The following is a 576716-nucleotide window of genomic DNA, read 5'->3' as shown; positions in this document are numbered from 1 at the left end:
TTCTTACACTCCCAAGTGGTGGTTAAAAACTCACCCTCAGGGGCCTTTAGGGAGGCACAGAATGTTCTCCCTGTTGGCGCCAAGGGCCTTGGAAGCACCTTCAGAGAGGCCCGTGTTGATGGGTACTGTTATTGCTCAGAAAGCTTGTTTTCATGGGTGAACTACTCTTATCCACCGTGCAAAAGCCCGATTACTTTCTCCCTAGAGCCTGAGCATTTTCCAGGCTTTATTTATCCCTAGCCTGATAGTTGAGCAAGATATGCTTGGGCAGATAAGACAAATGTGACCTTGTTCCAGGACTCCAATATAGAACTTGTGATTTTCATCACCCTTTGGGTTACCATCTTTCAGGGTGAAGATTTTCCGAAGGGCTAAGTTCTAATTTTTGACTAATGATGACTCCCCAGAGAGTGATCAGTGATTCCAAATGGAGGCATTTATTTTGCCTTGAGAGCTGTTTGCAAAGCTGCTTTAATTAGGCGCTGAGCTCTTTATCAGCTATCGCCAAACCAAATTTAGACATTCATCCCCCTGAGAGCTCCTCAGTACTGAGTTCTCAGCCTCTTCCCTCTTCCCCACCCCCAAGTCAGTAGGAGACTGTCCTGTCTAGGGATCAATAGGGCTGCTATCAAACTTGCTTTTTAATTGGCTTCTTTTTTTTTAATTGATGAGAGAGAGAGAGAGAGAGAGAGAGAGAGATCTGTTCCCCCCACCCCCATTTATGCACTCACTGGTTGATTCTCCTGTGTGCCCTGATGGGGGATGGAACCCAAAACCCTGGTGCATCAGGATGATGCTCTAACCAACCAAGCCACCAGGCCAGGGCAAACTTGCTTTTGAGTTCTCAATGGTTCTAAGTCATGTTGCCATCTGCAAGCTGAACTACAGTTAAAGACCTGATTTTTATAATATTTATCAGGCTTTAAGGGAGTTTAGCTCTTCAAAGTTGAATCTGGAAGCACTTCAACTCAGCTAGTTTTCAGAGATGTTTATTTTCTGTATTCCTGGCAGTGTTTTGCTAAGAAATGTTGCTGACATGCTCTCTCAGTAGTGGCATTCCAGATGCCTGCAGGAACCCCTTAGATGAGAAAAATAAAGGCTGCATCAGACAGAGGTCAGACTTAAACAGAACGCTGGGAATTTAAATCAATGTAAGCACATCAGAGTATAATAAAATGAGTCTCCCATCTTTGTAGTGCCAGAAAATGCTTTGTAATTCTAAGAATAAATTATCAATGTTTCTTTATGAAATATAGCCATGATTTTCTTAAAGGGAAGATAATTCTTATATAGCACTTGTACAAGTTGGGCCACAGGCCTCTTGATTAAGAAAAGCTTTGAAGACTGATACCTAAAAAATTATCAGAAGGAAATATAATGATTTAAAGATGATAATTTTTAACCCTGAAGTGAAAATTAAAAATAAAAAAAGTAGCCCTGGCCAGTGTAGTTCAGTTGGTTGAAGGAACTATCAATGTTTCACCCTCATATCGATGTTTCTCTCTCTCTCTCTCCATTCCTCTCTCTCTCATATCAATTTTTAAACTTTTTTTTTAAAAAGCAGGTGTTAAAATCAGCTTTCAATATTAGGAATTAAATGATTCCTAGCTCGGAAATTATTTTCGTAGTTTCTGCCTATTCCTTTGCAAGGAAATGGATGAGTAAGTGTTTTCTGTGCATGTGTCTGCATGAATACTGTATATCTTGAGGGAAGGCTTTTTATTTTCTGTCTTATTAGGCTGAAATGAATCGCCATATGTCCTTTCAAATTTCAGCAGTCACCTTGTTCCTAGCTGTTTGAACTTAACAGGTTACTAAAATAAATCCATATACTATCTTTAATGAACTAAGTCAAATATTTCTACTGATTGCATTTGGAACTGTTTTCTCTCCAAATGTTCCCATTCAAGTGTGTTACTAGGATCTCCTTATGTGTACAAGAAGAGGGTTAGAGACCAAGACTGTTAAATAGTCTTCATTTCATCATTGGTTATTTACTGGGTTCATATAACATATCATACATTTTTGGGAAAGAACAATTGTATATAATAATGTTTGATAGTTTAAAGTATTTCAAATTATTTTGTATAATTTTCACAATTTTACATGTACAAAACCTAAACACAGAATTTGCTGACTCTCCTAAGGGCCCTCAAAAATTTCATAGCATCCCTGGCTGGTTTGGCTCAGTGGCTAGAGCGTCAGCCTGTGGACTGAGGGTCCCAAGTTCAATTCCGGTCAAGGGTACATGCCCAGGTTGCAGGCTTGATCCCCAGTTGGGGACATGCAGGAGGCAGCCGATCAATGATTCTCTCTCATCACTGATGTTTCTATCTCTCTCTCCCTCTCCTTTCCTCTCTGAAATCAATAAAAATATTTTTAAAAATTCATAGCAAAATTAAGGCTTGAGCCAAACATCTTTTTAAAAAAAATATTTTATTGATTTTTTTTACAGAGAGGAAGGGAGAGGGATAGAGAGTTAGAAACATCGATGAGAGAGAAACATCGATCAGCTGCCTCCTGCACACTCCCTACTGGGGATGTGCCTGCAACCAAGGTACATGCCCTTGATCAGAATCGAACCTGGGACCCTTGAGTCCGCAGGCCGATGCTCTATCCAATGAGCCAAACCAGTTAGGGCTTGAGCCAAACATCTTGCTCCTCAGTCTTTATTGTGCTTCTGAACGCCCCATTTGATAGATGGCCCTTCTCCCTGTAACCCAAGCAAGAACCTGGCAGGAACAGTGGGGCTGCCTTTCCCATTATCTTTCCCATGCAAGAAGTCACACTGTCTTTGCCTGGACCCTTCCCTCAGCTCTACCATCTCCTGACTCAATTTCTCTACTTCAAGGCACTAGTCTCCTGCAGCTTTTCTGCTTAGAGGCACTCTCCACCATACAACAGCCAGAATAACCTTTTGAATTAAAAATATGATCAAGTTATTTTTCAGCTTGATTTTCTTTAATAATTATCTATTACCTAAATCCTGAACATCATTACATAATAGAATGTGAAAGGGAAAACCATAGGCCCCAAATGGCATCACTTGTGCAAAAGCCCAAGATACCAAACCTAAACCTAATACCTGATTTAACTGCAGTTCCAAACATTCTTAGAAATATAATCTTAATCAACCAGTTTGGAATTTTCTGCTCAACACCAGGGAGGTTATCTGTCATGTGGGCCTTCGCCCTTCCCCAGAAAGAAGAGGCAGTCTGCATGAAGAGGCAGTCCCTTCCCCTCAAAATACTAGTAGATGTCCTGACCTAAAATAATTTCTTTTATTTTGCTAATAGCTCCTTTGCCCCACCCTTCTTTCTATAAACACCTTCCATTTTGTACAACCCCTCAGAGTGTCCTTCTAGTTGCTAGATGGGATGCTGCCCAATTCATGCATCACTTAATAAAGCCAATTACCTCCTCAAATTTACTCAGAGGAATATTTAGATACTAGCTGATATTTTTTTCATTTTCTTTTATATTATTTTTTTACTATTAAAATAAAAATTTATTAACCAGAGTAAGAATCCTTACATATTTAATGTTGATTCTAATTTATTATAGGAGTTACTTCCCCAGAATATTGATCCCAGCTGGACTGAATGAGAATTTGGGAAATGTGGCAATGTTGTTTATATAAGTACTAGAGGCCTGGTGCATGAATTCGTGTACCAGTGGGGTCCCTCAGTCTGGCCTGTAGGATTAGGCTAAAACTGGCTCTCTGACATCCCCCCAGGGTGTCCCTGATTGCAAGAGGGCGCAGGCCAGGCCTAGGGACCCCACCGGTGCACAATCGGGGGCGGGGAGGGACTTGGGAGGTTGGCCAGCTGGGGAGGGACCATGGAAGGGCTCCAGGGTGTGTCCGGCCCATTTCGCTCAGTCCCAGTTGGCCAGATCCCAGCAACAAGCTAAACTACCAGTTGGAGCATCTGCCCCTAGTGGTCAGTGAACGTCATAGTGAGCAGTTGAGCAGCCTTAGCATATCATTAGCATATTATGCTTTGATTGGTTCAATGGATGACCAGACACTTAGCATATTAGGTTTTTATTATATAGGATATTACATTATAAGACTAATAGGGGCCCGGTGCACAAAATTCGTGCACTGGGTGGGGGGGGGGGGAGTGTACCTCAGCCCAGCCTGCCCCCTCTCACATACTGGGAGCCCTCAGGCGTTGACCCCCATCACCCTCCGATCGCAGGATCGGCCCCTTGCCCAGGCCTGACGCCTCCGCCAGAGGTGTCAGGCTTGGACAGGGGACCCCCATCTCCCCCCGATCACTGGCTCTGGCCCCCGCCCAGGCCTGAGGCCTCTGGCCCAGGAATCATGCCTGGGCAGGGGACCCCCATCTCCCTCTGATCGCTTGCTCCAACCCCCGCCCAAGCCTGACGCCTCTGACCCAGGCTTCAGGCCTGGGCAAGGGGACCATCATATCCCCCCAATCCCCGGCTCTGCCCCCCACCCAGGCCTGATGCCTCAGCCAGAGGAGTTGACCCTCATCACCCTCCGATCACCAATCACCGGATCGGCCCCTTGACCAGGCCTGAGGCCTCTGGCAGAGGTGTCAGTCCTGGGCAGGGGACCCCCAGCTCCCCGCGGTTGCAGGCTCCGCCCCTGCCCAGGCCTAACGCCTCTGGCCTAGGCGTCCGGCCTAGGCAGCGGGGACCTGCAGTGGCAGCGGGGGGCGCCACGATTGTGGGCTTCGCTTTAGGCCTAGGCAAGGGACCCCTAGCTCCTGGGACTGCCAGCTTTGACCGTGCCCAGCTCCCATCGCTGGCTCCACCCCTACTTCCTGCTATCACTGGCCAGGGCGGCAAAGGCGCCTGATTCTCTGATCATGGCTGGGGGGCAGGGCAAAGGCGGCCCCAGGGCTGCCTTTGCCCTGCCGCCCAGCTCTTAGCTCCCCCCTGGGTTTCCGATCACTGTCAGTGGCAGGGGGCTTCTTCCTGCTTTCCCTTTCGCCTCCCTGCATTGTGCCTACATATGCAAATTAGCCGCCATCTTGTTGGCAGTTAACTGCCAATCTTAGTTGGCAGTTAATTTGCATATAGCCCTGATTAGCCAATGAAAACAGTATCGCCGTACGCCAATTACCATTTTTCTCTTTTATTAGTGTAGATTGGAGATCCAAAGGGATTTGCCTTTGTGGAATTTGAAACAAAAGAACAAGTGCCCACTGGCATGGCTCAGTGGTTAAGCGTCGACCTATGAAGCAGGAGGTCATGATTCAATTCCTGTTTAGGGTATATGCCTTTGTTGTGGGCTTGATCCCCAGTTGGGGGAAGGCAGCAGGCAGCTGATCAATGATTCCTTCTCATCATTGATATTTCTATCTCCCTCTCTTCCTCTCTGAAATCAGTAAAAGTATATATATTTTTAAAAAGGAAATAAAAGAAAAAGCAGCAAAAGTTATTGAGGTAGGTCCAGAACCTTTCAGAAGAAAATTTTCCTTAACCTTCCTAGATTATAGTTTCCAAAGAGTCCTATTCTCCTCTTGAAGGTTTCTTTTATTTTAATATACGGAAAACTTTACAATATCAAAGTGTTCCAAAAGTCAAAACCCTCTTGGGCTACCACCCAGCTTTAGCAATTACCCATGTATGGCGAATCTTGTTTTATCTATGCTTCCCCTCTCTGCCCATGCCAGTCTGATCACTTCCTGGAATGATTTAAAGCAAATCTCAGATAACTTATTGTGTTTTTCCTTCTCTTTCTTGATTTCAGGCATACAAAGAGGTAGCTTTGACTCACTACCTAGGAGATAGCATTCAGAGACCTAGAGAGGAGATTATTAAGTTTCAAAGTTCAAAGTAGGCTTTAGAAACTCTCACCAGAGGTAAGATTTTTCATTTCAAAAGACACGGGTTTATATAAAGAAATAGATTTGAGAACAGATTATAATATAAAAGTAAATTTTCCCATCCCAGGTTTCAAAAGAGAGGGGTAGTTAGAGAGGAGACAAACGAGTATAGATACTCATTAAATCCCAAGAAAGGTGGCTGCACCCTGGCCCTGAGTGAGTCCTGGAGTGGCGAGATGTTGGAAAACTCCACATTTGGGGGTGTGGGGCTGAAGAAGAAAGGATACCTATGACATTATGCCCATCTAAATCCCAGGAGGGTCTCTGAGACATCATAGTGTGTAAATAACAGAATGAGAAAATGGTGTGTCAGGTAAAAATGTAGTTTATTAGGGGTTGTTGAGAAAGTTGGACAATCTGGGTGACTACATGGTTGAGAGGAGGACAGGGAAAGAGCTGACTAGACAGAGCATCCCTGTCTAGTCAGTGGAAGTGTGGACTTCTCAGAGGCCACCAGCCACAGGGAGATTAGGCAGTGGGTGGACCCTCATGCTCCATGCTATGCTACTTGGAGTCAACCTCAAGAGGACAGGCCCTGAGTTAACAGATAGATACTGAGTTCTCAGATTCACTGTTTTGCCAGCAGGTGAAATGAGAGATTAAGAGAAATTAGATTTACTTATGGGAAGTAGAGTATACTTCTGCCCTCGAGTTTGTACCCTCTCTCTTTCTTTACACTCAAGCTCCTCCTCTGGCTCGTTTGGTTGGTTGGTTTTGTTGTCAGGCAGGCTCTGGGCAGGCCTAGCGGGAAACCTCAGGCACACATGCCACAGATTGGCAACACAAGGGAAAAGAAAGCCTCTTTGGCAACAGCTGTCAAAGCACAGGACTGCCATGTTTTACACCGTGTCTCTGAGCCAATCACTGTGGCCATTGAGCTGGGAAATGCTTATTTGGCTGGCCTGAGTTACATGACTACATTGAAGCTGGGGGTGGGGTCAGCTGATCTCCATTTCCTAAGGGAAAATGAGGGTGAGGTTCCCTGGGAGGCAAAAGGATACTGAACAGGCTAAAGCAGCAGAGAGAGCTACCACGTAAGTATTTAAGAAATATTTGTTTAAATGAGTGAAAGAAATAAGGCCTTCAAAACCTAAGACCAGGACTCTTGCAACTACATTATACTGCCTTTCTTAATTCCATAGTTTATACACTGATATTCTTTACTGAACAAGAAGTTGGAACTTGGCCATCCTAAAATGGTGTTAGCTCTGTACAATGGTAAGTAAACTGTCTGATTATATTTTGTGCAAGATTTATGAATTTTTAATGTACATCTATAGTACCTAGCTTTTAAGATTTAAAATCTTATAAAAATTTAATAGTGAGCTCATAAGTAGTAAGAGTGAGGTAAGAGATTGCATTTCAAAGTAAGCAATCTGACCAGTTCTAAGGGACATGTGAATTTGAGAAGGATTCATACATCCTGAAAAACTTCTTAAGTTTTATTTACTCGTAAAATTTATGAGTTCTCCTCAGATTTACCACTTATAGTGAAGTGCCCACTGGATCTCTGAGGCAGAGTTGCCTCTGGTTATTCCCCAAGGTAGACTTTAAGCTCATGAACTCAGGGCCTTCTGTAACCCTGTACCCCCTATCTATCACAGGCCAGTCACATGGCAGACCCTCAATAAGTACTGAATGAATGGACGAATGAATGAAGTATAAGCAGTTTAGATGAAGGTAGTACTGACACATTTAATTTTTACTCTAGAATATCATATAGAATGTTATTTATTTATTTACTTTTGTTAATTCTCACTCGAGGATATTTTTTCCATTGATGTTTAGAAAGAGTGAAAGGGAGGGAAGAAAGGAGGGGTGAGAAAGAGAAAGAGAAACACCTATGTGAGATAGATATGTACATTGATTGGTTGCTTTCTGCACACACCCTGACTGGGGTGGAAGATTGACAGGTACATGACCTTGACCAGGAATTGAACCAAAGACCCTTAGGGCTAGAATGTTGTTTTTTAAGTTGTATTTTTTTATACTTTATGTGGACTGATATTAAAATTATATTGCATCCTATATTTCTCTTCTAATAGCAGTTATAATACATGTTAATAATAGCCCACACATTGAATATGATCATGTAGCAGACACTCTTGTAAGTACAGTTCACTTAATCCGTATAACAACTCTAGGAAACATGGTTAATACTCATACTTAATTACAAAGCTCTTTGCCTTTAGAGTGCCAGGATTTGATCCTGGGAGTGAAATTTCTAAGTATGTTTTCTAGCTATCAGACTTATGGGGCTTTTTATAAGTACTTGTGTGGTGTCTATTCTCAGAAGGTAAGCTCTATGAAATCATCTCATCCACCACAACTACTACAGGGCGTGGCTCATGTTAATGAGTGTCAAATGAAATAAGAAATTAATCAAGTTTTCCTTAGCACAAACTGACTACTAAAAAAGGAGAGTTAAAAAGTTCATTAGCTATCAGAAAGTTTACAGATTTGTTATAGGATGCAGAGAGCATATAATAAATTACAACAAATAAGAATAGCTGAATTTTTAATGGAGATAGGTAGATAGATGGGTGGATGGATGGATGGATGATTGGATGGGTAGATAGATAGATGATAGATAGATAGGATTTACAGTCTGCCTTTAGTTAGACCCACTTCTTCTCAGCCCTAGATTTGAATAATAAAATCATATTTTTAATCTAGGTTGATAAACATGTCACAAAATAATCAAAATTTTGACACTTTCTGTCCTAGTTGGTTTGGCTCAGTGGATAGAGCGTCAGCCTGTGGACAGAAGAGTCCCGGGTTCAATTCTGGTCAAGGGCACATGCCCTGGTTGCAGGCTCCAACACCAGGAGGCAGTTGATCAATGCTTCTCTCTTATCATTGATGTTTCTATTTCCCTCTCCCTCTTTCTTCCCCTCTGAACTCAGTAAAATATACTTAAAATTTTTTTGACACTTTCCTACAAAAAAAACTTATTTTTATTTTAGTGGCTTTTCTAAATTATTTCTTGTAAGTGCACCTATAGATGCAACAGAGTGGAAGAAATATTTCAGATATGAAATGCTATTATAATTGACATTTTATTCTAAGTCACCCGCATTTTACACATTAAAAGATGATGTCATAAGTTATAAGGAATACTGGTAACAAACTCTTTTAAAGATTCATGCTTATAAGCCACTAAGTGCAACGGTCTTCAGCATTTCCTTAGTTATGCCAATTATAAGTGAGAAATAAAGCTTAGCAATGATTAATCATATATTTCATAATTGCTTTATAGTTTCAGTTGTTTTCCAGAGTTTTAGTCTGTCAAACAGATGTTTTTAGTTCTCATGTGTCCCACTAGCTTACCCATCTGTTTTATTTAATATTTGTTGTGGGTTCTAACAGTGAATTATCTTTGGAGGTCCAAAACATACTTTACATTTAATTTGGATACATCATCTAAACTGATGTTAGCTATTCATAAAATCAGATAGTCTGTGAACTAAATAAACAAAAAAGGAATATGCAATTTCAAGGCATCTTCTCTGAGATTGCAGATGCTAGAATTTAGGTATAATTATGTGATTTAATTTTTCAGTAATTGCTAACATTTTCTCCAACAAGGTAGCAATCTCCTTTAACTTCATCCTAATTGAATTCCATGGTTTCTCAGTTTTTTCTCAGGTTCAAGCGGTAGATCCAGGACTTAAGGAGTGTGTATGTGAGTCTGTCTGTTATCTTAGCCTCCTTTGCTTTCTCTGGTGATGCACTGGAGAGGAGTTAGAAGACAAATTATAATTCCTTAGGTGAGTGCTCAGGAAAAGTGAAGGCCCTTTTTATTTGTTGGTTAAAAAATCAAATTAAGAGCTGCCCCTAAGTTTGCACAACCATGACGAAATCAATTTTTGTGGGGTCCCTGTCTAACGATGAGCAATGTGATCTAAAGTTTGCTATAAAATTAATGGACCTATATAAGGTATAGTAATTTATCAATGAAGATTAGAATAGTGGATAGAGAAGAGGTATTTACATATTTATTTAATGTACAATCAGTGCAAGTAAAGATTCTTCATAGTGTTCACTTCCCATCTCGCTCTGCTGAAGTCTAGCAACCAGCTTTCTGTGTTCCTTATTGTCAGGTGGGGCTGTTGTCTGCTCTCCTTTCACCACTTAGGATAGACAATGCACTTGTTTGTATTGAAACAATATCGTTTGCTTGCCTTTGCAGTCCCCTAATACCATTTAATTAATGCTGGATATGTCACTACTCATGAGGCTGCATTATCCTGCATTATCCACCTTATCTAGTTCTCCAATTGCTCTGAGGTTGTATATATCCTCTCTCTGTGTTCACTAATACTGCCTTAAAGTAGCCTCTACCCTCTCTTGGAAGAACTACTGCTCCATAGAGAGCATCTTAGTCCCTCTCTTGTGCCTCCCCAGGCTGACCTCCAGAGAACAATCTGAAGGGTCTCTCGAAAGAGTAAATCAAATCATATAATACCAGTGACTTTCAACTAAGTCTACAGTGACATTCAGACTCCTTACTTTGGCCTAGAAAGCCCTACCTGATATAGCCGACTGCTTCCTCTCCAATGTCACTTGCCTCTACCCCCCCTCTTGCTCACATGCTCTAGACCAGCGGTTCTCAACCTGTGGGTCGCGACCATCAGAAAACACATATAGCACATATTTACATTATGATTCATAATAGTAGCAAAATTACAGTTATGAGGTAGCAGCAAAGATAATTTTATGGTTGGGGGACACCACAACATGAGGAACTGTATTAAAGGGTCGCATTATTAGGAAAGTTGAGAACCACTGCTCTAGACACACTAGCCTCCTTTGTCCCTTAAACACACAAGTTCTGTTCCAAGCTTAGACACTTTGTCCTTTGTCTTTCTTTTCTCTCCTGCAGGCAGCTGTATGTGACTCTTCCTATTAGTCAGGTCTCAATTCAAATGTCACGTCCTCAGAAAAGCCTTCACTGCCCATCCTAACTAAAGCAGCCAGGAGGCCCTCTCATTACCTCAGTCTATCTTATTATCTATATGCACTATTGCTAGCAAAAATTAACTCTTTCTTTGGTTTGTCTGACTCCTCTCTCTTGAACGTAGGATCCACAAGTGCTTGGGCTCAGTCACATTTTCTGTTCTGCCCCTAGTACATGGGTCTTGGCATAAAGAAGATGCTCAAAAAGTATTTGTTGATGACTAAATTATGATTTCTAAATGTCTCATTCACATCTCTAAGTATGACTCCTTTCTTGTTCCTAATGTTCTTTTGTGTGTTTCTTCTCTCCCTCCCTTTTTTTTCTTGACTATATTTGTCAATCCATTATCTATTATTTTTTTTCCAGGAAATTAGTTTTTGCTTTTATTGTTTAGTAGTCATATATCTATGTTTTCAATTTTTAAAATTTCAATCCTCTGTTTCTTGGTTTTACTTGGATTTTATCAGCAATGACCTCAGTCCCTGACTTTTAGCCAGCACGGCACATAATTCTGGGGCTGTTGTCTGCTCTCCTTTCATCACTTAGGATAGACAAAACACACCTGAATGTAGAGATGAAATGTCAGTAGAAGGCAGCTGGCCAAATGCTGGTTGGGGTATATCTTCTGCTCTGCCCTCTCAATGAGATATCACCTCACACCTGTCAGAATGGCTATCAACAATAAATCAACAAGCAAATATTGGCAAGGATGTGGAGAAAAGGGAATCCTGATGCACTGTTCATGGGATTGTAAATTAGTGCAGCCACGTTGGCAGTTTCTAAAAAATTTAAACAAAACAACAACTGCCATATGATCCAGAAATTCCGACTTCTGGTACTTATCTGAAGAAAACAAAAACACTAATTTGAAGTGCTATATGTACCCTTATGTTCACTGCAGCATTCAACAGCCAAGATATGGAACAACCTAAATGTCCATGAATAGATAAATGGATAAAGAAGATGTAGTATCCTATATAATAAAAGCCTAATATGCTAAGTGTCCAGTTGTCCAGTGACCGGTTGACTGTTCAACCAATCAAAGCATAATATGCTAATGATATGCTAAGGCTGCTCAACCACTCGCTATGACGTGCACTTACCACCAGGGGGCAGACAGTCGACCAGTTGCTATGATGTGCACTGACCACCAGGGGCAGATGCTCTGACTGGTAGGTTAGCTTCCTCCTGGGGTCTGGCCAATTGGGACTGAGCACGATGGGCCCAACACGCCCTGTAGCCCTCCCATGGTCCCTCCCTAGCCCCAGTGGTGCACCAGAGGAGTCCCTTGGCCTGGTCTGTGCCCTCTCAAAATCCAGAACCCCTTGGGGGATGTCAGAGTTGGTTTCGGCCTGATCTCACAGACCACTCCCCTCAGGAGGGCACCAGACTCAGGGCTCACCATTGGCAAGTGCTGCTGCAGTGGTGTGAGCCTCTCCTGAACAGGACTGAAGAGTGAGATCATCTGATATTTATCTCTCTCTGACTGGCTTACTTTGCTTAGCATAATGCTCTCTAATTCCATCCATTCTGTTGCAAATGGTAAGAGTTCTTTCTTTTTTACAGCTGCATAGTATTCCATTGTATAGATGTATCACAGCTTTTTAATCCATTCATCTGCTGATGGGCACCTAGGCTGTTTACAAAATCTTAGCTATTGTAAATTGTGCTACTATGAACATAGGGGTGCATATAATCTTTCTGATGGGTGTTTCTGAATTCTTGGGATATATTCCTAGAAGTGGAATCACTGGGTCAAATGTTTAATTTTTTAAAGAAACTCCAAACTATTTTCCACAAAGGATGCACCAGTCTGCATACCCACTAGCAGTGTATGAGGGCTCCCTTTTCTCCACATCCTTGCCAGTATTTGTCATTTGTTGATTTGTTGATGATAGCCATTCCAACAGATGTGAGGTGGTATCTCATTGTTGTTTTGATTTGCATCTCTCGGATGATTAGTGACTTTGAGCATTTTTTCATATGTCTCTTAGCCTTTGTATGTCTATTTTGGAGAAGTGTCTGTTTAGGTCCTTTGCCAATTTTTCAATTGTGTTGTTTGTCTTCCTTTTATTAAGTGGTATGAGTTTCCTGTAAATTTTTAAAGTTAACCCCTTATCAGATGTATCATTGGCAAATATGTTCTCCTATGTAGTGGGCTCTCTTGTTATTTTGTTGATGGTTTCTTTTGCTGTGCAGAAGCTTTTTATTTTGATGTAGTCCCATTTGTTTATTTTCTCCTTAGTTTCCATTGTCCTAGGAGGTGTATCTGTAAAGATATTGCTATGAGAGATGTCTGCGATTTTGCTGCCAATGGCTTCTTCTAGGTTTCACATCTTACATATGTAAGCCTTTTATCCATTTTGAGTTTATTTTTGTGTTTTGGTGTAAGTTGGTGCTCTATTTTTTTTTTTTTGCATGTATCTGTCCAATTTTCCCAACACCATTTATTAGAGAGACTGTCTTGACTCCATTGTATGTTCTTGCCTCCTTTGTCAAATATTAGTTGAGCATATCATCTGGGGTCAATTTCTGGGTTCTCTGTTCTGTTTCATTAGTTTATATACTTGTTCTTGTGCCAGTACCAGGCTGTTTTGAGTACAGTGGCTTTGTAATAGAGCTTGATATCTGGCATTTTGATCCCTCCAACTTTGTTCTTCTTTCTCAAGATTGCTGTGGCTATTCAGGGTCTTTTTTGATTCCAGATAAATTTTTGGAATATTTGTTCTAGGTCTGTGAAATAGGTTTTGATAGGAATAATATTGAATCAATAGATTGCTTTGGGTAGTATGGCTATTTTAATGATGTTGATTCTATTAATCCATGAACACAGTATATTCTTCCACTTATGTATGCTTTCCTCTATCTCTTTTTTCAATGTCCTGCAGTTTTCTGAGTACAGGTCTTTTACCTCCTTAGGTTTGTTCCTAAGTATCTAAATTTTTTTATTGCAATGGTAAATGGGATTGTTTGGTTTCCCTTAAAACTGAATGTCTTGATAACTCAATGTGTTGTGCGTTCAATCTCAAGATTTATTTATATTCAGTGAAAACAAAGTTATATGATATTATTTTAGAACAGCCATGGGCAAACTATGGCCCGCGGGCCGGATCTGGCCCATTTGAAATGAATAAAACTAAAAAAAAAAAAAAGACCGTACCCTTTTATGTAATGATGTTTACTTTGAATTTATATTAGTTCACACAAACACTCCATCCATGCTTTTGTTCCAGCCCTCCCGTCCAGTTTAAGAACCCATTGTGGCCCTCAAGTCAAAAAGTTTGCCCACCCCTGTTTTAGACCCTCAAATTTATAGTGAAAATTATATCTTTTGTATAATCATGGATTTTTATTCTGCAGAAAGACTTTGTCCTACAATGTATAGGACTGCACTTTGTCCTATAATTCCCTTTCTTGATGAAAAGTAGAGATATTTTTCACCCCTCCTTCATGTGACAGGATCTTACTTCCTTGAGGGGCCACTGAAGGAACAGATATCCCTACTAGCCATCAAGTGCTGTTGGGACATCAGTCCTTCTACATTAGCTCTTGTGACAAGTAAACAGAAGAGCCAAATTGGTGTGGCTGATGAGACATTATTTATATCTAAATAGTCCCATCCATAATCTCAGTTCACAGGCTCAGATACCAGGATTACAGTTCTTCACTTAAGGCCTTTAAAAATTAAATCCATATTAATCATCTAAGCTTAACTCTCACACTACCCCTTGAATTTAAGAAGACTTGTCATCTTACTAATATTCCTTGAAACCTTAAGAAAGCAACTTTATCAGTTTCCAATAAAAATTTCCCTAAATCTCTATTAGGTTGCTATCAATAAGTGTAGCTACACTGAGATGTGAAATAATAAAATAACATGCAAAGCATTGGTTAAAAAAAACCTAAAATTTACAGCCCTGGTAACAGCCCCTGCATTCATCAAATTACATCTTTCACTAAATTATAAGAGAAATCTCTCTCACTGAAGATGCTATACACTGAATTCCTTATTTGTGGTCATCCTTCAATGCAATGCTTTTATTATCATTATGGAAAACCCCTTAGACAAAATGACTAACACAAATGGTAAATCATGATATGTACCAGCAAGGATTAAAGATAAATGAAAGACATCACTTTTGATTGTATAGATATATAGAAAATAAGGATCACACAAGCATTCCATAAAATCTGAGAACCTATAAAAATCTCATGGCAAATGTATTTGGTAAAATTAAAATCTTAAGACCAAGTACTGTACTCTGATTAGCACTCTGAAATTTAGCCAGTAGGGGGCAGTCAAAGAGTGCCTAATAGAATTAAACTTATCCAGGCTCTTCACATAGTTCTCAAAAAATTCCTTCAAGCTTCTGTAACTCTATAAAATCCTGTGCACTTACTAAATCATTTTTGGCTTCTGGATTCATGTTACAATATTAACAAATTTTTCCTCACGAAGTTCTGATTTCCTTTAAATTATTCAGGATCTGAAATTTGTGAAGTATTATTAACTTGATCATCTTTGATTTAATGTGGCCTAAACTGTTTTTTTTTAAAAGACTCACTGCAAAAGAGAATGAAAATTTTCTCTGTATCTGTGAAAAGTCTGAATATAATTTAGAAATGTTAATGAAAGGATTTATTTAGAGTTCAAGGGAGCAAAATAGAAGGAGTTGTCAGATAAGGAAAGATAAGTAAACCTTCTAAAGTTTGGAGTCATATCAGAGAAGTCAAACTCTTGATTTTAATTTCCCAGTTACTCAAACTATCAAATTCCCCTGAGAAACAGTGGGATAAAAATGCCCTTTTGGGGAGAATTTCTGATACTTTCAGAAGAAAATTGTACAGAAATAGGCATGTTTGCAGCATTGTAGCCTCAAGTCCCTCCTAGTTCATATCCAGTCTGCCCTTGAGAAGTGATGAATCATTAAGTATCAGAATCAAGAACTTCAAAAGAAGATGATGTGAAGTTTACTTTTAAAAATGGGTGAAAGTTGATGACTTAAAATTTTTTAAAAATTATTTTGCAGGTTAGTTGAAACAGAAATAAAGCAATATTAATATTTAATTCAATCCAGCAAACAACTTATTGGCATGTGTGCCAACCTTGTTCCCGCCACTCATGGAAGAACAGAATAGAATATGACCAGGATAAGCAATCACCAGTGTGATGCTGTTGACTACTTTCCTGCCAGTGGTTCTCAAAGTGTGGTCTCTCCACTCCACCCCAAAAATCAGCACCATCAGCCTCACCTGACACTTGTCAGAAATGCAAATCAATAATGCTGTGCAGGGAACCCAGCAATCTGTGTTTTAGCAAGCCCTCCAGATGATTTTGTTGAGTGTTTGCTTGACATCTAAGCCACTGCTCCTAGGTAGGGAGATTAATTTCCCTGATACACTGAAAGGAAAAACTGGGGGGAAAACTTCACTCAAAAACACAAAAAACTGGTATCTCACTTGGACGGAAGTTTTGGTGATATGTTTTAAAACCTGCTAAAGAAATGGAAGCACCACCAGGTGGTCGCCGGGGTCTGTCTCTTGCTTCAACAGTGATTGGAGGGCACAGACTGGGGCGTCTCTTCTTCCCACACCTCTCCCATTCCTTCCCTGTTGCAACCTCTGGAATCATCTTTGCTATCCCCTGCCTCAAAATATACTGTATTTTGAGCTTAGCTCTTTAAGCTGACCAACCATGAGCTCCTGGATTCATCAGTATTCTACCAGGTGCAGGCCGCCGCCCATCTGTGGGCCTCTTACACCTGCCTTTCTCTGAGTTTCTATTTCCACAGCAACCAGGTGACTCTGGAGGATGTGGCCCATTTATTCTCTGAGTTGGCAAGGAGAAGTACAAGGGCACCCGCCTAGCGTCTCTTGATTCTGTAAACCAGTGCGGCAGCTGCCTCTTCCGGGAGGTGCACAAGTGGCCCCAATGTGAGTGGAGTAAAGCCCTGCACGCAGCAGAAGCCACAGTGGTCCTGGAGAAGAACCTGAACCAGGCCCTTTCGGATCTGCATGCTCTGGGTTCTGTTCACACAGACCTCTGTCTCTGTGCCTTCCTGGAGAGCCACTAGCTGGATGAGAGCTGTGAACGCCTCCCCCTCCCCCCGCCCCCCCCCCCCGCCCCCTGCCCCAAGCAGATGGGCAACCACCTGACTAAAGGCAGGTGGGTGTGCCATCAGGCAGTGCTGGGAGAGGATCTGTTCAAAAGGCTCACCCTCAAAGAAGACTGGGAGCCTCCAGAGTCCCTGGCCTGCTGAGGGGACCCTCTGAATCCCCCTGGTATCAGGGCTTCAGCCAGAGGCTCTCTCTACATCCACTAGACAGCCTTTTAACCACCCTGGAACCCTCTTCCAAGTCATGGATCAAAAGCTTTTTGCAGGAAATAAAAAATGGAGAAAATGCATCATTCATTGTTAGTAACCACAATGGTCTACTCTGTTATTGACAATGGTTAAACATTTATTGTTAATTATCCTTGTTTGACAGGTGAGGAAACTGAGGCATGGAGACATTAAGCCCAAGGTCACTGCCTGTGAATGACAAAGCTATTTGTGAACAGTCTATATCCAGAGCCTGAGTGCTTAACAATCCCTTAGCTGCCTCCAGTGAGTAAATCTTTATATGAATGAGCCTGTCCCATTGCCAAGTCACGTTCCCTGTGCAGATGGGAAAAATAACACAGCATGGATGTGTCTGCTAACATGGAAAAGTAAAGAACACGAAAAGATTAGGATGAAATACTAGATTAGAGTCGGTTCAGATTCTAGCTACTTAATATGAGCATTGTTCCTAATTTGCAAACCTAGAGGCATACTGTCCACTACAGAATCTAATGAGGATTAACAATGATAATTTGCATGAGAGTGTGTATTACCCTGTGGAGACCCAATTTGATTTATAAATGAATGAATACAAAGTGCACATTTTGCCAATCATACAGGTCCTTTTATTTACATATAATACTTTATGGCAGAAATTCAAAGTGCTTTATATATGTTTTCTTATTACTCATAACACAGCTGTTATGAAGTGGTGCCAAATATCTGCAAAATTTGTACAGTTTGTGGAAACAGTATTGAGAAGGGACAAATAATACTACAAACAAGAAATCATTCTTATTTTAGTGTCTTCATGTGGGTAGATGGTATTGCTGGTGTTAGTACTATAATTTTCGTTAATTAAGTCAGCAATATTGACTATTGCTCTCCTCAGTGTCTGGTATTATGTAGGCACTAGAGATAGGGCCGCCTTAGAGTTTACCTTTTAGGAGAAGAGGAGAGAGAAAGACAATAAACAAGTAAAATAAACAAATGAAGAGAGAAAGCCTGTTAGTGGTAAGTACTAATGGGTTAGCTGAAAGGATTTGGCTTAAAATGGGACTAAACCAGCCCTCAGGGTTGTTTGTGCTGATCCTAAAAGACACTCTGGACACTTGTAAACTTTTGATCTTGCTACAATTATGTCAGTTATATCATAGTAGAGAATCCTGATTGAAATAAATTGGGGTCTTTTGTTGTTGTTTATTTTGCGAGGTTTTAACTGGAGTTTGAAAAAGAGAACTGTAATAACGATATAACATGCTTCAGTCTACAGTGAGGTTAAATTCATAAGAACTCATTGTAGCAAACACACATTAATTTAAGTTGCAGAAGAGAATTTAATATTCAGTAAAATATTCAGCATCATGTGTCACATCAATTTAATGTTAACTTAAGAGTTTATAGGAACTGGGTCTTTGTATTCATTGTAGCTTTTATCCAGGTTTATTGAGAGATGATTGACATACCTCATTGTATAAGTTTAAGGCATACAGCATGATGGCTTGATTTACATATATTGTGGCAACGATTACCACAATAGGTTCCACCAGCATCCATCTTCTCTTATTGATCCAATGAAAAGAAAGACAAAAAGGGGAAAAAAAGTTCTCCTTGTGATTAGAGTCAATATCATATTCCAGTGTTAGCTATACTCATCATGTTGTACATTACACCCCTAATACTTATGTAACCTTTTGGAAACTTCATTTATTTGATATGACCTTTTCTCCTTTCTTTTTGATTCAAATTGGCCTCATCCAGCACCTGACTCACCTGCCTCCTCCTCTCTTGCAGGACCACTCCTTTAACCATTAAGCCCTCAGGACAATGAGGCTCCGATCAGTATCAAATAATCTTAGGAAGAAAATCTCAGTTCTGTTGAGCCCAGAGATAGAGTTTTGGTCAAACTAGAGATAACATCTAGGCCTCCGTTGTGTTTCTGCTCCAGGCCCAGAAAAGCTGTGAAACCAGATGAAGTTATGCCATGGTTGACATTAGGACCAGGTGCAATGACTAATGACTCCCTACCCTAGCTCTGACTAATTAGTAGAAACCACGGCCCTGGCCATGGTCCTAATTCCACAGTCACCATGATTAATGATTTTTCCTCCTATATAAGCCACTCCCATAACCCATTCCCTAAAAGCCTTCAGGGAGCCAGGTCTTTGAGCACTAGCTTACCTGCTCCAAGCATGGGCCACTTCTTTTCTTATTGTTGTGGGATCATACAGAATTTTCTTTCTCTGTCTGATTTATTTCACTTAGTATAATGTTTTCAAGGTCCATCTATGTTGTTGAAAATGGTAGGATTTCCTCATCTTTTTATGGCCGAGTGATATTTCATGTGTGCACATAGCACCACTTCTTTATCCATTCACGCATCGATGGACACTAACGTTGTTTTCATGTATTAGCTGTCATAAATGATGCTGCTATGAACATGGGGCTGCAGATATTCTTTTCAGTTAGTGTTTTTATTTCCTTTGGATATACTCCCAGAAGTAGAATTGCTGGATGATATGGTACTTCTGTTTTTACACTGTTTTCTGGAGTGGTTGCACCAATTTACAATCCCACCAGCAACGCACAAGCATTTCTCCACATCCACTTCAGCATTTGTTATCTGTTGTCTTTTTGATGATGGCCATTTTAACAGCTGTTAGGTGACATCTCATTGTGCTTTATTTTTACTTTTTAATCCTCACTCCAGGATATGATTTTTTTATCTTTACAGAGTGAGAAGGGGAGTGGGAAATAGAAAAAACATTGATGTAAGAGAGAAACATTGAGAGGTTGCCTCTGCTTTGAGCCCTGACTAGAGATGGAACCCACAAACTAATATGTGCTTTGACCAGGATTCAGCTGGTAACTTTTTGTTTTGTATAGGATGATGCTCCAATGAGGCACCCGGCCAGGGCTCATTGTGGTTTTAATTTCATTTGCCTAATGACTAGTAATGGTGAGCATTTTTTTTCATGTATCTGCTGGCTTTTTCTATATCTTCTCTGGATAAATGTCTATTCAGCTCTTTTACCCACTTTTAAATTGGGTTATTTGTTGTTTTTTCTATCAAGTTCTTCATATATTTTGGATATATTTTTACCATTTCTTTTTTTTTTAAATATATTTTATTGATTTTTTACAGAGAGGAAGGGAGAGAGATAGTTAGAAACATCGATGAGAGAGAAACATCGATCAGCTGCCTCCTGCACATCTCCTACTGGGGATGTGCCCGCAACCCAGGTACATGCCCTTGACCGGAATCGAACCTGGGACCTTTCAGTCCGCAGGCCGATGCTCTATCCACTGAGCCAAACCGGTTTCGGCCATTTCTTAAGTTCTCTTTTTACTTTGTGCTTTAGGTGTTATATCCAAAAATTAATTACCAAGACCCATGTCAAGGAGTTTTATTCCTATGTTTTCTTCTAGGAGTTTCATGATTTTGGGTCTTACATTTAAGTCTTTAATCCATTTCAAGTTAATTTTTTGAGTGGTGTATGATATAGGTTCAGTTTGATTCTTTTACATATGAATATATAATTATCCCAGCACCATTTATTGAAGAAATTGTTCTTTCTCCATTGGGTATTCTTGGCTCTCTTGTCAAAAATATTAGTTAATCATATGTACTTGGGTTTATTTCTGGGCTCTTGATTCTGTTCCAGTGGTCTATATGTCTGGTTTTTTGTTTGTTTGTTTGTTTTTATAGCAGTACCATACTGTTTTGATGACTACAGCTTTACAGTATAGCTTGAAATCAGAACATGTGATACATTCTGCTTTGTTCTTTCTCAGAATTTCTTTGGCTAGTTAGGGTGTTTGTGGTTTCATCTAAGTTTTAGAAGTGTTTCTCCTACTTCTGTAAAATATGCCATTGGTATCTTGATAGGAAGTGCATTGAATCTAAAGATGGTAGTATTGAGATTTTAACAATATTAATTCTTTCAATCCATGAACACATGATACTTTTTCATTATTAGTGCCTTATTCAATTTCTTTAATGTCTTGTAGTTTTTAGAATAGAGATCTTTCACTTTCTTACATTTATTCCTAAGTATTTTGTTGTTTTTGTAAATGGGATCAGTTTCTTTATTTCTCCCTCAGAAAATCTGTTGTTAGTGTGCAGAAATGCTGCTGCTTTTTTTATGTTAATTTTTATTCCCACAACATTGCTGAATTCACATTTTAGATCTAATAGTGTTTTGTTGAATTTTAGGATTTTCTACTTATAAAATTATGTTATCTACAAATAGAGACAATTGCACTTGTATCTGAAAGAAGACTACCTCTGAGCAGAGAACCCTGGTGATTTATCTCTGTCTCTCCCATTACAGGCCTTTGAACATAATGGGGACTCAAAGCTCATTGAATTGAACTAAATATGAGATATAATTTGTAGAGTACACAAAAGACAAGGCGGCACTCAATAAAAAAGACTGTTAGGCTGAAAGGCAATATATTGAAAGAGTAAAGTGACTATAGGAAAAAAATGAGTATTGTTTAAAATGTAAAACTTGTCTTCTCTAGAAAATTGGATAAAGACTACTAAATCTGAATTTTATCAGATTACTGTATTCCTAAAGTGTAGAGTGGTATTTTAGGTTGCCTGAAGATTTCTGGAATAACTAATAACTGTTAAAACCTCACCAAGAGCATGCAGAGAGCAAAGCTGTGAACAAAGTTAGTATTTAGTTAATCTTAGTGTTGTCACAGTGTGCCAAACAAGCATTTCTAAGTTTGGTTACAATTGCTTTTTAGTTCTGCCCATTGTTGGCATAACATATGTGAACTTAATCTTTCTTGGCAATTCTCTTTGCAGTTAAGTAGTCCTGGCTTTCACTCATTTTCTCTTTTCTCTAACATAGTTTAACTATGTACTGAAATGTTCTAAAGTGATATGTAAGCCCTGTCTTTAATTAATTATGTTTACAGCTAGCATCTGGAAAGCATAATAGAACATCTGCTTTGCATAGAGCCACCTAAGGATTATTCAAACCTGGTATCTTAAGTCTTTTTATGTTGTAAGTGTCATGTGTTTAGCCACTCAAATACAAATGACTTGAAAAGAATTAAAGCAAAATGGCTATAGCTCAGTACTTTAAAAGAAGCAATAAGAACATAATATTAAGTTTTTTGGTGTGTTTTTTTTTCCCCAATTAAGAACATTTAGTCTTTTCTTGGTTTGCCTTGGAGGGCGTGGGAAGCATATAAAGATTGGGGAATTGGAAAGTGTTGAATGGATATGGATAATATTCAGAGTAAATACTATATAGTATACATTTTTATAGGCTCAAAATGAAAGTGAAGAGAGAATTATCATCTAGTTGAAAACAATTTCTAACCCTTGAATAACATTTGAGATCTTCTTTGACCCCAGAGAAGAGTGCAAAATTATTAAATGTGTTGCTTGACAAAGTCTGTTTCACAAATGTGTATTTTTGCCTTACAGCATCTTCTCACTTTTATTTGGCACATGTCTTTAAAAAGTGCAGTTCCAGTAAATTTTACCATTATGTAATTTCTTCATTTTATTTTGGGCTCATAATTGTTAGTGATAAAAAAGGTAATTACTCTTGTTTCTCCTCCCAAGTCATAGTATTTACTAGAAACTTTTATTTTACTACATGGTATACTAGTATGTGTTTGTGTGTGTGTGTGTGTGTGTGTGTGTGTGTATCCTATCTAATAAAAGAGAAAGATGTAATTTGACCATACCCCCAAACGCTTCCCATTGGCTAATCAGGGCGATATGCAAATTAACTGCCAACCAAGATGGCTGCCGGCAGCCAAGCAGCTAAAGCGAACAGGAGGCTTGCTTGCTCTAGTGAAGGAGGAAGCCAAGGTTCCTGTCTGCTGCTGCTGGGCTCTGAGCTTGCAGTCTAAGAAACAATGTTGCAATTATAGAAGCTAAACAAACCCCATGCTTTCAGCCAGCTGGCTGAGCTGGAGTTGCAACAGTGTTTCAATTACAGAAGCCAAACAAACCAGATACCTGCTTTTCAGCAGCCAAGGTCTCAGAGCTGGAGCCAAGCCTCAGAGCTAAAGCTGGCTCTCAGTTCCAGTGACAGCCATAGAAGGTAAATAAATCCCAGAATAAAAAGAAAAAAGAAAAAAAGGAGAGGTTGGGAGCTTCAGTCACCCGCCAGCCTGAAAACAGCCCTCAGCCCCTCACCCAGACTGGCCAGGCACCCCAGTGGGGACCCCCACCCTGAAGGGGTGTGACCAGCTTCAAACAGCCATCATCCCCTCATCCAGGCTGGCCAGGCACCCCAGTGGGGACCCCCACCCTAAAGAGTGTGTGACCAGCTGCAAACAGCCATCATCCCCTCATCCAGGCTGGCCAGGCACCCCAGTGGGGACCCCCACCCTGAAGAGTGTATGACCAGCTGCAAACAGCCATCATCCCCTCATCCAGGCTGGCCAGGCACCCCAGTGGGGACCCCCCACCCTGATCCAGGACACCCTCCAAGGCAAACCAGCCGGCCCCCATCTGTGCACCAGGCCTCTATCCTATATAGTAAAAGGGTAATATGCCTCCCAGCACCGGGATCAGTGGAGCCGCAAGGCCTCCCAGCACCGGAATCAGCGTGACAGGGGGCAGCGCCCAAACCCCCTGATCGCCCTGTGGCTGTGTGTGTGACAGGGGGCAGGGCCACAACCTCCCTATCCGCCCAGCTCTGTTCGTGACAGGGGAAGGAGCCCCAATCTCCTGATCAGCCCTGTTCTGTGCCTGATAGGGGGGAGCTCCCCAACCCTCTGATCGCCCTGCAGCTCTGTGTGTGACAGGGTGCGGCACCCCAACCCCCCCATGGGCCCTGCTCTGTGTGTGACAGGGTGCGGCGCCCCAATCCGTCTGATGGGCCCTGCTCTGTGAGTGATGGGGGCAGCACCCCAACCCCCTGATCGGCCCTGCTCTGTGCGTGACAGGGGGTGGCGCCGCAACGTCGCCATCCACCCTGCCTTGAGTGTGACAGGGGGCGGTGCCCCAACCCCCCAATTGGCCCTACCCTGAGCGTGACTGAAGGTGGCATCGCAACCTCCCAATCTGCCCTGCTCTGTGCATGACAGAGGGTGGCGCCCCAACTCCCCAATCAGCCCTGCTCTGAGCCCGACCAGGGGCTGCACCTAGGGATTGGGCCTGCCCTCTGCCACCCGGGAGCAGGCCTAAGCCAGCAGGTCGTTATCTCCCGAGGGGTCCCAGACTGCGAAAGGGCACAGGCCGGGCTGAGGGAACCCCCTTCCCCCCCAAGTGCACAAATTTTTGTGCACCGGGCCTCTAGTACATATATATACATATTTACCATATCTTTATTGTGAAAAACCCAGAAGGAATTAACATATTCCCTGCATGGTCCTTTAGAATCATGCAAAGTTAATAAAGTAGTAATTATATTTTATTAATATAAAAGCCCCACATGAATTTGGTGTGAATTTCAAATAGCTAAAATTAAAGAGCTGATTAAGCAGTGTACTTTGCACCATTAGTTCATTTTAGTTTATGGCTATAAGCTCATTATCAACTCTGTTTAGCCACTTTACAAAATATAGATTGTGCAGCATAAATTCATTTGTAATAAATAATTAGAGCGGATGGTATACCGCTATCAGTCAAAGAATATCATCATCCTAAAGGAAGGTCAATTTTTAGAGCATAGAAACTGTGTCTATGGCAAATAACAGTCATAATAATAATTTGAATAACAGCTGATATTTATTGAGCTCCTATAATGTGCCAGGAATTCTGCTAAGTGCTTTATCAATGTTTCATGTCACAATCCTGAGTCAAGTTCAATCACTGTCCCCACTTTATAGGTGGAAAAACCACGGCTAAGAGAGGTTAAGGCAGGGGTGGGCAAACTTTTTGACTCGAAGGAGGGCCAGAACAAAAGCCTGGATGGAGTGTTTGTGTGAACTAATATAAATTCAAAGTAAACATCATTACATAAAAGGGTACGGTCTTTTTTTTTTTTTAGTTTTATTCATTTCAAATGGGCCGTATCCGGCCCGCGGGCTGTAGTTTGCCCACGGCTGGGTTAAGGGAATTACTTAAAGACACAGAGCTTGTAAGTTGCAGAGAATAGGCTGCTCCAGTCTATATATATAAAAGGTTAATATGGAAAGTGTCCCCTCAGGAGTTCGACTGGGAGACCGGGAGTTCGTTCGCTCGCTATGACATGCACTGACCACCAGGGGGTGGCGTGGAACAAAGGAAGGTCCAGGCCAGCAGCCAGCAGCTGGAGAAGGAAAGCTCTGGCCAGCATCCAGAAGGGCCCTGATTGGCCCTGATCATTGGCCAGGCCTAGGGACCCTACCCATGCACGAATTTCATGCACTGAGCATCTAGTACAGTGATGTCGAACCTATGACACACATATCAGAGGTGACATGCAAACTCATTTTTTTGGTTGATTTTTCTTTGTTAAATGGTGCTTAAATATATAAATTAAATATCAAAAATATAAATCTTTGTTTTACTATGGTTGCAAATATCAAAAAATTTCTATATGTGACAAGGCACCAGAGTTAAGTTAGGGTTTTTCAAAATGCTGACACACCGAGCTCAAAAGGTTTGCCATCACTGCTCTAGTATCATAATAAAGAGACATGATTAAGAGTTATTTTATTAAATTTTTAAAAATTCAGGTCCTTCAAAATAACAGGCAAAATGTTGAAAATATCCACAAGCAATTTAGTTTTGTTTCTACTAAAATGTTTAATATATATAAGGCCTAGAACAGAAGCTAGAGTAGAATTCACAGAATATATAAAGACAACCCTACATGATCTGGGACATTAGATGTGAATTCTAACCCCTCGGCATTTGCAAACTGTCTTGTTTAACACTTTTTTCCTGCCTTAAAATTTGTTCTGACATTAGCCAACTTAGTTCACACAGTCATGAGTCATATTTAAACTTAAAATAAGAAAGAAAGAGTGAAATAAAGAAAGAATGAGCCCGGTTGGAATGGCTCAGTGGTTGAGCATGGACCTATGAACCAGGAGCTCACGTTTCAATTCCCGGTCAGGGCACATACCCAAGTTGCGGGCTTGACCCCCAGTAGGGGGGATGCAGGAGGCAGCCAATCAATGAATCTCTCTCATCATTGATCTATCTATCCTCTCTCCCTCTCTCCCTCTCTCCCTCCCTTCTTTTTATTAATCCTCACCTGAGGATATTTTCCCATTGATTTTTAAAGAGAGTAGAAGAGAGAAAGACAGAGAGATATACTGATGTGAGAGAAACACATTGAATGGTTGCCTTATACATGTACCCCAATCAGGGTCGGGGCCGGGGAGGAGCCTGCAACTGAGGCACATGCCCTTGACCAGAATTGAATCCAGGACCCTTTCATCTGAAGACCACCGCCCCCCCACCTCTCTCTCTCTCTCTTCCTCTGAAATCAATAAAAATATATTTTAAAATAAAGAAAAGCATCCAGATATACATATATCTTTTGACCTCATTCTTTTCAAAATAAAAAGAATCAGATGAGATGTATATTTTGCTTTTGTCACACTGAGAAGAAAAAAAGCCATTTGGCTAAAATTACATTATAATTTTTGAAGATAAATGTTTCAATGCACTTAGAATTACCTCCAACAGTCATCTTGGCCAGTTAAAGATATAAACTGATTTCTGATTTGCAACGACTACTCCCTGATTTCCATCTTATTAGGAGGAAGTAAAGATCGAGATTGGAAAGAGAATGATCTAGTCCACAAGAACACTGCTGACATGGGTTCCATCAGAGTTAACAAGCATTTGCATTCAGTGACATGTCACAGGGACCCCAAATAATAACATCTTATGCAAAATAGAAGCTTATGTTTCTCTTACCTAATAGTGTGAAGATAAGTAGTGGTGGACTAGTGTGGCTGCTCATATCCAGAACTGGATCCAGGCTCCTGCTGTCTTATTGCTCTATAGTCCATAGCATAGATGCTGTTGCACTCATCTGCATGGTCCAAGATGGAGCCCCATCAATTACATCTGCATTCCAGGAGGCTGAATGGAGAAAGCAGGAGAAAGGTCATACCTCTCCCATTTAAGGACATAGCCTAGAAGTTGCACACATCACTTCCTCTCACATTCTCTTGACTTGAACTTAATCATGTGGTTAAGAAATGGCTTTAAATGGTGACTCTTGCCTCATTATCACTAAACACATAAGCAGTGCCATGAATACTTGTAAATTTCAAATTACAAATTAAAAATAAAATGTTTTACCCTTGAACTTATTGCTTGACATCTTGTAATGATGGGTGTCTCCAAATAGAATGTGTAAATAATACTACAGTTTGGGAGATGATTGGTAATGGAACTTTATCAAATGAAATGATTTAATATTTATTGAGCATCTATTATATTTCAGGCATGTGCTGAGTGCTTTTATATATATTAGCTCATCAAGTTCTTTGATGTCACCATAAAGGGTCTATGTTGATTACCTTGCAAAAAAATTACAATAAATAAAATATACTTGATATTAAGGCTACAATCGCTTGATTTATTTTCCTCTCCTAATACTTCATTTTGCCATTAGTAACATTATGAATTTACTGTTTTATCAGTTAATAGAAAATCTTATTTTAAATACTATGTTTTTATTGATTTTAGAGAGAGAGAAAAGGAGAGAGCAAGAGAGAAACATTGATCAGTTGCCTCCCATATGTACCCCTTCTAGGGATCAAAACCAGCAACCTGGGCACGTGCTCTGACTAGGAATCAAACCAGTGACCTTTCGGTGCATGGGACAACACTTAACCAACTGAGCCACACTGGCCAGGGCTTCGCAGAGAATTTTAAATGCTAGCATATTGGACAGTCTTGTTTTATTTTTTTTGGTTTTCATGTCTCTCTCAGCTTCTAGTTCTCTTACGAGATCTTCCTAAAGTGCAAATTTCTACTTGAGACTTTTTGATAGTTTTCCATTACCAAAAGGATAAAACTGTTAGTATGACTTATAATTTCTTCTGCAATCTGGTTCCTACTTCCCTGTCCAACCTTATCTTTTTTCTTGAGAGTTTCTCCTCCCCACACCTCACCATAACATCTCAGCCAAATCTTTGCAAGTTCTTTGTAGTTCTGAGAACAAGCCATGCTGTTTTACCCCTTTATCTTTTACCTGCACGATCCCTCTGCCTGACCACTTTACCCAACTGCCAAGATGGAATTGAAAACGTATAATTTGGTGAGATAATATTTAGTGCAAGGTGACTTTTTGGTGGAAATGCATTTGAAAATGACCTTTTTTGCCACTAGTTTTTCATGTATTAGAAATTGTAGTACCTTGCAAAGCAATTTTGCAACCTAATGTGTTTTTAAGCATTTGGGGGCTGTTCTTTTTATATATTTTTTAGCTTTTTCCCTCTCGGTTTAAAAAAATTGAATTCACATTTTTGAATGAAATGTAAAATATAAAAATACATCTTGGCTCTTGTAAAACAAAGATTGGAGTGAAAAACTCAAGCAAGTAACCTGTATTTTTTTTTTAATACCAGGACCTTGGGATATGATATTTATTCTGTTGAAACACTACCCATACCTCCCCCTCACTGTCTGTTCCTACCTTCAGTTGTCCTTCCAACCTCAGCTTCAAAATCAATGCTCTTGAGAGGCATCCCTTGACTGTCTCAAGCTAAATCTGGCTGTGTACAAATTCTTTATAGATGGTATTTTTCTTTATATCATTCATCACAATTTACAATGTTATATTTGAAAGTGTATGCTTTATAGTAGTAGTAAAGAAAACAAGCCCTGCAGCCAGAGTGCATGGGTTCAAATCCCAGCTCTGCCACTTTTAGACCATATGACCTTAGGCTATTACTTCACTTCTTTGTGTCTCAGATTTTTATGAGTAAGATGGAGCTAAATGTAGTAATGACCTCATGGGTATTATGAGAATTCAATAGAGAATATATTTAAGCATTTTGATGTTGTTCTTGCACATCCAATTTTTACCTTCATTTGTGTTTAATTGTGAAATCTTTATTTTTCCCATTATTCTGCAAACTGTATGTGGATAATCAAAATGCCTATTTGAGAACCACTGTCCCCAGAAGTTAATAGGCATGCCGAAATTATTTGTTAAATGAATGAATGAACTAATAGTATGGTAATTTGAAAGAGTGGAATATATTTGACCACATAAACATTGTTATTATTTTAATTAGGCCTCAAAATTAGTGATTTTATTGTCCGATAATCATGCTTAAAGAAATGTTAGGGAATTATGAAAATAAATTTACTTGGAAATTGTGTGTTAAAACGGGTAAAAATGTGAATAGTTAGCTTTCTGATGCAATAAGAAAAATAGTTATTTGTGTTGAATTTAAGTCTGTATTTTCTCTATATTTTTTACTTTAAAGGTTTAGGACCAAAAATTTGTTACACATTCAGTTGTCCCTTTATAATGTTTATATTAAATTAATCCTATATAACACCTGGAATTTTGTTTTCTGGTTTTACAAAAGAGTACTTTGACAAGAATCTTAATTCACTGAAATGGTGGCTATGGCCTGGATTTGATGTTTCACACTCCAATATTGAATTTGTCACAAAAAGGCATATATATTTTAACAATGTTAATTGAGCTTATTTTGACACATTCACTATTGTGGCAATATGTCAAGGTGTTTCTTTTCCCATTAAAAAAAATGCAATGGAAATTTTAAACTTACTTAAAAGAGTAAAATGTGTCTATTCCTAAAATTAAAATAAAAAGTCCTTTAATTCTCCTTTTGCCTTTAAAGAAAGGCAAAGGTAGTATTTTACTGAGCCTTCTCTTTTTTTTCTGTTCCATCCAAATGGAAACAATAGAGTCTGGATTATTATGCAGAACCATATGCCAGTTGTTAATGAATGCTCTCTCAACTTACACTCTCATTCTATTGTTCTGCTAAGTAGTTATTTTCACATTAAGTTAAACTTTATTTTTCTGTATGATACATATCACTTTTAAAATAAACCACATGAAATTTGAAGCAGTATCACTTTGACAATTTACATTACATCACAAACTGAATTTATTCCAAATCTGATCTATACAAGCTGCAACTATGTTCAGCCAGTATTTGGTCTAGTTTGAATTTAATACCCTACTGGCCTAAATCTGACAGCCTTAATTTTATTAATTCAGGAAAGTTTGCTATATTCTGCATATGCACCAGAAATGATTGTGGTTCATTGAGAAGACTGAAGGGAATCTTTATTAAGTATTGAAATGAAGGGCCACAGTGAAAGGAACTATGATATTAATGTTATAGATTTTGTACTGTTTCATCTAGTCAAACATTTTTACATGCTTTATAAGTTATTATTGTTTAAACAGCAGGACATAATTATAAGAAAGTGTGCTGTGCTCATTTGTACTAAACAATGTATGTGTGGGGATTCTATAGTCTAGAAATGGTATTAGTGGCTCAAAGAATATTTTATTTCAAAGAAGATTTTATAGTTTTGATGTTTTGTTGATTTTATGTGCAAAGAAAAAAGTTACTGTGAGGCAGGGTTATCAGAAGTCTGAATATGGAGATTTAGACAATGAGAAAAGAAATCTTCTAGAAAGAAAAAAATGCCTGAAAAAAATAAATACAAGCAAGAGCTTTATATGAATAGAAGATAAAAAGAAATAAAAAATAGCTTTTACAAACATAATCACCATTACATCCTAGCACTGTAAGTTATAAGAACACTTGTACCTTCCAATAGCTGCTTTTTCTCTATTGTGTGTTTGAATGAAAATAAGTTAATTAAGGCTAAATATCTCCTTACAATCTTTTAATGATTCTCTTTACTTTACCTCTAGCTAGTCTGCAAGGCTTCAAGGGACAGATCAATGTTTGTCTGTATTTCACAGTGCTAGACACAGAACAGGTAATTAATTAATATTTATTTATTGAATGTGGTTTTTATTGGCATGAGACATTTCTATATTTATTTTAAAGAAAATGTTCAATGTATTTCATCCATCTGTTTTTTTTCTTTAAAAAATGAATTTTAAAATCTTTGGAAATCTATTACTTTCTTTATGTTGGAAATACTACTCTTTGTCATAAGCAAACCATGAAGCCAATAATTAAAACACTATGAAAATGGGACATAATAGGTATTTGAAACATATTTGTCCAAAAAGATCACATATTATTTACCTTTTAAATACTAATATCATAATCTGTAAATCACACAAATAAGAATACTTTTAGATGAAGAGAAGTTTCAAATCACCAAAGGAAATTAACTGAATTCTTATATCAGTAGTTGAATTTAGATCTCAGATTATTGTTCATTTCTGTTCTTTGGGTTCATGTTACAGATCATAAATCAAATTTTCTTTAATCCTTTAAGTGTCAAACAATTCTATGAAAATAAGCCAAATATTTCTCTATTTTACATAATGGGATATGACATCTGATAAACATTGAAGAAAAGAGATAGAAAAGAATGTTTCATTAAAGGAAATACAAAAGGGATTGAACGTGTAATATTTTCATAAATTCACTTATGTTCAGAAGGCGGAACACAGCCAATGAGCAGACATAAAACTCTCCGCGAGTAATAATAAACACATAGCTAAAGAAAGCAACAACCACCAAGGCATGCCCTTTTACTACTATAATAAAAATGCAGCATTAAAAATTTACAAAATAATCACTCATAAACAAAATGTGATTTTTTAAAAAATAAAAAGGGAATCTCTTTATGCATGTAGTTCTTAGTTAATTGTATATGAAAAAAGAGCTGTCATTGACATGTGGATGATAAAATAACTTCATTTCTGAATTAATTTTATTTTAAAATTTAAAATTATATAGCTCAAATGACTTACCCATGCTTGTGATTTTGGATTAAAAGTTGGAGTTTAATATTATTTTAAATTAAATACGTAAGCATGTCTTTAGATAATCTGCAGGTGGATTTGCAAATGCAAAAGTCTGCACACATGTGCTTCATTGTGCGCTGAGATTTGGCATTTTTGTATAGTTGGATTAACACATTTTGGAAGGAAGCTAGTAACTTGAGATCATTATCAAAATTCTATTACATGCTTCCCTGTAAGAAATTGAGATGTTAAAAATACTTATGCTTTTGACTTTATTTCATTAAAATAATGCACCATTAAGAAAGATACAAATAAACCAAGAAAAACCTTGGGACTCTTTTTTCTTCCAATCTAAGAATAGAAAGGAGACAGGGCAGTCACAGAATATACTATTCAGTGAAATATAAGCCTTGCTAATATTTTCCAACCAACCAAGGTTCTTTGAGGGGGTAAGTACGCATTTGGACTAGAGAAGGCAGTGTACCAAATTTATTTAGACTTTCACAAGACTTTTGACAAGGTCCACACCAAGGAATGATAAAACAAAACAAAATCACACTGCCATCGTATTTAAACTGGCTAAATGAGTTTAATGATAAAAGTTTGAGATGGTGCGGAATGCCTGGATGTAAATGTATGTCTTAAATGTCTCTTATGAGGTATAATAACTGATATGTACAATTTTAGAAAATAACTTAGTAAATAAGAGTAGAATATGGAATTCAAGAAAGAGGTAAACCAAAGGGAACTTACTAAAAAACAACCACAAAACACATAAAATACAACCAAAAACGTCAGAAGTACCTGTGAAAGGGAACATTAGAAAAGTAACTATACTTTAAGTTTGACCCATATTATAAATATTTATAGCTTACAAATTGACATAATGGAAGTGCCTTCTTGCCAATCTCTCACTCTGTCAGCAGCTACATAGTTATTTTCTTCTTTTTTTTTTTTTGTCCCCATGACAACTCAGAAACACTCAGGATATTTTACTCAAATTCTCTGTCTTCATTTCTGTTTCCCACAAGAGGGTGAGCTCTTGGAGGAAAGGGCTAGTGTGTGACTGGTTTTACCTCTCCAGCACCTTAAAAAATATGCATAGTATAATATGAACACATATACAAGAAAAGTCTACTAAATAGAACAAAAGAAAACTAAATCTATTCTATAGCTTGCTTCACATTGTACAATACAGAAAAAATGTTTGTTATGATGAAAAGTGCTTTTACCACTGGCTCAATTTATAAAACAAACTGGCTATTTCTATTTTTAAAACTTTTATATTTCAGGAGTAATTTCCGTTAATTTCAAAAGTTTTTGGAGGTCTAGGCTTTATGATAAAGTCTTATGTGATGAGCTTTGCAGGGGTCAGGGAAAGAGCCCTCTCTTGTTTATTGTGCTCTGGTAGCTGGCCAAAAGGGGAGGGAAGGGAGAATCTGCATGGTCGTCTGCAAAAGGGAAGAGGAAGAAAGGAAACTGGAAAAGTGTCATGAAATCTATGAGAACTCAATGTGATTTTTCAACTAGTCACAAACTTAACATAAATAATAGCCTACAATTAAACTTGAAACTGAGAAGGCAAATACTATTTAAGAAACATAATATGAAATGATTACCTTTGTCTATTTAAAACCTTTGCTGACTGTAAACTCTGAGGGCAAAAATTCTGTTTATCTTACTTGGCTTTTTATCTCTGAGTTCTAGCATTGAGCTCAGCACATTAGATGGTAGTTACTATATACTTACTGAATGAATGAATAGGTAAATACAACTCCTTAGAACTGAGCAAAAAATGCATATTGTATAAGCAATCCTAACATGAACAATTAAACTGCTTGAAATTTTTTGAGGAATGATTAGAGGATAGTAAATAAATAAATAAATAAATAAATAAAATTTGGATTTTCCTTCCCAAGTATTTATTTGCAAGATGGTTGTTTGGAACTTAGAATTTCCCATAGTTACATGCTGTTATACACAGATATTGGCAAGCAGCTCAAAGGCTATTTTACCAATAATGTAACAGTCAGAATTCATTGATCATCTCTAATAACATTTCTTGAAGACAATGAAAAATAATTGTGAACTTGAAAGGCACTGGCCATGATTTAAATTACTTACAAAGGGGCATTTTTAGGAATTTGTCTATATAAATAAAATAATGCATGAAAAGATATTCAAAATCTTAGCCATTAGAGAATTGCAAATGGTATCTACAAATGTAAATCAAAACACTTATCAGAATGGCTAAAAATGTTTAAAGGTGATAACACCAAATACAGATAAGGATGTGGAGAATTTAGGTTATCATGCATTGCTATGAGAATATAAAATGGTATACCCATTCTGGAAAAGAGTATAGCAGTTTCTTTCCTAGGTACAATCAGCTGCTGTTAGCCACTGATTATTAGAAGAGAAAAATATACAACTCACTTGAATCATATGGAACCATAAAAAAAACTATATCCCTAAAAGTTACTATATTATTGTCATGTAAAATATGTACTGCTAATTTGTATTCTAACTCAAGAGTTCTTCAACAATTTATCCTAACAATAAAACTTTTAAAAAGAATAAAGAATAGATACCCTTAATAATAAAGAAACCCAAACCAGCAGTAGATGGCGACTGTATAAAAGTACTCAACCAGCTGAGAGAATTAAGTAACTGAGAGTTATATGTGGAGTTTTCTCCATGAGGCATCTGTGGCAGTTTTAAGAGTGGGAAGAATTCATTAAATTGAGTTAGGTCCTAACCAGCTTGAACTGCTACCTCATGCAACTTATGACATAGAAGGAACACTTCATGAGTATTTTCTAGTCCTTTGCTCACTGTAACATTTGTAAGGTGCTGACAAGATAAAATAGGCTGGACTTAGACCAACTATTGAAAACAAACCATTGCATATTTAATTTATGATGAGAGAGAGTAATCTGGTTGAAAAAGAAAGAATAATACTTAGGTGCAACAGAGTAGAATATTCAGAGAAGTGAGCTTGTTAGTTTAGCATGTGGATTTTCCAATATATTGTTGAGCTTGACTTATTTAGATTCTGAGAATTCTAAAGTACAGTTACTAAACTGATTTCCATGTGGGAAAGTTCTGCTGCTATTTGGCCAGACATAACTCTTACGTAGTGGTCCGGATCGAGATACTGAACAGGTCCTTGGAGTTTAGAAAGGAACAACAGAGACTGCTCCAATAATTTGGTCAAGATAAAAAACAATTTCTGCATGGAATCTGCATAAAATATTCATACCTTGGTAAGGTCACTTAACATTTCTGTGTCTCAGTTTCTTCATGGGTAAATGGGGGATCATTGTATCCACTGCTATGATTGTTACAGGCTGAAATGAGGTAAGTCTGTAGTGAAATTCAAGTAGTGCATGTTAAATGTCCTATAAAAGTTTATTATTACTATAATTATAATAATTATTATGAAGACACACTTATAGCATATAGCAGCATAGTGCCTTGTTATTTAATGAATGTGCGGTCCATAGGCCAGCAAGTTTGACATCATCTGAAAACTTGTTAGAGATGCAAGATCTCTGCCCCACCCCAGACCTACTGAATCATAATCTGCATTTTAACAGATCCCTGGGTATCTGTATACACAGTAAAGTTGAGAAGTACTGGCTGGGGTAGTGGACTCACACTGAGGTATTTCCTCAGCTTCTATAGAGTGTTGCTTGCTGAGTGGCCTAAATGTGAACATCTGCCCTGGCTGTCACCTCCGAAGTTCTCTCTTTCAAGGATCCCACCTGAGATCCACACAGAGACTGGAATGTGGATACTGAATCAAGTTAAGGCAGAGCCTGAGGGAGAAGATCTACAAACTCCACAGTTGAAGTAACAAGTTGCTCAGGTCCTGCTCGTACTCTCTGTTGTCCTACAAAGCTGGCTGGTTCGATGTCAGCATGGGCTATGGAAGATGTGTCCCTGGTTCTTGTTCCAAAATCATCATAGTGCTCCTGGGTCCTTAGAAAAATTTTCCCACCTATCCCCAGGATCTTGGGGAAATATACCCAAAGGGTTCTGAAAAATCAAACTAGAGCTCTCACCTTACATATAGGAGGGGCCCACCCAAGGTTCTGGGAGAGTCAGGTCCAGCTCCACTGCATAGAGAAGTGGCTAGCAGCCTCTGTCCTCTCTTACCAGCCAATCCCAACTTGCTGAAAATAAGTTACTCAGACTTTATAGGATTCCAATGTATAGGCTCCTCATTTTCATCGGAAGAAAGTAAATAAAGACAATCAATGAACCAAATGGTGGAGATCAAGCAAAGAAATAACTGGTGCCAATTACTTGCTCTAAGTCTTCAGGCATACATGTTGAAAAATCTACTATTTTGTGTTATATAGGGGGTAATAGTTTCACTCAGGAGTTCCTGTTTTGCTCTAGGTAAACAGGTGTAAACCATCAGATGAAAAACAAAAGAGAACCATTTTCAGGTCAAGATAGCTCACTAAATGAAGTTTCTCTGAAACCTCCTAATGATAGCATCACTTGCATTTCTACTGGGTCTTTTGGGGACACACCGTGCTTAATCAGCTCATGGGCTGCTTGGGCTGGGGAATTTCTGAGCCCAGGGAAAGATGGTGCTAGAAAACACCGGGGGCAGACAAGAGTTTCCATAGGCTAAGTTCTGCCTGCTATCTTCAGAGAAGAATCTGTTTATCTCGCTCCTTATTGAGTGTAATATTTAATCAGTGTTTTTATAAGGACTAGCATTTCTGTAAGTCAGAAACAATCTCCAGTAAGAACAAGTTCCAAATCCTGTATCTATTCTTACACGTGCTCTCAATCACAAGGCATAAACCTTAGTACAAAAATCAAGCTTCAGTCTCAAGTATTTCAGCACCATAAATGGTTTGCATAGCCCTGTGGGTCATCAACTCTTTTAATTTACTGAAAGCCTGAGTGCATTTAATAATTGCCGGACATTCAAAGCCAAAGCTAGTCATCATTGGTTATTTACTTCTCTTTTCCTCTATAGCAAGGGAGAAAGCCAAATTCCCATAGTTGTCCCAACTTCCCCCTCTCCCAAGTGGAGAGAAAGAGAGAGAGAAAAACAATTTCTGCCAAAGCAGATTGTGTGTAGCTCTCCCAACCTCGGGGCTGCCAGTTTTCCTAAGTACAGAATCGGAACTAATACATCATCCCTGAACTTTACATTTCTGATGTGTCCTGACATTTGGAATAGCCTAGGATCCAGAGGGATAAGGAAGCAGTAGATTCTCCTTCTTTAATGATGTATACTTTGTTTTCAATCTCCTTTTAAAGTTCAGAGCAGCTTGCTGGCATCAGTCTATCTGAGACAAAAAGGAGAAGCTTAGATAGTCTTCCAGTGGTATGGAGGAAAAGCAGGCATACACACATTGAGGCCACCCTGCAATGAAAGACTTTCCATAATTGTCAAGAAAAGGAGAATAGTGATTGATTTCCATTTTTTAAAGTGGAGATACAGAGAATTGGGTGAAAATTTGTGTGATTAAAAGAATAGAAATGCCTAAGGTATGAGAACACATACAAGAGAGAGAACACCTATATTTTCGCATGTCCAGCAAGTTATCTTCTTCTCAGTGAGCTGCTTAACTCTTGAGTTGAACTATCATTTTCAGCTTGTGTAACAAGGGCCACAGATTCTAATCAGAGCATTAGACATCACTGAAAATTAACAGAATTGCAGCTGTGTCTATAATGTTGCCAAATATCACTGGGGATCCTAAGGAGAAAGGGGGAAAAGCATGCAGAGAGCAATAGAAACTTTGCTTTTGGAAACTCTCTCAAGTAGCGTTAAGCTGGAAAGATACCCCAGAAGCAAATGCCTTAGTAAAACTAATCAGTTGCCTAAATTCTAAGGATGAGCTTCAAGATATTCTCCTTGTGTTTAAAAATACATCTAATGATCCAGGAACAACGATTATCTTTGTTTTATTAGAGAAGCTGCTATCATTTTGTTAACACCACTCTGGATTGCTTAGGCCACCCAGAAGTAGGACCTTCCAGTCACTTCTTGTCTGTGGAGCACTCCCCTGAGATAAGGACAGGCCTATTTTATCAGCTATCTTTCTGGAAACTGACAACAAAAAAACTGTTACTTTACCACTTTAAGGTGCTATTGCGGCAGTGAATACAATAGTGAATACATCTTAAAACCTAAGTTATTAAAATAATTTGAATAGTAATAAATAACAGAACCTAAATATTTTCCAATGTTAGAAAATATTTTTGACATAAATGTAGCCTCATTGGAGTTGGCTTCTGAATTCAATTCTTATGGAATAATGAAGAGAAGGTGCTCAAAGGTATGCCCATATCCCTTCAGTTTCCTCTTCTATCCCTCTGATTCATCTCAACCAAAGAAAGTCCAAACTTTTGCATGTGTGTATAACCATAATGTTGGTCTTGTGATGTTATAGCTGGAGATATCTTTTGGACAAGCTTTGGAGCCAGACTACCTGATTTGAATCCTGCTTCAGACACTTAAGATGGATATATAACTTGGGCCAATTATCTAACTTCTGTTGCCTGCATTTCCTCATCTGCAAAATGGGGATAATAATAGAATCCATCTCACAAGGCTGGCTTAGAGGAATAAATGCATTAATACATAGAGAATTCTTAGAATATACATGGCACATAGTAGGCATGAAACTATTAGCTCTTATTTTTCACTAAATGTGTTATTATACTGTCATGAAAAACAAAAAGTAAATCGGATGCTGCTAACAATCTTGGAATTTATTTTATTTTAAGCCTGTACTTTGTCAATGATTTGTGGTTTATAAGTGTTCCTCTCCTTATCCTAGTGTTTCCTTGATGCCTATACTCAGAATCCTGAAAACAGCATTTATTTTTATAGTTTATCTCAAATTTGTGACAGAAACTTAGCTATTACATGTGGATTCATCCTTTTGGGGCAACTAATTAAACATTATGTATCCATTTCATAATTATACACAAAGAACATTGCTTAAGATAGTATGACTTCCCTTATTTTAATTTGTAATGTTTTTTACCCTCTTCTACCAATCTCACCATTTTTTTTAGAAAAGTTTAATCTGGTTAAAATGATTTGGAAAGATTCTATGATACTTTGCAAATCCTTCAGTTAATATCATTTAATTTATGATATCAATAATGTTATCAAAGTTAAGTATAGTGTTGATTTTGATTCTTATTTTGGATTTTTCTCTGAATTATTATCAGTTTTCCTCCTGTTATGCAGGTAAACAACCTAGAAATGTGGTGCTTTTTTCTCTCACTTCTCTATCCCATATGTCTCTAAACCGTTGACTAAAGTATGCTAGTGCTGGTTACTTAAGGAAATAAAAGTGCTTGTTACATATAATTTAGTCACTGGAGTGAGCAGTAAGCCCTCTTAATCTCAGTACAATAATTTACAACAGAGAGTGCAGTTCCAAGAACTGTACATAAGCTCCTGAGAACCCTGGCCACGCTGTCAGACACCTATCTTTAATTGCCTCCTGCCAAATGATGACTGTGGCCCTGTCACCCTGGCCAGCCCCATAAGTCTCATTCACACTCTTTCTAATTGGCAGTCTCCCACTCTGGGCACGTCCATGGCTCTTGTAACATTTTTTTCAGCAGATAACTTGACACTGTAAATTTGGCTGGGAGCCTGCTACTATGGGATGTCTTTACATCCGCCCCCATCATCACCTCAGTTCATACCCTTGAAATTCCAGCCTAAACATTTTGCAAATTATATTCCAGAACAGAAAGATGCGGTTGCTTCAGAGAGGTGACCAGCTCCGTCACCTGTTCAAAGAAGGAAGCTTTGATTGCTAGGGGGGAAAAGAGTGAAGAGGTGTTTTCCACGGACAGGAAAGAGGAAGAAGACTATTGGCACATCAGCTTTTTAGAACTTGAGGAAGCCCAGAGTGTGGTGTTTGGTTTCCGACACAACGTGGCAGCAGGCTCGGGAGACCTGATAACAGCATTTTTGACCTTGGGGTCTGGAACAGGTTTCACTGATTGAAGTCATATAAGTTCAGCTAAATTTGAATGTGTTGTAAATATTTATCTGGCAGGGTGACATACAGTTGTTCTTGAAATTATGGGGTAGAGTCTTATCTTCCCTAGCATATAATTTTTGAAATGCTCTGCTGGATGGTGTTTAACATTATAAATATAACTGAGTTATTGTTTTATTCTAAGGTTTTCTCAGGCTTCAAGTCTCTTTAAAAGAATAGAGTATTTTCTGGCGACGTTGTTTTTCTTAAATACATTGGAGACTGCAATGAAAATCTGCTTAGAGATGAAGCCTTGGTGAGACATAAACAGTCTGCTTCAGCCAGAGCAATATATTTTCCGTTATGTTTCCAGGGATGCTGGTGTACAAGACCTCAGATCCAACGGGTATTTTATGTGAGAATACTGTGAGTGTGCAGCATTCCTTTCCAGTGAGTTATTGAGTTGGGTAGTAGCAAAACAGGCAGAACACAAAATAGGCAAGGAGACTGACTATTCAATGCAATAGTCCTTTGTTGCTTGAAAAGCTACTCTGAGCCAACCTCACCCTGAGACACTGAAGAATATGAAACAGCAGGAGCACAAACAAGCCAGAGCAAGTCCCTTGACCGGCCCTCTGTCACATGAGCTACTCATCTCCTATTGACTAACACAGCATTTCAACCAGCAGGCCCATGACCTTTAGTGAGTCAGCAGTAAGCCAGGAGGAAAGGAGTGATAAGAATGGAAATGTCCATGGTTAAGGCTGAAACCAAGCTGATGATGGACAGCCACTGTTGATGGCCCAGGCCTTATCCCCATGGTTGTGATTTCATTAAATTAAATTATCTAATTTTATTTGCACATCTCCAGGGTTTTTTACCAGCTGGGACCACTCCTGGGTTTAAATAGTCAAACACTTCATTAGTTGACATTATGGGAAGGCCAGAGTCAAGTTTAGATACTATGAAGACAGTTGGAGGCTGCTCAAATGGAGACCTGCACCACTACCTCTACCAGGATGGGTAGCAAACCCACAATCCCCCTGCTGATGCTGGGTTCTGGACACCAGCATCTCCATCACTGTTGCCTTCCCAAAATAAGTGCTTCTACTACAACCTTGCCAGAAAGTGAGTTCTAAGCAGAACTGTTACGTGGATAAATAATGGGTGGAGCCAAGGCCATCTGATATTCTCAGAGTTCAAGGGAGTAAGGGATAATGAATTCAGTATCTTTTTATAAGACAGATCCTAAAAAAAAAACCACATTTGTTCAATAACATCCCAATTGTTAATCACAATACCCTCCGCTGAGAATATTACTCTCCTAGTATTGTATCCATAGTGTACATCAGAGCTCAATTTTGATGTGTACATTCTATGGGTTTCAACAAATGTATAATGACATATATCCATTATTATAGTTTCATACAGAGTATTTTCACTGCCCTAAAAATATGTGTTCCACTTATGTATTTCTTCCCCCATTCCCATCCCCTGGCAACCACTGATTGTTTTGTCTTTTCCAGAATGTCCTTATTTTTGTTATTTATTTTTTTATTTTTTTAACTCCTCACCTGTGGAAATTTTTCCATTGATTTTTAGAAAGAGTGGAAGGGAAGGAGGAGGGGGAGAGAGAGAGAAACAATGATGTAAGAAAAACACATTGATTGGTCACCACTGGCTAAAACTGGAATGTCATTATTTTTGGAATCACATAGTATGTAGCCTCCTCATATTGGCTTCTTTCATTAGTAATATGAATTTAAGGTTCCTCCATGTCTTTTCATGGCTTGATAACTCATTTATTTTTAGCACTGAATAAAATTCCACTGTCTGGATAGTTCATTTACCCATTCACCTACTGAAGGACATCTTAATTTCTTTTATGTTTTTGTCTATTATAAATAAAGCTGTCGTAAACATTTGTGTGCAGGTTTTTGTGTGATCCATTAGACTTTTAATGCCTCAAATAAAAACAAAATCTTCCTTTTTTTTCTCATCCACTACACTAACTAGAATTTTATTTGGAATTATCTAGTTCATATACAGAGTAGACACTCAAGAATGCTCAGTGAGTGGATATTTGAAAATAAATCACTAAGGGTAAATTGACCAATCTGCAAGTGCCACTGTTTTCATTCTACCAATAGTAACTGACCTTTATGGAGTACTTGTTTTATTTCAGGTACTACCCTTAGTGCGTTATCTATTTTATTTCCTTAATTCATACAAGCCTATGAAGAATGGAATTGAGACTTAGAGAGGTTAAGCAGCTTGGCCAAGATTATATACTTGGACACTGGCTAAGTCAAAATTTAAAGCTAAGCAGAGTGAACTCCAGAATTTAATTACTACTCCATACCACTTCCATATCTATTTTAATGATAACTTGGAGAGACTGTCAAAGAGAAAGTCCTCAAGATCTAGAAAGAAAAACTGATGGGAAGAATTTGCTTTAGAAAAGGAAAGCTGATTTCTGGGTTAATAGAAGTTTATCCATTATACTAACTAAATTATACTAATATTGTACATATCTTCTAAGCAACATCAAAGGACTGCCTATGACACATTGAAGAGGGGTAGAGTGCAGACATCTAACAAATAATATTTCACATTTCAAGATCAAATTTCCTAGAAAAAGAAGAATGTGGGCAAATTAAAAACTTAATTTTACTATTATTATTAAAACAGTTTTGAAAGATTGATTTTATTCATATTTATTAAAATAATATTAAGCAAACTATTAAAACTGTGAAACAACTTATTATGTAATGCTGGGATGGGGAAAACATAAACATGGATTTTTGTCTTAACCAGAGATGAAACAAAGTTAGATGAAAAAAACAAAACAAAAAACACCTGTTAGTTTAAAAAACCTATTTGAAAAAGCATATACCAGAGATTTAAAGTTAAGTATGTATAGACATAATCCACAACAATGGTTCTTGTATAAACTCTCAATGAATTTATTAATCACAGTAGGTAAATAAATAGCCTAAACAATACCTTATTATATCAACCTCTCTATGAAGAGGATGATAGTAGCCAATACTTAATATCAATGTGGTGGGAGTTATTTAACAATTTTTTCTAAGACTACAACTTCAGTTGCATCATTTAAATGTGTCAGACTTTGATTTAAAATCATTCTGAATGACCTCTTGCAGTGATAGGGTAATAGAAAATTTATGAGAGTTCATGGGAACTTTAAAGATTTTCATTGAGTTAGTAACAATGGAAAAGTCATCACCTTACATTTATCACTAAGATACACATAAAAAAATGAACATATATAAATTACAATTTTAGAGTTATCTATTAAGCGAATTCCACATTCAGCAGAATCTTATTGGTTTCTAATATACTTCACTGGTTTTGAAGTTATTTGGTGAGAAATTCTGGTTATTTTTGAGGTGGACTTCACACCCTCACCTTTGGAAATTAAATCAAACATCTAACAACTATTAAGTTAATAAATAGTGATTGATAAATTATAGTGGGCTAGAATATCTTCTAGGGGAATGGGAAGACGAGTTAAAGCATTCCTTGATTGTCAGGCCCTCTGAGTTCAAACACTACCATGAACACTGTTGAACTGTGAATGCCTGGGCACATCACTTAACCTTTCTGTGTCTCCATTTTCTTATCTACAGAATGAGGCTAATAATACTGATTGACCTCATAACATTTAATTAGGCCATTGGGAAGCTCTTTGAAAATGCTAAGTATCATTTGTTGGCACTTAACTTCATGAAAGGTTTGTGTTTTTAACACACTGTGGTTTGAGGATGTGTTGGGTACAACTCCTGCCAACTTCTGGTTCCTTCACCATATCTTTCCTGAGCTCCCTTTGAAGTCGATGGGAATTAAGGTGATTGAAGGCACTTGGGGGAGGCTGTGGGAATGAGAGCCTGTTCTCTGGCATGTTTATAGTAGGACTGTACCCTTATGAAGAAAATATTATGCTTCTCCATAGAAAGGGAGCTTGAAAACTTTTCAGTGGTTTATGGGAGAATAAATTCATGATTGCTCATGGAGCTTAAGCCCTAGAGGAGAAGACTTTTTGGCCAAGACAATAAAAATCTTAAATTGTTTGAAAAAAATTAATATGTCACTCTTGGGGAGCAGAAAGAATAGCAGGCTCCTCTAGGGGAAGATTATTTTTTTGTGCAGAGCACAGCCACTGTCCAACACACACTTGCTAAATAAACGTATGACAAATGGGCAAAAATTAGTAAAACAGTAGCACATTATATTACATAACATTAATGTAGTATATAGAATATACTTTTGTTACTATTTAACTCCTTTTTCTACTCAAAGTGGAAAAAAGGGAGAGTTTCATCATACTTTAAAAGTTGCATGTAATATACAAATGATGTATTATAGAACCGTATATCTGAAACCTATACAATTTTATTAACCAATGTCACCCCAATGAATTAAATAAAAAAATTTAAAAAGTTGCACATATTTGGAAACATTACTATACTCTTATAATATCGATTCTAGACTATTTCAACAGCCTTCTCATTGGTCTCCTTGTTTCTAATCTTTCTCATATCCATTTTATAATCCACTGCCAAACCAATCTTTCTTAAACATCACTTTCATTATGCCACTTATTTCAAAAACGTTCAATGGCTTCCTATTTTCCATTATGTCAATGCTTATCACCAATACTATGATTTTAAAAGTATCTGTTATGGGTTGAATTGTGTCTCCCCCCAAATTTCATATTGATGTCCTAACCCCCAATACTTCAGAATGTGCCTGTATTTGGAAATAGGGTCATTAAAGAGGTAATTAAGTTAAAATGAGGTCATTAGGGTGGGTCCTAATCCATTATGATTTGTGTCCTCATTAGAAAAAAAACTTTGCTCAGAGAAAGGCTATGTAAAGACAAAGGTAGAAACTGTCATCTATAAGCCAAGGAGGGGCACCTTAGAAAAAACCAATCCTGCCAATGCCTTGATCTCAGACTTGTAGTCTCCAGAACTGTGAGAAAATAAATGTCTGTTGTTTAAGCCACCAAGTCCATGGCATTTTGTTATGGCAGCCCTAGTAAACTAATAGGATGACATCCATAACACAGAAGCCCCACATGGTTTTACAACGTATTTCTCTAACTAGAAATTTTAGGTCCAGCCTGTGTGACTCAGTGGTTGAGTGTCAACCCATGCACCAAGAGGTTTGCCAGTTCAATTTCTGGTCAGGGTACATGCCTGGGTTTCGGGCTGCATCCTCAGTAGGGTGTATGCATGAGGCAGCTGATCAGTATTTCTCTCACATCGATGTATCCATTTCTCCTTTCCTCTCTCTAAAATCAATAAAATATTTCTTTAAAAAAAAAGAATATTTTAGTCATTTGACCAAATCAAAACCTTTATTTTCATTGTGATCACAATTTCTCTTTCCTCTGTGTCATCCCATTATAAAAAGCCCCATGATTCTCCACATTTCATAGACAAGAACATTGAGCTGGACATAGGATAGTTCTTTTACTGATCTCAGGACCTGGTATGTCATATCTTCCCTCTAAAATAAGGAAAATTATCCTGGTCAGTGTTGCTCAGTGTTTGAGCTTCGACCTATGAACCAGGAGGTCAAGGTTTGATTCCTGGTCAGGGCACATGCCTGGGTTGTATGCTCCACCCCCAACAGAGGGCTTGCAGGAGGCATTCGATCAATGATTTTCTCATTATTGATATTTACATGTCTCTCTCCCTCTCTCTTGCTCTCTGAAATCAATAAAAACATATTTAAAATAAATAAATAAATAAAATGAGGAAAATGATACCTAGTTTTCCTATTTCAAAGGCCTGTAGACTTTGGGAGCATCAAATAAGATGATACATATGGAAACACTAGAGGCTCGATGCATGAAATTCGTGCAAGAGTAGGCCTTCCTTCCCCAGGCTGACGGCACTGGCTTCCCTCTAACACCCAAGACATGGGCTTCCCTCTGGCCACCAGCAGGCACCCAGGACCTGGGCTTCCCTTGCATCTCTGGCTTCATCCAGAAGGTCGTCTGGAAGGATCTCTGGTCTAATTAGCATATTATGCTTTTATTATTATAGATTTGCAAAACTGGGAAAGTCTACTTCTGATATTTAAAACTCTGTCCAGCTGCAGGTAACAAAGACCTTCAATCTAAACATGTTCAGCTCCACCCTCTTCAATCTGGAGCTTCAGTTTTAGAAATCCTGTCTATATCGGCAGGTACAATCTAGAGTTAGCTTTGCTGACTGCAGCTCTCTACCTAATGGGTTTTGGGCACCTGCATCTTCTCTTTAGAGTTCCCTGCAATTATGGCTTAATCCTTATTGTTGGCTTCAGCCTTATTTCTTGTTTTGTATTCAAAACAAATACACTATCCCCAAGATTATGACAGCCCCATGACATGATTCTGCCTTTTGGACAGAATGTTTGCGTCCCCCCAAAATTTATGTTGAAACCCAATGTGATGGTATTTAGAGGTGGGGCCTTGGGAGATAATGACGTCAGGAAGGTGGGGCCCCCATGATGGGATTAGTGTTCTTATAAGAAGATGGAAAGAGTTAGCTCTTTTTCTTCACCATGTGAGAATATCACAAAAGAAGATGGCCATCTACAAACCAGGAAGACAGCCTTCCTAAGAACCTGACCATGCTGGCATTCTGATGGAAGACTTCAAGTCTCCCAAACTGGGAGAAATAAATGCTTGTTGTTTAAGCCACCCAGTCTATGGTATTTTGTTATAGAAGCCCAAATTAACTAAGACATTTACCATCCATAACAGATTTACTGAGTACCAGCCTTTGCCAATTCATTTAGACATTATGACTTAGACCTTGAGCCCACCCCTACAGGGCTAGTGAAATTTTCATGTAAATTGATTTTGTTTTGACAACTAGATTATGAAGTCTTATGATATGCTTTTTGGTGTATAGTCTGAGTAACAAAATATAAAACCTCAAATCATCTAGAAATTAAACATACCCATTTTTTTCTTGCATAGAGTTTTATATGCTTTTCATAGATATGAAATTCAACTTGGCTACACAGTACATTGTGTCATGGTCTTTTTAGGATTTTTTTTATTGTCATGAGTTTAATTAAAGTTTAATGTAATTAATTTTGCAGTGGTTTTCACTTCATATTTATTAATATAAAAAAGTCTTCATTTCCATAAACTCAGTTGAATATTTAAATACACTTCCTTCCAGTTCTTATTGTTCATTAATTCACATAGGCATTATTACGTTAGCAAATGCATGCATACACTGAATATGCATAGAAAAAAATGACAGGAAGCATAAAAATACTAACATGATTTATATTATGTATCCGGTGAGTGATTATTTTGCTTTTTTCTACATTTCTATATATATATAATTTTATTTATTTAATACGCAGTTCCTCTTTCATAATTTAAAAGAAATTAATGAAGAAATCTAAAAATCTGGAATGTAACTTTTTCTGTGCTTTCTTGTAGTGTTATATTTAAAAGTATTTTTCCTGAGCCTTTAGTTTATTGAACTCTCTATATCTCTCTATATTTTTTCTTATATCTTTACTAAGTTTTCTTATAGTGGACCAAGGTAAGTGTCACAATTAAGTAAATGTGTATAGAGACAGAAAAAATAGAAACCCTAAATTCAAAGACCTAAACATTCTGTTTTAGTCAGGATAGATTATGCTATGGTAAAGAAAAAGAAGTCTACCTCTAGAACTCTAGCTTAAAACAATAAAGGATATTTCTGTCTAACATTACATGCCCATTTTTAGTCACCAGGGTCTCAATACATCATAGCCACTCAGGGGCCTGGATTCACAAAGAGGCCAACATCTCAAACTTTATGGATCACCTTGCCAAAACAGGTACCTCAGGATGGTATCTCACCAGGATATAAATACTCAGCCTGGAAGGGACACAGGTTACTTCCACTCACAGCTCATTAGCCAAAGTTAGTCATAGGCCCCAAAACAAGTGAAAAGAAAGTACAACCTACTATAAGCCAGAGACAGAGATACAGATATAATCAGTGAACAGTACTAGTAACTGTTTGAAAGCATTTTAAGATTTAGCTAAGAATATTCTAGCATACATTTTCAAATACTACAAGTTAAATCACAGCATAGGTGATAAGAAAATAATAGGTAAATTTTCATTTAAAAATTTGCGTTTTCCTTTGTTACAAAAAATAAGGATCTATTGAATGTTTTCAAATATTAAAATGAAACAAAAGATCTAATTAGTTGTGGAAATAATAGTTTATAAGCCCAGATAGTTATATATCCTGTTTACTTAATATGAAAAGGTGAACAGGGATTATCATTTTGGCAATAATTTTTAATTTTGTTAACTAAATTAAATAATGCAACTAGAGAAAAATGAATTTAAAAGAAAAAAATGGTTGTCTTTCATGCAAGCCATTTGATAGACAAAACAAGGATATCATGAAACATTTAAGTTTTTGGACAGAAACTGTGATAGAACAGCCTTACATTTCTCATAGGAGTCCCAGTAATTTAAAGAATTGTATGAAGAGATAACGTTAGAAGAAAATTAAATTGCTGAATATAATAAGTAACATATTTAAAAAATCAACAACAAACCCGTGCCAAAACTAAGAATAGAGCTAGTTTGCAGTTCACCTTAATTATATCTGTGGCTTTGAAAGTCAACTTTCGATGCCTAGCAAATAAAAGATACTTCAATATGAATTTTGATATTTTCCCACAATGTTTATCTGTATTTTAGATAAACATATTTAAAGAACCCAACAACTTCTTCCCTATCATTTTCTGTTGAAGTACATTTAGTGAACTTTTCAGAATAAAATAAATTTTGCTCCTATTGGTTTAATAAAAAATAATAAATGACTACCATTTTATTATTTTCCTGCTAAGTAGATGTCTTCATGCAATCTTTAATATTTTTCCAGGGAGGTGAATCATATGAAGGCATTTATAAGGTTTACAATGTCAAAAGCTCTGTCATTAAACCATTAATGCATGTCTATAGTGGAAACATTATCTTGAGACCTGCTGCTGTTCATAAACTGCTTGATCTCCGATCCCATATTTTATATTTTTATCAGAACACCTCTTATATATTACAATTCCTGCTTGCTGGGAAGTGTTCCATTACTCTTCACGTTAAGTGTAGTCAATGCCAAATTTATGAACTCATTCCTCTCTAATTTTAGCAAAGATACATAGATAGCAGTTTATACTGCTATGTTACCAGAAATTATTCAAAAAGAGGCCCAAACTGGACCTATCCTCTCCAAAATCACAAAAACAATTCATTGAGAAATGCTTGCATTCATATCTAAGTTCTTGCTAGTTGACAAATTAAATCACTAACTAATAGAAGTCTTGCATTACACATTATTTTTTTAAAGATATATTTTTATTGATTTCAGAGAGAGGAAGGGAGAGGGAGAGGGATATAGAAACATCAATGATGAGAGAGTACCACTGACTGGCTGCCTCCTGCATGCCCCCTACTGGGGATCCAGTCAGAAACCCTGGCATGTGCCCTGACTGGGAATCAAACCATTACCTCCTGGTTCATCGGTCAATGCTCAACCACTGAACCACACCAGTTGGGCATATTACATATTATTTTTATCAATAAGGGAACATTTCAAATATGAAGGGAGAGAAAGATTTTTAAAAGATTGATGAAATGTTTGGGAATTGTAGAAGATAGTTCCAGATGTCAGGATATGCAGTGAAGATGACTGTGACAAGAGAGTGGCAAGATTATGTGATGGCATTTGAAGTTCAGGCATTAGCTGCTCTGAAAAAAAGTGAAAAATATTATGACTGATGTAGAAAATAAATGAGATTGTAGTGTAGAGAATACTGAAAGAAGGGAAGTTATTTAAAATAGATCTTAGAATTACTGGGAAATCAGTTCCTCATACATTTGAGGAAACAATTAACATTTTCAGGTACTCAGAAGCAATGAGTTCCTGAATTTTCAGAGCTTCTGAAGAGGACCATTGGAGTAATATAGGAAAGTATTTCAAAAAGTTCAGCACACGTTGGGATGATAAACATGAGTCATGTAAAACTGACATGGTAGATGGTTTTGTCTATAGAATGCAGAAGGAAAATGTCAAGTGATGCTTCAAGACAAGTGTGTCATTTTATAATAAAACCATAAGGTACAAGGTATATGCTTTAATGGGTAAGGAAAAAAAATGAAGATAATATTGGTATCTAGTAGGATAAAGAGACAAGACCAAAAAATAGAGAAAATAGGACTAAGCTAGAAATTAATATCAAAATTTTAATACACCACAGAAAGGTAAAGATAGAAAATCAAGGACTAGACTAATGGTGGATGTGACATATTTACTGCATTGACTTGTTCAAAAATGTTTGTTTATATTTGTAATACTGTATCAGTTTTGAGGAAAAAGAATCATTGTGAAAAAAGAACCATTTCACATTTCAACTGAGGGAGGCTGTAGCTGTACAGTAAAATGAGTGGTGAATTTGGATAAAGAAGAAAGGGATTCATATCCTGGCTCTGATATGAACCAGATGTTTCATCAGGGACAAGTTACTCTCTGAGTGTTCATTTCCTCATCTGTAAAAATGAGAATTATAATTGCGACCCAGACTGCTATCATTCAATATCCACTCCTTCTTTCTTCTATGGATATAAAAGTAACAAATTTGGCCATATGATTAAATTCTGAATGTAATTAGATGTGTCCTGTGGCAGCTTAAAGGAACCTTCCTTAGAAGATGACTGATGTGAAACCATGGTCTCCTTTATTCTTCAAATCTTTTCCCCAGCCTGCTGTCTGGGATGAAGATATGAGCGATGAAATTCCAGCTGTTCTCTCGGGCAAAGAGGACAGGGACACATCTTAAGGATGGCAGAACAGTGAACTAAATGGAGACTGGTTCCTTGAGGACTTTATGGAACAGTCAATATATCAGTTTTCATACCTTCATGTAATACAGAAATAGATTTCTATCTTACTGTACTCTGTTGAGCCTAATCTTGATAATACACCTGCTTTATAGCTTATTAGGAATGTTAAATAAAATATTGGGTACAAAAACTATTACTGAAATTCTGGTACATTACAGGAACATAATACATTGTAGCTGATTGAATGAATCCATTTTAAGCAAAAATACTTTAACATGAACTTAGTTTAGCATTAATATGGAACTCACTGGCGGTTCACATCTAAATTTTAAAAACATAATTTATCTTAAGACTGCTTGAAATGATTAAGGAAGTAGAACAAAATAAGTAAAGAAAAATAATAATAAAGGCAAGAGATAATCTGAGTTAAGTTACAAAGCGATCAACTGTCCCTTCCATGAAGCCTTCATTGTTTCCTCAGAACTATCATTTTTCTCCCTTGTGTTATGACTGTGATCATATAATTCATTCTGGAGAGCAATACTGAACATCTACTTTGTGCCAGTGTATGTATCTCATCAGTGCCACTGGATACTATGCTCCTTAAAGGCAGGACTCATTCTGTAGCTATCTCTGTCCTCTACTTAGGGCCTGACAGCATTCTGAAAACTACTGTAACTCCTCCTTACAAATAAATTCCTTTAGTTTTGAATCCAATTCAACTGTAATGTATGGTCAAAGACTGGTGTTTGGCATCTACTAAGTGCTTAGTAAATACTTAATAATTTTTTTTCTTCCAACAAGAAAGTGCAAGAGTGCAGAATGTTGTTTTCTAAATCTTCTTTACTTTTCTGTGATTGCAATCTTGGTGTTCTCCTGTCTTTTACCTTTCCCTCTCCAACTGCCTGGCCATCCAATCAGTTGCTCACAGCTTACCCGGTTCTCTATTCCTATTGACACTGTCTAGGCTGTTCTCATGATTCTCATCGCAACCTTCTAAATCTGTTTCTCCTAATTCTCGTTTGCCCTACACACATTGCAGAATAACTTTTCAGGCATGTGAGTATAGTAATGCTCCATCTTTCCTGACATGTACTGACTTATTTCCTTCAGAAAACACTGGCATATTCTACAATCACTTTTTCCATTCTTAAAGAGTGATTCTTTTGTTGAAGTGTAAGTCAGCACTGTATTTAGGGGAAGTGGGTTCCACTCCTTGACCATAAGGGATAAACCATAAACAGTTTAAGTCATTAGTTGGTACAAAATTAAATTTGGCTGCAAATAACAGAGGACAAAAATAATAGTAATTTAAATGTGATAGTATGTTATTTCTTTTTCTTTTTCATGATAATGTCCAAAAGTTGGCAGTTTGGAATTGACCTGGTAGGTAGGTGTGTGTGTGTGTGTGTGTGTGTGTGTGTGTGTGTGTGTGTGTGTGTATTTTACATAGTTCACAGGATTTAAGTTCTATCTTATAGCCCTATCATGGGAGAATTCCATCCCTAAAGTCATTTCATGGCCCCAAGTATCTGCTCAAGCTGCAGTTATCACTCCTGCCATCTAGCCAGCAGGAAAGAGAAAGAACTAAAAAAGAGGCAAAGAAAGCATCACCAGTGTCTTTTAAGAAGGTAATTTACTGGTTTACAACCAAGTGGCTAGATCTTAGTCACAGGGTCGTAATTTCTTTCAAAGCAAGGCTGGGAAACAGTCTTCATTCTAGGTCATCATATACACAGCCAAAAGTTGAAGGTCTCTTACTGGGAAGATGAGCAGAGAGGCAGAAAATATATATTAAGGTAAAACTAACATTCTCTGCTACTCATGTACTGTGAATGAACACAAAGTACTCAGGGATGAGTAACTCAAAGGGGTGGTTAGAACTTGGGAATTATATAGCATCTGAACAAAAACAACAAATTTGTAAAGAGGCAGTAAGACAAATGAAAGGAGGTTTAGGATTTCAGGGTTAGCAAACTGTGGGAAGATAGGTATACTGAGGAAACTAATGGAAGATAAGGGTTACTTAGTAAGGTTTATTTGTGTAGGTCCATCTAGGTGCCCATCTCACTATTGTCTAAAGATAAGGTTGTTAGCCCTTTCCTGGTATGGGAAGGGGGACACACCTTCACAGAGCAATTTATGTTCTGCTTTTGGACAGTTTGGAGGAGGCCAGAGAGCTCATCTTGTGCCTGATTTTTCTTATTTGCCTTCAGCACAAAATAATCCTCATGCCAAAGTGGCATATTTTGGGGTGGCAGCTACTGAACTCCTTCGGTAATATCATCCCCCTTTGCCAAAGATAAGTTTAGGAATATATAACTTAGTTCTGCCAGTAAGACCTGTAGAGAAGTCTGATGGGTGTTACAAAGAAAGATCTTCCTCTTTGATAAAAAATAAAAATGAGAAAGAAGAGAGATGCTTAATTAGCAGCCCCCTTTTCTTATCTTTAGGATGTGGTGCCTGAAGCATGACTGCCATAATGCTCCCAGTAATGGGAAAGTTGAGAGAATCACACAGAAACTAACCATAGAAGATTCTGAGCACAGGACATTATTGAGCCTCTGAATCTACCTTGTAACTTCATATATACATATTAAATGAGTACAAATAAATGACTATATGGTTTAAGTCATCTTTATTAGGAATCCCAATATTTAAGGCTGAAAGCAATGAAATTAACACACTCCTTCTTATTGACAGAATAGAACCTGAACTCCATGGACACAGTAGATAATATGCTTTATGATCTGGCTGTTATCTATCTCCCAACCTCATTTCTTTCCCTACTCTCTTCTTTCCCTGTTCCATACATACTAGATTTAGGCCCAGATATCAGGCCCAGATTTTCCTTGTACAGAGTGCTGGGCCATGTCTTTACACAGAATCAGTCATTTTCATCCCAGTCATATTACCAGGGGTTTGGTCACTTGCATGTATCAGGAACAGACTATAGTAAATTAAGCAAACAGGGCTTGTTTTTCTCACTAATAAGCTGAGATACATGTACGTAGTTGAGGTTCAGGAAATTACCAAAGATTAAAGCTCTTTCTAGCTTCCTATTCTATTACATCTTGTGAAAGGGCTTTACTTCCCATGGTCTCAGGATGACTACTGTACTTCCAGATGTTGAATCTTCATTCCATGCAGGAAGAAATAAAAAAATAAAAGGGAAGTCTCTGTACTAGCTGAGTCTGTCAGTTTTTATCAGAAATATAACCACTTTTCCAGGAGCTCCACCTGGGAGACTTCTTTGGACAGCTCCACCTGTCCGAATTAGCAGCCAGGGAAGCTGGAAGACTGAGTATCTTTAACTGAACATGGCACTAATCCAACAAGGTTAGGGTTCTGTAGGCAAGAAAGTAAAGTAAAATAGATTATGAACAGACAACTAGGACTATCCACCAATGTATCCATTGTACTTTTAAGTTATCTTGATTATAATACTCAATATAAGAGATTGTTTACATCTATATCTGGCTCTCTATGAGACTTGAAAGCATATAAAAGGTAGGGTCTTAGCAGGAAAAGGATGGCTTACAAAATGGGTTTAAAGAGGGAACTATTTAGAAAGGTGGGGACAAAATTATGGGAACTAACAACAGTTGGCGAAACACAGAGATTACCAACAGAGGGCAGCAGTTATTACCCAATGCCTCAAGGGGCAAGAAAATCAGCTGCTACCAGAATGGGTGACATATAAATCAGGGAGAATAAATACCTTGACCTCTGTCCCCACTTCTGGCAGTGCCTTCCAATGGGCAAACCTAATAGGAAGCCAAAGGGCAGGCAAAGCTCTGTTGATTAGAGGTCAATCCCTCAGGGCTCAAGGCAGGCTGCAGAAGGGCAGAGATGGATTTTGATTTATATTTTAAAGAATAATCAAGGCAGGTGGGAATCATTTCTGTGGCACAGCAGTTAGTACACTGCCTGGAACACTGTAGGTACTCCATAAGAATTTACAAAATAAGTATTCTCAAATGAATTAAGCAGAGGGAAATACTCTGTTGATATGTGAACTACGAATTTATATAGCCTTAAACATGAGTTAGAAAGTGCAGTTTGAACCTTGGAAATGCATGACTTGGTGGGCTTTCCAAGTCACCAAATATCTATGAGGCTGTATTTTCTCTGGATAATTCTATACTTAAAACATGTAGTAAAAAGAAGCTGAGATGCTCATACATGTCCCAAAAGTAAGGAGACCTTCCTCTGATATGCCTATTTGGAGGAAAATCATATTAAGTACTTCCTGGTGCAGGGATTGTCAAACTCATATGATTTCATAGTTGAGTGACACTAGATGTCCTCTTACCCTTAATCTAACTTTGCTAAATATATTGGGGAGATTATGTATTTCATGTTGGTTGCTTCAGTATGAAAGCTAAGTAAATAAATGCCCTTTTCATTTTTGAGGAGTTTTGTACTACCAACTACCAATAGGGTGCTTATAAGATTTTCGTTGAGTAGCTCTTTGAATTCTAGGTGAACAGAACTCAATAACCCTCATAAATAAAACCCATGTCCCAGCCAGTGTGACTCAGTGGTTGAGCGTCGACCTATGAACCAGGAGGTTCAATTCATAGGCAGGACATATGCCCGGGTTGCGAGCTTGATCCCTAGTGGGGGCATGCAGGAGGTAGTCAGTCTCATCACTGATGTCTCTATCTTTCTCTCCCTGTCTCTTACTCTCTGAAATCAATTATATGTAATTTATTTATTTATTTTTTAAAAACAATAACAATAACACTCATGATTTACTGTAGATTTTTCAAAGGACCATTGTTAAGTGCAATGTTTATATAATAAAAATTTAAGCATATACATATTTTCAACTTTTTTGCATTTGTTAAGATTTCCTTTGCAGGAAAAGACAATTTGGTGGAAATAAAGTTTTAATTTAATTTCCTGCATTGTGGTAGCTTCGAGTCAAGATGGTAGCATAGGTAAATACTGTACTCACCTCCTCCCACAACCACATCAAAGTTACAACTAAATTACAGAACAACCATCATCAGAACTGTCTGAAATCTAGCTGAACAGAAGTTCTATAACTAAGGATATAAAGAAAAAACTGGTAGGAAGGATGGAGATATGTAACTGGCTGATCCCATACCCATGTGTGCCAGTTCAAAAAGGGTATCTTGGCTATGGAGGTCCCCTCTGATGAATAAGGAGTCTCAATGCTCCACCAGGCTTCCCAGCCCAGGGTTCAAGTGGTAGGAAGAGAAGCTGCCATAACTTCTGGCTGTGAAAACCAGTGGATTTGCCTGAATGAGAGCAAGGGCTGCTAGAGTCCCTGGCATTCCTCTTAAAAGGCCTGAACACAGACTTACTTGCTGATGGACTTCCCTCCCTCCTTTCCACTCTAATCAATGGAAAAATAAACTTGGGTGAGTATTAACAAAAAACAAAACATACAAACAAAAACAATGGTTACAAGGATGCTCAATGATCTCAGAGAATTTCAACAAATAAATAGGAAACATAATAATAGAGACAGAAAACATAATAAAAGAACCAGTCAGAAATTCATTTAATAACTGAAATAAAGAATACATTAGAGGGAATCAACAGTAGATTTGATGAAGAGGACTGCATCAGTAATTGGGAAGATAAGGTAGGAGAAAACACCCATCAGAACAGCAAAAAGAATCCAAAAAAATGAGGACAATGTAAGGAGCTTCTAGGACAATTTCAAGTATACCAACATTTGCATCATGGGGTAACAGAAGGTGAAGAGAGTGAGCAAGGAGTAAAAACCAATTTGAAGAAATAATGAAGAAAATGTTTTCTAACCTGGTGAAGGAAGATGTAAATGTCCAAGAAGTGCAGAGATTCCAAAACAAAATGGACCCAAAGAGGCCCATACCAAGACACATCATAATTAAAATGCCAAGGTTAAAGACAAAGAGAGATCTTAAAAGAAGCAAGAGAAAGACAATCAGTTACCTACAAGAGAGCTCCCACAGCCCTAGCAGCAGATTTCTCAACAGAAATTTTGCAGGCCACAAGGGGCTGGCACAAACTATTAAAAGTGATGAAAAGCAAGGACCTATCACCAAGATTATTCTACCCAGCTAAGCTATCATTTGGAATCAAAAGACAGATAAAGAGCTTCCCAGACAAGAAAAAGCTAAAGGAATTCATTACCGACAATCCAGTATTACAAGAAATATTAAAGGACTATTTTAGGAAGAAGAAGAAAATCCCCAAATTATTAATAATAAAATGGCAATAACTACATATTAATCAACAATTTAAATGTAAATGGATTAAATGCTCCAATCAAAAGACATAGGGTGGCTGAATGAATAACAAAGCAAGATTCTTATATATGCTGTCTATAAGAAACTCACTTCAAATTGAAAGATACACACAGACTGAAAGTAAAGGGGTGGCAAAGGTATTTCATGAAAATGGAAATGGGGTGGGGGGAGGAGCTGGAGTAGCAATACTTATACCAGACTAAACAGACTAAAACAAAGGCCATAAAAAGAGATAAAGAAGGACCTAGTAAGTTCACTTCTGGGTATTTATCCAAAGAAATAAAAAACACTGCTTTGAAAAGACATATGCATCCCTATGTTTATTGCAGCATTATTTACAATAACCAAGATATGAAAGCAATCTAAATGTTTATCAATAGATGAGTGCACAAATAAATGGTGCATATATTTAATGAAATATGATTCAGCCAAAAGAAAAAAAATCTTGCCATCTGAAACAACATGGATGGACTTAGAGAAGGGGTGGGCAAACTTTTTGACTCGAGGGCCACAATGGGTTCTTAAACTGGACCGGAGGGCCGGAACAAAAGCATGGATGGAGTGTTTGTGTGAACTAATATAAATTCAAAGTAAACATCATTACATAAAAGGGTACGGTCTTTTCAATAGTTTTATTCATTTCAAACGGGCCAGATCCGGCCGTAGTTTGCCCACGGCTGACTTAGAGGGTACTGTTTTAAGTGAAATAAGTCAAACAGAGACAGACAAATGTCACATGATTTCACTTATGTATGAAATCTAAAAAAACAAACAAAAAACACAACAAAATAAATAAACAAACAAAACAGAAACAAATTCATACACCTAGAGAACACTTTGATGGTTGCCAGATGGGAAGGGGTGTTAGGGGGGAATGAGTGAAGGGGGAAGGGGTTATGAAGTAAAAATTGATTGTTACAAAATAGTCATGGGATATAAAATATAGCATAGGTAATATAGTCAGTAATATTGTAATAACTATGTATGGTGTCAGATGGATACTAGATTTATCTGGATGATCACTTCATAAATTATAGAAATGCCTAATCATTTTGTTGAACAATAAAGCTATTATAACACTGTATGTCAACTGTAATTAAAAAATTAAAAAAAATATTTTAAAAAATTTCTGCACTGTGGTGACAAAACCCAGGTTTTATATAGTAAAAGAAGGGAAAAGAAAACTGCCTTCTTTCTGAGATAGCAACTGGTAGAGCAGCCAGAGGGACTATGAAGAATATACAGATTGATCATCTTCCTTTCCCTGCTGATAGCTCTTGCAGACATGGTGAACGTTCCTAAAACTCGCCAAACTTTTTGTAAGAAGTGTGGCAAGCATCAACCCCACAAAGTAACACAGTACAAGAAGGGCAAGGATTCTCTGTATGCACAAGGAAAGCGGCGTTATGACAGGAAGCAAAGTGGCTATGGTGGGCAGACTAAGCCGATTTTCTGAAAACAGACTAAAACTACAAAGAAGATTGTGCTGAGGCTTGAATGCGTTGAGCCTAACTGCAGATCTAAGAGAATGCTGGCTATTAAGAAATGCAAGCATTTTGAATTGGGAGGAGATAAGAAGAGAAAGAGTCAAGTGATCCAGTTCTAAGCTTCATATTTTGTTTATATGACAATAAAATCATGGTATGTTCACTTAAAAAAAAAAGAATATACAGATTGGATGGGTATTTATGAAATGATATGCTGCGGGTATGTGGCAGAGGTTGATGTGAAATCATTTTTTTATCTTCTATAAAATCTTTATTAAAATCTGCCTCTCTCCCAAATGTATTTGGTGTGAATATGTTTTCTCAGGGGAATACAAAAAGGTATTTAGTACTTAAAACCACTAGATTTGAGCCAATATAGACATGGGGCATACAAACATTTTCTTGGCCAGGATATGAAAGGCTCTGCTGTATATTTATTTTTAAACGATGAGGTGAGGAGATACACACTTGAATAATTTTCTGGAAGTGTAGACCAAGTACTCTGACCTGAATTCTGACTTATACTAATAAATCTGAGCGGGCTCTAGGTGTTTTTGAATGATGTTATGGATAATTACCAAGTATTTTGATGACTTATCCTTCAGTACTGTGTTTATAGTTTAATTTGGGTGTAGGGAACATGACAGTTACTCCCTTCATGGCTAGAAGGGAGCAGGATTAGCCAATTACATATTTGAAAGTTTCTATTTCTCAAAATATTTTTGATACTTTTCTAGCATTAAAACATGCTACTTATGACATAAAAACTGAAATTCCAAAAACACAGTTGTAGGCACTCAACACAGACTTGTACATATATGAATTATAATCTCTATTACAAATATATACATATTTTTTCTATCTCCAAGTTACTGCTATAAAGATGGTATAGAATACGTTTATTTTTAAACTGATGTGGTATCTTGATAACTTAATGACTGTGTATAACTGTTTATGAAACAGAATAGTTCTAAACCTTTACAACAATGGTTTTAAATTCCTTGAATTAAAAGCAAAACACAAAATGAGGGCTTATTTTTAAAATGTAGTACATCACAAGTAACAAAACATGTGTCCATTAGATTTTACCAATGACCATTAACGGTTCCTCGGCAGCTGTTTATAAAACATGAGAGCCCATTGTATGGTCTCAGGTTTTCAAAAAAATATATATTCTACTTACTATTAAGTGTTGGGGTATATGATGAGTTAAACTAGTTTCTATTTTTTAAAATATATTTTTATTGATTTCAGAGAGAAGAAGGGAGAGGGAGAGAGATAAATATCAATGATGAGAGGGAATCATTCATCAGCCGCCTCCTGCATGCCCCCTACTGGGGATCAAGCCTGCAACCTGGGCATATGCCTTGACCAGGAATCAAACCCATGACCTCCTGGTTCATGGGTCAAAGATCAACCACTGAGCCATACAGGCCGGGCTAAATTAGTTTCTAGGAAGATTACTCAGAGTTCTTAACAAAAATAAACTGTGTTTGACCAAGGTCTAGAATAGCCGTGGGCAAACTATGGCCCGCAGCCCGGATCCGGCCCGTTTGAAATGAATAAAACTAAAAAAAAAAAAAAGACCGTAACCTTTTATGAAATGATGTTTACTTTGAATTTATATTAGTTCACACAAACACTCCATCCATGCTTTTGTTCCGGCCTCCGGTCCAGTTTAAGAACCCATTGTGGCCCTCGAGTCAAAAAGTTTGCCCACCCCTGGTAGAATGAAAGAAATCTTTTAACTTGTATATCACAGTGTTTGGTTGTATCTTTCTTTAAAATTTATACTAGAGGCCCAGTGCACAGATTTGTGCACTGATGGGGTCCCTCAGCCTGGCCTGCAGACATCCCCAGAGGGGTCCCAGATTGCAAGAGGGCCCAGGCCAGGCCTAGGGACTCAACTGGTGCACAATCAGGGCCCGGGAGGGACTGTAGGAGGGCTCCAGGGTGTGTCCAGCCTGTCTTGCCCAGTCTTGATTGGCTGGACTCCAGCAGGAAGCTAACTTACTAGTCGGAGCGTCTGCCTCATGGTGGTCAGTGTGCGTCATAGCTACCGGTCGAATGGTTGAACAGTCGCTTAGGCTTTTATTTATATAAATGCCCAAAACTGATACACTTTGGTACATAGGTAAATTAGGTAAGAGCAAGATTGGAGAGTCTACATAAGGAAGCGCTATGCTTTTAGCACAAAGACGTGTGTGTGTGTGATTTAGTTTTGTTTAATTTAGATTTAATGTGACTAATGGTAATAGATATGATTAAAATTGTACAAGTTAAAAGACTATCGACTATCTTAGCCACTTAAACTTTAATTTACAACAAAAGACATTTATTATAATTCCTTTAGGGTAGGTATGTTTGGATAAAATTTTTCACCATGATTAACCTATTATTTAGAAAACTGTTTTTTTCAACTGGAGTTGTTTAATTTCTTAAAGTTTAACTGTCTCAATGTAGTAAATATGTGATACACTATGACCCATTTTTTTTTTCTTTTAAGAATCTGGCTCTCTTTGGAATGCTTCCCAGGACCTTCTGGAAACCAGATTTTTTACATCTAGGAACTTATAGTCATTAAATAGTTGTAAATATAGAACATGTACCACAAAAGAGCTCATTGTCTTCATGTCACAAGTTATTTAATAGAGAGTTCCACTGATAATGTAGTTACTGCTATATTTCAAAATGAATTCTGAATATTAGTAGAAATTAGACCCAATTGAATGACCCTTTTAATATTTTCAACTCAAATCTGTTTCTGACATTTTATCGTACAGGCACCAGAGCCAAAGACACAAACCTGGTGACTTGTAACAGGTCTACTTTTAGCTATGATTCTCTTTCTTCTCCCACCATCCCGCCCCCCCCCCCCCCCCCGCCGGACCCCCCACCCCTTCACCCACTACCACAACTTATGCAGTTGAGTTTCCCACATTTGGGGAATTTGCAGGGGTCAGCACATCCAGAGTGCAATGCCTCACCCTGGAAAAACCACCTTTGTGATCATGGTATCTCCCCTGCCAGGTGAATATTTCCCTTTCAATTGAGCATGTTGACTGAGGTCAATAACTTCTTGCTTTCCATCTGGAAATCAACAAACAGTACCCTTATCTTCTTTCTGGATTGGCATTCTGCCTTCAAACTTTTCTTTTTCCTAATTAGCAAAGTTTTCACGTAAGTATATGAAACCATGTCACTACTCCTGACAAAAGAGAACTGAATGAGGACTAGTTCATCAAACCCCAAAGTCAGATTGGTTTAGATTAAGATGGAATATTTAGGCCTGGTCTAGGGTTTTCAAAAATTGGACTTCAGAATCAGACTGTGGTTAGTCAGGAGATCAGTAAAATGTCTTATTTGAAGCATTCCCTATAGTTAAATCTGGGCCTACACTAATCTTGGTCTTGAAGGGGTTAGGTTGCTTGGTAATTATAGTGGGGCCTTGACTTACGAGTAACGAGTTTTTTTGAGATACCCGCTGTCTCTCGGCCGATTTTTTGCATTGAGTTGATAGAGTAATTTGAGTTAACGAGCTCCTTAATGAGCTCGGTCTCAGAATGAATTAAACTCGTAAGTCAAGGCCCCAATGTGTACTGCTTTTGTCAAAAGTAGGCCCAGGAATGTACAGGAATAATAGCATATTCTTGGAGTGGCTCTTGAATATATACCTATGTTTTGCTTTCTTCCACCTATTTTGGGTAAATTGCCCCTCTCCTTCTGTGGTTCTAGTGAGATTTAAAATCAAAGGCCTTTCCTCTTCAGGTATAACACAGAATTCTACTTGTGCACATTTAAATAATCCTTGATACTTCTTTTGAATTGGAATTTAAGGAAATCTTTGTCCAATAATTAGTTGACCACTAAGCAAACCAAGTAGAGACTTGACAAAGAAAGCAGACCATAAAAAATTACACCAGGAAATTCACTAAAAATAAAAAACAGCAACAAAAACAACAAATAGAAGCAAACCTCTGGGAAAAGGCAATCTAATTTCCAGAGTTGCCACAGTATTTTATTGAAAATATCTACTTTTCAATGAAAAAGTGAAAAGTCATGCTAATAATCAGAGACTATAGCTTATACAAGGGGGAGGGGAAGCAGTCAGTAGAAATTGACCTTGAGGAAGCTCAGATGTTGGGCTTATTAGACAAATCCTTTAAATCACATATTATAAACTAGGGGCCCAGTGCATGAATTCATGTACCTTGAAAGGAACTGTGGGCTGCAAGGCTGTGGTGGGCACAGTGGTGGACCTTGGCACATCCTCTGGGCCCCTGCCTGGCCACTCTCACCGCAGGCCTGGTCCCCTGTCTGCTGGCAGCCCTGCTCCTGCTGCTGCCACTCCTGCGCTAACAGCACCGACCCTGCATCTGCTGATGGCACACAGCAGTGGGTACAAGCGCTGGGCGGGACTGCGGTGCATGGGAGCAAGAATTTTCAGTAACCACCAGAGGCTCACCCAATGACAGAGACCAGTGCCCCACCTTGGTCTGGTGCCCCCACTCATCTGCTCCACCATCCTGCGGTGGGCGACGCCTGCCATGTTCCGTGTGCGCTCCCTGGTGGTCAGCGCACATAATAGCGACCGGTTGTTCTGCCATTCAGTCTATTTGCATATTAGCCTTTCATTATACAGTATAGATTAAAGCAACTAACAGAACAATTTCTAAGTAGTTATTTAACTATGCTGAAGATACAGAAGTCACTATAGATTTTATAAATTCTAGAATTTTATGAATGCAATCACAGAGTATGTTTTTTTTATTCAGCATAATTTTAAGATGCATCAATGTTATCACATGCATCAATAAAGTATTTCTTTTTATTGCTGAATAATAGCTTATTATTTATAGATCAGACCTTTGGTAAATCCAGCTGGCTAAAAGCAGGTTGTTTTTGGCCAAATCTAGGACCATAGAATCTCTTAGGTATCGATTATGGTTGCTTTCATGATACAATAGCAGAGTTGAAAGCTGAAAGTATGTATTACTTGTCTCTTTACAGAAAAAGTTTGTAGACCCATGGTATAGATATACCATGATTTTTTAAAATCCATTCACTTGTTGGAAATTTAAAAATTTGTTTCAGTTTTGGGGTTTAAAAAATAAAGTAGCTATGAACACTCACATACAACTCTTTGTATGCACATATACCTCTTTGCATATACATGCTCTTCTGTTTGTCTTGAAAAGATACCCTGGTAGTATGGTAAATGTACATTCAACATATTAAAGCACAGCCAAGCCAAACTGGTTTGGCTCAGTGGATAGAGTGTCGGCCTGCGGACTGAAAGGTCCCGGGTTCTATTCCGGTCAAGGGCATGTACCTTGGTTGTGGGCACATCCCCAGTAGAAGGTGTGCAGGAGGCAGCTGGTCGATGTTTCTCTCTCATTGATGTTTCTAACTCTCTATCCCTCTCCCTTCCTCTCTGTAAAAAATCAATATATTAAAAAACAAAACAAAACACAGCCAAACTGTTTTCCAAGGTGGTTTTGTTATTTTACATTCCAACAAGCAATGTATAAAAGTTTCAGTTGCTGCACCACATCTCTGCCAACATTTGCTCATAGTACCTAGTACAGTAAGTTAGTATATAGATTTGTAGCCTAGGAACCATAGGCTATATCATCTAGGTTTGTGCAAATACATTCTATGATGTTCCCACAATAACAAAATTACCTAAGGTCACATTTCTCAGAATGTATCCCCGTCATTTAGTGACACAACTTTTTTTTTTTTTGGCTTTAGTCAAGTATATTTTCATGTAATTTAAAAATATAAGACAATTATTTGATAATTATCATTTCTGGTGCTCTTCCATTGTTTGTAAAGATCTAAATTTGCATTTGATATTGTTTTCACCATGAATGACTTCCTTCAAAATTTCTTGTAGTATGTGTCTGCTGGTAATGGGTTTAATTAACTTTAGAATGCTTGTGAAATATTTGTTATATTAAAAAATATATATTTGAGTTTAGAATTCTAGGTTGACAGTGTTTTCCTTTTAGTACTTTAAAGATACTGTTCTACTGTCTTTAGGCTTGTATTGTATTGTAAAGAAAAACCTGTTAATATATTTATCTTTGTTCTGTTATATGTGGGTTTATACTGCTCATCAAATGTGAAAAGTTTGGGCCATTATTTCTTCAAATATTTTTCTATCCTATCTCCTCTCTCCCTTCTTTGAGGCTATAATTAAATTTGTATAAGGCTGCTTAACGTTATCCCAGAACTCACTGACGCACTTTTAAATTTTTCAGACATTTTTCTTTCTGTGTTTCAATTTGGATAGTTTCTATTATGATGACTTGAATTAACCTTTTATTATACAATGTCTAATCTGTTGTTAATCTGATCAAGTATAATTTTATCTCAGACATTATAATCTCCATCTCTAAAAAGAAGGAAAAGGAATGTTTATGTAAAAGAGATCTCAAACATAATATTATTACACTAAATTTACGCCAATAGAATGGTTATAAAATACCATTATTGCTCTTTATTTTCCTGACCAATAATAAATTTGAAAAACTCTTCATGCATCATATATCATATGTTTAGTTTGACTTTATGAAGTTGAAAGCAATTAAGTCAAACAACATGTTTTAGGAATACATATGCATGTATATAAAGTATGTGTAACATACATATGTCAAAGAAAACATTTATGTGATAGAATTCTAATTTTGAAAGGCAGAAGTATGATAAAAGGATAGTAATTAGTTTGGATGAAGGTGAGAGACAGAATGAGGGAGGTATAAACAGTTGTGTACTTAATATTCCAGTTTCTAATACTGAATGGTGGTTTTATGGGTGTTTATTCTATTAATGTTATTAAAAGAAATCAAAAACAAAATATGTTCATTAATGGATTAGTGATGAAAGTATATTAACCAGTTAATCTAATTTTATTCCCCTTATCAAACAACAATAAAGAGATATAACAAGCAATATGGAGAAGGAAGGAGAGAAAGGGAGAAGAAGAGAAGGAGGTGGAAGGACAGGAAAAGCAAATAAAGATTTAGATCTCTCACAAGAGAAAAATTGCAAAGTGAATTAAAAACACATGATGAAGAAATTGCTTCCATGAAACAAGATCACTGGGCAGAAACGCCCAAGAGCTTTCTTTGGGAGGAGATGGTGAGATAATAGAAAGAATGAAATGTGAGATGGCAAAGCTCAGGAACTATGAGAAAAAAAAAATAGAAGAAATAGATAAAAGAAGAGATTCAAGGGAGAGTAGACAAGAGAGACTATTAACAACAAACATGCTATTGTATGATATTTTATTGTATCCACTTTCCATTTGCATTTCTTGCTCTTCCCCATCTTTGTATCTCTTTTTATATCTTGTAGTTGATTGTAAAAGAACTCTGTTGAAAACAGAGAAAAGTGTAAAACATGAAATGGTGATGAAAAAACAAAAGAAGGATCAGAGAGAAAAGGATAAATATGGAGAACAGGCAAAGAGAAATTTTGCAATTCCCAATGGAGAAAAACAAATTAATGGATCAGGGCAAATATTTATAATTCACTTTCTGGAAATAAAAGGCCTTTGAATTTACATAAGTACATATCATATCCCAGGGGAAAGTGAGCCAGGAAAGACAACATAATGCTATAATTAAATAAGCATGAAGATCTACAAAGATGGAGAAAGAAAACTTTAAGGAATGAAGCTAAATATAATTACCCCTAAAGGAGGAAAACATCAGGTTGTCCTCTGACTTCTTTACAATGAAAGTTAATGCTTCTCCACAGAGAAAGTGAAGAAACTTAGGTAAAAAAGTCAAAGAAAGAAAGCATGATCATGGATTTTATACTTCTTCAAACTGACGTTCAGTATAAGGCAACACCACTTGATACATTAAACATCAGATTCTTAGGAAATGCTGTTCCCATGAGACTTCTTGAGGATTCTCATAAAGAACTTCAACTAGACAAATGGAAGTGAAAATGAATATAAAAGCACAGCTGATGAGCACTGACTCTTTAAAGAGATCTACCTAAAACACTAAAATAAGAGTGGAAATTAAGATGACAGAACAAAGAGTGCTATATACCCTGATGGTATAGAAAAATTTACAACACAAATTAGGAGTGGAAGGAGAAAAGAAGTTTGAGTAAATTATTTCTCCTAATTAAAAAAAAACTGTAGTAGAGAGTGTCAAAGTAACAAATTAATTAATAAGTATCAAATCTATTTAAGACCACAAATTTAAATACTAAGATCAGATGGTGGAGGAGAGAGAACGAAAGAAAAAGAAAGGAATTGAATACAGTAGAGAAATCAATAGGAACTATATAAGTAAATGAATAAATAATGATAGACTACAATTAAGCATATTGTCATATTGACAAGAACTAAACTTACTTATTTTAAAAAAGGTTTTCAGATCACATATAAAAACCTAATTTTATGTTGTATACAAGCACCACACCTAAAACAAATGAGTCATAAAGTCTAAAAAGGAAAAAACTGGCCCTGACCAGTTTGGCTCAGTGAATAGAGCATCAGCCTGTGGACTGAAGGGTCCCAGGTTCAATTCAGGTCAAGGGCATGTACCTTGGTTGAGGGCACATCCCCAGTAGGGGGTGTGCAGGAGGCAGCTGATCGAGGTTTCTCTCTCATCAATGTTTCTAACTCTCTATTCCTCTCTCTTCCTCTCTGTAAAAAATCAATAAAATACATTTTTTTAAAAAGAAAAAAACTGATAAATATATACCAGGCCAGTGAAAACGAAAGCAGGGGTTGTAATGTTACTATCCAGCAGATTAAACTCAGACCTCAAAGTATTAAAGAAGGGTACTTTTAGTGCTAAAATGTATATTCATAATATATATATGTGTGTGTGTATATATATATATATATGTGTGTGTATATATATATGTATATATATATACATATATATATATATATATATATATATTAGTTATAGATGTCTGTGCATTAAATAATATAGCATCAATATGAACCCTGGCCGGTGTGGCTCAGTTGTTAGAGTTTTGGCTCTGTTACTGAAGAGTCAGAGATTTGATTCCAGGCCAAGGGCACATACCTGGGTTGCAGGTTTGATCCCCAGAGTGTGTGTATCTTTCACATTGATGTTTCTTTCTCTCTCTCTTCTTCCTCCCTTCCTCCCTCCTTTCCAATCTCTGAAGATCAATGGAGAAAATATCCTCAGATATTTTCAAAAGAGAACAAAAACAAAAAGGAAATGATTTACATCTAAGTAACTACATATTCACATACTTATACCTGGACACACACACAATTACTACAGAACATACTCTATTTCCACATGCTTCTGTAATAGTAAAAGAAAATTAACCATATGCCAGGCCATAAGAAAAACCTAAATATAAATTCTAAAAATTGGAAATAACACATAACAGCATTCTGTGATCCCACTGCAATACAGCAAAAAATTATAAAAACTGAGAAAAAATTTTTAAAGAAGAGGAGAAAGCAATCAAGAAAGAAAATATAAAACTTTATCGTAAAACTCTTGGGTCAACAGAATATCCAAACATAAATTTATAAATACATAAAAAATGATAATAAAAATACTAAATGTTAGGACTATTGAGTACAGTGAAAAGCTCATGCTTTATTAGTTTTATGCTCAGGGTGGCTAAGGGACACTAATGCATTTTATACTTTGTGAACTTTAAATCAAGTGAATGGATTATGTATTCAGCAATTAAATTTCAAACGTGTGTTCTTTAAAAACATGAATATTTTTATACATCTAGAATAAAGTTTTCCATAAATATTTTTGCTGATCAACATTCATGAGGGATTATACCTATTTGTGCAGATCTTGATAGATTCAGTTGACTTTAGACATGCTCCTTTCTCTAGAGCCTAATTTGTAGCCCTCAATTTGCACATGAGAAAATGAAGCAGTGAGAAAATAACCAAGCTGATAATAGTGATGCCCACCGGCACCCAGGGAGAATAAGGAAGGTCTCAATCCAATTAAGTCCTTGTCATGGAACAAGAAGGAATTTAAGAGCATGGCAGAAAGATTTAGCAAAGCACAGTAAATTTATTAAAGCAATAGTATGCACTGGAGAAACAGGAACAGGTGTCCTTGGAGAAAGAGATGCACCGATGTGGTAATGGGGTTTGAGGGAAAGGTTATTATTAAACACTAGAGGTCTGGTGCACGACATTCGTGCACTGGAGGGGGGGGGGGTCCCTCAGCCTGGCCTGTGCCCTCTTGGGAGGCAGTCAGACATCCCCTGAGGGGTCCTTAGCACTGCTGTGAGCCAGCTTCTGGCTGAGCAACACGTCTGCGGTGAGGGTTTGCCCCCTGGTGGTCAGTGCGCATCATAGTGACCGGTCGTTCGGCTGTTTGGTTGATTTGCATATTAGGATTTTATTATATAGGATGGGCAGGGGTGGGTAGGATGGTCCTTTGCTTCTGTGGCTGCCTATTTGGCTCATCCTTGTCTTTCCTCTCCAGAAATTTTTTTTTAGTCCTCCCAATTACAGGAAATCGGGGAGGGGAAAGTGAAGGTAGAATCTGTGATGTTCCAGTCAAGACAGAGAAGAGGAGGGATAGAGTTTGAGGCGTTTGTTCCCTATTTTAACTTTCCTGCCTCAGCAGAATGTAAGTCTTCTATTACAGTCCCTTTGTCACTTACCATGTTGACTCTACCCTGGGTAAGTTTCCTAGCTGTCATATTCAGTTCAGGCTGCTACAAAAAAACAATCATAGACCAGGTGGCTTATAAACAACAGAAATTTATACCTCAGAGTTCTAGAGGTTGGAAGTCTGAGACCATGGTGCCAGAAAGAATGAATTCTAGTGAAGGCTCTCTTCCGTGTTGGGTTGCAGACTTCTTCATGTATCTTCACATGGCTGAGAGCAGTAAGAGGAAGTAAGTTTTCCTGTAATTTTTATAAGGGCACTAATCCCATTCATGAGGGCTCCACCCTCAGAACTCTTGTAAATCTCATTACTTCCTAAAGGTTCACCTCCTAATACTATCACTTGGGGAATAGGATTTTAATATATGAATTTTGTGGTTCACAAACATTCAGTTCATAATACTAGTGTTTTCCTTAAAAAATACATTGTTGTTGCTATTTTTAAGTTAGGATAATGAAATTTTTTCTTAAGGCTTTTTAAAAGATTAAAGTATATGATAGGTATCAATAGTTGATAGTATATAATCATTAAATAGTGGATCTTACCTGTTAATGCATATAAAGAGGAGTCAGCTTTTGTACTGGGACACTAGGTTTTGGAAAGATCCATTTGAGAAATACTTATTAGACACCTACTATGTAGTAAGCCCTATTCTAGGGCCCGAGGATACAACTATGAGTAAAATAGACAAAAACTCATGGAATCTAATTCCTTGATAAAAGTGGCATCAATCAGCTTGCCATTCTTGAAATTTTACAGTGCTAGACAATAGGGCATGAAGAAGAGCCCCTCCCCCGAAATGTCCCCAGCCATCTCTGTCATTCTCAGAGAGAAAGAAAGGGCACTGGTTCAGACTCCAGTGACTACTTCTGACCTTCAGACACTGGAGTGTCATTAGTCATAGTACTTTCTGGACAAGCTGACATTGAATCTCCTTATCCTAAAAGCCAGTTCAAGATATGTAACATTAATTTCCCAAGGATGCATATCCAGAACAAATGTCTTCACCATAAAGTAAATTTCGCTTCAACAGTAACAAGTAGACATATAATTAAAGCATGTAATTTCTGGCCATTCAGTGGCTATCAAAAGAAACCTAGTTACTTGAAACAAACTAGAGATCCATTAGATTAGTCAATTGCAGGGTGCAAAGTACATTCTGTCATACAGGAAAACATGATTGTATAGCTTTCCCAGCATGTTTTAGCATGTGCAATTTAAAGTACCCTTAAGCTGAACCAAAGACAACAAATTGTGCCTTAGTCAATACTTCTTTCTTGAGACTCCTTGACATTCGTTTGTTTTATTTAATTGACAAGGATAAATTAAGTTGGGAAAGAAGTTGTATTTCTCTATTCAGGGAGCATCCGGATGAGGTCAGAAAGAAAGACAGCACCCAACTGTGTAGCAAGTGTGCATTCTCAACCTGTGTAGTAAAGGAAGAATTTCTGAAACACAATTCTGACATTGTCTCCGGTTATTATGCGTAAAAATTATTCAATTTATGTTCCACTTAATATATAACTTCAGGGATTATCAGATAAGGAGTTACTTAAGTGTCCCAGGGCACATCTGTAGAAGTCACTCAGGAGGAGAAGAAAGGCAAATTTGACGAGAAACCTTATTCCTAAACCCTAAACGCAACAATGTAAACTCAACACTTTTCGAAGAGGATTTTTTTTTTTTAAGAAGTGAGAAATAAAAATCTGGCATAGAAATAAATGATTAGTCATAGCCATTTCCAACGGTTGTACTGCCAGCCCTTTTTCCTTAAGTAAATTACTCTGAGTTCTCTGTAAACAATTACAAAGATGCTTATCTTTGGTCAGAGTTTCCCTTTACTGATTCAAATTTTGTCATTGAAATGACCTCGTCCACACAGAAACCAGTGGTCTACTATTGTGAAGATGAGCTGTCTTTACATTGCTCTAAGCTTTCCTTAGGACTCTGGATACATACTAAGGTGATATTTTCATTAAGTAAAGCTTTCCTCCTCCCTGGTCATTTCAGGTTTACACAATGTCTTTGGGTAACAAATTAGGTTGGTTTAACCAAATTAAATCTATTACTGGCCCACTAAATGAACTAGAAAATTTTTCTTAGTACTAAGCAGAAATTTACTCTTAAAATTGAAGGGCATCAGAAGACTAAATGATTTTTCATGTTTGAAGGTTAAGCAAGAACATTAAGCAAGAAAACTTTGAGTCTAAAGCAAAAAAGGGGTGAGGAGTTGGGCAACATTTTGGATAAAACAAGAGGTAATTAGTTCAGTAATTTTAAATTCATTTGATCAACACATCCTACAGCATGCTACTTTACTGAATAAGTTAACAAGATCTTTCAGGCTTTTGCTTATAATAAAAACTAGATGACAGAGACAAAATATATTTTATAACCAGTTTCAAAAGTAGTTATTAACAGGACCCGGTTTGACTCAGTGGATAGAGCCTGCAGACTGAAGGGTCCTGGGTTCAATTGTGGTCATGGGGATGTACCTGCGTTGCAGGCTCCTCCCTGGCCCAGGCCCTAGTCTGGGCTCATGCAAGAGGTAACCAATGGGTGTGTTACTCTCTGTCTTTCCTCTCTCTTCCACACTCTCTAAAAATCAATGGGAAAATATCCTTGAACAGGAAGATAATGCTACATATATTTATTTCTCTAAATATTGGTTTTTACTTTTTAAAGCTCTCTTATACCAGCACAAATAAATGGGTTTAAGAATTATTTCATATATGAAATAACAAAATTCTATTTTAATAAAAAGTTAAGAAAATAAGCTAAAAGCTCTGCACATTTAGCAGTTTATAAAACCTTATTTGTAAGGTCAGATAGTAATTGAATCTAAGTAGTATTTTAATAATCATGAAGATTTGAACATAAATAGGTTAAAATAGGATATAAAAATTTCTAGACTAATCTCTTTTCCATTTTCCTCACAACACAAAAGTGTCTTGCAGAGAAAAAAAACACACAAAACCTTTATTATGCACACAGCACAAATTTTTGATGTGTTGCCTGGTACTTGCTACTAACAATTTTTTCCAGGAAATTAAATTTGTACCTCTTATATTAATAGTTTTTTAAAATCTTTGAGTTGAAGGATAGGTAAATATTTTTATTTTAATCTGAGGGATTTTGAATGATGACAATCGAAAACATCTCACTTAAGTAGTGTTATTTAATACATTGTTTGTTTAGCATATGTTTATCAGTGCTCATTCTAAAAATGACCACACCAAGACCTTATCTTTTTGCTAAAAGGTTTTGTAAATCTGAGCTTGGAGCAGCTTTAGATTGCATCAAATTTACAGTAACTTGGAACCTGGGTGCAGACAATCTTAGGGCATTAAGACAGTCGGATCCATGAAGTTAATGACCTTCTATAATGCACATGGCCAACCTATGCTTTTAAGACATATATTCCATTACTTTGATGCTTTGATACTATACTATCAATGCTTTTTCAGTCAGTATAAAAGTCATTTCAATACCGAACATTTCCATGATATGTACTAGACTCACCTTAATGAGATATGTACCAAGACCTATTCTTCAGGGAGAACCTTTAGAATTGTAACCAACATATTCACCATATTCTGCTGAAAACCACTTAAAGAAATTAATATTTAAGAAAAACTGTCAGTTTTAAAAATACTGACATGACCATTTTTCTTCTATTAGACAATGAAAACATTCTGAGTACTCTTGGGGACTTTTAATATTTTATTTTTTAAATAAAAATATACGCTTGGAAAATGGGATGATTTAAAACAAGCACACTTGAGTTAAATTGTGCATTGTGAGTGGTTAAGAAATGTGGAGAATGCAAACAGTTTTGGAAAGGAGAACTGTTAAAGTGTTATACCTCATAACAAGAAATATTATAAAAAGTATGTAACAAAATGGGAAATATTTGTGATATATGATTCAGTGACAAGATATATATTATACAATCTCAAGTTCTAAAAACTGGGGGAAAATAAACCAGAATATTAACAATCATTATCTCTCAGTAATGGAATGAAGAGTTATTTTTATTTTCTCATTTATACTACAACTCATTTCCATTACTGTGAATGGTTAAAAATATGGGCTTAGAGTTATGTCTTAGTTCTGTCACTTACTTGGCTGAGTTAAATAACCTCTTTAATCCTCTTTTTTTTGCATATAAAATAGAGAAAGTAATATCTACTTTACAGAGTTGTGATGTCTCAATAAGATATACATAGAAGTGCTTAGTACTGTGCTTTGCACATAGTACTAGTGTGTAATAAATGCTAACTAGTATTATTATGTATTTTACTAAAACATATTATTACATCTGCAAAATATTTTACCATTTTTAAAGCATTCCAATTACAAAGAATATTTTTAATCTAGGTGATATCCAAAGAATAAAAACAACCATTTTAATTTAGGAAAATTAGATGTATTTTTGAATTATTCCAAACCAATTTGTAAACCTATTATATTGATATTTATACTATCTTAGAAGCATGTATATTTGAAAATATTATACAAAGTTAAAATTACTATATAAAATTTCTAATTTGTCATATATTACAATGCCAACTGCATAGATTTAAAAGTAGTTGGTATAAAAATCTTTTAAAATTTCTAAAGCTTTAGAAAATCTCTATATAGATGTGAAAATAATAATTTATATGCTATATAAATTATAATTCATGAAACTAATCATGAATTATTTATGGCCTTCCTGAATACTTCTCAGATTAATAAAATGAAGTATATGTCTGGTAATCTAGCTGAATGGTCAGAGTTTTAGTTTCTGTGTGAGTTGATAATTTGAAAAGAGAAGATTAAGGGACTGAACTATAACTTTCAAACTCTGTAACCAGAATATTTAGAAAGCTTATTATTTTTATAGTAGACTTAGCTATTTGGCCACCGAGAGATTGGCCCATATGTAGCTGAGCAATAAGACATAAATTATAAGTTCTCTGCTTTTTGTTGATATTTGAATGGGGCCTCACAGAATTTGAACCAAAAATGACCTTATAGTCAGCATCCAACTAGCCATCTATCACTCCTACTTCCATCATTAATCCATCTATTCATTCTTTCTTTAAATGTTAGTTGAACCCTTTTAATGTGACATGCATTTTGCTAATGTGACTTGCCTCTTTAAAATACAAGGGTGAACAAAAAACACAAGGCCCCTGACCTCGGGGTACTTGCCATCTCTGGAAGGAACCATACAATAAACAAATGGAGAAAATGAAAAATAAAAGAAATTAACAACATGATGTGAAAAAAGAACAACCATTTGTTGAGTGGGGAAAAGGATGGAAGATACTTCAGATAGGGTAGTCTGGGAATCTTCTCAGAGTAGTGACCTGAGGGAGGAGAAAGAGTCAACCAGAAAGAGCTGGGGGAAAAGCCTTCCAGAGAGGGAAAACCACAAGGACTTGGAGAACAATCATGATATAATATTAAGTGAAACAGGAATGCTAAACTGAGTGAATCAAACAATGGGACATAGTCAAAAGTGATGTATTGAAATGATATGCATCAACATGGATAAACTTCAAAAACACAGAGAAAGAGAAAGCAAGATATACAACAATCCTTCTCATTATACAATTTATGGAACTTTAAAAAGCACAAAAGATTGTATTATTTTTTATGTATATACTAGAGTCCTGGTGCACAAAATTCATGCACTCGGGGTTGGGGTCCCTCAGCCCGCCCTCTCATAGTCCGGGAGCCCTCGGGGGATAGACCGATGGCTTAGGCCTGCTCCCTGCAGTTGGATATCCTTAGTGCTGCCACAGAGGCAGGAGAGGTTCCCGATACTGCCGCTGTGCTCACCAGCCTTCAGCCTGGCTTCTGGCTGAGCAGCGCTCCCTATGAGAGAGTGCACTGACCACCAGGGGGCAGCTTCTGCTTTGAGTGTCTGCCCCGTGGTGGTCAGTGCATGTCATAGCGACCGGTCATTCCACTGTTCAGTCAATTTGCATATTAGTCTTTTATTATATAGGGCATATACACTGAGTGGCCAGATTATTATGACCACCTGATGTTTACAGGCAAATTAGCTATAATTTCACGCTGAAGTTGCTAGAGGGCCAGACCATTATAAACAGGGAAGCAGGTTGTTTACCACGACGGTAGAAGTGATTTTTTTCTGAAAATAGGGGTAAACAATGCGATTTAACAGCCTTTGAATGTGGGATACATATTATTATGAGTGGCCAGATTATTATGACCACCCCATCAGTACTTCGTTGGGCCACCTTTTGCCTTCAATACTGTGGCAATTCTTCTTGGCATTGACTCCACGAGATATTGAAAGGTGATGCGAGGAATCTGACACCATGCCTGATGAATAGCACTGTCCAGTTCTGTGAGATTTGATGGTTGTGGAACCAGCTGCCTGATGGCTCTTTTAACTTCATCCCACAAATGCTCAATTGGATTGAGATCTGGTGATTGTGGGGGCCACCTAAGCAAGGTAAAGTCCCCCTCATGTTCTTGAAACCATTCCTGCACAATACGAGCACCGTGGCATGGCGCATTGTCTTGTTGGAAGAAGCCATCTCCATTGGGATACGCCATCAACATGATAGGATGAACCTGACCAGCAACGATACTTAGGTATGTTGTGCTATTCAGACGTTGTTCCACACGAATTAAAAGGGCCCAAATCATGCCAGGAAAACATGCCCCAAACCATAACACTGCCTCCACCAGCTTGAAGGGTTGTACTCATGCAGGTGGGGTGCATGCTTTCATGCTGTTTCTGCCAAATTCTCACTCTGTCATCTGCATGATTCAACTGGAAACGTGATTCATCGGACCACATGACTTTTTTTCCAATGCTCGACTGTCCAATTCTTGTGTTCCTGTGTGAATTGGAGACATTTTATCTTGGTAACTGCAAACAGCAAAGGTGTTCGAATAGGCCTTCGGCTTCCATATCTCATACAATGCAGTGTACGGCTAATTTGCCTACAAAGGTCAGATGGTCATAATAATCTGGCCACTCAGTATATATATATATATATAATAAAGCATAAATACATATATAATAATGACATATACCAATTTCAGGATTTTGCTTACTTTTGGGGAGATAAAGGGAAGAAATGAAGAGTAGGACTAATTCATGTTATTGCATTTACTAATAGTTCATTTCTTTTTATTGCTGAATAGTATTCCAATCTCTGGTTATATCACAATTTGCTTATTCATTTAGCTGTTGATGGAAATGTGGACTGACTTTTGGCAATTACAATAAAGCTGTTAGAAACATTTATGTGCTAGTCTTTTGTGTGGACATATTTTTTTGGGGGGGAGGGGGGAATACAATCTATTTTTAAATGTCCAAAGTAGAAGATCTTCTATTTCCCTTGAGATTATTCTGTGGTAATTGAGTTCCCAGAATGAAAATGCTTTCCATTAAATTAAAGTTAAATTTCCATTTCCTCAAATTGTTTCATTTAATTAAAATCATTCTTTCACCATTCATTTTTGTACTTGACAAATCTGTTGGCTATCATGATGTCTTTAGTCACCACTTCGTTAAAAAAAATAAATATTCAGGATTTTTTATTTTTTTGTTGGATGAGTTAGTCCTTTCAGTTTTTTAATCTCATGGTTTTTGATTCTCTGGTATTTACTTTATTCTAGTCCTAGGTGACATGTACATTGCAATTTTCACAAAAATGTAAAAACTGAGTAAAGAGAGCAGTTTTAATGCTTGTTTTTAACTCTACTCTTAATTCTATTTTATTCAAGTCTATTCAAAACAAGCATTACCAATTGGTTTCAAGGTGACTGACATTGGCAGTACCAAGATAGAATGATGGAATGGTAAAAGCAAGAGCTTTGACTTGGACAGATCTGGTATTGAACCCTGAATCAATCATTTCTAGTCTTTGAGGTCTTAGGCAAGGCTAATGTGTCTAGCCTTATTTTTTTTTTTTTCCATCATCTGAAAATGGAGAAAAGAATAGTATCTCTTTTACCCAGTTTTTGTGAGTGTTAATGTAATAATGTAGGTGGGATGTTCAATATTTCTTATATCCTGCAAACCCATTCCCACCCAAAAATAAATAGTCCATCATCATGTTTATGAAGTAGTTCAAACTAATCAGGGCCTTCAATGGACTTTCCCTGGAATTTCTGTCCAGTTTACCATGCTCCAAACGCCCTTTGGCTGGATGTATAGGAAGGCTCTTACACTCATGGATCCCTAAATACTGAGGTAGCTTTAGATACAGTCATGTTACTGATCCTTTTCAGTTTTCATTGACATTATATTCCCTTCCATTTACATTAATTTTTTGTTTGTTTTCAGTTTCTTAAAAGAACTTTGACAGTAATAAAAGAATATTTTTTTTAAAAGCCAGACATTCATTGATGAGCATTAACTTATTTATACAGCTGGAAGCTATTAGGATTTTAGGGAGTCAGTAAATAAATCCCCTCTTTCCCAACCAAGTGTGGAGCACATTTAGAATTAAGTGCAGGAGTCAGAAGCATGTACTCAAAATATCACTTATTTTGTTACATTGACAAAGCTGATTATAGAGTATGCCTAAATCTGCAGGGGAGTGGGCTTGTTAATTCTTTATTCTATAATTAAATTTAGCCCCTACCCCCAGTACTGCCAAGCTAGACAATCACAGGTTCCCCCAGAGGAGTAGACTTCCAAGCATACAGATGGAGCAGTACAGAAAACATTCTTTCAGCTGCCGCACAAATCTCATGAGGAACGGTTCCTGTAGAGCATGCTGAGATCCGAGGTTCATTTCTGAAACTCCCACTTACATATTTTTATTTCTCCTACCCCTGGGGAAGGACTAACAGGTGGGGAAAAGACAGTGTTAGTCTAGGTGGGTCCTTCCACATGGAAAGGCAAGCATGAGATAAATGTCCCTCCCTCCCCTCAACGAGAGTTGCCCAGTGCATGGAGTTTCAGAATCACAGAATGATGATGTTTGTCATGTTAGGTGGTTGTATGAATCTGTGTCCCTCCTTTTCTTTTTCCCTCAGCTCTCAGCAGAGCACTCAACACCACCAAGCATGAGTGACAAGAATTGATTTTACTCTTGATTAAGAGGACAAAGAACAGAGATAAATGAATCTGTCCTTGACTGTCCCACCAGAAGGGAAAGGGCTAATCTTAAGAAAATATTCTCCTGCTTTCAAGGCTTTCCCTTGGCTTTGGAGGGGACCTCTCACTTTTAGATTCATTGAGAACTTCCAAGATAGAGCATGTTTCTTTTTCCTCTGCATGTGAAGATAGCATTTCTGTTTCAGTTTCACACAACTCTTTTAAAAAAGGACACAAGAAGATATAAAGGTTTGAAACCTGACAATTTCAATGTTAGAGGCCTTCATGCAGTTTTCTCTGCTAAAGTAGCTGATATCAATGGATGGCAAATCAGAACAACATATTTTTCTGTTAAGTAATTGCCTTTCCGTGTTGAGCCATCTGGCTTTAGTTTTATCTTAATCATGTTATAAGGAAGCTTTTAATCGGAAAAAGTGCTTTAATAGGAAACAGGAAAAGAATCAGTGTTTTGATTTAGGATTGGTTGGCATTTTCCTTTGTGAAGCTATGATCTTTAAGTTTGGAGATTTTGGTAATATGTACCATAAAGGATGAGTATGTGGATTATTTCTACCTTCTGAGGATCAAATGAAAAAAAAATAACATTACTGTGATACTTTAATTTGTAATAAATTAAAGAATAGGAGTGTAAAGCAGAAGCTAAATTCCAATACTAGCATTACAATTATGATCCATATTGCATGTTATCTAGGAAGAAAAAGCATGATCATTTTTACTTGAAAAGCATTTTTCCTTCCAATTTTCTTGCTCAATGATTGAAATAACACAGAGATAAATCGTGTTATCTCTGCTAATTTACTAAATCCTATTCAAGGTGATTTTCATGTTTATGGTAACCACCTTAAGGATCAAAATAGTGCCACTTTTTTTTCCAAATGAATGTCACTATCATTATCCTGCTTGTTCTCTCTCTCTCTCTCTCTCTCTCTCTCTCTCTCTCTCTCTCTCTCTCACACACACACACACACACACACACTACAAACACATATATAACAAAAACAATATAGGTAAACTGTTGCTGTGAGTTCATAATGGTTATTGTTTTATTTATATCTACCAAAGTATTCCCCATTTTGTTTCCATGGTCAGTAGTCTCAATCCTGGCTCATGACATTTGCATAAATACAAAGAAGCTCTGTACTATGTCTCCTATCGTCACATTATGCTTTTGCTAAAGAAGAACAATCACAACTTGATATATAGTGTTCGTTCACTCACTAACTAAATAAACTTCAACTAAAATACTTTAGTAAGTTCTAATTGCTAATTTATAAACAGTCTTTGGCAAAAGCAACATTTCAGATGACAGACAGTAATGACTTACTAGGAAAAGAAACAAAAGTATTCTGATCTTTTTCATAATTTAAAAGCAAACAAATCTCAGGTTTTCCCCAGGAAGCAAAATATGATGTTTTAATGTTTTCTTGTACTCACTAATTGTTTTAACTACAGGAAAACATTGATTTGGAGAATTCAGAGTCACTTATGTCAGGGGTACTTTGCTAAGCCAATTAAACCTGGGAATTTAGTTGGGATACAAAATAACCCAAAGTCTTTTTTTCTGTGGTGGTGCCCCATCTTCTCTAGTCTTAATTGCTTCTAGCTGCCAGATGATCCTAATTAATCTCGGTTCCCAGCCCATGCCCAGAGAGAGGGCATGCTACAATCCCAACAGCGATACTAAACTGTGTGGCTGTTAAAGAGATTTCCCTCCATAGCTGAGAGGCTTCTTCCTTTCCATTTCTACCATTGGCATTCTTGCTCTTGCCTGACAAAGAGGACTCTTTACTTTTGGCCAATGGAAAGGTACATAATGAACATCTGAGCAAGGATATAGTAGACCTTTGAGAGTTTTATTGGGGGTTATATATTAATTTTAAGATCTGACAACTATATCAAATAGAGAGAGATGAGTCATTTGTTAATAGCATGTACCAGCCCATGCAAAGGCATCATAATAGAGGAAGAGACTGGATGAAAACAATATTTTTGTGAGGCTCTGGAATTGCTACATCTCTGACAGAGTGAAGATATTTTATTTAGTCATTAATCCTAGAGCCATGCCACTATTTATCAGAAACAGTTATGCGGACAAACAGGAAACATTATTCTACTTTACTTTCCAGCTGCTACAACTAGTACCTAAAAATACTAATCTGACAAATGGTGAATATTATTTTATAAGGGGAGAAGCTTTTCCTGATGTTATTTGTAAATGCCCTTCATGAGGGCATAATGAGAAAGTGTTGATCTTCAATGACTCCCCATTAATGTAAACTCCAGTTAACTCAATTTTTTTCTCAACTATGAACTCTTTATAACATTGTTTCCACTATAAATTTTAGACCTAATGCATAAGAGATCCTTGTTATGGAAAATTATTTTCTATGGTGAATAATACTCTGCTATGATTAAAGAGTATTGGTGTCCTCGGCTATACTTCAGACACAGCTTTGAAAAAAAATCAATACACAGGGGTGGGGCAAAGTAGCCTTACAGGTGTATGAAAAAAGACATGCAGGCTATGATTATTACAATAGCTTTGTTAATTCTGTTTCATGTACACACAACTGTAAATCTACTTTTTCCCACCCCTGTATTTCTTTTTTTTTTCTGCTTCCTAATCCATATTTTTAAAATGAGATATAATTGACATATATTATATTAGTCTCAGGTGTATAAGATAATGATTCCATATAAGGTGTAAGTTCAGAAATGATCACCATCATAAAGAATACTGCCTCTTTGCCTCTGGGGCAATAACAGGCCCAAAGATGGAGCCAAGACATCCTCTTAATATTTCATTTCACCTTGGCAAGTGCAGGTTCCTTCTCTTCAATGCAGCATATAGAGGAAGTCCCTGGAGAAGTTACCTTGCTAGGCTCAGATGAGACTGAGAAGCATCCTCAAGCAGTTAGTCCAATTTCCTTAACAGTGGTGGCATCCAGGAGTCCCCTCAACACTGCTAATTTTCTTCTCCCCTCTATCTGAACATATCCCTAGCATTCAGGCTGTAGTTTTTATATGAGCCTATTTCTCCTTGAGGCAGGAAAATTATTTACTCCAGCTAGGAGAAAAGAAATTCTCTAACAGACATGTCACTGATTCTAAAAGAAGAGTCATGTGTCCCTCATGTTCTTAAGTAACACGGAGACTACATTTACCATAGCATGCTAGCAGTGGGGACTGTTTGACGATTGGAAATGCTGTCCCATACTTTCAGCAGGAATTCCAGTAGCAGCTCAAATATCACCACGCTATTCACAGCTCACAGAACTCACAGTAGAGAAACAGACAAATGGTAGTGGACCTGTGCTTATATATTAGTTGTTCTTACGCACATTCACTGAATTGCAGGAAAACAGTCTTTGGAGATAGATTATTCAAACTCCTAGAGTTGAATGTTAAATAATTAAATTCAGACACTATCCCCTGTCATATTTAAGTTACAACTTAAATATTCAGATGATTTCTTTATTCATAGTTGTTACAATTTCTAGTTTTATTAAACTGATTTATTTTAACATCATTGACTTACCTCAATTTTCTTCACTATATAGTTTAACACCATTTTAGCATTAACTTTGTTAGTGTTACTAAAAATAAAGCAAACATTTATTGCATTCTCACTGTGCACTCAGTGAAACACTTTCAGTGCATAATCACTTCATTCTCTCAATAACTTTATCAGGTAGTTACCATTATAATTTTTGTTTTACAGGTATGGACTCTGCAGCTCAGAGAAGTTAAACTATGGTCACACATCTATGAAGAAATCAAACAAAAATTCAGACCCAAATGTATCTGACCAACTCCATATTCTGAGCTCTTAACAAGTAGGTGGTATCTGCATTTTATTTATTTTTTAAAATATATATTTATTGATTTCAGATAAGAAGGTAGAGGGAGAGAGAGATAGAAACATCAATGATGAAAATCAATGACAGGCTGCCTCCTGCACGCCCTCTACTGGGGATCGAGCCCGCAACCCGGGCATGTGCCCTTGACTGGAATTGAACTCGGGACCCTTCAGTCTGCAGGCCGACGCTCTAGCTACTGAGCCAAACCAGCTAGGGCAGTATCTGCATTTTATAGTACATACATAAATAACATTTCTTATCACCTTGACTTCAGAATCTGCTTAATTGGTTTGTGAATAGTTGCTATATTTGCCATTCAGAAATTTTAAATAGCACTTGTCTTTTTTTTCTTTATAGGTAAATTTAAACACTAACTGTATGCAAAATTTAAGATTTTGTAGTATAAAAAGTTATTTTTAGTCATGTTTTTCTGCTACTAAAAAATAGATAAAACATTAAGCACACAATTGAAGAAAATCACACATTTAAGTAGTTCTTTGAAGGTTTGCATTGTATCTTCTCTTTTTCCTCTCCTTTCACATTCCTTTGGTTACCTTACCTAAATATTCTTAACTAGAGGCCCAATGTATGAAATTTGTGCACGGGGGCGGGGGGGGGGTGACCCTCAGCCCAGGCTGCACCCTCTCCAATCTGGGACCCCACAGGGATGGGGCCTAAACTGGCAGTTGGACATCGCTCTCACAACCCAGGACTGCTGGCTCCCAACCACTTGCTGGCCTGATTGCCCCCAACTGCCCTCCCCTGCCAGCCCAATCGATGCCTAACTGCATCCCTGCCAACCCGATTGCCCTCAACTGCCCTCCCCTGCAGGCCTGGTCACCCCCAACTGCCCTCCTCTGCTGGCCCGGTCACCCCCAACTGCCCTCCCCTAAAGGCCCAGTCACTCCCAACTGCCCTCCCTCCCCTGCAGGCCCAGTCGCTCCCAACTGCCCTTCCCTGCAGGCCTGGTCGCCCCTAAATGCCCTCCCTTGCCAGCCCGGTCGCCCCTAACTGCCCTCCCCTGCCAGCCTGGTCCCCCCCAACTGCCTCCTCTGCTGGCCTGTTGCCCGCAACTGCCCTCCCCTGCTGGCCATCTTGTGGCCACGTGGGGTGGCCATCCTGTGCAAGGGCGTGATAATAAATTTTCAGATTACCACTTTATTATATAGGATTGCACATATTTAAAAAGAATTAGCATATGTCAACAGTGCCTTTAAGCATGTCTCCAGCTCTTAGCACTCTGCCTAGCACTCAGAGATCCACAAATATCTGTTGCTTTTTACTGATGCATAATCTAAGCATGATATTAAAGTTTTCTAGAAAATTTGTAAATAGACAAAAGTCAATCTCTTTTTTGAAAACCACACCTAAATATTTATTTAAATATGCTTACTTATTTACAGCACATTCTTGGAAGTAGTTTAAGTAAAATATCCCTAAACAAATTTTAGAGACATTAACCAATTTTAGTTATTCTGCCACTATGCTTCAATCAATGTGTATGCAGTACAATTGCAGGATAGTCAATGTTTAATAATTTTGGCTCACTCATAGGCATACAACTGCTTAAGTGAAACTTATGTGAATATGCCTAAAGTTATTTTATTTGAATTTATTTGAAATGCACAGTGAATTCTATTTAGTTTAGAGATCAAACATTTGGATGCTCTGATTTTTCTGTTGTGTACATATGCCATTTTTGATCTGTACATACCATTTTTTCCTTAGCTGAAACCAGAAATGGAAAAGGCAAAAATACCGTGAGAACAGTGGTTTTCTTGTGGTATTTCCAGCTCATTGGAAGTGAAGTATACTGGAAATCACTGGAGACAGGCCTTCCCCAAGGGACTCTAAGTTCGGCAACACTAATCCAAGACATTTGGTTTATTTAAAGCAGTCTTTTTAGGCTCATCTATCACTAGCCTCAAGACCCTGAATAAAACCTTTAGCAGTCCAAGCAATTATACACGCATTCTGGCAGTCTTCTGCCTCTATGTGGAGTTATTGTCCAAATACAAACATTTTCCTTTCAACAAATATGTAATGGGTTTTCATAACTCTGAAAGATGGGGTCTCCAAGAATAGATTCTCTTTTCATGTCTTCTATGGAGGTTTGGACCACTTTCTGATAGCAGAATGGAAAATGAACTCCCTCTCAAACCATCAATGTTTTAATTTCTTCCTCTTTCAATTTAGTTGTTCTGACATGACACCACCGCCGCCAACTCTAGGGCAGGGCATGCAAAATAATCTGAAACACCAGGGATATGAGGAATACATTTGGGGTTTCTCAGTCACCAAGATTGTTTATAAATGTATTTTTTATTTGGCCAAAGAGAAAGAATTGAAGGCCAAAAATATGTAGATAGTAAGAATAAAATTCAATTTGTTTCAATAAACACTTCCCAAGCACCTACTCTGTGGCAGGTTCTGAGGATTCTAAAATAAATACGACAAAAGTAGGTAACATTTGTGAATACTGATTGTTTGCCAGGAGGTCCCCTAAGCTCTGTACATATATCATCCTATAGAAGCCTAAAAACAACCCTGTAAGGTAAGCTCTTGTACTATTTTACAGAGAACACTGGGGTGTAGAAAAGTAAGTTAATTTGCTTGAAGTCACAACGGTAGAAAATGGTAGTGCTGGGATTCAATCCCAGGTAGACTATCTTTAGAAACTATGCTCTTAGTCATATACTCTCTCAAAATATTGACATTTTAAGGTGGCACACATGTGTAAACTACTAACTAGCACAGTAAATATGATATAAGCAATAATGAAAGTATAATTGAGATATAAAGTAACATTGAAAGGGTAGAGGATAGAGGAGAGTTGGGAAGACTTCAAAGGAAAAAAATGACATTTGGGTGGAGATAGAAAAATAAAATGCATAGAACAGCTTAGGTAGGGGGAAAACTCCTTCAATGAGAGAAAAGTACATGAAATACATAGATACACGGAACAGTAGGGTGATGTTATGCAAATTACAAATGATGTGGCATTTCTACAACATAAGGTGTCAATGTGAAGGGAGGTGGCAGGATGTAAGTCTAGAGATAGAGACAAGTGTCAAGTCATAGGGGACCTCATAGGATGTGATGACTATATTTTATTCTATAAATCAGTATTTCTCAAAGTTCTCCTTCAATAGTTCGAAGTTCTCATGTTAGAAAATTTTTGAAGCCTATGCTTTTGTTTAAAATCTATGCAAGTTTGCTTTTAATTGTGTAATGTAATCGTACTTATTTTAATATGTAAATTATTATTTTAAATTATTTCTCAAGAAAATCAATGTTTTAGAATGATTTGCAAGCTTTATTTGTGACAAAGTACCCTGTATTTGAGAAGTTGAAGATGTTGGTGAGGCAGGAGGCAAAGCAATGATATAACTATAGTTGCCTCTCTGAAAAATAATTTTGAAGGGGTAGAAAGAGAAGAGGAAAATACTGCAAACCAGACTAGAATTGATGAGGGCCACACAAGGGCAATGACAGTGGTAATGAAAAGAAGTTATTTTAGGACTATTAACTAGTCTTCAAATGAATGTAAGGAATAATGGAGAGGACCAAGGTGCGATTGTATACCAATTAATGATAAGGCAATCTCATCAAATGAGATGAAGAATATAGAAAAAAGGCTTTCCAAAAATTTTAAAGAACTTCATTTTAAGAAAATCTCAAAACAGACAGCCTACATATATGACAATTAAGGACATGAAATTCTCAACATTTTCACTTTCAACAAAATCTCACTATTATTTTTTATTTTCTTTCATAGTTTTTAAAGTCCTCTCCACCTGGGATTTGAAAATAATACATTTGCATTTTAAAAAATTATAAACTTCAAGGATAGTATTAAAATAAACAAAAATTATTAACTATTGGTGGAGATGTGGAAAAATGGCAACTGTTGTACATTGTTGGTGGGAATGTAAAATGGTGCAGCCTGTATGAAAAACAGTATGAAGGTTCTTCATAATATTAAAAATAGAATTACAATATGATCCAGAAATTCTATTTCTGGGTATATACTCAAAAGAATTAAAAGCAGGAGCTTAAACAGATTTTTGGAAAGCAACGTTCACAGCAGCATTATTCACAATAGCAAAAATGTGTAAACAACACAAGTGTCTATCAACAGATGAATGGATAAAATGCCATATATACATACGATGGAATGCTATTAAGCCTTACACAGGCTTACGACTTACAAAGCTTTAAAAGGTCTTATTTAAAAAATTTTAAAAGTAACTGGCTTATTTCACTTTTCAAAAGTGTTCAGGTGTAAGAGGCTATGGTAAAACAAAAAAAGTTAATTTCCTGAAATTAGTTTTAAATGATCAATTACCCATTAGCTGATGATGCTTCTTTATCTTGAATAAATTTCATATTTATACAAGGTAGTGTTACGGGACCATGTCTTCTGTCATCTGAACCTGTATGGATGGAGAAGCTACGTAGAGCTAAGAATATTGCTCTGAATGAAGTGCCTTGTGTTGAGTCCAAGATTCACACTTTTTGGCTGTGTGGACTTGGGAAAGTTTTTCATCTTTGTTAGCCATGGTTTCTTTTCTTTTTTTCTTTTTTTAAAATATATTTTTATTGATTTCAGAGAGGAAGGGAGAGGAAGAGAAAGATAGAAACATCAGTGATGAAAGAGAATCATTGATTGGCTGCCTCTTGCATGGGGGGATTACGCCTGCAACCCAGGCATGTGCCCTTGACCGGAATCGACCCCAGGACCCTTCAGTCCCAGTCCAATGCTCTATCCACTGAGCCAAATCAGCCAGGGCAGCCTTGGTTTCTTTATGCATAAAATAATAACAACATATTATCCACCTCATGGGATTGTTGTCAGATCTGGAAATGGAAGCCTTGCAAAGTATCTTGAATATAATTAGTGCTTAATGTTAGCTATTATATACACAGGGTGTCCCAAAATAATGTATACACACTTTGAATAATTATTAATTCCAATGGATTAAATATAAAAAGAAATAAACATCACAACAAAACAACAAGAAAGCCCACTGTATGGGAGAACATATTTGCCAATGATATTTCAGATAAGGGTTTAATCTCTAAATTTTACAAAGAACTCATACAACTTAACAAAAGGAAGATAACCAATCCAATCAAAAAATGGGCAAAGGACCTAAACTGACACTTTTTGAAAGAGGACATACAGAGGGCCAAGAGACATATGAAAACATGCTCAAAGTCACTAATCATCCAAGAGATGCAAATCAAAACAACGAGATACCATTTCACACCTCTCAGAATGGCTGTCAACAAATTGACAAAGGACAAGTGCTGGTGAGGATGCGGAGAAAAAGGAACCCTCGTGCACTGCTGGTGGGAATGCTGACTGATGCAGCCATTGTGGAAAATAGTACAGAGTTTTCTCAAAAAGTTAGAAATGGAACTCCCATTTGACCCAGTAATCCCACTTCTAGGACTATATCCCAAGAAACCAGAAACACCAATCAGAAAGGATATATGCACCCCATGTTCATAGCAGCACAATTTACAATAGCTAAGATTTGGAAACAGCCTAAGTGCCCATCAGCAGATGAGTGGATTAAAAGCCATGGTACATCTACACAATGGAATACTACGCTGCTATAAAAAAGAAAAAAAAACTTTTACCATTTGCAACAGCATGGATGGAACAGGAAAGCATTATGCTAAGTGAAATAAATAAGCCAGTCAGAGAAAGATAAATATCACATGATCTCACTCTTATGTGGGATATAATGATCAACTTAATTTGATGAACAAGAATAGATCCAGAGACAAATGGCAGGGGAGGGGGGATAGAGAGCAACCAAAGGACTTGTATGCATGCCTATTAGCATAACCAATGGACACAGGCACTGGGGTGGTGGGGGCTTGCCCAGGATGGGAATGGCTGGGGGGGTGGGGGTCAAGCAGGGAAAAAGGAGACATATGTAAAACTTTAGACAAAAAAGAAAAGAAAAGAAACATCAATTGAGCTATCAGCTGTAAAGTGTGTATACAATTTTTGGGATACTATATATATGTGTGTGTGTATGTATATGTATGTATGTGTATATGTATATGTATGTATATATGCACATATATATATATGCCAAATAGCAGTGCAAATTTGTCTTGACTCCATTATAATATATTTGCTTCCTACGGTTTTTTAAAAATATATTTTTATTGATTTTAGAGAGGAAAGAAGAGGGAGAGAAAGATAGAAACATCAATGATGAGAGAGAGTCATTGATCGGTTGCCTCCTGCATGCCCCCACTGAGGATCAAGTCTGCAACCAAGGCATGTGCACTGACCAGGAATCAAACCATGACCTGATTCATAGGTCGAAGTTCAACCACTGAGCCACACTGACCAGATGGTTCTTACGAATTTTAAGCCCTTTATTATAGAGAAGTATCAAGGCTGAGACTGTATGACTGTGTAGTTTATAGAACTCTTTTGCATATGTTATTGATTTCCTTTTTATCTATACAATAACTCTGTGATACAGGAAACTCTTAAAAGTCACAAAAGTTTTAATGCTAAGCCTTGGGACTTCAGCTAAAAGCATTTGACTTCCAAACTGAGTGGTTTTTCTGATTTATCATGCTGCCTTTGGGAACAGAACCTCTTGTGTCATATAGCTATGTAAACTCTGCACACGTTTCTTAAAATTTTTATTTCAGAAAGTGTTTATTTTAAGCATGCAAAGAATCTATCTGATGTTTCTAAGGCAATATACATGTCCATAACTGAAATATGTCTATCTCCTAAAGCAGGGATCCTCAAACTTTTTAAACAGGGGGCCAGTTCACTGTCCCTCAGACCGTTGGAGGGCCGGACTATAGTTTAAAAAAAAACTATGAACATATTCCTATGCACACTGCACATATCTTATTTTGAAGTAAAAAAACAAAACAAAACAGGAACAAATACAATATTTGTATTTGCATGTGGCCCACGGGCCGTAGTTTGAGGACCCCTGTCCTAAAGTATGAACAGGAGAGATTGAAGAGACCACTGGAATAATGTATATAATGAAGCAGGTGCTAAACTTATCACTCCATAAAATTTCAGGAGGATTAATGAGTTTTACTATGAAAGTGGTGTCAAAAATAATTATAACACTTGACTCAAGATATACATTCTTCAGACTTCTATCTGGTGGGAGCTTTCTTGGCAGCCTGCTCTCATCACAAAAAGGTGTTGTAAGAAGGAAATTTTCTCCAACCTGCCAAGTTGTACTGAAATTCCCAGAGCGGGAAAAGTGTATTTAAAGCTTTTCACAGTTGTTAAGAAGTAACTAGAATCTTTTTGCTGAGCATAAATTGGCTCTTTCCACGTTTTTTGCCAGGTTTCATCATGTTAACCTTTTCACTATAAATTTAATATTTCAATTAATCACATATAATAAACGAATTATTTTATATGTTTAAATAATCATTAATCATTTAGAATTGCAATTACATAGAGTGCTATTTTTTTCCTTTATTATCCAGAATTAGCCACTTATTCCAAAATGTTTTCCATGTTTCCAACTTATTGAGGAAATTCAATCAACTTGAAATATCATATTCAAACTAAAATTTAAGTCAAAGTCTATATAATCCTCTTTGGAAACCACAGCATGCAGCTTGGAAATAAGTTTTCATTTATTTTGCAAAATCCTAAAAACCTGAATCAATTTTAGTTTAGCTCCCAAAGAAACCTAATTTACAGAGAAAGATTAGATAAATCATTCTATAAATGAGATTTAAAGTGTCTGTAGCTGCATTAAACTGCAAAGCTGTAATTTTTTAACCTACCACAGAATATATTGCTTTACACATCCATGTAACTTATTTAATGTAGTGGACAGTTGTTTTTGGTTTTGTTTCCCAGATTGCATTCATTCTTCTTTTGGTACCAGTAACTCTATAACTTTCTGAAGTACCACCCCTTATACCCCATGAAGTTCTCAATTTCTAGTGCCTGGAATTAACATGCTACTCAAGCCTAGTCAGAGTATCTTATTCTCCTTGGCCCAAGTGATTACTTCAAGAATGGGCATGTGGCCCAATCAGAGTTAATGGCATTCAATGAGAATTTTTCTGGGATGCAGCATCAGGGAGAGAAAGGCACTCTTTATGCTTGCCACCAGGAGCGATCTGAGAGTAAAACCAACATGCAAGAGAGTATCGCTGAGAACTAGGAAGCAGCTCGGTCTTGGTGATCTCATTTGAAGCCCTGGATCAAGCTGGTATGCAAGCCAGCCCAACTCTTGGAAGTTAACCTTTTGACTTAATTGCTAACCACTTATTAAGAATCATTTCAAAGATCTTACAGTATAAAAGATAGTAAAAATTAGTAAAGGGTAGTATAGTGTGATAATTATTAAGTCAAAGCAAGGTGTTAGCTGGGAAATTAGGAATGCCTTGGAAGGATAAAACAAGAAATTCAGAAGGAGGTGATCCATTCTAGTTGAGTCCTGGATGAAGAGCAAAAAGTAGCAATAGTTGGGAGGAAGACGGAGAAGACAAACAGAAGAAGAAATGGCCAAGAATGGTCCCGACTAAGGAAACAGCCTGTGCAAAATGCTAGAGACCAGAATAAAAATCTTTAAGTAATACTGAGTAATTCACTATGGCAGGACCATGAATTTAAGAAGTGGGGCAAATTTTGGAGTTATGAGAAATCAAGTTGGTGAAGTAAACAGGAGCAAGATTAAGGAGATCCTCATATACCAAGTTTTTAAACACAGGTCTTGTGTTTTTAAACTGACTCATAACATGGAGAAATTGTTTGAGAGGCTGCAAAATTGAAGGTGATTAAACTTGCTAGAGGAGAGATTATGACTGTATGTCTGAAGTAGTGGTTCTGGGAATGGAGAAAATTATATAGATTTCAAAGACGTTTTCAGTAAGTGAAAAACCAGGTCTTCTGATTGACTATATGTATAAAAAACCCAGGATTTGTTAGAAGAAACTTAGACAATGAGATAGAGGTTTGGGAGTTGAATTCTCCTTCAGTATTGAAGTTCTGTTCTTTGTGAAAGGACTGCTTCTTCTTTTTGTGACTGTTCACAGCAAAAGATATTCACACCCAACTATTCAAGTCTCATGCCATTAAATTATTTATCTTTATTGCCTTGTAGGTGCATTTATTACTGTTTCCTGATAGTCACTGTTGGGGAAATAAAACAATCCTGATAATGAAAGTCTCCTCTGTGTGTGTGTGTGTGTGTGTGTGTACACACACACACACACACATATATAAGAGAGAACAAATTTATTATTGAGAAACTATTAACAGATTTAGTCGCATTAAGACAGTAAGAAAGTGACTACAAAGTCTATACAGAATTTCATAGAAATTTACACAGCAAGTTGAAGAACATGTACTTCTCTTATCAACTCAAGAGACAAATTATTTTTTACAGTTCTCTTAGGTGACTGTAACTATTTTACTTCAGCTTTTATTTTCTAAATTTAAAGACAGTCTCTTTCATAGAAATCAGCTGGAAAGAACTTCCTGAAGGACCTATCAAGTCTTCAACAGAAAACATCAAGTAAGAGTTTACACTACCAGATATGACAATACTCTCGCCTCAAGATCTTTATTTTGCTATGTCCACCAATTCTAACCTATTATGTCATGATCCTTACCCAATCCTAACTAAGCCCTTGCATTGAAAGACCCACCTTAAACCAAACTTCAAAATTCCAATTAATATCCAACTGTGGCCTTTGAGGGTGACAAAGGCTCTGTGAGAAAAGTTACATGGTTGGTAAACAATCAACTCAGCTTTTTCTTATCAACAGGCTTCTTTGATAACACTTTGGGGAGTCAGTATTCCAACCTTGCAAGATTAAGACAAAAAGGAGATGTGTTAAAGCTACCAAATCACCTTAAGATTACTAAATATATGAACTGCTAGGGCAATGCCTGGGGATTTGAATTTTTAAACACTCAGGACTATTTCAATATGAATGCTCCAAGCACTGTATCTGAGAAATACTGGGTCTGAGCAGAAAAAAAAAATCCCAGCTTTCCTAAATAAGATGTATTTAAAAAATAATTATAAACTTAAAAGCCTCTTACTAAAGTCTAGAATATTAATTTTTGCACGTTTATGGAATGTCTCACTTCTCTTTGGGAATCTACAAACTCCACCGATAGCCACGTAGAAAGTTCAACACATTGTTAAAATTTAAAAGCACATAGTGTTAAAAAATTGTCTTAAGCATTTCAGAATCTATATATATAAAAGCCAAGCAACCAGAACTCCTGAACGATCGGAATGACCGGAACAACTGGTCACTATGATGTGCACTGCGGCCGGCCAACCAGCCCAATCAGGGAGCAGCCCCTCCCCCCAGTCACCCCCAGCTGAATCAGGGGCGGGCCAGCCACCAAGCCTCCCATGGCCCCTCCCTCCAGCCAGACCCTCTGGCTCCCGATCGGCCCCCAACACCCTGGGTGGGGGGGGGGGCAGGGCTGGCCAGCCAACCTCCTGTGTCCCCTCCCCCCTGTTGGCCTGGCCCAATCAGCCCCCATCGGAGAAGACTGTCTGGACCCCACCTGTGCATGATTTCGTGCACTGGGCCTCTAGTCCTATCTAATAAAAGAGAAACATGGTAATTAGCGTTCGACCGCTACCCTTCCTATTGGCTAATCAGGGCGATATGCAAATTAACTGCCAGCCAAGATGGCGGCCGGCAGCCAGGCAGCTTGAAACTAACATGAGACTTGCTTGCTTCAGTGACGGAGGAAACCAACGTTCCCCGCCTGCCTTGCCGGCCTCTGAGCCTGCAGTTTGAAACATTGTAACAAATATAGAAGCTAAACAAAACCCCAGAAACCTGCTTTCAGCGAGCTGGGATCTCAGAGCTGGAGTTATACATTGTTTCGATTATAGAACCCAAACAAACCAGATACCTGTTTTCAGCAGCAGAGGCCTCAGAGCTGGAGCCAGAGCTAAAGCTGGCCCAGAATAAAAAAAAAGAAAAAGAAAAAAAGAAGCAGTTGGGAGCTTCAGTCACCGGCCAGCCTGAAAACAGCCCTCAGCCCCTCACCCAGACTGGCCAGGCACCTCAGTGGGGACCCCCACCCTGAAGGGTGTGTGACCAGCTGAAAACAGCCATCATCCCCTCATCCAGGCTGGCAAGGCACCCCAGTGGGGATCCCCACCCTGAAGGGTGTGTGACCAGCTGCAAACAGCCATCATCCCCTCATCCAGGCTGGCCAGGCACCCCAGTGGGGACCCCCACCCTGATCCAGGACACCCTTCAGGGCAAACCAGCCAGCCCCACCCATGTACCAGGCCTCTATCCTATATAGTAAAAGAGTAATATGCCTCCCAGCACCGGGATCAGCGGAACCGAGAGGCCTCCCGGCACCGGGATCAGCGGAACCGAGAGGCCTCTCGGCACCGGGATCAGCGTGACAGGGGGCAGCTCAAACCCCCTGATCGCCCTGTGGCTCTGTGTGTGACAGGGGGCGGGGCCACAACCTCCCTATCTGACCTGCTCGTGACAGGGGAAGGCGCCCCAACCTCCTGATCAGCCCTGCTCTGTGCCTGATATGGGGGGAGCTCCCCTACCCCCTGATCGCCCTGTGGCTCTGTGTGTGACAGGGTGCGGCGCCCCAAACCGCACCCCCACGGGCCCTGCTCTGTTTTGACAGGGTAGAGCCATAACCTCCCCATCGGCCCTGCCCTGAGTGTGAGAGTGGCGGCACCCCAACCCCCTGATAGGCCCTGCTCTGTGGGTGATAGAGGGCGGCACCCCAACCCCCTCATCTACCCTGCTCTGTGTGTGACAGGGGGCGGTGCCCCAACTCCCTTATCGACCCTGCTCTGTGCGTGACAGGGTAAGGAGCCCCAATCCCCCTGATGGGCCCTGCTCTGTGCATGACAGGGGTTGGCGCAGCAACTTCCCATCGACCCTGCCTTGAGTGTGACAGGGGGCGGTGCCCCAACCCCCCAATCGGCCCTACCCTGAGCGTGACTGAGGGTGGCATCGCAACCTCCCAATCCGCCCTGCTCTGTGCATGACAGGGGGCGGCACCCCAACTCCCCAGTCGGCCCTGCTCTGAGCCCGACCAGGGGCTGCACCTAGGGATTGGGCCTGCCCTCTGCCACCCAGGAGCAGGACTAAGCCAGGAGGGCGTTATCTCCCGAGGGGTCCCAGACTGCGAGTGGGCACAGGCCAGGCTGAGAGACCCCCCCTTCCCCCCCGACTGCACAAATTTTTGTGCACCGGGCCTCTAGTATATATATAAAGGGTTTTCCCCCAAAAAATGTATACACATTTTAACAGCTGATAGCTCATTTTTAAAAATGAAATGTATTTAAATAAACACTGCCTTTATAATTCAAAATGTGTGTACATTATTCGATGGTTCAGTTAATGTTTCTTTCTTTTCAGATTTAACCCACTGGAATTATTCAAAGTGTATACACATTTTTTGAGGGAATGCCCTGTATAAAATCATTTGGACTTCAGCCTTGATGAGAAAATACTTATGAAAATAAACTGGTTTTTTTTTGAGTACCAAAACTTGTTAATATGGTAGTGTCCTTAAAAAATACATTGAAACTTTCTTTTATCAAGTTTTTTGCTCTTCATTATGTGTTAATCAGGCAGTGGATGGTACCCATCAATTACAGACTGCCCTAGGTTTGACTCTCAACTTGACTTTATCTTCCAGGCTCAGTTTCCTTATCTTTAAAGTAGGAGAAATAATCTCCCTAGGACTGTTTACAGGGCTGAATTTGTGACATACAAATACACAGTGGACATTCACAAAAATATAGCCGAAACTCAGCATTGTTAATTTCATTTCTTTTTCTTTTCTTAACCTTGATTTATTCCCCTTGTTTGAAAAGGAAAAGTAGGCATTTGGTTTTCTTTTCCGAAAAACTGATATGAATATGATATTAAGGTAAACTTATAAGTTGTTGAAACATACTAACTAACATAAGATGTTCAGTTTTAGTTGTTCCTGTTGGAGGGGACGCTATTTTTCTTCACAGTCATACTCTCTCCATGAAATCTGTTTGGGTTTGTTCAACTTTCCTTTAACAGTCCTGCCCCAAATAACACTATTTGTTCATCTTGTTAATCCAAATATACTTTGTAACTGTTTACTTAAAGTGGATTTTGTTTATGAACTCTCAAAATGTCAAAGAAATACGGTAATTTTGGCAATATTCTGAATTAATTAAGTTCGATTCTCTTTGAAAGTAAATGTATCTGCTTGTATCTTTTATTTTGGACTACACCTGTAAACTGAAAGCCTGTGATGATTGACTATCATTTCCATTTGAATTGTGGATTGTTTTGGTAATTAAAAGCAGATGGCAGAAGCTGGAGAAAAATGTGTAGCAGCTGATTAGTGGAAATAAATGAATTTGGAGATATTTAACTTCCAGATAATAGATGGGTCAAACACAGTTTATACTTCACTGTGTGTACTTTTAGTGTAATTGCAAACACAAAGTTTGATAATATATCGAGAAGTAGGTGTTTGTTTTTCATCTTCGTTTGCTCTCTGTCCTGTGACAGAATGCTCACTTTCCTATAACTTATGTGCCAACACGTTAATTTCAGCTCAACTTGGTTATTTGGGTTACCAGTGGTTTCTTGATAAGCATTTGCTTTGCCAGGGGGAAATCTCGAGGCTAAGAATTATGTGTTGTTCAGGTTTTTCTTTATGGAGCTTGTTACTGGACAACATTTAACATTAAAAGCCATCAACAAAGTTCAGTCCCCATAAAATTCATCAGTTACCCTAACAATTTTCATTCTAATTTTCATTCCATTTCAACAAAATGCTGAAAAACAAAAGTTGTTCGCAAGTTGACATTAAAAAAAGTCTTTTTGATTTTAGAGAGAGAGGAAGGAGGAGGGAAAGAGAGAAAGAAACACTGATGAGAGAGAAACATCTAATGGGTGCCTCCTGCACATCCCCTACTGGGGATTGTGCCTGAAACCTCGTCATGAACCTTGACAGAGATTTGAATCGTGGACCTCTTGGTGTGTGGGACAATGATCAACCAATTTAGCCACACCAACCAGGGCAAGTTGACATATTTTAAACATGTTTATGGTTTAATGTCCATTCCCTCTCAGATTAATGTTAATTACGATTCTAATTTCCACTCCTCTGGAACTGTGAAACCAATTTCAAAGGTGTAGTTAACTCTCTAATATCAACAAACCTGTGTTGGGAGTTGCATGGGCATGATGGCTAAAGGATTTAGCCCTAAATGTTAATCCATCGAAGCACTGAAAATTCATGTCCCATGAATGAAAGTCACCAAAAATAACTAAGTCATTTCACAGAGTTTTCAGTTATTCTCTGGAAAATGTCTGCCAGAGTGGAAAAAGTCAAACAATTAAAAAAACACACCATGTATAATAGATTCTCCTTTACAGGGCAACCATCCTTTGGTCAAGAATTTAATTAACTTTTTAGGAATAGATCTGTTTTTTTTTTTTCGTAGTATATTTTTGCTTTGACAAAGAAGTTAGTTCATGTTACCAATTCTATTACTATTAAAGATTTCATGAGAACCAATCTATATGGGTTGAAATGTACTCCTCCACCCTCAATACTGATATTTGGAAATCAGAGGCCCGGTGCAGGAAATTCCTGAACGGGCAGGGTCCCTAGGCCTGGCCGGCGATCAGGGCCCATCAGGTTTCCCCTCTCCCTGCAGGTTTCCTGCTTCCCTGCCTCCTCCTTCCCTCACTCCCTCAGCACCCGGCTACCACCACTGGTGGCCCGCCATGTTCTATGCCACCCCCTGGTGGTTAGTGCACAATTGAACTCCCGAGGGGACATTTTGCATATTAGCCTTTTATATAGAAAGATAGAGAGGGTCTTTGAAGATTTTACCAAGTCAAGATGAGGTGATTAGGGTGGGTTCTAATCCAACTCAACTGGTGTTCTTATAAAATCAATATTAGGGCCAAGACAAACAAAGAGGGAAGATAATGAAAGCCAAAGAATGCTAAGGATTGCTACCCACCACCAGAAAGTAGGAGGAGGCAAGGAAGGATTCTACCTAAAGCCCTGCTAACACCTGGATTTGGGACTTGTAGCCCCTAGAATTGTGAGACAATACATTTTTGCTGTTGTAAGCCACCCAGTTGTGGTACTTTGTTACAGTAACCCTAGCAAAATAATACACAATCCATTGTTCATCATGCAAATCTTTCCTTAAGAAACACATTTGTAAGAATAATAATAGAGGATATAATGATTTGTTTCTCATTAATACTCTTTCAAACTATTTAAAAATGTTTCTTACATGAGAGATTTATATTATAATACAAAAGCTATACATGTTCATTATGGAAAATGTTAATAAAAGAGGGTCTGAGTCAGTCCTCACCCTATACAGTCTAATTTCCATAGAGTGGCTAGAGTGAAGTTAAAATACCTGGTGGGGCAAAAGTAAGTTTACAGCAGCGGTTCTCAACCTGTGGGTCGTGACCCCTTTGGGGGTCGAATGACCCTTTCACAGGGGTCGCCTAAGACCATCGGAAAACACATATATAATTACATATTGTTTTGGTGATTAATCACTATGCTTTAATTATGTTCAATTTGTAACAATGAAATTGGGGGTGACCACAACATGGGGAACTGTATTAAAGGGTCGCAGCATTAGGAAGGTTGAGAACCACTGACATAGACAGTAGGGAGGATGTGTCTATTGTTGCATAGCAAACCAACCCAAAATTTAGTTTAAGGTAAAAAGCAACAATGATTTATTTTGCTCACATTTGCAAGTTGGCTAGGTCTCATTGGGACTGGCCTTTCTAGGTATCAGTGGGATGGACCAAAAGGGTTGAAAAGGTCTTCTAAGATGGGTTACTCACATGTCTGCCAAGTTGGTGTTGGCAGTCATTCTGAAGCTTAGCAAGGGCTGAGGCTGAGCACTCTTATTTCCTGAGTTTTGAAGGTCTGAGGAGGACCAGGTCGGGTAGACATTTGGGAAGAAGGCCCAAACTTGTCTCTGAAGTTCTTCTGGAGGAGGCCAGCTCCCAGAGGCCTGCTCCTTCGGAGCTCCAGCCAGAAAGGTGCTGGCCTCCCAACCTCGGGCCACAAGACTCGGCACCTCTGGGCAGAGACTGCATTATGGGGACACCCCGCTCTGCCTTCTCCCTGTGAGTTCTTGGATCACAGGATATATTTAAAGCAAAGGAATGAAGGAAAGCAGGATTGAGGTTATCTGTTTAAGGGCTTCATTGCAAACGGAGACAGCGCAGGCCCCTACAGACCGGGGTGGAGACAGGCCCCGGGCGTTCTTGGGGCTCACTGAAAATTCACCATGTATATTGTTAACATTTAAAAGCACATAGTGTTAAAAAATTGTCTTAAGCATTTCAGAATCTAATCCAGCTGTGCTGGGCCTCGCCAGTCTCTGGCGCCACAGGGTCCTGGTGACTCACGGGCTTCTTGGTGGAGCTCTGGGCCGGGCAAGGATGCTTTCTCTTGACCTTTTGCTGCGTTGTGCGCAGACGAGGCCTCGCGAGAGGAGAAGGCCTGAGAGGGCGGGCACCTCCTTGGGTAGGGCGCTAGGCGGCTTCTCCATGACGCTGCCGGGGATCCCCCTCAGGCCCACGGCCGGCCCCAGCTCCCCTGGTGTCGCAGCCGGGGTGGTCTTACCGCGCCAACTGCGGTGGCGCTCCCAGCCCGCGCAGCTCCTCAGCCTCCTCCAGTGCCGCCTCCTTTCCGCCAGCGTCTTCCGTATTCCTGGTGGCGCTCCTCCCAGAGCGGCTGCTACTCCTCCTTGAGGAGCTGCTGGAGGTCCTCAGCGGCTGCCTTCTTCCGCTTCGCCTGCGGCTAGTGAAAGCCCCTCAGGTATTCCCGCCACTTCTCTCGTGGAAGCCGAGAGGGAACCTTGGCCTCCGCTCGCCGCCATCTTGTTGCTTCTCCCAAGGCTGAGGACCCGGGTCCGGTGCTTCCGGTAGAGCCTGGGGCCACGCGCCTACTTGCCTCCGGCCTTCCTTCCTGTGGAGCCTGCCGGCCTGGCTCCCCCCTCCCGTGAGCCTCTGCGCGGGCGGCCTGGGCTTCCTCACGCGACAGGGGCGGAGGCCCAGGACCAGCGTCCTGGAGAACGAAGGCAATGGCGCTTTCCTGACCCAGCCCTGTAAGTCCCGCAGCATCCCTTCTGCTTTGGTTGAGGCGCTGCTCACAAAGGTCCCGGATTCAAGGGAAGGAGCTCGGATTCCATGACTTGATAGAGGGAAGGGCGACATTTTAGAAGAACGGGATAGGACATACAGTGGGGTTTTGTCTTAGGAATCGACAAGAGGCCACAATCTTGAGGACTCATTGGGAGGGGACAATACACACAAGTAAAGAAGGGAGGGAAAAAGTCACTTAAGCAAAAGCAACTTTGGAAATATGCTTATTGGCCTTGATAACAAAATTCAATATCATTAGTTCAGGCTGTGGGGAAATATTGTAATATGCATTCCCAAACCCTAGAGAGTTTCATTTGCTTTTTTTTAGTACCTAGATTGGACATGGATAACGTTTTTGGGAGGGCGATGAAAGTTTCCTAAAAGCTTTTGTAGACCTTTAATAATAGACTGTGTTTTACAAGTTCGTCCTGTTGTTTGATTGAATATACCCATTAACTCAAACAACTGGTAAAGTCAGTCAAAAAATAAAAGCAAAATGAAATTTAAAACCAGTTACCAAATCTTGGATGTCTTTGATTGTAACAGGAAAAGCTCATGGTTTTTGTTTTTAAGAAAATAGGAAGCCAATCTTTCCAACTCACAATTATTATTTTAAGGGATTATGTGGAGAATTTCCTGACTTAACTCGTCCATCTTCAGTTGTTTGCTTCTAAGTTTGATAATAATTTACATAAGGGGCCCAGTGGAATCACCCCTGTGCCTTATGTAAATTTGTCAATTGTTTGGAAAAAGATATGGCAGAGTCATTTTGAAAGATGAACTTCCTGTGGCAGTCTAGGGGTCAGGTGCAATAAATACTATGTGATGATAGTGACTATGATGAGTTCTAGTTAAGAGAACATAGCAGCGTTCTGGGTTCCTTGTGAGTGTTTACAGCCATTGGCAATCACTCCAAAACGGGTTCACAGCTCTGCCTTCTCCCTGTGAGTTCTTGGTTCACGTGATATCTTTAAAGCAAAAGAATGAAGGAAAGCAGGGTTGAGATACCTTTTTAATGGCTTCATTGCAAGGCTAAGTTTACCACACACATTTTCCCCCCTATAACTAATTACTCAAACTACTGCCAGGGTGTGTGTGTGGTTTTATTTTGTTTTTGTATTTTGTGTGTGTGTGTGTGTGTTTTCCTATAGTTCAAACTGTATGAATCATGTGAAAAGGATATGATTACATTTATTATATGTTTTATTTTTTAATTTTGTTTTTTTAATCTTCATCCAAGGGCATGGTTTTTATTGATTTTAGAGAGAAAGGAAAGGAGAGAGAGGTTGTGGAGGGAGGGAGGGAGGGAGGGAGGGAGAGAGAGAGAGAGAGAGAGAGAGAGAGAGAGAGAGAGAGAAATGTGAGAAACATCAATCAGTTGCCCTAACTGGGGGATAGAACCTGAAACCTGAGTATATGCCCTGACTGGGAATTGAACCCATGACCTTTTGGTGTATGGGGCAATGCTCCAACCAACTGAGCCACACCAGCCAGGGCTAAATTTATTATATATTTTAATATTAAGAAAACAGTTGAGCAGCAAGGCATATTCATGCATTTATCAGATATTTATTAACTTCCTACCATGTGCAAAACTCAGTGCTAAGTGAATTAGAATCTTGTTCTGAATTGGACCAAATTTGGATGCAAAAGTTGATCTTTTAATCATCCCTTTTTATTAGTCCAGTATTTTATTTCCACTTAGATGAATTTACAAAGCAGCACATTGCTTACAATTTGGCTCAATGAGTAGCAGGTTTTTATTGCTGCTTTCTCTTTTCTCAGCCTTTTCATTGACTGTCTGAATACACATCATAAAATCTGCACCATTAACTTTGAAGACATTTATTAAAACAATGTATTTGTGAGAGGAAATTTCATGAGACCTGTGGCTTATAAACTCCTTGATGCATTTACGCCAGGCGATTGGATCCTAATCTTGCAGGGTAGGACAGGCCCTCATGGTTACAGGGTGGGGTTAGAGCAGTTTTAAACTTATCAATCACAACTGGGGTACACTGCTCCCTTTCTGATCCTCACATTAATTACTTTTGTTCCTTGATCTAGATATACTCAGCAAAAAGTTAAAAGTTAGTCACCTAAAACAACTATAACTCTAAAGGTATATTTTCTAAGTAGCTAAATTTGAGTGAAAGCATGTGTGTGTGTGTGTGTCTATATTTGGATAAAATATACCAATCAATATTTACTAAAGAAAAAGTTGAAGAATCTCAAAGATGATAGAAGTACAAGAACAGTTTTTCCTAGGTAGTATTTTGGAAGAAGACTCAAAACAGCAACATGGATTTTAGCCAAGGAATAAACCTTCCAGTACTGGAGTTACTGGAGAATCAAAGATGACCAAGATTTGGCTCACACACTTGGGGAAGCTACAGTAAAGGTGAAGGACTTGATTCAGATGTAAAGAACAATAATGCACTAGCATGTACACTACAGTATTTGCCTGCAGGAAGGAGTTGGTGAAGGGCACCCTAGAGAGGCTGATACTTGAACTGACCCTTGAAGCATGACTAAGGGTTTTGCAAGCAGGAAGGGCAAGACATTGTGTTCCAGGCAAAGAACCACAGGGAAAAGGCACCAAGAACAGAAAAGACACGTGTGCAACCAAAGTGCCAAACCCCAGGAACCTGTGAGAGAAAGCAGCACAGGACAGATATGGATGACCCAGAGAACTTGGATAGTGCAAGACTCAGGGTAGAGACTGGCCAGTCTTGAGGATTAAGAGCTCTTGAAAAATAAATAGAGGGAAAAGAATCAGTGGCTATTTAGCAACAGTCACAGAATTTCCAAGTCATCCTAATTAGGGGGAGCCTGAACTAAGATCAGAATTCTTTCCTGCTGGCCTAAAAGTCCTTGCCTTGTGGGGCCTTTGCCTGCCTTTATAAACTCATCTCCTGCCCCTCTTCTTCTTACTTAAAATAAGCTTATTTTGCTTTTCAAACATACCAAGTCTGATCCCACCTGAACAGCTTTGCTTTATGTCACTGGTTCTCAATCAGGGTCTATTTTGCAGACCTAGAAGACATTTAGCAATGTTTGGAGATGTTTTGGCCACTAGGATTTGGAGGTGCTACTTGCATCCAGTGGGGTCGAGGCCAGCGATTCTGCTAAACATCCTACAATGCATAGGCTAATACCCCATAACAAAGAATTACCAGTTCTAACGTGTTAAAAATGCCAAAGTTGAGAAACTTCTAGATGTTCCCTTAGCATAGGTGCTCTTCTCACAGATCTAGTCACCCTGTCACCTCCCTGTTGTATTATCTTTAAGCCATTTATCACTACCTAGTTTTATTTATTTGTTTGAATTATTGTGCATATACTTTATCAGAATATAAACTCCATGAAGGCAGAGGCCTAAACTGCATCCCTACTTCCAGAACAGTGCCTGGCACACAGCAGGTATTCAATAAGTATTTAGTAATCAAATAAATAAATTAGTGCATTGTAATCCTGGTTCCAGCCCTTACTAGCTCTGTGACTTTGGCAAGTTACTTAAATTTTCCAAAATCTCTTTCATATACAAAATGAATGTTTTAAATAATAACCATTTAAAAGTGTGAGTGGTACTGAGATAATATATACTCAAGTACCTGGCATAGAGCAGGGGCTTAGTAAATATTAATTCTCTACAGTATTTGGTGGAGGACCAATTATGCAACATTATAACAATACTAGAGGCCTGGTGCACAGATTCATGCACTGGTGGGGGTTTCTCGGCCTGGTCTGCACCCTCTCACAATCTGGGACCCCTCTGGGGATGTTGGACTGCTGGTTTCATCCCGATTCCCACAGGCCAGGCCGAGGAACCCCACCAGTGCATGGATCTGTGTACCACGCTCTAATATGCATATAAGATCTTTGGTTAATCTCTTCCTGCCCTCCCCCTTCCCCCCTTCCCTCTGAGATTCATCAGTCTGTTCCATGTTTCCATGCCTGTGCATTGAGCGTCTGCCCCCTGTTGGTCAGTGCATGTCATAGCAAACAGTTGAATGGTCGCTTAGGCTTTTATATGTATAGATAACAAGTTACGTTTAATTATGTAGAAAAGTATTTGAATTGTTTATTTAAAATCAAGTTTAATTTCCTATAAAGAAAGAAAAGTTGAAGTGGTTAAAAGTGTTGACTCTGACATCAGATTCTCTGGGGTCAAATCCTAGTTCTACCACTTACTGGCTATGGGGTCTTGGGCATTTGATTTAACCTCTCTGTGCTTAACTTTCTCCATCTGAAACCTAAGCTATTAATGGTGTAGCTACTTAACAGGGTTCTTACTTTGGGTTCCTCCAAATCCTGAGTCCAAGAAGTAGGATTATGTGTAGGTAGTTTACTTCTGGAGGTAATTCTAGGGATTTATTAGATCACTAGAAGGTGGGAGTGGAAGGAATAAAACAGAAGGAAACCAAACTGGTACAGGGGTCATATTTGACACTCATTCTACTGGGTCCTTCCTGCGAAGCTGTAAAAGCTAGTTCAGAATCATATACCTGAGAAGAGAGCGATATTTATCTGTTAGCCCCCTGGCCCCTGGTCAGGTGTTGCCCCCTGGCATATAACACCTTCTTACCACAGGCACCACTGTGGCACCCCACTCAGTAGAGGCACAGAGGTCTGGTCAAAATCTAGAGGCAGGTAGTGCGGTTGAGGAAAGGTCCAGCAGGCCCCACCAGCATACACTGGCCAGAGCAGGAAAGTGGGAAGATGAAAACGAGGAGCATAAAATAATATTCAGGACATCAGGTTGTTGTAAGCATTAAAAGATAAGTATTGCACTTACAACAATATCTAGGACATTAGTAGTGCATTGTAAGTATTATATGCTAGTATACTTTTAAAAAATTTAAATCATTTTTATTTTTCAATTACAGTTGTCATACAGTATTATGTTAATTTAAGGGGTAAACCCCAGTGATTAGACATTATATAATTTACTAAATGATCATCCTGATAAGTCTCATACCCATCTGACACCATACATAGTTATGGAATATTATTGACTATATTCCCTATGCTATCCTTTACATCCTTATGACTGTTCTGTAACAACCAAGTCATACTTTTTCTTAATTCTTTTACTTTTTTCATGATTTTTTATGATTATTGTTTTATATTAAATGTTCTATTGACCTTTGGTAGAATGAACACTAGGTTGAGAATTAGGAAACTTGGCTTCTGTCAGATCCACATGATAAACCTGTATTTGCATTTTTACTTTTTTAATATGCTTTGGGTTCCTGAAAAGTACAGGATGTTGAACTAATGCATTAGACTACAAAAAAGTAATTTAAAGCCTTTGAGGACTTGAAATCTGTTGGTGGAGATAAGACAAGTTTGTATATAGATCAAATACAAGTCAGAAAGTAATAGCACATTTCACCTATTCTAAAATGCTTATCCCCCCTCACCTTGAATTTAATATCTCTGAAATGAGGATTGTTTTAATAGATGACATTTTAAATTTGATGTAATAAGGTAAATTTCAACAGAGAGGTACCAACAAAATTCCATGGGAATCAAAAGGAGGGGATGATTATTTCTAGCTGGGGTTTAGGAGATTGAGGAAAGATGTGGAAAATGACAAAAAGAGTAGGCATATTAGTCAACATTAGAAACTGTTCTGGTTTTCCTCTCTCTAAAATAGGTGGTTTAGATTAGACTAGGAATTCCTCTATTAGAAGTTTCAAGTCTTAGGTGATAGATCTGGAAGCTTGTTGCAGCTGCTACAGTCCCTGCCCCCATTCTCCTCTTGCAGAAGTTTACCTGTCCTACCAGTGAGAAGGAGAGTCATTTGGCTATGGGACTCCTTGTGGTGCTTCTGGGTGCTTTTAGGGTCTTAAAGATTCTCACTATAATTGTTATTAGGCTATGGTATACCTGCCAGTATTTGTTATCTCCACAAGACATGTAAACTCCATTGTACAGGGATTCGGTCTCTTGGGTATAGTTTTCCCCCACTCACTGAAAACAGTGCTTGACACTTAAGCAGATCCTCATTGGCACTAATTGAATGAATGTTGAAAAGTAATAAATCCCTAATCAGAACCTACTAATACCTTGCTTGGATGTTCAGGTAAACTTAAACATTTAGGAAAATGGAAAGCCAGGTAGATATTTTTAGCAAAAATAGCATGGGTTCTATAGAATAAGATGATAAAAATGTATTTAATGCAATTTTTTCCTGCTTTAAGAAACTGATTTTTTTTTTTGCTTGTGTGTGAGTTTTGTTTTATTTTTATATTCTAATTGAAAATTCCAACCTGACCTTTGTTCTATAGAAGGCAAGACCCTGGTTAAGCTTTTTAGAGTAGCTAAACTGGATGTTTAGACCAATTTGGCCAATTTGAAGGTTTAGCGAGGATAGAATTAGTACTAAACTCAGTGCACTGCACAGGGCCAGCTATGTTGGTGAAAAAGTAAGAAGTAACTTATGGAACTTATGTGAAGAGAATTAGTTTTACAGCTTCCATTTTTGGAAAAAGCCTTAGGGATATCACTGGTTCAGAAAAAAATATGATGAGACAGCGTTAAAAGAGAAAGAAAATGTCACATTTGACTTGTGAAAACTATTCATAGATAAACCAGAAATCTTCCCCGTTGGTAAAACAAACAAGCAAGAGCTGGTGAACTGGACCCAAGGAGCCCTGCCAAAGTCAAAATAGCCTGCGGACACTTTGCAGACTCTTGTTCATTTCCATTTCATTTGGTTTTCCCCTCTCTTTTCAATACCCCCACCATCTTGACTCAAGCATAAAGTTAAACTGGGAAGCAATATTTTCTAGTTTTATATTTTATTTTTTATCATCATCAGAATCTAAAATTATAACTAAGCAAGTATTTATGTCTGGAAGACAGTGTTCTGAACTCTTCTGACCATGAGGACGATTGTACATTTATAGGAAAAATGTTTTAAACGAGCCAATATTACTACTAATCTTTTGATAAAATATTATCATTCAAATGAAACAAATAGTTTGGGAATGTTTGGAGCACTTTTGACAAGCTTGGTGGTAACTGTTATACAGAGCTTACAAATGCATATTAGTTGCCCCAGTACAAATTTGTCATAAAAGGGTTTTGTATTTCTAGCAAGTGTTTTTTAAAAGACTTAAAATTCAGTAGATTTTTTCATAAAAATTAAAATGTTTATTCCTGAAATAATTCAAGAAGTCTACTAATATAGGACACTATTACCCTGCATTTGTTCATGTAGTCAACAGATATTTTCTGAGTGCCTACTATGTACCAGGCACTAAAGGCAATCACCTGGAACCCTGAAGCAGCCATTCCCTTTAACAGGTAGAGCAGTGGCTATATATGTTCTCCAGTATGCCACAGTGCAAACCATTTCACTGAGGTCTACTTTCAGTAGTTATTCACCATCACTCTTGCACAGTTGATATTTTCATAACAGAAGAAACATTTTGTATCAACATATGGCAGAAAGAGATAGCTATCCAATAATTATTTATATTCTCTTTCATAAAATAGAGTTGCCATTTCATATAATAGAGTGGCTTCTTAACCAGGTTCTACATTGTACAGTTACTTTTTTATCCAGGTTATGTGAAAAATTATCATCAATAGAATGTGAGCAGAAGTAATGGGTTTCATTCTTGAGACTTTTAGGAAAAAAAAAAAAGAAGTGGAGTCTTTACTTTCTTTTCCCTTTTTGAAGGCTGGATTGGAATATCCTCTATCTTCTGAACCACAGGATGGAAGGTGCCTTAATGATGGAGTTACCCATGGAAGAAAGGCACCCTCTGAGCACAAACGCATACAGTGGGCTATTGGGATTTATTTGATATCAACTAGCATCGACTTAGGTAAGATATCATGTCTTTTACAAAAATTGGGTCAAAAAGAGATTATTCACGACAATGAGGTTTGAAAAGTGGAAGAGAGAATTATCTGCTCATGTCAATAATTTATAATACCTACCTGATTTCTACAGGCCTTAGATTTGAGACCCTTCTTTAATGAAACTGTTCAGATCATTGGTTTACTTATAATTTCTTCCTTGGTCAACTTCTCTATTACAGGAGTCAATTGTTTATTGTTAGAGTTTAAATCATTTTTTATTTTTCAATTATTTTACATACAATATTATTATTAGGTTTGAGAATACATCCCAGTGTTGAGACATTATATAGTTACTAAGTGATCATCCCAATAAATCTCCTACCCATCTGAACCATACATAGTTATTAGAATATTATTGACTATATTCCCTATGCTGTGTTTTACATCACCATGACTATTCTATTACTACCAATTTGTACTTCCTAATCCCTTCACCTCCCCCTCCCATTTGGCAACTGTCAAAATGTTCTTTCTATTTGTGAGTCTGTTTCTGTTCTCCTTGTTTGTTTATTTTGTTTTTTTTTAGATCCAATTATTGATAGATATATATTTCTTTCCATTTTATTGTTCATATTTTTTACATATTTTCCCTTTTCTTTTTGTTAATGAAGACACTAACATTTGATGTAATACTGTTTTTGTGGTGATGAACTCCTTTAGCTTTATCTTGTCTTGGGAGCTCTTTATATGTATGTTCTTTAATTCTAAATGATAGCTTTTTTGGATAGAGTAATCTTGTTGTAGGTCCTTGCTTTTCATCACTTTGAATGTTTTGTGCCAGTCCTTTCTGGCCTATAAAATGTCTGTTGTGAAATCAGCTGATAGTGTTGTGGAACCTCCCTCGTAGATAACTGTCTTCCTCTTGCTGCTTTTAAGATTCTCTTTTGTCATTGACCTTTGGCATTTTAATTATGATGTGTCTTGGTGTGTGCCTCTTTGGGTTCATCATGTTTGGGACTCTCTGTGCTAACTGGAACTTGTAAGTATTTCTTCACCAGGTTAGGGAAGTTTTCTGTCAATATTTTTTCAAATAGGTTTTCAGTTTCTTGCTTTCTCTCTTCTTCCTGTACCACCATGATGCAAACATTGGCATGCTTGAAGCTGTCCCCGAGGCTCCTTATACTATTTTCTTTTTTGCTGTTCTGATTGGGTGTTTCTCACTTCCTTATTTTCCAAAACCCTTATTTGATTTTTTACTTCATCTACTCTATTGTTGATTCTCTGTAAATTATTCTTCATTTCAATTAGTGTATCCTTCATTTCTGTCTGATTAATTTTTATGGTTTCCATGTCCTTTGTTTATGTTGTTGAAGTTTTCACTAAGTTCACTGAGCATTCTTATAACCAGTGTTTTGAACACTGCGTCTAGTAGATTGCTTATTTGCACTTTCTTTACTTCTTTTTATGGAGTTTTATTCTGTTCTTTCATTTGGGACATGTTTCCTTGCCTCCTCATTTTGACAGCCTCCCTGTGTTTGTTTCTATGTATTAGGTAACGCAGCTATGTTTCCCAGGCTTGGTAGAATGGCCTTATTTAGTAAGTGTTCTATGGGGCCAGTAGCACAGCTCCCCTTATCCCGGAAGCTGGGCAGTCCAGGTATTCACTCCCCATCCCCCATGTAGGCTGTGTACACCCTCCTGTTGTAGTTGAGCTTTGATTGCTGTTGGCACATCCATGGGAATGATTTATCCTCAGGTTTATTGGCTGTAAGGAGTGGCTATAACCACTGACTATGGTGAAGGATCAGCTATGCTAGGGCCCACCCCACAGAGCAGGGCTTACTTCAGCAGGGCTGTGGTGCCTGCTGAGCCGGACCCTTAGTGTGTCGCTTGTGGAGGTGGTTGGGTGGTGCTTTGAAGTGGTCTGAAACTATCCACTGCTCCGCCGGCTCTGGGGCCACCTGGTAGAAGCAGGCCATGGTCAGCCGCCACCTGTGTTCTGGCATGAACTACAAAGCAGCCTGCAGATAGCTGCTACTTGTGCTGGGCTTGGAGATGCCCGGGAGAGGCCAAACTGCAAACCAATGCTGGCTGCTGCTAGTGCCAGCCCTAGAGCCATTTAATGAGAGGTATGGGGCATGCTGATGCCAGCTACTGCCTGTTTGAGAGATTTTAGGAAAGTCTGAATCTTGAGCCAAGACAGTCCATCCGTATAGAAATAGCTTGGGTGACCCCACAAGTTGGATGAGGCAATGTCTCAGGGAATCACCATGGTGGGGCAAATAGTGTAAGCCAGGTTAATGGAGATTCAGATATGGCGCCTACCGGCCAGCTTTGTCAGGGGTAGGGGGGTATCTCAGAAAGAAACAATGGCCTCTGCCAGCACTTTGTCAGATAGCTGTGTCCCCAGCTCTCACCCTGATGCCAGACAATTCAGTTCCTCCCCATATGTCCCTGGTGCCTTTTGAACTGCTGCCCCAGGGCTGGAGCTCAGAGGGAGTGAATCAGAGTAGGTCCGTTCATGGGTCTTTAAGAACTGCATGTGACTCCAGTAACCTTCCGTCTCACTCAGCCTCAATCCCCACTGGGTTTTACAGCCAGAGTTTATGGGGATTTCTCTTCCTGACACTGGAACCCTGGCCTCAGGGCCCTGGTGTGTGGCTAGGACCCCTTGTTCCTCATGGGATATCCCTCCTGATTTTTATGTGGGTGTGGGACCCACCTGTTCCTTGTCTCTGTCTCTCCTACCAATCTCTCTCTGGCTTCTTCATTATATACTTAGTTGTAGGACTTTCATTCAGCTAAATTTCAGGCAGTTCTGAATGATGGTTGTTCTGTAGTCTAGTTACAATTTTGATGTGATTGTGGGAGGGTGAGAGTATCCCACTTACCTATACCATTCCTTGTTCCTGTTCTAATTTTCTAAGATGCTGGAAACTTGTACAGTGTTGGTGGAAAGAGGAATGAGGGGTTTGTTTATATTATCGGCCACTTGTCAGTACTGGAAGGTAACTCAAAGAGTCCAGGGGAGCTTTTCATGCTGGCTCCAGCTGCTAGTGATCTCAATAGGTTTGGTGACCAGTCGTTAATGCCCTCACAGCACAGTGACCACATGCTGGCACTATAATGTGTCACACTGGATATTTGGGGTGCGCAGCTGGGCCTTCATGAAATTTCATGATATGGATGGTCCTTTGACCTTTCAGTCCAGAGACTCTTCCACATAATTGAGGCCAAGGTCTTTTGGAGGCTGGCAGATTGAGTAATGTGCCTATCTAACATTTTAGCCTCTTATAAACACACGGAAATTTTAGAATTCTCTTCTATACCAAATTTAACTACAGAGAAAACTGTGGTTGGTCCTTTCCCTTTGTATTCTAGACATGTTTTTTTCCCTATCATTTATGAGCTGTCCCAGAAGAATCTGCAAGTTCTGACAGCTCCACTCAAGAAGTGCTTGCTAATCTTCTAGATTCTGAGTCCTTTCCTCAATTTCCTGGAAGGCAGTTTTTTTGTGTGTGTGCTACTACCTCTTTCCCCAAATGATCACCCAGGGAACAGGTAAGGCAATACCAATTGCTCTGTCAGTTCTTTGTTCATCTACTTTTACAGCTGGAGAAAGACACCAACTTTTTAGGTTTGTATATTTTTTCCAAATCATATGTTTTGTACGCTGCTTTCAAGTCATTTAGTTTAAGCCATTCTCATTTATTCTTGGGCCAAGAGATGAAGAAAGTTCAAAGATACGCTCAATATATGACTCTAATTGAAGCCACATCTATCATTCAGTTACATGCAGTTATCAAAGACACCTTTAATTTTGAGGTTTTATTAGCTCCTTTTAAAGCATATTGACATTCTGAATAATAGATTAATAAAGTGAAGATTTGTGTTTGATGAAATGCTGATCTGACAAAAATGTGGAATTGAGAAATGAACTCACGCAATTGTGCATAATTTGAAAGACAGTTCTGGACACTGTGTTCCTCTTTTGCAAAACTACTCAAATTTGACAGTTTCATAACTCAGATAAGTGGAAAATTAAGCCCATCTCTCAGTCCATCTGTCTATATTTAGTAAACCAACACTATGTGGTGGTATAAAAATAAGACCTGGCGCTTGCCTTGAGCCAAGAACAGTTCTCACATTTTTTAAGTTTTCTTTTTTTTTTTTTTTTTAAAAAAAAGACAAAGAATAAATGACAGAGACTCTTTGTGGTCTACAAAATCTAAAATATTTGCTATCAAGCCCTTTTCAGAAGGTAGCCCTCTGCCTTAACAGAGATCACTAATCACTTAGGACAATATCATCCAAATATGACATTTTCATATGTATTGTTTATTTTATATTTCATTCATTACTTTGACATTTTTTTATTGATATGATTTAGTTTTTAACATTTTGAGACATGTAATCTAATTATTAGTAATTTTTCTATGATTCCTATAATGCGTTCATTAGCTTTTAACCTTTCCTTCTTGCTATACAAATCTAGGCAGCTCTTCAATTTATAAAGTAATTTTTGACAAGGTGAAAAAGTGTGTAAAGACTACATTGAAATCACCAAATTGATTTCCTACATTTGAATCAGGCATTTTTTTAGACTTTGACAGTTTTAATGAATAAACAATTTTACTTTTAAAAAAAAAAGATCTGGTTATTTAAATGCATTCTCATGCAATTTGACTTAAATTGATTTCTCAATTCATTAAAAGTTGTCAATGTTTATATATATGCATATAAATAGCTTTATTCATCCAGGAAAATGTAGTATTTTATAATGTTGGATTGTCCTCAAGTTGAGGACATATGGTGTTGTCATATTTCAATAACCATTACCTTAAATTCAGTGCATTTCAGTATACATTTTTGAGAAAGTTGAGTCATAGCCATCAAATCCATTTATTTTCTCAGGATGTTAAAGAAAAATGGTATTTTAAAAAAATCAAGTGAGTTTTAAATACTTGTATTAAAACCTCACTTACATCTGAATTTCCTGAATTTTAAGGTCGTGATGGATTATGCCCTTTTTAATATGAAAGAAATTAGAATCTAGAGGTGTTTTGGTGTGTCAACTTTGTATATATAGTAATTCAAACATTCCTAAAACTGGTGTAGCACAACCTATATGCTCTTCTTCACTACTTGTTAGTAACTTTAATTATTCTAATCAGTCATTTGTCTATTGATTATATTATTCTTTTATGGCATTCATTATGCCAAATAGAAACAGGAGTAGCATGATAATTAAAATATGCTAACACATTCTAAATGATTTAGTGATGAACATTCCTGCTTAACCCAAAGGGGACTTTATAATCGTATTAGAATCCTCTGTTTCAAAAACAGGTCAAACTCTCTTTCCACAGGGGCTTTTGCTGCTCCTCTCTTGGGTTGATCTTTCACCAACCATTTGCTCTGCTAATTCTCTTATTTTGTACCAGAAGTGTAGGGGCAATTCAAGGTGTCCATGATTATTAGGATTAAGATCACCCCAATCCATATCTAGAGGTTTTGGAGTGCTAGAGTAGGAATCATTGGCATATCCTTCATTTACTATGTGGCACAAACATCTAGCTTGATTTTATGTAGAGATTTTTTTTTTCAGCCTATCTGTTGTTTGTTTGCTTCTTAACTACATTTTCTAAAATTGGTGGCATATTAAATTCTGTTTCAGTAGGTAAAGCTAATGTGTTCAGTGGGAACAGACTGAAAAAGGAGAGTTGTTCTTTCACATGCTCACTGCCAGGAAAAGCTTCTCAAAACCACCATTCATAAATTTATATCATATATACCAGTGCATGGAGTAGTATCCTTTTGTGATCCTACTAAGACTAGGTAAACAGGGAGTGATTACTTTATAAATATTGACATAAGAATATCACATTGAATATTGAAATTTTACCTATAACAAGACACTTGGTATTTATATATGTACAATCTGAATGTAAATTGCAAATATAGTTGTAGTAAGAGTGTTTGTAAATTTTATTCCATAGCTTTATAGCTAGTAAAATAAATATGGATTTAGTTTTGGAATCAGTATTTTGGGGCAGTTTACAATAATAAAAGATAAAATCTTAACTTGGAATACATGTTAATATATGAAATTGAGTGTATGTTAATTTCTTTTTCTTTCTGTGTTTGTAAATGTATATTTAATATCCTTTAAGTAATAATTTTTGAATTAGTATTTTGTCTGTGTTTTTGTCAGCCTCTCACTATTTAAAATTCCAATACACTTATCTAGAATTGTACGGCAATGTCAGTAGTAAGATAAACAAAGCCATTGCAAATACCTAATGATCTGCACATTACTTTTTAATAATGAATTTTGACTATCTAATATGTCTTTAGTTATTCTACCAAAATCCTAGTAATTAGAGATTAACAAGCCAATAGTCATTTGGTCACTCCCTCACTTTTCCTCCCACTTAGAGTGGTTCCCTATGGTATATTTTTGACTTACCCATCTTATTCCAGTTACATTATTTAAAAGAGAGTGTTCTGTTTAAGCCCTTTGCCCATTTCTTGATTGGATTATTTATCTTCCTCTTGTTAAGATGTATGAGTTCCCTATAAATTTTGGAGATTAGGCCCTTATCGGATATAACATTGTCAAATACGTTCTCCCTTGTTGTTTTGTTGATGGTTTCTTTTGCTGTGCAGAAATTTTTTTATTTTGATGTAGTCCCATTTATTTATTTTCTCCGTAGTTTCTATTGCCCCAGGAGCTGTATTGGTAAAGATATTGCTGTGATATATGTCTGCTATTTTGCTGCCTATGGATTCTTTTAAGATTTTTATGGTTTCCTGTCTTATATTTATAAGTCCTTTATCTACTTTGAGTTTATTTTTGTGTATGGTGTAAGTTGGTGGTCTAGGTTCATTTTTTTGCATATATCTGTCCAATTTTCCCAACATTATTTATTGAAGAGACTGTCTTAACTCCATTGTATGCTCTTGCCTCCTTTGTCAAATATTAATTGAGCGTAATGGCTTGGGCCAATTTCTGGATTCTCTTTTCTTTTCCATTGGTCTACATGTCTATTCTTGTGCTAGTACCAGGCAGTTTTGGGAACTGTGGCTTTGTAATATAGCTTGATATCTGGTATTGTGATCCCTCCAACTTTGTTCTTCTTTCTTAGGATTGCTGCAGCTGTTCAGGGTCTTTTTTTGTTCCATATGAATTTTTGGAGAGGTTTTTCTAGGTCTGTGAAATATGCTGTTGGTATTTTAATGGGGATTGCATTAAATCTATAGATTGCTTTGGGCAATATGGACAAAAATAGACACTTTTTGAAAGAGGACATAAGGAAGGCCAAGAGACATATGAAAACGTGCTCAAAGTCACTAATCATCCGAGAGATGCAAATCAAAATAACAATAACATACCATCTCACACCTGTCAGAATGGCAGTCATCAACAAATCGACAAGCGACAAAAGCTGACGAGGATGTGGAGAAAAAGGAACCCTTGTGCACTGCTGGTGGGAATGCATACTGGTTCGGCCACTGTGGAAAAAAGTATGGCATTTCCTCAAAAAATTAAAAATGAAACTCCCATTTGACCCAGTAATCCCAGTTCTAGGAATATATCACAAGAAATCAGAAACACCAATCAGAAAGGACATATGTACCCCTATGTTCATAGCAGCACTATTTACCATAGCTAAGATTTGGAAACAGCCTAAGTGCCTATCAGCAGATGAGTGGATTAAAAAACTGTGGTACATCTACACAATGGAATACTACACTACTATAAAAAAGAAATAACTCTTACCATTCACAACAGCATGGATGGATATGAAGAGCATTGTGCTAAGTGAAATAAGCCAGTTGAAGAAAGATAAATATCACATGATCTCACTCATTTGTGGAGTATAATAAACAACATAAACTGATGAACATAAATAGATCCAGAGACAGAGAAGCATAGAACAGACTGTCAAACTTCAGAGGGAAGGCTTGAGGGGTTGGGGGAAGAGATCAACCAAAGGACTTGTATGGATGCATATAAGCATAACCAATGGACATAGACATTGCGGGGGTGAGGGCATGTGTTGGGGGGTGGGGGTGGCTGGGGAGAGTTCAATGGGATAAAAAGGAGACATATGTAATACTATATGTAATGCTTTAAACAACAAAGAATTAAAAAAAATACAAGAGGGTGTTTCTGTAATTTTCTAATTTCTGATGCAAGGTATTAAGGAGAAAGAGCATAGAATTTAAGTTGGAGCTTCTGGGTTCCAGTTGCTTAATTATCTGAAAATGAGGATGATATTAGTAGTTCATAAGTTTGTAGAAGGGGTCAAATGAAATGTATAAGAAAATATTTGGTAAAGTGCTAACCATCAGTTCATATTACCAATTATTTAATGTATTTCTTTTCTATATCCTGTTAAGTGAAATTTTATAGCATGCTTTCTTAACAATTTAATATTTTTAGTAAGTTTACAGAGTTCTGCAACCATAGCCATCATCCAGTTTTAAAACATTTCCATCATTCTCCATAAATTCTCAAAAGCCTATGTTGAGTCAATCCTGGATCAGGACTTCATCCTCTTTTACTGATGAGTAGTATTTCATTTTATGGATATACCTCCTTTTGTTTTTTCATTAACCAGTTGATAGACATTTCAATTCTTTCCAGTTTTTGGCTATGATCAGTAAGACTTCTATGAACATTCAGTAGAAATCTTTGGATGGATATGACTTTATTTCTCTTGGGTAGATTTCTAGGAATAGATTTGCTGTTTATGTAAGTTTATGGTTAACTGTTTTAAGAAAGTGCCAAACTGTTTTTCAAGGAGGTAGTGTTATTTTACATTCCCACCAGCACGTATGAGGGTCCCAGTATCCTGACATCTTTGTTAACACTCAGTAATGTGTGTCTTTTAATTATATTCATTTTAGTATGTGTATTATCATATGTCATTGTGGTTTTAACTTGTATTTCCCTAACAACTTAGAATGTTGAACATCTTCCATATGTTTATTAGCAATAATATATTTTCTATGGTTAACTATCTTCTTAAGTTTTTGGCTAATTTCAAAATTGGGTTGCTTGTTTTTTTAAATATTGAGTTACATGATTTTTTTTTTTTTACATAATCTGGGTACAAGTCTTTTATCAGATTTTTAGTTTTCAAATACTTTCTCACAGTCTTTGGCTAGTCTTTGCAATTTCTTAGTGTCTTTGGAAGAATAAACATTTTTAATTTTAATGAGGTTTAATTCGTTAGTGTTTCTTTGATGGTTTCTGCATCTATTGTCATGTCTAAGAACACTTTGCCTACCCCAAGGTCATGAAGATTTCCTCATATATCTTTTTTCTAAATTTTTTATAGTTTTAGTTCTTATATTTCAGTCTGTGACCCATTTTGATTTAATTTTTATGTACGGTATGAATAGGGTTTAAATTTTGTTTGAATTTATTTTATTATTTGCAAATGTATTTCCAGTTGTCCCAGTACTGATTTTTTTAAGATTATCCTTTTCCCATTGAATTGACTTTGTGACGCCCTTGTGAAAAATCAATTGACCATAAATGTAAGGATTTATTTCTGGACTATTAATTTTGTTCCATTGATCTATTTTGTATGCCTATCATTTTAGCAGTAACACACTATCTTAATTATTACAGTTTTATAGTAAGGTTTGTAATCAGATAAATCCTTGAAATTTATTCTTCTTTTTCAAATTTTTTTTTTTTTTTACTATTTTAGGTTCTTTGCATTTTTAAATCAGTTTTAATATCAGCTCTTCAATTTCTGCAGAAAAAAATTCTGGGATTTTGATTAATCTATAGATCAGTTAAGAAATATTTAAAATCTTAACAATATTGAGTCTTTCCATCCATGAATATTGAATTTGTAATTATTTCAACTTTCTTAATATTTTCAACAATTCTTTATAGTTCTCAATTTACAAATCTTGAGTTTCTTTTGTTTATTTCTATTTAATTTTTGCTAATATTGTATATGTACTCTTTTTCTTTTCTTTTCATATTGTTTATTGGTGATGTTAATTTTTAATATTGAAGCCTCTTATGACTGTTTTGCATCCTAAAAGTCCCTACTAAGTCTCTGGTTATTCACCAGTTCATTGTTTGCCTCAAATAGGACTGTAACCTCAGACTAGCAGAGGTGCTGTCCATCACTCTTTGCTTGCCACCAAGGTCACCACTTTAACTGTCAACACTTCATATCAAAGGAGCTCACTCTGGCAAAATCAGCAAAGCTAAATGATTATATTTGACAGTTTTGCCCAACTATGTAGTTGGTTTTCTGTCAGACTAAAAGTTAGAAACAACTTATTTTTATATTATTTTTTCCTCTAAATTAATTTTAATATTTAAAAGATTGGTTATTTTATACTTTACAACTCTTTCTTACACTCTTTTTGTTTGTTTAGAAGTTTATATCAAAACTAGGTGGGTATACATTTTATTATTTTTGCTAAGTAAAACCACTACAAAATAGATTGTACATATTCATAGTATTTTTTTTATATATATTTGAAGGACAAAAGTAACTGGTGAATAACCAAAAGTAACTACATACGAAAGGCACTCACTATTAATTAGATGAGGCCATTATTAATATAGCTAGGGTAGTGTGATGTTTTTCAATGGTTTCTCTTTCCAGAGTTTCAAATTTGCTCTTCCACTTAAATGTTTACAGAGCTGTCATACCTTTAATATCTATTCTAAAAATGAGCAATACTTTAAACTTACAAAAAAATACAAAAATAAATACGAAGGACACCTGGATATACATTCTCAGATTTGCATAATGCCATTATTTTACAAAATTCTTATCATTTGTTCTCTAAGTCAGTTCATCCATCTATCCATCTATCTCTATCCATTTATTTAGCTACATAATTTGTTTTTCTGAGTCATTAAAGCATGCATACATTATGGGCCTTTAACCCTCAATAGTTGAGTGTGTATTTCCCCAAAAGAAGAGTATTCTCTTCTGCAAACATAGTACAATTATCAACTTGTAGTAAAATTCACATTGATAAAACAATTTTATCTAGACTAGCATTTCTATTCTTATTTTGTCAATTGACTTAATACTATCCAATGTAGCAATTGCCTTTCATTTTCCAGTATAGGACCCAACCTCTAGACTCAAATAGTGCATTTAGTTGTAATAGCTCTTTATCTTTTGTGACATTGACATTTTTGAATAATATAATCCCATCCCTCCCTTTTTTATAGTACTTTTTTTTTTTTACATTGAGTTTGTCTAATATTTCCTCATGATTAGATTCAGATTACACATTCTTAGAATATTTCATAAGTTATGTGTCCTTTGCAGGCTATTGCATGTAAAGGTACCCTCTGTGCACCTACCCCTCTGTGAAGATACTCATTTTAATCACTTGTGGAGATGATTTCTCCACTTTATAATTATCGGTTCCTCCCTTTATAAGCTAATAAGCAGTCTACAGGACGACATCTTAAGACCATGAAGATATCCTCCTCCGCAAAATATTTTTCTGGATTTAGCATAATTTGCATTTCTCTCCTGGTTCAATCTTTACTCCTCCTTCAACCTTTATTGGTTGCAACATAATGATTTTTCTATCTCTATTGCTCCCTCCTCAAACAAAGCCCTTCTTTCTTCTTCAATTGTTAATTTATCTGATTGTTACTGGTTTGGGTTCATAAATTCCTCCCCACCTCCCCATGCTTTATAATTTATTACTGAACTTAATTATTTTGTTGCTTAAGTTGACTAGCATTTGGCCAGTGGGAACCTCTTTGATCTGGTTCCTGTATTTTTATGACACAGTTTTCTTTTCTGTTTTAAAAACCACTTCTTCCCAGTATTACATGATGTCTCGGGCTCATATTGTTACTACCCTGTATTGTGAAAGCAGGCATTTTTCCAGAAACCCTGCTCAATAGTTTTTATATAGTGAGAAACAACCAATTTTAAGAAACATTGGCCATTTGATTCTAAGATCAGTCTTTAAAATAAAAATTACATGTAATCAAAATAACCCCTTGAAAACATCTTAAGAAGGCTAACATAGCTTCTAACTGCTAATACAATATAGGAAAATAGAGCAAAATGACAGATTTCATTTTACCGAGTGAAAATTTGTTAAAAATTAAATATTTTTATAATAGCATGGGATGGTACTAGACTCAACAGGCATAGGATAATAGGAAAGGCTAGAGCAGACTAAAAAGTGATTTTTAATAAAAATATTGAGAATCACCTATTAACTTATAGTTACTCATTGCATAGTGCAGTATTGGGCTTTATTCCTTCTTTGAGCAGAATTCACTTAAATGGATTAAAGAGTTAATGCCAAAAATTAAATGTTAAACAAAAAATAAGTTATCTGTGAATATTTCATTGAACTTAGGATCACCAAGGACCTTTTAAGCAGCAAAAGAGAAATACTCAAATAATATTTATTGAATAGTTGTTCATTTCTACAAATGGAATGGAAGATCTAATAAAAAGGAGAAAAGAATTCATATATGTTACAAATGTCCTTGTACTTTCTGGACCTTCTTAGCTTCATGTCCACTGTCTCTTTTGCTTATTTTACCCTTAGTGTCTAGAACAGTGCCTGGCACATGGTAGGGCCTGTGTAAATATTTTCTGTGAATGAATCAGCAATATGAGAGAGTTGGGATGAATGATTTGTACATGCCCTTCCAGCTGCAGGACTAAAATGAAGGAAGGCTTTCTGACTTCAGACCCAATATGTTTCCCATTATGCAAACTTTCTCATTTGAAGGCTAATTCATTTATATCTGTGCCTTGATACTGGCTGGGATGAGCATCCACAAACACATATCATCAATTTGAGCCTTCCTTTGCTTGTCTAGCATTAGTTTATATACACATCTTTAAATGGATTGAATGCTGAAGTGGCCTGAGGACCTTTTCAGTATTTCAAAGAAAATGTGATTTTTAAGCTTTTTTCAGATCTCTGAATATCTTGTGCATTCAACACCCTTAGAGTGACTATATTTAAAGAAAGAAAAAAGATTGGAAATTTCTTTGGCTCCCTGGGAGCCCGAATGTTACTGGTTTCCGGTCTTCAGCAGCTGTGAGTAATGATAATAATAATAAAAAAAGAATAAGGCTGCCAGCTTGGGCTGGAGGAAATACACTGACTGGGGAGCTCCAGGCCAACAGTGGCTCCTGCAAAGATGTTGATTTGGAGGCAGTTTTAAAAAAGTATACACAATGAACATATTTCACAATTCATTTTTGTGTTTGAATAGATGAATAGTTATAACAGTTATATTGACTACTGGTGTTTTTTTTTAACTGTTTTGTCAGATTAGACTACATGTGAGAGAGTCTATCTAGTATTTGAAATATCTGGCTTATATGATTCATGTCTAATTTCTGTATTTGAGAAGTAAAGTGCTATAGAACATATGTATGGAGATGTGGTGCCCTCCCCATTATAAAAGTCTAATGTCACTGCCAATATTATATTATTTAATTCTTGCAACAAAACTGCTGGGCAGACATTGTTGTTTCCCTTTAATAGATGAGCAACAGGAATCATAATACACATCTGCAAAGTAGCAAAGTTAGGGCTTACATCCAGATGCCCTTGACTTCTCATGGCCATAAAGTGTTGATTGCTATGTTGTTATAAATTCAGGCTAAGAACCTGTATGTGTTTAGTTAAACGTAAGTATTTTTTTTATAGATATAGAAGCTCTCATTTCCACATATTTTTAGTATGCTTGTTATTGACCCTTTAAATTATACATACATACATTCCCACATACCCCTGACTGGGGAAGAGAGAAAGAAAGGAGAAATACTGGATATAAGATAATAAGATACCTAAGAGATACTTTTTAAAATGTTCACCTGATATTGTAAAAAATACAGAAACCCATGAATTATAAACTGTCCTTGATTCTCAGTTAACTTTATGTTAACTCAGATCTTTCAGCTCTGAGATTGGCCTAAAACCTGAAATAGCTTCTGTTGTAGGCAGAAGAATGGCTCTCCAATGATGTCCACATTCTATTCCCAAAATCTTGTGAAAATTTACTTTATATTGCAAAAGAAACTTTGTAGATGTGATTAAATTGAGAATCTTAAGATGGGGGAAATTGTCCTGGTGAGTCCAATGTAATCACTTTTTAAAATTGAAAGAGGGAGGTAGAAGAGTGTTGAAGCAAGAAACATCCAAACCTGTAGAGAATTTTTTATGAGTTTATTTGAAGCAAACAGATGACAATTGCTGGGAAGCAAAATCTCAACGGATTGAGAAAATGCTCTGGAAAATGGCAGTTTTGCAGCTTATTTTATACAGTAGAATAAAAAGAGGAAATGTAAGGAGGGTTACATGACATCCATTGGTGGTACATTAATGGGGCAGGAGAAATCAAAGTGGGAAAATCTCTGGGATGGAAAAAAAGCAAAATAGAGTAATACACACTTTTTTTCTTTTACGTTGGTGGGTATAAGATAGCTAATTAACATTTTATAGTGTATAGAGGTGGTATGTGGGCAACAAGATAACTATGAAGGGTTCTGTGGTCTCTGGCTCTGGTGTTGGTTGTGCCTTGAAGGATCTGGAAGAGATGATTACTCTGGTATTTCAAAGGTATGTTATCTTAGATTTAAAAGACAATAGACAGGCTTACTTAAAGGAAAGACTGACTTTTGTCTAGGAAACTACAAGTCTAGGATATTACTACCCACCATGACCCACTTTAGTTAGGAATTTTTCTAGTCATGCCATCCTGCCATGGTTACTTTTGGTCTCTGAGTTTGTGGGGCCTGCCATATTGGCCTCCCCTGAGCTCAGGTTTAGAATATTTCCCCCCCCCCCTTTTTTTTTTGTCTGCAAGAATCAGAATGATGGATATAGGACACTGAAGTGGTGGAATTTCTGGAAGGGGTTCATGTGCACTGGAAAAGAAGGGGAAACATTTTTTCCTAGAGCCTCCAGAAGGAACAGAGCACTGATAACTCATTTTGGACTTTGAACTCAAGAACTATAAAGTAATAAATTTGTGTTGTTTTAAGCCAATAAGTCTATGGTAATTTGTTACAGCAGCAACCGGAGACGGAGACAGATTCAGCTTCCTCTCCCAATTGGAATAAAATCCAAAATCCTCAGCATTGCCAATTCAAGATTGGAATTTGCTCAACTCTCCTGCCTCATATCTGAACTCCTTGCTTTATACTCTGCTCTCCACTGTTCAGATTTGGCTTGTATAAATCCTTGCTTTCTCTGTATTCTGGCCTTTCATTTCTCTGCCTCAGGCTGTTCATTCTTCCCTATTCTCTCTCATGTCATCTCTTACCTCAACCCCAAATCCATCCATAACCACAGGCAGGCTAAATCAATACTCTTACTCAGCTGAGGTTTCATTCCTATCGGAAGCATTCCAAGTACTTTTCTGTTCCTAAATAAGCACTCTCTTCTATGCTTCCTGTGATGCTGTGATTTATAAGAATACATATTTGGTCATTGAGATGATCAAAATATATTTTTCATATATACTTGGTCCTTGTCCAGAGTTCTGGGCTTAAAACTCCTAAAACCCTTGAATTTCCCTGATAAGGACAATAAAGATGCCTTTTATTATGTTAATAAGGTGAATTTGGAAAGGTAACCTAAGGCAGCTGGTTGCCAGGAGAACCAATCATGATTGGTGATTATAGAGTTGGAACTTTTAGTCCATGCATGCCCTCCTTCCTGCCAAGCCTCCTGTGGAAGTTTGGCAAGCTCTGAGAGAGCATGGAAGCTTCTCATCCTTTCCCAATACTTTGCCCTATGCATTTCTTCCATCTGGACTGTTCCTTTTATAGTAAACTAGTGATCTAGTATGGAAATGGTATTCTGAGGTCTATGAGCTGCTCTAGCAAATTAAACGCAAAGCGGGGAGGGTGGTATTTTAGGAACTTTTGATTTATGGTCATTTGGACAGAAGTACAGGTACAATCTGGGCCTGTGGCTAGTGTTTTGAAGTTGGGGTGGGCAGTCTTGTAGGACTGAACCCCTGACCTGTGGAATCTGATACTGTCTCCGAGTAGATAGTGTCAGAATTGAGTTGAATTATAGGACACAACATGGGTGTTCAGAGAATTGCTTTGTGGAGGGGAAGAGGGAACCCCTTCATGCCATGAACTGAGATTGGGATCTTAATTTTACCTCCACCCCAAATGATCTTTATTATAGCATCTGTCATATTGTATGAAACTATTTATTTATACTTTCATAATAGTTTTGTGTCAAGGCACACATGGTGCTTTTGGTACATAAATAATGCTCATGAAATATTTTCTGAATTGATATATTAAGTTTGCAAACTAAAGGTAATGGGATTATTTATGAAGGAGGAAACTCCCTCCTGAAACTGGTCATGAAATAAGCAGCCATAACTAAATGAATAATTTGATTGATAGCCTGTACAGCTATCTCTAATTTAACATAACATTTATGCTCTTGATAGACATACTCCTAAGCCCTTATAAAGGCAAAGGTAAAACATCCCAATTCATAAAATGGGCCACATTCTATAGTGCTTTATCTCAAATATGAATGTGTCACAACTTACGTATCTAATATTTTCAATAATGTATAAGCAACCATAGGACATTTCTCACATATTAGTTCTAAATTCCTTCTTTAAAATTTGTATTCATTTTAGTAGCAGAGACAGAGCATGGATAGTTCCAGGGAGAGAAGTAGGAGCCCTTGTCTCATCACAATACTAGAGATGACTTTTTAAATAGGTTAAGGGACTCTTCAGAAAGCTAGAATCAGTGAAGAAAAGTTAGGATTTGCAAGTAAATACTTGCCATCCCCATGCTTGCTACTCCAGAAAAATCAGAGGTAAAAGAAACCACATACAATTCTCAAAAATAGTTTTCTATTTGAACAATTTAAATTAAATTATAACAAGGCTGTAGTTTCAGCTGGTAAGAATAATTAAACAGATACACCCCGGAATCAGGGACAATTTGTTTATCAGCTTGCTTATCTGAGTCTAAGTTAGGTCCTCCAATGTTTGAAAAGCTTTGATGCCTCAACATGATGTTTGCCAAAGTGGCGTCTATAATGAGAAGCCAAATTCTCTGTATTTCAGGCACTTTCTTTTAAACTGCTTTTGAGCATGACTGTCAAGTGTCGCATGCTGTATGTCAGTTAACACTCAGGGAGTGAACTTCACAAAGGGCGCTTATTGTACCTTCACAACAAGGATATCTTTGCCAACACTTCAGAGCTATTTTAAGTTTGGGAGTTGTGTGTATCTCACTCTTTTTAGAGATGATAGTAGCTGCCCCAGGACGCCTGGGTTTTAAGTGAGTTTGCACTTTCAAGACCTGCTGGCACATGTTGGGATTTCAACTGCATTATGTCCAAGGAATTATGCCTTTTAATTATGTGGCTTCCTTCATCCAAGAGGTTTAATAATAATGACAATGATAACAAAATAGCTAATGATTTATTGATTGATTTATTGATTACTTGTGAATTATAATTGTGAGCATTTATCTGTATAATCTCATTGAACACACACTAGAATCTAGAGCAGTGATGACGAACCTTTTGAGCTCGGTGTTTCAACATTTTGAAAAACCCTAACTTAACTCTGGTGCCGTGTCACATATAGAAATTTTTTGATATTTGCAACCATAATAAAACAAGGACTTATATTTTTGATATTTATTTTATATATTTAAATGCCATTTAACAAAGAAAAATCAACCAAAAAAAACGAGTTCGCATGTCACCTCTGACACTGTGTCATAGGTTCGCCATCACTGATCTAGAGGTAGATTTTATTATTAATCCCATTTGCCGATGAGAAAATTGAGTTCAGAATAAGTGAAATGCCTAAGGAAATAGAACATAAGTGGTGAAATTTTCTCCCAGGATTGCTTGAGTAGAGATCCTGTTCTTTATATGTCTTTATTCTTAGAAGAGAAAGCTGTCAAAGGAGAGAAAGAGGTGCATGTGGGTGGGAGGCTAGGTGTGGACCATATGGAAAATACTTAGGCACCAATCGAGTCCTTTGTTTCTTAATATTACTCAGAGTATATAGTGTGTATGTGTGTTTATGTGTGAGCATGTATGTGTTTGTGTGTTTATGTGTGTTTTCTTATTTTCTAGTGTACTAAAAAAGGATGTTGTGTTTTAGTCTGGTAATTTGAGGTACTTAGAGGATGGGGCAAAAGTAGGTTTATAGTTGTTCATATGGAAAATACTACAATAAATAATAATACAAAAATAAACTATGTTTCACATTCAACTGTAAACCTCCTTTTGCCCCATACGGTATATTTCTCTATTACTCTTGTAATCTATCCTGTTTGGCAATATTTGAAAAAGTCTCAGATTCTAGGAATTTCATAGACACATCCTTCCCCCTCTTGTTGCAAGTTGACTATACTAGTAGACTCATTTAGCGCATTGATGCTTTGAGGATAAATGGAAAACTAAAGAAAAACCAAGAATAAAGGCAGGGGTCTAAAGACTGGGAAAATGAGCATCAAGCTCATTGTAGAGACAGTTGTGGATTGACCTAACTTTACAGTGCCTATGCAATTTCCCTTCGGCGTCCCCTTCATCATCATTCTTAATTTCTCTCTTTATTTGCTAAGTAGATGAGTAGCAAGAAAGACAGAATTAAAATATAACAAAGAGGTCCCTTTCTACCAATTCCTGTGTTCCTTTCACAATATGGACCTTTGATGGTGGGAGTTCCTGCCTGTTAACTGGAGAGGAATGCCTACATTTTTACTTTAGTAGCCATTGCTTTCAGCAGAAGACAAAACTCTTGTAAAGGTGTAAAAATTGAGTTAATTGACCACTTCAAAGATAATTAATCTTCCAGAGGAAAAGGTAGACAATGCAAATTTAATCCTTCCTCTACAGAACTACACCATACAGCTCTGGCCAGGCACTGCCTGGCCTTATTTGGAAAACACAAACTTTTTGTGTCCTTATAGCTTAACTTCACATCTAGAAACTCCTCCTCCTCTGTCCTATATCAGCACCTGACCTCTCTCTTCCTTGACCTGCTTGTCTGTGTTATTTCTTTGCAGAACTGCTGTGGTGTCTACCCACTTCTCTCTTCTAGGTTTTATTTTGCCAATTAGCTACCTAATTAATTGCCCTGAAGTACAGATCTGATTAGGATATTTTGCTGCTCAAAAAACTTTAATGGCTTACCTTCAACTAAACAGCAAAAGTCTGACTTTCTGGGTTGACCTTCAGAACTCTCTCTGACCAGACTCTATTGTATGCCCCAAACATTTTCAGCCTCCCTTCCCCAACTTTATTTACTTATTTCCTTTGCTTCTACCAAACTTTGCTTCTTTCCATTAGACAGTAAGGTCTTCAAGGACAGGTTTTTTGTTTTGTTTTGTTTATTGCTATATTTCCAACACCAACAACAGTGACTGTTTCCTGTTAGCCACTGGCTAAATATATGCTGAATTGATTGAATGAATAAGTGGCCCTTTTTCACATTTCCCCGACTCTTCTCCCCAATACAGGTTTAGCCTTTTTTCAGAAACTGCTAATAAACCGATTTTCTCATTGAGTAATATCAGATTAGCCAGAAGAAATCTCTCCTCCTTGTGAGTTTCAGTAATCTTTATATTCTAAGAACGTTTGATCACATCCTTTTGTCATTTTCATTTTTAATTGTAATTATTTATATGTATATCTTATTTATTTTACTAAATTTAAAGCTTAGCGGAATAAAAAGCTTATTGAGCAGAATATTTTTATCTCCCTGTCTCCTTCCCTATAGTAATCATCCTAAGATATTACCTTGCAGGTAGACACTCAAAAAACACTTGATTAAGAATTTTATATTATAGTGTCACTTATTATTCCATTAAAATATAAAATTTTTACAGTCAAAGATATATCTTTTAGTATTCTTTTGTTATACCCCAGTCTACTACAGTTTCAATGAAATACTATGTTTCATTAGTAGGCACTGAGTTATTAAATATATTGGATTAATATATAAACTATATTGGTAATATAGTCAGTATTTTTGGAAATAAAAAAATCATTTACATAAAAATCTATAGAACGTACAACATCAAAAGAAAACCCTAATGTAAACTATGTACTTTGAGTGATGTGTCAATGTAGATTCATCAGTTGTAACAACTATACCATTCTGGTGGGTGATGTTAATAATGGGCGAGGCTGTGCGTGTATGGGGCAGAGAGTATATGCTAACTCTCTGTACCTTCCCCTTGATTTTGCTTTGAACCTAAAACTGCTCTAAAAATAGTGTATTTAAAAAACAAACAAACAAAAGATGGCATTTTTATACCTCTTCCTTTACACTCTACTGCTGAATTTTAAAACACACACACACATAGCCATAAGAAATCAATATTATAGAGACAGAGAGAGAGGGAGGGAGGGGGAGAGAGATATGTGTTGATCCACTTATCTATGCATTCATTAGTTGCTTCTTGTATGTGCCCTGACTGGAGATTGAACCTGAAACCTTGGCATGTCTGGACGATGCTCTAACCAACTGAGCTATCCAGCTAGGGCTCATAGCTAACATTTTTGATGCTTAGCCACATGGTAGTCATATTAAACACTTATGTGATAAGTAGGTTCTCATTTTAAGATAAAACTTAGAAAAGCTAGATAGCTTGCTCATATCAGCAGCTATTAATGGGTGGGTCTGGAACCCAAATTTTTGGTAGTCTGGCATAGGAGCTGAGCATCTTAAGCACCAGTCTGCTTTCAGCAAGCGATGTAAAAAGTTGTCTGGAACTCTGTGCCTCTGCTTTGGCCTCTTAACAACAAAACCTTTCTTTCAGCACAAAGCCAAGTGGAGTGGAGGATAACAAGGAAGAAAATACATCTTTTCCTTTGGTTTAAATCTTCTGTATATTTCCAGCAATAGAGCAAAGCAACATTAGCACTTATTTGTCTGAGTTTTAATCTCATATCTAGTATTTCCAGAGCATTTACAAATAGATGTGACAGCACTACACCAATCTACACGATATTTTTTCTCTGTTGCTGCTTCTCCAGTCTACATATCTAAATATTTTTACTGTTTATAGGTATGACCTTTTATTTTCTTTATTTTTTCTTTATTAAGGTATTACATATGTATCCTTATTCTCCTGTTGTCCCCCCAACCCCCACTCATGCCCTCACCCCCCTGTTGTCTGTGTCCATTGGTTAGTCTTATATGCATGCATACAAGTCCTTTGGTTGATCTCTCCCCCTTACCCTCACCCTCCCCTACCTTCCCTCTGAGGTTTGATGGTCTGATAGACGCTTCTCTGTCTCTGAATCTGTTTTTGTTCATCAGTTTATGTTGTTCATTATATTCCATAAATGAGTGAGATCATGTGATATTTATCTTTCTCTGACTGGCATATTTTGCTTAGCATAATGCTCTCCAGTTCCATCCATGCTGTTGCAAATGGTAAGAATTTTTTTTTTTTTTACCCCAGCATAGTCTTCCATTGTGTAGATGTACCACAGTTTTTTAATCCACTCATCTGCTGATGGTCACTAAGCTGTTTCCAAATCTTAGCTATGATGAATTGTGCCACTATGAACATAGGGGTGCATATATCCTTTCTGATTGGTATTTTCTTTAAAAAACAACAATATCAAGAATAATGAAGTGGAGATGGCTTTCCAGCAGGCATTTTTTTCTAATAATGTAGATGCCTTCTAACTTATAAGCTCTGATTCTTTAGTTGGTTATTGTCCTCAGGGCATGCTTCTTCATGAAAGAACATGTTTTTTCTCTGCAGACTCCTCTCCATTTTTTCCTATCACACAAGGTAATAATCTATACAGAGGAATCTTGGCTTTGGCAAGACTCTTCAAGATTATCAATTATAATCAATTGAAGGTTTATGAAAATAAGATCCCCATGCAAACTTTAATGAGTTGAAGTCTAGTTTCATGATCTTGAAAGTAAATTATAGTGAGAGTTTCAGCACAAGATTGCTAAAAAGAAACTACAGAGTTGCTAGTGCCTACATGGTTGCCCTTTTTCTTTGTTTTCCTTAACTGAACCTCGTGGGTATATAATTATGTTTATTATGCCATTGATATTTTATTACTCCTGAACTTGAAGATGGGTGTTCTTTCACAAAATCTCCCTCTTGCAGTGGGGACTATATGTGCATTGTAAATAAGAGGGAAAGGGTTCAGTAGTGAACTCAGAGACTATTATGTACAGGTACCGGTTTTTCCTGTGATGTTACCAGTATCACTGGGGAATAGGGACATGCTGCTTCCTAACACATTACAAAATAGATTTTGTTTAGATTTTCTTCTAGGAAAAGACGTTGGAGATTAGATATACTGAAGTTGTTCCAGCCTTGGCAAGTATGTGTGCATGTGTATGTGTGTGTCCTTAAAATATGGCAATGCCTTAATAGAGTCATTGTATCTTCCAAGTGCTGTCTAGTTTTCAAATCTAAATGTAAACAGATAGGGGTGACAAATAGATTAAAACATCTTAATATGAGTACAGAGATTGGCAAACAAATGGAGGAAAGAGTCGACCTATTGTTTAATCCTAAAACTAATCTAAATTCTCCATCTTTTAAATATTTGGTATTTTTAGTAGTTTCCATAGATTCCAGAAATTAAAAACAAAAACCCAAAACCAAAACAGGCTCTAGTTCTATTTATGGTTGTTCTCACTCATCCAGAGCCAGAAAAGATTGAAAGTATTACTAAGTTCTATTTCTTTAATACGGTTTCTAGAAAATGATAAATATTTAGCTGAAAACAGAAATGCTCATTTAGATGTTTCAAGTATGCTGATGTTTTATTGACATAGAAACAAAATCTAGTTTTGGATAGTCATAGTTTTACATACCATTAAGCATCCAGTTTTGTCATTTATATACTAATTTATTTATTCAATAAATATACATTCGATGTCTTCTGTGTGACAGGCATTGAACTTGTTCCAGAATAATGAATAGTGAACTAAATAGATGTGATTCCTGCCCTCTTGTAGCTTATAGCCTATTAAAGAAAACATTTAGTTACAGAAGGCTAGAAAATAAATGAAAGTACCTGCCATCATATATGTGTAGATTTAGAACAGCCGTGGGCAAACTACGGCCCGCGGGCCGGATCCGGCCCATTTGAAATGAATAAAACTAAAAAAAAAAAAAAGACCGTACCCTTTTATGTAATGATGTTTACTTTGAATTTATATTAGTTCACACAAACACTCCATCCATGCTTTTGTTCTGGCCCTCCGGTCCAATTTAAGAACCCATTGTGGCCCTCGAGTCAAAAAGTTTGCCCACCCCTGATTTAGAAGCATTTTTTCTATTTTTTCTATAAAAACATAAATGCTCATTACCTAGGGTGAACATTTTATGATATGGCCCGGTGGTATTATAATTATAATCCACCATTTTCCCATCACCTTCATTCTCTCCATAAGCCTTTATGAATGTTTTGGATGTTGATCTTTCCTACCATCCATATGATCAAGGAAATTCTCACTCAACAACAGATGTGAACAGTCAAATCAAAATGTGCTTTTGACCAGTCAAGGCTGATGTATCTTTGACTGGCTGCCCAATTTCCATGTTGAGTGCTTCATGTATCTCTGCAAATTATCCTCTTCTATTCACCTCTTTGTGGTCCACTTTGTCACCTGCCATCATCTGCTTACTTCCCAGAGATTTTGTTCCCACAACCTTTTCCTGCTGGTCAGTTTTTTTTTTCCCTGTTTCTAAACATATATCCCAATGTCTGGCATGATCTTCACACTTTTCCCAGTCACCTTCCTCAGTTAAACCTGTCTACTTGGCAGACAAGCACTTTGGAACATATCTACTCTTTCTCCTGACACTGACATTTTCTTTTTTTGGCATACAAATGTCAACAGGTAAGATCAAATGGAAAGAGGCATGAAAGGTTAATTCCCCAATATCAGCACCAACTATAGGAAATGTACTTGCAGGGGTAAAGCTAAGTGGAGCTCATCAAATGAGCTATGGTCTGTGACAACCATTAAATGAGAATATTTCTGTCACAATGCAGACAAAGTTAGATTGTTTCAGTGTCATGTGTCACTGGTGAAGAGCAGAGAAAGCCAGCTCTTCGTCTTTACACAAGAGCCCTTCAAACATGGAAGGCCAATGTCAGAGAATATAAAGGCTTAACCAAAGAAAAAACAAACAAAAAAAAGAAAAAAAAACAAAGAAACAGCAGCTGTTATCAAAAGTCAAAGGACAATTTTAAAAAAATATAGTTATCAATCTTTATCAAATCCCTGTTCAGATGTGGCCAATATCAGTACGTCATCACATATAAGGAAAAGTGAAAATTATAAATGTATAAATTATGAATGAAGAAAAGAATACAGTTGTTCATTACATTATTTGAGAACTTTAATCACTGACTCTGTTTCTAGAATGGAGGCTGTATAATGAATTTTATATCAGTAGATCTTTAAGAAGAGTTAAAAAGTCAAAATGTCATTTGTCTAAGTTCAAAACAAGAAAAAAACTTTGAATTCTTTTATTTATTTATTTTTCGGTCAAAATGGCTCTCTTCCAAATTGCAGGTCAAATTTTCAATGAGATAAATTTACAGTGGGGAGAACTTCAATTAACTTGAAGATCTTTCTTAATAAAATATGTATAAGAATTTTTTTAATAAGTGATATATTTATACTCATCTTCAAAAATATTTTGAATTGGGTTATATCTCGGTCAAGAAGATGTAAGATAGGTAAATGAGAAAGAGAGTAAAAAGAAAAGTAAAGCTGAATCAGAGATAAAGTTATGTTCATAGTAATGGACTGTGTTGGAGTTTCTTAGTAGTGAAGACTGCATGAAAAAGAATAATCAGGGACATAACTACAAATTTTAGTAACTCAAGAGAACACAGTTATTTGTATACTGATATCTAAAAGTATTTTTTTTCAGTAACTCTAAGAAGCAGACCTAGTGGGATAAACATAACATTAATTCAGTAAAAAAAAAAAAAATTACATACTATTTTCTTTTAGCTATATCAGTTTCTTATTATGTTGTAACAAATTACCGCAAACTTAGTGTCTTAAATCAATACAAATGTATTACCTAACAATTCTGGTAGTCAAAAGTCTGAAATGGGCCTGACAGTGCAGAGATCAAGGTGTAGGCAGAGCTGCAATTCTTTCTGGAGGCTCTAGGGAGAAATCTGTACTTTGCATTTTCCAGCTTCTAGAGTCTGCCCACATTCATTGGTACTTGGCCATATCACTCCTACCTCTGACTCTGTCATTAAATCTTTTTGTCTGACTCTGACCCTCCTCTGCCTGTTTTATAAGAACCATTATGATTATATTGGACTCATGGGAAAATCCTGGATAATTTCCCCATCTCAAGACTTAAAAATCCCTTTTGCCATACAAGATAACATATGTGGGAAGTAGGATATGGTCATCTTTGGGGCCTGATTACACAGCCTACCACATTTGTGCTAACCTAAGAGGATAATTCATGATGAAATGTCTGTATGTTCAGCTCTCTGGTACTCTTGTCTAACCTGAAAAAAAAAATGTCCAGAAAAAAATATGAATTGGATGGCTCCAGTCAACTCTCTATTAATATGATTTGTTTCAATGAATCTTGTTATTTGTATTGGGGCGGGGGGGAGCAAAAAAGATTTAGGATTTTCTCTCTGATCATATCTGGAATACAGATACTCTGTGCTACTGATTAAGGGTGGAACCAAAATTTTGTTTTGCACAAGACACAGGTGATATCCTCTGATGAAAATTGAGAATTTTAACCAGACTTTCAACAGAAAGCCACCTTCCTCAGAACAGAGATCCTTTAGTCAGGGCTATTAATTATTTTCCATACAGTTATGGCCCTGCTAAACACAGGAAAAACAAGCAATGGAGATATCAAGTTCTACATAAGAGCATGCAGCAGAAATAATTTTATCTTGCATTTTTAAAACAAATGTTTCAAAATACTTATTACAGCCATTAGACCTTAGAAAATCAACTTAATTGAGGCAACAATTTAATTGAGGACCTTTCATAATAAACTTTTCACAAAATACGCGTCCCGCAGTAAGGAAAAGAACTTATGTAAAGGCTTCTTTTTTTTTTTTTTCCCCTCTAATCAATATTTGGGAATGCTCTCCAAAATGATAGCTTGAATTATTTTGCCTGTGTATTTAACATTTATTTGGACAGTACTCAGATTAACTATATTGAGAGAACAACTATCTCTTAAGTCAACTCTAATTTTAAGACAATAAAAACCTTTATCATCAGCAAATAGGAAATTACTTTTCCCTCCTTTAAAGTGAAAAGCAGATGAACTCAAATTATGTTAGGTTTTCAGTATACAAAAAAAACTGAAGAGAGTTGAGAGCACCTTCATATTTTACCATCATGAAAGGAAAATCTGTTCTGATAGCTCTGGTTTCATTTTCAGGTTAAGCAGTGGGTACAACTCTGAGCTAATATAGTTTATCTTAAGACCTGTTTCTGTATTCAGAGTCAAAGGCCAAGGAAACATTAATAAAAATTGCAAATGAATTTCTATAGCTTAATTGATATGGTGATAGAGAGTGTAAAATGGTCAAAAATAGTAGCTGTGCCTAACTGCTGGCTCACATGGAGAATATTGACCTAAGCAGCTCAGACTTGAAATTTATCAAAGTGGAAACTGGTTTTACATTTTATAAAGAACTAAATAGAGAGTTTCAGAGAAAATATCTAATAATCTAAAATATTTGCTATTTTTGGCAAGTTAACTTGTTTCTGTTGGCCAAGCAAATATCCAGAGATCTAAACTCGAGTGTCCCCTTCTTACAGCAATTCTTTGGTATCATACATCTTTGATGTCCAGAAAGGGTGGCATACACATGAGGTGTATGATGGATATACCCACTCTTGCTGAAAACTACATGCCAATGAAAGCTGATATCCTCTTTCCTAGTCTCATCCTTAAGTTAACTTGGGGAACTGGGGAAGGGTTAAGATTTGGCTAATATTTCTGAACTCAGGAAGCCCTGAAGGGAGGTGGCTGGTTTTAATCATTGGAAGATCTATAGGAAGAAAATATGGCGTACTTGCACATTTAGTCTCATTTGAGACTTAGACAAATTTTGGTGCAATGGGAAAAATCCCAGCAGACATCTGTTACCATTGCTAAAACATTAATCTTTATCCAGTAAATTACCAACTAAGTTGACCATAGGTAATCACAGAAAATCAAATATTTGATAGCTGAAGCAGCTCCTTATTTTTACATGAGTATGTTTAGCACTTCTATACCTCTCCTCAGAAAATAATACATCAAATTTCCATCTCCCACCATTGGCTTGTCTTGATCCAAATAATAAGTTAATTGTGATCCCAGGATTTTCCAAGCTGAAACTGGGGAGGAGAGAACACATTTTTATTCCGTAATCCATACCCACAAAGGTATGAAGTTCCCATTTGGGGAAAGTACTCCATGAAATGAAACCAAAATGAGAAAATCATGGAAAAAGAGAAAGGGATCAAGGTCCTACAGTTTTAATACCTGGATCTATCATCTCTGAGGTGTGTTCCACACCTCTTTTTGTGAAATTTTATTATGTTTTCCAATAAACTCTTCTTTTGAGCATACGCTAGCTTAACTTGCATATCTGTCACTTGTAGCCAAAGTGTTCTGATACTTACACTATTTATGTGATTGAATGCCTCCTTCCATTTTACCTGAATATGTGTATGGCAGTCATATCCAAATGAATTGCCCAAAAGAAAGGAATGAATATTTTCAATATGCTCAAGACATATTACTGTTCCTGCTTCCCATTTTGCCTTATCTAGACCATTGGGGCACACCTAATGTATTTCCAAGGCTGAGTGCAAGGTTTCTTTTCGTCGTGGTGCATTTAATGACAGCAGGAGTTCCATGGAAGTAAAAAACTAGCTTTATCTGGTACATAGCAATCCAGCATGCAAAACTCAGTTGATGAGACACATTCATAGACTTGCTGCACCTCCAAAAGGCCTTGCCCACTTAAACTATGAAGCAGACAAAAATTATAAATGCAATTATAGAGACAGTTAAGATCCCAGGTTGCTATTAAATAATTTTTGCAACCATCGAGTTCTTAAATAGAGGAAAATGTAATTTGCTTTCTTTAAGGAGCATAACAATGATAATAACCTATGAGCTTTAGAGTTCCACATCTTTTTGTAAAATATTATTAGTGTTTTAAGTTTTTTTCTTTATCTCTGTCTCCTACTATTCCTTAGATGTTCATGAATTCTGCAGCATTTGGAAAGTAAGTTTTAATATATGTATACATGTAGGCCAAGGTTACATATACCAAAAAATGTGATATGATTATTTACATCTGAAATTACTACCATCATTTTTGCAGTTAGTCCATTACTGTAGATCAAGGATCAGCAAATTTTCTGTAAATAATTTCCATTTGCAGTCCAGATTATCTTTACAGGAACTGCTGACCTTTGCTGTTGTAGCACACAAGCAGCCATAGACAATGTGCAAACTAATAGGCATGGCTGTGCTCCAGTAAAACCTCATTTACAAAAACAGGCAGTGATGGGCCAACACTTGGGCTTAATTTGCTGACCTCTGCTATATAGAGATTGTCACTTTTATTGTGATATTTTAAATCTCTGATTCTATGTCCCTTTTGACTAGAGGACATATGCAACTGACTATTCCATCATTAACTCAGTTATAGTTGGAAGAATGAATAGTTAGGGGGCTGTTTCAATGATTAGGACAAAAGAAGATGGTTCATGAATTAGGATAACTGAGTATGGAGACAAGTAGGGACAGATGTGTTCATAGTATAAACTCAACAGAACTTTGTGATTGAATAAATGTAGGGATGTGAGGAAGAAAGGAGTCAGGGAACAATCCCCCTCAACAAACAAAGTGGACATATTCCCTTTGGGAAGCCTTACTGCAGAAGGTTTGACTCCCATTCCACTACAAATTCAAATCCTACTCATTCTTTGAGAACAAACTCACAACTTAAGCATCCAACATGCCTTTCTCAAATGCTCAAATTCACAATGATGCCCTTTCTTTGAACTCCCAAAGGATCTATGGTCTGTTTTCCCATTTTGGTATTTATACTAATAATATCTTACACTATTATTTATTTCAAGGGTATGCCAGATCGTAGGATATTGTAGAATATGTGGACTATGTTTTTATTTCTTTTGCTTCTTATAAAGTTTCTGGCATAGTTCCCATGTACCTATTAGGTACACATTAAATGCTTATACATAAATGGATCAATGACCAATGAGCGAATCACATTCATATTTTATAATGAGCACAGCAGAAACTTCAGAAGCAGATTATGTCTTTCCACAATCTAATGTTATCTTTCTTCTCAACTTTTATCAATTAATAATAATGCCAAGTCTTACTAGTACACAGGTCTCTCATTCCTTCATTAGCACTTAATCCTTATTACACTGTCTACATTTTACTTATACAAATAATTCCATTTATTATCATTCCTTGACTATGTCTCTCATGCTTCATTGTAATATTTAATTTCATATTCATTTTCAGACTTAACATATGTAGCTATCTCTTTGACCTTCTATTCACCCAGACTTTTCTTTAAACTCTGCCAAAGATCTATTCTGGATTGATGTCTTTTCCCAGTGAGATTTGAGCTCTGGAATATATGTCTGCAAACAAGATTCAATTCTGTAATAGTTTCACAAGATCTGGGGAGTCCATGCCTGTTCCCATTGCCTCACTTAAAAATGTCAGAGGTGGGAGTTGAAAGTTGGGAGCAGATGGTAATGAGGTAATGCTTTGGGGTGTAAGAATCACTATAAACTAGAGCATATGTCAGGAGGACAGATGAGTTCTCCTTCTAGGGGCTGTTTCTCATGTTTGCATCACAGAATTTCAATGTTTTAAGCCTATTTTCCAACATAGTTGGAGGATTCTAATCACACTTCTTATACTATGAATGCATGTTTTTTTCCAGATTGAGTTATAAACATTGGTTCTAAAAGGGTCATTTAAGAAAGTCACAAATGATTTTTTTTTTGCTGCTTCTCAATTATAAAATTATAATCACTGTGATCATTGGACTAATAAATTAAATTTAGTCCTAGAAATGAAGTCTGATGTGCAACTATGTAAATATGTGTGATTATATATTTTTACATTATTTACAGTATATTTAAAATCTTTATTACATTATACATGTGATTATATATATTTACATTAATCATAAGTATATTTAAAATCTTATGAAACCAATATAGATGAAAAGAAATGCATTTAGCAATTGAATCATTACTACCTTCATCACTTTCTAAAACTATGGAAACTAAATTATAAAATTATTTCTTGATTTACAAGGTACAAAGGTAAAAAGTTATAAAAATCACACTGAATTATAAAACACTGTTTCTACAATCTAGGTTTGTTTGTAGCTCATTTTTTAAATCTAAGAATCAATAAAAACAAGTGAAGGGAAGAGTGGGTTTTAGTCAGACACACATAAAAATATACTCTCTAAATATCATAGCGCTGCCATTATGTAAGAACTTCTCTATTGTTAACTTGTGCTATTATTGTTTCTTGGTAGGTTGGTTGGCTTTGATGCAAATCAATGTCTTCGTATATATCATTTTTATTTTTGTTTAACACTGGACAACTTATTCAGCCTTTGGATAATGTAGTGTATTATAATGTAGTGTATTATCCACTTTAGATATTTAGTGTATCATCAAGCACATTTTCTTTCTCTGTCAGATTTTTGTTGATCATAAATATAGTAAGTACACATCTTTGGTCTGGTTAAAATGATTGATAAATATGTAGAACAAAATAGATCTATCACCAATGCTCATTGGGCACAGACAATTCATTAGCCATGACCCTTTAAATTTTTTTTAAGTTAAATGTATTGGGATGATATTGGTTAATAAAATCATATAGCTTTCTAGTGTATAATTCTGTATGCATCATCTGCATGTTGCATTATGTGTTCACCACCAAATTCAAATCTCCTTCTGTCACCATCTATTTAACCCCCATTAGCATGCAGTACTTATATAGAATGACCCTTTTTAAATGTTTTTATTATCCTGCCATTCTGGATAAGGCATGTTTCATAATACATACCTATATGTAAGGAAAACCTCAAAGGAAATGTGTACATTATGATCTGGACCAACCCATTGTCATGGATATCTGTAGTTTTATTTTTAAATTCTGTGCCCCTTTTCTCTTTCTATTGATATCCATACCTTGTCTTTTTTGAAATACACCTCTTTCCTGAGTCCTATAGTTCTGTTGAGATCTCCTGACTAATACTTAGCTTCTTTCCTCTTCCTAATGTCAGTTTTAATTATAGAGGCTGATTAGAGGCCCCCACCAGGTTTTTGGTTTTTTTAAAACAGGACCTGAAGGATAGGGGCCTTTTCTTTTCTGGAGTTAAATCTAGGCAAAGAGAGCCTGGAAGTATCTTTTTTTCCAGCCTTTTCTCAAAAGGTTAGTGTGAGGAGACAGAAACTGAAACAGAAAGAGAGCAATTTAGAGATGAGTGCAAGTTCAGATGGTATCTCAATTTCTGTTTCCAATTTTCCTACTTTTCTTATTATTTGTTTACACAATTCAATGGCTTCCCTTGGCCTAAGCTAGTGTAAGTTAGGTTTCTGTCACTTGCAACCAAAAGAATACTGACTAGAATTTTTAATAACACTTCAATAGGCATTTGCATCTGAAGAAATACTTGTTGCATATACATTTTCAGAGCGTAACTTGAAAATAAACAGTGCATTTACCTGTTTAAATGGTAGGATACTTTGAGGGTCTTTTTGATTTCCAAATATGCTACTCATCTCCCTCTCATGAGCCATATGTTCTAAGTATCTGTTCTAGTGAAGGTTAAATTAGAGAAACAGAAAAACTAGGAGGTGTGTGTATGTGTGTGTGTTAACCATTTTATTTCAGGGATTTGACCTAGTGGAACCGAGGGAGCTGATTAAGCAGATTGTGTAAAACTGTTATTTTCATAACTGATGATGGAACTTAAAGTCATAAGGAACAATATTTGGGAAGGAAAGGTGGACATAAAGTTCAGGAAAATAAGAATAACCTGGAAACCCAGAACACACTGTGGAGAGGATGAGAACAAGCCCATGGGTTGTGACTGAAATCCTTATCAGTTCCTATTGCCTCTGACCTGAAAGTGTGGGTCTACCATGAAAACCAAAGCTCTTTATTATAGTGCTAACCACAAACACCTGTCCCAGGAGTTGGGCTTGCTGAAGGATAATACAGAGGATGATGGGGGAGTTATAGGCCTGGCTACCGCCTGTGTCTATGAGATGAGCCAGAAGATAAGCAGTAATGTGGGGGAGCTCTGTTTCTGTTTTTATGCTAGCACCATGCTGTTTTGATTACTATAGCCTTGTACTATAGTTTGATATTCAGGTAGCATGATACCTTCAACTTTGTTTTCTCTCAAGATTGTTATGACTATTTGGAGTCTTTGGTGGTTCTGTATAAATTTTTGGATTTGTTCTAGTTTTGTGAACAGTGCCATTGATATTTTGATAGGAATTTTATTGAATCTACTGGAGGCCAGGTGCACAAATTTGTGCATGGGTGGGATCTGGCCAGCCCACCCTGATCAGGGCGATCAGGCTGGGCTAGCCGAGGGGAGGGGACACGGGAGGTTGGCTGGCTGGCCCCACCTCTGATGGGAGGGAGGGGCTGGAAGGGGGTGGGGCATGTTGAAAGGGGGGTTCACAGGCAGTTGGTTGACCAGCCCTGCCCCTGATTTGGGTGGGGGGCGGTCGGGGGTGGAGCTGGCTGGGGGGAGGGGCTGCAGGCGGTTGGCCAGCCCTGCTCCCAATTTGGGTGGGAGGGGTGATCAGGGGTGGGGCCAGCTAGGGGGAGGGGCCGCAGGTGGTTGGCCAGCTGACCCTGCCCCCGATCGGGGTGGGGCCGATCGAGGGCAGGGATGGCTGGGGGGAGAGGCTGTGGGTAGTTGGTCAGATGGCCATGTCCCTGATAGGAGGGAGGGAGATTGGGGCAGGGCTGGCCGGCAGGGAGGGACCTGGATGGTTGGTCAGCCACCCTCCCCCTGTCAAACTCCTGGTCGAACTTCTGGTTGAGGGGACAATTTGCATATTAGGCTTTTATTATATAGGATAGATTGCTTTAGGTAGTATGGGCATTTTAACAATGTCAGTTCTTTTTATCCATGAGTACAGTAAATGCTTCCATTTATATGTATCTTTTTAGTGGTTTTTTTCTTCAGTGTCTTACAATGTCAATTTTCAGGCAAAGTCTTGGATTTATTGTTTCCATTGCAACCTTAGTTGTCACAATGAGCTAGCATGGGAGATACTGCAATCTGATTTCTGAGGTTCAGAGTATAGGAATTATCCAAGAAGTAGGAGATAAGGAATAAAATACATTTTAGCTCTTTATTGTTAGCTGAGATACCTGATCATTATCTCTTAACACGTTAAGCTGGAACTCAGGGTCATATCCCTGAGAACCAAGGCCACTTACATGCCCATCTATATATTCAGAATAACAAATGCCAAGTTTTGGTGTATATGGGATATGTGCATAATAATCACTCTGAGTGGCTTATACATTTTTACAGAAATCACCACAGTAGAGTGAGAATGTGGACTGTGGTCTGAGCATGAGGTTGCAGATCTTACTTCATACAGTTGGCTCTGGCAATGTCCTGACCGACTCCCTGTGCTTCCTGTTCTATCTTGACTATGTGCAGAAAGGAGATTTAGCTTTGAAATCTACTTATCTTTCTGGTCATCACAACAATTACCTGTTCCCTGGTCAGAAATGGAATTTTTAAGGTTTCCCAAGTTATTTATATATACTAATAAAATATGCATCTTTTGTTTAAAAATAAAATGTATTTTGTGTGGTAAATGCGTTAGCACATTTTTGAAGATTTGAGCAATTGGAGCATGTTCTCTGGAGCATTAGCACTGTGCTTTGTGTGTTGAGGTAGAGCATTGATTCCTGATGGAGTACTCATGCTGGGTAAATTGTTCATGACTTCAGAATGGTCAGGAAGCCAGTCTCCCTCTGAAAAAATCAGGGTAGCCCTGAGCATGTTAGATAAACTTTCTGAGTATTAGTTTTTCTGTTTGGTGGGAGGATTAAATAGAAATTATACACAAAGCACTTAGCACACAAAATTCATAGAACCTAGTATATGTATTGTTATTCTATCACTGTATTTAGTTGCTAATAAAAATTGGTTAATAAGAGTTGGATAAAATTTTAAGAAAAAATAGTTAAAATATTCTCTATACCCTCCACATCCCATCCCTAGTTAGTTTCTATCATCTTCATAGTATTTAGAAAAATCAGACAGTGTTTTTAAAGAAGTAAATAATATATATTTTTGTACTCTAAAATATGAAAATACTGTTTTGTGAAACACAACTTATATTGCTGAATTTCATTAGTAAGAATTCAGTTTTCATTTATATTTAGTGTATATCCAGAGTACAGCATCCCATTATCTAAACAGTCAGGAGTCCAAATATTGACCTTTCCTTGTTTCTCTTTCAAACCAACAATAAACAATTTCATTTGCTTTATCTAATACCAAGTCTTTGAATCTTTTTAAACTGTACATGAAATAGAATTGAGAAACATTAGTTCCACCTTTGAAACAGAGTAAATATTGTAGAGAGAATTATTCTTTCTTTTTTTCATCAGTAATGTTTGCAAATGTTGCGTTTTCACCTTAGCATATTACAGAACTCAGTAAAGTAAAATGGCAAAAACCAAACAAAAACAAAAAGAGCAAAAAACTCTTTAAATACTAACACTGAAGATTCATTCATTGATTCAACAAATATTGGGAGATATGGTAGTGAAGAAACCAAAGTTCCTGCCTCCCTGCCTTCAGGGGGGAATTTGAATCGATACCTAAATTACTAAGTATATTTTATAAATCTAGGTAGCCATGTGATTACAATAGTAAGTAAGATGGTAAGAAGAAGGCAGGGTAAGAAGAGAATGACAAAGTGGGAGGAAATGGCTACTTTGTTAGTGATTAGGAAAGGCCTCTGTTAAGGGCTAACTTTGGAATAGAAACTTAATTGGAATGAGCCATGTGACAGAGCCTCCAGGAGGCATAGGATCCTGAGAAAGAAATGAGTGAATTGTCAAGGCCAGCATAGTTAAAGCAGAATGAGTGAGAAGGAGAAAGAGACAAGGTAAAAGTGGCATGAAAAGTACTTTAAAAAGACAAGAAAAACTAAATTCCAGGAAACATAAGTTCCTTTCTCTAGTTTTGTATCTATTTAAAGTTTTTATCATTTTTAGCACCCAAACTTAATTTTCTATTTACCATACTTGACTCCTTTTTTTCATGAGATTGACAATTGATTTACTTTAAAATGACCAGCAATAGTGAAAACCACTAAGCTGATGAAAGGATTTTTCTATATTAAGAATGACTTCTATTATACATTAACCACTAAATAAGCCTTTATTTAAAAAAAAACAACATTTTTTAACTTCTCATTTCTTGTTTCAATCCTCGTATGCAAAAACTTTATCCCTAAACATAAAGACTGAAGTATCCTTAAACCAGAGTGTATTTTAATTTTATTATGGCTTGTTATACACAAGATACAAAGCATATAATTAAGACAAGTATCTAAATAAATTAAGGGCAAATAATGATTTTGTCTTAAATATACAAACAATTATCCAGTTAGGGAATAACACAATTAGATATCCACGTGGGATTCTTAAATGATGTTTTGATGACTTAAGTGTAAATGAATCTTAACCATTAGGATTAAATTTCCCCTGAAAGAATTTTGTGTTTAAAATCTATGGAGAAATATCCTTGGCAGAGTGTACTTTGAGTTATATTAAAACCCAAGAAACATGAAAATGGTTTGAAATAGTTTGCTGAAACAAAAGCCAGGTCTCCACTTATAACATGCATGTAACTGAAGCAATTAGCTGGCTGTTTGAAATTACAAATATATTTGTCAGAAATTCCCTGATCATTACCCAGTCATTTATTCATATGCTTAGTGAATATTATTTGAACCCCTATTGTGCGGTGTCCCAAGTTTATAAAGGAGAATAAGAGTCTTGCCTTTCACCTCCTGAGGAAATTGATGGGCAATAATAAATTTCACTCCTCAACTCTGTAGAGGAGAGGGGACTGCAAGTCCCCTCGAAGGATGTAAAGTATAAAAAGGTGATCTGGTATTATGGTTTCTATCTTTTCTCTAAAATTTGAGGTACTGCCTCTGTTGAGAAAATAGATTAGGAGTTGAGGTGTGAGGAAGGAATGGCTTCAAGAAGGAATGGTTAATATTGCCATATGACTCAATTGCTTTTTTTCTTATTATCAGTTAGGGAAGGAAAGAGAGAACTCATCTATTGGTTCATTGCCCAGTTGTGTGGTTTACTAAACAGCGTTTTCAACCTAGTTGATTTCATTCAGAATTGATATGTTTTCAAGGATAGTGTCAAGGAAGAAGTTTTAAAGCAATGGGTCCTAGATGTAGAAGAAAGAAGGTAGCAAGACCTATGAATTGGAGCCTAATGAAATTGAAAAGATTTGTGGGAAAGAGAAAACTGTGGTCTCAGAGTAGAGAGAAGGCTTTTCTGTCTCAGAAGTAGAGCATATCTGGTGGGTCCATGAGAAGGATAACAAGTGGAGTATAGAAGAATTCAAGTTCAAAAATTATGTTCACATTTGGTTTAGTTGTCCAGGACATAATGACATTACTCTGAATGGCAAGAAATAAATGGTTTGAACAGGTCCCCAAGATTATATTGAATCAAGGGAAGTAACCAAAAGCATTATAGAACATAATATCAGAAAATAAAAGAATGTATAGTCTATTGCCAAGAGTCTCAAGGGAGCATATATGTACGTGTTTGTTTATATGAAGATGGGGGAGTCATAAGATGAAAGTTGTTTGAAAACCCTGAAATATGTGGTATTTGAGAGAAAGAGAGAACAGGGAGAACTTATGGAAAGAGCCAGTGTCCAGTTAAGCCAATCTGAAAGAAACGATCAATGAGAGGCTAGTGGTATAGGGGAATTTGTTTAACTATTGGGCAAAGAAGACCATACAATGGATATTTGTGGTTTGGGCCTTTAGACTAAATTGCAAACTTACTTTTACTTTAATATTAGGAGAATAAAAGCAACAGGGCTCCTTAGCCTATAATACCCAACAAATTGTCTCACAATTTACTTCATTTTGAGGGATAGATCCTGCATGAACATCCTGTCCTTAGTATATCATTTGATTTTCAAATGTCTTGGACTTAATAAAATCCTAAATGCATTTTGCCAAGAGAATATCATCTGATATTTTAGGAGAACTATAATCCTTATGTTTATGATTCACTTATACTTAAATCAATATATTGCTAAGATAAATTCACAATTCATCCAAGGTAGTTCTTGTCACTCATGTATCATTTTAAAATAAGTTTTCTTTCTCTAATTGTATAACTATGAAGATTAAATCATCCCTAATTTGGAAAGCTGACAGATGGTTTCTCAATTTAGGGAGTGGTACAGCCACATTGAATGGGACTTAAACAACTAGAACAGTCTTTCAAAATCAAATAATCCCCTCAGTATAAAAGAAAGTGAAGGACAGAGTGGTTACCCCACATACCTGTAATCACACTCAACTTAGGAAGGAACCAAATCAAATAAGTTAGGATGTTGTTTTATTAATGTTACACTTTTGAGCACATGAACATTTACTTAGTACAAAATCTTCAACATATTAGGTGCCAAACAAACGTTTGTTTAATGAATTAGATAAATGTCTTTGGGACTCTACCTATCAGATAAATGTGCTCTAGTTTTCCATTTGGCATATTTATTAGGTGCCTAATGATGGGTTTTGTATCAATTGCCTTATCAGACACAATTATTGGCTTCTAGGAGCTGTGACCTCAAAAATAACGAAGTGGCTGAAGTGTTCAAATATTAAAAAGACTTATTAGATTAATACATAAAAACATAACTGTAATTTTGTGTGGATATTAATATGAGAATATCTATGAATCAAAATGTCACATTATAGTAAATAAGTAAAATATAGTGCCTCTTAATTTCAAGTGCATGAAAAATGTTTATGGAGAGAAGAATTTGAGGAGATCTTTAATTAGACAGTACTAATAGCAGAAACATTCTGTGGAATCACTGAGCAGAATGAGAGAAGATCTAAGAGGAGGAGGGAGAATTTAAGTAAGTGGATTTGATAAGGAGTTTTGCTGCCATGTAGCAAAGTGTGGTGACCCATACGAGTGACAGTGTGAAATGAACTGAGGGAAAGAAGAAATGTTTCAGGACTCCAGGAAAAGGACTAAACTTGAACAGAAAGATTTTGATGTTATAGTACAGAGGTTTAGTTGTGTGACTTTGGAAAAAGCACTTAATATTTTTAAATGTTGGTTTGATATAATCTTAAAGATGCAGAAAAATCAAAGTACCTATCTCATATGTCAAGGATTAAATTAAATAATATTTGTTCACTCTGCCTATAGATCCAGTTGAACCTAAAAATGAGATGTGTGGAAAGATACTGAATTCTTCTGGGTTAATCCTTTGTTAAGAGGTGTTGTTGCAATTCCTGTTTATCGTAGATCTCAATCAGAGAATTTTTATACATGAGTACTTTATACATTTCTGTTTTCTGGTAGCACTTTTCTTACACTGGTATGAACCTCTTTTAAGCAGCCCAACCCGGAATGCTCTCAAAGACAGAGTAAGCAAGAATTCTGTATGATGACCAAATTAGAGAGAGACAGTCCTGATCATTTCCTTGTGTTAAGTGCTAGGTTAGCACAATGCAGGTCAGGATGAGGCTCTCCAGGTGACCTGTTTGTGCATGTCTGATGTAGTGGACAAAGCACTGGATGTAGATTGGGAAGGGAAAGCCTGTTTCTGCCACTTGCTAGCTTGTATGACTTTGAATAAAAAACCCATTATTTCTGAATCCCCATTTATCAATCTATAAAATAGAGATAATCATACAAATCACACAAAGGTGTGGTAGAAATTAGATAACATCGTGTATTACAAAGAACCTAGCATGGTGCCTGACATTCAACCAAATCTTACTATATATCTCTAGGAAACAGGAAAAGAAAACTCATCAAAACAATTCACAAAGGACAATCCGTTATTACATGTTAAAAAATTACTAACATCATACATTTTGTAAACTTTGGATATCTAAAGCTGTCAGAAGATGGGTGTATCACTTTGGAACAATTCTGAAAATCACATAATAATTGGGAATGCTAACAGAGTCAAGTTAAATGGTGGGAAATCAGCTTCTCTTCCAGCCCTGTAATTTTGTGAAATGATCAGGAGATGCAGAGAAATTAAATTTATATATGACATTGGCATGGTAACACAATACAAGTAATCAATTTTCATAATATCATAGAACATTAGAAAGACATTACTGGAATCATTTAAATTTCAGAAGTGCCTCTTAACACAGAACTGAAAGTGTCTGACTGCTGTCTTTCTTCAAATGTTGTCTTTCTTCAAATTCGGGGCTCTTTGGAGAGCTAACCTTAGGAGTGCAATCCTTTCAGATGGCTTTGCCATCAATACTTACTCACTATCTCATTTACACTGAATAGGGATTTACCTCTGCAGATAAACCTTCAACAAAGCACAGTGCTGCCCCTATCGGTTAAGTGATGGGCAGCAAATAAAATTTGTTTTTTAATGAATTAAACACAACATGTTTCTTAGACATATTTATGACAGGATCAAAAACTTTATTTCCAACATTTGGCAAAATGTAATTTATGTGGTGTCTGGATAAATATGGAAGAATGGTTTTTGAAAAATTAGTGGTTTTATGGACAATTTAATTCTGTAATAAAGTGTTATATCTTTAAGACAGTGTGCAGTTTGAGGTGGTTGTCTTTTCCTTTGCTGTTAATAATGTTAGATCTCTAAGACTGTGTGCAGTTTGAGGTAGTTGTCTTTTCCTTTGCACCCTGAAAATCCCACTGATTTATTCTGGTACTCAGACAGGATTATATAAAAAATCTAAAATCCAAACAGGATATCTGCTCTTATGTGTAAATAAAAATGCTTCTAAACTGAAATGAGCAAATTCTTAGAGAACAAGAAGGTGTCCAGCGTTGTGTGTTTATCACATATTACAGAAAAGCACCTGAATTCTCCAGTAACTAGACTCTGCATTCCTCATAGGCACTGGTCAATGAACTCCCACAGGAAAGAGTTTCTGGCCCACTTTTCCTTGCCTCCATTATGTAGAGTCCAAAAATTTTTATTCTAACAGAGTTTGTACTATTTGAATTGAACATTTGTAGTCTAGACTTTTTTCAGTCTCATACAAGGTTCATCTTTGTTCTCTGGACATATTCCTCATTGGAGGGTCAAGCTTTATTTGATAAAGTGCTAGCCTCCATTCTTTTATTCAAGTCACTTTTTTTTTTTTAAAAGGCGTGCTCTAACTTAGCTATTCTTCTAGAGCAGCGGTTCTCAACCTGTGTGTTGCAACCCTGTTGGGGGTCGAACAGCCCTTTCACAGGGGTCACCTAAGACCATTGGAAAACACATATATAATTACATATTGTTTTTGTGATTAATCGCTATGCTTTAATTATGTTCAATTTGTAACAATGAAATTGAGGGTCACCACAACATGAGGAACTGTATTAAAGGGTCATGGCATTAGGAAGGTTGAGAACCACTGTTCTAGAGATTGACAGTGTATTGGTGAGCAATCTACATAAGGCTGCGGCCTTATAATGCCTATAAGTCAAAGGGCTGCTAGAAAATACAGCAGACTTGGAATTTTCTAAAGAAAGCAGAATTAAAATAGGTGATAATTGTCTAAAGAAAGCTTCCTGTGCTAGATACACTGTTTTAAGTACTTAACAGTTTATGATTTAAATCCTAACAATAAACTTAAGTCAGTGTAATTATCTTCATTTTGCCTATGAGGAAACTGAAGCACAGAAAAGTAAAGTTCTCAGCTAATAATTGGTGGCTCTGAGATTTGAATCCAGGCAGCTTGATTCCAGGATATGTCATTTTAACCCTCATAATACAGACTCAGAAATAGCAAATGATTTCAGGCAGCTTGTTTTTCTTGTAGCTAAGGTGAAAAAGAAAAATAGTTAAATATATAGTTTTGTGTTTTTGACAAGGGAAATAATAGGCTGGGGCATTTATTTTTTTCCTGAAACAAATCTTGAGTCTGAGTTAATAGCATGTGATTTGTATAAAATATATTATGTGATACACTGGACAGTAGCATTGACTCTAATATCACAGGCGATACAGAAATGCTGTTTAACCAAATAGTTATTTTTAAAAAATTGTATTTATTGATGAGAGAGAGAGAGAGAGAGAGAGAGAGAGAGAGAGAGAGAGATTTGTTGTTTCCCATATTTATACATTCATTGGTTGATTCTTGTATGTTCTCTGACAGGGGATTGAACCCACAACCTTGGCATACTGGGATGATGCTCTAACCAGGTCCCTAGCCAAATAGTTGTTATAGTTGACACTTCAGACAACCAGAGGCATCCCATCCAGGCACTTTGCTCCTTTGGCTTACATAATAGGAGGATAGTATTGGGACAGCCTAGACCAGTGATGGCGAACCTTTTGAACTCAGCGTGTCAGCATTTTGAAAAACCCTAACTTAACTCTGGTGCCGTGTCACTTGTAGAAATTTTTTGATATTTGCAACCATAGTAAAACAAAGACATATTTTTGATATTTATTTTATATACTTGAATTCCATTTAACAAAGAAAAATCAACCAAAAATATGAGTTCACGTGTCACCTCTGACACGTGTGTCATAGGTTCGCCATCACTGGCCTAGATAATGAGATAGCAAATAACATCCATTAGACTGTCTCTCAAATATCAGATGTCTTAAGATTTCACAGGTGCTAGATTTAATTGGGTTTTCAAGAAAATCTTCTCATAAATACCTCAATAACAAGTATTCTATATTTCTGACTATCATAAGTAAGAGAAAGCAAAAGAGACCCTCTAAGGAGGGAGTTGAATAGCCAGACTGTTACTTCCTGCAAAGAAAAAAGGCCAACTCCCTTGAGTAGGAAAGTCAGCAGTAACCTTTCATAATGGCTGTTGATCATTCATTCACTCCTTTTTTTAAATATATTTTTATTGATTTCAGAGAAGAAGGGAAAGGGAGAGAGAGATAGAAACAATGATGAGAGAGAATCATTCATTGGCTGCCTCCTGTACACCACCCAATGGGGATTGAGCCTGCCCTGACTGAGAATCAAACAGTGACCTCCTGGTTCACAGGTGGATGTTCAACCACTGAGCCACACCTGTAGGGCCATTCACTCCTTCTTTCAACAAGCCTTTATAGGTGGGGCCTATGCTAATGTTGGATGCCCAGAAAATAAATATGACATAATTGAAAAAAGCTTCCAATATTATAGAAACCCAAAAATTATCCCCCACCCCTCAAATTTTACATTGTTTTAACCTCTTATACTAGTTACTGGTTAAAAACTGAGAATTTTGCATCACTGAGTGTGGCTTTAACCCAGGATTTCTCAGTCTCGGCACTAACAATATTTTAGATAGGACAGTTCTTTGTTGTGGGGCACTGTTCTATGCATTGTATGATGTTTATCAGCATTCCTGACCTCTACTAATTAGATGTCAGCACTACCACTACCCTAGTAGTGACACCCAAAAGTATCTTCAGGCATCACCCTTAGATGAGAACCACTTATTTAACCTGAAAATGTTTTAGAACAAATGTTATTATGTTTATTCCAAACAAAACAAACAAACAAAAACAACAATAACAAAAATCTTCACAACAGTTTGAGCCGAGCATATATTTTATGAGTTGCAAGATATTGGGCTCCATGAAATGATAATAATATGCATGTCTAGGGAACTAAAGCATATAATTTACTATTTATGGTTATTTTAGATTGACCATTTAGCATATTAGCAAATGTCAAATCCTTCTTCAAAGTGAAATTTTCTTCTGAGAATACCATTCCTTTCTCACCAACTATAGTAATCCTTCAGGCCTAAAAATTTCTGAATTCTAATTATTAGTACTGAATTATTCTTACAACCCCCTCGATTCAAATGGATTCAAGGAGATATAGAACAAGCCTCACACACCTAATATCTGATTAGATTCAGCTGAGATCACCCATTAAATACATGTTCCTGCTTTTCATAACTGGAAAACGTGTGTCCAGAGGCATAACCCTTAACATCCCGCTTATAAGCTCTTTGTAACACATAGTGAATACTCACTGAACAATTTGTTGGATATTTATTTTTTATTTAGTCACTTATTGTTTAACTTTTTTCTAAAAAAGATTGAAGATAGGTTTCAAAAAACTAAAGTACAATCAGATAACGAAAAGAAATGAGCCGAAACCGGTTTGGCTCAGTGGATAGAGCGTCGGCCTGCGGACTGAAGGGTCCCGGGTTCGATTCTGGTCAAGGGCATGTACCTGGGTTGCGAGCACATCCCCAGTGGGAGATGTGCAGGAGGCAGCTGATCGATGTTTCTCTCTCATCGATGTTTCTGGCTCTCTATCTCTCTCCCTTCCTCTCTGTAAAAAAATCAATAAAATATATTTAAAAAAAAGAAAAAGAAAAAAAAGAAAAGAAATGAATTATTCAAGAAAAAGGGAAAGCAATGTTATGAATAAGTAGAGGCCTGGTGCACAGGTTTTGTACACTGGTGGGGGCGTGGCCTGTGGGAATCTGCCTGCTTTGGGAGTGCCACTCATCCTGGTCAGCCGAGCGAGCAGTTGCTCATTCTGGTCAGCCGAGCAGCACTCCCATTGTGGGAGTGCACTGACCACCAGGGGGCAGCTCCTGCATTGAGCATCTGCCCTCTGGTGGTCAGTGTGCATCATAGTGACTGGTCGACCAGTCGTTCTGGTCATTCTGCCATTCAGTCACTGGGCTTTTATTATATAGGATGAGTTGAACTGTGGCATAAGATCATTCAAGTTCATGTTCCTTCAGTTGCCAAGATTAGACAATGAATTTGACTTTTAGCAGACATGGCAAAGAGGAAACCATAACCAGTTACATGATTCAAGGTCTCAAAATAAAGACAAATTAGTTGCTCCAGAGTTCATCTATTTATGGTACTGAGCCAGGAGAAATTTTACCTGCAGTGTTTCCTGAAGGAAATTCTATTGAAGGAGAGTGCTGTCATAAGGCACAGCTTTAATTATAGTCACATAATAATAGATACAATAATGGGCTTTAAAAGGCAGTGTCTTATAAAGGCTATTAATGCGAGGTGGTGGTGTAATGTCAAAGTTCAGTTTAGTAAAATATTATAAATAGGGCATTAAAACAATGTTAAACTCTGCTGGTTTGGATGAATCCTAGTGCAGATAAGGAATGGAAGGCTGCAAGTACTGCATCATGTCAGGAATTCACTATTTATTTTTAAATTTTAAAATATATTTTATTGATTTTTTTACAGAGAGGAAGGGAGAGGGATAGAGAGCTAGAAACATCGATCAGCTGCCTCCTGCACACCCCCTACTGGGGATGTGCCCGCAACCAAGATACATGCCCTTGACTGGAATTGAACCTGGGACCCTTGAGTCTGCAGGCCCACGCTCTATCCAATGAGCCAAACCAGTTAGGGCAGGAATTCACTATTACTAACAGTTGTTTCAGCTGATCTTTGCTAAGGTGTGAATGACTATAAGGTAAAAGTTATATTCTCTAAAAAGTACTTGTGGTTACCAGAGGGAAGGGGATGGGGATAGTAAAGGGTAAAAAGGACCAGATATATGGTGATGGAAGATGATTTGACTTTGGTTAATGGGCACACAATGCAATATACCAGTGATGGCAAACCTTTTGAGCTCATCGTGTCAGCATTTTGAAAAACCCTAACTTAACTCTGGTGCCGTATCACATATAGAAATTTTTTGATATTTGCAACCATAGTAAAACAAAGACATATTTTTGATATTTATTTTATATATTTGAATTCCATTTAACAAAGAAAAATCAACCAAAAATATGAGTTCGCGTGTCAGAGGTGACATGGCGTGTCATAGGTTCGCCATCACTGCAATATACAGATCATGTATCAGAGAAGTGTACACTTGAAGCCTATATGAACTTATTAGTTAACTAGAGGCCCGGTGCATGAAATTCATGCATGGGTAGGGTCCCTAGGCCTGGCCCGTGATTAGGTCTGATCTGTGAGGCGACAGGCGGGACGATGGGGGGGGCGGGGAGAGGGTGCTGCTGGCACTCACCTTGGCTGGCCTGGCACCGCCTACTGGCCGGCCCTGACCCCTGCTGCAGCCACCAGTCACCCCCCTCTGTGGGAGGTGATTGGGGGGTCCCCACATGGGCACCCGCCTTGGCTGGCCTGGGGCCTGCAGGCTGGGAGCGGCTCCTGCATTGAGTGCCTTCCCCCTGGTGGTCAGTGTACATCATAACAACCGGTCATTCTGCCATTCAGTCAATTTGCATATTAGGCTTTCATTATATAGCATATCACTCAACTGAATTTAATTAAAAAATAAGCCCTAATCGGTTTTGCTCAGTGGATAGAGTGTTGGCCTGTGGACTGAAGGGTCCCAGGTTCGATTCTGGTCAAGGGCATGTATCTTGGTTGTGGGCACAACCCCAGGAGAGAGTGTGCAAGAGGCAGCTGATTGATGTTTCTCTCTCATCGATGTTTCAAACTCTCTATCCCTCTCCCTTCCTCTCTGTAAAGAAAAAAAAAAATCAATAAAATATATTAAAAAAATAAATAAAAAATAAAAAAAAATTAAAGTAAGTACCTGGAATGTGGATACTTTATGCTACTAATTGGTTTCATGATCATATTCTTTTTTTTAAGCACTTACTTATAAGACTTTAAACATTTAATTACAGAGTTACAATTTTATTCTTAACAATCAAAAATTAATAGTCTCCTTCAGAATTTCTTCTCACAGCTGCCTGATATTTGGCTGATGCAGGCCCCTTTGAATGGGAAAAGAATCCTCTTTTAAAAAATAACCAAAAACCAGAATAAAACAACCAAAAAAGTAAATAAACAAAAGAGCTTTTAGCACAAAGTTACATGTTATAAAAATTAGTTATAATAATTTAAACCTGGACAGTTTTAAAGAGGGCATAACTAGAAACTGTTTTTAAAAAATCATATTGGTGAAGCATCAACACAATGTTTATCTTTGAGCTATGGATCTTTCTTATAGATTTTTTTCTATGTATCTTCCAATGTGAACCTATGTGGGGAATATTTAAAATGGCCACAAAATCCTTGCTACTTCTCCCACTGCAACATGATGTCAAAGTCCCCTCTTGTGTCTGGCCTGGCCTTCATGTCTGACTTGACTGATAGAAGACTTCAGAAGTGACATTCTCGGACACTAAGGTTAGGTCATAAGTGTTGCACCTTCCACCTGTGCAGGAACCCTTGGAACACTCCTTGGAACACTCCTTTGGAATCCTTGAGCTGCCATATGTGCAGACCATGCTGGAGAGGCCATGCATAGGTGATCCAGCCCCAGCTGACCTTAGTCTTCCAGCCATCTCATCTGCAGCATCAGACTTGAAAGTAGAGATGTCTAGGACTCTTCAGAGTAGCCAGGAACAACTTGTAAACACATACACACATACTGAATTTGACTGGTTATGAATCTATAAGCCACGAATCTAAAAGGTGGCATATCTGGTAAAATTAACAATTTTGGTTTTGAAACATTGGTGCACTTTTTTTAATCTACACTAATAAAAAAGAAACATGGCAATTGGCATACGACCGCTACCCTTTTCATTGGCTAATCAGCGAGATATGCAAATTAACTGTCAGCCAAGATGGCGGCCAGCAGCCATGCAGCTTGAAACTAACATGAGGCTTGCTTGCCTCAGTGACGGAGGAAACCAGCGTTCCCCGCCTGCGGCAGCAGGCCTCTGAGCAGGCAGTTTAAGAAACATTGTAACAAATACTGCTGGACTTCAGCCAGCAGATTCGCAACATTGTAAGCAAAGGCCAGAAACCTACTTTCAGCACGGGAGGGAGGCCTAAGAGCTGGAGCCAAGACTCAAGGTAAAGCTGGCCCAGAATAAAAAAAAAGAAAAAAGAAAAAAGGAGCGGTTGGGAACTTCAGTCACTCCCAGCCTGAAAACAGCTCTCAGCCCCTCACCCAGACTCGCCAGGCACCCCAGTGGGGACCCCCACCCTGATCCAGGACACCCTCAGGACAAACCAGCCGGCCCCACCCATGCACCAGGCCTCTACCCTATATAGTAAAAGGGTAATATGCCTCCCGGCACCGGGATCAGCATGACAGGGGGCAGTGCCCAAACCCCCTGATCACCCTGCGGCTCTTTGTGTGACAGGGGCCGGGGCCCCAACCCCCTGAGCAGCCCTGCTCTGTGCCTGATAGGGGGGAGCTCCCCAACCTCCCCACCCCACGGGCCCTGCTCTGTGTGTGATGGGGTAGAGCCATAACCTCCCCATCGGCCCTGCCCTGAGTGTGAGAGTGGCAGCACCCCAATCCCCTGATCGGCCCTGCTCTGTGGGTGATAGAGGGTGGTGCCCCAACCCCCTGATGGGCTCTGCTCTGTGTGTGACAGGGGCAGCGCCCCAACCCCCTGATTGGCCCTGCTCTGTGCGTGACAGGGGGTGGCGCCGCAACCTCCCCATCGACCCTGCCTTGAGTGTGACGGGACGGTGCCCCAACCCCCCAATTGGCCCTACCCTGAGCATGACTGAGAGTGGCATCGCAACCTCCCAATCTTCCCTGCTCTGTGCATGATGGGGCGGCGCCCCAACTCCCCAATCGGCCCTGCTCTGAGCCCAACCAGGGGCTGCACCTAGGGATTGGGCCTGCCCTCTGCCACCCGGGAGCAGGCCTAAGCCAGCAAGTTGTTATCTCCCGAGGGGTCCCAGACTGCGAGAAGGCACAGGCCGGGCTGAGGGACCCCCCTCCCCCCCGAGTGCACAAATTTTTGTGCACCGGGCCTCTAGTCTATACTAATAAAAGGCTATGTGGTAGTCATGCCCTCATGCTTTGATGCCCTCATGCTGTGATACCCTCATGCAGTAACAATCCATCACCAGGAGGCTGTGTACACAGCAAGCACACGGGTGGGCAGGAACTTGACACTCCGTGCACGGAGGTGGGACCTCGGCTCTGGCAATCCATCGAGGAGTCCCGGATGGGTGGGAAGGGCCTACCTCTTTGGGGAGATCAATCGCGGGGCTCCCGCACTGTGAGAGGGCACAGGCCAGGCCGGGGAGCCCCCCCCCCCCCGAGTGCATGAATTTCATGCACTGGGCCTCTAGTATATATATATGAGTGGACCCATGTTCCCCTTTGATGGTCCCTTTTGGTTTATATTTGGGACTTTGATAAAAGTCCTTCCCTTTTTCCCTTGTTTCTTAATGAACTCTTAAGAAATTAAGAATTAATTATTTTTTTCCTTACTTTTGCTTTTTCTGTTAAGTCATGCTTGGAAAAATAAATTACTACAAATCTGACTTTTACTATTTGTGGCTTTATAATGAACACCATATATATATATATGACGGTCACTTTCACATAAGCAAGCCTGAAGGTAGTCTTATCATAAGCATTTTAAGAAATCCAAAAATATTCATTATTTTTCATACGTTTTTAAAATTTGTGATGGCAGTATTTCATTCCATACAAGCAGTGGACTGCACTTAGTTTCATGATAAATTCTGTTTCAAAGTATGAGAATTAGACATAGCAATTATCTGGTTGATATTTTTCTGCATATTAGTTTTCATGTGTAATTATGTTTCATTTGTCTGATGCTCCACCTTGTTTTGATAAAAGACATCTTCAAAAATAATAAAATTTTAAACCATCTTTATGTGAACATCTCAAGTGAAAAACTTAAATGTGATTCTCCTGATTTATGTCTTAGATTGCTTATATTTTAAATTAAATTTAGTTTTGATGGCTCTTGAGTCACACCAAAAGATTGCCTTTCTGTTTTTAATGTTTTTTAATCTACTTAATTATAATACTTGAAGATGGAACATCATTTTTTTGCTACCCTTTGGATTGTACATCTCTCTCAACTTTCTTGCAACATTTTATATTTGAGAAGTTAGACTGGAAAATCTATTCTGTTCTTTTATTAGTCAGGTCATATTTTTAGTCCTTAAACACACATACTATTTAAATTGTCTAAATACAAACTTGCCATTTGAAATTTAATGTAATTTAAACATAGTTTTTATGTGTTCCACTATAATATTATAACTGGCATTATAAGACTGTTATAAAGACTTGAGAAATATAACTCATTCTTTATCATAGCTCATCGAATTGAATTAGATCTTTACTGTGAAATAAGATTACATGAATTAAGTTATAAATGATATTTTTGGTATATGGGCAAGTACAATTAAAATATCTTTGTAAAAGCATAATGTCTTCCTTTTTTCTTCCCTATTAATAACTCCTTTGAAAAGGAAAATTCAGGACTGCTTAAAGCTTGAAAAAATTTAAAACAATTCAGTTGGTTTTTGATGCAGTTCAGTGATTCCCTAGTTATTTATAAGTCAGAAACTGAACACATATAGGCACAGACATTGTCCTAATGGAATTGCACTGTGAGTTTGCCCTACATTTTCCTTGGAAAAATTCAGATGCCTTTAAAGAGAGTTGTGAAGAGTGACTGTAAATGGTTAACTAGAACTAAATATAATCTATTTAAAGATACATAATCAAGAGATGGCGTCCTACTTCAGCGAACACGACTGCGAGCCGTTGGACCCCGAGCGGGAGGCCTGAACCAACATCCTGCTGGAGATCGCGAGGTCACTTTTCATCAGTGTGGACTTTGAAGACTTGGGGTTGGTAGTAGATTGGGATCACCACTTGCCTCCACCTGCTGCCAAGACTGCGCTTGAGAACCTCCCCAGGACAGTCATCAGGGGCTCTCGGTCTGAGCTCAAGTGCCCCATGTACCTTGAGGAGGAGGAGACTGCCATTGAGATGCCTTGCCATCACTTCTTCCATTCCAACTGCATTCTGCCCTGGCTAAGCAAGACAAATTCCTGCCCCCTCTGCCGCCATGAACTGCCGGCTGATGGTGATGCTTATGAAGAGCACAAACGGCATAAGGCTCTCAAGCACCGGGAGAAGCACCGACTAGAGAACCTGCATGGAGCCATGTACACATGAGGCAGCTGGGGCCAAGCACTGGCCCTCCACAACGTCTTCCTCTTGCACCTCAAATTCTCATTAAAGGTTTCTTTACCCACAAAAAAAAATAAATTAAAAAATAAAAATACATAATCAGAGTTTTAAAAGAAGTCACTTGTATGACTATAATGTTTTTCCTAATGAAGAGCAGCTTTTCAAAATCATTTGTTTTGACACATTTAAATTTTGCTTTCATGAAGATGTATTTTCCTTTTGAAATGTTTGAAGTTGTAGAAAATTATATTTAGTTCTGGCAGAATTAGAATCACTGGCTCCTATGTGTATTGTATTGATAGCATACCTAATAATAAAGTGTTAAGGGGAACAGCAGAGAAAAAAATCCCAAAGCTCTCATATTACAAATAACATGGTCATGGTTAAGACTAAGCTTGGATTATACAGTTTATGGTCCTTGAATCAACAGTATCAATGCCTATTTATTCAAAATCCAATCTGCAGTATTTACTAAGTGCCTAAGATGCAGAGTAACAGCATGCGGCATCCAAGACACAGCTAAGTGAATATAAATTCATTAATTAATTGATAATTTCAACACATTTTATGAATATTTACTACGGTGTGCAAGGAAACATCTCAAGCATTATAGAGGCATTAAAACTCCAGTAATGCACAGATTTAAGAAAGGAAGATTGAATTGAAGCCCTTGCCAGTGTTCATATTTACCAAGAGTCACGGAATTTCACAGTGTACTAAAAGGACCGGTAGAGGGTTTCATTTTTATATGACTGCCTAATTGATAGTTTGTAAATGTTGCTTGTAAAGGCCACATTTACCCAAATGTTAACATTATAACCGTCAGATTAATCATAGTCCTGTAGGGATTTTTGGAATTCAAACTATTTAATTGTTATCCTGAGTCGAGTATATTATCTGTCGCAGTGATTAAGGAACCTATATTTTAACTCAACAAAATTATGTTTGGACTATAATAATTTCCTAACTCCATCTAAATATTAGTTTTAGGAGAAAATAGTATGCCTTATATTGATCTCTTTAGCTGAATTACAAGTAATTTTTTTTTAAGGCATGGTACTTTTGTGATGAGTATTAGAAATAATATCAGGGAATTTTTGTTCATTAGCTATAGAAACCATTGTGGTTAACTGGCACATTTTATTGAGTAGAGGTATTTTGTCAAGATAGCTTACCAGCGTTCTCAACCTATGGATTGCGACACCTTTGGAGGTCGAACGACCCTTTCACAGGGGTCGCCTAAGACCATCCTGCATATCAGATATTCACATTATGATTCATAATAGTAGCAAAATTACAGTTATGAAGTAGCAACGAAAATAATTTTATGGTTGGGTCACAACATGAGGAACTGTATTTAAAGGGCCAGAAGGTTGAGAACCACTGGCCCTTAGTCCATCAGAGTATAGGAACTTAGAAACTGAGAATGTTTTAAAGGTTTAGAGACTGTTGGAACCCTGGAATCTAAATTTGGTTCACTGACACAAACAGGTGATACCGATTGGCAGTTATATTTTTTGAAAAATGTCAAATCAAAACATGTATACATTTATATATTTTTCTGATAGAGTTATAGTGTAATTTAAAAAAAAGTCACTTCCCAATAAAAATTACTTCATTAAAATTGAGAGCTAATCTTACAAATCAAATGACTTGAGTTGTACTCTCTTTCATAACAGTCACAATACATTTCTTGTCTTGCTTAGTTTGAGGAACTTGGGGGATTAGTTTTTGTAGTTATAAAATCCAGCATGTCTAACTAAGAATACAGTCCATGTGTTTATTGCTAATAGCTGAGTAAGACAGTAACCTTCCAGGAGTTTACATGGCTGCCAGTAAATCTTCTCCTGTAACCAGACACCATGATTTGGACTCAGAAGGATATTTACTAGTAACATGTGGGAATTCATGTTCAAATCTATCACCACTTCTCTTATTGGTGTTACATTTGTGTTCTGTGTCCTCTGGTGAACTGAAATAGCTACAGTATTCTGTGTGAAGTGAGCAATGAGACATCCACTCTAAATCATGTCTCTTTGTCAGAAAACAGATAAAGGGGCACAAAAGGATGAACAAACCTCTTTATCCAACCATATAATCCCAGTTTCCTTCTACCTCTACAAGCCTGCTTTTCTCTTTCTTTCATTTCCCCCTTCTGGCTGCCAAGATGGTCTCTGCTTTTCTAACTCTTAACGTGTTTCCCACAGATGTCTATCACTTATTCCACTCTCTCATCTCACAGCTTGCCCATTATCTCTAATATACATAATACATTTCTATTATAGACCTCACAATTAGCTCAAACAAACCATCTATAAAACTATCTTGTAAATTTTTAGGAAACTGACTTTGTTTCTTGCTGCCTTGTCCCCACTCAGTAATCACATCAGTATTATCACAATGCACAGATTCTGAAATATTCAAGTATCTCTCTTTTATCTCCCCCTAAACCCCCCACCCCAGCAAAGGGCGTTACAAAATTCTGCCATGTTCTCATACAAAGTGTGTTTCTTTTCTATCCCTAATACCTCATCCCCAGTCTTAGACCTTTAATATTTTTGTAACCCTAACAAGAAAGAATTCTAACTTTCACCTCAGTGATCTATTAGAACAGTGTTCTAATCTGTTTCTCTATAAATAAATTCTACCCAAAAATATAACTTTGAGCTTCTTTCTGAAAAAGGTATCTCAGTAGTCCTCTGTCCTTAGGCCTTCTACAATTTCTAACAGCCAAAGCAATTTCCTTGATGGCAAATTATTTCCAGGACATATTCCAATGTATTAAAATCTCTTCCAGAATTAACCTCAGGTCCAGTGCCCTCTGTTGGTAGTTGGTGCCATTTTAATCGGGAAAGTATAAGAAATAATTTAGTTAAGGGAGAGATATGATAAGTAGATGGAGAAGAAAAGGGAGATGAACCCCTCTTTCTTCTCCTGCATTCTTGGTCCCCATTTATGGAACCATCACTAATGATTATCCAAATTGGAAATCAAGGAGTTGTCTTTGACTTCTTCCTTCCTATCATGCCTGACTCTCAACCAGTTCCAAGGTGCTGCTGATTTTTACTTGCTAATTTTTTTCTCAAATCAGCCACCATCTTTCCATCCCTTACATGGTTCTAGTCCTTATCCTATATTACCTTGACTTACCCTTGGGAACAATTTGTCAACTGGAGGGCAACTTTGTCCGTCTTATCCTAAATTATCTACCCATATAGTTTCCAGAGTAGTCTATCTAAACCATAAAATGCTTCATTATCCCTGCCCTTCTTAAATGGTTTATTGGTATCCCACTGCCTATAGCAGTGATGGTGAACCTATGACACGCGTGTCAGAGGTGACATGCGAACTCATTTTTTGGGTTGATTTTTCTTTGTTAAATGGCATTTAAATATATAAAATAAATATCAAAAATATGTCTTTGTTTTACTAAGGTTGCAAATATCAAAACATTTCTATATGTGCCACGGCACCAGAGTTAAGTTAGGGTTTTTCAAATTGCTGACACGCCGAGCTTAAAAGGTTCGCCATCACTGGCCTATAGGATAAAATCCAAATTATTAATATGACATACAAACCTAAATGATCCTTCACAGTGCAGCCCCTGTTCAAATACCTTTACTTTCTTATCTTTCACCATTCATTACTCTTCACTTGTTGTCTCAGTAACATAGACATGCTTGTAGTGCAGTAATCAAACATGCTTCCTGCCTGTGTACTTTCACTTTTCCCATTCCACTTGCCTAGAATGCCTTTCACTACCTTCTGCCACTTGTCTTATCTTTAATACTTAATCCAGATATCTTGTCGTATCTATTATCTATTGCTATGAAACAATATCGCCACAAACTTAGTGGCTTTAAACCTTGCATTTATATTTTTATTATTGTTATTTTTATTATTATCATTATTATTACTTATGGTTTCTGAGGGTCAAGAATCCAGGTATTACAAAGCTAAATTCTGCTTCAGTGTCTCAGAGGCTTCAACCAAGGCATCAACCAGGGCTGCGATCCCATCTTAAAACCTGCCTTGGGAAGTATCCACTTCCAAACTTACATGGTGTTGGCACGATTCAGTCCCCTGAGGCCTGTGAGAGAGTGGGCCCATTTGTTTTTCAGTTGTTGACTGGAGGCCACCTTTAGTTTCTAGATTGCTGTTGTTAAGAGGCAGCCCTCAGTTCCTTGATATATGGGTCTCTCTAACATGGCTTTCTACTATGTCCGAGTGTACAAGCCAAGAATGAATAGAGAGAGCCTACTAGAAAGGTAGAAGCCATAATCTTGTGTAATACAATCACAAAAGTGACATCCCATTAATTTTCCATATTTTATTACTGAGAAGCAACTCACAGATCCCACTCACACTCAAAGGGAGAGGATTACACAATGATGAATACCAAAAAGCAAGAATAATCAGGGGTCATTTTTAAATCCGTTTACCACACCTGCCCTTTTCACTTGCCTTTTTCTCATATCTGAATTAGAAACTGCCTCTCTGTACTTCTAAAATAACTTTAACTCAGACAGTTATTGAATACTAGAGGCCCGGTGCATGAATTCATGCACAGGTGGGGTCCCTCAGGGTGGCCTGCGGGGATTGGGCCCCAGCTCGCACCCGCAGTCCCGCCTGGCACCCTGCTGTAGCTGGGTGCCGCACCCTCACCTGCTCCACCATCTCGCCTATGGGGCAGTCTATCAGGGCTGGGCCCCCTGCCTGGCTCCCTCAGCACCTGGGAGCTGGGCGGTGACCTGCCCCCTGCCACTGCTGCTGGCTAGTCACCCCCTGCAGGGTGATCAGCGGGGTAATTGGACTCTCGCTCCCACTTGCCTTGGCCTGGTGTCACCAGCTCACCTGCTCCACCATCCCACTGTGATCCTGCTCTCGTTGGAGAGTATCGGGTCCGGCAGTGCCTCCACTGCCACCCGCTGCCAGTGCTGTGTCACCGATGTCTGCCATGTTTCACGCTGCCCCCTGGTGGTCAGTGCACATCATAGTGAGCAGTGGAATTCCTGGTCAAACTCCTAGTCGAACAATTTGCATATTAGGCTTTTATTATATAGGATATCAATTATATTATTATATACGTTTTCCTTGTTAACTCCATGAGGGCAGAAATAGTTTATCTTTGTCACTTCTGTATATTACTTAACATGTAGAAAACTTTTATTGACTGACATTTCATTCTTGAGATTGTGAATCACTTATCTCTATCTCATATGCTTAGGACATTGGCTAGTACATGGTAGGAATTCAGTCATAGTTTGTCAAATGGCTGATTAGACAAAAGTGTCATTATTATTGAGATAATTCAGGATGATTATATTAAGTGAAAAGGCGATTTCACTGTTAATTTAACATTCAGAGGCATTCCTTAAATATAAGTAACTAGAGTTACAAATATTCATAGTTAAAGAAACTAGCACAGAAAGCATTAGAATGTGTGGGCAAAAAGAAATATCCCAGAGCAAGAGCCATTCTGTGAGTACCGTGTCTTCTACTTCTCTGACAGAGATGAAAGATGTTCTGGATGATGATTAAGGGAAGTCATATTCCTCAGACCTCTGACTTACCTTGTATGCCAGGACCCAAAAGTCATGCCTTGTGAAAAAAACAAACAAACAAGCCCCCAAACACACACACACACACACACACACACACACACATACACACACACACACCAAAACTATTTCTGGCATTCTTCTATTTCTTTCTTCTGATTTACCAAGCAGATAGCACAGTTGTAGCTGGAGAACTCTCATTTCTGATGTGGTTGTATTTCCTTCTCCCTGTAAATTGAGGAATGTACTTTCCCATAGAAATAGTAGTATAAAATTTAATTGGCTTTCTGTGCCAGCCCAGAATGTAGGTCTGACTCATTAAATGGCTGAAATATTACCTTTTTGCAGTATTTGGAAAATATATTTATACTACTGTATTCTAGCTACCTTATAGATGATATAGATTTCTATGGTCTCATCCAGGAGCCTGAGAAATAATTGTAAACCTCCATCTGAAACATGGTTGTCTGTGATACTCATTAATTTGTATAATAAAATTTTCTGAAGTCCTTCCTATATGCCAACCAGGAGATGCACGTTGTGGTCACAGTCCTCAGGAGATGACAGTGCCAAAATGAGAAGCATCTATATAAACTGATAATTATTATTCAATGTGGAATTTGTGTCAAAAGAGTGGTTAGCATACAGTACTCTGGGGTACCAAGGAGGGGATCTGCCTGATAGAGAACTTGAAGAATTTGGAGGCATTCATCACAAGTCAAAGGCTGTCGAGGGAACAGCACATGCCACGGCACAAAGTTCTGGAAGCTGTCATTTAGGAATGGCCAGAAGAAGTCCATTGGAGACAGATGATGAGAAGTTATGGGAAATGGAGGAAATGGTTGCCAAAGCCTTGACTGGAAAGGTATTATGATAAGGAGTTTGAAGTGTTTCTAGAGAGATTTAGTGATGTTTATGCAGGAGATAATTGGATTTGATTTTTTTTGGGCTGGAACTCTGGGTGCAGAAATATTCATTTGGGAAGGTGTGTGAAAATGCCCAAGTGAGAGACAATGATGGTCTTATTTATGCAGTGGTGGCAGAGTTGCAAGGTAGGATGCTCATGTAGGAGACAGTGTTGAAGTAGAAATAACAGGATTTGATGGCCAGTTGGGAAGGCAATGGAAGAGGGTAGGAAGAGTAATGGTGCTGGATGAAATGGGGGGAAAAAGAGCAGAGGAAATTGCAAAGACTATATTTGAGGAGCTTGGGAAATTACTGCCATGGAACATGAGAGAATGAACTGACTTAGAGTGATGGATAATGAATAAGTGATGTTTGAAGTGGAATTACAGTTTTAAAACTCAGGAGCCTACATCATTTCCTGAAAATCTTTTCCAAGCACCAGTCTCTCTTTTTACTTGTTCAGTATCTTGGGGCCCAGAGGAGAGATTGGTTTCCTTCTTGTTCTCTAATGTGCTTTCTAGACAATAGACCACGATCTCAATTCAGCATTCCTTTGAAATCCAAACCAGGCAGAATGACCATCCCTGCCTTGAACCCCTCTCTACTTCATGCAGACAGTTTTATTTCACTTGCTTGTTTTAATTAAAACTCAAGATCTGTATCTTATATGATGTATGATTTTGGCACTTAGAATAAATGGATAAATGAATAAATAAATGAAATCTATTCTTCCTGAACACTAGGGTTTGCCATCTTTTTCCTAGGCTTTTAGCTCTGTATCAGTCAGGATTCGACTAGAGAAGGATTAATTACAGGGAATTGATGTGCAGGGGCTGGACAAACAGTCCTGTCTGTGTCTGGTGCTGGCCTGAAGTGCACAGGGCAGGCAGGCAGGAAGAGAACTCCACAGCAGTCTGGAGCTCCACAAGGATGAGGTGGAACCATATGAGGATGGACTGAAATATGTGTTTGTTCTTGCTGCCTCTGACTTGGTGACGCAGGTGACCTGCAGAGGCTAAGGCACTTCCTCACAGAGCCAAACACACACACACCTGGTCCAGCTACCACTTCATACCAATGAGGTCAGTCTGTAAAGTATGTATGCTACAAAATGGCTGCTGACTTCATTCCATCTTCCAAATCTCCCCTACTGGCTTGGAAGGCCTTTTTATCCAATATGGCCATTGTATTCTACAATTTTATTATTCACAAACAACTGAGGAGACCCTTTGACCTTCAATCACACTTATTTGGTCAAATTCTAATCTTGGGTAAGCCTCAGAAAGCTTAGTTCTGCCGGAGAAAGCAACATCATTTTTCTCATTTAATGTAGGGGGTAGTAATTCTTACTTTTTGGGTTTATTATAGGAAGATGTTATTATTCCTCACACAGTGTATGACCCATAATAATTGCACAATGAATGATAACTAGGCCATTAACATGACATTCATGTTGTTCCATGATATAATTCTAATATACATTTCCAGTCTTATGTTCTACTCTTGACATCTAGCCACACACTGTAGTCTCATGCATCTAACCTTCATTCTTCAAAAACTAATTCTACTGTGAGATAGGCACCCTGAACTAAAACTTTCCTTAAGGAGTTCATTTATTTGTTCATTCAAGAAAAAATGATTAAGCATAGAATTTGTGCTAGCTGCTTTTTAGATGCTTAAAATAAATTACTGAATAAAACAGACAAAACATTTGCTCTTGAGGATTTACCTTTTGTTTGGGAAGATAGAAAATAAAGAGTAAATATAATCAATCAGAAAATTATATGACAGGGTGGAAGTCTCAGTGCTGTGAGGAAAAACAGAACAGAGTAAGTGAGATCAGGAGTGGGGAGGAGTCTATTACCCACTCTAAGTCCCTGGATACAATAGTTTCTCTTGTTCATCTTCATATAGAGCATAACTAGTACTTTGAATATAATAAGCTCTAAATAAAGAGCAACTGAATTCAATGGGAATGTGTGGAGAAATTATATCTAATTTCACTCTAAATGATTTAGACAAGAACTTTTTGAACACTTTTCATTTTAAATTGGAACCCCGTTGATATTCTCTAACAGAGTTTTTGAAGCTAGCATTCTAATAGGTTCCTCTGTCTCCCACAGTTTTAGTTGTTCAGATGAGGCGCAGTAAATTCAGTCTAGGAATGAGGTATGGATCCTGTGCTAATTAGAATTGAACACTCATGTAACTATGAATAGTTATAGCTACATGTTATATTAAGTATTACACCAAAGGGGGGGCTGGTAGTCCACAGTTTTGGGGGTAAGCAAAGTCAAGCAGCCTTAAATACATGAATGTATCTTAGACTCTCCAAGAAGACCCAGTGCACTTAATATGCAGCATTTCTCAACCTTAAACATAAAACTCCTGATATATGCAAAGATAAGAGTTCAGGTAAATGCACATTTGGAAATGATGTTCTAGAAAACAAATACTAATGCAGTCCTAAGAGCTTAGGCCAAGCATATCAAACTCGCAGCCCATAGGCCAGATGTGGCCCACAATGAATATTTTTGCGGCCCGGCCAATATAATGATATATAAGAAACATTTTAATAAAAATTTCGTAACAATTTTTACAACATCCTGTTATACATAATTATTAATAATGAACTACAACATTACATAATCACTGATTACTATAATCATGTTGTATTCATTTCCCTTACGTACCTTACACACAGGCGCACCATTTCTCTCCACTAATACCAGCAGCGAATATTTTAGCAACTGATTGCCACGTCATTTGTCTTGTACTGACTTGTTTGGTGTGCACAACAGGAAATATTTCGCTTTCGGAGAACAAGAAAAATAGGTTTATTTGCATGACGCTTATTAATTTGTGCAGTTATTCAGTGTCTGGTACGTTTATGTTCAATAAAAATATTAATTTTTATTAAAAGGTTCTATTTTATGTTAATGATGACCCATTTATCTCAGCCCTTTGTATTCAGCATGTCTCTATCAAAATAAACCCACATTTCTATGAAAATGGAAGCTTTTGTTTTTTTGTGGCCCACATAAACTTAAACCTTGTTTATTTGGTCCGTGTTAGCCTTTGAGTTTGACATGCTTGGCTTAGGCTGTAAATAGGAAGGTCATATACTTTATCATTGCAAGAAGGTCTATTTGAGAATGAAATGGCACTGCTAATTATTATGCCAGGAAAACAGGCGTCAAACAAGATTGTTCCCAGTAAATTGGAACATATGGTCACTTTGTCTATAAGACACGGTAGCTGTAGTCCATGCATATTCATTATCTTTCACCACATACATTATCTTAGTTTTTCCGGCTCCCTTGAGAGATGGGTCCAAGGAGAAATCCCGCATAAAAGGAAATAATAGCTATGTTCTCCTTTCGGGTGAAGATCTTTTGAAATCTTCAGTAACATAATGTACCATAAAAGAGAAAATTAAAAGTGAAAACTTGGAGGAAATACGTGCTTTAACCTTTTCAAGCAAAATAAAGAACTATCATCTCTGAAGCAACTAAATTAGACTTTTTAACTTAAGGAATTGTTTGATTATCTTTCCAGAGATATTATGAGAGAAGTGATTTTAGATATATTGATGAATTTGTGATTATGTTTCCTACGGGAATCACTATCAATTCCTATGAAGTAAGGTTTTTAAGAACACTTTTTATGAATTGGGAAATTCTATGATAAAAAGTAAATAATAAGAGTGCAAAGTTTGTGAAACTCAACAAAATACATTGTGCTTTTACATGAATACATGAGCACTCACTTGCAGGTTTAAATTTTGTGCATTTTATTATAAAAATATACACCAGACTGAAGGATAAATCTCCAGTGTTGTGCAGAAAGTTTTAATTTTGTTCTTCATATAAACAAACAAAACTACCAATAACTTGCCATTCTCAAAGTGGAACTCAGTATTCCTCATACTAATTGTAGCCTTCCTTCAGCAAACAATTTTTAAACATAGCATCTATATTCAGGGTAATTGGGCATTAACAAAAAATAAAAAAGGAAAACCTTACTCAGAAATGCTCCGTAAATTAAAGGAGTAATATTTTTATAGAGTTTTGAATGAATGTTTTACGAATTTTGGAAGAGAAAAGTTCTAATTTTATTAAAGAACATTTTGTCCCCACTTCTACATTTGAGTTTAATAAACAGAAAAAGCCCTCAATGTAAAGGCATTAAGTGCCTACATATTTACCAGAACATAATTATTTCAAGGAGACAATAACATTAGTAATATTAAAAGAAGTTCATTATTAAAGTGAAAACTTCTCTGAGTTCGCTGGCAGGGTATTATTCACCTTGTAGTTTTTTGAAGCAGCATGAGCATCATAATTTGCATTTTTTGTTTCCTTTGACCTGATAGTCCGATTGTCTCCAAATGAAGCAATTGGCCTTGGCATATATAGACAGAGGACATGGTTACCCTGGCAACAGGCACCATGGACCACATGTGACCCCTCTCCAGAGAAAGTCTTTGCCTCCTTTTTAAAACATAAAACAGACCCCAAAATTTGCTGTCTTCTACTTAAAACAAAATAAAATCCCGGCTTTATAACACTAAAGAAAAAATTATTCCCAACCAATTTAGCTTCTTTATTTGGAAAACTATTTTACTGTGGACTTTGAGATGGATTATTGCAGCAGACATTTTTTTGGCATTAACTTTATCACTATGACTAATCCAGTTGATTAGGTAACTATATGGTACTAAACCTCTTTCTGGCATTCACAGTCTGAAGATCCAGCAGAGGGAGCCCAGACATTATTGTTGTTTTTTAAAATGTCAGTCTAAAATGGTGATATAATTTTATTTTAAATGTTCTACTAAAAGAACTCTTGATATTTTTGGATTCTAGAGCTATCCACCCAGAAAAGTATAAATATTTTAATGTCATTTGGCTATTGTTGATGTTTGAATCTAATAAAGTGCCAGTATTTTTTAACTTATATTTATGTAAGTAAACAGTGTTTTTAGATCTATTTGTGCAACCAATTCAAGAATTCCCAAAGGGGTTGATCTGACTTTTATTTCAGATTTCCCAGAGTTTTTAGCCATATTCACTTCCTCACATACCACTCCCTCGAACTTGTTTGGCTACAGACAACCAGGTCACACCCATGAAAAAAATGTCATGAAACAGTTTTTTAACTGAGGACAAAGAACATGAGGAATCCCTAGCTGGTTTCATAAAAAGAACACAAGTGTTTACAGAACATTCCTTTCATGTCAAGAAAGACATCTTTGAAAATGACATGCCTTCCCTAGACGCTGTGGGATTCCAGGGCCTGCCTTTACTCCCAGAAGACACACAGAGATTCTGGGTGTTGTTTATCAACCGAGTAACAATCATTTATTTAATCATGCCTTCAGAAATATTCATTGATTATTATCGCCATTTCAAGTTTGGAGAACATAAGCAAAGTAAAAATAGCTACCATTTATTGAGTTCTTGGGATGTGATATAGATACTGTGCTACATTATCTCTTCTAAATCTTAATAACTCAATTTACAGATGAAAAACTGAATCTCAGAGGATTTAGATAAATTGTCTATAATTTGAAAGGTAATAAGTGACAGAGCTTGGTTTTGAATGCAAGTCTTTAAGATCCTAAGGTACACACTGGTAACCACTATGAAATACTTCCTTCTTAGACTCAAGAGAGTCACAGTCTGTTGATTTCACTCTTGCTTCTATAAACAAGAATTTCCAACCTTTAGTGCAAAGACTTCTAGAAAGGGAAAAAAAGTGAATAAAAATTGAGTTTTTACCATGAACTAGTAACCATGCTAGGTGCCTTGAATGTCTTGTTTAATCTTTGCATCAGTCTTAGAAGGTACGTATTATTCCTGCATCACAGATGGAGAAATTGAGGCCAGGAGATTGTATAGTTTACCCAAGATAATACCATGAAACACAGATGGTTTACAGAACATTTTTTTCATGTCAAGAAAGATGTCTTTGAAAATGACATGCCTTCCCTAGGAAGCTGTGGAATTCCAGGGCCTGTCTTGCTCCCAGAAAACACAGAGAGATTTTGGGTGTTGAATCTAGGATTTGAACCTATATATTTTGGTTTCAAAATCTTCATTGTCATCCTGCCTCTGATTACACAATTATTTCTTCCAAGCAGGTCCTCGGAAATAAAAGTGTCTCAGGTTGTCATTTGCATTTGCTCACAGTGTTTTTTTAAGAAATCTTTCTAACCCTCAGTTCAAATACAGTGGAGCCTTGACTTACGAGTTTAATTCGTTCTGTGACGGAGCTCTTAACTTAAATTACTCGTATGTCAAATCAAAAAGTGAACGAGTGAGACACGTGATGCTGGGCTGATATTGTGGCGTTCACTGTGACGTTCGCTGTGCCAACTGGCGGTGGGATACCTGAAGCTGGCTCGTAACCCAAATTTTAGCTCGCAACTCAAAGCAAAAAATCGGCTGAGAGACGGCTTGTATCTCGAAAAACTCGTTAGTGGGGACACTCGTAAGTCAAGGCCCCACTGTATTCATTCACAGTTAAGTTTCTTGACATGCATATATGCATATATTAAATTTTAAGTAAGATTATTGTTTGTTTTCCATTTTTCAGAAAATCTAAACGTTAATTAAAATGAAGAATCATAGAGAATAAAAACTGGAATGGGTCTTAGTTCTCATTTTAGCTGACTCTCTTATTAATGAGAAAACTGAGACCCAGAGAAATCATGACATGGTCTGTTTTCTAATATTAGTCAGTGACAGCACAAAACTAACCCAAGAAAGCAGCATTTCCCCATCCTGTTTTAAAAAGAAGTTAAGATGAATTGTATTAGAAACAGATTTAATTCTCAAGTCGTAACCTTGGTTAAAACCTGATGTTGAGTTTATCAAGTTAAAGTCATTTTCGTAAGATTAATACTGAATTGCATGCATGACATTAAAATGAAGGTAAGTTTTATCCAAAGTTAAAAAAATAAAATTGATTTATACCTCAAAATTTAATAAAATTAGTTTCAAAATTATTTTGAGATCAAACTCATGAGCCAAAAACAATAGAAGTTTCAGGGATTTCTTTTGGGTAAAAGCAAGTTGAATCATATAATGAGTATTAAAATATCAAATTCAAAAGACAATGTGAATGTCACTGGTTTTCTATACTAAACCATTGATTTTAGCTATATATGTGTATCGTACAGTTCAAGTAGTTCAGTGATTTTCTAAATACAACTTTTTAAAAAATACATTTTGATTGATTTCAGAGAGGAAGGGAGGAGACAGGGATAGAAACATGGTGAGAGACAATCATTATTAGCTGTCTCCTGCATGCCCCCTACTGGAGATCAAGCCCAAAACCTGGGGAATGTGCCCTTGACCGGAATTGAACCCAGGACTCTTCAATCCGCAGGTTGATGCTCTATCCATTGAGCCAAACCAGCTAGGGCTGAAATACAATTTTTGTGTGGCTTCTGTCATTTGCAGATGGACTGTTTCTGCAGGTACATATCCAAACAAATACACGCATGCACACACAGTTTTAAAGTAATTCATGATACTTTTGCCAGGTACTTAGAATCACAGTGGTAAAGTTAGTGAGGACAGGCTAGTGGCTAAATCCTGATGTGATACTGACCTCTGATTTCTTGAGTGGTTCTGACAAAGTCAAGTCTCTGTTGGAGTGAAGGCATTTCAGTGGGAAGACAGGTTCGTTTTTATAGGTTCTACTTTCATAGTTTCTCTAATCCTCTCAATCTCTTCAGATGCCCATGATAGGATCTCAGCAGTGCTAGGACTCATGTAAGAAAATGAGGCTGAGCCTTAACTATTGCTTGAGTCTATACCTCATAAACTTTCAGAATTAGCCTGTGGCAGAGAAAAATTAGCCAACCACAAAGTAACCATTGTATACTAGAAGCCATTCAAAAGAAACTGCAGATATGACATGCAGTTTTGCAGGAGCTTACAAGCCATTGGAAAAAACATGAGCAATGGAAAAATACAACAAGAACACAAAAATTTAAAAACACACACACAAAAACTTAAAGACACTTTTTAAACCATGTTTTCATCCTGTCTTTAGTTCTTCTCTGTTTCCCATAGCTTGTTTCTTATTGTTGGTTGAAGGGGTATAACATAGAAGCCAATGTTTACTGAGTGCTTTCTCTGGGTCAAACAGTATAATAAGAACTTCTAACTCCCTTATCACAGTTAAACAAAAGAATGATTCTATGAGGTGCAGTTATAGAAACGGAGACTTCTGTTATATACCCGAGGTCACCCAGTGAGTGAGGGAGGCAGGATTTGAAACGAGATCTGTGTTTCTCAGGGATGGTGCTTTTAATCACTAGAATATGCTGCCTTAAAGCAGATTAAAGTTGGAGTGTTTCCATCAAGAGCTAAATTGTTGGTATAGTCTCTTGTTCTATTCACACAACTTTGTTTTTTTAAATGGCAATGATTATAGCATGCTCATATTGTTGCTACAAGTTTTACTGGCTTATGTAAGGTTTTTTATTTGGTTTACTATAAATGCCTCCTTAAGAATCCTGGACTTAAATGTAATTTCATGTCACTGGTTGACCCAGCTCCAAAATTCCTGTGAAAATGTTGCTTCTCATGAGGAGGAAAAGCTACTTTTAGGACATCGGAATTGGTGTGCAACGTTTCAGGGTTTTCTTGTGTTTTTTTTTTAAATATATTTTATTGATTTTTTACAGAGAGGAAGGGAGAGAGATAGTTAGAAACATCGATGAGAGAGAAACATCGACCAGCTGTCTCCTGCACATCTCCCACTGGGAATGTGCCCACAACCAAGGTACATGCCCTTGACGGAATCGAACTTGGGACCTTTCAGTCTGCAGGCCGACGCTCTATCCACTGAGCCACACCAGCTTCGGCGCAACGTTTCAGTTTTTGCCAGGAAGCCCAGAGCTCTGTGCATAAATGGACTTTGTATCATCGTGTTATAGGAGCCCTTCACCTTGGCACCATCACCTTACTGACATTCAAATTCCAGGACAGCTAGAAATGGGACTTTTTTTTTCATTGAAAAGTACTTTAAACAAAACTTAAACCCAAAGTGGGATTTGAAGTTCACCTCTGAGATCATGGAAATGCGAGTAAGGCCTAAGACCAGGTCAAACTGGTCAAATAGCTTGAAACTCAGTCTGATATTTTTTTCCTTGTTAATTAAAAAAGGGATTATTTTCTCTTGCCAGTGAGAGGCCTTTGGGTTGGGAATATTGGATAACTCAAGAAATCATTTTAATAAATTAGTCAGGAAACACACTTTTCAAGCAATCTTGTTTTTTGGCCTATGGGGAGACTATAGGCTAAATGAGCTGGGGGTGGGGTAAGGCAGGAATTTACATGATGGATATTGGGGAATTTCATTCTTTGTACATTCAGGATCCACCATAATTTATTGCACTGATCACATTCCTGTAAACCAAACTTCTGGTATATTGGATCTAGAGTAGGCATTTACCACTAGTTTAGAATAGCTTAGTTACCTGGAAGGTCATTTGTTACACATTTGGATGAATTAGTGTTTCTTGCTTCCATGATGCCATATAGCACCTTATTTGTATTTTGTATTTTCAGTTTCTTTCTCTCACAGGATATAGTTGAGACAAAATAGGTGTCCAACTCGCCACTCCTCTGTAGGTAACCTCTTTAATTTGATATAAATATGAGTAAGTGTCTTGCTTAGTCCAGGCCATTCCCTTGAAAGTAGTCTGAATTAAATGTGATTTTTCAACAGACAGTCTGGAGATGGAATCTAGAAACAACTAGATTGAGCCACTACTTTAATCACAGAATCTCCTGCTTGAAAGGTACCTCAAAGGTCACGCAGTATAACCACATTAACCACAGTTTAACATTAACTATAATCAGTTAATATTCATCGAACACTTGCCAACACCATATGTTCCAATGTTGTTAGATTAAAAAATGAACATTTTAATTTGCTTCCCTAAGCCTTTGTCACTTTAAAATCCCCTGAAGTGGTTCCTGCTCAATGCTTTTTAAGATACAATGTGACAGTGGTCGGGCAAGGATCGGGTCTGTGGAAAGTTTGATGGTGGAGTGGTATTGTGTGACCACTGATGGGCTGTTTTGCCTGGTAACTAAGCACAGGGGCTTCTCAGGAGACAGGCTGTCTGGATGCAAATGTGGCTCTGCTGTTTGCTAGCTCTGTGATCTCAGGTGCCAACCAAGGACTAAGTCTCAGTGCCCTAATATAGCCAAAGGAATAGCAATGCACCGACCTCACAAGCTTGTTAGAAAGATCAAATGAGACAACACATGACCTAGCATGGCACTTTACATTGTATGTACTCGATACATGCAGCTTTTATTCATAACATTATTATGATCCCACTATGGCTTTTGTGACAGTATGGTACTCAATAGGTGCTTTTTAAATGAGTGAATGAATAAATGGAAGGGGATATCTTCTTTAATATGAGGTAGGTCAGTTAGGGTCAATGAATATTCAGTTTAAACATTTATTATATGTCACACCTATGGGCCCATCCTGTGTTCATAAATAAGTTGATAACTGTGTTAAACTTGGTTAATGAGATCTGCTCACTCTTGAAAACCTAGATGTGGAATACAAGGGAGTTGAAGGTTAGGCGGAAATGTGGCATGAGGTAATTTTACCCAGAAGAAGAGCTGTCATCTTTTATCTACGCTAAACATAGGAGGCTTGGCTCAGACCTGCTTCATGGCCCAAACAGGTTTGGTTGGTTTGAGGCAAATAAAATAAAGAACAGCTGTTGTTTAAATAAAGTTGAGGAAAGACATGGATTCAGTGTCCTTACATTGATTTTAGGTAGTGTTTATATTTCAAGATCCAAGTGGTGTTGCCAATTTCTACAGTAGAACGTTGCGTAGTGAATATTTTCAGCAGTTTCTTTTTCTTCCTCATTCTTGGTAAAGGCAAAAACATTTGAATATCTGATATAAAGTGATTAAAACATGCAGATGCCAGGGAGAAGGGAAATTTCATTATAAGTCACTAACAACATTAATAAACAAATTACATTAAGATGCCTACTATAAACTGCTTTGCTAAAAAGAAAAGTTTTTAAAATATATTTTTGAAATATTGAGGGATCATGGTATTTTATACATTCTTTAAAACTTTACTATATTATCATCTATTATCTTTATCGTAGGCTGGTCTATTTCAATTTAACAGCTATTTCTTCAGCACTTACTATCCGATATAATAAAAGGGTAATATGCGAATTGACCGAATGGTGGAACAACCAGTCGCTATGATGTGCACTGACCACCAGGGAGCAGACACTCAATGCATAAGCTCTGCCCCCTGGTGGTCAGTGTGCTCCCCCAGGGGGAGCATTGCTCAGTCACAAGCAGGGCTGATGGCTGGCCAGCACAGGGGAGGTGGTGGGAGCCTCTCCTGCCTCCACAGCAGTGCTAAGGATGTCCGACTGCAGTGTACTAATAACTTGGTCACTGAGGAGAGAGCACAAATTGGGGGAAATAAGCCTAGTTTTAATTAAAACATGTTAAGTGCTCTGATGAGTAGAAAGATATGAGAAAAACCAAAGGTAGGTCAGAAAGGTCAGAAAAGTTTTCTAGAGGAGATGAAACTTGTGAGTGTTTTGAAAGATGAATAGGAGTTAATCAGAAGGTGAGAGAGGGTGGTGGGTTTAGAATAGGGCATTTTAGGTAAAGGAACTGACACATGGGAAAGAACATGCTGCTTGTGAAGAACTGCAAGTTCTACAGGGTTCTCAAAATGTTAATTGTGAGGTGGAGAGGGAAAGAATTAAGACGGGCAGTGGACTGGGTCAGACCAGTCAGACCATTTACTTCACTTCCTTAGCATTATCAAATAACAATATGCTAGCATTTTCAGTGTGTTCCACTGCTCATTAATGACTGTTAGTGGAAAAGAAGAGATTATGAGTCAAATGCATGTGGAAAATGCTAGGTTAGACAATGTTATGTATTTCTTCAAGTTTTGCCAGGGCCTTTAGTATGTTAATGGCTTTTGTGATTTTGCAAGAGGAAGGTACAATAGGCAATATTTTCTATACTTATTTAAAAACAAATCATCTTGTATTTGTGTTTCATCTTCCAGGATTTGCAGCATTTTCTAAATGCATTTGAACACAGATCATCTTGCAAGATTTGTGTTTCATAGAACACACTTGTGGGAACTGCTGCTATAGACAACGGGGAGTTTGTAAATAATTTTAAATACGGGAGTGTAGTTTATTCTAGTAGCAAACTAGAGGAGGAATGTGAAAGTACAAAAACTAGATGGAGGCAGATTATGATCTCATTTTAATAGGCCTGGCATGGCTTAGAGGGAGATGGATAGACCTGACTTTCATCAGTAGACAACCCTGATGAAGAGGAAGTGAGAATGAGAAGCACTTAGGAATTTATGGGAAACACAGATCTGATAATTTCATTCTTCTATTTAATAAGGAGGTTAAAATCAGCAGGAGTAGACAATTGATAGCATATGGAGGGTGAGGAGAGGATGAATGAATCCATCCATAATGACTCAGGTTCCTGGTGCTTTGTGTTGAGATCTGAAACACGGAAGGAACAATTTGGAACTAAGAGAACTGAGAGGGGGACTTTTGAGATACAAATTTTAACAGGTTAAGGGAACATCCAAATTGAATTTTTTAGTGATACAGATGTGGGAGGCAGAAGTATATAGCTCAGTCCGTGTGAGTAGATAATGCCACTTATCTAAGGAGGAACATGGACCATTTTACCAAAAAGCAATTTGCAAAAAGCCATTCCTTCTAGGGAGTTGCTTTCAGTGAATTAGTCATTTAGGAAATTACCTTTTGGCTAATTGCGCGTTGGCAAATTGTCTGTAGGTCAATTGACCTAGAGCAGTGATAGCGAACCTTTTGAGCTCGGCGTGTCAGCGTTTTGAAAAACCCTAACTTAACTCTGGTGCCGTGGCACATATAGAAATTTTTTGATATTTGCAACCATAGTAAAACAAAGACATATTTTTGATATTTATTTTATATATTTAAATGCCACTTAACAAAGAAAAATCAACCAAAAAAATGAGCTCGTGTGTCACCTCTGACACGCGTGTCATAGGTTCGCCATCACTGATCTAGAGCCACCAAGAACACAGAGGAATTCAGGACAAAAATGAACTTGAATTAAGAGACAGTAGAAAAAAAGAGAAGCTTGTAAAAGAGAAATGAAAGGCTGAGAATGCAAACATATTTTTACCAGTATGACAAATTTATATTGCCAAACAAACATTTATTTATATAGCAATGACTACCTCAACAGAAGAATTAATACCAAACTAAGTTGCAAGATAGCTGGGAAGATGTGTTCTATAATATGCTTAAATAGTCTAAGGTCAGGATTAACTGAACTTCTTTATTTCTATCAACAGTCCACTCTTACCCATATCACCCATTGCTATTGTGTATTTTTAACATAGCTCAAACTAAACCTGGACCTTACTTCCTTTTATAGTCATGGCCGCACATAGCTGGACACATTACACACATAGATCTAGTAACAGCCAACATGTTTAAAGGTGGAGATAATATGACTATTTTATTTTTGAGGTGTCTTGCCTAAATAAGAAATGATTATGATTCTTGGATTCTAATTTGGACTCTAATAAACTCATGGGTTTCTTCAGCAATGGTCAGTTATCTTCAGAATTAACTCTCTCATATAGCTTCTGCTGTGCAAAGACCTGTTCCTAGGATCTCAGATCATCACTAAAGAATGAGTATGTGGCCTCATATATGTGTGGTACCGTGTGGCTAGTTGAACAAGCTTCAGGGTTTGTGTATTTAATTATTTTTATTTTTCCATGTTATTTTATTGTGGTAAGAACATTTACCATGAGACTTACCTTTGTAACAAATTTTAAGTGTGCAATAAAATATTGTTAATTATCAGGTTAGTGTTGTACAACAAATCTCTAAAACGTATTCATCTTGCATAATTGAGACTTGATGGCTTGTTGCTTAGAAACTCACCATTTTCCCCTCGCCCCCAGCCTCTGGCAGCCACCATTCTGGTCTCTGATTTTATGAGTCAGTCTATTTTAGATACCGATTAAAGTGGAATCATGCCATAAATTGTCCTTCCATAGCCAACTTATTTTACTTGGCAATAATGTCCTCAAGGTCCAGCCATGTTGTCACGTACAAACAAACCTTATGTTGGTTTCAGTGAAAAGAGGGGAAGGAGTGTATAATGCGTACCATTGCAAGTGGCTATAAGTGAACAAAAGAGATCTGAGAGCAAACGGGAAATCATGGGAGGACAAACTAGGCATCAACAGTAACTGCTCTTCTTTTGAACTCCCTAAAGTTTGAGTTTCAATTATCCTGATAAACAATGAGAATTCCTTCCTGGAATGAAGATCCTTGGTTGCAAGCTCCTACAAAGATAAGACAAATAGTTGGACACCATGTTTGGATGCTCTTAACATCTGTGAATTAAGTAAATATAGTAATTTTAATATTTTATCTATCTCAATCTAGCAGCCAGTCATAGGTGTCCTACTCATTCTTTGAGACAGAGTGGTAATATTTCCCCCACTTTTGTATGCTCTGCTGTCCCAGCCCTGGCATCTTAGGTCATGCTGTCCATATGTGGAATGTTCTCTTGCTCTTAGCCATGTGTGCTACTGTATTGCAAGCTCCTTGAAGAGAAGATCCTGTTGTTTTACTTCTCTTGTCTTCTCAGCAGTGCCTGAGCACTGGGCTGGACTTGGCTAATCGGCTTAATAGATACTTGTTTATTGACACAGTTTTTCACTTTTCATCCAGATATTTTGGCATCACAGAGGCACAGATTTAGTTTCCAGTGAAATGTCAATTTGGTCTAAACAGGCTGGTTTAGAAATTTATTTGGTTTTGTATTTATATGCAGAGCAATATGCTCTACATAAATCCAAAGGGATTCAATAGTAATTTTTGGCAGCAGTTTCTCCTTCGTGATTCTATTTTTTCTTTCTCGGTTTTCCCCGTTGTCCTTGCATTACTGGGAGATTTCCTAGTGCAATTAGTGTGGCTCTGCCCAGTGACCTTTCACCCTTGCCCTGAATAGATGAACAAACTGAACCAGAAAGGAAAGCAGGGTCACGACAGAGGTTACTGAAGGTTGCTCTTTGGGACTGGGAAGTGGGAGTGTGTATAGGTTATGGTCTCTCCTCCATTTATGCCTCACCCCTTCAGTTCTTACTAAACCTGTTGTAGGAGGGCACATAGTAGTAAATTGAAAAACTGGATTTTTGCTCAGGGAGTTATCAGGGACAGTGCCAGGAAGAAGAAAAACAGAGAGAGAAAAGGGAAGAAGGATAGAGATAAAAATAAACCTTAGGTGGGTCAAAAGTAAACCCAGCCCAGAAAATGTTGCGCCAGGCTTTTGTATCAAACATGTCATCTCCAAATAGAGTTTCTCAAACCCAGTGAACTTTCAGATGGCATTAGGAAGAATTCCATGGGAGTTTGGAGGAATTCATAGTATTCTTGGAAAGGGTTTTTAAATATTGCTAATCTGCAAAGAAACAAAGCCAATGATTCTATTTGCTCCTTACTGTTTGCATTTTCCCTGCTATTTATTAATGCAGTCTTACTTTAGAAAAGCAAATGAAGACTTTACTAATTGGGTCTCTGTGTAAATACCAAGTATTCTCCTTGTGCTATCTCATTTTAACCTCACCATGATCCCTAGGAGGGAAACATGGTTACTTCCCTGTCACCGAGGAAGAAACCTAAGTATGAAGCAATTAATTGCCTTCCACAAAGCACATAGCAGCTAAGTGTCAGAATAGCGACTTGAACTCACTTCTCTGGGACCACAGACAGAATCCGTAAATTCTTTATATCCTTTAACAGGCAGCAAATCATTCAGGTGAAAAATTACTAGTATAGTACTGATGGTTGAAAATAGAGTCACCATGCTTCCCATCAGAGAATGCTTCCCTCACTTTTACATATACACCTACACACCCCGAATGTAGAGGACCACAAATAGAATAGCAGGTCATGTTATCTTTCTCCTTTGCCTAGCACCATACTGATCTTCTACTTGATTTATTCTTACTGTTGTGATTCTTCTTAGGCCTTGGTCAAGTGAGCTGGTTTTTATGGCCATGATTATTGATAGTCGTGTTGTATTTGATTTGCCACATAATTTATCCTGAAGATGTCTAACTCCCTTGCATGTGTCAAATAACCCTACCATGGGATTGGAAGGGTTTTTTTTTATGGAAATCAGGTAAGAATGTAAAGAAAGGGAAGAGAGAAAAGATTAAAAGTGATACTTTTTGAAAGAGAACATAAGGAAGGCCAACAGACATATGAAAACATGTTCAAAGTCACTAATCATCCGAGATATGCAAATCAAAACGACAATGAGATACCATCTCACACCTATCAGAATGGCTATCATCAACAAATCAACAAGTGACAAGTGCTGGCAAGGATGCGAGAAAAAGGAACCCTCGTGCACTGCTGGTGGAATGCAGACTGGTGCAGCCACTGTGGAGAACAGTATAGAGTTTCCTCAAAAAAACTAAAAATGGAACTCTTATTTGACCCAGTAATCACACTTCTAGGAATATATCCCAAGAAACTAGAAACACCAATCAGAAAGGATATATGCACCCCTATGTTCATAGCAGCACAATTTACAATAGCTAAGATTTGGAAACAACCTAAGTGCCCATCAGCAGATAAGTTGATTTAAAAACTGTGGTAAATCTACACAATGGAATACTATGCTGCAGTAAAAAAGAAGAAATTTGCAACAGCATGGATGGAACTGGAGAGCATTATGCTAAGCAAAATAAGCCAGTCAGAGAAAGATAAATATCACATGATCTCACTCATTTATGGAATATAATGAACAACATAAACTGGTGAACAAAAATAGATTCAGAGACAGAGAAGCATCGATCAGACCATCAAACCTCAGAGGGAAGGTAGGGGAGGGTGGGGGAAAGGGGGAAGAGATCAACCAAAGGACTTGTATGCATGCATATAAGCCTAACTAATGGACACAGACACCAGGGGCGTGAGGGCATGAGTAGGGGATGGAGGGCAATGGGGGGATAAGGACACATATGTAATACCTTAATCAATAAAGAGAGAAAAAAAATGAAAAAAAAGTGAAAAATATTTTTTTTTTTGGTGTTTGTATACTGAATTCCTAATTTGGAGCTTGTCTTTCAGGATACAAATTATGAAAGTGTGGTGGAAATATTATGGGAATGTGTCAACCAACTTCTAGTTGAAAGCCATTATAACCTGGAACAAATCTTTGAGTTACAGTTTTCTTATCTGAAAAATTTAAAAAAATGTTTTTTTAAAAAAATTACTTAGTGCCAGAATTTTATGATCTTTTAAAATTTCCCTGGTTTAAAATTAATCATGTGTTTTTGAGCCTCCAAAAATGACTCCAATAAATAATATTGGAATATTCAAATTTTTTTATTTTTTAATTACCTGAATCCTCGACTAATTGTACAAAAGGCCATAACCTATATTCTGTGTTCCCAATTCACCTACAATCACATGAATGTAATTATCCTTACTGCGCCAGGGATTTTTATGAAGAATGGGCTCACTTAAGGGTCATAAGTATGAAGTTTGGAGATTTAGGGCAGTAATATTTGCTCTGTGGCTGAGGAGATGTCAGTAAAATGATGCAGCCCATCTATGTAAAACAAGCTGTCTTAGGACCTTTTACCTAGTAAAACTGACAGAGCGACCTGTCAGGAGGCCAACAGCCAGGAGCAGCAAGCATACAGTAAAAGCGAGGAGCCAAATACTATGCTTCTTTTGGTGAGTGAATGCAACAGCCCCAGCCAAAGCCATCAGCACAGCTGTCATGCTGAGGTCACAGCACAAGGTTACAGGACATAGCATCCAGGACGTGCAAGAACAGATAGATAACACCTCAGCAATGGTGGAAGACAGAGACATAAAGAAGTGTTTATAAGAATTTCCAGTGTAATCTAGAAATGTTCTGTGGAAGTCATTGAAATTTTGTAGTGAAACCACAGTAATTCTGTGGTGTGAGTCCTTAGTGGGGACTTTGGGTATGCAAGAGAAACAGACTACATTTCTACCAAACTGAGCTCTAGATGAGCAAAAATGTACTTCAGCAGATGGCCTTGCTTTTCTGGGTTCTGCAGTATTACTGAACATGGCACGCTCATACAGCATGTTCCAGCGGTGTTAGAGATGCATGCTTTACATTTCCAGATCCTGTGCAGTCATGTAAGGTGTATATCTGTGCTTTTTCACTTTTTAAATACAGAATTCACCAAAATAATATACATATTTCTTTAAATTTTGTTTAGAAATGTGTTTATCTTACGGTTTTTATGACCTTTCCCTTTAAAGATTGACTCAAATAATTTTAATGTTAAAAATTTTATTTCTTGGTTTGAGATTTCAAAATTTTTATGGACATTCTTAATTCCTTCTGACTGACCTCATAAACTGGGCTGGTTACATAATACTATATATGCTGGGATTTGAGGCACATTGCCACTTTGCTTATAGTTGGTCTCAGAGTGTCATATGGCAGTCACAGGTAAAATGAATTAACTTTAAAAATATTTTTAGAGGGAATTTTGATAAATTTGGAATAGTTGTCTTTTGGGAAATCTGACACTCATCAACCAGGGCTGGGTATTACTGTTCTAACTCTATGATTTTTCTGAGCACCGAACTTAGGAAAGATCTTTAGTGTATGTTTAAATGCTCCAGAATCATTCTTTTTAAATGAAGAACTGGCCAGAATTGAGAGGTGTGACTAGAGAAAACCCCACATTAATTCTCATTAATGAAGAATGAGAAGAATGAATAAAGAGCTTATACTGAATAGTAGAGGTTTCTCTGTTCATATATTTACTTGATTAGATTCTGCCTACTTTGTTTGCCAGCAAGTCATTTTAAGAAAACTAAAAAAAAAAAAAAAAAAAAAAAGATATCCTTCTTCCATGCCATTTTATAGTTCAAGAGCACTTTCATGTATTTTATATCATTTATTATAAAGAAAAAAATATGAAATAAGCAAGATTTGTTTTTCTAAATTCATAGACTAACAAACCAAACCCAGGGTGGTTAAATTACTATTAAGGCTTACGTAATCTATAAGTAAATCAGGATTTGACTACAGTTCTTCTTTGTTTTTATTTTATTAAACTTCTTTTTTGGTTTGGATTGTTTATACAGTCATATGATTCAAAAATTTAACTGGAACAGTTTTAAGATGTGCCTCTCCAACCCCTGTCCCTGTGTACTTTAGTTGCACCCTTTTATAAACAGAAGATATGCTGTTTATCCTATTTTATGACTTTTCTTTAAATAAACTCAATAATATATCCTGGAGCTCTTCCCGTGTCCAGCTTGCTCCTTTCTTTTTATAGCTGTATAATATTCTCTTGGGTGGATGTTCCACAATGTATATTACAAGCTTGAATTTGATGACACTTGGTTTTATTGCTATTAGAAGCAGGATTTTAATAAATAGCTGAACATATGTCCTTTCATGCATATGCTTCTGTATGCTAATTCCCTAAAGCAAAATTCTGGGTCAAAGGATAAATGCATTTATAATTAAATAAAAATTGCCAAATTTCTCTTCATAAGATTGTACTATTTTTTCATCTGTAATGTGTAAGACTGTCAGTTTCTCCATAAACTCCCTTCCTCCATCCTTCCCTTCCTCCCTTGGGTGAAGATTAACCAAAAATAAGTAAATAAATAAAAAATTACCTGATTACATCTCATCTCCACAGCCACTGCCTTCATTGAAACCATCATCATCTGGGTCATTGAAAGAACCTCCTCACTGGGCTTTAGGCTTTTGTCCTTGAACTTCTACAGAGAAACTGTCTCTTTAAGATATAAGACAAATCACACACCTCTTTTCAAAAATTCATAATGGCTTTTCATTTCAGAATAAAAACTAACTTGTTATACTGGCTGCCATGATCTTTTACTTCCACCCTCTTCATGCATTGAAGATGAGGATTCTGCTGGCTAGAATCCTTCAAATAAATACCTTGAAAATTATTTTATTCACCTAAATTCTCTTTAGTGTATTAATTATGATGATCGGGCCCTAAAGTGAGATGGCTTGGTTAAAATGCCATTTCTTTTATATACTCTTGATCAAGTTCCTTATTTTCTAAGGTTCCAGTTTCTTCTGGGAAATGAGTATGATATTGTTTTAAGGATTTAATTTAATGTATATAAAGTGATTGACATACAGTAAATATACTATAATTGTTAACTTTTCTTGATAGCTTTCATTTGCAACTCGTACAATATTCCTTTGGTTTAATTGGCTACCAAGTTTTATGTTTATTATTGATTTAACATATAAGGAAATATATGCTGAAATCAGGAAGATAATTAGTGAATCTAAATGGGCAGGTGCTTTTAAAGGATTGGCTGAGGCTTTGTAAACATGTAATAGTTAAAAGCTTCAACTTTGGGATCAGAACACTGAGTTTATGTCCTGCCTGAAACTTAAGTTTGTTTGTTTTCTCTGTAAAAATCATGGCAATAAAAGTTCTTACATATTGGGTTATTGTAATTATAACAGAACAGATAATGCAGGTATATAGTGACTAGCACAGTCCTGAACATATCATAGGTACTCAATAAATGTTAGCTATTATTAAACTGAGGGTAATTGATTCCTAACTTTTCCTTTAAATATTAACTCCCCCCCCCTTTTTTTTGAATTGATGTGTTTTTATGGCTCTTTGAGGGATGTAAAGAAGGAATGCAAATTCTCCAAAGGGAATGCAACTCATGAGAAGAAATTTGTTTACTGTTTCCCTAACACTCTTCCAAATGCAAGACTAAAAGTAGTAAAGATTTACTCTTCAGACACTAAATACTTCGCTATTCTTCCAATTCCTAGGATCAAGAAAAGAGCTGTTGAAATTCCTGGCCAATCATTGTTTCAGTTTCAGACCTTCAGTTGGGCATTCTCATCAGTGGACAGCATTAAAATAGGGCTGCTGCCAATCCCCCACCATGATTTCCCCAGTTGGGATGTAGAGAAATCCTTCAAGTGCTCTCTGGCAGTGTAAGTGTAGAAGCCCCTGTTAAAAACATTTTATTTCTTGTATTTCTGATTTGACTACAGAGTAGAAACAATCCCCAAACACTTTGGACATGATGTAGACTTATATTGAAGAACTGCAGCTACAACAGTCTTTTCCACAAATGTTGGCAGGAGGTGTTGTTTTATTGATTTTGCAAAAGACGTTGACTCTACTGTTGATAACACTAAGTCACGTTTCCCAAAGTGTGGTACACATTGCACTGGGACATGCAATATTTGGTGGGTGGCATGTGGACAGATATTCATCTTAATTGTCTGTATTTATTTTAATGTGCATTATGAAAAAGCACAAGTCCTCGGCATCCTAGATACTCTTGTATAAGGTAAATCTGAGATAATGTAGAAAGCTTAACATTTGAGGTTAAGGAAACTGTTAGGTAAATGAGAGTACAAGGAGAATGTTTTGATAAATACACTGAAGGTAAACGTAAATTTGGGAAATGTTTGCAAATTATGCAGGCTTTTTGGTGTCTCTAAAGCTGAAAATGATCCATCTGTATATATCACAAGTAAAAGGAATATTTAACTATAGAGAATGAAAAGGTTATAACAATCTTTTCCAATTTTTCAGTCATTTATGGTTATCTTTTATCCTAGCCTTGCTTTACTTGTCTCAATCCTCCCTTTTTTTTTTTTTAATATATTTTATTGATTTTTTACAGAGAGGAAGGGAGAAGGATAGGGAGTTAGAAACATCGATGAGAGAGAAACATCGATCAGCTGCCTCCTACACACCCCCCACTGGGGATGTGCCCGCAACCAAGGTATATGCCCTTGACTGGAATTGAACCTGCGACCTTTCAGTCCGCAGGCCGACGCTCTATCCACTGAACCAAACCGGTCAGGGCTCAATCCTCCCTTTTAACGATTATTATAAGACGAGTGGAAAGAACCCAGACACATATTTAGTGAAAAGAAAAAGTATAAACTTTTCAGACTTAATGGGTACTTCATTTAAGTTTACCATTGAAAAGACTGGTCTTTGCCTGTGAATTTATGAACTAAGAGCCTGGTTAAAGACATTATATTTTCACATGTTTACTATAACAGTAGAATTTATTTTCTATTTAATTGTGAAATTCCTAGTCTGATTAGAGCCTGAGGGGAAACAAAAATTAGATTTGGAGAAAAAGTTAAAAAAGGGAAATAAAATAAGTTTTCCTTTGCTTATATGCAAGTCATGTCAAGCTGTATATTTCTTATAAGATTAATAGTAAAGCCCTTAAATTCATTTTTATTTTATCAGTGGCAAACACTTGCTATTCTATCTCCCCATCCCAGGAAACAGAATGGGGCGATATATGCCACATGTTTAATCATAAAAGCAGCTCTTGAAAATAAGGTCATTTAGTTGAATTGCCCGGAAATGACTTAGATAACAAGTCATGGTGACAAGCCATAAATGGCATCCACATTGTTGCCTTAGTTTCCAGGGAATAAAAGTCTCATTACACTAACAAATATATGTTTGTCTGCCCTACTAAATGTCCCTGTAAAGTAGTGTATTCCTACTAAATTGTTTCCAATTTGTTTCATTCATTCAACATATTATTTATTGAGCACCTATTATGTGTCAGCCACTCACTGTCCCAGGTGCTGGGGATGCTGCATTTAGGAGAACAATGAAGTCCATGCCCTCAAGGAAACTGTTTATGTGAATTATCATTGTAAACATGGTCTCCCTCCCATATTAAATGTGCTTTTAAAATATTGTGATTCTTAAGAGGTTCAGAAGTGATTTTAAACAAGAGGAAAAATGATAATGAATCAAATTAGGTAAACATAGTCATAAAAGTAGGACCATTTTTTAATACAAGGAGAACTCACATTTAGATACAAGAACAAATGTTTAGAGGCTTTGTTTGATATGCTCTAGACCAGTGGTCAGCAAACTGCGGCCCCTTGAATGTGGCTCTTCCACAAAATACCACATGTGGGCGCGCACGTATAGTGAGATTGAAACTTCGTGGCCACACTCAAAGGGCCAAAGAGCCACATGTGGCTCGCGAGCCACAGTTTGCCAACCACTGCTCTAGACCAGTGGTTCTCAACCTTCTGGCCCTTTAAATACAGTTCCTCATGTTGTGACCCAACCATAAAATTATTTTCGTTGCTACTTCATAACTGTAATGTTGCTACTGTTACGAATCGTAATGTAAATATCTGATATGCAGGGTTGTTCGACTGCCAAAGGAGTCACGACCCACAGGTTGAGAACTGCTACTCTAGACACTGTGCTGGGTATTTTATATCCATTATCTTATTTAATCTTCACATTGCCCTTATAAAATGGCACTGTATCATCATTCTTACTTTATGGGTGAGGAAACTGAGCTTAGAATAATTAAATGTTTTGTCCAATGTAATCCAATCTTATTTAATAGTATAAACAAGAAATAAACAAAAAACAAAAATGAAGCAATCTGTCTCCCCCCTTAACCACTACAAAACAGTTCATCCAACTGGCAAGAAGGAGAGAAAGTACGATTACATTAACAGATGAAAATAAGATTGAAAAACAATGACAGATTTTAGAAAAATTCAGGGATCTTATTTCCATATTGTCATCTAAATTTGCAATGCTGGCGAGTGATCCTTTTTTATACCTCAAGAGCAGATGTTGTCAGAATGCTCTAATAACAAAAAGTCCTGGATCTTTGAGTCACTGCTGAGTCAGGGGCAGGTATCAGCTTTGGGTACAATGATTAGCCACCATCCAAGTGCTATTGAGGGCACAATTCATCAAATATTGATTCCAGCCATTCCTTTCAAATGCATGTTCTTTCTGAAGTTGAAAAGTTGAGACAAAGAGTCCTTTGCATTGTTTTTCTAATCTATGAATCAAAATGTCTGTAGGGAAAAAGAAGAAAGAAGGAGACAGTGAATGCAAAATGGTTTATATGCTTTTCTCCTTGACCAAATCTCATCTCATTGGGTCTCCAGTGGAAATCGTTCTTTATTCTGATATAGGAGGAATGTTGGCATCTGTATTTCTGCTTGGTAGTCTCCAGCTGTTTGTTTTCTTTTTTGATTTGGGTACTTGTAGAGTTATCTGTGTTGTAGAATTAACAAGTAACCTCACACTAGAAGGTATTTCTGTGATGTGTCTTAAATGGTTCTTCAACCATGACAATGTCTATGGGTAGCTGGGAGTGTTAGATACCATACCACTGCCACTTCTAGAATTTGCTTGGAATCTCTGATCTCTAAATCTCTTATGTGACTCTCCAGAATGTGAAGTCTTGGGGTCTAAACTGTATCAGCACATGAAAAGCTTGATAGGGGTGTGATGCTTCTATGTCTTCAGATAAAAAATTAAAGTGAATGAGTCAGTCAGACCAGCAGCTGGGTCGAAAATATATTTATCAGTTGCCTCCTGTGTGCCAGGAAAAGGAAGAGAGTGACAGGCAGACAGTCCTAAGTCCTAGAGAAGCTCTAATCTAATATGAAAGACCAATGTGGAATAAATAACTTGAATTATATTCACATTAACAGTCTGTGTAACCCAGATATTAGCTGTCCCCATGTTTGGAGCAAAGACCAACAATTCTTCTCATTTACTCTAAAGAAGTTATTTGCCCCAAAGCATATATTTTACTGAAAACAAAACAAAACCAGCAAGAGGGATTTTATCTCACAGGAAACACCATTTCACTCCAAACCTCCATGCTTGATATATCTTCACAGGTTTCTCCTAGCCACACAGCCACAACTTTCCTGTCTCTTTTGACTCTCCTCAAGCTCCAATCCTCCTTTTCCAAATCTTTGAGGCCCTTCACTTTTTTCCTTTGGTAGAACAATGAGTTCTGTCTCAGCTTTTTTTAAAACTTGCATAGCTATAATTAAAAACTGATAGCAAGCAGGATACCTGCTAATTACCAGGAGTTTCTCTCATTAGAAGGCAGGGGAATCTATAATAATAAAAGCATAATATGCTAATTAGACCAGAGGTCCTTCCAGACAATCTTCCAGATGAAGCCAGGGCTGCAAGGGAAGTCCAGGTCCTGGGTGGCAGAGGGAAGCCGGTGCTGGCAGCCGGGGGAAGGAAGGCCTACTCTTGAACACATTTCGTGCATCGGGCCTCTAGTATTTATATAATAATTTTTATTTTTGTCACCTACTTATATGTCTCCACACATTGCCGTGTCACCAGCTCTTTACAAAGTCTTTCAAGGGCAGGTATCAGTTTTGGGAGTTCCCAGTGAATATTTCCCATGTCCTCACAAAGTGCTATCAGTCACCAGGTGATAGGCTCCATCTTCTTGCTTTTCCCTTAGCACTCTATGGTATTTCCATCTGGTGTGGAATACCTTTGTTGCCTACATAGTTAGATGAAGGGGTCTTGGTTTGGCCTCCAATTGCCCTCCTTTTATACATAGCTACAATGACCATAGACATGCTGATATCTTTGATTCCTACAAGTACTAGAGCATAACCATAGGATATGGTGCCCCTAGGAGACAGGGAATATTCTAAGAATATATTTATAGAATATGTGGGAAACAGCATTGTGTGCAGTGTGCAAGGCAAGAGGACACTTTCTTACCACTTTTGCCATCACAGAGTGTCATATGAATACCAGGAGAGTGCCTTATGGCGTTTTTGAGAAATAAATACTATTTTATTTTATACTGTCTAATTTTATTTTAGATCATGGGTGATAAGATCTATAACAGGTGATATGGCACAGAACTAAACACTTAGAATGGATCCAAAGTATAACTGGACAATCAGATTGGATGTTGGTTAGCAGTTGAGACAACCATACTGCTTAATTTTAGCTGTTTTGAAGATTATGATGTGGTAGTCAGTTAGACAGACATGAGCAGAGCAAGGACGATGGGCCAGATACAGATGGTCACCAGGGTAGAAAGCCCCAGGTGCCTAGCAATGGACAAATGAAGGGTTGGACCTTGCCCCCAGGGCCACCTTTCCTCCCTAGCATATCATTTGGGCCCGTGACCTTTTCTTCCTAGAGATAACATCTAGGCCTCAGCTGTATTTCAGCTCCAGACCCAGAAAAGCAGCAAAACCAGACAAGGGACCCCCCAGGCTGACCTCAGGACAAGCTGCATTGTATAATGACCCCTGCCCTGGAGCCAACCAATCAATCAGTGGAGGCCTAGACCCTGAAAGGACACACCTGGAAAGATCTATGGAGATCTTCCTCTGAGACCTCCCCTAAATCTCCACCGTTAACACCCTTAGGACGGGAGACCCAGCCCTCTCTCCCTCCTGGAAGCACACCAGTGCCTTTACCATTACCCTATTCACTCCCAAGCTCCTCGGATCCTTCTTTTGTCTCTGTAACTTATTTTCTTCTAGAAATTACTTCTTCTACCTCTGTGATTTTCTAAATAAATGTTATCTTATAGTTTGAGTCTTGGCTGTGAATTCTTTCCTAGCCAGAACTCAAGTACCGAGGTTGTTGAACCCATGTCTGTCTGATCCCACTGTTCTAACACCTGGTGTTGTTCCCACTGTCCCAACATTATGGTGCTGTGACTCGGATTGTGTGGCGGGGTTCCACCAAGGACCACCTTGCAGACCCGGACCAGTGCTAGGTACCAGCAGGGACCCATTGTGCCCCACCAGCTCTTCACTTTGCATCCAGTGGACTTGGGTGAGTTTCTTGGAATTCCAGACCTCTTTGTTTTAAGATAAAAGGCTGATTTTCTTTGAGCTGTTTTTTTTTTTTGTGTGTGTGTGTGTGTGTGTTTTAAAGCTCCACAGTGGAGCTAAAGGTTAAGGGTTGAGAGACCTTAGGCTAAAGATAAGAGTTGAGAAAAATAAGTACAGGAGGGGAAAAAAGGATGGCTGCTTTTTTTTTTCCCCTCTCAATATTTTTTTTCAATATATTTTTATTGATGTCAGAGAGGAAGGGAGAGGGAGAGAGAGAGAGAAACATTAATGTTGAGAGAGAATCATTGATTGATTGGCTGCCTCCTGTACGTCCCCTACTGGGGATCAAGGCTCCAACCCGGGCATGTGCCCTTGACCAATCCACAGTCCAATACTCTATCCACTGATTATTGTTCAATCAATGTCCTTTGTGCATTCATTGATTGATTCTTGAATATGCCCTGATGAGGGGTCAAACCCACAACCTTGGTGTATTGGAATGATGCTCTAATCACCTGAACTAATTGGCCAGAGCCAGGATCAGAATCTCAAAGCATACACCTCATTATTCCAGAGCTGTGCTAATGCAAGTAAAATACAAAGCTTTCAAAATCAAGCTCCCTCAGTATACAACTGAATAGAATTACTTAGTTCTCTAGAACATTTTTTAAACCTTTTTTGGTGGTATGGTAGAGGAATTTAAAAAATAAATAAGTATGGCTTGTTCTTCATACTACTTCCAAAATTCTAAAGTCTCCTAAACTGTAACCTTTTTAAACTGTACCATTTAATAATCACCAACAACAGTAACAGTATTGCTATTGGTTAGGTTCAGGTCACTGAAAGCAAATAGTCTTTAGCATATCATTAGGATTTTCAGATGCACCCAGTGTCTCTTCAGATGGAGTCCCAAAGCACATGAGTGCATTCCGCATGTCCCTGTGTTTTGAGACTTTTTTTCCCCTAGATTGACACTTTCAATGTCATGTTTTTTTTTTGTTTTTCTGGAAAAGAAATCAGTCAGTCTCTATCTCTTTCTCTCACTGTCTCTATGTCCCCACTCCCTTTTGTATTTGTATTTCTGACTTCTCTATCTTAGTTTGTCTACTCTTCACTCAGGAATTGTGCATTCCTTTTTATTTTACAGATTGGAAAAGTTTATATGAACAAAGCACACATAGATACACAAACACAGGAACAGGTGTTTAACAATCTTGCTGTTAAAAAAACAGGAGCACTACAATATGGGTGTCTTCTGCCGATTGTCAGCTATATTTAGTTCTTAACAAAGCACTTATGGCTGTTGGTTTAGACTTTCTTTTTTTCAGGGACAATTTTCAAAGCAAGCAGTGCTAGGAAGTATTCTTAGTCAAATCTGTGCTTTGCCAGTCTGCTTCATCCTTGTGGGTCCTTAAAAACTTGATGATATGGGTTACCTGTCACTTTGTTTATTTCTGTGTTTTTGGGTACAGAGAAAGGATTAAATCACTTTAGCATCAGAAACTGGTTTTTAATCAGTTCTTTTTTTCCTGAGTTCTGTCAGGTAACCTGCTTTAGAACTGTGAATCGATGCGGCCTGGAGCCCTTTGGAAACTTTTTGGCTGGCTAGGAGGTTAGAAGACTAGGCTTGGAACCCTGGCATCATTACTTACTAGTTATGTGAGTTGTAACCAGTTAGTCTTTCTATGACTCAGTTTTCCCAGCAGTAGAATGGGGTTTAGCTTATTATTCATGTCTTAGGTTTGTTGGGATAATTAAATGAGATTTTGTGTAAGGAGTGCTTAGCACAAGCCTGGAAAATAGTAACCTCTTAATAAATGTCATTATTATTATTACAAGTGAGTGGCATATCAGCAACAGGAGACATACAATGTCAGGATGAAACTGCAAAAGCTGTTCAAAGACTTTATTTCTATGTTTGGTATTACGTGCTTCCATATCTGTCAGATCAGAAACTTGTTTTTTTTGGTGTGGAAAGGACTGATACATCTCAGCACATTTTATTTCTTCCAAGTACTAGTAAATCACATTCTTTCTGGAATGTGTTTTGCTCTCTCCTCTAACTTCTCCCAGCATGCCAATCTCTAACCTCTAACCCCCCCCACCTTTCTAGGACATGAGTCAACATCTGTGGCTTCTGTTTTCACATCATGACTACAGTTGAGAAACTCCATTCCATAAAATCCCTCCCAGTTCTTGATGAAAGCCACTGCTCATAATTCATGTTTTCTGCACACAGTAAAGATCTCAGTGCTGTAACCTTAATTCTATAATTATCACCTTTTTTTTTTATGTTTTACTGATCCCTTTGTTCGAATGTGTACACCCTAGATTTGGGAAATCACTCTCTGATAATGTTTGTTCTTTACTTAATAGAAGCACAGAGATTTCTCCCATTATAGCCCATCGGCACACCTGATACATGCTTTTTTCTCAGGTAGTGTGTCTATGCAGCCACAGGAGAATTTATGTGGAACTTCTGTACCAGTAGTAAAGACAGCCATAGCAACTCCAAAGAGATCCTTGTGAAATATATGATTGGGATATACCACAGGAATTAATAATTCTCAGGCCACTGTCTTAAATTGTAACCATACTGTGTTTGTAAAGAAGTTGCTCAAATTATATACACAGAGCACCCAGGGCTGCATTCTAATCAGGAACTAGTTTCATTTAAAATCCGTATCTCAGAAAGTACTCATATTATTCTAAATATGCACATGCTATATTCCTCTGAGTGATAAGTTGTAAAATATTTTTGCTAATTTGATAATTTTCTCCAAGTCCTAAAAGTCTAAGTGAATACAGTAAAAGAATATCATCTTCAAAAATGGTTTTTAATCTTTTTTTTCCAGGATCAAGAATAAAATTTTTAAAAATTAATAATTCAGATTTATCATTCGTAAATAATAAATAATTTCACTGGACACTATGCCAATTTTCTTCTTAGGGTTTTCCAATTCAATAGACACTTAGAAACATTCTGCTAGTTTGCTAGTTAGTAGGTCAGCATGCACACTAAAAGTGTATTAAGGTGGACTGCTCTATTTATTGATTTGCCATGAGTCTGCTAAAGGCTCCAGACAATTGTCTGCGGAAGGGGTGGGAGGGCCATACATGATCGAGGTCATGCGCATCTAGCCAATTTGTAAGACGATCCTGCTACTCCAAGCCATCAGCAATCCTTGCAAAGGGGCACCCTCATGCATTCCTGTCAAGTCATCTTGTGAAAGGCTGCCTGCTTCCAGCTTGGCTTGGATGTTCAACCTTAATAAAACTCACTGAGGTCTGGGAGAAAATAGCAGATCTGCAGCAGATAGGGTAGAGGAAAGGGTCTAGAATATGTACACGCAGCTGACTCAGGCAGGCTCCACGCTGAACGGTTACACAGAGAGGAAACAATAAATCTCAGCTACTATGCAATAAATATCTCAAGTTTTAACTAAGGAAACTATCATTACAGTGAAATAAAAAAAAATAACATTTTAGAACAAAGCTAAGAAATGGCTAGTTTTCTGTGATTCTTCTTCAAAAGCTTTCTTTGAACGGGAAAAAGTCAGAGACAAGCAGCTTTACCTGAAATAAAGAAGTAGTTTAAAGGTCAGAAGAAAGGAGCAAGTTTTGCGAGAGGCACGGAGAGAGAGTGCTGGCAGTACAATGACAGTTTTCCTTTCCTTAGCTTTCCTCGCTGCCATTCTGACTCACGTAGGGTGCAGCAACCAGCGCCGAAGTCCAGAAAACGGTGGGAGAAGATATAGCCGGATTCAATATGGGCAATGTGCCTACACTTTCATTCTTCCAGAACATGACGGGAACTGTCGTGAGAGTAGGACAGACCAGTACAACACAAACGCTCTGCAGAGAGATGCTCCGCACGTGGAACCGGATTTCTCTTCCCAGAAACTTCAACATCTGGAGCATGTGCTGGAAAACTATACTCAGTGGCTGCAAAAAGTAAGTGGTTGCTTTCGGTTTCTAATTGCACGGAGCCTTTTCCGTTCTTGTGCTGTAGCAAACTTAGAGATCCGTAGGGGAGCATTTGTGTGTTTACCTTTTGCTCCAGGGGGGCAGTGTTTGCATATGCAAGAGGGCTTTCTCCCTGGGACTCCACCGGTGAGCCAAGGTTTTTAGGTTTGTGCTAGCTTGGGAAGGTCTGATGGCACCCCATTTGTGTGCCTAGCCATGGCATGTTTTGTGACATCTGTTTTTTTCTCTTACTTAAAATTTAGCTTGAGTTTTCTGACTGTCAAAACCCATTTTTTTTTTTAAAAAAAAGAAAGTACATTTTGAGCAAGTTGGCAAAAAAGAAAATAATCAGGATATTACTAATTTAGGATCAAATAGATTTTACACAAGGAAATGTTATGCAGCCAGGATGGGAAATTATCACTAAATACTTATTTTTCAACCACTAGTAAAGTTAACATGAAATGAGGTTAAATATAAAGTGTGATATTTGTTTGGAGAAATTGTATAAGTTTGTAAAGGAAACTAAATTTCAGCAAGTAGTAGAATAGTAGAGGACTGATTTTTCTTTATTTCTGTCATATTTTCTTCAGTCTTTGAGGGAGAAAGATCAGGAGGATACCTTTTAATGTGACTGCATCAGGAAGAGGCTGTTTGCCTACTAAGAAAGGAGAAATAGAGCCAGTGGTGGCTATTCCCAAAGACGTGCACCTGCAGATTTGGGCTGGACACAACATGTAGGCTAGGCTATATCTTGGCTATATCCCTGAGGTGCCTTTTTTTTCCCTTCAGGGTATGGTAGTTCATACTGTATTATGTGGGATTGTAGGTATGCAGATGAATTAGTATTGAATATGCATATAATCCCAATTTATAGAAATTAAATGGAATATTTTATTCAGTATTTCACTATATACAATTTAAATTTTTTAATTGAAAATATGCCTGTTAAAATATGAAACAGTTTCTGCAGTTCATCCTCTCTTTGCTCTGTTTAATTGTGTAACAGGTAAGCAGCAGATAAGTGCATTCAACTGTGTTACTATAAGGGGGCAAATATCCCTATTTGTGAAAAGCCTCCCCTCCACCCCCCAGGGATCTTTGCAAAAAATCTACTTAGTGCATATATATAGGAATGCAACCCATCCGGTCTTCTTTAAGTTAGTCAATTAACAGAGCAAACCTTTTAAGAAGATAAAAGATAGGGAAAGGATAAATTTTCTTTTTTGTTCCTGTGTGGTCACACTCGCTCAGATCACCTCTTGCTGAATCATGCCAAGTAATAGTTATTCTACTTTTGTCCACTAGGGACTGAACTAAGATCACTTAGTTTATTTTATTTGACAAGTTAACTGAAACTCCGTAGTTTTAGAGTTTCCAAACCCAGAATTGTAGTTAATCTTTCTATTGTGGACTACAGGTAAAAAAAATAAAATAAAAATGGATAAATAGGCAGAAGAATAGGAAACAAACAGAAATCTGTACTCTTTTGGTAATTGTAACTTAAATTTCAACAGCCATTCGTAATAGGATATCTGTTTTTTCTTTGGAAAAACTTATTTTCATAATAAAAAAATAAATTTGATTGAATTGCTTATTACTATTCTCAGTATACTTTCCATATAGTTTTTAATGATAATTCAATCATTTTAAATTAGCTTGGATTCTTTGAGGGGTTAGGGAAGGAAGGTTAGTCCCAGATTGTCTTGAGTGAGCTATTCTACCAAAAATATAATATTTTGTTTGCTTAAAATATACAATTAAATGGTAAATTAAACCTATTTATGCATATTTTTGTTGCTATGCAATTATTCATCAGTGACAGGGTAAACACATGATTCTACTGGGCTTGAATCATTCACATGTTTCAGATGTTAACTTATTGTGTGAAATAAATTTGATTTTTGTTTGTATTGTTCTTGGTCAGTGATTATTGTATAGTTTTCAGATTGTAGCCAAGCATAACTATCACAGTAAATGTTGCTAGTGTGCATCAAGCTGAATATATGCTAAAAACATCCCTGTTGGCATGAGTCAGAGCAGCTTGACTATTGTCTGTTTAAATTTGCATATCTTTTGTCATTGTTAATGTAATTGGTCTGAGGATCAAGAAACCAAATAATCACGTCCAGCCAAGAACTTGCTAAAGGCTCTCATAAGTTTCCCTTAATTAGAGGTTTTCGACACGTCAAGTTCCAAATTTCATGTAATGTATTTATTTTGATAATTCAAATGGAAATCTTTTTACTGTAACCATTTGGTATGCTTAGTACTAGAATTTGTACTACTATTTTGATTCCAAGTTAGGATAAGAAGCAATACACTGCAGAAACTGGGACTATCTGTATTTAAGTGCAATTAATTCGTCCATTTATTCAACAAAACAATTAAGCAAAGCACGGTGATTATTATGCAGCTCATGGAATCACGCTCAGGAAAGTGTTTGATGTAGAATCTGTTATCAGTGCTAGATGCAGCTAGATGATAATTTATGTTAATCTAGGTGTACCTTCCTTGTAGTTTGATAGAATGGATTCTTTTAAATGTTCTTCTCAAGACACTGGCTGTCACTAAAAGTCATCCCCGATACACTCTCAAATCTCATTCCTCAGTGTTTTTGGCCTTGCAACTAAACAAGATGAGGAGCAAGGTATGCAAGGGGAAAGGATGTGTGGTCACTGTAAGTGTTGTAACTGGTAACTGTCATGGCACTGGTTCTTGATGTGATGAATTGAATCACAGAGATCAACTTTCTGTGGTAATTTGTTGATTAACACTAATATGAGGTAGGTAAATGGCATTGTTCTTATTTGTCAGATGGGGAAGAACAATAAATAATATGCTCAAAAATCACCATGTTAGCCCTGGTCCGGTAGCTCAGTTGGTTAAAGCATAATCCTGACACATCAAAGTTGTGTTTGATCTCCATACAAGAAACAGACAATGAATGCTTAAATAAATGGAACAGCAAATTGATATTTCTCTCTCTTGGTTCCTCTCTCTCTAAAATCAATAAATTAAAAAAAAATTAAATCACCATTTTATTGGGTGAAACACTTGGGTAATATGTCTAGGGTTGACTCTCCTCTTTCATATAGCTCTTTTCAGAATTATTAGCAAACCACACTCAATACCTGAGAGTGATCAGATATCGGGATAGCAACAATAAGTACAAGTTGCCTTTGTGTCTTTGCCACTTTTTTTGTGATTCCTTTCAACCTTTCTATAGCAGAGAAATGTCTACTGTTTAATGTTTTTTCCACATCTTGTACTTTTTTAACTTTTAGTATCTTTCTCCGATATCCAAAAGTTCACAACATGTATATTTATAATATTAAGATTAAAAATACAGGTATGTTCTAGAATTTGGAGGAATGCTTAGAAAGTATGCTTTGCTTTTGCCAAAGGATATCTTTCTTTTTGGTTGAAAGTATAAATACATTAAGTGAGATTCATGACTTAGAAGATAAGGTTCTATTTACTATAAATACTTCACACTGCCTAAAAACTGAAGAATTGATTATTAATTCTGAAAAATGTAGTTATGAATCGCCATTCAGACTATTTTAATAAAAGCTCTTACTGGAATGCTTGCCTAATTTTTTTTTGACAGCATTTTTTGACTTAATAATAACCTCTACTTGTGTATTGTATTTTTTGCTTCAGAAAATTATGATTTAGCATGTTATTACCTGAAACATATTAATGATAAAGATCTTTTCAAAACCATTTATTAACCCATACTAGTATCCACTAAAATGTGACCTCTATGAGGCCAGTGACCTTGTGTTTGTCCATTGCCATATCTCCAATTCTAGAGCAGTATGTGGTCCATAGTTGATAGACAATAAATATTTGTTGAATGAACAAATGAATGCATTGCATATGCATTGCAGTGTACACTTTACTATGTACTATTAACATTTTGTTTTGGATATACACTTACCTCCCTAAATAGATTGTGAGGTATCAATTAGTCAAGGACTACATCCTACAATTATTTTTGTCCTAATAGTAATTTAAGCAATAATTGGGTTTAGAGTAGGTAGTTACTAATGATTCAAATTGTGTTTATCAGATCATCTAGGCTCTCAAAAACTTCTACAGTCACTCTATTTTGTCCTCTTAATTATTCTTTAAGAATCAGCTTTGTTGCCAGTTTCTTCTGGAAAGCTACCCACACTTCACTCCCCCCTCCCCCCGCCCCCGCCAAGGTTGAGATTTCCAATGTTATTATAGTACATTGCAGGTATCAGTTAGCACTGCACTTCCATGTGTGCGGTTGTTGTCATTTTTAGTATTTTAAGTCCTTTTTTCCTATTTGGACAGTAGTATAGTGAATGTCTATTTATCCATTTTTATATCTCCTGAAATGTTTGTTTATTAAGTGGCTAAATAATATCTCTGTTATCATAATCTAAAAATAAAAATATATATATCAAGTGCTCAAGTGTGTGGTGCTGGGTATAAAATAATGCAAGTTAAGGGACCTTGTAACTGCTTTCAGATGCTAAAGTTGCTTTAATCTTTGGTGCTAAGTTACTTGAGTTTCAGCTAGATCTTCATTTGGAAGGAAAATGATTTTTTACTTCCAGACCAGTAGGCAACCATTTACTGCATACAACAGTGGCATATATTTACACACAATATGTGCACATGTGAATCTAAGTAACTCAAACTTCTCATCTGTGCATTGTTTTGGTGGCTACTGACTGTTCAATACTGAGCCAGAAGGATGCTCTAAATTTTATTTGCACATGTGGGGAGACTTCCTGCATGTGTAAAATGAGCAGATAGTTGATAAGTATGTTTTTAAAAATTTATCACTAAACTGGAAGAAAATATACATCTATGATTTATGGATAGAGGTAGAAAAAATGGCAGTTGTAAGAAAGGTTAATAGGAGTAATTGTCTTTTAAGTCCAGTTGTAGAAATGTTCCCAACTAGCTTTATTTAAAAACTAAACCCTGCTTCTCAAGCCAAATAGGAGACCTTTAGTTAATCCCCCTCTAGTCATTTGTCAACAAATAGTTAGGTGTTATTATTTGCTTGTAATATATTAGAATCAAAAGATCCAAGAAGATATAAAAACCTTTCTGGGCCCTAGAAGTTGGGTAGTTGGAGCTATAACGGCCTTTTGAATTTCTCTGTAGGAAGGAGCAAGCCTCTCCCCATCTGTCTCCATTGGTAGAGCTCCAGTTTTAGGACCACAGCAAATGGACCCTTTACTATGGGTGATTGCAGCCCTTCCTTAGCCCTGACTGTGCCATTTGACACTGAACCTTGTTTTACTAGCATTTATCTCATATGTAATTATGGGTTCAGTGTAATTTAAAATGATTAGGAATGTGTCATTCTTTCCTTAAAATCTCCCTACAGATTTTCATTACGTAAAAGTAAAATCCAAGTTTCTTACCATGAGGCCCTATAGGATCTGTTCCCACACTTCTCTCTGGATTCATCATCTACCACCTTTTTCTCATTCCAGACACTCCAGAGATAATTGCCTTCTTGTTATTTCTCCAACAGACTAGCTCATTCCTGTCTCAGGAACTGTACATGCTATTCACTTAGCTCAGAAAATTGTTCCTCCAATCTTGCCATAGATGGCTCTTTCTCTTCATTTCAGGTCTTTGCTCAGAAGTCTTTTCTAAGCACCATTGCCTACCACCTTCTCCCATTCTGCTAAGTGGCCTTCTGTCATATTATACTGTATTATTTCTTTGTAGCATTTACCACTGATTGACTTTTTATGGCTTAGTGTTTGTCACATTATTTATTACTAGGGGCCCAGTGCACAAATTTGTGCACCTTGAAAGGAACTGTGGGCCGCGAGGCTGCGGTGGGCACAGTGGCAGGTCTCGGCCCATCCTCTGCCCAGCCCCTCCTGCTGCAGCCTCCCCCCCACCCCACCCCTGGTCCCCTGTCTTCCGCCTCTACTCCCAGGCGCTGATGATGACGCCAGCCCAGTTTGCATCTACTGATGATGCGGAGCTATTTGGGCCAGCCCCAGCAGCAGGTGCAAGTGGCCCTCAGGAGCAGGGGGAGGTGGAGAGGCCCTCAAGGGCGATCCGGGCTGCTAGCCACTGCTCGCCCCCGCTGATGGCGCCGAGTGATCAGGACTGGTGCCAGCCACTGGCAGTGGGTGTGAGTGGCAGCTCTGGTGCCAACTGCAGGTGCAAGCAGCAGCTCCAGTGCCAGCAGGGGGTGTGACCAGGGCCATCGCAGGCAGCAGGTATGAGTGGCAGCTGCCAGCCCCAATTGCCCCTCAGGAGCAGGGGGAGATGGAGAAGCCCTGAGGGGCAATAGGGGCCAGCAGCTACCGCTCACACCCACTGACATCACTGAATGATTGGGGCTGGTGCTGGGCGCCTGCAACAAATGCTAGCAGTGGCTCTGGCATCAGCAGTGGGTGCGAGCAGGGTCAGTGCCGGCAGCAGGTGTGAGCACCGGGTGGGACTGAATGTGCGGGAGCAAAGAATTTTCGGTAAACACCAAAGGCTTGCCCCAATGACAGATTGCCCCACCTTGGTCTGGCACCCCTGCTCACCTGCTCCACCATCCCACTGTGGCTGCCACCCGCCATGTTCCACACTCTGCCACCTGCTGCTGCCACCTGCCATTTTCCACATGCGCCCCCTGGTGGTCAGTGCATGTTACAGTGACCGGTTGTTTGGTTGTTCCACCTTTCAGTCTATTTGCATATTAGCCTTTTATTATATAGGATGTTTCCCTCTACTAAGAATTTAAATGCTACAAGAGTTCCTTATCTGTCTTGTTCCCTATAGTATACCTCACTCCTAGAGGAGTACATGACACAAAATAGGACCTCATTAAATACTCGCAGGTTATATTCTCCCATACCCTACAATCTCTGAGGTAGTCTGTGCCTCTCTTATTCGCCAGTTTGTATGTATTATTTTATTTATTATTTTTTATATCAGATCTACTTTTCTAATACAATGGCTGGAACATAGTTGGAAAAAATACATTTTTTAATGAATTAATTCCATGGACAAATTTTGACTATAATTAAATATATGTATGAAAATGAGACCCAACTATATTTTATACATTTCCCTGCAACACTGTGTAATAGGAGAAATTTTAATTTATCTTCTGAGTTTCCATCCTCTCCATCAAGGGTCAGCAAACTATGGCCCTTCAGCTAAATCCTGACAGCCACCTGTGTTTTAAATAAAATTTTATTGAAACAGCCACACCCATTTCCTTATATATTGTCTATGGCTACTTTCTTCCTACAAAGACCTAAAATTTACTATCTAGCCTTTTAAAGAAAATGTTTGCTCACTCCTGTTCTATATCACAAAAGGTACATGGTATTAATATTAGGACCATTGCAAGGTAAATTGTGAGGTTTGTTGTGTGGGAAAAGAGATTGCCCTCCAGGAGGCCAAGTAATCTTCAGGTCCATGCCAGTTGGCAGAGAGCCTGACTAAGCTATTTCTTGGCTTGGTACTGACATGCTGTGAGGTGACATTTTAGAGTGGTACAGGCAGGGAAATTTCATGTCTTTTCTTTCCCCTGTCCATCATCATGTGAATACAGAAATATTCTGAATGCAGACACATGTTAAAAAGGAGAAGCACCTGAGTACCAGGTTAGAGCAGCAGCCTCTGGATAAATAAGGATGGGTGCCAGGATCTCTGCTTTATGTGCCCGTTTCATCCTGTTGGTTGTGGCATCAGCAGGAATGTTGACAAAATATTGGAGGCCTTCTATTTTCATAGGTATTGGACTCTGGCTCAGCCTTTGACATTCAGTCCATTTAGAAAATTTTTCTTCCTCTCTCTTTTGTTTAGATATAAACATTGCAAGTGTTCCCACTTGTGTAGATGAGGAGAGGGGGGAGGAGCAACAAGTGGGTTGCTCAGCTACAAAACACAGAGGTTTATCAGCCCTGCGCTATATAATTTGCTAATTAAGGAGGGTTTGTTTTTACTCTGCCACGGTCTTGTCTCTGTGTGGAACAGTTAGCAGTCTTTTCCTGCGCCTTGTGTTCTTCCTTTCTCTTTTAAATACCACAAGTTATATTGTGTCATTTGCTTAGATGTACAACCCTAATTACATCTGAGTCATCCTTGCCTTTTGTTCCAGGACAAGATTATTGTTTGCTGTGACGTTAGGAAGTTCCAAACCCACTTTGGTCTTGTCCCCAGGGTCTGAGGGAGAGAGAGTCTCTTAGTGTTTAAATCTCTTTACAAATGTACAAAAGATGTGCCCCCTCCCGTATCAAAGAGGTTTCTAAAGAACAAAACATTCTGTGGATTATCTTTTCTTTATATTTGGAGGCTCTCTACCTAAGCAATCTTCTTTAATTCATACATGGAAATATTAGAAGTGAGAGGTTTTGAGACTTTTTTGGTCTTAGCTGCCTTTCCAAATGAGCTGCTTTCTTCCTTCAAGCAACCAAAAGGGCAATATTTAACAGAGAAAGTGATATAAATTATTTAAAGCCAGATACAACCCTACTGGTAGCTAATAACTTCATCAGTAATATATTTGGGCATCTGTAGATCTTTTCTTTTAGTAGTACATATTGAAGAATGTAGAGTAAAATAAATGTAGTAAATATTGTTTATATATACTACATAACTATACAGGTCAATTATTATAGGTCTACATTGGCAAGTGTTTTCTAAGTTTGCGTGGAACTACTGAAAGAGCATGCTAACTAGCTCACGCATCAAAGCTGTGTCTAAAGTAAATCAGTAGCTGAAACATGAATGAAATGCAAGTGTAATGTGAATATCCAAAATCATTAATAATATATACCTCCAAACACACTGGTACCAAATAGGTAAACGTACCGCATATTTCTATGGAATGGCTAATGATAACTTTGGATGATAGTGTACTTTAAAGATTAGTGACATCTGTAGTTTAGCTCATTGGGTAGACTATCATTAGTTTCTATTTTGTTAATGAAAATGGGATGAGTTGAATTATAATACTAAACCCTAAAGGTTATTGGAGGGTTTCTATTTCCAGAAAAACAAATATTTTGAAATCTTAAATTATATTTTACTTCTAAACCTTTAAAGATAGTTTCAAGATGTTATAAAAAATAAAATCTTCACTATTCATGTACAGATGACTAAGGTCCAATGGGTATTTATTGTAACTAAACATTTGCTGCAACCACAGAACTTGCTTCCACTTTGTCTCAGTTGCACAGATATAAGAGGTGAGAATTGTATCCTTATTATTTATATCATCAGTCTTTTCTGTGTTTTCCAAATTTACTCAGTTTTAAATAACAAGAACAGAACTACCATAAGCAGTAGTGTTAATATTTATGCAATAAACAAATAATGTACCGAATACATTGAATATTTAATAACTTTAAAAATGTTAATAAAACTGAAGTTTTAATATACAGGGCATGGCAAAAGTAGGGTTACAGTTGTTTCTTTGGAAAATGATACCATAATTAATAAATAATATAATAATAAACTCTGTTTTGTGTATCCATGCAAAATAAACTTACTTTTGCTCCACCTTATATTTGAAAAAAATGAACTAATATTTTTAAATTATTTCTTACCAGTGGGACCCTATTTTTAAGCAAATTATTAGGCAGAAGCTTAATATGTAATATAGATGCAAATAGAGGGGGTGGAGGAGAAGTGGAGTGAGCCCTGCAGGACCTTCTTCCTCCTCTCCTCTCCCAGAGGCATCCTCAAGGGACTCTGTGTGTTCAAAGGAATACCCTTTCTAAATGGCTGCAATAAAACTTTCAGATAATCATGTTTTAGGTAGGTAGGTAAAGCTGCCAAAACCAATCTGGCAGGCAAAAAGAAACATAACACTTGAAGGTTGGGATATTTCTTGGCAAACTAATGTAAGAATGTCCAAGTCTGCCATATACCAAGAAGTTTAAGAATATTAATGTATAAATTACAAAAATACTGGTTGTTTAGAGTCTTAAATGTGGTGAGGCCCACATGTTTAATATGACCCAAACATGTTAAGATAATAGACAACTCTTGGATAATTAGTGGCAAATTGTATGACTTATTTATTTACACAATTATCTAATTATGTGATAATTCACATTTTTTTATTTTAAATTTAGGAATGTGACATATATATTGATTACGTAAAATCTCAAGCTATAATATTCACTGAGAACAGAATTCAATGTTAAGGATAGTGAAAGGAAATCTGAATTTTAAGTAGGCATTTTGATATTTTCAAAATTTTGTGTTTGAAATTTTTGTTTTCAGAATTGTAAAGATTCTTGATAGATATACTTAGCTAATCTTTGTTTTTACTGCTAGTATGTGATACCAGGAATAGGAATCTCAGAATCCCATTTTCTTGTTCATACGTGCTGCTTATTCATTTTTTTTTAAGATACTGGTCTGGACTGTGAAGGTTAATTTAGTTAAGCCTAGATAAAATCATCTTTGGATCTATTTTCCCAAACACATTTAAGCTTCGACATATGACAGTGTGCTAAAAGAGAACAATTCTATTATTCTCTTTATTTAGGAGATGAATAATGCATGATTGTTTGATAACACTGATGGAGTGAAAGCTCCAAAACTAGGGCTTATCTGAATTTCTTATTATTTTAGAAATGAAAGTTGTAATTGTTTTTCTAGCTTTCCAAGGGCCTGCTCTTTTCAAATGCCACCTTGTCCATCCTGCACTTTGGACACTTTGGAGACTCAAAAACTAGAAATGAGAGGTGGCAAGGTGTCCTCAGAACTGGAAAGACTAAAGGACTCAAGGGACTCTATTTCCAGGCTGGCCTCTCCTTTTCATTCCTCTCCTCTCGTTTCATTTTCAGTGAAGTCCTGTATGATCCTCCTTATACTGTCCAGGCAGTGGAAGGGCCAGAAAGAGGATGGACAAGAGGGAAGGCAAATAACAGCCTCCCTTTATTGGAGGCTGGGGGTGGGCACAGTGAGGGGCCATGAGATTATAGCAGCAGTGAGTCCCATCAGGGGAACTTAGGTACAGGCACAAGTCAAGGAGCTAAGCACCTGCCATTAACAAAGGACAGGCAGCCAGTTAGCCAGTTATCTAATTAAATATGCACTGCATACAAGGTGGTCTACTAGGTCCTGGGAGGTGACGATGAATATACTTACAGCCTCTGTTGTTGAGAAATCTAAACCCACTGAAATAGATAGACATGAAAGCAAATGCACTGTTTGTGTCCACTACTTCCTGTGTCAGGCCTAAAGGCAATACCAAGTAATGACAAAGTGTGTTGCTAGAGCCAGACAGTCTGGATTTGAATCTTGACAGCACCACTTCCTCGCTATGTGACCTTGGGCAAGTTCCTTAACCTCTCAGTACTTCACCTTCATTACTGGTAAAATTGAGGTAGTAATAGTACTTACATCATTAGGTGTTTGTTAAGAGTAAGCATGATTCCTGTAAATTAGTTTGAATGAGTTCCATCACATAGAAAATGTTAACTAAGTATTACTTATTCCTTGGGGCAGTTCTGGGTTACAGTAGTAGTTAAGTGAGCACTTCTACCAACTCTCAGGCTCTTTGGAAGACTTTATGTATATTAATTTATTAAATACTTTCAAAAGTCAATATGAGGTAGATAGTAGTATAATTTTTCCACATGGCAAATGAGCAAACCGAGGAAGAGAGAGGGAAAGTAACTTGCCCAGTATTACCCTGTAACTAAGTGGCAGGGCCAGCAACCAGTCCCCATCAGTCTGGCTCCATGACCTATGCTCTTAACCAAGCATGGGATTAGCTACTGCAACTTTTACTATGTCCCCTCTTGTCAATCTTCAAACCTTAAGTGTACTTATTTTTTTTTTTTGTAGTAGTAGTCTTTGCATCTAAACGCTTAATTCTTTCATACTAAATGAATTGCCCCCTTTTCAAGTTCTGTTTCAGACAGCCATTTGTCCCCATCCCAACTCTATAGCTCCATGGTTAAATTGACTGTGACACTTAGGTTATGCTGCTGATTGAAGCACAATAGCCCAATTCTCTCTGCCCTCCCACAGGTCTGGTAACAAATAGAGGAATCCCAAGTCTGCAGTCCCTCCTCTGCAGTCCCTCCCGCCTATCTTCTTAGAAGTACCTTCTCTTGAAGTTACAGAGCTTAATTGAATCTGACTATTTATCTAAAACTTCTGAAAACACAAAGAAAAGCTTACAATTGCTTTACATGGGGTGAAGCAGCCTATTCTAAATGTCTTCCGTTCAATGTAATGACCTCCCTCTTGGATTTATCTGTGGGCAATCCTTGGAAAAGCAAAAGCAGATCCTGGAACTTAAAATATTTTTTGCATGCACTTTCTTTTGTGGGTCGTTCACAGAGTTGTAAAAATGAGAAGAAGCGCCTTGTTTTCTCAGGCAATGACCTCTTATCTCACTTCCTATTTTATATATCATTGTCCCTATTAATTAAAATATTTCTGGTATTTTGGCCCAAAGGCAAAGACTGCTACTTGCAAGTAATTGTGACAGCTCTTCTCTTTCTTCCTGATCTCAGAGGCCTGAACACTCAGATGCCTAGGTTTTGAGGGTTGCTACCTTCATAGCTAAGTATCAGTTGTATGAGGTAGAAAGACTTCAGGCTACCCTAACTTCCCTTTGTCCATTCTTCTTCATGGAGTCCTCAAGAGAAGAGCGGACAGAACAGATGGGGACAAAACAGAATTCAGACATACTAGTACTTGTCATCCACCTTTGCCTAGTGGGACAGATTAAAACACAGGAAAAACAAACAAACAAAAAATCCAGCTCAATGTGTATCTGCTTGCTCGACCTGTGTTCTTTATGGAATGTTGAGGGTCAGTGATATATATCATGCCAATGTTGTAGGTGCCTCACATGCAGTGATAGGATATATACATGAATAAAAGCATGCTATGGTGCTCAAACTATTTGGGGCAACATTTTGGTCAGTGAAGTGGTCTGAAGGATTCTAGTGCTAATGCTAAATAACAAGGATATTTTCCCAATTTGTAAGAAACTATTCTTTTTTAAAAAATACATATTTTATTGATTTTTTTTTTTTTTTTTTTTTTTTTTTTTTTTACAGAGAGGAAGGGAGAGGGATAGAGAGTTAGAAACATCAATGAGAGAGAAGGTTTGGTCAGCTGCCTCCTACACACTCCCCACTGGGGATGTGCCCGCAACCAAGGTACATGCCCTTGACCAGAATCGAACCCAGGACCCTTGAGTCCGCAGGCCGACGCTCCATCCACTGAGCCAAACCGGCTAGGGCAAGAAACTATTCTTAATATACCTTTCTCATTTGAAGGGTTTCTTTCTTCATCCCTTCCATATTGTTCATCTTTCATCTATTGTATCTGATACTTTTCATCTCCTCTCAAGAGCTAGCTGACCATTGAGGTCTATCCCGATGGGTCTTTTTCTGTAGACTTACATCGTTGGAAACGCCTCATAGAATAAATATGTTGTTTCCTTTATTCACAGAACTGTGTGTTAGATCTGTGGGAAGGAATTACAAGACAGCTGCTAAAACAAAAAAAAATAAAGAAGAAGAAAAAAAAAAGAGCTAGCTGACCAAATAGTAAATACATATTTACAGAAGTGAACTCCTATATTTAGTTGTATAGTTTGTACTTTATGTGGATACACGATTGTGTGATTTATCTTTTCTATATAATATAATCAAATTTCCTAACAATAAAAGTGCTCTTGATTTGTGTATGTAATAAATCAATTTATCTGTGAAGATGAAAATGGATATAGGATGTTCTGTTACTAAAGCAAGTATGAAAATGACATTGTATTTTAAGAAAGGTGTTTAGTAACAAATAGGGTATTAATAAATCTACCTTAGTTAAGTAGTATCATCATCCAAACAAATCAGCACATATATTTTTATAAATAATAGGTATTATCATATCTATTTTATAGATAAAAACTGAGGACCAGTGAAATAAAATGATTTAAAAGGTTACATATTTACTCTGAGACAGGTTTAGAATTTGAACCCAGGCATCTGAGTGTTAAATTTAAGTTCTTCATGTTCATGCCTCTTTCACTTTTCCTTCACAAATTAAAGCACATTTTAATTGATGAAGAGTGAGGAAGAGGTTCAAATGAATGATGCTTTCCTCTAAGTTTTTGGAGAATATATATCCAGAATAAATAACCTTTGGAAATTAGAATAATTTTCCATACATTAGTAAAAATTGCTGTAAGAAAGCCACTTTTCTTCAGACAATTACTTCCTAGCCTCATTCCTGACTGGATGTAAACTTTCATTTAAACTTAAAAAATGTCAGAGGCCAATGACTAATTGCTGGGTTGTTTTTTTTTTAAAAACAACAAGTGAGTTGCTTACACAAACTTAGTCGAGGTTACTCTGATATTGAGTATATGAGTGAAGATAATATTTTAAACTAGTTTATGTGCATTTTTGCTTATGCATTATAGTGCTAGGTTGTTAAAGACCAAATAGTGATAAAATATAATCAGTTTATTAATGATTCAACATTGACCCAGGTCCTGTTTGTAGTATTTATGGGAAAATAACCATATGCCATATGTATTTTTTACTTTGCTTTACTTTAGTTCCTCAGTATATGAAAATAATCATTGATAATTGATCCCAGATTAATGCTTAGAAAAAAAGAACAGAAAATTAATAAACCCTGTAAAAGTGAAACGGTCATTGTCTCCTACTAACACTAACGGTCAAGATAAACTAATGACTAAAGAGACTAGTTCAAATAGATGATTAAAGTTAACAATAGAAGTGGGAATCCCACATTCAACTCTCAGCAAAGCTCTTAACTGAGCATTGATTCCGTAGAATAGCTAAGAAGCCTCTATATCACAGTGAAAGGGGAATTCTTTATTTTGTGACCATTATGTTTCACATGGGACTGACGCTTACATACTTTGAGTTCACAAATCAAACTAGTGCAGTTTTCAGGGGAAAAGGTCACTATGGAAATGAATTATCCTGAGCATGAACTATCCCTATATATTATTCTACTGTATGAAGCATCTTCTGGTGGATCTAACTTGGAAAGTCATGGCCAAAAACATAGGTAGCTAAAAAATTCATATACATTGTATAAGCATATTTAAAATTGCTTATGTATCAAATAATTTACTGAATATTTTGAGAATTTCTTTTTTGTTCAAATACAAAATATCTCCTATGGAAATGAGATAAATTTTGCTTGGTCCCTCTGTGATTGCTGGGCAATTGAGAAATTAATGGCCTGGGTGATTTCTACCAGGAAGACACACCAGTTTTACCTGTCTATTCAGTGAGGGTGTTTCAGAATTTTTTAAGAAGGTATAATTTTTAAAAAATATGTATAGTTTTTGAAGTTAGAACCAAAACATTCCTCATGATGTTTGGGTATTAAACCTATGCAAAGAAAATGCAATTTTTAAATTTAACAAGGTGGAAAGAGTATAAGTTAAATACATGGAAAATAGGACTAGAGGGCAATTGTTGGTTGTGTTTTCTAAAGGTGGTTATTATAGTATTACTAGAGGCCCAGTGCACAAAAATTTGTGCACTCGGGGGGGGGGGGGGCGTCCCTCAGCCCGGCCTGTGCCCTCTCACAGTCTGGGACCCCTCAGGGGATGACCACCTGCTGGCTTAGGCCCACTCCCCAGGGGATTGGGCCTAAGATGGCAATCAGACATCCCTCTAGCAGCCTGGCAGCCCTCGGGGGATGTCCACTTGCCAGCGGGGAGCAGGCCTAAACTGCAGTCAGACATCCTTAGTGCTGATGAGGAGGCAGGAGAGGCTCCCACCACCACCGCTGTACTGGCAACCATCAGCCTGGCTTGTGGCTGAGCAGAGCTCCTCCCATGTGGGAGCGCCCTGACCACCAGAGGGCAGCTCCTGCATTGAGCGTCTGCCCCCGGTAGTCAGTGTGTGTCATAGTGACCAGTCATTCCCAGTCTTTCTGCTGTTAGGGTCAGTTTGCATATTACCCTTTTACTATATAGGATAGAGGCCTGGTGCATGGGTGGGGGCCGGCTGGTTTGCCCTGAAGGGTGTCCCGGATCAGGGTGGGGGTCCTGCTTGGGTGCCTGGCCAGCCTGGATGAGGGGATAATGGCTGTTTGCAGCTGGTCACACCCCCTTCAGGGTGGGGGTCCCCACTGGGGTGCCTGGCCAGTCTGGGTGAGGGGCTGAGGGCCATTTTCAGGCTGGCGGATGACTGAAGCTCCCAACATCTCCTTTTTTTCTTTTTTTCTTTTTATTCTGGGATTTATTTACCTTCCATGGTTGTCACTGGAACTGAGAGCTGGCTTTAGCTCTGAGGCTCGGCTCCAGCTCTGAGACCTCGGCTGCTGAAAGCAGGTATCTGGGTTTGTTTAGCTTCTATAATTGCAACATAGTTGCTTAGAGTGCAGCTCAGAGGCCGGCAGCGGCAGGCGAAGAACCTTGGCTTCCTCCATCACTGAAGCAAGAAAGCCTCCTGTTCGCTTCAGCTGCCTGGCTGCTGGCCGCCATCTTGGTTGGCAGTTAATTTGCATATAGCCCCGATTAGCCAATGGGAAGTGTGTTGGAGGTACAGTTAATTACCATGTTTGTCTATTAGTCGATAGGATGTGTATATTTATTTATCTATCTATAAGCTATTTATATCATAAATAATGTTATGTCTTATATACCTTCATCCCATAAAAAATTCCCTTCCCTTTGAAACTGTCTGGGTCCTAAAAGGTAATTCAGTTTCCTACTCGGTTCATCACAATACTTGGGCTTGGAATCCTGATCTGCTATGTCAGAAGTCCACCTACCTTGAGGCTACCGTCTTGTGAGGAAATCAAGCCACATAGCGAGGCCACATATAGGTTAGGTAAGGGCTTTGGGTAGGGAGTACACATTTTTTTAGTCATTCAAGCCCACTTATCTAGAGATAAGTGAGTGAATGAGCCTTCAGATGATTCCAGCTTCCACTCACTTCATTACCTCCAGATGTAAAGTCCCAAGCACCATGGAGTAGAAACAACTGACTCTCACTGTACCTTGTCTGAAATCCTGATACATAAAGTCTGTGCACCTCATAAGCACAACTGAATGGTTGTTACAAGCCACTAAATCTGGAGATAGTATATTAATGCACCAATACTGAACAGAACAGTCACCATTCACTTAAGCATTGGTGCAGACTTACTATGGTCTGATCACTGTAGTAATCACCAAAGAGCAATACATTAGATGTGAGCTCTGCCTTCTAGGAGCTAGCATTCTGGAAGGCTTATGGTCATGGGGAGAATGTCATGAGTGCAGGTTTTAAACCAGTATTTTTACTACCTTTCTCTACTCTTCTAACTTAACTATTTGTTTCACATAAATGACAATTCAGTAAATGCAAATTGAAAACTGCATATATATTTGTACTCCTTTGAGTAAAATAGTTACTAGTAAGGATTTTTATACCTTCAAAATAGTATTTGTAAAAATCTGCTGAGACTTCCTAAACTCCAGCTCCACCAGAAGTCCATAATACCAAAATGATATACTATGTAGTTTATGTGAGTCTTCATGCTTACATTGTTTTCAGTCTTTTCAGTCATTTAAAAATTGTAAAAATCTCAATGAATTCAGATTTGTGAGAATCAAGACATGAAGCTGTTTTGTAACTATATGTATACTACTTAACCTGTCATGTTTAGGCTGTAAGTTTAAATCCAGATGTTTCTGAAAGCTGTTATTGAGCACGGCTGACTGGTGGTCTCCCAAATGTAAAATGAGTTAGCAGCATCTGTTCAGTTCCCAACAGTTTGGAATTCCTGCAATAAAATCCATCCCAGATTCTCCCCTTCTTAACTGATGAGCATAGGATTTGGACTTGAATGAAGCAGGTATAGGAACATTATTTAAATATATGAGGTGCTTTGTGTATTACATTATGTATTGGTTGAAATTTATTGGAAAACAACATAACAGTAAATACAACGAACATAACTAATTTTTTATACTCCTGGACTCAGCAATGTTACTTCTGGGAATCATTCCCAAGAAAATAATTCAAAAGAAGGAAAAAGCAGTATACATAATCATTGTAACTATCATAGCAGGAACATTGGAAACAATAGATATTATTTGGTATTTACTATGCTACCTTGCACACATGATCTCTAATTCTAAAAAAACTCTGAGAAACAATATTATCCACAGCTTTGAACAAGGGAACCACACACAAGCTCCCACAAGTGGTAAATGGCAGAATCAGCAGACACTTCAGCCCCAGGGTTGTTTGATAAAAGACCGTGTCTTCAGTGACACCACAGCTGCAGCTGTTAAAATCATATGTTCACACGAGAAATGTGCACAAGATGTTGAGTGAATACATTTATATACCTAAATTATTATGGCAATAAAATTAATAGCTAATATTTTTGAGCATTTAATATGTACTAAGTCTGGGACAAACACTATTTTTATTTTTTTAATATATCTTTATTGATTTTTAGAGAGAGAGGAAGGGAGAGGGAGAGAAACATCCATGACAGAGCAACATCGATTGGCTGCCTCCTGCACACCGTCTACTGGAGATCAAGCCCATAACCTGGACATTATGTGCCCTGACCAGGAATTGAACTGGCAACCTTTCAATGCATTGGACAACATCCAACCAATTGAGCCACACCAGCCAGGGCTGGGACAGACACTTTAAAGGTGTTACCTTATTTGAACCTTGCAACTCTGAACATAGATACTGTCCTTGTCCTCATTTTAGAAAAGCTCTAGATATATTACAGCCCTGACTTTCTGTGAGGATAGTGGGTATTGGAGGGGTGGGTGTATATTTCTGTATACATGCATAAAACCATGTACAGGAAACACACCCACACCATTCACAGGGTTCATTTTTAATGCTGGAATTGAAAAAATATATTTTGCATTTTATTTTTTATGCCTATAGTATTTATTATACAATATGAGCATGTGCCTCTTTTATAATCAAAGTAATGTAAGCTTTATTTTATTAAAGAAAAATAGGTATATCTATGCTGAGGCCAAATAAAAATAAGCAGGAATGAAATAGAGATGATGGCAACTTGACCATGTTACAATTCCCATCACTTTTCCAAATAACTGTCCTCAGGGCAAGGTAAATATAGAGGAGGTCTTCAGAACTAGTTACAGAATTTTAGGTAAGGGAAATCTAGAAAAAACATTTTGGGCCAGGGTTTTTACTTTGGTAAGTCACATTTTATCACCCAAATAGCTACCTTCCTTTATGACTACCTCTAAATCCACTTTTATCATGTGGTGGTCATGTATTCATTTCATACCAATTTATATTTCTCTACTTTTGTGGATGAGGTGATATTGAAAGCTCTGAAAATGGTGAATTACAGAGAGAAATTGGGTTGGGGTAGTCCACAATCTTCAGCTGATTTTTTTTTATTCAAAGGAATAAATACATTTAAAGTTTTTTATTTAAGACTTACAGAAAGGTAAGTTATAAAACAGAAGGTGAATGAATTTAATGAACAGAATTAAATGCTCCAGGATTTGATGTAGCAAAGAGAACAGGAAGGCAGATGAGAAAGAGATTAAGGAAGTTATAATTATCTGGCACAATATATATATGAAATTACTTTGCAAAACCTTAATATCTATCCTAGTGCAAACTACATTGGGTAACCAGAGCTTTTCCAAAAGTCAAAACCTAATCATGTCATTTCCCTAGTTAAAATGTATCAATGACCCCAAGATATTCTCAGAATGAAATTCAAATTCCATATCCTAAGCTGGCCCTTCTAGTCTCTAGTCTCATCTCTCACAATTTTCTCCATGGTTCATTTTTAGACATATCTAAATCCTGGCAGTTCTATTCAAATATCATGATTTATTCGTCTCCCTTAACTTTGTGAATTCTGTGCTACATCAGATTCCTTACATCTCTCCTGCCCCATCCTCCATATAGTATTAAATAAATGAGTGGATGGAGAGATGGATGATTGGAGGGATTCATTAATAAGTAGGTAGATTCTAGGTTCTGCAATTCATTCTGAAGCAATGGGATTTGATAGAAAAGATGCCTAACAAAGGTGATGGACATTTACTGTCACTTTTTTGTTTTGTTAATCTTTACCTGAGGATATTTTTTCCACTGCTTTTTAGAGAGAGTGGAAGAGAGGAAGGGAGAGAGGGGAGAGAAAGAGAGAGAATCATTTATATGAGAGAGACACATTGACTGGTTGTGTCCCTCACACGCCCTGCCAGGAGACTAGAAGTGAACCTGCAACCCAGGTACATGCTCTTGACTGGGAATTGAACCCACAACCCTTTGGTGCGTGGGCCAGTACTCTAACCATTGAGCATGTTGGCCAGGGCTACTGTCACGTTTTTAAAGGATGTGAACATAAACAGTAATTATGGTAAGAAATGGTTTTGGATTCTGCAGTTCATTATTAAATGGTGAATGACAAGTACCTGGGATGGTAGGAAGAGAGCTTGCACTCATCTAAAGAAATATGAATTAAGGTAAATAGATGAAAGGATGGGGAAAGCAGCTAGAGAATTATGTAATTGATGAAATTCTGAGAGGAAAATCATAATAGCATTTAGATAAGTAAAAATAAAACAAAAGTTCTTATTAAAGATAACACTGATATTTTAGAACTGGGGACATTACAAGAGTGCTTTACTCAGGTAATAAGTACTGTAAAATGTAAAATTATGACTGGAAATGTTTCTGTATTTGTATCATATGGAATTGTTAACTTTATGACTTTAGGAGAATTCTCAGTATTACATAAGATAACATTGACTCCATTGCCATCTTTTGAAATAGAAGTAAAGAGCTCCATTCTATCTTCCATTCCTTTGTGTACCACACATATTTACAGAATCCAATACAGAATGTGATAGAAAATTGAGTCAGGTTACTTTTTAAGTCTAAGATTAATAATCCTTACATCAAGGCTTCCAACCACTTAAGAATACACATCAGGCATGATATGTACTTCTTGATTCTATTTGTATTATTTACACACTTATATAAAGGAATGATTTGATTTTTTGCAGTCTCTGTGATTATTGCAGTCTGTGTGATTATTTCAAAAATAAAGGCATTAACCATTTCAGTGAAGAATTGGTTAAGTACCAGGAAACTTCTCTATTCAGAGAGACATTAAGGTATCATAAGTGATATTTGCTAACCTATATATTTTTATGTGGGCTTTTGTTTGTTTGTTTTAAACAACCCGAGTTCAACCGTGTAAAATGTTTGAGTAGAAATCTGGTTCGGTAAAAACATAGAAATTCCATGTGTGCTGAGTAAGAATAATGGTCTTGTAACATGGAACATGTGGATATTTAAGCAAACACATATTTATGCCTAGAAATAAAATATGCTCACTGGGAAATTCATGTCCTCTTAAAAATACATGCTCATATTACATTCTCATGACTTTATATCATGGAGTCTTATTCACTATAATCACCACAACCCATGGAGAATTGGACACGTCAAACCGGTGATGACTAGCTCTAGTGGCAGTAGGGAAGGGGAAGCTGTTCATATTCTTTACGATGGAAAATGAATGAGGCAAAATTAGAAATCTCCATTTAGTCATCCTCTCTTCTTTGAAAAGGACAAACCAGATCTTTGATGTGCTGCCTGCCTTTGTTATATATGGGGGAGTGTTATCCCATGGCATTTGATGGTTGTGTGTGTGTGCATGTATACGCATGTAGTTTAGCTTTCAACATGTGATGGATGGTAGGTGTGAATTGGGCAGGCTACTTTACCTCTATGAGCTTCAGATTTTTACATCTTTGAAATGAGAATGAGAATGCCTTCCTCATAAGGTTGTTATAGTGATTATATGAGATGAGATTCACTAAGTGCATTATAACAAAGTCTGGCACAAAAGCATATACTTAGCAAATTACAACTGTTTTTTAAATTTTTAAACATTTTCTTTACAACAAAGCTAAGTGACTTTTTTTAGGGCTACATGGCTTGTTAGTAATCAGATAAGGATTGCTTTAAGATTCCTTGTTCAAATCCCAGTGAACAAACCTCTTTTGCAGAAGAATTTAAAAGGATGTATATAGATGTCACACCCTCAAGGACACAACTTCCCATTCCTTAAGTGTGGGCTGCACCTGGTATCTTCTGTCTAAAGGGCACAATATTTAAAAGGGGAAAGAAAGTAGCTTTACAGTAGAAACCCAACAGACACTGCCTCAGCCAAGTGATTAAAGTCAGTATCAACAGTGATCAGAAATGTGGATAGTATATCTGCTTATTGGTGTTATGAGAATAGCGCAAACTGGCACCTTTTTCTGTGGTGTCCTCAAATCCCAATCTAATCATGACAAAAACGTCAGAAAAATCTCAACCTAGGGATATTCTAGAAAATATCTGACAAACACCCCTCAAAAATGTCAAGGTCATAGCCCTGGCCACGGTGACTCAGTTGGTTGGGCACTGTCCTGTGCACTGAAAAGTTGCCAGTTTGATTCCTGGTCAGGGCACGTGCCTGGGCTGCAGGCTTGGTGTCTGCTGGGGGATGTGCAGGAGGCAGCCGATGGATGTCTCGTTCTTACATTGGTCTTGCTTTCTCTCTCTTCCTCTCTCTAAAAATCAACTAAAAACGTCAAGGTCAGCCCAGCTGGTTTGATTCAGTGGATAGAGAATCAGCCCGAGGACTGAAGGGTCCCAGGTTCCATTCCAGTCCAGGGCACATGCTTCAGTTGCAGGCTCAGTTCCCTGCTCTGCTCTTCTCTGGTCTTGTGCGAGACGCAACCAGTCGATGTGTGTCTCTCACATCAACGTTTCTCTGTCTCTTTGTCTCTCCTCCTCCCTTCTACTCTCTTTTAAAATCAAGGGAAAAATATCCTTGGATGAGGAGAGAGAGAGAGAGAGAGAGAGAGAGAGAGAGAGAGAGAGAGAGAGAGAGAGAAGTATCAAAGTCATTTAAAAAGCAAGCAGAGCCTAAAGAGACGTGATGAGTAAATGTCATGGTGTATCTTGAAAGGATCCTGGACACCCCCCCCCCCCCAAAAAAAAAAAGGTAAAACTAAGGAAATCTGAACCAAGTATATAGTTTAGTTAATAAAGAAACAAACACACAACAAATCCTACTGAAAATGTTCACTGTCTTGGATTTGATAGACATGCATGCTTATATTATGAATGGGTTGCTCTAGATTTAAAGAAGACATATTAGCTAATTCTGGTGTAAAATGAACAGTTTCTCAATGAGAATATGAGAAACAGCTCTATTGGGTAGTGCTTGCTCCTTAGAGTTATTTGAAAAGGAATAGATTTTAAATTCTTGGATCTGAAGAACCTGTTAAAAATTTCCTGAAATAAGAGAGTGAAGAAGGCTTTTCCTAGCTGGCATAAAAACCTGGAACACATCCTAATGTTTATGGGTGATATGATAGTTATTTGAAGAAGAGATTGTACTTTTAAAAAACAAAGTCCTACATGAGCATATAAAAAATTTGCCAGGTTACTGAGGATGCATTGAGTACAACCTCATGTATTTTACTACCCTCCTACAATGGTGCAAATGAAAAAATTAGTATGTGTGCTAATAGCAAGTACTTAACATAATGTGACAGCCTCTATAAATGTTTTTCTTCCAGGCCCTGGAGGCTACAGGTTTATGCCTTGAGTAAGAAAGCTTAAGATATAAATTTTCTTCCAAAAAGTATATTAATTTTCTTTGTCTATCACTGAAAGACCTACAAGTTGTAACAGAACAAGAAATCAGAACTATGTCATTTTATTGAAATATTTACTGTAAAACAAAATATCCTTAAATTTTTATTATATTACAAGAGATCTGTGAAGTATTCTAGTTTGTGAATGTGAATATGGTTTTGACCTTTCTATAATGTAACAGCTGTAATAAGCATTACACAACTTGTATACAGATTAATTGTGAAATATTCTCCGCTCATTTAGCTTATAGAAAGTGGTTAAAGTTGCCACTCAAGCAAGGTGGCACAATCTGCACTAGGTTATTCTTTTGAATGCCTCATGAAAAGGTATGTTTACAATGTGGTGCGCTGTTATCCACATTGCCTGATGGCAAATCTTATTGCGTGGTAGCTCATGACAAACCTGTTGTGTGTTAGCCAGGAGCCTATGAAATACAATTTGAAAAGCCAGAAATCTGGCAGGGTCTCAAAAAAAAATTGATAGATTACAGTGATAAAATTGCATAAATTAGGGATGGAAAAACATTCTAGACTTTGACCAATTTAGGGTTGATCTGTGGGCTGTTGTGGCCCTTTTTAGTTTTCAGAGATGACACAATTAATGGTAGTGTCTCCAACAGTGTGAGAATGGTTTTGCCTCATACTTTTTATAAAGACATTCTTTGTATATGATAAAGTCTGTCTGTGCACATGGTTTATAAAACCTGTGATTAATCAAAATTTGTTCTTCAAGGATGTGTTCCTTAACTTTGTCATTCATTGAATATTTACTGACTGGTGTCATGTGTGACAAGCATTATGCTAAAACACTGGGTATAAAGGTGAACAAAAACCAACATTATCCCTACCCTCATATGATGTACAATTTAGTAATGAAATGGCCACATTAATTTAATACAATAAAGAAGAGATAGATACATGGGACAGTGAGAGTTTAAAATAAAAGATTGGACTTGGTCAGGATTTGAATTGTTTAACTACTAACACGTTACGGATACTACAAAAGTTTATTAAAATAAAAACAGAAAGAAAACTAAATGAATGAACCCAATTTGTCTGTGTTCTGTTCTGTCTCTGTGTCTATATACGGGAAACCCTAGAGTTCTGTGATTCTATTCCCCCAAGTATTTGCAGTGGGTTCTCCTAGTTTTCCTATTATTGCTTCATGCACACAATCCATAGTTACTATTCTTTTTTCTTTCTTTCTTTTTTCTTCACTTAAGTTTGACTTTTAAACAACTGACAAGAACTAGAGGGAGGCAGAGGAAACTGGTTGTGTACACATAGCCCATGTGTGCTGGTTCTCTCATGAATACCTTGTAATTTGATCTCAGTTGGAGGGTTTCCCTGCACTTACAACAGGCCTTATCTCATATTTAAGTTTTACATTTCAGGGAGAATGCAGGCTCAAGAAATGGTAAAGGACTCTTATTTTTCATTGCCAAACGTGGTCTGAAATTGTCTTTTAGTTATGACATTAATACATATTCAGAAGTAGCTTGTTAGAGGCTCACCCCATTCAGCAGCATATGTCCAGTGTGGCCACTGAGAAATTTTTAATTAACTGTATTCTATAACCTTGTGGGTAAACACGTTGTTATCACTCTTGCTGCAATATGCTGTATAGGTGACACTCATAAAATTGCTTTTAAAAAATAGCAAATCCATATGAAATGTGACCAATCACAGAAATAGATTAAAGGATGTTTATACGGATTAAATGGAACAGGTATTTTGATTGAGGAGACCTGTCAGATCAGCATAACAACTGGTTTGAATGACTTTTTTTGTTTGATTTTTTAAAATTTGACCTAAATAGTGTATAATACCAAGGCAACAAATGTACCCATTTCTCAGAATCAGAACACAGACTTTATTTAATGTTGGAAGAAAACCTGAAGGTTACCTAACCTCACCTCTCAACCAGCACAGGAATTTTTTTTTCCCCTGTAAGTTTTATTCCTGGCCTTTCACCTCAGCTTGATCACGTGTAACACAGAACGCACTACTAAGCGGGCAGACAATTCCACTCTCGGGCAGTTATGAATACTAGGAATTTTTCTTTTGTATCAAGTTGTGGCTTTCATTCATTTCCTTCTGAAAGAACAAGTCTTTCTCTCTTCTACCCAAATGCCTTCAAATATTTAGCATGAAAGTAGTCTTAGACAAATTACTTTTCCTGGGCATCAGATTCCTCATCTGAAAAGGGGGAGGTAATACTGTTACCTTTTAGGATGCATGCAGGAGTCAAAGCAGACTACTTGTTTAAAGTGTCTCCAGCCCATAGCACTGCCTTATCAGAGTTGCAGTTATAATGTTGTTAATATAGTTATTTGACCTCCCTACCATTTTTTACACAATTATTCATGCTTTACCTCTTGATCTGTTCTTAATAGACTTTGGTCAATTTTACCTTAAATTATGGAGCTGAGCACAGTGTCCATATGTGGTCCTAACAAAGGACTGTTTTGTTCATTGGTTTGGGCATCTGCTTCTTTTATTTCAACCTAGACATAGCTTTATCACACTATTGGATCACACTATCCCAATGAATCCCCAGGTTTCTTTATGTGATCAACTTTTATGATACCTGTCCTTCCTCATCTATTCTTGTTGTTCCATTTTAAGCTAAAGGTAACACTTTCGAGTTATCTCTATTCAATGGTATGTTTCTTTGAGTCAGCTTATTGTTTCAGCCCATTAAGAACTTTAAGCCACTTTCATTATAATTATGTTTTAATTATAATTTTTGGTCATCTGTATATATCTATATATTTGACAAGTCTGTGTTCTAACTCTTCAGTTAAGTCATGATGTTGACTAAGACATGATAGGGATCAGCATTTCAACATTGTACTTAAAATCCAGCAAGAGGAAGTGAAATACTAAATTAGCATAATGGCAGAGCTGCAGGGTAAGAAACTGAATTTGGATGTTTCCTCAGTTGTAATTTTTAACAATTAGTGCTCAAGTAAATGCTGAAATCAGTTTCCCTTGGTTTTGAAAACCATTTCCTCTTCTTAATTATTGTCTCACTCTCACTTACACAGAATGTATGGGACACATCAGGTCTAACAGGTGGAGGTTAGAGCTGAGAAATAGATGATACTAACCTTTCCTGAGTAAAACCTTATTTTAGTAGGAAAACTAGAGAAACTATTCTTTCCAGCCAGAGAATCCAGCTTGTTGATCTCCGTGGGGCCAGATGGCAGACTCCTAGAGGCATGCCACTTTAAAAAGGAATTAATATTCTCTAGTAGCAATGGGCACTTTTGAGATTCAAAGGATACTCTATTAATAATTTCACCAAGACAGTGGGTATAAACAAGACTGTAAAGGAAATTCTCATATTCCTGACTCAAATTTTATACTCACTAAAATGGATATTTAAGTAATTGACTTAAACTTTAAGATTCAATGGAAATTTAGAAGTCATTTTTTCCACCTTCTCCCTCCATAAAAAAAAATTTTCACTTCGTCCAACCTCTTGAATGCTTTCTAAGGTCAGCAATGGGTCTGGAGGGGCAGTGGAAAAGCTCCCAGAGGGTTTAGCACTTCTACATATTAGACAGTTCTCCTAGATAGCAGTCTTTCCTGAAACTTATTCCTAGTAATGCACCTCCTAGCAATACATGTTACATTATAGTCTGCTTGGCAGCTTCCCAACTATATGAAAGAGTTAGGTGAGTGATGTGATGGTGAGAGTACCACAGTGGACCCTTGCCCAAAATTGCATTTGAAATGCACCAGTTCGATAGGCAAATATGTTTAGGATCAGGTCTCCCTTGGATAATAATATAATTATCTGGATTTCCCCCCATGCATATGACTGGTATTGGCAACCTCAACGGGTGCTATATTGCATTTACTTGGAAATGGAGATGTGTAGTAAATGGGCAAAGAAAGTGAATTTAGACTCACTAGTTAGCATGTATTGAAGAGGAGTAAATTTGTAATTACTTATCTTTTGGTGAAATTCTGTTGTACTTTTAAAATATTTCACATTGAAATATTCAATCATGGAGTACCTTCTTCAACCACTTCTCTTAATTTGTGCATGGGTACGTTCCTTAGGCCTGACCAGCAATCAGGACTGATCAGGTTCCCCGCCTCCTGCCACCTCCTCCCCTCGCTCCCTCAGTGCCCTGCCACCGCCACTGGTCGTCCACCATGTTCTGCACCGCCCCCTGGTGGTCAGCATATGTCATAGTGAGCAATCAAACTCCCAGTCTCCTGGTTGAACTCTCAAGGGGACAATTTGCATATTAGCCTTTTATTATATAGGATGTCACAACAATAAGTTCAATAAAAATTTTTTTTTTTAAAAAAAAATATTGTCTAACTCACAGAAGTGTAGTGAAAGCTAAAGATATGGGTTGACATACACACACACACACACACACAACCTCTAAAAGACTTAAAAAATCTCTTATTCAAGTTCTTATTTTTTACTAGAAAAAACCGTGATGCCTAGAGGTAAGTCATAGGCATACAATTACTTTTGTAGTTCAATTAACTTTTTCTTCTCCCCTCCCCCTCCCTGCTCCCATTCCTCTCCTCCTCCTCCCCCTCTCCTTCCCGCCTCCTCTTCCTCCTCTCCTTCTCCTCCTCCTCCTCCTCTTCCCCCTCCTCCTCCTCCTCCTCCTCCTCCTCCTCCTCCTCCTCCTTCTTCTTCTTCTTCTTCTTCTTCTTCTTTCTCCTCCTCCTCCTCCTCCTCCTCCTCCTCCTCCTCCTCCTTCTTCTTCTACTTCTACTTCTACTTCTTCACTTTCTACCATAAGCATAGGCTATTTGAAATGATTTACATTCCATCTGAGTCATATCTGAGTGGATATTCTTATCACCATTTCAGAGATGAGGAAACTGAGGCATAAAGAGATTGTTCACTGTCTCATAGTTGTTAGGTGACAGAGGAAGGAACAAAACCAAGGCTGACTGGCTTTGGAATTCATGTTCTTACCCACCACTCTAAATGGGCTCTCACATACCCAATTATGCTAGGTTTGGCTCCAAGTGAATGCTAATTCCCAGAGTCTTTCCAAATCTTGTCCATAGATTTCAAAATATACACTTCTTTTAGCTTTGTCTCAATCTTTACATTGCCAAAAAATTATAATGCATTTAATATGTTTTATTTTATTTGAACTTTTAAAGTCTTTAATCTTTAGAATATTTTCTATGTTTACAGATGTTACTGGATAAAATCCTTACGTAGCTTTTACAGCAATCCTTTAATTTATCCCAGAGAACTTTTATTTTTAAAAAGGTTATTTTTGAGTCTCCTAATATTGTCAGCAGTCATATATAGGAGTTGAAGTGTGTGTGAGTGTGTGTGTGTGTGTGTGTGTGTGTGTGTAATATTATCTTTAAACTACAGGCCTGGTGCACAAATTTGTGCACAGGTGGAGTATGGCTGACCCGCCCCGATCTGGGGTGATTGGACTGGGCCAGCTCGGGGGAGGGGACCTGATTGGGGTGGGGAGGCAATCAGGGGTGGGGCCAGCCATGGGGGAGGGGCTGTGGGTGGCTGATGGGCCAGCCCTGCCCCCTGGTTGGACTCCCTGTTGAGCTCCTGGCCGAGGGGACAATTTGCTTATTAGCCTTTTATTATATAGCATATTAGCTTATTCAAAATAAACTTAGGAAATTTGCTCTGTAGACATTGGTTTTCATGAAAAATAATGGCACAGTGATAAAGTTGCCACCTTCTATTTAGTTGTAGAAAGTTGTGTTATTTTTTTAAATATATTTCTTTATTGATTTCAGAGAGGAAGGGAGGAGAGAGAGATAGAAATATCAATGATGAGAGAGAATCATTGATTGACTGCCTCCTGCACGCCCCCCACTGGGGATCAATCCTGCAACCCAGGCATGTGCCCTTGGCCAGAATCGAACCTGGGATATTTCAATCCGCAGGCTGACGCTCTATCCACTGAGCCAAGCTGGGCAGGGCGAAAGTTATGTTATTAAAAATATGGTTTTAAATAAAATTATTGTTGGTCCTAGATTAACTGGAATATATTCTCTCAGGAGGACATTTGGGGACTATATTACTTTTTTTTTTTGCTGTATGATAAATCATTCAGAATGTAGTAGCTTATAACACCACACACTTCTTATTTGATAGTTTTTGTGGTTCAGAAATCTGGGCACATCTTTGGTGAGTCCTCTATTTCATGATTCCTCCTGAGCAGTAGTCAAGATGTTGGCCAAGCTGCAGTCTCATCTGAATGTTTGATTGGGGAAAGACTCTCCTCCAAGTTCACTTGGATTCAGTTCCTTGTGGGTGGTTGAATTGAGGGCCACAGTCCCTTGCCACAAAGGCCTCTCCACCTTGCAGCTTTCTTCATCAGCCTTCGCACTGATGTTGGCTTTTTATGCATACTGTCTCAAAATGTGGCAATGTAGTTTACTGCTGTTACATTAACATTATTACCCATGCTACACCATGCTTAAGCCAAAATTTCATTTATTTGTAATTAGAAATAAACATTTCACAGTATATAAGTACATATTGTTTTTGTGATTAATCACTATGCTTTAATTATGTTCAATTGGTAACAATGAAAATACATCCTGCATATCAGATATTTACATTACTATTTATAACAGTAGCAAAATTACAGTTATGAAGTAGCAACAAAAATAATTTTATGGTTGGGGGTCACCATAACATGAGGAACTGTATTAAAGGGTCGTGGCATTAGGAAGGTTGAGAACCACTGCTTTAGAGTATAAGGGACTGAGAAGGACTTGTTATTTTAGGTTTCCTATTAGTTTACAGATTGTAAAAAGAGAAAAGCTCCTTTAATAGTTTTAACCTTTTATTTGGGGTTATGTTGAATATATGGTTAAACAGCATCAAGAAATAATTTTTGTGTATCTGGTTTTGTGATCAGTAAGCCTTTTACTACTAAAGTAGAAGCCTGAGGCATGAAATTCATGCAAGGGGCTTGGCCCTCACAGCCGCAGCAGCTTGCCTCAGCCCTTGCAGCCCTGGCTTCATCCGGAAGGTCGTCTGGAAGGAGATCCGGTCTAATTAGCATATTCTGCTTTTATTATTTTAGATAACCCTCCACACCAAAGAATGCCATTTTATTCTTTTATCTGCTCAACCCCAACTGTGAAAGCCTGATGAGCACCTGTGAGATGGGCACGTGTGCCAACAATCTTGGCTGTAAAGATCTGACACATTTAATCCTTCATTTTCTAAATTCCCATTTACTGGCTTAGCTAAAGACTTCATAGTGTTTTTCATACTATGACCCTATATTTTATGTGTGCCAGAACCAATTTATCTAGTTCAGGTTGGCTCTTCCATGGGAGGCCTATGTTCCATGCTACCAGAGCCAATCTGTGTGGCTTTAGAGACGGTATTGAGAAGTCCTATTAAAATCCATTTCAGCTTTGGCCTTTTGCTTTTGCTCCTTTTCGCTTCTGTTTCTTCTCTCTTCACATCGTCATTGACATTGTCACCACCATCTAAAAGCATGCACTTATTTTTCAATTAAGCAATAAAGTAGTGAGAGTTTACTTAACCTCCAAGAAAATACAACTAGACATAGTTTGTATCCTCTGTCCTCCTGAAGGTTTGTAGTCCAAAGAAAGGTGAGTTGTCATATGGTTATTATATACTAAATGAATAAAACTTGGACACATAAGTGTTCTTAACTAGTGGTTTCTTTTTTAAACTATCACTTCCTGCACTTTGTTGTGTTTCAATTAAAAATGTATATAAATAATACATCACTTGTTCTGAATATAGAATGGTATTGAAAACATTTTGTATGTTTATTTGTGTAGAGAAAGCCCATATATCACCAATATACATGTATTTATATGTTTATTTATACATTTATTTATGAAAATAGAGACACTAAAAAAACAAAATAGAATTAGCATCCAAAATTTATTGACTATTTATAGTATATTTTGGCCACAGCATGCATCCCATTTGGATATAGGTTAAAACTAACTGGATTTTGAAGGACAGGCTTAGAAATATAGTGGGGTTGAGCAGTGATTTTTAGAAATACATTGTGTTGATTTAAGACACTAGTAATTGTAAGCAGCATCCTTATTTTAGGTAAAAGATAAAAATGCTGCAGATTCAACTCTGACACTATAATTTATCACTGATTAAGATGGAGAAGTTAAAATGCTATGGACAATCCCAAGCTGATCAATAGCAATAATTCAGAGATGAAGAAACACTGAGTTGCTTTGTTTAAGTGTCTATTATGAATACTGACATGTAGGCTGTTGCTTAAAGTTTTTAATAGTACATTGTCTTCCACTAAAATTTAATTTAGCTTTCTCCTAGTGTAATTAATCACCCAAGTTTCTCAAACTCTTCCACTGAAATGCTCCTTAATAGAGAGGGAGAATGAAACCCAAGAGTTGGTAGGTATAGTCTGAAATGGTGTAGCCCAACACAAAACGTATTGATATAAAAGTGAGAAATACATTTAACTATCAATTTATTTTAATAGAAAAATAATGCTTTTATTTACACATTTTTGAAATAAAATTAACTTTCTAAAAGATGTTCCACATTTTCCTGTGTCCTAGGGGTACTGAAATTTGCCTCTGAAGTGAAGTACCCTTGGAGATTCAGGCAACTAGAGGCAATATAGAGACTTAGCAAAGGATCTTCATGTTTTCTTCATGATTACTAAAAAAAAAAAAAAAAAAAATCTGACAGAAGGCCAAAAATAAATTTCTTCATCTCATTAAGGAGTATTAGCATTGAACTCCATCCAGGCAATGCCTTCTCGTGAAGAGTCATGTCTATTAGGATTTAACTGAAAATTATGTCTAAATGAGAGAAAACTGGAATTGGCTTGCTTCAACATAAAATTCTCCTGTAATTGAATTGAATGTTCGTTTTCCTCCGTACCCCCATGTGCATTAATCAGGCAGCAAACTGACTAGCACATAGTGTTCTCTGTGTATCTTTTGCATGTGTGTTGCAGAAATATTTCTTTTTTTTAGAAAGCCTTTCATTTTCGAGTAAGGATTTAAACTGACCCTAGATAAAAACAGTGGCAGAGTTACATTAAGATCTGCAGTTGCTCATTTGTCCAACAGCAGAAAAGTGCTCACTCATTCATGCAGAAATGTTTGTGTTATAATTCATTAGTTTAATCTATTTTATGAGCTATTAATCCTATTTCATCTTTAGTTTTATTCACATCACCTAAATAGGCAGCCAGTAGCCCTTTTTTTTATACCTCCAAAGACATGGTCTATACATACATCTCCTGCTGAAACTTTTCCACCTCTTATCCCACCTCAACCCTGATCCCCACTCCTCAACCTCATCCTCACCAAAAAAAAAAAAAAAAAGGAATCTTTGCATGCTGTAGAATATATAGAATATGTTTATAGATACATAATTAAAAGTAAGCACTTTAGATTTCACCTTATTTTGGAATTGAACAATTCTACTTAGAGGATTCCTGTAATGTCTCACTAGATTTATACTGTGGAAGACTATATAGATGTATCCTTGTCCCTTGAATGGAGACATGATTGTGCAAAACAAAGAGGTGAAATGACGGTGATGCTTTCTGCATGTTTCCACAGGGCAAGTCAGACCTGCTGAAAATACGTGGAGCTCATGAAACTCTGTGACAGAAGTTTTTGGCACTTAGTCACTAAACAGTCCTTTGTTCTCTTTTCATTTATTTCTAAAGCAAAGGGCAGAAAATTGAAGATTAGTTTTAGAGTTAATTTGCATTTTCATTCAGTTCCCTGTATTCTTTATTTGATGTGTCTTTGGAGCCCACCATTTTTTCCCTACTACAGTGACATTCTGGAAAAGCAACCAAGCATGTTTTAAAAGGTATAAGACTGTATACAAGAAATTACTTATTTTATGCAAACTGGTTTGACCATGTAACCAAGTAGCCTAAGAATTGTATTGGTTGATGTAAAAGTGGTCATTTTTGAACTATGAAATCTGAAACTATTGTAGTGGGGCAGAGTGGATTTTCTTATTCATGCCCAGTTCTACTATGGGTTGAATTCTAATCAACTTCTCATTTTGTTTTATTGATTGAAGAGTTGTATTTAATTAAAGTGTTTTATACTGTATCCCATGTTGTCTGGGTACATGGACAAGTTTGCTCCTTGAATATCAAATGAAGCACAGATTATTCCATGGGAGATTTTCATAAGAGAGAAGAAAAATCTGGGATGCAGAGGTATACATATCTAGAGCTCTTAGAATAAACTCAGTATTCCATAACTTAGGAACTTGCTGAATGGGGCTCAGATTGTCTTAGAGCTATAAGCATTAGCTTTGAAGTTTGACTATCCTGGGTTTGAACTTGCTAAGTATGTGATTTTCTCCTGGTTACGTAACCCTTTTGAGCCTTAATTTTGTTATATGTCATATGTAAAGGGAGGGTAATAGAATTTATTGAGAGGGTTATCAGGAGGATTAAATGAAATAATACATACATGGCAACTAACATGATATTAGACCTCCTAGACCCATGTTCAATACCTTCAATATTTATTTAGTGAGAGAAATTGATACATTGCTGCACCAAACATAATATGATGTTTTGATGCATTTGGATTTTTCTTTTAATAATTTCTCATTCCTTAGATACAATTAGTCATTTTCATTCACCAGAATAGAAATTACCTACTAGTTGCAAAGTCTTATTCAAAATGTTTTAAAGTTATTTTTCTTTGTTTCAGTTTATAAAATATTTTATACTCTAAGATAATTTTACTTTTTATTAAAAGCATTTCCAACCTATAATTAGGTCAAAGAACTCAGACTTTCTTTTGACAGGGATAGTCCTAAGAACTTTGATGAGCCTAAGTTTATTAATGTTACAAGTCAAGTTCACAAGTCGTGTTTTCCATTAGCAGTTTTTCTGCTAGAAAAACAGCAGTCATTGGAATCTCAAAGATAAGTAAACTCATTGTTTATTCTTGTATATCTCCTTCATGTTACAGTATGATCACAAAATACTCAATTTAGTCTAAAAGGCTAGTGAGAAGACTATTATAATTAATATCAGAAGCACCAGTCAAATCCTGTTTATCAATACATACTGGGGTTTCAGCTGCACATGGACAAGAACTGTTCTAATCCCAACTTGGCCCTCAGTTACAGAAACTTGAAAGTAATTATTGGACAAAACAGAAATCAGATGTTCTTTTATTTTTGGTTTCACATTAAGTATGAATGTAATTTTCTGTAAAGAATACCTTTTTTTCAGTAAAGAAGGAACTAAAATAAATTTACTTACTAATTGACTTTCACCCAGAGTCAGTGTTCTAAAAAAATTCCCTTTGGTTCCACCACCTTTGGTGTGTGTGTGTGTGTGTGTTAGTGTGTTGTGTATGTTGTTTGTGTGTGTGTGTGATTTCCTAAATAATAAACATCTTGGGAAGCATAGTGAGCAGTTTAAACTTCAGACAATGAAACAGATTACTTGCTTCTGGTAAAGAACTTTACCTACATATTACAAGTTTTAGTTGACTAAGACTATGAGATACAAACAATTTAGCTGGCTGGTTTCAGATTTAGTGGTAGAGCCAGAAGTTATATTTTCTGTTTACCTCTCAGAAAACAAAGGCTGAAATCATTAAAGATGTATTTATTTTAAATTATGCTTTCTGACACTAATTTGGAGTGATTAGATCAATTTTTATCTCAACAACCACAAAAGAAGTCTCATGTGGAAATCTGAGTTAACCTGAGAATTATATTATCATTTATTCAAGTGATGTTTAATTCTCCTAAAAATAAGGCACCTTGGTTAGTAGGTTGATTACCTCACCCCTCATCTTGTCATAACTTCTTTGGCTATGATGATTATAGCATAATCACTATGATGATGATGATGATGATTATTTCCAAAAAGAGTAGGACACATAAGTATGTAGCACTTTCTTTTGCCATCTCTATGTTAGATTATTAGGAGCATCTTACTCAGGGACTTCAGACTTATGTATGCAACTTTATGCAGTGATATGTAATATTTGTATTAGTGTATAAAATCTAATGAATGTAAAATCTATAATAAAGAATATGTGTGATAAGTATTGCATAGAATTTTGTATTATTCATCATACCAGTAAAGTTATACCAATCACATAGTTGGATTCATAAAATTAAAAGGGCATATGATACAACTCTACTGTATTGAGGAAACATTACAGTTTAGGGTATATCATTGGCACAGGCAGAAAGCAAAGTAATTTCATCACAAAAATATGTCTTTATATGCTGTTTGGATCAAACTTCTGGGAAAGTAAGATGTTCAAAATAAGAATAATTCTGATATTTGCATTTTAGTTTTTATGTTTCGGTCTCTAGGTTTTATATTTATTTTTTTGAAAATAAGTGTTATATCATACACATTTTGAGACTTGTATTTTGGAAACATGCCACAAAAGTGGTAGGATACATTAACATTCTTATTTCAAAGCCTTGAGAAAAGTTATGCAAGGATGTTTATTGTGCATTTCACCTTCTCCTCTGCTCAGTTTTGTATAGAGTGATTTATCTTGTTTGTGGAAACCTCCAACACTTGGGAAGGTTTGGGGGAAGAAATTGGGTTAGATAGCTAAAAGTTCAAGTTCAGAGATTTCAGTAAATTTGTACTTTGAATCAATGTGATTTTTTAGTCATCCATAAATGATTTAAAAGAGAAGTAAAAAAACTTATGACCTTCTCTACATCTCAATTTTTAGAACAGGACTTTTGACTTGAGATGCTTTTTATTCAGGCCTTGACCCAGAATACCACTGAGCATGGAGTTTCTTTTTAAAGAGAAATATGCATGTGGAATGTTGTTGCTACAGAAAAGATTATGCAAACATCTCAGCTTTTCTCAAGACATCTAAGTTCACAGAAAACTATTTGTGACTTCAACTGCTACCCAGCTTTCTGTTTTAATGTTGACCAAATAATGTTTGGTTGACCTATTATAACAGCACAAAACATATTTGAACCTGTAATCTTTTGTAAAACTGTTTATTGGAAAAAAAGGCATGGTAAACCCCATTTTTTTAATACAACGCTGCTGTGCTGATGCACATACAGGTCTCAGGGGTACATTCTGCATGGTAGGCAGGAAACCAATGAAGATCAACTTTCTAACTTCTTGTTCTTATGAAAACATGCTTTTTACAGCTTCATTACAATCCCAAAGTCATGCGCTTTGGGTCTTACTAACCCTGTTTCCATCCTTGAAAATGTTGACAAAAGAGACTAATGAGGAGGGAGGTTCTCCAACCAGATTCTTTCTTGAAGACGAATGTCTTGCTTGTAAATGTAGTCCGGCCCCACTGCCTTTCTTATTGGAGATGTTTTATTGCAAGTTTGCTCATAGGTAAGGGATATTTTATAACAACCACAGCAAAATTACAAACTTTACCCACAATGACTCATGAGGAAAGGGCAAGAATTACCACAAATATCTATTTTTTTATTAACAAACTCTCCTTTGAAACATTTTTGCCCCATTCAAAACATGTTGGTTCACCAAGGTGTCTGATGGAAGGTCAGAATGGAAGGTCAGCGTTAAACCACTTACCCACCACATTTCCAGGGAATTCAACGATAGTTATTAATCATGGGATGTGGGAAAACAGGAGATATTTGCTGGAAATGTAAGTGGAGAATTCAATTAAGACATTTAGCAAATGGCTTGATGGTTAGAGTTTAAGTAACTCATTAGTTTAATGTATGAGATAGCTCTACCTAAAATTAGACAGTGCCATGTAAATTTAAACTATAAGCCAAATAAGTGTGCTAAAACTTCCAAACCTTATTTATAAATAAAGTTACAGAAAACAGTTTTATACATTTCTGAAGTATTCATAAAAAGATAAAGAAAGGACATGCTAGTCAATGAACTTATTTTGAACCTAAAATGGTCCTATTGTTAAACTCCTGCTGTCTTTCCTAATCATACAATCTCAGTCAAGGAGAGGGAGACTACACAGAGAGGTAGCAAGACATCTGGGAGCTATTTTTAGGTTGAGTAAAAAGCTTCTGAGTATTTTGAGAAGGTGGGTAGAGAGGAAGACATATGGGAGCTTAAGGTCAGTGGGAGAGGGTGGAACCTGTTTCCAGACCACTTCATTTTATAAGTACAGGCTTCATTTTACATTTTGGGAAAGGACATCCTAGCCATTTACACCTCTTAGATGGTCCTATTGTGTGTGTTTTTTGCCATCTCAACAAGAACATACAAAATGCATTTTACAGACCACTTTAACCCTAGTGTAGATGTATTCATTTATTTTTTTAAAGACAAGAAAATGACTATTAGATTGAATTAAAGAGCCAGAAACAACATTAGGCAGGTGACATTTGTCAGAGAAACCTAACATCCCATCTCAATTCCAAGCCTTCCGGAGGTAGTAAGTTAGATACTCAAGATTGTGTATTTTACCTCTATCTAATGGCATGTTGTTTAGGTTGGCCAACAAACTATGTAATAGTTCTTTTGAGTAGAAAATGTACTACTTCCTACTTAGAGTGTACTTCTATAGTTTGTTTTCATACATGCAGGATGTCTAGATATCCGTTTACTCTAATAACTAAAAATAATAACACTGGACGGTTTATATTAAGGTGCCTATAGAATACAGACACTCAAAAAAAGTCAGCAAATTGTGCAAAACTTCCACTAAATGACTTGTCTGCAAGTTGATTTCTGTTGTCAAATAGCAGCATGCCTCTAGTAATAGAAAAGAGATAGAATCTAAATGGTGCTGATAACATCTCAGGAGCCTAGTCACCCTTCCAACAAAACTCCTTCTCAACTATTGTGTATTTAGGCTGTTAAAGGTCAGTCAATTACATCTATTAAAAAAATAGAATGAGAATGGGGACCACATTGTAAAAGCAGCATGCTCTGCTCAATTCTTTTTCTAAGCCTTTTGCCTCATAGACTATAGCACCAGTGAAACAAAAAGCAGAAGGGACTTTCAGCAGTTGCCTTTGTCTTTCAGTTAATGACTCTTATTCCATAAGCAGAAGGGCTTCACTACTGAAAACTTAGAAAAAACAGATAGACTAAAAGAAATACAAGTCACCTGCCATTTGAGCAACAACCATAGCCATACCTCACTTTTTAAAAAATATACTCTCTCAAGATTTTTTTCCTTTAGAAAAGTACAAATTAATTCAAAAAATAAGATCATTCTATATATGGTGTTTCAAATTTTAGTTTTTTAAAAATCACAATAATTTGCTATGTACATTTTTTTTCATGTCAAGAAATATACTTTGCCATTTTATTATAATTGGCCAGTTAAAATTCAATTATTTAAAGGGATTCCACTTTACCCAAACATCTACTCTTAAATGTATAGATTTCTAACCAATTTTTATATGATAATAGTATTGCATGAACATCTTTGCAAGTACATTTCTGTATCCTTAATTATTCTTCACCGAAATTGCTAGAAGTCAAATTTCTGAATCAAAGGTAATCTACAGAAGCCCAAAGACCTCTTCAGCCGGCCTGTGGTTTACTAACATATACCCACACAGCATTATGTGCGAGTGACCACTCCTCAACAAGCAGAAGAGCGCACCACATACGTTTTTACAAGCACTGGGCACCATCACTTAACAAATTTATTAAGCTTTTGTTTCTTTTGGATGTAAAGTTATCATTAATTTCTACTTCAGCCAATTCCAGTAAGGGAAAATAGATCCCTATAAATTATTCATCATAATTCATTTACTAAACATTTACAGAATGTCTAGTGTGTGTTTGGTGAAGATCTAGTGAGTGGAGATTTCTGTGTGGAAGACGAGAACAGAGCCAGCATTGACTGAGCCTGTACTGTGTGTCAAATTTATTTAACCTTATCTATCCTTATGAACATCCAGCAAATAAAAAATATTCTCTCCATTTTTGAGATGAGGAAGTTAAAGCTTGTGGAGGTTGGGCAGTTCATGCAAGTTCACACAAGTTGAGATGGACTGGGAATGCATATCTGTTTGGCCTGATGGCTCATGGTCTATTCATAGATCTTAATTGAGAAGGATAAGAGCAAGTTTCATTGCTTACGTTGTCTTAAATTTCATTTTTTACTTAGAGGTAAGAAAATTAGGTACACATTCTATACATGGAAAATAGTAGAATATATGTTACGTAAAGTCTAATGTATTGTGATAAGCATTGTGTCAGAGTGCTTGTTGATTTTATTTTTCTAATTGTTACTGCCCTGACTTACTCTATTCATTCTATAGAGAACTTGGTGTAGCGAAGGTACATACATACACACTCACATGTATATGTATGCACAAAGATACACATATAAAGTATAAAATAAACATTTGGGAATTAGGTAAAAAGAAAATATAGGAAAATAGAATAGCATGGTGAAATACGCACTATATAGTCCTTTAAAATAGCTAGTGGTAAATAAAAAATTAGACTAAATTTTCTGTCAGTCAAAAGAAAATGTAAACATATCAAGTATAAGAATTTAGGAATTCAGGAGAAGCACATTTTCCCTGATACTCTCAGGATAGTGATCTAAAAAGAAAGATCTTCCTTGTTGTTTAACAAAAGATCACTATACCGTAGACATAAGATGAGTTTCACAGTAGCATGCCTGATAATGAGATTTTCACATCTATTTCCCAGTAGAATGATCTAGTTAGAACCTCTCACAAATCACTGTTCAAAAGATGTATGAAATAAGTTCATTGTTTAAAGGAGTCATCCATTTCAGTCATTTTTGAGAAAATGAGAAATGAATAAATGTTGCTATATAAGTACACAGCTGTTTCTATGGTCCTAAGGTATTTTCAAAGTTAACAATGAGCCAGAATCTTCCATTGATAGAAACTCTTTCCTCAAAGTAAATAAACTAAATATCCATTAAAGCTCAACTCCTTTAGAACCAGGGTATTCTTTGGAAGATAGCACACCTACTATCAAAGGTTTAAAAAATTATGTGTGTGTGTGGGTGTGTATTTGTGTATACATCTAAGTTTTGGGAGAGCACTTTCTCTCACTTTTAATGTCTTTCCTATACTTGGACTTCGTATACAGTCAATGCTCAATTGATGTCTACTGTTGGTCATTATTATTTAGGAAACATGATAGGAAAGAGTTCATGTAAATATTAGAAGTGTATTTTTTAAATTTAAGAAATGTGCATATGAAGATACTTACTTGCTCTGGCCCTAATTAGAGGTGTATCCATAAAAAGTGAGGAAGGAGAGAGAGTATACTAGTCTGTTGTCAAATAATTTTTACCTAAATGACACAAAATTATTATGGTACATTTACAGAATATTCTAGTACATATGCAGAGGGCAGCCATAAATTTTCTCATCTGTAACGTGATACTAACTGCTTGGTGTAATTGTGGGGATTAAACAAAGTAAATCAAGGGAAAGCAATTAGCAGAGTGTCAAGCAGAGTTAGTGCTCAATAAATATGATTTATACTACTGTTACTGGCATTACTATAGCTTTAATATCTTTCTATAATTTCTTGATTTAAAATAGGAGTGCATGTATACCTATTCCCATTTCCATATTCTTGGCAACACCCTTGGAAATGTTTTATTTGGGTCAATTTTTCAGCATTTTTTCTTAAAATAATATTAGATTGTATTTTGTTTGTTTTGGGGTAGTTTTGCTTTCTTTTTGGATGCTCTTGGCAATTTCATGTGTGCTTATTATTCTGATCCAAACCTGGGAGGAAAATATCTCACAACACTGCGTGATTTACAAGACCACACAGTGATTTACAAGGACTCTCTCCCCCCATAGAGCTTTTAATGGGAAAACCCATCTATATTGCTATGTCAAGAAATCACCACCTTTATCACATACCACAGACATAAATGAACCATATAAAAGCAAATAATCCTTAACTCCTCTACAGGAGCAGAATTTGAGCTTTAGCAGATGCTTAGAAAATATAACTAGCTGTAGAAACCATGGAACTTGGGTACTAACAAGAAACAATACAGATAGTATATCTAGTGCAGTAGCTTTAAGGTCACTTTTAAAAAATTAAAATATTTTAAACAATATCTAATATCCTATATGGTTCTTCTAAGAACTCAAGTTATTTATAATTCTATATCAACTTTACCAGGATTCCAATAGGACACTTTTGCCACACTCTGTTGTTTAATTTTGTGCTTTTAATTAAAAAACTAATTAATCTAATGCATTATCATATTTTAAGGATTTTAACAGTTATTGGTTATTGGATTCACTCTTAAAGCCTGAATTTTAAAATCAGATATTTAGTTCCTTTTAAACTTTGTAAGTGTATTCACATTATAATAAATTGAAACAAGGAAAGCCCAATCCAAAGAAAAATGTATATCTAATCATCTAGGATAAATATGCAAAAATCTACACCTACTGTCACTAGACTTATGTGAACTAATGTATATAAAGAACTAAGAAAAGTGCTTTGTACAAACTAAAAATTGAGTAAGTATTACAACATGGCCTAAATTCAAAACATTTTCCCCTAAAGCAAGAAGTCATGCATAAGTTGAAAACATGTTGATTGATTCCAAGCTAAGGTACATCTGGTTATACGATTTGATGCAGAGATAGAGAAATAGGACTCATTTATACTGTGTCACAGGTAAAGTACATATCCATTTGAGTAGATTTTGTTTGGATACCAGTATCCAAACACTACTGCTTACCTGTTCTGTCATCTTTATGCCCCAGAATATCAAGTGAAACTCTTGATTTGAGGTCCTGCTCTTCCGATACATTAAAAACATAAAAAAAATTTTATTTTGCTTTATTAGTAAGAGACTTATAAAGGCAGCAAAAAACTCTACCCACACTCTGGATTGAAATATATAGTTACTTTGTGTCATATATGCAAATAATAGACCAAAAGCATCGCCAAGGAGATGACATAATAAGTAGAATAGTAATTATCATTGACAGTTTTATTGTCACACTGAGCAGCACTACCATTAAATAAAAGCATTTCATAAAATCTTAGCAGTACAAAAGGTTATATATTCATGTACCATTTAGACATATCCACTCCTCCCACTCTTCTGTATTTACAACTCACATCAGGGAAGAAATAGTATTTTGTTTTTATTCCCCACTCACATAGGCCTCTGGAGGTCCTCAGATCATCCTCATTTCAAGAACAGACTAGGAGCATTCCAATTCACTTTATGCTGCACCTGGATATTTTGGTTCCAGTGCAGACCCTCCTCAGACAGTAAATTTGTGCGCACATGAAGGGAAGATGTACATAGAATACTGGATCAAACTATGGGAGGGATAAAGTGTCTGTTAATGATAAAGACCAACAGTGGATGATTCCTGAAATGGGAACAGACCATGACTAACAACTGTTCCCTCACTTAGTCAGCATCACCATCTAGTCTAGTAGGTCAACCTAAAAAAACCCAACAACAAAAAAACAGGCAGCAACAAAATTCAGTCACTCAAAGAAATATAAAACTAGAAGTGATTGATTATGATTTTCCAGGCACTTTATCTTCTGTATCTCACTTCAGCCTCACATTTTTATGTAGTAGATGCCATTTGCATCTTTTAAATCAAGAAACTTGGTGACTGATTAATTAAGTTACTGTCTCAAAGTGTTAAAGCTAATATGTGTCAGACACAAGACTCACCCCCAAGTGTGAGTTTGTCTTCGCATTGCTTCACACTGCCTCGTCCTTTGCTTCAAAAGGCAGAATCATGGATTGTAGAATTCTCAGTCATGGAATGAGAATCTGAATTTCTCATTCTGTCCCCAGCACTTACTGGCTGGGTGACATTGAGAACGCTGCTTATTCTCTCTGTGCTTCAGGATTCTAAAGTTAAGGTAATAAGACCTATCTCAAATTTTGGTAAATTAAATAAGTAGCATGTCTGAAGCACTTAGAATTACATTGAGTACATAGTAAATGCTTAAAAAGCATGTGTTATGCTGTTAGCTGTCATTGACTCAGTAACCTCTTCTCTATTACCATCACCACTTGCCTAGTTCACCCTTAGATCATTTCTCTCTCTTTTTCATGCAAGAAAGATTTAATGAGCACTGACATTGTGCTAAGCACTTTCTAGGAGCTTAGAATATATCAGTGAAACAAAACAATCCACACACGCATATATCCTTGCCCCCATGGATTTTCATATTAGTTGTTCTAGGTAAGACAATAAATAATAAACACATAGTATGTTAAAGGGTAGTAAGTGCTAGGAAAAAAAGGAAAAGTAGAATAGCATAAACTGAGCAGGTTATGAGCAATGGGAGATGTTTTAAAAATAGATATTTTGGAGTTCCAGAATATTATACTTTGCTTCATTTTTTCTTTCCTTCCTCCCTTCCTCCCTTCCTTCCTTCCTTCCTTCCTTCCTTCCTTCCTTCCTTCCTTCCTTCCTTCCTTCCTTCCTTCCTTTCTCTCCCTCCTTCCTTCCCTCCCTCCCTCCCTCCTTAAAAAGATATGCAGATTTTTTCCTGAACTCAGTATCTTCAACAATAGCATCTATTTTTCACTCAGGGGTCAGTAAGTCAGTTGTGACTCTGCTAAGGTTGGCTTGGATTGGCTGGGTGAGGGTCCAGGTTGCAAGTTATAATCAAGTCTGTCTCATTAGTCTTCTCATTCTGGTCCAGTAGCTATCTGGGTTATACTCTTCTCCTAGCAGAAGGCATCACACAAGAGGGGTGAGTGAAGACACAGGATGTCTCTCGAAGCCTTGATTCAAAACTGAAACACCGCGCTGACCGGTTTGGCTCAGTAGATCAGCCTGTAGACTGAAGGGTCCCAGGTTTGATTTCGGACAAGGGCATGTACCTTGGTTGGAGGCACATCCCCAGTGGGGAGTGTGCAGGAGGCAGCTGATCGATGTTTCTCTCTTATTGATGTTTCTAGCTCTCTGTCCCTCTCCCTTCCTCTCTGTAAGAAATCAATAAAATATTTAAAAAAAGAAAAAGAAAAAACTGAAATACCATCTCTTCTACCTATTTCATTGGCCAAAGACAGTCATTTGCCAAGACCAAAGTCAGTGTGACAGGGATGTATATTGTGGTTACTTTTGTGAGACATAATAAAAATTCATGTGGCAAAGAGCATAAATGATGAATGCATACTTTTATTACAGAGAGGAAATGATAAGTCAAGAACAATCTAATCTGCCACATAGGTACTTTGCCTCTGGGTAAAGTTGGGAACCTTCAGAGAGTTTCGGGAGGTAATGGGATTTAAATTTCAAAAGTACCAGTCTTGCTTCTGTGCTGAAAATATACTCCAGGGGGCAAGGGTAAGAGCAAGGATGGTAGTGGCTCAGACCAGGGTGGTCACAGAATAAGAGGGAAGCACTCAAATTTTGAAGGTAGTGTCAACAGGAATTCCTGAGGGATTGGATATGGGAGATGAAGAGAAAAAGGAAGGAAAGATAACTAACTTTAAGTTTTTCAGTGTAAGCAGCTAGAAGGAAACTGAGATGGGGCCACTCTGTGTAGAGCAAGTCCCAGTAGAAGATTAGGAGCTGAGCTTTTGTTATTGTATGTCCCAGTTGCCACTGTGTATCTGAGGGAAGAGGTCAAGTATGCAGTTGTCAGGTCTGGAGTTTAGGAGAGAGATCTGGGTTGAAGTGTTGAATTTGGGAGCCTACTCCTGTAGGTGATATTTAAATCCACATCCCATACTCAGCAACGACCACATGTTTGGTTTTACTTGTCTCATTTTCCAATGCATTTTTATTCTTCCAACACTTGTGTTTTGAAAGCAAAACTCTGGTCCTGTTACTCCCTGCCTTAAAAAATCTAGTCAGAGCTTAAGAGACAAAATTCAAACTTAATGGAGAGTTTTACAATCTGGCTACAATCTAGTCTCACTTCACCTAATAAAATCCTATTTATCTTTACAGACCAAACTCAAGTGTCAGCTCTTTTGTTCAGTTTTTCTAATGGTTGAGAGAGAATTCATCTTTTCCCCTCCAACTTCAATCATGACTTGTCTGCCCCTTTCTATGTTGCCCAGTACGGAGCCACTTGCCATATGGAGCTATTGTACATTAGAAATGTGACTAGTCCAAATTAAGATGTGCTGCAAATGGAAAATCCACATCTCATTCAAAGACTTAGTACAAAAATATATAAAATTTACCATCAATAATTCCATATCCTTGTGAAATGATAATATTTTGGATATGTTAGGTTAAATGAAAAATAATAAAATTAATTTCATCTGTTTAATTTTTACTTTTTAAATGTGGCCTGGTAGAAACTTTAAAATTATGTATGTGGCTTCTCATCTTGGCTTGCCATTTATTTCCATTGGACAGTGCTGCCTTAGAGCATGCACACCACTGTGTCATTATCTATCTGTTAGTCACATCAGAGCTATTTTTCTGAAATATTCTGAGTTTTTGAAAACAGAAATTATTTTTGACTTCCTCTTTCCAAGACCCATTAGGATTTTGACTAGATTCTCAATAAAAGTTCATTGAAAGTTTATTGGTTTCTGATTGATGCTTGACCCTGTGGTCAGATTGCCAATAATATAAACATAATTTGAAAAAGAATCAACTATAGCAGGTCCATAATACATATTTAAGAAATCCAAGTGCTTTGACAGTCAGCCAAAATTTTAGCTGATCACTTATTTGTATTATTATTTCAACCTCTCTTCTAGTACATTCAAGATCAGATTACAAATTTAAAAAGTATATTGTTTGTAGTAAAAATTAATAATGTCACATAATTTTATAGCTAAATTCTTCAAATTAATTTTTACAAAGACATTTGAATTCTAGTTTCTTTCTGACTTAAAATTTACAAGTGACTTCTTATTACATTGATTTTAATGACAGTTACACAGTAAGAGACTCATTCTCAATTATTTTTAATCAGTTATGAAAGAAGTAAAATATCCATAACTTTATGTAAACTAAACATTATACATTTTGAAGGAATTCTAGGGATGCAGGAACATTTTCAAGAGATAAAAACAAGGCAAGAATGAGTGTACGTTTATTATTCTCTTCACTTTCATTCTTTCTCACTTGCTATTGTGTGCAAATACCCCTTATGATTTTTGGAAATAAAATTTAAAAATATTCTCTGAGCAATGAGGTTTAGTAAAACCAACATCCATCACATGGATAGTCTATTGGAGAAGGCAGTAAAATGCTTTCTGAAGCTGTCTGTCTCTGAGAAACAAGATTTTGATATAATAGGGGATGTGATGTAACTCACTACAGGGAGCACTGTAGGGAAAACACTTGTAGAAAAAACAGTTAGAGAGTGCAAATTAGTCATGTATTGTCAGTCCTGTTCAGGGTGAAGTGCATTGATTTTAATGACTATCCCTAGGTGTCTAGACAGAAATACCCCTGCAGGGAAGAAGAATAACATCTCTAGATATGTTAATTTGATGTAAATCTCCTTTTGGCATGCTGAATTTCTTTTTTATGGTTCACTCCACAGGGTTTGGTTTGTTATTTGGTCTCAGGAGTGCTCTGCCCTTCAGGAAAGGAGGCACAATTTATCTTCTATGATAAATTAATATCCACCATCTGATCTACAAATCACTGTCCTGTGTGCTTGGTTGGGCTAAATGATTTTTCAGTCTCATAATTGTTGTAAAGTAATAAAACTGGTGCCTGAATCTGAGACTAAAGCAACTCCCTGCTAAAACTCATAACTATTTAAGTAACCCTTCATAAGCATAGTCTGTTGGTACGTATGTCTCTTTCTATTTCCTATCAGCTTGGCTTAACCAAATTTGAGTAGACATTACTGATGGCAGCCACATAAAGATTTACCTCTATATGCAAAATCTTCTTAAAAGTTTGCACTGCTATTTCATTTCATCGAGGGTATGGGTAAGACCTAATGCTGGAATGTTGGCCTCATTTGGGTGTTCAGTAATACTGTTCAACAAACACTTGGACCAACTGACAGAAACAGAAGGTGGGTCTGTTATCTGGACATATAACCATATCCCTGAAAAGTGAGTGATTTGCTTTTTCCTCCTCATTAACAGTCTGGCTTCCATGTGAAAGATAATGATGCCAAATGTTCAGTTTAAACCTAAAAACCTGTCCTTCCCCCTAAGTATCCTAAGCCAAAAATAAGATGTACTTTCAGAACTCCCAGTGTTGCTAAATATCTTGCTCAACACTTAATAGTTTGAGGTTTAGGGGTTTTATGTTGGCATTAGGCACTGGTGCCAGTGATTCAGACTTGGTACACCCACACATAACCCACTGACATGTTGAGCCAGATTCTCTCCTCACAGAGATATTCTGAGAGCAATTTAGATAATTCTGGAAGGATATAGACTCTCATATCATAGCCATGAAGTATAGTAAATCATACCCAAATAGTGTGAATCTCTACTTAAAATTTGAGAGAAGACTTTAACCAGAGCTCATTTTGTGTTTATCTGCATGGTAACCTCATGTTCAATCATATTAATGACCCAGTTTTGTTTTATCTCTTTGGTTAGAATGGTGTACTAATATACTTTCACAAATATTTCATTACTTCCACCACATTATGATGTATATTATAGATTCTTGAGTACTGAACATCAGAATTTTCAACCTAAGGAAGATTACTAAAATAACTTAGCTCAACCTCCTTCTTTTAGGTGCTCCTATAAGGTAACTTTCCCAAAGACATTGATTAATAACAGAGTTAGAACCAGGCCTGAAACCCAGGCTTCCTAAATTCCAGTTCCAGTCATTTCACTACAGAATTTTGCCTTAATAATTGAACCTAAAAGATTCACTGGAGAGGGGAAAATATGTTGAGCTAGGTAATGTTCCAGACCATTCGAATGAGTAGGACATTTTCCCCTCCCTCAGAAAGCATGTGGTCTACAGAGGAAGACAGATAAATAAACCAGTTAGAGCTTTTAGGTTCTGTAGCAGCTCTAATCAAAGTACATAAAGTAGAAAATGGGAGCACAAATAAGAAATTACCCAATATCCTGGTAGGTGATTGGAACATACTTAATGGAGAACGATTATTGAGGATATTGAAAGAAAAACTGGGCTGGGCATTCCACACTAGGAGAATATTTGGTTCTGGCCTCTGACATGAAGACATTGTGCAGATGTTACCAGAAATATGAGCAGAGCTGAAGGAATGCTTTCTTATTTGCCCTATGCAGAAAAATGTGGCACCTTCTTCCTGGCAGATGCTTAACAGGCTGGGTTACTAAGACTCGTGAGACATAGTGAAATTTGGGCATAGTTTCAGCAGTACTTCTCTACTGCACAGGTGTGTGTGTGTAAATGCAATCATTGCCATCTTTCAAAGCCACAGGCTGAAACGACCGTATCTGGGAACAGAAGAACTAAGGAAGCTGGAAGAAATGGAGTGAGGGTAATCATAAAAGTAATATGAAGTTCACTCAAGAACAAATACTGTCTTACAGAAGGAAATCCTTTCAGAAGAGAAGCAACTCACACTGTTTGACAATATTATAAGAGGTTTGGTTTGCTTATTCCTACACTTTTTTCTTAACAAATATGTTAACCTGGTAATGAGATGCACAGTGACAGATATGGCATTTGTAAAACCTTAAAAATAAATTTGAATAGGAAGAAAAGTACCAAAATAGTACTGCTGAAATTGGTTAGATGGTAACATAAAAAATTTAAGAGTGCAACATGACTGACGTCAGTTTGTTTTCATTGGTCTATAGTACCTTTTGCCAAAATGTATTTTTTTCCTTTTGGTTTTTTGGCCCATTTATATTGCCAAGGATATGCGATGTGAATACATTTTGTGAAGTTGCACTCAAGAGCTCTTTATGGAGGATGTGTGTGTGTGCACACATGGGAAACATGCAAATATTTAAGTAAACTTTTCGAATTCTCCTTGGTTTCTAGATAATACATGGTATCTGCGTCTAAGAGGTGATAAGTCTCCTCTTTGTACATGCACAGACAGATCTGACTCCTTTAAGAGGTGTGGGTTAGATGAGAGCTAGAACAGGCACTGGACCATCCGTGGGCAAACTATGGCCCGCGGGCCGGATTCGGCCCGTTTGAAATGAATAAAACTACTGAAAAAAAAGACCGTACCCTTTTATGTAATGATGTTTCCTTTGAATTTATATTAGTTCACACAAACACTCCATCCATGCTTTTGCTCCGGCCCTCCGGTCCAGTTTAAGAACCCATTGTGGCCCTCGAGTCAAAAAGTTTGCCCACCCCTGTACTGGACCATACACAATCTCATTGTATCATTAGCAGGACTCTAAGGTCATTCTTCTTATTTAAAATTTGACAGGTAAGAAAACTGGGGCTCAAGGAGCTTAAATAAGTTATGTAAGATCAAACAGAGTGTTAGAGACTCAAAAAGAGATCTGTCCGACTCCTGAGTTGATTCTGACTATTCTTCTATGCTGTACACATTGCAGAAAGTCTGAAATGAAGAGGAGTGAATTCTGTGGAGAAAAACTAATAGAGAAAGGACAATTCATAGGAGGAGTGACCAGGGTACAAAATCCCCAAAGGGAACCTGCTAGCTTTCTTCAAATATTGAAGGGATTACTAGGCCAAAGGAGCTATGATGATTGCTTTTCAGAATCCCTTGGGATAGAATATGAAATAATATGTATAAGTTGCAGGGAAACATCTATAATAATAAAAGCATAATATGCTAATTAGACTGGACATCCTTCCAGATGTCCTTCTGGATGACCTTCTGGATGAAGCCGGGGCTGCGAAGGAAGCCTGGGTCCTGGGTGCCAGAGGGAAGCTGGTGCCAGCAGCTGGGGGGAAGGAAGGCCTAATCTTGCAGGAATTTCGTGCATCAGGCCTCTAGTATATAAGAGTTTTTTCCAAAGAGATAAAGATAAATTGCACTTGTTTCATAGCTAATCAGTTTTGTCATTGGACATATCCAGTCATAAGTTTTGTAACCATTTGAGATTCTATTACCAAATGTAAAACTTGTAGTTTAATGAATTTTCCTTTCTAAAAAATTCTGACTACTGTCAGTTAAGTAAATTGTGCAGTTAGGATAAGTACCAAGACAGTGATGGAGTGATTTTCCAAGTAAACAATTGAAAGCCAACCACCTAGATTATAATCATGCTGGGTTTCTGCTCACTTTATTTATATTTTTCCTTTTTTTTTTTTACCCAAGTGTATAAAGGTGACTTGAAAAAGACACCTCTTTTTCTCTAGTGTCAAGTGTCCACATTATACATTTCAAGTTAAATATATAACATGGCTGCAACTAACAAAAAAAAAAATCTCATATGTCCTCAAATTGAAGTTTGGAAAACATCCTATATTCCCTATAGGTTATTCTGACTCAATTCATCTAAAAAGATGAAGTGTGTCCAGCTGGTGTGTCTCAGTGGTTGAGTGTCAACCTATGAACCAGGAGGTCACAGTTCGATTCCTGGTCAGGGTATATGCTGGGATTGTGGGTTTGATCCCCAGTGTGGGGCATGCAGGAAGTAGCTGATCAGTGATCCTCTCTCTCCTCATTGATGTTTCTATTCTCTGTCCCTCTCTCGTCCTCTCTGAAATCAATAACAAGAATTTTAAAAAATAAAGTGTTTCTAAATGTGAATATGTTTTGATACCACCTGCCTATTGGTTTTTAAAATACATATTAATGTTTGTAGAAAACTTTTGGTTTCCCAATTATGGTATTTTACTAGTATATGACCTTGGATCAATCACTTAAAGTATGTATATACTTTAACTCAGTACAAGTATCCTATATAATAAAAGGGCAATATGCAAATTGACCCTAACAGCAGAATGACCAGAACGAGCACTGGACCAGTCACTATGAGGCACACTGACCACCTCTTGGTCCCTTTCCCCCAGCTAGCAGGCTCCAATCACAAGATGGCGAATGGGGAAGCGGGGTGGGTGGTGGTGGGAGGGTGGGGCTGGTTGCGGGCAGCTGGGGAAGATGGCCCTGATCACAGGCCAGGCCTAGGTACCATTCTGATGCATGAATTTCATGTGCTGGGCCTCTAGTGACTAAATAAAGTCACAAAAGGACTGAGCATTTGTAAATTGAAATGCATGTCAATATAGAATTTTAAATCATCCCATATTTGTACTCATCTGTATCTGCATATTTCTACTTATTGAATGAGTGAGAAAATGGAAATGTATTTGCTCAATAACCATTCACATGTCACTTCACACCTCTGGTCATCTGTCTGTTTATAAAAGGAAGGAATTGGACCAGAAATCCCTCAAGTTGTCCTCTAACTGTAAATGGATAAGAATGTAAAATGTGGTGATATGTTAACCTCCAGAGAGAATCCAGAAATACTTAACAAATAAATGTAATCAAAATAAGAAGTGGTTTTCTTTAATAATCTGTGGTTTGCAATTCAAACCACAGGATGCTTGAGCCCCAATATTACTTATCACCCACCTCTATGCAGACAGTTTCCAGATCTTCCTCTTCCGCCCTGACCTTTTATATTCTTCCCAACCACAGATTTCTTTCTGTTTATGGAACATCTTTACTTAGATGTTCTGCTGTCACCTAAATATAAACATGGGGGGAAAAGGTGGCGGGGGGGACTGATAGTCTCCCTTTAGCCTATCTGTTCTGCTTCCCCTGTATCCCCATGCTAGGCAGAGGCTCTGGGCTTCCTCTGCCCATTCCCATTCACTCACTGCTCCTGACTGGTCCCAAGTTCTGCTGATACCCCCTCAATGTTTTTAAATTCCTAAAATTCTGCATTTCCACAGTCTCAGCCAGGTCCATACCCAGATTATTTTAAGGGTCTCCAGGTGAGCCTTTCTGCCTATATTCTTTCTTTTTTTATGGACACTATGAAGGGGTATAGAATTCTTATATTAAAATGTCTTTTGAACAACAAGACTCCTTTCCTGACTTTAATAATTTAGCAGCTGGTATGTGCCTTTAGGGTAGTATTTATTGTATATGAAAATTTCAAACATAAATGCTTACTTAATGTAGGTTTTGTCTCTCATACTAGGTCAGGAGGAAGTTTAGGATTGGAGCAAGGTCATTCCCTCTCTTCTTCCTTTTTTTCCTATAGATTTTATTGAACATGTACAGACAGTCCTCAGGTTACGTCGGACTCGATATACTTCGTTTCGTGGTTATGTCACCATCACCCATTTACAGTATTTATAAAAAAAATGTTTCGTCATTTTGACGTATGTACATATGTGCTTTATGTTTTTTATTTATTTACCACAAGTAAAGGTCAGGAATTGTTATCTTTCTTTTAATTTTTTTTTTTTACTTTTTCACTTCATTACTGCTGTGTATGTGCTCCATGTGAGTGATGTAGGTGCTTATGTAGGTGGGTTCCGACTTACTGCAAAAATCGCGTACGTAACACTGTAGGAACGGATCTCAGATGTAACATGAGGACCTACTGTATTAGTGTAAGATGCTCTTCCAAACACTCTGACAGCTACAAATACAAATATATACTTAGAAAGAGTACTCCCACTTTCTAAAATAAAGGAAACTCAAATTAGTTGACTACATTTAGGCACTGGGCTTATGTCATGACATAAGTTATCTAAGTCTTCTTGAAAATGTTTTTTCTCAGCATTATTGAGATATAATTGACTTATAAAATTGTGTAAGTTTGAGATGTGCAACGCAGTGTTTTGACATATGTCTATATTGCAAAACAATTAGCACATATAAGGTTAGTTAACACATCCATCACCACATAGTTTAATTTTTTTTGTGTGTGGTGAGAACTTTTAAGATCTCTCTTAGCAACTTTCAAATATACAATACAGTATTGTTAGTGATAATCTTTTTGAAAACTTTGTACTACTGAAATTGTTATTTCCATTTTATAGATGACGACAGTAGGGTTAGAAGAGGTTGTCTGATTTGAAGCCCTATGTCTTAGTTCCACTGCTGTGTACTGGAATTTAATGGTTCCTAAATTATTAGCATTACTCTTGGTATTATAACAACTTACCAGTTTTCTAAATGAATTTCTGTAAGTTTAAGTGATTAATATGCATTTAGACATTTTTTTCTCATAAGTAAATGGTGCTGTGGTTATTGACATGAAAAGATTATTATTTAGATGATAAATACTATTATAAACAGTATTTCAAGCAGAAGCCCTATGTGTGTGAACAGCTTTATACAATGATAATATACTAGTATTTGGATCTCAAAAAATGAATTTCACTTTTTGTATTAATTTAAAAATATATGTTTTTGTTAATTAAATATCACATGGTACTTTTTGAAAAGGGTATAGCATACAACCATTCTCTCATGTTAATTTATTTTATTTTTTGAATTCCATTCTTCTATAAACTTTGTTAGGACTATTTTAGGATTCCTGTTTTGATCTAAATAAAATGAATATATTTTTCTTCCAAGACCACACACCACATAAAATGGGTTTGTGACTGGAATGGTTTTTGTCAATAAACTTTAGGAAACCTGTCAGATAATTTCTTTGATAGCCATGGCCTAAAATCTCTTTTAGGTTGAGATTTATGTAAATTGTAAAGATAAACAGATGTGGGGGTTTTTTCCTCCTGCCACTACACTGACTTTCAAGATTACTATGAAAAATAATTACAGTGTATGGCAATTCTTCAGTTTCCTTGTTTAGAATAAAATCATTGCCTCTCTACTGTGAACTTATTTATAAAATGTGAGAACCTAATACTTTACAATTTTATATAGAAATGATCAAATTATTTTTAATATGTAGTTCGAATATGTTTGTATGTGAGCAAGCAATCTTTATCAGGAAATACCATTGGAGTTATATAAAATGGAAGTAAGAAGCCACTCTGCCCAGCAGCAAAGAGGAAAAAAAGGGGGAATAAGAGTAGAAGTTGGTTAAAAACTGGGTTTCCACATGGGACATCATTGACTGATGTTTCTGTGATTTCTCAGTTCCTTGTTCTGCATTGTGAAACACACCCGAGTTTCCTTCTTTCCTAGGCTTAGGTAGCTTTTTGAACGGGTACAGTCTTATGTACCGATCAAGCTCTTAACGTAACTGCATTAAGCATAGATTTAGAGGCTGAATTCCATGCAGTAGTCACTAGCATGGGATTTTCCTGACACCAGAGAAGGCTAATCATCCAGTCCTAGCAGGTCAAGGCACGCAGGAGAGGAGCCCCTCCAGCAGTTCCTACACAGCCTGGCGTCTGGAAAGCAGAAGACTTCAGGCTCCAGTACTATCAGCCCTTTGCCTTTCAGAAACACTTAATTCAACTGAATTTTATTTTTCTAGTCCAAGATAAAGAGATACCTGCCTGTCCGCTCTGTGTCTGCTTTAGCCCATCTGCCATCTCTACCATGCCTGGTGATTTATTGTTTCTGTGGCTTGTCAATGGAAAGTGTTCACAGAGACAAAATCTGCAATAATGTTTTTAGCATGTTTAATAGAGTCTGGTTAAGTAAACATTCTCAACCAAAGCAGCAGAAGAGAGCTTAAAATAAACAGAGCTACTGTGCCAAGTTCATAATTACTTACACATTGAGCACCCTGCCCATCTTCTAAGCATGCCATTAGAACCAGATTTGTGTACTTAATATAATCGTCTTGAAACCATACTATAGGCAGTTTACATACTTGAATTTTTATTGAATTCTCTATTCTCCTTCCGCTTTGTTAAAACTGGAATTTGTTTCATAAAACTTATTTCAAGGTAACTGGTAACAGCTCTCTCTACAATAAGCCAGATCAAATTATTGGTTCTTAGAGAGTCAATTTTTCCTTGGGGGGACATACTCTTGTTCAAATTCTCCAAATCAATCTTCTTTGGGAGAGTACTGACAAGTTTCATACTCCAAATTAGAAGGGTAGCATGGTTAGTTTCTTAACAAGTCAGTTAAAGTAACAACAAGATATATAAGTATTAATTAAAACAAATTAACAATATATGATACTATCTCTCTATTTCTGGCCTGCAAAATAATGGAAGCGATGGACAGTGTAATTATATTGAAAGGTAGTTTTTAAAATTAGATATAATTGATTGACATGTTCATTTTGAATAAATGTTAGTTACTCTTAATTGTTCAAATATACTAGGATATAATTTCCCATTTTATATTTTCACCATTGTTCATATTCATGCAATTGTTGATCTTTAAAAATTTCTCCTATTTATATTCTTTTATAAACTGTAGCTGTTTGTCTTTGTTCCAGTATGAACACTTTAAGCTAAGACATTGTTGAAGGGATGGATTATTGACATAAAATGAGCCAGAATCTAAGGAGCTGTCCTCATGGATCAGTGTTGGATTCTGTGTTGTTTAACTACATCATTGGTGAACTGAAAAAAGGAAGTAAGTGGCATGAGAAGTACATCTGCAGGCAATAAGTGAAGATGAACTTCAAATTCTCAGGAGAGGGGAATATAAATAGATCCTTAGAAGGTTGCTGAAATTGGTAGCAAATAAGAGAAAGAAATGTGGACCTAAATAACAATCTTCCATATAAGCACAAGAGTATTTTAATAATGTGGAACCCAGAAAGAGGAAAGAGCCAAGCTAAATGATAGTACAAACAGACAATACAACTTGCTGGGGGCACCAAAACCCAAAAGAACATAGTATTCTGTGATGATAAATGCAATCTAACTTTCTCATTTCTTAAATGTAACAGTGAAATTGAAAGTATAGTCTAGCATAGTATTGAGATCATGTCTTTGGTTTGAGACCCAGCACTGATAGGAGCTTATGTGGCCTTCTGCTTCTGTATAACAAAAAGAATTAAATCACATACCTCATAGGATTGTTTTAAAGGTAAAGTGAGTCTAGCAATAGATTTTAAATTCCATGATATCATAGATCGTGTTTTGTTCATAATTGGGTCTCCATTGCCTATGAGGATGCCTGGTATAAGTGAATAAAAAAAAAATTTTTTTTAAATGTTGAATTATGGGGTTGTTTTGAATGTTATATAATATATAGGAGAAACTACCGTGAGCTTTTATTTATTTACTTGATTATTACCCACCTCTCTTTAGGAAGTCAGCGCTATGGGAGCAGGAATATTACCTTCTTGTTCCCTGCTACATTCCCTATGCCTAGAACCTTGACAGTCAAATGTGGGTTGTCAGCCTGCTCATGGCATCTCCTGGAAGTTTGTTTAAATCGTAGAATTATGGACCCAGACCAAGACTTACTGAATTAGAATCAACATTTACTACCCACTGATAATTCTTAAACATATTAAATTCTTAGAAACGTTGGCATAGAATTTACCTGTTCCTAGTATATTTCTGTATAAACTGTTATTTGATAAATGACTGCTAGTTATTTACCACATTTAGCAGATTTAGAATCCTTAACCCATGTACATCAGTAGTGTTTTTGACAGCTTTAATGAAGTATACTTTATGTACCATAAAATTCATCCATTTTAAATTGATTTCAGAGAGGAAGGGAGAGAGAGAGAGACAGAAACATCAATGATGAAAGAGAATCATTGATCGGCTGCCTCCTGCATGCTCCCTCCTGGGGATCGAGCCCCAAACCCGGGCATGTGCTCTGACCAGGAATCAAACCATGACCTCCTGCTTCATAGCTCAGTGCTCAATCACTGAGCCACACTGGCCATACTAAGTGTACGATCCAATGACTTTTAGTAAGTTACTGAGTTGTACAACCAGCACCACAATCTAGTTTCAGAACTTTTTCATCACTCCAGAGAGTTCCCTTGTGCCTATCTGCAGTCTTCCCCATTTCCACCCCCAACAACTATAGTAATGTTGTTTTAATATCCACCCACCATTCCCCATTTCAGATAGAGAATAACAATAACGAAAGAACAAATATATCTCTTACATTCACACTGCAGTAAATAAGTGATTCTTGAATGAGTTTCACTGTGGTTTCACTTGGCATTAGCCACATCTAAATGGATTTGCTAAACAGCTAAGTATTCCAGTGTGATTCAAGTGGAATGTTTACCACTTAGAGGGAACAAAACATTTTCAAATAGTTTATTTTCTAAACTTACTGGGCACACATTTACAAGCAAACATTATCAGTCTAACAAAAACAGAAGCCATAAGAGTTTAGTCTTCTCCTTTAATACGCAAATTAGAAATCATTGCTATCTAATCAGGGCCAGTTGTAGGCCAGCCTACAGCCTTTAACTTGGTTGCTATTTGAAGTTTTGTATTTCTTTAGAAGTTTGTGTTAGCTGAGACTGACTTTCTTCAGGGAAAGTCTCTTTATTTGTTGGACTTTTCTACTCAATTCAGGTTCTTAAGATCTTTCCCCTGGACTTTACAAGTAGTCCAATAAATGATCTCATTGGCTCCAATCACTCTGGACTTATCCCCTGCACGCTATTCTCCCAAGCCCAGCAGGAGGCATTTCAAATCCTCTGCTCTAAAACCTTCCATGATTTAAAATTGCCCACACAATGAAGTCTAAACTTCCTATCACACGTTTAGTCCAGCCTATTTTTCTGTCTCATTGCTTGCCACTCTCACATTCCCACCCTGCTTACTCGACATGCTATACTTTTTTCACTATTCTCAAAACTGGCCAAGTATATCATACACTCTTTCTATCTTTGCTAAGGTTTTTCCTTCCCTGTGGAATGCTATGCTTTTCTCCCTTCTTACATATTGAAATCTTATTATTTACACAATAGCGAATGCTTTTATAACCCCTTTCCTAGTATTTACCCTTGTCCTCAATCACAATTGCTTCTTTTCATTTGTACTTAGTTAATACTGAATTTTAACTCATTTTTTTTTTTGCATCGAAAGATGAGGACCATGCCAGTTAATTATGTGTTTTTACCACCTTTAGTAGGAGCTTAATAAAGAATGGATTTAAATTTATGAATGGATGAGGGACTCTTTGAAATTCTGCCTTTGAAGATTGTTGGACCTGGAATAGCTCTGACATCTGGATGAGACACACACTTCCAATTCTCCAGTTGAGAGTACTCTGTACTTTTCCTGTATGTCTCTTTTGTACAAAGGTATCTACTGAAACTTTTAAACTTCCTGTTTGAGATAAGGGGAAGCATTAACGAGATTTTTGTAGAATTGGTCCTAGAAGCCTGGCTTGTGATGGAAGTTAATATCCTGTTTCATCCATTTAAAATCATAAAGTCTAATAGCTGAAAGGAATTGAAAGATAATTCTTTCAATCCACAAATTTTCCAGATGAGGAAAATATTGCCTGGTACCTTTATTTGTACCATTTTCTTCTTCATCTTTCATGGCAGGGGTTTGAGTTTTATTTCTAATCCTTTCCTCAATATCCCCTTTTTAGTAACCTAATTAAATGCTGTGCCTGGAATGCCCTTTCTCTGCACAGGATTTTGAAAGCTGCAGAACTATTTCATAAGGCAGGTCTGCTTTCCTGGGGAAGAGCTTACCACTCCAACCCACTTGCAATAGAGTATTCCTTCCCTAACATTTATTTGCCGCTTGGTCACCATTGGGCTTTGTTTTTAATGAAAAAAAGTATTATGTGGTACCAAATGAAAGGTCTGAAGTTAACTTCTGGCTATTTTTCTCCACTAAGTATCAACTCTGTATTTTGGGAATCATAAAAAAGAACACCTCAATTTTACTTGTACCCCCATCAACTGGGCAATAACCTCAACCACTATTTAAGAAAGTTTAATGCTTTGAAAGTATTTTAAGAAAAAAGCAGAGAGGGGAAAAAATAACTATTCCACATGAATGTGAAATATGAATGTTTATAAAATTGAGGTTTTTTGAACAAATCAAGACATTATTGTTTTCATAAGACCTTTCTTTGTAAGGCCAAGAATTATAAATTGAAAATGGGAAGGAATTCCTACAGAAATAAATGCCTGAGGAAAAAATACAATTAAAGCAGGAGATTCTATAAAACACATAGACAGCGAGACATAGTAATTCTCTTATGTTGTCCTGATGATCTTAATTATTTGTTCAAATGAACCAAGATACAAAATATATATATATCCCTTTAAGTAAATAACTGTTATTAACAGCATTATGAGATATCTAATACATATTAAACACTTTATTTTAAGTCTGACAGGTTGGTTAAGCATTCATCTTTCAGAAAATTTAGGAGGAAAAATAATTCTGGTTGTCTCACCTGACTTCAATTATAGCATCATTATAGAATGGGCATAATCCCAAAACAACTTTATTTAGAATAGGTTTAATTTGAATCTTACTATAATGTCCCTGGAGAAAAGTGAAATTTATTTCTATTTTGAAATAATTTCATAGTTCAGTTATTTTAATTGCATAGCCTCGTTGTAAATATTGTTTTAAAAACAAAAACCTTCAACATCTTTACCTCTATTAAACAGTAAAGCAGTTTTCAATTTTATGCTGTTCCTGTAATTCACTGTGTGATTTGAGAGGTACCAAGAATTTTTCTCATTCCAACATCTATGTTCAGTTGATTTCCAGAGTTGGCAGAAACGTGTACCAGTACAATTACTCTTCTAGATTAAAATGTTGGGAAAGAAATCTTATTCTAAGATGAACATTTATTATGAGATAATTGTGGAGGGGTATATATGTTTAAAGTAACTTTACTACTACATCACCCTCAAAGACTAATTTATTAGATAACCTAGTCTTTAAATATCGTTTTATTTTTGTTTTTGTTAATCCTCACCCAAGGATATTCTTTGCATTAAGTTTTTTGAAAGAGAGTGGAAGATAGAGGGAGAGATAGAGAGAAAGAAACATTGAGGTGAGAGGGACACATCCATTGGTTGCCTTTCGTATGTGCCCCAACGGGGGACAGGAATGGAGTCTGCAACCGAGGTACATGCCCTTGTCTGTAATTGAACCTTGGGCCGACACTCTGTCTACTGAGCCAAACCAACTAGGGCTAGTCTTTGAATTGATTGAATTATATTTTCAGTGCCTAGCATGATACTTGGAGATAAAAAATAAAGACAAAGCAATTTCCCTGAATAACTGATAGGGAGGTAGATGCAAACTTTAAGGGGATTCCTGTGAAAATCTGTTGAGATAATTGAAAAATTCATAACTGGAAGCTTGAGAAGGCAAGAAAGACTCCATAGAGAGTGTAGATTCTTGTTAAGGGAGAAAGATGTTGGTGGTTATAATAGGAGGGCATTCCTGGCAGAGAGCATGTGGCATGGGACATTCTGAAGGCTCTGAAGGCCCAAGAGAACATGCTATGTAAGAAAGCTGTAGGTACTCTAACAGAGCCAGAATAAAGCTGGATTTGACTTGGCCTAAGTCATGGTGTTTCCTGGATCTGTCCTCAGTTGCCAAGTGTGTCAGAAATTGAACACTACAAAAATTTTTTCTCATGTATGCCTTGTGACAACCTCGGTGTGAGATATATGTAACAAACACAGCAACTAGAATATAAGCTTTCCTAAGGTGATTTTAGTTAGATACAGTCAATGTTTTTACACTTATATTTTCTGTTAACAAACAAAATCACTGACCAAATAGTAATGTGCTAAATACACGCACACTCACCCTACATTATTTCACTTATGATGCAAGAATTACTATTATCCCCATTTTCCCAATGTGGAAACTAAGATTTCAAGAGGTTAAATGACATCAAGGTCAGAAAGCTCATTAGGAAAGAGCTGAGATTTAAACCCAGGATGTTTGACTTAAGAGCCTGAGACTTTTCATTTCATATACTGCCTCTCCTGAAAACACCTAAGCCCACAGGTTCATCAGAAGAGAACTCAAGGAAAATAGATGATTTTAGTTCACCAAATCATAACAGACTATAATAATTTCATGTTGCTGCTGTAACAAATCATGTCAAACTTAGTCAAGATTTTGGCTGGCTGGCTTCTTCTGGAGGCCCTGAGGGAAGAATCCATTTTCTTGCCTTTTGCAGATTCTAGAGCCCACCTGCAACTTGACTTGCTGACCACTTCCTCTCATCACTCCAGCCTTTGGTTTCTGTGGTCACATCTTTTCTTACTGACACAGACATTCCTGATGCCCTTTTCTAAGTCCCCTGTAATGACATTGGACCCACCCTGATCACCCAGGATAACCTCTCCATCCCAAGATCCTTAATTTAACCACATGTTCAAAGTCCACTTTATCATCTAAGGTAACATAGTCACGGCTCCTGAGGTTTAGAATGTGAACATCTTTGGGGAAGCCATTACTTAGCTACCATGTAAAGACATGCAATCTAGGAAAAATAATTATGTTTGTATTCTAGGTAAGGAATGATGACTAGACATGAACTCTGCTTCCAAAGAGCTCGCAGTCCAGTGCGACTCAGGCATGTTAACCCAAATGACAGTAAAATGGGTCAAGATGTTACAGAGTGTACAATGAGTACTTAACCTGACGATGCTACAGAGAGAGCCATATATTATTCTCATGCATTTGAAATATTATCAGGACCCTCCCATAGAGGTCATTGTCTCAAATTAAATTTCCATTGAGAAAATAGTAAACTTAATTTTAACATTATTATATTCATGATTTTTATGGAATACTCAGAACATTGAGTATTATCTTAGGAGTCAAAATGCTTTTGAGGATTGTTTTTCTGTATACTGAAGTTAAAAATTTTAATCCAAAAAACCTCCCCAAACAAACAAATAACAAAAACAGAACACACAAATTCCTTAAGTACACTCCAAAAGTAAGATTCTAACTAAGGAGTTGATTTGTATGTATGTGACTACTTAGCCTGTTACTTAAATAAAAACGAACCCACTTGACAATGGATTTTTTTCCCCTCAGAAATGAAATGTAGCCCACTTACTGATCCAGGTGTTTTTTTTACGTTGCCTCTTTATTGCTTTTCTTTTTATGTAACTTAAAACAAACCATCATATTGTTTGAGTGTCCTAAAACAAAAGATTTATGAAGGTCTGCCCTAAAACAAAAGATTTGTGAAGGCCTGCATTTCTAAAGTGATATTAGTCTATAGAAAACACCTTTAAACTATATATATATAAAAAAAAACCCTCCAGGAATTTCTTCCTCATCAAGAAAAAAGCAATCAAAAGACCAACTAGTTGCTGGGAATCCAGCAGAGTTGATTCTTTTGCCCTCCTAGAATTCAGCAGTAGGCTTTCATACTTCCTTCAAGCTCTCATTGGCTTTGGGGAGAAAAAACCAAATAATTAACCCTGAAGTGAAAAGCATTTCAGTGCAGACTCTTCCTGCTGGGTTAACAAACATCTCTAAGAAAGAGAGCTCCTTGAGAATGTCTCACTCAGTGTCATTATTGATCAGTGACACCCATTCTCTTAGAAAAGCCTTTGGAAACTCAAACTTCAAGAGGGTTTGATCATTAGAGATGAAGTTTTCAGTTGCCTTTTTGTCCAAATTTGTTAACTGAACTGTTAAGTGATGAGATGCTGATTAGAGAGCTTCCCTGCGAAGCCCTGGTTTCCCTCACAGCAGCAACCAGTCATGACTCATGTGTGGCGCACTCTGCTCCTTCACGCTTTCAGTGGTTCTTCCCTGATTTCTCTCTTGCCCAGGCCAGGGGTTCCGTATTGTCTCACAGCTTGAAGTCGCAACATGCAAACACCTATTAATTAGAGTGAGATATAGCCAGTTACTCTCAGCTAACCTGGTCATCCATTCTCTTAGCTTTAATGCTGCCATTTTTTTGCCTTTTATTTGATTTTGTTTTTTAATAACTCTCAGACCATGTTATATGACATGATGCTTATGATTTAAAAATGCCAAAATGCTGTTATGTCAGAATTTTCTTCTAGTATATTTGGAAATCAAATTTTCAAAGTGCATGAAAGGCAATACTGATTGAATAGCTTTTTCTTCACTTAAACTGAGCTGGGGTGGGGAACATCCAGCCCTGCCAAGGCATTCGGGGTGAGTTAATTCAGTGTTTGACCAAATATAGTAGGCTAATTTTTAAGTTGACAATTTTGTATGGCCCACAAATGATGTTATAAATAATGGACATTGGCAGAAAAAATGTTTCCCATCCCTGGTTTAGGGGGAAGGCGCTTCATATGAGGAGTGCTTTTTAAATGCCTGTGTGGGTTGGGAATTTTGCCAACTTGGTTAAAGAATGAAGTAAGAGGTCAAAATAACAGGTGTGATTCTTATAAAGTTACTACTGGTAACTTTAGCCGTGGCTATCCCCAGTTACTGTCAAAATGTGTGTCTTTGCTTAAGAAACCACCTGGCAAGTACCTGTGATTGTTCTTGTTCAATATCAGCAGTAGGAAAAGCAAGATGAAACAACTGCCAGTGGCCACCACAACAAAAAGACCGAGAGAGAGACTTGACCTAGAAACTATGACATTATTAAAAACAGTGTGTAAGATGATCAAAGAAGGGGGGCTGAAGATGGAACCTTGGGAAAACATTTTCTCTGACACATAATAATAGCACCATTTTGTTTGTTTTTGTTTAGATTGGCCTTTTATTATAGGATATTATACTTTGCAAAGCCTGTGTTCTATTAAAATGTCTCATGGATATTAAACCTGTTTCTAACATTTCAGTCTCTCGACCTTCTATATCCTTTGTAATCTCTCAGGATTCCCTAGCATGGGCTAGAGACACATAAGACATGTTCCACATATACTAACTGAATGCATTTATACTGAGATATAGTTAATAGATGACCACACAGAAGATGAATTCATCTGAGAAGGAAACCTATGTACCATATTTCATTGTTTGTAGCTTGCAAGAAAACATGCCTGCTCTTGAAACATCAAGTCCAGTGCTTCCTGGTGGGTAATAAGAGAAGAAAAGCCACATGGAAGGACAAATGAAAAGTATAGTCCTGACCAGTCTCTAAAAATTCACCTACTTAACACATTGGCTTTCAAAATATGGCTTCTTTATCCTGCAACATTGCTTCAATCTACTTGCTGGGTAGACTTCAGATAGCCTTGCCTTCTCCAAGTTCTGTAATGTTTTGCTTTGTCTCTGTCTTCCCAATTTCAGTGTTCTATCTTGATAACTGCATCTTCTCCGGAAATGACATTGGAAATAATAACTCATTTTCTCCTCTCCCTCTTAATGGGAGTAGATGCTGATCCTTACTCATAGAAATTTGCCCTTATCATACGAGAAGACAGTCTAAAATAATTCATACAGTTTCAAACATACAATAGCAGAGAGATCTTTCTTTAGTGATTTATTATTATTTTGGAGAATCTTACTTGGCCAAAGCGAGACTCAAACAGAGAAATGCTATAGATAAAGGATCAGGAAAGATATAGAACACTGGACATTGACCTAAAGGGCAGGCTCAGGTGTGACCATATATCTTGAGTAGACAGGAGCATCTTCTACAAGTGGAAGGAGGAAGAGGTGCCTCCACAGATAGCTGGTGCAGGACAGGACAGGTGAGGAGACTCTGCAGACATCAGCATCTGCTTCACAAATGCCTCAGAGCTGGCTTTCTGGTGCATCAGCTGGGATCACAGTTCGGGCAGGATATCTAGTAGGGAACTTACCGTCTAACAATGGGATGATGTAGGAATCCTTACGGGATCCTCAGTCCTCCTGCTATAAAAAGGTCAAAGTAAGATCAGCCCACCTTACACAGAACACACAGAGAATTGACCTTCGAAAAGCTAGGAACCAGGGATCAACATTTTCTCTTTAGTTTTAACTGTATTATTGACTAAAGCAGGCTGGCCCTGCCTATAGTTAGCAGGATTCTCTAAACTCACCATATTCAGGTGTGTTTTTTGTTTTTGTTTTTTTAAATCTGAACCAGAAAAAGGAAGCATATAGATAACAGAATTTGGACCCACATTCTTTTTTCATATTAGAATTCTTGTGTAAATTTTGTGAAAAGTTGAATTTATTTGATTTTAATTTTTTAGAATATGGAGTGTCATTTTTGTCTACTTGAAAAATTTCCTCTGCTTTTCCATCCTCTCCATTCAGCACCATCTTGGTGAACTTTTGGTGACATGGTTTCTATATGGAAAAGGGTAGCACTTGTTGTTCTTGTTAAGCTTCTTAATGTCTTAGGGTCTTGCTGTAAAAGAGAAGAGCCTTGTCATTTGTTATTGTTCTGCTCCTTTTTTTCTCTCCCTTTTTGTGTGCTGTGTTTATTTTAAGGACAAGGACAAAATATTGGGCTTTGGTGAAATATCCCGAAAATAAAAAGCATGTGCTATACATAAAAATCCTGGAAGCAAGGCTTTGAACTATTGTCTCTCAAAGGCCAAGAAAATGAAAAGGAGGAGGAGCAGCGAGGGGAGGAAAACCACATACTTCACAGGCATGTTCTAGGATTATAGGGAGAGGGTTCTCTAACTTGCCACCCTGAAATCACCTTTTCTTCCCATTTAAAATAAGCTTTTTCTAGTGCAAAGAATTCACACAATCTTGAGCCCCACCCACTTCCTTTACTTCAGAAGCCGATTAATCATCCCCTGAGTGCTCAATCCTCTGAGTAATCTTTCTGGTACCCAGAATACCCCTTTCCCTCTATTTTGTCCCTCTGTACTTCAGATATATGTGCCACTGGAAGCAGGTTTACCTTGAAGCTGGCGAAGCCTGAGCTTCAGGGCCCCTCACTTGCACCTGCCTCTTTGTGCCATAGGAGTTGCTGGTTGTTGCACAGAGTTCTATGTGGGAAGGGAGGCCAGTTTGCAGGTAGGGAGCGAGTCTATGTAAGCAAAGTCTTGTAAATTACCAAAGACTAACACTCAAAGAGTCCAGCAACTTGTTGTATTTTTCTTTCTCTTTCAAAATAATTGCATTTGTATCTGGTTGTGCCTTCATAATTTCATATTCTTTTTTTTAGAGGACTAGCAAATAGTACAAGCACTGGTACCTAGTGAGCACTTTCTGTTGAGTTGGAGAAATTTGACTCAAACTTGTTCTGAAAGGATACCCAGACTGCTTCCAGGATCAATGATAGAAACCACTCTTGGTTTATTATGGAAGAGAGCTTGGATCCTATTTCATCTTTCTTTGCCTTAACTTTATTATTCGAGTATTAGAAAAATAACTGCCTGTAGCCTCTCATTCACATCCTTCGACATCCAAAAGGCAGGACACCTTGGTTGGGACCCTCTCAAAGTAGTCCTCTGATAGACTCAGCTTGAGCCTGATGTGTCCAGGGATTTCTTTTCTGTGACTGGTAGCCCCCATCCGAGCCACCAGGAAGATAATGGAGATAAGGGTGTAGAGGGGTAGTGTGTTGTTTTCTACAAAAGCAAGTAAAGTTTGTTGAAATGATAGCTATTAAATTCCCTCTACTTGGAATTGAATTTATTTCTTTTCATGTGTGTCTCTAACATAAAACTATGGGTTCTGTAAAAGGGATAATATTTCTCATTTCTCTCATTATCCTCAGCGCCAATTATAATGTCTAATGGAGTTGTCTGAGGAAACTAATAAGTAAGCAAATGAATCAGAAAATATCAAGATAGTATCATCCTATAATAGCATATAGCCATTATATTGTTAACTAAGCCTAAATTCCATATTAGAAATCAGATTCCAAACAGTATTCCCTTAATGAGATTTTCCAATGCATGGAAAGTTTTAAAGTGGTCTTTGTAATGTGTCAGAGATTATTTATTTTTAATATATGACCAATCTGTGACTTATTATGACTTAATTTTGTTAAGTTCTTCACAGGGCTTTAAGAAATATTATGATTCTAAATAAAATAATTAATCCCTTAGTAGTAGTCATGATATTCATGCATAACCAAGAATGTACACATCATATTATTTTACAGGATGGCTGTGAATGGCTGCCTAATGTGTTTCAGCTGTGGTTTGTGTCCAACCCTCCCTAGGGATGCGATATGCTTAGGTCTTATGCAGTCTCAGGAGGGGAATAAAGTGCCCATAATATTCAATTTCTTTTAAATTGACCAAAAAATATTTTTATCAGCTAATGAGATTACTGAGGAAACATCCTCTTAGTCAGTCTTCTCAAAACTGTGATGTTATCAAATTGACATTCATATTATAATTAAAGATGCCTGAGTGGGCTGTCTTAGTAAGAAATTATATATGCTTAAGGTTCAGCAATCAAAATTTGACAAACTCTTAAAATTCTTTCATTACCTTAGTAAAATTTTACCCTTTTTTTGACTCTTGAAGGGATTTTTACTATATAAAATCCCTAGGAACCCATTCAATTTGTTGGTGTTTACTTGGACCAAATGTATACTTCATTCAGGCCCAGCATTTTGAAGAGTTAACTAAGATGATAGACAACTATTATGTTGTTCTTTTTGTGCATAGCAGAATCTTATTTTTAACTTACAAAGAGGGAAAGGTATTTAAAACCATTTCCTTCTATTTCTAAAACTAGATTAGAAACTAAGGTACAGTGAAAGAATGGTTACAAATATCTTCACAAGTAAGATTCTTTGAGCACACATTTTGCACCAGGTAATGTGGTAATGTTACATATATGTCTTAGGTCAGTTTCCCTGGGAAACAGACACTGAAATTTTTGTGCATTTTGAGGAACCTTCCATCAGGAGTAAACCCGTAAAGGAGCGAGAGAATCTGGACTGAGCAAAGGGAGCAGTTAAATTGTAGTGCAATTGAAACAGAAACCTTAGCTTATCCCATAAGAAACTCTCGCGATAGAATTGCTTTTGGGGGCCTAGGTCTTTATACCCCCATAGCAATTTGGCTATCAAAGTGGAAGGGGCATAATATTGGGCAGCACAGCTCCCTTTAGCTAAGGGCAATTCACAGAGGGACACAGCTGATAGCCATCAACAGCCAACACTCCCTGCACCTGGAGGATTCAGGTCATACTTCATATCCAACTAGATGGTATTATATCACTTCATCAGTGTGCTGATAAATGTTTACCCACTGGCTTGGGATAGAGGCAGGCAGAGGCAAGCTTGATTTGTCACGTTTGTCAGTTTCCATGGTGTAAATACTCCCATCATGGCCAATTTCAGGTTATCAATGTGCCAGTGAACACGAAGTTGGGGAGAAGTGTGCACAATCCACTCACAGAAGTATGAGCGGGCTCCAGAACATCCACTTTAATCATCTTTAAACCTTGGTAAAAATAATATTTCCATTTGTGAAATGGGAGAACATATAGTAAATAACATTGCTCAATGCTCTATATATACAGCTGCAAACTTCCCTGCAAAAGTATTTACAAGGCTATTTCACAGTGACATTTATACCTGCCTGCACATATTCAGTTTCTTATATTTGCTTTAAAATTTTTCTAAGCAACATCTACACACTGATTTGGGGATTTAATATAGTGGTTTACTTAGTATAAATAAAAATTTAAATTGGACTGAATGCTAATTAAGTTCTAGATATAAAATGTGTCGTAAACTCCAGGCCTTTGTGTTCCAAGTTGATATTTAGAGGTTTCTGAATGTTTGAGACGAAAAGAAAATTCACAAATGCAGGTGATCATGTTACGAACGTTTATAAGAAGCTACCAGAAGACACTTCAGGAGGGATGAACTAAGATTTTCAAGGCTTAACATAACAAACAAGACCAGTATCAACTGCTCTGAATTTAGCCACAGTATGTTTAATGGGTCTTAGAATATGTTTAGGCTTTTGTATGAGGTTCTTTTAAAAAGCCCAAGTGGGTTTTTAGGGCAATGAAAGTACTCTATGGTACTGTAATGATAGATGCATTTGTCTAAGTCCATAGAATGTGCAACACTAAGAATGTACCCTAATATAAACTATGGACTCTGGGTGATGATGATGTGTCACTGCAGGTTCATCAAGCTAAACACATACACCACTGTGGCTGAGGATACCAATAATGGGGGAGGCCATGTAAGTACTAGTATAGGGGTGAGGGTATATGGGAAATCTCTGTACCTTCTTTTTAATTTTGCTGTGAATCTAAAACTGCTCTTAAAAGGGATTTCAAGATAAAGCAAGCTAATGCTATTTTATGAATGTAGTGGAGCAGCTACTGTGTAGTATCTATAATAATAAAAGGGCAATATGCTAATTAGACCAAATACCATTCCGGATGAAGCCGGGGCCAGAGGGAAGCCGGAGCAGGCAGCCGGGGGAAGGAAGTCCTACTCTTGCACGAATTCTGTGCATCAGGCCTCTGGTATATAATAAGAGAGTCTGAGTTTTACAGAATAAGCATAACTTGGGCAAATGCTCAAATCTGTGATCCCCAGTTTTCTCATCTGTATAAGGGAAAGTGATACCTTTCTTGCGCATTGTAGACAAGTTGAAATGGGGTCCCCTTAATGCCTGCATACAAGTGTATAATAAATTATTACAGATGTATTTAATATCAGAAGCTGAGCATTTTAGCCGAATATGGAGTTTTCAGTAGAACAAAGTGATTGTCTTATGTTTTTTGGAATTGCCCTTCAAAGTTGGAATACATTATTTTCATTTTCAGTAGAACATAGTAAACTCAAGGGTATGTATGGGCTTGCTCCCTATAGAATGACTCAGGAAGAATGAAATCTATTGGGTGTTTAACATCGAACTCATTAAAATTCCATAGCAGTGGTCCACAAGTGGTCCCCACACAATGAATGGAAGCCAGCACCAATAAGAATGTCACAGAGAAAAATCAGATGGCTGGGATGAAGTATATGAATTAGCACGCTTATGGACAATGTCTAGAAAAACTATTTTAATAGTTTTCAGTGCACACACTCTAAATGACCAGCTTACTATTTTTCACTTGCTTTACTGAAACTAACCTCCTTCCTACATAAAACAACCCACAGGCAATATTGATTCCTTGTGAAGCCCCAAGCTGCAGATACACTCCATTCACTGGGAGATCTCATTAAGCAAACAATTCAGAGAGCAGCTTTGCTTTTGTACCAGGCCTGATATTGACAGATGCTAACCTTACCAGCAAGACTCCTCTTTTATACACTTCTGATGGGGAGGGAGGTTTTCTTTCCTTTGCGAGCTCAGAAGAGGATTGAAGGAGACATTGAAGTCACATTTCTCTTATTCTTCAACATGTTTTTTTAAGGATATTTGTAAATGGTACAGAAAAAGTGAGACTTTGCTATCTTTTTCTTTTCATTCCCCCAATTTTACTTTGTGTTGACTGGTATCTTGAATCATACTTTACATCCTCACAAAAGGCTATGGACATTTTTATTAGGCTTCGAGAGAAATGTTACTTAACTTTCTTTTATTGGCAGATTTCCATGAAAACTGTGACTAATACTGCTTTCATTGTTATTTGACAAGAGAAGAAAAGACAATTTTTCATTCACAATGAGAAATGCCAGCAGCTACTAGATAAAGGATATGCTCTTTACCTTTCCATGCATTTCCAAAATTCTTGCTGTGTAATAGAAAAATTTTTTAAATTATATCCAGTAATATGTAATATTGTATTGTCCTTGTCAAAATAAAATAAAGTGTTATCTTGCTATTTCTACAAGAACTGATAAAATCAGTGTCAGAATTTATGACTATCTTTAGGAAAATTCCAGATGGAAGAAATATTCTGGTGAAATGTAAAATTAAACATTCTCAAAGATTCTTTTTTTTAAACACATTGTAATTTATGTATTAATAAATAAATATAAATGTTAACAGGAATATTAAAGACTAAATACAATTTCCATATGAGTTCTTTTAATAATTGGTACTATGCAAATTTGATACAGATCTGTTTTTACATTCATGGCATATTTTTAGAGCTAAAAAGCATTAGGACAGTAAAAACTTTTATTTTTAATTTTTGAACTGCTTGTGTGTTCTTATATAATGAAAGTACATTCCTAAACCAGATATCTAGTGATCCATTCTCCATGGACCATATATGAATGATGATCTAAGTGACAGATTGATAACAAAAGTTTTAGGCCAATTCCTAATTCCTCCAGGGCTGACAAAAAGACTGTTATGTCTGAGAGGGTGTGAAACCTCAGCTGTTCTCTATCTAATTGGACATGTATATAGCTTTAAGAACGTACTCCAAGTTTATGAATGGAAAAGTCAAATAAGTGGAAGAGATAACAGTGAACCTGTGATGTTTGCTTGTATAAAGGCAATCCTAGTATTAAATATTGCTGATTCCTACTTGAAACAAAACAGTGGCAGGTTTTCTATTTTTTTTGTTTGTTTGTTTGTTTTTTAAAAATTTGTGGGCTCTGTCTTCTATAGTTTGTGATTAATATGGCCAGGATTTATTGTTTGTTTGTTTGTTTATTTATTTATTTTTACATTTGGACTGGGACTGAGCAAAGCCCTGGTGTTTTTCTTTGACTGCTGATCAGAGGCCATTATGCCCAATGTGAGCTGTCACAACAGCAATTCCTTCTTTATTCACCGATAAATGATTATAGACACATAATTTCATATGACAAGTGAGATGGATAATTAATTGCTTATCAAATAAACTATAGGAGCCTAGAGCCACAATTAATGTGCAAAAACAATTAAGGTATGCATTCTGCAAAAGCTTCATGGTTAATGGCCTTCGGAATCTGAGAAAAACAAACATGAGTTAAAAGTTTGGCTTCCGCCTTTATCCTCTGTAAGCCTGAGATTCCTCTCTCTGTAAAATGGGTACATATTAACTCATTAGGGTCTTGTAGCGATTAAATGAAGTCATGAGTGTAATGTACTTAGCACAGCGGTTGACATAGAATAGGAATGTGATATGTGACATATTTATAATGACAACTAAGAAGCATTACCCTCTGAAGCCTTATGAAATTAGTTAAACCTAGATATCTGATCTTTTCCACTTACAAGAAAATCTTTGAAACAGTGTCGAGAGCTTGGGCTGGATTGAAGTTTGTCTGAGGTCATTTGCATGGTTTTTCTCTCTTTCACTGTGTGCATGACAGGATTCAGGGGTTAGGGTAGGGTTTGGTGGGAACGTGTTGATTGATTTTAGACCTAGACAATATATTATTGACAAATTTATGAATTAATTCTTGGCTTAGGATGTTTAGTTTACTTTCAGAAGAGAAGCAAAAAATACATATTTGCCTTTGTCCAAAGCATTGAATACATCAAGTAATTCCAGAGGCGGGATTATTTTCTCTTCATTATGAGAAAACTGCTATCTTCAGGCAGTTTTACAACTTTGTCTGAATAGAAACAAACCTCCCATTAATTCAGGAACAGTGAAGGAAGCACTTGAGCACTTTACGGCTGGTGACAGAGTTCGATATTTTACTTCTGCCTGGCCTCGGCTGACTCTCATGTGAACAAAACACAAACTTCTAGATTGGATCCCAAGCTCCTCTTTTGCATGAGCCAGGTGTCCTTTCACCTTTACTCCTGTCATTCATAGACGAATTGCTACTTTACTTACATCTTCAAAAGTCATCAGCCTTTTTAATATCACTATCTTTCTTGATGAATTTTTCAAGTAGTTTGGCATCTTTCAGCAAATATTGCACTATATTCTTATGTGTATTTTTTTCAAATAACAAAATAGAGAATCATGGAAATTGCCAACCCATATTAGCTCATTGTCTTATCAAATCTGTTGGTTCAACATAGGCCAATACCAAATTCAGATCAATGCCATGTAATTACTATGTAATTTGGTATCATCACAAAAAAGAAAACACAAATAGTCACATGCCCCCTATTTTTCTCAAGTTCTTTCATCAGATTTTGCTGGTGTTGTCTAAGGAAAAGCAACTATAATGCTTTTAGAGTGAAAAGCTTACTTTATGCTCAACTAAACACGGTTGTCATGGAAATTGATAAAAAGTGGAAGGGAGGTTGTCTAGAGAAGATAAAGTAAGCCCCTATTATCTATCAGATTTTATTCAAATCTTTGTTGCATATTTTGCCTTTTTTTCCCTGACGTGTTTTTTTTTTAAATCTAAACCTTTCTTCTTATATAAAAAACAATTATCTGCTTTCCAATAAAGGAAAAGTCTCTTGAAGATGCTGCGAAGTTATAATTTCTAATAAATGATCTGAGGCCTTAACATGTAACAGAAGACAAACATGTACATTGCAATTTGTAGAGACGGAACAATTCTGTTTGCCTTACTTGAGGCATTTATCATTTTTATAAGACTCTAGGGCAGTGGTTCTCAACCTTCTGGCCCTTTAAATACAGTTCCTCATGTTGTGACCCAATCATAAAATTATTTTCGTTGCTACTTCATAACTGTAATGTTGCTACTGTTATGAATCATAATGTAAATATCTGATATGCAGGATGGTCTTAGGCGACCCCTGTGAAAGGGTCGTTCGACCGCCAAAGGGGTCGCAACCCACAGGTTGAGAACCTCTGCTCTAGGGAAAACCCTCTTCCCTGAGGTCTTCCTTTCCACTGGAGAATTTATTTTAAAAGGCTGCTGTTGTTTAAATAGCATGTGTTTAAGTAGTTTGGGATTGAAACAAACTGACCAAATTCACAGTCACAGAATATGTCTGTTCCATCTCCCAACTTCCTCCTTTCATTGGAGAGGTTATCATGCCCTTCAAATATTTCTTGGCCAGATTTGACTCTCCCAGATGAATTTGCAGCTTCATTTAAGGAGATGGGATGCTCTCTTGCTGCCAGCAGCTCCCTTCACCTTAATTGCCTTTAACATGTTCACAATCTATGTGAGGGAAACATAGCACTTAAACATGCACAGATGCAACATTCTCTTCCCAGGTGAGAAAATAATGGGGGATGAAAAGGACTGATTTGGAGAGGTTTCTTGATGGAATAAGAGTTGAATTAGAATACCAAGCTTGGAGGCCATTCTTCTGAAGAGAAGAGATTTGGAAAATGCTAATACTGCACTTTCCTCATTTATCTCAGAGTTTTACATAAATCACCAGGATGTTCCTAGTGTCTAGTGCCGTGATAGCAGCAGCAATGGCCTCTAACTGGCCTTTCCATCCACTCCGCCTGACACCCCGATGTCAGATCATTCTCCCCAAAGTGCAGCTCTGACATGACTTCCTCTGGGCAAAATGTATAATGAAACGTTCTTCACTCCCTACAGTAACCACAGCATGCTAACCATCCATGTGTCCATCCTTTCTTCACTTTGCTTCTACTCTTACTGTATGTGTCAAGCAATTGACAGCTATCTCTTAGACGTAGCCCTCACTTCCCCAGCTCATAGCCCTTCCCCACTGCCGCCTTTGTGTCTGCCTACTGTTCAAGATGTTTTTCAAATGCCACCTTCACCTTACAGATTTTCTTACTCCTTCAGACCAATATGATCTTTCCCCTGTTTATCTTTTTATTTCTCTCCTGACATTGGTCATAGGGATCTTGAGTCAGAATTCCTGTATTTTCTAGTCAAATTCCTTCTCCTCCTGACTTGTTAGTGGTTTAAAAATAGGGATTATATTTTATTAATTTATTTGTCTCCCTTGGTGGTTAGTACATTGTTGCACACAGCTGTTCAATAGCTCTATTATGATTACATGTAAGGGGCCACCTAGTTCTGTGTATACAGAAAAGTTGGCACCAAAGCATGGAAGGGATTTGATGTGTTAAACTAGACCGGATTATTGATGCCACATAACATGGGAGAGGATGAGTTTCTTTTCATTGTTTGTCCAGAAAGGGCAAAATCATGACCCTTTACTGGATCACCTTCACCTTATCAGTGATATACTCTATTGCTTCCATTGAAAAAGATTTTAACTTTCTGGTTAAAGCAAAGCATGGACATTTTCAGACTTAAATTACATCATGTAACAAGACACAAGAGATACTTGATAGCCATTTGAGTGAGGTTTTAATGGGTAAAATAAACCTTTCCTGGTAATGGGGAATGCCTTAATAAACTCACTCTGTCTAACATACAAAGCTCTATGATGGGAAACTTGAGCATGGTCTTTGAAAGGTTTCAGGTTCATTTTATAAAATTATCAGTGGTTTTCACTTAGGCTAGAATGCCACTAAAAGAAATCTTAGTTGACTCTAAACACAAGCTTAGATAATGTTAGAAGTTATTGGGCCTTTTATTCCAGATCACTCAAAATCAATAGTCTCACTCTAAACTTTTATTCTGTGAAAAAGAAAAAAACCCTTTTACTCAGACATACCCTCTTCTGTAGGAAATGTCCACATACACTTTACCATATAATCGTGGTGAAGAGAATCACGGGCAAACAACTAATTTTAGCACTGCTGCCTTTGTACAAGAGGTCTTTAAATCATGATGGTTTAGAATGATGCAATCCACATTCCTTCTCAGGGCAGTGAACAACTGGATTTGGCAACTACCTCATTCAGCAGCCCCTCAGAATTAAACTTACAGCAACAATGTGTTTTAGAGCTGCATGCTATGATTATCTGTTTTGTGTGTTCAAAGCAGTTTATAATAATAACAGTGTAAACAGTTTGACAACATTTAAAGAGTGACAGCTCTGTGGAAGGTGACTATTATAACTTTCCCTTTCTTCAAACTTCCTCTCATATCCAGTGGCTGTTAATAGATTTCCTTTAACAAAAAATGGGACATAAGAACATCAAAGATTTAAGTTCATATGTGTAGCTTTCTCATGCTACATTTGGGATTCAGTGCTCAGACAGGATTTGGAGATGGGAAGCATTGCTCTAGATCACAGAGGTTGATGTGAAGGTGATCTGATGGCTGCCTGGTTTTGGATGAGGCTTCTAGTTTTCTACCCTGATACCTACTTTCTCGGAATTACAAACCTCATTTATTTGCATTTTTATTTTTTGCTGGGCCTGTGACTGCCTCATAAGAAAATACAAAACAAACCAAAAAATTACATTTTCAGTCTCTTTTTCAAACAATTGAAGCCAAGTGGCTAAATTCTGATAAATGGGACTCTAGCAAAAACATGATGCAGCAGCTCCCATGAATTGCCTTCAAAGACTGAAGACTCATGTTTTCTGTTTCTTCTTCCTTCTTCCTCCATCTTATTCCTTGGAATGTGTATGTGAGAGCTAGAGTTCTAGTAGGACATGGAAAAAGAGGATGATTTCCAGGGATGATCAGGACATTGGAAACAATCTGAGTTCTTAGGACTTTGTTGAGCAGAGCTTCCTTTACAAATCTAAGCAGTTGAGTTTTGACATTTATGTGTAGGACAAATAATATTTCATGTCATCTGTGCCCTCGGTATTTTTGGTCTCTGTTATCTTTAGTCATACTGATGTCCCATAGAGCAGTATAGCACTTAGTGAACGAATGATTATTCATGGAACAGAGCAACTTAAAGATGGAAGGATCTTAGATCTTGTCTGTCTGATTTATCATTGTATTCCTTGCATCTAGGACAATTCCTGGGGCAATCAGTAAAAGATATTGAATGAATGAATTTCTGAACAGTCTGAAAATAATTCTGCCTCACCCTGTTCAAGAGTTCTACTTCTTATTTCTATTTCACACCTATATCACTGGCCAGAATATCTGAGACTGTGAATTTTGGTTTTCATTTTCCTGTTTACAAAATGGTGTTTCTAGTACATTCTTCTTTTGAGGAGAGTATTGCTGCTTGAGCTGACTGTTTCCTTAAATTCTAATATTTATATACAATTTTTACATTTTTCAAGAACAAAAATTTACTAAAATCTTGTAATAACCAGTGCTTCATCTTAGTTATTTCCATTTATGAGTTGAAACTGTCCCTAAAGTCTCCTATCCCCCTGTATATATTTTGCATACTTCTGGAAGCAAATTGCTTTTGAATCAATGTGTTCTGACTGACTCACATACTGTTTATTATTCACAGCCTGAAAATCTTTAAATAGAAAAACAACCTGAAAAACATTTGACACAGAGATTAACCAAGAAAATTGTTCTAAGAAGCCAATGGTTGGTTCTCTTGGAAAATTGCCTTAATGCAGCTATAAGAAATCCAAGCAAAACAGTGACTTTCCAAAGAAACAGTTCATCAGTGAATTTGTCTCTGTGGTTCACTAATTAATGTATATCAATGGTTCATCACAAAATGTTAATATGACCAATTAAAATATTTAAAGAGGTTTTATTTTGAGAGTTTATATCCTTAGAGGTACAGAGAACTAAGTTGTTAGTTTCCCAAGTATTATGAGAATTTAAAGAAGCCGGGGCCCAGATTATTTTTTAATAAAGTTATTAATTATGTACATATTTTAGCACTGTGTATATCACATTATACATCAAATGAAATTATGCTCATCATATAGATTAGCATATGTAATGTATAAAAATTGCAAAGTAGAAAATCAGATTGCAAATAATTTCTGAAAGTGATTCATGATGTCTTTAAATGTTGATTTTTATCACATTTTAAAATTTGTATCTCTCTCCCCATACATGATTGATGTGTGAATTTTTGTTATTAATTTATTAGGAGTGGCATCGAAAAGTGAAAGCTCCTGCTACCCAATAATTAGCAGATAGCATGGTTTAAGAACAGTTTCTCTAAAACAAGATTCTTTACACTGCTTTTATAAATTTAATTTATTATCATCTGTCTTGTCCATATTTTAGGTAAATTCACTTTATGACAGCACATTGCAAATAACTTTTTTGAAAGGTATGCTTCCAGCAGCATTTGTTATAATCAGGTATTTTGTTGTTAGAGGATTGAGATTTTTTTTGTAGTCATGAGAGTGAAATTTTGTTTAAAAAATTTACAACAGAATGCGTCATGGCCATGGCCATCTCACTATTATTTGTGACAATATGGATGGATCTTGAGAATATCATGCTAAGTGAAATAAGGCAGTCAGAAAAAGCTAAGAACCATATGATTTCACTCATGTGGAATATAAAACTGAAAGCAACAACTGAACAAACAAGAGAAACAAACTAAAACTTATAGACACAGACCACAGTATGGTGGCTACCAGAGAGAAAGGACTTGCAGGGGGCAGTAAAGGATAAAGGGGTTCAAATATATGGTGAAGGAAGAAGATTTTACTTTTGGTGGTGGGCACACAGGGCTGTATACAGATGATATATCATAGAATTATATACTTGAAACCTCTATAATCTTATTAACCAATATCACCCCCATAAATTTAATTAAAAATTTTAAAAAAAGATAAGATGGGAAAAAAGATTGTATTTGCAACTTAAAGTCACTATAGGCTGAATTGCCTAAGAATAAATGGAAGAGTCATATGCCTGCTACCATTTCATCCAGGACTGAATAAACTTTCCTTCTTCAACTAAATTCTAAAGGGCAAGGGTGATACAGAAAAACACATGTTCTTAGTTATGTCACAAGGTAGACTTATTTTATATATTGACCAAATCTATTTATTTGTTGTCTATTTCTTCTCAGTAATTTGTTCACTGCTTTAGCCTTATTACCTAGAACAGTGCCTGACACAGAATAGAAGCTTAATATTTCAGAGTTCATTTATTCATTTAGTCAATAAATATTTATAAGAACCTACTATGAGCCATCCACTTTTCCATCTGCTGGGAATAGAGAGTGAACAAGACAGCCAAAACCTAGAGAGGCCTTCATTGATTCTAGGTGGGACGGGTTATAATCTTATGGCACTTGGTAACATGAACATTCACCACACTTTTTGTAATCTCTTCAAGTGTATCTTCTATAAGTTCCATGTATCCATCACATTCACCAGCTTGTCTCTAACACCTAGTGCCCGCCCTGGCGTATGGAATATACCCAATGAAGATTTTAATTAATGAATCAAACCACATTTCTCAGATTTTCCTCTATGAAGACCTACCTCAGTAATTTTTTAAAAATATAAATGTCAGAGTTACTCTTCTTTGTTCTGAGAAGTTGTTAAGTGAATCTTGTTGGTTATTTACTCTGAATCCATTACCCCTTTGTTTATTTCAAGTAGAACTCTGATTTTGTTTATGAACTCACCCTCTCCTATGTAAGCCCCAAGATTCAAGGGGTGCTGATTCCAGGAATTTTCTGTTGCCAGGAATTTGACCCAATTAATCCTAAGGAAAGTACTGTATTTAATCTGGTTGGCCATGATTAGTTTAGGTATAGCTAACCAATTTAGATCAATTTAATCTGAGATGTTTTATAAGGGCTTCTTAGAAAACTTCCCTTTATTTGCCTGAGAGTCTTTCTTCAGTTGTTCTTAACTGTGGGTGATTTTGCCTCCCAGGGGACATTTAGAAATATCTGGATATATTTTTGATTGTCCAACTTGGGATACTACTGGCATCTAGTGGGTAGTGGCCAAAGATGATGGCCTAAGTATCCTACAGTGTACAGGACAGCACAATAAAGAATTATTTGTCCCAAAATGTCATTAGTATCAATAGTAAGGAGGTGGAGAAATCCTGATCTAACATAAACAAGGGAGTATGTAGCTCCCTCTGAGACATGACAGCATGGTTCCTATCATGAGACACCTACAAGAAAACTAGCTTTAAGAAGAACCTCAATATTGCAAATGTAGAAAGAAGAATGAGAAATATCATGGGTGTTTGATTACAAGTAGTTGTAGAAAGTAATCTTAAATCTGGCCTTGGCTTTGGACTTTAGTTATCTGATCCAATGTGTTTCCTAATTGCTTATGCCAATTTGAGCTGCATTATTTTTAAATAGCCATTAAAATCCTTCTAACCTATATAATTGGATGTATTTATGTTAAACAGTAGGAATCCAATTGCTGATTACATTACTTCTCTTTGGTTTTCAACCGAAAAATTCTTCCAGTCTTAATAACTGTACAGTTTTTCACCAGCATGTGTGCATTAAAATTTTCTACATAGCCTTTTATTTTAGTTTGATTTGTGTATTTTGCACTGAATATGCGTGATACATATATTTGAAAGTATTTGTTATTAGTTTTATTGAATAATATAGACTTTATTGAGTGATAGATCACAATAAGGACTAAAGAGATATTTATGGGATTAAGAATAAATGTACCAAACAATACTTTTTTTCAATGTTAATATTTCTTATATTTAGTTCATTTTTGATAATTGTACAACAGCACTTGAAGTAACTTGGAGACAGCATAGGAATCTAAACGTCATCTGTAAGCCATTGTTTTAAGAGATTGAAACCCATAGATTAGCACCTGTTCTTTTTCACCACTGGTATGTCTAGCCCTTCTTTCCTTGGGCAAAAACAAATAAGTAGAATTATATGAGCTTTCTTCTATTTTTTAGAACTATTATTTATTTATTTATTTTTTAAATATATTTTTTATTGATTTTTTACAGAGAGGAAGGGAGAGAGATAGAGAGTTAGAAACATCGATGAGAGAGAAACATCGATCAGCTGCCTCCTGCACATCTCCTACTGGGGATGTGCCTGCAACCCAGGTACATGCCCTTGACCGGAATCGAACCTGGGACCTTTCAGTCCGCAGGCCGACGCTCTATCCACTGAGCCAAACCGGTTTCGGCTAGAACTATTATTTAAATAGATCTTTAAGTATTTGCTGAATAGTGTAAGAATTCAGGATTTTGACTTTTTGTTTAACAATTTTATATTCTGTAGTTTTGTTCAAATCCATTGAAAGTTTTGTTTCTCTCATTATATCTCTAAAGTGAGAATGATTGATAGAGGCTTACAAAAAATTAAAATAGTATTAATTGGCGTATGCAACTTATAACATTTTATAAAGCTGAAAGCTTAATAATGCTTTATAAGAGATAAATGATAACTGGGCATGTTTTTGAGAAATATAATGAAAATTTCATTTAAAAAACAATTTAGGTATCACTTTGATTAATATGTGATGGTTAAACTTAGTTTATGCTGACTATAAGTTTTTACCAGCAGGAGAAACTACCACATTTTCTATTTGTTCACCGTGTCAAGGCACTTGATATGGTTGTACGTTGTACTGGGAGTACTCTCAAAGTTACGTGTGTGTAACAAACATAGCATGAGAAGAGGTTCAAATAAGCACCTTGCTTTTTTAGACAGGACCTCTTCAGCTGTCCAAATAATTCAGGCCCAGTTGCAGAATGCAGGACAGAGAGATTCAGAAATGAAGTCCCTTGCTGACCAGGAGGATTAGAGGCTCTTTTGGCACATTGCCCTACATAGAGGAGAGCATAGCTTGAGAGGGAGGGAATTCCAGAGCCTTAGGACCCTGACCTAGGGACTTTCTCCCCAGTCCCTAGACCATCAATCCTGAAATCTGCCAATTGTTGTGAGTCAGTGGTGGGGGAGGAAGTTATGGGGTTAGAGTGTCAAAAGACTTCTTAACAGGGTGAGTACTAGAGCCTTGAAGTTGAAGGTAACAGTTTAAAGGCTTTCAAAGTTGTTACAAGTGTCAGAAGCCAATGATTTGTGAGGTCTGTCCTTGCTTGTGCTTCACCCTCTAACCTTTGTCCAGGGCTGGCCTGCACAAGCAGTGTAAGCAGCTGCCAGTGGAGTGTGATCAGAAGGGCATCAAGAGGCCCACTTGGCCCTAATTATTTTCCCCTGGGTCTGTCACAACGTACTGATTACCTAGCACAACATCTGGTTCAATAAATCTTGGATGGATGGATGGATGGATGGATGGATGGATGGATGGATGAATTTTCTCAGCACATATATACTTACTAATTATTGCATGCCAGGTACTTTGCAAAATGCAGAGGATTTAAAAGTAAACACAATCAATATGTTTCCCCTTCTCATGAGGCCCCAAATCCAGACAGAAAAGAAGGTAAATTGAATACAACAATTATAAGTGGGGGTTCTGAAAGTTTATAAAGAAATGAACAGGGTGCTAAGGGAAATGGACATTAAAAAGTTCTCCCAAAGAAGGCATATCTGATATGAAAAATGACCCCAGTTGAAATGCAAAGATATTGGCAGGAAGAAATATTACAATCGTATTGGCCCTGTACATGTGCTTAGAGAATTCACAATGAAAGAGTAAAAGTAGAGTACAAAGAGAATCAGGAACTTTTGATGGAAGGAAACCATTTCAAGGAAAGGAAAGCTGAGTTCCCGATTGCTGTCCATACAGCCCTGGACTGAGTTGAGACTGTGACAGGAAGGGTCTGAGCAGACAAGGACAGAGCCTCTGAGCTAGGGCCCTGGTTAGGGCACTGAGGAGCCTGCAGGAGGGTGTTCCATTGGCGAACCAGCCAGCGTCCCATTGGTGAACCTGAAGGATGATGCATTGCAGGAATCCAAGCTGAATAGATGGGCTATAGAAGCAAAATCTGACTGAAAAATGGTGAAACTTTGTGAGAGAATGCTTTTTTTTTTTTTTTTTTTTCGAAAGTAGAGACCATTATATCAATCAGAGATGAAAGAATTGGCATTGGGGCTACTGGTTTAGGAACGGTTAAGAGGAAAACCTAGAGCTATCTATTTTAAAGGAAAGATTCATTTGCTACTGGTTAGAATCCTTTGCCACTTCTGAAGCCATTTGATTTTTTGTTTATCAACTGCCTTTGGATTAATCAGAGAGAAGAGTTGCATGAATCATAATAAACATAAGCTTTATCTATAATCATATTTACTTTATCTTTCTAAATTTGAGGAGCAACTATCAATAGTAGAATAATAACTGAATGAGTGAACAAATGAATGAGTGGTGAGTGGATGAAGTAAATGAATGACAGAGTAAGATTTATTATTCTGTTGTTCATGACACTTTTATGTGCTATTCTCACATCTTTTTTTTTTTCATCCATCTGACACTGTGCTCTTAGGAAAATAAAAAAATAATCTTACCTCAAATTCCTGGATTTTATATAAAGTGTTCTGAGTTTTGTTTTTTATGTGTGATTAGCCAGGCTTCTGAAGTTCCATTATGTATTCCTGAAGCACCCAAGCACAGACTGACATATAAAAGATGAAAGTTCAGCTTTGGTGGTAAGCCTTAAACTAAATTTGCACTGCTTCCTGGTGTCTACTTCAAAATTCCAAAGATAAGAGTCCCTTTATTTGCAATCCATTATCACTATTTAAACATCTTTCATTGCTGAAGCTGTACTTTCAAGGAGTTAGATGGGTTGATTTTGAACAGTAGCAGTTCATAAAGACAGCAGAGCCCTCACCTTCCAACCCTATCTCCTGCTCTGTTTTTCTGTTTTCAGCATCAAGACTGTCTTTAGCATCAGAGAAATAAATTGTTCTCTCTAAAAGACATAGGGGGAAATGAAGTGAAGTAAAACCTCAAAAGCAATCTCTTCAAACTTGTAAAATTTCCTCTACAAATCATGATTTCTGCTTTCTAACAATAACCTAGAAGCCTTCCTGAACTTCAAATAGCTCTTGTGAAATGGCATTTAAAAAATATTCAATGTACACAAACTGGAAACATATGGATGAAAGAGCACACGTTTAGGAGTTAGTGAATTAAATGGAAAAACACCTCTGAAAGCACATTTCATATTGTTATTGCAAAACCACAATGTTACTAATATTGGATAAATCCTGAAAACAGCTGGACTTTGGCTTTCTCTAATTGTGTCTGACCCAAATCGCTTTTTTTTCTTTTTTAAGAGAATGGTATTTCTGTACTTGTCTCTTACTTTCGGAGCTGTGAGTTCTGGACTACATGGGAATGCTTACTGGATTCACTGTCTCCATGTGCATAAATACATAAGATGAGCCTGCAGCCCACTGCTGAGTTCTCATAATAATGAAGGAACAATGGTCTTTGAAAGTCACAGATAATCCCTAATCCTCATTGTCTTCTTCTGTTTCAACCCAACTTTTCTCTAGAATGACTAGCAAGATGCAAAATTGACTGATGATCTTCTCTTTTCCCCTGTCTGACCCTATACACCCACCCCCTCTCCTAGAGGTGCCAAGAAGCAGTGAAGTAACCAAAAGGCAGGCAGTAGAAGGGAGAGGAAAAAAACAACAAACCAAGTGATCAACCCCAAGCGGCTGTTTGTTAGCTGTTTTCTATTATTCACTCATTTGAGCTTTGTCAGATGTGCTGGGGTTTTTTCTTTAGAAGACTTTCATGTTGTGTTTTCTTTCCTCTCTTAGAGCTAACCACCTTTTTTCATGCAAGGGAACTGAGCCCTTGAATGAGGGCCAGGTAGGCTGCCAGATCCTCAGGATGTTCAAGCACAGTGTTTCCATCCTCTTTCTTCTGAGAACCAGCTTTTAAATTGTGCATGAAGCCTTGTCAGTGAGCAACAGAAATGAAAGTCACAAAGCAGTGGTGGAAAGTCAAAAGCAGTTCATCAATCTTTACTATTTACATATAGCTCTACATTTGAGGACACTTCTTGAATTATGCAGTTTGGTATTTTATATATCCACTTACTTTATAAGGGGCAGCCTGCAGTTTATAAAAATATGATCCCCCATTGAGTTATGTTTTGATCTACCCGCTCTATCAGTGTGCTTTTACATTCTTGTGTCATGAATTAAACATGGCACAATCTCATTCATTTAAATAAAGTCCGCCTACTGGGAGCCATATGCATGGCCTGGGTCAAATCTGTGGAAGCACCATTGTGAGAATAACACCCTCCGGCCATGTCTTTTCTGTTTCAATTGTCCAAGGGCTAAGAATGAGCACCCCAGAGGAAGGAACACATCAATCTGAGTCACCAACACTTCAAAGATGCTCACTCTTTCTCTAAAGACCATACACTGCAGGCTTTCATCAGACATGAACCGAATTAAAGGAGCTTCCCAAAGGAGACAGACTTTAAGTAAAACTGCTTTTTGTTTGCTGCAGAATTTAATAGTAGAGGGAATTTTTTTGTAAGAAATAAAAATAATTCTAAAATAGTCATTATTATAATCTAAGGAGTAACAATTTTGTTCCAATTTAGCAGAATGCTAAGTGCTTTACATAAATCATATAATTTATTTTTAAAACCCCATAAGCTAGCTAATATTATTATTCATATTATTATAAATGACAAGGGAGCACAGAGAAGATAAGTATCTTTTTGAAGTTCACAGAGCATCAGGATTTGAATTGCCTTTGTCTTACTCCCAAACTGAAACATTAGATTTGAAAGAATGTATACCTGTATATTTCATTTACATACTGAAAACTTTCTTAAAGAGCCCACTAATATTCATGTAGTTTGATTCTGGGCCGCTTAAAAAAACAAATTTCACTTAATTTTGGCTATTGAAAGTCATTTCTAATAGCTTTAAAATGTCACACAGTGGAATGCTTATTTGAAATACACATTGCAATGTGTATTGCAAGGTTTCCAAATCTAGGCCCAATTATTTTTAATATTTGTTTTCTATTTATATTGTCATATACTTTTGCTTAAGTTAAATCTGTACATTATATGTATAGTATATTTATTAAAGAAGGAAATGTTAAAAAATAAAAGAAAGCAGAGACATATGTTAATGTCTTTATAAAGATCTTTTATGAATAAATACAAAAATGTAGATAATTAAATTGAAAAATGGACAGAGAATATATCTAGGAAATTAAATGAAGAATAAACACAAATGGTTAAACTCAAACACATGATAAAATGTTCAATATTGACTCTAATTATAGGAATAAAAACAATATGATACTACTTTAATCTAGCCTAATATGTTAAGTGTCTGGTTGTCCAGTCGTCCATTCAACCAATCAAAGCATAATATGCTAATGATATGCTAAGGCCGGTCAACCACTCTCTATGATGTGCACTGACCACCAGGGGGAAGACGTTCCGACCTGTAGGTGAGCTTGCTTCTGGGGTCCGACCAATTGGGATTGAGCAAGACAGGGTGGACATGCCCTGGAGCCCTCCCGTGGTCCTTCCCCAGCTGGCCAACCTCCCGCATCCCTCCCTGGGGTCCCCTTGGCCTTGCCTGTGCCCTCTCACAATTCGGGACTCCTCGGGGGATGTCAGAGAGCCGGTTTCGGCCCGATCCCACAGGCCAGGCCGAGGGACCTCACTGGTGCACAGATTCATGCACCAGGCCTCTAGTTGGTCTATAAAGTTTAAAAACCATGTTTCATATCTATTGTTTTAAGGGTATAGAAATATGAGCACTCTGAAATATCACTGTGGGAATATAAATTATTAAAACATCTGTACACATACACATAGTTAAAAATAGGTAGAAATCCCAAGACTTAAAGTATTTATACACCTTGAGCCAATAATTTTACAGTAATTTATATGAAGCAAATATGAAGAATATAAAATTTTATCTATAAAGATATTTAGCAAATCTTATTTTAACCTTAAAAGTATTAAATAATTTGAAAGTTCAACACAAAAGCTTATCTAAAAAATTTATGATGCAGCCATATGAAAGCCATCCTTTGAAGACCAGTTAATTTAAAAACAATATAGTATATACAATATACTGTTATGAGACAAAGGATATGAAATCAATATATATATAGTATGATCTCAATTTTTAAAATAAGTGTCTTCTATATAGGTATATGTATAAAAAGCTATATTTATATTACATACATCCATATATAATTAAATATGAAATATTAATATCAATTATCTAAAAAGAATTATAGGTGATGTTTTATTTACTACAATTAATATTTTTTATAAAATAAAGATGAATAGCTGAAACCGGTTTGGGTCAGTGGATAGAGCGTCGGCCTGCGGACTGAAAGGTCCCAGGTTCGATTCCAGTCAGGGGCATGTACCTGGGTTGTGGGCACATCTCCAGTGGGGGATGCGCAGGAGGTGGCTGATTGATGTTTCTCTCTCATCGATGTTTCTGACTCTCTATCTCTCTCCCTTCCTCTCTGTAAAAAATCAATAAAATATATTTTAAAAAAATAAATTAAAAAAAATAAAGATGAATATGGCTAAGATATTAAGGATAAAATAATAATGGTGTCCTCAGGAAATAATAGCCCAATATAAATCCAAAATACTGCTGTTAGTGTAAATGTTTATTTGAGTAAATACATGAAAGAAGTTCAACCTCTCTATGACTCACAGAAATGTGAATTAGAACAAGTACAGTGATTTCCCTACATCTGTTGCTGTTCAGTGCTGCTGGACATGGAAAGAACGGTAATTTGCAGTCTGCTGGCTGGAGTTTGGTTAGTACAGACTTTTTGGAGGGCATTTCTATCAAAATGTAGAATGTGCATACATTTAAAGTTAGCAATTTCACTTCTAGGATTTGATACTACTAAACTATCCACCCAAGTGAACAAAATTGGATGTACATAATGTTCATTGAAGCATTTTTTTTTCATAAAAACAATGATTAGGGACGATCTGAATGTTCATCAAAAGAAAAGTGTTTAGGTTTTGTAGCTGCTAAAATTTTTTGAGAAATCTGTATGTAATGACATGGATATACAGATAAAGAAGACATATTATTATGTTTTTAAAAATCACATGGCACAACAATGTGTATAGCATGATTTAACTGAGGTTTTTAAAAATGTGAATACATGGGAAAAAAGTGAAAAGAGAAATCCTAAATTTGACAGTGGTTATCTCTTTGGAGGGAAATGAGCCAAGCATTGTTGGAAGCAATGAAACAGGAATTTTATTTTTTACTTTTATCTTAGACTAGAGGCCTGGTGCATGAAAATTCATGCACTGGAGGGAGGGCCCCTCAGCCCAGCCTAACCCCTCTCACAGTCTGGGAGCCCTCAGGGGCGGGAGGTGACCTGGCGATCAGGGGAAGATGACGCCCCCATCACACCTCTGCTGCTGGCACTAATGGCAGTGCAAGCCTCAGGTGGCCCTGGGCAGCTGGGGGGGCTGAGGGGACTGGGGGACTCCAGAGGCAAGCACATGGCAAGGCCAGGCCCGCCTGCCAGGAACTGGGAGTCACCATCTTGTGGCTGTGGGTGCTCCCATCTTTGAGGGCATGGAAGTCAATTACCATATTCCCTCCTTATTGGCTGTGGGTGCCACCATCTTGAGGGTGTGACAGTCAATTAGCATATTCCCTCCTTATTGGCTGTGGGTGCCACCATCTTTGCGACAGTGTGAGGGTCAATTAGCATACTCCCTCTTTATTAGACGGGATGGTGTTTGCAATGAGAGGTATTCATGTATAACATATAATTAAAATGATTTAAAATGTTAAATGAACCAAGAAAAGTGTTACCCATTTATTTTAAACAAACACTAATATATTGGCAGATATCATCATGCTGTTAAAACTGTGAATTACTTTCCCCAAAATAAAAGTATTTTCTTTCTTCCCTTAAACTATTTTAATTTTTGTGGCCAACATAAAGCTGATCTTGGCAAGAGTGAAAGGCATTCTCACAAGAGGAGAAATCCATAGAGCCGTGCCTCCAATATATTAAGTTGCAGCAGCCCTTTAAGGCTTTTGGTTGTATCATCATCTCTTAACAAAACATTTTTATTTTTCCAGTTTTAAAATCCTCCAGTGACCATTTTGCTTGATTTCTCTTTTGTCTTTCTTTTATTTCTTCATGACAGTAATGCAAAACAAATTTTGATAAAAATGTCTTGTTCATTTTTTGACTGCTCAACTCTCTGCTTCTAAGCTCAGCCAAAGAACTTTAATATTTTGATAGGAAATAATTTTTCTCTTTGAATTATATTGTTTTTTTAAAGCTGAGAACAGTCTTTTTTATTTAAAAGTAATTTATGTTAATTTTGAAATGTTAGATAATATATAAGAATATAAATAAAGTAAAAAATACCCCTCTAATCCTATCACAAAGAGATAACCATTGTTAGCATTTTGGATATATCTTTTGTATGCTTCAGATTTCTTGTACCTTGTTTATTTTCCTCATGTAACCTACCTCTTAGCATATTTTCTTTTATAGCAGCAGCATGCCTGGGGTTATACTACATGGGTATTCTACTGTTAGACATTGAGGTTTCTGGCAGGCCCAACTGGTTGTCAATGCAGCAGCCTCTTCATCTTCCTGTTGGCAAATCCTACCTCCCATAACAGAATCTAGAGATGCCAGTTAATTACTTTCTCAGCCTCCCTTTCAGCTAAGGCTTAGGGCATGAGGCCCAACCCTGGTCAAAGATACTCAGGAAAGTTCCTGGAATAGATTTTCCTCCTAGATAAAAAGTAGGACTGCCTGGAGAAACTGCCTTCTTCCCAACTGGATTATTATGTGAGGTGTGGTGCCTGGAGCTATGGGAGCCTTCTTGAGACTCTGAGGAATGAAGCCTAAGAGCAAAACTATGCCAAGAATAATAAACAGGGTATGAAGAACTAATGCTAGAACCTTCTTTTCAGGAATCCTTTGAGCTAATAAACTACTATTTTTTAATTCACCTTCTTCAAATATTCTGTTACTTGCAGCCCAATGTATGCCAAATGATACAGGCTTATTTCTAGTTTTTCACTATCTCAAAGCTGAAATGTTCACTGTTAAATGTACCATTTTGTAATTCTGTCCAAATGTATTCCTGAGATATTCTTAGCAGTGGAATTCCTGGTTCAAAGGTTAGGCTCACTTTAAATAAAATTTAAAATATTTGAAGGGCATTTTAGCTATAGCTTAGTATTCTATTTCTTATTTTTATATTTTCTAACTGTGGCAATGATTTAATTTAGAGAGAGAGTAATGTCATGAACTAAGGTGATACATAGATTCCTGCCCACATTACTTACCACGTGGTTGATATTTATTCATTCATTCATTCATTCATTCATTCATTTTTTCTAAGTGGTTGATTTTAAGTATGTTACTGAACTTGTCTTTTCCTTAGTTTGCTCAGCTGTAATATGGGGATAAGAAAGTTAATACTTTGTTTTTATGTTGTTGTTGAGGATTAGGTAAATTAGTACCTGTTAAACTATTAGAACTGTCTACTTAAGTGTATGTGTTCTTTGTTCCTCTGTGTAGCCCCATATCCTACCCCAGTAATTGATATTTTTTAAGTTGCTTAATAAATATTTATCAAATAAGTGAAGGAAAAAACAGTAAATCTGAGATTACTACTTGGACTATTGTTTTCTCATATCTGTTTCTAGAATCCATTCTGTTTCCTTTTGTCTCTGTAATTTGTCTTTTTTTATATACCATAAATTGAGCTGGATTATAATACTATAGTTAAGAGTCAGTGCAGATTTTTAATACAGAAGATGCTTAAATATGAGACATCTTTAGGATGGGCACACTTTGTTACAAGAAAATGAGTTTGCTCCTCCCAGATACCCATTTGCTCTTTGGAAGTCAAAGTAGTGAGGAAGCATTGCGTGTTCAGAAGAGAAGGGTTTTATAGTTTACGTAGTCCTGCCTTTCAGCCAATGCAGCAGTTTGCTTCATAGTATTCCAGATAGATAATCACCCAATGTCTGATTGAATCTCTTCATTATTATTTTAAAATCCCACAGGTGGATGAAGAAGACCATTAAGAGAATCTTATTTTATCCAACATAAGCATTAAAACAAAACAAAGGCATCACAAATTTTAGATATTATAGTTGTAGGTACTTTTTATTGCTTTTTAAAACTCTTTCCACACTATGTTTTCAGAGAAATAGAATCCATAAAGTTAACAATGAGAGCATAAAATAATGACATATTATATATGCATAAAATGTGTGTATATGGAACAGTGTACTAGTATGTGAACATACAAATCTGTTTTTATTTTTACAATAAATTTTACCATATTATTAAGTGCAAATAGAATAATCCTGCATCAAAGGACTGTTGAACTTAATGGAAGTTTTATGTGACATCCAACTATCTTACCCTTTGGCTAACAACTATCAATCAAACTCATTCATTGCCCTTAGTTATGTATTATCCTTTTGAGGATTTAAAAGAAGGTCGCTTCAGATCTTCCATGCATTATCTCATCTCTCTAATCTGCTCAGCAGTATACTATAAGGCTACCAAAATGAAATGACTGTTCCAACCTGTGGAAACAGCCAAGATTGCTACAGTGGTTCTTTGATAACTCTTGCATTTTATTGGTTTGTGAGCATAGTTTAATTTGGAAAAAGAAAAAAACTAAAGGGAAAATTTTATCTGAGTATTAAGCTTTTAAAATATAATTAATGACAAGGAAGGGGAAAGAAGTGCACATTCCACATTTACTCTAGAGAGTGATGATCAGTTAATATTAATAGATTACCCAGAATGAACTGCTGGCCAGTAGAAAAGTTACAAACGAAACACAGGGGCTTAAAATAAAGACCATTTTTGATATATTATATAACTTGTGGTCCCCAAAAAGCACAGTTTATTGACTAAAAGACTGCCATTCAGCAAGCTACAGAACAGTTTGCAGTAGCACCAGAAACAGATTTCAAAAAGTAGCATATACAACAGGATTAAAGGTTAGAGACTGGCATTTTATGTTAAATCAATCATTAGTGTGTTGGTGGTGGTGGTAGTTGGTATGCATTCATGTATTTTCTTTTTTTTTTTTTAAGATTGGCCGTTTTCTAGCAGAATCTAGTGTAAATCTGTATACTTTAAAGTTATTAATTATTTTTAAGTGACAAAAACCCTGCTTACAAAGTTCTGATTGGTCTTTCTATAATTTCTTGTTGACAATTACTATTTTTCAGACAGCTGTATTGCTTGATGTCTACTGCCATAGAAAAAGTTCAATTTGTTTATTCATCAATTGTTTCCTGAGGGCCTACTATGCACTAGGCACTGTTCTCAGCATTTGGAATATAGCAGGGAGTAAATCAGACAAAAAAATCTTGCTGTCATGGAGCATTACCAAAAAATGTACAATTGAATTAATCAGATTGGCTGAGGGATCAGGATGTATTTAATAATACTCATGCAGCATGCTTTTGTGTATGGGAATTAAATTATGAAGTATATTCTTAAATGTATTTGCATAAATTATTTGAAAGGAACTAATTCCCCTCTTTCTCGATCTGGCATCTTACAAATGGAAGATCCCATGTCAGAAAAGGGCTTGGACCAAAGTGTAGATAAACTATAAAAATAGTAGATGAACTGTAGTTGGTATGTGTTTAGTAACTGTTTACATGTTTTAGAAATAGCTCCTCTTTCTAATGATGCATAGGTGGCTCTACTCTGTTTCTGGCAAAGTTGGAGTCTGGAGAGAGAGAAACCTCCTGCTCTAATTCCCACTTCTTTTTTTATAATATATTTTATTGACTTTTTTACAGAGAGGAAGAGAGAGGAATAGAGAGTTAAAAACATCGATCAGCTGCCTCCTGCACACTCTCTACTAGGGATGTGCCCACAACCAAGGTACATGCCCTTGACTGGAATCGAACCTGGGACCCTTCAGTCCACAGGCTGATGCTCTATCCATTGAGCCAAACCGGTCAAGGCTAATTTCCACTTATGCTGGACTCTTCCCTTGAGGACCAGTCTTGGGGTGGCAGCATCTCAGCTATCCCAACATTTTCTAAACCCCTTCTACCCCACAAGAGTGGCACCTGACTTTTTAAGGTGATCAGTGAGATCATACTTCATAGCAATAGTGGTGTTTTTTGTGTGTCTGACCGCCATTTCAACTCTTTTAAGTCATGTCGCTTTGCCATGTGGTTTATCAGAATCTATTCTTGTGATGGGAGAGTGGAAAGGGTTTGGAACTGGAAGCTCTGAGCATCCCGGGAGGGAGACGCTGTGTGACAAGCTCTCAGGCCAGCCACACCCTCTGTGCCTGCAAAGGACCTTGAAAGGCCTTTATTGTTTCATCCCTACGAATCAATGAAACACTTTTATTTAAAATGGTGCACTTTTTAATGGTACAAAATTAAAAGCCTGATAAATACAAACAATTTTGGAAGAGAAGTACATATTAATGCTGATTATTATTAAAGCAGCCATTTTGATAGTACAATAAAAATTGCTGCCGAAACCGGTTTGGCTCAGTGGATAGAGCATCGGCCTGTGGACTGAAAGGTCCCAGGTTCGATTCCGGTCAAGGGCATGTACCTGGGTTGCAGGCACATCTCCAGTAGGAGATGTGCAGGAGGCAGCTGATCGATGTTTCTCTCTCATCGATGTTTCTAACTATCTTTCTCCCTTCCTCTCTGTAAAAAAAAAAAAAAAAAAAAAAAAAAAATCAATAAAATATATTAAAAAAAAATTGCAACCACTTGTTTAGATAACTTCTTTTCTTAACATGATATAACACTCAGAATCCAGTTATTTCAGGGGAAAAAAAGAAAAAAATCAGCTTTCTCCCTCTTATTAATTCTTTTTCCTAAGTCTACAATAGTCCTTGACTTACCCTCACTGACCTTAGAGAAGGCCAATATTGGTGATGGAGAAGGGATAGTCAGAGAACACAAAGAGAAGCTTCCAGAATAGAAAATAGAATGAGAGTATCACCCATGAAGTTAACCCCATTTTATCTCCAGTAATTACTTTTATAAAAAACTTTATTTTTATTTTTGACAGCATTACAAATGTCCCCATTCCCCCCATCCCCTTTGCTCACCTCCACCCAGCTTTTATCCCTTCCCTCTGCCATCATCATACTATTGTCTGTGTTTTATACAAATGTTGGTTTCTAGTTATAGCACTGTATGTAACATTATTATACTCATTTATGTGTCAAAATATTAAATTAATTTAATTCAAACTAAAATTGACATGGATATTTTGGAACACCAGTGGAGGCTTTTAAAAGTGCACAGTTTTTAACTTGTGTGTTTTAGTTACATACTCTAATTTCCTTTACATTTTATTCTGATCTTGTTACTTCCTAATTTGGTTAAGTACCTCAGCTACTAAAATAACTGAAAGAATCTTTCTCACGATTTTTCCAGAATAGCTAGAATTATGGAGTACTGAAAATGTCCCAGTGTCTTCCCAGGCTATTTCCTAGTGAAATAATGATGACTCTTTCTCCTAGCGGTAATCTCCTCTCCTCCACTGTTTTCTCTTCCCACCCCTGTAGAAGCAGACTTGAAAAACAGAATAGGAATTATTGGTTTTTATGATAATACATGAATTATATTTAACTTTCTCTGGAGATTTAAAAAATATAGAATACTAGGTACCATTCTCTTCAGAACAGTTTTGACTCAAGTCCACTTTTAGACTAGTAAATGGATTATATGAATCTTCAAAAGACCTTTCATACTTGTGAGTACTGCAAAAAAAAACACACAAAAAAACCCCACCAAAATCTTTGACTCTTTAACTACAAAGAATTTTTATATTTAGTAGGAATTTTAAAACTTGTAAAGAATTTTAAAATTTAGAGATGATAATTTGCCTTTGCAGTCCAGCACATCTTTGCATAAAATCCTGATGCTTCCATTGAAATAATTGGGTCTAAGAGCAATTTTTAAAAATTTAAATTCAAATTATGTTTTTAAAGTTTACCTGATGGAAATGTTAAACATACAAAAGTAGAAAACACAGCATCATGAATGTTCATGTACCAAATGCCCCGTTTCAACAACTAATACAATGAGCCCAGTGACACTTCGCAGCATTACCAATAGGCAATCTATAATTATTTACTTGGACAAAGTAAGAATTTTCCATTACTCTCTCAGATTCAGGCAGTTCATGAGAAAATGGCATGGATTGCTAAAGTTGTCACAATTTATTAGTATGTTAGGTGGTATTTTTATGTTGAACATGTCCTGTGATCACTTATCATGTGTGAAACTTACCATCTTTGATGGAATCAATGCTTTGACTAAAATAAGAACTAAATTTGTGAAAACTATTCCTACTTCTTTGGGCATATAAATAGGCTGTGGGTACTCAGGTAGCTGCATGCTTATAATACATACAGATCCTTCAGGGATATTTATCCCTTCTACCCCTCCCGTAACACCTTCAAGGATATTGTCAGCAATTGGGAGCAAGCCAGTCAGAATTCATCTGCCTCCTGATGAAGGACAAAGAGTCAGCCAAAACCTGATAATCTGATAATAGTTCAATTTAGTTGTATTCCAACTTTGGTATTTGAATCGTAGGAAGCCAAAGCCCTTCCCTGCACCGGCAAGTTGGTCTTTTAGAGAAAGTTGGTCTTTTAGGGCATTTGGTGGTTTGGTGAACAGAATGAAATGTTTGAGTGTGAACATATAACTCTTCTAACTGGGTTTCCATGTGGCCATTGAGAGCTGATCATCTGACCTCAACAGAACCCAAAGCAAGATTATGGGACTGAAATGGGGCAGGGAAAAAATGAAAAAATGCTTCCAGTGTGTATGGTTGGTTCTGAGGCCTGACTAGTTCTTTTGATCACCTTCCTCAGTATTTCCAGACATGACTTTCGGTTGGAAGAAAGTAGTGCTGTATGACTCTGGAGCGTAGCTTCCATGATCTGGAAACTATAAAGGAAGTGGTCCTTGGGAACTTTAACAACAAAGTTATGCTCATGAAACACCTGGTATTTGGGGGAGTTATCACAGACTTGTGACTCGTATAAAGAGGGAAAGGGAAATAAAGAGACTTTTTTTTAATAGGAGGAGAGTCCTCATGTCACCATAAAGAAAGGAAAATGTTTGTGTGGGTCAGAAGCATCTGGCTTTATTTTGTTTGAGCCTAAAATTTCCCAGCTGGCATCATTTTCGTATTGCTTGCCATAGGCTTTTCAGATGTCCCTGGCCTGTTGTCCTTATGGGCATTTCCGGGAGGAGACAGAGGTGAGAATCACTTAAATAAATACATTGCATTTCCTCTAGGAAAGATGCTTTTGTAGTACTCTCCTGCTAAATTTCTGTGTGTGTGTGTGTGTGTTCTTTCTATAAGTAACTAACATCATTTTTGAAAAAAGTTGAAAGCAAGTGATGAAAATTACCTAGTGGAGCTTTTCCAGCCCTCTTTCCGGCCCACAGCAACACTAGTGGTTCCCAAGGACAAGTACTTAGTCCTACTCACCATTCCTTCCTTCTCTCTACCAGCATTTGCCCACCTCCCTTTCTCACAGTGCTCACTACAGAGTAAAAAGGAGGGGGTGGTGACCTGCCAATCAACCACTTCTGCCTCCTTTTAGTTTATCTCATAAAATATTCAGAAGGAAATAAAACTGGGAGCACTGATTTTTTTAGTCAGTGTTTGAAAACATATAACTAAAAAGAGCTGTTTTTAGGTATGTTTAACTTAATTTTCTTACATGTCTCATTATCTTCCTTTACTAAGTGAATGGTGACTTGCATATCATACTAACTTTTTATTATTATTTTGAAAATCTGGACTTCAACATCTATCGGTGACTAAGGCAACACCAACATGGGGTAAAATGCAGAGATGGATAAAATATAATTCAGCTAATTGGATAGGATAAATAAGCATACTGCAGATAGAGTGTGCCTGTCCTGAATGTACAAGCATGATATTTGCCCAATCTCTAATCATATAATTGAGGTAAATTACTTCATCCCTAGTTTCTAGCTTTGGGCACATAATGATTAAGTAGTACATCCTGGTTTTTTCTTGGCAACTCTAATAGTTTTGTTGCTACTTTGAAGTGTCAGTTCTACATGCCTTTTAACTGTATGCACTGACACCATTAAATCTATGATATGCTTCAAATAAAAATATACATAAGTAATTATATATTTTAAACATTTCTTAATGTATTGATGAGACATATTTTTGTTTTAGATGTTATACAATATCCTGAGTTATAGTATAGAACAAAATGAAATATTGTGAGAGGTATTTCCATTTGCCACTTTTGTTATGATTTCCATAAATCAGTGCAAACTTTAAAGGTGTTTACTGTCACCATTAATTGGCAAAGATATGGAGGGAAGTTATTCAGCAGTAGAAGATAAAATTTATGAAATCAGTGAATTATGCATGGCCTGATGCCTTCCTCTTAATAAAAATGTGGAAATATGAAATCAAAGAGCATAGAAATGGAAGAAACCTTACAAATTGTTGTATCCAGTCCCATTCCCCACACACCTAGCAAGAGTCTTCTGGTGCTCAATGAAGATATGATGAATGAACAAAAGACAGAAAGCATCTAGGTTTAGCTAAGACATTTCTAGGAATTCCTTTCTGAAGGTATCCCACTCTATTTTTAACAGTTCTAACATGTAGAGTGCTCTTATGGCATTTATTACTTTATTATTATTATGAATACCATATTGGTAACTTCTAATCTATAAAAAGAGATACCCCAATTGAAAGAAATACCAGGATTACTGTGCCAAACTTTATCACCCTTGGGCTTTTTAATGGGAACGAAAGAAAGCTCTAGAAAGAGCCATCTTATTTGTAAGGGCTTATTAATATTCTATGTTATTTTAATATGCTGAGTTTTCCTGCCAAAATGAATGCAAAAATTAATGTAATACAATGTAAATATGAATGAAGAAGGAAAAGCTTAGCAAAATCATCTGAAGACAGAATGGTATTGGGAATAAAAACCACATAAGTTTATTCTGCAGTTCAGTGTAAGTGGCTAAAAGACATTAGTGATAATCTGTTCATTCAAGATGGCTCCTATCAGTGTACCTCCAGATAGCCTACATTTTCACAAGTGAGGAAAAGCAGGCACATTGTCATGATATCTTTTAAACCTAGCCCCTTCCCCTCCCCTCCTCCTTGTTCTGACTCTGAAAACTAACTTCTCTAGGATAAGCCCTGATAACAATAGATCTGGAGTTACCATCAGGGCTGTTTCTGTAGATTACCATGCTGAACCGCCTGGCCTTTTGTCTGGGACTGAGACTGGGCTGGCTTTCTACAGAAATGCTCATCAATCTTCCCTTGCCTTTGGCCTCTGGTTTCTGAGAGAGATGGTCTCATTTCTTGCTTGTATATTCTAGTAGGAGTCAGGGAAAAGAAGAGTTTTCCTTAAAATGCTCCGACGAAAGTAGAGAAATTGGGAGTGAGAACTGCCAATCTTAACCTCATAGAGCCTCAGTTTCCTTAAGAGGTAAATTATTGCTTAGATGCTACTGAGGACCAGACCACCAGGCATAACCCCTAGTTTTAGGAAAATGTCAGTATCTTTCACAGTTCATAGAATGCTAGGGAACAGTAATAAAATGTATGGACCTGTGTAAGCACGTGTGAATTGTTGTGTAGTTAGAACAGATCAGATGTAGATTTCTTCAAAAGACAAAAGGGCCAAATGCATCGATAGCGGGTGTCCCCACAGAATTTCACTTAAAATTCTGCTCTTGTTTTGTTACAGGGAGTTACAACAAAGTCAGGATTAGATTGCAGCTCTGTCTATTGTAGAAGGTAGATCAGGTTTTATCCCTGAAATGTAGAAAAAATGATGTATTTCACATACATACATTTTACTTCAGATTTATTGAGATATAATTTAATTCATATTTTATGAAAGTACTAGAGGCTCAGTGCACGAAATTTGTGCACTTGGGAGGGGAGTCCCTCAGCCTGGCCTGAGCCCTCTCGCAGTCTGGGACCCCTCGAAGGATGTCTGACTGATGGCTTAGGCCTGGGGAGCAGGCCTAAGCTGGCAGTCAAACATCCTTAGTGCTGTTGCGGAGGTGGGCTAGACTCCCACCACTGCCGTTGTGCTTGCCAGCCATGAGCCTGGCTTCTGGCTGAGTGGTGTTCCCCCTGTGAGAGCACACTGACCACCAGGCAGCAACTCCTGTATTGAGCACCTGCCCCCTGGTGGTCAGTGAATGTCATAGTAACCAGTCATTCAGCCATTTGGTCAATTTGCATATTAGCCTTTTATTATATAGGATACTGTTTGATGAGCTCCAACAATTGTATATGATTGTTTAACCATCACCACTATCAAGATCTACACATATTCATGGTCCTAAAAGATACCTCTGTGACCCTTTTACCCTAAACCCTGGGCATCCATTAATCTATATTTAGTCTTTATAGTTTTGCCTTTTACATAAGATTCATACTCAGAAGATTAAAAAAAATAAAACTAATAATAAATAATTATAGCTAGAAGGTTAGGACATCAGCAAGAGTTGATGGAATAATAAAAATTAATGTGATTGGTATGAAAACTTCAGTTTTTAGTTTCTGATTTGAACACTAGCATTCTTTTCTTCTACACTTACACATCTTGTTCAAACATTCATTGTTATCCAGTGCTAGGCCCTATTCATTGAACAATAAGAACGAAACTGCCACCATAATCAAAACAATACAGTTCAGATTAGGACTAGACCAGGAGTGCAATGGAATGGAATAAAGAGAGCAGAAATAGATCCATGCATTTATGGGGACTTAATATATGGCATTTCAACTCAAGCAAAAAAGATAATCTTAATTTGTGGACAGTTTGGCAAAGCAGCTCTCCTTCTTGAGGGGAATAAAGTTATCTCACACCATATGTGAAATTAACTCCAAATAGACTGAAAATTTTTAATGTAAATAATACAACTAAAATATTAGAAAATAATTTAGGAGAAGAACAGGAATAGAGAAGACATTCCTAGGAGAAAGAGAAAACCCAAAAACCATACACATCAAACATAGATATATTTGCATGGTAAAAAAATGATATAAACTAGGTAAAAAAATAAATACTAATTTATGTCAAAGAGTAAACATCTTTCATATACAAAAATTCCCTGAAAACTGATGAAAATAATAAAAAGATAAGAACAGCATTATCTCAGTAAATTTATAACATCGATTGCTAATAAATAAAAAGGTGTTATCTTCATTATTAGCAAAAAAAATAACATGACAAATTATTTTTATTTCATACAATGGGCAAAATTTTAAGGTGAGGTAATACCCAATGCTTTATGAGGATTTGGGGAAGCATATATCCTAATATTTTGGGATGGATGCAAATTACTTCCATCATTCTAATTCAGTCATTTTATTTTACCACTATGGGAAGCTATCCTATTGCAATAAAAGTACCAGGACTCATGCCATTATATACATGACTATTTTTAAAGATATTTATTGCATTATTTCCTAAGGGGCAAGAGACAAGCAGAAATTCTTTCAAGAGTAAAATAATTGAGCCTTGCTGGTGTTGCTCAGTGGTTGAGGGTCAACCTATGAACCAGGAGGTCATGGTTGGATTCCCAGTTAAGGCACATGCTTGGGTTGTGGGCTTGATCCCCAGTCTGGAGTGAGCAGGAGGCAATCAATCAATGATTCTCTCTCATCATTGATGTTTCTAACTCTCACTCTCCCGTCCTCTCTGAAATTAATAAAAATATTTTTTTAAAGAGTAAAATAATTGAATACATTATGACACACACATTTTGAAAGATAGTATAGCTATTAAAACAAATGAATCAGGGACACTCTCACTCTAGGGAGCATGCCAGAACCTTTCTCTTCCCTCTCTGCTTTCCCTTTGCTTTTCTCTGTTCTAAGTTCCAAGGCCCTTCTTTTGCTTCTGGAACTTGTTTACTGAGCTTACTCAACCCAGGTGGCTCATTTCTACTACCTCTATAACTTTTTAAATAAATGTTCTATAATAATTGGGAAAATAAAACACAAATCAATTATATTTAATATTGACTCGGATATTTGTTGTCTTTTTGAGAAACCACATTGAACAATTAGTGTCTAGTGTGATCTCACTTTTGTAAAAACAGTATGCATTTTTAAAACAAATACATATGCATATATTTATGTGTGTGAACACAGAAAAGGTTGTGAAGTTATGCATATCAGAATGACCAGAATATCAGGCTGCTATCCCAAGAGTGTCAGAGGAGATATTATTTTTAGAAACTATATCTTTAGATTATTGCTCCTATGAACACATAAAGGATTCGAAATTAATAAAAAATAAATGGGAAATAAAATGACTGAATCAGGCTTCCAAGTGAACTAAGGCCAGAGACAATAAATAGACAGTCACATATGCTGAGAAACTAGCTCCGCTGTGCTCAGGAGACCAAGCCCACATTACAGTGAGAGCCAGAGGTGTGAAGACACACATCCTCTGAGGCCATAGTCACAGGCAGAAATCTGGGCTGGAGCTCAGCCAACTATATCTGTGAATTAAAATAATTATTGATTAGTAATTAATTTTTTAAAATATTTATTGTTGAAAGTATTACAGTTGTCCCCTTTTCCCCCCATTGAACCCTTCTAGCCATGTGGCACTAACCCCAGGCCTTCATCACACTGTTATCTGTCTCCATGGGTTATGCATATGTGCATACAAGTTCTTTGGCTAATCTCTTCCCACCTACCCACCTGCCCACCCCTGCCTTTTTACTGCAGTGGTACCTGGTAACTGATTGCCAATTTGAATATGTGACCTTTAAAAAAATTAATGATAGCAAATATTAAACATTGGGATTCTGAGTCTAAAGAACTTTTTGTTATGCCCATGCGTTTAAATGGCAGAGGCATCAGAACATGCTTTCTGAACCCAGACTTCTTGGATTCAGGACCTATCTTGGTCTTTTCTAGATCTGTGTTCTTAGGCAAATTACTGAACCTATCTGTGCCTCAGTTCCTCCATCTGCAAGATGGCCATAATAATTGCGGATTATTGTGAGCCTACCTCAGAGGGTTGTTCTAAGAATTATATGAGTTATCATCTGTAAAACATTTGAACTAATGCCGAACAGGAAGTGTTGTGCATGCATTTATTAAACAAATGGACCTTTTTAAAAGTTTATTTTTGACCATTCCGTACCATTTTCTAAGTAATTCTTTGGAGATTTACTCTGGATCCTCCCAGGATCTTCAAACTATATAGTTCTTGATGACTTAATCCCACATCATGATGTTGCTTACCCCCTTTGGACAATGATAGTATCAACGGTTTTATGAGTTTCCTTGGGTTAAAAAACTGGTATCACTGATCTAAGTATCTCTGTACTAAGCACAGGACAAGCTTCAGAGCATGTGGCTCAGTGTTATGAACCAAACTTTCCAATAGCCATATACATACTTAGTGGGTGGGTTGATAATGGAAATAGGTCTTTTGGGCATAAGATTTTAAATAAGGAACTCTTGAAATCATTGAAGATTAAGAGATGTGATACTGTACTACTGAAACAAATATAAAATAAAAAAAGGAAATGCATTCAAGCTACATCTTATATACATTAGCCCTCCCAGCAATACTTAGCACAGTTCTTGGCTCAAAAAAGGAATAAATAAAGGAGTAAATGATGTGGTGAAATTATTATGGGTAGTTTTCCTTATGGTGTATTTGGCCTGTTGGCTTTAAAGGGAATGCACTTACTGAGTGTAGGTTTGAAGCCTGTGAAATTTGTAATTTACCACACATTTTGAAAAGTAAGCAGGAACCATGCAATGCTGATTTGTACTACTCTCAAAGTGTTTCTTGCTACAACATGACTTTTTTTTTTTTTTTAAGAAAAAAAAAGCCTGTTTTAATATTTCTGGCATGTAAGAATGTGCAAAAGGCTCTTACAGCACCCTTACCACATTGCCTGGGCCAAAATTATTTTTAGATAGAGGGAGTAGCCACAACTATTTTCTACAGCTCTGTTGTTTGGATGTACTCTGTGCATTATATATATTCCTAATTATATTTTAAATGTTTCTAAAGAGTTACAAACCCTCTCCTTTGCACGGAGGTTTACTTTGGCAGTATGTAATTGTTTTTATTATATGTTATCCTCTGTTTGGCCTGACTCTTAGCTAAAACAGACAAAAGATGTCCAGGAAAATTAAGCCAGTTCTCAAATCTGGAAATGGAAGAGTCCCCAGGGGAGGATTTGCAATGGAACTAACAGAGACTAAGGATCCTCTTTAATTTGCTATCCTGTCAAAGTTCTGCCACATCCATTATTATGAAATGTAATTGCTTTGCATATCAAATTTACTTCTCTCAGACCTCTCCAGAATTATCCATCTCTTCAATTCCCAAACTAACCTGATGTCGGATCACTGAACTCCATCGTGTTCTGCATGGTAGAGCTATATGTTCCCATAGAAAACCAAGGACTGGATGCTGGGCATTCAGAAAGCATATCGAGTCTCTGCCACGCTCAGAACAAACCCATGAGGTAGGAAGAAGACATGTTTTCCACATTTTATACAATTATCCCCGAAATCATAAAACGAGGTATGGCAATGTCTTGATTGGAATCCAGCTTTCCAGTCTCAATAATTCTCCATTTTCATGTCATCACATTGTTGTTCTAGAAAGTCATATTAATTAATATTGGGTCATCGTAGCAGTAGAATACATAGAACTCAAATATTAGGTCCATTTGGCCTATCTGAATCCCAGAGATTGTCTTAATTGTGTGAATTAATGTATTACTAATGTGTGCAGCCATGTAGACATATAGCTGCAAATTAATATTTGCAGTTTCCTCTGAGCCAGTCTGTAATGACCTTTGAAAATGCTCTACCTGGCCCTGGCCAGTATGGCTCAGTTGGTCGAGGATCATGCCATGCACCAAGAGATCGCTGGTCAGATTCCTGGTCAGGGCAAATGCCCAGGTTGCAGGTTCGATCCCCATTAGTGGATGTGCAGAAGGTAGCCGATCGATGTTTCCTTCTAACATTGATGTTCCTTTCTCTCCCTCTTCTTTTCTCTCTCTCTAAAATCAATAAAAACGTTTTAAAAGAAAGAAAAGAAAGTGCTCTACATTGTAATGCTTCAACATGACACATTACTAAAGGAGGGCTTTCTTTTATATTTCCTTTGTACCTGGTATAAATATCAGGCCCACCAAATTTTTACTCATTGTTTCAGTTTCTCTATCTATAAAACAGGAAAAATAATAGTACCTACCTAATAAAACTATGATTATAAACAGAATAATGTAAGTAAAAGTGCTAGAAACAGTATATAGACATTAACAGAACTCAATGAATGTCCTCATCCTCTTCCTACTCTTTTCCTCCTCCTGTTCCTCCTTGTTGATTTTGTTTCTCATTGTTTGTTTCTTCCCCCTTGTACCTCTTAGGATATCATTATAATATTTACCTTTCCATTTTTATTTCTTCCTCTTTTCTGTAAAAAATCATAGTTGCACTCATTGTATGCATCACTTCAAGGATTTACCGGGCCCCAGTGATTTTTAAAGAGGAAGCTTTTATCTCTTTGTTAAATCACGTATGAACTTCCTAGCTCCTTTCTAGTACTCTAAAGAGCACTTTATAGTTTAATATAATCCATCCAATTCAGATAGAGTTCTTTGGAGAAGCAAATGATTCACATACCCAGCCAGTCAACTAACTCAGTTGAATCATCAATTCCTGCCTCTGTCTCTTTACAGATTCAAGAATGTGTACTGAAAATTCTGCAATAAAGGAGGCTCACTGTGGAGACTATGCTGTATAAAGTCCATCAGGGTGATGTACAGGATGGTACAGTCAGGCAGTTTTGTTCTTTCAAATGATGGTGGATGCTTTAGGAAGGAAGGTTCAGAATAAATTTCTTCTCACAAAATGGAACTTGACTCCTTTTGTGCACTGGTCATTGATCAATATATTTTGCATATTTTCTTTCAAGAGCCTTTGCCAAAATTGTCAAGGTTACCATGCATTCTTCACAACTATGATTTTTATGCAGTTGATATTAGAAACCAGGTTATAAAAATAAAATTAATTCTTTCCTAGAAAACCTTCAATTTGTCATTACAAGTTGAGCAAGCCCCGTGAGAAATAATTAGTATATATCACCAGTAATTGTTGTCCAACTTATTCATACTATTACATAATAGACCCAAACCAAGAAATATATAGCAGTTTCTGAAATATTCTTTAAGATACTGGAAACTTGGAAAGGAGTGGGGGATCCAGACATCTTAATAATTTATGTGAAAGAGAAAATTTTCTTTTTTGAGCTGTGGGAAAAAGTAAAGGAGAGTTTCAATAGTTCCCCATACAGTACAAAATCTCATCTTAAAAAAATAACCTAGGTAGATGTTACAATGTTACTTGGGAACAAGTCTTTATTATTGTTTGTTAACCGTCATTGGAAGTAAGTCTTTAAATAACACCTCCATCCAGGACCTGAAATCTTTCAACTTTTTCTATCATTTTTTCCTATGTGAAAGGTCTTTTCAAAATTTAACCTTGCTCAAGATTGTAAATAATTGGTTATTGAAAAATGTTAAAATTCCCCCAAATGATCATTAAGTATAAAATATCATTTCAGTTTAAGAACTATCTGCATGGAAGTCCTGTTGCCCCTAGGATTTTGCAGTTCACAGAAGGAGGAGTTTGTTAGCCTTTTAGTGCAGTCTCATATGGCAATAATGCCTTCATCAGGGGCTTAATACAGAAGGACTTCATGGTAAGATGTTAGCAACTCCAACTCATTTCAGTGAAGTGGCAATTGGTACAAACAAATGAATATGAACTTGGAGAGTATCTTTAGGTCATTACATCAGTGTTGCTGGTAGTCAGCACCTTTGGTCCATAATGTTCTCCTTTCTCTTCTACAACCTATTCAAGGCTTCGCTGAAAAGTCACCCTCTTTGTAGAGACTTTCCAACAATCCATGGTGTCTTACCTCTTCCATACTGCTGTGCACACACTTCAGTTATGAGTTCCTCGATTTCACATGTCTGTATAGTCCACTAAACTATGAATTCTTAAAAGAACTTCATTATTTTTTGTCAACTAGCATGTAGTACAGTACCTGGCACACAGTTGGTGTCTGGTGATTTTAAAATGAATGATTCTCATATAAAAACAATATAATAATGTAGGGTAGCCCTTTGATTACTCAGTTTCTACTATATATTAATTCAAATATATCAGAAAAAAGCATTCTGCACATGTCTATTAACTAGTTATTGACTTGTAAGACTCTGTTAGTGCATAATAGTAGCTGACATTTGCTGACAGTTTACTATATGCCAGGCACTATTAAGAACACTTTACATGTATTAATCTTCTCCCAAATTCCAAGATATAATTATTATTAACACCATTAAATACCTCACTGAAGTTACATGATTTGGTGACATTCAATGGCAGGCAAGCTGTTTCCAGAGTCATTGTTTTTACTACTAGACAAAGCTAATTTCTAACAAATATGCAACTGAAACACTGTCTATTGGATTCTCCACATAATGGATAACAGCAGCTTGTGAATTACTTTAAATTTCAAGGCAGTATTTCTTCTTGTTACCCCTCTGCTTCGTAACTCCCAGCAAAATGCAACACAACAGTGAGACCTGCCACTAAAGAAAAAATATTATATACAGAATAGAACTATGTATTTATTGATCAAGAATTTTCACTATTAACAATGTAAAAAAGTTACATCACTTCTTATTTTTTATTCTTTACACTTAATGGAGATAATAAAATGCATTTATATAGTATCCTTCCTGATTATGAAGAGCTTTCATATGCAAGGTCTGTGAAGCTCTTTCCTACATTTCTGGGAGATACATGTTACTTTTCCTCTTTAACACAGAATGTTCCTGAGATTTAGAGAGGTTAACCAGAGGTTCTCAACTCTGGATGTGTATTAGAATCACCTGGGTATCTTAAAACAGGGGAAAAACAAGCTGATACCTGGGAGCCCACCCAAGACAAATTAATTAATTAGGATCTCTGGGCTGGACCAAGACATCAGCATTTTGTAAGCACCTCTAATGTGCAGTGAGGCTGAGAACCTCCGGGGTAAATGAATCATTCACTACCCACAAGCTGAACTTAAATCCTAGACTTCTGACTACAAAGCTCTGGTAGGCCATGTCCACCTCCTCTAACACAGACCATTTTGGGTGTCTTTTTCTAAGAATTACTGACACTCTTAATTACATTGCCACATGTGCATTGGAAGATTCTTTTTCCATTCTTAAGAGAAATTTGAATGAACAATAGCAATTACTGATGGTCTAAACTTCTGACATTTAGATTGTAGAAACATGAAGTGCCATGGGGAGGTTTGTGGGAAATATAACACACACACTGAAATCTCTATCAGCTCCTTCGAATCTTCCCAACTAAACGTCTATGTAAAATATTATGCTGCTGGGCATAATTCTCCTTGAGGAGAATTCTAGCCCTCCTTTCCAAGTTTGTAGCCCTTAAGCCCCTCATAAATAAAATTCTGGAGTTTCTCCTCAGAGTCTAACACTGTCTATCAAAATTTTGATGTTGGATTATCTCTCTTAGATATATTTTCAGGTGGAAAATATTCAGGGTGTCTGTGGGTTTTCAAGGTGGTGTGAGTTACTGAGTGCCTACCTCTGGAGTAATTCTGAACAGTTCCGACTGTGGCAGGCCAGTACCTTCACACTCTGCAGCCAGTGGGACTTGAAGTATGACTTGCTGCTGCTAATCTTACTGCTGTGCTAAACCTGGAATTGGGTCTGACAAGAGTGAGTAATGGAGACAGATAAACTCAGCTGAAGCTGTTCTCAGACACAGCTGTGTTTGTTCAGCTCCCAAGGCCGGACTTCAGCTTTGGCTATGATGAACATGCCAGTTCTCCCCATTTCTTGCGATCTCAGCTGGATGCGCATTTCTTTCTTGGAGCTCTGACTTGAATCACTTTTTTCTTTGCTGGACCTCTACAACCAGCCTAGTGCTCACTGAGTACCTCTCAGGCTGCCCTACTTACTCCCTGTCTGTGTCTCCTTAGACCTGGTTTAAGATCTTAACCTAAGCTAGATAAATTCATGTTCACCTGAAATTGTAGCCACGTCTATAGCCACACTCTGTAGCTAATAGTCTTGTAGTTCTGGTTCTCCCTATTCTGGTTCTTTACTGGTGCATAACAAACTACCCCTAAACTTTGTGGCTTAAAATAAATTATTGTATCTTATTGTTCTTGGAGGTTAACCAAGCTCAGCTTTGAGATTCCTGCTTGGGCTTCTCATATGCAATTGTAATCAGATGGCACGTGGGACTGGGGTCATCAAATGGGCCAGACACCCAAGAGGGCCTCCACAAATGACTGAAAGTTGATGTTGGTTATGGGCTGGGGACTCACCTAAGTCTAGTGATCTGAGAAATTACATGTGGCTTCTCCATGTAGTGCCCCAAGAATGAACATTCCAAGACACCCAGGTAGAAGCTGCAAGACTTCTTAAGGCCTGAATCCCAGAATGTCAGTTCTGCCAGGTTGTATCAGTAAAGCCAGGTCAAAAGGCCATCCCAGATTAAAGGAGAAAGGGAACAGACTTCACCCCTTGATGTTAGGAGCAGGGTGCACTTAAAGGGAGAGAAAGGATTAATGGAAACCATCAGTGGATGTCACACATTCACCATATTCCCCTTTGAACCCCTAAATTATATCCCTGGAATGGTAAGTCTAGACCAGCAGTTCTGCAACTTTTTGGTAATAGAGTCCCTTCACTGTCTTAAAAACTATTGAGGCCTATAAGGGTTCTATTGATACTTATTATATTATACATTAAAATGAAAACATCTTAAAATATTTATTTAAAATAACAAAGATAAACCTATTTACTAACATAAATAACATGTTTAAATGAAAATGATGGTATTTCTAATACAACAACTTTTAGTGAAAAGACTGGTACTGTTTTACATTTTCACAATGGGAATCAGTGAGGGTAGTTTTTCAGTAGTCTTCAGTGCCTGACTCAATATATTAGCTTCCATTATTTCTATTTTAAAAATATCTAGCCACTCCTTTCTTTTTTTTATCATTGTACAGATTCAAATATAAAGATGCACAGGCAGATCCATCCGTGATAAGTTAGTGTAGTAGAAATGATGTAAAGTATCTATTCCCAACTTAGCCACTTTTTGCTTGGCTTGAATCACTCCACTTCCAAGCTTCATTTCCTACTTTTAAAAATTAGAGGTTTGGGGGTAAGTTGCCACCTAACTCCAATATGTCTATATGTATTTTGCTGGAGTTGGCTGTTATAGTCTCACAAGAGTCAATTCTGCACATTTCATTTTTTCTCAACTCTGTTTAGTGACATCAGTGACATTGTTAGATTGAAATCTGCCATGATGGGAGTATTTACACCACAGAAAATGGCAGATACTACACACAAGGGTATAGTTTTTGGAAGAGTGAACTTAATGGCATAACACATACATAATAACGGGGAACTTGCTGTAGTGTCCACCTCACGGAAAACATAAGGGATGTTGTGACAAGTATGGGATTCACATACGCTTCAGCTGGACTTGACTGTCCTTTCCTAATTATCATGTGGTTTATCTAACTGTTCTATGTTCCTGTAATTTACTTTGTTGGGTAAAAAAAAAAAAGAATAAAAATGCTATAGGAAAGTGAAGGTTTTATAAACATATACAAAAATTCCTTTTTTCATATTTATGACCTCTTCATATATATTTTTCCATTTTATACAGTTTAAAATTAAGTTCCTTTGGTGTATCTGAAATAATAAACTGACCTACTGTTTGGCCAATTCAGAACATAAAGGCAGAAATAAATAATGGAGTCAATAATTTAGAGTAACAATCCTTGACAGAAGTCTGGCTCCCTTACCAGGACTCCTAAATGTCTATCCTTTATATCTTAAAACATTTTTGACCACCCAGATATAGATGGAAAATAGGCAAAGAGCAGGAAAAGTGGTGGAACGGGGAAGAGAAGTGGCATTATTCTAATCAACCAAGAAACTTTATCTAGTTTTAAAAATTAATACCCTGTAGAACATACTTTGTCTTTTGGAAAAAAATACTTTTCTGTCTCCCATTACTGTTATATCCAGTCTCAGTACCCAGCTGTCATAACGTCTCAGTCTGACATGAAAAAATGTTCCAGTTTGCTTTTGGAAATGTGATTCACTCTTGCTGGCAGGGATCCCCTTGAAAGATCTTTGACCCATTCTCAGGATGCTCTCAGTTTGCCAGAAGCAAGCACCAAAGGGGATGGGGTTTCACAAAGAGAGAATTCAGGAGACTCCGTGAGTGTAATTCTTCTTCAGGGCTCCCCTCATACTTCTGCCAAGACCCAGCAAGGTGCCTTCATGAGGGCACCCAGTCTTCTCTTTCAAAGATATCCAATTACTCAGGCTCCCAGCTATGAAGCAGGGCTCCAGTAAGCATGAAGTGGTTCTTAGGACCCTCTGGAGAAGCAAACATTGACAGGTAATGTCACAGCTGCCTGTCACTCTCCAACAGCGTGGATCTCTGGGCAAGTTCCCGGCACACACAGCGTTGCTTTTAAGTCCTGCTGATTTGGATGTAAGTCTTTCCCTTTTAGCATTTTGCCTGAAATTTCTGTTTGACTTGGAACTCCCCAACCACCAAATTAAATGAAATGAGCATGATAAAAAAGTTCATTGAAATTTACCACAATCATTTGAAGAAACTTCCAATAAAACCAGAAGGAGAGCCAGTGGCCATCTGCCCAGTGACATAAAACAAAAAGCTGCCCACTAGGAGATGAAATTAAAACACTAAGGAAACCAGGAACAGAAAGAATACAGCTTTTCCAGTCTCCATTTATCTAAACTCCAGGCCTTCCCAAGCATTAGTGAAATCCATCTGGAAGAGTACACAGTGCTTTTCCCAACAGAGAGGAACTTGCTTTTACTTTGCCAATGACAAAGTATTAAACACACACACAAATCCCATAAATAAATGGGCAAATGATGGGGTCCTTTAGGCACTTTGCCCCACACTGAGTTGAGTACAGATTTTTGCACTGTGATCCTGTCCCAATGTAAAATGGGGTGGGGAATTTTTTTCTTTCAGAATAATATGTTCATTTTTGAGACACATTTCCTTTCTGATAAAATGAGAAAGGATGGGCATGTCATCAGATGAGTGGGTTAAAAAATAATCTGCATAGCCCAGCCAGCATGGCTTAGTGTTTGAGTGTTGATCTATGAACCAGGAGGTCACGGTTCGATTCCCAGTCAGTGCATGTGCCTGGGTTGCGGGCTCGATCCCAATGGTGTGTGTGTGTGTGTGTGTGTGTGTGCAGGAGGCAGCCGATCAATGACACTCTCCCAGCATTGATGTTTCTATCTCTCCCTCTCCCTTCCTCTCTGAAATTAATAAAATTACTTTAAAAAATAATCTGCATAGGGAGCTACAGTCAGAGGGTGAACTCACATTGGCTATATCCATTTCACCTATCAAAAAACCCCACCGAGTCACCTAACAGGTGCTGGAGACTTAACATATAGCACACCAAGCCAAAACATGAAAACAATCACCTTAAGAAATGAAATAATAAACAAAAAGTGAGTGAAAAAAATCAAAACTTAAAATAGCATCTAGTTTTGTGTATCTGTATATCTTTCTCTCTTTATACACACATACATATGTATGTGTATATAGTAAAGTACTCTGCACATAATAAACACTCAATAAACTTTTGATAACAAATAACTGGCTAATGTGGCTTTTCAATGCTGCCTATATAAATAGAATCAAAGACCGAACAGTATATTACCACATACAGATTTAAAGTCCTGGCATATGTGGTAAACTTGAGATATTTGGCATTTACATTCTATATTCCACTTAATTATTGCATTGCCATTTTCCTAGTAATTTTTCTTTGCTATTTGTGCTTTCTTTCTCTGTTGAGCCACATTTTCAAAACTAGGATATTCCAGAGCTCTGGTATCTGATGATAAAGCACATTTGCTAATTTTTTGCAAACAATATATTCATAGTTATAAAATATGTGTGTACTCTTTTTAGATTTTGTGTGGAAGGAGGTCTTTCATCATTTTTCTTCTACCAGTATCCCTTTGGGATATCTCAAGACACCAACATCTGGTTAGTGATTTCTTGGAAAGGCACACTTTTTCAATACAAAATGTTCTTTTTCTTAAAATAACAATAACAACCTAATTTACATGCCTTAATAGCTTAAAATAGTGAAAAAAATTAGCCTTTCTTTAAAAATATCAACCTTTACCCTATCATACCTCAAAGTACTTCTTCTGAAAGAACATGAAACTTTAGGTTAAAAATATGTATGCAGATAAACAGTTTGGTAAGTTAATATGCAAAATATTGAAATATTTGGAATACTCAATAAAAGCTAGAGAAATGACTTACTCTTCTAAGAACTTCCCAAATTGTAATTTATTTAATTTTCATGGCAACCTTATGAAGTAACCACCTCTAGTTCCACTTCATTTCTTTTCCCTTTTTTGAATTAAATTTAGTGGGGTAACATTGGTTAATAAGATTTTATAGGTTTCAAGTGCACATTTTCTATGATACATGATCTGTATATTACATTGTGTGCCCATCCCCCAAACTCAAATCATCTTCCCTCACCATATATTGGGTTCCCTTTTACCCTTTATTATCCCCTGCCCCTCTTCCCACTGTAACCACCATACAGTTGTCTGTGTCTATGAAGTTTTAGTTTTATATCCCACATGAGTGAAATCATATGGTTTCTGACTTATTTCACTTAGCATGATATTCTCAGGGTCCATCCATGTTGTCCACAAATGGAAGTATTTCATCTTTTCTTATTATGACTGAATAGTATTCCATTGCATATATTACCACATCTGTATCCAATCATCTAGCAAAGGATACTTTGGTTGTCTCCATGTGTTGGCCACCATGAGTAATACTACAATGAAAGATATATATGCACCCCTTTGTGAATAAACGTTTTCAAAATTTTCAGTTATATTCCCAGAGTAGGGATTGCTGGGTCCTATGGTAACCTTATTCTTAATTTTTTGAGTAGCCACCATACTGTTTTCCATAGTGGCTGTACCAGTTTAAATTCCTACCAGCAGTGAATGAGGGTTCCTTGTTCTCTACAACTTCTCCAACACTTACTACCCGTCTTGTTGATAATGGCCATTCTAACAGTGTGAGGTGGTATCTCATTATAGTTTTGATTTGCATGTCCCTAATAGCTAATGAAGTTGAGCATCTTTTCATTTATTTGTTGGTCAATGGAGATGGTCCATTCCAGGTATCTTTTAGTGGATAATTTAAAATTAATAACAAAACCAATTAAAAGTTGGTCTGTGTTTTATAATCAGCAAGAAATAGCAACTTAAAACAATGTCAATGATAAAATATTATTCCCCCTCAAGACAGATAGCTTCCATTCCTCATCCCTACATACCTGTTGACCTCAATATTTGTAACATTGCTTTTATAATTAAAATAATAAAAGTAAAGTTACAATCTTGTAAAACTTTTGAAATTTTTTAAAAAATATGAATAGATTCTAGGATTATAGATAGTGTTGAGTGAATTTCTATATATATGTACATATATATTATATATACCTTTTCTCTTAGGATAATTAGCACTTCATGGGCATCTGCATTTTGCCTTTACACTATAGCAGTGGTTCTCAACCTTCCTAATGCCGCGACCATTTAATACAGTTCCTCATGTTGTGGTGACCCCCAATTTCATTGTTACAAATTGAACATCATCAAAGCATAGTGATTAATCACAAAAACAATATGTAATTATATATGTGTTGTCCGATGGTCTTAGGCGACCCCTGTAAAAGGGTCGTTTGACCCCCAAAGGGGTCGCTACCCACAGGTTGAGAACCGCTGCACTATAGGCATGTTGCTCATTGGAGATTAGAATTTGTAAAATTTTCAAATGCATGTTTCTCACTGAATATCTCCTATTCAAATCATATAAATGGACATTTTCAGAGGAAGTTACAGGTTAAATGTATACTTCCTAAATAACAAGGATAACAACAACAAAAACCAGAATTAAGGAATATTTCCTTCCATCATTTTTTAAAATAAAAAAGTCAAGGGTGTTTTATGTCCTACAAAAGCTGAGTTAATTGAATTGTGAATCTATCTCAATTCAGCTTCAAGTGTCATATGGAAAAGTATTTTATGGTGCAGATTATTAAGACTTACTAATTACAGTTAGATGTCCAATGAATAATTTTTCAGTTATTTGCTTGCCAAGCTGTTCGGTCAGTTGGGACATGTTGAGCAGTATATACCAATGTAATGGAGTCAATCTTGGCAACCGATGTGATTTTTTAAAATGACAATATCAAAGCTTATTTGGGATGGATGTACCCCCTAAGGATTAAGTCAATTTAACAAAAATATTAGTTTGGGTTTACAAATATCAATCCTTGGGTTATTTTTTCTTCTGTGGAAACTACTTGTCTGTTTTTAAAATCTTGACAAGATTGTGTAATTGAAATCTTTGAGCTTTGAAATCTCAGGATTTTTCAGGTTCGAATTTCACCTCCACCACGTGTTATGTAACACTGGCTTTCACACATGCGAGCTTCAGTCTCCTACTGTGGAAACAAGTGGAACAATACAAGACAAAGTGTGCTCTGAAGAGTAAATGGATTAAGTTGATAAAAGCCTAGCTTTGTCCCTGCTTGTATGACTAATGCCCCAAATTGTTAGTTTCTTCCCTCACATCTTCTTACTTCTTCCACTTCTCCAAAGACCAAAATATTCTTATCCCTTGGTGTCCACAAGGGAATTTGGTCCAGAACCACCCCTCTCCCCCCCTCCCTCCCACACACACCCATAGATACCCAAATCTATAGACGCTCAAGTCCCTTATATAACATGGCATAGAACAATGCATACAGTTGGCCCTCCACATCCATGGATTTCTAACCATAGATCAAAAATTCTGTTTTCAGTGTGCGGATATTGAATTCATGGAGGCAGAAACAGAGGGCCAACTGTAGCACCTTAAAAATAGTTCCATGGAGTAACAACCTTTCCACTTCTCCTCCAAGTCCCTACCTGAGATTTGAAGATGGATTATATTTCGGTATTTGCAGGTGAGGGCTGACCTGGCAAGCCAACAGAGCAGATCCATCCAGATGGGATTATGACTGGGAGTCTGTCAGCTTCTTACTATGCTATGCCAATGTCAGGAGGCATCTCATGAGGAAATTCAGCCTGTTCATTTTTGAACAGAGTGCCCAAAATTTTCCAGTACGTTTATTATGTAGTTATTTTTGAATAAAGGACAAACAAAAGCTATATTTCAACATTAAAAAGATGTTGATGTATACTTTGAATTTTCCATGTGTGCCAAAAGAAATAGAACATTCCCTTGCAAAAGTGTGTATGGAAGTGAAATGAAACAAATGGTCCTTTATTTATTTATGTAAGGCTAGTCATTGGGTATATTGCATCATTTAAGCTTCATCCTTACACCTCATTACCTACCAAAAATGAGCGCTGCTTCTAAGCATTTGTATAATCAGTGATGAGCTGTGCTTTGAAATGGAGTGCTACAGATTAGACATCAGAAGAAAAAAGAAGAAAATTGTACTTGATTTTTTGGAACATTAGAGGATATTTGCTTCAAAATTGGAAGTTTCCTAAACTTCAAGTTCTAAAATCTTGGAAATACTATATTTCTCCAATGCACTGACCTAGAAATCACATGTTGATAGCTTGGAAATAAAGTTTCCAGTTGTTATGTCAGATATTTAAAAGTTTCAGAATTTGGTGAGAGGCTCAGAGTCAGACTGAAGGCCTATATCCTTGGATTTTCTCCTTTTTCAATGGAATAAATTTCAAATTCCCTTTAGCCTAATATTACATTCCCACCACAGTTTCTCAGGGCCTTCCCTTGTTTCTTACTACCTCCCCTTACCAAGCCTCTACTAAGGCTAGAGTAGAATATTCATCTTTTTCTCCCACCTGCACCAAAATGATGCATGCATTGTCATGGCTAGGCCTTTGTAAGAGCTGTTCTTTCTAACTAACAACTCCCTGTCTGTTCCTCCCTAGACATTCATTAGGTTTGTGTTTTCTACATTTCCTGTAAGAATTTTCTTCTCTAAATTACAGTTTTCTCACCTGCATAGGACTCACATAATGTATATTGAAATTATTTCTTACAATTTTGGTATACTTTACCATGGACATAGATCAGGTCATTACAACCACATGGTGTTGAACTTGGGACAAGAAGTATGAACTTAACTTTCCTCGGTGTGCTCAGCATGGCGTATGCAGAAACATGGGCACAGAATGAAGGCCTGGAAGGGGGGTCATTGCAGTGCTGTGCTCCACCTACTCAGGTTTGAGTTTGAGTTTCACCTTCCTGTGCTTTACTGCTAGGCTTTACACTCCGGTACAGTTCATCTAAGAGCCTTATGTTGGAATTTGGCAGCAGGGCCCAACTAATAATAATGTGGAACTTAGCTTTCTTTTTGCCACTGTCCCTGGGGTTGTATTTTCCTAGGGCTCCTCTAGGGGACAGGGTTTTGACCAGGGAAAAATAAGGATTTAAGCATTTTTCAAAATGTATCTGGCTTCATATCATCTGGTACTATCCCAGTTTCTACCAGAATTTCTAACAATGAAGACTAGATTTTCTTAGTCCCTTTTGGGGACTGAGTGTGGGATCATGTCAGGTTGGGAAATGCAAGTCATGGCCTACAGCCATGTGCTCCCTTTTCCTCTGATAGAGTGTTGTTAGAAGAGAAATATTGCATCTGGACCGTTAATTGGCCAACAATTTGGGACCTCAAAAAGTCCAGAAGTGACCACCACTAACCCATATAATGCTTTGAGAGAATTAGAAGATTCCCCAATTCTGCACCCAGCACCAAGGCTTGAAGAGCTAACAGTGCACTGATTTCAGCCTCTACTCACACCATGGCTGGGTGCCCTTGGCCAGGACAGAACCTGCACAACTACTGTGGTGATCTCAGGCCAGAATATATAGTGCATTTGAGCATGTTGGTTTAATTTGCCTTTTTAAAAAGTATATTTCCTCATGAGAACTGACATTGTGTAAATTATAATGAAATGTAAATATTATACTTTATAATCTTATAATAATTTCCTGATAAATATACTCAATAAACTAGTGTGTAGCATTATATTACAGTCTATTGCAGTTGGCTCTCCTGGTCTCCTCTTTGCTTACCACAACTATCTTTGATCACACTTTTAGGATGGAAATAACCTAGTTTTAATCCTTTCAAAAAAAAATGTTGGCAAACTTCTTTTATGAGTAAATGGAAAGGGTTTTGCAAGGCAGCATATATAAAAATGAAACATTAATCCTAACCCTTCACTCTCTTAAATGGGAATCAGGGTCAGCGTTCTGAAAGCAGCCAACTGAAGTGGTGCTAAGTTCAGAAGTTCTTTGGAAAAGAAACCCAACAGCTGATTTTCACTAGAGAAAAAGGCATTTCAAGAGTTAGGTGCACGGCACTGGTGATGTCTTTCCAAGTCATTTTTCTTTAACTAGCTCATCCCTTCTAAAAGAATGAGAGACCATAAAAAATCATTTTATTCATTTATTTAATACTTTATTCTTAATTAGGTCCTTCTACTCCTTTATAAGTACAGTAAATCAGATTTTTCCTGAAAGCCTCGGTTGTGCCCTAGGGGAAAATGAAGCGTATAGAGAAATATACCAAATCTTTCAGCCCACCAGAAATTAATGATGCACTAAAGAAGATTTTCAAAAGTACATCTGGAAGGAAAAAACTTCTTTCAGGGTGGAACATAGCAAACTTTTTTTTCTAGGCTCAAGTTGTAAATAGTATCTTTTTGGAGAGAAAATGCTTCTATGAATGATCTCTCATGGACAGCAAACATTATCTCACCCCTTAAATCTATATTTCATTTCATCTTCCAACATGGCAAACATACTCATACTCAGATACACCGTCACTGTGTCTGCTATCACAGCGTGGTCAGTTGTCTATCTTTCATGTTCTGGCATATTTTAAAACTCAGCCTCTGAATTTTCAATATGATGCTGTGACTTAGAAACAAACTGGCAAAAAGACAAAAAGATGTTCCTTCAAAATTCATATATTTTCATCATATCTTTTCAAAGGTATTCTCCTATTCATGAAGGAAATCTATTTTGTACTTGACTAAAAGCGGTGTTGAAGTTAATTCCCACTTAAGAGAGTGGGGCATTGAGATATTGAAAAGAACAGTTAGGAAATGGAAAAGGATTTACACTTTGTCAAGGAGTCCATTTTTAGCACCTTATCACAGCAACAACAAAGCTCTTTGTAAATGCAGTTTTGACAGCATTGGGATTATCACTCTTTCTATCTGAGGTACACTTTAGTATATATTCACCCTTTATGTAAATATCTCAAACATTTTAGCATAAAAATAAGCTAATTCATCTTTTAATCACACATGGTAGTTATTCCCATATTAAAGATGAGGAAACTGAGGCCGAGAAATTGAGCTTTACCCTGCATTGTGCACCTGGCAGAGTTCACTGTCAAGCTCATGTCTTCTGCTTGGTGCCCCTGCATAAGTACACATGTATAACACAATCCAGAGAAAATATCTACATATATAAAAAGCCAGCGACCGGAACGACCGATCACTATGATGCCCACTGTGGCCAGCAAACCGGCCCAATTAGGTACATATGTCTCCTTTATTCCCCATTGACCCAAGAGTTCTCTATGTGGTTCGCTGAGGCTGATCCCTAGCCAGCATTGCAGCTTTACTTATTCCTCTGCTCATACCTGCTCTTTTCCCATTCTTCCCAGTTACTGTTCTCAAAAGTATCCTTTAATAAGTACTGCCCACTACCGGACTATCCCACCCTGATCAAGGGTGGGGCTGGCTAGCCAAATGCCCCACCTTCTTCCCCCTGGCCAGCCCAGCCCCCAATTGGCCCGCCCCACCACAATAGGGGTTGGGGCCGGCCGGCCAACCTCCCACCATCTCCTTCTCCCAACAGGCCCAGCCCTGATCCACCCCGATTGGGGCTGAGCTAGCCAGACCCCACCTGTGCACAATTTCGTGCACTGGGCCTCTAGTATTATATATAATGTTGGTGAGCTACTAACCAAGAGGAGAGCATCTTTTGTTTTCATCTCACTCAAGAGCAGATGGAAGGTCAGAGACTTGGATTCTAGTCTTATGCATGATTGAATCTCTGTGAGACCTTCTTTTCTCTGGGCCATGGTCTTTAAAGGAAAGGGAATTTCAGGAGACAGCAGCCATGATCCTTTCCAGCCCTCAAATTGTGTGAATATGGCCAGATTTCAGTTACCTGATAAAATTAGTAGTTTCAAACTCTGCCTTTTATTAGAATGCGGGATAAGAATTAGACAAACACAGTTGGTTCTTTGATATGATTGTAATTTTAGGAGTACCAGGAGAGTGGTCACCTCCTAAATAACCCCACAGCATTTCCTGAAATTATTTTCTTATATCCTCTTAATAAATATACACACATACTTGCTAAAAATGTAGCAATTGTTTATATTAGTGGTTCTCAACTGGACATGATCTTGAATCCCAGCGGACATTTAGCAATGTCTGGAAACATTTTTGGTCGTCACAGCTGGGGGTGCTACTGGAATCTAGGGGGTGGAGGCCAGTGATGCCGCTAAACATCCTATGAACTACAGATGCCCTCCCACACACTCACACACAACAAAACATTATCTTGCCCTAAATGTCAATAGTGCTGAAATGGAGAAACCCTGTTTACATTTATAAATAATTGAATGACAATCCTAACATCATAAAACAAATTAAAAATGTTTTTTCTAGGAATTAGTTTTGGTCCATATGACACAGATGTGATACATTTATTTTCAATTATGAAATCTTCATTTCTGCTTATAATACTCACTGAAATCTACAGTCAGAATTTAATTGTGTAAATAAGAATCCTTGAGAAAAATATAATAACCGGAAGAGCAATAAATTGGAAATTATTTATTTATGCCTTTGAGTGCGTTAGTGCAATGAGAGGTCATTGTGGGGAAGGGCACACTTGGGTGAATGCTATGGTAGAAAGGGTCAGGGAGCTGGAAGATAGGATGAGAATTCTTTGCATTAGGAGGGGGGATTCAAGGATGATGGTGCCCAGTTTTGCCAACTTTTCAAATTTCAGAGACTCGCTCCACATGAAACTACAAAGAGTAGCAGAACTTACATATGTGTGTTTTAATTCTCTTTTCTAATTCAACTTCAAGTGGAATGTGCCAGTGACTTTTAAAATAGCCAATGATTGGGGAGAATAAGGATAAATGAAATGCTGATTAATTAATAGATTGGATGACAAATTGTTATATTAGCTGCTTGGAATTAGGAGTCTCAATGATTCATAGATTGCATCACTGGCTTCTACTTTAAACTGTGTTGTTTGACTCGAAAGCCTAATAGTAATCTATCAGATTTCCTAACCTATTCACTCTTTAGTTGTTTTTTTTTCCCTCTTAATTTCTCCAACCTGAGTATTCTGTTACCTTTGAACTGCATTTCTGCTATTAAAGGTGCTATGTAACACATACAGACAAAACTCTGTTGAGATAGCATCCTGCAAAGTTGAAGCTGTAACTGTTTGTATTAGTTATCTATTGTTGCCTAACAAACTATGCCAACATTTCCTAGCTTCAAATAACAATCAATTATGATGTCACATAGTTTCTGAGAATCAGGGACCTGGAGACAGCTTAGCTGGGTGGTTTTGGCTCTAGAGCCTTTGTGAGGGTATAGTCAAGCTGATGGCTCGGGCTACAGTCTCTGAAGACCTGACAGGCTGGAGGGTTCATCTGAAGCTCATTCACCTGGCTATTGGCCAGAGGCTTCAATCCCCCACCACATGGACCTCTCCATAGGGCTGCTTATAACACGGCTTCCACCAGGAAGAGTGATGAGAGAGAGAACAATATGAAAGTCCTGATGTCTTTCATCTAAAGGGACATATCATCTGTTCTGCCATAGTCTATTGGTCACACAGTCAACTCTTGTAGAATGCAGGAAGGGACTACACAAAAATACAAATACCAGGAGGAGGTGACCATTGGACATCTAGAGGCTGATTACCATACTGAACTTGTCTTTAAAACCAATAATCAGCTAGAATCCATCCTATGAAATGTCTCTATAGACCAATACATAGATAAGCTCTACAACTGGTCACTTAAAATAATGACAACAAACTGCATTGAAAAAAGTGAAACCCACGTTGTGAGAACTATATTGAATTTATAAACATATACCCCATGATTTATTTAAATGTAGTAGGTTCTGCCAATCTATCTGTTGTATAGAAATAGCCTTTTGTCCTAATCTAGTAAAAATTCTGTCTAGTCTGTTCTGAAATAGCAACTTTGGGCTTTTGGTAATATAAAGAGGGTAATTCTGAGTAATATTATCTTCTAGTCCCTGCTCTTCCATCTCCTGGCTACACAGCCAAAGCCATGTTATAATCTCACATTCCTCATCTATGAAATAGATATAACAGCATTCATCTCCAAAGGTTGTTTGAGGACTCAGTGCTATGACGTGAGCAAACTATTCAGCACATTGCTTCACACACAGTGAGAACATAACAAACAGTAGTTATGAATATCAGTTTCTGTGATGTTGTGATTTGTAAGAAATGTATATTTAATCATTCAAATGACCAAAATATATTTGGTCTTCATTCACAATTCCTGGCTCACAGGACCCAGAACTCCTGGATTTCCCAAGTGTTGAGAGCTATAACTATCTTTTGTTACGTGAGTGAAGTGACTTGGAAGCACCTAGGATGGGGACTGGTTGCCAGGAGAACCAACCACTGGGTTAGAGAGTCGGAATTTTCAAAACCACTACCACTTCCTCTAGTGAGAGAGAAGGGCTAGAGATTAAACCAGCCCCCAATGCCTTAAACAGTCATGACAAGGTAATGCAGCCTCCAAAAAAAACCAGGAGGATGGAGTTTAGAGAGCTTCCAGGTTGGTGAACATGCGGAGATTTGGGGAAATTAATATACTCTGGAAGGGCATGGAAGTTACAAGCCCCTTCCCACATACCTTGCCCTATGCATCCCTTTCATCTGGCTGTTTCTGAGTTATATATTCTTTTACAATAAGCCAGAGATCTAGTAAGAAGCATGTTTCTCTGAGTTCTGTGAGCAGTTCTAGCTAAGTAATTGAACCCAAGAAGGAGTTGTGTGAACCTCTTGTAGATGAAAAAAGTGCCACATACTAAACCTGACAAGCTCAGGGGAGGCATGCATGGCAGGCCTTTCAAACTCAGAGACCCAGAGATCAAAAGTAACCAAGTAGGATGCTGAACATGAAAATTCTTAACGGAGCCCCAGTATGGCTCAGTTGGTTGAGTGTCATCCATGCACCAAAGTATTGCCAGTTTGATTCCCAGTCAGGGCACATGTCTCCATTTCAGGCTCCATCCCCAGTGGGGGATGTGCAGGAGGCGGCCTCACTCTTGCTCTCACTCTCCCTCTCACCTTAACTCTTTTTTAAAAAAAATATATTTTATTGATTTTTTACCGAGAGGAAGGGAGAGGGATATAGAGTTAGAAACATCGATGAGAGAGAAACATCGACCAGCTGCCTCCTGCACACCCCCTACTGGGGATGTGCCCACAACCAAGGTACATGCCCTTGACTGGAATCGAACCCGGGACCCCTCAGTCCACAGGCTGATGCTCTATCCACTGAGCCAAACAGGTTAGGGCCTCACCTTAACTCTTGCTCTCATTCTCACTCCTTTTTTCCCCCCTCTAAAATCAATAAAAACATTTAAAAATTCCTAACTAAAAGCAGGTCCTTGTAAGTAGTCACATCATTGACCTGTAGCTTCCTTGACAGGTAAGTGAGCCTACCTGTCATCCTTTTGTATCTAAGATAACATACCTTTGAAATGTCAGAGGAATCTTTTTTTTTTTTTTTCCAGATCCCTCAAGGCACAAACCCAGCACCGGAGCTGGAGATCACAGGATGCCTCATTTTTATCTTGTTCCCTAAATACCATCTCTATGTGCTATAAATGTTAATTATGAACTGTCCTACACCTAGCAGTGTAAAAGAAGTGTCTCTCCATTTTGCTTTCTTTGTTTGTTTGGTAATCCTTATGGAGGATATTTTTTCCATTGATTTTTAGAGAAAGTGGAAGGTAGGGGGAGAGAGAGAAAGAGAAACATCATGTGAGAGACACATAGATTGGTTGCCTCCAATTTCTTGTACAAATGAAATTAAACATCAGGGTCTCAGAGGGTCAGAGACATGGGTTTTATTTACTGTGTTACTGGAGTAAATATTGGTTCATAAAGCTTTTGTTTCGTGTGTGTGTACACACAAGCTGGTGTGTGTGTGTGAACTATTCCTCTATGGGTTGCAGTGAAATAAACAAACAAAACGAGAAAGAGAGAGAGAGAGAGAGAGAGAGAGAGAGAGAGAGAGAGAGAGAGAGAGAGAGAGAGAACACCCTAACCTGACTTTGTTACAGCCTTATTCTGTTCTAGTGATTGTGTCTCCCTAAATGTTTTGGAAGTTGGGGTATTTTAATGTCTCTTTGTTGGAGAGCTCTTTCTGTCTAGAATCCCATTGAAAGATGAAATCCTGATTTGCATAGTGCTATGACCTTCCCAGGTTACATTAGATGTGCACCAGGCAAGGACAAGGCTCATTGCTTCCTGTCCAATAGTTAGGTGGTTGCAAATGCATTAGTGGTAAGCATCGTAGGAAGCTCAGAAATCTCAATGGACTTAATTGTTTGGAATCTTTTATATAGCAATCATCCACAAGGATTTTTTTAGTTGTGTGGTTAAATAAAGACGTGCTAAGCCCCTGAGGTTTATGAAATTCTAAAAATCAATCTATCTTAAAAGAGTCACTGCTTCTCATGAAGAAAGAACCATTTGAGGCCTTTCATTGCCAAGTTTGTCAGATGTCCAGTAGTGAACCATATAAGTAAATGCTTTTTTAAATTTTTTTAATGTCATATTTGCTTTGTCTTAACATTTTAGTGATAGTTACTATCCGTGGCTTGAAATGCTTCATCTTTAATTTATCAGTTGTTTTATCAGAAAACAAAACAATACATAATGCTAATGTCCAGGTTCTGTTATCACTTACGTAAAGGGATGAATACTGTATAATGTGATTAATTTTATACTTTAATTCATCAGCTTTTAAGTGAGATGTTCAGCTGATTGCATTTAACTATAATGTTTAAAAAAAATTTTTTAAAGACTTTTTCCCCCTTTTACAGTATTTCTCCAGTCCTGCTCTCCCCTCCCCAACCCACAGTATTTTTATGAAGGACATCTGGGAACTGTATTCACTGCAGCCTCTCACTTTATTCATTGTGGGCCTAGCAATTCAGAGTCTAATCATCACCAAAATCATAATTATAGATATTTCTGTGTTAACATTGCTCAAGGAGAATGTTCCCTCTGAAGGTTTGAAACAACTAGCACATGTGGTACAAGAGGGTTTTTTATACCCTGTGGCCATAAAGTCTGGAAGAATTAGTGAATATATATAATAAATGGCTCTGACATTACATTAAAATACAATAAAATATTATTATCTGTTCCCAGATATTTTGGCCACCCTATAGCACATAGATTCCTGAGTTAGTATAAACAGGAAAGATACAATTCTTTAAGAATGAAGATTTGGAAAACTCTTTAGCATTAGGAAGACAGTAGTACCAGGGCTCAACAATATGCTGTAATAAATCCTTTATCTTTCTGTGGTTTACAAAATAGTTTTATTTTAACTTTATAAACTGCTTTAACATAAGTATTACTTCACTTACCTTACAGATGAGGAAACCAAGGCTCAGAATAGTTGAGTGACTTCTTCATAGTCATAATGCTGATAAGTGTTAGTAATATGGACCTCTAAGAATGAATTCCTCATTAATATGTTTGTTACTCTCCCACACCACCTCTTATGTCCACATCTATGAGGAAGTTCAAACCCCGTCTCTTTCCATTAGAAGCTTACTTTATTTTCCACATTGGTATGTTCCTGATTTTTCTTTTTTTACTCCTCAAACAATACTATGATGTAGATACATTATTGTTCCCTTTTTCTGGATGCAGAAGCTGGAACACAGAGAGTGAAAGCAACTTGCTACACTTAATCACCAGTCTAAAGCTGTCAGAGCCCAAGGCCTCCTCTTCTATCTCATATGCTACTTTTTTTTCTATTAATTCTCACCTGAGGATATTATTTCCATTGATTTTTAGAGAGAGTAGAAGGGAGGGAGAGAGAGAGAAAGAGAGAGAGGAACATTGAATTATATGAGAGAGACACATCAATTGATTGTATCCTGCACCCACCCTGACCAGGCCAGCTGAGGCCAGATTGAACCTTTAACCCAGGCATGCATTCTTGACCAGGAATCGAACCCACGACCCTTTGGTGCTGGGGCCAATACTCCAACCACTAAGCAATACTGGCCAATGCTCATATGCTAATTCTCATGTACCTACCTATCAACTTGAATTTGGTAAAAGGAATAATATAATGGCTAATTTTAACTGTTATTTGCCTTCTCATTGTATATTTATATTTAATATTTATACCAGAGAATTCACACTTCTCCCAATAGGTTTTCAAACTGCTTCTCCCCATTTGGCTGCAGACCAAAGTATACCAAAAGATGTGTCATTTGCATGCCATCTTATAGCTGACCAAGTGTTTTCACACACATACCATTTGATCATTGCAACAAACTTCTGAAATACCTAGAACAGGATGTTTTTACTGATGAGAAATGTTTATCTCAGGGAACTAAAAGGCTGTGAAGTTCACATGGCTGATAAGTGAAGAAACAAATCTCTCAAGTCTCCCAACGACACCGTCTGGGGGCTCTCCACAACACAATGCTAAAGATAGCCTATCATTGCCCAGGATTCCACCTGCCTGTGTGAGTGCACCAGGACCTTCCTCCCACTTTGGAAGAAATCAGGTAGACCGTAAAGAAGCTCAACTTTTGACATGAGAGGCCCTTACAATTGGGCTGACAGGCATGGTGTGTATTAGCACAGTCAGAAACTCTAGATTTAGACCAGGCGGGTGAGAATTCTCGTTCTGCAATGAACTCTATTTAACTGTGTGTCTTGGGGGAAATTACCTATTTTTTTCTGAATCTACATTTTCTTTCAGATGAAAAAGTTGTGAGAAAATAAATTTGATTTTTTTCTGATCTAATGGTGCTTTTCCAGCAAACTTACTTGACTTTTTAACAGAAAATATTTCATGCTATGACACCAGAATCTGTGGCTTTGTGAAGTCAAGAAAATAACAGGCCTCTGAGAAATCTGAGGATATATAGTGTTTGAGCTTCATGGTTTACTGGAAATAATTATGCTGATATAACTTTAATATAAAAAGTCGTGATGAAACTGAATTCTGAGAGGAACCAGCCTGGGTGGGAATGCACAGTACAGAAAAGAGGCTGATTAAGTATGTGCTTCCTCTAAATCATGTTTATGCTCAGTCACGTTGAGTTAACTGAGATCTACCAAACTCTCTCTTTTTGCTCTGTGAGTATATGGAATAAAATTCTTACAGATTTCACAAACTTGAGGTACATGGTTTATAATTTTGTACTGGCTATTTCTATTCTAATAGTTACCACATTATAATGTTGTCTGTTTATATACTTGTCTTTCCCATTAGACAGGAACTTGGCAAGAACTGTTATCTTTTGCCTTTTTATATCTCTATGACAACAAGGCCTGTTAATATAGAAACCAAATAAGAGTGACTCAGTAGCACTGGCTAGTTTTCCCAGTGGTTAGAGGGTCGGCCCAGGCACCTAAGGGTCTTGGGTTCAAATCCAGGTCAAGGGCTTGTACCTGGGTTGCAGGTTCCCCGCCCCAACCTGGGCACATGTGGGAGGCAAGCAATTGATGTGGCTCTCTCACATAGATGTTTCTCTCTCCCTCCTCTCTCTCTCTCTCCCTCTCCCCTCTCCCTTCTACTCTTTCTAGAGTTAGTGAAAAATTATCCTCGGGTGAGGATTAACAACAACAACAAAAATGACTCAGTAGATGTTTATTGCATTGTGCTTATCTGATATAAAAAGTATGTAAATGTATACATTATGTAAACATACATACCCACATCTCTGTATGTGCCTGTATGTCTTTGTGGATATTGAATTTATTCTGTAATCTTATACTTACTTGATTAAATCATGGCCTTTCTAAGGGGAAAATGTTAGAGTTTATTACTTTATCATATATATATGTATTCTATATAAATACATGAATCTGCACAATTTCTGTAAGTACAACTTTACTTTTGACAAAAATTTTTGAGCATAAATTATTTCAGTTCAGTAGTTTTAATTTAGACAGTTTTGCATGTTTTAATTTAGTAACTTAGGAAACATTTATTTCCAAAGGAAGGGATTGTTTGAAGATTATTGATGACATGTTTTGGTAAGCTTTTAAAAATCATAATATTGGAGTCCACTCTGTGAGAAAAAGTTTTCAGTGTGTATATGAACATTAGAGTAAGTTCTTACTTGAAATTTTATTTGAAGGTGTGATGTTGTAATGAGCAGGAGAACAAGCATCATACTCACCCATAAGCCATATGAAGATGGTATCGCTGTTCTGGTTGAGTAAATGAAAGAAAATACTAATCCTTTTCAGCAAGGATAAATAATGAGACCATAAATAGCATATCACCACAGAGCTGAGGAAAGATTTAGTCACCTTGTCCTATAATAAAATAGTTACTTTTATGCTTGGTTTAGTAAGACCTCAAAGGGCCCACTTCTTATTGATCCAATTGTTCTTGTTATAATTCTAAGCATGATAGTGGTGAAGAGGATTTTTCATTGTGTTTAAAATGGGGGAACAAGTGAATGAAGAGGGTTTTTTTTTTTTCTTTTTAACATTGGAAGATGATAGTCAAATGCTGTGCCTTTATTCCCCCTCCCCCCAACTGGTGGCAACTCAGATGTCTTTTACTAGGGCAGCTTATCTTAATAACTAAAAGGACCAGGAGTCTTGTGTCCAAGAGAGGTAGGAGCAGTGGCTAATTGGAGACCGGCTTCCTGGCTAAAGGCTTGAGGCTACTTAAAAAATAACATGCTAGCCAAACAAAACACTTCAACTGGACAGATTTGGACAGGGAATGGCCTGTTTGTGATCCTTGCACTAACCAAGGAGCTGACCTTGACTGAAGTGGGAAGAGGATGTACTTGGGCATCACATAGATTTAAGTTTGAGTACCAGCTCCAGCATTTGGGCTCGGTGACCCTGATCATGTTACATAATTGCTCAGAACTTCTACCATCTCATAGGTATAAGATAGTAACAATATGTATTCCAAAGGGCTGCTGTGAGGAAGAGTTTAAGGAAGTATAGAAAAACTTTAGCTCACTGGCTGAGACATAGGAAGTGCTCAATAAACTGGCTATTGTTACAGACTTTCCACAAAACGGGACAGCACTGGATGAGAAAAACCAGCAGAACTGGTGGGGGCACATCTGTGGGTCACAGTGTGTTTTCCAGGTTTGCTCTGACCAGGCTGCACTAAACTGCCAGATGTTTACAAGTTTCCACTTGTGAATGCATTCTAAGCACATTTCTGTCTTTCTTTTAATCCTATGTGGATTTTTTTTCTGAATAGAAAAATTCTCATTTTTCTTTTTTTAATATATTTTTATTGATTTCAGAGAGGAAGGGAGAGGGAGAGAGAGAAACATCAATGATGAGAGAGAATCACCAACAGGCTGCCTCCTGCATGCCCCCACTGGGGATCGGCAACACCAGCATGTGCCCTGACCAGGAATTGAACCATGACCTCCTGGTTCATAGGTTGATGCTCAACCACTGAGCAACAACGGCCGCCAAGTTTTCATTTTTCTTAAAGGAAGTGGAAAATGTCTAATAATTTCAAGAAAAAGATAAAATTCACCTGTATTTCCCATCAGCCAGAGATAAGCACTATTCACAATTCAGTGTTTTTTCTTTTCTTTTTCCAGTGCATACAAATGTGTCTGTGTACACTTACCCATCATTGAAAATGTACTGAATATATCATTTTTGTATACTACTTATTATGTTAAGTAGAAAGTTTTTTTAAGCCATGTAAAGCTGGTACTTTTTAGCCACTTTGTACCTTAAAATCTAGATTACACAATCCATTCAGTGGAATGCTGCCTGGGAAGTTGAAAGGGCTGGCTTTATAATTGTGGTCATGGTTATTTTAAAATCTTAATGTAACTTATGGGAAGGACGATGGAATTCATTTTTAGTTTTGTTAACTGTTGCCTTGTTTCCCTTTCTTTCTCAAACCCCTCATTGCTTTCTCAATTTATTTTGGGAGATACATATTTGACAAAGATAAACATTATTTACGTGGATCCTTGAGGTATAGTCCATAAGTGGGGGAAGATTCACCATAAGTTTCCCTTCTGCTCATTAGAGAAGAATTCCCAGGGGCTCTGTGAGAGGCTGGAGAGCATTTGCTCCTTCTAGCACCAGAGCTAGAACTCTGGGCAGTGGGTCTAACTGTACTCTTCTCTTCAGAGTAAGTCAGTACAAGACTATCTTATTAGCAGTTAACTCTACTAATTCTGCCTCATAATTTATAATAAAACTATACTGCTAATACATCCAAGTCTCAATAACACACTGTTAACTTAATAAATGAAAGCACTGAAGGAACCATATAATAAGGCAGCAATTTTTAAGATATGCAACACCTGACTATTTAATCATGGATGCTGATCTTAGATGGTCAAATTAAGAGATGACTTTTTTTTCCTCTTTTATTTTCTTCTCAATTTCTCCAGCTCCCTCACCCAAACCCCTCTCTCCCAACAGCTGTCAGCCCACTCTCTATTTATAAATCTGTCTCTATTTTGCTTGTTAGTTCATTTTATTCATTAGATTCTACATATGAGTGAAATCATATGGTACTTGTCTTTCTCTGACTGGCTTATTTCACTTAGCATAATGCTTTCAAGGTTCATGCATGCTGTCACAAAAGGAAAAAATTCAGATTGTAAAGGTAAAGTCATTTAGCAAACCAATGTTGAACTTCTGTTTTATAGAGGAAATATAGAAGTGGAGACAGTCTTTGTTCGCAAGTTGCTCACAGTTTAGTGGGAGAGACAGATGATGGATAATAAGTACAATGAGTGGAAGAGGTATAGTAGGATTTGGGGTGATTTTTTCATTTGTTATAATGTGTTAAATGCTGCTATATTATTTTTAAGGGTTTTACAAAGAAGTCTCTTAATATTGATATTAATGCTGCCTAGCATAATGCCTATGACATAGTAGATATTCAGTGAGTGTTTCTTAATGAATGAATGGGCAGAATGACCATGAGTTGTTAATGCTTTACCAGCATGTTGTAACTTAATAACAGTAATCCAGAATTCTATTACTTGGAAGTCTCTTTCTGCTGGCATCAGAAGTCACTTAATATGATCGCTTCCAAACTTATTTAGTTACTTGGTTCTGGAAATGTCTTGTTTGTTCATTGCACTTAAATATTATATTTGATAACCTGGTTTTACAAACCATAACTTTAAAATTTTTTCTTGATTCTTTAAGATTAATGACTCCTTAAGATGGACTTTTACAAAATTCCCCTGGCAATACATGTGGTAAGGGGAGCAGGTATTTTAGCAGTAATCCATGCTTAGTTTCATTCTCTCATGTGTTGTGTGGTTAATTCTAAGAAACCAATTCATTGTAATGTTAATTTGGCTCTCTTCCAATAGCACTTGAGATATAACAAGTATCACCAGGGTACCAAAATGGTCTTTGTAAAGGAACAAACAATGCCCAGTGTTTGCAGTCCTTTGATCAAAGTGAGGAAAAACAGGGATTTCATTTCATTTATAAGATGTCAGCAATCATTGTCCCTTTCTTAGGTTTTCATCCTAGTAATCTTTCCAGTAGTCGGACCAAGGGTAATTTAAGTAAGATCTACTCAACAAACATTATTCAGGAAAAATTAGACCTCACACATAATGCTTTGGAATGTTTATTATACAATGATGTTGACAGTTTTATGCCTGTACAAATTTATGTGTGTTCCATTGAGTAATCCCATATTGTAGAGAAAACACACACACACACACACACACACACACACACACACACACACTTTTACTAATAATTTTGCCGTTTTAGCAAATGAAAGTTAATTTTTAAAAAAGCAACCATGAACTTTAGGGGTATTACAAAAGAAAAGGAAGGCTAATAGAGCAACTTTATTTCATGAAAAGAAGCAGCATATATGGAAAAGGAATAGATTAAAAAGTCAGAAAGTTAAATAGTGGGTTTTTATTGGAATGAGGTTAGATTTTTAAGTGCTACTACCTTGCAGTTTCATATGAAACACCATAGTAAAATGATAGCAATTTTCTATCTAGTAATGGTATTCCTGAAAATGTATAAATCCCTTAATTATTTAGGATTTTGAATTTCTGTAGCTGAGTACCTTATATTATCTGCTGAGTACTTAAGATGCATGATTTTTCTGGCAGTGTTTCATTGAATATAGGGTGGTTTTTTAAAAGCTAAACTTCATAAGCTACTCATTTGGATCACTGCCATTTGTCACATGAGAAAAAAATGTAGTTTTCAAAAATGTTTCTTAGAATTATCCTGTGGAGACTCTCTTTTACTGCATCAATCCCCCACAATGCACTTCATGCGGGGTGGTCTCTAGCTTAGATGACAGTTTTCTTTTCTTTTTTTAAGAGAACCAGAAAATATTTATATGAGCATTCAGGGGTTAAATTTCATTCCAGAAGATTCACAAGAAACTAAAAAGCATTAAAGTAAAGGAAGATAAGTTTCTAATTTTCTATTGGAAACTATATATTTTTTATTTAAAAATTATCACTTTAATTGATATAAAAACAATGTGTACAAAGTTACTTTGGGTTCTTCTAGGTTGTCTGTCATGGAAGTATAAATTCAGAATTTGGGGAAAAGGTTTCTCAGTTGGTAGGAAGAATACTGGAGCTGTCCATGACTAAATAGTCAGGCATTATCTACAGCTGCCAGTGTACCATTAGAATTTTTAAAACATGTGATAACTGACTATTTAGTCAGGGGCAATGACCTCTTTTCTCTTGGATTGTCCAATAAAAAATAATAATAGCCAACACAACAATAGCTATCTGGTGTGAATTAATCAAATTCATACCTACTTTTTTGTCATATTGGCAAAAATATATTTTTAGTGTGCCACAGAATTTTAGTAATTAATTTATGTGTGCCATGAGATGAAAAGGTTGAAAATCACTGATCTATGGTGATAAAATTTGACATAAAAAACACCTCATCCAAAGTGATGCACTGGTCATTTAAAATGGACCTTTAATGATGTAAACTACAATGAAATGAACAAAACCACAAGACATGAATAGAGTACCTGACACACATAGGTTAGGAGCATGGAATATATGTGTGTGAGAGCATATACGTGCAAGTAAATATACACACATATATACACACAAATGCACTTATATGTACTATTAAAGGGGTTGAACTTTATGCTTAGTGTTTGTAAAAAAGCAGGGCCTACCCCAGGAAAAGGGAAGATGAGTACAAAAGGAACATTCCAATCAGAGCAAAGTCATGTGCAAAAGCATGGTAGCAAAAAAAAAAAAAAAGTATGTTTGGAAAAATACAAACAATTTGGTATATTTTAAGCATAGGGTACAAGTAGGGAGAGGGAAGCTGAGTTCAGAACATAAAAGTTCTGTGCTGATTAAGGAGTTGTGACTTGATCTGCAGGTAGTGGAAGCCACTGAAAGAGTTTAAGCAGTGGCATGATGAGGCCATATTTATGTTTTCAATAGATCTCTCTGGTGATGCCATGGATGATGGATTGGAGGAAGCAAGTCTGGAGTCAGGAGACCAGTTATGGGGCTATTAACAAATCCAGAAGAAAAATGATGAGAGTCTGACCTAAGTCAGTGCCAGGGAAGATAAAGAGATGTGGTAGGGAGAAAGGGAAGGGGGGAGAGAGATGGATCTAGGTACTCTTCATGAAACAGAAGCAATGCAGTCTGATGTTGATTGAAGAAAATGAAGGCAAGGAGTCGTCAAGATGACTCCTGTGGCTTGAATGAATGGGTAGGTGGTGTGGTGCCCTTCATTGATACAAAAAACATAGGAAGAAAGCCAGGTTGTGTTGATGAATGACAAGGGATATATTTTGGACAGAATGGTGCCTGGGGATTAAGGGAATCAGAAATTCTAGCTCTTTATCTTAAAACAGATGTGCCTGCTCTAGAGATTTGATCCAGGGCTTTTCTACTGTGTTCCTATATCACTGTTTCCTAACGGCCATTAAAGATATGTATTATATGTTTTATAGACATAGGCATGTACATCCACATTTTAATTTTCTATAATAAATAAAAATTAAAATTTTGTGGACTCTTGGACTTTATAAAGGAAGATTTAAATTATTTGAGAGCTTCCAGAGAAACAGTATAAATAACTTAATCCAACGCTTCATTTCGTAGATGAAGATCTGAAACCCAAATTGCTTTAAGTGACTTGCCCAAGTTCATGGAGTAAATCAACAATAGTACCTAGATCAGAATCTAGATAACTTGACTCCTGGCTTTTTACTAGTATATACATCTGCCTTTAAAAACAGAAAGGAAAAAATTAAGCAGACACTTAAATATTTTCAAAGTTGCATGGATGTGAGAAGGTGGGTGTAAAAGAGAGGTGCCAGGCTAGTAAAATGTGTTTTGGCACAGGAAACACCTATTTTATTTATATGAAGAGAGAATTACTTGGATCCTGGCCCAAATCGGGGACACTATATGTGACTGGCAACTTTCAGAAGCAAAATGTGGTCTTAAAAGACTTGATTGCAGGTTTTGTGCATATAGGATTTTCTGGTGTGCCCTTGGTAGCTTAGCCTCTCCATATGCCTCAATGGAAGTGTTGCTACTACTCCATTGGAGATGATGTGACGAACACCCCTTCACACTATTAACATCTGTAACTGAGAGCTTCTGCCTATCAAGCAGAGATAAGAATATTTACAGGAAGAAATGTAGTCAGAGGTAAACTCCATCAGAGAATTCACCAGTTCTATTGAAAGGACCCACTTATACATTGTCTATTTTCTATAAGTCAACTCTTTGTACTTGCAGAATCTGGCACCAGGTTTAGGATGTATTTATCCCACATTTGCTAGGAGTAAATTGAACTGATACGAGGTTAATAAGCCTGAACTGGTTTTACAGTCTGGTCCTGGTTTGTTGGCACTTTGTGGGGTGATCCATAGGAAGAATAAAATCGGGGGTGCTGAGGCTCAATGGCTGAGGAGCGGCTGGTGGGCATCAGTACTAGGAAGCAAGGGTAGTGCAGGAAGCAAAGTCAACACCCCCAAAACTGATTGTGATAAATTAGTATTGTGAAAGGGGAGCTTCAAATTAGGAGCCACCAGAAGTAAAGCAAGTAGTAAGAAGAAGCAAGGAACTGGGAAAGAAGTGTGGGGTGGGCCAGCAGTACTAGCAGCCATTGTTGTTGGCCCTGCGTGCTGTTAAATCAGTTCCGCACACACTGAGTGGCCACAGCCCGCCATCTGACATTAATTAGTTTCTTCACCTTGCTTTCTATAACATACTCTCTGAACCTCGGTCACCCTGTCTATAAAATGAGATCCTTGGAGCTCATAATATTTAATGTCTCTTCCAGCTCACTTATTCTTACGGTTCTTTCTCGTATAAATAGTAAGTGTTCCTTCAGATACCAAAATGAGAAATGGGATCATGTCACACATATCAGTACAGAAACTATTTCAAAGGTCAGCTAAATAGATCTGTTGTCTAAGGAGACGGTTATACTTCCTTTGGTACAAGAAGCAGTATACTGGGGGAATCTAATAATAGAAATTCCTGCAAATAATATATTTGGCTTCAGTCATTTTTTTTAATAAAACCATAAACCTCGTTTTTCAATATTGCCACTGATTTATGAAACAATGATAAGACATTTTTTGCATTGTTTTACCTTTTTATTGCTTTCCCATATTTACCCTTTTACTTTATTTCATGGCTGTTTTGCCATAACTGAGTAATACCATATGCACCAACATTCATTGAGAGTCCACTTAATCTACAACATACTTTAAGTGAACAATGCCTTTGTCAATTTTTATAGGGCTTAAAATGTTCTTTTAATAAGAATTACATGGAGAAATTCTATTCTTTGTGCTTTAAGATATGCTCTCATTTAAGAGATCCCTTGAAGTGATCTCTTGAAGTGAAATGATAGAGAATGCATTTCACATGAAAAGACATGTCATAATCTCACAGAGATTTTGGTTCTCATGAACATGAAGCAGCAAATTTTGAGGGCCCAGTAAGAGTTCTTCTATAACCTTCTTATAAAAGAAAATGGTAGCATTCATTCTCTATTAGATGGCAGGTAAAAGACATGGGCAAGCAATATATGAATGAGCTATAAATGGGTGATAATCTTGATGTCTTAAAATATTATTTTCTAATTAATAATGCTATTTGTAATATAGTTGACTATATATTTTCTTTCACATCACCTGTACCATTTCCCAAGATAGTATAGCTATCAATCAGTATATATGATTAACACATTAAGCTCTCAGCCTGTTTTGTCTACCTGACGGAAAGTATAGTGTCAGTCACCAGTGACTGACTGGGCGCTTAATGTGTTAAATAAAAAACTGAGAAATTATATCTTTGAACAAGTTTTATCACATCAGTCCTGTATTTTATGTATTCCCTGCATGAATATTGTGTTATCAGAATTTGTCTGTGATGTTGGTGGTAGTGTGCTTGTACATGATGGGTGACTATACTTTAAAATGGAGTATAGCCTGTGAGGCCATCTAGCTACTGGTACCTTCAAAACAACATACCAGCTCTTCCACGGACTCACTGTGTGATCATAGACAATTTATTTAACTTCCTTTAGCCTGTTTTCTTATCAGTGAAACGAGGAAAATGAATACAGTGCCTAGATTGTTATACGGAGTCAATGAGCGACACGTGCAGAACCAGGCTAGGTTGTTGTTATTCCTTTGTTATATTTTACAATGGTTTATAGAAATAGAATAGGCAGACGTAAACAAACATGTTAGAAACTACATAGTAAGAAAAAACGTAGGAACTGATGGGAGGACCATTGTATTAAAAATGCTGGCAAAGTAAATTTCATATACCTGGCCCTAGAGCCTCTCACCTCACCTCAAATTAACTTAGCCTCCAACATGGTCAAGTAGAGTGAAGTAATCACCCTGTAATGATGCATGTTTTCTCAAAGGAATAAGTAAATGAATTCTCAATGAGCTAGCTAAAATATGAAATTAACCAATCAGTCAGTCAACCAGCCAACCAATCCATCGACAGAGCATTTCCCATAGTTCTGGGGTTAGTGGAACATCAGAAGATGGATTTGAGTCCTTTCTTTCATCTCTATCAATTCACCTAAGGTCTCTAAGCATCCCTTTCTTAAACCATGAAATGGAGTCAATACTCTCCCCATAGGGTTGGTGTGTATGAAAGCTCTTTGTAAACAATCACTTTAGGAATGTAACCTTATTTCCTTACTTTAAAAAAATCATCATTTATTCATTATCTCATTTCAAATTGCATCCTGCACACTACTGATAAGTTTTTGGCCAATACTTATAAAACTCTGTAGTCAAACACTGAAAGTGGCCATACAGTCAAATAATTATATGATTCAGATTGGGAGTTTCCTACTTTATAACCCATCAACTCTTGTGCGCAGCAGCCTCTAAGCTTAAAATGCACATCCTACATATTTATAAAATATTGAACCTTGACGTAGTCATCGTATTCTGTAAACATTTTAAAAACCAGCAGGTAATACATGAAGACAATCACATTTGTTGCAAAACCTTCCTGAACCCAGCCGATACGGCACATCAAGATGGATTTCATAGTTATACATCTACAGAGGAATGTTTAGAGATAAGATGAAAGTGGTCCTTCTTATTAATCACACATTGTATATTTGACTTCTGTCTCTCTCCTCAGTCTTTAAATCAACTACATCTGGGTTTTGCTACTTAAGAGTGCCATTACCTTACACATTAAAAGGCAGTTACTCCTAAAGAAAGCAGCTCCATTTGATTAAACAATGATTAACTGGAGTTATATTCATGTTACTCATCATGGCAGCCCAAATGATAATTTTAGTGTAGGTTGGAGATCTACTTTATTTCTACAACAGAGCCAGCAGAATTGGGAGATTTTTTTTGTGTGATGAATGCAGACATAAGGCAGTCATTTGGCTTTGCTGGTATTAACTTTTACAGTTTAGGAAAGCATAATAATACTAGATAGATGGAAGGAAGGAAGGAAGGAAGGAAGGAAGGAAGGAAGGAAGGAAGGAAGGAAGGAAGATAGGAAGGAAGATGAGTCTATCATAGGTAGGATCGACCTATGCTGGAGGTGTCCTCCTCTATGGAGTCTGGGAAACATGATTATTATTGCACCCAAAGTAAGTCAAGCTCTGAAACTGATGTCCACTAACCAACTGCATTAAAAATTGATGTGTAATTATCAAGCAGATTGTATCAGAGCTCACTGATTAGTGACTTCTTTCTCAGGAGAGAAATCTACATGGGAAATTAAGTTGTTATTTGACATGTCTTCATAAGCAGGGAATCTGACATATCAGAAAAAAAAATTGATGGTATAAATTACTGGCACTCAAGGAACTGTTACGAACAATGTTAAGAAGCTTGCACCAGAATATATATTAAAGTGTTAGAGTATCTCTTTCTTCAATGAGAAAGTCTTGCTCCACTATCTATATACACATACTTATATTGTATAAGGGAAGTTAGTGGTACTAATTTGCATTCTGACACACGTTCTTTATCTCATGGCAGACTATTCACAAATAGTTCTCACACAGGCCGTTATTCTTTGGACCACACCTTGAGAATCACTGCTCTTTGCCTGAAACAGAATCACAGTTGGAAGCATTTGAAAACATATAGTTTCCTAGTAACATACCCTTGAAAATTCTGATTCAGAGTTCTGATGTACCTTTACTTGCATTTTTTAAACACTCTCCATGTATTTTTTTTTTTTTTGATGAACATACAAGGTTTAGGAGCTACATAATAAAATATGTAGAAAAATTAAGCAGTGCCGAGCTGAATAGGTTAAAGGGTAAGAACATGGGTTGGCACTGGCAGTTGAGTTCTTGTTTCTTCTTGAGCAAGTTGTGAATTTTCTAAGCTTCAATAATCTCATCTATAATGAGTCTATGCTGTTATTAAAAAAAAAAACAACACTTAGCTTAGTGCCTGCCACAGAGTGGACAATTGATAAGTATCAGCTATAAATGAAAGTTATCTCCTTGATGGAGATTTACCTGCCCTATTTGAGAATATACATGGTCATATACAGTCCCAAATTCCCTGGACAAGCAAAGAACACGCTGCTAATGTTTGCCTGTCTGAAGCTTCCTTTACTAAAAGCTATCAAAAGCATTTATTAAGACTCTTTTGGTTGTGTTAGAAATCTAAATTAATGACTGGAGTGGGGGAAAAAAGTGGGCTGCTCAAGGAGAGATTATTAGATCATACAGTTTACAAATGAATGCCCAAGGGTGGATCTGGCTAAAAACATGACTGGATCAAGGTGCTCTAAAGATATATGTCCAGCCCTGGCCAGGTGGCTCAGTTGGTTAAAGCATCATCGCAAACACAAAAAGATTGTTGGTTTGATTCCTGGTCAGTCAGGTCACATACCTAGGTTGTGGGTTTGATCCCAAGTCAGGAGCATAAGGGAGGCAACCAATTGATGTTACTCTCTCACATTGCTCTCTCTCTCTCTCTCTCTCTCTCTCTCTCTCTCTCTCTCTCTTTCTCTTTCACACGCTCTCTCTCCCTTCCTCTCTCTCTGTCTCTCTCTTTCCCCCCTCCCCTCTCTCTAAAATCAATAAAAACATATCCTCAGGTGAGGATTAAAAAATATTTTTTAAAAAATATATCTTTCTGTTTGTATTACCTATCAGTCTGTCTGTCTGTCTTCCTGAGTTGGCCTTATTCTTAGGCTTGCTCTCGTTTTGTGATTGAAGTCTCAGGCATATATGTTACCAGCTTACTAAGCATAGAGGTAAAAAAATTGTTTTGTGAAATAGTTGGACAAAATTGCAGAACTCAGACTTAGTGGCCTTGTTTAGAATCTTTTTCTATTCATGAACTACTCACTTTCTCTAAGTAAGAGCAGAACATTCTGGTTTTCAGGCTCAAACATGTACCTACTCCCGAATCTAGGGGGATACAATTCCACCAGAAGCGTTTGTTGTGAAGGTGGAAAAGATCATTTCCCAAAAGAAATTTAAGGAATGTAATTAGGAAAAGGGGAAACATGCAATGCAGCATCCAAAACATCAGATGGCTGATACTCTGATCTACCCTCCTTAACTCTACCCTTCCATTGTTTAAATGTGTTAGTTCAAGTGGAATAAAGCCAAGATTTGGCTTAGAGACCTTACCTTTTGTTAAGATGATTTCCAGATATTTACTTTAATCTATTTTTTATTTGTTTTATAAAGCTTTTTGTAGGTTGAATCCCCCCCCCCCCACTTCTAATTTGGGGATAAAAGATGAAGGGAAATTACCTTATATTGACCAAGAATAAAGGAACTGATTAAAAGCAATATGAGTTTGGTCCTAGCTTTTCATTTTCTTTAGCTTGAGGCAGATTCATTCATATTTAATAAAGAGAAATAAGCAAGAGATGGTGTTAGAAAGTAAACTGCCAAAGTTTCACAAAGGGGAATTTAGTTTTAGACTGTATTTAATACAGGACAGTAATGTCACTGTGGATTATAAAATAGCGGATGCATTATGGATCACTAAGTCAGTAAAAGTCACGTAGCTGTTAATGATTTGGAACCCAGCTTGTGAAGCACGACTTGGCAGAGCTATCAAGTGGTTAAAAGTGTTAGTATGAAAGTTAAGGACTTCAGCACTCAAATCCAAGTCTGGCTGTTTTTGTGGTGTGTGGCCTTGGACCTGACTTCTCTGGGATGCAGTTTCCCCATATGTGTAATTGGGTAATAAAATGTAGTCACCACACAGTGGTGGGGGAGAATTAAGTGCTCTGACAGGGAGGTGCAGGCTTCTTCTGTATTTCTGAGCAGTGCATCTGCTTAGCTGTATTCTCCCAGATGCCTACCAGACTCCCACATAGTAAGTCACATAGTAATTCTTCTTAACCCCCATGGTATACCATTTATTTTATAACTATAGTATTCTTCAAAGATGGCACCATTAATAGGACTAAATATAACCCAAAGCGAGAATGCCAAATTAAGCTTTATTGTCTATTTCAGGGCCTTTTTTAATTTTAGCTTGCAAAGGCGCAATGAGAATAGTTTTACCTAGCTCAGAGGTTCTGCAGCTCATTACATATTTGGCTGCCTATACTTTAATATTTTTTTAAAAGCTTGTGTTTGGAGCATCTGTCATTCCATTCCCATAACTCAGCACCATCTTTATTTTTCATTTTAGAAATGGAAGGAGGAGGCTAAATTTTTCTGAGATGAGTGGGCAATATGGTGTAATGGAAAGGCCAGGGAACCAAGACTCTGACTTAAGTCGTCTAATGCTAACCCTGCTGCATTCTTGTTGAGTGTCCTTGGGCTCAGTTCACCTTCTCTTATTCTGTTTTCTCAGCCATCAAATAAAAAGAACAAGAAGGCCGCCTGTGCCTAGCTCTCACATGTTTGCTCTGAGGGTTCAAGGAGATGCTGTCGAAAGTAAGAAAGCACCATCCAAGTGCAAGTGTTCGTTATGCTTGTGATGATTACATACATGTATCAGTCTATTAGCAGTTTGTTAACAACTGGATTCCTGTGTGCTCTGCTCCAGTTCCCCAACTCCCAGAGATGCAGAGGAGCCCTGCCAGATGGCTAATTTGCCAGCTGTGTCTCGTTTTGTCATTGTAAATATTACATGCTCCGACTGAGAGGCTTTGCTTATAACGTAGTATATTTTGTCCTTTATCTCTTGCAGATTGAGAATTACGTGGTGGAAAATATGAAGTCGGAAATGGCCCAGATACAGCAGAATGCAGTTCAGAACCACACGGCCACCATGCTCGAGATAGGAACCAGCCTCCTCTCGCAGACCGCAGAGCAGACCAGAAAGCTGACAGATGTGGAGACGCAGGTACGACCCCTAGGCCAGTCCACAAACTCTTAACCGGGAAGATTTTTTTTTCTTTTTTTTTTGCCCCGTTAGCTTACTCCATAAACACAGAGCACATTTCACACTGGGACTGGGGAAACATACATTTTTGTTGGTTTGGTAATAACAACAAGGACTGCCTGACATGCTATGCATGTTTCTTTTGATTAGATGAGGGTTGGTATATTTAGCTTTGTATGTGTTTGTAAAAACAGGGCTGGCAGAGGACTTAATCAGCATTTCCATTCAAATAAACACTGCAGCTACCAACTGTGTTAGGATATGTGTCAAGCAAAATAACGATTTGGGTCCAATTGGTACCTTTTATGTACATTCTTTATCTGCCTTGCTTTGTCTAGTAGTCCTTAGCCATAGTGACACCTGCAGAGGTTTTGTAGCACAGTGGATCAGAAGGAAAACCCCAAATGAACTAATCAGGAATGTGTAGTGTTTTTTTTATTATTATTATTCAGCATGATTTTATAATGAGGAATCGATTGAAACTCTTTCTCCATGTGTACACATATGCATGAACATACATATGTATGTATATATTATCCTACCATGGGCAATGACATACTTATTAATGTACACAATCATGCATATCTATTGTACAAATCAGTAAAATATCCTTTAATCATCACTGTCACAAACCTATTTTTACAGTTTGATGAAAATGTCATTTTTGGTGACTCAATTATGATCTCTTTATCTGCTTAGTACCATGAAAATAGCTATTTCAGCTACCATTCTGAAAACCAATATAGTTAATTTCTGGAATCAATATAGTTAATTTCTGAGATAATACTGTTAAAAGGTAAACTGAGACACATTAAAATTGTCAAGAGTTTATGTGAGCAAACATTGGTTAGGATTGGGCAGTGCCTACCAGGGAACTAAGGGAAAAGTTTTAATAGAGAAGATGTGGAAGTAATTTGATTGGCTGTAGCTTAAGTAGTTGCCTTATTTGGGAAATCCTTGCTGGCTGTTTGTGATTGGTTCTTCCTAAGCTTCATTTTCTTGGATTCAAGTGCACTGATTCTGGCTTAGGTTTTGGTTTGCTTATGTAGGTTTCAGAGCATTACAGCCACCTCGGCCTAACTGCCTCCTTGTTTAATTATTTTAGCAATATAAATTTAAAAGTAAGATGCAACCTTATTTCTATTTTATTTCATTTGTGTTAATGGCATTACATTGCTGATATTTAAAGAGAAATGATGATAATAATTTATATGGATAGAGCATTTTATGTAACACAAACCAATTTCCCATGTACAAATTATGTTTTATTTTTATCCTCGCTCTATTCTTTTATAGTGAGCACTTATAAACCAGTAAAGCCTTTTTGTGCTATCTAGGTGGGTTCCTGGTTTTGGCTCCCATATTCATCCTATATTGTTTCATGGTTGGTGAGTGCTGCTTTCCCTAAACTGACTTCAGGTCCTCAGTTATTTCAGGTCCTCAGTTATTTCAGAAGCTCACGACGCCAATGGTTTTGCAATCTATTTTAGTACCCTAGCTTTCAGGGGATGATGTTCTAGAGATAAGTAACATTGCTTCTCAGTCCTCTGCTTACCTTCTGGGCTTGACCTTAGCAAAAGGTGATAAAGCCATGGTTTTACTGCAATGGCATTTAAAAATACTCTTGTGCTCAATACTCTAAGCATCAAGATCAGAAAGGAGACAGATAATGAGCACATTTAAGTAACGCTGCTGGCCTTGGGGGTGAGAATTGGAAACCAACCCCAGCCCGCTTCTTCCTCTGTATTCCAGCTTGCAGCGTTTTTCTCACTCTGTTATCAGTTTGTACCAACATCTCCTCTCCTTCCAGTTCCTCTTTCCAAGTGTGCAATAGCAAGGTGTTCCTTTCAAACATTATTCATGACCTTCCTGTAGTGAGAGTCTATTTCTGACTTCTTCCTCAGGCCAGTGTTGATTAGAGGGACAATAACAGATAAACTACATTAAAATTCACCTCTGATAACCTTCGCTGAACTCTATTCTAAGAAACTTTACATATATATTACCTATTTAATATATATTTTTTTAATTCTGTGAGGTAGGTACTATTACTATCTCTTGTTTAAAGATGTAGAAACTGGGCCTAGCCAGCATGACTCAGTGGTTGAGCATAGACCTATGGAACCAGGAGGTCAGGGTTCGATTCCCAGTCAGGGCACATGCTCAATCCTCAGTAAGGGGCATGCAGGAGACAGCCAATCAATGATTATCTCTCATCATTGATATTTCTATCTCTCTCCTCCTCTCTCTTCCTCTCTAAAATCAATAAATGTATATATTTTTAAAAAGATGTAGAAACTGAAACCTAGGGAGGTTAACCAGCTTGACCCAGATGAAAAAAGTGGTAAATGTCAGAGCGAATATTTGAGCCCAGGAAGTTCAGCATCAGAGTCTAGATTCCTTTCCCTCGCTAAGGTGGTGGCACTCAATGCCTTTAAGCAGAGAGTTGTATGGGAATCAGATAAAGCAAAGGTACAGTAAACCTAATAGTAGCCACTGAGTGTTTTCCGTAAGTGACATACATGCTGCTGCTGCTGCTTCTCTGCTGCTGCTGATGGTTCCCCTGTTATTGCCATGTTGCCATGTGACTGCACATCCTCTCACTCAATCCCAGGGCCAGTGCTGTCCCTGCTGGCTATGTAACTATAGGGAAGTTCCTTAGATATGGAGCCTGAGTTTCCTCCAATTTCCAATGAATTGTATGGGACCCATAGTGTTAGAAATGGAATTTAATCAAATTTACAAAGATATATTTTAAGTACCTCCTTGATGCAAGATATTTTAATAGGTGTTTTGTAGAAGCAGTTCTTATCCTCAGTGAGTTTAACTGAGTTAATATGGCAAGCGTTTCTAAGCCATTTCTTTTCTAACTTATCCTTGAATGAATTAGCTACAGAACCTATCCTTGCAGTCATCAAAATACACCTTTCTACTATGGGGAGTGTAACTGACCAATGGTTCTAGGTGCTGTGCTCTGAAATCCATCACTGTGTGGGTGCAGAGGCCACAATTTCCAGTGGCCACTTCCAGCCGGTGATACATGGCAGCAACACTTGGTCAGACCTGCTCCTGGGAGCAGGGAGACTCCACTGACACGACCTTGACAAAGGGCTCTCCATCAGCCTCGTTAAACTTTCCCACAACTGTCCAGCAGACTAAGATTTCCACGCAGTCTCCCTTCCTTCTCTCTCCTCTTCACTGTGGCTAGAACTGCATCCTAGGCAGAAGGTACTCCTACAATTCTCATGTCTTCTCAATTTTCCCTTATAGACATTTCTCCTAATAGATTTCCTGCATGTCTAATCTCATTTTATCATTTGCTCCTCAGACTTCATGAACTATCACACCTGTTGTTCAGACTTCAGTTGTACAATTACAAATTTTAGACAGTTCAGGAACAGTTTCACCAATGAGAATGAATCTCTAGGCCAGTGGTTCTCAACCTTCCTAATGCCGCGACCCTTTAATACAGTTCCTCATGTTGTGGTGACCCCTAACCATAAAATTATTTTCGTTGCTACTTCATAACTATAATTTTGCTACTGTTAAGAATTGTAATGTAAATATCTAATATGCAGGATGTATTTTCATTGTTACAAATTAAACATAATTAAAGCATAGTGATTAATCACAAAAACAGTATGTAATTATATATGTGTTTTCCGATGGTCTTAGGTGACCCCTGTGAAAGGGTCATTCCACCCCCAAAGGCAGCGGTTCTCAACCTGTGGGTCGCGACTCCTTTGGCGGCTTTTGGCGGTCGAACGACCCTTTCACAGGGGTCGCCTAAGACCATCCTGCATATCAGATATTTACATTATGATTCATAACAGTAGCAACATTACAGTTATGAAGTAGCAACAAAAATAATTTTATGGTTGGGTCACAACATGAGGAACTGTATTTCAAGGGCCAGAAGGTTGAGAACCACTGCCCTAGGCAGAAATAGATTTGTAAGGTCAACTTTAAAAATTGAACCACTGGATCTTTTTAATTTGAAGAGAGACTAGTCAAATAAACATTTAGCCTTGGCCTAACTGAAATGGCAGTAGAATAAATTTGCCAATGGTTGGTCATCCAAGGAAAATATCCTAGTAATCAATTTTCTCACAAGGTCTGGGAAAGGAATGGGCTCAATAAACTATGATCCCGAGGTCAAATTTGAACTGCCATCTTTTTTTTTTTAAATAAAGTTTTATTGAACACAGCTACACTCATTTATTTATATGTTGTGTATGGCTGCTTTCTCAACACAGCTGCAGAGTTGTGTAGTTGTACCAGAAACCATCTGGCCCTCCAAGATGAAGGTATTTACTATCTGGCCCTTTACAGAAAAAGCTGGCCAAGCCCTGCACTAACATACAAACTCCTAGAGATTATGGATTTTGTCTGTCTTCCTCACTGTTCTATTCTTAGGATTTAGAACAGGACTTAGTACACAGTAGGCTCTCAATAAATAATGACTATATTAACTAACATTAATCCTTTAATTTCTGCCGATTTCAGCCCAATGTTCCCAAGCCCAAAGGCACTGTCCTAAGGGTTGTGTATGGATAGTCACAGATAGGTGACAGATCAGAATAGGACTTTGAACAGAAGCAAAGACATTTTTATTGACTAGGAACACTGGATGAATATATTCTCTCTGTACTCTGAGGAGCATGACAAATTTGTCCACCTTCCTGCCTCATATATGCTAGTTAGTGTTGGGGTGGGGAAAGGGAAGAAATCAGATGCTAAGAAAAGCAAAAGATCTAACAGTAATTTGAATGAAACCATTTTGATAGCAGTTGTTATTGACTGAAGGGAGGTACCTTTCTTAGCCAGAGGGAAGCTGCTTGTGTATAGTTATCTGAGCCTATGGCAGAGAACTCAGACTGGAGTCAGAATACTGGGTTCCATTCCACTCTACTGTTGGGCAAGTTTCTTCTACCCATAATTTCTGCATATAAGATAGTAATATAAGTACTATCTCTACTAAACTTAATAGCCCAGTGAGTTAATTATTATACTAGAGGCCCAGTGCATGAAATTTGTGCATGGTGGGGGGGCGTCCCTTAGCCTGGCCTGCACCCCCTTGCAATCCAGGACCCCTTGGGGATGTCTGACTGCCAGTTTAGGCCCAATCCCGCAGGGCCTAAACTGGCAGTCGGACATCCCTCTCACAATCTGGGACTGCTGGCTCCTTACTGTTCTGTCTGCCTGCCTGATTGCCCCTAACCACTCTGCATGCCTGCCTGATCGCCCCTAACCACTCGCCTGCCTGCCTCATTGCCCCAACTAGTCGCCTGCCTGCCTGATTGCCCCTAACCACTCTGCCTGCCTGCCTGATTGCCCCTAACTAGTCGCCTGCCTGCCTGATTGCCCCTAACCACCTCTGCCTTGACCCCTGCTGCCGCGGCTTCATCCAGAAGGACGTCCAGAATGATGTCTGGAAGGTCGTTCGGCTGTCCTGTCTAATAGGCATATTATGCTTTTATTATTATAGATTATAAACACAATATATATTTATTGATAATATATAGAATTATATATTAAATTTATTTATACATAAAATAATTATATAGAATTAATTATATATTGTTATATTATCCTAGGTAAGATTAACAATTATTCTGTAAGATTATCTAATTTTCATACTTAAATTTCCTCATTTATTCTACCAAAAATTTATAGGCATTTTATTTTTTAGGATTTAATAGTCTGTTTTATTTTGAAGCAATCTCCTGTTTGTTTTGTTTTCTCTTGAGATTTTTGAGAAACTGGGTCAGTTGTTTTTTTTTAAACTGTCCCATATTCTCTATTTGTCTGAATATTTTTAAAGATGCTTTTTAATGTACTCTTCCATCTCTCATGGTTCCTTTTAACTGGAAATCAGGTTCAATTAGAACCAGCTGAACATTGTGGTGGGCATGCCCTGTGGAATTGTTGATCACTTCCTATTATACTCATCAGCAGGCACACAGGCCAGCTTGCTATGCTCTCAGTGATGCAATTCTAACTTGGCTAGTTAGAGTAGAAGCCTCCTTATCTCTTCATCCGTATCGCCCACTTTCTCCTTAGAAATGAACAAATGACCTATAGGATGGTACTTTGTCACATTGCCCATCATTGACCATATAAATTATTTCATTGATTTTGTAAAATGGTGATCTCCTAACTATCATCATAACTTGTGTTATATTTTTCATTTGGAAAAAAAGATTAAATTAAAAGGAAACAAATCTATAATGCAAGGCTGATTTTAAAGTTAATATATAGGTGAAAGAAATTTTTGTGTGGAAGATTTTTTTTTTTAAGAAAGATCAGAGGCACTTTTTAAAGTATTAAAGGGAAGCTGGCTGAAAATCTCCAGCTCACTTTCATTGAGAAACTAGAAACTTCTATTTTAAATTTCTGTTTATTTTTAAAAGAAAGAACTAATTTTTTATACTTCATAAATCCTTAGTTTTAAGTGTTAAATCTTCCTTACTGTCTTGTATATTCTGGAATATTTAAGCTTTAAAATTGTCTAGTGAGGGCTTGTTTCATATATTCTTCATCTCTTTTCTCCTTCCTTCCTTCTTTCTTTCCTTCCTCCCTCCCTTCTTCCTTCCCTGCTTCCCTCTTTTCCTTCTATCCTCCCTCCCTCCCTTTCTTCTTCTTCTAATTTTTTTTTTTTTTTGCAGTGCTGTGCTTTTGGAATGTGTTTAGGCTAAAAAGGAAATGACTTTTGTCATTTTAATGGAACACTTAGATTATTGCTAAGCAGCACGTTCCATAGATGCATGGCAAGAAAATGGTCAATTTATCATAGTTTCCTGTATAGTTCTTTCAGTTGCTCGCTTTTGAACTTCGGGCCTATTTTAATAGATCAGTGGAGAGAGCTGAAATAGCACAGCTATTGGGTCAAGGTGATGAGGAAAGAAGAGAAGGGAATGGCATTTGTGCTCAACACTTAGCCTGGATTTCTGAGATTGGTCCTCCTCCTCCTTCCACATTCAGATGCTGCCTTAGATTTGGGCTGTGATCATTGAAGTCCAGCTTGATATTCACTTGACCTGTTACCCCCTCTCTGACCATTACCCAATTTGAATAACTCATTGTCTATGGTCTACAGTATTATTCAACAAATAGCTCTAAGGGCCCCAGGGTGCCAGGCCCATGCTGGACTCTGGAGGTATGGAGGGCTCCAGGCAGAGTAGTCCTGCCTCTGTATAGCTGACATACTCATGGGGAAAAAAGACAGCAAATGAGTGAATGGACAGGACGATTTCAAATAGTGATGATTCCATAAAGAAAATATAACAGGGTGACCTGATGGAAGATGATAGGGGGGAAGGGAAGTTACTTTACAGAGAGTGGCCAGGAAGGACCTCCCTGAGCAAGACCTGAATGATGAGAAGAAAGTAGGCATGCATCTGGGCATTCCAGGCAGGGAAAACTGCAAATTCAGAGTCCCTGAGGTGCAAATTAATGTGGCATGTTGTGGTGGCAGAAAGAAGGAGAGTTATCTGAGACGTGAGCAGGGTCCTGATCACATAGGACCTTGTAGGCCAGGCTAAGAACTTTGGGGGTTTACGCTAATTGCAGAGGGAAACCATTAGCAAGTTTAGCACAGGAGATGGAATGATCTGACTTTTGTTTTCACAGAGATCACTCTGGCTGCTCCATAGCAAATGGATTTGAGTTAGGACAACCTAGAGAAAACTTAGGAGCTGTAGTAGTGTCCAGACTCAGCAGAGGCAGCTTCATTTTTTACATATGGAGAAAAACAATTTCTGGCCTTTGTAAAATTAAAATGTTGGTATGTCAGAATATCAGGAAGTGTTATCAGAGACTATGATGAATAAGGAAGAACATATTTTATTTCATGGCTTATGAAAAGCTTGATTCAATGAGACAATGGACGCTTTGTTTATTCAATATTTACTGTTTTCTCTGTGACCACCAGTGTCACCAAAAGATACAGCCGCCTCATCCCCTATGTAATTATTTGATAATCATTCCAGTTAATAAACACAAAAACTTGCCTGCACAAAACTATGTTTAATAATTGAAAGTTATATTTTGTATATCACAGTCCTTATATTCTCTGTCATTTTCCCCCTCTGCGCTGTTACTAACTCTGTCTTCAAATCCCAGGTCTTCTTGCTTCTGTTTTCTCTCAAAGGAAATGACTCAGAAGAGTAAAATATGTTTTAAAACTCTAAAGCACTCCACAAATATAAGTTTTGATAGGTTGTAGTAACTTTTAGACAGGCTTTCAAATCCATTCTCATAACAACTATGTAACTGAATCATATCCCTTAAAATTTTTTTAAAGTGCAAATGCTCCATCTCACTATTCTCTTCTTTATCCACCCCACACCAATCCTGCACCCCATGCCCAGCAGCACTGGGACTAGGGTGAGCGGAGTGAAAGAAAGTCATGCAAAACTGAGTCATGCATATTCAGAAAGAGGTCCTTTATATTTTAAAATGATACTATGTTCAACATGGATTTTTTTGGCTTTAATTTTGCTCTTCCAAAATGTTGTATTAAAATATTTTTATCTTGATTACTGAGTTTTTTGACACCACCTTATAGTTTGCAACTGAAGTAATTGCCTCTCTCTTACCCTAGTTCCTGTCCTGCTCCCCTAAAAATTTGTCTCCTTCCTCCACAACTTCCTGTAGCCCAAGCCCAACCCTGGTCACGTCAGTCTATTTTTAAAAGGTTTTCTATGTGCATTTGCATAGGTTTAGATCTGCTACAGAATAAGTAGCTGTAGCAAAAAATGGGATGGTTACAAAAGTTTTCAAGTGACATGGGAGCTTGAAAAATGAATTATACCTCTTCCTTGACCTTTTTACCTCCCTTAAGGAAGAAGGGGGTGGGGGCAGGACAGAGATAGGGAGGGACAAGGACATTGGCACAGTTTGAAGATATCTTCTAGGACTGGAGTACATGGTGTTTGCTCAGAAGATGACTGTTTGGGTTCAGGACTCACAGAATCATGTTATATTAAGGCTCAACTAGCAACGTGAGCCTTCATGATTACAGATGAGTCAAATATTTACAATTTCTAGAGGACCCACTGTAGTGCAGGTGAAGAGAAAACTACAGTCTATCTTCATTGTGACATGGGTTCCTGGTCACTTCATCTCTTCAGGTTAAGTCCCCAGAATAGAGTAGTTTGCCTCTCCCTCTTCTTAGTTTTCTGTATAGAGCGTTAAAATTAGAGTCACACTGTCTGTGTTTGAAACGCAGTTCTTCCCTTGGTTCCTGTGTGGATTTTAGCCTCTTGCTGAACATATTTCCTCTTTTGTAAAGTGATGATGATAATTCCTCCTTCAACAGGTGCCCAAATGATATCTGGAAGGGCTGACATGACCTAACATAGGTGTTCAGTAAATGTGTGATCATGAACCTGGCTAAACTATGTCATAAAATATTTCTAATTGGTTTATGTAAGGTGATAGGTCCAGGCAGGCATATATTACATTCCTATTAATTATTCTTAATTATTCACAATATCTAAGACTTTGTACTAAAACTCATTTTTTCACTTGTAAATATTGATGATAATATGTATAAAGCAACTAAAACTGAAATATCTAGGGATTCAGGACACAAAATTTTAAATATGAAAATAGGTTTAACAACTCAGTTTTTTCATTCAATTTCAACCTCAATCTCAAATGAATATAATGTTTAAGAGACATGTAAAACATTAATTTATAGGATGTAGACCATTCAATTAAATATTCTGGAAGAAATTTTAATTTAAAAGAAAATACAACTAAGTAAAAACCCAAAATAATTGTTTTTACTCTTTGCGATGGAAGTCTGAAATGTTTTTATCTTTTAACCTCAGATGCTAAATCAAACATCCCGACTTGAAATACAACTGCTGGAGAATTCATTATCAACATACAAGCTAGAGAAGCAACTTCTTCAACAGACAAATGAAATCCTAAAGATTCAGGAGAAAAACAGGTGAGGATTGCTGTATTCCAAAATTATTTAAACATGACTTATATCCGCCACCTCTCTGTTTAAAAAACAACAACAATAATTTGAAGTGGTTTGGGAAAAGTAAAAGAAAAGGAAAACATGGGACCAAATTAATTTTGAGTATAAAAACAAAGGAGAGCTGTCTGTCTCTCTCTTTCCCGCCCTCCTCATATACCCTGACTCTGGATCATTTTGCAGTTTTTGTCTTTCCATCATGATTCTTGATATAACACCTGGTATCATTTCCTACTATGGAATTCTCAACATGGAATGTTCTTTTTTAAGGGAAACTGCTTAAAAGTTGTTCTCTGTTTTGCTTGGCGGGTATGGCTCAGTGATTGAGCATCCACCTATGGAGATCAAGGTTGGATTCCCATTCAGGGTGGGGTGCATGCCCGTGTTGCAGGCTTGATCCCCCTGGTGGGGGCGGGGGGGGCATGCAGGAAGCAGCCCATCAATGACTTTCATTATTGATGTTTCTATCTCTCCCTTCCTCTTTAAAAGCAATAAAAATATTTTTTTAAAAGTTATCTCTATTCCATCAGTAAAGCTAAGTCGTGTTTGGAAATCCACTGCTGCTCAGGTGGAAGAGGCTGCCATGCGTCCCACCTCTCAAGGAGTCGGACTCCTGACCAAGCATATACTAGTACATGGCTACTCCAAGGAACTTTCCCCTCATTGATTGCTAACTTCTATGGATAATTCAGGGTTTCCTCTATGTATAAGTCACACTATTTATTGTTAATGATATTTTTTTCAGAACTATAACAATTCCATTTTCTGGCAACAGAGATATTTCACAATAAACTCGGGGATTCATGTTCTAATTAGAAAATCAGTTGTGTGCTCCTGCTGACAAAAGCATGCATCTTTTATTCCTGCTCTACACCCCTTTCCTTTTGACCCTCAGTCATGACATTCCCTCATGTGTGGTTTCTGGGGGTGTTTTTCTGCTGGTGTGCTGTATCTCCTGACAGTTGTCCTATCTCTGTAGTTGTCTGTGTCTTCCTGTTGAAGGATGCATTGTGTGCAATGGAGTGCTGGGGATATATCTATTCTTAAACCGGGCATATTCTTCCATGAACCACTTAGAAAGAGAGTTTTCTTTTTAGGAACCGAAAGTACCCATTGGTGATATATAGCATACTTTCCCTATTGTGTTTATTGTTATTGTTATTTTCATGTGACAGAATTAGAGGAACTCTGCCAAACACAGAAACGTGGGACCTCGGCCCATTCAAGTGTGTAGAAGGTCAAAGTCAAATATGAAGCTGTTTTATATATTTTAAAATAGCTTCTTGGTCATCCCTACCTATTCCATAAATGAATTAATTCTCCAAAAGAAAAAGAAGCAATTTCTACATTGAAGCATCTCTGAAATGTACGAACAACATGTCTTCAGACAGCCAGGTCTGGTTTGGATCAGCTAATACACTTTGCAAGGCGATTATCTAAATTAAGCTTTGCTTCCTCCCCAGGGAATGTCAGCGGTTGTGTCTGGGTGAGTGACTCACCAGTTTGAGTCGGATGGGGCCATAGCTGCCATTTGGGTGAGCTGGCCCTTGGGAAGGTCCACTGCTTCTTTGGCAAAATAAGGAGGAATATTTTATGAACAGGATTATACTACATGATCATGCTGAGAGGTCCTGCTGATTTACATCCTGACAAATTAAATGCATCACTTGTAAGGTTGCAAATGGATTTTGGGCCTCCTTAGATTCACTTCTTTATCCCCTACACAGCAAAAGGCACAAAGCAGAAATACATTTAACAACGTTTTTTTCTACTATTTGTTTTCCTAACAATCTAGTGGTAGTGACACCAAGAAGCTTCCTTCCAGTTTGCTTTCTTTAGGACCTTTTTTCTTTTGTTGGATGCTAATCCACCACTTGGTTTTGTTTCTTACCTCAAGGAAACAGCACTTGGAAGGAAGAGATGAGTAACTGGTCCACATAGTTGCAATTATACAACCAAGAACCCAAGAAATGGGAAGCATTAATATTTATCTTACACACAGAAGGTTTGGTTTGACCACAGAATGTGACATATAATTGTTAACTTCTATTGGATCCCTCCAGTATGTTTCCTGCCCACTTCTGCTCAAAATAATAGAAAAGAGGGGTGAGCAGGGACAGATGCCATAATGCAGATTCCTTCAGCTGAACCAAATATATATATTGACCTTTTGCTCTAAAGGTTTGGTTAACTGACCAGGTTTCAAGGCACCTCCCCATCTCTCACTTAATCCCAACTTCTTCCAATGTGGGAGCACAGCTAGGTGAAAATATATTCCAGAAGAAATTCTTCTGCCTCTATCGGCTATAACAGGAAGGGACATCAACATTCCATGTATACAAAGATGGAGCATTTGGATTTTCTTGATACTTGTGTTTAATAAGCAGAGTGAGGACTAGGGAAATATTTAGTAGGACCATCCAGAGTGAAGTGAAACTACACATGTCATGGTCATTCTGACATAATTTTAGCAAAACTATCTGCTGCCCGGCTATCTAACATCTGTGCCAGGTGTATTAACATAGTGTAAGCATGCTATTTCCTCCAACTAATTCTTCAAAGCATTTATTATTATTCCCATTTTATATATAAAGAAACTGGAGTTCACATAGGTCAAGTAACTTGCCTATAACCAAACAGTTAGTGTATGACAGCATTAGGGTTCAAGTACATGATGACACTTTGTCTTAATTATTAGAAAAATATTTTTCCAACATGATGCAGCTTCAAGATTAATTGATGTGGTTGTCAACTTTTCCTCTTAACACAAACAAATATAAATTTGAGGAAAGGAGTAGGCCAGTTGTTTTTGGCCTATTGCTTTATAGATCATTATTTATTCCTCCTAATACTGCAGTAGGAAATATAAACTATTTATTTTACCTTGGGAATTTACAGAACTTCTTTGACAAGCCTCATCTATCTTCTAGCTGGAGTTTATGGAAAGTTATTATGTTAATTAATTTAAATGATTGAAGTGTGTATAATTTTAAGATACTGAGTTTTACCTTACAATGTATTAGAATGGCATGATAAAAAATATTGATTTTTTAGTACCTAATCTGACCAAAAAAATGAAATGTTAAATTGCAGTCTTATTCATTAAAGCTATCTTCCATTTGATAAGTTCTTCACAAAATACTGAAGTAAAGTCTTTCTAACTTTTAGCATTAAATTAGGTTGAATTATGTTAGTTGTATATAGAAGGGATCAAGTAAAAGTATTTAAATTTATGCTGCTCTATTCTATACATCCTAAATGGAACACCTACAGGTACTGATTTAATAGAATATATTTTTCTCCTCGCATGCTTTTAAAAATGAATTTAATGCACATAATTTTTTAATTTAAATGTTGTTAGCCTTATAATGTGACAGTGGAACAATTCTGAATCAAACTAGAAATCTAAGGGCATTCTTAATTCTTTCCTTGCTCTGACTCCTTACAACTCAATAACGACTGTTGGTGCTCAATTGCATCTCCTAAATATTTTTCCAATTCATCCTGTTCTTTCTGTTTTCACTGACTGTGTCTTAGATCAAACTCCTATTAATTCTTTTCTTAGCCTTTGCTGTAACCTCTGTGCCTTAAGGCTTACTGCCTCTCAAACCTGTCACCCAGAGCTCTGCCACAGCCTTCTTTTAAAACCCAAGTTGGATTAATTCCCCCTTTTGTTTAAGTACCCCACACACTAATTCCACCCAACTTTTAAATCTCTAGACAGCCTCTGCCAACTCCCTAATGATTCTCTGTACTGACTGAAGAAAGCTCAAGTTCTTTAGCGTAGAACCTAGTCCTTGATCATTGTAATCCTAATTTTACAGCCTCACATCCACAGGCCTTCTTCAATTTTATTAAGTATGATCTGACAGCTAAGAGTATGAGCTCAGAGGCCAGACTGCCTGAATTTCACTTTTCCTTGATCCTGTTAAAACCGACTCTGCTACATATTATTTGTGTGACTTTCAGCAAGTTACTTAAACTCTCTGTGCTTTACTTTTCTAATTTGTAACGTAAGGGTGATGAAAATAGTAGTGCATGGACTTGATGAGAGATTGAGTTAATGCATATAATGCACTGACAAGAGTGCCTGACACACACAGTAAGTTTGAATTATGCCAATTGTTAGTATCACACTGGAGGCTTGATGTTATTTCAGAAATAATGTTTCACTTATCTGGAATGCCCTGCAGTTCTTTTTCAACTCACAAATTTCTGTCCACCCTTCAAACTCAGATGTTACTGCAGATGTTTTCCCCTCCAAGAACCCTCCTCTGACTCTGTCAAATAGACTTATTCATGACACCTTATGTGATAACACTGTACCTTGTTTTTTCCCTATTATTTCACTTATCCAATCACATTGTAATATGTGTGCGTATTTATCTATCTCTCTACTATTAGGGTGTGAACTTCCGGAACACGACGGCTGTGTTTATTTATCTTCATCTTCATGCTCTCAGGCACAATTCTCTACAGAAAGTATATATAGTATCAAATGCTTTTTGAATGTTGAATGAATGAAGAAGTGGTAAATGTTCCAGTAGTTCTATCCCAACAGATGTCATTCTCTGTACACACACACACACACACACACACACACACACAGCTGAAAAATATATTTTATGAAAAACACAAATCACATAGTTTACATTAAATATCATAAATATATTAATTGTTCTTAACATAGATAAAATAGAGATGGTGCTTTAACCATTATTCCAAAAGCCCATTGCATGGCACCTAAAATTATCAGCCCACATTCTGAGGTTCAGTAATTCAGCCCAATTTTTAAATCTCTAGACAGCATCTTCCCAGGCCATTCTAGATTCATGACCGTTTACCACATATCTCTAATTAATAAAAAAAGTAACACACTTGATTTAAACATTAAATTATGTGGAAGTGTAACAATTGAAAATCAAAGTCTCCCTAATTCCATATCTCCATCACCAGCAACCCCTGCAAAGAATCATCAACAGATTAGCAGATTGGTGCTTATTCTTTCAGACTTTTTCTGTGAATGCTAAGATATATGGCAGTATATAGAGCATACATATATATGTGTGTTTTCACAGACACACACTCCTACACAATTGCACACATACACAAACAAGCACATGTTTATATGATGCATGGGTATAGATTGTAACTATTTTTAAATGCTGAGTTTATTTCTACTTCATAAAAATCTATCATGAATATATTACACATGTAACTATATACAGATATTCCTCATTCATTGCCATAGATGTACTATAATTTTACATTATCCGCAAGAATGCGTGTGCTTCCTAATTTCTCCAAACCCTGCTAGCCATTCTATTAATCTTTTCTATCTGAGAGGTTAGCTTGTGTGTCTTTTCACGTTTATGACCATTTACATTTCTTTATCTCTGATTAGCCTTATCTTGGCTTTATTAACTCATATAAGCTCTGTAATGAATGCTAAAGTTTTTCATGTATGTAGCAAATATTTTCTCTAATCAGTCATTTATTGTTCAAACTATTTTTATAGAAATATAAATTTTTATGCCATGAAGTGTATCTTTTATTTTCCTCTTGATTTCTGGCTTTTACAACACATTTAACTTATCCTTATTTATTCCAAAACGTTAAAACATGTATCTGCCAATGTTCACTTGTACTAATCTATACTTCTGTCCTCATTTGAATCGCAATAATTAACTTCATATTTTTAGAGAGAATTTGTTTTGTAGAAGTATAAATTGAAAGTATAAATTTAATCTGAATTTACTATATACCCTCTTTGAATGAGGAAGAAATATCACTTTTTAAAATCCTATTTGCAACACAAGTTGACAGTACATTTTCAAAATAAAAGTTAAAAATGGAAACATCTGTAAGTAGGTCCAGACAGATAAAATGAGAAGATTTCTATATTTTCACATCTTCCCCCTTGTCTAAGAGCTATATTTACACACACAGAGCTTAGGCAGCTGTCACCGCTGTGAATTCACTGGCTGCTAAGTTAAGAACTCTATTGTGGGAAACAATTTGAAAGGGAGAGCTTTTTCTGTGAAAGCTTCAAGATGTGTTCAATGATTTGAAATATTTCCAATAAGATATGTGGGAGGGGGCAAGCTGTGGACTGAGGAGAAAAAGTTAACCAAAAACTTTAAGTAAGGCTTTGTATACATTCAATTAGAACCCTTTGCTGAGGTTCAAGACCTAGATCATTTTGTTTATTTTATTCTTCATTAAAGTGCACCTCTGCCTCAAGCTAGAAGTGAAGTGCCAAAATCCTATATATGTCTCTTCTCAAAGTGTTTGCAGAAAGATGGGAAACAGGAAGTCCTGAGAATCCTGTGAGAAACTCTGTCTTTACATTTGTAGCTCGATTTGTATATTAAGATGTAAGTGCACAGTTTCTTAATTTGCTGTTCCATGGAACACTAATTCTAAAAACTGCATCTTAATAAAAAGTGTTTATTTAATCTAGGCTTCTCAAAACCTTAACACTGGAACTCATAACCGATAAAAATACGAATGTACTCTAGAAAACAGTAAGCCGGAGTTTGGGATCAACATCAGGTTTTGAATTATACATAGAAACCTAAACTAAACGTTTTGCTAAAGGCCATCATCACAGGAAATATGCTTTGCTTATCTAATGTTAGGGCACTGGAGCTGTAATGTCCTTCAGGTCGAGGTTTACATATAGAGGTGTTTTTGCCTATCTGAGGTGAATAGGGAAAATGTTAGAGAACCAATAAAAGGCTTCAGGACAAAATGGGATATGATCCATATATTGAGTAAGAAAATTAAATTTAATGGCAGAGCTATTAAGGCAGAGCAGTGTTTAAGAAAATGACAGTTGAGATTAAAAAGAAAACTTGACTAGCTAAGTCGTTTGTTTTTTATACTTGTGAAAGATGAAAATGTTGAAATATTGTGAAAGCAAACTCCCAGAATAACCAGACGGAGAGCAGCAAATAATAAGGAGATGATGTAAAGGTGATGCCTTGATTCCTCATAAAATGTAAATGGGTGATCTCTCCCCTCACCCCCACACTCCCCTACCTTCCCTCTGTGGTTTGATCAACCAAAGGACTTGTATGCAAGCATATAAGCATAACTAATGGACACAGACACCAGGGGAGTGAGGGCATGAATTGGGGGGGGGGGGGGAGGGCGGGGAATGGGAGGAAAAGGACACATATATAATACCTTAATCAATAAAAAATTGTAAATGGGTGGAAAAAGGTAGAACTTATATTATTCTAAGTTAAAGAGATGAAACTCGAATGCTCGTTGTCCCAACACTGGGATGTTGTGGGTAGATTTCTAATTTGATGAGTTAGAAGACATAGCTTTTTATCTTGGTTCTGACACAATATGTGCACAGTTTTGGACAAAGTGTTTTAGATTAGTACCTATAAACTGAGGTTTGTAATAGCTACTCATTCCATATCTCTATATTGCTTTCAGAATCAAAGTAGATAAGAGTTTTAAAATACTACACAACTATAATGGTATATTTCAACAATGTAATTAATAAGAAGAGATAGTATATGCATTTTTCTGGCAAGAAAGTTTTGGATTTAAACCATTTTGGAAATAGTGAAGAGGAAGGGCTGACTTCCCAAGTAGATAATAACCAATGGATGAGAAATATCAAAAGCAAATAGTTTTCTGGAAGCCAAATAAAAGAGAAGACAGAAGGGAGGGATGAGCAGTATCAAAGAAAATGGAAGGGTCAAGAAGAGATCAGTCTTGCCTGAATAACTCTAAAAAGTTATTATTATTATAAAGGTTACACCTAAAAAATAAGGTTAGTGGAGAATTGCTAGAGTTCAAAAGTTATTAAAGGAATTCCAAATGAAGAAATTAGATGAGAAAAAAATGGGAAGAGATAAATAACTGGTAAGACCTGCCATATGGAAAACATTGTCATAGGTTTCCATGTAGTTTACATGCATATTATTTTTTATGCATATATTTCATTTCAAATTCTGTGCCATGTCTGTGATGCAGAACAGGCTTCTTGCTTGTATGAGCAACCCCTTCTTTACATGAATAGCTATTTTAAGATGACACCTATGTTGATGTCTTTTGATACCTGGTAGTCATGGTGCATTAAAGATTGTTTAGTGAATTGTGGAAACTAAGGTTCCTTCCAGCATACTAAATGTATACTCCTTTTTAGGAAATGGATATTCTTCCACAAATCAGTGTCCAGAATTGTGTTCTTTGGCACCAGGACTTCTTTGACAAACTTTCTATTCACAGCTCTTTCCAAATTATCCTGAAAAGCAAAACAAACAAAACTCCTTTCTTGACATCTCAGATAGTGGCCATCTTTATATGTCCTCTTGATGAGCAAGAAATGCATCCAAAGTAGAAAGTGGAGAAACATTGGTGTAAATATTTTTTATAGTATTACGTCTGAAATTGAAGTTTCTTATAGCTTCTGTTGCTTTATTTGAGGTTTTCTCTCTAAAAATAAACCCTTAGAATAGTCATAATAGTGTCATTTTACATAGTGCTGAGAGCACTATTGGCACTTAGAGAGTAATAAATACAAATTATAACTATAGCGTGTTATTTTCCAAACCAGAATGTTACCTACTGAGTAGGAAGACTAAAAGGCCAATGCTCATCTGACTTCAGGAACAAAATAGTGACTTAGAATTTTTATGTAGTAGTATATGACTATAGCATCCACATTTTGATCTTTAAAGTATCATCATTTTAATAGTTAATTCTGAGGTTTCTTGGTAGTATACTATAACATGAATTTAAAAGACAATTTTCTTATAAGTCAATTGACTCTATATTATGGACATCTTGTACCTTATCACTGTCTTAGGAGAAGTGAAAATACTTTTAAAAATAAACTGAGAGTGAATTATGGTTAATTCTCAGATCTGAAGGCCAAATATTAATGGGCACAAAGAAAACCTCTTCTGACATCCATAAACGTACACTAATCACTTAGCCACTAGAAATACTTTTTGTTTGTTTTGTTTTTCAACCACCAAGTTCTCCAGCAGCAAGTATTGACACAGAAGGAAATGCTAAAAGGCTCTGGATCATACCTATCAGTACTCCTTAGAGATATGGTCTTTCATCTTACTCTGATTTCCTTGCCTAAATTTTTCATTTCCAAAAACATTTAAAAAGATATTAAGGATCATCACATTTCCCCCAAATCACTATATCAAATTTGCTTAAGGCTCAGTCAGGGTTGAGCACCTTTCACTGTTGTTCTGTAGAAGGAACGCAACTCAGAATAGAGGCCTGGCTTTGCTTTTCTTGCACAAGTCACAGAGCTGCCCTTCCCAGGTCTCAATACAAAATGTTCATGTGTGAATCTGGGAAGGGTACCAAAGGTGCTGTAAATTAACAGGGTCTTATACTCAGAAGCATCCAGGTGTTTTCCGCCTTGGTTCAACAGGCCACTTTCCTGCCACATTCTGGGCCGCATCCTCTTCAAGGACAGATTTGCTGGCAGAGATCTGGAATGCCCATGACAGTTCTCATCTTCACACTTAATCTGTGTGAAAGATCATCAGACCTTCCAGCTCATCTCCCCGTATATGGAGTTGGAAAATTCGGCTCTTCAAACATGCTCTGTTTTATTATTTAAGTATTAAATTTAAAACATTCCCTAGTGTCCCTTTTATGAAAACGTATAGAAATGATTCAGTGCTGTATTTCTCCAAGGTAAATTAAGTGCCCAGTCTGGTATGTTACATTTGAATAACACCTTGTAAACTAACAACTGGTGGACCCTTCTGAAAACAGAACTGAGAAAGCTGAATAAGGCTTTTCCTCTAAGGAATACCAGTACGTTATACACTCTATAAACTGTAAATGCTTTTTATTTCCAGTCAGTTGCTAGGGTCCAGGAGTGCTTCTGCATTCACTGTCATTTTAATGAGCAGTCTGCAAGGGGGGTATCCTCTGAAGAGCCCGAGAGAAGGTTCTCGGTGGAAGACTGCATCGCCCTGAGCAAAACATCTCAGGCCCTGTTGTAAGACCAGGCAACCAGCTGGTGGTCTTCCTTTTTGGAACCATTCATGTGGTGGTTTTGAAATTGGTGTGTTTTTAGGGCTCATTGTGAAACTTAGGTTGAAAGATAAAGTAAGCTGATAGTGGAGCAGGTATCAAAAATCCCATGAAAACTAATTCATTGTGATTTTATATAGCTTATTCTCTGGTCACGTGGTTTCTGTGTAGATGTTCTATTCCCTGAGCCCACAGAACTGTTGTGAAATTTAATCACTGTTAATGTTTTAAGAATCCCAAATGAATGAAGCAAAGTAAGTAAAAAAATAGTTTCTCTGTTTTGTTCATACTTTTTTCCTCTCTCTTATTAGAACTATTGCCTTAATGAAAGTCAAACTGTATACAACTTGTCCAGACTGTAATTGTTTGGGTCCAAGTCAGCTACCTTGGATATAAGATAAACCCCAGGATATAAATTACAGTTAGGAAATGAAAATTACCCTGACACCAATTGTTCTAATAATTCTTCATTTGACATGTCACTTCTATTATATATGTAATATACAGACAGATATGTATATTGTGAATCTCTCACAAAATATTTCTATGGTGAAATAGCTAATTAATATTTATAACTAAATAAACATAAAAACTAGTGGGATCACAGTTTTTTTGTATAGCATTTTTAAAACTAAGTCTTTTCTTCGTTTCCTTGTAGTTTATTAGAACATAAAATCTCAGAATTGGAGGGAAAGCACAAGGAGGAGTTGGACACCTTAAGGGAAGAGAAGGAGACTCTCCAAACCTTGGTTACTCGGCAAACATATATAATCCAGGAACTCGGGAAGCAGCTGAACAGAGCGACCACCAACAACAGTGTCCTTCAGAAGCAGCAGCTGGAGCTGACGGACACAGTGCATAACCTCGTCAACCTGTTCACTAAAGAAGGTGGTAAGAATTTCTTTCTCACTTTGGGGTAGTAAATATGTTATTTAATATGGTGCAAATACATATTCAGTATAACTTTCTGTGTTGCATTGATTGCTGTGTAAAAGCAACAAAAGAACTTTATTTTTAGAAGCATCTGACAACGTGTGCACTGACAATGTTCTCATATTTTTAACTTCAGAGCAAGTTTTCATAAGCTTGAATTTTTGAATTCACAGTTCTTTCTAAAAGAACTGTCTAGTTCCTTCTTTCTCTCTTGGTCTTTTTTAGCCTTAGATAAAATTTATGACACTGTCACAGACAAATATTTGGTGTTGTGGTGTTGGACAATTATATAGGACAGAAATTAGTCAGTGTTAAATATTAAGTAACAGTGACAGAGTTTCAGGAGGGTTCCCATTTTAAAACTAATATTAATTATTTCCTGGAAGCAGGGGGAGAGGGGGAGGGAAGAGTTGCCTGTAAAGAAAGGGAGATATAGACGTTTCTAAAAACTATTATGTGGGGACAAGAATTTTTGTTACTAAAAGTCTTTATTAACACTTTATAAAACCCGTATCACTAATGCTTAGTTGTGTGTGGAAAAGACCTAACCAGGGCATCTGGGCATATTTATTCTGGGGTGTCTTTGGAAATAAAAAAAATCAATATGATTAGAATGTCTGGAGCTATTTAACCATTGGAAATATTGCAGGCCCGTGTCTCATCCATCCCTCTGTCCATCCATCAACCCAACAATTATTGACTCAGTGCCTGTGTGTACTTATCCACTTTAAGCAGAACCTCTCCTGAGCCTCAGGAGAGCTCTTCAAAGTTTGGAGCTTAAGGTCATCTTCTGTAGTTTTGCTTGCTAATCAGCCTTTCCCAGAGTGGATGGAATGGTAAATGGTGATGAGTGAAAGAGAACACCACTTACATCTGAAAGTTATGATTCTCATGAAGCTATGGCTTAGGAGACCCAGTCACGTAATGGTTCAGTGTGCATATGCACTAGACCCAAAGTGGGGCCTCCTTTAATTCAGTAGTGGACTTCAGCTCTATGAAAAATTAGCTCAATTCCATACGTTCGTGCATAGATATGGATGCAGAGGATGACTTCATATCATGATCTTGCTTTAAAGACTTTTCATATTTCTCTATTATACTCCATTACCTTGAGGTACATCTCCTTTAGATAGTCAACGCAAACCTTTTCCACTCTCTGTAAAGAATATCTTTTAAACAGTGAGTTCCCAGCGCTCCATCAGGGTGTGCTCAGAAATGAGACTGGGAAGGAAAAACCTGCTAATGAGTCCGAGCCTGCCAAAACCTTGAGTGAGAGCCCACTGGAAGGAAAGCATGGTAGAATTTTGCCAGGGAATTTTAATAGAGCTCATGAGTATTTAGAAATTAAGTATTAATATGAGACATATCTATTCTCATATTGAACTGAATACATTTGGGGAAAGATTGAAAACATATTTTTCTTATCATCCTGAGACTTAAAGCACATGGAGTTAAGTAGTTCTGTTTTTTTCATGATGTTAGAAATATCAGGCCCTGGTGATTCTCACAGAGCTCATATGTCTGCCTACTTATCATAACTTTACTTCTTTGAGTATTTGTCTAATAAATGTGACTTTAAACTTTTAGAAGCTGGGGGATGACTTCAAAATTAAAATTCTTGGCTAGGTTTGGAGTTTGGATGCAACATCAGGCAGCCAAACATCTGTTCAATTCGAGAAACATTTATTGAACAGTTATGATGGCACTTCTGATAGATGCTCAGGGTTTGAGGAAAGTAACCGTGTCTACTCTATAATATAACATATTAAAATATAATAATAGAGACAGAAATCGTCTAATACATCAGACCTCTAAATATTTATTTTCTCTTTAATGATACAATTCTAAAATAAATAACACCCACTCAGAGTCTGAGAAAAGTAACTGTGTCTATTCTATGATATAACATATTAAAAATATAATAATAGAGACAGAAATTATCTAATAACTTCAGGTCTCTAAATATTTATTTTCTTTTTAATTATACAATCCTAAAATAAATCCTGATTTAGCTACAGGACTTGTGATCTTAATGTAAGACTATTGCCCTATTTTCCAATTCTCATAATCACAGATTTTATTTGTTTCTTGTTAATCTTTTTATAAATCCCACAATTAAGTATTCTAACTAAATATTTGGTTATTTAAGGACTCATAAGAGACAAAATGGAAAGTGATTCTCACTAAGGCTTCCAACAAGATTTTAATTATTTGTATATCATTATTTTCACTGGCACCATTATCTTTAGTTATGGTAACTTTAAAATTTTAAATGACTAATAGCATAATGCTGGCTAAATATCAGTTATTAAAATTAACTTCTATTTTATTCTAATTCTAAAACACATAAGTAAAACTTTTCCCTACTTTTATGACAAAAAATTCATTTATCAAATGGATTTATTATTTATCAAAAGATTATATGTAAATATTCTGTTTTTTAAATTTAAATATATTAAAGTATGTCTAAATCATTACATCACAATAAATGCATCAATTTTCCAAAATGTGTATCTTTAAAATTCAAAGAGTAGGCTTTTGAAATTTTTTCCAAAAACATCATGAACTGTGTTTTAATCTAAAAAGTCAAAAATTTTAATTGACCCTCAGGGTCCTCTAGTTTCAACTTGACTCAGTTATTTATGGAGACAGCCTGAATGTAATACAAGGCAAGGGAAGATTTTTTTGGAGTTTTTTCTGTCCTTGGCAACTAATTTAACTATTATGAAACCATTTCATCATTTATAAAGTCAGTAAAATTAGTCTACTTCACAGTGATAGGCAAAGGATTATATTAGATACTGCATATAAAAGCAAAGAGACTTACTAATCTGTAGTTCATTCCTTCCCCTCCAAGTGACAAGATTCAATTAAATACAAATTTATTAAGTACTATCTATAAGTAAATATTTTTTTCATAGAGAATGTTTGAATACAATGCTCTAGAATTCCAGACTACTATCATCTAAGCACCTTCTTTTAGCCTCAGTTTTTTAATCTCTGAAATGGGATCATAACACACAACTAATGAGTTTGTAATAAGAGTTAGAAGAGGTTTACATAAACACTGCCTATCCATAAGTAGTGCCTAACTATAGTGTAGTTATGTGCTGCATAACAGTGTTTCAGTCAACCATGGACCACATGTATGATTGTGGTCATAATGGAGCTGAAATATTCCTATTGCCTAGTGATATTGTAGCCATTGCAACATCATAGTGCAACACAATCCTCATGTTCATGGTGATGCTGGTGTGAAGAAACCTACTGTGATGCTGGTCATATAAAGTATACCACATATGATTATGTACACGACAGAATACTTGATAATGATTGATAAATGACTATGCTACAGGCATATGTATTTACTATACTATATTTTTAATTGTTATTTTAGAGTGTACTCTTTTTACTTATAAAAAAGTTTGCTATGGCCGAAACCGGTTTGGCTCAGTGGATAGAGCGTCAGCCTGCGGACTGAGAGGTCCCGGGTTCGATTCCGGTCAAGGGCATGTACCTGGGTTGCGGGCACATCCCCAGTAGGGGATGTGCAAGAGGCAGCTTATCGATGTTTCTCTCTCATCGATGTTTCTAACTCTCTCTATCTCTCTCCCTTCCTCTCTGTGAAAAATCAATAAAATATATTAAAAAAAAAAGTTTGCTATGAAATAGTATGTTGGAATATAATGTTTATGGGGTCTCCTGATTGCACCATTTTCTTTTGTGCTTGATTTGATCTCATGTTGTTTGGTTCATTTTAACCTCTAAGCATCAAACTCCACTGCTAATGTTGCCATTAAGGGGCCACATTGAGTGATTGACATAGAAATGAAATTAATATAAGGATTATGAGAGTGGAAAATCAGCAATGGGTAATGCTCACCAGTGAGGCATGTCCGATTCCACCATATCTACAATCTCGAAGAACAAGAATAAAATGACAGAAGCTGTCAAAGAGTCTACTTCATAGAAGGCAACAAGACTAACAAAAATTCAAGAAGGGCCTGTATGAGATGTGGAGAAACTTCTAATGATCTGGATTGGAGACTAGGCACAGAACCATGTCTCTTTAAGCTCCATAATGATCACAGCCAAAGCAAAAGGTTGTTGAAAGAAGAGGCTGGACCTGACTATGATATTGAATTTACTGCTAGCTCTGGGTAGTTTTAACCACTCAAGAATCATTATTTATTAAATAATGTGCAAGTGAGTGGTGAGTCTGCGAGTGCTGATGTGAAGGCAGCTGAAGAATGTTTGGAAACTCCAGATAAGCTGACTATGGAGGAAAATTACTTGCCAGAGCAAATATTCAATGTGGATGAAACTTCCCTGTTCTGAAAATGGATGTACAAAAGACTTTTATTCATAAAGAAGCCAAGCCAATACCAGGCTTCAAGGATTTTAAGGGCATGATAGCAGTCTTGCTTGGGGACAACGTTGCAGGCTACAAACTGACACCCTTTGTGATCAGGCACAGTAAGAACCCAGGGCCTTCAAGCATATCAATAAGCACATATTGCCAGTGTGCTATAGGAGGATAAGAAGTCTTATATGGCCCAGTCCTTCCTCCATGGCGTCCTCCTGGATCACTATGCCAGTAAAATGGAAAGTATGGTTTGTGAAATAATGTACTTTTTAAGATTGTGCTTATTGTTGGTAATATTTCCAGACATTTTTCTTTTATTGAGGATATTTATCCCAATATCAAAGTGGTTTTTTATCTCTCTACATACCACCTCTTTGATCCAACCAATGGATCAAGGAATTATGGCAGCTTTAAAGGAGAACCTTTGCCTAAGCTGTTGATGCAACTGAGGAAGACACAGATGCAATTGTGGAAGGATTACTACATTTATGACTGCATCAAGAACCTTTCTTGGGCCTGGGGTGATGTCACCAAAGAGTATGAATGGCATGTGGAAAAAAGACACTGGAAAGGTTCATTCATGACTTGAAAGAATTTTCCATGGATTAAGAGATCTTGATGGCAAACACTTCTTCCAGGGTGTGGATTAGGATGGCATCAAGGATCTCCTAGAGGTGGATCCAGAGGAACTGGTTAATGAGGAGTTGTAGGAACTGGAACTGAAATGCAGTGGCTGAAGGAGACACAAGAGAAAAGGGAAACTGCAGGAGAAGAAATAGAAGAACCCCCAAAATTCACAGTGAAAGGTTTTTGCAGAAGCTTTTGCAGACCACAATAAGCTTCTTAAGAATTTTGAAAAGATGGACCCCAACACCAAAATGATTTTATTAATAGAGAGGAATGTTCATGGTACATTATCTGTTTACAAGCAAATCTATGATGAGAAAAACGGAATAAATCTAGCAAACTACCATAGACATATTTCTGAAAAGAGTGGCACCTCCTCAAGAAGAGCCTCAGGCAGGGCCTTCAGGAGGCGTCCAGAGGAAGGTCTGGCTATCACAGGAGGTGATGGCTCCATGCACGTCACTGGCCCTGAAGGCCCTCCCGTGGGACAAGATGTGGAGGGGGAAGACAGTGAGTGATGTCAATGATTCTGACCATGTGTAGACCTCAGTGTGCCTGTGTCTTAGTTTTTAACCAAAAATGTTTAAAAGTTAAAAAAAATGTTAAAAATAAAAAAATCTTATAGAATAAGAGTATGAAGAAAGAAATATTTTTGTACAGCTGTACAATGTGTTTGTGTTTTCAGCTCAGTGTTACTACATGAGTTGAAACGTTAAGAAAAAATCAAAAGTTTATAAAAGTAAAAAAGTTATAGCAAGCTAAGGTTAGCTTCTTACTGAAGAATGAAAAGCATTCTTTTATAAATTAAGTGCCGCCTAAGTGTACACAGTTTATAAAGTCCACAGCAGAGTATTGTAACGTCCGAGGCCTTCACATTCACTCACTACTCACTGACTCACCAGAGCACCTTCCAGTCATACGCACTCCATTCATGGTAAGTGCCCTGAACAAGTGTACCATTTTAAAGCTTCTATACCATATTTTTACTGTACCTTTTCTATGCTCAGATATGTTTAGATACAGGAATACTTACCATTGTGTTACAATTGCCTACCGTATTCAATACAATAACATGCTGTGCAGGTCTATAGCCTGGGAGCAATAGGCTATACCATCTAGCTTGCGTGTGTAGTAGGCTATCCCATCTTGGTTTGTATAATTGCACTCTGTGATGTTCACACATTCATAAAATCTCTGGGAGATGCATTTTACAGAATGTATTCCTGTTGTTAAGCCATGTATGACTGTAAATGCTCAAAAAAATTGTAATTGTTTTTATTTTTATGCTTGCTGAAGTGCTTATAACTCACTAAAGTCATATGATAAAAACATGCCTAGAAGTGTTGACTAGAAGTTTATCCTTTCTCTGTATATGTGTTCGGACCAGGAACTATAAATCTATCTTTGTGTATAGGGAGTATTTTTGTTTAGTTTAATAGAATTTCTCCTACCAAAACATCTTTATCATGGGATACATTTAAGCTAAGTACAGTTAATATACACTTTTTCTGAAATAATTCACCAAACTTTCTTCTTCTTGTTTCAAACAGACAATAGTGGTGTCTTAGGCAAACAGTCATTTCAGACTGAATTGCATCCGCTTTGCAAGACTTCGGGTAACACATTTATTTCTGTCTAACCTTTGACTGCCAACATTTGCTCACATTTATTCTTAGGAACATTACCCATTAAAGAAATATTGTCTATGGCCCTTAATGTTACCATAGCGTCAATGCTTACTGATTGCTTCATGCTTTTGGCAATTCACAGTTAATGTGGGAATTAAATAGTTCACACTGATAATGACATGGAAACGAGGTTTGGACTTCTTTGGGGGAAGATAATGACTATCAAACATTCACCAGTCATCTATGTACATAGGTGATTAAAATATCATCACATATGCTGAACACACACAAGGGAAAAATCATATTGTGTGATCATGAACTTAATTACTAGCAAAGCATAAAAATGGAAGGAAAATTTTTTAAAAGAAAATGGTATTTAGGCTCCATCATAAAATTATGTGCAATAATTATCTTACTGTCCAAATCAGTTTGGAGCATACTCCTGCTATACCAAGATATGATTCATAAATTTATCCATTCATTCAAAAAATAGTTATGCAATGAATATTGTGTTTCAGATTTCCTTCTGGGAATAAGGGTGTTCATCCATTTTTATTTCACAAATATTTGCTGAGTTCCTCCAATATACCAGATACTGTTCAGAATACTAGGAAGAGAGGAAAGATGTAATTCAGTCTTTAGTTACAGGGAAACTAGAGTTGGGAGGGGAGAAAGATAGGTAAACAGTTATATTCTCTGTAACTGTTTCCTAGAGGTGAGGTCAGGATGCCAGGGCACTAGCAAAACATACAGGAAGAACAATAAAATCATGGCAGAGACAGAAGGACCGAGGGCACACTCTCGCCTCTCTAGAGTCTTCTTGCAGATTTTGTTAAATGTTTGTTATGATTCAGGCATTGCTTAAGCTTTGTATTAATTTAGTTGGTCTCACACCAACAGTATGAGGAAATTACTGATCTGTGGTTGGTCCAATTTTATAAATTTGACAGAGAACTTGAGCAGTTTGTGTGAGGGTACATGGCTGGAAAAGATTGATCCACGATTCAAACATAGGCAGAGTGGCTTCCATGGGGAGATAATGACTACGTTTTCAAAATGAAGAAGGCAGTTTATGTGCAGAGCTCAGATGGGGAGGAAAGGTAGAGTTGGTAGTTTTCATCAGATTCTCAAAAGGGTCTCCTAGGAGAGAAATAATAAGGTCAGTAGCAAATAGGGGCAAATGGAAAGGCAAGTGGAAGGGGAATTTGTGAACAAAGAAGAATTAGAATCAATAAGAAATAATGCCTTATCAGAAGTAGAATTAAACATAACTTCCAAGTTTTGGGTTTGAGTAGCTGAGGGGATGTTGATGACATCCTTAAAATCAGCAATGTGTGAAAAGCAACAAGTTTAAGCGGGAAAGGTAATGAGTTTAGTTTGAGCACATTGACTGAGGTAACTGTGGGACAATTAAAATCTGTAAAGGTAGAGGAATCAGAATTTGAAATTCAGAAGAGCAATCTGGATGGCCATCTATAGATAGGTGTGTCCTCAGAGAAGACAGGTGGTAAAGCCATGCAGCAAATGAAGTCATTGAAGTGTGTGTAAAGCAATGACTCAACCAGCTGGGGGTTTATAGATCCATTTCAGAATCTCATGAAAACTAGCCTACCTTTCTTCCCTACCTAGTGCAAGTATCCACACAAATTTATGTACAATTTCAGATGATAATAAGAATGTAAAGCCAAAGACAGAAAATTGGGAGTTCTTTCAGGGACAGATAAAAACAGATCAAAAAGAAAACAGAATCAGAGAAAAACTAGTAGTGAGCAGTGATATGGCAGGTAGAAAATGTTGTTATGAAAGATCTACTTAACTACAAATAAGCAGAAAGTCAATTAAAAATAAAACAGACTGAGAACTGAATTTTGGAACTGTATGACCTTCTCTAGGGAGAATTTGGTTGTAGTGTATGCTCAATGGCGTAGGTCAAAGACTAGAATGAGTAAGAGGAAGAAAAACAGGAAATGTTGTCTACCCACAACCCAGAAACTTGAATGCCAAAGGACAGATAACAGTTTTGGCTAGGAAGGCACACAAGGTAGAGAGGATTAAAAAGAACTTAAAAATAAATGCTGAGACATGAGCATGTTTTTATACTTCATGCCCTCTAGAAGGAAGTTCAAATTCAAATCATAAGGAGCTTCTCATGAAGTTCATTTTAAAGACTTCTTTCACATCATCTGAAAGACATGGTGACTGATACTACAAATAGTTAAGTGATCCAAATTATGTGGTTTTAGTGTCTTTCCCGGAGGCCGATTGCAGTGGTATGGAACGTTTGATCATTATTTTCGGTCCTCTGGACTTCTGAAAGGGTAAATGAGGCATTTGCTTCCTTCCCAGTGCTGAGGAGACATTTGGCTCTGTTCTCAGAATAATTCTACCATCTGAAAGGAATTTACCTCCTGTGCAGTGTCTATTGATTTTGTGAAGTAAATCATTCAGTCAATGGATAAGATAGTTTGAACTCCTCTTGTAAGTCCCTTGAGTTAAGAATAACTCTAAAAACATCACAAGCGATGGGAGGAAATTAAAAGTTTTTGACTGTCACTCATATAAACATTGATAAAAATAGAAAAGATCATTTCGTTGACTGAGTAAAATATTTGGTTTTTCGTTCACTGCATGTAATGCACTATTTAACATTAGGTAGAAAGAGAAAGAAAAATACAGGAAGTCATCTGCTGAACACAACAGTGAGCACTTGTTCCCATTTAATGAGGGAAATGCTTTATCTTGACAGAAAATTTTATGTTAAACATTTACAGTTTCCTTAAAATGAACCACACTTTCTAGCACTTCCTTTCGTAAAACCCAATGGCTTAAGGGTAAAGTGACTGTTTATTTTTGGAAGTGGTATATTTCTCCTTTTTTGATGGAGCATGTTATCTGTCTTTCAAAAAGTTGCAATTTCTGTAGAAAAAAAAAATTGTGTGAATAATAATAGCCAAACTAATGATAACAAAATAAAAAATAATATAGTCCTTGACCTTTCCCATGAACTATTTCTAAACCACATCTTTTGGGGGAGATTTGAAATTTTGTGGTTAATTCACTTGTGGAATTAGAGTTTCAGCTTCAGAAACTAGACTATCTGAAAAGGGATATCTCCTGGTTCCAGCTGGGCCTGGCAGCTACCAGGGTGAAAGGCCACAAAAAGAGAGTGTTGCCTTGATGTTCCAACATTACTGTGAGCAAACTCCATGCCTTCTTCTCTTACGCTTTCATAGCCTTACATAAAAATAAGATGTTGCTTTTTAACATAAGGTTTTTCTAAAGTCAGTAGCAAAGAACTTTTAAAACTATTGATTAAAAACGTTTTTAGCTTCCCATGGAAGTTCATCATTTATTTTTAAGATGCCAGCATTATAACTAATTCTAACACTGTAATTTCTTCCTACTATTGGTTGGGTGTTCACATTCTGAGTGGGACCAACTTCAGTAACAAATCACGTTAACATGTGACCCACCAAGAATAACCTACCTTTTCAATGAGTTTATGTTGAAGATACATTATTAAATGTGATACCAATTCAGTCAAATCTCTTTTACTTTTATTGTGTTCTTTCATGTACTCATAATTATTTTAGGTCTGAACATTCTGTTTTCACTACCAGCGTGATTTCCTTTAGAACAGTGAATTTGAACCGTGAATTTTATTTTAAGTGGAGATTTGGTTCTCATAGAAGGTGGTACCAGTTGTTTTGGCCTCATGTACACACTTACAAATGCACAAATAAATCAAACTCCATCGTAATTAATGCAGCCCATGTCCCTAAAACTAGCACTTAGTCTGAGGTGGCCTCCTCACCAGTGTCTCAGAACAGCTATGGCATATGTCACCTGGAGGGCAGGGCACAATGGTCTAGAACAGTGATTCCCAAAGTGGGCGCTACCGCCCCCTGGTGGGCGCTACAGCGATCCAGGGGGGCGGTGATGGCCACAGGTGCATTTGTTTTAACTTTTTTGTATTACCTTTCTATTCTGAGTTCAATAAATAGTTTCATAATTTCAAACTTCAATGTTTCTAATTTACACTTTTCTTTACTATATTTTACGAAAAAGGTAGAAACATTAATACATATATCTTTCCGTTTAATTGCTATTAAAATTTTAAAAAAATTCATTTCCAGGGGGCGCTGAGTAATATTTTTTTCCGGAAAGGGGGCGGTAGGCCAGATAAGTTTGGGAACCACTGGTCTAGAAGGAACAGGACTCAAGACCTCTGCATTCCAGTCCCAGCACTTCTGCCAGGTTGCTTAGCAGAATAGTGCCACACATCTTGGGAATTTTCCTGGTGGCCTGAACAAACATGCACAGTTTATAACTTTTATCAACCATTCCATATCTTCTTGTGGTTTTGTATCACTCAGAGTGACAGAGGACACCCTAAGTTCAGAGCAGGACGCCACATAGAACCCCAGCTAGTAGTTAAGAACTGTTCTTCAAGTATATTTCACCACAAGAAAAGGAAACAAAGTTCCATACCTATGGTGACAGTCAGCCTTTATTTATTTAAAACTTCAAAGTGAAGGTTTTTGTGTATGTGTGTGTCAGTTTTCAAAAGCATTTGGCAACTACTTTCTACATTTACAGCATTGCCCAAGGACTTTCATTCCATTTTTAATGGCTCTTGCTGAAATCAATTTGTCTCATAATAAGGCACAAAACATGTCTTATTATGTTTTAAGCTTTCCCACATGCATAGGAAATCTTTTGTTAAAAATCAGTATATTCCAGCCGAAGCCGGTTTGGCTCAGTGGATAGAGCGTAGGCCTGCGGACTGAAGGGTCCCGGGTTCGATTCCGGTCGGGGGCATGTACCTGGGTTGCGGGCACATCCCCAGTGGGAGATGTGCAGGAGGCAGCTGATCGATGTTTCTCTCTCATTGATGTTTCTAGCTCTCTGTCTCTCTCCCTTCCTCTCTGTAAAAAATCAATAAAATATATTAAAAAAAAAAATCAGTATATTCCAATCATGCTAAAAAACATTACATGAGAAATTAACACACATGAAAAATCTGAAATGACCTTCTGAACAAATGGCAAGGTCATGTAGCACTCCTAACTGCCCATCTGGATGCCCAAAGGGAAAACATGGAAATATATTTTGTGAAAAATGAATGATTACTGGATTAAACAAAGGTTGCCTGAAAATCCATTTTCAGCTGTCAGTCATTTTTTAAAAAATACTAGTTGCTTTAAATGTAATGCACATTGAATACACGTTCAGTTATATGTATGTGTAATTTCACATTAGAGAAGCATTAGAAAATTTATTTAAATACACTAATCAAACTAAAGTATATATAGAATTACTTGCTGTTTCATTATTCTACAATAAAAAAGGTATCATTATATTAGTAATCTACCTATGTCTGCCATAGGGTGGTTTGCATGTCCACATAGATTTAACAGTTTATGTACCTTATGCATATGACTCAATATTATGATATATATGTATATACTTGTACATATTTATGTATTATACATAATGATTAATTTATTGTCCATATAATTACAATGTATCTTTTTAAGCAGTAAAATTTTAAGAAAATTTAAAAACATTGTGATGGTAAATTTTTTTGCATTGCTTTTATTCTCTCTTCACTTTTTCCTCCAAGAAGAGAAGATTGAATAAAATTAAAACTTTACAATTTTTAAAATTCATTATCATCAGCATGAATCAATATGTATCATAATACCATGATGCCTTTGGAAAAGTATATAATCTGTCCCAAACTGTTATCCTTTCTTATTTTTGCTTGCTTACTTTTAAAGCATACAAAAAAGCTTTTACTATGAATTGTTTTTTGTTTTCATGCCTGATTCTAGCAGGTGAACACCAACACACACTCACAGATGCACACACACATGCCTACTCTCTCCTCCCCACACCAGCCCTTCTCCTAAATTTGTACTTCTAACTAATAGTCCAGAGGCTGGGAAATCAAATAACTAGCCTTGTGAAAATAATATATAGAAATTATTAAATCCTGGTTGGCATAACTTGCAAGGAATAGACTTGATGAAATCCGGTATGGCTTCTCAAGGACCTTTTACTTTATAACCCTCTGTTAGCTTTTGAAGTTCTGTTTTACATTTCTGCTGAGAGTTCCCCTCTCTCAGATAATTCTGCTACATGTGGCTCTCTTCTACCCTCATTTCAACATTTACTAGTATCTTCTTCCTTGTCATATCTGCCTCCTGTCACTCCTCCCATATTGCCTGCTTCCATGTCAAGAGCCTGTAATCATTCAGAATTGAGACCTGTCCTAATTCACCCAAGACCCTGGGTGTGACATTGTCAGTGGAGATAAGTATCACTGGTGACTCTGTGACAGATGTCTCACTGAAGCTCTATTTGAGTTTGACTTTAGTCCAGAAGTGAGTAAGAAGTAGTTAAGATTCTCAGCTTCATAGTTAAAGAGTTCCTTACAAGTATTTGTGAAGTTAGGTAGTATCTCTGAGCCCCAGTTTCCTTGTTTATAAAGCAATGTATTTACAAACCTACCTCAAAAGTGTTCATAAGGATTAAATGAAATGAAGCATATGAAACATACTTAGCACATGAAATCAGAGTTGAGTATACATAATTAGTGTTCAGTTAATGCTAGTTGATTTTATTAAGCTCATGCTCATAGCTCCACCAAGGAGATGATAGATAATTAAGAGCTGACAGATTGTCCACAAAATAGTTACACATAAGTAATTTAAATGAGAGTAAACAGCCCTTTTTTATAAAAAAAAAAAATTAAAATAGTAATGCAGCAAGTAAATGATCTTTGAGCGTTTTATATGAGATAAAGTATCAACTTTGAAATTTTTAACTTAGAATCATAAAGGTTTTATGTATGTGTGTTGCTATGTATATATGTGCTATGTATTTATTAAATCATTGCTAAGTCTCTCTCACCTTAACACATGTTCACAAAATATTGAAATATTGAATATTGCCTGCAAACCTTCCTTTAATTGTCCCACAGCCTTGAAGTATAAGGGATTACCTTCTTCCACTTCTAAAAGTCCTTTCAAACAAATTAAGATTCTAGGAAGTGTCTTTAAGTGGGCTTTCCATGAAATGCCTGCACACCTGTCTCAAGTTTACAGAATCTAATGAATCATTTGATTGTTTTCATATTGTCAGATATGCCGGGGTTTTTTCAGCCATATGCTCAGTGAACTTCAGTGACCTGTCCTATTGAAAATCACAGATTTATGGCAATTCCTAGCACTACAATCTCCTTGATGATGATGGCCAAAAAGTACTACAAAGATTATTATCCTTAAACCAGCAACTTGATCCACATTCACTCTGATGTTTGCTAAATACTGGAGAGATATGAATGATGAGCCACTTCTAAGATTTAAAAGGAATGCTTGAAGAATCAATTTCTTTATTGCAGCTTATTGGGAAATGAGTAGGATTCAAGGGCTTTGGCTTTTTGCATTGTCTCTGATAGCAAGGCTAATTGCCATCTGTGTTTTCTACTAGGTCTGCTGAGACTCATAACTATCAATTCTACATTCCAGGAAGTTTTCTCTTGAGGGTTCATCTGAATTGAAGTGACCCTCTGCCTCAACTTTCATGGTTCTTCCCTGAAGTCAGCCTGGTGGCAGATATGCCATCTGGATTGAAACTGTTTGGACAAACGAAAGGAAGAGCCTGATAAAGTCAATAGCTGCTGGAGTCAGGGTCTCCGGTTGCATATTGGCTGAATGTTGGCTGGTGAAAGACAGACATGCACCTGTTTGTGTCTTTAGATCGTGAACATTTTTGTTGTTCAGATAAGACATTTTTGTTGTTCAAATGAAAAGAATGATTTTACTTGCTGATAGTGGTGTAGGTAAAGTCTTTGAATTGGCACACCAGGCACTTGAAATGTAGTTCAGATATGCTCTTTTACATGCCTTATTCGTTCAGATGTTATCTCTTCTCAACTGTTGTTTACTTTCTAAAGCTGAGATCAAAGTTAGGAAAAAAGAAAATGGAGGCTAGGAAAGGACTGGTAGTAATGATGGGATCTAGACTCCACTTAGAGAAAAGACAAAGTCATGAAGCATTAAAGAATGGGAGAGGAAACGATAAGAGTATGTGGTCAAAGAAGGAACTTTTAGATGCAAAGATCTATTTTTTAAAAATATATTTTTATTGATTTCAGACAGGAAGGGAGAGGAAGAGAGAGAAACATCAATGATAACAGAGAATCTTTGATTAGCTGCCTCTTGCACCCCCCCTACTGGGATCTAGCCTGCAACCTGGGCATGTGCCCTTGACCAGAATCAAACCCAGGGACCCTTCAGTCTGCAGGCCCTGCTCAAAGATCTATTTTTTAATGCCTGCTTTTAAGCCGGTTTATTATTACAAAGAAGTCTAACCACATTGACAGATAGCTGAACACCTCTATCGGGTCTCCAGATCACTCTCCCCAGTTCCGTCCAGTTGGTGCTTCTTTCATCCTCTTCCATCAGGTTTCCCCTATCTACCTTTTGTCATTACCATGCATTCCTCCAGACATTCTTTGTTAACCTCAAAGAAAAAGGCCAAAGTGAGAGGCAACAAGCATTTATTTGAAATCAAGAAAGAACAGCTCTTTGGGAAGCATTGGTTCAGGTAGAAACCCAGCAGTGTTCTGATTAGAAGACAAAGCAAAGAGAATTTATGAGAAGGGGAAGGGGAATTAGAAGGAAGGCCTTTCTATTGGTGCAGATAAGCTAACATAGTGATGCTAATTCTAACCAGTGTTTTTTATTTTCAGCCTGGGTAGCCATCAGTCCAGTAGTATCTGACTTCCTGGTATCTTTACAAACAGGTGTTTGGGACACACTGTTACTACAGGCCCAGTCCACAGGTTATTTTGCACTGTTTTAACATTCCAAAGGTTGGAGAAGTAAGACTTGCAAGGCAGTTCCTCTGGGATGGCAGCTCGGCTCCACTTTAAAGTGGCTCCATTTGTGTTATTTTTTTCTTTTTACATCTTCCATCTTTTTTAATTTCAAGATATCCTACAAAAATTTATCCATAACTCTGACACTCGTAATCTTCAGTGAATTCATCTTTGTTCTTGTCTTTCTATATTTGAAAACGTTTGTTATGTGTCCAGTCTTACAATAGCTAATCATAACACTGAATTTCAGAACTCTCTGGTACTTAACGAAGAAAATAATTAGTCTTGCAAATTTAAATTATGAGATTAAAACCCCTATAATCAACATTGGTATATACCTCCTATATCATTTCATCTGAAATAATACTTAAGTGTTAACTATTCAGATAAAGCTTACAGTATACAGCAAGATTAGATTACCTGGGTTTTGTGGGATTTTTTAGACTTAAGCAATGATGGTATGACCTGATGTAGTCAATGAATAAAATACACCAATTAGCCACTTTAACAGGGAGAGTCCAGTTCTAATCCTACCAGTAACCAGTCAATTGTAATTGCCCTGCATTTAGTCAGCTATAATATTTGTATTTGAGGGTAGGAAACAACAGCATCCACCATTCCATTAACTAGACTGGCTGGCTTTCCATAGCTTGCTAGTATCCTTCCATAAGAGAAAATAATAATGTAATGCTATTATTAATAATATTTTAATACCATAATATTATAATACCATAATAACAACAATAATAACTACATTTCTTGAGTACTTACTGTAATTCAATCACTTGGCTCTGTTACATAATTCATACTCATGCCTCAGAAATATGTATTACCACCCTACTTTATAGATCAAAATAGAAAGAAAAACTCTGAAGGTCAGTCTACTCTTACAGAAGGAGCCCTTTTCAAACCACAGTATATAATACAAATATCAAAAGTAAGCTGTGAATAAAGCTTTTAAGTTGATTTTAAATGTTTTAATACTCTAAAATGTTTTAATACTCTAATTAAAAACAAGCAATCTAATTTTCTTAGAAGGAAAGGACTGTTTCTTCGGGGAAGACTGCAAGTGTTTCAGTTTTTCAAAAATACCAAATTACATTTCAAGAAAATCAAATATCTGTATTAGATATGTTGCCATAGCAATGAATCCTTAGTATAATCATAGTACTACTTGTACCTTTTATAGTAGAATCCTAAAGCCATTTTTCCAGTTGTAAACATTCAAACTATGATAACATTCATAGTTTGGGCATCATTTGTATATAATTAGTTTGCAGAAAAACAAGATAATAACAATTTTTCTCGGTTATTTAAAATGTGTATGAAATAGCTTCCCTCTTCCCACACAACAGCCTCTTTACCCACACCTTCCTGAAGAGGAAAAGAAAAGGGGAGGGAGGTGGCAGGAGAGTGGGAAGGGAATGTACTCTCCCTAGATAACTAACTAAGGGAGGGCAGGAAGTGGTATATGCAATGAGAAGAAGTATTTTCTCCCTAGATAAATGACCTACACTACCTTTCACCCCAAAAAGAAAAATGGGGTTGCCATTGATTTTCTGTTGACCACATCTTCCTGTGTTGTTCATCCTCTTAAGAGATCATAAATTTAGTTGGTATTTCTTTTCAACTCTTTTTTTTTTGTATCTAATTTGGTTATTTCCACATTTCAACAAAAGAAAATCAAGCATTTAGAACTTAAAATATTTTTTTTGTGGAAAATAAAAGTCCATTAGCTGAAAATAGGCAAGCACAAGTGAATCGCATTGATGTTTTTAACAATGATAACACCTTTATGTAATTTATTGACATGCCCAATGATATTTCAGATGGCTTTTGAGTAAGAATTCATTTTTCAGTTGCTATTTGCATATATTCTGTACAATACTTCTTCATTATCATATGAACCTGCAATCCTGTGATTACTTATTCTGTGTTTATATTGCAATTGTAATGGTGGTGTTTAAATGTAATTATTAATACAAGTAGGTAAAACCATTAGTGCAGACATGAGCTATAGAAAAAAACCATGATACTGTTAAATAATTCTAAATTTTTGTTAATGGCAACATGTCTGATATGGATATTTCATTTTCTTGAAATATAAGTATTTCTGAAAATTTGAAATATTTATATTGAGATAGTCCTTTCTACCAAGATTATACTGTTTATTTTTAATTGCCTATAAATTAGTAACATCGTGCATCTTAAGTTTAAATCAGGCTAGTATTTTAGACTGACAAAGAATTTAAAAACACTGATTCATAGTTTACCTTTTCTATTTTTATTATAAAAGACCATTGCAACTCAGTGACTAAAAGCAAATATTTATTAAATAACACAATTATAACAAGATGATAAACTTATTAATCTTCTAGAAAAGGTTTAATGAAACCGATTACTAAAATAATATATATTTATTAGGAAATACTACATCATAAATATTTTATAAATATACCACCCACAGCTAAATACTATTAAATATGAGTAATTTTCATAGCTTGATCTCATTAATAAGAACTTAATGGATGAAGCTTAGTAAATAAAATAAAGTTCTCAGTAAAGACTATCTCCAATTAAATTTATTTTCCACTGGATTTACAGCTTTTTTGGAACTCTTTCCCTATATCATTTAATTTCAAACCTTACTTTCATTTTTGTGTGTATTATCTACCTAATAGTTTAACAATAGGGCATTGAATAAAGAACAAAGTTCAGTTTCCTTGTCTTTCTAGATAGTTAAATTAGGTCAGAGATTCTTTTCTACTTTCTGAATATAATTATTTTGGGAGTTGTCTTTTTTAATTTAAAAATTCTAGAACTTCTTCCATTTTAAAGCCATGGAAAGAACAGTCCTGCCTACTTTTAGTGTTTTAAGTCTCCATACTGTATTTTTATGTTTGAATTTGTTGTCTTCATCTTTGTCCTCCAAAAAATGCTTCCGCACTTTAAAAAACTTTCCTGTGAAATGTAGGTAAGAACTTTTTAGAAATTTTGCAGGAATATTGATATAATTGTTACTGATTAGAGGTATTACGTAATCATGCCAGTTGACTTGATGTTCTGGAGAACCTTTAGAGAAAAACAAGATTTAAAGAATTAAGCAAAATATTTAAAAAGTATTCAGTTGAAAATTGCTCTGCAGGTTTTTTTCTTAAGCTTTGTAATTTTGTAAGTCACCTCAAAATCTAGTATTGTCTTTATAATAAAGTTTTCATTAAATGCAATATTGACATTTGTTTGGAGGAAATGAAGACTTGCTTAGTTATACTTGAAGTCCATTTGGGTACTAATGGTACTGATATTTTTATTCATATATTGCAATCTTTTTTTTTTTTGCAGTTTTACTAAAGGGAGGAAAAAAAGAGGAACCATTTAGAGACTGTGCAGATGTATATCAAGCTGGTTTTAATAAAAGTGGAATCTACACTATTTATATTAATAATATGCCAGAACCCAAAAAGGTAAAACCAGAAGTGTTTGTTTATGAGATGTAAAGCAGAACCTAGTTGAATTGCTGAATAATCAGATTGATTTGTGAGCTTGTTAAACTGAAAATATATATGCCTGAGCTCTTTTCTCTCAAAAAAATACTCTGTTTCCCAGGTCCATAAAGTATGAAAATCTATTGTACAGACCTCCCCCAAGTCCCACACCTACCATCCCTCTTTTACACAAAGTTTTCTTATTTATTCTTTCTCATTCCTAGAATGTCCCATTGCTTATAAATGCTTGCCTTATTCAGATTGCATGTTGAAGTCATATACACTTCAAGTGCCGGGAAAGGGTCCCAAGGACCCAGATGGCACACATCATCCACAGTCCAGACACTGTGCAGAGGGGCTTGGGACACATTTCCAGAATCACTGTTTCTGCTGGGGTGAGAGAAACACATTCTATCTTAAACACAAAAGGATTTGCTTTTTGTATTTACCTAAAAGAGTGGGTTGGAGGGTAGGATTCATCAGTATGTTGAACAGGATCCAAAGTAAACTCTGAAGTAAGAAACCATTATCTTCCTGCTGTCATTTCTCTTTTATATACTCTTTCTCTCTATTTATCCGTTAAATCATCAATCCGTTCCTTCATCCAATACATATTAAGTGTATGTTGTTCATTTGCCAGTCAAATACTAGCAAATACACTGACTAGGGACATAATACAGAACAAACAGTTCCCAGTGTGTGGCGAAGACAGACAATTACACAGATAATTATACTGTAGACGTGTAGTGATAGAGACAGTCTGTTTGAAGCAGGGTTTTACAAACCCTTGAGGAGAGCCCTGCTCTTCAATATAAAGTGTCAGCTAGATGCCCTAGAGCAGTGGCCGGCAAACTGCGGCTCGCGAGCCACATGCGGCTCTTTGGCCCCTTGAGTTTGGCTCTTCCACAAAATACCACGTGCGGGCGTGCACGTACAGTGTGATTGAAACTTCGTGGCCCATGCACAGAAGTCGGTATTTTGTGGAAGAGCCACACTCAAGAGGCCAAAGAGCCTCATGTGGCTCGCAAGCCGCAGTTTGCCTACCACTGCCCTAGAGCCCAAGAAGCCAGGCTGCCCCTGCAATGCTTCTTCAAAGGATGGAACAACTTTCTTCCCTTTTCCGCCTAAACCAGCCCTGACCCTATTTCTTCTGGTCGCCTGCAAATGCTCCTGGAAGGCCTTCCCTGGTTCCCTCCAACAAACCTACATGACCTCCTCATACCAGAATTCTACAAGGCCAAGACTTGAATCCTTTTATCTTTTCTTTTCCTTTTTTTAATGGAAGTACAATTGGTACATAACGTTATATTAGTTTCAGGTGTATAACCCAATAATTCGATATGTGTATATAGTACAAAGTTATTACTGCAATGTCTACTCATCACCATATGGTCAACCCCTTCCATCCATTTTGCTCACCCTGCAAACCCCTTTCCCTCTGATAGCTAATCTGTCCTCCATATCTATGAGTTTTGTTTGTTTTATTTTTTAGATTCCACAAATAAGTGAAATCATAAGACATTTGTCTTTCTCTGTCTGACTTATTTCTATTAGCATCATATCCTCAAGATCCATCCATGTTGTTGCAAATGACAAAATTCCCTTCTTTTTATGACCAAGTGGTATTCCACTGTATGTACCTTTCTATTTTGATTTCCTGGGACCCAGCAGAGTTTCTGGCACATCATAGGTCCTCAAGAAGTATGTACTGAAATGAATAAATGAATAAATGTTCAGCTGATGGTAACATTAACACTTCTATGTAGTGCATCATAAGTAAGCCTAACTTATTTAGTCTTCCTGTTGTTAAATTCCTTTGATTGTCCAGAGAAATGAATCTTAGAAACAGTTTGTCAGATGTCACACAATTGTCAAGGTGGAAAGTCTCTACCCGTGTTCTCTCTCTACTGATTTCAGTAAGGATTAGTGGTTTAAGTTAGCTTAATGTTTGTTTTTTTCCTTTGTTAGGACAAAATTTTACCTTAAAAAGAGGCCATGCATATAGCTGGAGGTGGGGGAGGAAGCACAAGGAGAAGAGGTGGCAGGCACAGGTCTATACATTGCTACCTGGCCACCTACCAGAGAAGTTTGGTTTCACCTGTTTTTTCATTTTGGGCTTCAGTGAATGATGTCACTGAATCAAGTGCTTCATGGCCTTTTAAAAAACAAGCTGTGACATTACAATGGCAAGTCTAGGAGTAAAGAGAAAGCGTAACTTATAGGACAGTGATGGCAAACCTTTTGAGCTCAGCGTGTCAGCATTTTGAAAAACCCTAACTTAACTCTGGTGCCGTGTCACATATAGAAATTTTTTGATATTTGCAACCATAGTAAAACAAAGACTTACATTTTTGATATTTATTTTATATATTTAAATGCCATTTAACAAAGAAAAATCAACCAAAAAAATGAGTTCGCGTGTCACCTCTGACACGCGTGTCCTAGGTTCGCCATCACTGTAATATAGGAGGAACCTTTTAAACCCTTTGACATTAAGCCTTTCTACTGTGCTTGCTGATATCTTAAAATCATACTTAAGCTTCATTTCATTTTACACACACACAGTCATGTAAACACTGCACACAGTGCCACCGTACACAGAGCAAGTAAAGTGGCCAGAAACTGTCTTGGGGTGGAGTAGTGGAGCTAACGTAATGCTCTGTGTCCCGCCCAAGACCTGGAAGGACCCCGAAATTATTGTTAGCTCAGCTGTAACATAGCTTGATTAGGACAATGCAGTTAACTAAAAATACTGTGACCCTCATTTTAGACTCCTAATGACTCTATGATATATATGAATATAAAAATAAAATAAGTTTTAAAGTTTTTAGATTAACATGCACACTTTTAGAATATTTTTCACTCCATCACCAATACGCCTTTGTGGCCATGGTGCAGACATTACAAATACAGTTTTGATCATTCCACAACCTTTAATTCGTGTATAACCACAACTCTATTCTAGTTCAAAATGTTTTGAGATACAAATGATGCATAGGCCATTTGCAGAGCCACGCTCCTTTTAGGGTGGAGGAAAAATAGCTAATCTTAACTCATTATCTTGAACAGCTCAAACTCATAAATTTGAATAATAACTCATTAACTTGAATAAATGTGCTTTTCATATTTATGTAAAGGAGTGGCTTGGAGGATCCAGTTCATTAGTTCAGTGGCTGACTCCTATGTTGGTTTCACCAGGATTGCATGATTTAAATTTACACCCCTGAGGAGTGATGAATTTTGCATATTATGGAGCTTCAGGGTTCCTGAATAAATAAAATCTGAAATATTAAATCCACAAATGTTAAATATCTGGATTAAACTTCTGAGATTTGGGCCTAGGAAAACATTGTAGCCTGAACAGATTAGCAGTGAAATTAGTATAGCCTGTAACAAGCAAATTTTTATCACTGTAGAAATGGCCCCATGGCCATTCACTCCTCTTCTGGTCAGGGCGGTTACCAGATTTAGTTTTAATAGAAATAATGGCAGAGTATGGTGAGGGGGAAGATAACTGAGCAGAAGGGAGAAAGACTTTGATAACTTCTTGACTTTGGTGTGCATTCCCTTGTTTTATCTGTTTCCTTTTGATCATGAATCCTCTCACAAGTAGTAATGATTTAATGTGGAGATGGATACTTTAGCTGTATATATCTGCATTTTTTTGTAGGTAGAAAATTTTGTTTTAAAACCATTATTATATTCACATAGCTTGGCATTAGTAAGAACAAATATGGTGTGAATTCCCCCAATGTCATTAAGGAGCTGATTAACACAGTAGTTCAAATGTATTAATTGCTAATATTTTGCCAGGTCACATTCTAAGAACTTCATAGGTAGCCACATGTTTACTCTTCAACAACTCTACAAAATAGATGCTCCCATTATTTCTATTTTAGGAAAATAACTTGCCCCAAACACATAGTTATTAAATATTGAACACAGACTTTGTAACAAAGGAATCAATTGCAGACTATGCAATCTTAACAGGGGCCAAGTATGATAATTACTTATTAAGTGGTGACTAAAGTTGCACTGTTTGAACCTATATGAGTGACTTAGAAGAGTTTATTATAAAAAATTATGTAAAGTTGATTTATGTTCTGATTACAAGCCACCCTTTCACCCTATAATCCATTTTATTCTTCTATTTTTATATAAATCATGGGTATTCTTTCAATTCTATAAAAAGTGCTTAGAAAATTCATCCTTCTAAGTAGATTGTGCTTTGTAGATATAAAGTTTGGTGATACTTTTGGATTTATTTAGCAAATTTTTGCTCATTGTGATTCTTGTGGAAGTTGTAGCAAGGATCAGAAACTCAAGGCAAACCTATATAAAAACAAAAGAAAACAAAAAGTTCAAATATCCATGATATGGGATATGGGCCAATCAATAAAATTGGGCTATTTTAGGCAGAGTAAGAATTGCAAGTATAGATAATTTTTATGCAATTGCAGTTTTGACTGCCATCATTCCCTGCCAAGAAAGGATGTCTGCAAAGGTTAGAAAAGTGTTATATTTTCAAATGTAATGTGGAAGCCAAAGGCAGTTTTCTAGGACTACTTAATTTTTCAAGTACATAGACAATGAGAATTAGATTATATATACATTTTTTTACTTTGATATTATTAATAGCGTGTGGTTATTTTCCTCTCTGAATTCTCTTCCATGCATAGTAGCTGGAAATGAGATTTTTTTTCTTTCATTTCATAAGTTTCTGAAACCAAATGCCCTATCCCTAGCTTACTTTCATTAAAATAAACATTAAATTATAACTCTCCGTATTGTAAAATATTAAAAAATTATTTCTGAGTTCACAATTTCCCTAATTCTTAGAAAAGGACTATGACAAATGTTTTGAACCTTTTTTATTTAAGGTTATGGAAAAATAATTAACATCCACAAGTCTAATCATTCCAACCTGCATGGAGCATAAAAAATAAGAACTATGTGAATCAAATTTCCACTTTTTGTTTGGGTTTAAATCTCCGTATTATGTTAAAAGGTATTTAATGCTTGAAAGCTTTGACCTTGCCTGGGATAGGAGCCAGTTCAGTCTTTTCTTGGATAGAGTTAAGCCCAAGTCATATGATCAATAAATGCAAGCAGCATAGTAAATGTAGGAAGCCCTTGTCTACAGGAAGATAGCGCAGACCACACGATAATGGCAAATGAACTTCTCAAGTCATTTCATGTCTCAAATCTTTTGAAACCAACCACCTTTTTTCTTAAACCTACTTCATCTATTAAGCATTGGCTTTTTATTTTTCTTCTGACTAGAAATAGCACGGTTTCTTTTTTTCCTAGAGTGAATCCAACATTTTAAATATATGCACGATAATAAAAAGTAGCATGTGCAAAGATCAGTAATGCCAGGATTATTAACAAAAAGCTGGTAGTCGCAATCTTAAGGACAGTTTACTGAATTTATAGATATAGGGTGTCCCAAAAATGTGTAAATACACTTTGAATAATTTTAAAGGCAGTGTTTATTAAGATACATTTCATTTTCAAAATTGAGCTATCAGCTATTAAAGTGTATATACATTTTTTGGACACCCTGCATTTTGGCTTTGTACATTCATTATATGCAGTTATATACAAATAGTAAATTGTACTGTAATATATGAGATAATACAGAGTGTATAGTGCATAATATAAATACATATTATATGTGAGCAACGCAAAACCTAATGTGTGCTGAACTCAATTCTAGAGACTCTATATACATTGACTCATTTAGTCCTTGCAAAATATCTAAGAGAGAGAAAGTAGAGGTGGGATTTGAACACAGGTAATCCAGTCCATCCCCTGACCAAAGTGCCATTCAGTTCTATTATGCCCATAAATAACAAATGGGGCCTGTTATGTCTGTTATTATGAGTCCTAGCAAGAATTATAGAGTAAATGCCCAACCCGCTCATTTCTCTGCACTTCAGCTTCCAAACAGTATCTTCCTGAGTAACTTCCATCTCCCATGTAGCTGACTTGCTCTGGCTTTTTCTCTCAGAAGAGTTCTCAAAACATCTTAGCATTTTTAAGTCACTGGATATCTTCGTTTAAAAGTAAGGTTATCTTTTTCTAAACTTTGTGAGTGATTCTAAAACTTTTCATAGAATTTTAAGAACAGATAATATAATAAAAACTGTACAGAGTAGTTTTCTCTACACACTCTATATTTATAAAAGGAGTTCTTTCTTAGCCGCGAGTTTAGAAGTGAACTTTATAGGTTTGCAAACACAGTTTGACAAAATTTCAGGCAATCCATGTCCATCAAAATATAAAAATCTATTTTTAAAAATTCTGTATTAGCTAGTCCAGGCAGGGTAACATTTAATTAAGAAATAGGTGCCATCAGTTTCCCGCAGCAAACCACTTGGCATTATCACTTACTCTTAAATTTCACCAGGAAAGTTCCACCTTGGCCACTTGTCTTGAATCACCACCTGTTCCCTCTTTAAACTGTGCCATCTGGATTTCATTGTCACAGGAATCCTGCACTCTCTTCAAAGTCACTAATAGCGCCTTCGTTTTAAATTTGAGGGCGTATTTTCTTAATCTTTGTCTTGACTTCTCTGGAATATTTGATTAAGTTGATCACTTCCCCAACTCAAAATTCATCCCCTTCTTGTTTTGCACTACATTGATCAAGTTTTTTTTTTTCTTTTTCCTTCTTGCATCTCTATTTATTCAACAAGTACTCATTTAGTACACACTATGGGCTAGGCACTGCTCTAGGAACTGGTAAAAGTAGCAAGTAAAATGAAGTCCCTGTCCTCTTAAAGGCTATTAATGTATTTTATCTCCATCAGTTGCTTTACAAAGCCCTTTCTTGAATCCTCCTGCCTACCCCTCCCCCACACATAACTCTTTACACTTTTTCTTTTCATCTTTAGATAACCCACCTTCAAACTACAACTATTATTTTCAAGCATATTACTCCCAATCCATTTTGAATTAGGTAGACCGGGGGTTCAAATCTTGGGTCCAGCACTTATTATTAATAATAACCATTGGTAAGTTATTGAAGTACTTAAGCCTTAGGTTTTTATCTGTAAAATGGGGATAATCATCATTCCTACATCATAGGGTTGTTGTAAGATACATTAGAAAATGCATGTAAAGAATTTAAGTTATCTGACCCTTAAAAAGAGCATGCTATAGTTAACGGCTATTCCTTTCTTATTCCCTTATTCTCTGATCCATAGTCTATCCTTGGTAGACCTTCAATAAATCATCTCTAACTGATCAATAACTCCCCCTTTTGGATGGCTATCCTACTTTACACTCTACATGTTTAAAGCCATAATGATTTTCTTTTCTCATATGTTAGCTCTCTTCCTTAAATTTCTCATTTAGATCACTGTCTTCATCATTCTGCAGTTCACAAGGGCTGAAAATTGTGGACTCCTGCATCTTCTTAATTCCATAGGAGTAGTCACTACTGAAACTTTTAGGCATTTTTCAGGATATGACCCATATTTTTTTTATCATTAACAACCATTTGTAACAGAGAAGCAATGCCAAAAATGCTTGTTGAGTGAAAAATAAGTGAATGAATAGATTAGAGTTAAGGAGGACAAAGGACTATCTGGAGCCTATGTTGAGGACAATTAATAGGTACAGAAGGGTTAAGGAATTAGTTGAGGGGGAACTAGAGTGGGGGATTCCACATTTATAATCTTGGAGGTGAGTCAGTTCCTAGAGTTGGTGAAGACATACTGATGGGTGGCTGTTGTCAAATTAGAGGGCCGGCCAGCCCTCGGTGAGTAGTTTACCTGTTTATACGCTCACAAATAGGCATGTATCTTTTGGTTCCTTTCACTCTGAAGAAGTACATGGGTAATTTGTCCTTTGAATGACAGTTTTTGCCATTGTTCTTCTAGCCTTTATCTATGTGCCCCACATTTAATGCCTCAGGGAAAACGCTTGAAGTTTTCCCTTAATCAGTTTAGCTCTATGTCCACACAGCCTGCCTGCTGCTGTTGCATCATGTCTACACCTTTAGCCAGCCTCCAAAATGCTTTAGAAGTCAATTGACAGGGAAATGGTGTTCCCCATTGCTGGGCCCTTGAATAATCAAACTGCCATATTCGTGCTGCATCAATGACAGTGATTGCTCTCCAAAGATAATCCCATTTCAGATATGCTTCTCTCCTTGGGTGGACTCTGAGGAAAATGAATCAATTTCTAAATAAATACTATTGTATTTAGAATAATTGAAATAAGCATAACTCTTTGTAAGAGTCGGATAACTTTTCCTCGTGGGAAAGAAATGCTTGTTGCAGTCAGAAGGAATACAGTATGTCATATTCTCTTCTTAATGTTCATGACAAAAATTCATGCAAATAATGTGTTCTCCATATGCCAAGGACAAATTTTTGCCTCTAATGTAACACTGAACCATCAAGAATAATTATTGTAGTATGTAAGTATATAAAAGTTAATATGCAATGAAATATATAATAGCTAACTACAAATGATTTTTTAAATTTGTTTTTCTAAAACTTTATTATGATTATATTGCCATTTCAATTAACTAAAGATTTAAAAATCTCAAGTCTTACATTTTGGTGATAAAATGGTCTGTACTTTTGGAAACTTTAGTAATATTTTAAAAAATAGAACATACACAAGTACCTATTGCCATTTAAAACAAAGATCTTTAAATTTTTAATAGTCTGAAATACAATTTTCAGGTGACCGATTTAACTGTTTATAAGTAACTAATGTGTCTTTGATGGAATTTAATCAGAAATAACTCAAATGTAAGACGAATAACCAATCATGTCTAAATTAACATTTTTCAACATAGTAATTTTTATTCTTTTTATCTATAGGCCTATCTATCTTATTTCTATTTTAAAACATATCTGATACGTGTTTATTTAAAACAAACCTAATTCTTTACTTGACTTTATTTCCCCCTTTTCTGTCAGGTATTTTGCAATATGGATCTTAATGGAGGTGGTTGGACTGTAATACAGCATCGTGAAGATGGAAGTGTGGATTTCCAAAGAGGTTGGAAAGAATATAAAATGGTAAGGTGGAAGAATTTAGTAGTTTTTTGATGTTTTATCATGAGGTTATCTTTACTACACTATGTGATAAACTCTTGTAGTTTTAGATGTTTTTTAGTTATTTAAGAATAAAATGATAAATTAGTGACATTATTTTCATTAAACACAAGACACTCATAAATCATTTTCAGTAAATTGTTTCCATGTGTGCATTAGAAAGAAAAATGTGTTACTGAAATTCTTTTGTGAACTGTTATGTATTGCCTGGGTTTGTTCCTGGTTGAATGAGGGTGGGGGAAGCTAGAACTCAGACCTAGGCTGGGTACATGAGCCAGGACAAGGGAGTTGTGCAGGGCTGTGGGTTACGGAGCAGGACGGCTACTAGATGGCCCCAGGGATGGCAAGTTACTGCTGGCTGTTGACTGAGAGCTCCTCCAAGTGACTGGGTTAGACTTCTCCATGTACCGTAATCCAGGGTCAGCGGGTGTTTTATGTGGCAGTTGGCATCCCTCATGCACAAAAATAGAATCTAGAATCTTCCAGGCCTTTTTAAAAGTTTATTAGACCCATAAATAGCATGCTTTCACATTCACTACATTTCTCTTTCTTTCTTCCTCTCTCTCTTTCTTTCTCTTTCTTTCTTTCTTTCTTTCTTTCTTTCTTTCTTTCTTTCTTTCTTTCTTTTTGTATTTTTTTTGGTTAAAGTTGATGACAGGGCTAGTCCACACTCAAGGTGAGAGGAGTACACAAGAGTGTAAATTGTGAGGCATGGTTCATTGGAATCTCCATAATAACAGCAGGCATCATTATCATCATCACTATGTTCACAGGTTTGCATTTCTAATGCTTAACATGTGCCATCCCTATAATAAATTCTTTTCTAATTTTTATATCAAACCTATAGTGAATTATAGTTGATACTGTCTCTATTTTAAGAGGAAAATGAACAAGTTGGAAGATGAACTTTTCCAAGATAATATAGTAGATGGTTTAAATAATTCATAATCCAGTAATCACATACCAAAAGCCTAAAATATTAAGTATTAAAATCTATCGACAGAATGTCAAAGCAAAGTAATGGAAGGGGATTTTCATTTATGGACTAATTCTTAATTTTTTTATATCTAAGTCTGGATAATTCTTCTCTTGACCATTTTTTTATAAATTCCTCTCTCAGAAAGAAGGTAAAGAAAAAGGTGAAGAGAAATGCCCTGAGTTTTTTCTTATAGACAATGTGTAAAAACTGTGGTTGGTCAACATCACAGTTTATTCATCAGTAGGTTCGTAGATGGTTGAGTAACAATAAACAAAGCGTTTTAATAAATAAACGGTGGTGTCTCTGTTTCTACAACATTTTTATCAGATACTTAGTTGAACACTCTGAATGTGGGTTAATAAAGTTTGGAGTTTCACAAAATTGGAATCTTGATGCCTTTAATAAACAATAAACCCAAGAAAGAAAGGTAGGAAGCCAACAAAACAGATTTCTACAGAGATAAAAGTAAAGTCTTTTACCTAGACCAAAATTATGCAAAATTAACTGTGAGAATATGGAATAAAGGTGACTAGCTTAAAAACCTAGTATTTGAAATATGGAGAGATTTTCTTGGTTATAAGCTCATTGCTGGCTACTAACAAAAACAAAGCCTTATATACGAAGTCTACTTAATAATAGTTTTTAGTTTCAAAAATTCAGAATCTAACTGGTGTCTGCCATGGTCTGGTTACATCAAGAGTATGCTTTCAATTCTGGAGATTTTCCAAGAGTGAACATATCCCAGAGGGTACAAGCAGGATGGGTGGTATCTAGAAACCATATGTAGAGCAAGCGAATAGTTCGTTGTCTAACCTGGAGGAAAAAGAATAAAGTATAAACCTGTCTGCTAGTGGCTTAGTTGACTGGATAGAAATATGTAGTACCGGAACCTGCTACTCAAAGTGTGATCCAGGAACTCCAGCCCGAGCACTGTCTGGGAGTTATTAGAAATGCAGAATCTGAAGCTCCGCCCCAGACTTCCTGATTTAGAATCTGCATTTCAACATTGTTCTAAAGAAGGAATCTCCACAATGAATGAAGGAACATTACAGAGAGGCCAAATTTGACTACATCTGAGCAAAACTCTCTAATGGTTCTTTCCAACACGAATGGGCTGCCAATTAAGTGGTGAAGACCCTCATCAGTGGAAACAGCCAGTGGAAGGTAAAGCGCCATGTTACAGGGTTGTTGTGGAGAACTGGAATGTTGAAATTCCAGTTGGGCTCTACGTTCCTTTCTGATTCGAAGAACAGATAGGGTGGAAAAGGAACCTAAGTTCTAAAGGAGGGCCTTGCATTATATTAACTGTTGGAGTCTTCAATGAAGTGATTTCTGGCAAATCATTTCACACATACCTAACTTTCTCAGTAAAAATAATACCTCACCTGCCTTGCAAGGGATGTTGTGAGGATTAGATGCAAATAAAAGCACTTGGTGCACTGAATGTTCAATAAACAGTAGTTATTTTTATTACCCAAAGACTGACAAATTTTTACTTAACTCTGCCAAAAATATTATCTTGTGAACCACCTTAACTCATGATTACTTTCATGACTAAAATGAGATGTGAAGAAGTCATCTGAGAATCAAACTATCCATGTAGATTTAGGCAAAATCTACAGTACATTATTATGAATATTGATGATAATAGAAAAATGAATATAAAGTTGATAATAGAAAAATGAATATAAAGTTGTCATCATGATGACTTTCCAAAATAGTGAAATCTGCTGCCATAACAAACTAGTCACAATAAGTAAGAGAGACTGACATATGAAGTCTGGTATTGATTTATGTCTTATATGCCAAATATATACTTACATGCATTTTATGTCATGCATTTTTTCATTATTGGAATGAAAAGGAATTATTTTCTAATCATAGTTTTTATGACATTTCCCCTCTCCCTTTTTAAAATAGCAAGACTATCATGTTTTCTTCAAACTAGAACAATTTATCAGCTGTCAATTCTGCATGGGCAGAAAATAAGATAAGCTTCAAAATTCTGAAACATTTTGGCAAAAATGAGTCTGACAGCTTTTTTTTGTTTTGTTTTGTTTTAATTGAAAGAATTCATCATATGTTACAACTTGGTTAACTTTCACCAAAACACATGGTGGGAAGTGTTTCAGTTGTCTCCCCCCGAGCTTTTCTTTCACCTACAGACAAAACATGACTCCACAAAGAATGGCTGTAGACTCCTTCTGCCAGTTCTTATCAATCACACCCACCTCAAAACTGGCTGCTGGGGCATGTCCATCCTTTGGGAAAACAGAAACTTCTTGGCATGCACCACTTCCTCCTCAGTCTTCACCAATCTACCATAGTATAACCTAAGACGCTTCACTTCTTTCCCTGGCTCTGAGTGTAGAAATAGAGTTCCACCCCGCCCCGCCTTCTTTCCTGCCTCTCCTCTCTCCTTCCCTTCATACTGGCCGATACCTAAGGACTGCCTCTTTCCTCATCCAGTTTCCAGAAAAAAAATATGTTGAAATTATCAACACATGAAATTACAAATGTATATTATATATTATTATTTTTTAACCTCTCAACATGGAGGATTTACTACTCATTTGATTCTTAATATTGGCCTTAACCCTGCAAAGATCTTTTACCTGAGCTTTGTTTTCACTTAAACTTCCTTATGAGGAGATTCAGCAAAATCTGGTTTATGGATTTGTAAAGATGTTTGGCGAGAGGGAAGTCTGGAGTGGGCCCTTTTAACGAGGCACTTAGGGAACTATATTAACTCCTTCAAGCCATGAGGATACTATTTAGTGGCCTCCAGCAATAACACTTATCAGCAGTACTATTGCACATAAAGTCCAATCAAGCTTGGAGTTCCAAACAGTACCCTAGTGGCCTAACTTTATAGAAGGTAGTGACTAATGCCCTGGAGACAACCTGGCTTTGTATTGGAAAAAAAAAAAATTACCCCCATAAACAGAACTTCCTATAAATACAAATATTTCAGTCTGCGCACCATACCTTCTGGGAGTTCTTTGTTTCTGGAAAGAAATTAAGAGCGCATTTTCAACTGCATTTTAACATCTTCACATTAAAAAGAGAAAAATCTATAAGAAATTTAAAATGTGGAAAGAAATCATTCTTTCGATCTCTTTTGGGCTGAGTGTCTCAGCAGTTAGAGGAGACACACGATTGAATTGTGAATTAAAGCACCTTTGGACAACGCAGCTCAGTAACCTTGACTTCTTATCTGTTTTCTTTAATTAGTTATATGAAAAGAGATGAAACCCCTAGGATACATGGACTGTGTCTGGTTTCAATTGTGTTCAGCTATAAAAAGTCAACACTTCCTATGAGCATTATCAGACAAAACAAAATCTGAGACAATGATTTTATTAACTTGGAAAAATACAAACCACAACTGAACATTTCTGCAAGTTTTGGCAAAAATTAATGGATATTGGTCTTTCCTCTGTGTGCCTTTTTAAAGCAAAATGTGGTTTTAAGGCCAATTTTAAGCCAGCATTAGTTTAGGTTAAATTTTATTGCCTTTTTGCCTTTCATTAAAGAGCTAAAGGAGAAATAGAAATAATAATCTACCTGAATTATGTTATAAAAATCTTTCATGTGATTGTGATTGGCGTAGCTAAGCAATCCTATATAATAAAAGCCCAGGGACCATAATGACAGAACGATCACTCAACCAGTCACTATGAAGTGCACTGACCACCTCTCGGTCCCTTTCCCCAGCCAGCAGCCTCCAATTGCCCATGGCAAACGGGGACCCGGGGTGGGGGTGGGGGGGCGGTGCACCAGGCCAAGGCCCCTGCCCCACCAGTCACCCCACACACAGAGAGCGACCGGCGGCAGAGGTGGGGTCAGCAAGTGGACAGGAATGGCCAACCTCTCAGTCCCTCCCTTGGTCATCAGGCTCCCATTGCTGGATGGCGAACAGGGAACTGGGGTGGGTGGCGGCAAGTGGGTGCAGGGGATGGGGATGGGGACGGCTGCTGGCAGCCGGAGAAGATGGCCCTGATCACAGGATAGGCCTAGGGACCGTACCCGCACACAATTTGGTGCACCGGGCCTCTAGTATTTTTTGTAAAAATATATGCTATAGCATTCTTAGATTTCATTTATGAAAAAGAAGAAATTCTATGTTTATTACTATTGTCTATTCACTTAGGACTTGTTGCTTTTTCAGTATCAGCACTGAATTTTGTTCAAGCTTTTATTTTTATTTTTATGGATATTACAGACTATTTGGAGTAAAATATAGCCCTGTGGCAAGCTGTTATATATGCAATAATGTGTAAACTTACTTTTAATGTCCAACTCTGTATTTCAAGTGTGAATATAAATTTTTTAAAGGACAGTCCATAATACTTAATCAAAACTTGCCTTCTAATATGGACGTGGATATAATATGAGCTTTTACACCTATCTCTTCCCTGTGTACCACTTAGACCATTTGATCTGGTTAATTCCTTCTAATTTGCCCTAGGAATAGCTATTTTCCATCACAATTGTATGGTTCTTTGCCACTGGTATACAGCAGGCTCAGCTATGAAACTTTTAAATGTGCCATCTCTGAACCCACCCAGACATGTTGAGTCAGAACCGGCATGGGGGGAAACTAAGTCATCTCTATTTTTAAATGCTCCACAGCTGTTTTTGATATGCACTCTTGGTTGAAAGCAACTGTCAGAGCTATCAATTTATTGGTATGGGTTTAAGATCTCAAAAACTACCTCTTTTGTAGATCCTACAACTTATGAGATATAAAGAGAACAGGATTAAACTAAGCAGGAACAGAGAAAAGTTTAAGGAGACAGCTTTTCTTTAGTATTAGGAACCAGAAGTAAGAATAAGAAAGTAGTCTACCCTTTGGTTTATGTCATAGATTAGCCCAAATTGCAACCTGTTGGTTTTCGTTTCTTATTCAATAACTACGGGCCCAGTGCACAAATTCATGCACCTTTTAGGGAACTGTGGGCCCCAAGGCTGCTGTGGGCACAGGGGTGGGTCTTGGCCCATCCTCCGTGCCCCCGCCTGGCCCCTCCCGCCACAGTCCCCAGTCCCCCCTCTGCCAGCAGCCCTGCTCCCACCGCAACCGCTCCCATGTGCCGACAGCCCCAGCCCCCACTCGCACCAGCTGACGGTGCAGAGCGATTGGGGCCGGTGCCAGCAGCGGGTACGAGCGGGGCTGGCACTGTCAGCGGTTGCAAGCTGTTGCCCCGATCACCCCTCAGGAGCAGGGGGAGGTAGAGAAGTCCTCAGGGGCGATCGGGGCCAGCAGCTGCTATTCAAACCCGCTGATGGTGCCAAACGATCAGGGCTGGTGCCAGCAGCAGGTGCAAGCACTGGGCGGGACTGTGGCGGACAGGAGCAAAGAATTTTCAGTAACCACCAGAGGCTCGCCCCGATGACAGTGACCGGCGCCCCGCCTTGGTCTGGCACCCCCACTCACCTGCTTCACCATCTGGCGCTCACCTGGCATCCCCGCCCACCATGTTCCGCGCACACCCCCTGGTGGTCAGCACATGTCATAGCGACTGCTTGTTTGGTTGGTTGGTTGTTCCACCATTTGTTCTATTTGCATATTAGGGTTTATATATAGAGATTAGCTTCTAGGATTAAAATGCTAGTACTCATTTGTATAAACCATCACTCATCCTTGTCATAAGAATACATTAGTTTCTAGCATCCAAAAACTTTTTATGTATCCCCTTATTAATTTTTAGGCTAAGACAAGACTCTGGGTTATTATTTTTGTTCCCTTTCTCATACAAAGTAGAAAGTAACCAACCTGCTCACCCTTAAATAGCTCACAATCTCATGGGAGAGAAGCAAGTAAGCAGAAATTTACTCTGTATTGTGACATATACTTTAACTATACCAACAACAACTAGAATTTTGTTAAGGGCTTCTCATGTATCAACACTTACCTAAATGCTTTAGGTCTATTATTCCATTTCCTCTAAAACATTCTATATGGAAACAACATTTTTATCCATATTTTGCAGAAGGAAACAGGCCCAGAAATAATGTCGGACAGTCCACAGCATATGTGACAGAAAGGCTTCAAATTAGAACGGGACAGGGAGTAGAAGTTGTTTAATCAAAGCCAAGCCTTTGTTGCTAGGCATCAGATTCATGGTCTGCCTGATAAATTATCCAATAGACAGTTTACTAATGTGGGAACCTATTTCCCCTTCTTTCATTTATTTTTCATCTTTATGATGGAACAGTTGTTTCTGCATCACTGCGCTTTCAGCCATTAGAAGGTTTCCTCCCTCCTCTCTCTCTCTCTCTCTCTCTCTCTCTCTCTCTCTCTCTCAGCCATTTTGATTCATTGTAGCCCAAGGTTTTGCCTCCCACAATAAGAGCATGTGTAGATAATTTTTCAGGAAGGTGCATGATATAGAATTTTGGTTTCTCAAAACAAATGTAGTTGCTTACATTTCAGTTGCTTCTTCCTCTATTTTCAGTGAGAAAAAAGGCCAGCCATTTAGGAACGGATGTTAATCTCACTTAGAGGGAAGTACTAACCTGCATGCCAAGATGGGGATGGAGGCTTTAGGAAAGATACTAACGCTCATCCATTTCTGAGGCTCAAGGTCTCTGCACATTTCCCTGGGGGAGCTGGACAGTCTTATCCATGCAATGCTTTCAGCAGCATGGAAATATGTGACCCAAAACTTAACACCTCATCATTCCCAGCCTCCTGTTCACATTTAGTGCAATTGCTGAATCTCCTCTGACTACATGGAAGAGGGAATCGTCAAGTGGCTACAGAGAGGGTTTTGACATGTCTGAGCTGAGAGGAAATGCAAGGAGCATCCGGTCTTCTTTTCCTTCCCAGTGGCTGCAGCAACTGAGAGTGTACTAATGCTTTGGCTTCAGTCCTATATAACTTTCTGTTTTGCTTATTCATTGGAGAAGGTAAGTTTCTCCCTTCTCACTGGGATGTGGCACCAACTGTCATAAGTATGTGTAAAATACTTAGCACATCCTAGCTTGCTTTAATATTTCCTGTTCCTATGGAACTTTTGTCAAGTATGACTTGTGCATCTTAAGAACAAAGAAAGGAACCCCTGAAATACTGACCTAAATGGGTCTTACATCTTTACTCTGAGCTATAGATAGACGGTCTGCAGGGGGCCATATACCCAGAACATTCTGACGAAGGGTGTTCAGTTAATGAAAAACTAAGTTAAGTTGGAGAATAGCTTTAAAAGTGTGTCTGGACATGCCAGTATTTCACTGGCATGTGAATCCTACGAGGATTCACAAATTCAAGACAACTTCTGTCCTCAAGGAGCTCATAGTCTGGTCAGAACACTAACCTGTAGGTCAAGAATTACACTGAATTTCACATGTTACCAAGGAATTATTTCTGAGACAGTTATGAACACACAAAGTCTAGAATGACTTAGAGTTCTTTATTTTCCTCTCACAACTCCAACATTAACAGTTGGCTTTCTTTTGGAGACAACATTTTTATTCTCCACAAAGATATTGTTTTGAACACTTACCAACCTGTGACTGGGAGTGCCCTAAAGAAAATACAGACATTGAGATTCAGGTATAGAGCAGCCACTAGCTTCACTCACTAGCTCTTATGTTCAGTCTTCAGCCTCAAAATCCAAACTCATGCCAGTGAATGATTATAGTCCTAGATTCACAGGTTTTCTAATTGCTATTTAAAATGTGAATGTTACGGACATGGGGGTGCATAAATCTTTTCAAATTAGTGTTTTGGATTTCTTTGGATAAATATCCAGAAATAGAATTGCCAGGTTGTAGGGTAGTTTTATTTTTAAATTTTTTGAGGAATCTCCACACTGTTTTCCATAGTGGCTGCACCAATTTAAAATCCCATAAACCAGTGGTTCTCAACCTGTGGGTCGCAACCCCTTTGGGGGTCAAATGAACTTTTCACAGGGTTCGCCTAAGACCATCAGAAAACACATATATAATTACATATTGTTTTTGTGATTAATCACTATGCTTTAATTATGTTCAATTTATAACAATGAAAATACATCCTGAATATCAGATATTTACACTACAATTCATAACAGTAGCAAAATTACAGTTATGAAGTACAACGAAAATAATTTTATGGTTGGGGATCACCACAACATGAGGAACTGTATTAAAGGGTCGCAGCATTAGGAAGGTTGAGAACTGCCATAAACAGTGCACGGTGGATCCCTTTTCTCCACATCCTCACCAATGCTTGTTGTTTGTTGATTTATTGATGACAGCCATTCTGACAGGTATAAGGTGATATCTCTTTGTGATTTTAATTAGCATTTCTTTGATGGTTAGTGATGTGGAGCGTCTTTTCATATGTCTGTTGGGCATCTGTATGTCCTCTTTGGAGAAATATCTATTCAGGTCCTTGGCTCAGTTTTTAATCAGCTTGTAATTTTTGGTATTAAGTTGTATGAGTTCCTTATATATTCTGGATATTAACCCCGCTATTGAATGTATCACTGGAAAAATATTCTTCTGAAATAAATCAGAGAAAGACAAATACATATGATTTCACTTATGTATGAATCTAAAAAGTAAAATAAATGAACAAATAAAATAGGAACAAACTCATGGATACAGAGAATAAATTGATAGTAGCCAGATGAGTGAGGGGTTGGGGAGAGGGGTGAAAAAGTTGAAAAGATTAAGAAGTATAAGTTGCCAGTTATAAAAATAGTCATGGGGATGTAAAGTACTGGATAGGTAACATAGTGATATTGTAATAACTGTGTATGGTGCCAGATGGGTATTAGACTTTGGAAGGTATATAAATGTCTAATCACTGTGTTATACACCTGAAACTGATATAATAGATGTCAACTGCAATTGAAAGTTAAATTTTAAATAATGAGAATGTCAAAACTAGAGCAGTCAAAGATCTAATAATCTGTTTAAGTTTTATCTGTGCATGATTTGATTCCCAAATAATAATGAAAACACAAATAATAACAATATTGTTAAATAATTCTATGATAGTACCCTCATAATTCATTGGAAATATTTCATTATGTTAAAATATTCCATTAACTAGTATTTTATAAACATTTTCAAAAGCAAGCTATGATAGAGAAGTTTTTACTGATTAAACTTATTAACCAGATTAATCCAAAAAACATCTAATCTACACAGATGTGAATATAAAGTTTTACTCTAATAAGAGTTAGATGTGCCGAAACCGGTTTGGCTCAGTGGATAGAGCGTCGGCCTGCGGACTGAAAGGTCCCAGGTTCGATTCCGGTCAAGGGCATGTACCTGGGTTGTGGGCATATCCCCAGTAGGAGATGTGCAGGAGGCAGCTGATCGATGTTTCTCTCTCATCGATGTTTCTAACTCTCTATCTCTCTCCCTTCCTCTCTGTAAAAAATCAATAAAATATATTTTAAAAAAATAAGAATTAGATGTAACCCTCAATGGAGGGGAGGAAACAGCAGGGATATATTGAGTAAGTAATTGAAAACAGTGTGTAAAAATGTGAAAAAACATTTTTTACTTTTAAAAATGTTAATTATCATTTAGAGCATAGTTAAGTACTGGACTTGAAAAAACTTTCTCTCTGAAGTAACAACTGCATCTCTGTCTTCTTTCACAGGGTTTTGGAAATCCCTCCGGTGAATACTGGCTGGGAAATGAGTTTATTTTTGCCATGACCAGTCAAAGGCAGTACACACTCAGAATCCAGTTAATGGACTGGGAGGGAAACCAAGCCTATTCACAATACGACAGATTCCACATAGGAAATGAAAAGCAAAACTATAGGTAAGTCCTTCTTCCCTGTAGTATTTTATTTAACTGCCTTGGCCAGTTACTACTTTTAGTGGAGAAGTGTGAAAAAAAGAACTGATGAAAGGCATCCTTTAAATTGAAAATCAGGTTGTTTTTCTAGGCCTCTGACAAAGAGATAAAAAAACAAAAACCCTATAAAGACTTCTTAAAAGTTCTCACAGACTGATTATCTTGATGTTGGCTCAAATTTTTGAAGATAGGGAATTAAGTCAAGGATACTATTATTATTATTGTTACTATTATAAAGGTTCAGTGGATTCATACACATAAACCTGATGACAGAGAACTGACTCAAATGCAATGGCTTGAAATAAATACTCCCTCTATCAAAAGATCTTCTACTTATACGTAATTTATTTACTTTTCTTAAATTATTGTTTTTTTCACATTATTTTGAAGTTGATAAAGAGGAGTAAAATTTTATATTTTTGCATGAATTGGCATAAAAATTGAGGTGAAGCATAATTTAGATTCGTTTGGTAAATAATGTAAGAAGCAAAAATAAATCCATATAATGGCATCAATATATACAGTTCTTCATTGCAGATGTGAAAGTAGACAATCTATATACTTAATTGTTAGAATCTCTCATTTTTTTTCAATGAGCAGCTCATATGCTAGAAAAAGAAACACATTGAAAATGGTTAGGCAAGTAAATGGTAAATTCATTTCACAAACACTCACTATGTTACCTCTATGTTCTGGGAGCTTTGCTATGTACTAGCAATTTTGCGGTCAGTGATGAGATCTATAGTCTCCCAGGCCTCACAGTCCAACTTTGTGACTAACTAGATCACTAAACATATGGAAATACATTGTAGTTACTTTTATGCAATACCTGGTACATGGCACGTCATTAGTAATTGTGTGTACCTCAGTTTTGTAATCAGTAAATGAGAGTTGCAGTGATTTTAAACTCTGAATATTGTGGCTGTGCTGCGTCCGTTAGGGAAACACGATTGTGTGCATTAAAGGGTTGGCACATTGCTGCACGCAAAATGCGGTGAAAGCAACCAGCGCCTTCTGCTTTTTTTCCAACTTGTGTGGCCCCCACCACCTAATTCAACTGTTTCTCCTGCTTATTTGTCTTTTTGAGACATAGCATGGACTTTGAATCTATAACATTTTCATGGACACATCACATTTTATTTTAATGGGTTATGTATGGGGTTGGATCCTTGGAGACATAATAATCATTTTCTTAACAAACAGTAATGATGTCACCACATCAACAGAGGATGAGAAATAGATCTAAAGAGTTCATAGTCTCATGGGGGGAGCGAAGGATGGTGTACATAATGGCAACTCAAGAAACCAAAGAGACATTTATAAAATGCAATGGAGTGTAAGAAGAAATGTTTCCAAGGAGGTCAATATTTTGAGATTTTCATAACAAGGAAAACCACTGTAAAACATCAGGGGTACTCTTATATAAATGTTTTGACCTGAAACTTGAAACTATATGAAACTTGGCTAATGTCAGACAGCCTGACAATGGGACTAGCAAATAATTAGTCCAGTCTTTTTCTAGGCTCCTGAAGAATTTTCTTTGGTTCCATTCCAAAATGTCTCTCAGTTCTTGTGTGTGTGTGTGTGTGTGTGTGTGCATGCATCTGTGTGCTTGCGAGGCTGGAGTGATATTAAAGGGACAAAGAGTCTTTGGGCAGGTTTAGGAGGACTGTGGGCATCTGACATAGGCTTTAGAGTGTATTGTAGGAATGTCATTCTTGTACCTGCATGAAGAAAGAACACTTACCTCCTCTTTGAGTGTCTCACTGCTCTTCCTCACTGCTCTCACTGATCATTTCCATTCCTTCAATACTGTGTGATTCAGATCTTGACCCATAGATCTATTATCAAACAGATGGAAAAATTCAAGAATCATATGATTCCACTCATATGTGGGGAATAAAACCAAAAGCAACAAATGAACAAACAAGATAAACAAAATTTAATAGACACAACAACAATATGGTGGCTATCAGACAGAAAGGGGTGGAGGGTAGTAAAGGGTAAAGGGATCAAATATATAGTGATGGAAGGAGATTTGACTTTGGACAGTAAATATACAGTGCAATGTACTGATCATGTATTCTAGAATTGTATACTTGAAACCTATATTATTTTATTAACTAATGTCACCCCAATAAATTTAATAAAAAGTTTTTAAAAAGTAAGTCTTCCCGCTAGAGTAAGGCATACACTCTGGGATCCCCATTCTTATTTCTCTGGAGTATTATGAACCTTGAGAATCAGCACTATAAATCCAGAAGGAACTTAATAACTTAATTCCAAACCTCTGGTTTTAATGAAAAGAAAGCTGAGGTTCAGAAATATGCAATATTTTTCCCAAGGAGGGAGAAGGACTCAACTATGGGTTGTGTGACTCCTACCTAGTTCAATGTGGTTTCCACTTTATTATGCTGCTGTAATAAAGCTGATGGCTCTGGTCCTCTTTCCTGCCAAGACTCAGCAGAAAATAGGTCTGTAATCATCGCCTTCTCGTGTAATTAAGTACTAAGATTCATGTTGGCATCAAACGGGAAATTAGAACTCATTAAAACATAAAGCCTGCTCTGGTGAAAGCTTAGTTAAAATAAGCTTAGTAAAAATAAGCACACTAAGAAAACCAAACAGAAGCTTGGAAAGGGAAGCGACACCCATGTGACTTCCCTCTCCACCTGTATCATCACTCACTCCTGCCCAGGACGGCTCCCCAGGCCCAGTGAAGCATGTGTGGCCTGAGGCTAGAACTCCAGATGTCCAGCTTTGCCTTTTGGTGCTTCTTCTCTGCTCATTGTTTTTCTCTCCAAATTAGGATGCCTTGTTTAAATAAATTATTAAAGTGTGAATTCTGATGTTTTTATAGTATTTTAAAACTTATGAAATGATCATTAGCACTTTTTCATTTAATCTTGACAATGGCTTTTTGACACATTATTAGACACATTTTAAAGATGAAGAAACTGAGATGTTAGGTCATTGACCTGCTCAAATTCAACTGAAATCAAAACTCTGGGACGTATGCTAAGTTTTTGTTCTATATTTTCACATTTTCTGTATTTTTCCTCTTTCAAATGAAATTCAGAAGTTCTTTGAGAGTTTTATTTTTTTAATATTCTATCTTAACAGAAATTATATTTAAAAAATTCATCTTATAGCTGTAGCCATATCTATAAATCTAATTTGAAAAAAATTCTCATGCTCTAGACCAGTGATTTTCAACCTTCTTAATGCCGCGACCCTTTAATACAGTTCCTCATGTTGTGGTGACCCCCAATTTCATTGTTACAAATTGAACATAATTAAAGCATAGTGATTAATCACAAAAACAATATGTAATTATAAATGTGTTTTCCAATGGTCTTAGGCGACCCCTGTGAAAGGGTCGTTCGACCCCCAAAGGGGTCGCCACCCACAGGTTGAGAACCGCTGATCTAGACACATATTGATTAAAAATAAATGTTATGAATGGATAGATAAGCTTACAAATGTACATGTAATGCACATATTTTCTTTTTATCCTCTAAGGACATTTTAAATCGTTTTCTCTAGTAGAAAATAAAATCTATAGAACCCAGAAGAATATAAATAAGAAAAAACAATAATGTAAGAGTGTCATGATGAACACATCATGTGAAATAACATGTAATCAGTGTGAAATTATTAAATACTTCCTCTAGAGAGGTAGTATTATCCAGATCCTCATCATCTGACACCCAGACTATTGTAGAGTTTGCCTGCCTCCAGTCTTGATGGTCTCAAATATATCTTCTACCCTATTGTGGGGTGTTTTTAAAAATATATATATTTTATTGATTTTTTACAGAGAGGAAGGGAGAGGGAGAGAGAGTTAGAAATATCAATGAGAGAGAAACATCGATCAGCTGCCTCCTGCACACCCCCCACTGGGGATGTGCCTGCAGCCAAGATATATGCCCTTGACCCAAATCGAACCTGGGACCATTCAGTCTGCAGGCCGACGCTCTATCCACTGAGCCAAACCGGCTAGGGCTGTGGGGTGTTTTTTCTAAAAGACAGTCTGACTTGGTCTCTGCTCTCCTTCATATATTTCAACAATGTAAAATATGTACATGTTAAAGTCTGCCATTTAAAACTCTTCATGACCTGGCCACTACCTACTTATTCAGCTGTTGCTATCAAACTCTAACCCTAACCTCACCAAACCAGACACTCCTTCATTATGATTGTGTTTCAGTAATTACTTGCAATTTCCTTAAACCATCCATGCCTTTGTTTATGCTATATCCTTACCCTATATACATAAACCCAGCATTGGACACATCTTCTAAATCTTTAAGATCCTCCCTTGTTCCAGGAAGTCTTCCCTGATAACTACTAGAGAAGATACTGTGATGCACTAACCCATCGCCTCCCTTCAGATGCACTCCTCCCACTTCCTGGGTTGCTGGCTAACAGCTCATAGTCAAAGTCCCCTACCTGGGCATTGCCCGTGGCTGGAGAAAGTCACATCACCAAAGTCGCTGCTCCAACCTGCAGAGAAATTACACTCAATGACGGGTCAATATAAAGATCCCCTTGCCCAATTGGGGTCCAGAATTTCACGTGAGATTAGCTGAGGTTTTCACTGTGACTGTATGTGATGTGAGTCCACCTTCTCCCTCTGCTCAGTCCTGCTTTCTTCCCTTTGCCACATGGATTGAGCCTGAGAGCACTCCATATATGTCTTCCTACTCTGATTTGCCAGAGAAATGCATCACCCTTGCTGTCAGGCTAATTTGGATGCTCTGTGTTCTCCTATATTCATAACTCTCTGTGGCTAACTACTTAGTGTCCGTATTCTATTATAAACTCATTAACAAGTGTTTTGTTTTTATTTTTAAACAACTGTGTGTTTGTGTGTGTCCTTTTCCATTATGTCTAAGCGTAGAGGTTAGGAACCATTTTAATCAAAATTCAAGATATATACCTAAGTTAGCCAAATTACGGTCTAATAGTTAATAGCTAAATATTTGGTGAATACATGCTATGTACCAGACACCTTGTTTTCACATGAGAAAAATAAGACATTGTACTTTGCACAAGGTCATAGGTATAATATGAGTAGAAGTCAAGATTTGCGCTTTGATCTCTTCTCATCATATATTTATCCCTCAACAAAGGAAAATCCATTCATTAAGTTTGAGAATTAAATACACTCAAAGCACATATTCTAAGAGATAGAATGTTTCTTCTAATCCCATTTCTGTCTTTAATAATATGAATGTTCATGGACAAATAGCATTTTTCTGGATCTCCATTTTCTGTCCTATAAATTAAAGTATTTGTAAAGCTTCTTGCAGCTCAGAAATAATTTTGTAGACTATAATTACCTTTATGTACACAATTATTTTTTTTTATTTTGTGGCCCTTCAATTCTGATGATTAAATTTTGATCTCTATAATAAATACTTCAGTAAGAGTGTCCATCAGTTTAGCGCTTACAGTGACCTTTTACTTCTCTTGAAAACTTTGCTGGTCCCAATACTTAGAGTTACAAACAAATGCATCCAGCCCTGGACAGGTAGCTCAGTTGGTTGGAGCATAGTCCTGTACACCAAGAAGTTTTGGGTTCGATCCCTGGTCAGGCCATACGGAAGGCAACAGGTAATGTTTCTCTTCTCTCTCTCTCTCTCTCTCTCTCTCTCTCTCTCTCTCTCTCTCTCATCCTTTCTTTCTAAAAATCAATATACTCACATGAGAATTAAAATTAAAAAGTACATCCAGAAAAATAAGTGCTTATAAAAAAAAAATAACAGACAACTTGTCAGGTTGGAAAGATGCTATAATCTAGTGGAAAAGATCTGGAATAGGAATCAGAAGCTATGGAAACTGCTGAATAGTGAGGTCTGGCTTCCCTGTCCATAAAACCAACTTCCTGTATCGGTGTTGAGTGTTGAGTCTGGGAAACAGGGACATGCTGATTGTTATGGAAATAAGGGATTTGTTCTACAAATTTAAATTTACATAAATGTGAGACAAGCTGGAAAAGTGGAGGTCTGGAAGGTGAAGGTAGAAAATCAGAGAAAGGGTTCCTAACACGTATGGTTAAGACCTGGCATGACGGTGAACAACCAAGAGCTTGCAGGGAAATCACAGAAATCCAGCACGTCCAGCCACCAAAGTGGGACACAGAGCGGGAGATCTGAGCAAAGCCGCTCCCTCAATGTAGCTGCGTTACCTGGGGCTGTGCAGTGAGCGTCTGGTGGTGGGTCTGGAGCCCTTTACAGCCTGAGGAAGGCAAGCTGGAGGGAGAGTAGCAGGGAGGGCACCTCAGCCGCTGAACATCACCATGTCTGATGCGGGTCTGAGGGCCAGCTGTTACTTCACTTCTACTATCAAAATCTCACAAGTACTAGGGCACAGGGCTCTCCATCCTGGGAGCACACCCGCACCTTTCCCTTCTCCCTTGTCTTCCCCCACAGGCATGCATCTCCTACACCAGTGATGGCGAACCTTTTGAGCTCGGCGTGTCAGCATTTTGAAAAACCCTAACTTAACTCTGGTGCCGTGTCACATATAGAAATTTTTTGATATTTGTAACCATAGTAAAACAAAGATTTGTATATATATTTTAATGTTTTTTTTTGTCTTTACTAATTTATTTTTTTTTATTGCTTAAAGTATTACAAAGAGTATTACATATGTCTCCTTTTTTTTTTTCCCCGCCCTTGACAATCCCCGGGCCTCCCCTACTCCCCAGTGTCTTTTGTCCATTGGTTATGCTTATAAAGATTTATATTTTTGATATTTATTTTCTATATTTAAATGTCATTTAACAAAGAAAAATCAACCAAAAAAAATGAGTTCGCGTGTCACCTCTGACACGTGTGTCATAGGTTCGCCATCACTGTCCTAAACTCTAAGGGTCCCTGGGACACTTGAACCAGTGGCAGCTTATTCCAGGCTAGCCCCCTGTACCTATCTCCAAAGCCCCCTTTTCAAGAGATACAAATTCTAGACTTGGGTCTGTAGATACTTTTCTGAATGACCTTGGATAAGTTACTTCACTTTTCCAAGTCTCAAGTCTGCAGAAGTAAAATGAGGAGGTAAGGAAGCAGTCTTTTCAATTCCAGAATCCTTTAAAAAAAAAAAAAAAAGAGTGAGAGTGAGAGAGAGAGAGAGAGAGAGAGAGAGAGAGAGAGAGAGAAATGAAAGTACTCCCATGCCATGTATGTATTTCAAGGACAAAACAAATTAGTGTGGATTGAAAAGAATTCTCTAGAGCTTTTCATGTAAATTTAAACCATGCATTTTTATAGGTATTGTAAAACTTATTTCACTCTTTTTAGTGAAATGGTTTTCATTTCTCTGATTCTCTGGGTTACATGGTCCTGGCTAGAACCAGTAGCAGATGTGTTGAAAGTCTAAGAGGAAAGTTATTTCTTACAGCATTCTTGGACGATCAAAGTAGAAAATATATATATATATGGAATCTCCTGGCAGTTTCTACACTCTTGAATTTTTAGCCCGGATATAAAACTCAAAGCTTTAAGTAGTTTTATTTGTATTTTCAAAGTATTTCTCCAAATTGGGAGGTGTATTATTTTTATTTAGACTATAATTTTTGTTGGGGGTTACTTCCTATAACCGAGAAGGAATTGTTTTATTCAACAAAATGATATTTTATAGCCCTTGACTGAGATGATATAGTCAAGAGAAAAAAGGCATGGTGTTACAATGTTACTTTGTGCTTTCTCTAGGTCTTCGGAGGGTCAAAAAAATATCTTGACTGTAATGCAGATTAATGGCAGTCTCTAGAGTCCTGTATTTTTCCAAGCTGACAAAAAAAAAAAAAAAAAAAATGCCCCAGTGCTGTTAGGTCTAAGGATTCCTAGAGGATTCCTGCTGCAACATGTGTAATGCCAGGTAGGACTCAGACGAGTGCTGCCTTAGAAACTTTAGGCTGGCACAGGCTGCTAGAACCAGCTAGCACTGCCTCCAGGAAATAGTCCAGGGAGATGTCATGTGATCCCCTGCCCTGGGTCTTCCCAGTGCTGTTCACCACTGAAAAGATGAAGCCTGTATCTTCAATGAACGAAATATTTGTCATTTTTTATTCTGTGCAACCCTGAAATAAAATGTCCACAAAGATTTCAGTATAGTCATGCATGTGAGTGTTCATGCATGTGTATACACATGTGTGATGGGATAAGGGTGGGGTGGATAGTACACAGGCAGACATGTAATTGCAATATCATGGACATAGTCGTGAACATATTACTAAGGAATAGGAGGATCTAAACAATTTGGAGAAGTTTGGAGGGCCTCTAAGGTGTGACCTAAATTGCCATAGAAAAATGACAAATTGGGATTAGCTAGAGAACTGGTTCAGCGTTGGAAGTAGAATTGGGATTAGCATATGTGTAGGCTTATATGTGAGACCTAGAATGTCTTTTTTTAAACATTTTTTTCACATATTTTATTGATTTTTTACAGAGAGGAAGAGAGAGAGAGAGTTAGAAACATCGATGAGAGAGAAACGTCGATCAACTGCCTTCTGCACACTCCCCACTGGGGATGTGCCCACAACCAAGGTACATGCCTATGACCGAAATCGAACCTGGGACCCTTGAGTCCGCAGGCCGACAGTCTATCCACTGAGCCAAACAGGTTAGGGCAAGACCTAGAATGTCTTATTGGGAAAGTTATTTTTTGCAGCACTCCTGGACTGATTAAGTTAGATAAAATATATCTATAGGGAATCTGAAGCAATACTTTAAGCATAGAGTGTAAGGGGATAAAGAAAAGCATGATGCTAAGAGCAAAGGAGAGCCAGACCACTAGTGTATCTTTGGTCTGGCACCTAGGGAGAGCCTCTGAAGAGAGCCATCTAAAAGCTCTGGTATCACATTCCAATCAAGGGGGTTTTTTTGCTCAATATTTTGATTACTGTGTTCATTAAATATGAGCAACAACAATGTTCAAGACATTATGTGTGAAACAAAACCCCACAGAATTTAATCTCCATCCTTCAACAGTTTAACTTCTTTGCCTGACTTCATTTTCCTTACCCTTTAAGTCTAAACTCAGTTTGTAGAGCTCTGTTTTGGGGTTGGATAAGGAGCTCCTTCCAGGTGCTCTCCCTAGCTCTGTGCGTGTCTTTATCAGAGTCCTTACTTGTCCCTCTGAGTTGTAATAAGCTAGTCCCTGCTAGTAGAATGCCACATCCAGAGGCCAGGGGTCTCTCTGCAATGTTTCACACATGCCTGGAGAGGAAGCACTTTCTAATAAATATGTGAAAGACACATCAACAAAGGCATGTTTATGTACTCAACAAACACAGCTGATTTGGATCTAAATGACAAAAATTCAGAGACCCACAAGTGAACATTTCTGTCCCCAGAAGTATGAAATGGCAGCATATTATAATTTCCATGTAAGGTTTTTAATAAAGTGCTGTGTCCTTTAGTTTCTTGTATTGTTGCATGGATGGGACTCATTTCCCTGATGTATTCAATTGCTGGCTCTTTTTCTTTACTCTGAAAAGATATGCAAGAATTTCAATATTGTATAAAGCCAAGCAAATGAAGTAAAATGTTAATAAGATAGACATACAACATACCTTATTCCATAGGCCCGCTGATCCTGGAAAAGGATGCCATGTTACTGTCACTGATAAGTAATTTGTGGGTTACAGGAACTAGGTTCTCTGCCTGCAATTTTGATAGCTGCCACTAGGTGACAATGAACTTTGATTTTATAGAACTCCCCCTGGGTGAATAATTGAGAGCTCATCAGAAAGTACAAGATTTAGTTCATTATATATGTTTTAAATTTTATTTTTCAATTATAATTTACATTCAACATTATTTAATATTAGTTTCAGGTATACAGCTTAGTGGTTAGACAATCATATATACTTTACAAAGTGTTCTTCCGTTCGATATATTAGGTACCCTCCTAGCACCATGCATAGTCATCAGAATATTATTGACTATATTCCCTATGCTTTACTTTACATCCTCATGACTATTTTGTAACTACCAATTAGTACTTCTTAATCCCTTCACCTTTGTCCCCCAAACACCTTTGCCCTCTGCCATCCATTAGTCTGTTCTCTGCACCTATAAGTCTCTTTCTATTTTGTTAGTTCATTTATTTTGTCATTTAGATTCTGCATATAAGTGAAATCATATGTTATTTGTCTTTCTCTGTCTGGCTTATTTCACTTATCCTAATACCCTCTAGGTCCATCCATGCTGTCACAAATAGTAAGAATTCATTCTTTTTTAGCGTCGAATAATATTCCATTGTATATATGTACCACAACTTTTTTATCCACTTGTCTATTTATGGGTACTTGGGGGTTGCTTCCATAACTTGGCTATTGTAAATAATGTTACAATGAACATAGGGGTGCATATACTAGTATTTTTTCAAATTAAGTGTTTTGTTATATTTTTGAGTAAAATTTTTTAAATTATGAAAATAACAACATAAATTATAGATTACCCTATAAATAATAGTCCTTTTTTTCTCTAGATGATGTATTTCTTTTACAAGACCCTTACACACATGAACCGTAAACATCATAAAACCAAATTAAATAATTTTGTCAAGTATCAAGTAGCAGCATTAAATCCATCAACTGCAAACCTTGTGTTGACATAGTAGCATCATAACATTCAACTTTCACTACTATTAATTGAACATTTACTCCACGCTTAGGTATGTCTCTTTTGGCATTAATGTTACTGAATGCCAATATTTATGCTGGTCTGCTCATTCTCTATTAAAAGAATTAAAAGTGCTATTTTATTACCTGCCTGAGTTAGAAGCTGAAGTAAACAGCAGGATAAAGAGTAATTTTAGCCTTATTCATTTTTAGCCACAAAAAACAACCTTTCCTCCCCTCATGTGTCTTAATGAACAATTCTAGAGAAAATTGTCTAGATCTGAAGATCAGCAGTCATTATGTAAACAATCAGAGGTCCCATCACTGTTACAAAATAATTATCTTAATGGCCTATGCTTTAAAATAAAAAATGTGGTTAAAGATCAAATAAATAGTTGTACCTGTTTATAATTTGATTTTATAAGTACGAATAGTGTCCTTAGCAGAATTCCATCTGAATATTGTGTGCCTCTTTAACCATCCCCTCACCTAAAAGACATGCTGGTAACTAGAGACATCAAGTCACTGTTTCCTCGGCTTGTTAATAAACAATAATTATTAAATATGTAGTTGTCCTATATCCAGCATTGTTTTATTTCTCTTTTAACTGGATATTTTGCTTTAATCTATGTGAATTTACTAAAATTACTTTTAAAAAAATTATTGTAATTCTTTTCCAATCATACTCAATTCATTCATTAGCCAGCCAGCCAACCAGCCAGTAACCAAGCCTTTACAGGTTGCTACTATGTTCCTGGTGCTATTCAGTTGTTTCCAAACTTGAGTGTTCATATAGTCAACTAGGTGTTTCATTGAAGTGTATATTTCTGACTCCCATATGTAGATATTCTAATCTTGGGCTAGAACCCAGGTACCTCAGTCCTACCAAGTACACCCAGGTGATGCTAATATAGAAATGACACTTTAATGCCACTAAAAGGAGACACCATGTTTGTTGGGCTAATAGTTAAGGAGAAGGAAGAAAACATGGGATAGGTGGCTTACAACAAAATATCTAGCTGCAATATGTTTTATAGCGTGTCTGGTTGGTTGTTTTTATTTTGTCCCTTCCTTGTTTATCAAGGAATCACAAACCTTTTAAAAAAAATTAATGGAGCTATGGATCTTCTCTCCAGAGTACTTGAACAAGCACAAAATTTTGCTTACACATATGTGCGATTAAGCTCCATACTCACAGTCCCTGGGTAAGAACCCTTGTAATCAGGCTATAGTTGGGCACTCAAGAAAAATTCTCAATTGACTAGGGTTGAGGTTGAATGGGGTATATTGGAAGAGACTGAAAAAAGCTGGGAAAGGCTTCCTAGAGGAATTCCTTGGAGATTTGTGAAATATGAGTAAGTGTTTGTGAGGAGCGTTTGTTCGTTTGGAGGATGGTGGCAAAGCAGGAAGGTCTTCACATTCCAGCCAGAAGGAATAATGTGACCAAAGACCCTGAAGTGAGAGAGAGACTGCCTTAGAGAATAGCATGCATCTTGTTATGCAGGGGTTCACTGTGCTGCAGGAAGCAGAGGGCTTTTTCCACGATAAGGAGTTTAGACTGTCGTACACTACTGGTGGAGAGAAAGAAGCACACTGAGGACTTTGGTCAACAGAAGAATCTGCTTATGCATGCTGGAGCTTTATTTATGGAACTTATAGCAACGTATTGTCCAAGTATAACAAAAGAAAGTATTTCCTCTCTGCAAAAGAAACCTCAGGCAATGTCTCTCAATGGTTTTCAACATTCTACTCACCGTTTCCTCTCTGTCTTCCCCTCAGGGATGCTGCAAAGAAAGTTTCTTGCTGCTCTTTAAACAGAAATAAAAAGGAGAACAAACCTTCCTCCCTTGAACTTGTTTATACTAAAAAAATCACCAATTTCAATCACAACTTTTACAAGGTCTTGACTTAGTTTTTGGTAAAAGAGCAAACCTATAAACTCTCTGAGATGGCCATTGGCCTGGTCTTTTAGGCACCAGAGGAGGGTCCGGTCCGTGAGCCGCTCACTTGGAACTGATTGTCAGCCACACGTGTCGCCAAGGGAATTGAAATGCATTAGGGGACTGTTTGTATTTTTTTTACAGGGGTCTTAGTGCCCCATAATTCATTTTGGCACTAACTTTTTATTCTTAGAAAAGGAGAGGAATGCTGAAAGAACTTTATTTTATTTAGAACTAAAAACAGAGAATCACTACATTGTATTTCTGAACTTTGGGAAATATGGTTTCATTGTCATAGATTTCATGAAAATAGGTTAGTTTTTTTATGTGTTTATTTTTTAATTTACGGAATAGAGTGTACTCTCTCATCACTATGCAAATGGGAACTCAGAGGTAACAATATGCGAGTTCTGTATTTTCTTTGGAGGAAGAATTTATCATGAGTTTTGAACATACGCAATCTTCATGTCATTGGGAAACACTGAGAACTTTGTTTTACTGGGGTTTTGAAATAGGAGTCATTGTTTCCAGTGTCAAGAGTTTAAGAAGAACTGGGTGGTTGATAAACTAATTTTTATCAAAGTTCTACGTTGTATTAATATTTTTAAGTCAAAAGAGAGATCTTCAGAACTTAAATAGATGAAAAATTAGTGTAGAATGTATGCATGTATAATGAAAGCTAATGTATAAAATAATAATGGAATCAGAGAAAAAAAGAAACTGGATTTTCTGAAATTTCTTTTTCCCCCTCTGTAATTCTGGAAATGTATCTTTCTTAATAGAAGCATAGATTTCCATGGCTCTCACTATCTCCAGCATTTTTTTCCCACACTAGCACATCTTCCACCGAACATGTTCAAAGATATATAACATATCTAACTCAGGGCATCTGAGGCTTAAAAGCAAATAAGATAATGCACCCCTTCTTAGCATAATGGTTAGGTTAATATACACAAATTCTGGTCATTCCCCAATGATACAGTTTCATCTGAGAACAACTGATACCAATTAAGGAAGATGGAATGTGATAAAGAAAGATTTTAATAAATAAAGGTACAGGTCTACATGGGGAATCTGCTCAGAGATTTTTCTCGGCATCAAATAGGGGTAAAAAAGGGGGGGGGGACACACGATGGGTTCAGTCAGTAATGCACCCTATTGAATGGCAAGAAAAGCTTGCATTCTCAAAAGATTGGAATTTTAACTTATTAAAGAATAAACATTTGAATTAAAGGATCAATATTCAGGCATTTAGGTTCAAAATAAAGTAGACCTTAATCTAAATAGTCAGCAAAGTAGTTCTTTAGTTTCTTGTTCTTTGTACTTGTCATTTACTTGCTCTATATAAGACAAAAAACTTTCAAAGGAAATGGGGCCTTTTGAATTTGAGAAAATTGGTCCTTTTCATATTTAACTTGTCCAGTTTATTGCCTACGTGCATGTCTTAGTTACCTGTGTCTCTCTCATTATTTTTATCACTCTCAGTATGCTTGCATATGTTTACCAATGTCGTATATATTGATACTGGTTTGATATATATTGTCACTCATCTAACTCATGTTTACTGAGATGTGGTGTATTTTATGGTTATTGGTTAGGGAACTAGTTTCTTTACGTTTTCATTAATATTCATCAAGTATTTACATGTGACAGTCTTTTTAAGGACTTCATATGTATCACCTAATTTAATCTTCCCAATAATGACAGAGAGACATTACTCTTATTAGAGCCATTTTACAGATGAGGAAACTGAGGATCCAGAAGGATCAGAGCTAGGTTTCAAACCCAGAAATTTCAGCTCCAAACTCTGTTCTGTTATACTACCTCTCCAGGCACAAGTGAGCTCCTCAGGGGCTAGTGTTTCTCTCAAAACACATTCTTCAGAAGCTAGTTTTTATTTGTTTGTTTGTTTATTAGGGAGTGGGGAGAGGAAGGAAACAAAGAAGAATTTGGGGTAACGACTTTTTGCAGTTATTTCCTTCATTCATTCTTATTTTGTACCAAACCACCTAAATCTACTGATCTTTACATATTTTTTAAAGTTTTCATAAATCTCATATCCTCAATTCTTGATTAGTCAAATTGTGCATTAATAGGATCTTCCTACTTATACCTGTTTTTAAGCTTCTTTTGAACTTTTTCTTCCACTTGCAGATTTGGGTCTATGAGTATAGATCATTGTTATCTAATTATCTATCATAGGCATTTATTCATTCATTTTTTCATAGGTACACTGTCTACAGAGTAACAGGCTATATATCTACAACATGTGAAAAACAGTGTTGCACATAATGACACAGACTTAATAGAGCCTCTTCCAACAGAGATCATAGTCCTAAGATTCAACATTGGGCAATAAATCCTCTCTCCTCTAACAAAGAAAATAAAACTTTTGAAACATTTTTTTTTAATGAATGCCCAGGTTCCAGGTGGAATAATGCGATAGAATGGACACATTTATAGATGTAGGTCCCTTTGTAGAACTGGAAGGTCTCATTTCTCATATGAACTCTCTAGGATTTACTTTAATGGGTTGTTCCATGAGCTATTTCCTCACATGTCTGTTGGCAGCCACAAACAAATTCCATCCTCATTATGGCAGTACCCCAATATGGTTTGAGCAGAGCATTAAGTCATTAATATTTAAAATCAGAAAAAATTGTTCATGGGACTAGAAATGTACAACACGATTAGAGTTAAAATGTTACTGTGTATAAACCATCTTTTGAGATGAAGAAAACTTAAATTCTAAACAATTTGAACTCTAAGTTCATAACTGATTCAGTAAATATTTATTGAATGCCTGTTATGTATATAGTATATGTAGTTCACAGATATAGCTAAGACATGAATGCATGCCTTTTTTCCTACAATACTAATTATTTGTATACCACTCAACAACGTCTTCATAATGCCAAACAAATGCTAATATTTTCTCTAAATATAGATGGGCAAGAGAGGTATTATCTTTATTTTTACCAAAAGATGCCACCTATATCATTTAAATTAGTTCAGAAAGACATGCTGTAACACCCATCATCGCTAATGGTGCCCAGCTTTGTCAGTAGGGCAGCGCAGGGCAGGGGTGGGTAGGTAAAGACGAGACTGCCCTGGAGCAGCAACCAAAAGACAGCAGTCTTGGGAAACTCCGTCAGATTGAGTCATTACCACCAGGCTCTGAAAGAGAACCATGGGGGTCATTTTGCATTTTCTTCAAGTGATTGTTAGAAAGACAAACGAGTTCCATATGGTGGCAGGGAGAGAGCTCAGAGCCAAAATAAAATCTGCTCAGCTTGTCAGTATGTAAGACCTTAGAGTTCACATATCTGAGAGTCTGTCTACTGTTTAAAAGAGCTGAGGCCAAACTTCAATTTGTCATACATACAACTCCCACTGCCTTGGATAATGAAAGCGACTTTTGCCCCCCACCCCCAATACAGCGAAGAAATAGAAATGTGAGAAGTATGGTGGTCTCTTAAAAACAGACAAAATTAGTGAGAATCTGGATGCAGGGGATTGGACTGCCTATCTTAAAGAAAAGAAAGTTACAGAACTATAGAATTACTTAAATGGTGTAGTTTAAAGTCTGTTCTTCCATAATAGAACTCACTATTGTGCTAAATTTACTAAGAAATAGGATTTAATCTTTTACTTACTGAAATTACATTTTAATTTTTATTTTTGTAATGTTTTCACCCCTTCACCCATTTCTCCCACCTCTGACCCCTTCCACCTCTGGCAACCCAAATCTGTTCTCTGTGTCTATGAACTTGATTTTGTATTACTTCATTTTAAGAGTCCACATATAAGAAAGATCATAGAATATTTGTCTTTTCCTGACTTATTTCACTAGCATAATACCTTCAAGGCTCATCCCCATATTGTTGCAAATGGCAAGATTCCACTCTTTTGGGGACTAAATAACATTTAATTGTGTATTTGTACCACATCTTCTTTATCTGTTCATTCATTGGTGGATACATAGGTTGTTTCCATATGTTGACTTTTAAATAGTGCTGCAGTGAACATGGAGATGTGGCTAAAAGGAAGCCTTATGCACTGTTGGTGGGATAATAATTCTTTACTGTTGTTGATCAAATCTTACTCAAATTTTTTCCCTCAATTGGGAAAAAAAATGGGTGTAAAAGGATAAACCATGATTTTACTTCGTGGCTGCCTTTTTGGTCACATCTAATCATACTCTTTGGAGTTTTGTTGTTATAGTTGTTACTTTGTTTTTATTTTCTGGCATCTTCCATACTTCTGTCCCTAAGTCAAATACTTTGTTCTGGAATCACATTTGTTTTTATGTCCTACCATATCATCCTTTATGGGTGCCACGTCTATGCTGGCTAAAGGCAAAAAATAAATGTCCAGGATTCCCATGGTGTTATTCTGGAGGAAGTATTCTTTGTAATGACTCACTACTTCAAATTCCCTTTCACTAAAGTCAGATGCAAAGCTAACTTTGGCCTTTCTATATATTGACTTTTCTTTTGTAAAGTGAAGGTCCATTTAGAACACTTATTAGCAAAATAGAGAAAGCTATGGCTAATTAAATATGCATAAGGACTTCAGAAATGAGCCAGAACCACTATTAAAAAGAACCACCTAAATATTCTGTTCCAGCCTCAATTTAAATGTTTCTTATCTAATTAAAAATACTTGGCATTACTGGAAAGCTGGCCCCTAGTTTGCCTGTATCAAATAACCTGATATGGTTGTTGGCTTTGGGTCAATAATTGCTTTTCTATGCTAGCTAAATAGCTGCTCCAGAAGCCTGAGCCCCCTAAATGTGCAGAGGACCTATCCTTGATGCATAGTTGCTCCCAGAATTTCTGTGGGATTCCACAGAAGAATAGTTGTCCTCATTTGAAAACTTTTTAAAATGATGTCAAGAAAAACTATTTTTATGATACTCCATCTCTACTTCCCAGTGCAAGAGAATAACTGTTCACAGGGGGCTTGTTCCTTAGAGGAGCACAAGCAGCTCCTCTGGGACTTGTTGAGGATATAGACATCAGGAGGATGAACACTGTTATATATAGATTACAAGTTCTACTTAGTCTTCAAAATATTGGTCTCTTCTATTTTTAAATCATAGCGGCCAAAACATAAACCAGTGTTTACATTATACTATCTTAGGACTCTTTGCTTCTGCTTCTTGTTTTAAAGATTCCTAATCTGGGCTGGACCTTAAGGAAATATTTCTACACCTTATTAAGCTTTTTCTCCAAATAATTTTATTTGAAAGATTTATCATGACTATGTTTTTATTTTTAATTTGTTCTCTGATACCAGTTGGCTTCGCACACAATACAAATAAAGCATTCAATAAACTAATAGGAATTGAGACCACTTTTTTTACTTTATTCTATCAATATAATATATTAAACATGTGTTCATATTCAGGAGTCTCCAAGATAATGAGAACAAAAAAATAATTGGAAAGATCAAGAAGGATATAGAAGTGTGTGTGTGTGTGTGTGTGTGTGTGTGTGTGTGTGTGTGTATGTTTTAATTATTTGAGTAGGATAGCAAGGAAGTAGGATTTTAACTACTTAGCTACATGAGATGTAAAAGCTACCCCTCTGAAAACATGGGTCAGCTATATTTTCAATATTTGGATTATTGATACTTGAGTTGGCTTTTACTTGCTATCTTCAGCCTACTGAAAATTACTTACTGAGCACACCAGTCATTCATTTATACAGTGAACATTGAGCCCCTGCTCTGTATTAGCTACAGTTCTAGATTCTGCTGATTCAAAGATGAATAAGACATAGTTTATGCCTAAAAGAGTTCCTAGCTTATTGTGGGAGAAGACAAGTAAAACCACAAGTGTATACACAATATGTGTTATCATAAAGTTATCTCTCTGGTGTCCTTTGAGGTTATACTTGAAACCTTAAAGGATGAATAAGACTTCAGCAGCTATTCAGAGTTGGAATGGGTGTTCCAAGAAGAGGGGGCAGCACATAGAAATGAGAGAAATGAGAGTGTGTGTTGCCTTGAGGAAACAGGCATTTGGTAAGTCAGAAGCATGATGTCCATGTGCAGAAAAGAACAAGTCATGGGAGCTGTGTGAGAAGGGTGAGAATACGTGGAGAAGGTAGAGGAGGGATAGACCTTCAAAATCCTTGTAAACCACAATAAGTTTGGTTTGAACTTTATCCTTCATGTGTTGGGAGAACACGGAGGCATTTTAACCAGAGTGGAGGTGTGGAAAAACGCATGTTTTTGAATGAGCCACATGGACCATGCAGTTTAGAGAGCATGGGAAGGATCAAGATGAAAGGCTTTGAGACCAGTTGTAAGACTTCTGCAATAATACAGAGAAGAGCTGCCAGGACTAGAAGATTGACCTTCAAATCTTTTTTAAATGGATCTGGAAATGTATTTTTTTTATTTTTATTCACCGACCCTTTCACAGATCATTGATGAGGTCCGTAGAGGTGAAGGTCAGGAAAAAACATTGTAGCCCTTATTCTAACCCTAACATGTATACTTGCATACTCATTTAGAGATACATAAAGACACCCTTAAGCTTATGACAATTGATGATATTATGCAATAGCTTCTAAATGATACTGGAGAAGACTATATAATGAAATGGGAAAATACTCATGAAATTATATATATGAAAACATGTTATAAAGAACAAAGTTTGCTTTCATTTTCATTTGTATTTATACATGAGGGGAGACTGATTTGAAGGGTACAAAACTGACATAAGTAATTACCTCTAAAGAGGTAGATGAGATGGGGCTGTAGACAAAAACTTTACACATATTATTTGAAATTTTTATAAGAATATGTTCAGATATTACATTTCTATTTTAAAATAAACAATATTTTCTACTTTATTAAGGAATAGACTAAGTGTATATAAACCATAATATCAAGAGTAGTCATATTCAGAGAAGATTTGGGTTGATTTTTGTTTTCTTATTTTTGTTTTTCTCTGTGTCTTGAATTTGTAATTGTATATTTATTTCTGTTGCCTTGATAGCACACAAAAAACCATTGTAAAATATGAGGCTTAGCCATTAACCCTCATGTGAAAGGATAAAAGTATAAACTATACCCAGCACAAAGCAGTCACTCAGTTAATATCAGCTGAACATTTGTACTGACTTACCTGCAAAAGACACTGTAGAATATCATTGCGTCCTGGAAAGTCTGTCCCTAACAGTGAGCTTAAAGCTAATGCAGGGAAATGGTATTGACTCATCTTAAGAAAGAAGGGAAGTCATGACAAATCAGAGAGAATCCAACAATCAGAATTGGAATTGGTATTTTTCCTACAAGAGCACCCGAGGGCTAAACTCATCCAGTCCCCGTGGGGCAGGAGATGTCAGGCTAACAGTCACAGCTACTTCATTTTGGAATTTTTCACCCTCCTCTGATTCTGTGTTCACCGTATAACCTAGTTTCTAATTCTAATTTGGCTTTCTGTGTGAAATTCTCTCTAAGGAGACCAGGAGACTGGGCCCCATGTGTTCTTATCGTGACTATAAATGGAGACCTGACAAAAGTCTCCCACAGTTTTGTGTGTGTGTGTGTGTGTGTGTGTGTGTGTGTGTGTGTCCGTCCTGGAGAGACTGAGAAAGTGATCAGATATCAAATTAAAACTCCAGATCAGCTCTGGAAGGTGGTGAATTCACCCAGGTAACATGCCCTAGGACTCCCATTGGTTGACACCTTACCTTTCCTTGGTGAACCCAGCTCCACATAGGTTACCCAAAACCAAAGTGTGAGCCTGCCCTTAAAAACTTCTACAGTTTTGTATCACTAGCGAGTTTTAGCCTGCCTCTCAGAATTTTAAAATGCAAGCTTCATGTGATAATTCAGCCTTAGAAGCGCTCCCTTCAGCCTACTGTTAACTACAAGTTCTAGTAATCATCGAAACCAAGAAAACTTGACTAGGGTTTAATTATTGTATATTTTGCTCTGGCTCAAAAAACAAAATCTCTGTAGGACATTTGTAAAATCCTTTGGCACAAACATACAATAGTATTGTCGTTTGCTAAAAATAATATTAAATCTCACAAAATAATGATGGGATATACGTATATACATATAGTACTTAGGTGCAAACACAAGTTAAAACATATACATATAGCTCCAAATAGTAATTGATCCTCATTATTTCTGTTCAGTGATGATGTAAAATTTTGTCTAGAACTGGCCTGGGTCCAGGTAGTGTTTCACTCAAATAGAGGTATTGTTCGCTCACTAGCTGTACTGTGGGCGGGTAGGATTCATAAATATGACTCTGGTACAGAAGTGGTCACATGCAGGGGTTTGTAGAAACTATTGCTGGATGACTTTGATAAGGTCAGAGGAGCAGAGTGTCAGGTAGAGTTAGGTAGAGGGGTAAAGTCTCGACCAGAGAAGACCTTAGGTATCAAATTGAAGTTACTGGGAACCCTCGCTTAGAGACTCTGAGCCTTGAGGAGCCACTGAAGTGTTTGTTTGTTTAGAGTGCCCAGCTGGGTATGAAAGAATGCATAGTATCAATAGGAAATGAGCCGACATCAACTACATTAGACAACTAGTGTGATTTGTACACTAGCTTTTTAATTCTAGACCAATATGCTTCGAAAGGTTATCCTTCAACAGTTTGTGAAGAGTAATCTGAGATGCTGGTTGAAGAAGTTTCAAGCCCAAATAGAAAGGCCTTTTTTTTAAAAAAAAATTTCTTTATTGATTAAGATATTACATGTGTCCTTATCCCCCTAGTACCCCCCAACTCATGCCCTCACCCCCCTGTTGTCTGTGGCCATTGGTTCGGTCTATATGCTAGCACATATGTCCTTTGGTTGATCTCTCCTCCTTACCCCCAACCCTCCCCTACCTTCCCTCTGAGGTTTGATGGTCTGATTGATGCTTCTCTGTCTCTGGATCTGTTTTTGTTCATCAGTTTATGTTGTTCATTATATTCCATAAATGAGTGAGATCATATGGTATTTATCTTTCTCTGACTGGCTTATTTCACTTAGCATATTGCTCTCCAGTTCCATCCATGCTGTTGGAAATGGTAAGAACTCCTTTTTTACTGCAGCGTAGTATTTCACAAATCCCTTGTTCCAGGTATAGCCGCTGGGGAGCTCCTGGTTTGGGTTCATGTTGATTTTTTTTTTTTTTTTGGTTTTAAAATGGGAGTCATTATTTAAATCACAAAATTAATACACTAGTTTTAAAGATTCAGATATTACAGAAGGTTAATGAAGAAAGTGAAAAGTTACCTAAATCAGACTATCAAACTTCTCTAAACATTTTCTGTTTATCCTTCCAGACTTTCTCTCTCTTTCATTCCATCTCGCTCTCTCTCTCTCTCTCTCTCTCTCTCTTACATAAATGGAACATACTGCTTTCTACCCTGTCTTTCCACTTATTATATCTTGACTAGGTTTTCATGCCTTCCAGTGCATATCTTTTTTTTAGGTGACCTATATTATATTTCTAGAGGCCTGGTGCACAAGATTTGTGCACTGGGGGGCGGGGGGAGGTTCCTTAGCCCGGCCTGCACCCTCTCGCAGTCTGGGACCCCTCGCTCCTTACCGCCCACCTACTCGCTGCTCCTTAGCACTGCCGTGGAGGTGGGAGAGGCTCCTACCACTGTCGCTGTGCTCACCATTCATGAGCCCCGTTTCTGGCTAAGCAATGCTTCCCCTGTGGGAGTGCACTGACCACCAGGGGGCAGCTGCTGCATTGAGCATCTGCCCCCTGGTGGTCAGTGCACATCATAGCGACCAGTTGTTCTGCCATTTGGTCGATTTGCATATAAGGCTTTTATTATATAGGATAAGGGTAATCAGTAGGCTATTTAGCTACTTCTCTATTGTAGGATTTTGATTATCCTTGTTTCTTCATTATTATTAACAACTACTATATACCAAACACACCTTTTCCATCTCTATCCTTTACCCCAGTGATTTTCAACCCCTGTGTCACAAGAAATTTTTTTTGTTGTTGGCAGTATTACAGGTGTAAGAAATAGAGAGTAAGGTAGGGCTGTTGAAGAATGCTGTATTTGAGGTTAAACAATTGGGATTTTGAACTTAATTTTAGGGAAACCACTGGAATGCAAGCCCCTCGGGACATGGTTGTTTTGTCTTTTTGTTTGCTGCTATATCTGAGGTACTTAGAACAATTTCTGGAATATCATATGTGCTCAACAAACATTTATCCAGGGAATGCATAATGAATAAGAGTTTGGATTTGAAAAGCATGGCTAAATTCTAGCTTACTTAGCATTTCTAAGCCTTGCTATAAAAAATGGAAATATTGATGCTTGTAACACAAATTCAATGTCACAATTAAATTTAATAACAGCTGCAAATCATTTCACAGAGGGGTTGGCACAGAACAAGTCCTTAGTCAATGAGAATTGTTATTCCTGTCGCTATTAATAATAATGTTTAGCACATCACCAGTATTTTAAATTGACACAGTGAGTGATATGCAATAGTGGTACTCTAAAGGCATTTTTGTTTAGAGATTAATACTCACAATAATAAAATAAACCCATTTTCTGCTGTCAATCCTGCATTATTAGAGAGCCATATGAGTTTGAAAATGCATAGTAAAATAAACAGCAATCACACAAGCCATAGCATCTTGGTATAATTTTGGAGTCCTCCCTTCTTCCCTCCTCCTTCCCTCCATCTCTCTCCCACCCCTCCCTTTTTTTTAGGTTTCAGAGAGCTTGGATCTTGTAGCAGCTTGTTGGAAGGGCTGAGTTCAAAGAAGGGAGAAAACGGTAACCAGCCCTCGCCAGCAGCAGTGGGGACTCTGAGAGCAGTGCCTCTGCTGCAGTGGCAGTGACCCCGGCATGTGGGACCCGGGCTGCAGGGCATTCTCATCACCTGCAATGCCAATGAGGGGCAAGTGCGGGGAGGAAGCATACACCTGCTCAGTGAATATGGCAACAGCTTGTATGGGCCTGAAAAGTTTACAGACAGAGATCAGCAGCCCTCTGGGGTGAGGAGAAGATGGTGACATGGTGGCTGTCCTGAAGAAAGCAGTTAGTTACATGAAGGCATCTACAGAGATGAAGCTAAGAAGACTGCAGTGGGTGGAGAGTGGAGCGAACAGCGTAGTCTCCATCAGGACACTGGGGATAGAATCTGGGAAATTGGTGCATCATATTCTCCAGGATGTCTACAAAACCAAGAGGAAGGAGACCCAGATTATTCTTCCAGCGTTACCCATCTCAGGCACATGCAAGGTTTCTGAGAAGATATGACGAATGTCTTTTAAAATACATATTTATTTTTAATTGATTTCAGAGAGGAAGGGAGAGGGAGAGAAACATCAGTGATGAGAGAGAATCATTGATCAGCTGTCTCCTGCATGACCCACACTGGGGATCAAGCCCGCAACCCGAACATGTGCCCTGACCAGGATTGGAACCATGACCTCCTGGCTTATAGGTTGATGCTCAACCACTGAGCTATGCCAACTGGATGACAGGTATCTTTTTCGGAACCCTGGTTTAAAGCTCCAAATAAAGGTCCATTTCACATTGTATATAAATCTTGAAATAACAGTCACATGGATAGAGAAAGAGTTATCAAAAGATCGGCAGGAATCCTAGGAAGCCTCAATTCAGAAAACAAAGTGGATTTTACCAATCCACAGAACACCGCGGTAGTAGAAATCATTAACGCTGTCTGTTGCCTGTGTTGTGAAAGATTACATGTTGTTCAGAAAATAATCTTCAGGACATGGTGAGAGCGCTAAGGACCTGGCACAGCTTACCCCATAGCGGGCAGCGCAAGCAGGAAATGAGAAAGGTGCTAAATTGGAATCTGGTGACAGATCAAATCAAAATGACCCAGCAGAAGGAAAAAATGACCAGCAGGTGGTACCAGAGAGTAGTGAGGAGCTGGGGTAGACAAACCAGTATCTGAGACCCAGGTAGGTGGTGAGAGAGGAGCTAAATCTGAACTTGCCAATCAAGTCACAAAGGATTTGAGTCAAATGTAAATGACCTTTCATAGGGGAAAAAAAAAATCATTTGTGCTGGAAGTGAGTACAAGAAAATACTGGGCAGATTTTGCTGAATGCTGTGAAGATGAAGAATGGCTACAGAAACAAGTCTACTTATCATTTTTTATTGTGTGAACAAAGGAACAAGTTTCTGCAAGGTCCTGGAGAAAGTGTTGTTTTGTTTTGTTTTCCTTGAAAGTGACAAGATTCTTAGATTTTTTTAAGAATGGACTCTGAAGGGAGTAGCCAAAGAACATTATGCATAACCCATGGACAGAGACAACTTTGTGGTGATGGCCAGAGGGAAGGGCAGAGGGTGGGTGGAGGTGGGGAAGGTGAGGGAGGGGGAAGGGGGGTATCTTTGATAGTGTCAACAATAAAGTAAAAAAAAAAAAAAGAATGGAGTCTAACAGTCATGCTGCCAAAGGAACTCTTGCAATGTTTATACAGCTACTGGGGCTTGAGCATTAAGAGAGACAGTCACAACTCTCAAGCCTTAACTAAAACTCTCCTTGAAGAAGTGCAAAACCAAATTAAACAGCATTTCCCTCCGTGTGAATGGCTGGGAGAGAAATGCTTTCTCTAAATCTTCAGCCTGAGATTTTGTCTGAGAGAAGAGACAGAACCCGGGGAGTCCCAGTCTGACAGGTCTGGCTTTCCGGGAAGTAATGGTAACCTTCAACTGAGTGCTCACAGCTCACGTACCAGGAGGGGGTCCCTTGCTTTGAAAGTTTTCTCAAGGGTTCCTCCAGGGCAAGAGTACTGCAAAAAGCCAGAAGAGACAGATACCGAAGAGAGTTACAAAACAAAATGTCCAGATTATAACATTAAGGGGCTGTGAAATTAGCTTTAGGCGAGGCGTTTATTCTTAAATTATAAAACGTTTGGAAGTATTGTAAATATTAAGTCTTCCTGCACCAAAGGCTATGTTTGCTTAATGACTAGTGAGCATGGGAATCTATTTTTTTTTTTTTAATCTTCCGTGAGGGATCCTGCTTGCCAAACCTGACTGGAAGGGTTTCAAAGAGAATAGACAGGGCCGTGCTAATGCAGATGAGCTGGAACTTCCTCCTACACCTTTACATATTTAGAATGTTACCTGTTAATAGGTTGAAGTCATATTGAAAGGATGATAAGAGCATTGTAAGTATCATTTGGGGAAACACGGAGGGTAGAATTTTGGTGCATTCATTAGACTTGCTCCAAGACAAAAATTACTTTTATTTCAATAGTGCAAGACTCTGGGGTTCTGGGAGTAAAATTGGCCTCTGCTCCCAGAACACACAACTCTGTGGAACTGGGTTCCTTTTACTTTGTGAAAGAAAGCTGCTCCTCTACAGAGTTCGGTTGAGTAGTTTATTTTGAACTCCTTTTGCATTTGTTTGTATCTGGTACGAGCTGAGTGGGACCAGAGCTGTCCTTCCCCAGCTCTCACGCACTAGATCCTGTGGAATCTGAATTCACTCAGTGAAAGATTTGTTTTCAGGTTTACCAGCTGTTTATTTTTGCGGACATTTGAACATGTTATTTTATAAATGATGAGATTCCAGGGTTAGAACTGGGTGCTTTTTTTCTTCTTTTAATTTTAAAAAGTTATGTCAGTTTTTAAAAGTCCATCTCAGCTCAGTCGAGTAAACTTGTTTTACTCTGTGCAGGAGAGTGTTAAACGTGGTGTTTTAAAACATGTTTCTCTAAGGTTAACCATGAAGTCTAAATGTTATTTTTACTTGTATTTTGCTTTTGGTACTGCCAAATACTGAGCTTGGTTTTTATGGATCCTAATGTTTTCTGGAAAAAAAATAAATTTGTTCCCTAAAAGAAAAGAGGGGAAAAAAAATAATGAAAAAGGCATACATTCAACAAACCAGTCCTCTGGGTTTTCTTATTCTGTTAAATGGCTTATCTTCCTTTTTCTTTCTTTTTTTTTTTTAACTTCAGGTTGTATTTGAAGGGTCACAGTGGGACAGCAGGACAGCAGAGCAGCCTGGTCATACATGGCGCTGATTTCAGCACTAAAGATGCCGATAATGATAACTGTCTGTGCAAATGCGCCCTCATGCTCACAGGAGGTAAGTCCTATGGGGCCATTCTCTGCGTTATGTTTTAGTGGTTTGCGGCTTGAGGTTTCTTATCTATGAGAAAGGACTATGATCTTCTGGTCAGGAAACTTAAGAGCAAGTCCCCAGAGATCATTTGTTCTGCCCACTAATTTCCCATGTGTCCTTCTGCAAGATATGCCAGCACATTTAGGCGTTTGCCTCCTCCCCCCATACCTAAGAGAGGGCGTGCTAAGCTCCATCCTGAATAAATTCTTTAGCCTCTTAAAGTCCCAGTTACTCTACCTACTCAATAATCATAATGATACCCATAGTGGAATAAACAATAATTTGATAATGCAGCATAATGGGATGAGGGGTGGGCGGGGGGAGGGGGGAATCTTGCAAAATGTTTTGCAATTGCAAAGGAGAGTTCATTGACAATTCTGTTGAAATGGAATAAGAAGAATAAAGAGGTATAGTTAAATCTAAAGTCATACAGTTAAGAACAGCGATACAGGACTTTGCATTATATGCTATTGACCTCTGCAAGACATTGGAGCTGGTGTAAGAGAGACCATTAAATAAGATTGTATCTCTGGGTAAGAAAGTTAATCCTTTTTTCACCTTCCTTTCTAGTATTTTTCCAACTCTGATTGTGTAAAAGGAAAATTCTCAATTTGATGCTAGTGTATCTGTAATGATTCCTCTGCACTTTCTCAATAATTACCCTTCTTAGCAAAGAAAAAACTAAACTTTCTTCGCAGGCTCCTGGCCTTGACCAGGCAATGGCACCTACCTAGAATTAAATAAAGTGATTCTGTTTTAATTATATTGAGCTTCATATCTACCTTTTATTATAGCAAGTGGTACTGATTTTCTAGTTAAAGGAATGATATAAACGTTGCACATTAACAAGTATTCACAATATTTGATATTTAACAAATCATTGATTTAAAGAACACTTTTTATTTTTATTAAGTATTAATAAAAGTTCTAAGCAGCTATGGCAAAAACTGCAAAGTTGATAGATGACTGACTGAAGTCTGAGAAGCACTAAGCTAACCCCCACTGGCAAATCATGAGGCTCAAGAATGTTATAGGCTCTGACAGAGAAGGAGTTGGCACCAAACAAAATTGTAAAGGAAGCTTTTTGCCCAGTGTTTCTCCTCACAGGTTTAGTGTTATTTCCTTCTCTTAATGGAATAACTAGCACTCCCACCTTCAACTGTTCTGATTCTCTCTCTTTCATATTCTATAACAAAACACCTTTTCATTCCAGTAAAAAAAAAACCAAAACTGTTTAAATCTAACATTTTTCTTCCCAAAATGTGATACTATTAGCATTGTTATTACATGCTATTTTATTTGTTGTACTTCATACTTGAACTCCAAACTCAGTGGCATAAGTAGGGAAAAAAACTCTAATTTCCACTTTGCACAGAAGGAAAACAAAAGTAAATTAATGCTCATCATTTCATCCTTCACATCTAGTGCAGTAGATTGTTGCACATGGGAGCTCAATAAAAAATATGGTGCATGAATGAATGAATAACCATCTTGTAACCCTTAAATCGCTTTCAAATTTTGAAGCCAATGAAATGAATCATTAGGTCGACATTTTTCTCATCAATTAACAGAGCATAGAAGAGTATGGAGAGAAGGTTTTGGAGAAGCCTTTCTACCTTCATCCCCCCCCACCCCCCCAACCCCCGCCGCAATCTCCATTAATACTACAGCAAATGACATTCCATTGACCCGAACCACTCCATTTATATTAACATCTTTTCAGCATGAGACCAGCTCTAGTATTATCAATGCCAGCCCAGTATGACTCTGCCTGTATCATAACCGTCTTCTTAAGCTTGAAACATGCCATTTGGCATCACATTTAACCTCCTCAAACAGTTAAAAGTCCTGTCTATGTAATCTTATGACCCCCTCCCCAAAGCAGTTGTTAGAAATTTAAAATATTTTTTAATGGTAGATTTTAGTATATGGGCTGCCAAAGAGAGCACAGACAGATTAGGTTTTAAACTTTTTTCCAGGGAGAAATTTTTTATTTTTATTACCTTCCTGATCCCATGAAGGGAATTATCAGAAACTTGATACAAAGACAGAAAGACTTTGATTGTCCACTTTTCTGCCCATTTTAATACCGAAACACACTCATTTTCTTCATGTCTATTTTTACAGATAATTTTTCTTACCAAATAAATACAACACATGAGAGACCAACAGTAAAATCTTTCGAATGTTTCCTTAGAAGAGCATCCAATATGTTCATAGTTCTGTCATAATAATGAAAACGTAGAGCAAAGTAAAGAGAATAATGCACCTCTTGGTTGTTGATGTGAAAACTTCATTGCTCAGATTTATGGTTTTATTTCTGCTTCAAATGAGTGTACTTTGTCATGTTCTTTCATCCATAATCATTCTTGGACCCGCTTCTTACTCACCAATAAACACATATGTTGGGGAGAGAAAATTTCCATTGCTTGGGCTGGAATACACTAAGTAAATGTGTCTTTGTAACAAATGCCATTACCCTATCAAAAATCCTTTTGAAAGAATCCAGGTCTTACAAAGCTCTTCAGTCTACAAAGCTCATTTGTGGAATTTAGATAGCTCAGAGCTGGAGAGCGTAAGGATGCATGTGACAGTTCAGGTAATGTAAGGACTGCCTGGAACTTGCATCTACTTAGCTCCTCCCCATCACTCTGTTTTCTCTGTCATATTTTCTCTCAGAACCACTTTCTCATCTAATTTTTTCCTTTTAAAAAATTTAATTTGAACTTGTTGCCTATTTAAAATAGTCTCTTTTAAGCAGTGAGATTCCATACTCTTTGAAACTAATAATTTATAGTTCTCTGTCATCATCAATTAAAGCTTTTTTATCTTGTTTATGTTTTTGCTTTGTTTCTTCTAAAAGGAATTTAGGGTAAAGTAAGATTTATTGCCTACTAACTGTCCTCAATAGTTTTCTTCAAGTACATGGAGGGATTATAGTTGGAGAATGTGGTATCATTGTTTACCCTTATCTGTCCAACACTGAACAACAGGAGGTGGGCTTAATTGAAAGCAGAAGGTATTTCAGCTAGACATATGGTAGAACATTTTGATCTTTCTTCTAACATTCTAACTTCCTAACTTCTAACAATAACATAGTTTAATGAGCATGAAGGGTCAACTACTATTAGATATTTGAGCAAGTTAGACTAGAACCCTCCTCTCTTGAGGGAGACCATCCACAGAAAAAGTAAATAAGAAATAACACAATTAAAAAAACTCTGCAAGTTCTAAGGACACAATATAACCTGTGATAGAGCTGTGGCAGGAATGGAGAAGTAACGTAGGTGGGGTGTCCATGATCACAGGTCGGAAGGATTGCCAGGGAGGATTGTGCATTTCTAGTTATGGACACCTTCACTGAGAGAGCTTAAGGCTATTTGTACGAAAGAGCTTTCTTAGGCATGTCCCTGCAATTGTGGATCCAGAAAAGATTGTCCCTTCCATGGTCTTCTGGTTCTGCTATTCCCTTATCCATGTCCTCACTGTGGCTGCAGTAATAGTAATTTCAGTGCATGGGTTGTAATTCATAGTGCATGGCTGGGTGGAAAGGAGGTGTAGTTGGCTGAGAAAGCACATTTCCATCAATAGGAATAGGTACCACCGTGTGTTACTGCTCCTTTCACAGAAGCATATGTACTTATTCCTGCCTTACCCAAAAGCCAGCCATTCTTCCATCCAATTTAAATTTTGAAAAATTTTCATGTTTCATTACACATTTCTTATGAAATCAAACTCTATATTTTTAGTTCATAATTTCCACACACGTTTTCTATGGATGTGACCCCTCTATTAATCATTAAATAGAGATTATTTGTCAACATAGATTTATAAGCCAGAAATAATCTGTGCTCAATGATTCCATCAACATTAGGAAAATTTGTAAGTTCTTTCCTTTATGTAGCATATGGTGACAAATCTGCATATTTAAGTAGTAGGTGGGATACATTTAAGATGACTGTAGGAAATAATTTAGTCCCACAGGAAAGCTCCTACTGTGCCCTCCTGAGCCCAAATAAAGGAATCTGTTTCTTATAAATGTAACATTTTACCTACTATTTAACATTAAGAAAATTAAAATGTAATCTCATTCAATGCATGCTTTTTTTTATATGAACTTATTGTATATAAAAATAAATATGCAAAGAACATCTGACTCCCAAATTATGAAAATGAAAAATTTTTATCACTAGATTGTCATATTCAAAGCAAACTTACATTCAAAGAAAATGTGGTCTGTGGTACTACATTAGCATTCTTCAAAATAAGTATTTCTAAAGGTCTGTTAGAAACTACAATCACTAAAGGTTGCCAGCAAAACCAAAACATGGTATTGTTTTAAATTCTTTTTCTTACCTTACTCTTCTTTCAACACAATTTCCATATTTAGTGTATAATATAAAAGCTATGTAAAAATGTGGCCTAATCTTCTGTAGAGAGAAATCTGTTGTGGGGAAAATTTCAGTGTCTTTTCCCACGCATAAACTATGTGAGCCGGCAGACAAGTCTTGCTAAAGCTAACAAAGGATATCTCTCAGCTCAGTCCTGAAAGGGGATAAAGCCATACACATAAATTTCTTTATACCCCCTAGAACTTAGCAGATGCTAACAGCTTAGAGTTGATAAATGCTTGTCTTATCTTCTGTGTAATCTTGAAGAAGACAAAGAAAATGCAAGAAATTAGTAGCTTCTCTAACTGGTTGAAGTGACAAGATTTGGGGGAAAATAGGATCATCTTAGAGTTTTTAATAGCACAAGAAGGATGTGCTAAGCATTGTCAAATAACTGGTATTCCCTAGATTTTAAGACAAAAATGTTGAAAGAAAAGATCCATGCTGATAATTTAAGGTTGACCACAAAAATCTATATTGCACTATTTATGTCAAAGCAGTTTATTTGTTACATAATCTGTAAACCTATTCCACAAAAATTTACATTTCTTCAAGACAGGGACTTCATGCTATCTGCCACTGTATCCTCCGTGTCTAGCATCGTGCTAGGCACATAGTGCTCAATAAATATTGGTTAAATGAATGAATATGTTTTCCCTGAATCTGAAAGGACATAACTAAATTACAAGTAATCCTGATGAGAAGACATAAAAATAAATCAACATGGGTATGAATGTAACATTGCGTGAACTTAAGGATACATAAATATGTATATGTGAAATATTCATATGTACACATGGAATAAAGCGATGAATATAGAAGATTGGACTAAATATTAAGAATAACTAAACCCCAGAAGACTAAATTTCTAAATTGGAAAAAAAATGACTATTAGGTTCCTGACTTCCAAATAAATTTTCACATCCTAAGTACAAAGTTTAGGACTATATTCCTGTTTTCTGGGGGAAATTTTCGCTTCTTGGAAAAGAGCAAAATGAAAAAAATCAGAAAATGTATTTCAAAGGATAAGTTTGGATAATGAACCAGAATCAATAGCTCTATAGCACAAAGCTGTTACCAAAGGTTAATAACTGACAATCAATAAGAAATAATCATTTTTGTTTGCATTTTACTCTGACAATGATATAGTGAATATTTATTGCCGTCTTGCTGTCTAACAGGCATTTTTGCATTATCCTAAGTAATTTGTATTTAATAACTTACACAATTCTTCTAAAAGCCCTTTGAATTAGGCAAGAGCTGAGATGGAGAAAAGTTAGATAATTATCCAAAAGTCACAAAATTAGTGTAAGGCATAGGACTTGAACGCAACCTTCATATAAGCCATCACCTTGTCCACTCCTCCCTCTGTCTCTGTTAAAGGAATGGCATTCAAACACAAGAATTCAACCCTACTTTGCAGCACGTTTTAATGAGGACTTGACCTGAAATGAAGTCCAAGGGAGGGAAGAGACAGTAAGAGAATACCTATAGGTTTTAAATGAATTCAAGATTACGCGCCAGGATAAATAACTTTTCATCTTTCGAACAAAAGAAAGAGAAACGGGGCGGGGGGCGGGGGGGGAGGGGAGGGGGCAGGGAAGCAACATCCTTGGCCTAAAGCCAACATTGTGCACATGACTCAGCACAAGGTATTTTGTGATGATCCCACTGATAACAGTGGCACCAATCAATTTAGTTCAGCTTCATCCTCGGTGATAAAAGAGGAACATCTTATTTTCTGTGCAAGCTCTTTTGCATACTGATGATTAGAATGCATGCATTGAAAATGAATGAATGGAACCTATAAAAACAGATATATCTTTTTATCTTGCTATACTTGTTACCTTAGGAAAGTGTGTTGAGAGACATTTTGTTTAGATCAGAATTTGAGAGTTAGGTTTCCTGACTTTTAAATAAATTTGAACTTCCTGAATACCGAGTTTAGAATTAAATACCTATTTTCTGGGCAAACTTTCATGGATGGGTGATAAAATACGAATTTCTACTTCAAAGATAAAAGACTTGAATGATTTTTAAAGGCCTAGGAAGCGCAGGGTAGTTATTACAAAACTAAATTTTAATGAGTTAAGTGTAAATGAATTAGAAGCATGCATCTCAGATTTCTTGTTAAAATATACATGAGGTTACAGGTTATGAAGAAAAATGCTTGGCAAAGTGTATCTCAGCAGTTGCCAGTTTTAAAACATTTGAGACATGTTATCAGTTGTCCCAGCAGCCGATGGAAGCTGCTTTCTTCTCTCCTTTGCTTACATCACCGAGTTCTTTCAAACTTAAAGTGCCTTTTCTAGCTTAACTTGTTTAGCATGTTGCTTATTTGTTACTCCCAGACACATAAAGAACAAAGGAAAAAGCACATTGTCTTATTTGATCCCTGAAGCTGTGCTGGGAAAACTGTTGATCAGACATTTATAAAGCACATCTTACGAATGAAGAGCTGTGGCTGTGTGTTCTTAGAAAAGTTCCTTCAACTACCTGAGCATTGGTGCCTTTACTGTGGCACTAGCCATACTACATAAGGCTGTTTGGGGAATAAAATGAGAAAGTGCATAAAAATATTTTAGCAGAGTCCTCGATATATATTAGCTGTTCAAAAATAACATTTTATATATATTCTTGACTAAAAGCTCATAGTTATTAGTTGAAGTCAGCATCACTGTCTGGGTCTTCTCATTTCTGATTTGGTGCTCACAGGCTCCCCATTGCTACAAAAAAAATTTAATATAATAAAAACCTTTGTGTTGTCACTCCTATTTATTGTGCTAGCGCTATTATTCTCCAACCCCTCACCCACTGGCACTCCAGCCAGCGCAGGCTGTTGGCAGACACTCTCCCCGGCTGTCCGAGAGGACATACATGTTCTCTTTCGAGTCTCTTTCTGTCCAGAGACACCCACCCTTCAGGACCCAGCTCGGTTGGTAAATGAGTGGGCCTTATGGGCCCACAAGCAGGACTTTCTGCCTCTATTTATAAGATTTTTGTTTTATTCTTTTAAATATATTTGTATTGATTTCAGAGAGGAGAGAAGAGGAGAGGAGAGGAGAGGAGAGGAGAGGAGAGGAGAGGAGAGGAGAGGAGAGGAGAGGAGAGGAGAGGAGAGGAGAGGGAGAAAGAGATAGAAACATCACTGATGAGAGAATCATTGATAGGCTGCCTCCTGCATGCCCCACACTGGGGGTCGAGCCCACAACCTGGGCATGTGCCCTGACCAGGAATTGAAGCATGAACTCTGGGTTCAACAATCAACACTCAACCACTGAGACACACCAGCCAAGCTGTTTATAAGATTTTAAAAAGCTTTGTATTAATGGCTGTCATCTCATTTTTTTAAACAGTCTGTTGTCTCTTTCTTACACAAAACTATGGCCTGGCAGATGTGGCTCAGTTGCTTGAGCATCGTCCCATGCGTCAAGAGGTCACCGTTTTAATTCCTTGCCAGGGCACATGCCTGGGTTTCGGGCTGTATCCCCAGAAGGGGCGTGAGGAGGCAGCCAATCCATGTTCCTCTTTCATCCATGTTTCTATCTCTCTCCCTCTTCCTTTCTCTCTCTAAAAATCAATAAAACCATGCTTTTTAAAATCAAACAAACAACAACAAAAAACATGGTGTATTCCTTAATGTCCGTAATTTTGTTTTACTTAATCTGACCCCTTTGTCTTCCTATTGGTTAATATTTTTTAGTTGATTCTAGATTCAAATTTTTCCCCTTTATCTTGCTGCCACTTATCCTCAGGATGGCTTTGGCAGATTATAGTCACAGAATGAGGGCTCCACATAATATTTTATTAAACATCTAACCTCCAAGATATAGTTTTCCTGATTAAATGTTGACTCCTACTCCTAGAGAATGTTTTACTTGTTCACCTGATGATGGACAAGTAGACTGAATCAACTATAAATTTTCCCATGAGAATTATTTAACTTTCTATCAAGACTGTCCACTTCTCACCTTTATTCCTGCAAGTGTCCCTCTTGTTCACCATACCAGCTGCACTGATGTTCTCTTAGTCCCTGAGCTCAGAGCGTTCTTTCCTCTCCATGGCATTGGCAGGTGCTACCTCTGCTTACAGTAGTCTTTCCATCTTCACATGGCTGCCTCCCTCTCATCCTTGAGGTCTCATTAAGTATCAACTTCTTCCAGGACCTTGGAAAGTCAAGTAGATTTCCTGTTAGTCCCCTTTACAGCTCCCTGATGCTTCTGTGTGTTCTTCTTTCTTTGCTCGTGACTTTATTTATTTGCTTACTTTTGTCTGTTTTTCACATTAGAAGTAAGTTCCATGAGGGCAGGGACTATATTTGTCTTACTGAGTGTTGTGTGACAGCACTTAACAATAATGGCATATTGAATGAAGAAATAATGGGAAAATGAATATAATAAGCATGGATGGTTTATCAAATGTAACTTTTAGTAAACAAGGCTACTTCCGACCCTAGAGACTTTACAAGAAGACAGAGTCAAAGCCAGTCAACCTGTCAGGAAACCTGTCCTCACTTGTCAGTCATTTGCCAAGTGAACTCTGCTCAGTGCAGCGCTAAGTAGCTCAGTTCTCCAGAGAGCCGTATAGACCAGGCCTTTCTGTTTCTTAGGTTAATGAATAAGACTCTGTGATTTGATCGTTAGGCCTTCTCACCTCAGGCCACCATTTCTCTTGTTAACTCTAACCCAGCCGTTGGTCTTCTTTCAATGTCTCTACAATGCCATTCACCTACTACAAACATTTTCCCACTGTACTCATTAGAAACATACGCAAGATCGATTTAGTCAATACTCTCACGTATCCCTACTGTTGCTTGTCATTTTCTTAAGCTCATGTGAAATTTCCCAACCAATGTGTCCTTTGGCCTGTGCTGTGGATTGCCAGGCTGCTGTTGCAACAGACATCTGCCTTCCCACAGTCTTCCAGGATTCTTATGACGTTCTAGAAACCAAACAAAACCACACTTTTACTCTAAGTGCCCTCATGTGGCTTGGAGGACCGGTCCATGATTTTCAGTAGTTCTCAACAATAGAGTGGCTGAATTTGCTTCAGAGACCCTGGTGGACATTTGCAAAACTATGAAAGGCTCGTTAACATGATGGAAAGAGGGCCTCAAGGTCACAGGAAAGGAGGAGAAAGTTGAAACTCCGTAGCAATCAAGTTGGGTTTCATTTTCTCCTCTGAGAGTCTTCAGGGTAAATGAATTCCCTAATATTAGAATGTCTTTTGTAACATAAATAACATATTTTTGCTAGTTGTACTTATCAGAAATATTTAAAGGAATTAATCTTAAGACAAAAGGCGGAATGTTACAGTTCCTCCTTCCTTGCCAGAGAACCTTCTTGTTCCTTGTGTTTTCATCGCCTCCACATCTATGTTGTTTTGCATGCAGTTGGTAAAACGGCACTGAATACAGCATCTCTCCCAGTTCATCAGCATACCTTACTGCTCCCCAGTATGAACTGATAATTAATACAGCTTGTTATGTCTCTAGTATGACTTTATAAACACAACCCAGCTGTATTCATCTTCCAAAATTGAAAAATGAGAACTAGCTTTTCTCCACTTAACTTTTCTAAAGTTTCTGCAGGATGATGCTCGTGTTACAGTTAAACATCAGCTGTGCAGCTTTCTCTCTCTGTGGCTATGAGTCCCTTAGGTATAACTCTGCAATCAAAGAGAGGTCAGCTGTATCCAAGTAAAAATATGCCAGAATGTCTCTGGCATCACTTTCTCCCTGAAGATTTCAGCAGTGTTACTTCAGGAGAGGAAGAAAAAGTACTATGTTTTATCTAAAAATCTGAGAACTTAATTCATTAAAAAAATAAAGTACCGAGTTATCCTTATGGAGAGCTATGCAAGCATAGGGTCCCCAATGTCACTGATCAAGTTGTTTGTTTTTCCTCTTACTAGGTTTCGAAAGAACGTGCACAATCTCAGAAAAACACTGCTACATAGAAACTACATGGCTACTACTGATGAATACTTCCCATATTGCTATTACATACAGAGAGGGCTAGAAATTCAAATTCAAGTTGAGCCTCATAGTCATTGCCCAGTGTCCAATTCATTTCAGAAGCAGCTGAGGGCCAGTTCTTGGCAGAATTATGAAACAGATGGAAAAACATCTTTCTCTCTCTCTGTTTAGATGTCAGTTGTCTAAACCTCTGAATTTCTTCACGAATAATTCATTGTCCTATTCCCGATAATACGCGTAAGGTGGGATGCCTCTTAAGGGTATCTGCATTTTACTTGCCCTGCAAATAAATCCAGGCGATTTAATGAAACCTAGAAGCCACCCATCATTTCGTGGGAAATGTGTCCCAATGGAGTGACACAGACACTTGATTCTCTGAGAGCATTCCTTTCTCTGGTTGTTCATATAATGCCTAAACCGGGTGTCATTTGAAACAGTTCTACTAAGGGCAAGCTATTTCTTGAATGCCTACTATTTGCAAGTGATCATAACAAGTATGAACACATTTCCCTCAGTTAATGCCATTAATTCCCAATTGTTCAATTTCTTTGTAATTGTTTCTTCTTTCTTTCATTATTAACTAATTATTTTATTCAGGCTGGTGGTTTGATGCTTGTGGTCCGTCCAATCTAAACGGAATGTTCTATACAGCGGGACAAAACCTGGGCAAACTGAATGGGATAAAGTGGCATTACTTCAAAGGGCCCAGTTACTCCTTACATTCCGCAACCATGATGATCCGACCCTTGGATTTTTGAAGGCACGATCTCAGGAGCAGTTTATAAAAACAACCAAGAAATCTGGAGACGCTACCGGATGAGAAACCGCTTGAAAACTTCTGGAGCAAAACCATGTGTCCCCCTCCCGGCAACAGGCAGCAGTTCTGTGAAATCAGCCAGGTTCTTGACTGTGGATGTAGAGCCTGTTGAGTTCACAAAGGTCTGTGCTCGGGGCAACCCTGCTCGTGTGGCTCTGCTGTCGAGGACGCCACTCACTGTCATGTTTTCAAAAGGGAAGGAACCGCTCAGCTCCCCGCGCTTCAAGCTACTACTGGATCTTACTTTGGAACTATGATAAATAGGGTTGATTGCAGGTAAAACTGAAGAAGAAGAACGTGAACCACCAACAAAAAGAATGTACATGAAGAATAGAAGCAGGCCTTTCATCATCCCGTGGAAAAGATGTGTCACACCAGTGAAATGGTGGTGTTTCTATGCACACCTACTAACAGTCCGTTTATACTGTTGCACAATTTTAGTAAAAGTTCAGGAAGCACACAGCATTGCTCTCTGAGTCGGTTAAATGATAATGAATTTCAGAAGCCTAATTCCTAAGTCATACTTACTCATTGATTTCAGTTAACCCATCTTCAAGTGTAAACTCCATGTTGTTGAATCATAATGAATTGTAGTGCATGAAGGCTAACAGTGTGATGTCGGGACAGTAACTCTGTTACTCTTTTATTTTTTTATACAGTCCTCAGAAAAAAAAAAATGAACATTATCAAGTATGGACCTATATGCTAAAAAATTATCCCCCCCCATTATAGTTTTCATTTACTTTAAAAACTGACTGATTGATATAAAAATATATTTATAGCCTGAGTAAAGTTTAATGAATGTGAAATTTATCATCAAGCTCTTAAAATAATATACGTGCATTTAATATTTCCCATGATATCCTACATGAAAGTTTTTTTAGAGTGTATTAAACTGAAGTAAAACCAAGTAAACTGGAACAGTTTATTTTACAGTATTTTCTTGCATGTGTACATGTGAGTGTAACTACATTATTTTTAAATAATGATCTTCAGTTCTTCACCCTGTTATTTCATGCTAATTTAATTTTTGCTCACTAACTGAAACATGCTTTCCAAATTTACCCTGTTCCAGTTTCCATAAAAGATACACTTTGAAGTCTATGAAAAGTAAAAAAATTATATTGTATATAGCGTGTTTATATCCACAGTAAACCTAATAGCTGTTTAATCTGGAATATGCAACACTGTTCTTAATTGATGCCAATAAACACAAGTTTTCAAAGAAATCTACACTACTTTATGAAATACATTATTTCTTCATGTTTTTCTCCCTCAGGCTCTGTTTTTCTTAAGCAGTTTCAGATTTTTAAAATTATTAGTGATAAAAATTGGCAAAACTCTGTATTATGCATAAGGGAAATACACACAAAAATTAATCATAGTCACCTATTGAATAAAAAAATTTTGACTGCTGGTTGCTATAATTTTCTTAATGAAGATATGCCTGTGGTATAATCTATTTTAAGTGAGTTTGAAGTTACTACTGTCTCTAAGTGTTCAAGTTTACAATAGTGAACAGGTGTTATCAAAACATGAGATAAGAAAATTGAAATACATATTGGGTGTCCTTTTAGAAAAATAAAAGTTTTCTTCAAAGCAACAATACCGATTTCAAACCTGGTGACTTGATCTGGTATGCCTTTATGGCTCTCTTCTATTTGAGAGAATAGAGCTATTCACATTTTTAAGAAAGTATTTTTTAAAAATTTACCATCAAGTCTTTATATGTATGCATCTGTATACAACCTTGTTTTGCCTTACACGTGCTATTTGCAGGTATTACACAGTTTTTCTATTCGTGGTGACTCCTTCATAGTACTGATTAGCCTCTCCCTCTAAAAACCTTCTTGATTGCCTTCATTTAAAAGAATGAAAGTGAGTGTTTAATTCTTTTGTGTTTCTACAGATTTTTTAAACCATTTTTTTGATAAGAAATACTATTCCTCAAGTCATATTACAAAAATAAAATGAAATAACAAAAAAAAAGCATGATATTTACTGTTTTGTTATCTGGGTTTGAGAAATGAAATATTTTTTCCAATTATTTATAATAAAGCAATATAAAATGTTTTATGATTTCATTATGTGCATTGTGTAATGCCTACATGTTTTTGGCGATTTAACATATGTATATCCTTTTCATTTAATTATTTCAGGATAAGATAATTAGGTATTAGGATATTGTCTTTAAATTTTTATTTCAATAAAACTCGTGGTTTCTATGCAAATTTCTTCACATCAATCACAATTTTATTTGATTTAAATAAAATTGAAAATAACATATTTGTGCAACCTTATATCATTTAAAATAAATATTTTAAAATCAGAGACCTATGAAGTATGGAATCACTGGAAAAAAAAAAAAAACACATACTGAATGAACTCAAGCCTCAATCTTAGAAAATCTTTGAGTCTGGGATATGATAAGAAAGCTTAGCTTCATCAGGATCGTAGATCAAAGCAATGAGTCAGAGTCCCACATCTCCAATCTGTGATTATGTCCTGCCAATTATTAAATGCTGTGTTAGCATATGTCAATTGACAACAAAATCTGGGAACTCTGCCCGTAGAACAATAGGATGAGTGTTGAATATGAGTTTGGTATAAAAGGCAGAGAACTCCCCGCCTGTGCCTCCAGGCCTACCAGCAGTCTTACCATTTCAGTCCTTATGAGGAAGCTTCTTACCTTTCTCCTGATTCTGCCCCCACTGCCACCAGATTGAACACTCTTTAATTTACACCTACATGAATGGGAAAGAGACCCTTTCTCCTGCTACTCTCTGCTACTGTTCACCCCGTATCCACACAAGCTTATTGTGAAAGCCAGACTTTGAAGATGTTTCTTCCTTGCTCAAAACTCTTCAGTGTTTCCTCACGGCTGCCTACATTTGAAATAAACATGTCAGGTTAACCTCAGCCTGCATCGCCTGGTAGCTCCATTTCACCTACTTACATTCCAATCAAAATGAAGAAGCCTTGCCCTAGCTGGTTTGGCTCAGTGGATAGAGCATTGGCCTGCAGATCAAAAGGTCCTGGGTTTGATTCCTGTCAAGGGCACGTACCTCCATTGCAGGCTCCTCCCCGGCTTGGGTCCTGGTCAGGACTCGTGCAGAAGGCAACCAATCAATGTGTTTCTCTCACATTGATATTTTTCTCTGTCTTTCCCTCTTTCTTCCACTCTCTCTAAAAACCAATGGAAAAATATCCTGGGGTTGGGATTAAAAAAATAAGAAAGAAAAATAAAAAATGATGAAGCCTTGGTGCTAGACTGATTACAGAAAGGACTCCACCCTTCCCTTTCTCTGTACATGACCTTGCAATGTGACTTTGCCACCCATCCCATAAACAGGTGGAGTCTGTTTCCCCATCCCATGAGGGGCTATCTTGAGATTCACTCTTGCCGAAAAGAATGCAGGTGTACCTGTGTGTCACTTATGAGCCTAGGTCTCAAGACCCATTCAGCTCCAACCCAGGAAAAGTGTCAGGAGAAAGAGCCCAGAGTAGCCTAAGGGAGGATTAGAGACCACCCAGTTCATCCAGCCCCCAGCTGATCCACCAGATGACCCCAGAAACACGAGTGATCTCAAATGAGATCAACTGAGCCTGGCTTAGGTTAATAGAACTGCCCAGCTAACATACATAATCGGGAGACACACTAAGGGTTGGTTTTAAGCCCTAAATTTTTGGGGTGTTTTGTTAAGCATTATTATTGTAATAATAGCTAATTAATATAGATTATTACAGCCCCCCCATCCACCCACCCACACATGTGAGATTCTTATGCAATCTAAGGTTTCAGAACCACTCCCTAAAATAATGTTCATCTCCTTCAGAATGGCAGGTTTCAACAGTTCTCTATGTGCATCAAAATAGTAGCTGCTTCATGACACTTTTTCTGATGCCCTCTGCTAATTGTCACCCTCCCTCCACTCACATACTCTTTACAGCTCTTAACATATTTTTGGAGCTTTGTCTTATATTCCCTACTGTTTTATCAGAGTCTGCTTCTTACTCATCTATTAATGCCCCACAGTACTTAGTAGACCTTTCATATTTATTAAACAAAATTGAATTACTCTGAAAAATTAAGAAATCTCTTCTATTTATATAAAATCCAACACTCATAGGTTTGACCAGTCTCTTAAACCATTTATTTTCACACTTTAAAATTAGCCCATTCTTCTCCAGAAAAAAAAAAAATGGTGCCCAAATTTATAGCTTTAGTCACCTCAGAAATCCACTTCATTACCAACTTTGCTGGAATATATATATATATTGTGAGGGTGAGGAAGATCTAACTCTTCTTTTAATTTTAAAATAATGTCAATACTATTAAATAATACCTTGTTACACAGTTATAATTGTTTTTATTTTAGATATATATTTGGGTAGCTTATTTTCTGTTTTAGTGTTCAAGGTTCTAATGAAGCCTTCTTTTTCAGTTGATTTGGCTCTTTTAATAAAAATTGTTTCTTCCAATTCAAGGTCAATATTTTCTCATGTATTCCTCTAATCATTGCTTTATTGATTACTTACTTTAAATTAGCCATTGAGGTTATGAGAGTGAACATACTAAAAGGATTCCTAGGAACTGCAGACGTTGAACAAGTCATTACATCTCTTGCATTCTTTCAAGAAAGAAAACAATAGACTCATCCCAAATGACAGATAATGGTGAAGCTTACTAACTCCCAGGGCTTTGCCTTTTAAACCAAGAAAAACCATCTCAAAATTGACTATTAACTCTCATCAAAATGTGAAAGGATTTTTTACTTTGTTTTGCTTTGTTTTGGTGGAGAGGAGAATGACTTCTGATGCCACCCTTTTCAGGCCAGCTCCTACTTCATCCACTCATAAGACTAGTCTGTTTTCTGCTGTCCATCCCCTCTGTCTTGGCCCTCAGAGGTAGTCTATGTGCATGTTGTGGTGGTGGGAACTAGAGGGTACCACTGTCAACTGCTTATGCCAACAGAAGTATGACTACTCTACCTAAGTTTCTCTTATATAAATAAAAAAATTTCAATGCATCTTTTCCCTAGATATGCTGTAAGGAACCAGAATCAGCTAAAAAAAAATGTACTAAAATATTATAAGCAGAAAATATTCATTTGTGTGCACTCTAAGGCAATGTCTAAACAGCAAAACAATGGTGTAAAAGGTTAGAGAGGAAACTCATTAAGGCAGCAGATTAATTTTAATATGTCCATTAGGAGAAAGGTTGAGCCATAACAGTCATAATGAGATGCAGGAATATAGTTACATAAGCCTTTCCTTTAAGAAATCATTTATAGTTTTAATTTAATTAAAGAGTGTGCATTATATTTAACAAATATATTTATTGAACAGTTACTGGCATCCAGATGAAGCTTTAGGAAGGTACTGGGGATACAGATGATTACGGCATAAGAAACTCAAAACTAGAGAAAAAAACAAGCAAGTAGACATTAATGAGCAGTCAAAATTTTTGAAATTACTAGAGTTGATATAAGTATATTTGAGTTGCAACGAGAATAGTGAGACAAGAGTGATTAGTCCGTGGAAGACTGTATTGTGTTTTGTTGTGTGTGATAATAATGTGTGTAAAAAAATGAGCAATAGTACTCAGTAGTACATTTTATATATACATGTTTTTAAATTCAAAGAAACATTAGGGCCTCCCTCAATTTACATCATCCATTTCATAGAATATGGCCTCTAAGCTTTGTTTTGAAAGTTTATTGGTACTTGATAGGGAGACAGAGGAGGAACTGCAAAGGCATAAAGATGTCAGATATCATGGAGTTATGGGATCTCCAAGTCATTCACTGTGAACAGACTGTAAAGTTTATTTGAAGGAGGGGCAGCAGAAGATGAGGCGGTGATATGGCCAGGTAGTGAAGAACTTCGAGTCACATTCCTCAGCTAAGGCTTTACTTTCTTGTTAGAGGGAGACAACGCAGGGTTTTGCACACATTAGAAAGACTGTACTTGCTGCAATCAGTATGCATTGGAAGGGGGTAAGACCGGAGAACTTTGGGTCAGTGAGGACAGTATTAACAAGCCTATTAAGACGAGGACCTGATTTTGTCAGTGGTGACCATGGGAATGGACTGCAGAAGTTGGATTTGAGAGATATTAAAGAGAAAGAATCAAAAGAACTTAATGATCAGGTACCAGGTGAGGATGAGATCAAGATCATTCCCTATTTTTGTCTTGGTTAGTTAGCTAGAAGGTGGTGCAAATATCTAAAACAGGGAACACAGGCTTAGAGAAATAGCTGGTGATTTAGGTTTTATATGTTGAGTTTGACATGCTAGTGATTCAGTTTGGCAATTGGATACATGAGTCTGAGCTTAAGGAGGACGAAAGTGGAAGACTTTGGAATCTGTAGTATCTAGGCAGAAATTAAAATTACTGGAACTCAGAAAAACTTGATTGAGCATAAAAAATGAAAGAAGCAGGTAAACAAGGAAAATTCAAAAAGGAGATGAGAAATTATGGCTAGATAGACAAGGGGAAACCCAGGAGGGAATGGCATCATAGTAGACTCTGTTAAGAATCGGGGATGCAAAACTCAGAGTGATTGCCAAGTGTCCATTGGATTTGGCATTTAAGGGGAAATTGGTGATTTTGATGAGGCAACATTAGAGGTGGAGGGTTAGGAGCCAGATGAAAAGAGGATTCTGAATAAATGGGAAATAAGTACCTGAGGAGAATTAGACCCTTACTACTTAGAATTTCTCAAACAGCCTTCCAGGTTGGGGACTGGTTAGCAATACAGAATCTCAGGCCCCACTCCAGACTATCGAATTAGAATCTTCATTTTAACAAGATTCTTCAGTGACTCTAACATTAAAGTCTGAGAAGCATGGGTTTAAGATTATACTTTTAAGAATATGGCGGAGAATGGAAGGAGATAGGATGCTAGAGGGACAGAAACATGATAGGATGGTTTGTAGGATGAGAGGTGTGTGAGTGTATCCACAGGATTAGAAAAATGAGCCTGTCCAAGAGCTGAGGCTGAAAGGAGAACCAGAAAGGTCCTGGATGGAGCAAGTGTTTGAGGTGGCTGGGGACACAGGGTTAAGAGTGAGTGGAGTGAGAAGAGGCTTTGTTTGTACAGAAGAAATGTCTCTTCCTCTAAAACAAAACACAAAAAAACCTGTGAGGGAATGAATTGCCATAGGAAGAACAGCCACCTAATGGCCTCTATTTTATAGAGGAAGTGGAAGGAAAGGAAACTTTATGAGACTATAGGCAGTTCAATTAAATAGTGTTTGAAAATAGGTTCAGAATAGCCACTTAGGGGAATCAGACAACTAACTGGCCAGAGGAGTCCCAACTTTACTGAGTGCTATTAAACACTTCATTGAGATTGGAAATCTTGAATGTGAACAGAATAATCCACTTTTCCCAGTGATTTTCAGGTGTGTCGAAATAACGAGTAGCATCACTTAGTTTAACAGCTCCGCTCTGCCACACCTAGGTCACTTTACAACATCTAAGTACCTGGTTCAGTCCCCAACATTTGTGCCGATGAATGTTCACAACAAGGAAAAATTGCCTCCTCTTTGAAGTCCACCCAAATTTCCCCAAACTCAATTACTCCCCCTTCTTTTATGCCCCCACAGCATTTTACTTCTACCTCTATTATAGGATTCTCACAGTGTGACTTGCATTCTAGTCAACTGTTAACATACTTGTTCCCTCTCCAGGTAATGAGCATTTTGAGCAGGTATCCAATTTAATTAGTGTTGTGTTACTAGAACCTAATTGTGCCTATAACAGTCTTGAACCTCAATTAATGATGTGCTCTGTCTTTTTCTGTTCCAGACTATAAACTCCTTGATTTCTTATTCCGTGTCTTATTTTACTTTGTGTTTCCAGAACCTGGCATAATACTAAGATAGCTTAGGTGGTAAGTCATATTTGGTTGGTTGGGTGGGTGGTTGGATGGATGGATCCATGACACATGAATGAAAACAGGAGGAGCTCAAAATGATCTCCCAAGTCAAATTTTTTTTTTCCTGAGAGTTTATATTTTAAGAAAAATGCCTTCCTGCTTTCAACAAAAAGATTACAAAGCCACATTTTTTTTAAACATCAAAGAGCTCATGTAAAGAGAACATCACATGATATACTAATGAGAATCATGTGGATAACATTTCTTCAAAATTAAAGATTTTTGTTTAAACTATAAGGGGGAAAAAACAGAAACAAGCACTGGATCCTAGCATGACAAAACCGTTTGATAATATTTGAGCGGCCTACGCCCAAACTAGTGATTAGTCTAGTGAGTCAAGTGTTCAGAGAGCAGCAGTACTGGCCTGAACTCACCCCAGAGGGGAGACCCAGAGGGCAGGATGACAGCATGTCTTGGGACAGTGGAGCGGGAAAGGGAGTCATGGGAATTTCCATTATTGTACAAAAAGACAAAAGCCTCCACTGTAGTCTCTCGTGGATTATTCACTCCTATATTGTTGCTTTTGTGAGACTGTAGATTGAGAATTGGAATAAGCTGCCCGAAGAGGGTGCCTGCTATGTAGAAAGGGATCAGTGAAGTTGTGTTGATTGGCTGTCTCTGATCTGCAAGATTCTGAGAAGTCCCACAGCAGACAGAAGTGGTGTTCCTTGGCATTTATCTCTACACTAGAGGCCCAATGCACGAATTTGTGCACCTGTGGGGTACCTCAGCCTGGCCTGTGGTATTGGGCCAAAACCGGCTCTCCAACATCCCCTGAGGCAGTGGTTCTCAACCTTGGCTGCACATAGAATCACCTGGGAATCTTTTTAAAATCCTGATTTCTGGGCCTCATTCCAGAGGATGAGGTGAGAACCACTGCCCTGTGGAATCCCGGATTGCGAGAGGGTGCAAGCCAGGCCGAGGGACCCCACCAGTGCATGATCAGGGTTGGGAAAGGACTCAGGAGGTTGGACAGCTGGAGAGAGGCATTGGGAGGTCTCCAGGGCATGTCTGGCCCATCTTACTCAGTCCCAATCGGCCGGACCCCAGCAGCAAACTAACCTACCAGTTGGAGCGTCTACCCCCCTGGTGGTCAGTGCATGTCATAGTGAGTGGTTGGGCATCCTTAGCATATCATTTGCATATTACACTTTGATTGGTTGAATGGTTGACGGGTTGACCGGACACTTAGCATATTAGGCTTTTATTATATAGGATAGCAAAGGCTTTTGACTGGGAAAACCTGCCATTCTCTAACTAGAGGAGGTTTCTGTATGCTTGTTTGTTTGTTTGTTTTTGGCCAGGAGTGCATGCACAGCACCTAAATTTGATCCAACCTATGGATCTAACTATCATCTTATAGGATCCTTTTTTTTTTTTTTGTATTTTTGACATTCAATATTATTTTATATTAGTTTTAGGTGTACATACAGTGGTAAGACATTTATATAATTTATGAAGTGATTCACTGATAATTAAAATACCCAACTGCCATCATATATAGTTATTACAATATTTTTTCTATGCTGTACTTTACATCCTCATGGATATTTTGTAATTTCAATTTGTACTTCTTTTTTTAATCCTCTAGAGAGAGAGGAAGGAAGAGAGAAAGATCAATTGGTTGCCTCCTGTATGTGCCCTGACCAGGGATCAAACCATAGCCTAGGAATGTGCCCTGACTGGGAATCTGACCTGCAACCTTTTGGTATATGGGACAATGCTCCAACTGAGCCACCCTGCCAAAGCTATAAGATTTTTGGCAAGTGAAAAAAAAACATTCCAAATTTTAAAAAATGTGTTGAGATTAGTGTTTCAAAATAAACACACTCATATCAATTTCAGAAACAAAATAGTTTAACCTGGAAAAATCTTTTAACTTCTTTTTTCAAAATTATTTTTTCATAACAAATATTTCTTTGAATATCAACTTTGTTTAAAATGTGGGCAATTTTTAAAAATGTATTCCATGCATTATTATATTAGTCATATCCATTTATCATCAACAAATTTGGGATATTCTTTTATGTAGAAGAATAAGTGTGTAGCTCAGCTTTAAATCCACCAATGCTATTTTAAAAGTTTCTTTAAAGTATTTTCTCTCTCTAATGGTGACATGTTTATATGAAAGATTTTCATTACTTCTTATCTCAATACAAAGTATTTTTAAAATTCTACAATATCTTAGCAGCCTTGCTTTTAATATGGAGGATATTCTTTAAGAGCTTATGCACCCTATGCATTTCTAGATTTATGCACTCTTTTACCTAAATAGCTTACCTATGAAGGATTCAGGAAATGATGTTCTCTTCTCAATATTTCCTTGAAATCTTTTTGAAACATTCCAGTAAAGAGCAGCTGCTTCATCAGTGGTTACACTTCACAGTTATTCCCACAAAACATTGTTTTTATTAACAAAATTACTTTCTGCTGAGAATGCATCATCTCTACTACATCTTTCCTTTGGTGGTTTATAAAATAAGGAGCTCTTTGTGTATTTTATTATTGAAATAGCATTGAGAAAATGCCATCAGCTGACACATGTTAATAACATTTGTGCCTTTTCCCAACTCCATTGTAGAATCTCCAAGTTGGGGGGCTTCTTTCTGATAGTCATGGCTATTCATTTGTATCAATCTGTGCAGCTTGCAACAATTGTATGACAAAAGCAGGCATTTACATATGTAACGGTATTTTTATATCATTTTCTGTGTATTATCTTAGCCATTTCATTGTGGCAGGAAGAATAAGCATATCCCTAAAAGTACTTCCTTTTTTTCATCCTTAAGTAACAAGCCTCAAAAGAGTCTTTTGAACATTAATTGTCTTATTTAGTAAAATGGTGTAAAGTCTGGTTCAGTGTCCTATGACTTTAAACATTACACTAAGGTATAGATATTTGTTTTTTGTGCTCTGACCACTTCCTTCAAAATTTCTCAGGCTGAATGTAAGAGAGTCAAGGCTCCGGGATTATGTGGATGATTAGCAAGTCTTACTTTCTTTGCATTGGACAACATTGGCTTTTAGAGAGAGAGAAACATCAGTGTGAGAGCAGAACATTGACCGGCTGTCTCCTGCACACCCCTACCAAGATGGAGCCCACAGCTCTGGTATGGCCCTGACAGGGAATCAAACCAGCAACCTTCTGTTGCATGGGATGATGCCCAGCCAACTGAGCTACCAGTCAGGGCTGGCTTTTACATTTTACTGATTTCTTCTTTATTATTTTAAATTTTATTTTTTAGACAGACAGACACCGAAGTTTTAATATTTCTTCCTACAATCAAAGATTTGTTTTGCAGACCCCCCTGGTATAGGGACCCCACTCTGAAATCACTTCTCTCTTATATGTACTCTTAGATAGGGACTAGTTTTTATTCATATTTGTAAACCTAGATCCAGGTTTAGTATTTGGTACAAGCTAAGTAACTGTTTATGGAGTTAAGCAGAACTGAAATATTATATCTTGATTAAGATTAGATAGATAGATAGATAGATAGATAGATAGATAGATATAGATATAGATATATACATATATATAGATACACACACACACTATAGGCCCAATGCATAAAAATTGTGCAAGAGTAGGCCTTCCTTCCCCCTGGCTGCCATCACCAACTTCCCTCTGGCACCCGGGACCCAGGCTTCCCTCGCAACCCCAGCTTTGTCTGGAAGGTCATCCGGTCTAATTAGCATATTATGCTTTTATTATATACTAGAGGCCCAGTGCATGAATTTCACTGAGTAGAGTCCCTAGTGGCTGGCGGCCAGCCGGGTACTCCCTCCCTTCCCCCAGTTGGCCCTGCCCCCTGGTCAAACTCCCGGTCGAGGGGACAATTTGCATAGTATGCTTTTATTATATAGGAGAATATATATATATTCTTATTTTCTCAGAGGAGGAAATTTGTCTAGTTTACTATACTTAGTTTATTATCAAAGGTTCATTTCACTCACCTTTTAATGAATTGATTATAGATGTATCAGTGTTTAACACCAGTTTCATTAAGGAAAGCTATATGTATGATCATTCTTCAAACAGTCTATCCCCAAGTATCTTAAACCTGATTTAGAATATTACAAATATCTGTTATTTAAAAGGTAGACCATAACCACAAAAAAATTGTATTATTCTAAGTACCACTTCCTATATTGAAGGAAGCAAGATCAAACCACAAAACCATGGCTGGGGCCTGATATGTGTGCTTCCCTTGGATATTCAATGACTATGACTAAAACAAGTAATATTTCTTTGCCTCCACTTCATAACATTATTAGGGTTAGTCTCCAGAAACATGCCTGAAATTTAAGACTTCTTCATTATTAACCACTATTTATTGGCCTTAAATAATAGACTTGGAACACTAAAAAAAGGATACTTTTTACCTTGAGGGTTTGCTGTGTAACTTGGACCAGAAGCTGAATGGAAATGTTTCAAGGTAGAGATTCAATTTTAGCTACATATGTAGTTCACAGATGTATTTATACAGAGCCAATAACCCCCTAAGTTATGACACTTGAAATTCCAAACTCTAACCAGGCAATATTTATGGAGCACCCACTGTGTGGAAAATGCTGTCGAGTCACCATGGAGAGCTGAACATAAAGTCAGCATTTCATTTCAAGGAATGAACAATTCAGTTGGGACTCCCCTGTGTCAAACCCTCAGTATCGTGCTAGTCACTCTGATATGAAATTGAATGGAACACTAAGAAGTGAACACACTCAAGTATTTTTATGTTTCTATAATTCTAAGGTCTTGCCCACGATTCTGTCACACCTGGAATGCGGATTATAAATAACATAGTGAACCTAGACAGAAATGATTCATCATTAACACCCCAGGTTGTTGGGATAATAAGGCAAATTTCCTGGGTCCTATTTGCATGAAGGCTCAGAGTCCTCCTTCATAAAACAGTAAATGGGAATTAGGGCTTGGTTCCCAAAGAGCAGACTGGAGTTCTCAAAAAAGGAAAAAGGAAGGAAAACTCTTCGAACATTTATTGAAGGGCACCTCACAAACCAAGAGAATAACCAGTGATAAGTGAAGGTGTCATCCCCAACTCGAGGTGAATATGCCCCCCTGAGCACATGACAAGTATGCCAGGAATAACGGAAGACTCAGTTTAGAAAGACAAGATTACCAGGGAGCAAGCACCGACTAAATGTACATCTAAAAACGGAATCAACAATTGCACTAGTGTTACAAGAAGGCATTGACTATGAATATATATCTGGGAACTTCCATCTGTGGCCTGGGGGAAGGAATTACTCATAGTTACATTTTAGTGGAGCTGAGGCAACTAGCAGACGATCCAAAATTATTTTGGGGGATCTGACCATACACAAGGCAGAACAACAGCAAAGCCATATGCAGTGTAGGGTGGAGGGTGAGTCTGTGAGAGCCCCATAATAAGATAGAAAAATATGTCATGGGTAATAAATAATGACTAATTGGAGATGGTGTTTCTCCTAAAGCCAGAGGATGTTCTCATGTCAACAGCCCTGGAGAGGAAGTCCTGATTTAGAGGGCAAACATTCGGTTGATAAGAGGGCGAATCTTTCTTTCTCTTAGGCTTTCCCTCTGAAACAGGGAGACACAGAGCCCTACTGGGAGTGTGGAGAGGGAGTTAGAAGTCACTTCCTAAGCATGTGTTTGTTTGTTTATTCATGAATACAGTGAGTAAATGTTAGACTGGGAACCAGACTGGTGTATTCTCTGCATCACTGAATCTGTATTTTTCTGGGAGAGGCTTAATGCATAAAGAATTTAATGATCATTTAATCATTTAATTTTGTTTCAGATCACTAAAGATGCTACTAAGAAAATAAAGCAGGGTCGGATGTGAAAATGAAAGGGCAGGGGATGAGGGGGCCATTTTAGGGAAAGTGGCCAGACGGTAGTGAGAAGAGGACTTGAAAGGGACTTTAATCGGAAAAAGTGAGCTGGGCAATAGTTCTCCGTCCTAGAGGAGGGAAGAGGCACGCACTTGCTGCGCTAGGGAGACAGCCAACGTGGCAGGGGTCAGGTGCCAGAAGTGATCAAGGCTTTGGTAGAAGTTGGCAGCAACCATGGCCTGAGGGTCTTTGCAGTGTATGTTAAGGATGTAGGTTTTGTCCTAGGGCCTGTGGGAAGCAGTGGAGAGTTTTGAACAGTGAGCGATGTGATCTGATTTCATTCTTTAAAATTGTCGCAATTTCTTTTTCTTTGTGAAGAGAGCTGCAGCTGGATCTACGATACCATGCGCCTTCCTTATCACTGATACCACTCTGGCACAAGTGTGTGCCAAATATTATCCTGTTTTATTCCAGAAATGTCTACCAGTCAGGGGTTTACATTCTTTTGAGGATATCTACACTGAGGAAAATTTTAAGACAGTAATGAACAAAAGCAATTTTAAAGATGAATTCCATGAGCAAAAAATTTCAAGGCATAAAATGTTTCCAAAGATAGTAAAGTTCTTCTGTTGGTGCAGAACCTAGTAACAATGGAGTACGCTTCTCTCTTTTTAAAAAATGGTGCCAAAAATTCCTACATGATGATCAGAATCCAGACAGTACATTGGAACCGTATCCTGGCAAGAGACGGATGCGTCCTGACTCAGGCCCTGCTCTACCGTGTTCTCTCTCTACTGCGCCTCCATTTGGGCACATTTCCTCTTGTGGCGGGGACACCTCTCCTCTGCCATCAGGACCGGCACAATTATCCTTAAAACTCCCATTGTATACACTCTTTCATGTCTGTTCGGGGCAGTAGTTTGGCTGTGTCTCAATATTGTCAAAACTTCTAGTCAGTTCTCATCCCCAGTAAATATAACTTTTTGATCATTTCTGTGCCTACACCAGTGATGGCGAACCTTTTGAGCTCGGCGTGTCAGCATTTTGAAAAACCCTAACTTAACTCTGGTGCCGTGTCACATATAGACATTTTTTGATATTTGCAACCATAGTAAAACAAAGGTGTATATTTTTGATATTTATTTTATATATTTAAATGCCATTTAACAAAGAAAAATCAACCAAAAAAATGAGTTCGCATGTCACCTCTGACATGCGTGCCATAGGTTCGCCATCACTGGCCTACACTAAGAACTATATTCAGGATACATAGTTGAGCTTTGGGAGATAATTGTTTCACATGCAGAGAAAGGATTAAATCCCTGCCAGTTGAAGCTGTGTGACCTTGAGCAAATTACCTAACCTCTCTGGACTTCAGTTTCCTAATGGGACTAATTTCTACCTCATAAGACTATAATAACGGTTCAGGGAAAAGTGTGTAAACTTATTTCACATTCCAGCTTTCCCTCTGAAACAGGGAGACACAGAGCCCTACTGGGAGTGTGGAGAGGGAGTTAGAAGTCACTTCCTAAGCATGTGTTTGTTTGTTTATTCATGAATACAGTGAGCAAATATTAGACTGGGAACCAGACTGGTGTATTCTCTGTATCACTGAATCTGCAAAATATAAATGGTAGATAAAATAAATAGTAGCTTTTTTATTAATAACAAGTCATTAAAATAACAATTACCGGTGCAACCTAAAAAGAACATAGTAAATTTATAACCATTTCTGGTCCTGAACCACCTAAGGAAATGCAGAGAACCACATGAGAGGGCTCAAAATAAAGGTCAATAAGTTATTTGAACACATGAATATTTTCAAGTAAATGTTACATACATTTACCACAAAATAGCTCAACTCCCCAGTGCGTAGTTTAAGAGTTAAATAAAGAAGTAAAGTAATTAATACAATAACATAATTAAACAGTTATGAAAGAGAGCAAGCTCTCAAAATGACTTCTCTATGATGATCACTTTTACTTATTTCCTCTCTGGGCACACTTAAGTAAAGCCCTAGGAAACTCAAAAGATTGTTTATCCAAGGGTTGGCATCTAGATTATTTTAAAATGACATTTCTTATTTTTAGAAAGAGATCACTTATTTTATTCCAAAAAAGTAAAACAGTGTCTTGGCCTTTCCCTCTGAACTTTCACCTTCCCAAAAGATATCTCCAGCAATCTGCAAAACCCCTCCATATGGAATGATTTAATTTGACAAAGGAAAAAATAGCAATTAACTTTATTTTAATTGACTCAAGTGTGTGATGTCTGGAAAAGCTGATGACGCAAAAGAATAGTTGACAAGAATGTTTTTAGATCAGAGGGAAATTGCAAAACTTTTGGCTGTGAACCAAATAGGCATACTTTGACAACATCCTGTAATAAACACCAGGAGAAAATTGTTAGGTATGCAGCACTTTATTCGGGACAATTTTTAGACGGTTTCCACTGGATAAAATGGCCTTTTCTTTTTTCATCTACTTCTGAGTGCCTGTCTGTGTTTAGTATTCTTCACAATGAACTACTAATTAGAACCAGATCTCGTACAAGCATCTCTAAAATTCTCCTAACTGTCGACCTGTAACACCCATGTGATTTCTACTGTGGGCCACTCACCTCTTTAAAAAAAATCCTGTATCAGATAGATTAGCATTGAAATGAAAACTTGACTTTTCTTTCGTATGGTATTTAAAAACCAGTAGGCATAATGTTCATGTGATGTGTGAAGGGTGAATACTGAAAATTTTTTTGGGCTAATGGCTTTGAGCTTGGAGTCTAGCATTGATCTAGAGCTCCATTTTAATAACAACTGTTTCACTTATTAGCTGGGTGAACTTGGGACTGTTAGTTGATCTTTTCAAGCCTCTGTTTCTCATCTGCAAAATGGAGTTAGCAATATCAATTCCTCTAACTTACGGTTATATCAAGGAAAAAATAAAAAAAATAAATTTTGTAAAGTGTTTAACAATAACTGACATAATTATATTAAATTTTACAACCTTATCAGTTTATAGAAGAAAAAAAAAGATCAACAATTTCAATTACTTCACAAGATAGTTTGCCTGAAAAAATTGGTCCCTTCTGGCAACCATTGCTGACTTTTAATTTGTGGGATGTGTGTGAATTTAGTTTCAACACTCAAATCAGTAAAAATGGCCAGGCCAATTTTGACTTTAAACAGTACCTCAGTTAGACTTGATTCTGAAATTACAAAATTTTGTCATTTATTCATGGAGCCTAATTCAGTAGCAGTCAGGAAACCAAGATCCATCTATGAGAAAAATAATACTATATTCATTTTTATTTAGACCTTCTACTATCCCTATCTATTCAGTTGGCTTACCCCACCTAAAAAGTGATTTTGATTTGTGAGGAGTTTCCATGTCTTAAGAAAATTATATATATTTAAAAGCATGAAGCAAATAAAATCACACTTCTAAAAAATGGCAAATTCTCTGGACTTCCTAGGGACAAGTGACCTAAAATGATATGTTCATTGTCCCCTGAAAGTCATCCAGGGGACTCCAAAGTCCAGTATCCTCACACCTGACTTTCCAAAATAGTTGAACCCAACTGGGATGAGCTAAATGATTCATCTTCATGGAATGTGGAGAAGGAACAGAAGAGATCCCAAAGGTAACACCTTATAAAAACACAAAGATGTGTAGCTTCAAACTGACATCTCGCATAGAACCTAGGAATGGACTGAATCAAAACAATGGCTGGAAAGAATTGTCCAGTTTTGCTCCAGGAATTTAATAGAAAAGCTTAGAGGCATAAAGCTTCTGGATGATCTTCCAGCAATCGTCAGTATCCCACAAGGCTTGGACAGTTTTGGAAAAGACATTACAGAGCTGAAAATGAACAGTAACTAAAGAAGCACATGTCACCTTCTTGACTCTTAACTCACAAAAATATAAGGTGTCCCCAAAACATGTACTAGTATACACACACTTTGAATAATTATAAAAGCAGTGTGTATTAAAATACATTTCATTTTCAAAATTGAGCTATGGTATGCATTTTGGGGGGATTTTGTATATTCAGAATCAGCATCACTCAAGGAAAAATCCAACTTAATCACTACGGAAAACTCTTCTTTCTTAGCAAGCAGTTTCATTTCTCTCTCCAGATTTTGCAAAATTTAGTTCAGACTTCATCTTTAATTTTAACTTTTAACTTGATGACACATTGAAAAAGTATGACATGGACTCAAACCAAAGATTTTATGTGGCCTGTAGCTCCAATTCTTCTTAATCCAGGATGGTCTTCGCTCTTGGGCTTATATCTTGAAGTTTATGAATATCAAGAAGGAAACAGGATTGTCAAGGGAGGGGGGAAAAAAAGGACACATATGTAATACCCTTTGTAATACTTTAAGCAATAAAACAATAAAAAAAAACACACAGAAGGAAACGTAGGTCAAGAATGCTTTTGTAGTGTGACATAATAAAATGAGGTGCTTAAAAGATTTGGAAAATGACCTAAATATGGATTTTACAATTCAATAATCCCAAGTAATCTTGATAGTACAGGAAAGATGATGGTACATTTTCTTATGTATAAGGAATGAATGTCAATATTTTTATATTAAGTTTGTGTAAAAGAAATAAATATGCTTGGCCTTGAGCTATTTCATGTGTGTGTGTGTGTGTGTGTGTGTGTGTATACATATATATATATATATATATATATATATATATATATATATACATACACACACACACACATATATATGGAAGAAAGAGAGATAGAGATTGAGATAGAAAGAACGAGAAAGAAAGAAGAAAGAGGAAGGGAGAAAAAGAAAGGAAGGAAAAGAGAAGAAGAAAGAAAGAAAAGAGGAAAGGAAGAAATATGGATTCAGATCATTTTCATTTGTGCCAGGGTTACCAGTTGATCAGACCTCCCTGGAAGGAGGTTTCGGAAAGGCATTCCAAACTTTTACCAGTGACTGATGATGTTATAGAATCCTTGTTTAAGCAATTTTCAGACGACATGAAGTAGTGGAGGCTATCTAACCTATTGACCATCTGCCAGATGTATGCCTCCCACAACAACACAAAAAGATAAATGAGGTGAGGAGATGAATTTAATAGGATGTTTTAAATATATTTTAATTATAGAAGGGAATGCTCATTATGAAAACCAATTTTGGAAAAATAGCCATAAGAACTGAAGGCTATAAAGTAAAATTTATAAGATTCTTTCCCATCCTTTCAGACTCCTACTCATCCTCAAATATAATCACTCTTCAAGGTTTCTTACTACCCTTCCAGACATTTTCTATGTCTGGAAGTATAGAAGTCATATTTTCTATGACTACAAGTATACATATTAAATACATGCATGTATATGTATATGTATATATACACACTACACACATTTAATTCTTGTTAACAGTTGCATAGCAATCTATTATGTTAAGCAGTATTTATTTAATTAATTTTTGATAATTTGAAATTCAGGTTGTTTATATATAATGTTGAAATGAACATCCTTATACATTGATCTTTATGCATTGTATGAACTTTTAAAAGTAGAATTATTGGACCAAAGAATAAAAATATCTGTAAACTACTAGAAAATCCATAAAAATATGCATATTCAAACTCAGCTAAAAAGAAAAATCTTAATGTAACAAATATAGATCTGAATAATTACTCAGACTACAATAAAATACAAACATAAAATAGAGGTAATCAGACACAGAGGATATAATAAAATAGTCTAGCATGTCATATTGGAGAGGCAGAAACAGGAAATTCAGAGAATATGGGAAAGGCAAAATGTGCAGAAAATGGCTGAAAAAGCTCCAAAACCAATGAAAGATATAAATGCTTACCTTTAGGAAAGACAATAAAGCTACAGTTATGGATATCATAATAAAACTACAAAATACCAAAGATACATTTTAAAAACATGCAGAGAGAAAAGACAGGTACTATGAAAGGAAGGAAAATTAGACTGGTAGAAAACATCCAAAGAGCAACATTGAACGTAATGCTGAGAACTGAAGGTTTAAAAAAGAAAGTTTTGAGTTCAGAGTAAACTCAGTTTCAGCCAAAATTAAGAAGTGACATCCAATATAAACTAACGTGAACTTAGACCTCACTTATAGAAATAGTAGCATAAGGGGAAACGGTTTAGAATTGATATACTATTTATAAAATTACAGTAGGAAAATGGGGCTTAGTTCTAGCTACCATCTTTATTTCAAGAGATGAAACTCCAAGTTCTGTTGGTCCAGGAACACATGAAGGAATTGGGGATATTTAACAAAAGTAACAGATAGAGATCATGATACTTATTTTTAAATTGTTATCAATTTGAATGGCTACCGCACAGTAGACAGATATGTCCTGTATGGGATAGAATATAAATTAAATATGTTCTAGACCTAGGGATTACATACGCATTGTCAAATTTTGAGGGAATAATGACCTGATTATTAGAACTAAGCAAAGATGGAATGAGCTCTTTCAAAAAGTCGTGAGATCTCTATCATTGTAGGTATGAAAAAGAAAAGCTAGAAGACCCTTGACCAGTAGGCTATAGAGACAATTCAGAAATTATAGGAAAAAAATAAATGTCAAGTTTAATGTTAGTTGGCCTGGAAGGACTTGAGCCTCCATGGGACCTATCTCTCTGGAGGAAATAATAAAATTAAGTACAAACAAATTTTCACAAATACCCACCTTACCCACTTTACCCCGCAAAGACCTCAGCCTCCTGGCACCATCAAATAACCAAGACAATCAAACTCCAATTATTAAATATTGGTAAATTTTCTAAACTTAAAATAAACAAAATATTCCTATTTATCTGGACTTTTAATTTCAAAATCTATAAGGTGCATTTGCTCAATTTCTTCAGCCCTATGAGGAGAATCAAAGAAAAGAAAAATCAATGTTCCACTGGCCAATGACAATATTGGAAGGGCAGGTTTCCCTATGTTCAGCTGGTATTTTGTGATCTGCAATATCTTATTTCTTTTGATAAAGTTAAGTCACTTAGTGGGGCAGAAAGAAAGAACAAATCGTCCTATTGAATCAAAATTCCATCTAACAGAGATGGCACTAAACTCCAATGTCCAGCTGTGGAATCAGACCTGCATTCAAGTGCTCCCTCCGCCCTTTTCAGTTGGCTGGCTGTGTGACCGTAAACAAGCTGCTTCACCTCTGTGGGGCTCCGTGTTCCCACTGACAAAATGAGGATAATGGTAATTACCGTGCAGGGTTACTGGGAAGTTTAAATAAGAGGGAAAAGGTCGTAGCTCAGTCCTGGTGCAGAATTGGTATTTGATATGTTAGATTTATTCTCTTCAACAAGTTGAGTCTTGATTTGTTGTTTGTAAACAACTAACAACAAATTTTAAGATAGTTTTAACTAACTAATTTTAAGATAGTTTTATAAGAGTAAGCTGCATGAGGATAAGAACCAAATCTGGTTGTCTATTATTATATACCCGGGGCTTGGCACAAAGTAGGCACTCAGAAGTTAGATAATATTATAATTTACATTTTAATTATATCATTAATTTGAAAAAAAGCCTTTTTTTTTGCCAACATAAAAGTAAATTTATTTTCATAAAAATCAGTTTGCTTTAGTATATATTTTTTTTTAATTTACCTTTATTGCTGAAAGTATTACAGATATCCCCTGTGTTGTTTTTTCCCCATTGACTCCATCTACCCTGCACATGCCCCTCCCAGGCCTTTGCCACACTATTATGTGTGTCTATGGGCTATGCATATAAATTCCCCGGGATTAATTTCTCCCCACCCCCGACCCCCGCTTTGAAAAAATCTTGAGATTAAAATTTGCCCTTAATTTTCCCGCCACTTGATGACTTGAATTACTATGCTAAAGCAATGATACTGTCTCAAAATTTGGGGGGGAGGGGAGAGGAACTTTTTTTGTACTTTTCAATACTATGTGTCAACAGAAGTTCTGTGTTTTTAATCTTCCAAGACAATATACTCTATAGGACAACTTCTTGCAATAGGCCAAGACCCAAGAGCCCTAACATCTGACCAACAAAAGCTGTCTTTAAAGTGTGTATTTGTAGATGTCACTTAAACAAATCAACTTCCCATTTCAGCTTAAGAGTCGAGAACCACATTTTCAACAAAATCCATCTGGTTTGCATTTCATCTCAGAATTCAACACCAGGTGTCTTTCATGTGCATTCAATTTTGGGTGGGGAGTTGGGAGTACCGCAAGACAAGGAATGATTTGAAGTGGTTTAATCATACAGATAAAGGGTATGCTGATACTGTATGTCCCAAATACATTATTTCTTCTTCTTGCTTTCTTTTATTGTTGTTGGTATGGGCTGATTTTAGTTTTTCTTTCAAACTGTAGGTTTGGGAGGTAAGGCAGCATGAGCTCAGATACGTTCATTGAAATTCAGAGACTGTATGCACTCAATGAAAATTTCAGAAACTAGACTAAAAAAAAAAGAGAGAGAGAGAGAGAGAAAGGGGGCAGGAAGGAGGGAAAGCAGGGGAGAGAAAAAAATCATTCACTAACATCTTTATCAAACAATTAGTCATCCTTGGGAAATGTGGTTCAGTTTCTTTGGTAGTGTGAAATTTAAACAAAAGAATATTACACCAGTTACAGAAATCAAGCTGTCTTGGGGGAAAACTTTTTGATAAATGAAAGGCAATTTTATTTTCTTGCATAAAGAGTGCTATAAAATTCTTTCCCTTGGGAGAATGAGTCCACTTTTAATTAAAATAAAGTCCATGATATGAGTCCAAGCACAGTATTCCCCCACTCCCATTATCAGAAAATCACTAATCATATACAACTCTCCTGGTGTTAACACAATATATGATATTTTATTTGCTAAAGCAAGTAAATAATATCAATCTATAACCACCAAAGAAAGATTTATTTTGCAGAATCACTAATACTCAGAAAGAAATTTAATTTTTTTGAGATGTTAGTCAATAATGACTTTTCTTGAACATCATAAAATAGAAGTTGACATTACTGAACAAGTACCTATGTGAAATTAAGACAATAAACATTAGACGTATTTTAACTCATTAACTAACAAATTTGCATGTCTACATAAAGTATTATTTATTATAGGGCAATCAGCTCTGAATCTAAAATATTTTTCAGAATTTCTTGGACACGATATGCTGTTAAGGGGCTATCTTTCAACAAACACAGCCCTTACTTTATCAAAAACCCTCTATGTATGCTTCTTAGTTGAAAAATAACCCTTCCCAGAATGTAAATATACCAAGGTTAAATTTACTAGGTACAACAATTCACATTATGTCTTTTATTTTTTAATTTTTATTGTTGAAAGTATTACATATGTCCCCTTTGGTTTTCCCCATTGACCTCCTACCCCAGTCCTTCACCACCCTATTGTCTGTGTCCATGGGTCATGCATATATGCATACAAGTTCTTTGGTTGATCTCTTCCCACCTACCCACCCCACATTATGTCTTAAACAACACTTATTTACAATTTTCTTACATACTTTGTAAATAATACAAAAACACAAGAAAATATTTTGGTTTGAAAAGCTCAGGTGGCTTATGATTGGGGTGGGTGGGAGGTGCATGAGAACCCTTTGGAGCCACCTCTTGGCTGTATCCAGCAGCTTATGCCCTCAGGTTAGAGTGGTGCAGCATGATGTTTCTATGCATCAGCCAGAACCCGAGCAGCCTTTCAGGGAGCCTGGCTTGGTGTTCAGGCCATGCATGCAATGCCAGGTCCCCAGGTTTGTAGGTATGTGGACTTCAGCCGTAGTATTAAATAAGATAATGCATACCATGTACTTAGCTCACTGCTTGGTTCAAATCAGGCTATCAGTATAGCAGTAATACTAATACTATTATTTTTATTAACCCCCAAACTAAAGGGGAAATTGTTGCTTAATGGGGCCCTAGCAGAGTACACAGGGTCAAGTATAAGGATTATCAACCAACGAACTCAGACATCTTCACTCAAGTTGAAATTACAGAATAAAGAAATACTCCTACAAGCTAATTAAGAGTAAGGAGCATGTTTTCCCTTTAGAAGAGCAGAAATAAATTGGACTTTTCTAACTATCCCAGTTTAAGGACGATAAGCCTTATTAAAGACACAGTAAATAATGGCTTTTCATTAATGTGATTTATTTAGATGTAAAGAAACTGGAGAGATGCACATCCTGAACTTATTATAAATCCCAAACTCCTGAGCTGCAGGGAGACTGGGGTAAGCACACAATGGACACTCCAGAAGCAGTAATCGCTGTTATGAGTCTTGAAACAATTCCACTTACACTGGAACACATGGAAAGGATATTTTCCAGATAAGCTGCAAAGATTTGAAAAGAAAGCTGAATAACAGAAATGCAACACTACCCCAAGGTGAAATTGGTAGTTAAGCTGAGATTCAAAAGGTCGGAGAGTTATTGCCTCATAACTTGATTCCTCACCTACCTAAGTCTCTTAGGGATGCAGCTGGGTCTGTTATCAAAGACATTCATTGGAGAAACATTTATGGAGTATCTAATATAGAGCCAGACGCTAGGTCAGACAGTAGGGACACAACAATGACTAAGTCATTCTGCTGTAGCCACCTTAGAATGTTGTCCCATCCAGTGACCTTGAAAACCTGCAGATGCAGAGTTACTGTACAGCATGGTGACGAGTTGTCTGAGAGCTGCCAAAATGCAAGGTGCCAGGTTTTCCTGTGGGAAGGAGCACTCCGGTCTCCCCAAGGGACAGAAGAGAGTGCTGAGGTTGGACACCTGAACCTGTGGCTTCGGAATAACTGGCTAGGAGGGTCTTAGGGACAGCAATCTGGTCACAGGCGTCTGGCTTGAAGCTGCGTTTGTATAGCACTTTACTTAAGATTGATAGGATGTCAGTTCTTCACAAGAGAGAAAACGTGCGGGGGAAGCTGACATATTATGGGAGCGGGTACCAAAGTCCCTCCAGGTCTCTGTCCTCTCTCAGTGCCACAGCCAATTTTTACCAAGTACTTAAAGATGAGTTAAGGTTTGTCAGACTGAAATGAGAAGCAAGGGCATCCCTGGCAGAAAGGCAGGAGAGAAAAAGAGAGCTGGGGGAATTCAAATAGCTTAAGTTGGTGAGAAGAAGTGGGTCTCAGTCTGGCAGCACATTGATGAGCTTTTTAAAACATACTAATGTCCAGGTTTCACCTGAACCCAATGAAATTGTAGGCTGTGGGCATGGGTCCTGGCTCTGGTCTTTCTTAAAAGCCCCCATGGTGATTCTAACCTATAGTAAGACTTCAAAACAATTGCTCTACGTTAGTGCATGCGGGGTTGGGGAAGGGCGCAGGGGATGGCGCTGGAGATGGTCTCATCATATGCACTAAGTAGAGAACCTTCAGGAATGTGAAATGGGAGGTGTTGTGGTAGGACGGAGATGTTCTGTCTTTCTGGAGGTAGTGTGAAGGTGGAATCGAGTGGGAACTAGGTAGGAGGCAGAGAAACCAGAGTTTATTGATCCCAGTCAATACATGCTGCAGAGGGGATGCAGAGAAAGGGTAGATTTGACGAATATTTAGGAGCCAGGACCGAGGTTTGGGCAATCTTGTAGATGTTTTCTTCCAATCACCAAGTCTCCACATTCAGAAAAAATATGAGCCGAAACCGGTTTGGCTCAGTGGATAGAGCGTTGGCCTGCGGACTGAAAAGTCCCAGGTTCGATTCCGGTCAAGGGCATGTACCTGGGTTGCGGGCACATCCCCAGTAGGAGATGTGCAGGAGGCAGCTGATTGATGTATCTCTCTCATCGATGTGTCTAACTCTCTATCTCTCTCCCTTCCTTTCTGTAAAAAATCAATAAAATATACTTAAAAAAAGAAAAAGAAAAAAATGAGAAGTGGTCTGGAGGTGGGCATGAGGAAAGCATCAGACAGATTGGGTTCAGGGTGCAGAAGGAACAACAGGTGGCGTTTTTAGACCATGTGTGGACACGTGGGGGTGCTGCTCCCATGAAGGGTCTGGGCTGGACACTGGGAGATACAGAGATTTTGACTTCAGCGGATAGCAGTGACAGACAAGTCGTAGGTGAGGATGACTTTCCCGGAGCAAGTGGGCCATGAGGAGGAAAGGTGGCAGAGGACAAAGCCATGCAGATACATGGCTTTAAGTTTTTGGTTCAACCAAAGGAGGGTTCAGGGCCATTTATATTGATTTGAGCACCTGATCCTAAAACTTCACAGTAAATAAAATATGACTGGTTGAAGAAGGCTCACTGGAACACAGTGGATTAAATGTAGAGCCCCTGTCTTTAACCTCTGTGAGTAATTAGCCCGCCTCTCCTTTTAAATCTGAACAGCAAATACTTTCTTTTCTGATAGCACATTTGGGAGGCAGAGTAAAACAGTTTGAGATAGAATGTTAAGAGTATGAATAAAGAATTGTAAAAAACATTATTTTACTAATTAATGTCATTTCTGGTAATCTATCCTAAGGAACAATTATAAAAACATATTTAATAAAAGTATATTTAATTCATAGTAACATTCACGGTATTCAAGATATTTATACCAGTGAAAAAATTAGAGAAAGAAATACCTGTTATTTGTGTATTAATTAATTAATGATTCACAAAATGGCATTTTTTTATATCGTAGTAATTAAGAGAACAGTTTGTGGAATAAATCTTGTCTGTCTTTTGGCTGTGTGACTTTGAGAAATTAACTTCCCTAATCCTTTTTTACATTATCTATAATAAGATGGATTGTAATATATATTGCATAGCAGGTGAGCATTAACTAGGGGAAAAATGAAAAGTAAAATTTTTAATAATATTGAATGCTTACAGTAATATAGGTACTCTTCCAAGTATTAACATTTTACCTATATTTTAAATTTACTTAATCTCCATAAAACCATAGTAAGTCCTCATTTTAAAAATGAGGAATCTGATGTCAGAAGTTCGCACAAGGTCGCTCAGCAGATGAGCATAGGAGTAGGAGTGCTTACCAGGCAGCCCCACTCCAAGAGCTTTGCCTTTAACTGCTGGGTGTCTGGCCCAGGGAGGACTCAATAAGTACAGATTATTATTTCTATTGTTATCACTTTAAAAGATCAGAAAAAACTACATGAAAAGATAAAGCACTTATCTTATGTGGTGGGCCTATAGATATTATTTTTTATTCTTTCATTTTGTACTATTTAAAAATATTTATATTTTTAACCCTTAACTTTATAGCACAATAATATAAAATAAACTTAAAATAAGATAAATCAGAGTTCTACATCTGATTCCATCACTATCAGAAGTAACTTTACTGCATTGTTCACTTGAGTGGTTCTTCAGTATTTCTAAAAATGGAGATGATATTTAATGGTAAATTTCAATCTTTTTAACAATGGAATTATTTAAAAAAATTTATTTTAGAAGTCGAATCTGGTAAACAAACCAACATATAGCTTCTCTGATTATCGTAGGGGAGGGCTTTAAAAAGGGGAGCACAGAGTAGAGAGGCTTACCATCCCCCCACAATGCACAGGAGAGGCGTAGGCTTGCTGCAGTAAGAGGCAATCTCAAATTTTCAGTCATTTTAGTAAACAAGAGTTTCTTGCTCATGCTCTATGTCTGAGATAAGTAAGTGGGGTGATGGGATGTGGGAAGGTAGAACTCCACGAGGTCACTCAGGGATTCAACTCCACAAGGTCACTCAGGGGTCCAAGTTGAAGGACATTCCCCCATCTCATTGCTTTACTTTCAGAAGCTTCTGGGCTTCTTGGTGACAAGTGCAGGGAAGGAGAGACAGGGTGATTGCAGAGTCTTTAATTGCCTTAACCAGGAAGTGGAGTATGTCACTCTGCTCACACTTCACTGGCCAGTGCTCATCACGTTGCCCAGCCAACAGTGAGGCACACGGTCTTTCCTGTGCCTGGCGAAACAGGAGAAGCAATGACTGATGAAACCCAGCAACGTCCACCACACTTATCCAGGTGGCCTGAAGGGATCCTCAGAGTACTTTTAACACATCGCTCATGGGTGTTTAATAATATCTTTCCCCATCAAGTAGTCTGTGCGTCTTTGAGATCTATAAAGTCTTTTGAGAACTGCCCTTTCTTATTTCTAATATTATATAGGGAACATGAATCCGTAGCATATTGCCTCAGTGACCCTTCCTGTCCTTACTCTTTTGGTGCAAACAGATGTCTATTCTCTTCCTTTATATGAGCACAACCAATTATGGGGTTCTGCATTTTGCTTTTCATTCAATATTATCAATATTTTCATTCCAAATGAAAAAAAAAAAAGGATGTAATGAGAACAAAGGAAAGCCCACATTCAAATAAATTCCAGAAATGCAGGATTAAAAAGTTAAATAGGTATTTTTCTTGCTGAACTACTTTCTTTTAATGTAGTTGTATAGTGGCCATTTCCCATGAGGTAATTATAATAAAGGGTGGGGCAAAAGTAGGTTTCTAGTTGTGGGTACAAAAAATAAAGTTTATTCTTGTATTTTAATTAATTAATTATTGTATTATTATTATTCCATATGGACAACTGTAAGCCTAATTTTGCCAGAACTCTTTTCTCATTGAACTATTATCCAAAAGTCTCAAAAATCCTCTCTTTAGAGCACATCTAAGAAAATAGTGCATTCTGTAGAGTGTGGTGTGCACAAATAATATTACGATGCTCATAAATGTCCTGGGAACCTCGTTGTGGCTTATCCTATTGCTTCTGATGCCTTCAATAGCCCCAGGAGATAAGCAAGGCCCCAAATCCCAAATCCCACATGATAGCGGGCGTGAAGTCGCTTAGCCGCAGTGCCCCCGACCTGACTGCCCTGGGGTTGCAGGAGAATCTGTGCACGGCGCTATGCAATGAGGGATCTAGTTTTCAACACTGACCCTGATAAAGAAGTGAGAAACCCTTCCCTTCTCAAGGAGGAGAATGTAACCCTCACCTGTGTCAATGCAACACATCCAGGAAAGAACAGTCAAAATGAGCAGAGCATTCAGGCCCTGGGAGCTGCAGAACCATGCAAACAGGCAAATGCCATGTCTAGGATTAACCAGCATAACCCAACATTTTGCAGAACCTTTTCAAGGTGGCAGTCTGAATAAAGAAATTGATGAAGTCTGGGGGGCCTTCTATAAATAGATAAGTGAGGCCTGAAAATAAAGGGTCCCAAAGACAGGAGAAGTTCCAATGTTAACCTAGACGGTGATATTTTGTGAATTGAAACTGTCACATGTCACACAAAAAAAGGTTTTAGCAGAATTCAAAAGATTAACACACTTTTAGCCAGAATGTATTTCCTTGGAAACACTGACCTAAGGCTTCTGCTAATTCATTTGGGAGAATAAGGAAACCATTTTATCAGAACCTTCTCTGAGACAAAGAAGGAAACAGCCAGAGCTGAGAAAGACCCCATCCTTGACCACATGCCTTTTGCCAATTCTGGTGCCCAGAGGGAAGCTTACTTGATGTTCTGGGCAAAAACACTCTTTGTTACTTGATAGGCCTTAGGCCACAGGCCACTCTTGGGTCTTCTGTGCAATCAAGTAGGGCCAGTGGTTCTCAACCTTCTGACCCTTTAAATACAGTTCCTCATGTTGTGACCCAACCATAAAATTATTTTCGTTGCTACTTCATAACTGTAATGTTGCTACTGTTATGAATCATAATGTAAATATCTGATATGCAGGATGGTCTTAGGCGACTCCTGTGAAAGGGTCGTTCGACCGCCAAAAAGGTCGTGACCCACAGGTTGAGAACCGCTGAACTAGGCTGATTACTGTGAGAGACAAATGGTGTCCTTTTGACACTCTCACCTAAAAGTCCCCTAAAGCACACTTGATAGCACCCTTGTATCAGATCCAAACTCAGCCCCATCACTGTAAATGGTAAGAGACATGGAGAAATGAACCCAAAGAAAAATGAGCATATGTTTCTAAAACCTACAAGAAAGCTGTTCAAGTTTCCCTATGTGGCTTCTTTCGTGTCATGAGCATTGTAAGGAACGTTCACTGTATTGTAACCCTCAGTGTAACATAAGATGACAATGCCACTGGCAGACTGCAGCACTGATGGAATCCCTGAGGTCTGAATGTGTGACATCAGACAGTGGATGTATCATTGCATCATAGCCTGGGCAGCATCTACCTCCTATGAGGTAAAAGGGAACCAATTACTTAATTACACCCACATCTTCCACTTCCCCTCCTCACTACTCCCACATCTCTCTTGACCTGTCAGTAAGAGAAGAGAGTATAATACTTCCATCCGAATTCCAGGATGGCCTGGCCTGATGGTCAATGCCCGATAAAGGAATGGTGGCCTTTAATGGGGAACCTCAACATTACACAGGTTTCCTCTCCACTCAGAGGCAATGTTGGGCAACCTCCGAACTCCCCCACAAGAAGGGCATCCCATTGCTGCTGGCAGTCAACCTGAACCCATCTTCTCGACAGCCAGGAGATTCCCAGAGAGAAAGTCGTAATAGAAAACCAATCCTACTTGAAAATTCTACGAATAAGCCACCAAACACAACAAGGGGAATAGTGAGTCACAGAGCAGAGAGAGGATGGGATGCGGCACAAATGGAAACAGAAAGCAGGGGGAGAGGAGGTACCTTCCTCCAACAACACACAGAGTTAGGCTTAGTGATCCTGCTTCCCCTTGAGGCTAATCAACCAGGAGAGCTCAATCTCCTCCCCCACAGTCCTATCTGTGCTACTTCCTCTGAGCGAATGTTGGCCAGTCACCCTCCCATTGCCACTTGTAATTGCAATCGCCTCCATCTGGAGTCCAGTTCTACTGCTTTCTTACCTCTTGTGAACCTTTCTTTTCTTCTGGCTTCGTTCATCTCTTGTCACTTCTCTCATTGAGCCTCCCAAGTGACGAATGGCAGAATGACATTTACTGACAGCACCAGCGGACTGAAAGCTACTTTCTGCATCGCAACCTGACTAATGAGGCACCTCAGGTGGTTTTTTGTTTGTTTGTTCTTTTGTTTTTTGCTTTGTTTAGTTTTATTTTTGCCACTTAAGGCATCTATTTTACAAGCAAAGAAAGGCATATTTTTCAAAGGCCACCTAAAGCTGGAACTTGTTACAGAATCTTGAGGTTTCTAGGAAGACAGTTCTTGGATAAATGAGTTCCACCCCAGATCCAGGGTTAATAATGACTCTAATTTAGTAAGTATGGCTTACTCATGATAATATATGGTCAACCTGAGTATGTATTTGACCAATGTATTCATATGTGAATCAAGAAATATACCTATATCCCTGGCTGGTGTGGCTCAGTTAGTTAGGTGTCATCCAATGTACCAAAAGGTTGCAAGCTCAATCCCTAGTAAGGGTTGTGCAGGAGGCAGCCAATCAATGTTTCTCTCTCTCTATCTCTCTCCCTTGCTCTCTCTAAAAATCAATAGAAAAATCTTTAAAAAAAGAAATGTACCTATATAATTTTCTTCCCAAATAATATGTTTTATCATTTTCATGGCATGTGATTACACTTGTAAAAACAGAAATGCTATTTTAAATATTTGGGGAACTACAAAATTTTTACTGTATTGTCATTTCACACATTTCGTCTAAATGTCTATGCTTTTCTTCAAATCATCTCCAATATATTTATGTTTTGAATGCATTGAAATATAGTTACCTAGAGAGATAGAGAAGGAGAGAGCTAGCTATAAACGTAGCCTCAAACAGGAGCACAGTTCTCATTTCACACGTGCAGGTGAAGAACAATAGATGCCGGCTCCTTCTGAGCAGGAACCATGTTTGTCCTGCTTGTCAAGAAGAGACCCTATAGTAAGTACTTAATAAACATTTGCGAAGTGTTCCAGCACTTGCCTGGAAAAATAGAGAGCTGGGGAAGTTTTTTCTTATTACATCTCTATAAAACACAGCCATCAAAGATAAGCTATGGTTAAGTGCTTGGAGTGAGTCAAACTGCTTTGATTCAATTTCTAACTTCACCATTTAAGTAACTGTAACCTCAAGCCTTCATTTACAATTCTCTCTGCTTCCGTTTTTCTTGACTTTAAAAATGGGAAAAACAGTAACACTAATTCTGTTAGTGTTACTGTTTCATAATTTTATAGTGAGGATTCAGTAATTTCCATATTGATGCATTTACAGATAAACACTGGGTAAATGTTCACTAGTACTACTCCTATGAGGAGGAGTGACTGCTACTGCTGCTATTTAGTCTGGATTGCAATTTCCTCATTAAAGAAACAAAATGAATGGATGATGAGCAGCTTTCTAACACTTTTAGTGTACCTGCTTTGATTCCATTAGGTAGGCATGGCCTCTTTAAATGGTTTGAAATAATGAACTTATTTTTGATATTATACCATATACAAAGGTGTGAGCTCTGAAGATGTCTATGGAAGGTTGTTGCATCTATGTCTGGTAGTAGGCAAAAGTTATTATTGCAGGTCAGCAGAATCAACATCTGGAAAGACATCCTGAACATGAAGCAGGGAGAGCATGGACAAACGAATTCTCAAGGACAACAGAAAACCAAGCTAGAATTTGCCTCTGCTCCTCACCACCTCCAACCTAGATGGTTATGGGTGAGCTGTGGAGCCCTTCATCATAGTGGTGTTGCACTGGGACTTGCTCAGGGCATGGAGAAGCTGAAGGAGCTGTGGAACCAGTTGCTGTCTCATGCAAACAAGGTGATCTGGCAGATCAGTGACAATGTGCATGAGCTGGCCCCTTCCTACACTGAAGTTCAGAATATAATGCTACCTCTCCAGGTGCCTATCAAATCTAATGCAACCTTCCCTTGTGGCCAGCCCTAATTTGGAATCACATAGGGAAGGGTTTTCTGGAAATTGCAGTTCTGATTGAGGTTTTGTTGACACAGTATAAAACCATCGCATTTAGCAACAGTAGAGCCTTTAAAAAACCTTATGTAAGACTTGCAATATTAGAAAACAAAAGCAAAACTTCTCTTGCTGAAAGGGACAAAGGTCAAGGAGCCTAAGCCCTCTGGCTTCTTCCTTCTATCTATCTCCCCCACAAGCTTTCACCTTCCCGGAATCTGCAATTTGAAAGCTATTTTCATTTGAGCTCTTTTCCTCTGGAAAATACAGACCAGTGTGTAAAATGTTAGATATGTCATATCATAGAGATAAGATGTCAGTTAGGCATAATACTGTTAAGTGATATATAATTGAATTTCCAGTCAAGATAATACAAGTTATTAAAATTAAGTTAACTCTAGATTCTATCACTTTTCAGTAATGATACAACATACCACTCTGAATAATAGTATCAACCATGAAGACAACAAATGTCCTGATTATGACTGTATCACTGTTTCAGCCCAATTGTGGGAAATAAGGAACAAGAGTATGGATGCTTCAAGTATCAGTCTACTGTATTTGTGATCATAGGATTTAAGTACATCTAACCCATGGGATTTATTTTTACACAATATGTTGTCTTTAGGTTTTGTTGTGTTTTTTTTTTTTAACTATCCTGATATTGATGCTTAAGATAGGAGTCTGTTTTCCTAATAATTTTAAAACTTGAAAAGAATATTCAAAATATAAATGATAGTTCCCATAAATCAAAGTGCTTGGAATGAAAACATTTTCACAGGACACATACTTAGAATGCAGTGTGTGTGGGGGGGGGGAGGGGGGGTGGCGGGGGGGGGGGGGAGCGGAAGGGAGAACAGGGCATCTGTGATTTAGAGGTAACTATCTCAAAGGCCAATGAACTTTTTCTGTAAATGGTCAGGTAGTAAATGTTTTCAGCTATGTTGGCCATATGGGCTCTGTCCCAACTGCTCAGTACTATTATTACAGTAAAATAGCATGCTATGTTCCAACAAAACTTTACTTATATACACTAATATTTGAATTTCAGATAGTTGTCATGTGTTATGAAATATTCTTTAAACATTTCTCAACCTTTTAAAAATGTAAATGTCTTCATTAGCTCACAACATGCACAGATACATCATTGGGCTAGATTTGGCTCAAAGACATAGTTTACAAACACTCGACATAATAATAAAAATCATTACCCAATCAATAAAACTAAAGAAACAGATCCAGAGACATAGAAGCATAGAACAGACTGAGAAGCTCAGAGGGAAGTAGGGAGGGGCAATGGGAAGAGATTAACCAAATAATTTATATGCATAACCCATGGGCACAGACAATAGTGCTGTGAAGGCCTGAGGGGGAGGGTTGTGGGGTAGAGGGGTGCATGGGGAGAAGGGGGACATCTGTAATATTTTCAATAATAAAGGTAAATCAAAATATAAATAAAATTAAATATAGGAGGAAAAAGAGAGCATGATTAAAAAGCTGCAGATATTCAAGAAAATTTTCTCATGAAGAAATGGATTTTTAAAACATGAGATTTTTAAAAATCCAGTTTTGTATCATGGAAGCACAATGACTGAAAACTAAACTCCATTTGGATACTCAAAATTGCAATGTTTCATTTTCATGGTTGTACCAAAAAGTACTGTGTGCTGTTATGCTGAAAACTCTTATTATTTCATTAAAATAAAAAAAACTACATTTTTCTATTTTAAGTTTGTTTTTAAATCAATGCAGAACTTTAACAAATTAAAATCACTTCTTGGCTACATGGGAGTATGTCAAGCACAATTAAATAATCTCTTGTCACATCATCACAGTGAGTCATTGAGTATCTTGCTTTTTCTATCTTACGGAAACCTAAGCATTCTGCTGATGTGTTTGTTTCTCTAGTGTTTCAAAAGTTTACAAAGCCATCAGTTGCCATACGAGTAAAAGAACATAAGTTGTAATACATAAAATATGTCCAAACATGGTATGGATTATCAGATCAATCTAGTGTGTAAGAAAGACCTTCCCAACCCTGACAGTTGATTATAGATTTTGTGTCCCATGAGGGGTAAACTTGGTATTCCATGAGGAAATATCACATTACTCTGTTGATTCCATTGTGTTTATCTTTAGCAAGTGTTCTGGGCAATGTTATCAGAGACAACAATTTCAAAAATGGGAGTTTTAATCTTTAGCAAAAATCAAATTAAAAATAAATCTAGATTTAAATTTCCTCAACAGTGAACCTGGAATACAATTTAATATGTATTTCCAAGGAGGAGTGATATTCTCTACTAAGCTCATGTTAAATTTCCTTGTCTGTAGCCATGCATTCTAACATTATGTTATTTATGCCCTAACCGGTTTGGCTCAGTGGATAGAGCATGGGCCTGCGGTCTTAAGGGTCCCAGGTTCGATTCCAGCCAAGGGCATGTACCTGGGTAGTGGGCACATACCTAGTAGGGAGTTTGCAGGAGGCAGCTGATTGATGTTTCTCTCTCATCGATGTTTCTAACTCTCTATCCCTCTCCCTTCCTCTCTGTAAAAAATCAATAAAATATATTTTAAAAAGATAAATAAAATGTTATTTATGTAATTAAATAATGATAATAGTAATAATAGTGTGCAATGTGAAGAAAATATTTTTTTCAAACAATTCAATTATTAGCATAGAATCATAAACCAAAAATATTCACATTATTTCATTTATTTTCCCCAAGCTCAGGTTTGTCTAAGTTACTTTCAAATGTTTTTATCTTGATTTTTAAAAATTTTGGGTCTTCAGTATTTTACTATTGAAATTTTCCTATGTTTATGAAATTGAATACTGTAATTATTTACTGTCATCTGCATCTTGTTGCAACTGGAAACAAGCCACAGAAATATTGGTCTTCATCAAATAATGAAGTGATGAAAGGCCCAAGAATTTAAAAAAATAAACCATTAGGTAGTCAGAATCTTCATAGAGATTTAATGTTAAAGAAAGAGAATAAAAATCCTATATAATAAAAGGATAATATGCAAATTGATCCTAACAGCTGAACGACCGAGAACGACCAGTCGCTATGATGCATACTGACCACCAGGGGCAGACGCTCAATGCAGGAGTTGCCCCCTGGTGGTTAGTGCGCTTCCACGGGGGGAGTGCCACTCAGCCACAAGCCGGCTCATGGCTGGCCAGTGCAGCAATGGTGGCGGGAGCCTCTCCCACCTCTGCAGCAGCACGAAGGATGTCCGACTACTGGTAGGGAGCAGGCCTAAGCTGTTAGTCGGACATCCCCCAAGGGCTCCCAGGCTGCCAGCCAGAGGGATATCTGACTGCCAGCTTAGACCTGATTCCCCCAGGGAGTGGGCCTAAGCCATCAGTCGGACATCCCCTGAAGGTTTCCAGACTGCGAGAGGAGCAGGCTGGGTTGAGAGCCCCCCTCCCCCCCCCACCACCACCACCAGAGTGCACAAATTTTCATGCACTGGTCCTCTAGTATATTGAGAAAATAAAACATTTCAACCCATTCATTCAGCTTTTCACCTCATTCATTAAAAGTGAACTAAAAGTGAAGAAATGGTCAATAAAATACAACTCTTCTATACCATCCCAAATTCCTGTTGTTATTCACCAGGTCCTTTTTGTGTGAATGAATATATGATAAGTGAAAGTATATGTTTTCACTATGAAATCTGATAGGTATTCATTAGAAATTCTAAAGGAACAACAAGAAAAGGAGGATGAGAATTCTTTTCAAAAAGATATCTGGCCGAAACCGGTTTGGCTTAGTGGATAGAGCGTCGGCCTGCGGACTGAAGGGTCCCGGGTTCGATTCCGGTCAAGGGCATGTACCTGGGTTGCGGGCACATCCCCAGTTGGGAGTGTGCAGGAGGCAGCTGATCGATATTTCTCTCCCATCGATGTTTCTAACTCTCTATCTCTCTCCCTTCCTCTCTGTAAAAAATCAATAAAATATATTTAAAAAAAAAAAAGATATCTGACACCAGAGGTGAGAAGTAGTTGTACAAGTACAATTGCAAGTACAGTCTCCAAATAAATTTTGTTCATCAACCCCAAGTATAAACAAATGACGCCTATTCATATCTATTGCATACTTTCTTTCTACAAGGGATTGTGAGATAATCACTTTTTTCTCTCCATAGAAAACTTGGTCACCCACATGAATATTTTCATTCTAATACTTTTGGTGTATCATTGATCCTCCTGAAATTCGTTCTTTTCAATTGTGAAATGAAGATAAGTCCATCTACATCATCATGCTTGGGGGGAATCAAGTGAGATTATGGACATGAAAATATTTTTCACCTGGAAAACACACAAGGTAAATTACCTGTTATCTTTATAGTCTCCTGTAAATATACCATTCCTACAGTTTGCTTCACTACTCACCCACGCCCCACCACCAATATAATGGTATGATTAAAATAAGTGAATGAGGGGAAATTCAAGCCCCCTTAAAGTATTGTATCATCAAATCTCTTGTTTATATGTTTGTGTCCAATTTAGTAAAACCAATCAGGGGACCTGGGACTGCACCTAGACCGCATCAGTGATGAAAAGGCAGGGCAGGCCAGTAGAACCTTCCTGAGCACATATCATGCCAGGCATTTTGCTAGAAAGGTTCACATTTTTTTAATCTTTAGGAAAACACATAAGTAGCAATATGATGCCCATTTTAAAGATGGGGAAAACGATGCTCAAGGTTCAGGGTTCAATGTATAGTGTACAATGTTATGATATTGGTTCTGCCATTCCAACAACCCAGATAAAGAGACATTTTTCAATCTCTTAACCAACACCTATAAGAAAGGTTCCTTTGGTTCTGGCTACAGTGGCCTGGTCGGTTGGGCATCATTCTGTGCACTGAAGGGTTGCCCGTTGGATTCCCGGTTGGGGTGCATGCCCAGGTTGCAGTCTCCATCCCCACTAGAGGACATGCAGGGGAGGCAGCCTATTGATGTTGTGCTATTGAATCCATGATTCTCTCTCGCTCCCTTCCTCTTTCTCTAGAAATCAATAAAACATCTTTTTAAAAGAAAGAAAGATTCCTTTGTTGATAATTCCCTAAGTGGAGAAATCAAACACAATGCCAAGTGTGGATGTGAACAACATCTGAGTGTTAACTAACAGGACTTTTGGGGAGCACAGTAGCTCTTAGTGAATGACTACATAGGTGATTCAGCTCAGAAAGAAAGAAAGAAAGAAAGAGAGAGAGAGAGAGAGAGAGAGAGAGAGAGAGAGAGAAAGGAAGGAAGGAAGAAAGAAAGAAAGAAAGAAAGAAAGAAAGAAAGGAAGAAAGAAAGAAAGAAAGAAAGAAAGAAAGAAAGAAAGAGAAAGGAAGGAAGAAAGAGGCGAAATATCATTTCCAAATAGCATACACTACCACCCAGAAGTTAATTCCTTCCCAAATCCTTTTCTTCAGTCACACTAACCCAACCTTAGCCTTGCTCATACATACAACAAAAGTTCCTCTTTTTGCTCCACATACTGCAGCCACTTATCTTTCATCTCCAGTGGAATGAGTTATTTTTCAAAACAACATAGTCACTGTAATAAAATGGCCATGGGGTTAGGTTAGCACAGAACATTTCTGTGAAGAATAGACCTACTTTGTTCTTGTCTATTATGTAACCAACATTCATTTTCGAAGCTTTAAGTTTACATTTTAAATATCTAAGCAAAAAAATTCAAAAAAGGGTTTCTTTATCTATTTTGTTCTTATTTTTAAATCACCCTTATCCCTTTCTAATTGAAAATGAGCAGATCTCAGGGGTAGAAGGCATTTTCTTTTTCTGAACCCTTTCACTATAGAAAGAGTTTGGTTCTTAGAAGAGTTATGAACTCAGATCTTCAACTGCTACTCAGTATCTGTATGATCTTAGGTAGGAATCTTACATTTCAAAGCCCCAATTTCCTCCTGGGAGTAATAATGACAACCTTGACTAACATCGTTTGCTGGGACAAGCAAATGGAATGCATGTGTGAGAAAGTTTTCTTTAAATGGTAAAGCCCTTGTTTCAATACTTCTGCTGTGACTTGTTCTCATTCAGCCTTTTGTTCATGGAACAAGAAATATTTCTAGAGTACCTACAATGTGTCAGGTGTTATGCTTACTGTGGTAAATAAGAGCATCTATTAATACTTGTACAGAATTAGAAAAAGAGAAAGTGATTGCTGTCTTTCAGTTCTAGCACATTTTATATGGAGACAACTATGAGCTGGAAAATTAGCAAAGGATACAAAAAAAAGTACTTGTATGAAAGAAATGAAGAATGTAAATATGTTATAATATAAAAGGAGATGAAAGTTTTGACAGAGTGAACAGCATGAAATATATTCAAGGAACACCAGACTTGCTCCATCTTGATTATGGTAATACCATATGGAGCCAAATTATATAGGGCATTGAAAATCAAGTTTAAAAATATAGATTTTATTTTAGCAGGAAGTTGAGACTTTGACATTTTGGGGCATAATAATGATATGATCAGAAGTAGGACTTGCAAATGGTTGTGTGAGTTGCTCAGGGAACTCTTTCCCCAGTGAAATAAACATTGAATTTATGAAAAGTATAAATAATAATTTTCAAAAAAAAAACACTTGTGCCTGGAAATTTTAAGCCGGGAAATATTTATTTAAAGAAATCTACTAACTCTTAGCAAGAACAGGGAGAGCCTGTAGCATCTGAGTTACAATCTTCTCCCTCCCTTTCTCTTGATCAATGTAATGGAAGCTCTATTCCAGGCAGCCTTGGCCAAGAAGATGGGGCTCCCTCTCCCCCCCACTCTTAGTCTAGGTCTACAAATTCACCTCAGGAAACTCATTCCCCCAGCCTGTGTTGCGAAACTCTTCCAGGCCAACACAGCTCAGAGGGCTGGGACTTGCTTCCCCTACCCTGCCCTCACTCATAGGGCAGAAACTCTACCCTAGATGTGCTAGGCCAAGAAGACCAGGTCCCAATGCCCCACCCCAGCTCACTCAAGCTAAAAGAACCCAGGGCTGCCTCCCCACCCAGTACTCTCCACTGGGAGAACAGGTGTCTTTGTGGAAGGACAGGCCTGTCCCAGCTCCAGTGCCGTGGAATAAAAGTTCTACCCAACAGGTGTGGGGTAGGTAGCCATAAGATCAGAGGGCTCTGAAGTTCTGTTTCTCTAAGGAAACAGACTTCACTTAGAACAAATTGTGGGGAAGTTCATGCCCTGAAGGTGTTGTCACAAACATTGGTGACTTTGGTGGCAAGCAATTGAGAGAAAAATTGATGGCTCCATGATACTAATAGCAATAAGCAAAATGGTAGAACAGCTGAAAGCTAAACAGAAAGAGAAAAAGAGTTAGCTAAGAGGAGCCCTGATGGGGTGTACCAAGCCTCAAGGGCTGGCAATCCCTAGGAAGGGGCCGGACATTAATTGGCTAAAAGAGTGGAGTAATTTATGCGCAAGGGCATTGTCAAAAACTGTAGAGCATTCAGTTTGCAACTATTAGTGGAAACCAGCAGTTGAAGGTTATGGTGGGGATCCTCACAACTACCCTCAGTTTCCGAATTCACTAGGATAACTCTGAGGATTCAGCATACAGTTGTGCTCAGGGCTATGATTTATTGCAACGAAAGGCGACAAAGTAAAATCAGCGAAGACAAAAGGTGAATGAGGTGAGGCCCAGAGGAAACCAGGTGCAAGCTTCCAAGAGGCCCTTCCCAGTGGAGTCACATGGGATGCATAAACCCTACAGCCACATGTTCACATGACACATGAGAAGTTGTCTAGCAGGAAAGCTCATTAGAGACTCTGGTTTTTATTGGAGACTGGTCACCCAGACTCTCTGCTCAGGATGTACAAAAATTCTAGAATCCCACAGGATAGCAGGAGTTCAGCATCAACCACATTCTTTGTGCAAGCAGATTAGGCATGGTGAGCCATTCTGATCAGTTCTACAAATGGTGGGAGTTCCTGGATGTGAATTACATCACAACAAAGCTGTTACAAATAATGGTCACCAAAGCCTACAGATTCCCAAAGTCATGCTGATGTAGTAGACATCAAGGTAATGTCAAAGCACTTGACTAGAAACAGAAGTTTCATGGAGGTTATTATTAAAGTTTGAAAAGTTTTTACATGGCGGTGATCCAGTGTTGGTAAACAGAATAAAATGATTAAATTGTGTTAATCTCTATATCTGAGAAGGAGCCAAAGAAAACCCTCTATTCTTCTCACCCAAATAGATGGACTATGATGCCCAAATCTCTCTCCTCTCAGAGAATGGGGAAGTGGAACTGTAGTCCTCCCTGAGGGGCTTCCTCAGGGTGGAGACGGAAGGAGGAGTCCCTGGACATTGAATCCCAGGAGTCAACCCAGCTAAGGGCTGAGAGATCCCGAAGTCCAAATAGCCAAAGAGCTATGGGGTGGGAATAGAGAGGAATCTCCAGACTCAAGAGCCAAACATTGTGAACCAAAGAATAACAAATCCAGGTTAATAAAAGAGGTCTGGGTCAACTGCCTATAACTTTATTGTCTAAAATTTTTTACATGCAAACCACAGCTATTGAAGTAGGAGGCAGAATTGGTCCTTTGCTCATTCAACAAGCAGACATATCTTGTACCCTGCTCTGAACACCGCACTGTATGTGAAATGAGATGTGGAGCCCTCAGACACACCAATGTATTGTTAAAAAGGAAAATAACCTTTGAGACTTAGGAGGGACCCCAGGGATCTCTAACATTATTGCTGTTGTTTTTAAAAGGAAGTGAAAAAGGATATCGAATATTTCTTGCATGATGTCCCAGCAAAAAAATTTGTACACCTAGTTTGTAAAAAAAAAAAAAAAAGGGAAGATTAAATCAACTGTGGGAATAAAGCTCTTTTGACCTGGTGGCTTATCTAAGCAGAAAGTCGCTTCCCTTGATGGTAGTTGAGATGGCTTGTTTGTACTCATTTGATCCCTGGACTCTTTACCCTGCCCCCAACTCCCATTTGCCTGAAAATAGTTAAAAGGCAAAGCAGTAAATCAGGAAGTCTGCAAACACAGCAGGGTTCAGTTTACAGTACAGCAGGGTGAGGGTTGAAAACTGAAGTCGTCTAATTTCATTTTCAAAGCTGAACATCTAATGCTGGATTATCATTAATGACAGACAGCATGGTGTCAAAGGGTTGTGTCGGGTTCCAGACCTTTTCATGCTTTAAATTCCTATGTTTAATCAAAGGTTAACCAAATCATTGCTGGTAGCAAACTGCTGCTGCAGGGTACCGTGGGTGGCCGGCCTCTGCCACTGACTCAGCCATCGCTGATAAGGAAAATAATATTCTTAGGGTTCACATGTATACGTTCCTAGGTGTTTACCACTTTACAAAAACTGTAACAGCCAGCCCCTGAGAAACTGGGGCTGGTGAGGCTAAGCCAGTGGTTCTCAACCTTAGCTGCACATTAGAATCACCTGGGAATCTTTTTAAAATTCTAATTTCTGGGCCTCATCCTCTGGAAATTCTGTTTCTTTTTCCTAATGATGAGGCCCAGGAATCAGGATTTTAACAAGATTCCCAGGTGAGTCTAATGTGCAGCCAAGGTTGAGAACCACTGGGCTAAGCCATTGATCTTTAATTGAGGGTTAATTTAACTATTAGAATACATGCTTATTGATTTGTTAATTTGTTTGGTCAAACAAACAAAAATGTGTCCAACACTTTCTTTTTCTTTTTCTTCCTTCGCAGGCCTTACTTCAGCTCTTTCTCCAAGTTACCAATAACTTTAAGGAGCTTCCACTTAAGCTCTTTGCTGGGCCTTCACAGACTTGAGAGAAGGCGGACCTGTCTGCAGGTGCCTCTGAGCTGAAGGCAGCTAGGAAACCTGGGCTGGTTTATGCATATGTAGGCCAGGGATTTAGGAGTTTGAGTTAACTTGAAGTGGCAAGAACAAAAGAAGATGAAATATTTCTAAATAAATACATAGCTGGAGGCTTTTTAACTTTTTTTTATAGGTAGAGAGGCCATCAGCAGTGGTTATCAGACCTCAGAATTCATAAATCGCCTGGGGGCTTGTTGGAAATGTAGATCCCACTGTTAATCCACCCCCTCATTTACATATGCAGACGTGGGGTGGGGGAGGCGGAGCCACATGCCCCAGGGCACCTTCAGGTCAGCAGAAGTGGGAATGGAATCCTGGTGGCTGACTCTCCCTGTGGGTAAGTACTCGGAGCTGAGAGCAAGACTCCTGTTCTTAATCCTCACAGACACATAAACTGATTTTTCAGTTCATTGTGATAACTGTTATATCATCAGGAAAAACAAAGGGCTTCGGGAGGGTAGGCCAGAGGAACTGCTCGCCGCAGCCTCGGGATGTTGAGGGTGGACTTGAAAAGAAAACTAGGGGTTTACCGAAGTGAGCCAAGTGCAGTCTAGACAAGATTGTGGGAACGATAACACAAACCCAGGGATGTTTTAAAGAGTTTGGTGTGGTCTGGAGACGCAGCATACTGTGCATGTGTCTATAGCCCGTGAGTGCTCAGGGCTGGGATTGGGTTGCAGGCCAGGGCTGAAATGGGCTGGGGAAGTAAATTAGAAATAGACCTTGAAGAACCTTAGGTGCTGTTCTAAGGCAGTGGTTCTCAACCTCGGCTGCACATTAGAATCACCTGGGAATCTTTTTAAAATTCTAATTCCTGGGCCTCATCCTCCGGAAATTCTGTTTCTTTGTTATGGGGTGGGGCCACAACATTAATAACAAAGAAACAGAATTTCCAGAGGATGAGGCTCAGAAATCAGGATTTTAAAAAGATTCCCAGGTGATTCTAATGTGCAGCCAAGGTTGAGAACCACTGTTCTAAGGAGTTACCACTTCATCCTGCAGGTGAGTAGTTCTCTGCTTTAGCATGCATGAGAATCACCTGGATGGCACTTTAAACACAGACTGCAGGGCCGCACCTGCAGTGTTTCTTATTGAGCTGACTGGGGTGGGACGCAAGAAAGGGCATTTCTAGCAAGCTCCCCCGTGATGGCGATGCTGCTGGTCAGGGGACCAACTTTGCAAACCACTGCTGTCCTAATAGAGAGCCAGAAGCAGTTTTAAAAAATAAAGAACCTCATGATAGCATTTAAATTGTGTGTTTTTTAAATATATTTTATTGATTTTTTTACAGAGAGGAAGGGAGAGGGATAGAGAGTTAGAAACATCAGTGAGAGAGAAACATCAATTCAGCTGCATCCTGCACACTCCCTACTGGGGATGTGCCCACAACCAAGGTACATGCCCTTGACCAGAATCGAATCTGGGACCTTTCAGTCTGCAGGCCGACACTCTATCCACTGAGCCAAGCTGGCTAGGGCTTAAATTGGGTTTTAATTTAAATTAAAATCCAAGGTGGGAGCGAGAAATTAGGATATGCAGGGAAATGAGAGGCCACACCATCGACTGATTGCCAGTGACCATGAGCAGCATTCTGTGCTAAAAGCTCCATGTTTAGCTTTCATTTAACGATACAATGACAAAGTCTTAAGCATAAGGCTTTCACACGAGTGGACTGGACGTTAGAACTGCAGCTACTAGCCTCGGGAGAAGAAGAGAGGCAGATGGTGCTCCTTCCTGCAGGGACCCCTGTTGGCTGCTGGGGAAATGAAGGAGTTTCTGCACAGCTGGCTCTTGGTCAGCTCTGGCGTGGGAAAAGAACACGGGACCTCCTCCAGTGCTTCTAGGCTGCCTTGGTTTTCTAAATCAGCAACATCAGCAGCTCCAGACCTCACCTTCCAAAGGTAACGGCCAGTCGCTTAGCTTAAAACTGGGAACACCTCACCCCAGCTTTCCAAGTCCTCCGACCAGATAACTTCAGTTTCCGCAACCTCTACACAGCCACCATTTATTCTCGAGAGCCTGGTTATTTTACCAGACGCCCTTACTCCATCTGCATGTCATTTCTCATACCAGCAATGCCTTTCTCCTTCCCTGTCAAGACAAGTCTTACCCATCCTTCAAAGCTCGGCCCGAGTCCTCTTCCTTAACCCTTCTGGTATTTTTCTAGCCTGCACTGATCCTGCAAATGGTGAAATTCTGTAACTGCAATTGACTTCTAACTCACAATTTACTCCTCAACTGCGCATATTTCCGACTCTGCTCAATGTTTCTTCACCGGTGGTAGTTTCTCAGCCAGACCGCCCACACCTCAAAGCCATCATCTGTGCTACCCAGGAAATTAGCAAAGTGCTCTGTGCAGAATAAGGGAATTAGATTCTCAAGTGCCGATTCATATTATCAGTCCACAATGTCAGTGAAAGCAAGGGAAATTCAACCCTGAAGCAAACCTGTGTTTCTAGCAGCACACAAAGGTATTGTAACAAATTACCTAAAATTAAAAAGCAGAGTAACCTGAACATAAGAAATGTTTATATGCTTGCCCATTTGCCCATCCTCACTGTGCTTGGTCTATGGTAACATCTCTATTTTGTTTGCTTGTCCCAATTTTTGTAAGCATAGTTTTAAGCTTCTAAGTTGAGAACCCCTGGCCATAGGAAGAGGCAGGATTAGTATAGATACAGAATCTTGAAACTCAGCAAGGTACCCTCCACACTCCCACCGCAGCCTTCCACGCTCTGTGTCTGGGACCAGCTCCAACTTGGCTTGACTCCTGGATTCCGTGGTGCCCAGACCTCGCTCTCCCTGGCAGACCCCACACTCTCCCAGCTACAGCAGCGTCGTTTGGCCGATGCAGATCATTCCCAGATCTACCTTGCTAAGCCAACCGTACAACTCCTCCTGTCCAGACCTACATTTGCAGCTTTCAGATGTTTTTTCCCACATGTTTCACAGCCTGCGAATCTATCATCATATAGGCTGACAAAATGCTTGCTATTTTCCCCAAGCCCACGCTCCTATGCTTCTTGTCTTCATTGGTAGTACAAGCTTCACACCTCTGCAGTTCTTATAGGCAGCCGACGTGGGGCACCTTGTAAGAATTCCCTCTTGGTTCGGTCTTTGTCATTAATGATTAAAACATAGTCACATTTACCGTAAAAGGTGAAACCTGTGTCCTGCTATTCACATGGAGGAGTTATGGCAACACAGTCCTCCCTTTTCTTTTGTCCATTTAATTTGGATTGTTTTTTATGTCCACACTAAATGTGGTTGTCAGAGATTCTAACATGATTGACTCACACACACACACACCATTTCTCTACAGAATATTATAAATGCTTAAACATGCCTGGCTTTGAAGTTGGCCACATGTGTAGCCTTATTTATATGCTTTGTCTTCTTCCTTCTCACTCCTGGAATCAAGGGAGACATTGGCTTACCCTCAGCTCTTTCATTCTCTTTAATTAGCTCTATACTTTCTCTTATGACATCCTGAAATATGGTACAATCGCTTTCTTGAGTTAGAAATTATTTTAGGACTCCTTGTCCTTCAAATACTAAGGATTGACTAAAGTAGCCCCCTTATAACATCAATAATAAAAGGACCAGGAGGCATATTAATTTCTAACTTTCCATTAACAATCAACCTAGGTTAACAATGCATTAATTTATGTAGATTCTGCAGGGCATAAAAAAAAAGAATCACGGTCCAAACTTTGAAGGAATACCGTGAAATAACTGGAGAATGGATAGTGGCAAATTGGTTTTTCTTCCTACTTCTTTTCGTCTCCTAGCATCTATCATGGTCTTTGATGCACGATAAGTACTAAATGGGTATTTGTAGAATGGATGAATTAACATGAAAATAATGCATAAAAAACAGTAGCTTATGGAGGCGTTCCTACTGGTTCCAAAGTAGGCACTGTTCTCAGTTTACTGGTAGTATGCTATAGTTTAAATTCTATGTTTTGAAAACAACATTGAGGATGTAGCTGAAATACAACATGTAAACTCCATTTTGGAAATCTTGTTAATTTATGTTTCATTTAAGCGGAATGGAATTTCTAATTAATTTCCCAGAGTCTTGTCAAAAGGGTGGTATTGATTACATGGTTTTATTTATACTTTGGAATCTCTCTAATGTTTCAGTTCAGCTTGAAAGCAGGGTCATGAATCTGTCCTTGAGTAAGTATAACACAAAATTGCTATCATAAGATAACTTTAGTATTCACATTAAAAATAAAAATAACATCGAAGTCATTTTAGGTAGACAGTTTGCAATGGCTCCCTTGAGTCCCCTTAAATAATTTTACATTCTGGTATATCTGAAACTTTGATTGATGCATGATAAATGCTTTCTTCTGTTTTAGATAGCGAAGAAACCATTGACTAAAACTAGGGCCAAGTTTTGCCTTTAAAATGTCTTCCAGTGAATATCAGACTATAGCAAAGCCTAATCCATACTTCAAGACACATCACAAATATTGCACTGACCATAAATCCTGACTTTATGTCCAGATCTTACAATGACAACTCTGCTTTCAAACAGTTATATTATTGGCGAGATCTCTCTGAAGACTGACTGCAGTGAATTCCATTAACCTGTGAATAAGAAGCCCCACCTGTTTTTTTCCAGGTCTGCAAGTGTCATGATAAGGGATGGAATATGTCGATAACCCACTCTGTAGGTTTCCTGTCTTAGGTGTCTGGATCTGATCACATCTCAGGTAATAATTTTGTCTTATAATTACTTAAGGTGAATCATTTGGAAACATGAATAGCCACCGTGACTCTGAAATAATATTTAAAGTTACTTGGAACTCAAACAAATGCATTAATTTCCGACTTTTTTAATTAATGCCAATCCCAGGAAAACCAACCAAAGTTAGTTGATTTTGAGCACTTCCTTGATTGTTCATGTTATTATTCTTTGCCTCAAATGATTTTTTTCCTAAGTGAACATAGAGCCTAATCCAGATTTCAGGAATGAAATACACAAAATCTTTCTCCGCATCAGTTCTCTTATTAAGAAATTAGAGTTTCTCCTTCACCACAAATCCCATTATTCCTGAGAATAGCTGGTTCCATTGCCACTCAAATGCTGTCCTACTCTGGGCATGAGCCGCTGACTCAGCCTTACCTTTGTGGTCCGTATACTTGATTCCAAGAGTCTTCGCCTCTGCCTTTAATGCCTTTCCTTTCACTTTCCTCAAAGTAAAAAAAGATCTTTTCTGACAGTCTCAACTCCAGGGTGCCACTCACTTTATTTGAATTTCCTGACCCCTTTAGCTATTTGTATTACTCTTTATTTCATGTGTCACTGGCCTGTCTCTCATTCTCAGAAAGGCAGAAACAAGTGGCTTTTTCCTTGGTATTTCACCCAGAGACAGCTGTAGTACTCAGTATACAGTAGATGCTTCACACATGCTTGATGTATAAAGGGGCATCAAAGCAATTCGGGAAACCTCTCAATAGTTTTCCTGCCCCCTCACAAACTATTTCTTTGTTAACACTCCAAACCAACTGTTTGTTAAAAAAACAAACAGTAACATGAATCATTATTAGATTCTCCACTCTCCTTTCTGATCAGCATTTGCAATAGGAATGCAGACATTGGGGGGGGGGGGGGGGCGGGGGGGAGGCGGGATGGGCGCAGGGAAGATAAATTGAGGAAAATGATTCATCCTCAGCCTGGTGATTCAGAATGAGTCTTATTGGTTAACAATCATAATTTATTATGTAGTTCTGATATAATACAAAAAGAGAATTTTTAGTTTAGATATAGCTTGAAATAAATTACTCTCTTTGTAAAATTGTAAAAGCAAACAGTGCCTGCTTGGTGCTATGTGATAGATTTTTCTAGCCAAGTCATTTCTGAAATATCTAAATCTGGGGACGTCAAGTTACTCTTCAGGAAGCCTGGTAGCAAAGCAGAAGCAGGCTGTTGAATTAAATGGAGCTGAAACTAGAGCTTCCTGCCGGACACCTGTTAATCACTGAAATAAAAGGCCAATTCAAAGAAGTAACACAACACTGTTGGTTGTCAAAAACTGCTTGAGTTACCACAAATTCACTTATGACTCTCTTGGGAACACCAGTGCTGTGAAAGCTATAGAATTAGAAACTGCCCCCAAATTCTGCCCAGTAGAGAATGCAAACATTTCACTCAAATGGCACTTGTTTGTCAAATGAGCAAAGGCAGGGAAATTGATGAGGGTACTAATTATTTTTGAAAGAGCCAGAGAGGAGTGGAGACTATTCAAAGACTTCATAATGAAGTGAGAAGCTAGGGAGTGGATTTTCCCCCAACTTTAAAAGGCTGCAGATTCACAGACAGCAGAGCTGGTGAGCAGGGCGGGGCTTTCTCAATTAGAAACAGGTCTCTTCTATTGCAATCCTGGTATTTCCCTTGGGATTACAGCAGTTGGAAAACAATATTTTTTGAATTTGAAATTTTTCATTTTCTTTCCAACAGTGAATATCTATGCATCATAGGAGGATACAGACCATAACCACTTTGACTAATCTTTTGTCTCCCTGGGTTTTATGAAAATTAATGTGCGGGGTTTTTTTTTCTCTTCTAAATGCCAAAAAGGAACATTATGATAGTTCAACTGGGAAGCCTTTCAGGGAAGGTTCAACTACTCACTACTTAAGCTAGCTATGCAAATGAGCAATCCTGGGCCAAAAAGTTATTCTGGATGTAAACAAGGCCACTTGAAATTTGGTTTTAAGCAGCAGATACATGCCTGTATCAAAGTTATAGTCAAAAAGTTCAAGAAGAGGGTAAAAGGGCTAAATGGTGATGGATGGAGACTTGTCCTGGGGTGGTGAGCACACAATACAATATACAGATGATATATTATAGAATTGTACACCCGACTCCTATATAATTGTATTAACCAATGTCACCCCAATAAATTCAATTTAAAAAGTTCAGAAGGAGTTAGAATAAATTCTCAATAAAATTCTTGGGAAATCAAGTGACATGACTAGTGTTTAGGATGGAAACTATTTAAATGTGTGCTGGAGTAGGATGAGCTATTTGATACTACACTTGATCTTAGCCAAAAGGCCAAGAAGTGATAGGATGAGCTATTTGATATCCATAAAATCATACCAATGAGATAGCAAAAATTTTTCGATTAAAGTTTACTGTTTGTAGAGCACTGTTGTAGTTCTATGACAACTTTTACTTGTTCTAAAATTGCTTATAATAATTCAGTAGTATCATAAAACATGTTTAATTTAAGACACAGAGATGCCATGTGAAAGATTGTCAATCCAATTCTTCATGCTGAGATGGTGAAGAAAATTGATGGTAGTTAAACATGCACAGTTGCTTGTGTTGCCTAAGTGTAGAAACACTCCTACTGGTTGAGTTGTGCTTTACTGTTTGTGAATTGGCTCAAAAGTATTTCGTTATTGACATAATGGGGAACATAAGAAATCCTGAACAATCCTCTTTTTCCATTACTTACCTACTATGTCACCTCTTGACTATCATCACCCTCTCACAAAGGGTGTTTACAGCACAGTGGCCATAAATATTTTTTATTTTAGCCACTCTAAAATGTTTAAACTGCTTCAGAAACTCAGACAGAGCTGGGCATACCCAGGTAAAAGGCAAGGTTTGGTTAATGAAATAAACTACCATACGAAGTTATGGTTGGATGACCCCAATTTGAACCAAGGAAATATCTTGGAAACATACTCAACAGGACCAGAAAAGACATTCTTCCTAGAGGCTTGCCAAAGCTTGTTCTAGGCCAATACATTTGATCTCCCACAACTAGGACTGTGACTTAATAAGATGGAGTTATACTGTCCCTCATTTCTGAAAATAAGTATAAAGTGTAGTTGCCACCTAGACATGCAGATGGAACTGAAAGTCTTATCTACGCCGTGCCCACCCTGAGTGTCAGGGCAGCACATTCTGTCCAAGGATGTCCCGATCCAGGCTTCAGAGATGTAGCCAAAGGCAGGAAACTATTTCCCAGGCAGAATGTGTTATTCAAGGGACTTGTAAATGTTCTGTGGTTATTCCATTTCACAACCACTAGGTCTGGATTACAGGAAATTATCTCTAAACTAGGACAGAAAATCTATAATAGAAGCAATCCAGCTAGATTCCTGGGTAAGAATAGTCACTCAAATCTGTAAAGAGGATTTTGCTCTGTTTGTTTGTTTGCTTATTAAAGAGCTGCTAGACTGGCCAAGACTAGGTTCGTGGAACAACAGGGTGCACCACTATCTCAGGCAGATTATCAACATTTCTGTTATGTTACGTAATGTCTTGACTCTGTTGACATGTGTACTCAAGAGTTAGTTACATATAGTGTGCTTCTTTTGTTTTTATTCCAGCTAGGTCTAAAGTAGGAAATACTAAGATGTTCTCTGGCTATTTCCTTGCATGTCAGAAAAGAGATATTAAGCAACTGATTGGCTTAAAATTTTCTGCCCAGTTTTGTGGGCCCAGGGGACTTTATCTAAAGACTCAAAGTGAGAGCACTGTCCTTAGAAACTTCCTATGTGAATTATTGATTTTATATTATCTCTCTTCTGCCATTGAAATCCTCCCCTCTCTTGGGTTTTCTTTCCCCTTCTTTGAACTTTGGGCAAAACTCAAGACTTCAGGCTTTTCTGCCAATTAGAGGTTCCCAGGGATATTGGAGAAGCTGTGGGTATAGGCTGTCTACAAGCCACCTCATACATTTGCCATATTAGCCCTCTCTTATCAAAACTGCCATGTTCTCAAGTCTTCCTGGAAGAAGGGCAATTCCCTTGGTTAGAGGAAGATTTTTTCTCACCAGAATTCTAGTGAGTCCAAAAGAATTTCTAAAAAGAGTGTAAACCACTTCAGAATGACCCAGGTTCTTCACAGCTTGTATGTGATTACAAATTTCATCTCCTCTCAGAAGCCAATAATAGCTCCAAGCCTACAAAACAAGTTGACTTCTGTTCAAAGCAAGAGGAGTGCACACTCTATGCTTTCTCTTTTCAGAAAATAGCTTAGTACCTTTGCAGTAATGAAATCCTCAAAGGATTCTGATGAGCCAAGGAGTGAGAGCATGTGGCTGGTCTCCATCAAACAAACCATGAACTTGCTAAGTGTAGCTCTATTGGAGTGCTCAAAAGGCTTGTATAGCTTCTCTCCCAAATGAGATTAGAATAGATTGATGTATAACTTCTAAGTGAATCTTTAGCCCATCTCCCTTTTTATTGTAATGGATTGTGTTAATCATTGTCTTTGTCTTCAGGGATCTCATTTTGAGCTCAATAAAGCTGTGAAAATATCGACCGACACTTCTACAGTTTCTACTCCAACTTCCTTTATCAGCCTTGATGTATAATGGTTGGCTTGGTGCCTTGTCAGTTATAACATCTAACATTTGCAGAGTCCCAGCCAAAGCTGTTAGCACAGTCCTACTCTCCACTTGATATTCAGAGCAACTTAATCCCCACTTTTAGGCAAATCTCACTCCTCCCTGTCTACCATGGATTTTGGGTGGGGGAGAATTATTGTTCTGCAATTGTCCTACTTTGTTGGGTTCTATTGCTCTCATTTCAAAATCATGCTTTTTTCCCTCTTCTGAAGACAGACTTTGCTATCACTATTTACCTATTGTGTAGCCTGCTGAACTGAACATTTTTTTAATGCCCACCCATTTTATTCCATAATTATAATCATAGCCTCCCTCTCCATCATTGTCATTGCCCATGATTTTAATAATAATCCTATATAATGAAAGCATAATATGCAAATTGTCCCCTTGACGGGAATTTGACCAGGGGCGGAGCCAGCCGGCCAACTTAGGAACTGCAGATTTGAGGAAATGCAAATTAAAACAATAATTATATATAATTTGGGCTTATCAACTTGACAGAGTAAAAAGGAGAATAAATTATTAATGAAACTATAATTGACATATCATTTCTAAGAAAAAGCAAACAATATATATCAGAAATTTTTAAATGTACTTATATTTTAAGCAACTTGGCCTTAAATTTTTTATCCTGCCATTAGAGGCCCAGTGCATGAAATTCATGCACGGATAGGATCCCTACTGGCTGCTAGCTACCAGCCAGGGCCTCCCTTCCCCTGGCTGCCTGCTGCCACCTTTGGGGGCAGGCTGGCTGGGGGGAGGGGCCATGGGCCATTGGCCAGCTGGCTCTGCCCCTGGTCAAACTCCCGGTCAAGGGGACAATTTGCATATTATGCTTTCATTATATAGGATTATTATTAAAATCATGGGCAATGACAATGATGGAGAGGGAGGCTATAATTATAATTATGGAATAAAATGTGTGGGCATTAAAAGAAATGTTTTGATATAAAATTCTTATACTTTTAAATAAAAATTGAGCAGAATATAAAACTTCATTTATGGAATGAAGATCCATCTATTTATCTATCTACATATCATACATACATGTATACTTAAGTGAAAAATTCTGTATCTCTGTAAGGGAAGTTATTTTGTTTTTCAAGTGTCAAGTATTTGCATTTTGCATACTTTTTATTATAGTAGATCAGAATTATAACATAATTTCTCTAAAAATATACAGAGAAATTATATAAACATTTATAAACATAGATTGTAAGTGTAAAGAGCCAATCATTTGTAGGTTATAACTTTTGAAAACAAGTCCATCAACTCAGACTTCAAAAGCAAGGCTAAATAATATATGTCATATAATGTGTCATATGCTTATTCTAAAAACATTACTAATTTTGCCCTAAAAATAGAAAATTAAAATAAATTATTCAAAAATATATTCTCTAATATTGTATCATTGGGTATAAAGTATTTTTTTCCTTTCAAAATACTTGGCTGTGGAAATTTACAGGGTGACTATATGGTAGTTATATTTCTACAACTAATGATGAACAAAATTATCAGCCAGGTCTTGGTGTTAAGATGTTGTAAAGGTCCACAGACAGTGCTCTAAGTTAATGCTGTTGCTCTGTTGAAAGCATATGCAGGAAGGCAAGTTTCCAGCTCCCTTCCAACCAAATAAGCATGTTAACATATAAACAGTGGACCTTCAATAAATATCTCTTCATTTCCATAGTTACTTAGTGAGCCTCTACTACATTCCTAATTCCGCATTAATCCTTATATAGATAAAAAGAGGTATAAGAATTGTAGCATTCTAAATTCAAAAAACAAAATCTTAACCAAGAGTAAAGAGCAGCACAAATAAGAACATTAGTAATGGGACAAACATGCTTGAGGAGATAGGAAAGTCATGGAAACCAGAGAAAGTCGAGGAAAATGTCAGAGGAATGGTCAAAATGGGGATCAAGTAAGGGTTATTGGAAAAGCTATTGTAGGTTGGATTTGAGGAGATGGTAGGATGCAAACTCAAACACCCACGGGAGCAGGCCGGCAAGGCAAATATACAAAACAGGCCACTATCAAGATGTCATAGACAGAGATGGAGACAGTAGCAAATGGACAGAGGCAGTCATTGCTCTGCCCCAGCAGGTTGTCAGAAGGTCAGTGAAGACCTGGTGTTGTCAGATTGGAAGTTTTTCAGTTCTGATTATGTGCCTGAAGACACAGGGGTGTCATGGCCAAGAAGTCAATTGATAGTTTCACATTCCTAGCCCTCTGTATGTGTCAGAGTCTCGATCAGAAAGGAATAGGCCATAGGAAATATAGATACATGAGTTATTGTAGGGATTTGACCTTATGCGGTTCTCAGAGCTGGTTCCATAGACTATTTGAAGCTGTTGTTTACTGTTTCTGTGTCTATGTCTGATGTCAGAATCTGAAGTTTGGAAGAGACACAGTTAAGAAAGGAGAATGGACATAAGGGGAAAGAAGGAAAAATTGATTGAAACAGAACCCACAGAGGAGATCTAGAACCTGCAAGGGTCACTCCTGCTTCCCAAGCTGCCAACTTCAATGTGGCTGAGTTGCTAACCCTGCACAGCGGAGCCATATACAAGCGATAATGAGTGTGAGCTGCAGCAGTACCTTGGGCTCTCTCACCCCCCAACACAAAAAGTAAGGTCGCTGCAGCCGAAACCGGTTTGGCTCAGTGGATAGAGCATTGGCCTGCGGACTCAAGGGTCCCGGGTTCGATTCTGGTCAAGGGCATGTATCTGGGTTGAGGGCACATCCCCAGTAGGAGATGTGCAGGAGGCAGCTGATTGATGTTTCTAACTTTCTATCTCTCTCCCCTCCTCTCTGTGAAAACTCAATAAAATATATTTTTTTTTAAAAAAAAGTTCTTTTTTAAAAAAAAGTAAGGTGGCTGCAAATGCGGCCACTGCCTGATCCTCATTCAGCTTCTCTACTCTTGGGACTCATGTGTGTTGGCTTCTTGACAAAGGGTGCCAGTGTCTCCTGAGAAACATTCCCCTTGTCCAAGGTGGAGGCTTGGAAGAATAGAAAGAACTTAGATAAAAAAGCTAAGCAGTTTCAGTTTTGGATTGAATGACCGTAGGCCGGTCACTTAATGTCCAGTGGTTCTCAACCTTCCTAATGCCGCGACCCTTTAATACAGCTCCTCATGTTGTGGTGACCCCCAACCATAAAATTATTTTCGTTGCTACTTCCTAACTGTAATTTTGCTACTGTTATGAATCGTAATGTAAATATCTGATATGCAGGATGTATTTTCATTGTTACAAATTGAACATAATGAAAGCATAGTGATTAATCACAAAAACAATATGTAATTATATATGTGTTTTCCGATGGTCTTAGGCGACCGCTGTGAAAGGGTCATTCGACCCCCAGAGGGGTCGCGACCCACAGGTTGAGAACCGCTGCTTAATGTCTCTGGTGCTCAATTTTCTGATTAATAAGATGAAAGAATTTGGGTCACCTCTAACCTGGAAAGCCTAAGAAAGCCTGTAAAAAAGTATGTAATATGCAAATATCGCGCTGGAAGAGGCCGCTCACAGCTTTGTTATGCAGGGTGTACAGATACTGAATGGAAGACCTGAAATTAAGACCAGAGGCAGGCCCCTTTAGAAGCAGCACTGTGAACCAAGGAGAGACTGAAAGGCAGGGGTGCAGTGGAAAGAACAGGATGGTGAGTTGGGAAACCAGGACTCTCGTCCTGGCTTCATCACCAATCCCTTGAGCTAAACTCAATCATTTCGCTTAGGGGAGGTCTCATTTTTCTCCTTTGGACATGAAGCATTGGTGCACATTGTTCATTAGCTCACAATGGAATCCCCTGCAGAGCTTTAAAAAAATATTGATGTGCAGCTTCCTTCCCCAGAGATCCTGATTTAATTGGTCTGTGGTGTGGCCTGGACATGAGGATTTTTTAAAGCCCTCTGATTCTCATGTGTAGCTAAGCTGGAGAATTCATTATTAGAATTTGCTTAGGAAAATGGCAGTATGATTTAAGCGTTGTGGGAAGGCTCCCCCCACCACACACATAAATGTCCATCACAAACGATTCATCCCATTGTGTATTGAAGTCACTCCATTACTTATTAAAATTCTTATACTCCTGGTACACGTGACACCTTGAACTTACAATAAGTATATCTTACGTAGAGAGTCATGAAAACTAATTTGGAAAGAATCTCAGAGGTCACAAGTTCAAACTAGCAAGTATTTTTATTGTGATTTTTATAGATAAGGAAACTGAAACTCAGGGATGTCTTTCTCCAGTGTTGGGCTTTTCGGTAGCATTTATTTCGGTGTGGTGGGGGGATTTTAATTAATGTTATATTTTTTACATAATATTTTTAAATATTAGAGGTTTTAGACTGTAGCTGTGTGTCATACATTTTTTTTTAAAGCTACCTGTGTTTTTATCTCAATCTATTTTTTAGTTAAAAAATCCCTTTTGGATGGGGATCCCCATGAATGATGGTTTTAGCCTTTAATATACCTCATTTATCTAAATAAGCATTTCCTGCTCTGTTTTATCATCACTCTGTGATTGCTTCCTGTGATCTACCTTTTGCTCTTTTTACCTTTCATCTTAATCCACAATATCTCTGCTCTGCTGGCCAAAGAGAATATGTCATTGCCAGAATCAAAGCAAAAAGTCCCCCCCCCCGCCCCCCTTATATTAAAAGACGTAAATAGCTGTCATGTAATGTACATGTCTGTTCTCAAAGCCATGTTGGGCATTTTGCCGGTCGGAGAATCTTTCGGGGTTCTACTGGAGTGAGTGGATCTGACTCTGTAAATTTGTAACATGTTAAATTAATCAATCCCTAAAAGAAATGTTCTTGTCTGTTTAAGTTTTGGCTACTCTAATTGGAGCACACCCTTTTTCTCCCCTCTAATCAGCATAGTCCTGTCTGATCCAACCGATCTGAATCAAACTGAAAAGATCATATATCAGATGCTGGTGAAATGATGTTTGTAAAGATATGACTTCATCAGGATTCCATAGGAAGGAATCTTGAGGGGCTCACACAAGCAGGAGATTATGACCAATACATTTATTACTCTTTGCGATCTAAATTATTATTGGAATCACAAATCTCATCAAAATTATTTTGCTTGGTTACTTCTCCATTGGGGGAAAACAATCATTTTCCTGTAATGTAAATAATGTTTTTGCAATTTTACCTTTTCTGTAAAATAACTGCAAACATTTCAATAATTTTTTAAAAATCTCCTCAGCCTGATGTTTTTCTTCTTTTAATATATAATCTAAAGCATAAGGGCAAGTGCAGCATTAGGTTTTATTGAGGAATAATTGCTATACATCCCTATATAAGTTTAAACCTCCTAATTCTTAAGGTCTCTTCATATTTTGCTGCCTGATTACATTCAGTTTGTCATTATAAAAAGCTTTATATTTTCTCTGTTTATTGAATAGTCTCATGGAATTATATTTAACATTAGCAGAACTTTATAAAATAGTCTGTGTCTACAGAGAAAGAGGTATTATAGCTTGCACATTTCATTATATATTTTATTTACTAATTTATTTAAATATAAAATCTTTATTACATATAACTCACCATACAGGTCACCATACATTTACAATGTATAATTCAATAGTTTTTTTTGTATATTCGTAGGGCTATGAACCAATTACCACAATACATTTTGTATCATTTTTATTACCTTAAAAGGAAACCCAATATGCATTAACAGTCACTATCCATTTTAACCCAACTTTACCACTCTAGGCGACCATTTATCTACTTTCTGACCCAATTAGATTTGCCTATTCTGGACATTTCATATAAATGGAATCATATATCATATTAGACACATATATACACATGCATGCACACACAGACTCATAGATAGACAATTCTCATTCTGTTTATTGTTTATTGGACATGAATTTGATCTGTTTTGACTTTGGGGCTATTATGGATATTTGTGTAGAAGTTTTTGTGAGGAATAATGTTTCATTTCTCTTAGGTGTATTCCTAGGAGTGGAATTGCTAGGCAATACTCTGTTTACCCTTTTGAGAAACTACCAGATTATTTTCCATCATTTTACATTCCCACCAGAAATGGAGGGGTGTTCTAATTTCTGCAAATACATGTCATCATTTATTATTATCTGACTTTTTTATTAAATCCATCCTGGTGGATATGAAATGGTATCTCATTGTGGTTTTGACTGTATCCTGTATTTTTCTGATGGCTAGTGATGTTGAGCATTTTTTATGGACTTATTGGCTATTTGTGTATTTTCTTTGGAGAAATGTCATTTCACTTCCTTTGCCCACTTTTAACTGGATTGTCTTTTATTATTTAGTTGTAACAATTCCTTATACCTTCTAAATACAAGTTATTATCAATGCAATATTTTCTGGCATTATATGTGTTATCTTTTTATATACTAACTGGTACTTTTTAAAAAACAAAAGGTTTTAATTTTGATGAAGTCCAATTTATCTTTTTTTTTGTTATTGCCCATACTTTAGTTGTCATATCTAAGAAGGTTTTGCCTTACCCAAATAACAAAAAATTACCCATTTAATTTTTTTAATGTTATTTTTACTCTTTAAGTTATTTCTCAGTGGTTGTTTTATCATATTTATCTAAACTTGTCAGGATCATATTCAGGTCTATACTAACTTTATTTAAATTGGATATAGAATTATTACTCCTCTATAACTTTTCCCTATTCTTCCTTTTCTGCAATTGTCATATGTCTTACATTTACATATATTACATTCTTATAGTTATTACTTTATGTTATTTTACATATTCAAAAAACTAAGAGAAGAAAGAAGAGTTAATATATATTTTTATGGCTTGTTATGTTAATTTCCTTACTATTTCTTTTTTAAATAATTATTTATTTTTCAATTATAGTTGACATACAATATTATATTACTTTCAGTTTCATCCTATATAATAAAAGCATAATATGCAAATTGACCAAATGGCGGAATGACCGGTCGGCGGGGGAGGTGAGGGGTCAGGGCAGGCAGCACCAGGCCACCAAGGCGCATGCCAGTGGGCAGAGGGAGCGGAAGGGGATTAGGGAAGGGGGGGTGGCGGTGACCAGTGGCGGAGATTGGGGAGGCAGGGCTGGCGCTGTCCCCAGATCGGCCTGCTGGTCGCCTCCTGTAGAAGGAGGCCAGACTGTGGCTTAGGCCCATTCCCAGAGGGAGTGGGCCTAAGCCATCAGTTGGACATCCCCTGAGGGCTCCTGGACTTTGTGAGGGCGCAGGTTGAGCTGAGGGACCCCCCCGAGTGCACAAATTTTCATGCACTGGGCCTCTAGCATTTATATAATTTCTGAAGTGATTACCCTGATAAATCTAGTACCCATCTGACACTACAAAGTTATACATTATTGACTATATTCCCTATGCTAAACTTTGCATCCTCATGACTATTTTGTAACTACCAATTTGTACTTCTTTATCTTTCCCCTTTTTTACCCATTCCCCCCAAACCCCTCCCATCTGGCAATCATCAAAATGTTCTATCTATGAGATCATTTCTGTTTTGTTTATTTGTGAAATCACATGGCATTTGTCTTCATCTGACTTACTAGTATTTCACTCAGCACAATACCCTCTAGGTCTATCCACATTGTTGCAGATGGCAAGATTTCTTTTTATGGTGGAGTCATATTCCATTATATATATGCACCACTTCTTCTTTATCTATTCATCTGTTGATGGATGCTTAGGTTGCTTACTTATCTTGACTATTGTGAATAATACTGCAATGAACATATGTTTTCTCAAATTAGTGTTTTGGGATACTCAGAAGAGGAATATCTGGCTCTTTGTTTGTCTCTTGTTATAGTCTTTGTTTGAAAATCTATCTTGTGTGGTATAAGTATTGCTATCCCAGTTGTTGTTTTTTAATTTCCATTTGCATGAAATATCTTTTTCCATCCCTTTACTTTCAGTCTGTGTTTGCCTTTCAATCTGAAGTAGATCTAGTGTAGATAGCATATGTAAGGGTCTTGTTATCTTATCCATTCAGCCACCCTATGTCTTTTGATTGTTGCATTTAATCCATACACATTTAAAGTAATTGTTGATAGATATGTAATTATTGCCATTATATTATTTAAACTTTTTATCTTTCTTCATCTTCTTAAAGAAATCCCTTTAACACTTTTTTTGTAATACTGGTTTGGTGGTGATGAAACCTTTAGCTTTTTCTTGTCCAGGAAGCTCTTTATCTGTTCTTTGATTTTAATGATAGCTTTGCTGGGTAGACTAATCATGATTGCTTTTCATCACTTCCAATAGTTCCTGCCAGCCCCTTCTGACCTGCAAAGTTTCTGTTGAGAAATTAGCTGACAGTCTTATGGTTGCTCCCTTTTAGGTAACTAACTGTTTTTCTCTTATTGATTTCTTATCTTCCAAATTGCTGATTTGATCCTCTGCTTCGTTTACTATACTGTTGATTCCCCATTATGTGCTCCTCATTTCAGTTAATGTATTTCTGATCTTTTTTTCTATCTCTGACTTTAAAAAAAAATTTGCTATCTCCATTTTTATGTTTCCTATCTCTTTGTTGAAGTTCTCACTGATATCATTGAGCATCCTTACAACCAGTGTTTTAAACTCAGTATCTGGTAGATTGGTGTCTCCATTTTGGCTAGTTCTTTTTCTGGAGTTTGTGCTGTTCTTTCATTCGGGATGTTTATTTGAAAGCAGCCCTGTGTTTGTTTCTATGTATTAGGTAGAATGGCATTATGTGGGGCCCACTGGCACAGTCTCCCTGGTCACCTGAGCTGGGTGCTCCAGGTGTGGGTGAGGTGTGCCCTCCTATTGTAATTGATCTTGATTGCTCTTCTCTGTTTATTGAATAGTCTCTCTCATGGAATTATATTTAAAATTAGCAGAAATTTATGAAATAGTTTAGCTCACCCTCACTCACCTAGAATATAGTTTCTGCAGCAGAAAGCTGAGGGGGATGAGAAGTGCTGGTGTTCTACCCACTTGGGGAGATACCATAGTCCTCTATGGAGAGCTGGTATGTGGGAAAGTGGGGAGCAGGAATCTTGTTTCCTTGGCTACACTGATCTGTATTGGAGCTTGCATCACACTGAGCTGGGTGCAGAGGAAGGAGGGAGTATGCCATGCTCAAGTACCACAGACTGTCACTGTTCTTACTGAGATTTAATAGTTTTTTTCTTAAATTTATTTTTTGTTAAGTATAGTTGACATACAATATTACATTTTGTGCAACATAGTGATTCAACATTTATATGCCTTAAAAAGTGATCACCACAATAAGTCTAGTAACCATCTGTCATCGTACAAAGTTATTATGATATTATTGACAAAGTTCCCAGTGCTATACATTACAACTCCATGACTTACTTATTTTATAACTGGAAGTATCTCTCTGATTTCCCTTTACTATTTTCACCAACCCCCAAAAACCCTCATTTCTGGAAACCATCAGTTTGTTCTCTGTATCTGTAAATCTGTTTCTCTTTTGTTTGTTTGTTCTGTTTTCTTAGATTTCACATATAAGTGAAATCATATGGTATTTGTGTTTCCTCTCGTTAATTTCACTTAGCATAATACCCTCTATCCGTCTATGTTGTCACAAATGACAAGATTTTATTGCCTTTTATGGATGAGTAATAATTCATTGTATATTTATGGCACTTTTCTTTATCCATTCATCTATTGAGAAACACCTAGGTGCTCCGTATCTTGACTATTGTAAATTATGTTGCAATGAACATAGGGGTGCATATGTCTTTTAGAGTTAGTGTTTTGGATTTCTTTGGATAAATACACAGAAGTGGAACTGCTGGGTCATATAGTAGCTCTATTTTTAATTTTTTGAGGACCCTTTATACTGTTTTCCATAGTGCCTGCTCTAGTTACAATCCCACAATCAGTGTATGAAGGTTCCCTTTTCCCTACATCCTCGTCAACTCTTATTTATTAATTTATTGATGATAGCCATTCTTGCAGTCGTGACGTAATATCTCATTGTGGTTTTAATTTGCATTCCCCTGATGATTAGTGATGTTGAGCATCTTTTCATATGTCTACTGGCTATCTTATGTTCTCTTTGGAGAAATGTCTCTTCAGGTCCTGTGCCCATTTTTTAAATTGGATTTTGTGTTTCCGGTGATAAGATGTATGAGTTCTTTATATATTTTGGATATTAACCCCTTATTGGACATATCATTGGTGAATATCTTCTCCAATTCAGTAGGTTGTCTTTTCGTGTTGTTGATGGCTTCCTTTGCTGTGCAAAAACTCTTTAATTTGATGTGGTCCCATTTGTTTATGTTTTCTTTTGTTTCCCTTATCCAAGGAGACATATCCAAACAAACATTAAATCCTTATCCATGGTTTTGCTTTCCAAAGTTTCAGTTGCACATGGCCAACTATGGTTCAAAAATATTAAATGGAAATTTCCAGAAAAAAACCACACAATTCGTAAGTTTTGAATTGCACACCATTCTGAGTAGTGTGATTAAATCTCACACCATCCCACTGTACTTCCTGAGATGTGAATCGTTCCTTTGTCCAGTGTACCCATGCTGTATACACTACCCACCTGTTAGTCACTTACCCATCTTGGTTATCAGATCAACTGTTGCAATATCAAATTGCTTGTGTTCAAGTAACCTTTATAAGAGCTTAACACTACATCACAATGCCTATGTCACTCACCTCACTTCATCTCATCACATAGGGATTGTATCATCTCACATCATCACACAAAAAAAGGGTGAGAACAGTGCAGTAAGGTATTTTGAGAGAGAGAGAGAGGGGGGGGGGGAGGGAGAGAGAGAGAGACCATATAGCTTATATTGTTATAATTGTTCTGTTTTGTTATAGGTTATTATTGTTAATCTATTGTTATTAATCTCTTACTGTGCCTAATTTATAAATTAAATTGCATTATAGGTATGTATGTAAAGGAAAAACACAGTATTTATAGGGTTTGGTATTTTCTACATTTCAGGCATCTTAAAATGAACCTCCCACAGACAGAACCACTGTAATCATTTTTCTATACTTCAATTAATGGACCTATGCTCAAGATTCTAATTCCAGTGAGTGTGGGCAGTAGACCAGTTCTCTCTGCATTTTTTAAAAAACCCAAACACATAAGGGCTGTGATATTCTATATTATAGGCTTCAATTTTCCTTCATTTAGAAAGCACATCTTCCACTTGATGGGTTAGCTGGAAGAAGCTAGCCACGTAATGTAAGCAAAAGCACATTTTTCAATTCTAACTCTTTCTCTCATTTACCTGGTTAAATTAGAGCACTCAATTTATCTTGAGTAAGTTTATGGTTACTAATCTCCTGAATATTTCTCAGTAGGAGGGCACCTGCATGTGCCCTCTAAAACACATCCTTCACCATTAATTTAGGATCTTAGTTCTTAAGTCTTCCTTAGCATCCTCACCTATTCAAAGGCCTCCCATACATGTCTCCATTTCTTTCTTTCAGGAGGGCAGCCATATATAAACTGTCTTTAGTGGTCGTCGGTCTATAGCCAGTGGTCGGCAAACTGTGGCTCGCGAGCCACATGTGGCTCTGTGGCCCCTTGAGTGTGGCTCTTCCACAAAATACCACACGCGGGCGCACACGTACAGTGCGATTGAAACTTCATGGCCCATGCGCAGAAGTTAGTATTTTGTGGAAGAGCCACACTCCAGGGGCCAAAGAGCCGCATGTGGCTCACGAGCCTCAGTTTGCCGACCACTGGTCTATACAGCTGAACCTCAAATGTTCTAGTGACTGTGCTTCTAGGTCAGCTGTGTGGACAGATAACCACTGATGGACGCCCCTCCCCTCCATTTCCAACTAATGCAGACACACACCCTGCAAACTACCTACTTTTTATTATTAATTTGAAGTAGGATTCGTACAAATGTGAGTTTATTCTTAAAATATCTGTCTGGTAGAGGTATTAATCAAAAATATTGATCAAAATAGTTAACAATCCAGTTCATTTGGGAGATGAATCAACTTCTATGAAAGAATAATTTTACTCTTGTGGTATGAAATAATATATAATCATATTAATTTAGTCCAGAAATAAGTTGAAATTATGTGTTATCCCCCATTATCCTTAAATACACATCACGGGCTATAATAACTTGCAGTTTTCTTCTGCCATGAAAGCAAAACTTTCTCACCGAAAACTTTAGAATCATATAACCTATATTTTATTGGCGGGGGTAGGGGTGTCTTAAGTATGAAAATTCCAAACTGGCATTTTCTCCAGAATGCAGAGAGGGCTCACTTTTCAGATGTGACCTTTTCCTGAACTTCTCGGAAATAGCACAATCAACTGCATGTATTTGACCATATCAGCTTCCTGAGATTTGAAGCTATCTCTCTATATCTATATCTATCTTTAGACATAGACATAGATAATAGATACACTTAGACATAGACATAGAGAGATGCTGATATAGATGTAGACATAGGTATAGATATAGATGATGAGATAGAGATGGAGATAGAGATATAGTATCATGAAAATGATAATCTAAAACTTGAAGTATTCAAAACCTCTGCACATGAAAACATGTTGTCATTAATTTAAAATGTTCTGTTATTATCAGTTCCTGTGTGAGTCTTCCCTTCATAAGCAAAAATATTAGAAGATTAAATATTAAAAAAACTAAAAACTAATGTTAAGTTCCTCAGAGTGTAATGTTAGTCTATATCTGCTTTGAGTAGGGAGCAGGAAATCAATTACCAATTTTGTTTCAGGTAATTGCTATGGCTACAGTTACCAAAAGAAAAATAAATTCTTCCAAAAAAAAAAAAACAACTCACAATACAGACAATGTTTTTGTTTTTCCTTCAGTGAATTTCATAGAACAGGTATTTGACAAAGTTCTCATCCAGTATAACCACAGCACACCGTGCCATACCAACGCCTTCTTACCAGAGCTACTCTCAATGGTTCTGAGAAAAAAATAATGGAAATTCCTCAGAGCAAGAATATGAACTAACAGGTCCTAACCTGGCAGAGAATGCTTAATGATATTAACCTTGAAAAGGTTTAATGTTTTTAAGAAAGTGGTTTCATAAACATTAACATACAGACTCACACATATTAGTAGTGATATTTTAAAATAAATGTTCCACAGCTTTAGTTTATAAATCTAAGTTTCGACAAGACTGAGGGGGGGTGGGGGGGGGATGAGGAACCTCCAAAAGGAAAACATGTCCATCATTGTTGTGACTATAAAACAAGAATTCATATAAAAAATGTATGTAAGGAAGACACATTTCTTTTTTTAAAAGCTCATTCATCCATGATGAAGCTATTAAAAGAAGGTTCAAGGTAACAATAAAGAACAAGGGATAATTATGTGGATGTCTGTGGTGGGAATGTTGACAAATGTTGGTGAGGTTAGAAGATGGAGACCCAGCAATCAGACTGGCCACAAGGACATCTTTTGAGGGCTTATTTGAGTAGAAATGAAGTAGAGAACATCAACACAGATGTGCCAAAGATTCACGGTGAAGTGTTGGCAGACGTTTCAGTTAGTGAGAAAGCATGATCCCGGGCACTCTAGTGTTGTAAGAGGCCAGCAGAGTACAGGGATGGAGGGGAAAGGAATGAGCAGAGAGCAGCTCACAGAAGTAGGAGATCAGCTATGGCCTGTACCAGGGGAGGTATGTTCAGGATAAATCTGATATCCCTGGTTTTAGAGAAACTGGGATAATGGGAGGCTCATGAAGCAGGGAGTAAAGCACAGTGACCCTGCTTCTGAAATCAAAGGGCCCAGAAATCGGCCCGAACCAATATGCTCAATTAATATTTGACAAAGGAGGCAAGAACATACAATGGAGCCAAGATAGTCTCTTCAATAAATGGTGTTGGGAAAATTGGACAGATATATGCAAGAAAATGAAACTAGACCACCAACTTACACCATACACAAAAATAAACTCAAAATGGATAAAGGACTTAAATCTAGGACAGGAAACCATAAAAATTCTAGAAGAATCCAAAGGCAACAAAATCTCAGACATATGCCGAAGCAATTTCTTCACTGATACAGCTCCCAGGGCACTTGAAACTAAAGAGAAAATGAACAAATGGGACTACATCAAAATAAAAAGCTTCTACACAGCAAAAGAAACCATCAACAAAACAACGAGAAAACCCACTGTGTGGGAAAACATATTTGCCAATGTCATATCTGATAAGGGCCTAATCTCCAAAATTTATAGGGAACTCGTACAACTCAACAAAAGGAAGATAAACAATCCAATCAAAAAATGGGCCAAGGACCTAAATAGACACCTTTCAAAAGAGGACATTCAGAAATTCAAGGACATATGAAAACATGCTCAAAGTCACTAATCATCCGAGAGATGCAAATCAAAACAACAGTGAGGTACCATCTCACACCTGTCAGACTGGCTATCATCAACAAATCAACAAACGACAAGTGCTGGAGAGGATGTGGAGAAAAAGGAACACTTGTGCACTGCTGGTGGGAATGCAGACTGGTGCAGCCACTATGGAAGACAGTATGGAGTTTCCTTAAAAAACTGAAAATGGAACTCCCATTTGACCCTGTGATCCCACTCCTAGGAATATATCCCAAGAAACCAGAAACACCATTCAGAAAGGATATATGCACCCCTATGTTCATAGCAGCACAATTCACCATAGCTAAGATCTGGAAACAGCCTAAGTGCCCATCAGTAGATGAATGGATTAGAAAACAGTGGTACATCTACACGATGGAATACTATGCTGCTGTAAAAAGGAAGGAACTCTTACCATTTGCAACGTCATGGATGGAACTGGAGAGCATTATGCTAAGTAAAGTAAGCCAGTCAATGAAGGAAAAATACCACATGATCTCACTCATTCATGGATAATAGAGACCATTATAAACTTTTGAACAATAATAGATACAGAGGCAGAGCTGCCTCAAACAGATTGTCAAACTGCAGCGGGAAGGCCGGGGAGGGTTGGGGGGCAAGAGATCAACTAAAGGACTTGTATGCATGCATATAAGCATAACCAGTGGACATAAGACATTGGGGGATAGGGGAGGCTAGGGGACTGTCTAGGGTGGGGGGATAAAATGGACATATATGTAATACCCTTTGTAATACTTTAAGCAATAAATTAAAAAAAAAAAAACATAAAAAAAAAACAAAAAAAACAAAGGGCCCGAATAGGATTGATTCTCAAAAATGGTATGGGGGCCCTTCTCCCAAGGCAAACCATACCGAACTTGTTCACAGAAAGGATGAGCCATTTTACATTGCACAATTGTTCTACCGCCATCCAGCCTCCTCTCTGTCATAATAAGCCCCTGTTACTGACGGCAAAGCTTCTTATTTTACAGGTATGTTGGGACAGATAAAACAAAGGTGAAATTCTGAGACCCACTGAAACAGGGGCTTGGTCAGTATGGTTCCTGAGCTCCGTGTCAGAGAGAGAATTGCATTTAGGTCGGTCCCAGTGCTGAGCTATAGCACGAAGCAGCTTCATATACTAGTAACAGGGAAGCTCATGAACCTTGGATTCCAGGTTGGCCAGGGTGCGATTCCCAATCTGCCCCATTCCATGGGCATGTGTGGATTGGTTGGTTTTTTAACACACCGACTCATTTTTCTACAGCTACTTTACATCCTCATGACCATGTGTCTAGAAAAAAAGTGTGCATCCAGTGGTCCATCATGGGATTCCAGAAGCTTTCTGTACTATAGTTCTTCAGTGGTTTATGATATCCTTCCCACTATGCTTCCATAATCTGTCCCTTCCCAACCAGCGGGAAATATCCCCCCAGACTAATTCTCTGGGGGTGAGGCTCAGGCAGAGGACGATGCAGTGGAAGCAAAAGGAATGGAAGGATACATTAGAAATTAGAGAGGAGAGTAATGATCATGAATATGGGCTCTCCACGAGTCAGAGGAGGAGGGTGCTGGAGCCGCTAGGGCCCATGTGGTGTAGACCCCAAGAAGCAAGTGCTCTGAAATGGCCAGAGGTGGATGGCACCTTCGTATTCCCCTCAGGTTCCCAGCCACCACCTGCGTCTGCAGCCATGGTTTCTTTATCCCTCCCCTCCTGGGCTCTCCTATGAACTATTGTTTCAACCATTAATAATAAATGACACAAATAAACATATAATTACAAATCGAGACCAGTGCTAAGTAAGAAAAGAAGAGGATGCAGCGAGAGAGCATGATGGAGATCTGATTTAAGTATGGGGTGCTCTGAGAAGTGGGGAAGTGATAGAAGCAGAAGGGAAGTGTGTAAAGAATAGGAGGGAAGAGGTTTCTAGGCAGAGGGGACATTTGGGTGTTAGAAGAGAAAGAACAAGGTAGTACCTGGCCTCTGAGATCAAAATAGACTGTTGTCATGAGAGTAGCATTTTCAGGTTCCACAGAGCCTTTGCTTATGAAAAGGATGTTCAGGGGATTCACTGTGGCATACAGGGCATGCTCCATCTGGATCAAGTGACTATAAAGAGAAGATAGAATTTGGGGGAAATAGAAAAAAATGCCCAACCCTTTTCAGGCCTCGGAAATTCGTGGGAAGGAGAAGAGAAGAGAAAAATGAGAGTGTCAGTCAGATAGGTATCTTCTGATGTCCCCTCTGTGGTGAAAAGGAGAGAAGATTCCAGGGAGGTGAGGGAAACACTGAGGGCAGAGAAGGACCCTACTCTTGCCCTGTTAAGGCCCCTAGAAGGTCACCTTTGAAACACCATGCAGTCACCCAGCTGGGAAGTGCCCACAGCGACCTGGCGACACTAGCTGGTCAGGCAGAGGAAGACCTCAAGGTTAATGCTCTGGAGTCACCCTAGGCTTCAAAGCCACTGGGATTCTGGCTGGGGAGCTTGCACACTGTTTGACAACATGACCTTGTACCAAGGGTTACTGAGTAGCCGGCAAGACCCAACCCTGACCGCGGTAGACCCTGTGCGGTCTGCACACAGGCAGGAGCCAGTGTGGTGCTTGTTTGCCAGGGAGGCGGCTCGGCCCTGACCACGCTGAGAAAGACCAGCCTGTGAATCTTGCCGGCTGCACAGTTCAGCTGGAAACGGCGAGCAGCGCCAGCTGGATGAGGGGCTTGTCCTAGAGCCCAGTGTGGCAGACAGCACTGAGCCTGGGGCCCCGACTCCTCCCGTTACTGCAGGTGATGTGCTCAGCAGCCCTTTCTCCTTCTGCTCAGGCATCAACTTAGGGAAGGAAAGGCTGACAAGAGGTGGTATTTGAATGACTATGTTATGACACTTAAATGGACTATTCAAATCAGACTGCTATTGTTTCCAGATGGTTTATTTATTTCTATTGTTTGATTGGGGGGAGGGGGTGATGATGGTGAATAGTGTGAGCCCCTTAATGTCAAGAATTAGGCTTTTTTCCTCCTTGCATCTCTTCCAGTTCCTGACTCAAGACTATACATGTAAAGGGAGCTTAAAATAAAAAATATCCCCTGTAAATAAGCAGTGAGTAAATGGATATCTTTACATTTCAATGTTTCACAGAATCCTAGAGAGCAGTTCACAGTGTCATAAAGCTATCCATTCATTTCCACACGTCCCTACCCCAGTGCTCCGGAGATATAAATCACCTTGAGTGAGAAGAAACCATGTCTGGATTTGCAAGCTTTGAGAATTTTCCTCTCTTTCCCAGTTATTTTTGTGTTGGATGGAGGCAATCACATCTACTTTGTGAAACCATGGCTATAAGAGATTTTCAGGCAACACACAATGGTTCACAGAGGTTTTTCCTTCCAAGAATAATCTCCCGGGGCTCCATTTAATAATAAATATTGCCCAACTTCCCTGTGCAGAAGTCAGTGTGAGGCTGCAAATGCTAAGGAAATTGCCTCTGCATCAGCCGGCTGGTTTGGCAGGCCACCGGCCAATGCACAACCAGGGGCCAGTCTATTTTTTCTCCTCATAGTTTTCCTCCTCTCTGAGCTGAGCTGTAAGCCATGGAGAGTCAGGGGAAAGCCTGGGAAGAAGGTCTTAGAGGCTCTCTTCCCGCAGACCCACTAATTATGAAGAACCGAAGTTTTTTTTTTTTTTAAACTGACTGGGCAGTCGTGATTCTGACTACCAGACATCCTGCAAACACGGGCTTCAGCAAACCCCACTCTGAAAAGAGTCTGGGGAGAGAGGCCTCAGCCTTCACTCACTTCAGTTCATTTTGGGGCTCTTTCTCCCAACAAAACTAAAATAAAAAAAGAGCCATTTCCCACATGATGCCCTTGTCACCCAGTAGAATCATAGGGGACATCCTCCTACTGCTATAGAGAAAGCACCAAAGTAACAGGCAGTTATAAAGGGACAAAAGATCAGGATTCACGAGACTTAGCCTGCGCTTCTGGCATGAATAAGCCGCTGGACTCCTGTGTGACCTGAGCCTGAATTTCCATCCCGAAAAAAAAGAAGCCCTTGCAATGGTGCTTGAAATTCTGTTCGACGGGATAGTTTTTAATTATTAACTGGATATAAATCTTGACACTCTGGCCTGAGTTACATGTTTTCAAGGAGATTTGTAGGCGACTTTCTAAAGCCCATTTCTTGAGTTGGCTATCTTGTTTTATTCTATAAATAAAAGCGTTTATTTGGTCTGGACAGGTTCGAGCATCATCCTGTACACCAAACGTTTGCGGATTCAATCCATAGTTGGGGTGCATTTGGGTGGTAACCTATAGATCTTTCTCTCTCTCTCTCTCTCTCTCTCTCTCTCTCTCTTCCTCTCTTTCTAAAAAATCAATTTAAAAAACATATACCTGGGTAAGGATTAAAAACAAACAAAAAAGAAAACTTTTCTTCATATCTATTTGGATACCTCAAGATAAAATTCATACAGGAAATGTAGGATATATAGTTGGATTCTTCCCATCATCATACATTGTACTATCAAAGCCAGGAGAGCTGTGATGTATGCATAGAGAAGTTCACTTGTGATCTATTCTTTGGAGTTCTGATTTGCTGTCTCTTCTATGTAAATGTGTCTTTATGCTACTAAAGGAAGCAGAATGTACTTTGTAGATGGTATCCAGCTGAAACAAGGTATTTGCTGAAACCAGCCTTGGTCCATTTACTGATATCTGAATTTCTTTAAAATGCTAATAGTTTGTTAATGAAAAGGCTTTAGTGCTGCATAATCTTCATTCTGGGACACACAAACATATTTAAGTAACTTCGGTAGTTACTATAGGAGAAATGATGTATTTATTAATGAGGAAATAGCATTATCAATGAGATACTGAGATGCCAGCTAAAAATACTGACTTGGTGTTAAGAAGTGCCATGAAAAAGAGGCCTGCCACACATATTCAGAAATATATGCACAAGTGATACATATGTATAGTCTGCACTAAGTGGGTAAAATGTATGTCAATTTGTTTAAAAATTGTGTAGGTAATAGAGGGGGGACATGTTATTAGATATTTTAACAAAAGCATGCTATTTATATTTTTGGAAATATTAGCTTCTATAAACTCTGAAAATAGTGCTCTCTTAGCAATTACCACTTGGTTTTATTAAGTTATTGAAAATATCTAGGTTAGCAACATTCTACACTCACACGTAGGTCAAACAAATGCAAATATCTAACAGAACATGACCTGTGGAATCATTACGTTTCCAGTTACAGGTGATTATGTTCAGAAAAGAATGCAATAACGTCTTTAATGTTAACTTTACTTAAATGTCCATTTTCCACCTTTGTCTCTTGCCAGAAGCACAATAATTATTCCAGACCTGGACTATTGTAATAAGCACCTGGGAATAGTTTACTTGCTTGAGCTGTTTCTCATACTAAGACATACAACATGTGTTGTTCCACCATCTGGCTGCTTTGTATGTAACTTTCCTAGTTCTCTCCACCAGAGAACTAGGAAAGTTAGTCACATGCTCCGAAATACAATAATGAAAATAATAAGACATTATTTTACCTTTGGCTCAACCTGTTATTCAGAGAGCCTAAGGAAGTCAATTAAACTGTTCATTTGAAGCAGGATTAAAAAAAAGAAAAACCGCTTTGTTGGAAAATAATGCAGAAAGTACATTTGTGTTTAAAATTTCTAAAACTATTGCTGAAGCATGAGGAGTTTGATGGTAATTCTCTGATAAAAAAACAAGTAAAAGAGGGAGATTTAGGAATCAAATGATCACATTTTAACATGTAACCAGGGAGGGTGATGAGAGCATATTAAGAATGAAAAAAAAAGTCAAATACTAACAGATGTGAGATATTGTACAACGTATAAACTCAATAGGCATCCACATGGAAAAGAACCATGGGAATAAAAATGTAAATGAGTTTCCTGAGGTTATTTTAGTATATATTCAAGTAAGCTGGTTTCAACCAAATTTGCCTAGAAATTTACATTGGCCTGCCTAGCCTGGATGCCTGATAAATAGGTCTTGAATATATAGATAAGTGGTGGTCCAGGGGGTGGAAGTATAGACTATAAATAATATAGGGGACACATTCCAAGTTTTGGAATATACAATATTGTATACATGTTATTGCATTATATCCTCTTGAGAATGAGAGAGCTGGTTCTTCTGGGTACTTTTCTGTGGACAACAGTACTGAGAATGGATTTCCTTGAATTTCTCCCCTGATGTCCAATCTGAACATGTCTATACATAATGTACCAAGTAGATGATTTCCTTGGATGATCACCTGGTGATTTTGCTCGTCAATCACCAGAGCGCTCACAAAGTTACTCCTCACAAGCAGTTTAACATTGGTCTTCAAGAGTTTGCTGTGAGCTGCAGGGCTCTTGTGAGATCTGGCCCCAGCCCTGCTCACCTGGCTCCATAGGGGACATTCTGAGTTCTCCAGTAACTCTGGATTTCTGTCCATGTCCAAAATACAACAAGCTTTTTCCTGCTCCCTGAGTTCCTCTCTGAGTGACATGTCTTTCCCCAGGTTCTTTGCATGTGCAAGTTGATTTCATTCTTCAGATTCCAGCATAAATACCTCTCTTCAGAGATGGTTCTGAACATTAGGTAGAGTGTCTACTTCAAGGAGAAAGAAACCAGTGTCTATCTCTATATATAAAAGCCTAAGCGACTATTATGACAGGTTGACCGGTTGCTATGATGCGCACTGACCACCAGAGAGCAGACGCTCAATGCAGGAGCTGCCTCCTGGTGGTCAGTGTGCTCCCACAGCCAACCTCCCACGGGCTGGCCAACCTCCTGCAATCCCTCCCCCGGCTGGCCAGACAACCTCCCGCGGTCCCTCCTTTTGGCCAGCCGGCCCTCATTGGACCGATCAAGACTGGGCAAGAGGGCCCCAATCAGCCCTATCACTGGCCAGGCCGAGGTACCCCACCCATGCAAGAATTTGTGCACCAAGCCTCTAGTTAGTATTTATAACAGCAACCCTTATTCTCCTGATTATGACTTTATTTGTTTATTGTTGGTTTTCCTCACTGGAATGTAAACTGGGCAGGGAAAAGTCTATCTTGTTCATTATTACATCTCTAGTGCCTAGAACAGCTTCTAAAACGTGGTAGACCTACCTCAGCATAACGCTGTTAAATAAGTGAATGAAGAGAACAATGAAAAGGTTTTATACGTGAAATAGAAAGATGAGAGGAGGAGAGAAATACATGTGCAGAGTGAAGGAGAGGAGAGAGAATTAGGACAAGAGGTTATTTTCTGTGAGTCATTTACAAACCCTTTATTTGCCTCCGCAAAACCTAAGTGGACAACATGAAAGTGTGTGTTAGCATGTCCCTTGATCCTCTGTGGATATAACTTTGGAATTTGATCTTAGGAAGGAAAGCAAAATCAGAGAAAATATCCCAAATAGTACAAAAACAAATCTTCCGACACTCTGTAGGAACCAACTGAATGTCTTGACTCACTCATAGATTGATTACCTTAGTTACCCCATTATTTTAGTTTATAACTTAGGAATCAGCTAAAATATTAAAGCTTAAACATCTTACGTGTGTCAACTCAAATGATTAATGACAATGGAAGACAAAAATTGGAATGAGATTAGTTAGAAGAAAGAAAATGATAGTGAAAAGACTGCTTATAGCCACATTATTAAACCTTTGGGAATGGGCTAAGTTTAGAGATGTACATGTGAGAAGGTGAGTAAGAGTTAGAGACAGAGCCAGAATGTGGCTGAGAATAAGCCTGTGGTAATAAGGAATCAACTCCCCTCACTTACAGAGCACCCACCATCACCCTGTTGGCTGGTTCAGGAGTTCAATGACCTTCATTTAAGCTGGGTTGATGCAATGTACCAGTGAGAATGGATGTTTCCACTGCTACTGAAGATGGAGCAGCTTTTTTCTGACGTCTGTTAAGTGGAACTTGGACTATAAAACAACAGCAACAAAAGGAGAACAGACAACTTAAGTATTTTCCCATAAGCACAGGGCTCTCATTCGTCCCTGCCAAGGGCTCTAAGTCAGTCTGCATTGAGCCTCAAGCAGAAACCCGCTGAGCTGACAGCTGCTGCTGGCCTGACGCCCACTGTGGACCTGAGGAGAATAATGTTCCCCACTTCATTCCAGGCTTAAAATAAAACTGAGTCATCACTTTGAAGACACACAATGTGTCAGCCTGGGGAGAACGGAGGTCTTTGCTTGTGGCTATCTTGGGTCAGACAGGAATAAAGGCCTTCAGAAGATGTGTTTACCAAGCCATAAACTGTATTACTTTGGTTTATCAGTTTGAATTATCTTTCATGTTTACTAGGCAGAAGATGGATAGATGAATTCTCCAAAATGACTTTTGCTTCTCCGCTGATTTCAGAAAGTTAAGGATGAATTTCCAGGCCTTGAAAAATATTTCGAAAATAGTGCTTCCTGAAGAGATCATAGAGATCTCCTAGACCAGCATCTGTATGGTCCTAAGCGTCTGGGGCACACAGGGTGCAGGGACCATCATCATCAGGAGGCCCTCCATTCGCTTCCTTCCCCCTGTTCCCCAAGGTGGTGGTAGAACGTCAAGAAAGAGATTCCACCCATATTTTCACAAGTGAAATTTATCAACCATGGCTTCTTAGAATACCCAAATATTGCAATTACAAATGTTTTCTGGAAATCCATCTTCCTTTTTGACAAAGGATTCTTAAACACATGTAACAGTTCACCAGGTACAAAGACAGTGTGTCCTCAGAAACAGTGTACGAGGCAGTTTAGGGCAGCGTATTAAACAATTCTCAAACACATAAACAGCTGGGGGGAGGGAGGTTCACATGCAAGAAATTTAAGTTTCTGTTAGTCATCTCATGAACTTTGGATGAAAATGGATACCATATTAATGACATGGGAACACTGAAAGATATTGAAATACATTATGAATACATCTAAGAGACTGGATAACATTTTAATGAGGTGTATATTGTTATAGAGTGGTTCACTAAAAATTGGCAAACTACTTCTATTGTTCACAGAGTGATACAGATGGACCAAAATGTTTCAGCTTTTTTTTTTTATTTTTTAGTCATTTATTAAATATTTGTTGACATTTACTATGTGCCAGGCATAGGGACTAGATTTGTAAGGGTAAGGACTAGATATGTAAAAGTAAGAAAAAGATAGTCAAGATCCATGCCCTCAGAGGAAGGAAATTAATTTGCATATTTAATAATGTAATTCTGTCCGTGAAAAGTGCCCCCAATAAGAAATAAGTGGCACTAAAGTACTTGTAACAGGATAAAGTGACACTGATCTGAGTTAAAAGAATGAATTAGAAGAAAAGGAGGAGTATTCCAGGCAAAGGAACAGCATGTGCAGAACTCTTGGGATGGGAAGATGCAGATTTAATAGCCCAAAGAGAGCCAAAGGGCCTGGAACATCAAAGCCAGAAGGAGAGGGATGAAAGATGAAGATATTAGTGTAAGCAGCGTCTTGCTGATTTTTTTAGGTTAAAAATTTGGGATTTTATCTTAAAAGTCAATGGGAAGCTTTTGAAGTATTTGATACCCTGGAATGCTGTGATTAGAAATGCATTTTTAAAATCCTTTTTTGTGTGTGTGCTATTAAGTGAATTGAAGAAGGAAGCAAGAATATTATGTGAAGATATGCATTCAGCAACTATTGCAAAAGTCCAGAAGAGAGATAATAATAGTATGAACTTGGATGGCAGTGGAAATGGAAAAAAGTAGGTGGCTCTGCACTAGAATGAAAAATATAAGTATTTGTTGTAGGAATGACTGATTAGTTCTGCATTTAGAAAGAAAGAAGAATCAAGGATACCTCTTACCTTGGTTTAATAGAGAACTTAGTGTACATAAAGTTGTTGTCTATTCAAAGTCTTGTTCTCAGAACCATCAGCAGCAGCAGCATCTCCTGAGAACTTGTTAGAAATGCAGAATCTCTGGCCACGACCCAGGTCTACCAAGAATGGGGCTATTGATAAGGTTTCTGGGTGATTTGTATGCACGCTGAAGTTTGAGAAGTGTTCTAAAGTAGGGCAGCATGGCAGTGAGGCACACACAATGGTAAGAGAGCAGATTAGAATCAAAACCAAAAGAAGGAAATGCAGAGATGCATTTAAATTATACTGGGATCAAGAATAAGAACCTATTCAAGATGGACTTGAGTATTAGGTGAAGCTTCTTATGGAAACTCATCACCAGAATAAGCTAATTAAAAGCTCAAGTTCCAAAAAGTATTAAGGCAGTGGCGGTGATGACGGTTTCTCTGCCTAATAATGAAAAAATAATAACTATAATCATAGTAGTTATGACAATAACTAAAACTTGTATTGTGTTTTACAGTTGCTGGTACTTGCTTTTCTATATCATTTCTGTTGGAGAAATTCAAACTAAAGGAAAAACCCGTAAGCACATGGTGGGAAATGGCATTGTATTTTTTGATATGTGCAAGAAAATGTTGAAATTCTTCTTTACTCCTGTGTATTTTAACAGAGGCTAATTAAAAACTAAGATAAATACTAATGCTCTATATAATAACCTCATAAAATCTGTATGCCTTGTGTACAGGGAAAATCATGTTAGGTCATTTCTATAGAGCAAGCACAGCAATGTTGGAATATAGAAAAGATGTGTGTCCAAGATTGCTATATCATTATGAATTTTGAAAGGGAGAAAAATGCCAAAAATAGTTCTGAACTGCACACTAACTCAAAGTACCATGCAACCAAGATTGCTAGGCTGCATGCCATCATGCTCTAGATCAGTTCCATATACCCCAAAGCTAGAGGCATGGGAGGGAAGCCACACTATTACATGTCTCCTTAATATGCTGCCCAAAATAGACAAGGTTCAATTGTGCTCAATGGCTCCTGAGGTTACAGAACATTGTTCTTTTCTAAAGCTCCAGCTGGCAGCAACTTTCCCTTACTCTCATCTGCTCCCTTGTGTTTATTTTATATTCATGCTCATGATAGCAGAGTTCCCGAGTCAGCCTGTGCAATCTTGCAATTATTGTTTCCAGAAAAACACACATGACAATTATTACATCAACAACTGAATAATTCAAAGCAGTCACGTAATATTAATATCATGTGTGCATAACTCGAAGAGGACACATAGAGGAGCAGCAAGAATGTTGCAAGGCCTAAAAAATGTGGCCTTCAGGAAAGAATGAAAAACGTGACGTGTTTGACCTGGGAAACAGGAGGCTGGGGGAGAAATTAGATGCCTGAGACTATGTAAGACAGGCTTTAGAGGGAGAGGCTCTAGGACTTGGTCAGCGGGGCAGCAGGAGAACATAGTGGAAACGAGTTCTAATGACCACAACAGACGGGGATAAAGTGTGAAGGAACTAGGGAGCCCTAGCATAATGGTTGATAACACCTGGCTTTGAACTTTCATATGCCTGGATTTAAATGCTGACTCTGACAGATTAGAATACAACTGACCTGAGCCCAGCCGGTGTGGCTCGGTGGTCATGGTTTGATTCCTGGTCAGGACGCATGCCCGGGTTGTGGGCTCAGTCCCCAGTGAGGAGCACGCAGGAGGCAGCTGATATATGATTCTCTCTCATCATTGATGTTTCTATCCCTCTCTCCATCACCATTCCTCTCTCTGAAATCAATAAAAAGATATTTTTAAAACACTGACCTGAAAACCATAGATAGAGGGAAACTTTAGAGCATGAAAAGTGGAGATTATTTGAATGAGCTTGTAGTAGATGGTGGAGAAACATAATCTTAACCTCTGCTTTGTATTGATTCCATTCATTACTTGGTAAGTTCATTTTTCCTGATTTAGTGCTGTTGTTGTTGTTGTTGATGCTGTTGTTGTTGTTAGAGCACTGAAGTCCTGCTGCCTGGGTTTGAGTCCAGGTTTCAAATTTACTAGTTATTCATTCTCTTGAAATCTTGGATCTCATCCTTGTAAAATAGAAATAATAATAGTACCTACCTTGTATGATGTTTGAAGGATGAGGTGACTGACACCTTTCAGGCTGATTGGCAGATAGCAAACTTTCAATAAGTGTAACCTCTCTTTATATTGCTCGCGACCTGTGGAGAGTACTCCCTAAGCCCCGAAAAGAATTCAAAGGTGAATCAGATAATAAAGCTAAACTGTAAGAGCTTTTAGAATCAGGGGAAATATGATGGGGATTCAAATGTGAGGAGTAAATATGCCGTAAAAAAGATATAGGTAATAACATGGGAATTTAAAGAAGAGAACTGACTTTAAAGGAGCCAGGAGGACATGGGGGGAGTTTATAGAGAAGGTGGTATTGAGCTGCATTTAGGAATACAAAAAGAGTTTGACCATCTGGAGACGGGGGCGGCATGGAGGGGTGGGAGAATAGTTGGATAATGCGTTCCTAGCTACGGAACAGGACAGGCATTCATTTTACAACATTTTTAGACTCGAGTGCTAACTTGAAGATTTGTTTCAACCAATTTTCCCTCGTAGGCTATTCTAACAGTTTGCTAAATTTTAGGCAGTGGGTCAGCCTCTCACGCAGCAGCCTCCAATGCGGGGACACATTCTTTGTTAAGAAGCATCAACCATTTCAATGAAATGCCAGGGCCTACCACTGGCACACCCTCATAGGTTTTCATTGTTATTCCATTATTGAATTTACTTCCAAGTTTTATCATTTAATCAATGAATCATCCATGTTGTGCAATAGTACTTTATTCATGATAGTTAAAAAAGGAAGAAAACCTCAAATATTTAAAACAACCTATTTGGATTCTAACCAAGTACAAAACGCAGTGTGCATCTTTTGGGAACTAATTTTGCTTCAATCACACTTTGCTTCAAATTAATATGGAGAAAATCATGAGCATTAACAAATTAACAGTGCTTGAAAAGAATGTATTCATTTTCTGAGACACATAGAATTTATTGGGATTAAAATACTAGAGGGTAACATTCTTGGCAAAATATATTCCTTCAGGCCATTAGTTTGGAAACTTTTGCATAATTATAAGGCAGTGACTCCCAGACATAGTTGGGTTTTTTCCCCCTCCCCTTCTGCTATACGTATAGTTTATAAAATTATACATTTATATAAATCTGTTACATTTGTGCATTCCAATGAAAAACCCCAATGGTGCAACATGAAGATTAAAATTTTTAATTCCATGAAGGGAGCTTTCTTTTCTGAAACTTTGCTGATTTTTTAGCCAGGGAGAATGAGGTACGGGGGAGGGAAGATGGCATCCCTTCACCAGCTTGGCCCAGGCCATTCAGACGGGCTCGGAGAGAAACAGGAGCCCGCACGGATGGAACTAGCCCGCCCCAGGGAACACTCACCCCCTGGGCTGAGGTGTCCAAATGAATGAGAGATGCCTCCCTGGCCCACGTATCCTCAGCAGACAATTGAACTCCGGTTCTCAGTGAAACTGCTCACTTTGGCTGCAAGCAATCTTCCCCCTTCTTTTTCTTCTAAATTATGGAGTCATCAGAACTGATATGAAGGTGATGTAATTCAATACAGAATCCCCTGATTGAGCTGTGTTTCTGTGGGTCATATTATAACACCCTCTCTCCTGTCCACTGGATTTTCTTTATCTTTTTTTTAAAAAAAAAAAAATAAAGGAGGTTCCTAGAATTTCTTAAGTAGGATAATGTCCAGATTTACGAAGAGTATAATGTCTTGGGAAACACATTTTGTCGTAACATGAAAGACAGTACCTGTAAGAGGCCGGGCTGTGTACTGTGGGAAATGTCTTGCTCTCATCTGTGCGCCATATGAGCTGATGGTGAACAGCTGGGGTGTATACACACATTTGCTCACACATCAAAAGTGATAGCTACACCTGAACTCACATTTTCTAAAGAAAACCACATTGAGAATCACCAGATTCTAGCAGCATACTGAGGTTTATCCAACTTGGGTGAGAATACAACTCTTCAGTGGGGACTTCATTTTATGAAATTATCAGTGAATTCCAATTTCTAGATCATGAGAAATGCCAAGTACTAAGAAAGGAATGTTTTGCCTGTCTGTGTCAAAGAGAAGATACAATAGTGTGTGTGAGTTTGTCTTTTGTTCTTTCATCATTACAGGAAGACAGTATACACAGTGGAAAGGAAGTAAATGTTTGAGTCAGAAATAGCTGTGACTGAGTCCCCACAAGAACCCTGGTCCTGAGGAAGCTATTTATTTCTCTGAGTTCCAGTGGCTCAAACATCTGTGAGATAATCATGCATATTCTGAAAGCTACTTGTGGATAATAGAGAAGATCATCTGTGTACCTATAGTAAAGTGGTTCTAGGGGGCACAAAAGCAATAGGCACTTTGGAGTCTCATTACTCATAACCATGCAGGTTTGGGTGTCTCCTGACGGGTCGGGTCTCTTGTAATGGAGGACTGACAGTTTATCCAAGTTTCCCCCGGTTGCTTTTGGACATCCCCAGAGAGATCATCCCAACCACATAAACACCCCCGTGCTTTCCTCATCAGTACCCTCCCAGCTGAAGCCTTTCCCGTGTGGATGCGGCTCGGGCACCTCCTGAGAAGCCCATAGACGCGCTAAGATCGTGGGCTTCCTGTGCTGCCCAGATGGAACACTCAGCCGTCTCTGAGCCGCTGCCTCCCCAGTTCTCGCTGCCCTGGAGCCAGGATGGGTCATGACGTGAGAAGGGGGTCTCACTCTCTCTTGCTCTGCGGCATACTAAGTCCCCTGAACCCACAGGCTGGCTGCCACCCTGGTTATCAGTCACTGACAACACCAGTGACCAGTGTGTGTCCTTGAGCAAGTTACTTTCCCTACCTCACTATCCTGCTGTATTAAATAGCTATTATAATGATATCTACTCACAGGGTTGTTGTCACAACCAGATGCATTCATGTAATGCAAAACACACATTGTAAGCCTTATATAAGCGTCAATGGTTATTAGAACTTTTGTTATTCTCAGAATTGTTCTAGAATGTAGACCCTGGGGACAAGAAGAAATCGTTGGAAGAGGTTAAATGATGCTCAAACTATTTAATTGAAATATTAAAAGGAGATTTTATTTATATGGTGCCCCAAACTGATACAGTTATCACCAACTAAAAGTTACAGTTTCAGGAAAGAAAAAAATAACACTGAAGTATTTTGGGGACATAGAGGAAAAACCAATTTATTCTGGGGATGCTTAAGGAGGAAGGGGGAGGATTCATGTTGGAAAAGACTTGGGAAAAGTAGAGTGCCTTTGAAAGAAGAGAAGATGAAGTAGTAAAACTGGACTGGCAACAAGTCGCAAGTATAGAAAGAGGCATGAAAACCAAGCATATGTGAAAATGTGAGTGGTGCATAAGGTAGTGGAAGTGAGAATAATGAGGGCTCTAGCTGGAAAGGAAGCTGGCATTGCCAATGTTATCGAATGGCATGCATAGTAGTTTAGATTTATTTTTAAGGTGAAGAAACCATTTTTGCAAGTAGAGTCCTTGACCATTTTAATATTTTCAAACAATGCACACTTTTAGACATGTTTGAAAACCCTACAATTGCCTTTTATGTTCTAAATTTGCATGTTTGTACCCATATACTGTTACCTTTTTGCCTTTTTTTTTTTTTAAAAAAAAGATTTCTATTGATTTCAGAGAGGAAGGGAGAGGGAAAGAGAGAGAGAGAATCATCAGTCAGCTGCCTTCTGCATGCCTCCCACTGGGGGTCAAGCCCGCAACCCAGGCATTTGCCCTTGACCAGAATTGAACCCAGGACCCTTCAGTCTGCAGGCCAATGCTCTAGCCACTGAACCAAACCGGTGAGGGTATAAGTTACCTTTACGGTGGTAGTGCTTACTGTATAACTTATGTTAGCAACTTAGCATAGAAATTTAAAAAAATTATATGTCATGTTTTATTGCATTTTTCTTTTATTACTTAACAGAATATTTCCCCGAAAAAAGTACTGACATTAGTAATAACAAACAAAGATATCATGAACTGAATAAACTTGAGATAAAATTTAACATTAGACTAAACATAGAGACTCATCAAACTTAAGCCTGTTGACTACATGAGTAACTAGGAGAAGAACATAGAAAAAGAACATCTATGACATGTTATACATTTTTAAAGGCTGTATAAAAGATGAATTATAATTGAGAATTCATGATTAATTTTTTAACTTTTGATCAATTTTTTAGACTTTATAAGAAAATTTTCCTTTAATACATTATTCCGTTGGTGGTTTGCACATACTTGCCTTTGATAAGTTTTCAGAAATATTATTATGTATGATATTTAGAATGTTGGATAGTTATATGGGTAAGGAAGGAAGCCTTTGTTATAGCCCAAATTAACGATGATGGAGATCTAAGGCAAAGGCAGAGAGAATGAAAAGATAATCAATAGCAGCCACTCAAGGAGGAGAAAAGGCCAGAAAGGAAAGTAATAGGGATGACAGACATAGTCTAATTTTTTCCAAGATGTTTCATGACTGATACCAGATAAGGACAAACAAAAGGGGGCCACTGTAACCCAAACTTGTGTGTATTGTACATACACACAAAAATCCTCAGAAATATTGGCAAACCAAAGATAGCAGTGCATACAAAATCATAACCACATTGAACTAATCCCAGGAGTGAAAGGGTGGTTTCATATTCTTAAAGTAATTAACATCCATCACCTCATCATTAAAAAGAGATGTCATCTCAATTTGTTCAGAAAAGGCCTTTGATTAAATTGAGTGGTCGTTCATAATAAAAAATTTTAGCCAAACCAGGCGTATAATAAAACTTACTTAACATGGTATATCAGTCAGGGCCCAGCTAGGAAACAGAAATCACAGAGTCCGGGGATCAGATGAGCCTCCTAAGCCCCAGTGCATGCAGTGGGTGGAATGTGGTCTAGGCCAGGCCAATGAGATGCTGTCGCCCTGGACCTGAGTAAAGGATGCAAGGATATAAGTCTTGGTCCCAGGTTATTTTTTACCACTATAGTGGTGACAAGCTACCTAACCTTCTGCTGTCCGCCATTCCATTCGTGAGCTACAGATATGAACCAAGTAAACCTCTTTTGCTTAAAAAAGAGAGAGTAGATTTTTTTTGTTGCTTACTATCAAAGACTGAACTTTACAATTGCTCATTGAAAGAGCTCTTGGAAGTTCTTAGGAAAAAATATATACAAGTCACCTGGTCACCTGGAAAACTAACCTGTTGACATACATACACTCTCGTCTCTCAGAGAGATTGAGAATGGATCTGGAATGCACGGGGATTTTATCTACAGCAAGGCCTTCAGACATTAGCTAGTGCGGATTGGGCTCACTTCTTTGGGGATGGGCAGTCACACCAAACAGGGGGAAAAAGTCAGTCCTAATGAAGCTGAACCACACAGTGGTGAAGCCATAACCCAAGTGGGAGAGCTAAGTAAGAGTCACATCTGACAGCTGGTTTTGACTCATTTTTTCCTGTCCTCTGAATGATTTATTGAATGATTTGATGGACAAATTAGCTACTAAGGGCCTGATCATCTCTCTGTGGGCTGAGAATGCACAGTGCATGGTCAAGGGTTGACCATGAATCCATGACTCAGCTCAGATATTGGCTCTAAGAGCTCCAGCCAGTGGCTGCAGGAGCCCCTCTCTTACTCACTACTACTGCACCACACATGTATGGGAGCGTTGTTAATTTGCAGCGGTGGATTATGAGTGGCTTATAAAATATTATACATCTATTCACTATTGTTATATAACTTAGGTCAGTTGAAAAGATACCAATTAGTTCACTCATGGGGAAAGATTGCAAAGGCTCTCAATGAAGAAAGACCTCAAAGGCATATTTTTGCCATTTTTTTGTAAAGCAGCCATGACATTTTATAAAGTTTGTTCAACCATTTTATAGTGACTGCTGTTGAATTTTTGTAGCATACTTCCAATCCTTCTCCTCTATTTTCTTTAATAAATTTACCATCTTTACGGTCTGACTACTAGTCATCTGGAAATAAGATGAATTATAATAGAAAGGATGTTCCTCATTTAATCTTCAAAGCCATTTTTATGTTAACCGGCATTAAAAAGCTGTGGGGATATTCATTTCTTTCCATTGAGAACATTAGTCTTCCCTTGTTACAGACCAAATTTTTTTTTTTGTCCTTCTTTGGGTAAAACTTAATTCTGAAACAAGTTGCAGCTGTTGTACAAATTCATATTTTTTATACTGATAGGAAGCAGTCAGACATTTCAACTATTCAGTTTTGTTTAAAAGTAAGTTAACAGTTCAGTTCACTCTTAAGAAGACACCGATAAAGGAATTGCACAGGAATGTGTTTGTGGCCAACTGCATGTTTGTGATTAAATGTACTTGGGAAGGCACCACTGCTAGGCTTGAGAAGAGTGACAAGGTCCTGCAGTCTGGGAGAAATTCATCGAGGGAGAGTCCACTAATGCTTGAAGGGGTAGCTTTTGACCTCTGGCACTGGTAAATACCAGCCAAATGATGCATAGACTTTACTTCTAAATGACTAACCCTCACATAATTTCCTTTCCTTAAAAACCCCAAGTATCTGCTTTTTAGAATTACAGAATCTGTCATAACAAGATACATTTTGATACCAGACTCCCCTAAACACCAACCACTCCCTCCTCATATCTTCATTCCTGACTCAGAACCATACTGGTTTCCTTTTCTGGAAAATTGGTAATTATTAAGAAAATCAGCATTTTGTACACTTCCTCTATCTCAGATTTCCCACTGGCAAGGCATATCTTACCTAATCTTATGAGATGGTTAAAAGCTTTGGCCTGAGGTTAAACTGATTAGAGTTGGAATCCAATTAATGGAAGTCTATTAGAAAATAGACTCGCTACTTTATAGTTGTCAAACTTGGGCTGCCTTAGAAAAAGTTTCTAAACCAGTTTCTTCATCTGTGCATAGGGAATAATAGTGCCTATTTCACAGAATTTAGGGGAATTAAAGAAAATAATCTATGTTTAATGCTCAGTGTCTGATATTTATCAACAAAAAACTCTAATATAGTTACAAAAAATATTAAAAGCTTAACTGATAATCAAACACATATTTGGCTCTAGCTCCACAATCTGATAAGAATCATAACTAATTCAAATTAACTTAAGAAAAAAGTTCATTGATGATAATTCAAAAGAATCCGGGGTTGTCTCACAGAACCCCGGGACAGGAATGCCTCTGCGTCTCAGGAAGAACTGGAAGATGAATTGCACAACTAGCAAGGCTCTCTGTGTTTCTCATCTATTCACATTGCTGAATAAGCACTTGATCCTTCTCTCTTTCTCTCTAGTGCCTTCCCCTTGTCTGTACCATATGGTGGAAGTCGTGACCATTAATTTCACCCAAGGGTTAAAAGGTCAGCCATTCAGAGGGATCTTTGTGCATGCCATGTCCAAATCTCTGAGCAAAAGCTTCACTAGTCCACTTTGCTCCTGAGCCCACCGCTGGCCCAGTACCTGAGGCCAGGTCGCTCCTTGCTGCAGTCATGTTGATGGAAGGGGCCAGTGGGAGGAAGGAACAATTTAGTTTCCAGGAAAGGAGTTTCATAGGTGGCCATGAAAATTGCCAGCTTTCTACAACTGCCCGTCCAGCTCTCTTCTGATGTTGGCACATGTGCAATTGGGAGGGATGCTCCTTTCACTGAGTCTTTCCTCAGGATTCTGGCTGCCATTGTTGTTGATGCCATTCAGATCCAAGGCATGGAACCTTCTGCAGTATTTATTTTAGCAACACAGCAACATCCATGGGTGCAAGTTCTACAAGTTTTCAAAAGTGTTTATCTGATCCACGTGCTTTCATCTCTCCTCACCCCCATAGATTATAGGATCTTGGCACACAGAAGTGAATATAGAAGACAGAAAACTCTCCTTTCCTTTCCTTTCCTTTCCTTTCCTTTCCTTTCCTTTCCTTTCCTTTCCTTTCCTTTCCTTTCCTATCTTTCTTCCTTTCTCTTTCTCTCTCTCTCTCTCTCTCTCTCTCTCTCTCTCTCTCTCTCTCTCTCTCTCTCTCTCTCTCTCTTTCTGTCTCTCCCTCAATGAGAAAATGAATGAATGCCCAGAGAGTTGAAGTTCTTGGCTAATATCACACAGCAAATCAGAAGCCAGGTCTCTGGACTTTCAGGCTTGTCTTCTTCTTCCTAAACTAAGCTGGATATTTCTTGGTTGCCAGTCACCTCTCAGGCTCTAATTTTTTTCTTCATGTGATGCAGTTGTTTCTGGGTCTGGAGCGCTGTTCTTCAAGCCTGGCCTACCCTGATTATAACTTGGCTGATTATACCCAACTTCAGAAAAAGCAGCTGCTGCACACAATTGTGAAATTCACTTGCTTTTATCTTAGGGGCAACAAGGAATTTAAATTATAAATTATAATCATTATCTTTGCTATCCAATTTTCTTTCATAAGTTCCTTGCTGTTAGACAAATCCTATATGCTGTTAGACAAATACTATATGATCTCACTTATTTGTGGACTCTAAAAGAAAAAGAAAACCAAAAAAAATTGTGGCAGATTAAAATCCTCAGGTATGTGTTCAATGCAAAATGTATTACATGGCCATTGATCTCTTCTTATAAGATACTACTCAGTGATTGTAGTTAACAACACTGCACTGTATGCTTAAAATTTGCTAAGAGGGTAGATCTTGTTCTCACCACATAAAAGAGAGGAAAGAATGAAAGTGGTGACTATATGAGCTGTACACCTTAAATAGATACCATTTTTATTTGTCAGTTATGCTTCAACAAACAACAAAAAAAAGAGATCCCATGTTTCTGAACAACTAGATTCATGATTATTAATCTCAGGGAAAAATCCTCCTTAAAATTTTAACATTAATGACAGTTTAATTCTTTGATGATTAATAGCTTTGACATGCTGGCATCCGTTTAAAATATTCGTACATTAATGCATCACCTTAGAATAATCTAATTAACTAGACATATTAATGTTAATATTCTTACTTACATAGAGTGCAAGAATCTATCATTTGAAACAAAGATAGCATAAACATGGTGTAATATTTAATATTCCAGTAATTATTAAGAATATGGGCCATTATTCATTTACATGTATAGCTTAAATTAATACATCTTGATAAATTCTCAAAATAATTTCATTATACCTCCAGAATATAATGTATGGGATTTTGTATGATTCAGGGATGATTGCAAAAGTTATATTAAAAAAATAATTCTAATACACTTTCCAAAGATGTTCTCTTTACTTCATAGAGCTGTGTGACAAATAGTTGCTAACTAATCTCCTTGTTTTACAAAGTCCAAAGATAAAGATATTTATGAATAACATATTTGGACTTTCATAAAAGTACATCAACAACAAAAAATATCACAGGACAACTGATAGATATAAGTTGCATATTAAGTGTTTTAATACTTAATGATTGCTAAGTTAAAAAGTACACTTATGCAGTATTTATACTTAAACCTACCTGCTTTCAAACATTTGAAATTTGTACAGAATTGAAAAGTATTTAAAAGCCAGTTCAAAAGGATAAAAAACAGAAGGAGGAGGAGGAGGAGGAGGAGGAGGAGGAGGAGGAGGAGGAGGAGGAGGAGAAGGAGAAGAAGATACATGCCATTCTCTTTGCTTCTAATGGCAAATCTAGTTCTGTTCTTTCTCTAGGATGAGAAGAGAATTTGTAGGCACACAAATGTCCAGGATGAAATCAGAAAAATTTAATTTAGCCTGGGTTTGTCTACCAGGCTGGAAAGCTTAAAGAAATTTGCCATAGGCTATTATTGAGATCTGAAGGAAACAGTACGTGTTTTTGAGATGGGAACACTAAGATTCCATTTGCCAAATTGTTTTTGCCCCTGTTTATCTTCCTATTAGGTTCTCACCATGCACTTCTAGCACCCCCTTTAAAAACGTCCCCAAAGTCTCATTTCATCCACAAAGCCCTCCACAATAATTTCTGCCCTGCTAAAGCCTCAACTATTTTTAGATGATAATCATAAAATAAGGAACAAAGTATAAATGACCAAAAGTGTTAACTACTGTCTGTAAGACTAAAAATACACTGCTAGTTGATATTGCAAGGGTCATAGCTTTTCCTTGATCTGTGGTTTTTATGCAAGCTCCATGGTTTACCTAAGTCTATTTTGATCACTCAGACCTTACTATCTTCTCATAAAAACAAATTTCCCCCTTTTATATCTCTAAAATTTATTTTATGTGCTCAGGAGTTTGACTCACTGCCTCTTATACTAGTAAATTCCAATATTTATGACTGTCTTAAAAGTACTCTAGAGAACATTGTGATTAAAAAATATGACCATCGACCATAAAATCATTTTTATAATCCCCAAGATTTATGTTTTTGTAAAGGTTATATATTATATTGGTATATACACACATGTGGACATACTTGAAATATATATATACACACACACACATATGTGTGTGTGTGTGTGTGTGTGTGTGTGTGAAAGGTGTATTTAGAACACACACAATGGAAGGGCTGCAGCCAGTAATTTACATGAAGCACATGACATTTATTTAGTGATCCACTAGTCTAAGTAGAAGAATTTTCACATGAATGAAAGCAAAGCAACAACAACAAGAAAAAGGTCATTGATGGGGAAAATTGTTACTAATAATAACACAAGTATTCTACTTCATTGTTCCATAATATTTCTAAGACTACCCAGAAAAAACAAAAAGCACAGTGTTTTTGTGCTTTCTTAAATACTTTATTGCTTTTCCCTTTTACACTTCAACTGGGAATGCAACATGAGGACCCAAATATATCCACATAATTTAAAACACTAAAATGGACAAAATCCATACTGGAGTTTAGCTCTCTGCCTCCCCAGCATTGTTCTTCCGTGTAGGAGTCTCCCTAGGTTTATGTTTTAGAATCCAAATCAGCAAGGCTGCAGGTTACCTGAGCTTAAACTGACCCACATGCCCTGTTACTTTGGTTTGAGTAATTGGTTCCAAGATGGGCGCCTCAATGAGAAGTAGCAAGAGGCAAGGGAATTTTTCTGGGAATGTTGTGAAAGAGGCTTCCTTTCTCTTCCCACTGGTATGTGGTCTGGGAGCATGTGAGAAGATGATTCAGCCACCTTGCCACCACAGTGGAAAATCCTGGAGCTTCTGGGCCCATAGTATTGAGCCTTCAGAATAAACTAAGACAGGGACAGGAAGGACTGATAGATGAAGAGAAACGTGGTCCCCAAATCCATCTATGTTGGTGGCCCTGCTTCTGAATGTTTCTGGTTCTGATTAACATATTTGAACGGGTAAAGTCTCTTTGACTGTTTTCTGTCACTTGCAGTCTAAGAGTCCCAACTGAGACACCATCCTTGGTTAGAGTTGGGTTTATTAAAGCATTGGCATTGGCAGTGTGTTTTCCAAAGATATTGCTCCCAGGAAATTTCTCATCAAAATATTTCCGTGGTCAAATACATTTGGGAATGCAAAATGTAAACTATATTTTTCTACAGGAAAATGGTATTTTAAACTCCAGTCCCTTCATTAAAACCCTTTACACTTAAAATAAAAACCATCTTTCATGTGGCCTAGAAGAGTCTGCATGAATTTACCCTTCACTGTTTCTCCTGCTTCATCTCGGGTCTCTTGTTTACCACACCCTGACCACATCAACTTTTTCTTTTCTCCCATATAGCAAACTCTGTCCTGCCTCACAACTCTGGATTTGCTATTCACTGGGCTGGAATGCCCCTTTTTCTACTAATTCCTACTTCTTTTTGCTTCAGCTTAAATCTCACTTATTATTAGAGACCGTTCTTAAATCCATTCTCCAATTACATTGGTATCCCTTTTTCCTCATTCTAATGGCATCTTGATCTTTCTCTTCATAGCACAATACAACAGCCTCCTATAAAAATATTTATGTCTTTATTTGTTTAACACTCTCTTCCCATTACTTTGGAAACTATGTGAGGACAGAAACCGTGTCTGATTTGTTGACGTTTCTTTGAGCAATGCATGGTGCTGTTCCTGGCACACAGTAGGAACTGGATAAATATTTATTGCCTGAATGCAATCTAGAACCATGAGGCAGCTTAGCATATTATATGGTTTCAATAAAAAGTTTTGTTTAAATTTGTTTGATCCAGATTTTCCCAAATTTATTTAAAAAGTGAACTTTGTGTGAGTGATTAACATGTATGAATATTCCTACATACTATTATTCTATAGCTCACATTTCAAAAAATACTGTTTTACATTATTCAGGTCATTTGTAGGTTAAGGACTCAAGTTTAAAAACCTAAGCTATACTTTTATGAGCATTGAATGAGTCTAAGCTTCAGAGGCTTTACTGAGACATGGCAACAATAATATCTGAGGCCATTAACCCCAAACAAAGGTTATAATAAAAGATCAAGAAGGACACTACATAATGATAATGGGGGCAATCCAACAAGAGGATATAAACCTTGAAACATTTATGCAGCCAACATAGGAGCACCTAAATTTGTAAAGCAAATGTTGATGTACATAAAGGAAGAGATTGACAGTGATATACAATCATAGTAGAGGATTTTAACACCCCATTGACATCAATGGATTAATCTTCCAGACCGAAAATCAATAAGGAAACAGCAGCCTTAAATGATACATTTGTTCAGATAGATTTAATTGATATCTTCAGAGCATTTCACCCCAAGACAGCAGAATATGCATTATTTTCAAGTGCACATGAAACATTTTCTAGGATAGACCTCATATTGGGACACAAAACAAGTCTCAATAAATTTAAAAAGATTAAAATCACATCAAACATCTTCTCTGATCATAATGGTATGAAACCAGAAATTAATCATAAGAAACAAACTGAAAAAACACATAAAGACATAGAGGCTAAATAACATGTTTCTAAACATTGAATTGGTTAACCATGAGATCAAGGAAGAAAATAAAAGATACCTTGAAACAAACAAAAATAAGAACACAACAAGTCAAAATCTATGGGACACAGTGAAAGCAGTCCAAAGAGGGAAATTCATAGGATTACAGGCCTAGCTCAAAAGACCAGAAAAATCTCAAATAAGCAATCTCATTTTATACTAGAAAAAGAACAATAAATAAAGTGAGTAAGAAAAATGAAATAGTAAAGATCAGAACAGAAATAGATGAAATAGAGTCTTAAAAAAATAATACAAAGATCTATTAAATCAAGAGCTGTTTCTTTGAGAAGATAAACAATATTGACAAATCTTTAACCAGACTCATCAAGAAAATATTACAAACAACTATATGTCAACAAATTGGATAATGGGCAAAATAGATACAGTCCTATAAATATACATTCTTTCAAAACTGAATTAGGAAGAATCAGAGAATCTGGACAGATAACAACTAGTGAAATTGAAGCAGTAATCAGAAAACTCCCACCAAACAAAAGTCCTTAACCAGATGGCTTCACAGGTGAATTTTACCAAACAGTCAAAGAAGAACTAACACCTAGCCTTGTCAAAATATTTTTTTTAAATTCCAGAGGAAGGAAGACTCCCAAGCTTATTTTATGAGGCCAGTTTTATCCTAATTCCAAAACCAGATAAAAACACGACAAAGAAAGAAAATTATATGCCAATATATCTGATGAACATAGATGCTAAAATATTTAATAAAATATTAGCAAAACAGATCCAGCAATACATTAAAAAGATCATACACCATGATCAAGTGGGATTTATTACAGGGATCAAGGTTGGTATAATATCCTCAAGTCAATAGACCTGATGTGCCGCATAACCAAAATGAAGGAAAAAACACATTATTGTATCAATAGATGCATAAAACATTTGGTAAAAATTCAGCATGCAGTTATGATAAAAAAAAAAAACTCTCAGCAAAGTGGGATTAGAGGAAATATACCTCAACATAATAAAATCCATATATAACAAACCCACAGGCAACATCATACTCAATGGACAAAAAAACTATAAGCATTTCCATTAAGAATAAGAAGACAGAGATGTTTGCATTCACCACTCTTATTCAACAGTACTGAAAGTCCTAGCCACAGCAATCAGGCAAGAAGGAGAAATAAGAGGCATCCAAATTGAACAGAAAAAAGTAAAATTGTCATTATTTGCAGACAACATGATACTGTATATAGAGAACCCTAAAAATTTCACCAAAAAAACTAGAACTGCCTGGCCAGTGTTGTTCAGTGGTGGAGCATTGACCTGTGAACCAGGAGTTCACCTTTCAATTCCCAGTGAAAGCACATGCCTGGGTTGCAGGCTCAGTCCCCAGTAGGGGGCATGCAGGAGGAAGCCGATCAATGATTCTCTTTCATCATTGATGTTTGTATCTCTCTCTACCTCTTCCTTCCTCTCTGGAATCAATAAAAATATATATTTTTTAAAACTACTAGAACTGATAACATAGCAGGATACAAAATAAATATATAGAAATCAGCTGCATTTTTATACAGCCATAATGAACTATTAGAAAGAGAAACTAAGAAAACAATATCATGCACAATTGCTTAAAAAAATAAAATACTTAGGAATAAATTTAGTCAAGGATGTAAAAGACCTGTACTCAGGAAATTATAAGACATTGAAGAAAGAAATTGTGGAAGATATAAATAACTAGAGGCCCAGTGCATGAAATTTGTGCACAGAGGGGGTAGATTGGGCCTAAACTGGCAGTCAGACATCCCTCTCAGATCTGGGACCGCTGGCTCCTAAACACTGGCCTGCCTTCCTGCCTGATCGCCCCTAACTGCCTCTGCCTGCCTGCCTGATCGCCACAACCACTCTGCCTGCCTGCCCAATTGCCCCTAACTGCTTGCCTACCTGCCTGATTGCCTCTAACTGGCTCTGCCTCGGCCCCCACCACCATGGCTTCATCTGGAAGGATGACCGGAATGATGTCTGGAAGGTCATTCGGCTGTTTGGTCTAATTAGTATATTGCACTTTTATTATTATAGGTTGGAAGCATATACCATATCCATGAATAAGAAGAATGAAAATGTGCATACTACCTAAAGTAATCTAAAGATTCAGTGCAGTTCCTATCAAGGTATCAATGGCATATTTCATAGAACTAGAACAAATATTCCAAAAATTTATATGGAACCACAAAAGACCCTGAATAACCACAGCAATTTTGAGAAAGAAGAACAAAATTGGAGGACTTACACTACCTTCTATCAAACTATAATACAAGGCCATAGTAATCAAATCAGCATGGTACTGGCATAAAAACAGGCATGTAGATCAATGGAATAGAATAGAGATCCCCTAAGTAAACGCATACCTTTATGATCAATATTTGACAAAAGAGTCAAAAACATACCATATGGTAAAGATAGTCTATTCAATAAATGGAGGAAATAGGACAGTTATGTGCAAAAAAAAATGAAATGAGACCACCTTCTTACAGTATACACAAGAATGAACTCAAGATGGATTAAAGACTTCAATGTTAAATTTGAAACCATTAAAATCCTAGAAGAAAATATAGGCAATAAAAAACCTTAGACTTTTCTTGTAGCAATATTTTTTCCTGATATATCACCTCAGGCAAGAGAAACAAAAGAAAAAGTAAATAAATAGGACTACATCAAACTAAATAGTGTTTGCATAGCAAAGGAAGGAATCAAGTGAAAAGACAACCTACTGAATGGGAGAACATATTTGCCAATGATACATCTGATAAGGTTTTTCAAAACTTATAAAGAACTTATGAAACTCAACACCAAAAACAATAAACAATCCAATTTAAAAATGGGCTTTGGATGGTGTGGCTCAATTGGTTGAGCATTGTCCCATGCACAAAAAGTTGAAAGCTAAGTTAGATAATGGCAGTCAAATACATGATTATGAAAATTAGATACTACCCCAGGGTATATTCTAAAGTTCATGTAAAAATAGGCTAAAGTCCCAATAAATGGTGGTGATTTTACCCATGTCCCATTTACATTTGAAATGTATATTTTTACCAATATAAAAAATTCCATATGAATGTCTTTTTTTTTTAATCTCCAAAAAACATTTAAAGCTGGCACTAGCATTACTTTCCCTTAAGAGTTTTGAGCTTAACTTTCTAACTAAGCTCTGCCAAAAACAGATGAGACAATCCAGGAATATTTCAAGTGACCACACATATCAACAATCAAGTTTTCAACCCCAGGTTCCTAACTCCAGAGCACAATGGAGTGCAGAAAACATTGAAAATGTCCAATAAGCTGAGCAGGTGTAGAGTGAACTATTATTTGATCAATTAGCCTAAAGTCTGCCACAAACGCAGCTTCTTTCAAAAGCCACAGGCTCCTCACTAACCACCCACATGCGTGACTGTTTCAAGGAGGGGTTGGGAAAATGTCATCATGTGGACCTGACACTCCTCTTTCTTCTGCCCATTGAGATCTACTTTCCCAATTTCATTTTAAGCCAATAAGCTGCAAACCAAAACATACCAAGGAATGTTACAATTTTCCACTTCTGGTTTGCCCAACACCATCTGTGATGGGTTTGTTGATGTGTTTAAATTCGTTTTCAACAGCTGTGGAAGGCCAGAGGTTTTTCTCTCCTTACTTCCAATTGGAACATGAAACAATCCCTCCTTCTCCAGGAACTTCCACTTAGAAAGCCTGAACAACAAAAGGAGACCCTTTTCCCTGAACCTGAGAGCAAGATGAGAGGCAGAGGGCCTTTTTCATTAAATCATGGCAGACTTCCTGCAAGAGACAGACCTTAGCTGTGCTCAAATCTGTTTGTCCTGAAGAGATTTGGCACTGAAATCAGACCAGTAAGAGCTTTGATAGAAGCCTCTTCAGTTTCATCCAGGGGAGAAGAAGCACTGTTGGAACTATATGATGGATATGCTCAGCCAAAGGAGAAAGAGGAGTAGGACTGTGGGAGGAGAAGGGAGGAGGTGTGTGAATGTTGACCTAGAAGGCCAATGGTGAAGGGCCGAAGGAAGAGAAACCCTCCAAAGAACCAGGCTCCATGGGGAGCAGGAGAGGGAAGACTGTGCAGAGGAGAGCATGGTTGTCAGAAATGGGTAGAAAAGTCCTCATTGGCCACCAGGTAAGATGCCGCTGTGGGCACACTGTTCTGCAGAAAGGATTGTTCTATGGATGACTTGTATGTGACTGATGAGCCAGCACTATCACATTTTGAGCGATGGATTATACTGTCTTTTCTCATGTTAAGGTCAGAGTAAGGAGGTTCTTATAAAGGTTAAAAACAACCTCATGCAACCTGGCACATTCAGGAATAGATTCAACTGTTGTCTGTAGATATAAGCATATTTTAAGACAGAATTCTAAATCACTGTACATAACATCAAACATACATATACTAAGGTATATATAAAATCCCAGACACATATAAGAGCTCAATGAGTGGCAGAATTAAAATAGAAATGGCTAAAATTCTACTCACATGAGCATACACACACACACACACACACACACACACACACACACACACACAACCCGTCATTGCCTCTAAGGGTGGTGATTCCATTGATAGAGATTACTAATGTTTCAGATTTGTTTGGATGGTACTTTGAGCTCTGAAGATAAATGTGATCATTCAAAATAGAGAATTTTACTATTGAACTCTGATATTAAAGTGAGAAAAAACCCCAAAACATTTGTATTTCTGCAAGTTCAAGCCAAGTTTCTTATGTAGTAGAGACTTTACTTCTTTTCTTTTCCCTGGGGTCGGTGATGGTCTCACTTGTGGCGGCCAACATTTGAGCCATGAGGTGAGGACCACTTTACCAAGCTGTAGCTGCAATACAGTGAGCATGGTCCCTATTTTCATTTGACAATGCAGAATAAATAATATGTGTAAGCTTCAAATTAGCTTAAAATAAAAGTATGTCTGAAATAAGACAGACTCAATTTCTTCTGAAAAATCTTTTTTCAATTAACTTTTAAATATATGAAAAGGACCAGGAGTAAACCATCAAAGAAAGTCTTAACAACATTGGAAAAAGAATGGAAATGCAAAAAATTCTCCAATGAAGGAAACAGGGAAAAAGAAGAAACAGACCTCAAGAAATTAAACTTTCAAAATCTGAAAACACAGCTAGAAACTATACAAGTAGAAAACAGGAAATTAAGAAAACAGGAGAAATCGTTTTTTAAAATATGAGAAGAAACCACCAACAAATAGAAGAGAGAGGAACTTAGTTATATTTAAAGTACAGGGATGGGATTGAGGCCAGCTAAATAAATGGTATGTGCCTCAATAGGGAGAGTTGGAATAATAATGGAAATGTTTGTATTTCAATGTAGAGCAAATTAAGATGCTGCAAAGAATCAGATAGTATAATGTTAAAAAATATACATATAAAACCTCAAATTTATGCAGTTCAGAAGGCTCTAGCTTAAATTTTCACACAGATCCACAGCTTGGGGTTCAGGTGTGCTTGGGTATGAAGGAAAGGCTTACAGGATGGGCCCACCAGGAAACTACTCATCTGTTGGGAGCAAGAACTTCCCAGGAAAAAGTTATCTTGAAGAAGAAAAGGACAAGATTTAGGATTAGCCCATGATAATGCATTAGCCATCTGATGGGACAGGCCTGTCTGAAAAGAGCATGGTATCTCTTATTCAGCATCTACCACATCTCAAGTTCTCCCACAACCTCCCCCCTTTCTTTTGCCCCCCTCCCCCTGCCACACACACACACACACAGAACAGAGGCTCATCCTCCACACCCCCTGCTCTCTTTCCCTTCCTCTCCACGCATGTATGTCTGGGGCTAGGGAAAGACGTGTGATCAGACTAAAAACTATTAACAAGCAGAACAAGAATCAAAAGATGTTTAATTTCTATCCTCGTAAGACCTTTTGCTTTTCTGCCAGTGTAACATAAAAGAGTAAGAGAGAGAGAGCTCTTTCTCCCTTTCACAGGTAAAACATCACAGACCAGAGAACACAGCCTGTCGCTGGCATAAGAAGAGCACCAGCCAGGGTCTGGAGGTCAGGAAACCTGGCATGACATGGAGATCACCCTGTGCAGCGGGCACATCCAGCAGTGCTGCATCCTCTCAGGGGGGTTTATGAGTATGTGAGGTCCATCAAAGGCAAACAAAAGGGCAGCTGCCACAGGAGAGCAGGAGTGGCTTGCTTGGGAACTACGTGAGTCATCCCCAGGAACTCCCAGGAGTAGTGTAGGGACTCTGAAGGAGAAGCAGGGTTTCCATGAGGTTTGTTGGTGCGATGAGAGCCAAAGGAAAAAATGCTTGTCAACAAATTGTAACCCTGCCTTGAGTGGAGACTAGAATGGCCTACAGAAGTGGGCTATGATTAAAAATTATAGAAGGCGTAGCATGTGCAGTGACATTCAAAGTGCAGAGGAAAGAGTAACTGGCATTTAATATATTTGCCAGATACTATACCCGCTCATACCTTCTTTTAAGAATAAGGTCCAGCCCCACCCGTGTGCATCCGTGGTTGAGTGTTGACCTATGAATCAGGAGGTCACAGTTCACGGTTTGATTCCCGGTCAGGGCATGATCCCCAGTAGAAGATGTACAGGAGGCAATCAATCAGTGATTCTCTCTCATTATTGATGTTCCTATCTCTCTCTCCCTCTCCCTTCCTCTCTAAAGTCAATAATTTACAAAAAAAATAAGATCCAAAATAAAGACAATTTAGGAAACAAAAACAGAGATTTTTATTATCCCAAGAGTCACATGAAAGTAACTTCTAAAGAATGTTCTTAAAGACAAAGGTCTGAGATAAATGATGAATGGTGAGCAAAGAAAATTGTAAATATATAGAAGTATATAATTTAATAGAAAGTTATGAAATTTTAACAATATGAGTAATTTGCAAGATTAAAAGTTGAAGACTGAACTGAGTGAAGCATATATCACTACTGGAAGTGGGTGATTGGAGTTAAGCCACTTTTAAGATGCTGTATAATTTAGAAGAAGAATAAAGGTAATTGTTAGTTTTAAAATTTATTAGGTTACTTTAGTATTTTTAAATGTGGGGAGAGGGACGAATAGGTGAAGCATGGAGGATTTTTAGGACAGTAAAAATACTCTGCATGCTATTATGACAGCTACATACCACTCTACATTTGTCCATACCCATAGGGTGTACAACACCAAGAGTACAGGGAAGCTAGATTCTGGGTGATTATCATGTGTTAATGTAGATTCATCAATTGTAGCAAATGTACCTTTCTGATGAGGGACGTTAATAATGAGGGAGGCTATGCATGTGTGGGGGCAGAGAGTATATGGGAAATCCCTGCACCTTCTACTTAATTTGCTATAAACCTAAAATAACTCCAAAAAAGTCTTATCTATTCAGAGAAGAACAAATGCATTGTAATTTCATGCATGTAAACTTAAAAACCAGGGAAAACTAAATACCATATTTGTTTGGGTTATACATATATGTGAGAGAATTATAAGAAAGGCAAGGCAATAAGTAATGGAAAATTCAGGCGAGTGGTTACCGCCTCCATTGGGGAGGAGGTTTGAGCTGGGCTAAACAGAGTGATTTAAAGATGTGAGTAAGGTTACTAAGCTGGCCAGTGGGTTCATGAATGGTCATATTGTTATTATATTATTGTTATGTTGCTGTTTATATATTCAGGCATATTATATTCAATTATATATACATATTTTATTTTCAATTGAAGTGTATGTATTCAATATATAATATATTTAATGCATTTTCAATGGCCTGACGGTCCACCATATTCCACCTCATCAGCCTGGCGATGATGAAGCAGAGTGGCTGTGCATCACCGTGGTCCCTGCTGGAGTAGACAGCAGCACAGCAGCAAGAGAAGCATCTATACGTTTTTAAATGGTATTGGCTCAGGGAGAGGGATTCTAGTCAGTGAACATGGAGAACAAACAAGGGTACAAGGATGATTATCACAAAAATTGACACAAATATCCCATAGTCACCCCTGGGCGCATGGGAAAACCAAACCTGGCTTAAGCTGCAGGGAAACACTTAGACCAGGTTGCAGTGATGTTGCTGGGAAGGGCTATAGTCAGAAACTATTCTTCTGTTTGCTTCTGGTCTGCATTGCACTACTGGCCAGCTACAGTGGCCTGAAGAAATGTAAGATAAATGTATTAATGTAATTAAACCAAGCACAAATGTTTTCCACATTGACTTGTAGGACTATTACAGGTTTTCTAACTCTCTAGGTCCTTCATATTTTAAAGCAAACTCCACAAAAGCCATATTTGAAAACATAAAAGTCATTATAGATCACTTTTACTCCTGCTGTTCCTGTGCAGAGCTAAAGTTAGTAATGCATTGCATTACTTGCTGAGCATGACCTGAGATTCTTAACACGTTCTCCCAAAAGCTAACCCTCTTCCGGGAAGGTTCTTCATCTCAGAAGAGTAAACTTTTCTGTTTCTTCTACCACAGCTTTACGATGAGGCTAGTATGCCCAGCCTTCCTCAAGAAACGGTAGTAACTGATTGCTGAGATACTTAAAAAGAACTCCGCGGTTCTATGAAATAATGGACAAGTATTGTTATATTTGGACGTTTTCTTTCTCTAATGAACTCTTCAGACTTTTTTGGTTGGGACCATTCCAAAAATTATAAATTAGGAAGAAATGTGTGTTCTCTCCCAAAGGGCAGTTGAACTTTGTTCAGAATGCTTAAGAAAACATCCGGTAGGATGTTTGTTCATGGGGCTATGTCAACTCATCTTTGAGATTCGCATTCTAGAGGAGTATACAAGAGTTATGAGTCCACATGCCAGGAATATTTTAGTATCACTGAAATCTCATCTGGTGGCCACAGAGCAGTTCTAAGCAGCTACTGCTGGAGGCCCGGTCATATGGTTTATTCAAGAGAAAACTGAAGGTTGTAGGATATTGTAAAATTGTAAGAGTTATGGTTGGCATAGGAACTAAACAAGAGAGACATCTTCAGCAAATGAGAAGTGTGTGTGTGTGTGTGTGTGTGTGTGTGTGTGTGTGTGATACTCCTCCACTGAGAAGCATTCAGACACTGAACAGTTAATAAATAAAAAATGTGTAAGAAGATCTGGACAGAGCTGAGCCATAGAATAGTGTGGTATTTGCCAGAGGAAATGAGGCTGTTATTTGGCTCAGAGGTTCTGTCCCCACTTCCCTGTATCTCATCCCCCGCCCATCACAGCAGCAGGCATCTTTCTGATGGTGGCATTCAGAGGCAGGAACAAAGGTCATGAATGTGTGACTCTACAAAGAGAGGAATTTAAGAGATTACTTGGAGAGTTCTTCTGTGCTTTTGATCTCTTAATCAAATTATGTGTACACAGTTACATGGCTCAGCCATTCTAAAAACAGCCTGGATTTATTTTTCTTCATTTAATTCCTTTTAGCAAATCCTATTGAGTGCCCATTATGAGCAAGTTTTCAACTGGACACCAAATAGAATCTTAGGAGATCACCAGATTCAAGTATAAATCTGAAAAAGTAAATATAAATCAGACAAATGGAGATTATTCATTTATTCATAGTTACTGATCATCTACTATGTGCTCCGCACTGAGCTGCACACAGGGATATAGTCATTAGACCCCTGACTGCATCTCTTGTTTCTCTCCCCTATGCTCAGCACAACCTGGTCATCTCAACCTCTTAATTCATCTAATCACCATGGTTCTGCCCACCTCACTGTCTTCACAGACACTCTTCCTTCTCCCTGTGTGTTCTTCTTTCCCTTCTTTCTCTAGTTAATCACTGCTTTTCATTTGGAGCTCAATAAATATCTCAATCACATTTTTCTTCAGAAAGCCTTTCCTGACCCTCAAGGCCAGGTTACTTTCTTACTACATACTGTGTTCCTGTACATCCTATACTTCTGCTTCTTAACATTTATTATAATGGAAATTAATTAATAAGCTGAATAACTAGTCATTTGATGTCTACCTTCATTGCCAGTATACTGAGCTTCACAGAAGCAAGGTTATGTATGTCTTCTTCCTGACTGAACATAATAGCTAACACATAGTAGACATAAAATAACTAGGAAGAAAGGAAGGAAGGAAGGAAGGGAGGGAGGGAGGGAGGGAGGAAGGAAGGAAGGGAGGGAGGGAGGAAGGAAGGAAGGAAGGGAAGGGGAAGGGAAGAAGGAAAAGAAGGAAGGAAGAAAGAGAGGGAGGGAAAAGAGAATACACATGTGGCTCAGGAGGTTTCTGCTATCACCCTTTCTTTAATTAACCATGGCCACCATTCCAAGTGGCTTAGGTGGCAGTGATTGTACCCCAGGACGTGCTCAGGACTCTCCATAGCCCTGGTCACCAGCATTTACTCAGAGATGGGCATGTGGTTCAAACTGAGTCTATTGATATTTTCTCCAATATTTCTCCTCTAAGAGCTTTTGGAAGAGATGCTCTCATCTCCTCTTAAATCACAGATGAAAGGAAAATACAAGTGAAGACTGCAGGTATTTTCATTTGCTACGTGGATGAAATATTTAGCAGCAGGAAAAAATCAGGCCAACACTCATCATATAGCAGATTAAGACATGGAGACAGAGAATGTATGGAAACAAATTGTAAGAGCAAGGTGGACTTTATGACCTGAGCAGGCTCTGGATCCAGCCACCCATGAAGGATGGGCTCTCTGCTTGTAAAGTTTGCAGTTACAGAAATCAATCTATTTGCTTTAAATTTCAGTTGGATTTCTGTTACTTGGGACTTGAGAGTGGGGAGCCTGACAAATACAGGAGTGACGGGTCTGTTTAAACAAAAGACTAACCCTTCTCTCAGTATAAATTAATATTTGTCCTCATAACATCCTAAGTGCCAAGAGCAGTGCCCAGCATATGACAGGAATCCAGTAAATACTTTGTAACTGACTGATGAAAGAAGGAATGACTAATAGTAACTGAATGTTTTCAAAGGCACAGACGAAGGGAAGCAATTTCAACATGAGATCCAGAGCTGTTTCATGGTGGTGGGTAGGTAGGGGTGGAGAGGAGTTCAGTCTCAGCACTCACAACAGCCAGACTAGGAACCAATTATAATTGGTGAACAAGTAATGGTTGGAATATAGAAGACCAGGCTTGTATGTATCTCAACTTTACCATGTATCCATACTGGACTCGGGATGAGATAATTAATTCTCAGATCCTCAGCTTTTTATTTGAAAACTACTGATAATAATTTATCACTAGAAAGGCTATATAGTTGTTGATAAAAGCAAAACATGAAGAGTATAGAATTCAATTAGACAGTAAAAAAAAAAGGCACAAATCCATTCAAGCATTCCTTAGACACACACACACACACACACACACACACACACACACACACACACGGAGAAGTAGGTTCTAATCTCAGAAGTAGTTTATAGTTTCAGTTAAACAAAATAGACGTGATGCCCCATAGGCAGTATTAAAATCAATGGTCCAGCCCTAACTGGTTTGGCTCAGTGGATAGAGCGTTGGCCTATGGACTAAAAGGTCCCAGGTTCGATTCCGGTCTAGGGCATGTACCTTGGTTGCAGGCACATCCCCAGTGTGGGGTGTGCAGGAGGCAGCTGATCAATGTTTCTCTCTCATCGATGTTTCTAACTCTCTATCCGCCTCCCTTCCTCTCTATAAAAAAATCAATAAAATATATTTTTAAAAAATCAATGGTCCAACATCCCAACTGCATTTCTAGGAGAATTATCTGGAAATTCTTTGCTTCTCGGCCACATGTCCTAGGTTCTGGTTTCTCACTGAGAAGTAACTATATTGTGGTCCTGATTATAGGTTCACAACCTCCGTGTGTCTGAGATGGTAACTCCTTTTTCTTGACCTTTTAAACTGCAGGAAGACAGAAATAAAAGCCAAATGCAATCATTAGTATTAAAAGATTATGTTAAATTCCAAATAATCTGTGTGTTTGTTATTTAAGGCATTTGTATGTTTGAGAGACTGTAACATATCAGTTTTGTAATTTTTAAGTGAATGTTATTTGAGAATTTAGTTAGTTAAGACTATTGGAATGTCGAAGAGAATTTGATTTTATTACACTAAGTTTAATGTGTTATCTGTGTGACTTTGAGCAAATTCCTCAATACTTTAATACTTCTGTTTTCTCAAATGTAAAATAGAAAATCAGAATTGTTAGATACCTATGAAATTGATATGAGGCTGAAATACATTGATATCTGTAAAAAGCTTAGAAGAGTAACTGACAGAGTAAACACCATGTAAATGTTTAGCTGTAACATTTAGAAAGACTTTGCAAGGGAAGGTCATAAGCATACCTTGCCATACATTTGAATCACTTAAGAAAATGAAATTATTAAATTCACAAGTGTAGATAAAATATTTTTAAAATTTAAATATTAAATGTTATGGATTGTTTAAGGTGGGTTTATCTGTTCAAATTGAGTTAATTGATTGCTAGTTTGCAGCATGTAAACTGATTTTATTTTCATATTATGAAGAGTAGATAAAAGGTCACGATCTATAGGTTCAAAGAAAAGCTAAAAGAAAGCTAAGGTTATAAAATTTGTTAAATTTAATAAATTGAATAGTAATTCAGATTTTAAGTAACTACACTGAGTTACTCTTGCTCACCCAGAGTTAATTCTGCCTCTCAACGGAAATAAAATTTGCACTGACAAATAGCAGCTCCTATTCATCAGTGTGAAAGTCAAATAGAACTGCATTTTAGCACTTCCCAGACTAACTTCCAATATATGTTAGCAAACTACATGTACTAGACGCTCCTCTTGAAGAATCAAGCGCTTGTTAGCATGTTGGAAAGCTGTTTAAATGGATTCTTCTAAATTCCCAACATTACTCTCCCATGGAGCATTGTATTTATTCACATCTGTCATCCTTTCGGGATAGCAGTTTGTGAGCTTTAAGCCCTAGACCAACAGAAAGTTTATAAATGAGCGACCTCAGTGTGTCCGTGATGATAACTCTTCTCTCCCAGCCGCAAAGAGGGCAGGTGACCACGGGCTGAAGGGGAGGTCTAGAGTGGGGGTGGGGAGGGTAAGAGAGCCACAGGTGGAGGGGAAACCAAGGGAAGGGAAGAACACTGAGGCACATTTGTTTAGGGACTCCATCTCAGGCCAGTCCTACTTGAATTATTTTCTTTCTTTTATATATATATATATTTTTTATTGATTTCAGAGAGAGGAAAGGTGAGAAAGAAACATCAATGATGAGAGAGAATCATTGGTTCACTGCCTCCTGAACGCCCTCTACTGGCGATCAAGCCCACAGCCCGGACATGTGCCCTGACCAGGAATGGAACCCAGACCTCCTGGTTCATGGGCGGATGCTCAACCACTGAGCAACACCATCCGGGCTGTACTTGAATTATTTTCATGTAAACACGTCCATAGATAACAAGATGACATAGATCCATCCTTCCCCAACCCTTCATCCCAATTTCTATTACTCCTGGGGAAAATATCTACACTATTTTATAAATAGTTTTAAATTAATGGCTTTAATAATGTGTCAGTCAGTGATTAGTTTATGGAACTGGCAAAATCCTTTGCTCCAAAATCCTGATGTGTGTGTGGGTGGGGTGGCGGGGGGGGGGGGGGGGGGGCGGTCAGACTATGATGGAACCCGGAGAAGTTTTCCTCTAGTTTCCTACATGCTTTCCTATTGTTCACGCTTTAGTCCCCAAGACAGTCATCTTTTGGGGTTCTTGGGTCTCATCTGTATTTGGTTAAGCCCCTCACGGGCATGCTAGTTACCCCAGGAAAGGATCAAAAGCCTTTTGCACCTCATATTCTACATATGTCCAGAGATAAGGGGACATTTTTTCATTCACTGGATGTTTGCAACCCATCTTCTTTCCAATTTAACTTTTCAAACCTAGGAGTTGTCCCTTTTATCTTCCTGTGGAGGGTCCTCCCTTCTCCAGCCAATCTCTTCTTTCTTCAATCAGAGCCTCCAGGCTGCATAGCTGTGGGTACGCTATTTTCTGAAGCATTATACTTTACATAACAATTTTGGTCAGAGCTTGTGTTTGCCAAGTAAAACTATGCCTCTTTTTTAGTTTGTGAGTGTGTGTGTTCTTTGAAATTGCTCTAACCGCCTGTTGCTGTGATTTTGTGTAGTTGAGGTTAGCCAGAGGGAACTTAGGTCCAAAAAAAGGACTGTCCATGTGAAGAAGTTTTGTGCTCTATTTTTAATTAATGCCCATGATAGTGTGAAAACAAAAATGAGCTGTTGCTAGAACATCTAAGACATTTTGAGGCAATGATCTTCAATGGTGAGCTATACTTCAGAAATTGAGAAGGATTTCATAAGGAATCTGAACAAAATTTCTACATTGAATAAGGGTTCAGAGTCACATAAAGGGTTTGACGGAAGTCAATGTATGTCTTGTGATTTATATACCCGAGGCATGTAAGCAACAAAACAAAATATAGACCCCTTTACAAATAATGCTGGGCTCCAAGCAATCTAGTAGACAAACGTTTACATTAACATCTTTATCTAAATCATAAATAAGTAATGAGGCAATATGAATCCCACCGGGGCAAAAATGAACTCTGGTGGGGTGAAACAATTCTCAGAAGCTACAACGGTTTGCGGTTGGGTAAAACAGATACCATTTATCTGTGGTATTTAAATTTCATGAGGAAAAAGAGAGAGAAAATTGGGGGGGAAACTCTAAAAAGGCTCCTTGGCAGGGGAGTGGTAATGAAAATAAAGTTGAGAAGCTCTGAGACCTCTGATAAATTGGTGAAATTATTGAAAGTTCACTTCTCCGACATTTATCTGTTCTCATTCTGAAGTTTAAGCTTCACAAACAGAATTCACGGTGTGGGTCCTGCTGCTTTGATGTTAAGGAGTTGTGTCATTTCTCACAGCTGTGATTTTGTTGGTGTTTCTTAGATGGTATGTGGGAAGAAGGCGACACATGTGTAATTCAAAATGGCATTTTCTAATGGTTCACTTGACTGAACCACAGTTGACCTTTGCTTTGGCCTAAGAAAACCTTAAACGATGGGCCTACATTGCCACATGTCACCACTCATAACTCGTAAGACTCATAATTTCCATGCCTGCTCCATCTTCAAGATCCAAACCAAGCATCACCCTGATTTTGAAACTTAAATAGAGCTTCAGTGTCCAGAGAGTAATTGTTCCTTCTTCCGAGCTGGCAGTGGAGAGTACCTGTCAATTACCTCACTAACCACGCTGCGTTCTAATATCTGGTTCTCACCATCTCCACATCTCCGGGCCCTGCCTGCTAGCCAGTGGATGTATCAGTGATGGAATGTGATGTTAGGGCTCAGTAATACTTGGAGTATAAAACGCAAACTTACCTCAATGCCAATGGAAGCGGCAAAAGGATTCTTTTTTATTTTTTGCAGAATTTTTACCAGAAAAAACTTTTGCATTAAAGTGTTTCAGTGTCCATCTGCAACAATCACAACCCTGCAACATTAATTTGCAAGCGGCGTTGCTATTTTATTCAAACTGCAAATATTCAAAATCAAATTAATTTTCTTTTTCACTCCCCCTGCCCGTCTCCCCCACCCCGCCCCATTCTGGATAATGGCACCACAATTTGCCAGTTGCCCCAAACCAGGAACCTGGAAGTCGACCTGCCTTGTCCCAGTTCCCTCCCACATCAATCTCTTTCCTACCTCTCGAATATTTCTTCAATCTTTCTTCAGCTTCTAGTGTAACAGACACAGCCTCATCCAAGCATACCCCTCACTGGTTGATGTATGATGTTTGCTATGTGTGCCCCAGGGGCACTGTTTATTTCACGCTCTCCACAGGGGATAGGTGCTGGAGGTTGTGGAATTGTAGTTCATAATATTTGGAAAGGAATGGAAAATAATTTCAGAATCAAACTGCAGCCATCTTTATTGCACACAGAAAGGGAAAAGAAGGCAGGATAAGAGGGTATGTTAACTAGACTACTTGTGTAGTCACAAAATATTTGTTTGTTTGCAAGTCTGTTCACTTCTTGTCTGTCCCTAAGATTTCTTCATAAAACACTGCTGCCCTTGGAAATGCTATAGGAGGGGAAATAGAACAACTATTGTTTACTTAGTTATGCTATTAATATGTAATCATTATTAGTTAGCATTATACACATACAGATTACATAATATGTTAATGCTTATTATTACATATTTACCTTTATTTTTTACAAAAAGTAGTATTTTCAAATGAACAGACTTCCCAAAACCACTCTTTCCATTTTTAAACAATTATAATTACTTCCTGATATCCACATACCTTTTATCTAATGATTTGTTAATGGTTCCATGCCATTCTATTCTATGGAATGGCATCTTTCATTGTGCAGTATAATAATTTTACCGAACACTTTGAAGAACAACTATATTCATAAATCTTAACACATGTCAACTGATTTTTTTTCTTCTGGTAAATTCCAGGAAGACAAGCTGCTGAGTCATGGAGCGTAGGCATTGTTCAGTCTTGAATGGCTAGTGCTGAATTTCCCTCCAGCAGGCTGCATAAATTCTCGCACAACATATATTAAAGACAGTTTTTTTGGAAACCACAATGTGAGCCACCTTCCCAACAGGGCACAGATGTGGGCTTCCAGGCCACACCACAGCAGACTGAATGGCTTGGTAGATGGCAACGAGGAAGGTTCTCATCATGGAAATATTTGAGGCAGTTACAGAGCATCTAATAGCAACAGCCCTGACTTAGAGTGCAGACCACCAACGACTATTCATGCCTACCTGGCATGCTTGTCACAGTCACATGTCCATTTAAAATAAAATACAATAAAAATCCCCAGCCAGGTTAGTACTCTCACTTTTAGGATTATTTTCTACCCCACCGGCAGAGCAGAGAAGGAAATAAATGAAAATACACAAAGAAGCCCTCCAAATACAGGCTGACAAAGATTCTAAAAGGTAACTGCAAACTATGCCCGTCTGTGTAGATGGTCTCTGCATCCACATGTCAAGTTAATTTTCATCCCTCACTATGGAAAGGTCTGCAGATCTAAATTAGTCTTGTCAACCATCTCTCTCAGAAATGACATATAAGAAAAGTATAAGCTTAGGACTTTATAGAACCATTTCTTCCTAGTGCTCAAAGCATTTTACATAGATAACAAATATAATTATTTGTTAACATTACCACCCCTTCATCTCCATATAACAATTAGGACTACTTCATATCATAGCTTATCCTCATAAACGGAACCGTGTTTCCCAATTCCTTTGCTGCCAACAACGAAAGCCTATTCAAATGGGGAAAATGTCCAGAAGCAGAGACCTGACCTACTGGAGAGTTAACGTCACCATCAATTCCCAGGCCATAGACCCTTGTGCCAGAGATGGTATTCGGGTAGAAAATGGGTAATGTGACACCACTGGACCGCAGTCTATAGAATCCATCAGCCTCGTCATCCTGCACAACTCAATTTATAGACAAAACCCATAAAATTTTGCAGTCAGGAAAGAAACCTTCAAAGGGTTTCATCTCTTCAAAGGATCCGTTTTCACAATTAAGACCCCAATTTAAGGCAGCAGAATATATTTAGTGGGAATGCGGCCTGGTAATTATCTGTACAAAATAAGCAGCTCTCAGCACAAAAAGGAATTTGCACGTGCACCCTTGTGTTTGTGTAGGCAATCTCCCGTTTTGCACATGAGGCAGACACAGCTCCTTAAAACGGTCTGGAGCCACTGTGATTTAGCTGGTTGGTATTCACCTAATGTCAGCAATTAGAGCGCAACTGCTGACCTCGGGGCAAATGCAAGTCCCTTGCTGTCTTAGAGCTAAATATGTGTATCTTACCAACCAGAGTAATTTACAAACTGGTAGGTTTACAGTTAAAGTGTTTGGGGAGAAATAAGAACTCCAGCCTCTGGAATAACATTTCCTATGATTATGATTTTTTTTTCCCCAAGTCCCCAGCTTTTAAACATCCAATCCTGGAATTACCGAAATCTATAAACAATGGCTCTTTCCCACTCTGCTTCTGAGATACCTGTTAAGAATCCAGCTGTGAACACCTAGGTAATGTTTACAGAAAATTTGTTGATTTGAAACTGGAAGAAGGGAACAAGCTAGAAAGAGCAGGAATCACAGAGTGGCGAATTTCAAATGGCCTTCCTGTATGTTCAATCAAGCCTTCCTACACTGGTTTTCACCTTTTATTTGTCATATCACTTTGCATTTCAAAAATTCGGAATATATTCTGGAAAGTGTCTTCAGTATAAAGAGCTCTGAGAGTTTTCTTTATTTAAAACTGCCAGATTTTTGTTAAGACCACATAAGATAAAATTAACAAAAATGCTTTTTAACCCGTGAGGCATTTTATAAATGTGCTATCCCCTCTACTATTGCCTAGCAACCCTAAGTTATTCACTAGCTCCCTAATTACCGTGTGAGAAGTTTGTGGTTTATACACAAAAACATTTTTTTAAAAATATATCCAGACTTTCTTAACTTTATTTTGCTGCCGGAAACTTGGTAACATATATGCCAAGTGTGCATCGATAGTGTGTACTCTTAAAAAAAAAAATCTGGGTTCTCCTGCCTCAGGAAGTGGAGTCCAGAGCTTCTGCCTGCAGGTGATCCTGTGGCCACCCAGTGCCTTAGGACTGGTGGAGGCATCTGCCTGACTCAGAGAGGAAAGATAGGAGAGGGAGAGAGAGAAACACATCTACGTGAGAGAGATACACCTGTTGATCATCCTGACCAGCGATTGAACCAAAATCCAGATATGTGCCCTGACTGGGAATCAAATCTATAACCTTCTGGTGCACAGGAACAGGCTCTAACCAACAGGTCCAAGCAACAGCAACCTCCTGAGCAACACACCCTCTGCCGAGGAACAGCAGCTGTACGTGAAACCTCGCCCCACCAGCCAGAAGAGCCACCACAGCTGTGAACAGAACCCACCAGAGGAGCTGCTGCCAACTGAAGAGCAGCTGCTACCGCAACCGCCCGAAGAGCAACCACAGATCAAGGAGTCACTGCCACCAAGGGAGCAACCACTGAACGACTCAACGTCTAGATATGTCAGTGAGATCAAACATGGGTAGACAAAGAAACCCCCAAAGGAAAGAGAAGGAGGACTCTCCAGAAAAGCAGCTAAGCAATACAGAGGCATGCAACATGACAGAAAAAGAATTCAGAATAAGGGTCCTAGAGTGCATAAACCGGATGGAGGAAAAAATCGACAACCTCTGCAAGAAGCAAGACGAAACAGATGAAAAAATCGATAACATATGGAAGAAGCTAGAAGAAACAGATGAAAAAATCAACAACTTAAGTAAGACCCAAGAAGAAATGAAGAGTGATATAGCTGCAATGAAAAACTCCATTGAAAGTATCAACAGTAGACTAGGAGAAGCGGAGGACCGAATTAGTGAATTAGAAGACAAGGAAGCAAAACACACCCAAAATGTACTGCAATTGGAGAAAAAAATTAAAAGACAGGAGGACAGCTTAAGGGAGCTTTGGGACAACATGAAACGAAACAACATACGAATAATAGGAGTACCAGAACAACAAAAGGATGAACAAGGATTAGAAAACCTATTAGAAGAAATAATATCAGAAAACTTCCCTGAGGTGGGGAAGAAAAAAGTCACACATGCCCAGAGAGTCCCAAACAAGGTGAACCCGAAAAGACCCACACCAAGACACATCATAATTACCATGGCAAATGTTCAGGACAAAGAGAAAATCTTACAGGCTGCAAGAGAGAGACGGAAAGTTACATACAAGGGCTCTCCCATTAGATTGTCAAATGATTTCTCAACAGAAACACATCAGGCCAGAAAAGAATGGACTGAAATTTACAAAGTGATGCAAAGCAAAGGACTGAATCCAAGAATACTCTATCCAGCAAGGCTATCATTCAAACTTGAAGGGGAAATAAGAAGCTTCACAGACAAAAAAAGGCTAAGGGAGTTTATCACCACCAAGCCAGCAATGCAAGGAATGCTAAAGGGACTGGTATAAAAATAAGAAATAAAAAGCTCAGAAAGAAAACAGCCACACAAAAACAGAAATGGCTACAAACAAGTACCTTTCAATAATAACTTTAAACGTAAACGGACTAAATGCTCCAAACAAAAGACATCGAGTGGCTGAATGGATAAAAAAACATGACCCATACATCTGCTGTCTACAAGAAACCCACCTCATTAGAAGGGACTCACACAGACTGAAAGTGAAAGGATGGAAAAATATCTTTCAGGCAAATGGAAAGGAAAAGAAAGCTGGGGTAGCAATACTTATATCGGACAAAATAGACCTCAAAGTGAAGGCCATAACAAGAGATAAGGAAGGCCACTTCATAATACTAAAGGGATCAATACAACAAGAAGATATAACTCTGGTAAACATATATGCACCCAATGCAGGAGCACCCAAATTCATAAAAAAACTCCTGGAAGATATCAAAGGAGAGATCGACAACAATACAATCATAGTAGGGGACTTTAATACACCACTGACAGCACTGGATAAGCCCTCTAGACAAACAATCAGCAAAGATACAGCAATCCTAAATGACTCACTAGATCAGATGGACTTAATAGACATTTTCAGAACACTCCACCCCAAAGCCAGGGAATATACATTCTACTCAAATGCTCATAAGACATATTCAAAAATAGACCATATATTGGGTCACAAGCAAAGTATCCCCAAATTCAAGAAGATTGAAATCATAAAAAGCATCTTCACAGACCACGATGGCATAATATTAGAAATAAACTACAATAAAAACAACCAAAAATACTCAAACACCTGGAAGCTGAATAGCATGCTATTAAATATTGATTGGGTTACCAATGAGATCAAAGAAGAAATTAAAAACATCCTGGAAACTAATGACAATGAAAACACAACAATCCAAAACCTATGGGACACAATGAAAGCAGTCTTGAGAGGGAAGTTTATAGCTCTACAGGCCTATCTCAAAAAACAAGAAAACATGGTAGTAAATCATCTAACTCTACAACTCAAAGAATTAGAAAGAGAGCAACAAGAAAACCCCAGAGTGAACAGAAGGAAGGAAATAATAAAGATTAGAGCAGAAATAAATGACATAGAGACCAAAAAAACAATACAGAAAATCAATGAAACCAAGAGCTGGTTCTTTGAAAGAATAAACAAGATTGACAAACCTCTAGCCAGACTCACCAAGAAGCAAAGAGAGAGGACCCAAATAAACAAAATCAGAAACGATAGAGGCGAAATAACAACAGACCCCACAGAAATACAAATGATCATTAAAAAATACTATGGACAGCTCTACTCCAACAAACTAGACAACCTGGAGGAAATGGACAAATTCCTAGAAAAATGCAACATTCCAAAACTCAATCAGGAAGAATCTAAAAATCTCAACAGGCCAATAACTATGGAAGAAATTGAAGCAGTCATCAAAAAGCTTCCATCAAACAAAAGCCCAGGACCAGACGGCTTCACAGGGGAGTTTTACCAAACATTCAAGGAAGAACTAAAACCTATCCTCCTCAGACTACTACAAAAAATTCAAGAGGAAGGAACACTTCCAAGCTCATTCTATGAAGCCAGCATCACCCTAATACCAAAACCAGGTAAAGACAACACAATGAAAGAGAACTACAGGCCAATATCCCTCATGAACATAGATGCCAAAATCCTCAACAAAATCTTAGCAAATCGGATCCAGCAGTACATCAGAAAGATCATACACCATGACCAAGTAGGATTTATCCCAGGGATGCAAGCATGGTACAATATCCGCAAATCAATAAACGTGATACATCACATAAACAAATTGAAAGAAAAAAACCACATGGTCATATCAATTGATGCAGAAAAAGCATTTGACAAAATTCAACACCCATTTTTGATAAAAACTCTCAGCAAGGTGGGAGTAGAAGGATCATACCTCAACATAATAAAAGCCATATATGACAGGCCCACAGCCAACATCATACTCAATGGGCAAAAACTAACACCATTTCCCCTAAGAACAGGAACAAGACAGGGATGCCCCCTCTCACCACTCCTGTTCAACATAGTACTGGAAGTGTTAGCCATTGCAATTCGGCAAGAAGAAGAAATAAAAGGCATCCAAATTGGAAAAGAGAGAGTAAAACTGTCCTTATTTGCAGACGACATGATATTATACATACAAAACCCCAGAGACTCCATCCAAAAGCTACTAGACTTAATACATGAATTTGGCAATGTAGCAGGATACAAAATTAACCCCAAGAAATCGGAGGCATTTCTATACACCAGTAGTGAACTTTCTGAAAGCGAGATTATAAAAGCAATCCCGTTTACCATTGCACCAAAAAAATTAAGCTACCTAGGAATCAACTTAACTAAAGAGGTAAAAGACCTCTACTCAGAAAACTACAGGACGTTGAAAAAAGATATAGAGGAAGACATAAACAGATGGAAGAACATACCGTGTTCCTGGATTGGTAGAATCAACATCATTAAAATGTCCATACTACCCAAAGCAATCTATAAATTCAACGCACTTCCCATTAAAATACCAACGGCATACTTCAGAGATCTAGAACGAACTCTCCAAAAATTCATCTGGAATAAAAAAAGACCCCGAATAGCTGCAGCAATCCTGAAAAAGAACAAAGTAGGTGGGATCTCAATACCAGATATCAAGTTGTATTACAAAGCCACTGTTCTCAAAACTGCCTGGTACTGGCACAAGAATAGGCATATAGATCAATGGAATAGAATAGAGAGCCCAGAAATCGGCCCGAACCAATATGCTCAATTAATATTTGACAAAGGAGGCAAGAACATACAATGGAGCCAAGATAGTCTCTTCAATAAATGGTGTTGGGAAAATTGGACAGATATATGCAAGAAAATGAAACTAGACCACCAACTTACACCATACACAAAAATAAACTCAAAATGGATAAAGGACTTAAATATACGACAGGAAACCATAAAAATTCTAGAAGAATCCAAAGGCAACAAAATCTCAGACATATGCCGAAGCAATTTCTTCACTGACACAGCTCCTAGGGCACTTGAAACTAAAGAGAAAATAAACAAATGGGACTTCATCAAAATAAAAAGCTTCTGCACAGCAAAAGAAACCATCAACAAAACAACAAGAAAACCCACTGTGTGGGAAAACATATTTGCCAATGTCATATCTGATAAGGGCCTAATCTCCAAAATTTATAGGGAACTCATACAACTCAACAAAAGGAAGATAAACAATCCAATCAAAAAGTGGGCAAAGGACCTAAATAGACACCTTTCAAAAGAGGACATTCAGAAAGCCAAGAGACATATGAAAACATGCTCAAAGTCACTAATCATCCGAGAGATGCAAATCAAAACAACAATGAGGTATCATCTCACACCTGTCAGACTGGCTATCATCAACAAATCAACAAACGACAAGTGCTGGAGAGGATGTGGAGAAAAAGGGTCACTTGTGCACTGCTGGTGGGAATGCAGACTGGTGCAGCCACTATGGAAGACAGTATGGAGTTTCCTTAAAAAACTGAAAATGGAACTCCCATTTGACCCTGTGATCCCACTTCTAGGAATATATCCCAAGAAACCAGAAACACCAATCAGAAAGGATATATGCACCCCTATGTTCATAGCAGCACAATTCACCATAGCTAAGATCTGGAAACAGCCTAAGTGCCCATCAGTAGATGAATGGATTAGAAAACTGTGGTACATCTACACGATGGAATACTATGCTGCTGTAAAAAGGAAGGAACTCTTACCATTTGCAACGTCATGGATGGAACTGGAGAGCATTATGCTAAGTGAAATAAGCCAGTCAATGAAGGAAAAATACCACATGATCTCACTCATTCATGGATAATAGAGACCATTATAAACTTTTGAACAATAATAGATAGAGAGGCAGAGCAGCCTCAAACAGATTGTCAAACTGCAGCAGGAAGGCCGGGGAGGGTTGGGGGGCAGGAGGTAGGGGGGTAAGAGATCAACTAAAGGACTTGTATGCATGCATATAAGCATAACCAATGGACATGAGACACTGGGGGATAGGGGAGGCTAGGGGACTGTCTAGGGCGGGGTGATAAAATGGACACATATGTAATACCCGTTGTAATACTTTAAGCAATAAAAAAAAAAAAATCACAAAAAAAAAAACGAAAAAAAAATAAAAAAATAAAAAAAATAAATAAAAAAAAAAAAAGAAATTCAAAAAAAAAAAAAAAAAAAATCTGTGGAAATAGTGACTGATTAAAAGAACCAATACATCTACTAAAGCTTAGTTTGATAACACTGAATCCATGTGAATTAGGAGCCGAATGGTGGTACAGGGACATTGTAAACCTTATTAAAACAAAACCTTTTTAATGCAGTGACAGAGACAGTATATTTTCTTAGAAAACAGTTTTATTTAATAGTTTCTTGAAATTTTAGTGACAGATTTGACCATTCACAAAGTAGATTAAAAAGTGATAAATGAGAAAAAGCAAAGATAATAGCTAACAGAACAGGACACTAAAATTTATCACCAGTAATAAGTACAGCTCATGAATCAAGATGTTAATGCTCCATATCATAGAGAAAACAACTGGTATGACTTATCTGTTAATTCTGACACAAAGCAAGAGATTTCATGCGTCTTCCCAAGATGTTTCTAATGTACTTTTCTTCTAAGTAGCTAGAAACAAATCATATAATGATGGTTGAAGCAATGGGGATTTTTTTTCCCCCTGAAGTAAAGTAATTGTCTAAGGAATAATATAAGTATCAAGAAAAGAAAGGAACTTGCTCTTTGTTAATTCCAAAGACAGAAAGTGAAGGAAGTAGAGAAAGACTTAAAATCAACATAATCTAAGGAAAAATATTTAAGAACCAGAGTTGGCTCACAATGAAATTGACTCCTTGTGAAGTTGTGTTTCCTGTCACAGATGATGTTCTATTGAGTTCTAGCAGAGTTTAGATTACCATTTGTCAAGGAAGTTGTATGACAGCATCTTGTATTTTATTTTTTTTGCATATTTATTGAGTCTATTATATACATACCAAGTATGCAAAATTGTTATAACCATATGCAACCAGAAGAACAAATCCATTGTGCATCACACCTGTCACTGGTAAATACCACATACTACCAGTATGAGGGAAAGTAGTCAAGCTCAGGCTTGACCTCCACTAACCCCAAACCTCTTCCCAATCCTCAGAATGTTACACTGCCATTATAATACAGGGCAGGTCAAGATATGCTTTTGGAGCCTCAATATGATGTCAAGGTAAAGGGCAATTTGGCATTCTGGCTAAACAATCATCTCAAGACCATGCCCTGTGTCTGGACAGATAGAGCTCTTGGCATCACTGGTGTTATCACCTCTTCCCTCCTCCTTCCCTTCCTCTCTACCAGGGATCCAGAATCACTAGGTAGACTCTTGCTTTAAGGCCATAATACCAAATGGAAAGCAGAGGATGCTCCATCCACAGAAATCCTCTCCCTGAAACTTCCCCACAACAGATTAGCTGAACTTGGAGCCATGGCGGCAGAACTGGTGCTCTCCTGGTGCACAGTGGTACATCTCCTCCAGTGTTGTATAACTGATGCCTTTTCAAATTGAGCCAGTATCTGATCTGATTAGTTGACGTGTGTTATATTAAACTTCCCTACGGGTCTCCACCGAGAATATATCATTCTTAAAAATCTTAGCTTCCATAGCCACTAATTCATCCATAACACTGTAGCCATTACAACACTGGCTGTGACCTGGAATAAATAGCATGCCACATAGGAAAATTATAGTGTAAAATCCAATCCGCCAACCAGTAATACATTCAACATAAACCACAGATAGGTGGACAGGCCTGCAATATCTGGAGAGACATATATTCATTCTAGTCTATACTTCGTATATATATATTTCTGAAAACTGATTTTTGAAAACTTCATGTTATAGAGTTAATAATAATAACTTGGTAAATATGATCCAAACATACTTTTTGTTACATAAATATATTTTTAAATTACATAGTAATACCATAAGGTAATACTGTCATTATCCCAATTTTATTAGTGAAGAAACTGAGGTTCAGAGAAGTTAAGATCTGTTCACTGATGTTACTTTTCAAAGCTTTCCTCCAGCCACATGACTTCCATTAATCACCATCAGATCATCTGCTCTCTTCTGCTCTGCTGCCCAGCACACACTACTGACGCAGCTGCTTCGTTTTGTTTTTATAATGTTTTTTTCTAAACAACTTTGAATTAGCACCAGTGAGGTTTGGCTTTGACCATGTGCTGATTGTTCCTTCGGGCCGGTAAACTAAGCTCTTCCTGCATCTTACCATCTTTCCCTCAGCTTCTAAGAATTCCTCTTGCTCTTGACTGGAGTCTTAGGCTTGTTCATTCTTGATTCCCAGCTTGTCTGAAAGGATTAAAGATCCAGGAACAAGAGTGTTGAATAACTAAGACATTCATATAATGAAGAAAATGTATTTGAGTATCTTAAAGTTACAAATAGAAACTGACCTTCTTGCTTTCTAATGAAGTGTGTTGGTATATGTATGTATAAATAAACACATATATGTACATGTATGTGTATCTAAATATGCATATAATTGTGCATAAATCTCTTTTTAGGATAAAAACATTTTCAGAAACATACAATTTAAGAACCATGGCCTTCCTTGAATAAGTTTCCTTGAACAGATGGGTTCTTGCCATTTCTTCCATTGCTATCCTGGTTTATAAACTCCCTATTTAAAGACACTTCATTATTTTGGAATTTATTGGTTTATATGTGTAATCAAATATCTCAAGACACATTATAGAGTGCTATCTTTTCTTAAGAAAAAACAAACCACAAGCAACTCAAGTAGCGTGCTGACCACAGTAGACCTCAGTCTAGAGTGATCCCCAGTTAACCACCTGTCAACTTACATAAAACTTCCTGTCCAACAGATTTCCTCAGGCAAAGGCTTGGCTACACAGAAGGTTTGGCCTTTCCCTCTTCTTGTGCACTTTCTATTCACTATAATAATGTTTTAAAAAATCAGATTGACATTGTGAATTAGGTTCTCTAAGTTGCTATTGCAGATAAAGAAGAAAAACACAAAACAAAACCCATCCACCCATAAGAGTTCTATATGAAGAGAATTGATGAAATGTCTGTCTACTCCAATCCAGTGATAGGAGTAGGAAGGGCCAGATTTAAATGTATATAAAATGTCCAAATGTCATTGCCTCTGTTTTATGAGCCAGTGTGATTGAGCCCCAGCCACATTCCCACCACACCACTGCAACAGCAAATGAGGAAAAGGCAAGGCGAGGCTCCTATGTACATTTCTATTTCTGCATCTCAGGCAATGTCTAGACAGCCATTTGAGAAAAAGAATCGATCAGTTATCAATCAGCTGTGTTTTCACCACTACATGGAACTATTTCATAGATACTTGCCCAGAGAATTGACCACGCCATTTAGCTTGTTTACCATGGGCTTCTGGTTCTAAAATGAAGTCTGAAAATTATTATTTAAATGTATTGGGGAAAAAGAGAAACAAATGTTCATGCGATCTATCCTTGCTTGGGTTGTGAAGTAGGAATAGCTGCCCGATCACGTGAACACTGCTGAATGTTCTTAGGTGCTACCAGGACAGTAAAGTGAGCTAGGGGGAAAAATGACAAAAATTTACCCAGAATGTTGAACACTAAGCATTTCACGTCATTAAAATCTTTGGAAGTGTCTGGCCAGTGTGGCTCAGTGGTTGAGCATTGACCTGTGAACCAGGAAGTCAGGGTTCAATTCCCAGGCAGGGTACATGCCTGGATTGCAGGCTTGATCCCCGGATGTGCAGGAGGCAGCCAATCTATGGTTCTCTCTCATCATTGATGTTTCTATCTCTCCCTTTCCCTTCCTCTCTAAAGTCAATAAAAATATGTATTAAAAACATTTTGGAAACAAGAGCATAATCTTGCTTTCTTAATTCTTAAAAAAAATTACAAGTTTAAATAAATTAGGTAAATTAGTTACCAATAGCAATATAATGACATCTATCGACAATAATGATTAACACCTTTTGAAGTATTTCCTACGTATTCTGCAGAATAATCACTCCTGGTATATAAATAATTTGAAAACATGTTAAAAACAATGCAATATTTTTTAAAAGAAAGAAATATGGCACTTTGACATAAGCACCCTGGCAATTCATTTCCTTTTCCATTTTTTTTCTTTTTAAGTGATATATTATATTCTTTAACATGAAACCTTTGTGGCCAAAACAGATTTTTAAAATATTATTCATATGTGTACCATATTGAATTCTCATATCCTTTTAAATCATTTCCTGGACAAATTAAGTATTGGACACAAATTTATTTACATGCTATTTATTTACATTACTGATTAATAACTTCAATGTTCTCTAGATTACACACTCTTACAACATCTATATTCCTCGATATGATACAGTCATTATAGTACTTTCACATCTATGAGTGTGATTTGAAAGATCAATGCAAGTTCTCCAATTTATAACTTTTTGTAGTAATAAATATCATTATCATGTTTATGCAGGTGTTGTTAACAATCTAATATGGTTTGGGCTTCTCCTCATGGATTCCTGGACTGAACAGACCCAAATAGCTAAATAAAATTCTTCCATCTTCACTGCTCTTACTTTTAAAATATCTGACCCCTGGTGCTCTATCCAAAGTTTTTTTCCCTACATGTTAATAGAGTGTTTCTCAGATTTTGTTGCATAGTCAACTCCATGTCAAAATATAGCAGCAATTATGTGGGAATCATGCCGTCATCTGTCTTCTCCATGTGACCCCCTCAACAAAGCTGGCTTCAGGGCAGCTTTGTTAGCATCCTGATGACTGGCTTGATCCAGAATTTTGTTTCTGGCAACCTCTTCCTATTTACATGAAATTGAGCCCAGAATATAGCTGATGCTGATGAAATGTTTTGGGGAAGAACTATCCACAAAGAATTTTCCACAGAGAGCCATACAACTCTCAAATCTTTTGGGCTTAGATTTTGATTTAATTTAATCCTTAAATTAATCATTGGATGAAGACTCAACCAACAATTGAATGCTTCTTCAATGCAGTTTATAAATAATTACTGAGCAACTATATTGTGTATGGTATAAGGGAGGAAAGAACATTTGTTGAATACGAAGTGCTTTATGCAATCATCACCGTACTCACTACAATCCCATCAATTTTTTTGTCTCACCCGTTGTTAGAGATGACAAAACTGAGGCTGAGAGAGGTTAATAATAGCCCTGGTACAATGATAGTGTAAGATTCAAATCTTAGGCTTGTCTCTCCTAAAACCAATGCAATGTCTGCTCTAAAGGACTCTTTATAACATAAATTCAAATAAATAGTTGAATGACAGCCCAAGAACTCAACTATAGGATATGCATAAGATATGCCAAAAAGCATCATGAGATTAACTAAAAGAGGGTGATTTAATGTGATAAATTTTGGGGAAGAGAGGTTTGTACAGTTTGAAAATTATAAAAAAGGAAGCAGGTGTTAAATGGGACCTAGAAATAAAGGAAATTGGAAAGGTAACTGGAATTAAAGGTAATACAAACTGAAAAGAGGAGCCCAGCTCACGTGGCTCAGTGGTTGAGCCTCTTCCACCTATGAACCAGGAGGTCACGGTTCAATTCCAGTCAGGGCGCATGCCCCAGGTTGTGAGCTGGATCACCAATGTGGGGCTTGCAGAAGGCAGCCAATCAATGATTCTCTCTTATCATTGATATTCCTATCTCTCCCTCTTTCTTCCTCTCTGAAATCAATAAAAAAAAATATTTCAAAGAAAAAGAAAAAACAGTGTCAGATTCCATTTCAAAGGTCGTACTCTTCTTGATTGTGTACAGCTTTAAGAGCTTTTAGTAATTTGAACACTACACAGTAGAAAACAGGAAACCATTGAAGATTTGTGAGTAAAAATAATGACATGATGCAAACAAGATCGAAACCAGTCTGGAGTAGGTATGCAAGGTATAATGGAAGGGAAAAGAAGCGGCGGAAAACAGGGGGGTTAGGGAACTGGGTGATACTATGTACCATCGTTGGGGGCCTGGAGAGAATGGTAGTAGCAGGTTGTAAAAGAAAAAGTCAAGGAACACATGAAGGGCTTTATACAAGGACCCTCAATTTGATAACCACAGGGTCTATTTTTATGGGTGCAAAGTTGACATAAGCACTTTTATTAGTCTATGTTTTGTTTTTTAATTGACTGTTTCACATATATTAATAGCTTATTTCATAACACACAATGCCACAAATCCATTATGCTAACCATGAAATAATTATAGATTAAAACCTATTTTTAAGGCTTTATCACATTTTAATCTTGTTACAGACTTTTAGCCATTCTTGAAAAGGGTAAATATTTTTACTGACTTTTTCAGAAGGTCATTACAATTAAATATCATGTATTGTTATTAAATCTGACCAAAATAGTATATGTAGTCTGACTTTAAAAATAAAAACTCAGTTGCACACATGATTCTTGTTTTTCCATTGTCACAGACACTTAATTCTCTAAAATATGACCCTATTTTAAAACTTCTATAATGCCACCTAAATAATGTCCCATCAGGAATTTTGGATGGGATAATAAGTGGGTCCTTTGACTCACAATGTTAAACTGTGTGGTAACATTTATTTTACTACCATAAAAGAAATAATATTGATTTTTGAATGTAGTAATAATTCTCATTACCAAGAGAACCTTCCCTTACTTAACTCACTCTGTAGAGATGTTGTTCCTGAATCTGTTTTGTAAGGCTTGTAATCTTTATTTTTTAATGTGTTCCATGCTCTCTCTTATTTATGAGCTTCTTATCACAGCAGCACTCACACTTCAAATAAGATTTGTAATTTAAACTTCTCTAATCTAAATGTGACTATGCAGGGTTGAGGCTACGTGATCAGAAACAGGCAAATGTCTGCTTCCTTGAAATTTCATCCAAGAGTAATAAGATGTGTGTCAGTAATGAAACTTAGTCAAATTTCTGGGGAATGTTAAGTCTCAAATTATGTAGAGCTACTTCATTAGATAAGCAGACTCCTTGGAAGCCAGACCTCCTAAGCCAGCGACTGTAAGAAAGAAAAAAGGGGCTGTTAATAGTAATTCCTTTATTGTTCTTGGTCATAGAATTTTCTGTTTCATTTTGGTTTTTCTATGTTGAGGAGTTTTTGTGTGTGTTTTTTCTATTGTCATCAGGGCCAAAAAGATATTTCTCATATTGGAATGGAGATTAAATTGATTTTAGAAGTTGTGAAATGAAGAACATTATCAAATCACCCGTATCCAAAATAGCTATCATCTAAGTATGCAAGCCTAGGAGTTAAAAAAAAAAATCTTGTCATTTCTTTCTTACCCATTATTATTCTGGAGAACCAGTTTTAAAATGATGCTGTTGCTGATGGTGATGAAGCAAACGTAGGTGAACGGTTGTTCATATGGAAAACAATGCAATAATTAATAAATAACAATACAAGCATAAACTGTTTCACATACTCTCAACGGGAAACCTACTTTTGCCCTTACGCTTTATATCTGATTTTGGAATTTCTTGAATAAAAATGGTAAGTCTTGTCAGGGAGGTGAGGAGATGGGGGATGGTGAAATATCCACCAAAAACACTGCTGGGTTGTTGCCTTTTGACTGAGGGGATGAGGGAGACTAAATCTATGTACAAATCGAGAGAAAAATCACTCACTCACCTTTCAGGAGGAAAAACAAGGTAAGATTTTTAGGTAGGTGATTTTTAGTGTCTCTCTTCCGACAATGACTCTAGAAAGCAGTTTCTTCATATTATTTTTTCCTAACCTTACCTACAATTTCTTCAAGTCTGATGCTTATCTTTATGATGCTCTGTTCTAAAATACAACCATTGCTGGCGCAGCCATGACAGTTGATAAAATGAGATTTATTATACCATATGATACTATACTCTAATATATATTGTTACATGTGGGGGAAGTACATTCTCAAAGGCCCTGGTAGGGAAACTCCCACGCATTACTCCTGCTTCCTCACAAGCTTGATTCCATCAAATCATGGGTGTAGAGACAGCTGCCTGAATCTTTGTTTGTAAAAGCTGGTTCTGCCCAAACGGAGTTCTTACATCTCAACAGAGATCTTACTCTCAGACTAAGAAAGAGCTTGTAATATTTCACTAAAGGTCAACTTCCCTTGAAAATACAGAACCCCAACCATTGGATCTCAAGATACCACACTATAAAGACCATAAAAGCCTGGTAACAAAATTATAGCTGGCATTGAAAAATATCCTCTCTCTAAAGACTGCCTCGAAGGAACACTCCAGGTTTGGTATTCTCAAATTTAAATTTGTCACTTTGAGTATTATTGAGTGATCCCACCCAGGAACCTGGTATCTGTGTCTTTATAACTTGGCTGATCCCTGAACCTCTTATGAGGGATGCAAGCTTTCTATGCAGATGAGTGAGTGAGTGGACCCAGTGTCCATAAGCACATACATCTTCATGAGGCTTTTTGTTTGCACACTGAAGTAAGTTATTCCTGAATCTGGACACTGGAGAATGTCCATAGGGAATAATAACAATCCATTCTACATGCTGTGATGGATAATGTCAGGTTAGAGTGAGGAAGTGCACTGCAGAAATCTTAACAGTGCTCCCGTGAAACACTTTGATATCTATTTATAATTTTTAAATTTATATTTTTATTTCTCAATTACAGTTGACATACAATATTATATTAGTTTCAGGTATACAACACAGTGATTAGACATTTATATAATTTACTAGAGGCCCAGTGCATGAAATTTATGCACTGGGAGGGGAGTGTCTCTCAGCCCGGCCTGCGCCCTCTTGCAGTCCGGACCCCTTGGGGATGTCTGCCTGCTGGCTTAGGCCTGATTGGGCACTGGGCCTACGCCAACAAGTGGACATCCCTCTTGCAATCCAGGATCCCTCGTTCCTTACTGCCCCCCTGCTCACTCCTTACCGCTCAGCTCACTGCTCCCTAGCGCTGCCATGGAGGTGGGAGAAGCTCTGGGCACCAGCTACCACTGCTGCACTCATCAGCCATGAGCCCGGCTTCCGGCTGAATGGCACATCTGCCCCCTGGTGGTCAGTGTGTGTCATAGCACTGTAACAGTCGCTTAGGCTTTTACTATATAGATTACACTTTGAATGGACTACTGGACACTTCGCATATTAGCCTTTTATTATATAGGATAATGTGGTTCCCCAATAAGTCTAGTGCCCACCTGACAGCATACATAGTTATTACAACATTGCTGACTACACTACCTATGCTGTACTTTGCATCCCCATGACTATTTTATAACTGGCAATTTGTACTTCTTAATCCCTTCACTTTTGAAGTGGTACATATACCCAATGGAATATTAGTTGGCCATAAAAAAGAATGAAATCTTGCCATATGTTAAGTAAAATAAGTCATTGAGAGAAAGACAAATGCCAAATGATTTTGCTTATATGTGGAATCTAAAAAAACAAAATAAACAAAACACTTTGATCTTCACTCAATGTTATTAATCAAATTGTTAAATCAAGAAGTCATTCAGAGATTCCTTAAATGTAGCATATTATAATGTGAAGCTGCAAATATCATTCACAATTTTAAATTATGGCTCTAGATCAGGGGTCCTCAAACTTTTTAAACAGGGGCCCAGTTCACTGTCCCTCAGACCGTTGGAGTGCCGGACTATAGTTTAAAAAAAACTATGAACAAATTCCTATGCACACTACACATATCTTATTTTGAAGTAAAAAAACAAAATGGGAACAAATACAATATTTGTATTTGCATGTGGCCCATGGGCCGTAGTTTGAGGACCCCTGCTAGATGATAGGAAAAAATGATTTTTATATTCAACATATTATTGTCTGCCTTATAATAGATAAATGAATCAGACTATATCTCATAACCTTTCCAATTTTCAACATAAACCAAAATTAATAAAGCTTAATCATAACAAGGAAAAGCAAGTAATGTCTCTAGTTAGAAGTGTCCCTAAGTCAATATATATATATATATATGTGTATATATATATATATATATATATATATATATATATATATATATTTTAAAGTAATTTTACCTATATTTAATAGTGTGCTCTGAATTAAATGCTTCACATTTTTTTCATCCTACCTCACTGGCAAACATTACAATTCTTCAGGAATTAGTCAATGTTTATGCAGTCAACAAACATTTATTTCTATTTTTCCCCTTGCCAGAAGGAACAGTGCAGAATGAAGGTGAAGCTCAATAAGTAATGGTAGTTAGGCTTGCCTACATGACACTTTACTGGGTTCAGACTAAGCTCGCAAGACTTGACAACTATAATCACCGTGTGGCATCTCACTTAAGGAAATGCATGATTATTGTAGCAATGGGTAAACACACCTAAGATGATGTTTTCATTGTTCTTTCCTGGTATGTTATTACTTCTACTCCCCAAATGTGGTTGATTGTTTCAAATATATGTGTGAATAATTCTCAGAGTTAATGAGGACAGTTTCTTCAGTTTTATTTCAAAAACTCACAAACAACTTTGTGTTGCCTCTCATGGAGAGTAATTCTACTTCATACGGAAAAAAATAACAGCCCCAGTCTTCAGTTGTAGAAAGCATAGCATCCAAGAAAAAAATGAATTGGCTAAAGCTTGAAAATTTTAAACAATAAAATATTGATGGGATTGTTTTACAACCCAAAGAATAAAATAAATATTCATGAGTTTATATTGCTACAAATAAATGATGAAACGAACAAACTGAAGAGGGACAGTTCTTCCTCACAGAAAAATTCTAATTAATAAATATTGAATTAGTGAAGAAAATAGGACGTCCCTAGAACACCACAGTAATTATAGCTGCAAGCTATATCCCCGGATGAATGCTAAAATGAAAAGAAATGGCACCTCCTCAACATAATTATTAATTATTGTATAGTTTTAACCTACATCCTCAAATTCTTTGATGTTCCTCTCTCGAAGGTTAATTTAAATCCTTCTCTGCTTCAATGTGGGTTGGACATAATCCCTCAAAATAGAGTTTGGAAAGGGAAAAATCATAACTTTATAGAAGGAAAGCCTGGCAGGCACCACCTTCACCAAGTGATCCAGGGTAATATTACTTATAATAAAACACATATCAAGAACCCTCTCAGACAATGAGGAGACTGCATCTCTGTGTATTCTTCCCCAAAATTCACAACCACAGTCTAATCATGAGAAAACATCTGAAAAACCCAAATTGAGGGACATGCTACAACATATGTGGCCAAACCCTTCAAAAGTGTCGATGTAATGAAAGACAAGAAAAGACTAAAGGACGGTCACTAATGGGAGAAGACCCAGGGCACGGTCACTAACTGCGGTGTGATACCTAAGCTGAGACCTTAGACACTGGCACAGCAAAGAGACATCAGGGAAGACTGGGGAAGTATGAATAAAATCCATCTTGTTAAGAAGTATTCTACCAATGTTATTATCTTAGTTTCGATCATTTTACCATTGAAGACGTAAGATGTTAACCGTAGGGGAATAAGAGAATTCTCGGTACTATCTTTGCAACTCTTCTTAAGACTAACATGATTTCAAAATCAAAAAGTTGGAAAGAGCTGGAAGGAATCATAAGTGAAAAATTGGTTCCACCCCTGCCTTCAAGCAGATAACAGATCATCCTTTCATGTAGTTAAGCACGTATTCCTAAGATGCAAGCTCCATCAGAGCAAAGAATTCACGTTGTGTTCACCACGATAGTCCCAACACCCAGTTATAATATATACTGAGAGGACATTTTTAAATTGGACTTATCCTTACATCTTAAAAGTAAAATAATGACCCTAGCAACAATAGCAACAAACCCTGGACATCAAAGGTGTTCTCATATTCTATTTTTTCAAAGCTAGCAAATTCTCATAAACCATTTCCCACCTCCCTAGCTTTGGGGAAGTGAGATACGTGTACAGACGAGGAATCACACTGTGCTTTCTTTCAAGATTCTTTAATCATGAAGCTAGATACTGCCTACCGAAATTTTAATGAATAGCTACGGTAGCCTGGGGCAAGAGACAATCAGTTCTATGGAAAGTGATCTGGAACTCATTCCCAATCACCAGGAACTTGTTAAATGATGTGCTCTGTGACTGACGGAGGTTTTTGAGTTAACACTCTGCAGGAAGTTGACAGGGCACAGGTTACACTCTGCTTTATCTTCAAACAGGTTTCAGGAGGAAGGGAAAATTGGAAGGAGATTACAAACACCTCTGGTGAGAATTCTTTAAATGTGAGAGTTTCACCCTGCTGTCAGAAAGCCTCCTTCCTGACACTTCCCTCTATCTAAACAGAATCTTCTTTGGAGCGTAAAAATGACAGGATATGGTTTTCCAGTCAGAGAAAGGGTAACTATTGGTGGAGCAATTCAACCCCTGTAATCTGACACAAGAAAAAAAAAAAAAGTATTCTGATCCACATTCAAAATGTGATACTTTTGAGCCAGGACACAAATAATGAGTCTACTTAGCAACTGAATTGGCCAAAATAAATATATTTTCACTTCTGTTTCTTACCTCTCTATACGAGATACAATTCTTGCTGAAAACCAATGAGAACATACCATATGGGTATTCTTTGTGTGTGCTAATCTCGTAAAATTACAAATAAAACTTTCACAGAATTGTAACATCTGCTTCAGTGTTACCCTGGAGAAAAGTCATCTTTGCAAATCTTGCAAATCACATGAGAACATATACTTTAATGTCCAAGTTGCCTTCCACATTTGGCATTCACGTTGTCTGAGAGGGCTTGGAGAACATCAGCAATAAATGCCAGATGAGGAAAATGAGTCTCTGGGTAGACAAAAAGGCTTTTGCTTTATGTTACTGATAGTATTATCAAAATTGAAGTGCAGTGTTATTCATTTCTTCATAGAAACCCATGGCAAGTGATTTAATGCACATTTTCTTAAGAAACCAATGGTATGACTGAATGTGGAATGGAATGTCCAAAGAGTTTGACCTTTGCTTTCAAGCTGGAGCTACTTGAAGGGTGTCAAGTTAGAAGTCCACAGACGGGTTGGAAATGAGCCTGGTGCCTGCTATGCATTTCTTCTATCTCTGTGCCTACTTCCACATAGACACAGCATACCTAACTATTTCTCAGAGGTAACCGAATATTTCCACTCCTCTTGCTCCCTCCCTGGTCTCGGCCATCATGTTTCCCCTTGCTCACATTTATCCAGTCGGTTGCTGATAAACCAGCTTTCCTACAACAGCAACAACAACCAAACCCTTCTTCATGGTGTTTGCCAATTTCCAATATGTATATTCTCCCACCATGACCTATTTCAAGCTACTGACAGTTTAGCAACAACCAGTTGGCAAAACTCCCGAATATTTAGCAATTGACTCCCTTGCGCCAGGGTGAGTTGGCTCAAACCCCCCATGGACTCCATGCCTTGCTCCATGCAGCCGGTCATCTGTCAACACCTTACTTAAAAAGCTCCCATTTCCCTGAGTGCTAAACTCCTCACTGCATTTACAAGACCCTCCACACTGTGGCTCATGCCCACCTCTCTAATCTCATTTGATGCCCCTCTTCAATCACACACCAGCCATATTAGTATTTTTTTCAGTCCCTCTGGTCATCGGACCATGGAAAGGTGGTTCCCTGCTCTCTTCATCTGGACAACTTCTACTTCTTTAGGGTTCAGCTTAAATATTCGTTGTCTGGGCAAACTCTGACTGTTCTGAACTAGGTAGGTGCTCACATCAGAAAGCTCCTCAACGTCCATCAGAATTACTTGTTTAATTACTATCTACCCTCAAAACCATAAGCTTTCTGAAGACAAGCAATGGCTTTGAGACCATCACTTTATTCCCACGGCCTAGAACAAGTGTATGTAGGCCCTTGGATACTTGTTAAATAATGAGTAAATGGGGATTTTTCATCTCACATACTCTATCCTTAGGTATAAGTGCATATTTATAAACTAGAGGCTCAATGCACGAAACTCATGCAAGGGGCCAGCCCTTGCAGCCATGGCAGCTTGCCTCGGCTCTCGCAGCCCTGGCTTTGTCCGGAAGGTTGTTTGGCTGTCCGGTCTAATTAGCATATTGCACTTGTATTACTATAGATAAAAGAAATTCATAGTTATATTCAGAGTTATAACTTTCATCATTTACAGTCAAATAAATTCCAAACAAAGGAAGTTCTTAAAATTCCTAAAAGAAAAGTATGGTTGAAGAGTAATATATCCTGTACACTGAGGTCTTATGAAATCAAAAGGTATGTAGCTTAAGGTGATGACTGAGAAATGCCAACTGAAAGGGGCATTCTGACAATAAAACAGAAACACATTCTTTCATATTCCGGGGCACACACTTTTAATCTTGGTTCAGAGCCTGGAATTCAGAGATGAATTTTGTAAACTTTTCAGAGGTGATGCACACTAGATCTCTGCATTAAGAAAGAAGTCTAACTAGATGATTTTCAAGTTTGCTGCCAATTCAAGAGTTCAGAAGTTCTATAGAATACACATTAATGGTGGATGGTGGTAGAGTTATATATTCCTCTTCTGTGTCTACTAAGTTTTCTGTCCTGGTGTCCTGGCTGTGACTTTGTAAGTCAAAAGAAAATATACCTGCAAGTGGGACACACTTCCACTGAGCAGGGCTCAGAAAGAAGGAATGGGGTAGCATGGTGCACATAATTATGCTATATAAGCCATCAACATTTTATCTAATGTTAATGTTGGAAAAAATTATCTTCAGAGATAGGAGGGACTAAAGGTGTATGTAAATACAAAACAAAATGCTTAAGATACTGTACCTGTGTATTTTTTGAACCATATAGATTCCTAGATGTGGTTTTCCACATGTATCAACAAAAAATAATTAGTCATTTATAAAGAATGCACATAAATATTAAAATGTATCTTTAAACGCTCAACTAAAATGATAACCTCAGAAATAAGAAACAGTCCTTCATTCTTTCAGGATACAAGTGCTGAATACCTTCTATTGGGAGCTTAAAATTAGGACTGTGGGTGGTGGTAGGGATGTACATCTGAAGGTGACACAGTCTGTGCCCTCAGAGTGTGCACAGTGTAGAAGAGACAGACATGGTGTAAATGCTTGGAGTTTTGAGTGTGACTATTGTCCTAAACGTTTATATGAACTCCTGTTGAGGAGCAAGGGGTGCATGCAGTGTGTTCTCTGTTAATTAGTTCTTTAAATGGCCCCAGAATGTTCTCAACTAGATATTAGATCCCACAGTTCCACCCCTCAAATTTTAAAATACCAATAACACTATTACATTAAATGTGCACATTGACTTTAAGTTGTATCACATTTTTAAAAATGTTTAAAAAGTGAAAAAAAATGTGTTTATACAGAAGTAATGAGATACCAAGCTGAAGACAACCAGACCCCTCTTATGTATGTAATTATATTAATAGGGAAAATTATTGCAGGTGTATTTGAGGAGTGGCGTGGTTAGAAAGGTGTGCTCTCTCCCAGTGCTTGGGTTTGTGCTGGGCAAAGGTTGGGTTGGCAAGTGGCAATGGGGAATAGTGCCATACAATCCAAGGAAAGACTGAAAAGCTTTAGAGTTTCCAGGGCAAATCAGAGAGTGAAAATGAAAGAGATAGACAAGTAGGGAAAAACTGTTCAGTAAATACTGTGAGCCTTGTCCTCTAATACATGAGGGTCCAGGAATTTTAATCTTGAATTTTAAAAGAAAGGGGTGGGGGGCTTAATGTAAGGTATAGACAGGAATGGGTTCTTGGGTGTGCAACCCACATAATCACCCCATACTTCATTTAATGCTCTGCTGTTGCTGCCTGAAATTCCTAATTACCTTTGGAGGTGTGCTTTGCACGTGAGGTCCAGTGGGACAATGGAGCATGTTTGTGAGCAGAGGAGATAATTTGTAACATGCATGTCTGTCCTTTCTTGGCACTTCCTTTGCAAATAGTGGTCTCAATGTCCTGTAAGCACAGAAATCCCTTGGACCTGCTGTGGGTGGGAGTTCAGCCTGTTGTCTGCTACTGAATATGTGGGACATGATGGCTCCTAGAAGCTTCACTTTCTCTGTTCAGACAGAACTTGTTTCAAATGTAGAAAGGGGCTGATGGCATTCTAAGAGACATGGAAGACCAAGAAATCCTATCATATGTCTTCCTACTTGCATAGCTTCTCTGTTTTAGCCCACCAGTAACGCTCAAAGCGTTGGCCTGGAAGGAAAGGGAAAGGTAAGATGACGCATAGTTCCTTTTCCTTTCAGTTCTTCCTACTGATCAGGAAGCCTAGGGCACAGGAATGCTGGTGGAAAGTGCACATATCAAGAAATGACATAAAAACAGTTGAGTTCGTTTCCATTGTCCTAGTAATAATTAAATACAAATGTGTGTAAAAGTTACAAAATGCAAACTGTGCAATTTCGGTGATTCTACATGTGAATAAAATGCTGTTATATTGGCATTTAAAACTGGCTTTGCACAATGCAAACCTGAAGAGTTAAAACTTATTCTAATCAAAATTTTTAATTTTTCTTTTCATAGAATAATAATACATTTTTTAAAATACCATGACACGTTGAGAGGGAGACTACAGATGAGAAGGAAGAGCTTTATAGTTTAGTACCTTTATATTTTAATGCTTTTGTTTCCTGCTTTTGGGAACAAGGGGCTCTGAAGTTTCATTTTTCACTGGGGGTCACAAATTATGTTTCTAGCGCTGGATATACGTAAGTGACGGCCAGACAGAGGAAGGGAGGGAGGGAGGGAGGCAGAGAGATGGAGAGGTCCAGGAATCTCCTATGCACACATCAAAGACAGAGCAAGAAATGAGGTTTACTTCCCAGATTCTCTCTCTGATGACTAGTCAGCTTCCTTTGTTAAACTCTAGTTAATGAAATTCTTGATAAAACATTCTTTAGATGTTGCATATTTAATACTGATAAACATTGTAGACTTATTATACTCATTATGTATACTTTAATCCTTTTGAACATATATATTGTCAACCTTAGGAATTTTAGAAAGTATTCAACTGATATCTGTTGAGTCTACCCTCAAAATAAATCCAGAATCTGAATATTTCTTCCCACCTCCACCTCTACCAAGACCAAGCCATCCTCATTGCTCCCATGAATTATTGCCTTGATTCTTCCCCCACCACCCAACCACCACCCCTGCCACCACCACATATCCTCTTAACACAGTAGCCAGACAGATCTTTCCAAAATTCAATTCAGATCATGAGCCCCATTTGCTCAAAATTCTTAAATGTCTTCCCTTCTGTGTGGAATAAAAACCCATTGCTTAGATTGGCTACTTTTCAAACCTCATCTTTTATTACTTTTCCTACGTTCACAGCCACAGTGACTTCCTTGCCACTTCATTTTTTTCTTTCACACCCACTCATCCTACCTCTTTGAATACTCTTCCCCTGGATCTCTCAATGGTTTTCTCGCTCACCTCTCTGTTGCGAGGTCTCTTCCATTCGCCCTTTGCAAAGTGCATCCCCCATCTCCGTGCCCTGTGATTTCCCCAGAGCAGTTAGCACCATTCAGCACATCACATGTTTTACTTATTTTTTTTTATTTTAAATGGTCCGCCCTCTGCAATAATATCCCCAAGATGACAGGGGCTTCTTCCTGTTTTGCACAATGCTGCACCCCCAGTGTTTACAACAGTGACTGACACTTAATGAGGACTCAATAAATATCTTTTAAATAGAGGAACAAATAAAGGCTGGATAATCAACTAGCATGTGGTAGTTGATGGTAAGTCTCCGAGCAGACAGTTCCTGGGTTTTCTGACTTTGGGGAAACAAATGTTTAGTCTTGTAATATCATTGTAATCTGCCATTTTTCTTGCTTATTTTTAAAAATGTTACTCTCTTTAATACCTCTTCCCCTTAATTGTATTAAATCCCTTGTCACCTGAGAGTGGTGAGGTGTGGAGTACCACACTGCAGATACTTCTGAGGTTCTACAGGAGCTGTCAGGGGCTTGTAGCCAGCAGCTTAGTCAAGCACTTGTCCTGATTAACACCTGTGAATATTCCCAGCGTGTCTATGGCTTTGTTTTTGGTGCTGGTGTTCACTTTTCTTGAGATTCTTAAACCAAATGGCTTCTGAGGTGCATTGGAATATGAGAATTAGTCACCCAGCCTCAATATGAATTCACTTTCTTTAATGCAAGCAAGGCCAACTTCTCTTTATAAACCTCTCAGTCTGGGTATTAATACTAGGGAAATAAAAATAGAAAAATGTCAAATATTTTTGTATATATCCTTTCCAACATTCTTCGGAAAATTATATATGTGCTGAAAGGGGTCATTGATTTTTATCTATTTAGTCAAAGAGCTTTTTCTAGAAGCCAAAATGTGTATTTTCAGAATTCTTTTCATCCCAAATAAAAGAAACCCATCTCAAACAGTTTAAGAATAAAGGGACGTCCAGGGATAAAATAGCTTCAACTAATACCATAAGATATGAGAGAGAGAGAGAGAGAGAGAGCGCTGATGACACCTTCAGACTCATATCCTGCCAACTGATCAAGCCCAGTGGAAAGAGGTAGTTTTTCTCTCACTTGAGTGAAAAGCTACCAAAGAATTGTCCTGGTTGAGATCACATGCCACATGCCCATCCAGGAATCTCTTTGGAACAAATACTCTGATTGGGGTGTGGCTACCCTGTGATATATGAATGGAGTGAGTAGGGTTATCTCAACTATGGATCTATAGGAAAGAGTGTGTTTCACACTGGAAAAGGTCTGTCATACCACTCAATGTAAGCAATCATAAAAAATCCAGTAGATTATTATTCATAAAAACTATTTCTAGGCAAGTGTTATGGTTCAAACCTCCAGAAGGAGAGTGGCCTCCAGAAGTCAGGAGGCGAGATGGGCACTCGGGGTGTACTGGATGCCTTCTAGAGTGGAAGGAAGGGAGAGAGACAGAGAGAGAGAAACATAGATGTGAGAGAGACACACTGATGGTTGCCTCCCAAACATGCCCCGACCAGGGCCGGGGATTGAGCCTGCAACCAAAGTATGTGCATTTGACCAGAATCAAATCCTGGACCCTTCAGTGTATGGCCAATGCTCTCTCCACTGAGCCAAACCATCTAGGGCCACCCATCTTCTTTTTAATCTTTTAATAACCCTGTCAGATAGGTGTTACGATTCCTCATTTTATGATTGAGAAAGTAAATTGACCTTGGTCACAAGCTTGGACACACATGAATCAGAGCTCAATTTTAACCCCAGAACTAATTTTGAAAAACTGTGTGCTTTTCAACACACGGTAATGTTCTTAGTTGGAAAATAGGAGTCCTGAAAAAGTAGGTTGAGATTTTCTTTTTCATTTTTTATTGCTTTCCCTTTTCCTTTCCTCTAAGGAAAAAAAAAAGACATATTACCTGTTAGCAGTCTACTTTGAGAAAGTGATCCATTCTTGGGAACCACGAGCATGGGTCCAAGAAAAACTAGAAGGTCATTGGCAAGAAAATGGGAATGCCTTTGGTAGTGAACTTAAGATAGATTTCCTTTTCCACTGTTATCATAATATTTAAAGGATGGAGACTTGGTGGAATCTTCTACTCCTATTTGTCATGGATTTTATATTAATTACTTGGTGTGGAAAGTCACACTGTGTTAGTCATTTACATAAAAACTACTTATTGAATTTTAATATGGCTAAGCATAGTAAAGAAACCTAAGGCATTAAATACCTAATGAAACAGTAAACATACTATAAACAAGCAGTAAAGATAAATAAAGGAAAGACCCAAATTCAGCTAAATTAACAAAATTTCACACACAGGCCACCTCATGCATGTATTTTGATGGTTCTCACTATCCTACTTGTGACCAATGTGTTCTGGCCAAGTACAGCTCTTGTTCTTCCTCCTACAAAATTATAGTAGACTAAAATTGTGGTTTCCATTCAAGTGAAAACTTCCCACGATTATGTTCCTGACATTTTACTATATAAAAAGAAAATATCTAATTTCTGCACAGAAAAACAGGATTTCAAAATTAAACCTGGAAGAGTGTATAGCTCAAAACATACCATCTTTCACTTATTTGTCATGATTTAATGTCACTTAGTTAGAGCCACTAAAGAGCAAAGATCTTCATTTTTAGTTTTTCATTTTAAAATAGTATCAATGTATAAAGATCCAAAAGCCCCAAAGGAAGCTCAACAGAGTTATTCTATCCAGAATTAAAATCATCAGTATCCACAAATGTTTATGCTGAGAAACCTGCAGTCCAGGATTAAGTCCTAAATCTTAGACTGGCCTACCTAGGTGTCTCTGTTTGGGTTCCTATTTATCTTCACATCTTACCCAAGTAACAATTTTCCACTCTTCTGGGTTCCAAATGACTTTCCGTTTCCAGTGTCTTGCTGCTTTTTCCTCTGAACCTTTTCATACACATGTTCTTTGAGGCAAATGTCTTTATCACACTTTTAGATCTAGCAAACTAATACATTCTTTAAAATTTAACAAAAAAAAATTCAGGTTACTTCCCACCCCCCCAAAAAAAATTTTCATCCAAGTGTTTGTTCTCCCAAAGTGTTTTTAAAAAGTTTTTACATACCTCTATTATAATTGTTTTATTACAATAATTCACATTAAATTAAATACATTTAATTATGCCATATTTCACTTCATTTAGGGAAATTTGACTGCAGTTTCTCAAGAGTCCTGTTTTAGTCCTCTTTATGCTCTCAAACCCTAAAAGTGCCTTTATATCATAGCTGGTGTACAATTAATAGTTGATTAATTTATTAATTACTTTTCTGGACATCTGTTAATTTATTAATTATCTTTCTGAACATTATTTTTGTCCTTCAAGATAAAAAGAAACATAAGTAATACTTCTGAAAGTTCATAATCTGCTTGCAAATAAAAGGTACAGAAATAATGTTAATAATAATAATTACAAAACAATAGAAAGTATTTGTATAACACGCACTATATGCCAAGGGCTATTCTATGCGGCTTATACATGTAATTCACATAATCTTCAGAATAGTATCTATGAGATATAATTTACCAGTCAGGAAACCGAGGCACAGAAAAAATAAAGAATTTGTCTAAGATAAGTGGTGAAACTGGAACAAAATCCCAGGCAGTCTGGATTTAGATTTACTCTCAACGTATATATTATGCCATAAATGACCTAGCAATGCCAAAAAAGTAAATTTAATTCCACTCAATTAAAAAGACTATTAGAATAACTATGCATTCAATTAATAGCACGTGCAAAATGTCCACACAAAAATGTTCTAGAATTATAATTCCCTTTGCACTAATCCCATACCTCCTCTTCCATTTCATACCTCCTCTCAAATACCATAAAACCAGTCGAAACTGCCAACAGCTTCTACTCAGGAACCTCTCAGGAGAGGAGGAAGTCATTGGTCCCAACTGTCACCCATATCAACTACGGCAGCTCTGACTTTATGTCTTCTCTGAAATGGGGCTCCGTGTAGGATTTCATCCACTAGTAAAATAAAAGTTCTCTGAAAATCACTTTCATATATGTAAGTAGACCAGATAAATACAGAAAGTAGAATGTGCCTTCTGAGATCACATACCTCTTTTTTTTTTCCTTCCTGCTCCGCATGTCAACATAACCACCCTCCAGAGCCACTGCTATCCTTATGTGTGGATAAGCTAACCCCTCCCTGAACTGGATGGAAGATGCTCCCCAAATCCTGCCTTTATAAATACCTTTGTCCTGGGCTTTTCATCTCATCTCCCCCACCGCCACCCCACCCCGCCCCGCCCTGCCCTGGCCAAGGCTATTTTCAAATCTGTCCTTAATCACCTCAATTTCTTTTCTACTAACCCTCATTTAACCTTGTATTTGAAGCTAAGTGTACGCTTCCTGCAGCACTCACTATTCCAGTCTTGCTTCTTAAATTTCATTCCAGGTAGAATTCCTGCTCTGGTCTCAGATGTCACTCTGGTGCCAGCCCAGATCACCAGTGTTCAGCAGAAAATCAGACGTCACAGGCCTTGCTTAGGCCTATGGCAGTAGCTTGTAACAGAGGTCCCAGCTTCTCTTTTTGTAAGTTTTTTAAACTGGACTTGTAGTGTAAGCTTAAAACACTGCTGGAAGTTTGCACTCCGAGACCTATCTCCCAGCACCATCAAAATGGATTTTTCTGACATGCCATCTCTTCCAAAATCATGTAAAAAAGAGACACATTGTCATCCTCCTCTTCTATTCCATCGTTCTTTTCCATTATAGTATCTAGGCTCTGTTTGTACATGGTACTATTCTCAATTCCAGAAACCATGAAGCATGGGCTTTAAAATAGGACTACATATGCCCTAGCCAGTTTAGCTCAGTGGTTAGAGTGTCGTCCATGGACTGAAGAGTCTTAAGGTCAATTCTGGTCAAAAGCATGTACCTTGGCTGCAGGCTTGATCCCCGGCCCCAGTTGGGGTGCATATGGGAGGCAACCAATTGATGTGTCTCTCTCACATGGATGTTTCTCTCTCTGTCTCTCCCCATCCCTTCCACTCTCTCTGAAAAAAACCAATGGAAAAAATATCCTCTGGTGAGGATTAACAAAATAAATAAAATAAAATAGGACCACATAAGTTAAAATACAGCTAGGAAATCAGAAATCTCATCAACATGATCTTCAAACCCTTATGTAAGGTTAAAAGCCAAAGAGTCATAGCCATAGGCCTATGCAGTTATCATACGCAGCATCCTATGGAGCTTTTTAATAACCCTTAACAACATTATATATGTAAGGTAGACAGGATTGCCCAAAATGCAGCTATTCCAATATTACTGAGATCAGGCTTGCATCTTGTGGAAATACATTTCAATTGGGCTTGATAACTGAGTAAGAGCCACAAGTACTGCTGGATGGTAGATGAGATGGGCTGAACTCAAAATATGTAGAAAGGGACAAATCTGGAAAAGAGACACAAAAATAGAAGTGAAAATAGCATGACCATCAAATTCTGAGAAGTCAAATCCTACAGTCTGTTGTAATACTCTAGAAATGACAAGAACCCTTTTGAGGCAAGAATCGTGTGGTCCCTAAGGTCACAGGTAGTCTGGTAAGGTGTGAAGACCTCTGTAAACAATCTCAGCCTCATCGGATAACTGATCTTGGAGGAAAACAAAACTAGCAATCACATGTGTAGCTTTTAAAAATGGTGAGCTGGAGGAAATAGTCTCAGAAGGAATCTCTTTCCATGCAGAGAACACAAACAGCAACATGCCAATTGCCCATTCAATTCATTTTAGGAAAAGTTTGGGAGCTTCATAACAGGATGTGAGACTCAGTTATCTGACCATATCCATCTTCTTAGAGTTCTTTAAATTTGACTTTGTTCCTTTCCCTATCCCTTCCTTTACCCTCTCATCTCTCCCTCCCTTTCTACCTCCTTCAACAAATACTTATTAAGTTCACATTCTAGGTTAGGAACTGTGATTGGCAATTCATGTCTTTATGCACTATTTCCCCAAAGGGACGGCCTGACCCACATATGCTTATCCCCAACGGGTCTTGAAGTCACACAGCCTGAGATTGAGTCCAATGCTGTAGCCTTGGGAAAGTTACTTAATCATTCATCTGCTATATTATCATGTATAACCTAAGAATGGTAGTTACATATATATCTCTTAGGTGTGTGGTAAATATTACATGAGATAATCCATGCAAAAAATGTAATGTTATACCTGGCATACATTAATTGCTCAATAAATCTTAGCTGTTATTACCATTATTGTTTCTAAGATTCATCATGTCCTCGCTTTAAAACATCTATGACCTACCATGAACTACCCCCAAAGGCTAAGCTGACCTTCTCCTGGGGCCCCATAGCATCCTGTGTATGGTCCACACAGAGATGTACCTCCTAGATCCCCCCACAAGGACTTGCTTCCCAGCTTACAGGGAGTGTGGCTCCCAGACAGCCTTCAGCTGACCGCTTCAGAGTCTGCCTCAGCCACAGAAAACAACCTCACCCAAGGTCATGTCCCTCCTAGGGCAGATCTCTTCCAGCCACTGAGCAAAGTAAGAGATAGAGAGACCACCCTGACATGGGATAGCTCTGAGGGGCAGTTGCTCCAGAATGTCCCAACGTGTTGGCCAACACTTTGGCAGATCTGCATCAGTTTGACTTTTCCCTCTGCCCAATCCTGTTTCCTCCTCATCCTTTCACAGGTGTTCATCCCAAATAAACTTCTTGCGCCCCAAACTTCATCTCGGTACCTGCTCCCAGAGAACCACCCCTGAGACGGCTCCGTGGTTATGTTCTATTAGTTTGCTTTTCTACCCAACTCCCTGGCTGGGCTGAAAGATCCTTGAAGACAGGAAAAATTTCATTTAGCTGTAGATTCCCAGCAGCTAGCAAGTGGTCATTAAACAGAAAACACTCCATCAGGAGTTGTCCATTGAATGAATGAAAAATAAGCAAGGAGTCAGCTTAAAAGGGAGAAAAAGAAAACTTTTAGTGTGTTCAGGAAAATTGAATTCATCATAAAAATGATTATGTTTCATGTTAATTGAAAATACTTTCCATGAATGAGTAGAAGTTCTTTTATAAACTACATGTACAAAGGTAGAGGAAGTAAGTTTTATCAGTGAACTCAACACGGCTCTGGATAGAATCCTCTTAACCTCTTAACAGCTGCAGAAGCTTTTTTTTTTTCTTTCCAGTGCTTACGACATGTACTTGGGAAATCAAATAATGAACAATGTATGTACGACATCTGGTGGCTCCCAGATAATGTTACATCACCCTTGCCTGGAGTCTGAGCCACAGAGCTTGGTGATCATAGTTGCCCGAACCTTTCCTTATTTGAAATCCTCCCAAGATTAGCTTGAGTTGGTCTGCCAGGGCTGGGAGGATGGGAGCTATTAAATTTGCCAAAGATGCCAGTTGTGATGAACATAACAGGCCCATTCTTTAAATCCTTTGATTTATATCATCTTCAGAATTAATAATCATTCATCCAATTACAGGCTCCTGATCTGGGCCTCTGGCCAATTCTGTGTCATAGGAGGTGATAAGACCCATTAGCTATAAGCTTTAAATTAACCAGCATCTGACCCAAGGGAAGTATGTTGCCCGAATGAGCCACCTCCCCTCTATTTCAAAACCTTCATGACTGATACTAGAAAATATCTTCATTACATTGCTGCTGTTACGGTCAGCAGAGCAGTTTTAAGGGCTACAATTCATAAAGGTTAAGATCTTATGATGCTTTTGCAAGCATTGGTGGTAGTCATATTTAAAAATATGTAAACATTATGTGACTTACTATAAACTGATGCAAACAAAATATCTTGAGGTCAGAAGAGTAGAATAAAAATTGATTGTAGGAGAATTTTATTTTGTTACAGTAACACACTCTGGTGACCAACATGTTGACTTGATTGAAAAATACTCTGAGAAAAGGAAGAGCAAATTTCCCTGATTTATTAACAGGTGGTAGGACTAACGATGAGATTACGTTTATTTGCATTACTTGGATATTCGACTCTATTCTACTCTTGATTTTGCATGATTCTTACAGCTTTTGTTGAAAAAAATTTAAATAGCACATGGATATGTAAGCATACATTAGGGGAACGAGGAGAAGAAAGATCAAATTAACAACTGAGGAAACATTTGCTAAGTAGCAGCAGTTTCTTTAGGAAACCAAAGAGATCTATTAAAGCTAGGTTAATGCTTGGTGCAGTTCACATGGATTTGAGCAGATGCTACTTTGTAAGGGGCTAAACTGTGGACTTTTCCTTGAACTACAAATCCTCAAAAATAAGAACTGATGAAAAGGGTCAGCAAAGGTAAATCACCATGGAAATTCAGGCAGTTTTACACTCATCACTTTATAGTGGACAATTGTCACTGGGTTGTGGTCAATAGTGGTATTCAAGTAAGAATGCAATCTACATTCCTTATAATGAAAAACTGACAGACATTTTTAGAATACTTTATTAATGGATATTCCAATATACCCTCAATCTTTTGAATTTTCTTCAACTATTAGTAAACATTTTCTCCAACAATGGTACTGGAAAATATGTATTTATTAGTTTTCATCTGGGCACATACATTGTCTAAATTAGAATAATCAGAATTTATTGAATGTGGTTCAGAGAAAAGCCAGATTTTCCGGATCAAGTTACCTCATAGCCTATTTTATTCCACTTGATTTACAATGACTTGTGTATAATCTCATTGCTACAGAGTTAACTATAAGTGTTTGATTAGTCAAGAAGGAGATGAGGCAATTTTTGTGCTAGCATGCAATAAATTCACGGATTAGTGAATTTATCCAGATATGGGCATACACATGTTGGTTTTTAAAAGTCCCTTTATACTTATCATGCTTATTTATTTATCATGCTTATCACTATTATTGTTGAAATTTAAAATCTTTCTCAAAAATTATCCTCACTGCTTCCTATTATATATAAACATCTCTTTATTGTATTTTATTCTTAAGTGTCAGAATTTTATCTTATTTAGCAAAATTCCACTAAATGAATAAAAGTACAGATTTTAAAATATGGCTGATTGATGCCTTCATGAAAGTCAAAACCTATCTCTAATTGTACCACAGACATTCTGCAGATTCAGAAGTAAACAAGAAAATATATGGACACAATTATTTTTTAAATAATACATACAAAAATCCTCACCTCATTCCTAACTTTAATAAATTACCACCTTAAAAAATAGGAAAAAGAGATCCAGCACAGGAAGTTATCTAGGGACAAGAATCATGGCTGTAAAGAGGAGGAATGAGGGCCTTGGCCGAACAGTCGGCATATGGGAGAGTCAAGGGCCAAATGACAAACACACCATTGATGGGAAACCAGGCACTGGCACCCAACTGGGTCTCCATCAGGGGTCTTGCTGAACCACATAATCTTAGGCAAATTCTTGATATTTCTGTGCCTCTATTTTCTGCTCTGTAAAATGGAATAAAAAGTACTGTCTGCCCTGGCTGACTTGGCTTAGTGGATAGAGCATCTGCCTGCGGACTGAAGGGTCCTGGGTTCCAGTTGGGTCAAGGCATGTACTCAAGTTGTGTACTTGATTTCTGACCCTGATCGGGGCCCAGACACATTGATGTTTCTCTGTATCTCCCCGTCCCTTCCACTCTCTCGCTAAAAAAACAAACAAAAAACAAAAAATATCAATGGGAAAATAACATCAAAAAAGTACTAATGTCTTGAAGTATTAAATGTGACAGTTCTCACAAAACACTTAACATTTTGGCCCATAATTAGCACAATACAGGTTAGTTGTTGTAATTATGAAAAGGGTTTTTGATAGGATTCAATATTTTAAAAAGTAAAGAAAATAATCAGATAAGACCTTCAGATAATAATTATAAGGTTGCACAAAATAAAATTTGATATGTTCAAGGAAGAGAGATAGCTCTTTCTTTGAAATTAGGGGGGAAATTTTTGTTTTGTGGATTAAATGAACATATATAAATCCTTACTCCAGTGCTTGGTAAATATAACAAACGCTATATATCTTAATTAGTGTTGTTATTATTAGTAATAGTAATGGTAATATTAAATTCCATATGGCCAAAGCTTAGAATAAAAGTACTGAGGACTTGGGCTTAAAAAAAAAGCAGTTTTTGTAAAAGAAAATACCAACTCCCCCTTTGGGCCCTTTCATATGAACTAAAGGAAATGTTTATTGTCCACTAGAGAAGTTCACAGAGAAATGTCCATATTTAAGTTATTTTCTCATAATAGATTATTTGAAGGGATTAATGAGTGTGGGCATTGGGGAGAATTGTTCAAAATGGACTATGGGTTTTTTAAAAATGTGTAGAAAATTGCAAAATATTGCCACAGTCAGAAGAGTAAATGCTTCACTTAGTAAGGAAGAACAGAGCACTAATAAAGGTAAATGGAAAACAGGATAAAGGACAAGTTTGGGGAGAGAAAAATAAGTACAGAATTCAGTCACCACACCTGTCCTTAAATTTGGGGCAGATTGTATTGGTCCTGGGACTGGCTGAGCTTTGCAGGCACTGTCTGGGTTGGTCTCAGGGAAACAGTGAAGGCCCCGGAAGGTGGTAACCACTGCAGTGAATGCCCAGGACTGGTTA

The 576716-nt window shown here is 37.5% G+C and overlaps 1 protein-coding gene and 3 pseudogenes across 6 annotated transcripts; all 4 read left to right on the top strand.

Moving 5' to 3' along the window:
• Positions 1–58390: 58390 nt before the first annotated feature.
• LOC308533620 (large ribosomal subunit protein eL42-like) lies at positions 58391–58711 on the top strand (annotated as a pseudogene). Its single transcript has one exon. The product of its transcript is annotated as a large ribosomal subunit protein eL42-like (transcript).
• A 98347-nt stretch (positions 58712–157058) lies between these two features.
• Positions 157059–157695, top strand: LOC308533164 (E3 ubiquitin-protein ligase RNF181-like; annotated as a pseudogene). The gene has a single exon. The product of its transcript is annotated as an E3 ubiquitin-protein ligase RNF181-like (transcript).
• A 36353-nt stretch (positions 157696–194048) lies between these two features.
• On the top strand, positions 194049–475959 carry ANGPT1 (angiopoietin 1). 3 transcript variants are annotated; one of them, XR_013997039.1, is made up of 10 exons: positions 194059–194712; positions 335572–335727; positions 345606–345727; positions 356454–356683; positions 375582–375703; positions 384667–384768; positions 395385–395551; positions 422096–422226; positions 470203–470381; positions 475763–475959. XR_013997039.1 is itself a non-coding variant. In XM_081110934.1 (9 exons), the coding sequence occupies exons 1-9, from the start codon at positions 194416–194418 to the stop codon at positions 433386–433388; spliced, it is 1491 nt and encodes a 496-aa protein (XP_080967060.1). In that variant the 5' UTR covers positions 194049–194415; the 3' UTR covers positions 433389–435408. The 3 variants fall into 3 exon arrangements, 2 of the variants coding, with proteins under 2 accessions (XP_080967060.1, XP_080967061.1); XM_081110934.1 differs by lacking the exons at positions 470203–470381; positions 475763–475959 and adding an exon at positions 433228–435408 and having other exon boundaries at positions 194049–194712; positions 356454–356686; XM_081110935.1 differs by lacking the exons at positions 470203–470381; positions 475763–475959 and adding an exon at positions 433228–435408.
• Positions 419012–420154, top strand: LOC308533214 (THUMP domain-containing protein 1-like; annotated as a pseudogene). The gene is made up of 2 exons: positions 419012–419416; positions 419639–420154. The product of its transcript is annotated as a THUMP domain-containing protein 1-like (transcript).
• Positions 475960–576716: the final 100757 nt, after the last annotated feature.

The sequence above is a fragment of the Myotis nattereri genome, assembly GCF_964212035.1.
Source record: "Myotis nattereri genome assembly, chromosome: 17".
NCBI classification, from domain to species: Eukaryota; Metazoa; Chordata; class Mammalia; order Chiroptera; family Vespertilionidae; genus Myotis; species Myotis nattereri.
The sequence above is the reverse complement of the archived record's forward strand: the minus strand, read 5'-3'. Positions and strand labels throughout refer to the sequence as shown.

What these genes read in the sequence shown, in the direction of transcription:
- ANGPT1 (XM_081110934.1), top strand. Translation starts at nt 194,416, where the DNA reads ATGACAGTTTTCCTTTCCTTAGCTTTCCTCGCTGCCATTCTGACTCAC. An exon ending in TGACAGATGTGGAGACGCAG is followed by an intron (nt 335,728 to 345,605) that starts GTACGACCCCTA and finishes TTTTAACCTCAG; the next exon opens with ATGCTAAATCAAACATCCCG. An exon ending in ATATGCCAGAACCCAAAAAG is followed by an intron (nt 375,704 to 384,666) that starts GTAAAACCAGAA and finishes CTTTTCTGTCAG; the next exon opens with GTATTTTGCAATATGGATCT.